This window comes from Neodiprion pinetum, chromosome 4 (genome assembly GCF_021155775.2).
Source record: "Neodiprion pinetum isolate iyNeoPine1 chromosome 4, iyNeoPine1.2, whole genome shotgun sequence".
Taxonomy (NCBI): Eukaryota; Metazoa; Arthropoda; class Insecta; order Hymenoptera; family Diprionidae; genus Neodiprion; species Neodiprion pinetum.
In genome coordinates, this window is record NC_060235.2 from 38,111,340 (window position 1) to 38,680,027 (window position 568,688).

The 568,688-nt window shown below is 41.5% G+C and overlaps 24 protein-coding genes and 2 long non-coding RNA genes across 51 annotated transcripts; 14 read left to right on the forward strand and 12 right to left on the reverse strand.

Moving 5' to 3' along the window:
* Nucleotides 1–598: 598 nt before the first annotated feature.
* On the reverse strand, nucleotides 599–320,585 carry LOC124216367 (agrin). 11 transcript variants are annotated; one of them, XM_046620806.2, is made up of 28 exons: nucleotides 231,372–232,413; nucleotides 179,979–181,467; nucleotides 165,689–165,724; nucleotides 128,275–128,307; nucleotides 79,716–79,925; nucleotides 25,013–25,249; nucleotides 18,480–18,695; nucleotides 18,116–18,357; nucleotides 17,133–17,319; nucleotides 14,512–14,609; nucleotides 12,328–12,442; nucleotides 11,397–11,633; nucleotides 10,896–11,189; nucleotides 10,231–10,380; nucleotides 9,858–10,118; nucleotides 9,526–9,672; nucleotides 9,152–9,388; nucleotides 6,498–6,692; nucleotides 6,246–6,419; nucleotides 5,139–5,478; nucleotides 4,847–5,074; nucleotides 4,162–4,787; nucleotides 3,672–4,083; nucleotides 3,347–3,600; nucleotides 2,475–2,571; nucleotides 2,085–2,195; nucleotides 1,500–1,674; nucleotides 600–1,416 (listed from the first exon to the last, which is right to left on the reverse strand). In XM_046620806.2, exons 2-28 carry the CDS (start codon nucleotides 181,102–181,104, stop codon nucleotides 1,159–1,161), a joined length of 6,696 nt encoding a protein of 2,231 aa, XP_046476762.1. In that variant the 5' UTR covers nucleotides 181,105–181,467; nucleotides 231,372–232,413; the 3' UTR covers nucleotides 600–1,158. The 11 variants fall into 11 exon arrangements, with proteins under 11 accessions (XP_068991398.1, XP_068991399.1, XP_046476762.1 ...); XM_069135295.1 differs by lacking the exon at nucleotides 231,372–232,413 and adding an exon at nucleotides 320,559–320,585 and having other exon boundaries at nucleotides 6,246–6,692; XM_069135294.1 differs by having other exon boundaries at nucleotides 6,246–6,692.
* Nucleotides 320,586–331,191: 10,606 nt separating this feature from the next.
* LOC124217334 (uncharacterized) lies at nucleotides 331,192–333,556 on the forward strand. The gene is made up of 6 exons (XM_046622746.2): nucleotides 331,192–331,397; nucleotides 331,581–331,898; nucleotides 332,048–332,211; nucleotides 332,475–332,633; nucleotides 333,079–333,243; nucleotides 333,337–333,556. Exons 1-6 carry the CDS (start codon nucleotides 331,279–331,281, stop codon nucleotides 333,489–333,491), a joined length of 1,080 nt encoding a protein of 359 aa, XP_046478702.2. The 5' UTR covers nucleotides 331,192–331,278; the 3' UTR covers nucleotides 333,492–333,556.
* Nucleotides 333,557–334,944: 1,388 nt separating this feature from the next.
* Nucleotides 334,945–342,970, forward strand: LOC124216625 (sodium-coupled monocarboxylate transporter 1). The gene is made up of 12 exons (XM_046621330.2): nucleotides 334,945–335,875; nucleotides 336,997–337,048; nucleotides 337,132–337,199; nucleotides 337,336–337,490; nucleotides 337,966–338,106; nucleotides 338,196–338,304; nucleotides 338,478–338,587; nucleotides 338,992–339,178; nucleotides 339,265–339,351; nucleotides 339,442–339,530; nucleotides 339,632–339,751; nucleotides 340,120–342,970. The coding sequence occupies exons 1-12, from the start codon at nucleotides 335,408–335,410 to the stop codon at nucleotides 340,364–340,366; spliced, it is 1,833 nt and encodes a 610-aa protein (XP_046477286.1). The 5' UTR covers nucleotides 334,945–335,407; the 3' UTR covers nucleotides 340,367–342,970.
* Nucleotides 342,971–346,673: 3,703 nt separating this feature from the next.
* Nucleotides 346,674–351,051, reverse strand: LOC124216786 (uncharacterized). Its single transcript, XM_046621730.2, has 2 exons — nucleotides 349,855–351,051; nucleotides 346,674–348,042 (listed from the first exon to the last, which is right to left on the reverse strand). Exon 1 carries the CDS (start codon nucleotides 350,853–350,855, stop codon nucleotides 349,857–349,859), a length of 999 nt encoding a protein of 332 aa, XP_046477686.1. The 5' UTR covers nucleotides 350,856–351,051; the 3' UTR covers nucleotides 346,674–348,042; nucleotides 349,855–349,856.
* A 1-nt stretch (nucleotide 351,052) lies between these two features.
* On the reverse strand, nucleotides 351,053–384,554 carry per (period circadian regulator). Its single transcript, XM_046621728.2, has 11 exons — nucleotides 384,301–384,554; nucleotides 381,062–381,142; nucleotides 377,710–377,903; nucleotides 354,990–355,199; nucleotides 354,527–354,897; nucleotides 354,249–354,442; nucleotides 353,982–354,139; nucleotides 353,643–353,890; nucleotides 353,354–353,545; nucleotides 352,921–353,247; nucleotides 351,053–352,480 (listed from the first exon to the last, which is right to left on the reverse strand). Exons 1-11 carry the CDS (start codon nucleotides 384,390–384,392, stop codon nucleotides 352,397–352,399), a joined length of 2,151 nt encoding a protein of 716 aa, XP_046477684.1. The 5' UTR covers nucleotides 384,393–384,554; the 3' UTR covers nucleotides 351,053–352,396.
* Nucleotides 384,555–393,714: 9,160 nt separating this feature from the next.
* LOC124217336 (tyrosine-protein phosphatase non-receptor type 7-like) lies at nucleotides 393,715–395,233 on the forward strand. Its single transcript, XM_046622748.1, has 5 exons — nucleotides 393,715–393,858; nucleotides 393,927–394,048; nucleotides 394,147–394,339; nucleotides 395,001–395,061; nucleotides 395,130–395,233. Exons 1-5 carry the CDS (start codon nucleotides 393,715–393,717, stop codon nucleotides 395,231–395,233), a joined length of 624 nt encoding a protein of 207 aa, XP_046478704.1.
* Nucleotides 393,752–396,924, forward strand: LOC124216162 (receptor-type tyrosine-protein phosphatase epsilon-like). Its single transcript, XM_069135216.1, has 10 exons — nucleotides 393,752–393,858; nucleotides 393,927–394,040; nucleotides 394,147–394,339; nucleotides 394,444–394,621; nucleotides 394,891–395,000; nucleotides 395,089–395,344; nucleotides 395,430–395,572; nucleotides 395,660–395,814; nucleotides 395,992–396,133; nucleotides 396,339–396,924. Exons 7-10 carry the CDS (start codon nucleotides 395,465–395,467, stop codon nucleotides 396,450–396,452), a joined length of 519 nt encoding a protein of 172 aa, XP_068991317.1. The 5' UTR covers nucleotides 393,752–393,858; nucleotides 393,927–394,040; nucleotides 394,147–394,339; nucleotides 394,444–394,621; nucleotides 394,891–395,000; nucleotides 395,089–395,344; nucleotides 395,430–395,464; the 3' UTR covers nucleotides 396,453–396,924.
* A 1,705-nt stretch (nucleotides 396,925–398,629) lies between these two features.
* Nucleotides 398,630–405,848, forward strand: LOC124218223 (receptor-type tyrosine-protein phosphatase epsilon-like). 2 transcript variants are annotated; one of them, XM_046624741.2, is made up of 16 exons: nucleotides 398,630–399,076; nucleotides 399,274–399,307; nucleotides 399,393–399,700; nucleotides 399,910–400,180; nucleotides 400,266–400,359; nucleotides 400,879–400,955; nucleotides 401,051–401,185; nucleotides 401,287–401,427; nucleotides 401,662–401,859; nucleotides 401,974–402,170; nucleotides 402,241–402,347; nucleotides 402,461–402,672; nucleotides 402,817–402,948; nucleotides 403,090–403,244; nucleotides 403,488–403,623; nucleotides 404,861–405,848. In XM_046624741.2, the coding sequence occupies exons 3-16, from the start codon at nucleotides 399,561–399,563 to the stop codon at nucleotides 404,933–404,935; spliced, it is 2,070 nt and encodes a 689-aa protein (XP_046480697.1). In that variant the 5' UTR covers nucleotides 398,630–399,076; nucleotides 399,274–399,307; nucleotides 399,393–399,560; the 3' UTR covers nucleotides 404,936–405,848. The 2 variants fall into 2 exon arrangements, with proteins under 2 accessions (XP_046480697.1, XP_046480698.2); XM_046624742.2 differs by lacking the exon at nucleotides 398,630–399,076 and having other exon boundaries at nucleotides 399,115–399,307.
* Nucleotides 405,838–410,990, reverse strand: LOC124218224 (RNA-binding protein 45). Of its 2 annotated transcripts, none has more exons than XM_046624744.2 (6): nucleotides 410,746–410,990; nucleotides 409,695–409,809; nucleotides 408,599–409,395; nucleotides 408,025–408,278; nucleotides 407,633–407,764; nucleotides 405,838–405,977 (listed from the first exon to the last, which is right to left on the reverse strand). In XM_046624744.2, the coding sequence occupies exons 1-5, from the start codon at nucleotides 410,942–410,944 to the stop codon at nucleotides 407,651–407,653; spliced, it is 1,479 nt and encodes a 492-aa protein (XP_046480700.1). In that variant the 5' UTR covers nucleotides 410,945–410,990; the 3' UTR covers nucleotides 405,838–405,977; nucleotides 407,633–407,650. The 2 variants fall into 2 exon arrangements, with proteins under 2 accessions (XP_046480700.1, XP_046480699.1); XM_046624743.2 differs by lacking the exon at nucleotides 405,838–405,977 and adding an exon at nucleotides 406,350–407,499 and having other exon boundaries at nucleotides 410,746–410,989.
* Nucleotides 410,991–411,619: 629 nt separating this feature from the next.
* Nucleotides 411,620–415,583, reverse strand: Pgd (phosphogluconate dehydrogenase). 2 transcript variants are annotated; one of them, XM_046624746.2, is made up of 5 exons: nucleotides 415,044–415,583; nucleotides 414,314–414,537; nucleotides 413,495–413,739; nucleotides 412,677–413,302; nucleotides 411,620–412,534 (listed from the first exon to the last, which is right to left on the reverse strand). In XM_046624746.2, exons 2-5 carry the CDS (start codon nucleotides 414,501–414,503, stop codon nucleotides 412,192–412,194), a joined length of 1,404 nt encoding a protein of 467 aa, XP_046480702.1. In that variant the 5' UTR covers nucleotides 414,504–414,537; nucleotides 415,044–415,583; the 3' UTR covers nucleotides 411,620–412,191. The 2 variants fall into 2 exon arrangements, with proteins under 2 accessions (XP_046480702.1, XP_046480701.1); XM_046624745.2 differs by having other exon boundaries at nucleotides 415,074–415,582.
* A 601-nt stretch (nucleotides 415,584–416,184) lies between these two features.
* Nucleotides 416,185–419,113, forward strand: Arl5 (ADP-ribosylation factor-like 5). Its single transcript, XM_046624754.2, has 3 exons — nucleotides 416,185–416,809; nucleotides 417,910–418,354; nucleotides 418,685–419,113. Exons 1-3 carry the CDS (start codon nucleotides 416,764–416,766, stop codon nucleotides 418,731–418,733), a joined length of 540 nt encoding a protein of 179 aa, XP_046480710.1. The 5' UTR covers nucleotides 416,185–416,763; the 3' UTR covers nucleotides 418,734–419,113.
* A 1,626-nt stretch (nucleotides 419,114–420,739) lies between these two features.
* On the reverse strand, nucleotides 420,740–433,324 carry kdn (knockdown). The gene is made up of 4 exons (XM_046624747.2): nucleotides 433,166–433,324; nucleotides 423,719–423,880; nucleotides 422,139–423,062; nucleotides 420,740–421,929 (listed from the first exon to the last, which is right to left on the reverse strand). Exons 1-4 carry the CDS (start codon nucleotides 433,208–433,210, stop codon nucleotides 421,660–421,662), a joined length of 1,401 nt encoding a protein of 466 aa, XP_046480703.1. The 5' UTR covers nucleotides 433,211–433,324; the 3' UTR covers nucleotides 420,740–421,659.
* A 628-nt stretch (nucleotides 433,325–433,952) lies between these two features.
* LOC124218230 (methylenetetrahydrofolate reductase (NADPH)) lies at nucleotides 433,953–437,948 on the reverse strand. 2 transcript variants are annotated; one of them, XM_046624750.2, is made up of 6 exons: nucleotides 437,813–437,948; nucleotides 435,738–436,173; nucleotides 435,419–435,645; nucleotides 434,986–435,161; nucleotides 434,495–434,817; nucleotides 433,953–434,405 (listed from the first exon to the last, which is right to left on the reverse strand). In XM_046624750.2, the coding sequence occupies exons 2-6, from the start codon at nucleotides 435,896–435,898 to the stop codon at nucleotides 434,354–434,356; spliced, it is 939 nt and encodes a 312-aa protein (XP_046480706.1). In that variant the 5' UTR covers nucleotides 435,899–436,173; nucleotides 437,813–437,948; the 3' UTR covers nucleotides 433,953–434,353. The 2 variants fall into 2 exon arrangements, with proteins under 2 accessions (XP_046480706.1, XP_046480707.1); XM_046624751.2 differs by lacking the exon at nucleotides 437,813–437,948 and adding an exon at nucleotides 437,102–437,328.
* Nucleotides 437,949–437,960: 12 nt separating this feature from the next.
* Nucleotides 437,961–439,415, forward strand: LOC124218231 (prostamide/prostaglandin F synthase-like). Of its 2 annotated transcripts, none has more exons than XM_046624752.2 (4): nucleotides 437,961–438,078; nucleotides 438,139–438,249; nucleotides 438,492–438,696; nucleotides 438,778–439,415. In XM_046624752.2, the coding sequence occupies exons 2-4, from the start codon at nucleotides 438,193–438,195 to the stop codon at nucleotides 439,086–439,088; spliced, it is 573 nt and encodes a 190-aa protein (XP_046480708.1). In that variant the 5' UTR covers nucleotides 437,961–438,078; nucleotides 438,139–438,192; the 3' UTR covers nucleotides 439,089–439,415. The 2 variants fall into 2 exon arrangements, with proteins under 2 accessions (XP_046480708.1, XP_046480709.1); XM_046624753.2 differs by having other exon boundaries at nucleotides 438,046–438,065.
* On the reverse strand, nucleotides 438,780–440,539 carry PIG-P (phosphatidylinositol glycan anchor biosynthesis class P). Its single transcript, XM_046624755.2, has 2 exons — nucleotides 440,411–440,539; nucleotides 438,780–440,041 (listed from the first exon to the last, which is right to left on the reverse strand). The coding sequence occupies exon 2, from the start codon at nucleotides 439,857–439,859 to the stop codon at nucleotides 439,455–439,457; it is 405 nt and encodes a 134-aa protein (XP_046480711.1). The 5' UTR covers nucleotides 439,860–440,041; nucleotides 440,411–440,539; the 3' UTR covers nucleotides 438,780–439,454.
* On the forward strand, nucleotides 440,023–450,288 carry Elys (AT hook containing transcription factor 1 homolog). Of its 2 annotated transcripts, none has more exons than XM_046624736.2 (6): nucleotides 440,023–440,884; nucleotides 441,060–441,437; nucleotides 441,575–441,875; nucleotides 442,025–447,943; nucleotides 448,069–448,147; nucleotides 448,287–450,288. In XM_046624736.2, exons 1-6 carry the CDS (start codon nucleotides 440,855–440,857, stop codon nucleotides 448,438–448,440), a joined length of 6,861 nt encoding a protein of 2,286 aa, XP_046480692.1. In that variant the 5' UTR covers nucleotides 440,023–440,854; the 3' UTR covers nucleotides 448,441–450,288. The 2 variants fall into 2 exon arrangements, with proteins under 2 accessions (XP_046480692.1, XP_046480693.1); XM_046624737.2 differs by having other exon boundaries at nucleotides 448,069–448,143; nucleotides 448,287–448,425.
* A 79-nt stretch (nucleotides 450,289–450,367) lies between these two features.
* On the reverse strand, nucleotides 450,368–452,405 carry LOC124218228 (coiled-coil domain-containing protein 50). The gene is made up of 5 exons (XM_046624749.2): nucleotides 452,094–452,405; nucleotides 451,923–451,985; nucleotides 451,683–451,800; nucleotides 451,274–451,451; nucleotides 450,368–451,093 (listed from the first exon to the last, which is right to left on the reverse strand). Exons 1-5 carry the CDS (start codon nucleotides 452,149–452,151, stop codon nucleotides 450,470–450,472), a joined length of 1,041 nt encoding a protein of 346 aa, XP_046480705.1. The 5' UTR covers nucleotides 452,152–452,405; the 3' UTR covers nucleotides 450,368–450,469.
* Nucleotides 452,406–452,429: 24 nt separating this feature from the next.
* Nucleotides 452,430–456,733, forward strand: Rrp6 (exosome component Rrp6). The gene is made up of 6 exons (XM_046624740.2): nucleotides 452,430–452,880; nucleotides 453,002–453,247; nucleotides 453,321–454,847; nucleotides 455,069–455,658; nucleotides 455,984–456,140; nucleotides 456,286–456,733. Exons 1-6 carry the CDS (start codon nucleotides 452,743–452,745, stop codon nucleotides 456,352–456,354), a joined length of 2,727 nt encoding a protein of 908 aa, XP_046480696.1. The 5' UTR covers nucleotides 452,430–452,742; the 3' UTR covers nucleotides 456,355–456,733.
* A 167-nt stretch (nucleotides 456,734–456,900) lies between these two features.
* Nucleotides 456,901–460,643, forward strand: LOC124218227 (pancreatic triacylglycerol lipase). Its single transcript, XM_046624748.2, has 6 exons — nucleotides 456,901–457,587; nucleotides 457,771–457,874; nucleotides 457,964–458,271; nucleotides 458,431–458,529; nucleotides 458,597–458,842; nucleotides 458,967–460,643. The coding sequence occupies exons 1-6, from the start codon at nucleotides 457,102–457,104 to the stop codon at nucleotides 459,038–459,040; spliced, it is 1,317 nt and encodes a 438-aa protein (XP_046480704.1). The 5' UTR covers nucleotides 456,901–457,101; the 3' UTR covers nucleotides 459,041–460,643.
* Nost (Nostrin) lies at nucleotides 460,014–471,882 on the reverse strand. 2 transcript variants are annotated; one of them, XM_046624738.2, is made up of 8 exons: nucleotides 468,514–471,882; nucleotides 464,242–464,330; nucleotides 464,091–464,170; nucleotides 463,886–464,010; nucleotides 463,130–463,606; nucleotides 462,467–462,796; nucleotides 461,729–461,881; nucleotides 460,014–461,633 (listed from the first exon to the last, which is right to left on the reverse strand). In XM_046624738.2, the coding sequence occupies exons 1-8, from the start codon at nucleotides 470,164–470,166 to the stop codon at nucleotides 461,208–461,210; spliced, it is 3,333 nt and encodes a 1,110-aa protein (XP_046480694.1). In that variant the 5' UTR covers nucleotides 470,167–471,882; the 3' UTR covers nucleotides 460,014–461,207. The 2 variants fall into 2 exon arrangements, with proteins under 2 accessions (XP_046480694.1, XP_046480695.1); XM_046624739.2 differs by having other exon boundaries at nucleotides 463,130–463,594; nucleotides 468,514–471,876.
* Nucleotides 471,883–480,822: 8,940 nt separating this feature from the next.
* On the forward strand, nucleotides 480,823–482,093 carry LOC138190941 (uncharacterized). Its single transcript, XR_011177067.1, has 3 exons — nucleotides 480,823–480,882; nucleotides 480,957–481,358; nucleotides 481,818–482,093. It is a non-coding gene; the product is annotated as an uncharacterized lncRNA (long non-coding RNA).
* A 2,059-nt stretch (nucleotides 482,094–484,152) lies between these two features.
* p23 lies at nucleotides 484,153–487,689 on the forward strand. Of its 2 annotated transcripts, none has more exons than XM_046624758.2 (3): nucleotides 484,153–484,312; nucleotides 485,111–485,501; nucleotides 487,379–487,689. In XM_046624758.2, exons 1-3 carry the CDS (start codon nucleotides 484,254–484,256, stop codon nucleotides 487,505–487,507), a joined length of 579 nt encoding a protein of 192 aa, XP_046480714.1. In that variant the 5' UTR covers nucleotides 484,153–484,253; the 3' UTR covers nucleotides 487,508–487,689. The 2 variants fall into 2 exon arrangements, with proteins under 2 accessions (XP_046480714.1, XP_046480713.1); XM_046624757.2 differs by having other exon boundaries at nucleotides 484,169–484,381.
* A 240-nt stretch (nucleotides 487,690–487,929) lies between these two features.
* On the reverse strand, nucleotides 487,930–489,975 carry LOC124218235 (INO80 complex subunit C). Of its 4 annotated transcripts, none has more exons than XM_069135170.1 (5): nucleotides 489,844–489,975; nucleotides 489,288–489,479; nucleotides 489,118–489,185; nucleotides 488,767–489,020; nucleotides 487,930–488,362 (listed from the first exon to the last, which is right to left on the reverse strand). In XM_069135170.1, exons 2-4 carry the CDS (start codon nucleotides 489,463–489,465, stop codon nucleotides 488,889–488,891), a joined length of 378 nt encoding a protein of 125 aa, XP_068991271.1. In that variant the 5' UTR covers nucleotides 489,466–489,479; nucleotides 489,844–489,975; the 3' UTR covers nucleotides 487,930–488,362; nucleotides 488,767–488,888. The 4 variants fall into 4 exon arrangements, with proteins under 4 accessions (XP_068991271.1, XP_068991268.1, XP_068991269.1 ...); XM_069135167.1 differs by having other exon boundaries at nucleotides 489,780–489,968; XM_069135168.1 differs by having other exon boundaries at nucleotides 487,930–488,355; nucleotides 488,760–489,020; nucleotides 489,780–489,968.
* A 6,919-nt stretch (nucleotides 489,976–496,894) lies between these two features.
* Nucleotides 496,895–505,494, forward strand: LOC124216908 (odorant receptor 13a-like). 5 transcript variants are annotated; one of them, XR_006882727.2, is made up of 8 exons: nucleotides 496,897–497,194; nucleotides 499,371–499,740; nucleotides 500,911–501,317; nucleotides 502,208–502,307; nucleotides 502,421–502,525; nucleotides 504,347–504,505; nucleotides 504,588–504,801; nucleotides 505,478–505,494. XR_006882727.2 is itself a non-coding variant. In XM_069135432.1 (7 exons), the coding sequence occupies exons 2-7, from the start codon at nucleotides 499,447–499,449 to the stop codon at nucleotides 504,642–504,644; spliced, it is 1,122 nt and encodes a 373-aa protein (XP_068991533.1). In that variant the 5' UTR covers nucleotides 496,896–497,194; nucleotides 499,350–499,446; the 3' UTR covers nucleotides 504,645–505,412. The 5 variants fall into 5 exon arrangements, 4 of the variants coding, with proteins under 4 accessions (XP_046477968.1, XP_068991533.1, XP_068991534.1 ...); XM_069135432.1 differs by lacking the exon at nucleotides 505,478–505,494 and having other exon boundaries at nucleotides 496,896–497,194; nucleotides 499,350–499,740; nucleotides 504,588–505,412; XM_069135433.1 differs by lacking the exon at nucleotides 505,478–505,494 and having other exon boundaries at nucleotides 499,604–499,740; nucleotides 504,588–505,412.
* Nucleotides 505,495–526,836: 21,342 nt separating this feature from the next.
* On the reverse strand, nucleotides 526,837–528,276 carry LOC124216925 (uncharacterized). Its single transcript, XR_011176820.1, has 3 exons — nucleotides 528,139–528,276; nucleotides 526,982–527,224; nucleotides 526,837–526,914 (listed from the first exon to the last, which is right to left on the reverse strand). It is a non-coding gene; the product is annotated as an uncharacterized lncRNA (long non-coding RNA).
* Nucleotides 528,277–542,447: 14,171 nt separating this feature from the next.
* LOC124216912 (uncharacterized) lies at nucleotides 542,448–552,507 on the forward strand. The gene is made up of 7 exons (XM_069134947.1): nucleotides 542,448–542,698; nucleotides 547,291–547,421; nucleotides 548,590–548,996; nucleotides 549,765–549,864; nucleotides 549,978–550,082; nucleotides 551,904–552,062; nucleotides 552,145–552,507. Exons 2-7 carry the CDS (start codon nucleotides 547,335–547,337, stop codon nucleotides 552,199–552,201), a joined length of 915 nt encoding a protein of 304 aa, XP_068991048.1. The 5' UTR covers nucleotides 542,448–542,698; nucleotides 547,291–547,334; the 3' UTR covers nucleotides 552,202–552,507.
* The last annotated feature ends 16,181 nt before the right edge of the window (nucleotides 552,508–568,688 follow it).

Genomic DNA, 568,688 nt, shown 5'->3' on the forward strand with positions numbered 1-568,688 from the left:
GCAGAGATGATTATTTACACACGCGTTAATGTTCGTTCCAATTTATACAAGTGTTTCTGCTTCCTTGTTAAACGTCGAGTATTATTATACTGTATCGTAAAAACAATTAATTATAGGCGTAAGACGCGATAGGTTTGTTTTACGTAAATCGTCCGTCAAATGGAATGTAACGTTATATTTATTATACGTATTATATATAATATATATATATTCGTTTACAATATATAAAAAGCCTTTTTCCTACGTAAAACCTTTTTTATATATATATATATATACATATACACATACATGTATGTATACGCATGTGTATATATTTATTTACGTATGTATAACCTTCTAGCATGATAAATCAACGTTTCTTAAAATACATTTCTTCGTTTTGTTTTATTATTCATTTTTATTACATTCAAAGTTCACAACGTTAAATCTCTCTACCGACACTCAAACATAACACTGATTTTTATTTCTTTATTAGTCAGTCTTGGCATCAATAGTATGTATATTATATGTATATACACATATACGATATATATATATACACATATATATATATATATATATATATATATATATATATATTTTGGATATAAATTAAAATGTTTATATTTATTCCATTTATTTGTTTGTTTATTTTATAATTATAACTCAATATTAAATTCATTTACGCGTGTTATTGTATTTATATGCATTATAGTAATTGTTATGTGTTCAATTCTTAAAAATATATTATTGTCTTTCGATGGAAATTTTGACGCACCAATTCTTCCACACAATTTAAAATTTCATACTCGACGTATGTATAATTATTACTTTTATCAATCGCGCAATTTGCGCTGCACGTATACAAAAGCACTTTTGCCGGATTATAAAACCGCTTAAAAAAAAAAGAAAAAAGAAAATCGCACAGCTTCGAATTCGCGCTCATCCGGTGTCCCGTAGCTTGCGAAATGTGTTCGCATTCGTTTGGCAAAGCGCGTGATGGGAATAGCGATTTTAGAATCGAAAAAAGAGATTTGATTTGGTCTATTTATAATACTTTTTTCTCGTCTCCAAACAAATCTACAGCGCTTTAGGAAAGAGCCGAGATTTTGCTTCGTTCGTTTAATTGATTTAATTTATTTATTCATTTATTTTTATTCGTTGATGCGCACTTTATTATCATACGTCGTTGTCGTGACAGAATCCGATCTTCCGTCGCGCGAGCTGAAGTCTCCTCTTGTCGATAACGAAATCCGTGACACAAGCCTTGATCCCCTCGTGTCCTGGCTTACCGCCGATAAACAGTTTCCCGTTGGTCGTCAAGAGCGTCGATTCGGTGGATACTTTCACCGGTGGCAATTCGTCGATCTGTATTACCGTCGCCCTCCGACGTCGCGACGCTTTGACGTGATGAAAAACGCCGTCGTCGATTCTCGCCTGAAATTTCAAACGATTAGCAAGATGAAAATTTGACGAAAAACTACGACGACGCAAAGCGATCTCTGCATTTCGCGACTTACTCGACTCCTCAACGTCATCTCCTCGGTTTTGCTCTTGTACGAAAGCACCACGTGTCCTCCCTGCAACGACAACGCCAAATGTTCGGCCTTCCCTCTTCCTATCCAGGCAATCAGTCCCTCGGGATGAGTCGTCCTCAGTCTCAGTTCAAATTTGTTCGACTGTTGGCCTCTTCGTCTGAAAAAATGGCGTTGCTTCATTCCAGGATTATTCGAGTTGGAGAGCTTTCGTCATCGTCATTCGATGAATTTGCCCGCGTAAAATGCGTTTCCAAGATCACAGAGCACACATATATATGTATATATATATATATCATTACTCAGCATTACAAGCGTATAATATATGTATATATATGCAAGTATTTTGCCACGAGCACCATAAAGTAAAAAAAAAAAAATTATTTCACTCTCTCTCCTTTAGCAATTGTCGTGAATTTTTTCTAAAATACCACCGATGAAAAATAATCGTTAATTACTGAACATACCAATGAAGAAACGAGATTTGCACCTAGGTTCTAAGCGCTAAGGAAGGCCTGCGGACTCCGCGAAACGAGCTAACAGCGAATACAGATATCGGTGTAAACTCACTCAGTGTAATCGTAACTTTCGTACTCGTAGTCGTCGTCATCTTCAGGATCGTACTCCGAGTATGACTCGTCGAAATACTCGGCAAAAGTTGTGATGTTAGTGACGTTAGGACTGGGGCGTGTTCAAATTGGTTAGTAAAAGTTAGCCGGGTTTTGTTGCACAAAATTAATTCAACTGCCGGCCCCCCCCTCTCCCTCTTGCCCCCCCACCCCCCTCCTGCCCCCTGAACCGTTTCCACTTTAAAATTCGTAGACTCTACAGCCGGAGCCGAGTTTGATCCAACTTTTATCATTAGTTAGTTACTGCAGATCCAACTTGTAGTGAGAAATTTAAAGTGAAAACCGGAAGGAGGGAGCCGGCCGCCAATGCTGCTTTCTAAGGATCGCTTACCTCCTGCCGTAACGGTGTTTAAATTGCAAAAAGTTGTCGCCTCTGAATCTGACGGGTTTCTCGGATATCTCGCTACTCGAGATGTCGTATCCCGTGACTGGAACAAAACGATATGCGTAAAACACTACTCGGACACTTTCTGTCCATGGATTTATAAAGGCGGGGAAACCTGGGGAAAACCGATTTTTTCAATTCGATTGGGATTCGTCCTACTCGAGAGTGTGTGAATCAAGCTTTATTTACATTTTTTTTTTTTTTTTTTGTTTCATTAAAATCGATTAGTGGCAGACATTTTTATTGGCAATAACCGCGAACGTTTCGTTGGATGATATGTTTGCGGTGCTCACGGTATCTCGAAAAAGAAAAGCCCAAGCCGATTCAGTTCAAACTTGACTAGCATAAACTTGGACAGTTTGTCCTCTTCGCCACGAGCCCGATTCTTTTTGCAACTGTCCGATATTTGCCTCAATTACCTAAATAATAAAGTTGCAACAAATTTTACCAAATCATCGAATTCCAATTTAAAACGATTGTTATTTTGTTAAAAGCAGAAATTTGGATTCCGATGAAGAGGGTAAACTATCCAGGAACACTGTCTCTAAATTCGAGGTAAGTCCGAAAAGCAATTTTCGAGACAACGTGGAAATTGCAACTTTATTGTCAATAACAATGCTCCCTCATTACCGATTGTACGTGGTAAAAACAAAAAAGAAGAATTGCATTCGATTCTCGATTTATACGTAGTTTTGAACGAAACTAAGCCCAATCGAATCGAACAATCGTTCGTCGAGATAGACAAGTTCCCAAAATCCACCCCTTCACTCGTGTACACTTCCCGATCCCCAATGTCTCGCCATCTTTCGTTTACTCACAAAATTCGCAATGAAGACCGTTGTACCCGGTGACGCATTTGCAGAGATAACTGTTGAGCAGGGGCAGACAAATGCCGCCGTTGTGACAGGGATTCTCGTTGCTGGGACACGGGAGACCGTCGTAGAGGACAGCGTTGTGCTGCGTCACGTTGACGGCGAGGTTCTGGTAGGTCCTTCCGTTCACCATCAGCCTCTGAACGGCCCCAACAAGTCCGGTCCAAGCTCCCGCGAGCTTGTGCACCTCGTGCCAGTGCCTGTAACATCACGAATTAGAAGTTCGATTCGCGTCGCTTCGGAGTCTCGGCTCGCCGAGACAACCTCTCACCTCACGCCCCCGATGTACAAGGGCATCTCGAGGTTCAGCTCGGTCAAAGGACTTCCGGACAATCCCCTGGCGACGGTACCGTCGTTCAATTGCAGAAGACCTTCGCGGCCGAGTCTGCTGATTCGTACGCAGTGCCAAGTGTCGAGACTGACCGGATCCGGCGAGGTGATGTTAGCGATGCCGCTACCAAGGTTGAACCTGAACTCCAGCCTGCCGTGGACCAGGTTCAGGCTGATGAAGTCGCCCCGGCCGTTGCTAAGCTGACCGTTGTAGAGAAGGAGACCGTCGCTCGCTCGCGAGAGGAACCACATCTCGATAGAAAAGACCTTCGACACCCCCTCCAGGCACGGTAGCTCAAGGAAACCATCACCGGAGAGCTCGGGTACCAACAACTCGTTGAGGTCAGCGTCGACTGTGGAGAGACGTCAAGGGTCAAGGTCGTGACGAAGGTGAAAAGGCTCCAAGAACCAACGTATAAATCTAAACTCACGAGTCTCGCAGTGTCGTCCGGTCCTGCCTGGTGGACATTTGCAGACGTAGCCACCCTGCGGCAGGATGTCGCATGTGGCGCCATGCTGGCAGGGTTCGCTGATGCAGGGGTCGAGGGACTCCTCGCAGTGCTGCCCGGTGAATTCCGGGGTGCAAACGCACTTGTAGTCACGGACCTCGTACTTCTCGACCGCGTAGCTGGGTCCGTAGCCGTTGGTGAATCCATCCTCGTACTCTAGGTCGTAGTCGAAGTCGCAGTTCAGTCCGGCGCACCGTTTACGGGAATTTTTCCTTGACCGTTTTTGCTTCATGGGAGCACAGTGGGTACCCTTGCAGACGAAGCCCTTGCCGACTTTCCTGCCGCAGTTTTTGCCCCTGCACCTCTTGGTGGTCACTTTCTTCTTGCACTCGTGGCCGTCGCACAGATCTTCGTCGAAGATCGGTTGACAGGTGGCTCCGTTCTGACACGGCAAATTAGCGCAAGGATTTTCCCTGCACTCTTTAACCCTGTGCGTCTCAAGTACGTCCTTGTCGTGACCCACGTGAAGGTCGACCACTCGACGGTTTATCTCAAGCTTTTGAATGCAACCGAGGAGACCGTGACTGGTTCCGATGTTATCGCGGACTCTGTAAATACCAAAGAGTTTTAGCAACGGTGGAAAATCGTAGCGGTAACCGAGGCTCACTTTGTGTAATTCGTCGGCATGCTGCCGACGAAGGTGTCCTGGTTCAGGTCCAGGGATTCCAGCATCCCCTCGCTTTGTCCAGTGACGTCGTCGCCGCCGTTGAAAATCAGGACGCCGTCCTTGCGGTACCGCTTAGCCGTCACCTTGTGGAAGGTCTTCATCGTCGCCTTTTGCGGTGAGGTCAGGACGACCGGCCCGTTGCCGAGGTTGTACCTGAACTGAACGTACCTGGGGAAAGAAGCGCAAGCGTCGATGTAACGCCGACCTTTGAACAAGGTCGAAGTATATTTACCCGTCGACTATCGCCAGCGACACGAAATCCCCCGATCCGTCATTCTTCTGCTGATTGTAAAGGATGATACCGTTCTCGGCGTAGGTCTTGAACTCCACCTCGATGCTCAAGGTGTGGTAAGCCTTGAGCCGATTCATCCTGACGAAGCTCTTGCCGTCGAAGGACGGCAGGTCGTAGTCCCGCTTGTCAATCTCCGCGTCGCAGAGAAGACCGGTGAAGTTTGGTCGGCACAGGCAGACGAAGGTCGCGCTTGGAAGATCGACGCAGGTGGACGACATGTGACAGGGGTAAGACAGACAGGCGCGAAACTCTTGCGTAGGCGATACGGGAACGTAGTTTGCTGGTGGAGTTTCGAGAAATTTTTAATACCAAGAGATAAAATATCGGACGACACGTGTAAGTGGTAAGAAAATCCGCCAAGGATCTCTGACAAATTCAATTTTTCGCCAACACACATTCAAGTGAAGAAAGGCTATACTGTCAAGACATATTTAGCCGTGATAAATAGACGAAATCCTTCAGAGACTGAGCTTATGAACCCTTCGGTCGGACAATGTGCCAAGAAACATGTCGCTATGAAGTTTCCACCTCGTCGAGCCAATCCCATGATCTTTGTTTCTATTTTCACCTCCACTTCATCGTCACCGAAAAGGAAGATATCCCAGATCGATATCTCCGATTCGATTTCTCTTGCAATACGTTACAGTAGACTAAAAACTAAGCGGCACGTATTTTTTTAACTCTGTTATTAAACACTTTAAGAGGGTAAAACCACCCTCCGAAGCGCGGCATGTCAAGGAGTGATTTGGCGGTTTCACCCACAAGAACATAATATGTTTCAACGAATCCGACTGGAAAAGTTCTCTCGTAACGAGAAATGAAAAATGTAATTTGCCAATGAAAAAAAAAAACAAAAAAAAAAAGATATCGACCCTTGACACGCTTTACTTTGGAGCCTGGTTTAACCCCGTTAAAGCGTTTAATGGCGGATGGAAAAAAACACGCGTCTCTTAATTTTTGGTATACTTTAAAATATTGCGAAAGAAATCGAATCGGAGCGATCGAGGTGGTATACCTTCCTTGCAAGAGCCACCAATTCCCACTCACCGAAGCACTCCTGCCTGTCGCTGGTCTCGGCGTATCCCTTGGAGCAGACGCAGCCTCCGCTCATGCACTCGCTGTTCGGTATCGTGCAGTCCTTGTCGTCGCTGCACAAATCACCGAGAAGGGCGGTCACCACGCGAATGGTGGCGGGAGTCGGCCGGTAGGAAGCTGCGACCCCTTGAATGCGAATCGATAGATGAGAAGTGGCCGCGAGCCGGACGCTCGAACGAGCTTTCGGGAATTCCAAGCACTCACCTTGCTTCAGGTTCTCTCTGTCTATGGAGATGGTCTCCTGGTGGGCTCTGTGGGTGTAGTAGTACCTGGAGTCCGGTTCGGGAACCAGAAGATGTCGGGTAGATTTTGACAGCGGCGAAATCGCGGCAGCTGGTTGAGTGTACTGAACGGCGGTGAAGCGTTTTACCGGAAAATCGGTGTTCACCATTGGGTCGTCTGAAAATGGCGGTGAAAATTAGTCGCCTTTCGGTGCGAGACGCATCGCCTGTCTTTCCGAACAGAGAGGGTTGGGAGGGGATTGCGGAGAACGATATATTGCGACATCTTCTGCGCGCGGTGAGATTATTAGATTAGGAAGTGAATATCGTGACGTGATAGCGAGAAAAGCGCGAGGCAGATTAGCGAAGCCTTCGGCTAAGCTTTTCACCTCCGAGTTTATTTTCATTCGTGTTTCTTTCGCGCTGTGCAGAGCTTTGCTGGGTAATTGCTCGGCGGACAAATATACTTGCAATTTGGTTCTATACTGATGGAAAGTCTTTCGCGAATACGTAATATCTTGTCTCGGAATCCCTGTTTGGCAAAGTGCAGTGTAAATATTTTATTTCCAAAGCCTCGTCGAGTCTTCGTCTTTGCACGAACGCGCATCAACCGTGATCCTACAGCCTTTTTTAGTGCGATGACAGAAAGAATCGCTCCTTCTTCGAGATAAACGCTCCAGGGATCAGGCCTGTATAATTTAAAAGAGTCGAAGCGGAGCTTTGCAACGATCCGCGGATCGCGGTAGGCCGAGGGATTTAATGTAGTTTTAATTACATTTCAATTTGAAGTAATTCTCTGTTGATTATTTGCCAAGCTCATTGTTAGATCGCTTCATATTTATTTCACTTTATTTAATTCCTTTTTCTCTCACTCCCTCTTTCCTTTTCCTCCCCCAGGCGGGCATTTATGGTATTCATTTCCTCGCTTCGCCACGCTCCGGGAATTTGCGCGGACAAAAGACACGAAGTCGTATACCTATATATGTAAAAGAATAAACGAACCCGGGGAAAAAAGGGAACAAATTTTTGCATACTGGTTTACAGTGAAAAGAAAAGAGAAAAAAAAAAAAGAAAAAAACAATAGAGTGAAATTTTGACCAGAAAATACAAACTTCGTAATTCTGCGGGTGCTTGGACGAAAGGCCAAAAATATTTGGTCTATGCCTGCGTCTTTAAGAAAGAAAAAAAAAAAACCGTCCGTTCACCCTCGAGATAATTAAGCGTCCCAGCCAAGAGCCCGGAGTCTCCCTTACCTCAGGCTACCCGGACTTAATTACTTATTTCAGAAGCCCGGGAGGACGGATTGTTCGGTTAAATCAATAATCGTGTCAAGCCGCCGAGCTTGCGTTTAGAATGAAATTTTCGAAGGCTAGGGAGTAAAAAATTCATCCGATAAATGATCGGGACGCAATGTCGGAATGGCCTTCGCCAAACTTTGAATGATTTATGTATTCCCATCGATTACACGCCGTGTTATTTATAATTGCTCAAATAACTTGGACGGGCGCGTTTCGTACGCGATAAATAAATGTCTTCCGCGGAGCTAGAAGAAGGAGTATCGAAAACCAATGATGGAAAGAATAGGAAAAACTCTTACAGGGACGATGAGGAACTTCTTCCGAAGAAGCACGTTGCAGCGGTAGTAAATGCTTTTCGTAATCTAATTTATGTTCAACTTTCCACGGGCATGTGCACGAAGCGGAGTTGGCTTACTTTTCAAAAGATTGACTCGAAAGAGACCCGGCACTCCGGAATTGCAGATGGTCCCCAACCCCCGGCAACGGGAAGCGAACGGAAACGAAACAGTGGCAATAGAAAATAACCAAGGCAAAGAATCTCCTCGCAATTCGAACTGCGGATTTCTCTTATAAATACATATACATATATATGTATCTTTTTTTTCTTATTTTTTATTTTCACTCCGGTCAGAAGCTCCCGTCGCTTTATATCGGCAAATTTTACTCGTTATTTATTTATACAACAGAGTCTATTATTAGATAACGACTTTTTACCCGAGAAACTTTTCATCACGTTGTAGACGTTGTTATTCCTCCTTTCAACGGATGTATTCTGTAATATTTCCTCCATTCGTTTCGTTTTAATTGTCATTCCTTTCACAGAAACAAGTTCGGTTCGTTTATAATAATAATAATAACAACAACAACAACAACAAAAATAATAATAATGAATCTCGGTACGGCAGGTCGAGGATCGAGGTAAATTCATAAATTATTTTGTGTTAAAAATTAGCGAGCGTTTATTGGTCTGGATATGATTATACAAACGTACGGTTAAACGTGGATCACTCGAGTACTTCTCTCGCGATATGAATAATATATAGGTGATATATATATATATATACATATATACTATCACATCGCGCCCACATAATATCGAACTCCCTGCTATTCTATAGGTATGTGTATATACATATATATATATACTCACAGTAAACACGACAATTCTGATGAAATTTTTCTTTTCTAACACATAGAGCATGTATACGATTTAGTTGTTTTTTAGTTCGAGACATTGAGAAAAAACGCCGAAGAGGTCGCATGTTTTTTTTTTTTTTGTTTTGTTAGTAGTGGAGGATGTAGGGACCGGATCGGTAGGGATTTCTTTCCGTGAACACACCTCGACAGTGGCCGAATGCCTGGGTAACGACGTCGGCCTGATGCCGACAGGCGTAGAGACGGAGTTCGCACTCGTTGTCGTAGGTCTGACCGTCGCTTCCGCAAACCGGAACCGTCGGCACGTCGGTGGGACAAGAAGATGGACAGACGCAATGCGGTCCACCGATTTCCGAGCAATGGCCGCCCGAGTAACACTCCAGTTCCTCGCAAGATTGAGGCAGCGGCGGAATCGTGTCGGCTAAGATATACGAATTAGTTTCTCAGAGGCGTCAATTTTCATTCGAGAAATGAATCCGGTTTGTTAAATTAAAACCGCTGCACGAATCTCTCGACGTTTTTCAATACTCACTAACGATTTACCGGTTTCTGCAATACCTGAATAACACCCGGTCAACGTCAAGACCTTGTTGTGATCCGTGCATATCGTGCATTTTTGTCCCTGAATTTCGGGCTTGCAGACACAGCGACCCGTCATCTGTTCGCAGTCTTCTCTCACGGAGCCGAAGAGCGAGCAGCCGCACGCTGAAATGAGAAGTGAGAATTGCAATTTCGATGTTTGAACAAGATGCTTCCGAGCTCCTCGGAGTTATCCTCAGGTATTTTCAAGCACTTTGCTACGACCCGAGATCGAAAATTCAAAGGTCAAGCTTCGAGATCAGAGATATCAGGGCTTGGATAACGAGACACTCCAAAGAGACGTTTCTTACGAATGCACCCGGGGTGTCCCTCGCTGATTTTGGGCAATCCCCAGTAGCCGGGCATGCATCGGTCGCACTTTACGCCCCCGACGCCAGGCTTGCACTCGCATTGTCCAGTTTCGGGGCTGCAAGTGTCGGCGATGCTTCCGAGTCTGTTGCACCCACAGAGGCTGGGACATCCGGCCCCGTCCGGACCAAGAGCGGCTGTTTTTCCGTCCGGACAGCAGCCGTGCCAAGAGTCGGAACATTTCTGTACCTGGACACCGGGACCTGGAGAACAGGAAAAAGGAAAACGGTTCGTCTCGCGTTTTGATCGAGTCTGGGAAGTCGCGTCTCGGCGCTAATTTTCTCGAGCTGAAATAATTCATCCCCCCTTTCTTACCTTTTTTGCAACACCGTGCGAACCGCGTGGTCTGATGACAGTAACTCATGCTCGGACAGTCTCTGCGCTGAGGACCGCTACCACAGTCGTATTCACGACCCTCGGAATCGACCAGCGGAGCGTCTCCGTTGCAGGGGCGAATCTCCATGCCTGATTTTCGGAGAGATAAATTCTTAATTGATGGACAATCATTTTCTCGGTGCACGTGTGTAATGGAGAAAAGCTGAGATGTAGACTAGAAGATATACTCGTGATACGAGGCACTCGCACCTTAGGGTGTACAGAGCAAAGGGAGAACACGATCATCACGATCGACTGTCGAAAATTTATTAATTAACAACGGCATTGAAATCCCATGAAATGTACTCAGCGTTAGATGAATTCGACCTCTGTGTGTATACCGTGTATATATGATCGCGTTCTTCCCATAGGTACGTGTTCTCGATACGTGTGTTTGATTACGAAGCTAGTCCCCGTCACGTGCAACATACCCATGCGTCTACATTTCACCGAATACTGAATGTGATTGTGCGATACCGTGTAAGGGAGTAAAAGTTATTCGGTTAGTTAAGGATCATGCGATAAATACGCCTGCGGCATGCTTGTATTACGTTAAGGGAAAAAGGGATGATACAAGAGGTAATTTATAAGCGGATTAATCGGACCTTGGCAAAGATCGAGGGGTCGAAGCCTGAGTTCCTGTTGCCTTTGACAGGCCTCCATTTTCATCGCGCATAGTGACGAGTAGGTCCTCAGATCGCTACCGCATATAGGTCTCATATTCTCGGCGGATATCGCGGCGCAGTCGAATCGGCAACTGCACCTCGGAAACCTGTCCGGACCAAGTTCGCAGGTCGCCTCAAAGTCGCAGTGGATGTCGCGGCAGGCCTCGCGTTCCTGGCTGTTTCCACCGTCGAGGTTGGTGCTCAGTCGCGTCACGGGTGCCGTTGATATCGTTGCTAATTGCGATACGGGGCGTGTAGAAAACGGAATATAGACAGCGAGAAAGAGAGAGAGAGAGGGAGAGAGAAATGTTAGGCGATTAGTGAGGCGGGGTTAATCGCGAGCGTCAGCTGCCGCTTGATTGGTAATATCGGGGTCACGGGATGCTCTCTCTTTTGCTTATTTCAACCTCGGGGGGGACGGATGAATCAATTTGAACTTACTGAGAGCCGCCACCGGTGACTTTTCCCCGCAATCACCGTAGAAGGTGACGTGAAGGGGCGGCAGGAGCGGGTCCCGATCGCAGGCCGATTTCTGTAGCTCGCACTCCGAGGGGTAGGTCTTCGCGTCGCTGCCGCAAACCGGTTCCCCGACGTCGTCGGGGGGACAGGATTCCGGACAGATGCATGCGCCCCCGACGCATCGAGCCCCGTTCTCGCAGTGAATCCCCGCGCAAAGTGCTGGATGAATTAGTTATCGTGTCACCACCCTGTCTTTCCTCCTTCGTGTTCATTTCTTATTCATTTTTACCCCAGTTGTATTAATGCGTTTACGTTATACATAAGTTAGAGAGGAGGACTGCAACCACCGGCTGACGTTGTGTTACAGCTACTGTACCACGCATGTATATATAGACAATCGACACTTGTTGCGTGTTGGTAGAACGATATTTTCGCTAGGTTTGAAATCAAGTACCGGGAAATGAAAATTTTCCATTACGGCTCCGATGTCGGGTCGCAATCGATGCAAGCTTTCTAACCTATAGCCCGTATTTAATTTTAAAAGTCTTCCTTAACCATTTTCATCGCACTACATCGATTCCATGTGAAAATATTAACGCATCGCAGCTTGCAGTAAGTTGTTTCTACTCTTGTACTGGTACAATTTACCCGAAACCATTTGCTGACCGTAGAGATCACGATAAGTTCTAGGTGCCGTATTGTTTCGGAGTCGTGCTCTTGTGTAATTTTACGTTCATTCTCAATTTTACTCCGAACACGTTAATTATCGGTGAGAGAAAGTTAGGAGATAACAAAAAAAAATTATCACGGAACGAGTGACGACGGAGTTAAATTGTGGCCTTGGGCTTGGTTAAGGCTTAAAGCTTAGCAATTCTCAACAATTTTCAGGGAGTTTGCATCTGTTTTTTCTTACCGCAGTCCCCTTTGTAGCTGACTACAATCAGCGTCTGCGAAGCGCAGGATGCCTTCTTCAAGGCGCACTCGCTGAAATACGTCACGCCGTCGGTACCGCAAACCGGCATCTCCACCTGGAATTACAGAAACAATCCGCATTAAGGATCAAAGGAGACCTCATGGGAATGTCGAGTTTCTCGTAAAATTCGAGTCAATTTCGATGGATGTTTGATGCTGAAAAAAATTGACAGACATACGCAAAGAAGAACCGGCTAATATTTCAATCGAAACTCGTAGATAGGAATTCCTTCTTTTTTTGTTTCGTTATTCTTGAAATTTGTGTAAGAAGATAGTGATAAAAAAAAGGGTTAAACCAGAAAATGAACATTATTTGAAATCAATTCATTTCGTTGAATGAATACGGTAGCAGAATGGCGAAATTGACGACGTACGGATCAATCGATTGTTTCCTCTTTTGTGCACAAAACTCGCCTCTCAGGCATTGAATTATTTACTGGACAATTCACAGATCATTGTAATTATTCAAATGAAATATCTCGAGCTTTCCGCGTCGACGAAGGTAAATATATAATAAACATTAATCACGATAGAACAACGCGTTACGTATACGTATATAACGCGACGTTTCAATCACAGAAAAAAAAAACCGTAGTAAAATCAAACGTTTTGCGCAATAGGATTAAAAAAATTAAATAAAAGCATTTGAGAAATGTTTGAAACGTTGCGAAAACTCGGCGAGAGAAATTCACCTACTTCCGACACTTCAGACGCTTTGAGAATTGCATACTGCAGTTATACGGTGAAACGGCACGAAAGCGTAGCAACGTCACGTGTGTAGAGTTCGTAGTTGAATAAAACTGTCGATGTTCTAACGGTGGGAATATCCGCGCAGTTTAAAACGCTGCAATCTGCGGGATGCACCGTGGATCGAGTCGATGGCGAAGCCGCGTGACAATGGGGCTCAAAACAGGGAACAGAAGGGGATAAAAGGCGAAAGGAGAAGAGCGCGGTTTCTGTGGGTAAGGAAAAAGTAAAAAAACAAAAAAATGGCGAGTCTGGCGCCCTGCGGCTTGTTTTGCTCCTGCGGCCAGAACCGCGTCACTTCGGCTGGATGCTGACTCGCCAGATCTCTCTCCTCCCCTTTCAGCTCCTGCCACGGTTCCCGACGTACCTTTTCCGCCGCTCTTTAGTTCCCCGCCCCATCGATTGGCATTACGGTGAAACCACGTAGCCGTCTATAGACCGGACAAATAGCGGTGTACAGCGAAATCGGACGCGGGCACGAGTACGAGGCGCTTAGGGAATCGTTTTCGCGACGTTCACGACTCCGCGCCTGCAGGACTGGGGGCGGCGATACTCGACGGGAATACGAGATGATTTACTCAGAGTTTTACACGGGCTTTGTCGACCCACAGCCTCGTTCGCCAACTCTCGCGTGTGCTCCTGCATCGCGAACAAATCGTCCGTTTTTCGTACAGGCGAAAAATTCACCAAAGGAATAATTTTTGTCTTCCCCGAACCTGCACATATCTCGCATCGACTAACCGCGCCGACGAAGGCTGTATTTTTTTTTTTTTTTTCCTTTCTTTCAACGCTCAAGAAAATTGCAGGAGGATCTTGTTGCGGCTTCTTTATCGAACCGCTGCATGCATGCGACGCAAATTGCACGCAAGGACCGTTCAAAGCTCTGACAAAATTGACACCCTTAACCCGGTTCAAGTCCGTCCCACGATTCCAGTGGCTTTATTTCACTGTGAAATGATAGGCTTCGAGACTGTATCAGTGGTCCTGATTAAAATGCTTTTTACTTTCATTCGATCGTGTGAAAATCGTGAATTCGGATTCACCGTTTTGCGGTCAGATTTTTAATCGTCGCTGATCAAAATGCGTAATTTTTTTTTTTTTTTTTTTTTTTACATTCAAAAGTGTACTTTCACATCCAAACCGGTTCGATAGTATCAAAAATGGAAGACGATGTGAACGTTTTTTTTTTTTTTTTCACTGTAAACAGACTTGAGAAACAAAAGTAAAACATTTTCACATTTTCTGGAAACCGAATCTCTTCGAATTCGCCATGGAGTAACTTGAAAAAGCACGTTAAGCAAGGAACGTTGCTAAGATTGTGAACCTCAGATTTTATCCGCGAAAAAAGTTGGGAGTTCAAGTTGAAATAAATTCTTACCGCATTGTCGCAATTCCATGGACAGACACATCTGGCCTCTCCGCTGCTGTCGCTCTCGCATTCGGCGTAATGGTCGCATTTCTTATTCTCGCAGCCGTCTGGAACAGAGAGTATGAAAGAGAGAGAGACAGAGAATGAGTCGAGCGGAAGGGCGGTTTGATTAATCGAGTGAGCGAACAAACAACGAGCACAAGTGGGCAGGAAGGCGGATGTTTGAAGGGGCAAGACGGCGATATCGATTCTAGCTCGAGGATTAAACCGACGGGGAGGCGGCACAGAGGGTGCGAAATTATCCCTTTACACAACCGCGGCAAAACGATCGTGTCACGCCGGGTGCATTTTGCTCGCACAGTTTGCACGAGATACACGATCGCGATGATCGGCTTTTTGCTATAAAACAGCGAAATTTGTCCCCGCGCAACGCGCCGCTTGATTGGATACATCCTGTTTTGCGTTATCGGTATCCCGGCTAGCTTTCCATCGGCTTTGTTATTAGCTCTGTGTACACGGTTTTCATCCCTTATCCAAAACCGATCGAGCCTTACGACCGGTCTATGCAAATATCGGTACACCAATGGTACACGGACAGGGTAAATAATCGTTCGCGATTCCGACTGGCCGGTACGATCCTCTGACGGGAAACGCGTCCGCTTCCGTCTGCCGAAAGTACAATACCGCGTAAAGAATGAGGAAATGTTCCACGTGTCGGGTCGGCTCTTGATGATCCCATCCTCGATCTACTCTACAGAGTTTCGCACGCGAAGCCTGCTACACTCAAAGGGTTTTGCCGGAAAACTAATGGACAGCAGGCGCGGCTCGTTGTCGGGTGAAAAAAAAGTTTTTGTAAAATGCGAGACTTTGAATGGAGAGGGGAAAATAAAGGAGAGCACTTCGGGCAGCGTTTCGCAAAATCGATGTACAAGGGCTTGCGAGTATATTCCGTTGAAAAATTCCTCAGAGCAACCTTCGCGTTGTTTCGTTCGAATCTTGAGGTCGATTATCAGTGTGACATAGATCAGAGCCCGTGAAACGTCGACCAATTTGCGTGATCGTGAAAGAATAAATTATACATCGAGATCCTTGCGGGCGGAGATGATATCGGAACGATTTGAAATTGCATCGTCGCTTCGCGTGATCGAACTTGTATTTAGAATTCATTGAAATCCGGTGCGAATCTCGCAGGCTGGTGGATACTTGCACAGCACGCGACAACTCAAACAGATGCATAGATACAGCCACGGGTTCGACGCCTCGGGGGAATGCATACAGACTGCATTGCACAGGGTGCACACGGAGAGGGTGTCTCGTGATATGGATGAGACGCCGTACGTTTTCATCCTGGGTCTCTTGCAGCGATGCCTTGGAAAAGAAGGAGCAAAAAGTCGTGAATAACGCGGAAGCGAACGTGCAGAACGTCGGATTTTCGCACCTCGGGCACCGGGTTAAAGGGTTTCAAAATTCATCCCCCAAAGTGAATATTAGTAAAAAGAAAAAAAAAAAAAACAATAACCAAAAACATATAATAAAATAAAAGAGATTTATCGTCGCAAGAGGCTTACGGCTCGTTATTTTTTTTTTTTTTTCTCTTTCTGACACAGCAAAATCGTCGAGTTTAGCCGTATGAAACATGCGACAGATTAAAGAAACATTCAAAAAATCCCTGCCGGATTGTCAACTAGAGCGGAAGAGAGAGAAAGAGAGACAACGTTGAAGCGCGTGCGCGTGTAATTTGCGTTGCAAATGAACCGTGGCTGCGGACGCCCGGCATGCTTTCACCGAAAGAGCCGGAGGGTGAATATATGCCAGAGAGTTAAATCGGTCAACCCTCGGCAAGCGGGATTTTCCCGGAGACGGACAGCCGGTCGACGACGGGTGTAATAATCGGGGTTGATTTTTTGCTTTGGGGGTTTGATAAATGTTCAGATTTCATTTTGCTTCGGCAGGGCGAAGATGAGAGCGAAGAGACGTGGAAGGTACAAGATATTACGTACAAGGTAGGTACGACGGATATGTACGCGAACGGCGAAAAGCTCTCTCCACTCCCGCCGCCATACCGATTCAACAATAGAATTTTGCTTTATTATTTTCCTCGCCAAGGAATGGGATCCCCGCTATGCGGAAGAACCCACGGTGCCGTATTTACAATACCGTCATCCTCTCTCTTTCACTCATTACGCTTCACGATCTGTCCTTCTGCATTCGGGGTATCCCTACAATACCCGCCCCGTTGGGTTTCGAATTAATTAAGGAGCGGCGGAGGAGATTTTCAGGAAACCGTATAATATAACGTACATTTTTTAGTAAAAAAGACAAACAAAACGAGATAAAAAAAAAATAAAAAAAAAAAAACCGCAATCCGCCAGACGAACCTTGAAAGGAAAGAGAAAAAGATGGACGAATTTACGGGCACCGTTTTTCACATAATTGTGCAACTATATGCATAGATCTATTATACATTGGAGGTTCTTGCTGAATCGCAAGGTATTCCCGACATGCTAGACTTTCTTGATCATTCAGGACTGATCGTAAAAAGGACGAACTAGTTTCGCGAGTCCGCAAGCATTATTGTACCTGTACCTTTATACGTGTATACACTGCGTACGTATATGTATGATACTTACTGCACAATCCTGTATAGAGAACTCGGATTTCTCTCCGATGTTGACAGGCCTCGAGGCGAAGTTTGCACTCGTTGCCATAACTGATACCGTCATCGCCGCAGACAGGGTGAAACTCGGCCGAGCAAGTGGGACACTCGCAGACCGCGTTATCTCCGTTTTCAGCGCAAACAGCGCCCCATTGACAAACCTGGAAATTTCAAGATACATGCGCCGACATTAGTCGGAATATCACGAGATGCACTTCGATTTCTAACTCCGTTTCGAAATCGGTGAAGTTAACTTTGCTCTCAGGAGCAAGCAATCAACGCCGTTGCATCATCGACTCGAACACGGCGAAAGACATTGATCGTTAAGTCGACACGCCGTCGGAAAAGTTTTCACGACAAGAAAGATTATAACTGACTCTTGAGCGGACAATTTCCCGAGTTTCATCCTTGTCTTCTTGTTACTTCGACTTTCGAGGATATGATGCTGCACGATGACGCGGAATGGGGAAAAACAGAGAGAGAACCGTCTGTCGGAGGGTCTCAGAGAGCGTTTGAAAGGCGTAAAGACGGGCTTAAAGCGACTCGGGATGAATCGGCGGGACAGTCTGAATCAAAAGTTAAGAATAGAGCGGTCGCGGCTTGAAGAATCTCGAGGAATGCTATTTGTCGACAAACATTGAAAAAGTACCAGAGCTTGTTAATTTTTCAAGGTCCCAACTACGAAGCCTCCCCTCAACTTGTCGACAACTAATCAAACATCCTGTTATATTCGATTTGCTTGAGATTCACTTTCATCAAACCGCGAGAGGGATGTTTTTTAAACTCTGTTAATTTTCCTCCGCGTTTTCAAACTTTCGATTCAGACGGTCCGAAGGTTGTCCATCCTGAAAAGTGGCGCAAAGAAAACTTCCGTAAGCCGCAGCAGGTATTCATCAGTGGAATAATAAAGAGAGTTTTTGCGTTACCGGATGCTGGAAGGCCTCCCTTCTTACCCACCTTCTCCGAACAAGGTCCCCTAGAGCCACAGGCGCCAGTGTAGGCCAGCTCGATGCTAGCCTTGGTGATGCACGCCTGACGTTTCATCTCGCAAAGGGATGTGTAAGTAGATCCGCCCCTGGCACAGACGGGCCTCATTACCGGCTGACATTCCGGGCCGCATTCGCACGTAGCGATTCCGTAACGGTTGATGGCGCACTGCTGATAAGACCCGCATTTCGCATCGTCGCACGGATTGCTTCCTGCTCGAGTGACAAAATAAAACCCCCGCCCCCCCCTTACCGTATGAAAAGACCTTTTCCTTTGCGGTAGAAAATCAGTCGATCACCGCGTCGTAACGCGCATGTATTATGTATGTACTCACCGGAGCTGCAAGCGCCCAGGTAAATCTTCCTCAGCGGTAACCTGGACCGACAGGCTTCCTGACGAAGGCTGCACTCGTTCGAGTAAGTTTTTCCGTCGCTTCCGCAAACCGGGGAAAACTCGAGGCCGCACTGTTCCCCGCACCGGCAAACCGGCTGCCTCGAACTGTCCAGCTGACAAACTTCCGGCTCGACGCACTCAACCCCGGCACAGGGATCTGAAAAGACGTTTCTCATCATTTTTAACCATGTATGAGTAGAGTTGCGAGGAGATAAAGATTCTGTGTACAGATTCCTGCACCGACCGTTTACCGACACTATTAGAACGTTCTGGAAGTGCGCCAGAGTGAGGATATTCCCTCACTCTCGAACGTTCCAGTGCTGTCGGTAAGAAGTCGGTGCAGGAATCTGTATTCGAAACTCGCCCTACTACCCTACATGCATGAAATTAACACGCGAGGAGAGAGAGAGAGAGAGAGAGACGGAGAGAGAAACGCCCCGCATTTCGGCGCTGAATTTCGTTTCCTCCGTATTCAATGTATAATTACACGATCGAAGGAAGAAAATGCAGGCAACAGGATACGAGGGAAAGAATAAAGAAGAACAAACATTGAAAGAGGTGTACAATACAAGGGGAGTGAGACGCGTTTAGGGTAATGTTGCGTGCAGTAAAACGTGCCGCGAAGAGCGCGTGCAGGGGGTGGTTTTATTCCGAGGCTCGTTGTAGGGGAAGGAAATTTTCGAAACAAATCAACCCTCCAGCAGCGGAATTCCATTATCCGTGTGATCTTGGCCACGGCGGCAAAATCCCGCGTTTTCTCCTCGATTTCGATGCGGATCATGGGGCGTCGCGACGCCGGGTAGAGGGAGAGTTTACCCGCTTCGCTGGACTGCAACTTAAGCTAACCCCCGGGAACACGGTTCCTCTTCCAGCGAAACTTGCCTCGTCGGCTAACCGGGCATGCGGAAACCGGAAACGGAACCAAACTTCCTTCCTGGACCCAATCTCGGTTGCTTTAGAATTTCGACCATCGAACCTTGGAAGAATTAGAAATGCACTCGACGAATTATTTCTTCTTCGTATGCTCCCTTCTCCTTCCGCCGTGGGAGGTGCATTTTGCGAAAGAGAAACAAGACGGAAAAGAATTAAAAAAATGAAAAAAAAAAATAAAAAATCGCGTTTCAAAGCGGCGAGATCTCGAGCTTTTCGGTCCCTCGCCTTTGAAACGCTTTTATACAATCTTTTGTCACCCCGAAGTTACGCGAGACGAAAGAAAAATCGCGCGCACAGTCCTTTCACGCGGTGTATGTATACGTATGTATGGTTATAATGTACATATGTAAGTGGTAAGAAAAACGAGAAAGTACCTACGTTTTAGGAGGAGAAAAATTCTCACGGGATATTTTTACAAAAACCAAAAAAAAAAAAAAAAAAAAATAAATTGGTAAACTCAATGGACGTGCAGAGGATTGCAGAGAACGATGGAAAAGAAAAAATAACACTAGGTAAGGGAATTGGAAAAGAATTATAGTTAACTTTGTTGTTACATTTTCGTACAGATACATTCTCTCTTACACGTGTATTATAATATATTATACCTATATACGCGAGAGTATCCGAGTAACTGATTTTGCCCTTCGCGTTCAGAATGATCCGAGGCTTTCAAGTTGTTTTTTTCTTCTGTTTAAAATTCTCCGAACGACGCTGAAGGCGATTGTTTTAAAGTTCGACGAAGCAAGACGCGATTGCCGAGCTTTTTCCTTCCCCTGCAGGATCTCCCGGCATCCCAGCTTATACAGCTATTCCCGCATAATCTTTCAAGTTTATACTCATCCCTGCAAGTTTTTATCCCTTATTCGTGCAAGCCTGCAGTTTCTTGTAGCATTTCTAAATATTTTCATCAAGAGCCTCGATTTTGCTAACGCTTAATTTTTATTTCTAATCTTATTTCGAAGTCCTTCGTGTACTCGCAGGTTCAACCCCGTTGCTATAAATGTAGCATACAGGTATACGTATGCATGTACATAGCGCGGTGTAAGAGAAGTGAATTATTCGAAGCACACTTCATGCGGAGGTTTCAACGTTTTCGTCGGACAGATTCACGCTAGACTCCGATGTTATATTATACGGAAATTCCACGCCTTTGATGTTCCCTTAGCGAAGACACGCCTTTCACTACCGTCGCGTAAAACAGCATAAACTCGGTACGATTAATAAGTAATCCTAGTTCAGCAGCCATCCAGCCTATGTGAGACATTCGTCAGCGGTTCTGAATTACTGGAAAAGCCTTGAATAATGATTCCCTGGCACTTTATGTCTCAATGCCATCTTATTAATAACGACGTATCGCCCGTTTATAACAGTTCGGAAAAGAGAATTTATGATTGCCGCGCAGAGAAATTATTTCATCAGCAGTTTGAAATTTTAAATTGAAGCAGATTGAGTTGGAACTTGTTTAAAAAATAAACGGGAAAAAGTTAAAGGATCGTCGATTTAGATAAAGAAACTTCAGGTGTAATTATAATTTTTAAAATCTGAGATAGTTGCATTGGTCTCTTTTTTGTTGGTACCAAAATCGTTGATCTATGCGTAAAAATTGAAGGGTGAAAAATGGAAAAAACATTACTTGCAGGAATTTTTAATGGTTTTTAAAGCAAAAAGAAAATTCTTGTAGATTCTGTTATTTAAAATTCTTCGGATTATTCAGTCATATTCCTATTCATAATTTTACATTATGTATCAATGAAATAAATCGAGAGTCTTTGCCGAAGTTCTATGCACAAAAATAACGCACCTCGGAAGTTTGCCCCTGCATTCGTTCCTTTATTACACAGGGAACCGCTGCAACAAGACCCAAGTCGGTCGTATCGTAAAACCCGAATTTAACGACTGTAAACGAAGAAGCGTATAAAGACACGGCGTTTCGTCGCGAAGAAACTTACGCCGTAGAAAGTATAGCGGAGGAACGGTTTCTTCCGTAACAACGGTTGTGAGACGGTAAGGTCGCACTGCAGTTGGCTGAAGGAATCGTTGATACAATCAAACACTCGTTTTTCCTCGCCTGTTTCCACCCGTTTTTTTCATAATAAACTGAATCTTCCTACTGTGCATACAGCCGGCGTCTTGGGAGTAATGACAGAACCGCCTTTAACAGCACTTCGGGCACTTGCGTCTTTACTGTTCCGCAGTCTCTTGAGCAGAGTGAAGTTCGAACAATTCCACGGTGCCTGTATAATGTAAATTACCGGAGTCGTTGACAATTCCCAGTTAATTATTCCCATCGTCCGTAAAAAGATGGAATGAGACGAAAAAAATTGGCGGCGACATACTTCCGACTTGTTTCCGCTTCGGGCGCCGCACCGGAAAAGCTTGATCGAATTTCGAGAGAACGGGGCGCGAACTCAGAGAGGTGGGAAAATTTAGTTGAGACCATTTTACCCGGTGCATATATATAACCGCTTTGTCCTTATTTCGGAACGTTCAGGCGTGAGAGGGAACCGCCTTAAGTCTCTTGCGAAAAAGTTACTCCGCATCCAGTCTCTCGGTTCTCTCTTCATCCGCTTCCTTGAGGAGAAATAAAGGGAGGCGAACGGATTCGTTTTCAATTTGAATCGCGGACCCGATTCTCCTCCTCCGTACAGGGAATCCAAAGTATTCTATATTATATCCGCTGGCTGTGAAACCAACGCGAAGAATGCTAAAACTTTGAAAACTTTTTAGCTAATTTGATTTATCGGGTATGGAAGAACGTCATGGCGCGAATATCAAGGGAAACCTGCCACCAGCTCCCATCTTTCCAACGATATCTTATCGCGAGAAATTTATTATCGACTCTCTTTTAGCGACGGTGAAACGATCCCGCGTTATACCGGCTCTTGATTGATGAACGGCATTGTTGGATCGTCTTTCAATTTCCCCGGTTTCGAATAAATGCTTCACCGCCTCTCCTTTTCCTACCGCAAAGCGGCGGCATACCGCGTTGAATAATTCGTAGGTATATAATGTACATATACATATATATATGTATATACGCGTATACACGTATACATAGATATGTTTGTAATATAATTTACGAGAATATGACTCTGCTTTACTTGGAATTATTGATCGATTATACGCCCTGTTGAATTCTAGATTCATAACGCTCTAGAAAGAAAAAAAAAAAAAACAAGCTCGAAAAATTTCGGTATCAAGTGTACGCGGAACGATTTGTCAAATGCGTGTCTGCCCAGGAAATAACGTTTACAGAAGGTATCGTAATTCTTTCGAACATGCTTGCGGATGGTTGAAAAATGCAAAGAAATCGGAACTGCGGTGCAACGTTGACGGGAATTTGTCGTTTTATTTTTTATTCCAAAGTAACCGTGTCTCTTTCCTCGAAGTGAACTCACCGTGGTTCGAAAATTCCGCCAGAAGATGGCCGGGTGAAGAAACTTTTCTGAATGTAATAAAATATTAACGCGTCAATATTAGGTCCGACTCTGGAGAAATAAGGTTATATATCTACGGTGTTTTGTTTTTCCCTCGTACTTTTACCTATAGATGCACCCTCCGAGCGACAAGAGGATGTCGCGGCGAGGTGAGATAGATAAATGATAGTCCGAAAGCGAATGAATGACCGAGTGTGTTGGTAAATTGGCAAAAACAAAAAAAAAAAAAAAAAAAACCACGGTTATACCTGCTGTTCGGTAATTACCTGCCATAGGCGATAAACGACCGCTCATTAAAGAATTCCTATCCCTTGCGCCGATCCGCTTTGACCCGGATGAATCCCGAATGCAGATGTCGAAAGGGTTGTTAGCTACACGCCTTGTGCTTCCGCCTCGCAGAGGGACTGTCGGGGAATATTTAACCAACTCATTAACAGCTAGTTTCACCCAAGTCTGGTACACGAACCCGGACGCTTTCCGGAACCGGAAGGGAAAGGGGGGAGCGAGGGAGAAAGAGCAAGGGAGCGGGGTGGAGGGGGGGGGGGGGGGGGTAGGAAGGACGACTTACTTAATCCTGAGTAAACAGCACTTTCCTACAACCTGCAGCCTGATCAAACATTTGTCCCCACTACCCGCCTGATTAAACGCAAGGCTGTAGCCTAGCGCTAAGTTTGTCGGCGCTGCCGCTGCTGCTGCATCGGAGCGAAGCGACTCGGATGCAACGGTGCATTGACGTGCGGAGAGAGAGAGAGAGAGAGAGAGGGGGGGGGGGGGAGAGGGAGAAAGAGAGACTGCGAATCGTCTATACATCAAGGTTTCCGGCTGACTGCACTCGGACTCACGTCACTGGCTCGTGCCGCTAATTTATCATTGTCTCTCTATGTTTGGGGTTGGTTGGATGGTTGGTTATACGCACGTGACGCGGAGATATCGCGTTATGCACGCGAGTTCTATCCTACGCTCCACACGAGCTAGCTAACCAACCGCGTTTTTGGGGGTGACCAGAAAACCCGCGGCTAGAGTCCAGCTGTTCGCCACCGGAACCGCTGACGTGTGTTATTAGTTTATTCGTTTGTCAAGTTCCGATACGGGCGCTTTTGTTTTTAACGCTTTGTACTTTGTGCCTACGGCAATGGATTTTTGATCGGGAAGTCGAAATTCTGAATACAATTTTTTTTCGTTGTTTTTCTCAGCTCTCGAATTCTGTGAATAAGTTTTGTACATATGATATTGTTACGTAAGCGGGCGAAATAAATAGTCGGGAGAATTCAAAAGGACTGGGGTGGTTTATTTGGGACAAAAGTACAAGGAGACGTGTGTCGTTTTTAAAGTCCGTTCAAGGAATAATCCAGAAAGATCCTCGTTGATTTCAAGATACGATCGTTGTCCGGGAACATCAGATCTTCATTTTGATTAATTAAATGAATACATGCATATTCGAAGGGGGAAACCGTAACACTACTATTAATAATATATGTATATGATAAATTCATACCTAAACGAAAAAAGATGTTCTCCTAGCAATTTCTGACGATCTGTTTCAAAATCGGCTCTATGGATCGAAGCATCGAGCTTTTTTACACAAGAAACACGTTAGCTCATATTTTTTTCCCTGATGACAGGTAGTGATATATAAATATCAAAAACGGAGGTTAGATTCAAAAACGTGATAAAATTTACGAACAGGTTTCTGGTAAACAACAAGGCCTAAAGGCCTAGAAATTGGAGGATTTTCATTTCTTAGCGAGCATAAACAACAACGAAAACGTCTCGGTTAAATCCGGATCGAAATTTCAAGCATCGGTATATCGTACACAGTTACTCCGAGTCATATTGGGGGATTCAGAGATCGTATCAAGCCCTCGCGAATGACCCTAGACCCGAAACGTTCGGTCGGTTTCTAATTGCCATTGTCACAAGCCACTCCAGGGGATATTAAACTTTGCAAACGAACGTGCGATACAGTTATTCGCGCTGCATTGCGGGCACATAATACGGGGTCAGGATCAGAACGAGGATGTGGACGAGGACGCGGAGGTGAGAGCATTAATCGTCAATGCCTTCGGGGCGAGAGATTCGCCCGATAAAGCTCATTTCTACTCACCGCATTTGCCACGGAAAGCGACGGTGACGTTCAGCCCTTTGGTGCAGGCGAAACGGTTCAGCTCGCAGAGATTAGGGTAGTCGACCCCGTCGCTTCCGCAGACGGGAGAACCGCCCTCGTGGTCACCGAGGCTCGGACAAGAGGTTGCGCACTCGCATTTAGCGTCGGAACCATTGCGAGTTCGAACGCACTGCGCTCCTTGCGAACAGTTGAGCTTCGTGCAGGGATCCTTCAGTTCTGGGAACAAAAAATTGTCGGAGACACATCAGGCTAATTCCACTGTAAAGTACAATCGTTGATGTTCGGGGGGATCGGATTGAACCACTAATTAGAATAGAAACAGAGACTGAGAGAGTCGAGTTCGGCGCCAGAGGGGTCAGATTTGTTTTCCAATTAATTCAGACCGACTGTGCCCAAAAGCTTTCCCGATTTACTCGATACATCCCTCCGGTAATTAATTAGTCATATTAATGGTCGTCTCGATTATCCCGTCATTCGTTGCTCCCCTATCGCGTTATGCGATACTACGAAAATCCCACTTCTGACACAAATTCAACGATTTCGTTGAGTCAAGACAACCCGCGAGTTCTCCGTGTTTCTCATTTTCAACCTAACCCCAATTCCGACACATCATTATTCACTCACAGGAATAAAGTTATTCCGTTGGAAACAACTGATCGCAATAATTAACTAAACCAACGATTCGAATATCAATAGCCGTTTGTAAACCGTATTGACAAAAAAAATAAAATAAAATAAAAAACACCAACCGAACGTGCGGTTTTTATCTGATACGTCGCTATAGAAACACTTGACTAATCGAATTTTATAATATTCTTTTATTCTTTTTCGAAAAGTAAACAGCCAGGGACATTAATCAGCGAAGAGTTTGCTGCGAACTCTCGGAGTCTCTGCTGCATTTAGTCGCCGTAGAAATATCAGCGAAGGTTGGAAACACTGGCACGTTTTTAATTACTAAGAAAGCCATTAGCCCGAGGTTCTATATTTAAATTGGCGGATAGACGACATATGCCTGCACATATTCTGACTTCGTAAATTTAATTGTATAAGGTACACATAGAGCTGGAAATGCCATCGCGAGTTTGATTAATTAATTAATTATTATTACAGCTTGATCCAATATCGAGTGTTTCACGGAGTTAAGCGGATTGCGTCAAATTGGCAAAGCAGATTTTATGCAGTTATGCGTCTCGGATCAGGTGGTAATGCAACTTCTCTGAGACGGAAAATACGATGGTGCGAATTATGTTCGTCAGGTGGCTTAGATATTATACCTTTTGGATAAATATAGCAGCAGCTCGACACGGCTATCGAAGTACAGATCAGGATAAACGTGTTCATTTCGGAGGTCTGTGTCTATATACGATATTTTTTTTTTCTTTAACGTCGCAACGGATGAACGGTTACTCGAGGCTATTGCATTAAACTGAAATAAAGCTTCGTTCAACATCAAGGGTTTACACGGTACGGATTACGGCAAGCGGATAAAGGTGTAATTTAAACTGGTTAATTTAATTATCTCGTCATATTATACTATACGTTCCTGGCAGAGATATTTCGTTAAACACCCGTTACGTTCGGCGCGTTGCCCGATACGCACGTTAATTCGTACAGAATGCTTTTTCAAAATAAAAAAAAAAAAAACATCCGTTTGATTACTGTTTGTTTTTACGATATAAGACGTTGTTGATGAAGTTTTGTGAATTTCAGACTGAGCTCCGCTTCAATAAAATAAAAATATAAATTTCATTTAGAACAAGATTCCCAATTTTATTTACAGTTTTATGATTTATAGTTTCAGGAACATTCTAGAATTTTTTCATCGAAATTATTAACAAAAAAGGCGGCATGGTGCATATAAATAACGAACGACTCCGAAATCGAGGGCTTTCACAGCGTCGCATCTCGTGACATCACTGTCCGAGTTGTAACAGATAGAAAGAGGAAACGTTCGAGTTGAAAACATCTTTTTGAATTCGAGCTCAAAGCCCAAATGATGAGTTTGTGTTTTTTTTTTTTACTTTCAAATATACGCGATTAAAAAAAAAAATAAACATATTTGGGCCAAAAATCTCCAAAACAATTCTTACAAAAAAATTTCTGGTATCGAATCTCAAAACTCTACCCACGATCTTGAATCTGTAAGCGGTTTTTTAAAGATTTTGTCAAAGTTTCAAGTCAATCGGACAAACGTGTGCCACCGTTCTGTTATTAATTTCAATCAAAAAAATTCTACATCGTTCTTCAAATTATAAATAACAAAGTCCTCAAACTGAAATTGCTCGGAGGGATTTCATTTCCTTTGAAAGAAAATTAAAAAAATAAAAAAAAATTACAAACAGGTATGATTTTAGACCGTTCAAGCTTGAACATGCAAAAGGAAACTTGGCTGGAGCTGCGCTCGGCTCTGATTAACATGAAAATGACACGGTAGTCCTTGGGAGAGGGCGGTGGCCGGGGTGAAAGAATAATTAGCGAGGGTAGAAGGCAGAGGCCTCCAGAGATCAGAGGCAGCGGTCAGGGAGTCAGGCAGATTAGTGGTCAGACGTTAAGCGCTAAGTGACGCGAACCCCGGTGCCTGGTTATCGGGCACGGCGGCTGACTGCAGCTCGGTTTTACTACCGAAACGCCAAGTGGCAGTTGTTGGGTGGGACCGCGGGCTGCCCTAGGACCTAAAAGTTAATTGACCACCCTGCAGGCGAAGGTTGGAAAGCTCCGGGAGAGTCCGCCATTGGCGAAGGAACAAAGACGCGGGCCGTGGGGTAAAGTTTAGTATGAAAGGAAATAAGAAACTTTTGCCTACTTTTGTTATACCGTTATCTTCCTTTGTCAGCGCACGCCAACCTCGCGTTATAGAGGAATGACAATGGGGGATGTAATTAGCGGTTAAGATCGGTAATTAATAGGATGGAATTCAAGAGATTCGCCTCTCTGTGTAAGCTTAGTTCTGATTTTTTTTTTTTTTTTTTTTTCTCTTCCTTCACCTTTTTTCCAACCTTTTTTATACCCTGTTGCTTTGTTCCCCACTCATCCGTACTGCAATTAACAACCGCAATTAATTTCTTCGGCTGCCTCCGCAGACCGACGCCTGTTCGAGACAAAAGTACACTATCGTCTCGGCTTGTCTCTGTACAAAAGAATGTTACGGAAAAAAGACTATTCGGTCAGGACGCTGAATGACGGATAAATTGACAATTTAAGTTAGACGTTACTCGAACTTGGAGCAGTTTGTATAATCAATTTGAATTGATTCGGTTAATTCCGTATTAAGACACTATTCAACACAATTTCAATGAACTATCGTTTAATTCAAGCCAATAATTTATTTGATTGAAATAGTTTCAAACAATCTTGACTCGTTAAAAGACGAATCGACTCTGAAATTTCAGTGATTCGAATTCCAGCTATTCTCTGACGGATCAGTCGGGTTTCAGTTCACTTGAAAATCTTTTTTCACATCGCTTTGTCATAATATCAGTTACAATTCAATCGAAAGAACGTGTAGTACATAAAAAATAGAAATAGTTTCGGTATTTCAAGATTGTCAAAAATCCAGGAAACCATCGTAAAGAAAAACATTATACTCGTATTTATCAAACCAGACTGCTTCAAATATCAATTTGAACAATATTTGACGCAAGTCTTGATTCCAATGTCGGATATTCTTTGGCAAGAAGTTTCGTCGCAGGCAGAGAAACGCGGTTAAGCTTTGTCCGTTCCCTTCGGAGTGTCCGTTGAACGTGGTTCGAGATAATATATTATGAGAAAATGCACGTCGAGCACTCCACGCGTATATCGCTACGTTATTTGCCCCGGTTTTTCGTTCGCGGTTGGTGGGCGTGAACTTCGTTGCACATCCATGTAGGTGCATACAACGAACGTGCTTACAAGCCGCGGAGGACGGGCACCTATGAACTCGGCCCTTTTTCACCCTACCCCTCCCCCACCCCCCCCCCCCCCCTCAGGATGTCGACCGACCAAACGAACCCTGCATATACGCGCCGTTAAAAGCAGGCTGCACTGACAATTATGTCGTGAGGTAGTGCAGGCATTAAAAGCACAGAGGACCGACGCGAACGGGTTCGAAACTCGTCCGGAGTTCCATGGCCCTCTGCATTCGCGTACGTACGATAAACAGTTCATAAACCTCGCGTTTCGCCGCCCTATTTCTCTTGCAATAATTCGAAACGGTGAACTAACGCAGGCGGGTGCAGAATCATTTCAAAAAAATTCCGCCAACGAATTCTAGGTGTTGTTGATGTTCTTGTTTTCGTCGTAAATTTTTATACGGACAAAATACCGAGCGAGTTGAAACGATATTGCAGGGTGCGTTTTTTTTTTGTTTTATTTTTAGATATATCAGTTCCGGTTTTTCTGTTTTTTTTTTTTTTTAAATCCCGTAGGATCTGATTAGGTACGTATTACATTCTCAGCCAGTTTTGAATGAAATTTTCACGGCAATTCAACGACTGTCGAACTCATCATAGAAGGCACAGTTTTTTCGAAAAATTTGCGAAATCGTAATACATGGAAACCCGAAAATTGAACATTTTTTAAATCGCATTGCGACTGTTATAATAAATTCTCTCATTTCACGTTATTCCACAGGTTCAATTCCATGTGAAATTTCGACGTTTAATTAATTCGGCGTCAATTCTGACTGACGGCTGTTACAACCGAATGAAAAAGGTTCCGGGAAAAATCAGTATTGAATATCACGGGGGTTGGTTTTTGGTCCGTCGATGTACGCCTCTCTGTTTACGTGCATCAATCGTAGTCGCGCAGGGCGAACGATGTGGTCGGATTTGGTCCTTGGTGTCTAGCTGAACGATGTATGCGATCGGAAGGCTAGTTTAAGCCGAGGGTGGGATTGCGTTGAGTTGAATTAGCGTTGGGTCAGGTGAGGTTAGTCTGGTGCTGCTTAGGTCTGACCCAATTTGGCAAAGAGCCATGGAAACAGCTACGCCTGTCCTTTCCCATTTCTCCTCTTTCTCCTTTCGTCTTCCATCGCCTGTCACCGCCTCAAGTTTCGTCAGTCTCGCAATAAGATCTAACAAAATTGAGTAAATCCTCCCAGCGAAATTCGATCACTTCGGGTATTCGTTTTGAAATCGATTTAAAATCACAATTCACTTGTGTTCACTTTCAAAGTTGATTTATATTGAAAATGAAACGAAATCAGTAGCAATATTCTTGTTGCAAATTTTTGTAATCGATGTTATGTGCGCGTCGACGAAATTTCACCGGAATAATGGAGGGATAATCGATGAAAAATAATAAACGTTGAACAAAAGATAGAGAAGCGATTGGAGCAATAAAATTATTCAATTTTTCATTTACCAGGATTAAAATTTACCCAGCAAACGAACCTGCAAGTCTTACACAATTCCACCTCTCTGTGCTATTATTCAACGTCGTTTACGCGGAGATCGGTAAAAAGCGATCCATACGAATGCGAGAGACCTTATTCCCCATTCCCCGGCTCCTAAGCCCGCCGTCGATTTTCTAGGGAAAAATTTCAACATGTCGCAAAAACGCGAGTTAATCGACTGATTGTAATGGAATTTCCCCGTACAGTTACCGATTATCCGAGGAGCCGTTCATTTTGGGAACCAACTCACGAATGACTACGAATCATTGACCTTGATATCGAGGGATTGATTTTGATTTCCAATAATTTCCATGCATTCCAGGCGATTTTAGGTGATCTCCAGATCGGATAAAATCACAGAAAATCACAACAAGCAATTGAAAATCGATTAGAATGTTGTGAAATGATTCGAAGCAGAATTAAAATCAGTTGGAGAACTATAAATCAACGAATGTAAACGATAAGGTATAAAAATCAATAGAATATCAATAAATTGAAACTCATATTTGACGATTTCCACGATATATTCAGCTCTATTGTGTATAAATTTCAACTGATCACGAATGATTTTCAATGAGTTGAGGTACCTCGATTGATTCCTGCTTAATCCATCTAACATATCAATCATCAAACTTCCTGTTAATTTACAATTAACTGTCCAACCGTTAAATTTATGACTTCCTCTAGCCAGCGAATGGTCCGCAGCCGGACCAAATCTTCCCGCTGTTCGAATTCTGGCCGAACTCGGTTACGCCAAACCCTCATCAAGTCTAGTCCAAAGACAGACCCTCAACCCTGCATTGCAGACAAACTTTCCGTCCAATGCCGGCTCGTTCGAACGAAACTTGCTCGGCTTTTAGAGCGTCACGGGGTCCTCTCGTCTCTGAAATTATCATCGGTACGAGGATAACGATTTCAACCCCCCCAAGGAGCAATTTTAAGTTAGTCGTTGTATAAACGACGCCTCGACACGAAGGCGCGCATGCATCAAATTCGTATAACAAACGTCCGTCCGGCGATGTCGTGTCTGACCTCAACAAGTTGTCGTACTTTAATACTTGTTTCGCTGCGCCCAGTTCGTGGACTTATCTTGTTCTCGTCGAGGGTCGGATTGTCCAACTGCTCGCTTGTCTCCGTACCGGGACGAAGGCTATCGTGTCGACGACGAACGCTGTTCACCTCTTATCTGACCCTCTCCTCCCCCTCCCCCCCCTCCCCTTCCACTTAAATATCCAAAACGCGAAAAAACTCACACTCGCATGTCCACGACACCTCGGAACCTGCATTTATCTTTATGCTAATTTAAGAGTATTCCCACAAGCCGCGAAGTCAGGTTCCCCCCCCCCCCCCCTTTTTTTCTTTCTCCTTCTCGATCACACAGATACGGATTTTTTAAACTGACGAACACGAATGTTGTATCGGTAATGACCAGCGATGAGCGAGTAATATTTCGTTCTGTATTGGAGTTTTCTCGTTTCTTCGAAGCAAAGAAAAAAAAAAAAAAAACATGTATGAGAAACTGTAAGAATACTTTTCACCAACCTTTGTTCGAGGTTAATGCTGTTGGAAAGCTTGCCGCGAGAGTTAAGGATCGTGAGATTCGATTGTTTGAGATTGAAATTGGCCACTTTTGGATTCGGTATCGAGATATACATAATGGGTCGGGAGGGGGGGGGGGGGGGGGGGTGGGGAGGGGGAGATAATTTTCAATCACATATTCCAAAGGCCATGCGACGGTGTGTTTTTCGGGGGACACCGGGAAGATCGAGTGAGTAGATTATGCGTAATATTAATAAAAGTTGAGAGTAGACGATTACGAAAGCTGGAGGGGGAATTTAATATCGTGAGATAATAATTCTCGATCGATAGTATACTTATATATATACATATGACGCTGTATATACGTGTAGGCGTCAGAGGTCGGCGCGTGGTCGCGTTGTTGAAAAGAAGTCGACGTTTAATCGAGTGGACGACTCGAGGATCGAGGCATCAAAGCGGGTCTCTTGTCTGACTTTTTGAAAAAGGAAAGATAAACGAAGAACAAAAAGCAAAACAACAAGAAAACAAAAAAAAAAAAAGAACAAAGAAAACAACGACGCGGCGCCAGGAACAAAGTCCATTGTCTCGTCGGAATTGATTAGAGGGTCCGATCACCGATGATTGCCGAGTTGCCGCACCGACAGGCGTGACGCTCAAGCGTCGCGACGCCTGGTCCGCAAGGGGGTGACGAGTCACTTTAATATTGACAGGTCATGGGATGAGAGGGGGAAATCTTTGACCCGGATTCGTTGCCGTCTAAGAGACCCGAGGCGAGCACCCGCGATTAAAGTTTAAGGGAAGATCGCGTCCTTCGGCCTCTCGCTTTGTCCCCTCTGATCGAGCAAAGAGAGCTTTCCCGATCCCACGTCCTTCCCGTCTCGTGGTCACTTATTCCTCATCTCGGCTGTGCTCTCGGACGTATGAATATTTACGACCCTTCAGTCCTCCGCGACGCTCCCGTCGAGGGTTTGAAACGAACAGTCCGAGACTCGGGATGCTCCCTTCGCCGCTGTTTCCGCTTCGCCGGAAGTACGAGAGAGGCGGGTGGAAAGAAACGTGAGAACGAAGTCGAGGAGATGTAGACAATTTTTTCGAACAAAGTTCACGGGGCGTGTTTATTTGTTAGAAAATTATCAACACAGCGTTTATTATTGGAATAATTATTTCACCAATCCTATTTTACGGTGACCGCACGCACGTGCTTTTTGATATTTCTCGTCCAGTCGGAACGAGCGTGAGCCCGAGGCCGAGATGCTTTGTGCCAAAGTAGGTATGCGCTGCATGCAGCGCGGATGAAAAAGGTGGGATTTTTTTTTTTTTTTTTTGATTTTTTTATTTTTTGTTGTTGTAGCGTTGTTTCGCCGACGCTTTCCAACTCCGGGAACCCAGACGAATCACTGTCTGACGCAAGAAACGAGACCCCTGCTACGTTTCTACCAGTTCGCATTTCCCCAGAGCCTCGGAGGAGCCCCATTATTTCTCTCCGCCTCTACCCGCGCTCTTTATTCCTCCTCTCCTCTCTTCTCTTCTCGACCCTGTTACGCTTCTTTATGCGGTCAAGATTTCTCGCCCGACAACCGTGAAATTGATATGAAATTATCCGTTATCCCGGGGTAGTTTCTTTTATCCGTCCTGGCTTTTCCACCGTGAAAGAGTTTCAAAGGTTTTAAGCCTCTCGCGATTCTCCGGTCGTATTTTTACGAAGAAGAATACGTATAAACAAGGTCGAGACGGAGGGAAAATAAAAGCGGGAAAAAAAAAAAAGAGGCGAGTATAAGAACGAGGATATAAGAATAAGAAGAAAGCTCGGCGAGTCGGGTATGCAGAATCACGCAAAACTTTGAGAATTACCCCACGGACCATAAATAAGAAAGAAACTGACGGCGAAACGGGGCCGGGGGGGGAAAAAAGGGGGTCGAGACCCCGTCGGGTCTGGGATCAAGGGACACCCGATCCGGGATCCCTGGCTTGAGTTATGAAGTGGAAAGGAACGAGTGATTTACCGTGAAACCGTTGATAAACTGCGACCGATTAAAATATGGTTCTTTGCCTGCCGGGGGCTTGATCATCCCCCGCTCCCTTTGCCTCTTCTTTTAATCTCCCTTCGTCGCTTCGCAACAATTCTCCCTGCCTTAATCCTGCGTAAACAATCTTTCTTCCTAATTTTCGTAAAACACCCGGGTGAAATTCAACGACGAATTTTCAGAGAAAATAGCTTCCGTATGTATATCGGCGATATAATTGTTCCGCACATTTGGCTGATTGCGAAATTCAAAATGGCAGATACCAGATTACTAAGAGCATAGAACAAACGCAATTTTCATCAGGAATCGCCGATTCTTGAGACCGATTTCGATCACTTCGCATTTCTTATCTGATTCAGAAAACAGGTCTCCCTGATTTGGAAACCGATTGCCGAAAAACGTGTATCAAATAATTCAGTGCAACGTCCGAATTTCACGATTGTTTAATTAACATCGAGGCAAGTGTGCCTTGATTAAAGGCGTTAGGCGGATACCGAGACAATATAATCGCCGCGATAAGCTCCCGTGTCTGAAAGGTATAAACAATCCGATTCCACGCTCGTATTTTCATCCCCCTTAGGAAGACGCGCCGGGTGCAAGGGACGTTACATACCGGATATTACTGCGCGTGATGCGCATGTTCGAAGTTGTCTATATGCCCGAATTTCAATATGTATTACACCTACGTATAATATAAATATGAAAATAAATATATGCACCAGACGCCCTGTTTTATTTATGGTTTATCTCGTCCCGCCGCCATCGCGGATCGTTCGACGCAGTCTCGAGTACACAAGGTTGCCAGCATTGCAGTTTACACTGCAGGGTATGCATACCTAAATCAAATAACAAGCAAGTGTGTACGGGAAACGCGCTCTCAGTTATCAGAACCGTTGCGAGTGAACCTAGGTACAGAGGATTGTGGCGTTTAATTTAAGCTGAGAAATCGAGAAAGCGATGATTAACGTTTACTCTCTTTGACGATTAGCTCTTTATCGAGAATGTATAATGGCAGTGATTGTTACTCCTAGAAAAGTGGCATTCGTGCAACCGGTTGATATTCACACCTACACATTTCTGTATACCTACGTGTTATATTGTAAACGTACAAAGGACTATATCGCGTGCAACTCGATTGCTTCGCTATTTTGTTTTTTTTTTTTTTTCTCTTCTTCTAGCATATTTATTTTCCTTAGAGATACACGAGTTATACTGAATCAGACCGAGGAGTTTATACGGCGCAGAAATTGATTTCTCGCACTGTTAAACGAAGTTCATATATAATTTGTTACGACGGTGTACTCTGTAGTATTTTAATGATTTTACGAAGAAGAAAAGAAAGCAAAAACTACCCCTTATAAACGAGAGCATCCCTGCACTTTAATTTTTTCTTTTTACTATATATGTACGTCACAGCCGGCTGCAGATATCGTGCTGTTATTTTAGCCGAGCGTCTGGCTTTCGTTTTTTATTTTGTCTGTTTTTTTTTGTTTTCTTTTTTTTTGTTTTTTTTTTGCAACCCCCGTCGTGACGTTTATGCGACAAATTTAAAGCTTCAACGCTGGCTGGATTTGAAGGTATTTATTTATGGCTGAAGTAGTAGCTGGTAACGCGTTGAGAAATGCGTTTTTATTCGTCACGTACTTTTTCTCTCTCTCTCGGTTCTGTTTCGTTTCGTTACGTTTCATTTTTTTTTTAAAGTTTTTTTTTTTTTTTTGTTTTTTGTTCCTTCTCTTCCGAATGATATTATTACAGACGGCGGGCGTGTAGCGAAAAACATTCTCTCTCGTTCACCGCGCAAACTGCACCGGCACTACAACCACTTTGTAATTTGTCGTTTTAATTGCTCTGTTATACGTGTGTTTGAAGTCGCGGCATTATAATACCCTGCGCAACGTGGCCGGTTACGCTTTAGTTTGCCAAATTTTACTATCAATTTGTTATTCCGCGCGTTTAAACGGGCAAATTAATAATACCGCGTTGGTATTGTACAAAGATATACCGTGCCTAGTTGGGGAATGCTTCATCCCTCCTCGACGCGAAACGAACGACGACGAAGCAAGGTAAATAAAATGTTTTGACGAATGCGGTTGTCGGAAACTTTCCCGTATTTATTTTATACACATGCATCTGTGTGTGCGTGTCTCTACGTGTATTTCTATGTACGTAGATTATAACCGTTTTTCGGATATATATTGGTATAATAACATTTTGTTCAAACCTTCTACCCTCCGCATATACAGTCGATATTTTAACTGGTTATTTTCGTGTTAACGAGTTGCTCATGATCCTGCACCGTATGACTATTATTTTTTGCTTCAGTTTCGTTGACGCAACGCTTCACGGAAATTAAATTTTTTTGGAAATTACACTACACCTTGCAAAAATTCGTAAGACTCCCTACAAGCGAAGGACGATTTTTACCTACGCGTATACGTATACCTGCAATTCAAGTTTCGACCATGTTGCAAATATTATTGTAACTTTTTACTCGTTTTACGTTTTTTTATTTTTTTTTTTTTAATTTTTTACTTATTTATATTAAAGCGGCAAGGGTAAGTTCAGGAGAAGGGTTCAACCGCGAAAATTAAGGGCACAAGGGATCGAGAAAGACAGAAGTAGTGGGAGAAAAAAGAGGGAAAGAAATTCTGGTTTTTTGAAATCCGAACCGAGGTGAATAAAGATTTATGAGGAATAGAAAAAAAATGACTCGGTGAAAAAAGAAATGGGGGTAGGGGGAGAAAAAAAATTGAAACCTCGAGTAACACGTGACTCCGCGAGGTCACACGAGGTCACACGAGGTTGCGCGAAAATGTGTCGTGATTCAATATGGCGACCTCCGTAGTAGCAGGCCTGAGACTTCTTCGGTCCGTTTAATCGTCGGAAACACTTTTTTTCACGGCGTTAGGTAAAAACGTTTTCACTGATTTGGCACTTTCGAGGAAGAATTTGAGCCGTTTTTTTACGCCGCAAGGACACCGCCGGCTGGATATCGAGACACTGAGATTCGCCTCCCTCGGCCTCCGAAGCGAGGCGCTGCGAACTCTGATATTGATTTTCGCGGAGAAAACACACACGCGTTGTAAGTGGGTGCCTACGACACGCCGGAGTGCATTGCTCGAGTCCGAAACCTGGTCCATCGGATGCTGGGGACACCCTCCACCCTCCACCCCGAGGGGCGATTCGATCGAGGGAGTTATAAGTTTAACGGTTGAAAATCAAATTGAAAATCAAGGAAACTCGAATGACCGAATTATTCGATGAGATGCAGACGAGGAAATCGGTCGGGATAATCGGAGTCATTGGTAATCGTTGGGAATCAATTGAAATTGAGCCGCGAGGGTTGGAAATCATGGAAATCGTTGAAAGTTTAATTGCGGCAAGCGCGAAACTTTGTTTCGATTCAACGACGTTCCATCGATTTCCATGGTGCTTGCCGAGTGAACCGTACGTTGATTTCCAATCGTTTGCCATTTTCGTTCGAGGTCATTTAGAATGGTTTTTAGTCATTTTATAGTATCCGGTGATCACTGAAAATCATTAGAGAGATACGGAAGTCACTGTAAAAATTAGGGGCAACGTCGGAAATTGGTGGAAATTATTTGATACACTTAAAATCAACGGAAATCACTCGAAATCAATGTTAATGAACTGCAACTATTAATTTGATTTCCAAACGAATGGCCCCTCGAGTCACCCTGCAAAATATCGTTCTTAGCGTTGATGCCGATGCCGATGGTGTGAGTTTCGAGTTATCCAATTAATTTAATGGCTTATTGCAAAGTCTATCGAAATTAAGCTTCCCTACTTTTCGGAAAGATTCGATTCATCTAAGCGTGGATTTGTAGGTACAACAACAGTGATTCGTATTGAATTGAATCAAGATGTCATGCTTCACGTGCTACTTTAAAATATACTTTGTAAAATGCAGAATTTACTCCAGAAACAGTGAAAACCACTGTGTGCAGATTGAAATCTGCTACATTAATAGGGAAAAAATATAGCTGATTCGGGTATTTTTTATTAAAAACCTTGACCAAAGCCTCTCGTTTTCCGCAGTTACGAGTAAGATCTGCTCTTTTTCTTTTCTTCGTGTATACGATGAAAAGCTTTCGATCCAATGTAGAGAAAGACCGGATTTGTCCAACATGCACCTTTCAGATTATCGTTTTTTTTTTACTATTTTTCTCGTCTTGTTAGAGAGCCATGTTCGCGGTAAAATTCCGTTAGAGAACTCAGTATATAAATAAATATATATGTACACGTGTAAACTCCGATACATCGTGGATGAAAATAAATTTCAGCCGTTACACACGGCGATATTTCATTTCCCTTCGCGATGTTATCAAGCTGAAAAGTTCACCCATTTAGTTGATAATATCACCGTTGATATTTTCATCGTTAAAATAGCAATTCACAGTGATAATTATACGAGTAAAATACACACTGAGAAAAATTTCATTTGTTACAGTAACTAGAAAAATTCAGTAAAACAGGTATCGTTAAAAAACACTGTTTGAATATTGTTGGGATTGCGAAAAACGAGGCACGCCTAACAATTTTGCGCTATCGTCGATCCTTTTTTGGTAATTGCAGCGCAAAATCAATTTCTTCGGTTTACTCTAGTTTTTTAGTTAAATAAGGCTTCAACGTCAATTTATCGTTGCACAAGCATTAAATTTTCGCAACAGTTGCAAGAATAAAGGACACTGAACGACCGTTTAGCTCTCCTCGTAAGTATAATACGAGGGATGTATCAAAGGTTCATTTTTCTTCATCTGTCATCGCGTTCTGACAAACGATTTTCACACCGACTTATAGCTCGCCCTGGGCAGCCTGCTCCGTGGTTGCAAGAAAGCCGGCTGGCGCGGATGTGATAAATGATCATCCGACCAAACCTATTGAAACGTGTTTTTGGCTGTTCTTACATTATTAAAAATCCTAACAACCCCCAGCCTCGACGAATAGCCGGAAAACACAAACAGATTTGGATGTATCTAGATTGAAACCAATCATCGGTTTTAACGAAGCTACGTACGAATTCACAGATGAAAATTGCAGGAATCAATAAATTCAAAAACACGATACAACCGCAGCGGTATGTTACATTGTTTGGTAACCGAGAGAAATTTCGTTCAGAATTATGAAACCACTTCTTCCATCCAGGAGAATAAAGCCTTTTCTCCCAATCAGTAATAATCAAACAATCGAAAGATTCTTGTTGAAATTTTATTTCTTGGCCTGGACCGAATCCAATTGATCACTCGCAATCAGCGGCTTGTGCACGTGCGCTAAATTTCGAGCTTGGACTAATTCAAGGGACTTACAAGATTCAGGGTTTCAGGATCTCAGAGATTTTGTGTAACTTGAAGGATTTCAGCGGTTTCCACGAAGTTGCAGTCAGTTTTGGAAAAAATTCAGCGTTCATCGCCTCGTCTCGGGAGGGCAATTGACGTGCAGAGTTATTCCGAATGAGGCAACGTCAGCTCGAACAATACGTTATAAATTTCGTTCGTCCCATGGCTATACCTAACCTAATCGGCTCGGTAAACTGCAGCATAACGCAGACAATAGTGCAATTCTGATGCGTCCTGAATCGTGCAGTCCGCAGGATTTATCCTTGGTAACAGAGGGTTGATACGTCATGGAGGCCGGAAATACATCGGCGCGGTTAGCCATAACGGTGGTAATGGTGGAGATTTATTGTTGCAGTGAAACTTCCGAGCAGCGAACACCTTCGAGACTGAAAATATTGTCGGTTATCGAGGAGCGTCCGCTATTCGGAACAATATCACCGTGTAAATTGTGCAAAGAGAAGCGTGGCTGTAACGGATTTGCGGCTTACGTGAAAGGAATTAGCGACGCGATCGCCTGTCGGAGGAAATCCGCAGGTCAAAGTTTACCCGTGTACATTATATGTATTAAATTCAGCAATTCCGGAAGAAGGGACCGACGAAAAATTGGAAGGCGCGCGCGCATTTCTGCCGGGATTTCCGGCACACGCTCGATTCCCAAGACCCGGAGTGCCTACGCAATACAAATTTACCACGACCCTCACCTGACGTTTATCGCTCGATCAGACCGCGGCGCCAAATCCAACAACCCGAAGCGGAACACACGGGACATAATTAATGCGTTGGGTAAATAAGTAATTAGCGACTCACGGTTCCACGGTTTGGCCAATTTTCCGAGCTCGGGTTTGACGGTACAGGGTATCCGTTTCGTTTTACCGTACATAAAGCTCCCCTTCGCCCCCGGATGATAATATTTTCACTTTGAAACACGCGCAAATTATTGACATTATTATTACGGTTACCGTTACCGTTACCATTGTTGTTATACTCGGAATATCCGTCAGATACACCCCCGTCATTAAGCCTTACCAATCCCCTGTTTTCCCTTTCCTGAAAAATTTTCACGGAATTTTTATCACCCGCAAAGAGTGTGCGTATAAACACGCCAACGAAATCGAAAAACTTTGATTTATTTCACCGAGATTTTTTCACTCGCCAAACAGGGCTTATTGCGTTGTACAATTTTTCACATTTCTGTCGACTTTTTTCAACTATCGCTTGATGTCGGAATTGTTTTTGAAAATTTTAACACTTTCGGATTTAGGGAGGATTTTTCTTTTTGCTCTATTTTTTTTTCTTTTTTTTCGTCGGAACTAGATTGAGGTCTTATTCGTTGAAATTACAACAATCCATCTCGTTTTCAGACATTGAAAAATGACGCACGATGATATTTTTTTCTAAAACTGCGAATAATAGGACCGACCAGTTGAAATTTGTTGATCTCAAATCTTGTCAAAGAAACAAAGAAACACGAAGTGTCATGTATTTTTGATATTTTGGATTACGCTATTTGTGAAGATCATAATTTGGTCGTTCGTTATGATTTTTCATTTGAAACAAAGCCGAATGAAATTATTAGCAGGCCGTAAATAGAAATGAAAAAAAATTCGGTCCAATTATTTTAAAAAACTACGCTTCATACGCAGGTACGGAGGGTAGCAAATTTTTTTTGTAACGAAACTTTCCCGTTGAACACATATTTCCATTGAATCTAGTTCAATTACAGATTTTTCACCAGTTTCGTATTACTTTTTTTCTCCGATTCATTTTTATTCAGAATACTACCGAGAGGCGTGCCTCGAATGATGATGATGACGAACGCCGCATGAGACTCGAGAGAAATTTCGTTCACCCTTCCATATAACGGAATTCAACAACGCGTAGAAATGTATTATAGGTATAATACGTATGAGGTAATGGTGTCTGAAGACACGGATATAGAAGCCTAATTTCGAACGGTATATGCCAACATTTCGGCACCGCTTCAGACAGCCAAGGAGAATCTTCCGCTCGTTTAGGGGCCCCATAAACCAGGGTCGTAACAGTTTTCCTTCTGCAGTTTCTCTTTGAATCCCAAGCCGCCGAATGGCTGCCCGTAAACATTGCGGCTATACCAACCCTCAGATTTCGCGACGGTTCATGATTCACGAAAATTTTGCAAAATCCTCGAGAAAATAACGCGGAGAAATGAAGCATGGGAATCACTGTTTCTTCTTCTTTCGTTTGACATTTTTTTCTCCTTCTGTCTACCGAAAAAATCAGATTTCTATTGCGCGAATGCATAGAAAATTGGGAAATAAAAATAAGAAAAAAAAAGCTCCGAAGCGTCACAGCTTGAAACAAATCGCTGCGGGAACTCGGAATGCTTAAGATTCCCGAAACTTACATTGCATATGTATAAAAGGGTGTATGTATAAAAGACGTTTCGCACCAGCTCAGCCATTTTTTTTTATCTTCTCAGATCTGGTCCATAATTGGTTATATAGTAGTACTACTTAAAGTTACTCTCTGAGAATTTTTCCTGATTTTGTAATTTACTAGTTACGGAAATGGCATTTTTTTTTTTTTTTCAACCCGTGTATCATGGAAGATTAAAGTCGGGCAAACAAAAAATTTTAACACGAAAACGTTATGTTTTGCCATGAACTGTTTAATGCAATATATGTGATAGTTTTGATGCCATGCCAGTGTAACATATGTCGCATCAAATAGTTCATGGAAAAAAGGAACTCAGATGTATTTTAATTCACCTTTCTCGATAAAATATTTCTTCTACTCGGCAAAAATGTCGAGTTCCATGATGCCAATTTTTTTCATACGTTTTGCAATACAGGAAAATCAAAGGTACGGCATTGGTAGAAAAAAAAAAGAAAAATTTCGTCAAACACATTATATATATATTGCATTAAATAGTTCATGAAAAAACATTACTCTTTTTCATGTTAAATTTTTTTTCGCCCGTCTTGAATATTCCACGATGTACGGGTTAAAAAATTTAGAAAACTAAAAGAAAACATTTCCAAAACGAGTAAATTAAAAAATCTGAAAAAAATCAAAGAGATCACCTCTAAGAAATATTACCAAATAACGAATTAGGGAACAGATCCGAGGGGATAAAAACCAAGTGACTGATTTTGTGGAGAACGCCTTATACGTATATGAGGCAAGCTGCGCTTATATACGCAGAGTATTATACCGAACCATCTGCTAGTTCAGACAATTTCGGTAAACAAAACTTCCAACTTATGATTTCTTCAGTTTTATTCAGTTTTTCTGCCTTCCCCCCCCCCCCCCCCCCCCCCCCCTTTCCTTCCTTCCTTCCTCCGCCGAAGGGTAAGTGGAAAAAACAAACTTTTTCACGAATTGCTGCCGTGGGAGCGGCGCACGTGCAGCAAGCAAAGGCTCGGGTCAATCTCGTTGAGAAATACGCTTATATTCACTTGCATTATATATAATACGAGCGTAATATATTTTCCTTCCTTATATACGAATAACTCCGATGACATTTTCGCACCCCAGAAACAAAAAAATCTAAAACGTCAATGTCGGAAGAAAAAAATGGAGGCGATTTGAAAATCTGCAGTACAACAACGATGCGTATTTATAAATATATATACATATAATTACGATTAATTATAGGCAATTAAACCGGTCAACAGGTAGACAAATTTTTCATTTTATTTTTGTATTACGATTGATTTTTCCTTGACGCTTACTTCTAGATGGACTGAAAAACGCGCTTCCATACTTTCCTTAAACTTTGTTATTTCGCAAGACGAAAAATCTGTCATCTCAGGGTGGCTGATTTTTAGTAAATTTGCCAAACACGTAATGTAGAAATTGAAATCCATGAATAATTAGGTATCAATCTAACACCGTAGATGATGTCAAATTTCCGCATAGACCATAAAAATTGTCTATGCGTCCGTAGTACAGCTGCTAACTGGTAAATTTTTGACAATTTTCCTACCACCGCCATGTTGTATCAGCGCAGATCTGTCTTACAAGTAAGAAGTACCGTCAGCTTCCTCAAATTCGAGCGTTATCTCTCACTGAATTCGAAAATACCGCTCTTCCGTTGAGAAGAACAAATGTTTCGCAGAATATTATCAATCTCCTCCACTCGTGAGGTAAAATAAACGAACTTAAATCCCATAGACAAAAATCGTGTAGTCTGCTCTCTAAATTTGAACAAGTGAATATTCACTGATTCCCAGTTATTCTTAAGTATACCACTGGAAAAAAACAGTGCATACGGACCGACGTTACGGTGTCTTTTCACCGATATCCCACTGATTTTCTCCAGTGGTAGACTTATAACTGATTGACACTTAGAGAGTGACGCTGGTGTTAAAAAAGCTACTTCTGGCCCTTTGGAATCCAAATCCATTCAGCATCCGGCGCGCGTCACGCGACGTGCATCATTCGGGAAACGCGAAATACCCGCGTTGCAAGCAGGATCGCGAATCGGTTCTCTCGTCGCGAGTCCTTCCGGCACTCCGCGTTCCTGCACCGAGCGACGCGCATCCCTTGCAGCCAATCCAGAGCCGGAGCAGCCGATCGAACGGGCCGGCATATCGCGACCGAATCTCCCGGTAAATCATATTGATTCCGCGTTAAAACTTTGATTTACGATAGCCTGTATGGTGCAGGAAAGCCCACGAGTCCCGTTCGAGGCTCTCCTTTCACGTCCCGTACGTCCTGCAGACCCGGGGTGACCTCGCTTGGCTAGTACATCAAATTTATGTATAGAACGCGTTATACCGCCTCGGTACCTGCTGCAGGATACCCGCCTCGCGTTACACGACGATAAGATCGCCGTACCGTGCGCACCCTCCAATAATCTCTTCTCGATGTATACGAGCATCCGCGCCAAATTGCCTGCCCCTGCCCGTTACCCATTTCTGCAGGATTTTCCCCCTCGGATACCGACCGGGAATGATCGCTGAAAGTCATCGGCGAAGCTCGAAGCCACGGGGAAACACCGCGGCCACAAAGCGCGTTCGTACGTTGGATATTTGGGATGTTCTTTGGATTGGAAAGATGTTTTGTTAGCGTCCAGCGGAAGGAGAAAATGGTCTTCCAGTAGGCGGAGGAACCCGAAGAATTCACATGGAAATCGGCTGGATTTTCAGTACGTTACAGTACGCATTATTCCGATCAGAAGTTCTCATGGACACAAGTCCCAAGAATCGGTGGTTTCCGATATACGATATTCGGAAGAAGGATTTCTTTTTATATAAATGGATTTCGTGATTTTCATGAATTATAAAGCCTGGAGGAAATTTGAAATAAAACAAATCGCTCAAAAAATTGCGCAGTTCATTATCGAAGACAGGCAGAAAGCTGTCATTGATTTCATCCATGAACTCGCTGGGTTACTGGAAGGGGATAAATGGAACGTCAGATTTTGCGCGAAGAAAGATACCCTCCGACTCTTGCAATAATCGAGTTGTTCCGTTTTTCACGCGTCCGCGTCTCTGCAAATCGGCCGTGCAGCTTTTGAGTGATATATTTGATTTCAAGTCCCCCTTGAAGCTTTCTAATTCGTAACAATGACGTAATCCATAGATATGAAAAAATCCACAGACCCACCTTCCAAACTTTTGATCGGGAGAATACGTACTATAAAATACTGAAAATCCATCCAATTTCCGTAAGGATTCTGCGACGTCCTTTCCGACTACGGTCAACCGAACCAGAAAACAGATGCCTAGATAGGTATACCTGTGTACACCTCTGCACAGCGTAAACTTTGAAGAACTATAATAACAATAATCATATCGCAGTCACAACCGCAGTTGCCTCTCGAAGTACGTTGGTAGATACATGTATACCCATGTACGCCTCTCAACTGCGGTCGTAACATCAACATAATTTCCAGAGTCACCGGGCGCAGTTTCAATGAAGCACGAAGTACGTCGGGGTACGTAACCAGGGCTCATAATGCCAGAAATTCGCTTGGAATTTGACCAAAGTAACCTTAAACGCCGCGCATATGCGTACATAAATTCCAGGGCCTTGTCTAAGTGCTTGTAATGTGCATAAACGGAGAGGCGAGAGAGTTAACCAGATCTGATTAATTCTGCACCTCTGCTAATTCTTCTCGGTGAGGATAAGCCGTTTTCCGCAGTTCCCGGATGCTCGGATCCATTAGCTCGGTATATCGATGCAAGCCAATGCTTGAGACAGCAGGATCGTTCGTCACATTAGCCTTCGGCGTTGCTCCACCGTGCCGGGGTTCGAGTCCCGGTTATGTTTCCATGCCCTACTTAGCTTTGACACGTGACGTCAAACGCTTCCTCCATATCGCCGGAGCAGTCCGCACGCTCTGTATTTTGATTACGGAAACTCCTGCTCCTGCAGGATTCAAACCGCAAACGCTCCTGCACAGGATATGGGATTTCCCGATTCACGTTGACGTGAATCCAGACCTAAAGTCTTATTTTTGCCAACGAATTGATGAGAACGAATTAAGCAAAATGTCTCTGTTGTGTACGGATTCTCAGTAAATTGGGCAGAACGCTTAAGAATTAATATCGATCATCAATTTGAGAAAAGATTTTCTACAATTCTACAACGTTGAAAATGTTTAAACCCTGTGGTGTTTGCAACCTGATTCCAGTGTTTTTGAGCTAAATCCGAAGTCCGAATTACAAAACCTTATCTCAAATCGTTCGTGTTTTATCTTTGCCTCTGTTGTTCAAATTTCCTCAGAATCGTAACTTTCCCAAAGTCTGCCGATGCAGTATAATTCACATTCACTGTAATTGGACAAAGTGAAAATTTGCTTAAAACTTACTTCCGTTTCGCCAACTTCTAACCCACATACCGATTCATCCCCAATCTCTTGTCCCTTCGATTGTCCGAGGTGAAAGATTCGCCTTCGTTGAAGCTTGTCGACTGAATTTCGCCCTTCTCCCTTACACCCTGAAAGCTGCTGATCGTGAATGTGAATCGGTGCAATACAGCCGGTGCAGTTGGTGACCGGAGGGCGTTCATCCGTGTGGAGAACATCGCCCGTATGGTGCACCATGGCAGCTGGAAATGGTCGACCAGGGTCGCGTTTGGAGGCGGCATGCACTCCGCACCGAGGCAGAGCTTCGTTCAACCTGCATCTCAGTACCAGCAGCGTTGCAGATAGCGAGCTATTTTGGTAAACTGGAGTAAACTGGAGGCTCCAGTGCAGCAGCAGCATGTGCTACCTGCAGCCGAGAGAAGGCACAGACAGAGAGGAAGAGAGAGAGAGAGAGAGAGAGAGAGAGAGAAATGATAGGAGAGAGCGAGAGAGAAAGTCACAGCCCGAAAGCCACGGTACAACACCGCTCGAGTCCATGTACGCGTAAATTGGATGGGAAATTTAGTGGTTTAGCTTGCAAATATCCATTCGCTCGGGGTGATGGTGCCGCTGTTGGTGCGTAGACGTCGCTCCGCCGATACATGGTGCATTCTCTACGCGTTCGTAAGTGGTGTGGACGTAATTGTACACGTCGTGCATTGGGATACCTGCACGTGTTATACCTCTGCTCTGCGTGTATTATACGCGATATATACAGAAACCCGTATACCTGTGGATGTTTCGCTGATAGCATTTATTACGCCTCGGTTAAACCACGTTCGCTATGGGCAATAGACGATGCAAACAATTAGAGGGGACAGCTTGTACAATGTGAAACGGCATATTTTCACTTGAAATTTTTTTCCTTTTCAGCACGTCACTCCGCGTTGTTTCGAACGGTGTTAATCCCGATCCGACGTTTGCCGGATCGTGTTTCAACACCGTGAAATACGTTCCATCATATTTATCGCAGATTTTTCTTGTTATTGTTTGTTTTGTTTTTTTTTTACTTCTTCTTTTTCAAATGGAAATTGTACCAATTTTTCAACCCAATTAAGGCAAAACGGCGCCACGTGTTTATATATGCAAACTCTGGCGAACAGCGAACGGTTCTCGTTTTATAATCAGAATAATATTTATTGTAATACGAGGTGTGTTTTAAACTTTTCTAAGAATTTTCCCCGTGTATCGGCATAATATTCACACGTAAGAAATCCCTATTTACACGCATACATGTAGAACAACATCAACAGGTGGTTTTCCGAATGAATTTTCATGGCATTCGACGTAGAATTTCTGCAGGCAAACTTCATAGTTGGTAAAATTCAATAACTCGCAATGGATTACGCATATATACCGAAAATACATGATATAATCTTATGTATATATATATATATATATATATATATAATATATACATATAGTGGGGTAAGAAGGTATTCAGACTGGGGAGAGTAACTGGTTAGGTATACCCACGTTCCGCGGTGATGTTATACGCGAGTTACGAAGCTGAAAGACGTCATAAGTCCTGCTTAACATCTTCGCGGGGACGTTATATAACCTGCAAGTTGGAGAGAAACTTTTTAATTTACTCGTTTACCCTGAAAGTTTCTACAGTTCACAAATGAAAGGAGATGTGTACGTACGACGATCCTTTACATTGCTGTGAAAGCAACAACGGAAAAATTAAGAGAAAAAAAAAGTAAAAATAAATAAAAGAAAGGGTGAAGGTTTTCTCGAGATAACGAAAGTGGAGAAATTGTGCACAGTATTGCATGATTCGCAAATCGGAGGCCTTTGCGAGGAAGAATAAGAAAATACATGTTTTGCCGTAGACGAGGGGGAGATGAGGGTAAAAAAAAGGGGCCTCAAGACCCTGACCCTAATTCCTAATTCGCAAGACCACGAATGGAATACCCCCAAGCTTTATCCATCTAATGGACGCCCGCATTGCCCAGGAAACGGTAAAACGGGGAAAACGCAAATCTGCATAAATGATATACCGGGAAACCAGACAAAGGAGCTTCGTTACGGCTGCATTAAAATTTAATAAAATATATCTGCGGGGATTCTGGTGGATGTTCATCCGAACCGCCAAACAGCCGACTAGTTTTCTGCCTGCTTCCAGACCCCGTGGTTTTATGCCACTTTGGATTGTAATTTACGCAGAGAATTCGGCTTCGACGTAACCGGATAACTCGGTTTCCCATATAAACTTATGCCCCGCGTCCCATGGCACGCTCAACAGTCACATCCGTAACCCTTGCCATCCTCATTTAGCGTTTCGTGTCTTGAATCGTCGAGACTTTCGATCATTCGGTTTCCTCAATTTCTCGTAAATCATCGTTTCGAGGCTGAACGAACAGCTCTGTTATGGAAAATAAGCAAGCGACTGACTAAATCGACCGTTTCAGAAAGGATGTAAAATTTATACTCGAGAGCGGAGTAAACGTGTCAGCTAAAGCATCGGTATTCAGGATTATATAATCTAAAACGTATGACTGGATTTAAATTGACGTTAACAATTTTTACACTCAATGACCTGACGATTCAATACTCGATCATTTGCAGTCAAATTTACTCAATTGTTGAATACCTTTCTAATTAAATTACATCTTTTTCGTCGAATAAAATTGCATGGTCTGTGTCACTAGAAATGATGTTATTCCTTGGTTTCGTTTTTAGGCTCAACATTCATTCCCGCCTTAACGCTAAATAGAAATCATTTAGGAAAATCTATCATAGCTGAAGGCACTTGACGAGGCCCGATACTATCAATTTATACACTCCTTCGTTTTTCTCCGGTTAATATAACTTCCCCTGTTCTAACTTGCTCCTGCAGGATCAGCCAGAGGTAAATCGATATCCTAATCCTTAATGCCGGTAGGTATTCCAACTCAACGGTTGAGCTAATCTCGAGTTAATACTTCGGACTTGGAGCCCATAGTTAGAATGCTGGTATGCGGGCAACTATACACGAGAGTGGTGATCCACTCTCTCGCCTCACCGCAGAGACACGTAATTGAGGAAATACGTACGCGTAATAATAATCATTTACGTATTATATGTATAATATTATAACAGGCTTCGGGAATTGACTATCCTTACAATGACCCCAGGATGTCTATTCGTCGGTAGCGTAGCGAAACATTGAACACAGAATCGAGTTTCGCCAGTCCTGTGAAAACCACCTTTTTTTTCACAAGAATTGTAATTCAATTTTATCCTGCGAACACGCTGCCCGAGGTTCTATTCAATTTATTAACGCAATTGACTCGACTAATTGAACGAGACTCGGAAGAGCCGATTTGTTTTCAGGTATAAAATAGAGGGAAAAAGTGCCAATGAAAAGAAAATATGGACGAGAAGAAGAACGAGAAAAAAAAATAAATAAATAAAAAAGTAACAAAGTTGACTGAAAAATACTGCACGAAGGCGAATAATCCTCTCATCTCTGCCAGCGAAGAAGAAGAAGAGGAACAAACAATCGGGATAATTGTTCGGTGTGTCCGTTTCAACGAACTGCAACTACATCGGATCTCCTTCTTTTAACTTTTGTTTCCTGTTTTATTTTATTTTCTTTCGCATGCATTCAATTTGGCGGATTGGTTCAATTTTATAAAATTAGCAAACGAGCTTCTACTCGTCGCTTTGTACAGTAACGAGTTACATGACATTCGTTCACTCGTCGGTGATTGCCGCGAGCAGGGAATAAAATGGCATAAAATGTAATAAGAAAATAAAAAAATAAAACCTTTGCCACTCTGCAGCGTGCTTTAGTTCACTATCGTTTGTCCGAAAGCGATTATTTTATTTAACGTATCATTGTGGCTAGACTAATGAACGGAACAGAGTGAACCAAAACGCATTTGAAAGCTGCGTATTTTCGCTTTGAAACACAAAAAAGAATTTCAAATTATCTTAACAATTGACACGTGTAAGTGTCACGTGAAATTTGGCTTAGCAGTGACTTTTTTTACCAGATACACTAATATTTATTTTTTTAGACGTTCGGGAACGTTTTTATTAATTTCTCGAAAACAACAAGTTGATTCAAAAATCCGTTCCATAGGAGCTTAGAGGATATATTGACGATTTTAAAAAGTCTTGGTTTTTGTGTTTCAGATATTCCACACGTTAAAACAGACCGCCAATTTCTTTATAATTTTAATGAAAAAATGGGAAAATGTTCTTGAAACTACAAATAATAACGCCTCCAAAATCAGATTGTTCCAAATGTTTTCATTTTACTTAAAAAAAAAAAAAAAAAAAACAATCTTAAAACTAGGTATGATTTTAGACCGTCCAATTAATACAGATGGACGAATTTACTTCTCGATCTTTTTGATCATTCTCGTTTCTACTCTTTTCCATGACGTATCGTTAATGTTATACTTTTTTATTCCGTCCCTTTTCTTCTTCTACTTTTCACGTATACATATAAGATGAAACGAACGAAGGCGCGAAAATCTCCTTTGTCATCATCAACCGGAAGCAACGTGCAGAGTGGAAGTAATTTGAAACCGGGGTGAGGATTTCGCTTCTAGGCGTTATATATCCCGGGCCGCAGAAAGGGGGAAATTGAATGCCCGGCCAATTATTGACGATCTCGATGAGGTCTAATCACGTTTCCTGTTTCCTACTTGGTTTCCTCTTTCCTTCCTCTTTCTCTTCGGCAATCCTCCGTCATCAATCGACTCTTCAATGTGCATTTCTTGTACATGTATATTATGTCTGTAATAAAAGCGGTTCTGCGATACCATGAAACGATCGCGTAAAACGCGGCTGTAAAATAGCTCGACGAGGTTTATCATATACATACATACATATATATGTATGTACATATGTACACGCTGACAAGAGCAAGAAATTACCCGACCCTTAGGCAAATCAACTCAATACACAGTGAACGAACCCTTCCGTTCCGAAGAGAATAAACGAACCGTGACCTATAAAATGATCGCAAAACGGTGACGGTTTATAACTATTGTCGGGGAACGAAAGCCGCTTGGTAAATATTCACACGTTATTGTTCGCTAAAAAGTTATCCTGTAGATTACGTTAATTCGAACCGCCACCCCCTTCGCCTCGATTATCCTACCGCACTAAAATTAAAAGTTTGACAAATTAAATTGGCCAGTGGTTAAGCCGAGAAACAATTCCGATTTATCGCCACCGCAAATATGTTTGCAAATGCCTGCAATCCACCCCCCGGGCCGAAAGTTGTGTAATCCATTTGGATTTGAAAACGCGGCTAGGTTAAACGTCGGGAAAACAATCGCACGATGAGAATTATGTATCGTTGCGAATTTGAAAATGGAGGATAAGTTTCTTTTGTCTCTTATTTCGAACCTTTAACTATTACATCGACACACTCATTGTCGGTCAGACAATTGTACAACAGTCAATTACTGGTTTAGGTACTAGAAATTACCTTGCGCTGTTTATTGTGCGAGAATTTGAATAACATTCGTTATTCTCTAGCTATCCAGGAAGGCGTTCATTTTGTTTATAAATTGTGGAGTGGACGATGCAGTCAAAATATGTTGGTAACAGGGAGGCAGGGATATGAATGAAAAAGTAAGGAAACGAAAGGAGGGAAGTAGAAAAAACATGGGTGAAAAGAAAAAAGAACCGGGTCGATGTGACGATCGCGGGACTGACGCTAAACGCTACGTAAATCAAAAAAATCCCGAATCGTGATGGCCTGAAAATCAATTTTCGTAGAAATGCACGTGAAGTACACAGCAGATCTAAGCTGTGTGTTGCAGAGTCTTGAGTGCAAACGGCAAGAAATATGAATAAACTGGTCATAGAGGTATAAGCGGGGTTGAAGTTTCGAATTTGGAAAGTTCCGAAAGCCCCTAGTTCCGAATTATTTCGTGGCGAAACTTGAAGCAAAGATGAATCAGATTTTGACGGAACAAAAGTTTCGAACGGTCGGCAACCCGACGGATCAAAGTTTCGAAATGCAAGATTCCGGAAATTCAAGTTACGACGGAGAAAAATTCCGAAAATTAAAATATACTCATGGGTGTAAAAAATGAGAACAACCGAAAATCAGACTGATCAGGATTCCGAACGTAAGCGTATCGAAATCAAAAACAAAGTAAGATCAAAGTGGTTGAATTTCACCAAGCCAAAAATTCACGGAACCGAAAATCTTCGATAACTCGGAATTTCGATGTTTCAGTTTTTTAAACTATCTCATTTTCGAATTTTCGGAACTTTGACTCGTCGGAATTACGCCCGTTCGGCATTTTGTCTCTTCGAAATTTCGCCCTTTCGAAAATTCGATGTTCCGTCAAAGTTTGATTTCTTTACTTTATAACTTTCGCCACCAAAAAACTGGGAATCTGTCGCTTTCGGAGCTTTTCAAATTCGGAATTCCGATCCCGCCCCATGAATATCAGCGACGTCTACAGATCTCATGCATGAATTCAGTCATTCTTATACAGTGTCACACCGCGTGTCAGTGTGTCGGTATATTACAATATGTCTAAAGCGTAATACCACACAAACTTCGTCAACTAATGGCTGTTGCTGAAAATCTTTGGTAGGTGTACGTATATATGGTGTAAGGTGGCCGGGTGGGTGGCTATAATAATTACCCACCACCCTGGCGTGCCATTAACTTTGTAGAAGGATGGCAGGTAGGTAGGAAGGTAGGAAGGAAGGAAGGTACTACCGCCAGTTGACGACTTCTCGGTGTAGTTTAACAATAGATTGAGAATTTCGTGTCACGCGAGAGTCGAGATAAACGCAGTGTGACTCGGAACTCCGTTAGTTTGCAACGTGTCTGCGCAAAGTGGCAATATCGAATTTGCTTACAAAAATACTCTTTGTTACAAGTAAGAAGAAAGGAAAACTAAGCAAGAATTAATTCAAGAATATGAGGATCGCCAATGTTATCATTCCTGTTGTCCAACATCAACTTGTTTCTAATCAGTGAAACTCACGGAACAATTAATAATAAAAAAACAAATAAATAATTCAGCCTGCAAAACCGTGCAGTATTTTTTTTATAAACGCCAACGAGAAAACTGTTAATATTTACATCGTACACTGCACAGTTCTGAGCCGGTGATTGCTAACCGGAAAATGGGGGAATTAGCCCTTGCAATGTTCGTTTCACGTAGCTCATTTGCTATAAAAATCTCTTGGCACGGATGATTCGGCTGTGAAGCGATAAAAAAAAAAAATTTGCTTCCATTTCGCCTTTTTTTTTAAACTTTAAATATTCATTGAATTTTACAAAATAGAGCCTGCAGATTTCAATGCCATAAAAACGAACAATTTTTTTCCATACAGAAGTACTGAGAAAAATTTCATCCGTCTAGTTACTAGAAAATTCTAGTAAAATGGATGAAGTTACAAGAAAAGAGTTTAAATTAATGTTACGATTAAACAAGAAAATGTGCTGTAGATATAATTATTCACTGTAATTACACTTGTATGTATAAAATTTTTTGAAAAAGAAGAGTAACGAATACCAGATTTGCCGGTTGCTCAGAATTTAAAATTTTCCGTATCAATAAGCCGACCGTTCTGTCGAGTTTTCGTATTTGAATAAAAACGCTGTTCCGCGATGACAGACGAACGAATCGTCGTACGATCACCAGGCCGAAAGTCGGAAATGCGCGGGGGCTTGAGAAAGTGGCAAGCGAAGGGGTTGGAGGGTGGCGAATTCGCCCTTCGGGCGGATATCCGCGTCCCTTCCTTGCGCTGCAGGGCGGGCAAAGGTACGAAGAAGATGGAAGATCCGGGGTTGCAGGATTGAATTAATTTGCCACCGGCTATAAAATCAAATCACGGTAGGAACGGGAGCTTTGCGCCTCGCACCTTGCAGCTTTGGGCGCTGGGGCATCGTAAGTAACTATGCGAGGTGAATAATAACCAATTCCGGGTGGGGCCCGGCTGGATTATTAATGGCGTGAAATTGAGCCTCGAACCCCGGTCTCGTGGAGAGCAAAAAAAAAAAAAAAACTAAATAAAAAATAAAATACAAAAAATAAACTCCCAGTACCTCCTCGCGAAGACAAGTTTTTGCACTGACATTTGTCATTCGTTATTGTATTAATGTTGCACACGTAATATACATTATATATGTTTAATATGCTGCACGCCGGGGACGGAAGACCGGATTAAAAAATCGCTGAGACAACTTCGAAAATTGTTACGGATTTGTCGTATAATGTTTGAAAATTGATAACACAGAAGAAATGATGCTGTGATAAGGTTGAAATGTGAAGCTGCGGAGGTTGATGAATCGAATTTTATTTAAAAAAAACATCGAATTCTTGACGGGTTAAAGGTAAAATAAAATCTCACCAGCTAAGCCAAGTAACACAAAGAACCTTTAGCGATGTTCAAAAATTGAAAAATTCCATTACATGAATATTCCTAATTAAAACTGTACAATTTTGATAAATTAATGCTCGTTTTGCTCGTCAATGGAATTTCTGCAAATTGCCTGAGAAATGACATTTTAAAACCTCTGTAACTGTATTTTTTTTTATAAATAATGACAATCTAATAAACATTATAATTCAACGAAATCAGTCGCACAGTGCGTTTTGGTCAAACAAATACGATCATTCAATTACTCTGAACTTACTAATGATAATTATTGAAGAAAAATTTCCTCCGATATTCACGCGTATAAGATATTTTTATGCGTCCAAAAGACGGTCCTTGAATGCGAAAATTGAACTCACTAAATTGTATTCGATTAGTGGCCCGTAACAAATGTTACACCAACGGACTTCTTTTTCTTTCGACGCGTTTTTGTTCGGACCAAAGCCGCGTTACACCCTCGAACGAGACATTAGGCGATACTTCTCCGAATCTTATAAAAAGCGAGGAAAGAATGGATGAGACATTAGGCGTCGAGAGGCGTGTATCGCCGCCTCTTAGGTGCCTTTTAGCGAATTAGATGTCATTGTATATCTGCGGGGGCGTAAAACCGATGCTTCCCGAAATTCGGCATGAGAGTATGAACTCGGGTCTTTTACACAAAACTCCGAAGAAAAACATTTCGAATGACGAGCCGCGACTTTGCTGGCTGGTATAATTTACGTTTAATATTCAGTTCGGCGGTTGAAACTTGTAGGGTGGGTGGGGGGGGTTGAGTTTCCGAGGGGTTGAAGGTGCAGGGTGGCTGGTTAAACCTGGGTCTCGTTTTCAAGGAAAAAGTTTCTGTGCTTGCAACTCGGCAGACGCAGACGGCGGTGGTTAATTCAATTTCTTTTCTTTTTCTTACCGCTGTTTTTCTTGTCCATTTCTTTTTCTTTTCGAATTTTTTATTTTATATATTTTTTTTTTCATCCCCTTTAACAATTTTTTTCCTCCTCCTTCTCCGTCCTCGCTCGTCACTTGGCATTTTCGTCGCTCGACGCCGCGTCGCACTGACACCGTTTCCCCAACGGACTTTTCGACGATTTAATTAGAAAGATCACATCTACCCGTCAGCCCCAAAAATACTGGATTCAACGGAGCGTTATTATAGGAAAAAATCTCTCGGCCCTCGAGTATTACCGGTAAAAGTTTAAGACGCTCGTTTCTGTTAGCTATGTACTTTTTTCTTTTTTTCTTTTTCTTTTTTTTTCTTCTTCATCATTTTCATATTATACCGTAGCTAAGCGTTGGGTAATATATTTTATACGCATAGGCGCGAGTTTTTACCAGTCTCATGGGACAAGACTCCTTTTTTTATTCGGATGAAGCAAAACGAATCAAGTCGGAGCTCTTCTGCATGGAAAGAAGTCGAACAAAAATTTTTTACATCGGTATTAGTCACGCGTGAAAATTTATCCTTCGTTTTGAAAATCGTCCGTACATTATATACGTTCGCGCAGTTTCATTCGCAGATCAGAATTTACTGCTAATCCGTTTGTATGTACGGATATTTTGTTTGCATACCATTGGCATCGACGATATATACCTATACATAATATCCTACCTATAGATAAGCACGTAGATACGTTATGTATGCATACAAACAAATTATGCACATACATCGCGATATTTTGTTCAATAAGTATACATTTACATGTGTATATATGTGTCTATATACGTATATATGTACGGTATATGATAAGCCAATTCGTTTTCCGTTTGCCACGAGTTATTAACGAATGGTTTCTGCATGCAGATAGGGGCGCTAAACAACGGTTGTTTCTATTTCATTGGGGCGTGTGTACGGGTAGCTTCTATGTGAAAATGATATAGTTTTATTTTATATTGAACGAAGTATAAATGAAGTTTGAATCAAACGATCGATACAACGTATATGCAATATGCATAACGTATGCAGGAGCTGATCTCGTACAGTTTTCCTCGGTAGAGGAAGACAGGCGTTTACAATACACGTATGGAGGTACATATGCATGTACGTTATACATACATTCGGAGGCAGGATGTGGGTATGTAATTGATGATGGAAAGCGAATGCAACGCAATCGGGCAATAATTGACTAGGAATAGATTAAACTCCGGCGAACGTACGTGCGGCGTGCAACAATTTGATCCTGCACTAATATATTTATAATGTAAATACGTTATTTCGTCCGCATGCTGCTGCAGAGCTTCGCTCGTATAACGTATATTTCAGCTGGAAGAGAGTTAGTCCGAAAATGAGATCGGATAGTCGGTAAAAACCGAAAGAAGACGAAGGCCTCGCGGTTTTTTACAGGATGAACAGAACTCGACTCTTGGAATCTGCTGCCGCTGCTGCTGAGGGGCAATCCTGAAGGACAAATGTCTCCTTGAGAGGGCCAGAAGCGATGCCTGGGAGTCACCTTCACCCTTTAAGACTCGATCCGTATCAGCTGGAATTAGGAAGCCTGGAGTCGGACAAGTTGATCTCCCGGAGGCCGGTCTAGGTTCATATTTTAGCCCCTCTTTCCCCCTTTCGTCTCTCTTGACAAGCTCGCGTAACCCGCGCATTTTGTGTTTCAAGATTCGGTGCCGTTGTCAAACAGAGACGAGGATTGACAGGGTAAAGCTCGCTGGTTATACGCAAGCACCTGCAGCAGCGGTTGCGGATGATGCCTAGTGACATCTGTAAATTTACAAGCTGAGAATATGAATTTATAGATTCTAGACGCTTCGGATTTATACGAAGTAATTGTATGAATTAACCGTGTTCCGTGATATTATAATTGTGTATGATTACATTTGTTCAATACACTTTTTGAAAACAATTATGCAAGTTATTTTTGAATGAAAATCAGTGTAAATGAAGTAACAAAACGAATCGTACTTTCATGCCTACGTCAATCATTTTCACCCACTCAAATCCTTGAAATGTCATTCTATAATTATATTTGCAGCATAGCGATTGGAGAAAAAAGGAAGAAGTATTTTCGATGAGTTAACCTCTATACTCATTTCAAACTTTTTATAAAAAATGTTTAATTTTTTTACAATTTACTGGTGTCTCTATATACAATACATTACATATTTAATCATGTCATACCGTGAAATCGATGAAACACTTTTCAATTGATAAATATGATACACGAATCCGTGAAATAAATACCACGAATCAAATTTCATACGCGGAGTGAAATTTTTTCAATCCCAAAACCGAGAATAAAAAAACGGACACTTGTAAATTGTTTCGTTCTTAATGAAATATTCACGGTTTGCGTACAGACACTTTTGACAAAAAGTTTTTTTTTTCATCTCGTGAGTGCATCCGCAACTTTTGCAACGGTGTAAATTTGAAGGTCGGTGGATGCGCTTATTCCTCGGTTTCAAGTGCTGCGTCAAAAAGCTCCCGGATTATCCCCGTCTAATACTTACAACTCGATGCGGATCACATCGTAACACAGCCTCAACGTTGCATCGCGATGATAACGCTAGCGATAAAAATAATAATAACAACAAGCGACGAAAAAGGGGTGGAGGGGGAAGATAAAAAGCTTCGGCGAAGCTCGCGCTTATAATAACTTTTTCACGTTGTCGAGAGAAGCGACGACGGTGGTTGTAACGCAGAGCGCAGTTGGGCTCGCGGGTGTCTTGCGTCGTGCCAGAATTAAGTGGTAGAATAATTACATGTCAGCCGCTCCCCGCGCGGCAAGCAACCGCAGCGTTATACTTTTCCTACTTTCCTTCGTCCTTTTTTTCTTTCTCTTTCTCTCCCTATGTGTTCTCACGTTTGTTTCTTTATTTTTTTTTTTTTTTTGTTTCGTTTTTTCTCTTCTCTCTTCGTGTTTCAAATTACACCCTTTGTTCCTGCAGAGGTTTCTTCTTCTTCTTCGTTTTTCTTCTTCTTCTCCTTTTCGGCACTTTCTCCCTCTTATACCTCTTATTTGTTACGTAGGTATGTATGTACGTACCTACACACCACGTACATTTGTTTTTCACCTTAACGTGTAACTCGCATATATATATATATATATATATATATATATATATATATATAGTATACGTATATACAGACATTTTTCTTTCTTTCACGTCTTTGGTCAGATTATCCACGGACCTGGTGGCCCCTCGTCGATGTGTGACGAGTTAATGGCTGCATTTTTTTCCTCTCTTCTTCTCGCTTCGTTGTGTTGTAATTCTCTGTTTTTTTCTTGTTTTTTTTTATCTTCTTTATTTTATATCCAACCAACGGCGCCTTACAAAGGATTTGGACAGAGAATATTATCGCAATATTATCATCATCATCCTTGGAAACGATGAATCAGCCTTTTTGACGCTGACTTTTTCTACATCAATTCATAGATATGAGTATACCTACTATTAGTTCGAATTCATTTCTACATTTTACTTCACTCTGTCACATTGAATTATACCATTTCACCAATGCCACGATTAAATTGTGGAGTTCGATATACAGCTATTCAGAATCTTACATGGCCAATCGTTTTATCGATAGGTTGCGGATAATTTCTTGCGTACTTTAATCCACCATCGAAATCTTTGGCAAGATTGTAGCAGCGATTATTATACCTGTATTGGATATAGCGTATCCATTTCGTGCAGCGACGTAAAATGAAATGCAAATTTTCGGGGGCGGGTCAGAATAATGACGAGGTGTAGGTATACATGATATCTCGGTAGAGTCTGAAGGAAAGGTCGCGTCGTCTGGTGCGTTATAATTTATTTCAATTATTCAAATCCCTTCGAGATTGGCTTAATTCGGCAAAGCTGCTTGGTTCAATCGGGAGAATCCCGAATTCATACGCCCGCATCTCATCGTTGGGAGTTTACTTTTTCTACACGATTCGTATTTCATCTTTGCTTTCAATTCATTCCTATACCCATCATTATTCCTGACTTTCTGCAAATCCCGTCGATAATGCGATTACCTTTCAATCATACCTATGTATATATATATATATATATATATGAAATGATAATTTTCAATCAAATTTCATTATCGAATTTATTCGATCGACAAATTAAACCTTTGCTCATCGGAATCTAGTGATATCTTAAACCTATACTGAATGGATTTATTATTAGGTAACTCGCGATTTTTCATTCTCGATAATATTCAAACGAATCGAATATATTATACGCGTCGGCTTATCGTTCGCATACAACGAACCCTCCCCCAACCTTCGAGGTGAAAAGAAACGCGAATCACAATTATTTTCTCGCGCTTCGGCGAGAGAAATTTTTTTTCATTATTATTGCCTGGTATTATTATTATTGTTATTGTTATTATTATAAAAAAATTTCAACAAGTGCGTGAAGAACGTACTCATTCATCGTATTGTTACACCTCGTATTGTGTAAAATCCAAGTTTTTCCAGAACGAGGTGGTAAAGAAATAGATCCGATTAATTCGGCATCACGGTTTGGAACTTGCGACAAAATTATTGCTAATCTTGGCACCTTATTCATCTCCCCGACGTTTGAATAATTTGAAAAATTCGATCAAACAGGTATGAAAAAAAAAAGGCGAGGATTCGTTCCGGATCCAAATACAAATAAAAAAAAAGAAAAAAGAAATCAGCCGGAAGGTTTGAAAATTGCAGTTGAATGTGGAATTATAAAGTACCTACATAAAAGTAGATATACTTATATACTCGTAATAGTGCATCAGGGAATTAATTCTACTCGATATACCTTAACGACTCTTTTGTTCGACGTTCGTTTGTTCATACTTCGCGCGCTTCCGTGTTTCCAGGTGTAGAAGAGGGGCGGAGAAAAAGGGGGGGGGAAAGTCGGGTGCCTTTGGGGTGGGAATGAAGGGCGAGAGGGCGAGGAGTAGGTACTGATCAATAGTTTTACCGGCTTTCCTTTCTCCTCAATGTATATAATGTATTACGATACCTGCATTAGCGTTTTAGTAGGCGTTCAGGACTCTCCGAACTTGTGCGAAAGTATCCGCAGAACACGGTTACGTTATATTGCACTTTGCAGCTGATTAAGCGAGTTGTGTTTTTTGAATGACACAAAAAAAAAAAATATGCATACATATATATTCCTGTGATCGCTGCTATCATTTACGTTATAATTATTTTCAACGAGGAGTTATTTTTTTTACATTCAAACTCGGACTGTTAAGGTGGATCGAATAATAAATATACCGCAAATTGTGTGACGTTGCTATAACATTCCAATTACAAAAATCTTCATTAGCCCTTATTTTAGAAAGTAAAAAAAAAAAAAAAAAACACCGCGTGCAAACACTTTTCGCATATGGGGATATATTTCCGTACTCTGATGTATAAGTTTAAATAATATTAGCGTCACCCGGATAATTTTTCCCACGCATCAGCTGACTCGGGTTATATATCCAATCCATCCATTTGCCTATCCACTTTTCTCGGCAGCGAATCGATCGACCAGAAGCTTATATTACCCATCACAGGAGTGAGCTTCACTTTGCGCGGTGGTGATAACCTTAGACGCCACCCTGCGACGTTATAAGCTCTCCGCCCCCGAAAACTATCCGCAAGGGGAGGAGGGGGGGGGGGGGGAGGGGGGCTGAGGATAAATGACGGGGAGAGAAACGTTGCCGCTACTGCTTGCTGCTGTTGCTGCTGCAGAGGACGAAAGCTCGCGGAGAGACGTTGTCGGGGGAAAAAAAAAAAAAGAAAATTCGGTTCATGCGAGATGGAGCTTTTTTCTCGATGCTTGCCCGGCAGCTTGCAGCTTGCCGTGCGCTAAGTAAAAGTTCAAAGTGGGAAACAGCGGGGTCTGAGGTTTCGGTTGGGTTCGAGGTCAGGAAAAGGTTGTGGGGGTGAGGGTGGGGGTGGGGGAAGAGGTGCTCGAACTTTCCTTGGGAAAAAAGTTTGAGCGGCGGGAATATGGAGGCGGGGGGGGGGGGGGGGGGGGGGGGGGGGGCGGGGGAGCGGAATGATTTCTATTTGGTAACTTTTGACAAAACTTTCTTTCACGCGGAGAAATCTTTCGACGGACACGAAGGAAAGTAGGAGAGAAAGAAAAAGGGGAAAAAACAAAAGGAGAATTCTTATATATGTATATATATATATACCTACTTTCGGCGTTTCGAGGCTAGCGATGAGGATCGGTTATCCTTCCGTGTTCTATCCGTTGATCGCCGAATTGAAATTAATATAAAATTATCGCGGTCGAATACCTGCACTCGTTTTTTAATGAGAAAAGAAAAAGGAGAATAGGATTAAGGAAAAAACAAAGAAATGAATCACCGACCCAATCACGCGACGCGAAGTCAGCTGCAGGATAAACACGCTCGACATTTATCTGCTTAGGTATATTCGGGCACGGAGGGTGAAAACATCAGCTGAGCTGAATCTGAATTTTTAATTTACGAAATGTGATCACCGCGAGTATATATGTACATTGCGCATGTACCTTCAGGGCGCGTTATACACTTACAGAGTCGGGGGGAAGCCGACGCGGCCTGCCTGCACGATTTTCCAAGGCTGTAAACTTTTACGAAGATGAAGGTATGCGCATGGGGGATGGGATATGGGCTAGTGTAAGGATAATCTATGATAGGAGAGCGACAGAGAGAGAGAGGAGAAAAAAAAGTTCTATGAAGAAGAGTTTGGCACTTTTCAGTGCCCCAGACCCACCACCGTATAAAGTCGCGTCGTTCGTTCACCCCGATGAATTTTCGTCGTCTCGCCACCCCCCCAAAGTCATCACCATTTAACAAAATATCCCCTCAAAGTTTCAAGACGGGGTGGTTTAACCACCCAGGGGTTAACGGCGTGTGGTCCGAAAACTCGGTTTTAAACACTCTGATTGTGGTATTTCAAATTTGGTAAGGAACTGATTGTATAAAGCTCTGCAAAAGTTTACGCGGGACTGTTTCACGTCGTTTATAGGATGGAATGATTTATCTCACGACTGTGGATATTGTCAATGAATTTGAAAATCTTTAATCTGAGTAAGTGTACGGATGCAGGATTTCGTTTGAGGAGGGGTTAAACTTGAGCTTGGATTGGGTTAAAAACTAAAAAACTGTTAGACGAGGTAAAAACTTTTTTCCATTATCATTCTGTTCCTTTTTTCGCTCTTCGGTGTAAACGCGGTTCGGGAAACTCGTATATTTTTAAAACTAGACATTTTTGGTCCCGCGGTGGGTTGGCTAGAATTTTTCTAAGGTTGTAAACTTTTACGAAGATCGAGGGACTGCCGTCGTCGAGCCGGTTGAGCCGGGACAGAAAATGGGCAAATCAAATTTGGGAATATGTTCAAAGTACAAAAAATTCCCGGGTATAAAATTCGTTAGTAAGCGAGGAGAAGCAGCGGCGATGAAAAGTTTCATTTTGTGCAGAAATATTTGATCAATTCGGTCAACGCCTTGAAATTATTTTTCTCCCTCTTATACCTTCTTACTTCTGTTCAATTCTGCGTGCAGCGAACGCGTGCAAAAATGCGAATAGTAATATCCTGTAACAACTAAGATTCGTAACGTGATGCAGGAACATAAATGCGGGCAACAAGAATACTCGGTGAGCTTTTAATCTCGACAGAAAACTTATCTGGACAGAAAAATGAATAACAGCAAAGCGAAGGAAGAACGTAATTCCTTGCTTGCTGATTACTCGTTGCCTCAAAGGTTTGCGATCGGAAATTGCATTTCTGTATATATGAAATTCGCGTGCTAATATAATCTAGGGATGACATTTTTCGTTCATATCCAGGAGTAATTAGTAAACTGGAAGCGATATCAACGACAACGTTTGCGAGGTATTCTTTTCATCATCGGTTTTTATTTATCTATGTATTTTTTACCACATCGTCGTCGTCGTCGTCGTAATAAAAAGAGATTCATAGTCGCGTAACCAGCGATTCCAAAAGTCAGGGGCTGAAATTATCGCCGACGAATAAGGTAAATAAATAAATGAATAAATAAATGAATAAACAAGAGAGACGGCGGCAATTCGGATGCCCGAGGATGGATGAGGGCTTAGGTAAATAGCAATTAGGTGTCCCGATCCTTTGATCCTTCGGAAAATACTAGCTGTATACATCTGGTTGGCCGGTCGACGATGGCTGCAGAAAGCGAGTGTTGGTCCCTGGATTTTGGAGCTAAACGAAAAGATCGCGCTCGTACCGAAAGCGAACGGACGAGTAACGCACAAGAAGGGAGAAAGAAGAGATATAAAAATGTATGAATGAGTAAAACGAGGAGGATTTAAAAAAATTTAACACGCAGAAAATAGTGTGAATCTTTTTCTGTTCACGTTGAAGTCTACTTTTTATTACACAACCGCGGTTCGACGCTGTTTGACGATCGTGCACGATCAAAAGTTTTCTGCAATGGAGGAACGTGTTCGAGGAGAAGAAGGATGATATGACGATAATAATAAAGAAAAAAAGAAAAAAAACTATCATAAAACACCTGTACAGAGAGCAATACCAGGGTTCAAAGGAACGCGGCAGATGGAGAGGAAAAGAAACGAAATACGGGAGAGATAAAGAGAGAGAGAGAGAGAGCGAGAAAGAGAGAGCGGGGGTGGGAAATAAAAGAAGGGCACAAAAAAAAAGGAAACAGCCAAGAGAAACCACAAACCATTCCGAATGCCTTCCGGCTATACGGAACAGTACAGATGTGGGAGAAAATGTCGAAGGGTGAGATGGCTCGGAATTTTTAACGACGAGGGTTGAATTGCCTTCAAATTATCAACGCCCCTTCGAGGGTCACCGGTGACCATCACTCGACGCCGCATTGTCCGAATTGCTAATCCGAATCGCGAACTCGAGGTAATTTATGTGATTATAGGGGAGAAGTATGCCGAGGATAAGTGAAAAATAAACGTAGGATTTGAAAATCTCCCCTTTTTCTTATAATTAACACGTTTCTGAAAGTGATTTTACATCACGTACGAAGCGTTGATTTTTCTCGCGTGTGCTACACTCGGCACGAGTTAGTACGGATTTTTTACAAGTTAAAAAACACCGAGTTTCGGTGAAGTAATTACAGAGATATACTAGGGGAATATTGTTCCTCAAGAATTGGGACAACGAACTTGGTAAAGACGAATGGGACTCGATGTCTCGATCAAAAGTCAGGGAGAGAGGAAAAAAATAGTTCATCAATTTTTAACCCATGTTACTTGTGCCAACGAAGGTGAATACGAACGAAAAATATCCATATAATATGTGACTTAAATGAATTTGAACGTATTCGAGTGACGCGAAATAAAATATCAACTTCCTGAGGAATGATTAATTGACTCCGATCCGATTGATCCGATCATATTATTATTGATTCCTACTTTGTTCATCGAAAAGATCTCTGGAGATCACCCGAAAGAAATATGATTTTTCGAATTACTTTCACGTCATTTGTGGAGATTTGGTCAGTGAGAAAAATGAGCCCTGCAAAACCGTTTACAGAAACGGATGAAAATCACCAAAGTTGAATAATTTTCAGCCTTCTTTTTTCTCAACTCGCGTTATTCGAATTTGTTCGGATTAATTTCTAACAGACGTTTCGAATGTTGTTTCATTCATATTCACTGTCATTTGCGGAAATAACAACACCGGATATCTAAACAAGATTGGGATAAGCAGTTGCGATAGCCGCTAAGCTAAAAATAATCGATGCATCGATTAATCGAGTCCAAAAAAATAATCGAACATGACTCGATTGAATTAATCGGTAAGAATTAATTGATCAATCGATTATTTCGTAGTTTTTCGAAACAGTGAATCTGAAACCAAAATTTCGTAAATTTCAGTACGTAGTCTTAATATTGGGAAAAGTTCTCTGATGATTAATAGTGTCATTGAAAATATCTTTCAATTTCAGGTAAAAATATTCATTTATCCTTCACTTATTATATCAAACAGGTATCTTAGTAAGTGAGACAATGATAATAATTGATACTCCAATAACACAAATTGTTATTGCGTCGCATCGTTTATGGAAGTAAAAAAGAAAAACCTATCATGAGGGAAAATAATCGAGTCATTCGATTAACCGAGTTTGAAAAATAATCGAGCATACTCGATAAATCGGTTAAAAATAATCGATTAATTTTCGACATTCTCATTACCCGGTTGTGCATAAATTTCTGATTGCGTAGGCTGACCGGCGATCAATTTTGGGGAAGACGTATTCATAAAAGGATCATAACAACGTGGAACCGGTATTGAGCCGCATCGGCGTGTACAAGAGAAGGTTGCATGTATGCATCGGTATCGGTACAGCCGTAACGCAGGCATGCAAAGGAGTCGGTGGATGCCTACCAAGGGTGAGGTCTCGGGGGCTGGTTAAACCCGCCGGTTCGTTGGGCCACCCCTTGACCCCCTGACCCCTCCTCGAACCGCGCCCTGACCCGAGACGCGAAAGCACGCGTTCCGCAGACTTGAACCCTGGTTTCAAACTAGTTGGCTCGGAGCCATGCATATAGAGGCGTTTGCTAATAAGTGTACCGTACAGTCGGAGAGCTAATACACCGTCCCCGAGGACTGACAAATGCCTTAATACCTGCCATCGCGGATATTTTCTCTCCTATGTATATATTGATATATATATATATATGTATATGTATACCTTCTTCGCCTTTTTCCTCTTTCATTTTTTTCCTTTTATTGTTCGCGAGACGAATGCGGCAAGATTCACGGCCTCGCGCAGTTTGCCGAGATTTGCCACTTTTCTAATTCTACCTGTTTTTCGCATGAATTATATTATATATATACGCGTTGAAAAACAAGTTGATATTTTATGCTTATTATCGAGGATTTCGTGTGACTATTGCTCGAGTGCTTGCGTTACGTTCACTCGAGTATACGGATGCGTATGTGCGCTTGCACTGAGAAAAATTTCATTTGTTACAGTGAGTAGAAAAATTGAGGAGAACAGGTGTCGTTGAAAAAACTGTTTTGAGTATTGTTGGAATTACGAAGAACGAGGTACGCCTAATCATTTTAGGCTATTGTCGATCCTTTTTTGGTTGTTGCAACGCAAAATCAGTTTCCGAGGTTTACTCTACTTTTTTAGTTAAACAAGGCTTTAACGTCAATTTATCGTTGCGCGAGCGTTAAATTTTCGCAACAGTTGCAAGAAAATCTAGTAACAGTGATCGTAACGAGAAAGAATAGTAACGGAAACTAGACTTTCCGGTAACGGCTAGAAAGCTAATTTTCATTTTCTACCTCCAACTATATTTTTCGATTGTGTGTAAAAAATGAAAATACGAGTAGTTAAGAACCGAGCGGTAACCGAAATTAAAAATTTCTCTCAATTTACGGATCATCAGTGCCATATTATTTTAGTCAGCTATTTGTTTGCGTCGAGTTGAGTCTCCTCGTGTGGTCTCCAATTTCCATGCACCGACTGTTTGTCGTGGACCCTTAAGCCTTAAACTCACGTATATCTGACATCACTTGTCGCGGCATGTACGAGAGCTTTTTACACACTAACTGTTCAAAAACCAACCGACGCTCTCGTCCAGGTCCAAGCCAAGCAATTATCCTCATGTTTGCGCTGTTTGCAGCCCTTTTGTCCGTCCGGAACAGGATCAAGTGTCAGGTGCCGTGGTGGGCCTAAGCGAGGATACGACGCCTGTATCCTTGAAGTCTATTAATCGCGCGTCAACGTCAACTATGTATCGTTCCCAGGGGTTGTGCGTACTATCAACGCGATCAATCTGAATTTCGAAAGGCTTAACCACTTAACTGCCAAGTCGTCATAGCGGTGTCAAGAACGACCGTACCGCAACTGCCAAGAATCGTGGAATGGCATCGTAAAGTAATCCAATGTTTTTGGGTGTCTCGGATGAATACTTAATTTTGAAGGCGTGAGTTGGGAGTATTTTTGGGGGTAGGGAATCCGATTATTACAATGAAAATTTATATTTTCCGCGCATTTATACACTTTTGAACCCTCGAAGTCTACAAATTTTTCATCATTTTCTCAAACTACCATCTTCTTTCTTCGGGATGAATTTTTCTTTCGAAAAACATTGAATAATAATATATCCAAGTCCAAATACGCGATTTCAAGAATTACCGAGTAATTTTTCTATGTCATAGTCAGACCGTATAATAAATCACATTGACTCGGTGATTCTTAAAATTGCGTATTTGGACTTGGAAATAGTATTATTCAGTGTTTTTGAAAACAAAAATCTATATTGAAAAAAGAAAATGATAAAAAAATTTGTCAACTCCGACGGCTCAAAACTGTCTGAACGCGAAAAAAAATAACTCTTTACAGTTATACTTTTACAGTTATTCCGTGTACTCAAAAATACTTGAAACACACGCTTTTAAAAGATAATATTCACCCGAAACACCCAAAAACATTGAATTACTTTATGAAGCCATTCCGGGATTTTTGGCAGTTACGGCAGTTGAGTGGTTAACGAACTTGATGACATTAAATATAAATAGGGGGTTGTTTTCAGTCACACTTCGTGAATCTCTAGTGACCGAATTGATATTCCCTCACCTTGACTACCGTGTGATATTAAGCTACAGCGTGGTGTCAATTTCTACGCCCGGTTTATTTTAGCCATAGCCAGAGACGAGCATATTGAGCCTTATAGGATCGAGCTGAACTGGCTTGCGCAACGGAACAGGACTCTCTATAGTATCGGGTGTTAGTTGCTTAAAATTTCGCACTTCGATAAGTTGCATTTAAGTCACTTGTTCTTACTCCCTTACTTTAATTATTTACTTTTCTCTTATCTGGGGCTGCTATACGTATATGTATGGTTAACCCTTTACTCCTTACTTCAACTTACTACTGCTTCGGATATCACCAAGGGGTATTCCACCTGTCGAAATCGCAAACCACTTTGGACAAAAGCCACTTTAAAATCGCTTGAAGTCACTTGCGTCAGTTCAAATCACTCAGAATCACGTGGTAATCGCCTGAAATCGCGTGAAATCGCACGTGCATTCACTTGTTGAACTCGCAAACGACTTTGGAAGGCAGTCACTTCAAAATAGTTTGAAATCACTTGAAATTGCACGAAATCGTATGAAATCCCTCAGATTGCTCGAAATTGATTAAAATCATTGAAATCGTTTGTCATCTGATCTACGAGTGAACACATTATCGACTATAACTATTAGAGTGCTTCAAAAAAACCGACTATTCTTTTGTTTTTCGAAGAACATTGAAAAATCTTCCGAGTGTCCCTCAAAAATGACGTCGGTAAAATATGAGCTCTTAATATTGATATTTAGACGTGGCGATTCTCAATTTTCTATTGCCCATTTAAATAACATGAGAAAGAATTTTTTTAAAATTTAGAATTTTATTGTTCGAAAACGAATCAGTGTGAAGATATAAACAAAACATATTCTTGTAGGAAATTTTACGCTCTACAAAAAAGATCTGAATAAAGATTTGCGTAAGGTAAGTCGTTTCGGAGTTATCAGGCTTCAAACATCGAACTGTTTGAAATAATGATGTTATTAATTTATAAATGCTACAAAACTGACTCATATCACTTAAATACACAATATTATTGATTTTAAAATTGGAACTATAGACTTCCAATGAAATTTTAATTAATAAATTTCATTAATCAACGATATGAATCAGTTTTGTAGCATTTATAAATTAATAACATCATTATTTCAAACGGTTCGACGTTTGAGGCCTGATAACTCCGAAACGACTTACCTTACGCAAATCTTTATTCAGATCTTTTTTGTAGAGCGTAAAATTTCCTACAAGAATATGTTTTGTTTATATCTTCACACTGATTCGTTTTCGAGCAATAAAATTCTAAATTTTAAAAAAATTCTTTCCCATGTTATTTAAATGGGAAATAGAAAATTGAGAATCGCCACCTCTAAATATCAATATTAAGAGCTCATATTTTACCGACGTCATTTTTGAGGGACACTCGGAAGATTTTTCAATGTTCTTCGAAAAAAAAAATATAGTCGGTTTTTTTGAAACACTCTAATAACTATAGTTATTTCACTTTATTTAATTCAAATTAATTTTTACTAGCTGTAAAACTCTCGCTCGCTAAAGCTCGCTCGGGATCTTGGAAGTCATAATTCATTAGGTAAATCACCTGGGGCGCAGGAACTACGGTGCGCTTTTCCTGGAGGTCAAAATTCACCAGGTAGAGTACCTGGAAGTCGTAATTCATCAGGCAAATCACCTGGAGCGCAGGAACTACGAGGAACCACGGTGCGTTGGTCCTGGAGGTCGAAATTCACCAGGTAAAGGACCTGAAGCGCAGGAACTACGGAGCGCTGGTCCTGGAAGTCGTGTTTCACCAGGTAGCGGTCCTGGAGCGCAGGAACTACAGAAAATTACTCGTAAAGGTCAAAAGTCACCAGGTCAAGGACCTGGACAGCCAGAACTACGGAGCGCTTGTCCTGAAACTCGAGTTGCACCAGGAAGCGCAGGATCCAGGAGATAGAGAACCCGGTACTCGAAATCTGCGGAGCGCGATTTTCACACGTCCTCTCTACTGCGCGGTTGTTTCCAGACTGAGGAATTCGGTTAGCTGATTTTCGTTGTCGACGATTACTATAGATCGATGACGTCAAGTGAAAAAAAATTTTGGGTGACGTCACTTTCTGAACATCCGAACATGCAAACTTTGGTTTGGAACTTTATTACTATGTATGATGATTTTATTTATGTTTCTGGTTATTTTGCTTTTGGCACTTCATGCCGTACCAGAAGATCTATCCCCCTAAATATCTTTCCACCTTTCCAATATCAATTGCACTCTCACGCGTAGTTCATTCCGTGTATGAATGGGTGTCTTGATTCAAAGCGAGAGCAAACTTCTGCTGCCGGAAGCAAATGTGAACTGCAATTTTCACTTCTACCTATCGGTTTTCTATGAAATTTCACACTTGCACTTCAATTAGCCGCATCACCGGATAATCGGTGTACCACGGCCTTTATACGCACCCATAGTCGTGCAATTTTTGCTGAATGATAAGCCTACAAGGAAAAATGTAGGAAAAATATTGTTTATACTGTTATCAAACAATTCCAAGGAATCACTGCGACTCAAGTTTTTGGGCTGCGTAAATTAATTTTCTGTATACAGGCGTAACAATTTGATTCTCATGGTTGACCGCTCGAACTGGCGAGAAGTTTTTCGCCTGCCCGTCAGGCTCTTGGGTAACTCGATGGAATCTAGGATTAGCTAACTTCTCTAACTCACAAGGATCGTCTTGAGGTTAAGTTGAGTTACGACAGATCAACGACGCTTTCCTTGGATATTGCAAGGAAGATTCAATTCCGGAGTCGAACAGCATCGACGCGATGCGCGAGAGAACGACAAACGATGATATAACGTAATTAGCTGAGAAATATTTGAGAAAATTATTGACCGAGACAGCAATTGAACCAAACGAAGCTTATACATGATTCACAGAGACGCAGATAAACAAGATTCATTTATGGTTGCTCAAAAAGCTCGATAAGAAACGCGAATAAATGACAAATATCAAGAAGCTTTCGACACTGATAGTCAAAGGAACAACATCGATCAATGATTTTCCAAGCGGTTGAATTCAGGATTAAATTGCAAGCATCAGGACTTGCTGGAGGACCGAGGATCCTGGATGACCCGATTTCGTCTACTTACTGCAGGATCCTGCGATTGCTCAAAAAACGTGAGTCACATTTTCTACTTGTGGTATCGGTTTCGTTATGATATTAACCAAGTTATTTCCACGCGTCCAAATAGCTGTTCCAAAAAAAAAAAAAAAAAAATACCAAAAAAATAAAAAAACGTAAAACCGACCCCCCACGAACGTGGGGTTAAATTAGTGAAAAGTTTCCGGCGAGTACCGAAATTTCGACAAATTTAAAACGAATGTCTTAATCCGGGAGTAACGAAACGCCGGCGGAAGTTTCAATAAGGAAGGCTGAGTTATGCTTCGCCATAAAGTCCTCCACCTTTTTCCCTTCTATTTTTGCGCCGCCTGCTGCATCTCTCTCTCTCTCGCGCGCGCTCTCGCTTAGACTCACTATCCTCTTCCCTCTATCCCAGTCAGCCAGGGATCGAGTCGAGGGGCGCACGAGCTAATCCTGAATAATAGTCGGAACCATTTTTCACCGGATTCAAAGTAACAATCTGTACCTAGACATTGAGTCGCGGGATAGAAGCGTTTCGTAGCGGTGTGTGCAGGGAGAAAAAGGATCCAGCAGATTTACCTCGAAACTTGTTGTTTTCCTTTGGTTTTCGCATAATCAGGAATTTTTTTATCCGCTGGCGGAAGACCTGACGGATGTTGTGTGGTTGTACTTTTTTTCTGTTTTTACAATTTTTTATTTACAATTTTCCTAACTCGCGACGCACGACGTCGCGATGAAAAGTGCGAGAATACGACAGAAAAAAAAGAAGAGAAAAGAAAAGAAATCGCGGGTATCAAGCGAGACTCTTGACTATTATATTATATGTATCAGGGTGTTTCGGATAAAAGTAATTTACGATTTTTCATCGTGGCACCCCCTAAAAAGTTTGTTCAGGTTAAAAGGAAGATTCTGTCAAAAGACGAACGTTTTATCTTATATGGAAGATGACGCTGATTCGATTTTTCACATTTCTCTGCATTTTTTTGAATTTGTCAAGAAACACGTTGTGGCACTTCAATTATTATTTCATTCCCGACATTTGTATTCAAACCCAAAGATCACTCGATCCATAACGCAACCATATATCAACCGGGTAATCTTATTCGCCTAAATTAAAAGTGCATATTAAATTATAACTATTTTATGAGAATTAGTTAATAATAAAAAAAGTCGTCAGATGCTCGTTTAAAATATCAACTGGAGAATTGATATTTTTTGTGAGGTGAATTGATACATCCAGGATACTTCGTAAATTACGGAAAAAAAAAAAAATACAGGAACGTAAAAAATCAACTGATCGCGATCTTCCGCGTAACGTAAAACGCTCATCTTTTCACAGAGTCTTTCTTTTAACCTGAGAAAATTCTTTAGTCGGTAACACGGTGGAAAATCGCAAATTATTTTTTTCCGAAACACCCTAACATACATATATATATTTCGCGTCGCTTCCGTTGGATCTTGCAAGTATGTATGTCACGTGAAGGAAACACGGCGAGCATTTCGTTCACGCGGCGTCGACACGCAATTTCATATCCGCTGAAATGTCCCGCGCCCGCCCCTCCGTCCCACCATCCCCTGCTTGCCCCTTTACCTACCGCCGGGGAGATCCTGCAGGACCAAAAAATACCACCAAGGATTCTGTACGTACGATGCCGTGTATCTTTCGTTTTGCCGAGTCGGCTGCCATCCCCCTCCCCCCAGCTCTCTCTCTCTCTCTCTCTCTCTTCCTTTCTTAGATACGTTGTAATACCAGATAGTGCACAGGCGAGTGTATGTATAATAATAATATATATAACATTCTTGACTTCTCGCGAAATTAGTATATAAATCAGGATAATTTTCAATCTCGAGTGCCGAGTGTGTCCGTAGGTGTAGGTAAGGATAAGTTTCAACCTTTTTGTTAATTTTTCCTCCCCCTTCTCCTCCCGAGAATCTCGTCAGACGCGACGACGTTCAGCTGAGCGTTAAACGCTGGGCGTCTGCAAGCAAGATCCGTTTAAATATACGAAGACAGAATTATTACACGAGGGTAATAAGTAATTATTTCCAAGGACGTTTGAAAGCTTCAGTCCCTCCGCCTCCCCCTCCGACGAAGCGATGCCTTCCGTCATTTCTGCCTCGCTGTAAGCTCTTTACCGGCCTTTTAGTGCCGACGCTTCGTCCTGCGAAAAGCTGTCTTTTGCACTTTAATTGGAAACCCTTGTGCTTACAAATTTAAAAGGCGAGATTGGTGGGCCGGAAATCGATAAATTTGTTTAATGTGCTTGTACGATAATGGTCGCGTGTTTTCGCAGGAACTTATCAAATTGATGTACGTAGTCGCAACAGTTTGGATGATTTATAAAAAAAAATCACAGAGTAAAGGGTACTAAAAATTATCAACAAAAGTTTCGATCGACATTTGATTTGTAATCGATTAAAAATAATGAAAAATCTTATGGATTCGTTCGTTTCATTCGGAAGATTAGTTTTTGTAAATTGTTTCTGCAAAAAATTTACATACTGCCATTAATCATTAATCGCAATCAGTATCGATGTAATATGTTGTTAGATTAAATGTTCAACGATACAAACGTGATGTGGAGAGAGAGAGAGAGAGAGAAGGAAAGAAAAAGAGTGTTGCAGTGGGATTGTAGAAAATACAATTTTAAATAAATTGAACCATCGATTAGAGTAAAATCGAACAAATCCCCTGGATTTGGCATAATATTTGAGCGATTGTAAAATTGCATTGAACTTCGATGCTTCTCATTTTTGTACTTTCAGACAAAAAATCGTATAGCTTCTGTATAGATAATATAGATAAATTTTATAAATAGTTAAATAAAATTATTAAAACGTACGGATTTTCACCACATCAAATTGGTTTTAAAACAGAAATTTTTAGTTCAATTAAACGGTTATAAATTTTTCACACCTTTTTTTAATTTAACGACACATTTTCTTTCCACTTTCACGAGTCTGTCGATGCACGTGATAGACACACCATTTTCTGATCGCGGAGAACTGCCCCGAGGGCTTGAGCATTTCTCCAGGCGCTGTGTCGAAGTCTGCGAAATGTGTGTTCTTCGAAACGCGTCTCTTGGGACGGAGGGGTAAAAGGCGATAACGGAGAAACAAAGATTTACCTAGAAAATGCATCGCACGGTACGCGTGCAGCTGATATTCAATGTGCCAGATAAGAGACGGGAATACGGGTCACATTGTAAGCCGCGAGATTATACCGATGTATCGATTTTACAGATTATATTCCCTCCTCAGACACGTGAGCTCGAGCTTTTGCCCGAAAACCTCGCGGCTCGTAGGCACGAAAAATAATTTTCTTACACTTTTATTTTTCCAACCTTATCCAATTACCGCGGCTTCTCGCCTGCCCTTTGTGCCCTTTCGCCGTCCCTCGCATTACGAGTCTTAGAAATCGTCCAAGTGTCAGGTATACTGTATACACTGAGAAAAATTTCATTTCTTACAGTAACTAGAAAAATTCATTAAAACAGGTATCGTTAAGAAAACCGTTTGAATATTGTCGGAATTACGAAAAACGAGGTACGCCTAAACATTTTGCGCTATCGTCGATCCGTTTTTGGTTATTGCAACGCAAATTCAGTTTCCGAGGTTTACGCTACTTTTTTAGTTGAATGAGGCTTTAACGTCAATTTATCGTTGCGCAAGCGTTAAATTTTCGCAACAGTTGCAAGAAAATCTAGCAACAGTGATCGTAATGAGAAAGAATAGCAACGGATACTAGGCTTTCCGGAAACAGCTGGAAAAGTAATTTTCATTTTCTACCTAGAACTATATTTTTCGATCGTGGTAAAAAATGAAAATAGTTAAGGACTGAACGGTAACCGGGACTAAGACTTTCTCTCGGTGTATACTTCGCGCGTATGGAAACAGCGCGCATCGACTATTTTATATTATTACCACAAAGTAGAGAAACCAGCAAGGATTAAACAAAAATGAAATCGAATGCCTAAGGGAGATTGAAAAGTACAATAATATGACGTTACTCGTGCCGAGGCTTAGCTCTGCCAATAAACCAATATTACAAAATAAGAGACATTCGATTGCTCGTTAAATTCTCAATTACTGTTGTTATTATTCGATCGAAAAAAGAAATGGTATAAATTGAAGGCGTGATGAGAACAGCTTGCATAAAGTGGACGGTGGGTGAGGTGAAATTGATCAGGCTTATAAATAACGATGAGAGTTATGCAAGACAGGTGGCGAATCTCCACTTAAGCCAATAAAATTAATTCAACTTTTGTTTCTAGCGTTTTTGTTTAGCCGTCGGCGAAGAACAAGAGCCTGGGAGCTTGCAGGGGGCTTCCCTAATTGAAAGCATGGGCTAAGCTCTGGAGGGCGCGTTTCAATTGTTTTCGACACGCTATCGGCCGCCATCTTGGCCTCCCTTGGGCCAGACCGTGCGCTCGGTTCAACCATAACTTCTCGGTTCTATAGAGTCGGCAGCTTCGCTGGATATCGCGGGGAGTTATCGCTGATATTATATTAAAGGCAGGAGGCGAATATCGCGTTTCGTTTGCCGGCGACGGCTTTAAGACCGAGTGAGAAAAAGCGGAGCTGCAGTTAAAGAAAAGCGAGACGAGTATTGAAAGTTTGATTTTCAAGTTAAGGCTGAAATTTCAGCCGACAGTTTTCCTCCGCGTAAACTCTGACTCTCGACCGCATCACGTATTTAGATCGCGTGAATATTGAAGCTTCGAGGGAGCTGCAAAAGTGAAATCTTAATATTTCAGAGCGCACCGTGGACTGCAGAAAAACGAGGAAAGAATCTCCTTGAGCCGCCAGGATGGTGCAGGTAGGATATTTCAGGACAAGATTTCGGATTTTATGATCCATTCGCGTTTCCCTCGGTTTTGAGGAAAAGGCGGCGGCGCTTGTTTTTTTTTTTTTTTTTTTACTTCTAATCCTGCGAAATTTGCGAAACGTATATTTCTTTTTCAAAAAATGTATCAAAGAAAAGCGAGGAAACCTCTACGTCGGGTATAGAAAAATATCGCCTCTGCAATATTCCTCGGAAATTTATCCTTTCCCTATATTTTCCCGCCTCGATTCGTTGGCCGCGCGATTTGTCAAATCGAATTACGATACAGCCGTGAGAGAATTATTACAGTCCCGAGAGCTGTGCGCATGCAATACCAGTCGGCGGCACGCGATCATCAGAGAAAATGCTATCTGACCCCTCACCTCTGAATAAAATAACACCATTTTTAATAAAGCATACAGAGAGGATCTATACGGGGCAGCTGAAAACGGAAAATGCCGCGCAGAGCGTGCAGCGGCAGGAATTTGCGCTGAATAAAAGATCCCTTTTTGAATTCACGGCCGTGGAGGCTAGATTACGAGATGCTTCGAGCAAATCTTCCGGAGTGTATCGCGCGTATTGGTTAATTCATGGGCCCACTTTCCCCCTCCGTACTATAAGCAACGCCAGAAGAAAGAGGGAAACTGCCGAGAGTCCGTATAGTGTGCAAAAGAAAGAAAAAAGAAAAAAAAAAAAAGAAAGAAAGAAACCGAGTACTTACTTCGCAATCCCTTTTCCGATTCGGCATGCATATTTTTGCACCTTTATTTACATTGATGGTAGCGCGGTATCATTGTCATCGTTGATTCTCAGGAATAAAACTCGAGAGCCTTTTCCTCTTAATAGAGAAACTCCAGATTTACGATCGTGCATGAAATCGCGATGCAAAGTACAAGTCGTAACTCGGATGCTTTATACACGTATATAACGTGATAGGCGGATGATAGGGAAGAAAGGAACAGGACGTAATAACAAATGTCGTTAAGGACAGGTGCACACTGGCTATTCTATCGTGCAACCATTTGTCGTTTAAATATGTATATCTGCCTAGATTGCTGTGTTCAGCAACGGGATTTGGAAATTAGTTTATATCGGTATTGATACAATAAAACGTGGACGGCGTAACGACGAACGGAGATAAGGTAGAGTAATCGTTCCTTGTCTATGTTATAATCGAGGAGAGAGAATTAATTATTTATACACATGCGAGTGAAAAATTTCACGTGTCAAATCGACGAGCAACGTTTACCGTAAATGTATGATAAAACAAGCGACGGAATCGTCAATTTTTAATACCCCCAAAAGAGAGATCGATGTTTTGCCCATCTGCTCACGCACACGCGTGATGAGAGAGTGAGGGGGATAAATTCACTCGGCAATTAATAATAAATTTTGTTTGGCATCGATTAATCGCTGTCCACAATTTTAATGGTCTCTGAATTAATAATTTAAAAGCTGTAGCGCGGCGCGCGTTGCCTGTAAAATAATATATGACAAGGTTTAAACAAGGATTTGGCGATTTTGGAGGGAATCAGGGAGCCTTGACGAGTGATTGGGTTGTGTTTTCCCAGCCTTGTTTCCTCGCGATCATCGCCTGTGATCCTTCGTTGAAATTCGGAAGCTTTTTTTCCGCGCGGATATTAGCAACGTGTGTTGTATGAGTGAAAAATTTTCACAGTATATTGAATATAATCAAGGGGATGAAAACAATTGACGGGTAAATATAACGAGATGAAAAATACGCGTGTGTGTAGGTACAAGGTTGTTTGAAATTAGAGGGTAGGTATAGAAACTTTTTGCCTGCAGGTGGATAATTTGCAATCACCGTACACCGATGGAATTTTTTTCTTCCAGTGTAAAAAGAAAATAAGAAATTCAATACGCAATTGATTAACTCCGGATTTTCGGCTCGTATCAACGCAATCAGCTTTTACTGTATAAATAATGAAAATTGTTGTAATAATGACAGTAAATTTGGATGAAATAAGCCCGCGGTGATGTAACCAACGATAAAGAAAGCAATCGTAGAAATTTGCAGTCAGTATGTCGCGCTGGGGGAGGAAAATTGTTATTTTAAAACCGTGGATTCGTAACGGCCAAGGGAAGATATCGTTAATTCCAAATCACGTTTTCACAGACCAACTCGCTGGCTGCAGGTATACGATTCCGACTCAGAATCCCCTGTAAATTTGCATTCCTTTATAAATCCGTTTCTAAAATTCCTTCGGTTCTCTCGAAGCGCGTTAATTTTGTTCATTCGATTTCCTCCCTTCGTTCTTGTTCATTCGATTTTTTTTTTTTTTATCTTTTTTCAAGTCTATTCGATTCTCAACGTTGCGACGTGCTTCGCTACACGGTGGTGTAAAAAAAACGAATCAGATTTGTCGAGCAATGTTTCTGAAACAGTCCGACTTCTAACTCTGCAGCAAATCGTAGGCTTAATGTGCTTATGTACTGCAATTTGTACGAGTAAAGAGCTTGAGAAGAAAGAGCTTTTCATCGTAAGCGTATCGCGAAGCGCGATTCGATCGTTTTCACAAACCTGTAAGAAAGCTGCAGATCAGATCAAAATCTCGTATTTTCCCAGCTGCTTGCATCACACATCATGCGCACCTATCCCCTTGGCAGAAACCCTCAAAACCCCCATCTGATCGTAAAGCTCTGCGTGAATTTTGTGACAAATATTCACTCGGAGAGAAAACGTGTCTACCTACAGTTTAAACAGCGAAAAACAAAAAAAACAAAAAAAAAAGAGAAAAAATAACGGTCTTTCAAGGTCCCGTATTTGACAGGTAAAAATTTTTCACCGTCTATCGCAAATGTGAAAAATATTCCATACATACATAGAAGGTTGTCACCCGCCGTCGTACCGCCTTATTCTTGCCGGCTTGATGTAACGGTCGTACCACTAAACATTTTATCTTCGCCGGCATATGATAATAACAATATAGACTCACCTCTACGCGTGTATCCCGCAGTTTTTTCTCCCGAGGAAGAAAAAAATTGGTCCATATTTTTGATCGAGCTTCTTTTACGTTTCTACGTGTATAACCAGCTTGTCTTTACGTGTGAAGGTATGCCTGTGCGTACATGTGCGTAAGCGTATGTACGCGTACACGGTCGAGGGACGTTTCGCGTTTACCTCGTCTACTATCCACCGTTTGTTGGCATCTTCATATTTTATGAGCAGAAATTTTCCACATTGCTTTATTACCGCCCCACAGATGTTTCACTTCTCTTTTCACGACGGCAGCTTCGACTCCAATTGCATTGCATTACGAACCGTGTGTACTCGTCGTATATTCACGTGTACGTGCGACGGAACGCACAAAAGACGTCGCGTACCGAAAAATTCGATTTTTCACCGATCCCAGGAATCCGGAATACCGAATCAATGGAATCTGTTACACGGTGTAACAGAAGCCGAATATCGATGCTGCAAGCTCTAAATTCTCAATTTGAATTTAAATCGAATATCTCAATCATCCGTCGCTCGCGATCAAACGAAATATGGAACGGATTCCATTTTTGTTTCAATTACCGTAAAATTCGGCTGTTGGACAGCCACCCTCGCTTTTTTCTCAAAAATATTTTGCCACCTTAGCGACGAATGTCAGCGATATTTCCGCTTAGCCAGCTACCGCGCAACGCGGTTGGCGATTTGTGTACCGGCTATGCTTATACGGAGATGACGAAGACGACGACGATGACGATGATGATTATATCAGGAATTAGAGACTCACCGCACGCTCCTTGGTATTTGACTCTCGTGTTTTTCCTCCGATGGCAGCTTTCCTGACGAAGGTGGCAGTGATTCGAGTAGGTGACGTTGTCCGATCCGCAAACCGGTTGCTGGGTCGGCGGACAGTCGACCGGACACTGGCAAATCGCTCTCCCGTTCTCGGAAACAACGCAGGAAGCTCCCCAGGCGCAATATGTCTTTTCGCAGGGTTCTGAAAGCGAAAAATTGCGAGGAAATGGTTAAAGGAATGTTTATAACGCGAGGGAGAGTTCAAAGAGGATACTTCTCCGCGCTTGATTCACGATAGGAAGTGGATTTGTCGCTGGAGGGTGTTCGGCATTGTTTATCTTTACGGTGAATCTACACCCTGTATCCGGACTAGGTGAGGTACTTTATGCAACGACTGTCCGCGTCTGGCTTTAGAAGGCGCTATTTGTAACGGCCGGGCTTTTACGTTAAGGAGCTTTTGTCCCCTCCCGCGTATATTTAGGCACAGGGAGCTTTTCAGTTTCCCTCTCTGTATATCTCCGTGCCTCGGCTAATTCCTGCTATGCCGGAAGTCGCGTGATTCTGTTTTTCAAGCGTAGGCTTCCTCAGCGGCAAGGCAACCAAAGTTTCGAGGAGATGCTACGCCGGCTTAGACTTTTCGACCAAGCTTTTGCAGAGAATCCCGGACCTTCCGGGAATTTTAATGAAGCACAAAATACAACTTAACAACAACTCGAGGTACAATTATTACTTTGTTTTCCCGTTTTTTTTTTTTTAGCCTTATTGCGAAACGCTTTTTCCCCCTATCCGTTCAAAAGTCGAAGGGGATGACCGAGACTCGCGTTTCAAATCTTCCGGGAATCTATTCCCCCCTCTGTTGTTTCAGGCCAAGATACACGTCTTGAGGTGAAGCAGTGCCGAATCGAATTCCGAGACTTACACGTATCCGTGTAAACGGATTCCGACAAGATAAACACGCGTGCAGCCGTCAGAGACGCGTCGCGTGGATGAGATTAATTCTCGCCACCATCGCTGCATTAGGGCTAATTGTCGGGCGCAGGGTTTCGCAAATATTGGCTCGATCAGGGGCCCGAGAAAACGTGGAACTCGCTCGCAAATCCCACCTTTTGAATCTCCCCGTACGTACCGTGTTAATTTAATCACCGCGCCGTCACCCGAGGCCCGGCTAATTCCATCAAAGGTCAGAGAACGGAAAGGGCTTCTGACCGCTTCGACGAAATGATTTTACCCGGCTACCTTGCTCGAGGGTTGGGACGAGAAAACTCGGCGAGAGAGGGGTTCTTACCGGTGTTGGAAAGGCCCGAGAGAGGATCTTTTCCCCTGATTAGTCGCCGTTGTCCGTACAGACCGAGGCGATGCGAGAGCAAAGATGCGAGTCGGAGATTCTACCTCGTCGAAAAACGATTTCCCCTTTTCCGGTCAAACGGTTCGGTCGACGTTCCCGATGGTAGGAAAAAAACTCGTTAATTTCTTCGCCCAAATTTCCATGGCTGATTCTTTCACGGATTCATCAAACTTGCCATTATTTTTCTCAACGAATTCAACGTTTCCGATCTTACCGCGAGTCTCGAAAAGCTCGCACTGGTCACTTCGTTCATACGGTCCCCGCACTGAGAGAAATTTTTAGTTCCGGTTACCGCTCGGTCCTTAACTATTTTCATTTCTTACCACAATCGAAAAATATACTTCTGGGTAGAAAATGAAAATTAGTTTTCTAGCTGTTACCGGAAAGTCTAGTATCCGTTACTATTCTTTCTCACTACGATCACTGTTGCTATATTTTCTTGCGACTGTTGCGAAAATTTAACGCTTGCGCAACGATAAATCGACGTTAAAGCCTTATTCAACTAGAAAAGTAAAGTAAACCTCAGAAACTGATTTTGCGTTGCAATTACCAAAAGAGGATCGACGATAGCGCAAAATGTTTACGCGTACCTCGTTTTTCGTAATTCCAACAATATTCAAACGGGTTTCTTAACGATACCTGTTTTACTCAATTTTTCAACTTACTATAACAAATGAAATGTTTCTCAGTGCGTGTCGAACCCTGGAGAGATCGATTTTTCATGCGAAGGGTGCAGCAGGCGGGCCGGTTAAAGCGGCGAATAAAAAAAGCAGCACTACGTTCGAGAGTCGCCCGCTAATCCTTCCACGAGCAGTCATTAATATAGCCGACGAGTTGATCCCGCAAAAAATCTCTCCTGTCTCAGGTTTAGCCAATCGCGAATCCCGCGGCTCCGCCATCTTTCGAGTCACCTTTGGTTCCATCGAGCGGTCCGCAACAAAGGAAATGCCTTGCAAGTCACGCCTCGCAAGTTATAATGGCAACTGAGACAGGCATATATATATATGTATATGTATATATATATATGTATATATATCCACAACAAGCCACTGTAGTGAATCAGTAATCGTGGAAGTCGACAAGCTTTTTACACCGAAAATGCAGGGTTGATTAGAGAGCGCGTTAACGCCCGTGAAAAGTCACAGTTTTGTCGGCAAGTCGCGTGGCCTGAAAGAAGCCGACAAAGAGAATGAAGAAAAAAAAAAAAAAACATTAAGAATTCGAAAAATTGTAAAAGTAAATCAGGCCGCAGCGGCAGGATATCGACCCGTAACTTACCCAGGCAAGATCCTTCGCTCCGCTCTAATCATCGACTGGTTACCTCGCAATCTATTTCACCGATCTAATCAGCGACTTTCATAAATCACCCCCACGTTTCGTGTTCCAACTTTCCTCGTTGCTCGTCGAATAATAATTGCCCCGGGAAAAATACATGCCGTGTACTAGTAGTAGTGTGATATATTACACACGTGTCTTTTTACCTCTGTAACAATTATATCGCGTATGTAAGCGTAATTTTATTCTCGTGAATGGAAGGAATTCACTTATACGGGGTGATTCGAGCCGCCTATTGTTGCAGACGTGCCCTCGCAGTCCGAATGCGGTGCGCGCTTAGCTTCTTAGAGAATATACATGCAAATCGATCGGTACAGGTGAACGTAAGTTGTGTAAGCCTTTCGATACGAGATACATTAGTTCCTTCTTTCTATCTGTTTCTTGTTTTTCCGTGTAAAAAATAGTATCGCCCTTCCGTCGAGACGGGGGAGAAATGGATATTACGGGGGTGGAAAGATAATGCGCGCTGCGTGCCAAGTGGAGTGATATTACCCAGGCGTATAATATTATTTCACCAATCGAACTCGACTCATTTGCAACTTATTCATGACTCCGAATTCAGAGACGATAATGATCGATAGTGTATGTAGCGCGACGAATCCGAATTTCTCTTTCAGCTTTGAGCATAAAATTTCCTCGCTTCGATCGCAGATCGAGATTGTAATGAATATTCGGTTAAATAGAACCTTGAATTTCAATTCAGGCTTGTAATATGAGGGTCGAAAAATTATACCCTCAGATATTATATATTCGATAAGACGGTCGAATATCAACCCGGTACTTCTCAATGGCAGACATATGAATTATTCACTGTTAGGATAATACACGTTACCCGGGATATCCAACTAACTGTGTTATAGTTAGAGGCATCCTTGCAGGTTAAGGGCTTACCTACGGATTAGATTGATAATTAGTGGGGAAGGGCAAATTGCAGACGGTCTGTTGTTGAGAAATATTGACGCGGGGATGAAATGCGTGTTGTACACGCAGACACGCGGATCAAGTCGCACATTCGCAGGTATATAATAATACACAACGTATCTGGGAGTCGTTAATCCACGTTGAAAAAATTGTCGACTCACTTTCGAAAATTGAATTACACGTGTAACCTGAAATTTTCTTCTCACCCGTCAATTATCGTCCGTATAACTGTATTAAATTATTATGCGTTAAAATTCTTTTCAGGAAAATATCCACGTTGGAATGTCAATTATTTCAGTGGTTTCTGTGATTTAAGGCACGTCGCAAAAATTTCAGGGACTGTATATCGCCCGAATATTGGCTCTCCAATTATAATTTAAGGATCCTGAAGGAATTCAGAAGCGCGCTATATACTTCGCGAATATCATAGAGTTCCACGGTTGAAATTATAATCACTCTATGTACAGTAGTTATATTCTGCTGTCAATCTTTTATAAATTTCTTTATAAATTTAAAAAACCGAATAGTAAATAAGATTCTTGCATTATTTATTTTTCTCCACTGCATCCGGTAAAAGTCTGCATCGAGTTGCAGGGGTCAAAGTTCTCAGCGAAGCTGAAATTCTGGCTGGCTGCAGGTGCATTTACTCCCCGGGTCGTAATATGCTTGTGGCGTGACCTCAGGTTGGTATCGACAAGGCGCCATTTAACGCTTGGTAAGTGCAAAATTTCCTCACGTCAAGAGGGCTGCTACAATTTTCGCTGAGGGGCCTCGGCCCGAGGAAGAAATGGAATAAGAAGAAGAAGAAGAAGAAGCCAAGGATTTGTGTAAAAATGTTGTCGAAAATTCGAAAACTAATGGTAGTTTAACAGAGCACGAGAAGAGAAACAAAGAAAGTAATGTAACAATTAAGATATATCGTGGAAATTGCACGAGTGTAAAGGACAAAAAATAAATCAATAACTAGCGAGAGATGGAACGACACTCGGAAGATATCTTTTGATAGAACAAAAAGCGAAACGAAACGTTAAAAGTCATAGGAAATTAAACACCTGACGTGAACACAACCACTCAAGCCACTCTCCCCACTCCTCTTCGATAGAGAAAGAGAGTTAGGGAGAGAGAGAGAGAGAGAGAGAGAGAGAGAAAAATTGAGGGAGGGAGGTTCGACGACTTTCAGGGAAAAGAGAGGTCGAATCACTTTTCGCGTCCATTAAAGAGACGCTTTCCACGTCATTTTACGGCCGGGGTGCGAAGCAGGATCGCGTACGTCGGGATTTGAGGTAAAAAAAATATGGGTACCTATCCTGAGCTTAAAAGCGGTGGCATGTTGCTGTCGAAGCTTGGTATAATTGTTATGACCGAAGAAGCGAGCGGCGATGACAGACACCGAAAGTCCATCGATGTGTCTTTAGCTTTTCATCCCCAAAGAACAGAGCGGTATTTCGGTATTTTTGCCTACGATCACTTCGTCCTCTCAGCTTTAAACAATTTCTAAGTAATTCTTTTTCTCCAATAACGCGCAGGCGCGCAGTCTCGGATGGATTAATTCTCCCGGATTGGATCAACTTTTTACCAAACTTATGCCGCGGCTAGCTTTGGGGCCAAGTGACGTGGGTCAAGCAGACAAAGCCAAGGGTGTCACTAGAGACTGTGTCTATCCGCACGGTATCCAGCGTTAATTTTAAGCCCTGCTGTCGCGTTTTTCGCATTCGCCAAAAACAGTGCCAAAATATGTCTAGTATGTCTGTGCCATGTGGCGGACGAGAGGTTCGCCTTTTTGCCGATTTCGTATATTCGACCAGCTCGTCCCTCTCCACCATTCGTCCGGACTGTGCACTCCATTTGAGGAACGGCTCGATGGATGCTCGGCGTATTAGTCGGTCTGGGCCCGTCTTCTTCTCTGGGTTAAGAAATGTTTACTCCTCGGCAAGTCCGCTGCTGGAAGAAGACCGAGGAGGAGAAAAGGCGGGGTGTTGGAACGGTGAGAGATGAGGCAGACAGCGGACGATCAGGGCTTATGATTATGTTAACGAGGTTGTTATAGGGGGTTGGGCGGCCCGGAGAAGGCGCGTCGCTCTCGTTCGTTGCGTCAAATTCTCGTTCACCCTTCTTACGTCCTACACCCTCGTAGCACCGGGTCTATCGGCCATCCGTCATGATCGGTCTTGTCTGACGGCAACGGGCCACGGCTATTCTTTGTTCGGAGAAGTAGGGTGAATGCGAAAATAAAATCAAATAGAGGAGAAGTAGCATCGAGGTGCCAATTTTTTACGCTTGTGACCTCGCAAAATTTTATCACCCGACCAGGTACTTCTAGAGTGGAATACACACCGGTTTGACGGACGGTTAACCGAGTCAACCACGTCACGGTGAATTCGACGACGTGGTTCGAAGCTTGGTTATGCTCGATTAGCAAGTGGGATTCCGTCGATCCTCGCGATCCACTCGACCTTTCCAAAATTCAAAGTATCTCAACCGAGTGAATCGCGTCAAATTCCACTTCCAAAATATCGATGAAACTTATTCACCAGAGATCACGATAAGCTGCTCTGACAACTGACAATTGAGATCGAGACCGGAACTGTAGGACTGATCATCGGCTGCGTTGAGACGAGCTGAAACAACTGACTAATATTTCAAGCGGAGAGACGGTGCATGTAACCGTAAATACAATTACCCGACAGTGAACGATCGATCCGTGCGTACAACCTTCTGCGCGATTACTCTTGCGGAATCTGGCTTCTTAGGTTACTGACTGATGCAGGAGTGAAATTAATTTCTGGAAGAGGCGGCTGCGCGTTACTGTTGCTAGGTGCGTATGTACGTACCTTCCAAGTGCACGTTACTAGCCGGAGAAACCCTAGACCCATTTTGAGCGTAGTAAGATGAACTTACAACGTATCCAAACCGCCTGCCAACGTACGGCGTTATACGAGCAACTCGGCTGTAACCATGGAACATAACGAGTCCAACAAGGCTGGAGACGCGTACGTTCGGAGCATTACACGTGTGCCATATAGTCGTTTTCTCACTCTCTCGGTCTTTGCCGACCCCGGTGAGTGGCTGAGGGTCTAATTAAGTGCTATGTGAAATAATTACGTTCACTCAGAGCTCCGCAGTTCGCTGAAACCGGGACATCTATAGCTTTGCCCCGGGCACGTTACCGCCTACGCCCCGTCTTATCCCTACGCATATCCTTTAAAATCGTCATTTCCATCCAGGCTCGAGGCTGGACAATGGCTTCCCGGCGGTTAAAACTAGTGCTTTGTGTTAACGCGCAAGGTCTGAGTTGCAGGTTCTTCTTGAAGGCGGTAGAGAAGACCATAATACCGTGTAGCTGTTCTAGGACCCAGAAGTTAGAATCACTTCACAGAGCGTTAGCTTCTTTTCCCTTACTAGGTACACGTAGTACTAAAGAGCAAATCAAAATGGCTTGAATCAGCCAACTTCAGACTACCGTGGATCGTTGTAAATGTTAAAAAAGAGTTTCGGACACTGTGCGGTTGACGTACTTTTTCCTCTGTCGCTACGGACGCACTATACAAAGGTAAAAACGAACTGGAATCGCAGTGTTGGGCAAGTATGGGATAGGGGTGTAGCTCGTTCGTAGTTGACCGTGAGAAAACTGTATCAACCATTCACCGTGGACTGTCTGTTTGACCACCACGGTTCTTGCCAAGGTGTAACATTCGTCAAATTGAGCAAGAAGTGAAACAGGAATTGTTGAAGCGGCCGACGTCGTGGGCGAATGGAGTATCTTACTAGATATATCTCCTCGATCCTCTACGCCCCTTTCTCTGTTGGCTTCAAGTTTGACTACGGCATTAAGTACCGGAATTAATAATCGACTGGTATCTGTTTCTCGAGTGTCGCGCTATCGGTGAAACCATCGGGTGGATAAACGTTCAAATTATTCCCCAAATCCCGGCGTGTAATATTAAACAAACATATTTTCCACCCTCTACCTCTCTTTGATCGGTTGCTATCCGATCCTAAATCCTTTGACAAAGGGGACATTCAATAAAATTCGGATCCCGGAACTAATCGGTTTTCGAAGCAATAAAGCAGTTCCGATCGCGATTGGAAATTATGAAACCTCCGTCCTTTTTCCATACGCCTATACATGTGCGTTGCGGTATTTTTCGCGCTCGTTTTCGGTCAGATCAAAATCGGTCGTCACGATCGATGCACACGTTCCCGGAAGAATATCTTGCAGATATATATAAACTGTCGCCGCGCGGTGAAAACGACAAAATAAAAGGGACGGGGTCGACTCGTCGGACGACAACATCGCCGATTGAAATTGTTGTAATCCGATTTGTCGGCAATTTATTTGTGTTAGTCGCCACCTGACCGCGTCCCGTCCGTCCATAGACCTCGGCTTCGATACTGGCTTACGTACACCGAATCGACTGTATTTGCACTGGCGGGAACCGGAGGGTAGCCGCTAAATCTGAACCGAGAGGGGAACGAGAGGAGGAGAAATAGAAAGGGAACCCCGGAGAGAGAGAACATCGAGAAGTCGAACAGAGTTTGATGGGGTGAGAAATCGGAGGATATAGGGGCGCTCGGATAAAACTTAATTAGCAACAATCCGGCTGTCGAATGAATCGGATATGCGACACCTGCCCCTCACAATCCAGAGACTGGATCCAGGTGAGTGCTATATCTATTCTGGGATTCGATCGGCACATTAATAAGTCCGAGTGCATAATTAATCGGGGAAAGGTCAGTCTGCGGCTAAGTTCACCCTGTTCGGTTGAAACGCGTCTAATAATGAGAGTCAATGCGAAACGGCCGCAGACTATATTCTCCGAACGCAACGTGAGGGTTCTGCTTTTGAGGTAAATATTCAAGAGCTATGACATCTGAAAACCACCCATAATGCTAGCCTCGAGAAAAACAGAGTTTCGAACTTCCGTGAAACCTTCAACCACAATACGCGGCTAACAAAGAGAGGTATAAAGTGCCTTTCGCAATCCTTCCAATAACTAATCACGATAGGTGTATAATTTGCGCTTAAGCTAATTAGTTCCCAGGAGGGCGATCGATGAACGTCGTCTATACGTGTTATCCGCACGGCAACGTTTCCACCTGGATGCAGGTGACATATTTACGCGCGGTGAGTGTGCCCCGTGATGCCATGACACAAATTCACCGACGAGGAACTGAGACCGTTGAACAAAAGCTCGTGATCAAGTGGTTCCCATCGGCTCTTTGGGAGTCGGAGCTGAATCGAAACGAACAAGAAGCGAGAAGGGGCGCTGGGACAGTGACGAAGGCATCGAAACTATCGTCGACAGGATATACGTTGCCTCTGACCGACCCCGAGTTAACTCGAGCGAGAAGTGAATGATGGGCGAAATAGCGGAGAACCATTGCGGGGGTGTGCGTGATATGGCCGAGCAGCCAGGTAGGTACAGAGAACTCGATCGCCCTCGCGCCCCGTTACCACTCGACATGAATACCATCTCGCGTGGCTAGGTACGGGAATCCACTACTAATCAGGCCGTTTCCACTTAATTTGCCTGGGTAATTAACCGTCTCACTTGGCTAGGCTGTATCTAAACCATTCCAAAGCCGGAGCAGCACTCTATAATGCACGCAGGGCTGGAAGCTTGCGGCTTCGGTGTAGACCAAGCCATTGTGCGATCAGCCTGCAGACCCGCATGGATTCCTTCCGAGGAGTCTTAAGCACTTCGCCACTATCGTCCCACCCACGTGTCCAAACACATCTTACACCGCCCTCCGAGTTTACCCCGGATCGTAGAACTTTGATGGTCCATTATACTCGAATCGTTTGAAATCGGTTAATTATAGAGTGTCGTTTAATGTTTTGTCAGTTGAAATTGATTTTATACTCTGCAACGGTGTGGGATGGAACCTTTTGACCTTTTTTCATCTACGAATGGTATCAGAGCCAACAGGAAACACTTGACAGTGGAGAATCAGTACCGCGAAAGGTAATGCGAATGTTTTATACCTGCATCGTGATTTTCAGGGGACACTTTTACCGGGGAAAATTTCATCCCCTGCGTTGCGCAACACGAGCTGAGAGCGGTTGATTGATCAGTTTCACAGTGATCGATTACAGACGAGGGTAGGTATAGGCGTACGGCGTGGAGGTCGAACCGGCTATCACTTCGTGACAATGGAATATCGACACTGGAAAGTGATGCGAACACTATGATGTAGGGAAGCGGGGTTGAAACGCGCTCGATATTTCTATTTTAATTAACGAGCTGCCGTCGCTCCTTACCCTGATCCTGAAATTATGCAATAGCTGGGAATTTGCGCCCAGGAAAGACAGTAGTTTTTATGTCAGGATTGCCGGTATCCAGAAAATCGCGACAGTGAGCGAACGATGCCCTGTTTTTTTAATATCGCACCGCGTTCGACACGCGGTATTTTTTATTCAGTGGTCAAGTGGCCAGATATTCATACTTCATTAAGGCTTTACTCACGCCGATGAACCTTACGAAAAACCTTTCCTTGCCAATACATATTTTAAAGGTCAAGTTGCCGAATTACCATTAATAGTCGATTGAATATTTTAAGGAGCAGAAGGATGACAACAACAATTAGGATTCAGATTGGTCTCTAAGGTACGTTCAATTTCGAGTCTATACCTCTCAGATTCTGAGTGGTATGGATACGTCGACTGGTTTCTTTGATCCCATTTTTTCCCCATTCACTGGTAGGTATAATAATACACGCGCGCAAAAAAGGCTGGCCGACGGTGAAATCTTGAGTGCAGATGAATTGGGCTTGAGTGGCTTGCCAAAAAGAAAACTCGATTACAACACCGGGGAAAGAAACGTGGCCCGGTAGCGATATTGCGCGGAAATGTTTCGTCGCATCTCTGCAGGACTCAATAATTGAAACGGAGAATTGGAAAGAGAGTAAGTACAGGTTTCCAGGTGCCGGGATGGAATGCAAATTGAATTATGATTTTGAAAAGTTGGTCGAACAAATATCGTTGGCGAAAAGTTATTCATTTAAGTTTCGACGATATTCGTTACCCGTGTATACGTTCCATTTATTACGCGTTTGTTCCATCTCGTCTTCACAGAAGTCCAAAACTTGGAAAAGAATCTGAAAATCGGTTACGCAACTTGGTCCGCGTATTGAAATTCATGTATTCGAAACTTGATCTCGTCGGTTTCGAACGGGTGGAATTTCAGGAGTGACTTTGTGCAGTTGCAGAAGTTTCCTTCGGAGACTTTCATCGAGGGCATCTGCACAGCGCTGTGGTAAACTTTCATCGCTCTCTATCTTCCAGGCTTCCGTGCCTGTCCGACAAATTCCATGAAAGCTCATCTCCGTCAGCGTTGACAAAGCGCACGGCCAGCCGAAGACTGGGCAAAGTTTTAACAGCCCAAGACACAAGAGTCACAGCTGTCGCTCTGCGAAATCGACAAATTGACACGACCTCGGATGACGACAGAGTGACGAATGGTTGGCAATTAGCTTTCCAACCAGACCATGTCAGAACGGCTAGGTGGAATTTAGAACGGAAGTGAAAACCGCGGCCGTCGTTTCGTCGGGCGGCAAAACAATTATCGTCAGGGGAAATTTTCATTGTAAGAAGGTGAACTTGAATGCAGATACAGAAAGCTGCATTCCACTTGCGGAATACCCTGCCACTGCACTTCTCCCAGCAGCACTCGCCTCGGCCAAGTTTCATTGTTTCATAATTAGTCCTCGACTTGGCTCCTTGTTAGCGTAAGGCTGATCGCTGAGTATATAATTACCAGCGCTGTTGTTTGCCTAGAAATTCCAATTTCTTAGCTCGAGAACTCGGCTCTCTGGTTCGCTGTTCGTTTTATATCACGTAGGTAAACAAGAACTCTGTTCCAAGTCCCATTTCCTCAGTTCTGATTAGATCTCAGGTCCGTGAAATTTGATGCGTACTTGCACAATACATGATCTTAATTTATTTCTTCGTTTTCACGATCACTGAACTACTCAGTAATTAAAAGCCATGCAGATCATCGTCGCTTCCGCTTCTAATTGGACTTCGAATTATATTCCCGCAATGAAACACCGTAATATTACGTGAGGTGTCCGTGATAAAGGAACAACGCATCTCACGTCAACCTTACGGCAAATGAAATACGTGACGTATTCCGCATGCGGATTCTTTTATGTAAGGTGCGATGGATCGGCCGGTGCTGCTCGCATACGTCACGTCCAAATTTCTCCGTTCTTGTGTTCGTTTCCAGCGGAACATGATGGCCACTCGTAAAGGACGATCTTACCTCCAATTTTTCCCAGGACCCTTGTCCCCTTCAGCTATGGAAATACGAAATTCTTCAGATTATTCTTTCCACCTACAGGAAAATCGAATCCCGAGTGCGCAGTTTCTTATGATTTACGCTACTTTTCTTGCGATTTTCATGCCACTTAGCTCGATCCTATGTTCCATTTGTGCGAGGTGTGTAGATATGCGCGGAACGGGGGCGAAACTTAGCTCGGAGTCCGAATATATCATTCACGGTGAAATATTCTCCCAAGAAATATTGGCTGATGGCGATTCCGTTAGCTTGAAGGCCTACTTACGAAATCGTCTTACGATTTTACGGATGTTAGTTTGGACTTGAGTTTGCATCTGGGAGAACGCCGAGAGCTTTCCAAATTCGAAGTCTTGTGGATACCAAGCTTCGGAATCGATTAGAAGCTGAGTATTCTATATCGCGGAAAAATATTCTGGTAAACTACGAGCGCGAAAATCAAAAGATTTGAATTTTTTATAGATATAAATTTTCAACGGAACCAACGCTACATTGCGCAATTTATTTCTGGATCCCCAGGTGAAATTTAACATCAAAATTCATATAATTTACATATCGTTGAATAATATTTTCAAACATTGTATTTTAAACCGAGTCCATATGCTAATCGCGGCATCGTACAGTATTGACTTGTCAATTATTGATGAAATCACGCTGACGATTCTCACGGTTTGCTGCAGGCGCATACGCGTGTGTGCGATATTGAAAAATCTGATTCCATTTCGACCAACGTGCCGCAGCGGGCCAGCTTCAATAAACCAATAAATAACAACAATCATTCGGGGGGAAAATAGAAGAGAACAACCAAAAATTGCAACCCTATGTATAATATATAATATATACCGAAAAAACCGATCTATCCGAATATAAAATCAACCTGTCCATGCAACGACCTTTTATTTGTAGCGAGTAAATATTCATCTCAATTTCCAATAAAAAAAAAATCAAAAATTCATACGCAAAGTGCCACAGGGAAGGGCGTTTCGAACCGATACAAAAGTACAAGTCGCGGAACATTGAACGTCAATATCGCCGCAACTATGGACCAGAGGTCGATATCATTCTAGGGTATCTTTTCACTCGGTTTTTATCCACCATCCAGGGCAGCTGCTGGACCAGAGGCAGGCTCGCTGCCCAGAGTGTAAGATAAAGACCGACCTCCTCGCAGCCTCTTTTTCACTCCTCTTAACGATCAGCGTCGAATCGTAACGCCCGTTTCTCACCCTCCCATCAACGCGTGAAGAGCCGGGATACAGAAAGTGGTTTTTAGAACAGATTGGCAGCAAACTTCTCGTGAGATGTTCGAAATTTTTCAGTTGCAAATAAATTCCTGACCGACGACAAGTATTCCTTTCACCGAATTCCAGAGTTAAAAAATAGGGAGCAGGTGTCGTCCCTGCGGGGACAGTGCCGTACGAGTTGGACTGTCAAAGGGTTGATGCGGGCCTTCATTGTTCGCCGGGGCGTGAGACGAAGGGACCAATGGGAGAGCGAGGAGAAGGTCGAGAAGGTCAGATGGTCGAAGGCTGGGTGGTGGCGAGACTCGTGGCATGGCCTTGAGGCAAATGAAACTGACCGGTGAAAAAAGTCATGTTTGGCTTGTTCCATTCTGGTCCAATTCGATTTGGTCGAAAGATCAGAAGGAGGGATGAATGGGATGGGGGGGAAGGGTTCGCCCACTCTCGGAGGCTCGAGAAAGACTGGACTTGTCAAACGGACAAATACGTCCGACTTTCTCGAGGAGAAGGATAAGGAGAAAGAGGACGAAAAACACGCGCACGCATTACACACCGAGAGACACGCGTCTTACGCTTACGTCTCTCGCCGTCTTCAGGGGCTTGCGAGAAGATGGCTGATAACCGTTCCGAAATGGGTTTTTCCCTCCCCTCCTCCACCTCCCCCTCCTCCTTTGGCCTGGAAGTCAATTCTTTTCTTCTTATCTATCCCTGCCCAGTAACAAATGACGCCGGCAACGAGGTGTTCCACCACTTCGATGCTAGTTCGTATTCCGGGTTGTACGGAGGGGCGGTTTTTCCCTTTTCGACCTCCTCCACTTCCTCGGCGGCCTGTTTCAAGAGCTATTATTCGCCCGCCAGATGATGCGGTGCCATTTCCACCGTAAAACGATACCGCCAATCATCTCCGACGTCTTTCGACTTCGGTAAGCTCTCGGATAAATCTCATCGTCATGTTTAGTCAAGAGAACTAAGAACGAACATTTCCAACATCCGTACGACAGCTGGTTCGAACAGCAGAGGCGGAGAACAGAAGGATGAAAAAGCACACGTCCTAAGGATTCCTCTTTTACCCCATAAGTTCAGTCGACTGATCCCCCCCCCATATATGGTATAACGTATATCTACGAAACCTTTATCCGTTCGGTGGCAGAAAAAAAAAATCGTTTTCGGACTTGGAAGGACGCTTATGAAGCATTGTGGGCTATTAGCGTTTCAGAGGGAGCAAGAAGGGGCAGCTTAAGGTGGCAGAGAGCGATGGGGAAAAACGAAGACAAGGTAAGAAACCCAGGCAGCTTCTCCTGCCAGGTCGTTGAAGTAACGACGCGGTGCGGGTACAGGATTTTGGAATCCGTCTGGCCGTGGCAGAACATCGGGAGTAATGCTCCCAAATAATCATTCAATTATCACGTCAGCTAGCCAGATACTCGCCATGTCGGATCAGCGAGATAAGGCTCGTGCATAAATTCATAAATACATCATTTATGAGGCTGTCCTCCTTGTAACGGGAAGACACGATTCACCCTCTCCTGGCGATAGTCGCTCTTCCTCCTTCACTTGACTGATTTCACTGACAGGTCCGGGCCTCGATCCGTGGCTGCAACCCCGAGTTCAGCGTGCCCTCGGTTTCTGCTTCGGATATCTCGCGGTTAACGTATTGGCTGATGGAATTGTCTCCCCGGCGTTCGATTCTTCTCTGTTCTATATCCCGGTGGTTTATCGACTCATTGTCAAATGAAGAAACACCGACGTGGACGTCTTTACAGAAGCTCGCTATTCGCCACGATAAGAGACTTTTATACATGACCGAGGAATCAGGTCACTGATCGCTGAATTAATGACCGAATATCATTCCAAAGTAGAAATCATGAGTGAAAAAAAGGAACGAGTCTCGCGAAAGTTTCGTGTAAAGTATGTTCAATGAAAAGAACATGGATCTTCAAGATATCGGTGCAACGTTTATCACTCCTGATACAAGGATCACGGATCACGTTCAGATCTTATGCTTGTAACATCGGTAGCTAGTCCACATGATATTTTGTATACCGATATCGAGAATTGAGATGGAGAAGGGTGCCAGTCAGAGTCGGGTTCGAGAGGCTCTTCAGGTTTGATTCTGTAGGATGTGTTTCGCCTTGTAAGATTGCCGGGAGGATAAGCGGCGTAAAATATCTATCGGGATACAATAACGGACATATCCGGCTCTCTGGGGAGGCTTAAGAGAACCGCTTGTACCGTTTATGGCACTCAGACGGTGCTTTGCGGCCGAGTGAAGCGCGGGGGACTTATTATTGGTGATATTGTCGAAGGTTATATATCCACATATATTATTTATACACGGATCGACGTTGTACAGACGCCTGGAACTAGTAAAAGCTGCTTCTGTTGCAGCTTCGGTCAACGAATCGAATCTCTCTTTTTCGACTCGGCTAATCCGAGTGGGAAAATATTCCCACGTTACTTCAAATTCAAAATTGTGTAACAACATCTCACCGCGTATTGTTACATCTAACGTAAATCTCATTCGTAATGTTTTTAAGAATTCCAATCACGTCGGTTACAATACTCGAATGTCTTGAGATACGTTGATACTCCGGTACTCAATTATACCCTTGTAATTAATAGCTGAAATGAGATTCTGCAATCGACAATTCAAGATCACTTATTAATGTTTTAATTCGATGTCATTGGACAATATATCACTTGACGTTAAATGGTAGTGCCTCAAAGGTAGCGAGTAGATCAGGTACTGACGTCATCTCTGTCTTGCTTCGAGGAAATACTTCCCCTCACTTCTAGAGCAGTCGGTGTTATGCGGGATTCCCGTAAAAAGTCGTTTGATACATTGACATCAGTTTGAATAAAGATATGCGAAAAATGACAGCCGGCTGTACTTTTAAAAGTCCTTGGATTCGGCGTGTGAAAAGCCGGGGGTAAACAAGCTTCCGTGAAACTGTGTGCGGTGGTGGTAATTTTTTGAACAAAATTCTTTTCAAGTGAAATCGCACCGTTCGTGAGATACGGCAGGAAGGAGGAATGGGGAATGGGTACATGTGGAATAGAATACAGAGAAGAGAGTGCGAGAATAGAGTAGAATAGTATAAAGGTTCATTGTGTAGCCGCAGAGTTAGATCCTCAGAGGGCAACAGGCATTATTGAATATATTTGGATAGAGAAACGGGGGAGAAGCGGCAAATAGTTCCAGGGATTTAGATGGAATGCAACAGAGCTGGACAGTGGGATAAACCGATTTCCACGTGGCTTAGAAACGCAGGTATATTACAACTACCCGACGATAAAACGCGCACGACCCTTTCACAAACGGTACGAATCGTGCCAGATTTCGAGCACATTCGAAATTCCCGCCAGGTAGAAACGTTGGTCAAAAATTGAAGAATAATAAGAAGTAGAAGAGGAGGAAAAAGAGGAGGAGGAGGAGGAGGAGAAGGAGGAAGAATAAAGAGGTCGTAAAAAGCAGGGAACACATCCGTTCCTTGGCTGCACGAGTATATAGGTATGTACAAGGGTATGTAAGGTATGTCGAGGAAAAACGAGGTGGAAAAGACAAAGGAAGTGATCAAAGTCGGCAGTTAATCAGAGCGAGAAATAGACGGACGGACGGATTAAGCGGGAGAAGTTATCGGCGCACGACCGATACTCAACTTTAACTCAAACGAATAAGGTTTTGGCGTGTTAATCACGATTATGCACCCGGACACAGCATACAATTTATTTAACTGGCTTACTCGAGAGACTCGAGAGATACGTAGCGAGAGCTGAGGAAATAACCAGCGCCTCAAGAAATTAACTTACTCAAAGGGTAAAGAAGGCTGCGATTCTGCGGAGGTGGGACTTCGAACCCTTTGTTAAGTCGAGCCAATTGCCAGGGTAAAAAACAAGTATGTTCAATTTCTAGGAGCCGTTGCAGTGTGCTTTGACGGTAAAAGCGACGAGACTGACTAGATTAAAAAAGTTCCCCTCTACGATGCTCCTATTTGCTACTCTACCCCGAATTCCAGCTTCCACGAATCGACCAAAATCCGAGCCGAGGCCCACTTGAGGATCTCCGAGAAGGGGTGAACTCGACCCGTTGTTTCTGCAAAGTACTTACCAATTGTACCTTATACGCGTTCCCGTCGAGTGTTTAGCAGGCTTGAATTTCACCGAAGAGCGTGCTTGGCCCCCGGGGGTTAGAGTCCCGGGGAGATAACGCGGAGGGGGTGAAACGAGACGGGAATTATTCGTCGAACCGAATTCGGCGGGCCGATCTGAGCCAGCCGAATGAAATCCAGCTGCACCTACCCCAACTCAGTCGAACTAACCCCGAGCCAACCCGATCCGACTCTCGACCTGACCCGCCTCAACAGGACCTGGAGAATTCCTCCGTCCCGTCGATTAACCGGCGGCGAGTTCGCGGCGGCCCGAAGCGTGCTAAATTTCAATCTGCAAAATCTCATTAACGAAAATTAGTTCGCAATCTCTGGGATCTCCGCGAACGCGCGCGAGCTTGCGGGCAAAGATCCGGAGTGTAAGAGCTTATAGACACGTAGGTTTATTCTCTGGGGGTATAAATACGTGAGTGAATCGACGTAAGTACCACGGCGCAACTTTCTCTTCCACATCGCAGTTGTAACCGCGACGGAGGTAAAGCTCGGGGGTAAAAACGCGGGGGCATAAAAAATTACCGGCGGGCAACATCGCGGACCAAATCAAGGGTCAGCATGGGGCCGGTACCTAAACGTGTAGCCTTGCTCCCGTTTATCCCGAAGCGGGAAAGCCGGGGGGAGCGGCGGGGCCAATCGTCGTAAGAGTCATAGCCCGCGATATTAAGGAATAAACTGACCCCCTCGGTATAAACGTTACGATTATTGTCCACCCGGGGTTATGACGCGTTTCAGGTAGCAGTTGTCCGGTCCGCCTTAAGTTCTTTGGCCTCGTCAGACCCGACGAGCCTCCGGGGTACGACTGGTCACGGTCCGTGCCTCCGGCAGATTAACCGTCGACGACGATTTCGAGGATTATTAAAAAGCCCTTGCCCCAACGGCGGGCAGACGACGCTTGTCTTCTGCACTTCCGACACTCTCGGTCTTATTGTTAGTATTCGGTTCCAGACGAGGAGCTTTTCCTTTTTAACTCGAAGGATGATTCGTCTACACTTTATTTGCTTTTGTTGACCTCAATATTGGACACCATATTCGGAGTCAAAATGATTGTAACGAAATTCTTTAGTGCTAAAAATTTGGACCGTTATCGAACAATGGTTTGCGGTAGAACATCGGAAACTTAGTATCAAATGACGCAGCATTGAATGACTGTAAATTATCGCAGTCTGTAGAAGTGAACTGGAGAGTTTATCTCACGCATAACGTGTGGTTCGGGTGATTGAGAAACCGGTGTACACAGAGTATGGCACGTGTGTGCGCGAGCGTGTGTTTGCGGTGTAAGTCGTAGAGGGGCCGTTGAAAGGTGGAATTGGCGAGGACAACGAGGTCGGATGAGAGTCAGAGGGCAATCGGGGAATGGCGAAGAGCAATCGATTCGGCGAATTGAATCCATCGGGCCGGATAAAGTCGGCGCTTAAATCGATTGGCAGTTGATGTAAATAAAAAAGGGATATTCGGCTGTTCTGGATCTGATGTGCAGCGAGGAAGATATCTCGAATCTCCTCTCTTTCCTAGTTGGCCCTGCCTATCAATGGGCTCCAGGCCAGCCGAAGAAAAGCCTAATGTAACTGATATTACGTTTCATTTCGGTTCCTGCACCGGGAGACAATTCCCCCCGCATCCGAAATCGCGTATACGCGGTCCCCGGGGGCGGCAAACGGGCGGGGGAGGGGCTCAGTGAAATTTTCGCGAAATAACCAGGCATTATCGTAAATTGGGCTCACGCTAAAACGACAATGGCTCAAGGCGTGTGACGTTATTACGTACGATTGCGTAAACGCGATTTCTTCCCGAAGCAACCAGCCAGCCCAGCATCCGCATCTCTCGCCCGGATTCGCGAACTCCGGCATCGCCGGAAGCCCTCTTTTAACCGCATCGCGAATCCCAATTTATATTCCAGATATTTCCCACGGCGCAACGATACGAGCCGCTTAATTGCCGCGTCGAATCGCCGTCCATAAAAAGCTTGAAATTGTCCAATATTCACGCGTGCGTGTTTAGCACCATGTTTGGTTATTCGGTTATCGGCCACGGTTTCGGAGTTCATTTCAGGTCCGACGAACGAAAAGGCCCTCGAACACTTTCTTCGGCAACGATGTAAAATTTATTACACTTCGTTTTTACTCCGAGTTCAGAATCGTTTCAAAAGGTTATATATATGATATATACGGTAGGACGGCAGCAGTCGAGCCTGTGAGATATGGATTTTCTTGCTACAATTGTACGCGAGGATCATTTCTCTTCGCCCTTTATCGTTCGCTGACAAATGAATTTTTTATCTACGACAGCTCCGTGTTGTTTACTTGTTGAACAGGGTCGATTGAGAGTCGCGGATGAATTGCGGCGAGCACATTGCAACAACAATTTACAGTTTGAGAAATCGGTCTGTTTTGTGTTCAAAACTGAAATTACTCGAATTGAAATCGCGTTTTTTCCGTAAAAAAAAAAGAAACATGTCCAACTCGCTTTTCTCGTTTCGCACAGCTTTGAAGTTTGATACCAAGTATACAAGATCAGACCGCGATTCGTGGAAAGAGAAATAGCGAGTGACTTATAAGTTTTCACCCACCATTTTCAGAGCATCACTGTAGGCACGTAAAACCACTGTAGATAGTTAATTGAAATTAAATATCGTTCCGAAAGTTCCAACGCGGAAGTAAGTTCGAGGAAAAAGCGATATTATTTTAAGCCGTAAACCTTTTCGCCTTCCGATCATGTGAGAGAAAGAGACGAAAAAATTACACGTGGGAATTGACGACGTGGTTGTCTTGCCGAGGTAGCTAATTACGGCTAATTTTAATGAACCAACCCAGCATCACGCTTCCTCTGCCTTTAACAAAAAGGGAAATGATGTCTGTCAACTTATTTCGCAAAATTCTGAATTGAAATATGCACGAGAAGTCAGGGATAATCGATAAGTCAAATAAAACACCCCTCGTCAAACTTTGCGGGTATTTTAGGCTGGTTTAATCCGGGAATACTTCTTTAGCTATTCCTCGTATCGACAATCGGTTACACCGCAAGGCTGCCGGTGCCAGCCCTGAATCTCGGCGACGTTGGTTGATCTTTCCGAGCCAATTAATCGAGCGTCGGTTATCCGACATCCGCTATGCCTGACAAGAGGACGAAATTTCGCCCGCCGGGATAATTCGAGGGATTAGCCCTCACCTTTAGGTGAAAATCGGTGGAAATTAAGCACGGAAGGCGAACGTCGATGCCAATGGACTGTTTTGCCGGAATTAATTTTCGAAAGAGCTTTCAATACGTCGAACGGGGTGCGGGAACCCCCCCCCCCCCTCCTATCCCGGAGACCGACGGACGGGGAGAGTAAGATCCTTTATTATTTTAAGGAAACGCGCGGTATCTTCCCCAGGACTCCGCAAGCTGGCCCGGAGGAATTCACCATTTGTATTCATCGATTTCTGAGAGCGAATGATAAGGGGGGATAAGGGCGGGGGGAGAAAAAAATGAGCCGAGGAAAAGAGAGAAATGTAAAAAGAGAAGAATGTCAATTTCGATAAACATCCGTTTCGTTGGCCCTCGCTTCCTTCCTTCCTTCCTTCCTTCCTTCCTTCCTTTCTCGGCTTCTCCCCGCTTTTCACCCTCAGGCTTTACTTTTCTCACCTCGCTTGAATTTAGCTGCCGAACGTCGTTTTCCCACCTCCGAAGCCCGGCAGAAATACAAACTCTGCACTTGATTTGCCAATTTCGTATCACTAGCTCACCCTCTGAAAGCCACTTCGCGACGGTACTCCAAGGGCGATAAAAACGCCCTACGACCGTTCTTTCCAAGCCAAAAAGAATTCGAGCAACATCCATACAGGCACTGGAATAAACAATGATCCACAAAAATTCATCCATTCGCGATTAATGCCGAGGACCGTCGGTTTGAACACCGTAACGGCCGACGGTAAAACACAATAATTAATGCAAGGAAGATCCAAATTTCACAGCCCTCCGAGCGTAACGTGAAATTGTCCAGTTCACTTGGAACAATTATCTAATGCATTCGGTTTTACAATTATTTCATCTTCCCGTTTCAATTCGAAGAAGGGCGAGACATTACTCGATCGGTATTATCGCGAAAGATCATATTAAAGAAATAAAACTATCAGCATGATGAGTTTTCCTTTTCATGTTCTGACGGTTTCCTAGGCGCAGGAGAACCTGCGCGTTTCGAACGCCCCTTCATCCCGTGTCCCGTCCGTCACCCGAGTTCCCGCGTCCTCCATTACCATTTATACGACTCAATTCGCACCGCACAGCCCCTTGACAGACTCTGAGAGTCCTGCGGGTGGCGGCGGAGGTCGGGATAGGGACACATGCCGGTCGAGGAGGAGGATATTAATAAAGGAGAGTAGAAAACCAGTCGGTGAAAAATGTCACGGTAGAGAGTTTGTCACGGGGCGGGAGCCGGAAAGGGCGGCTGGAAAATGGGGGCATTCGTCACCCATTGAGGGCCAAGATAGAGACGTATTGAGAGCGGAAGATGAAAACCCATTGTCGATTCTCGGAGGAGGGTCAGCGGCTTGAACGTCCGGCGAAAACTCCGTCACTCGCCAAAGTTCACACCCCGTATTTCGCATTCCTCTCACCCTCGGCCCGCCCCGACGAACAATGAATAGGTATTATACGAAGGCATACAACACATCCGCGGATTATACGTACGATAACTGGTCACGAGCCAGCCGAAGAATGACTCTGCGCGACGAAAAGAAATCAATAATGAAATGAACAAAGGACACGTCCATTCCGCTTCGGTGCGAATTGAATTGATGTTGAAATATTACGGATGTGATAGCCGACAGCTTTAATCCCGAATACGCGTCTTATGTACCACGATGAGAATTCGTGGCCAATTGTCTATATATATGGCAGAAGCGGAAAGCGGTCGAGTTGCTGACAACCCATAAGAATGAGTTGTTGAGATGGGGGGGGAGTACAGTTTGGTCGGTCTAAAATCATACTTATTTTTAGGAGTTGTTTTTTGAAGAAAACGAAAATACTTTAGCAATTTCACTTTTAAGACTTTATTATTTACAGTTTCAAGAACATTTTACAATTTTTTCAATTGAAATTAATAAGATAATGATGGCATGGCGGATATAAGTAGCAAACGACTCCGAACTCGAGGACTTTTGAGGTGGCTCATCTCCTGACATCATTATCCAACTTGTAACGGATAGAAAAAATTTTTTTTAGGTATCAAGAACACCTTTCAGGGTTCGTGCTTGTTGGTAAATAATATTTATAAAAAAATGTTGAGACTGAAATTCAAAAATCTAGCCACTATCTCGAGCCGACAAACAAGTTTTGAAGATTGTGTCAAAATTTCAAGTTGATCGGATAAAAATTGACCAAAGAATCTGCGCCACCGGATTGAAAGCATAATCGTTCGCTACTTATATGCGCCATGTCGCCATTTTGATATTAATATCGATGAACAAAATTCTAAAGTGTTCTTCAAACTATAAATAATAAAACTCTTAAATTCAAATTGCTCTGAATGTTTTTATTTTCTTTTTAAAAAAAACTTCTAAAAATACGTACGACTTTAGACCATCCAAACTATACTCCTCCTCCCTCTCCACCCTTAATACTACTTCGATCAACGACGTGGTCCATCATTTTTTCACACCTTAGTTCACTCGTCCCAGTCACTCTGTTTGTAGTCAGTGACTTTCGGGGCGTCGATGATCGCTTTATGCATTTTATCCTGTCCGTCAACAAATCACTTTGTTCTGGAAGGATCGGTGGATTGATCGTTTCAATTTTCATTTTTGGCTCCTGCACGCCGCGTGACCGCTTTTTAGTGACGGTGAACGAGATTGACGTGAAATCCCACGAGTAATTCATTCGTCGATGGGCAAGATCACCGCCCTTCGTTGGGTCTCGATTCGCGTTGACGCGACATTCGTGATATTTTCGTAGGCGTTTACGACGACTGCTGGCAACTTTTTTCGACGCGAATTAAATTCTCTGGTTCACCATTTCGGCGCGGAGGGTGATTTGCGATCCGCGTGTGCTGAAACAGCTCGCAGATAAATGAAGACGAAGACGGAGCGGGGAAAATCTGTGCGCGAGGGGCGCATTTGAGGTCGGACAACTATTAAATTCGGCATCTATCATTGTCAACAACGATGCAGAGAAGGAACGGTAAAGAATGTTCGCGGCTTGGAAGTGAAAGTAGAGAAAAGAAATCTTCCGAAACCTGGAATTCCGACGAGCTGTATCACGTGTGCTTACTGGTGGAGAATTGTCCCGAATCGTTAGATTCCCGTCAGGGAAACTGACCCTTCTGGAAACAAATGAAGGTCAGCCCTCAACGGGGGACAATTTATTCTCCGCGAGTCGCCAGTCTTCAGAACTTTTCGCAAGTCGTCCTTTCAGTCTGTCCTTCTCGGTGTTAAATATACAAGACGGAAGCCGAGTTAGTTGCAACTAATTAATCTCACCCCACGATTCTGTTTACATCGAGGAATCAGGATTCTCGTCCCGCAATCCGATGCTCCGGTTTCGGTAGTTCGGACAAATTTTTGTTTTGCGCAAATCAAGGGAACCGCAGTATGTTACGAAAACTGATTAATGCCGGATGAAAATATCGAGTTTTTTTGTACTATAGTTTTTTGAATTCTCACTGTTTCGAAAAATTCGTGGAAGGAAAACCAAAAAAAAAAACAAATAAAATTCGACATCGTATCCCGTTGTTCCCGTTGTATAACCGAACCGCGCTGATTGACGATAGAAAATTATCATTGTTTTCGATCGTTTCAAGTCTTTTTTTTTTTACTACAAAAAGTGGAAAAACGAATTTGGAGTCGGACGTTCGCTGGCGAGGCTGACACGTGAGAATGAGTTTCAGTTATTCCATGCAGAGCGGGACAATCCGTATTTATGGAGACAGGATATTCCCCGATTTCCGGGCTCATTCCAGGCCGTCAGCTCGTGCGTTGCGAGGCATCTTCCCGAGGGAATATATTCCGGAGGGTCACGTCAAGCCTGACGTGGAATTATGAATCGCCGCTACTGATTTATTCACCGATTGAGAAATAAGCGCGTAAATGTGGGACGTGAAATGTTTACGTACACGCGTAAAAAATTCGGCCGACTAAAATTCATGCCTAATAACGAAACGGAGAAAAAAAATGAAAAAATGAAAACCGTCCCGTTGAACTTTTCGAGGATGAGAGGGTCGGCCGATTATCCTGCCGAAATGATGTCGCGATGTTCCTGGGAACGGGATTCTGGTATGGTTGTATATATTTGATAATTGACGTCAAGTGTACCGCGTACAGCAGCTAGGCTCAGAGACGTTGGTAAACCGTCCTGGACAGCATGAGAGAACTCTGTACATTTGACGTGAAGTGGACCTCCGGAGAGGCAATCCGGGGGCTCTGACAGTCCCCGGGACACTCGTGTTGACAGCAATTAGACGTGCAGTGGGCTTCAGGGGATTTGTCAAGTGGTTGCGGCGGAGCGCGATTGCGAAAATAAACTGGAACTCTCGGTCGAATCGATCCTTGAACAGGAATTCAATTCAACCTGGCACTCGATCAGTCATTCGGGCGTTGTGGCTGACATTCGAGTGATAATAATCGGAGCTGGGCCCGCCCGTTTTTCCGAGTATAATATCAGTGTCTGGCTGGCTTCTTCGCTCTCTCGGGACAATCGAAATCCATTTTTACCCAAGTACCGCGACGCAAGTGTCGAGGAGTTCGCGACCACGCGCGAGAGAACCGTACAGCTGAATTTGACGTTATAATTATTAATGCATTCGTTTTTCAATTTTTCCATTCTTTTTCACACTCTGCTATTTTCCCCCAAAATTTACCCACGCATCGGGTTATTATTTACCATCCACCCCGTTGCGAGACACGTTTATTCCGCATTAATCGCTGCTGCTGCTGCTGCTGGGAGAAGAAGGCGAGGATTTATTAACTGGCGGCAGAGCTGCAGGTTTATAATTAAATACGTGATCGAAGTGAGAGACATCCGCATCTTCGGTACATATATATATATATATAAGCGGGGTGAACGGAAAGCTTGGAGGAAAAGCTGCGCGGTAAGTAATCGACTTGGCTTCTCGCTAAAACCATTACACAACACGTACAAAGCAGACTTGAGATAAATCGAGTAGTTTAACGAGCTCGCCAGATTACTCAGGAGCGCTAATCGTCGTTTGCGGTTCTGTGAAATAAACACACAAGCCTCGAAAACGATATTCGCTTAGATGTGAGGAAAATTTCGTTTGCGTTTTACGCGCGTTCCCAAAGTATGAAGACTCGTTTAGTATCTGGTCCGAGTGAATATCTTCTCTCCGCAATTACTACACCGCGTTCGAACAATAGGAGAATCGTGCTTAGAACGAATTCGCGGTGGGGATGATTCTAATATATTGGAGTGAGGAGGCGAGTCCTATCGCAAAAAGTGATATTATGCAGTCGCAATTTTCCCCGCGGAGCAAATCTCCGAAGATGAAGTTTAGAAATTAAATTTATGAAAGTCCTGCACGGCGAATACCAAGCAGCCATCCACCTTCTGTCGACGCTTAACTAAACTCTCCTCTCTCTTCTTCGGACCGCGAGCTTGCAAAGAAGCTGGAGAGGAGAGGAGAGAGTGGCCCAAAGCCCTGTCTGCAATATGGCGAGAAAAGGAGAGAGGACACCCTGTCGGGACAAGATATAAGAGGACTTCCTCCTCTCGCCGCGCAGGATTCCTCCCCTCCTCCAAGTTCATCCCAAGGGAGTCGCTACGTCCCTTTATTTCCATCCTTCCTCCCCGTCGCCTTTACCCGCCAGGAGATTCCTTCCTCGCGGAATCTTTTACCAAATGGCAAGATCCTCCGGGTTTGTCTGAATCTCCCTCTCTCTCTCTCTTTCCTTCTCTCTGTCATTGCGCGAAATCAGCGGAGCGATTTACAAGCTATTTGAAATCGGATGAACTTGATTTTTTTTTAAACTAAAAACCACTCTGCCTCCCAGCGATTACAGGGTTGATGGAAATTGCGATTTAGACACGATGCAATCAAGGAAAGTTGTCCATCAGCCTGAGCATTTTTCCATATAGCTGCGCGATTCCGAAAATTTATAGCACGTCGAAGTATCAATAAACGTCGATAATGTTCTCGATTTTTGATCTACAATAGTAAGCCTAATCAGAATCAAGATCTGGGTACATCAGACGTTTCTATTTTTTATCGAATAATTTGTCCTTGTACAGTTATCATCGATCGAAGAAATGTAGTGAGAATATGATCCTTTTTCAATGCCTCAACCAAGTCACAGTTACGATTCAACCGAATACTTCATCAAACGTAGATATAACTCAAAATTAAGTAGACGTCAATGTCACGTTTGATAAATTTATTGTCGTTGTTAATCTGGAATGAAATGGCGTCCCGATTTCGACCCAGATAACGGGGCGGGATCGTATCGCGACACGACCGACGTACCGACGCCAGTAAAACCAGCCTTGATTACTAATAACAAGCAGCTGCGTCCCGGACCGGTGCTGCTATTTCTGCTAACGTAAAACCGATAAAAGCTTGCGGGGCAACCAATGCCGGAAGCCGGAATCTGAACCGGATCTTCGTCTCGTCGTACACTAACGGCGGTGATTCGCGTTAATTTCCAATTAATTGAGAGAAATGGTGTATCTAGCCAGGGGTTGGAGAAGTTCGGAGCGACTGCGAAGAGGGAGGGTTGAAGAGGGGAGGAGGAGGGAGTTTCGACTCGAAGCCCGCGGAGGCACTCAGCGGTGCTGAGCAGCCCACTTAACCGTTAATAGCTTCTACCTTTGTGCCGCATCTTGGTACCGCTGCTTTGGTCTCTCTTATCGATACACGTGAGTCTGAGGGGCAGGTGGTCCCCGAACAGGGCTGCGATTCCCACATCTCCCGCCTCCAGCCAGCCTCGATGCAGACGCAGCCGAAACTCCGGCTAGACTTCGGAGTGACAGACGTTCGAGCTGGACGGAGAAATTGCGGAGAGGCTCCTTTACCGAAGAGGAATATGCAATTTGTGATAATTCAGGTCTGGAGCCTGAAGGAGACGGAATTTCCCACCGACCGATGGCGGGGAAAACGTGTTGCGGCACCGCGAAGAGGGTCGTGTCTAACCCAACTAACTGTAATTGGGGTAAATTAAAGGGGTGGGTGGTGGTGGGTGCTCTCAGAGTACGGAATATCAATTCGTGCAGAACTTGCTCTTTGACGACGGGCTTTTGATCCGGAATTTCTTCGGGAAGTAATAGGGTTTTGTTGCGGCTTTCCCGACAGTGGTTAGCCGTCTTTCCCTAATTAGTCCAAGATCAAGTATCGATCGGATTTCCCTGACAATAAATTTTTCAACTCAAGTTAGTCGGGAAAAATTTACCGAGATTCAGGCTCGGTGATAGTAGGGAGAGACTATTTTACAGTGATATAGACGTGGGTGATGCTCTTCAAGAATCATACAGAATTTTGAGTGAATATTGAGTTCGATTCAAAACTTATTCGGGAAATAATCGGATTTCATCGTGGCTTCCCCGACAACGTTTCCCTTCCTCCGCCTGATCCGGGCCATGTCGGACATTGGTCGGATTTCCCTGACAGCTAAATTTTCGACTAAACTAAGGGGGGAAAGAAAAATCCAAAAAATTCCCCCAAGTTTCCAGTTCCGAAATACATGTAGGGAAGGGTGCTCAGCTGAAATCTAATCGGCGAATCACACCCGTGACAGTTAGCTGTCAGGTAATTTCTTGGGCCTCGAATTCTCCATTCAGGCAGGTCGTAATTCGACGTGGGGACGACGGAGTTACTCCGGCAAGTAGGCGGAGTATATCAGCGTTATTCCGGTATATTCTTAGGGCGGGAGGCAGTGGCGCCTAGAGCGTATAACCCAGGTAAGAGGGTGACATAAAATGTTCAGATTGTTCCGGGGGAGTTCGTCCTGCAGGGTGTAACACGCGGTGTAGCGGCGGTATTCCATTCGTCTAGCCCGTTACTTTCTCGGCTGTCGTAGTCGAGCTACGCTCCGAGTAAACAAGAAACTGCAACGACGATGTTAACCAGGTTCCGTAATTGCGTGGCCGACGGTGTCTCCCCGCCTGTCTGGCGAGAGATATTTCTCCGAGAGAGCGAATATTCCGACGGAAGGTCGCATTCCGCCCTTATGAGCCTCCGGGCCCGCCCTTGACGAAATATGTGCCTTAGCCTCCTCGCCTCCCGGCCGCGAGGATCCTCCGAGGAGCGGAAAACGGCGGAGAATGAGCTCTCCTGCATCTTACCACTCCGTACGCGGCGGCCTAGTAAGATTAACTTTTAAAGTGCTTTAAGAACCGCCCGAGGCTCTTGGGTTTATTACTCAATTCGGATGATGGACGAACTGGGCGCAGAAGCCCAACTGCAATCCAAGAGTCGGCTTCGCCCTCCTTCCTCCTTGCCGGCTCATCTACGAGAGGTCGGGGCGAGGGGGTGAAGGGCAGCCCTTGCCGCAAATTATACGAACTCCGTAGATGGGTAAAGAGGCATTTCGAATTCGGCGAAGCACCCCGTTTCTAAACGGATCTTCGAACCTGATATTATGTGCCCTTCGAGGTTGAACACGTTCAAAAAGTGCTTGTATTAAAGGACGTCCCATTTAAAAGGAGTCATTCGAGTATCTCGAAGACTAACGATCTCATCAAAAAGTTTTCCGAGACAAAAGTTATCGAGTTTCAAGGATCGGGACTTAAAATTCCAATATCAGTTGTGCTCGCGAAGTGGGCCGTTATCGAGAATATTTTTTCAAATCGAGCAGCGCCGTTTTCATGTTTATTTTTCTTATCTGTGTAAAAAAAAACTTGTAGCTTATTCGTTCATTTATCAATTTACACTCTGACGATTTTCGGCTGAGATTAAAAACTGAAGCGACCAAAGTTCGAAGAAAACTGAGCTTGTTGATTTCAAAAAATAGCCGTTTTCCTGTTATCGATCTAAAAAAAAAAAAAAATCGCACTCAACAAGCAGATGACATTTTCTTAGAGACGCAATTTCTTCACTCATCGATTCGTTGTCCTCAGATTTCTCAAAACTTTACATGGTTAAAATGTAGCTGCATATTCTTTGGGTGAAAAATGTGAAAAAAAGAATCCAATAACAAACTTACAGTTTGTGGTGATACAAGTCGATAACTCAATGATTATTACAGTCTTGAACGGGATGATCGGTAAATCTAAACAAATCGATTCACGGAACGTGGAATTAACTGCATCGGCATCTCCGTTCCAGTAACTCGAAGAGAGGATTACTGATCCGACACGGTGCGATGTCCGGCCGAATGTGCTTCAGTACTCATGCACCGGATTACGTCCCAGTGAATTGGTTCCCGACGCTCGGCTGCTTTCATCGGCATCGATACGCTGCAAGGTAACCATAACGATGTTTCACCCGGTCGCAAGGAGTCGACGTGCAATTTTGCGGGGTCTTTCAAGGGCCGAAAGACGCGCAACCCTCGCCCCTTGTCTTGAGACGTTTAACGCCGTCGTCTGCCGTCGTCGGGTTTCGGGATCACCCGTGTAAGGTAAACCACCGGGACGGAAAAGGGTGCACCCCATTCAGAGCGACGGGGGCAGAGGGGGATTGCTGAAGTTTATTAAGATTGAGGACTTCATTCGCAGTAATTCCAGGAGAGTGTACCTCATCCTCCAACGCCACCTTTTCGCGAAGAGCAGCAGAGGGAGACGGAATGCATACCGAAGCTTGCAAGCTTCTCTCTACGTTTTATTCTACTCATCCAGTGTCGGCACGCCGCCCCTGAGCAGCAGCAGTAGCAGCAGCCTCCGGCGTTTACAATTATTATACGCGGAAGCTAAGATATTAAAACCCTATGGTGACAAGCCGCCCTTCCGCTTTTACCCTCAAAGCCGGAGGACTCGGTCTAGCCTAGACTTTGGATTGTGTACCAAAAGTAAAAAAAGTCAGGGGTAAAAGCACTGTAGGCGGAAAGGGAGGAGACATTTTTCTACTCAGAATCGCAGGGGCCCAACACCGTTTATGCAAAGACGATTAATAAGATCGAGGGGAAATTTGCGGTGATTTGTTTTAACCGTCGGTATTCAGCGGATATTTTTGGGGCTCGTGTCAACCTGTGAAAATTTCAAACACGACGAATTTTGACGGGAAGAAACGGGCTGCCTTTTGGAATAACCGCTCCGCATCGTGCGTCATAATTATCGGAGCATGGCTTAAACTGCAAGTGGGAAACTTCGCGGTTACGATCAGGCCGAGCCGTAAGTGGCAATGCTAGTTGGTAATGGCCGGTGTGTCATTGTGCAGAACCGGGAGAGCCGAAAGCTCGTTTGTAGCGGGGCCAATTCGCGGAAGCTGCCCCGGCTGGTTTCGTATTTATAAGCGAGGGTGCGGGGGGCACTAAATTCTAATAAGTGGGCGGAGGAGCAGGTCGAGTTTTAAGTGATATTAATTGGCTGACTTTGTATCGGGGCTGCTGGAAATGCAGCCGATGGTAGACGGTCGTAATCCGAGGTTCGGAGGGCGATTGCTTATTGGGTACGTAAGGCGGACATTTTTATTGCTCGCGAGAATATTCATTACTTTACGGTAGCGAGTGATGTTTAAGTGGCTTCCATCGCGCGATCAGTCAGTTTCACGAGGAGGGGGCGGACTATAGGCATCTGTAAAATTCTCCGCGGGGATGACGCGCCGACTTCTTTATCCTTGATACGCGGGGGGTCGAAGGGTAATTATTGTGCGCGAGAATTGGGGAACAAGGCTGCAGTAGCGGGCGGCGATAAGACGCGAATTTTCGCATTCCACGGAATTATCGTAAACTTGTGATTTCAAGACTTAAGAAGGAGAGAAGGAACGACGACGACGACGACGACGACGCGGACTGCCTGCTTTACAATTTCTCTTCAATTGTTAAACGCGCTGAGGGTTGGCTTCTAATCTTTCTTAGCAGGGAACAGCTTACGCCTCGCTCAACGGCCCCTGAGCAGTTGATAAGGAGTGGAATAAAAGAATATCAAAGAAAGTGAGACAGTGAGGAGAAGGAGAGATTGAAGAAAACGGGAAACCGAAATGAAGACGGATGAAAGTATACAGAAACATTCTTTGCCGTACCTTACCTATTGTTCGACAAAAATTGAAACGCCATGTAATAACGATATTTTGCTGCAGTGTGTTAAAAAAGACGTCGAGCACTTTCCGTTATATACTGGTTTAAAATAACGTTCAAATTTTCACCCTGAAATTTTCTGTTTTTTTTTTTTTATTTTCGAAAACGTCGTTGTATATCCGCTATAACGTACGATTTTCTCTAATTTTCTTTTATTCCACCTCGTAAGAATTACAGGAATAAAAAAATCACAGACATTAAGATCCATGGCAAAGTCCTTTGACAAACGGTGGAACAAACGTAGCGATGATTCGCCCGAAGCGATAAGAAGAAAAAAAAAAAATCCGTCAACGGAACAACTTTTCATGTACCGTGAATATTCCAGCCACCGTGAAAAGTTGCGGTCTATAGCGTGAAAATTTCAACAGAGGCGACGTAAAGTCTCAAAGGCGAAGCTAGGATAGTGTAACGTTCTTTGAGAGCTTCGTAGAATGTGTCCTTTGCAGTTTGGCTGCTTTTATTTTCCATTAGCGTAAAGCCGACGCGACGCCTTCCTTTGTGAAACGGTGGCGAAAAGTTGCCGCGCAGCGCTCGAGATACACGCGAGGTGAATGTGGCTACCGATATTCTATACAACAATTTAGGCGGCCTCCCACGCTTGTCAAACTCTTACACACGCACATACGCACGTGTAAGCACCGGCTGATGAATTAGGCGAGGAAACGGGTCGGCTTAAAGGTAATAACTGTGCGTTTGCCACCAGCCGTGTCTATTTGGTGTAGGTATGTAAAATAGCCGAGGAGCGAGCGGCGACGATGATGACTTAAAAAGTCGAGACGGTAAAGTTTAACGTCTAACTCTGCGCGTCGTTGTTACGAGCGAAAAAATGAAGGACCCAAAAGCGAGCAGGCGAGCAAAAGGCTGTGCAGGACTCCTTTCCTAACACTTTTGTTATGAAAATTTCACGAGCTCCCGCCCAAAATTATCCTCATTAAAGCGAGCCGGTTAGCTTGGAATACCCCGAAGGTAAGGTCCCATTTACCCCTCAACGAGAAACATATTCCCGGTGGATCCGGGATCCTGCGGGAACGGGGGAGTTTTTCGGTATCCGTTCCTGGGGGCCTCAATTATAAGGTACAAAGGGAAAAAACCGAAACAGAGGAAATGCTTGCGGATGTCATTACGACGAATGTCCGAGATTCACTCATCGCCGAGGTTTAACCTACGAGCGACATAATATCCTCCGGGAATGTTTTCGTTCCTCATCAGAGAGCGATGTTAATTCGAGGATTTATTTGACAGGTTCTTTGTACTCCTCGATTCGTCGGAGGATCAGAGAGACTGGATTGCTCGAGTGACGCCCCCCGGAGGTCTTGGAAAAAGAGGGAAAACGAAGGGAGATAAAGAAGTAAAAAAAAAAAACACGACTCGGGAGGTTAATCTCGCTTGCCGACTTTGGCTGCTCAAATTGGAACCTGCAGATAAAACTGACATCGAAACGGTTTTAATCACCTGTCAACGTCGAATAATAAATTGAAATCCCGCGCAACTTTTCCCAGTCTAATACAACTTCCGGCTGTCCTCGTTCATTATCCCCCCCTCCCCTCTTCACTGATTTTCTACATCAATTAGCAAGCTCGCAAGGATCGTTATTATATAGGAAAGTATTATTTATGCAGAGAATTATGTAACGGAAATGTGTCTTCCTAACAACTTACATACATATATATCACTGCCTGCGGGGTATTTGCTTCAGGAGAATTGAGTACATAAAAGCGTCATTTATGGCGAACAAACTGTCGGTGATACCGGGACAGTTCAATAACCCCGATATCTCCCCGAGGGTAGATCACGAATACGGTCGACGTTATAGGTGTATTATGTTTTATGCAAGAGTTGCAGACGTTGTAATACGAACGGTATCGAATTACGGGAATATCACATTTAATTGCTCCCGGTTTATGGACTCGACACCCCCCAACTGCCGCCCCTCGGCGAGAATCCATTTTTCATCATCCGATACTCAAGGAGACTCGCACTTTTTTTCACGGCTAAAAATTTTCGCATCTCTGACTTCGCTATCCTCTGAATGAATAGTCTTGGCGGTTATGCCGATAATATGTCACATTACACGTTATTCCCAGCAGCGATAATCCGAATTGAAAACCTGCTGTTAATCGAGTCTTCGATTAATTTGCGCACTATAATTGAGATCATAGGAGTTGAAAAAAAAAAAAAAAAACACACGCACGCGCAATTTGCAGAACACATCGTGGAATAAACTGCTGACGAAACACAATTATTTCGTTGTTTTTTATTGGTTTTATAAAAAAAAAAAAAAAAAAACTTTGCGGTTTTAACTTTTTTAATTCTTTTTCGTCCATTACTTTTTTCTCTATTATCGACCGATTCTCCAAACGAGTCAGAAACTATTCTTACCCCAACTTCGTACGGACATCGTTACGACAAATACCTGCACTGTGATTTTGAAGCGGTGCGAAACGAGGGTGTGATTTTCTAGGTTTCCGCGAGTGGCGTCGGTGTGGGTTTGATTTTCCGCCGTTATTGTCGGCGATATCGTTGCGAAAGGGGCGGTGCTGATGCGACCCCTGGGCGTAAGTAGATTCGTTTTTCATAAAAGTATCTGACACTATAGTTCACGGAGCGTTCGGCCGTTAGTGGACATAATCTACTTAACCTTTGTGGCGTTATACGACTCGCAACAGACTCGCCGGGTAATGCGAATTTTATTATACGACGGAGCAAATTTCGCAAAATTAAATTAAATTTTAGTATCAGGCTATTCACGCGCGCATGTATGTACGTACGTATGCGTATGTAATACAAGCGCGAACTTCCCACTTCGACCCCCGAGTCTCTTTGTCCCTTGCGGATTAAACAGGGGCAAACTTTTCCCTCCGTTGCTTCTTTTTATTCTTCCTATTTCCCCCTCTCTCTCTCTCTCTTTCTGTCTCTCTGTCCCTTTTGTCTTATTCTTCTTCGTCTATTTTATTTTACATTTCAGTTACGTATTTTTATTATTTTCAACGTCCGTCCTCCGAGTAAAATTTCCGAGCTTCGTTTTACCTTGACCTTAATTCTTCCGAGTATTTCGTGAAGATAAATCTATCATCTTTTCCAACTTACATGGAACGAACGGTGGATAGAGAATAAAAATTCGTCCTACCGCTAAAAAATTGAATATCGTCGTGAGAGCACTTGTCCTAGTTAATTGCATAGATATCGCAAAATTGGCACCAAAAAAAAAAGAAAAGGAATGAAAAAACCTCCCCTCACTTCAAACGCAACGCAATATAAGTATAGCGGGAGAGGTCTGCAGTTCAAAGGTTTGTCCGGATCGTTTCCACACGTTAATTCCGCTCTGTTCGACTGCCACAGTAGCTTGTTTAATTCCCTTCTCAATTCCCCATCCCATCCCATCCATCTACACGTATTTATACAAAATACATTTATCCAGCTCTGCATCGTTCGAGGGACTCGGTGTATGCATCGGTCGATGAACGGGAATGAATTTGTCAACCGATGAAAATAATCGAGCCGGATGCAGCGATTGGAAAAAGTCCTTACGACATCAGAGCCTGGTTGTCGGCGCCACTTTATCACCACGTAACCAAAGTTTCTAATTTTAACGAAGGCGAATCGTAATTCTTGGGGTTTCAAATAACGCGTGTAGCATAAATTAATTAAAAATAATCGATAATTCGATCAATAATCATTAGTTAGATTTTTTTCCACCAGACGACGCGCTGCAAAGTGACAATCCCGATAGCTACGGCACGTGTTTCAGTGAACGTTGTAACGTAATTTCCGACCACGTAATCCCGCAGATAAAAATCGCCGCCTTTCGATCCCCGCCATTGTTAAACTTGCAAAAATCTTCCCGGATCGCGATCAACGAACAAGACCATCTGCAATCCGGCTGCAATCGCGTCTCTCGAGAGGGGCGGACCGAGCTTTTTGTCTCCGTTGCAGGGAAAAGCTGGGGGAGTCTGTAAATATTTGCATGCCGCAACCGGGCGAGTCGGGAGTCGGTCGAGTGGGCCTCTTCGACGGAGACAAGAACCCGGACGGTGGTCTCTTCCCCGTTCCGTCTGTATAGCCTCTCCGATGTCTGCAGATTGCAATTATAATATGCACCCTCTGTATGGATCGGCTCGCTGCAGCGTTTTATGATGGCGCTGCGGAAGATAATCATTTCCACTCGTCCCCGTCGAGGGCTTCGCGGAGCTGATTCTCGATGACACCGCGTCATCGAAATCCTCGGCTTGAACGCGGACTCGAGCCGCCCTATAATTCCTGTCGAAGGGATGAAGCGATACCTGCCCTCCTAACTCCTTGAGCTTATAGCTACGTATTTCTTATTATTTCGCTCCCTGTGCAATTGTTGCGATTTCTATTCCATCCTCCGCGATCGCTGACGGAGCAGAAACCCGAAGTGTTCAACTGTAATCGAACGAAATAATATGCCTCGATTACGTAAACGGAGAAGCAACGATTTTGGATCAAATATTTTTTAGACTACTCTTTTAGTCTTTTCACTACCATGTGACGAAAGGTGTTGTGCAGCCCAATTTTTATCTTCCACTTTATTTTATTACGGTTGTTCATTTATTTGGTTCGTTACGAGAAGTCTTATTTAATTTATCGTAAGATATATCGGTGATTTGTTTAAGATGTTTCCTTTTTAGTTTTTTGACTTTCTGAAATCTTCGGCTGGTTAAATCCTGGTCTTTAGTTATCTGGAAGACTTTTCCTTTAAGATAAACTAAAGTTGCCAGAATCTCTCTGATGAACTTTTACAACAGAGGTGGAACGACTTAAATTGAACAATGAATTCAAATCAACTTTTCCAGTGAACTTGATGAAGCCAGCGATATGAAATTCGTAAATAACTTTATTTATTATTCACAAAACGTCTCAATTTCCACAACATCTTTTACCGAATGCTTTCACCCCCCTTTTCCCATCAATCCCGTGAAAAGAGCGTTGTTTACCAATCTTGAACTTATTTTCTACCAATCAAACACTCACAAATAACTCTAAATTAACTCAGAACTAATTTACAAACTGTAAACCAACGACCGAGCCTTTCCTAAACAATCAAGGGTATTGCAACCCCGCACGAAATTCATCCCCCACTGACGAGTGTTCTCCGATTGTAAAGAAGAATTTATTTCCCGCGGGAAAAATCTGTCTCTCGACCAGAGCTGCGTGCGTGTATCCAGAAATATACATATATACATAAAACCGTAACTCGTTATCCGGGAAGAAAGGCTGCAGGGCGCATGTATGGTCCCTGTACAGGGAAACTTTTGTCGGTCGGATTTTGCTTTTATTCAGCCACGGTACTTGTTTCATGCAAATCGGATCGCGCGGCGGCGGCGGCGGCGACGGAACTTTGATGCAGCCAAGCCGCATCCGCATATAGCGGGTCGGACCGCAGATACACGGACGAGAATCCGCACGGACCGAACACATTCGCGAATTGCAGAGCCGTCAGGTGATAGTGTGCGTTGTACCTGGCCGGTAACTACTTTAAATTCGACCCCCGATCCCCCGCCTCCAGGTTACAGGCTCCGATGGGGGTGAGGGGGGCGAACTGCTAAATTGAAAACTAAATTTTATCCCGGAGTAGCTGCACGGACAGACCGGATATGTAGGTACGTATGTAGGTACACCGGGGCATCCTGCAGGCCTGCTTACGCGGAGATTCTTACCCCGGATAAGAAAAGTTTAACAGTCAAAGTTAACCCGACTGGATCTCCAGTGCACGTGTTTAATAAGTCAGTGTAGAGTTAGAGCGGGTTGAGCTCGGTCGATATAAGGAAATCCTGAAAAGCTTGCGTTCTTTAGTCCGTGATATCGAGCATTTTCCTCATCCTAGAGGTTGCGAAAATCGAGGCGGTATGAGGTGAAAATTATCGCAGACGCGGCGTCTCCGTGATATTTCATCGTATATACGTGTACGCAACAACGCATCGGAAATGCACTCGAGGTAATTAAATTTTGATGCTGAGAAACGCGCGCGTCGAGACTGCAACAACGTTGGGTGAAATCCTGCAGGAATATACCGGCTACATATGATTGCTCATTGTTCGTATTCAGCGCAGCTTGTCTAGCACCCTTTGCGCCCCGACCCAACCGAATGCAAGCTGCAGTTCGCAGCTTGCTGGTTACAAGCTGAAGCAGTAGCGGCGACGCTTCAACACCCGGGTCGTCAAATGCGAAGCCAATTACGAACAGAGCCCTTAATTAACAGGGACGACGACGACGACGAGCGTTGGCCTACCATTTGCAGATAGCTTGTTCCTCTGTAATAGAGTCGAAGTGCAGGGCTTTGAAATTTTATTTTTTTTTTGAATCGCTGCACAGATTCAACAACTGGTTGGTAAATTTTTGAGCGACCTGAACGAGGAGAGGCAATTTGGTGCGACGGTCGAAGTGTATTTACATCAGGGATGGGCAGCCTTGAAGTACATTTGTACTTGAAATACCCTCAGTAATTAAGAAGTACCCTATACTTGTCTACGAAATGTCGAGTTCTGATGCACTTCGCACTGTGTGAAATACAAAATACTATGCACAAATTTATTTTCTACTTTTTGAAATAGAAAATACTAATCAAAGGTGTACTGTTGATGTAAAACCTTACATGCTGATTCAGGATTTTGTGACGTTCTTAAATACCTGAAGAATATTTTATATTTTGTAGGGGAAAATTATCACGTGCGTACTTGAAATAGTACAGGAATAGTTGCAACGTAAAGTTTTGGAAAAAATTTGTTCATTTTCTGAAACATACAACGGTAAAAATGAGAATGAAAAAAAAAAAAATTATAAGAATGATAAAGAAGAAGCTTCAAGTTTCTCTGGCAAATATGATAAATATCGGAACTATAATTTCAAATTTTATATACATCAATAAAACAGCTGCTGGGATGACCGATATAACGGCATAAATTTGTATGATAACGATGTTTAGAAGAGAAAAATGCCTTTGCCAACTCAGTCTATTTTTCGATCTATGTACTTTGTAATTACAAAAGTACTACAATTATAAATTACAAAGTACATCAGTGTTCAATACTTGTTACACCGCTCGATAAAAAATCCATCTGTACGGGGTAATTGATAATTTGATCGGTACTAAGTAATTTTTTACTTCTCTACTTTGGACTTGAAAACTACAAACGTGCCCATCTCTGATTTATATAACCGTGAGTAACTTGACTTGCGACGCAGATGCTGAATTCAATTATACAGTTGAACAGTAATCGGAGTCCTTTCACGGGTGTTAATCGGGATCGAGATCCGTGCGAACGAAATATTCACGTCTCAATTGAGAAATCCTAAAATCCAGATTTCTCCAATCAGGCTATCTTTACAGTGCGTTGTCTTATACAATTATACACTTGTCGAGTTGAGGTTCGATTGATTTCAAGCGGCGTTTCGCAGAGCGGCAAAATAAACGAATGGTAATTGCCGGCAGCTGCTGAAGAAAATCCGTGCAACCCGATCTCTAATCAACAGAGCCGTGCTATCCTCGAGTGAGAATTGCAGATGTCTTCGCGGAGCAAAGTGACTGAGGCAGATGATTCCGTACTCATGTTGGATTTGGCAAATTGTTAATAGCATCTCGAGAGTCGAGTAGTACTACTCCGTATGTGCAGAAAACTTGAGGTGTAATAGAGCATCAACTTGGCACAGGATCTGCACGCTGCTGTGGAAACTGATACGAACTTGCAAGGCAAACTATCATTGCAGTTTAACGCTGCCAACACTTAACATAAACACGAAACACAAGAGGAAGAAGCTTCGAGTTTCGCGTGGATTTCAACGCCGGTTAGTTATCGGATGGTGACTGAGAATTCGGTCGAAAGGTGGGTCGATTTTTCAAGTCCATCTTGGAGAGTCTCGGGCGTCACTTTTTCGTCAGGTTTAACCGTCGCCGATGACGCGTCTGGGCGACAATAGAGTCGGAAAGTTTACCGCGATCGTTATTCACATCTGCGGTAAGGGTGAAACAAGACGGTAAAAAGCCGGGGTGACTGATCGTCGTTGGTAAATGGCGAGTGAGAGGTTGAGAAGCTCGAAAGTTGCCAACTATAAAAGTTGTTCCGTTCGTGGTTTTTCTGGTATATCGAGAGATGTACGAGGATGAAATTTCGCCGAACCTCTCGATGAAAGGGGATCAGCGAAGCGCTGGGAAAAGAAGAAGAAGAAGGAGAATAAGACGGAGTTCGAGCCCTTTTCAATTAAGTCGACCGGCCAAAAGCACGCGGGAAGCTTGCAGGCAGCCCGGGAGTCAACCTTGATCGTCGAAGGGTCATAAAAGGACAGTTAAAACTTGCCCACTAAAATTTCGCCGTGGTTATAGACGCCGGATCACATCGGTCCCTGTATCTACAGCCGTTTAACTACGGGCTAGGTTCACACGGCGCCCTGAACCCGCAGACTGACGATGGCTGGTTTCATGGTTTCCGCGGTTTTTGTGGTTTCATAAAGCTCTGCTCCAGAAATTACATCCCTTCCCTTTCCTTCCCCTCCGAGGTTCTGACTGATCACGGGAACGAACCTGCTGCTGCTGCTGCTTCGTCGGCGAAAAATATCGTCCATGTTGCAAAAGGTGAAAATAAATACATGTACACGGTATATAACGGGACAATCTCTTGAAACTTGAAAATCTCAAACTCTTTTTGCCGGCGATGTGGTTTGTACGAATTTTCGAGGTTTTAACTTGGAAAGGTTTCGAAAGCATTTGTTATTGAGTCGGAAAGTTGATTCTTCAAAGAACGGTCGGAATTTTAATTTAATGCTTAGGCTCTTTGAAAATTCAAACTTACACATTTTGCGTAGGTTGTCCCGCCTGCGTCGCAGACAAAAATATCGCTGCGGGAAGATTTCGCCGACCAATGAGATTGAATTATTTGGCGCATGCGCGGCTGATTTTTAATTTTTTTTTCCTCAAACTCGCTATCGTTTTTTCGTTCAAGTACCACAGTGAAAAAACCCCACCACGATGCACTTGCATATTATATTATATTTTATTAAACATTATACGTATATACATATATATATGTGTGTAAAAGTACATACTTCCTGAAGTTTCGTGGAAATTTTTATCGTCCAAACTTGAATGCCTCGGGGGCGTTCGCCGTTATTATACGCGGTTTCGTAATTACGAAAAGTTCCCATGATCCGACTGACGCGCGACGGCGTCGACCTTTGCTTGATCATCGATCGATCGGTAAACTTTTACGAGCTCTTCAACTTTCATATATTAATAATGTACTCGTAACGCAGCTGGAACGAGAGACAAGAGAGGAATAGTTCGACGGTCTAGTTGAACCACGGTCACAGAGTTTGATGAAAGCTCGTCTCTTCCTCTCTCTATTTTTACACGGTTCAATTTTAAACTGAAATGCCGTTATTCCCTGGCAATATGCAATATCGATGTAGCTGCTACACCGCATCATGCGGGAAAGGCAGTTCGGTATCGGTGATCACTTGGTGTAATTGATCGATCGCTCTGCAAACTGCGCGTAATATATCGGGAGAATTCAGTGAGATTTGTCGCGACTAATTTAGTCTCGCACAGCCTGATGGTCGCGGGAATGAATTTCAAACTTCCTCGTTACGGTGTCTGAAGTTTTCTTTTTTTTTTTTTGTAAATTTCTTTTTTATTTGTTTTTGCGCGTTTGTTTTTCACCCGTTACAGAGGTTGACGCGTGGCTCATCAATCAACAAACAATGCGCCTACATCAGCGGCATCTTTGCATCCGTGCAAAAACTATCGTAGGCATACAACCTTCTGTAACTTGGTAGCTTATGTATAGTACATACTTGTCTGTATATAAATGTATATAGGTATGTATAACAATGGAAAGTTTGCCCTTTGTCACTGCAGCGGAAAGAGAGCGCAGTACAGACGCGATGTAAAGACAGGAAAGTATAGACAATGTCGGCAAAAATTGACACGTAGTCACTGCCATTATGTCTGAAAGGCGATCCTAGATCCAGCGATTCATGTGCCGGCTGAAATCGTCGCTTGCAGATATGCGTAGATGTATATTATACATTTGGAAAGATGATTTTTGGGTGCAGAAAAATTCAGAAATATAAACACTGCATGCGGAATTCCAATTCAATCGCATTGATTTCGAGTGGCTTCCATCAATTTACAATGTTCATCTCGACGGGCAATGATTTCCGAGTGTCCGAGGCGATTTTCAGTCATTTCCGGATTGAATGGAATCACAGGAAATTGAAACAAAACGCTCCAGGGGTTATCCGGAGTGCTGGAAAATGATTAGTAGCAAATGAAAATTACTCGGTAGGCTTGAAGTCAACGAATTATCATCTGCGATCAGCTTAAGATATTTTTGTAAAAAAGCTCCTCACTCGGTAGAATTGTTTTTCATCAATGGAAGAGAGTAGAATTTGACCAGAATCTGTTTACAAATACACACTATGGAACTTTGTTCGGTCATTCTGTAGGTCTGGGACGATTCCCGGATCCGAGTTGTAAAAGCAATGGGAGAAATGGAAGGGGAAAAGACAGGGAGAAAGGCTGAATTTCAGAAACGGAGAGGCATCGGTGACTGCGCCGCGCATGGAGTCTAGGAGTAAAAAGAAAGCGAGTAATACGAAGATAGCGAGGTTCGAAGAGCGGATAAACCGAGTGCAGCAGAAGCTCTTGCGGGAACGGAATTGCACGAGTTAAGTCCGCAACAGGGTTACATGTGCTGCAGGAGATGATTCTCCTCCTGCGGCAACATTGTGGAACAGGACTCTCGGGAGATCCGGGATCCGCGGGAGATTGATATCCCGTAATCGCTGGCTCGAAAGCGGCTTTTGCCAAGTACCTACCAAATGAGCCACCACGTTGCAGATGTCAAGCAGAATGGCCTCGAGTCTCCGTTCAATTTAAAGCCGAAGCTGGATCAGTCGGCCGGGCATAAATCTGTGAGCCAAAAATCGGAACATCTCCCAAGGAACCTGACGGGGGAAAAAGCTCCACTAGAAAAGAGCGCTTTATGCACCCCCGTAAACGGATGTCCGAAGAATTTGACCGAGGTCCATCCAGCGTCCGCTGCCGGGATCGCTGAAATATCTTTACTACCTTATTCATGACTAGAGCGAAGGATCCGGAATAGAGCTGGGTTTTAAAGGGACGGGCGACAGGATTGAAAATCCCTAAAATTCCCGGAAAGTCGCGGCTCGATGGTCGGCGGTAGCCGTTGATCGCCACTTTCCTTTCATTCCGTGGAATTTTTTCAGCTTTTCGAACGATGCACGGGACTCTCTCTCTCTTCGTACCTCGGAACCGAGGTAACGAGTCGAGAACCATAACGACGTCCGGTGGCGATCGGTACGTTGTTCCGTGCGTTTGAAAATATTTTTCCGTCTTGCTTCGGTGCGTCCTTTGATGAATTCGAGCCGTTCGCGGGAGGGAGGAAATTACCAGCAACGAAAAACGGAGGCCATTTTGCGACGGGAACAAAAGACGCGTATAAGAAGCTTTATCTTCGGTTTGATTCCGCAGCTGGCTCTCGTCCGTAGAAAAAAACGACGTCGAGAACGCCGGCGTCAAGTGTGCTTTAATTTTATTGGGACCGACGCGTTTTAAAGGACCTTAAAAGCCGGCGGACCGCATACTTCGAGGACCTTGACGTGAAGGATTCGGCAATAAAACGCGTGTCCTTTGGGCGTCATAAATCCCCCGTACAAGGAACCCTGCTCACTTCGGGTAAATGGACCCCAGAATTTTCCGCCTTTCCGTCAATTCTTAGAACGCGGAACGTCGCGTTGACCGTCTTATTTGGATCTATATAATTGATACCCGCGTCGTCATAGTTTTTTCTACTATAAAGGTACCCGGAAAAAGGAAGAGAAGAAAATAGAAGTCGCGCCTTAATTTCAGCGAGAAGTTTCTTTCCAAGCTCCAAGGGTGAAACGCTCCCACTGCAATAAAGGGCGTCCTCGCCCTCGGCGGCTGGTCTGTCAGAGAAATGAGAAGATTGAGAAGGGCTCAGCGGCGTCGCATCTATCCGTATATACCACCATATAGTGCGTGTACACATAAGCACACACGGTGCGACTTGTGGGCGTTGATGGTTGACGCGGTTTTACTATACTGATATATCATCGCCGCTTCCTAAGCCCGGACAATTTATTATCACCTGCTGTACGCGCTGTCATTAATAACAATAAGAAAAAGGCCGCCCACACGTGGCAAATATATACTATTATAAGCGTATAGTCGTGTAATTTTTCTCGAGCAGTATTATATTATTAGACTGTTTCAAGCTGGGGCGATATTACTTTTCAGCTGCTTGTTATTCTTGCTCGAACAAGGAACAAATAATCCTCCCAACGAAGTATAAATGAGACTTTCGGTTCATCTGAGACTGAACTTGACCATCCAAGTGTTTCGTCAAAAAAAAAAAAAAAAAAGAAAAAAAAAGAACGATGAATGTAAAATTACGCTCCAATCCGAAAGATTTCACACAACACGGGTCAAAGTTCAAGGGGAATGGAAAAGGAGCATTCCAACCACACCGCAGACCCGTAAAACTGTAGGTCACCCGGTTTGTTCGCGTGAGCTGGCCGTGAGGGATATACGAGGATGAAATCCCGGACTTAGGGGACCTGCGGAGCCTTATCTGAGGAGGTCCTGAATCTGTCCAACCGATACCACATACTTACCTATTTTGATAAGACTGCCGGGGAATGACGTCGTCCGGAGTAGAGTTGGATTTCTTACCGAAAGGAAAATAAGTGAAAATTTTCGGGGTTCGTCAAAGCGGTCGTAGTATATACGTAGGTATGTACCCGGCTTACAAGAGGCGAACCAATTTAAACAACCCGGGGAGTCCGAACCTCGGCGAGGCTTATATGCGATCCGAAAAATACTTTATTATACGCCCTTTTGGTCCCTTTCATTTCTTCGCCTATTTCCCGTTTATCCTTTTCTTAAGGGGTGTTCCAATTCTTTCCGAGGCGAGGAGTTCGCCCTTCGAGTTTCCCTCTCTTACTCGATTTTCAATTTTTCTTTACGGTCGAATTGAATAATGAACGGGGTACTTTGTCAAAGATGTGTGAGTAGTCCTGTTTCTCGTAGAATTTGTATAACTAATTTGAAAAAAAGAAATGAATAAAGAGATAAACATAAAAAGTAAAATAAAGAAAGGAAGAGGAAAGAACGAGAGCTTTCGTTCAAACGCAATTGAAGCGAAACATGAATTTTCGTTTTCGCCAGGTGATATATATATATATATATATACATTTAAGGGTGAGGGAACCTGCAAAGATTCGACCCATCGCCGGGTTTCCGCTGTCATTGAAAACTGTATAAAGCGACCGATGGAACGGATAAAAGCTCGTGAAAAAACGCAAAGCTGAAAAGCGAGGCAGTGAACAACGTCGACTCGCGCGATCTCGGGATGTGGGAATCTCGGTGAATTTGACCTTTGACAATGAGGTAGAGAGATCGGTCGCACTTATATGTGTAAAAAACCCCTTTTGTTAGGCCGTTTTATTCAACAATGAAAACGAATTATCATATCTCTCTCTCTCCGGCGTGTTTCGGCGTTTTTTCTTTCCGTCGTTCCAGCCTTCAGGGGAACATTGATAAATACAAGAGAGGTGGACAATTTTTCTACAAGTGTTGGAGACGCTTGTACTTAAATCCGCAATTTTAGGTATAATCGAGAATAAAAATCAAAAGAGGCTATCAAAAACCCGCGATTTTGTTTCACGGTTCTATTGCAGCGTTCTCTCACTGACAATCGAAAAATGTAGTTCTAGGCACAAAATGAAAATTAGTTTTCTAGCTGTTACCGGAAAGTCTAGTATCCGTTACTATTCTTTCTCGTTACGATTGCTGTTGCGAAAATTTAATGCTCGTGCAACGATAAATTGACGTTGAAGGCTTGTTTAACTAAAAAAGTAGAGTAAACCTAAGAAACTGATTTTGCGTTGCAATTACCAAAACAAGATCGACGATAGCGCAAAATGGTTCAGGCGTACCTCGTTTTCCGTAATTCCAACAATATTCAAACAGTTTTTTCTAACGATACTTTCCTTTTCTAGTTACTGTAACGAATGAAATTTTCCAACACGGCATTTGATCCTGCGGAAAAAGGGGAATTCCGTATCAACGACAAAATTCGACTGATTGTGAGTCTGTTTGATGGACGTATAGATACATTTACTCGTACTTTTTCCTTCTTTTTCTCTTTCCCTGCAGCGGAAAACACGAATTCGCTAATATTGCTCGGCGCGATAGAACAAAGAAGAATAGCTGTGAGGAGAAAAGCACGCACTCCTCGAGTAGGCGTAAAAAAAAAAAGAAAAGAAAAAGAAAGTAGAATCGAAAAGTAGAATAGGAGGGAAAGAAAAAATGGTAAAAACTGCAGCAGCGAGTATCGCGAGAGGAAAAAGCAAGAGTAAAACTTCTCCCTCGCTTTCCAAAGCTCTCTTCAGAAAGAAGAAAACACCCTGCGCTTGCACACGCTCGACGCGGCGGTACGAAGACAAAGAACGGATGCGCGCTTGCATTCGAAACAAGGGTCGCTTACGTTCGCCGTTTGAATGGAAGGATGGACAGGGTTTAAAAGGGGGGGGGGGGGGGGGGGGGGTGGAAACACAGGGAGGGGTTTGTTATTCAACTTGTGAATCGAGGCAGCGTTGATCCGGGACAACGAGCTTTTAGCGAGCTGACGAGCTGGCTGCACGTCTCCTCGGAGAAGGCCTTAGCTTTTTCCAATGTAAATTGGAAAAGCAGCCCCCATTATGAAATGATTTAATGCATTGCTTTTCCCAAGGAGAGTTATATGCGCAGGTACCCAAGCGTTGTATATTCGTAATATGGATAACGGAATATAACGTACACAGAGGTACTTAAAGCATAAAACTTGAAGCTTCTGCGGGACGTTGTTTGCTTATTAGGTATATATACTCGTATATATATGTGTGTGTACGCGATAGTTCTCTTTAGAAACAGGTGTCGCAGACGAACGAACCGTTAGTTTTGATCTTCGTCATTCTTCTCGTCAAGCTTTCGCGCTCCGCGAGTCTCCCAGTGTTATTCTAAATTTCCCTCCCCCGTGAATCGTTTCTCCTCGTCGTTAAGTCAGTAACGAACGGATTACGTTTCTCGCGTCTGCGAATTGTCTGCATCGCACGAGTATTTCTCGTTTTCCCCTGCAGGCTAGTTTAGCTCTGTAATAGTCACCGGATACCTTCTCGGTACTGCGTAAGCTGAGATGACTGTAGCATTCTCGGAGTTAGAGGAAACGTTAGACTAGGCAAGCAGGTGTTCTCAACTTCACGAGGTACGTGCAATATTACAGTCGACACCCGCGGCTTTCTCTCGGAAGCAATTTTACCCCGAATTCCCGGCAACCCGAGTCGAACCGAGGAGGAATAAGAAAAAAAACAAAAAATTAAATAAATAAAAAGTAATAAAAAATTAAATGAAATGAAAAAAATTTGCACCCTGTTGAGGAAATTAAAATTAGGGTTGCAAATTGTTACCGTTTATTAATAAAAACACAATATAACGCGCGATCTCCGAATTTCGGTAAATAACCAACGGCGACATGAACATTTTTTCCAAAAAGCAATATATACGCGTTAACATATAATATAGTATTATACGTACATACATATATATATGTATATACATATATATACATCTCATCTCTCGCTCTGTATTACCAAGTTATCTCGCGACTCTCCTGCTGTTCACCTAATAACTCGAGGTCGTAAAAAAATGCTCATTTTATATTGCAATTAGCTTCCCCAAGTTGCTTGTCTGTGTTTTTTTTTTTTTTTCACCATGCTTTTCCTTCTTTTTTCAACTCCCCTCTCTTTCCCGTCGATTATTCTCTCCACCGTTGTGCATATACAATATAATTTATACGCAAGGGGAGAATATTTTTAATTCGAATCACGGGGTCGCGGTTTATTAATCTATAGTATTGCTGAATTTATTATTTCTCCACGCAGGCCACGCGGAAATTTCACCTCCCGCCGGTTTTTTTTTTTTTTTAGGGAAATTAAAACGGGAGTCGAACTTTTGCAATTCGTTTCTCGAGTCTGCTCTAGGATTCACTCTGAGGGTCGTCTCAGACTCCAAAAGTCCGAAACTTGACTCTGCCATGACTAAACTATATAAAGCGGTATTTTCTATGCAGTGAATTTCGTTAGTTGATAAAGTTGACATACAAATCAGTTCAGAAACAGTATTGATCGGAGAAAATTAATAAACTCCAGAGTTCAATTATTTGGAACATTCCAATGAAAAAAGCTTTCCTCAAATTTTCGATATCTTACGTAAGTTTGCGTTACCAAAATTTGTTGGAGAAGTTGTTTCGCCGCAAATAACGTTGTTACTGGATGTATTTCAACCGGTTGTTTCTCTTTTTCTAACGTTCAAACAAATAATTTTCTCCCTCCCTCATTTCTCGACCACCTGACCTAATCTCTCCGGCCCTTGGCGACCGAAGTATAATAACAACCAGCTCGAGAAAGAAAGTTCCGTGCAGTAGTTTCCCGTGATACTTTGGTTTTCCTGGGTCCGAAACCGGCGAACCTGCAGTCTTCGACCTCGTCCTCATCCTCACCCTCATCTCCGCCCCGTCTTCGTGCCAGGTCGTTGTCTTCGGGAGTCGCATCGGATCACGTCGGATTACTCCCGAGGAGGCTAATCAACCAGATTGCCGGCAATTTGCCGCCCTTATCTCCCCCTTCACCCACCCCGACATCGCCCTTCGGGCTCCATTTTGAATCTTGAAAAGGGTACCGAAACTACCCCGAACTGCTCGGGATTGGTATGCCGGGATTTTTCTAGTCGCGGAATTAGTTCCAACAAGGAGATAAAATGCATGCAGTAAAAACATCGACTTCAAGCAAGGAATGTGCAACGCATCGTTGGACGCGCGTCTTCGGAACTAGTGATAAAAAGTTCTTCAATTTTAGGTATTTCGCAAATTCGGCGACGACTGGTTTCAAGCTACTTTTCTGCACTACGAATTACTGTACAGATTATAATATGCTGGGCTCGAAATATTCCGCGTTCAACGAGAGGTTGCTATTTTGTATCGTTAGAAATTTGTTAGAAGTTTTCAACTCACCCACGCTGTTACTGGCGAAATTTAGATCCTTACCTAGAACAAGCAAGAGAAAAAATTTTTAATAGAGCACATCGGGTACCCGTATCTAGAAAATTTCTAAATTTGGTTGCGGTGGACATGAAACTGTAACTTGTAAACTGCATGGATAACGAATGAAATTTATCGTCAAGGTTCTATCGTTAGCGGAGTAAAATGCTGTCCAGTTTCACGCAATTTAAGGAAATGTTATAGTCAGTACCTTAAGCGACCGAGTAGAATTGCACATAACTCGACTATTACTCGTGCTTACGCAACACTGATGCAAAAAAGCTGCGAAAAACGGTATCCTAGACACAAGGCCAATAAAATTGTCAGAAATTTTTTTTTACATCGTACGAAAATAACACCAGTAAACGTATAAACATTACAGTTGCGTGAGACAAGACTTGTTTTTCTCTTATGTATTTGTATTAGTGATGCGCAGGCGTGGATAATTATTATACTCAAATTAAGTGAAATTTTACTCGGTCGCTAAAGACTAACTGTGGCATCCCCTCAACTTAATGTTGTAAACATGTTATAGATATACAGGGTAGTCTTTGTAACCGTCCCAGGTAAATATCTTGGGAACTAGAAGAGAGACTAAAATTTTTGAATTAGCCTTCAAACCCTCGATCAGCCGTTCATAGTAAAAATATGTGTTTTTTATCAAAGACTCGAAAGTAGCGCAATTCACAAATCAACCCACTTCGAAATCCTCTACATTTGAATCAATCTTTTTCCCGTATGTGCTCTAGTTTTCGAGATATCGCCTGGAGTGATTAAAAAAAAAAAAAATACCACCTTGTATAGTGTAAAAAAATGGAACGGAATTTATTACGATGGGACAGTGTCCCTTAGGTGGCATCAAGTAGTTACATAATTCCTGTTCACGAATTCTCATGAATAAATATACGAAAAACTCGACAAACGAGAGAGTCTCGAATAATTTTAGTATAAATAATACAGTAATATGTATAGTATACCGTATTCGAGAGAAACAAGAAAATAAATTAGCACACACAAGCAACTCGTTCCAGAGCATTATAAATATAGTGAGACTACACAGGAATATACTCTACAAAGTTACGGCTGAATCAAAATATCCACATTTAATTCGAAATACAATTAATCACAAGGTTTTCAGCATAGCTGATTAATTTCGGGTCCCGCCAGTGCGATCCGGTCTAAATATAATCGTATCGGAAGATTGGCAGACAGAAGCAGACGCACGCATATAATCTAGCCTATGATCCACACCCGCGGCACAAGTTTATCTCGGATCGCCGCAGCGTCAAAACTTTGATCACGTTGAATCGAAAAGTTGGCCCGCGTTACTCAATGTGAAGCGTAAGTGTAGGTATACGTAGGCAAACAGCGGATGCGGGGGCGAGTTTCGTTCAATGATTGATTAGAATTTCCACTCTATTCACCCGGATTTTCGCACCTCGTAGTCGCGATACTTGACGCGCCGACTTCCAGATAAGACTGCGAAGCATCTGCAGGTCCCGCGGCTTTGATCACTGTCCTCGTTAGCGTATCACCGTTTCTTACACTCGATTCCGGCTCAAAGGTTCATCGCTATTTCTTCCCTCAATCCTGGCTTCGCATTTTCGTAATCAAGTAATTTGTCGATCCAATGAATTCCGGAAAGGGAAATAAATATATTTCTCGCGTACAAACGAGCACGGTTTTTGGGGTTTGCCGTATTGATTTTAAAGTTTATTATCGTTCGATGAAACCATGTAAGAGTAGACCAAAATCAGATATGGGAAGTTGCATGCAGAGTCATTAATTGTAACTAAGCATCTATTGGCCGGATGATAAAATCCACATAAAATCCATTAGTTGCTTCAAAGCGAAATCGGCGAATCTGCAACTGGAAATGAAATATTCGATTCATTGACATATTCAGAGACCCGTATTTCAGGATTTTCCCAGAGTAAATTTTTTACAACTGGCTATTCGCTATTCAAAGTTTTTCCCAGTAGCATCGTTTTTCAGCATTTTCAATTTCAATGAATCGTAATTACGATTTTTCACTAGTTGAGTGAAACTCTCCAAGCTTTTGAAAAATTTCAATTCCATCAAGAACGGCAAATAATGAGTAGTCAACCATATTCGCAATAACGTTAAAAAAATCCACCGATTTACCGCCATCAAAACATCGTTTGTACATCATTACGCTACAGTTAAAATTATTCTATGCAGATTAACATCTATTTACCTGCAAAATAAAAACGAAAATTTACTGAAATTTGACAAATGATTGAGTGAATGTAACTTCTGTATAAAATGATGCATCGCACGATCTAGTCGGGATAATTATTCAATTAACATATGCGACGATCGAATTTTTCAATCCACATGAAAGATTTTTTTTTTCAGATGCATTGAATCGAACAATCGATTTCACCCAATCAGCCTTTTCAAGTCCACGCGTTGTTTTATAATTTTCATTATCGATCCCGGCCTCCTTTCGTCGGCTGTCGATTGAACCGAACCGCCAGTCCTACCGGAAGTTGATGAGCGGCATCGCGTTTATGGGGGTCCGGACGAGAGGCGCAAGGAGTCCCAAAACGCGGCGACTCGCGGGAAGGTACGATAAATGAGGGGATTTAGCTCACATCCTTTGTGGAAAGGGTTCGACCCGAGGGATTCGGGGGCGTCAAGAAGAGACACATCGTCCCCGGCTGCCACTCTCGCTAAATTCGCAAGCGGGGATGCGAGGCGAGGCGAGCTATAAAATACGAAGGTGCCTGGTCCTCGCGACGGTTTTCAGCTCGAGATAAGGCCGCGTGATCGCCGAGAGCTTTCGGCTATGTTTTATTCCGAATCGCACACGTATCCATGTCCGACTAAACTCTTTCCCTTCATTTATCGCGAGGACCGCGCCGTCTTATCGCCGGTCAATTTCAACGGCGGCTGCTGCTCTCGTATAATTTGTCTTTCCCGAAGTCGCGGGGGCGCAAATATGAAAAAAAAAAAAAAAAAAAAAGAAACAAAAGTGGATTACCGCAACATTTCTCGCCTCTTGCAGCGGCTTCTCTTATACTGGTTCGGCTATTGTCTCGAATTAAATTTTTCCGAGTGCATATATTTGTGTGTGGATTCGTGTTTTATGTCAAAGAGAAGACGACAGTTTACGGGGTGACGGTATTTCAATCCATTGTACTGTTATATTTAATCACAAGAATAATGAATATTTTTTTATTAAATTGACAAGTATATTAAGTTTTCAGTCAAGTAAATACACCGGTAATGTCAGTCGAAATGAAAATTAAACGAAAAAGATAAAATCAGCAGCTATAACAATGCGCGGAACTCTGTTGTATAATTTTCAATCCTTGCGAACAGCGAATGAGAAAAACGAATGTAATACGCGGTTGGAAAGAAAATCACAGCAAACATACGAATCTAAGTATTTTTCTTCCGATTAGAATTATCTCGTATCACCTGCGATCCGCGATTCTTCTTCTTGTAGAAATCTTTTGAAATGTGCAAAGAGAAGTTGATTCTCACCGCTGCCGAGCTGAGAGTAAAAAAGAAAAACAGGGACGGCGCATCTACGGCGATTCCGCAAAATTTTTTTTTTTTTTCTTCTTTTTTTTTTGTTCAGAACAGACACAGAGAGTAGGTCAAAGAGCGCTGAGCGGTAAGAGTTGAAAACGGTGAGAAAGAACATCGCGGCTAGCTGTCGTAAGGACAAGATATTAAATGGGCGACCGCCGTGTGTTGCGGTAAAGTGTTAAAAGCCGGAAATTCCGAGTCTCGCGTGAATTCCTCCTCCTACTCCTCCTCCTCCTCCTTCTCTTCCTCTTCCTCCTTTTTCCGAACACTCGCTTCTGGAGAACAGCAGCCACGGCCCTAATGCACTTTGGAAAAGAAGCCGGGCGCCGTGCTTTCGCGAAAATCTTCAGCGCGAACGACGAGTTGAAAGGTGATGAAAATTAATTCGTCAAAGGTAGGTCCGACGGAAATTTAACCCTTCGTTAACAGCCGGCCAGCGGAGTTTATTACGCACGCGGATAGATCGGCGCGTCGGAATATCGCTCGCTTTTATCCGCCGTTTTATTTTACACGGTATAATGCAGGCAGGCCGCTCGCTCACGGCGAGATGGAAAAGGTGGACGCTGGTCTATAACGTTCCGTAATTTGCGAGGGTTTTGGCATAACGGGATATGACCGAAAGTCCGCGATCGTGAGATTAAATTTTTATCGGACAAAGGGACGGTGACTTGTCCGGCTCGAAGATCGCCGCGGGTTTCCAAAGCCCGAAAGGGGTTTCGAGTCGCTCTTCACCCCCCCCCCCCCCCCCCCCCCTCCCCCGCCTATACATGCGCTATGCGCGATCCATCCGGGGAATAAATTTTATTCCGAGCTTTGCGCGCTCTTTTGTTCGTGATTTTCCCGCGTCGCGGTATGAGGTGAAATTTTATACGCCAAGGTAGAGAAAGAATTGGCTCCGAATTCGCTTTTTTCCGAATATAGGTATGATTTTTTTATTTTTTTTCTTAATTCGAGACCGCGAACCCGCAGCGAACAAACGAACGAAAAACGTCACGTCCGTCGACTCGCCGAAATGTCTGGCTGATTTTTGTCATCCGTCTCTTATTAAATGTCGCGAAACGAATGAACGCCTTCTCTTACGAAATTGCTTTTCTACCCTTGTGGATTTTAAAAATCACTCTCTTTTCTAATATTCCAAAGGACGCTGAAGGGACGCTTGAGATCTTTCGCTTATTGTCACTCTGTAATTAAAGTCATAATGTTGCTTGAGTGTGATAAATAGAACCCGCGGTCTGAATAAAAATGTACGAAAAAAAAAAAAAAAAATGAATAGTTCAAGAAATCATTAAAAATATGTACGCTTATTGGTGAAATCGCGTGAAAAAATTTGAGTTACATATAAAATTAGCTAAGGTATCAACGATCTAAGAAGAGCCTGTTACGATTTAATTATACACCGATCGGAATAATCGAACCCTATTCTTTTTAATACGATTCCAATATTTTCGAGTTTATTTCCTGTAAAAAGAAAAAAAAAAAAACGTTGCAAACCGTATATTATCTTTATCATTATCTTCTGCCGAGTGGCTAAGAATAAGAATAGATCTGTGTAGGTAACAATTTTTCTGTTTCTTTCAATTTCCAATTCAGACGGTGAATTCGATTCATCCCTTGTTCGGTATATACGAAAAAAAGAAACGAAAATAAGAAAAAAGAAAAAGTAAAAACATTTTGCGGCCATTTTGTTTTTTGTTTTTTTTTTTTTTTAAAGTCAGCGCCGCTAAAAGGGCATTAAAATCTAAAGGGACGAGGACTCGGATCGCAACGTTGTCGCAGGTATACGTAGGTGAACGTGTAGGAGACGAACGCCTTTCGTGCGGGTCCGCGTAGAAAAGTGTTCGGTTTACGATGGCTGACCGAACTAAACGGCCTTGCGAACGGTATGAAAAGCGAGGAGCATTCGAACGCTTTATAGCCCTGTAGCCTGCGATTCGGACGATTTCATCGGGCTGCGATACACGTGTTTCATTGCGGGACTCGCAGCTCAGCACGACAAAGTTGTTGGCGCTTTGATGGACGGTCGCGACTCCTTTCCTTATACCTCCCATGAAATTTTCCTCTTTTCTCTCTCATTTTCCTTAATTATTTTGGACTGTTTTCTAAAAAAACACGAGTTTCCCCTGAGAATTTGGAAAATATACGATCAAGAATTTTCTGTGTTACCTGATCACACAATGAGAGAAATTTTTAGTTCCGATTACCGCTCAGTCCTTGACTATTTTCATTTTTTACCACAATCGAAAAATATAGTTCTAGGTACAAAATGAAAATTGGTTTTCCAGCTGTTACCGGAAAGTCTAGTATCCGTTACTATTTTTTCACATTACGATCACCGTTGCCATATTTTCTTGCAACTGTTGCGAAAATTTAACGCTTGTGCAACGATGAATTGACGTTGAAGCCTCGTTTAACTAAAAAAGTAGAGTAAACCGCAGAAATTGATTTTGCGTTGCGATTACCGAAAAAGGATCCACGATAGCGCAAAATCGTTACGCGTACCTCGTTTTTCGTAATTCCAACAATGTTCAAACAGTTTTTTCAACGATACCTGTTTTACTGAATTCTTCTAGTTACTAAAACAATTCAATCTTTTCTCAGTGCAGTATATGCATATCCATACAGCTAAGATGAAACAAAAATTTATGAGCAACGCCAGCCACTCGCGTCTCTCTCTCTATCTCTCTCTCTCTGTATATCCTGCAGGCTGTGTATTGTATAAAAAGGAAATTTCACAGTCTTGCGATATTCATTCGAAATAAAATACTTTTAGGCACTCGTGCGTTTTATACCGTTATATAATATAATGCGTTCGTGTATATTATGTACATTATCCGTATACGCTTGTACTGCGTACATCACGCTGTTATAAGATATCGCATAAGAGAATACCTCGTGAAATTGCCTCGCGTAATAAAGTAAAGAGAGGGGAAGAAAGGAAACAAAGGTACAGGTAGGTATATAAGACAGAAAACGGGTTTCCCCGAAAATTGATATACCTACGTGACTTTAGGACTTTCCGAGTTTCGAATTCACAAGGTATAAAAATTCACTTATTTGCCCGCTTCGAAAATTCCTCGGATAAAATTTTTCTTCTGCTTTTCAAACAAATTCAACAGTTCACTGAGATGTAAATGTACGTACGTAAGACTAACCGAGATCAACAAGATATTCGTATCAATTCCGGGCGAAATCGAGCGAGTATTTCATATTCCAGGGCATACGTGTAGCTGTCGGAGCCTGAATACCGATCGTTGTTACGTGAAAATCGGTAAGAGTCGAGAAATCCTTAGTATCGAGATCTACTGAAATATTCCGTAACCAAGCTGCCGCTTCACGATCCCCTTAGGAGACGGAAACGAGCGCTTCGGAGATCACGAGATCCGCGGTTGCATCTGGATCGGTAGAATAATATGAAAGATCCTTCGCTCGTCATTCGGGGGCGGGACCTTACAGACGTGCAGTTTGAATAAAAATCGTGCTTTGGATAAGGGTGCGGGAAAAGTGTAAGAATTGCGCGAGCGCCGGTCTCACATTAGAAATTCTCGTTACCGTTCGGCCATTGCAGCTTGCAGCACATCGCGTGAGCTTGGCGTGTAAGGGATTTTAAGAGGGTGCGAAGAGAAGCGAAACGGTTGAAGGACTGCGCCTTTTATTCCGCCGTAATTCTCACCTTTCGAGAGAGAGAGAGAGAGAGAGAGAGAGAGAGAGAATTCGTACCCCTCCTACAACCCTCCCCCTCGAGGGTGATATACATATATTCATACCTTGCAGGCATCATGATTATTATCTCAACTACTATTATTCTCCTTAGGCTATTGTCCCGGGTCCAGAAACGGCGGGGTTTCCACTCGGAATGACGTTAGTAATTCTTTTATCGACTCGCCCCCGTCCCCGAGGTTCACCGCCGTTTCCAATATACGCACACAATGACACAGAGGAAACATTCACCCGTATACCAACCTTTGCCACGAACCGAATTGCGGAGCACGCAACCGAAAGAACAGAAATCCTGCGTTCGACTCGCTGTGATTTAACGCTCCCTATGTCGGCTATTCAAACCTTTCTTATTTTTCCGACCAAGGCTCGATTTCTTATACCCAACGCTTATATACGAGTAACAAAATTACCCTGCGTTAAGTCTGGGATAAATCAAGTTCAACTTTGTCTCGCCGATCGATGATTAAAGAGGAGAATTAAAAAATATTGCAAGTGTCTGCACCCGAACGTTTAAGAAAGCTGAGAAAGACTGTTTTTTTTTTTTTTTTTTTTTTTTTAAAGGCCTGTTTTTGTTTTAAATAATTAGTTTGAGGTGGAAAAGAAAAAATCGCGAATATATAAAAAAAAAAAAAAAAAACAAGGTTCACAATGCAATGAAAAAATTCTATTTATAGACGTAAATTAGTCAATTTCGTTCTATTATCAATTTTGCGTGAATCTCTTTCTGTTTAGGTAACCTGCATTCATTTTCTTTTTGTTCAATAAACGAATAAATCAGAGGTGTGTAAGCTTGTATAAATAAAATTGTAAATATCAATTATTTTTAATCATTAATTCATCTATGATTCATTCGACAATATTTTTGTGACTAGTCTTTTCTCTAAATAATAACAGTTTTTTTGTTTTTACTTAGCCTTTAGTTTTAGAAAAAATGTGACTAGACTTTGTTTAGTAGAAAAAAAAAACAAAATAAAAAAAAAAAAATGTAGATTTTAAAATTGGAACGTGCCATTGGATTGAAAATGTGAAGTACGAAGTGCCGATTAGATGTTGATTCTTCGGCGTCCTCACCTACTTCTTTTATTTTTATTTAGGTAGTAGTCGTGCTATTTAAATTGTTACAAGTTTGACACCGCGGAATATGATCCATACCTCAACACCGGGTAGATACTATTCGTAGAAAGGCTGCGGGTATGTGAAACAATCTATGGAAATGTAGAATTGAAAGGTGGATGGTGCATTGAAAACAAATGAATCGAGTCGACAAACGAGAATGAAAGCTCTACGGATGCAGCCTGGGGTGGAAAGCCAGGCCGCTGCATTTTGCGCTGTTGCGGAGTCGAGAGATGCAACTTTTCCAATATTCATGCACGTTCGAGTATAACGGTAATGACGCGGTTGGGGAACATTAGACCCCTGCAGTTCGATTTCCCGGGCGTGCAGCGACATCTGCATAGGCTGCAACTGCCGCATCCGATCGCATTTAACGTCGACGAAGAAGAAGCAGAGTCGATTTCACCGGTCGCGTTCCACTTCGCTTTACGATTCGTTCTGCAATTGTTATCCGATCGGTGACGACAATTAACCAGGAATTAACATTTACCCACTGCAGTCTGTGATCTATTTTCCCTTACTCTCGTTTTTTTCTCTCTCTCTCTCTCTCTCTCTGGTTCTCTGATTATACACGTTCAAATTTCTGTATTTATGACGCGTATTTTAAAAATTACCCACAGACGACACATACGTTCGGTATATTCAAAGAGTTTGACATAAGTTGGGAAAACGTGACCCGGAAAATGTTACAAATTTCACCGCATGTCGGTGTACAGCACGCTATGTGTGATATTGTTTTGATGAAAAGTTTTCGAACGTATGTAAATTAATTTATGGAAAATAAATTGCACGTACTCCCGGGATTCCGGGATTCGGGACGCTGATGAAATTTTCTATGTACGTATTTACATATGCGTTGTGTATCTGTTACATGTTAAATTCTCGTGATCGATTTATGGATCAGAGATCTAGGATTTTAGTGATCAGGTGAAAGCGCGTATCGATAACGTAATAACGATGCGTTGAAAAAAAAAAAAATTGTTATTTCGGTAACTTAAACTGCTTAAAAGTCATTCAAAAATTGCGAAACAATGATTTTTCTGGTACCGTTTCGTTACTTTAACGTTACTAACTTCAACCTTGTGAACATTACTGTCCGTACAAACGTATTTTGCACAATCGAATCCACCAACGGCGTAATGCAGAAGTTTAGTTTAATTGCATTGAATCGTAATCAGCTTCCATATTTTTTTATCATACCAATTTGACGAATAAAATTATCGGAGGTGTACAGAATTTCGAGTAATTTCTTAAACCCGCGATATTCGAGTTTTAAAAATCTGTAATACGTATAAATACGTACAAAAGTGTAACGTGAAACCGCGAGAATATAGAAAATCGACAGACTGGCTAAAAAATTTTGGCAACGCATGCAAAATTTACAAAACAAACATTTCAACGAAACGTGCGGTTCGTTTCTTCGCCGTGGAATATTGCATTATCGTTGTAGGTACCAGAAATGTTCGCTACAAGTAAAAAGTGGTCAGAGGTAAAAGCGCAATTACGCAGGAATGATTCGTTGGCTTATCACAGCAGTATTCGTGGCAAGAGCCTAATTGGCAGGAGTGATCGAAGCGTTGCCGTTTGAGTGGATCGGAATTACAGGGCAGGTGTGCGTGGGTGATATTGTTTGTCCGGGTGCATCATGCAGGGGTTGTACTTTGATGCCCTGCATCCCGGCACGCCTGGAAGGGTGAAACAATGCGGTGAAAGGGGAAATTCACGTGTGCATGCGGAGTCGTAAGCACAATGGATATCGTCCGGTGTTTGAGTGACGTGAAAACGCGGACTTCGCCAGGAAAATTTCACACGCCGAGCTGCAGCGGACGTGGGAGAAACGCGAGGAATTTAAGGGCCGTTAATCGCTGCGTATCGACGGTTAAAAAAATTGGCCCTGATGCGCGCATGATGTACGAGAGAAGTGCGGGGATTTACCGGTATAGCGGTTTGTCGGTCAAGAAATTTACCGATCTATTCGTATTGTGTAGGGGGTGGACTTGACGGCGCCGGAAACGGGATGGGGGCGATCGGAACAAAAAGAAAATACACACTTATGTGAAAATTATTACTATTACGTGTATCGCTGCAGATAATTTGAAACGACCTACGCGCGATTGCATAATTTCACTGCGAATTCTCTATAAAGCTGTCAAGAGTTTGATCACGCGTCTAATCGAGCAGTGAATTAGGGTCGAGTTCGAAGGGTTGACGAGAGAAAAGAAAAGGTAAAGAGAGGAAAAGAAAAGAAAAGAAAAATTCTCTCTCTCGCTCTCTCACTCTTAGAGAGGGTTGAAGGGTAATGAGCGGCGAACGAGCGGAGCGAAAGCTCGTTTCGGAGTGAAAAGGCGTGGTGTATAATATAGACGAAGAAGAAATAAAAATCAGAACAGTAATTCAACCCCCTAATCGCGACGTTGAGTTTAGCCCCCCCACCCCTCCACTTTCCTTTCCTTTCCGCCCCTGTACTCCAGCTCTAAATTATAAAGTCCTCCACGTTGAAATTATCATTTGAATGTGGAACGCCCTGCCACCGCGAAAGAGCGAGGAGTTTCTGTAGTAAACTGCGCTAAAGCTTCAAAGACGACGCCAAAGGTCCTCGTCTTAAATCCCCGCATAATTATACGACTTGCCTGCGAAATGCTCGCGATTCCATATAAATTATTTATATTTTTGGAGGTAGAAATGCTGAAAAACTAAAAAAAATTTATCAAGAGAGATGCAGTTCACCCTTTCCCGCCCGTTTTTCAATCCAATTGGAACAGCTGCTACATAATATTGATACGGAAAGGTTCGCAATAAGCAACGGTTTCAAAAACGTGTGAAAGTTCTTTAAAATCAAGACTCTAGCTTATCGAATTTCAGTACTTCCTCGATTCACAAATCGCAGAGTTTTATTCGGAGGTGAATCAGTCTAATTCCTGTAAAAAGACGTACTTATAATCAGAACGGTGTACTTATATACCAAACATAAAAATCTTAGGAACGCTTTCGAAGTTATCCTGCTGTGAAAATTGTCGGAAAACGGCGTATCGATCAACACTTTCAGTCACACATTTTTCCACAAAATATTTACGCCATGGCATTCTGCAGAACTGTGTTACACGGGGATCGCTGATCACGAATCTGAAGTCGGAATTTGATAATTTCGAAATCAAAGATGGCGATGCAATACGGCCGATGTAAAAGCGATTAAACTATAAAAATTCAATGATTCTAGCCGAAACTCGTTACTCAGGGGTGTTTGGGGTCGCTGATGACAAATCTGAAGTCAGAACGAACAATAAACTGTGCACTTTTTGATGTGGGACGCTGAGCATCCCACCGTAACTGAAAGGGTTATAATGAGTGCAATCTATGAATACATCGAATTGTATGTCACGTAAAAAGCTTTAAAACGAGTTATACATCTTATGATTCAGCCAAACAATCTCTGCAAGTTTTCTAAAATTTTCCCCGACCTCAGTCTCGGAAACGAATCGCGAAAGGGTGAAACACCCCCCTCGACAAGATCCTTAAGCATCACGGACACGTTTGAAAAGAAAATTACCCGGCAATTCCATCAGGCTGAACAAGGCGTCGGGCATCACGAGAGAACGTTGAAGCTTCGTTTTGCCAGTCGCTGCGTTATAATGCGCGTATAGATAGAGCGGAAGGCACACTCGTATTCGCAATAATGGAGTCACTCGAGAACTAACATTATACCTACGGGGGGAGAACTCGTCGTTTCTGCCGTGTATTACAGGAACTGTTTTACCAAGGAGCGCACACACTCGTACCCATTGCACCGAGCTCCATTCCGGAAGGGCTGTTTGCACTTTCCAAATTGCGATATACGCGCACAATATCTGCAGTACCGTGGTTCTCAGCCTTCCTTTCCACCGCAGTCGAGATTAGCTCGCCAATGATCGTCGACGGAATTGTTGCGCCTCGTCTCTGCGAAGGTTCCGGAAATCCGTGGAACACGTACCTACGTTTTACGGACTTCTCTATTTGCTCGCTCGAGTACGCGTCGTGAAAAAAGCTCAATAAGAAGAGCAAAGAGCTTATTAATACGAGAGGTATAATAAATGTCCAGCTGCGCTTTTTTCAATCGACATTTTCTGATCCTGCACGCCGCTTGAAATTTTTATCTAACGAAAATAACTCGGTGTTCGGTTTTAGTATTTTGTAATCTGACGTTTTCGGATATCGGGTTTTCTTCAAACAATCTTATCGAATTACGGAGAAATTGTTTCGAACGTTTTGATAGACCGACTCAACGAACACGCAAATTACTACGCATATTCGAAAAATCACGTTCAAAGACACGGGTGACTTCGAATTTGATCAACGACGCTATAAGATTCTGGAATATTGAACCAGACGTTACAATACTTGCACTATTCATTAATCAACGATTTCAGTTAATCATTTTTTCGATTAATCGATTAACCGAAGCTGTCTCGTAATAACTTTGCAACTCAATCACTACACGAATCGAAATCGTCGATTAATCGATCAATCTACGCAAGTTTAAGGGGGTATTCTAGTGTAGAGGCATGAATTTGAGGTGTTTTTTGAAGTGCTATAAACAAAAAACAAAAAATATTTTTACCATCCATTTTTTTATCAGGCGCTTATTATTATTTCACGATTACAAAAAAAAAAAAACAAGTCAAAAAATACAAAATTGAAAGTGCTATGAGTTGTTGAAGTGGGGGGTACAAAAAAAAAATGGCGCGCCAATGTTGTCACGATTGCAAGCATTTTCAAAATCAGAAAAAAAAAAAAAAGATTATTAATCTACATAAATGCAGCTATCGTACTAACTAAAAAAAAGTCGAAAAAAAATTTTTTTTTGCCAAATTACGGCTGTCCGAAAAAATAATACGTTTTTTTTGACTTTTTTGGACGTTTCTGAATTTTTTAAAAATAGTAAAAATTATTATTTCGTTATAATAATAGTTCGTGCGATAGAGACATGTATTGAGAAGATTCTCACCAAATTTCAAGTAAATCGGTTCAATAGAACTTGAGAAATCATGTCAACCGTTTTGAAAAATGTAGTTTTGAGAAAAACGCGTTTAAAGTTTCGAGTAAAATTCGTTCCAGCCGAGCCAGTATTGAAGACGTGTCACTAAAATAGCTATATCTCTGAAAATAATTGAAATTTTGACTTGTCCTTTTAAGGACACATTCTTGAAAGGTTAAGCTTTGAATATATAAAAAAAAAAAAAAATCGATTTTTTCAAATTTCTACACTAGAATACCCCCTTAAACAACAAAGCGATATGTAATTCCTTGCGGGGAAAAAGGCGAACCGTTCTGTTTGCGTGCGTACAAACTTACTCGCACATGCATGTAACGCACTTACACGTACGTACCTGTATTATACTACACAAAGATCACGCAGACGAGAACCTTAAGATTATTTTTTTAATATCGCCCGCGAAGTAGCTGATGCTCTTCGCTCTTCGCCTGATGGAATAAGGCGAGCCGACGTACTATACTGCAGGGCAGGAGGGGCGGAATATGAGAGGAAATTAATTTAGAAAAGAAAACAGGCGATATTGGTTCATTTGAATATCGCGGCCGATCGAGCATACTCATCGCAAACCTCCCGTGCACAAAGACCTTCGCCGCGAAGGTATTATGCCGACGGAATCCGGAGGAGCTTTTCCGTCTTGGAATATCAACGATATTCTTGCAGAAAAATAATCTTTATAGAATATATGCGACAGGCGTATATAATATTCCACATATTACATTACGCGTGTATTAATTCTATTATATTACATATGCAGCAGCGTAAACTGTGTTAAGGTGATTGTTATCTAGTGAAAATTGATTACTATTATTCATCGAATGGAAGAATCAATTTTTATTTCGTAGTACCGTATAAGTTTGGTAGATTTTGACAGGTTCATGCTTAACTTTTACTGTTTGAACGTAAAAAATTACATTTTACGTATGTAATTGATTCCTAGGCGTTGCGTAGATCAATTTTTCAGCAAAACTAGGTGACTGTTGTACGAAGTTGAAGGTACACAGTCGGTCTAAAGTCAAATTGGACTACCGATGCACCCCGAGTCTTACAACAACTAATTGGTTTCGTGGAAAAATTGACGTATGTGTTGAATCGTCTATCGGTTATGAATTAGTTACGTAAAATATGGTTTTTGATGACAAGTAAGAAGAAAACATCCGCAGCCATGAATTTTCCAAGACAACCGGAGAAAATTGATATATCTTCATTCTGCGCACTGACGCGTTTCCGTCACATATTATAGTTCTCTTATTGTTTAATTCGCAGGGGAAAACATTCCCAGTTATATACCTTATACACATGTACTCAACGGTCGTTAAATATTACCGATTATTCCTCTTCCATTAGCATTGGATTATAATTATGAGAGGAAAATGAAATGAGGAAAATGCCAATAAGGTTATATAACAGACTTACTTATAAATCCCGATATGCACTGCTCGTTATTGCGGGGGATGGTATAAAGGGGCGAAAAGTGAAAATAAATTTACCTTATTCTCTTGTCTATCCAATTCCGGGTCACGTGAAAGACGCGTGTTTCTAGAATCCCATGAATTTATTCACGAGGCATTTTTGCAGCCGCTGCTGCTGCACATGTATCGGTAATATTGGAGAAGAGTAAATTATTCATCTTCCTCGGATATCGTGTAGCGAATCAATTCATACACCCTCGACAAATTGACAGCTGTACAATGCTTCGCGCATTTCAATTAGTCGCCTACGATTTATTCCTGAAGGACTCGGTGCTATTCAACGAATCGTGTCTATTTTGTCCGAAATTAATATAAATGAACTGCTCGAATTTGATTTTGTTAGAAATTTGGCGTCGTATTTCGATCGTCACACGTCAGATCGCATTTTCCGTACCTCGGTTTTGATCCTCCGAAACACGTGTCTCCGTGAAATATATTTCCGTACTTGCAATCGGATTTTCACTTACATCAGCACGCTTCTGTAAGCTTCTATACATACTACGTATACCTCGTATTATTCAATTCGAGTAAATTTATAACCGAGCACGTTCGTCTCCATTAGGTAGCAGCTATTGATTCGCGCGTCGAAAAAACCAAGAATAAATTCGTCAAAAAATATAGAGAAATTGATTGACGTGAATAGAGAGAAATTGTCGAGCGTGCTTCGGTCGCGATATCGAGAAAACGAATTTTCAGTAAAAATTTATTCTTGATTCAATCTGCCGGCCAATTTATTCCCAACTTTACACGCTGTAAATAGTGCAAAAGCTCAAGCATCGAAGGCAATGGAAATCCATAATCTCTCAGCTTTGATTATCATCGTGAATAAATTCTCGCCGCATTCAGTCATTGGATGAACCAATTAATTACGAGCAGAGTTTCGGTGCCGTTTCTTTTTCTTTCTTTTTACTTTCAACTTTTATACGTACATAACCGTGCATTTTGATTTTCGAGTAAATCACATCGCTTGTTAAACCGCGAAAGGCGGTATAATGTATTATTAAACAAGGCCAAGAATTCTTCGCCGTTTCCGCGTCGAGATTCTGGATTCTGCCCCAACTCAGCGCCTCGAGCCCCAGCTGCCTAATTAATGGTTTTCAAATGAGCGGACAATTGAACGTTCCGGTAAATGAACGAGGCCCTTGCTCTGCAGCGATATTCAAGTGGCTTTTCCCTTTTTCCGGGGAAAACTTTATGGCCTGTGGATATTCAAGGGCCGCCAGCTGCTGGGCGCATACCGCACTTTATAATTCCGATCAATGCCGAGGATCCCGAAAAACAAAATTTACGAATATCCCGACCGCACAATGACCAAGCGAAAAGGTACCGGAGAGATTACTCGAAAAAAGGGAAAATTCCTCCACGATTCGCTTCCGCATCTCGACGAGTCTCGTCAGATAAGCGTAGGTCCAACAATATTTCGATCCCAAGTTTTCGAAGATTATTATTAATAAAAAGAGAAGAGAAATTTGTTTGGCAAAACTGTCGTTTTCCTAAACTACAGTTTTAATTACCTTGAAATATTTTTTTTTCGTTCTATCTAGAGAAGAATTTCACGATTTTCGAAAAACAGGATCGGTCAATTTTCAAGTCCTTAATCAAAGAAACCGAGTCGTCGCAAGCTAATGAGGATACACGTTCCATTAAACTGCAGCGTATCAAACTGGCGATGGCAATTAGCAGCGACTGTATCGCAATAACACGAGGAGTAAAACACCATGGACGAAATACATTATATTATACAACGCGCAAGCTATAATCCTGGGCGTATTTAACCGATAGCAATAAACTTTTTACATCGTTGAATAATAAATTTGTATACATATACAGGGTATAATTGTAATTTACGATATTGAAATAGCCCGTGTAAAAGTGACGGGTATAAGGCGTCCCGTATATTATACACGCGGGATATTTTATACGCGCGCTCTCGTATGCAGGCAGTAAAATACGACATATTAATAACATACGCCCGCACGCTTCGCCTTGCCTCGCACTATTTGCGATGCAATAATCGCGACCGAATTTCGCGCAATTCTTATCTCCGCTCCGCATACTGTTCGGTATTATACTGTACGTGTAATAATAAGGTAAAAAAGAGCGGAAATTGTACCGCTGCAACGATTCTGTGCCGCCGATACTTGCGCCAGTTTTCTTTTCCCTCGAAGCCGTAGAACCGGTGAGCCGTGATTCGCTGAGTATAGTTACATGTAATTTCTACCGGCTTTCGATAAGGCAACGTTTACAAAAAATTACAGCTTTTCAACCGGCGAGGCTTGAACGAGGGGAGCAATTTTAACTCCAAGGTATAACGGGTGTACCTGTAATGTTTGTACGCGAGTGCGTGACGGTTAGTGCGGTGTAAGTAAACTGAAAATTGACCAATCCCGTTCACCGAGCTTTTGCTGGTCGAGGTAGAAATTACGCGGATACTCAGCAAACAGCGAACAGCGGACGAATGGCAAAGTCGAACATAAAGGTATCAAAAATTATGGACAATTTTCTCAGCTTAGTTCCGCACTCTTTTGCAATCCGTTGGCTGCGATGCGGTTTCATTCACCTCTTTCGGTGAAGTATTAACTTGTATGCGAAAGGATGTCAAGGTTTTATTTCTTATCTTGACAGCTTGTCCTCGATAAATCAGGCAACGATTAAATGAGAGGAATCGCCGTAGACTGATTCAGAATAATCTTTACCCGTCTCAACGCTTCACTGAAGCTTTCACTTGGTTTCAGGAATTCGTAGATCGGAATTTGAAACGAGGCTCAAGTTCGTAAAAGGGTTGATTATAGGGCAAGATTTATTTTCGGAAAAAATCGTCGTTTGACAATCTTCGAACCGTTGGAAATGTTCTGTTTAAAATATGATTGAGGATAACGTGTTTATATTTTGGGAAATCGGGTAATTCAAGTTCAAAGTCATTCTCAAGTTTCAAAATAGCGACGAGTTTTCAATGTTGTGTTTATTATACGTCAACGTAACTTCCGTTCGAAAAGTCAAATTGACTAAGATATTGGTCATTTGAGAGAAGGTTTCTTAAACAGAACTTTCAAGCTGATTAAGCCTTGGTGTTTTTGATCCAATTCTAATGTTTCTAGGCGGCTAATTTTTCAGTTTAGATTCCCACAAATTGTGCAAGGTACATTTTTGAAAATGACAGTATTTTTAATCACTCGTCGTTAATAAATAACCCCAAAAAAACAAATATCGAATAAAAATGGCAGATTTTAATCATTTGGAATGACCCAATGAGCTAAAATCTTTTCTCAAGTAGTTGATATTCCAGCTTGTATTATTCGAATTTCTGCAAATTCATTTCCATCAGATATCACAGATGACGTTAAATTCATTACCACCACTGGCGCGAATAAAGCTCCTACGTATTTTTTTCTCTCCCTAACTTTCGGTTTATTCTCAAAACCGCGATTCGTGCAGACGGCAAAAATCCGTACGCATGACTTTAACGAGTGTTAAAGATACGAGATTCGCAGTAAGAGGGCGTCGAATTCGTCGGTTTGAAAAGTTTTTAATAGATTAGTGTGGATTGTTAGTTAGGAAAAGGTGAGGGTACAGAGGTCGAGGTATCCGGGGCTCCGAGTAGGGCGGCAATCGAGTTGCTTTGGGATGGAAGGATCGAAGGCAAGGGAAGGAAAGGGAAGGAGATGCGGTCGAGTAAGTGTAGCTAACCACTCTGGCTGCGGGGTATTAATGGGAAAAGTTGAGTTTTATCTTTTAAACGCTTTGCAACACCCCGCGTGCAGTATAACTATACACACGTAGTTTTCAACTTTGGCCATTACTCTCGCGAGGCGGTCTTCCTGATCCGCGTTAGGTATAAGGAGCCGAAAAAATGTTCCCCTCTTCCTCCTATCACGTCGCAGTTCCCCTGGGACGGGAAATAAGTAGAAAAAACAGGACGTCCCGCCCCCTCAACGGCCAGACGGACGGCGGCGGCGGCGCACCTAAAGACTTTTCCTTCCTATACTAATTGGCCCCTCGAATTGGTTTCTCCCCGTCTTTTACCCGCGGCTAAATTGGCTCCTGTATCTTTATTGTCGTCCAGCGGCAGATAAGCCGCGAGCGAGGAAGCATCGGACTCATATAACTAGACCGCGATGCTTCTGAGAGACGATAATGAAGAATCTACGTAGTTCGGGTCTCGCGTTCCTGCTCTTTCAAAACTTACTCTTGTCGCACACGGCGTGCAATCGCTACTTTAGGTCGACTCATTTTTTCTCACCTCTCACCGCGATTATACTCCGTGTAATAAAACCTGTTTAGAAAACGGGCGTTTTTTTTTATATACTGCGCTTAGAGTAATCAAAGGTTGTTGAGGGCAGACGGCGAATCGAACCGAGATAAGTTTAATTAAGTAACGATTCACGCTTGACTTCTGATTCTCGAATTTCTTACTATCGTTTTTTGATAAACCTTTCTCATTTCCGCTGCTTCAAAATTTAGGACGAATTTTTAAGCGGTGCCGAGATACTCGCGGCTGCACGGAGAAGAAATTCATTCAAAAACATTGATATCACAAATTGAAGGGTTGAAAATGAGATTTTGCATCGAAGAAAATTGAATTGATTACCAAACAATTTCCCAGCATTCCAGGTGATTTAGAGTAATTGTTTTTGTGATATCCTGTGATTTCATCCAATCAAAAAAACCCTCGAACATTGTTTAGTATGCTCGAAAATCAACGGAAATCAGGAGTAACAATTGAAATTGATGAATTGAAAACATTCGTTTGATCTCCAAGTGAGTGGCTTTCGGAAAAGTCAACACAACACTTGAGGGAATGTTCGACTTGATTTTGTCATGAACTTCGATATCTCTAAATATCAAGGTCCACGGATCAAGATCGCAAAAAACAGAATAACACCCGAACTCTACATGAGATGCTGAATAAAAACACACAAACACATTTCGAGTTTAAGCTCAAATAAAGATAAGATATGAAAAATACGAACGTATGATCGCGATTCCTTATTTTTCACACCGTTTCTGTACTTTTGCTCTAAAGCCGAAACGCATCGTTTCTGTTCTACACAGTTTCTGAGGTTTACTCTACTTTTTTAGTTAAACAAGGCTTCAACGTCGATTCATCTTTGCACAAGCGTTAAATTTTCGCAACAGTTGCAAGAAAATCTAGTAACGGTGATCGTAACGAGAAAGAACAGTAACGGATACCAGACTTTCCGGTAACGGCTGGAAAACTAATTTTCATTTTCTACCTCGAACTATATTTTTCGATTGTGGTAAAAAATGAAAATACATAGTCAAGGACTAAAAATTTCTCTCAGTGCGGCGTTTGTACACTTTTTTGCGTTGCGACGGAAATCTTCCGATAATAGCGAAAATAGAGGACATTCTCGCAGTCGGTAAGGACTGCCTAGAGCATCCCCTTAACACGGCACGGTTTCGGCGACACCGTGGAAGAAGAGGTTCGCTCTCCGGCGCAGAGACCGTCGGGCTATTTACCCAGCTTTAAGCACCTTGTATTAGACTTTATAATAGATGGCACCCGGGCTTCTTGCGTATGTTAATAATACGTTGAGCCTGATATGTGCAGGGGACTAAAACCCCGGTGCATTGCAGCATTGTGGGACGAAATTTATACCCGGGACAATAGACATTATGCATTCAACGCTCGGAGTGGGTACACACGTATAATACAAAGTTGAAGAAGAAGAGGAGGAGAACCGGAAGAAAACAAGGAGGTTGAGAAATTCAATCCCTCCGCCACTGCACGCCCGCCTTACCAGCCAAATGTTGAGTGTATCGACATGTGGGTTCACGGTGTCGTGCATAAGGGATGTTCGGGAGGAAACGAAGAGAGATAGAGAAGAGACGCAGATTCGTACGAACGACGTTTCGCTTAGGCGAAACAGGTGTTCTCGAAAACGAATTACGACGCGAAAGCGGCACCGCGGGTGGATAAAATGGAATCTTGAGAGTTTCAAGAATCTTGAGAATTTCTCAATTACTACATGATATCGAGCGCAGGTAATATAATGCGGAATAAACTGCTGACGGGTACAATAACGATTGTTATAACGCACTTTGTCATTTGGAAAAAACACTGAGCTTTTTAACGGACGCGGTAAATTATTTAAAAAATAAATTCTTCGTATTCGAGCGTGTAAATATATACCTGTGAAAAATAGTATATTCCGAATGAACGAGAGTGAAAAGAGAAAAAACCAGTCAACGCTATATGTTGAGGTAAACAACGTCACAGCATTGCGGTATTTTTTCAACTCTGGAGCAAACAGATTCTCTTTCCATTCAAGGATCCGAAAGCAAGTTTACCGAATTCTATTCCTGCGTATTCGAGGTACGTTGAAAAAAATTTCATTTTTTACGATAACTAGAAAAATTCAGTAAACAGGTATCGGTCAAAAACCTGTTTGAATATTGTTGGAATTGCGAAAAACGAGGTACGCCTAACCATTTTGCGCTATCGTCGATCCTTTTTTGGTAATTGCAATGCAAAATCAGTTTCTGACGTTTACTCTGCTTTTTTAGTTAAACAAGGCTTTAACGTCATTTTATCGTTGCACATGCATTAAATTTTCGCAACAGTCACAAGAAAATATAGCAACAGCGATCGTAATGAAAAAGAATAGTAACGGATACCAGACTTTCCGGTAACGGCTATAAAACTAATTTTCATTTTCTACCTAGAACTATATTTTTCGATTGTGGTAAAAAATGAAAATAGTCAAGAACTGAGCGGTAATTGGAACTAAAAATTTCTCTCAGTGTAGGCAGTGATAAAAATTTTTTTTCTTTTTTCTCCGTACGTATGTTTCTATTCCAATGACCAAGGACAGCTGAAACACTCTCGACGGTAATTTAGACAAACCTCAAGTGGCATTCGTAAGTCGCGTCTACTGATCGGAATTATCGTTGATTTTCCAGACGTTCGAAGGGGTGAAATTTGACTGTGAAACGAGAGGCGGATCGAGGGGTGGCTATAATTTCGGATTAATTAACTTCCGGCGGTTCGTGAAGCGCGCGGATCCGCGGGCCACTTAGGGTATAATATAAAATCTATTTAATCGCGTTATAAAAGTCCTCCCACGGCAGCATCGAAGCGCACACCGCTTTTAATCCGTCAGTTAAGTTTAACCGAGCGTTAAGTCTTAGCCCAAGAGTGAACGCAGCGGCTTCTGGTTCCGGGGGTTCCTGCAGGTTCCACTCTCCTGGCCCTTGTATATTTATACACCCACACCTTGCGCGTATAACTTGAAGAATGAACAGAAAAAGGGATTAAATCTAGGGTGTATCAAATTTCACAAGGCGCCGAGTTTCACCGAGCTTTAAATGAATATACAACGTATTACTCGCAGTTCCGCTGTTCCGTTCCACGCTTATGTATATGCGCATAGATTATACGTATGCATAGCGTCTATTCCCCGCAAAATTATACTCCGCCACTTACTAGATTGTTATATAACAGATGTACGGACCGCAGAGGTACTCGCTTCGAATATCTTAAACCCACTTTTCTTATTTCAATTAAATTCACGTCAACAAGTCCGCGGAATCTCCGGATTAATATCTCGTTTCCAGCTATTTTCGCTGTTTCGATTATACCTGTATAAATTTGTCCAATATTTTTTTTTCCCTTCTTGCCTGTTGTTACGGAGGTTGGTGGTCCAAAAATTGATACTTTTCATTCACCTTGTTAGGTTCTCTTCAAAAGTACACAAACAGGAAATACTGGAGTTATAAACGAGAAACTTACGATTCGATACCAATGCTTCAAAATCGTTGAAAATCTATCCGGCCGACTCGTTTTGGATTTCACTCTATGACAGATCGTTCTACACAGAAGCTAGATCATTGTCTACAAGTTCACTGAAATAATTTTCACTTGGTTAAATATTTTATTTTTCAACATTGCATCGATATTGATTGCGATCAGCAAATACCGATGTTGAACTGACTACTCACAAAACAAAGGAAATCGGATTCAGCGATATTGTAAAAGTGAAATCTAACAAATCTACGAGACTTTTAACACTTTCGAAGCGACTTTAAATTGATTATTAACGATGTCCGATCTCTTGTTTATAATTCTCGTGTACTCTGATTTTCGTAGCTATTTTCAAATACTCAATGTACCCCGTCTACCATGTACATAAAATCATTTGAATAGAAATCGAAATTTGGCAAAGCAGTCCCTTCTTGAAAATCGCCCCCTAAAAAAAAAAAAATAATAACAAATTATCTCTATAAATTCGTTGAACCCGGAGGGGTTGGAAAAAATGGCGGCGTACGTTCTCAAAGTTCGCAAGTTCGAAATTCCTCGGCTGTTCGAATTCCAAATTGGCAAGGGATGCGCAGCCAAGGGGAGCTAAAGCGCCCCTTATTCGGAAGGGGCGACGCGCTAAACCCTGGGAAAAAAACGAAGATTAACCTTTTGTCTACGAAGCGTTCCGGGGGCGCCTTTGTCCGAGTTGAGCACTCTGTCGCGACACCCTGTTTTTGTCCGGCGTGGCCAGCCGCGACCCTCTCCTTCCGCCCCCTCGCCCCTCGCCTACCCTTAACGTCTCGACCCCCGATGACCCACCAACCCCCCGTTTTCATCCCCCTGGGAAGTAAAATCCCGCACCGGGGATGAAAATGCGCGGATGGTCTTCTCACTTCTTGCACAAAAACCTTGCCGGCTGCAAGCGTTTCGTGCAGCTTCCCTTTGACCCGTGTAATAAGGGATGAAAAGCGAATGATCTCGGGCTAATATATTTCGGGGTAATGGTATTATCGCGTTTTACTAGTTCACGTTTACTGATGCAAGATGTGTTTGCAGGGAGCTCCGTAAATGGCGGGTAGAAAAAATTTCAAGCCGATCGATTGCGGCTATTCATTCGAAAATTGGGTTTGCGTATTTTAGGGGGCGGCGAAAATCAAACTCGTCGTTCAAAAAATGTTAAATACGGCGAAAAATGTTCTATTTTGTACGCTCTACGCCATACTTAAAAATGACAAAAAGTCGCCGATGGTAAGGGTCGTACGTAGCTCGGTTTAGGGTGAAGTGCCTTATATGTATATATATAGCATATAGCGTTGGGCTTGGAAAATTAGCATACTAATTAAGAATGTAAGTGAATTTTCCCAAGATTATCTTGCGACGCAACAAAGCCGACTGTTCGTCCGTTTTTAGGGTACACATTTTTCCTCGCATACAATTATTGACACGAAAATTGAAAATCGACGATCATAGAAGGTAATTGGTATTAACAGGAATATAAACTCAAAACGTGATGTTCAAACTTTGGGTCAAGAAATTTTTTAGAATTACTAATTACGCGTTTGAATTTAAAATTCAGATATTTAGAATAAAAGATGAAAAAAATTGCAGGCATTCGGAATCTCTGAATTTTTAGTTTAATTGCAGATTTATAAATGACCCTACGAACTCTTGATCTTTAAATGCTCGGACAATCAGAGAAAAAGAAAAATGCGTACCCTGAATGCAGGTTAAATAGCTTGTTTTGCTGCGTAAGTAGCTTCGTCAATATGTGCGCTAGAGTAATTTCGGTTATCCTACATCGCTATCCTCATTTTGCATGCACAGCACAGCTGCAGACTCGCTATCTGCGACTTATGAGACACTGCTAGATAGAAGTTTCGGTGCAAGCTTAGTTCGGAACTAGTATTACTATACATACATATGTTCGAAGATATTGATTTTAGACAGTTGAAATTAATCAGCGATGAATCTGTAAGCCGTTAAATTATCTAGAACAAATCTGAAATTTGCCATGATTTTGTTCAAAACTGACACTTTTCAACCAAACGCCAAGAAAGTAGATTCATAATTTGAATATGAACAGAGCTATTAGAAAATTTTCTTCCTTGAAAGAAAAGTTCATTGAACTGAAATAAATTTTCATCAAATGAAACAAAATTTTCTCGTTCGCGCGTTGGGTAAATTATCGAACAGATAGACAATATGAACAAAATCATATTTTTTTTAAAAGAAAATGAAGAATTTTTCACCCTGTGCGCATAATATTACCCAAAAAGAGCAAGTGCAGATGAGTACGATTTAAAGTGCTTAAACCTTAAACGCCATAAAATAAACAGGATCGGATTTCCGGAATGCCATGGGTGAAAAGTACACAAGAATACGTAACACGGTGAAAAGTGCGAATAGCGGAGATTTCGACAAAGACAAAAGAGGCTCTCTCTCTCTCTCGATTTTTCTCCCTCTCATCTCCTAAATCGCAAGAAACATCGAACCGCTTTGTCAAGCGCAAGTTGAAGTTTAAATTAGTGGATTAAACTCGCGTTAAGTTAACGCGGCCGGGTCGGCGGAGCCGGGCGAGAAATGTGGAAGGTGAGTTAGAAGTAGGATGTAGAGGGGCGTTAGGGGGCGGAAAAGGGGCGGCTGAACCCGGCTCCGGTAGTCAAGTAGTGTGACTGAGACATGGCTCCTCGGAGACCCGGGCCGAGATTTATTCGAAGGGCTATTTGAACGGGGGTTCGACCTTAGTCACTGTTTCTTCGGCGCCTCCCCCTCGCCGGCTCGCCTCGCGTCTTCATCCCTCACCGCCGCCCCCGCCTCCCGTCATCCCCCGCATCGGCCGTAATCTCGGTCATGCCGAAATTATACCCGGCTAATCTCTCCCGCCTGAATATAGGCAGGCATCGACGCGTGTGCGGAGTTGGTTATACAATGAGAAAAATTTCATTTGTTGCAGTGGCTAGAAAAATTGAGTAAAACAGATATCGTTAAAGAAACTGTTTGAATATTTTTGGAATTACGAAAAACGAGGCACGCCTAACCATTTTGCGCTATCGTCGATACTTTTTTGGTTATTGCAACGCAAAATCGGTTTCTGAGGTTTACTCTACTTTTTTAGTTACGCAAGGCTTTAACGTCAATTTATCGTTGCACGAGCGTTATATTTTCGCAACAGTTGCAAGAAAATATAGCAACACCGATCGCAATGAGAAAGAATAGTAACGAATTTTCATTTTCTAGCTAGAACTATATTTTTCGATCGTGGTAAAAAATGAAAATAGTTAAGGACCGAACGGTAACCGGAACGAAAAATTTCTCTCTGTTTACCCACGTGTATAACCGGCCGTTAATCTACACGAGCAGATTTATTTATACATTATACATGTACGCAAAAGTTATATCCGTCACCGATATTTTTTATTATTGTTTGTACCATTTTTTTTCTTTCTTCTTCCATGCCAGTGGCACGAGGTATTGCGTTTTGTGCAAAAATACGTAATTCTATCTATCCTGTGTTCCCGTACGTCGTACGTTTTACATTAACGATCAATGCCTGGTGCAGAATAAATTCAAATTTGTCGTTTTTCGTGCGTCGGGTTGTATGAATAATTATTATCGAAACTTGTCATTTTTTATCGACACAAAATGTCCGCCATGACTGTGCAGGATGGTCTCAAATTACGTATTTGTTCGTTTTCCGTTGCAAATTTCATCATTAGTATCGAAAATTACGTATCACACTTTATTTCCAAATAATTTTGTCACGTTACGTCATACCCAGCTCGAAACAAATCTTGTCGAGATTTTAAAACACAAATCTCAACTGCGGCTAGTTGTAAATTATATCAACCACTCGTTGATGGTAAAAAAAACGTATAAGTGAGAAAGAAGTAAACAAATATCAGAAATACGTTTAAACGTTCATCGAATCGTCAAAACCGTCATAAATTGTTGCTAAACATACACATGTTCGCGCAGATTTCAGACTCGAAGTACCTACTCCATTCTTCACCATCGAGCTTTCTTCCGGGTGAACGGGTTGTAGCTTACCTATAGATATACACATGTATAGGTAACTCGGAAAAAGTTTCCCGACTCTCCTGCCAAACTACCCGCGCCCTATCAATTCCCCAATTTCTGTCCCTTCCTGCTAGTTTCTGGTCAAATCGTTGTTTGTTTTTGGTACATCACCGTTTTATCCTCGTAATCGAAATAACCTGTTATTCGAACCAGAGAATTCTATTCCCTTATTCGGTGACTCGTGTTCCATAGGACGAAATATACGTAGGTAATAATATACTGGGCGGTACCTACACTGAGAAAAATTTCATTTGTTACGGTAAGTAGAAAAATTGAGTAAATCCGGTATCGTTGAAAAAACTGTTTGAATATTTTTGGGGTTACGAGAAACGAGGCACGCGTAAACATTTTGCGCTATCGTCGATTCTTTTTTTTCTAATTGCAACGCAAAATCGGTTTCTGAGGTTTACTCTACTTTTTTAGTTAAACGAGGCTTTGACGTCAATTTATCGTTTCGTATCATTTCGTATCGTCCTCTAGCTTCTGTATCAAAAAATTGTCCACTTTTATCTTCACAGTCTCAAAGTTTTCCTTTTTTAACAAAGAATTCATGAGAAAAAATTGAAGCGAATCCATATTTCTTTTACTCTTTACATCGTACTTGAAAATATATAAATGTTTGGGGTGGAATGCCTCGTATAAATTATTAAAGAAAACCATCTTTAGATTAAGAAAATTATTAGAAATTCCTAATCGACGTAAATTCAAACAAACTAGAATCTTTTCAATCTTCTTCTTTCGCGTGGTGTGAAGTTTACATTATATACGTACAGCTTACAATTTGTTTTCAAAAATTAGTAAAAATATTCAAAGTCGCGTTTATGAATATACGCGAGTAAGGGTAACTCCTTTCACATCATAGATACATATTTGTCTAGAATCATTGAAAATAATACTCGGTAAACCTCACGAAAGTGATATTTTACAAACTAAAATGAGAAATCGAGTGAATGTTTTATGCCTGTTACACTGCAGTAATTAAAAAAAGAGAACAAAATGGAAAACGTGTTTAAAAATTGAAAATCGTTCGATCGAAATCCGCACGATTGGTAAAAGAAATTCGAAACTAAATTAAAAAAACCAAGTTTATAAAGCTATCCTCCTCTTGCCTCTTGCCTCTCGGAGTATCTGCCATTGCGAATTTTCTTCTCATCGTTCAATGCCAGAATGAAAAAGTTATTCGTGCGGGAAAGGTATACAGGTATACAGGTGCGGGTGGAAGAAGGAACGACTCACGGGTCGAAAGGTGTGAAATTTTTCACCTGTTATACGTATATACAAGGCTACTTGGCTAACCGCGCGAATTATTATACAGAAGGTAAAAAAAAAAAAAAAAAGCTTTGAAAGTAAACCTGAACAACCGCCGCGCGGCTGCGAATGCAATGTGAATAAATTCTCTTGGCGGTCCCTTCGCGTGTGACGCAATTCATGAAAGTAAGTGCGGTTAAGCTCAGCTTGCGTGAAGAATGGAATAATATATGTGAGTATATCGAACAAACGGCGTATTCACACTTTCTTTGTACACGGTTAAAATGGAATTAGGCAGGAATCCAGTGACATTTTTCACTGCAATTTATAATTGTAGATATTGTTCAAATAATTGGTGTTCAGAAATATTCGCAAATTCCGACTTTGAGTATAATTTCTTGAACAATATATAACACATGATATTATGAAAAATTGTTTTTTTTTTTTTTGTTTTGCTTTCACACTCTGATATGTTGGTGTTTGATACGAAAAAAAAAACATCAACCCAAAAGGTGAGCTATCTAGCTCAAGTTGAACAGGTCGCTATTTTAATTTTTATTTTCCATCCATTTAACTTGCGGAAATTTCACTTTTTGTTAAAAGTTGAAATACTCGCAAGCTATTCAATATTTTTTAAATACTTAGTAATGTACGTCCGAATGATGATAGCTATGCTTTGTCACGGAGGCTTGGAAAGCTTGAAGAATAAGCTTCATAGATCTGTGCATGAATGTAAAAAAAATATTGAATGGTTCACGAGTAATTTAACTTTCAACGAAGAGTGAAATCTTCTCATGTCAAGTGAATGGGAAATAAAAATAAAAATAATGATCTGTTAGACTAAAGCTATAAAGTTCATCTTTTGGGTGGACTTTTTATCAAACACTAGCATTTGAGTGAACAAGAGGGAAATTTTTTTTTTTTTTTCATCAGAATTTTGTAGCTCACAAACCAATTTTAATGCAATTTAAATTTTTTCTTATTTAGGACATGGAATGGAAAATTGTAAATTATAATGTTTGAAAAGGAATTCACCATCAAAAGTAGAATCAATTTCAGTACGGTTATTTATCATTGAAAGTAGAGCTTTACAAATTAAAAATTGTCAACTGACTTCCTTCTTCATAGAAAATTACAAACTATAGAATTTCTATGAACAATTTGATGATATTTAGTAACAAGTCTCAACATTTCAACCATAAACTGGAAAAAAAAATAGTTGACTTTACTATAAATTGAATTTTGAGCTTGAACAACTTTGGAAGGAGTCACTTTATCAAAAAATGATACGAGACACTTTTTGTAGAGTTTTCAATTTCCCATAAGAATATGTATAAGTCATTTGGATTTTATTATTGGTTTGTGAGCTCCAAAATTCTGAAAAAAGAAAAAAATTTCCTATGCCATATAAATTGAAAATAGAAATCCGCGATGAGCGATCTCTAAATATTCATATTAAGAGCTCTGCTTTTGACAGGTCTCTTTTTTCACTCCCCCCCCGCCCCCCAAATACCTATTACAGAGAGGATTTTGAAAAAAAAAAACCGATTTTTTTGAACCAGCCTAACATATATATATATATTTATACACACGTTCACGGAGAATCGAAAGCTGCAGCTTCTCCGCGGAATTTCGCCGGGTTTAAGCTCTGCGGTTAATGCTTTCGAAGTCCGGAGGGAACCGGGCGGATGGTAATGGCGAATCGAACCGCGGGTCCGAGCTGACCAAAACGCTATTCCGCTACTTAGTGCTTGATAGGTTCCACTTAGGCGTGGGTCCGGCAATTCGCCCTCGGACCCCGCAGGATCGGCGTCTGGCGTTGCCATTTGCCTGGAGTCTTTGCTCCCGAAGGTTCGCCGTGTCGCCTGTTCGTCCTCCCGTCCCGAAACCCTTCGTCGAATTATACAACGTTGGGAACGAATCGCTGACCGTTTCGAATCCGGAACCACGACGATTCGGTTCGCCCGGTTTCGGTCAGCAAAACGGCTTTACTGCAGAGAATAATTGACCGCTTGCAACGGCTAGGAGAATCCTTCTCTCGCCGAGCTGTAATTGCCGAGCCTTTCTTCGCGCTGGGCTCGCGGAGGATAAGAGTTTCAGAAATTTCGGGTTATATTTCACCCCGACCGCCATCGCGATGCGGTCATGAACCGCGTTTCCTTGCGTCGAGAACCGCCCATCGTCCAACCCCGGCAAAAAAGAACCCTGACGTGTGAAGCTGGAATCCGAGGTGTGCGTTTTTGCCAACGTGCAAGCTCGTCCCTTTCTTTTTCATCCGCGAGGAAACTGCCGGTCATTTCCCTCTTCGGCAGTGTCCTTATTTTCCTCAGAACTCTAGGAATCCGTGGCTCGCGTCAACGAGGGAAGGCTCCGGTCGGTCCGTGGGAGTAAAAAATTCGCGGATTCCATCGAGTGGATTCGCGGGATGTTTGGACGTGATATTTTTACCCGAAGATACGGAGTATCTGCGAGATTTTTTTTGTATCATCACATCGGGGCTTGAACGCGCCTGTAGGATATTCGGATGATAGGAGAAGAGACGGCAAATTGTCAAAAATGAAAATTTCCAAACGATAAAAGGGTGAAAGACTCGAATTTTCAAAAAGGCGAAAATCTAATCGATCGAATTTTGAAGTTCGGAAAATCGAAGCGTAGAAACGTCGCAACGTGTAAATATCAATGTATCGTAGAACGTCAAAATATACACAGCCTACATCGTACGATTGAACAATAATAATGCGTACAGAAATCAAAAACACAGAGAATGATTAGAATTTCGTGAAAACTCGAAAAATCTAAAGTAGACAAAAAGCCAAATCACATAATCGTCATAATTTTACAGTGTTTTAATATTTTCTCACGCATATCCCGACATCCTGCATTTATACATCGAAATGATCCAAGAAACAGATTCTTAACCCTCCGTAAACTCGATATCGCAACCCTTTTACCGCACGGGCATTTTATCATCATTCGCCCGCTACCCTTCACCCCTGCACGTCACGTTTGAAGTTAAATTCACGTCTGTAAGGGTGAGTCGCGATTATCCAGGGGCGGCTATAGCGACGGTGCGTTGCCCCGGGGGCAACCGATGACAATCTCATTTTCGTCGGTTATCCGTCTCTGATCTACTTCTAGGCGTGGCGTTTTTATTACGTTATTTATTCCTCTTTATCGTGCTCGTATAACGCGCGGCGGGACTGTTATACACACACCCGCCCCCGCCACCCTCCCCGTCCCTTCGTCAGGTTTACGACGTCGACGTCGCGCGTCTGCCAGCCGTGCCGCAAACAGAACAAAAGTAGGTACCAACCTCGGTGGCTGCACTCATACACGACACCGCTGTACGGGAGACTCGACAAAGTCGCACATATCGCGGTCTCACAATCGGGACCGACACAACGCGACGCGAAGCGCGGTTATCAGCTGGAAGAGCTTTCGCGAGGGGATGAGGACGACTTTAATGAGGAAAACCCGGGCCAAGGCGACTCCTAGCCTTCGCGCGAAAACGGACGTTGACTGATGGTCGAGCCACCCTCAAGCCCCCAACCCCAAAACTCCGTCTAAACTCCTCTCACCCCACTCTCTCTCTCTCTCTCTCTCTCGCTGGATGCTTTCTTGCGACGAGCATAAAAATTCTTCGTCGCGACGTTCTATTGTTCGGTTTGTGTATGTATGTATATATATATATTACATGTATGTATAAATATTGTACACGGGAAGAATATGTATAATACCGAGGTGTTACGCGTATTCGTGTCGGGTGTTTTTTGAAACTATGTCAAGGCCCGTTTCAAGCAAGGATAGATCACCGCGGATTAGATTTTTTGATATCCGAAGACTATTAATGCCGCGTTATGTTTCACACGATGGGAATAAAGAATATTCATTGGCCGTGGTGCTTGCGTTATCTAAGAATTAATAATTTAGCTTTATTCGAGGAGAAGGCAAAACGGTTGTTAATTATTGTATCTTCGAAACGATTAGAAATCCATTGATTCCATAGTATACACCTTTGGAATCGTTGAATCAAACCACTTTTGAAACTCTTTTCAATTTCATAAAATTATATACTTAACTTGAGGGAATAATAATCACAGTAAGCGTTCTCTTTGAGTTGAAGACAGTGTTTCTTGTACAAGTCAAATAAAACAAAATTATTCCGTAGAATCAGAGAATTAGACTTACTGCAGTGTGTTCAAGATTAAATTCTTACAGTTTTTAATCGCTGTTCGATTGCAATTCTTTTGCATAACTTCTTCTAAAACGAGACGTTGGAATGAATAAACTAGCATTTCCGCTTTCCTTTGTGCATAGCTGAAATGACAATTGAAAAATATTTCCACGACTGCAGTCTGAATTAGCGCTTGATAAACTGCAAGATTGCGAAAAATAAGAACTCGACGTTGTATTGCAGAAACATGCGGTTGCAGTCAAAGCTCAAAGGCAGTGACGTTTTGTTTAAAAAAAAAAAAAAAAAAAAAAAAACGCGTTGATATTTATTCTTTATTTAAACTTTTCTCGACTCCCGGTTCTCTCGGCGTTTCTCCGCACAGCGATCCGACTCGTCGGTTCCCTCTCTTGCAGAGCGCATGGCAAAGGAGCCTTATAGGATAGCGTCGCGAGTTCCTGACTTCCCATAAATTCTGCAAGTAGTGGTTTACCGTTCCTCGTTTTACCCCGTTTCTCCTCTCTTGTACTTTTTTACCTTCTAGACGGGAGGCGGGATCCCATCCTTATACGGGGGTTCGGCTTCAGCGCCTTGGAAGCAATTTCTTAGCTCTGAGCCCGGGTCGCGGAACTATTACAGCCGCAGTCACCCCGCGCGTTTAACGTTTTCACATTCTAGAAACGCGACTGAGATATGTATATATATACATCTATATACATATATACATATATACGTATACACATATAGGCAAGGATTTATGGTATTTTTCAAAATTCTACAGGTCTTACCCGGAATTCTGAGGATGTCCAAAGAATTTCACTAGTCTTTGCCAAGATTCTGTAAATTTTTCTCAAAATTGACCCGACCCCAAATGTGTTTTCTAGTGCATTCGGGTGTCTTCGGGTATGTTCGGATGTATTCGTGTGAGTTCGAGTGCATTCGAGTGTTTTCGAGTGTCTTCGGGCGCGTTCGGGTGCGTTCGTGTGGTCAGTTCATATATGTCAGGGTTCTTGGATTCCTAACACGGCAGTGGCAAGGTATCTTCGTAACATAGTATACATATAATTACATTTATGCGAATTACGTACGTTTTTGGTAAGAGAAATAACATCGCGACAAGAATATTGCATGAAAATCTTGTAGTTAAATTACCTTCAAGGACGAATCGATATGACGATCCGTGCATGAACGCGCTTCGCCTTTCCGGTTCGTTACTTATCGATCTTCGTCAATACCGATTTTACACGTATCCGAGTGTTTTATTCCTCGGGGCTTTGAGAGCCGACGAATAGACAAGAATGTATTCGCTTGGCGAGGTGAGAGTAAGGATATTCCTGGATAAGAAAGGACATTACGGCACTCCAGCTCTGCGTATACCTTCGACAATGAGAGCAGAAAACCCGTGACAAATTGTCTTCGCCCATCTAGGATACAGGCACATATATTAAGATTTAACCGTGAGGGGTAAGCCTGTTTCAGAATGAGAACGACAAGGAGAAGCAACCCCTGCGTTTCGGTTGCAGGCGACAAAAGGCGAGCACTCAACGAAATCCCGGGTGGCGCGTGAATTTAGCCGCACAGTCATCTCACGCTCCGATTATGCATCTCATAGTTTTTCTGACCCGTAATTTCCGCATTTCTCCCTCGGGGTAACGGCCGGATCTACACGTTAAATGCAAGTCACGTGATCGCGTTGCGGCCGGCGTTCATCGTTAGTTAACATCCAGCGTAAGCGACGGAAAGTAATTAATTTCCTCTTTTTTTTTATTTTTTTCTTACCTTCTCTTTTTTCACTTCTCTTCGTCGGAGAAGAATCGTTTGCGCCCGTTTATCCTCAGCCTGTTACAGATTATTCTTACAGGCGACATAAAAGTTAGCGACGCCTCGATGTGGTGAGAATTTTAGACATACGTGCAAACGAAAATTCCCGAGTCAAAACGACCGGTGTAAAAGCGTCGAGAAGTTTTGATGATACTGAACGGTAAGATGAGTGAAAAAAACGTTGAAAAAAATATACGTTATCTGTGCCAAGGATAATTAACGATAAGAAAAAACTTCCCGATATTGTGTAATAAAAATGAATCTGATTGCGAGCGAATTTGAATGTCACAAGTTATGGTGTAAAGAATTTTACAAAAGGTTTTACAATCAGAAGAGAACTTTAAAAATTATCGAACTTTGATGCTTTTTGTCCAACTATAGAATGGTGTTTTTTTTTCGCATTTTTCAAATTTTTTTTGGTGAAGACACACGTTGTAGCACTTCAATTGTTATTTCTCTCCCAACATTTATATTCAACCCGAAAATCAAGATCCACAGCACAACCGCGTATCGTTCGGGAATCTTATTCTCCTAAATTAAAAGTTCATATTAACTTATAACTATTTCATGAGATTGAATCAATAATGAAAAAGTCGTCAGACACACATCTCAAACATTAATTGGGGACTTGATATTAAAAGTGTGGATTTCTTCTTCGCGACGTAAATTGGTATCATGATCGACGTAAGCGTTAAAAAAAAAAAATGCCATGCACGATCAATTCTTCATCAATTTGAAAAATGAACTGAGCTCGATCTTTCACGTAAAGCAGAACGCTCATCTTTTGACAGAACCGTTCGTCCAACCTGAGAAAACTTTTTAGGGGATGCCATGGTGGAAGATCGCAAATTATTTTTTGCTGAAACACCCTGATACATACATTACGATTTAACGTGTAATATAATTTTGACCTTACGTTACCTGATACATACGTATATTCCAGACTGCCGCATATGCATTCGAAAAGAAAAATTTTCTCTACACACATTTTCCACACACATATATTATTATCTCGACGCTATACCTACGTAGATTTCTCGACGTAGAACGCAGTGCAGAATCGTCTATCTAGCGAGCGTTGTACAATTCCCGAGGTGAAAAATATCTTTTATTTGTTACTGAAGTACCGGGCGGATTCAAAAAACGTTATTTCACGCGAAGGTTCTATTTTATCTCCATTTTTTCCCTCGCCTTTTTTTCTTTTCGCCGTCGCGAGGTGGATACGGATCGCGAATTGTGTGAGCGAAGGGTTCGAGGGTGGTTTTGTTCACGTTTTTCCTTTCCCTTTTCCTTTTTTCTTCCTCCACTCTCTCTCTCTTTCTCTCCCCTCCGTACTTCCGACTGCCAATTATTGTTTTCTTACTTTGCTTAATTAATTTTTTCAACCAACCGCAGGGATTTTATCACCGCAACGAACCGAACTTCGCGAATCTCCCGTTTTCCGTGTTGTAGCTGGGCGGGTTATATTATTAGTCAGGCAGGTACTCCGTGGTTTTAGAAGCTTAACATTGCCGAGTAATTTGCATTATTGTATTATTCCGGACAGTAGGAATCCCTTGGCGCGTCTCTGGCTTGTCCCTCGCGAAGGGTGGAGATTATAAACTCCCAATCCGTCTTACGGGGTTGTGGAAAAAAAAAAAAAAAAAAACTCAATTATAAAATTTCAAACAGATTCTTTCTTCGTCTTATTATTTATACGCCACGAACAAACCTTCGCGATTAAAACTACATTTAATCGCGCTGAGCGTTTCATGATTGCATTTTTCCTTAAAAAATGAAAAAGCTCATTATTATACGCCGCGAGACTGTTCCTGGAACTTGATCAATTTTTCAGACGCGATCTACGCCCATTCCTACAATTATTAGTACATATATAATACATACCACGTGACCTGCACGCGTGTGCTTCGCCGGACAGCCCGATCATTTCTTTTATTGTAACTTATCGGAGAATTTTCATTATTCAATTTTGTTCACGCGCGGATGTCTTCATCTATTTTTTTTTATCCTTTATCTCGATTTCGTCAATTTTTTTCCATCGAGAGTTACCGCCGGTGTCCGTATGTATGCGTATTATATCCACTTCCCAATTTATAGTTACTTTCACCCCCTATCTCGTACAATACCGGGGTAGAATATTTTCGGCAAAACTTTTGGCATACCTTTTTTCGCATCGCACTGCTGCAGAATATGTAACCCAAACTCACGCAACTTAAATACGTATATATATACGTATATATAGATATTTGCCCGTGGCGAATGAGGGGCGCCGAATTTTCAAGCCAGCTTTCGAATACTTTTGCGGCAATTCCACTCCGGGCTCTGCGTCAGCTATATTATTTCACGCAGATCAACTGGCTAAAGCGCGGCTTAAGCGTTGTTGAAAATTTGACCAAAGCTCGCACTTTAAAGCTGTATAAAGCGTAGAGTAGCTTGCGACTTGAAATACTACGTACTTATAAACTCTGTCCTAAATCCATTTCCACTTTCCCCTCCTTTATTAATCATCAATTGGTATTTGGTTCGAAGCGGAGGGTGCTTTTTAAAATCGTTGATCAGTAAAATGGAATTTGAAATAAAGACCTCGCGCTGTTTCCTCGAGCAGCTGCTCGAACCCTCTGAAAATTATTACACCGGGGGAGGAAAAATTCCGGCTTATCGGTGCGCGAATAAATTGCGGCCGATTATGCTTTGCCGGTTTTGTGTAAATTTGTCCGATTTCACGGGGCGGTTTTTTCGTCCGTCGTCGATTTTGGCCGCTCGTCGTCGATCGTTCCTCGACATTACGCACCGAAGGGACGACTTTACGCCACCTATAACCTGCACCAACCCCCGATCCTCCGATTTATGACTGGGAATAAATTACCTATCGGTACTTGCATGCAATGAGACTACTTACACGCCAAGATCGAAGGATGCCGGGTAATAAAAGTCACAACACGGAATGGTAATTATTACCGTTGTATCGCACCTTATTTCTTCGCTCGTTCCGTTTTCCGCCGTCGGTAATTAACACTCCCGCTTATAGTCAGTAATTATATAGTAGAATTATTACAGCACTGCACAGAACTCCGAAATCAATGCGATCGTTAAATTTAATCTGATAAATTGCGATCCTGAAGTTTTATAATTTAACAAGCGAAATGTGAGAAACGAATACAGAGGATGCAACGCTATTCTGTCCCAATCAAAAATTGATACGTGTTCGTTATGATGGTTATTATTCATGCAGATCGTTAGTTTTACAGCTTCGATTATACAAATATACACGTGGCTTAAATGTGATTCTTAATTTTGCGTATGCACGAGTAAGAATAAAACCCCATACGATATTGAATACGAATACATTATACATAAGCGAGAATTTATTATTTTATTTATTTATTTTTTTGTTTTTTAATAAAATTATATGAACTTACCCTCGATAACGGGATGCTGGGGCTTATATGACATGTCTGAAATAAAAAATTGTTAGTATTAGTGAAATTAGTTACCATCGCAGTTATTATATGTACATATTACACAGGCATAATGTATTATGTGCAAGACTGGATTATTATAGTGATATTGCGACCAGGATATATAACGTAGCAGGATTCTCACCACCAAATTATTACCCTAGCGAACGATATTACGCAGCTGCATACAGTACGTATCATACTATATATATTTACATTTCGTACGTACATGTATAAGCATGTGCAATTATTACACGAATGCAGCATAGCCAGCACCAAAGTTACATACAATTTCATACAATAATCACTTTCCATGCTTCTACTATAACTTAAACTTGATTTCATTCGATTCTGTATCATCAGCTTCAATTGTTCTCGCCTTTGTTGAGACGATCATTACTGTTATCATTATTACCGTTGCGCATAATGTCCGGCAATTTTGGCGAATCTTTATTACATCGTTTACTTTGTGAGTAGAATTGCAACTGTCGATGTTAATTCAAGCTTAAAGTGAACATACCATGTGAAAATTATTATTGCGGTATCATATGCGTTTTAGCAATAAATTTTCATGCATGTGCGCGTCTGGAGTGAATGCGATCGGCAGATATATACCGTAATATAAGTTAAATTCACCTCGTGACAAAGTATAAGAAACATCGCAATCCAGTTAAAATCGGTTGAACTTATATCACTGTAATCTGTACTCGGATGCGAGAATATTTATTTCGCTAAAATTGTAGCCCGCAGGGCAAGGCGAGGACTCTGGCGTTTCGTTGACGGGGAAAACTGGCGTGACTACTTTGATTTCCATCGTTATTTGAGGCTGCGACCTTCTTTCCGCGGTGTTTTCAGTCCAGCTGTCGGATACGTCGAGCCACCAGAATTATGAACGGTCTGCAGACGTTGTAATTGCACGAGATAAGCCGTTACAAGCAGCGAAACACAGCCGAGTATAATGAAATATCGCGAAAGCACGTGCGGCGTGCAAGGTGTAATAAGAATTCATCCAATCAACGGCTTGAAATTTACAGAGCCACCCGATTATCGCCCTCCCATTTCCAAAGTGTATTTCTATGCGAGCCGATCGTCGTCCAGCCGGGACAATCGTGCTGCAATCGTGCAGACTTGGTGAAAGTCGAGCTTGCGGCGCGCAAAAAGTTCGGGGACGACGGTCGGTGTTAATAATTCTTCGTCACGTCCGGTCGCAGGTGTGCTGGCCCGTCATTTTCCCCGAACAAAGTAGTCCCTGCCTTACCGGCAGCTGTTTGACCCGAGGAGCAAAACTCCGAGGCCTGAAAAGCTCGCCTCCTGGCCTCGTTAATGGACATTTCCGTCTGTGCGGCGGTCGGCGAAACGCCGCAAAGTTCACGCCCGTACATATTATTCATGCGCACGGCTATCCAGCAGTCTTACATATATATGCCCTGGGTCAGAACTTGCGGGAACTTGAAGTTACTTCGATATTTGGACCACGGTGCAGTCTGCAATTCGAGAGCCGCGATCGCCCGCCGGAAATTGCTACTAATTAAAACGCGACCCGTGCTTTCGACGGGATTAATTGTCTCGCTTCTAATTTCGGCAGGACGCCTAAGGGTCGTTTCACGTGGGCACGGATTGATATTTCGATGGTGGGTGGGGGGAGAAATGACGCCCTGAACGTGATTAAAACTTTGGCCGATACACGCTGGGGAGAAATATTCCTGTTCACGTGGTGGAAACACCCGGAGGGGGTGGAATCGGGAGGAAGAAGGTCGCGACCTGGAATCTGGGGGTGATTCTGGCCACTCGCTCTACGGAAACGCCGAATCTGACGATATGTATGCAGCCCGGCTCTCGCGCGAGTTATACCGACCACCATTCCAATATCCCACCAATACTTCCGCCGGGATCGCCGGTTTGACACACACGCGGCGAACAGGTGATGTCAGTTTCGACGCCGATGCGAGCCCCGGGTTTTGGTCGCACGAGTTTTGAATGTATCGGATTTTCTCAAGAGTTATAACGTATGATACCGTGCCACTCGGTGATTAAACCCGGATGACGTCGGCGTTGGTTTCAGACTCTCCCAATTAGTATTTTTACACTCGACCGATGAAAGAATTTATTCAAGGAGGCGTTAAATTTTTGCCCTGAAAAAGATGAGATAATCAACCCTCGTCGAAAATGCCGAATGATCAAAGAATTTGGCTTAATTATTTTTCTGGGGTTAGAATATGAGGAAACTTAATTCGGAGCTTGAATAATGTTACGACTGGAACGTTATTACTGGAAAAATTTGTTCTTAAAGAAAAAATGAATATCGTACAACAATTTTTCACATTCTGACGTCGAAATGTTTCACGTTCTGACAGTTGAAGCATTTGCAATAATCGTTTGTACATTATTTTTCGATACCAACTATTCTCTCCATGCATGATCCGTTGGGATATTGTTTATATTTTTCAGTTCGCAAAATCGATGCAACTTTTCAATGAAAATAAAAAGTCCATCAAGCGGCGATAATAGAATCGAAAATAAACGCAAAAAGTATAACGAGAACTGTAAAATAATGGGAAGATAAAAAAATACTACGTGTACGATTCGTTCTTATAATGTAGGAGGAGCTTTTCGATTTCGGCAGAGTCATTTTTGAACTGGATTCACTCGCAAGAAAACTCCCTAAAATCCATGAAACATCATGCAATGTCAAATTATTCTCTTTAAAACCGATGAACCAGGTTGTTGCTTTTCTTATCTTGAGAATTTTAGGATGACCTCGGAGAGCGAGAGTGCGGAAATTCCTGAAGCTGGTTCCGTAACGTTCCGAGGTTTCCGATCTCTCGGCACCCGGACGGATGGATCGAGGTCTCCCGGCCAATAAAGGGAATTAGGTGTAATCCATACAGTTTCTATCGGACCGCGAAGAGCGTATATTTATCATCTGGCACTCGGCGCGTCCGTGCAATAAACTTTGTCCGTTCTTTAACCGTGTGGCGAGCCTGTGTCCCGAAACACGTTTCACCGGGTCCCGATAGCCGGCAGGATCATCGTGGAAGGAGGAAGGAGGAAGGGGATGAAGTTGGGGTCAAAAGCGCGAGCCGAACCGAATCGAACCGAATCGGAGCGGCAAAGTTTCCCCAATTTTTCCGACGGCTGGTGCAAAGTTTCCCTGAAATATTACCGGAATCAATCGCAACCTTTCGCCGGTAGTTTCCGCGCACGCAGCCCACCGGAGAAATAATAAATTTGAGCCAACGCAACGCAAGCCTCCGGATTGGGGGCAGTTTTCTCTCCTCTCCTCTTCCTCTCTTATGTTCGGCTCGATCGCTTTTCGCCTGTTCCTGTCCCCGACGTCACCCGGCATTATACAACATAGACCGATATCGGTAACAAATAACCCTCCGGATCGGGAAAAAATTTTATTGTCACGCTGTCAGATGCCGTCTTGTGATCCGTGAAACCTTTCTCACCGTTCAGGAGGTCCGTAATTTGAAAATCAACCATCGATCAATTCATATCTGGCTACAACTCAATTTTCGTAATATTTTTTTTTTTTTTTTTTTTTAATTTATAGAACAGAAATTAATGTAATTATCTCCTGGAGTTTTGAAATTCAAAATGGTGAAATATATATACGTGTATATATAATATATAGTTGAAAGGTATACTTTTGACAAATTCACTGACGACTAGATTTTTATTTCAATGCAGTTGATTCAATATTGCCATTCGTTTATCGTAACTTCCGTATCGTTGCAATTTTTAAGAATTTAACGCTTTACGATATTCAAACGATGAAACGAAAAAACTGTCTCGCAATTAGTGGGGTCGTTAAGGATAAATTAGGTAACCAAAGAATGAAACTGAGGGTAAAAAGTATATTTTTTAGAATTCCGAAACGATCTGAGATAAAAATTAAACGCTTGCAGCTCTTACTTTTAACTTTGTCATATATTTTCATTCAGCTTCGATTTTGAGGTAACAAAATGATCTCACTAACCTTTATATAAAAATTCAAATTCGGAGAAATTTGCTTCGAATATTTTCAAAATTATGATTGATCCGAACAATAAACCCAACATTCATCATCAATTCATATTATCGATACCATTTGTTCGCGGTATGAAAATAAAATACAATCTCATGATATTATAAAAAATCTCCCTGCGCTCGTTCAGCAACGTCTGACCAAACGCGGAGTCTCATCACTGCTAAGTAGTATCGCCAGAAACGGAGTGACGAGCAGCGGGAAATTTAAGCATCAAGACGCCGCAGCGGGCTCTGTTCTTATTAGAGGAGGGAATAGAGAAACGGCAGAAGGTGAGAGACGGTTTGACTATTGTCTCTGTGCACGGCTAATTCGAGGATGGCGTCTATGGTATGCACTATACATGATATACAAGCGTGTATAGATATATACGGAGGGCAAAACCGACCTATCCTCAAGTAATTTCGTATTCCGGTGAAACTGCGTTATTAGCCTAGCGTAATAATAATTCATCCGAACCAATTGAAGATGTGGGAGGGTGAGGGTGGGGGCATAAAAGGAGAGGGGGTGCCGTTGGCGTTATCGCGCTAATTGTAAGCTCACCGCGCGTTCGTGCAAGGGGTGTTCAAAGGTCGAGAAGCGAAACGGGATGTTCGAAAATCATTGTGTAAACACAGTTTCGCATTCCGAGGACGCAATTGCCTGTGAAATTTTCTCTAATCGTCGTGTAATTATACGTATAATGTATGAATTTTATTAAAGCGTGTACACGCGGCGAAAGTAACGATGGCGTTGAATCGATAACTCGACACGTTGGTTGATAGAAAAAAGTGTCGTGCGGAGTAAAAAAAAAAAAATAAAAAAACAAAAATACAGCTTTCGTATTACGACTACTGCTGTATGAGGAAAAAATCCCGTCGAAGCAATCCCGTGAAATGAGGAAATCACGCTCGTCACGTTTCATCCTGACGGATAAAAATAACTGGGCAAAAATCTCGGATAGTTCTTAAGTACGCAATAAAGCCCTACGAGGCATAATAGTACATTATGTAACGAGGGAATAATCGACTTTTATACGGTCTCATATTTTTTCGCAAATGTGTTAAGAGGGAATAATATTGCTAGTTTCGTCCCGTTTTTACGTTCGAAAAATTGAACATCACGGTTGAGTCGGGGATAAGTACACATTACGGGTTTTTCATAACGAAGTCAATTTTCGTTTTTCCAAAATGTTACCCCTGAAAATTTTGTCTCAGTTAAGAGAAAGATTTTGGGCAAAAACGAGTGTTCCGCGTTACGTGGAAGATCGTTGTCGTTTGATTTCTTTTCCTTTTTTTAAATTTTTTTCGAAGATCGGGTCCAGCCGTCCTGATGAAATACGGAGGGTTGCGGGGTGTGGGAAAGGGTGCAACGAGAGAGGCGCGGGGGTGGTGGTGGCTGAGCGTCGGCAAGGCGAAGCCTACAGGATGACTTTGCATGTAAGACACGTCCGCGTCTCTGCCTTTATGAGCGCACCCCGCCTCCAGCCTCCGGAGAAACCGGAGCGGCATGTCCTCGTGTTCAAAGCCCGCAGACTCGCCGGAATCCATTGGGATTAGGGTTACCCCGATCATATTAAACGCGGGATCGCGAATATCCGCCACCCCCGATCACCCGCTGTCTTTGCGTGCGGAAGTGACGCCCGCGGATATTCGCCGAAAGCCAACACAGCATCGTAACCCTCTTCAATTTTCGCGCTCGCAAATTAGAGATCGAGTTGTCAAAGCGGCGGAAATTTCAGGCGCAAGGACGAGAGTATAATTGGCGAAAATTTGAATGACGCGGTCCAGTGCGGTTGAAATAAGCGACGGTTGATTTCTTGGATGAAAAATATCGCGTGATTTTTCATTGTTTAATGCGCAGGGCCCGGATCGATAGAGCTTTGAAAGCTCGATGCCGCATGCATGGATATATGCATACTCGAGAAAAAAAAACTTATCTTATACGGAAATGCGATTGGTGGTGGTTTCTTGTTAAAAGTTTGCCCAAAAAATGTGAAAACTTGGACGGAAGCTGTATACAGTTCTGTGGGAAAATTTGTCGGATTAGGGATCAGGGATCAGGGATTAGGGATACCCAAGATCGTATGATTAAACGGGATTCTGCTCGTGGTGCGGAAAGTTCGTTACTGCGTCTTCTTATCTTCACCTAGGATCCAGGGAATCAGGATACGATAGCCGAACTATAACACGTGTAAATGTGAACGATGAAAAATTTTCTCCCGAGCAAAGGGTGGAGAAAATTCCCGAACCCCAAGGGCGGAAACTCATCGAGCTTTTCTTTCCACGAATTTTGAATTATTTCGACTAGCCATTATCGCTTTCGCCTCGGTTATCCGCGTGTCTTTTTCTCCTTTTATAGCGAAGAAACAGCGTCGAAGAGCGAGAGAGTGGCGTAGAATCGAGGGATAAAAAAGCCCCATCGAAAGCTACAGCTAGGGGTGGGTAAGCAGGATTTATCGATGTTAGACTTATTAACTCCGGATTGGAGTTAACATTAATCTTGGGACGAAGCTGCTCGGTGGCGGTGGTTGTAGATTGACATTCTCACTCCCCCATTCTCTTTCCCTCTTTCTCTGCCTCGAGCAAGTAGAATAGCCAGACGGTAGAACGGTCGAAATATCGAATTATCAAAGCTCTTTGACTACAGCTATTCGAAAATTATTGTGCAACAAGGAAGGTGCTTACTAATTTTTAAACACCTATCCTACCTTCGTCATAAAACCATATTCGTTTTGATTCGATCAGGTCTAGTTTTTATGTCACATTTACTGCCAGGAAAATTGAATGTTTATTGTTTTGACTCACCTTTTTCGATTCAGGGTGTTTTGTTAATTACTATAAATACCATTTAATTATTTAAAATAAATAACACAACAGCCTGAATAAAAAACGCCAAGTCAGAACGATGAACGTTCAATTTTACTGGCAGTAGCTGTAACACAAAAACTAGACCTGATTGAAACAAAATGAATATGGCTTTACAATGAGAGTAGATGAGTGTTTTAAAATTAGTAAGCACCTTTGTTGTTACAAAATTTTGTTGACCACTGTACTGTAACACTATAATATATATCATATATAACCTCGGTTTTGTTCATAAGAACTATAGTTTTCAAAATACTAAAAAAATGATATTACAATAAAACCATTCGCACCTAAAATATTCTAATATTAATTCCATTGCACTGAGCCTTGTTCCTAGCATAATAAGTTAAAATTTTTCATCTTACCCCCCAAAAAATGAATATTTGGCGGGAAGTGTAATTTGACCGTTTTATCGTTTGGCTATATTCCACTACCTTTTAACACCCACTGGAATTCGGCATTCCGGCAAGAAAACGCGAGGCGTCGACTGTCGAACATTCTCAAGCGATTGCGTCGGTATATCGCTGAAAGTAACACCTTGTACAGGGATTTTACGATCGCGGTGAAATCGCCCACTCGAAACTAATACTCTGCACGGCCTAAGTAGGCCGCAGATTCTCAGTTGATGCTATGTAAAGACATAATACGTTTCGCTACCAGCCGTTGTAACCACCCGCTTAACCGACTCTGCATGTGTCTGGTTGCAGCATGTGAGCGTGGCTCCATGTGTTTATACACCCGCATACATAAACATGTATATTTATACATGCACATGTGCATACATATACCATAGATATATGTGCGTACGCATGGGTTTATACCCATGGCTTATTGTAGCGAACGAGTAACGGCATCGCCGGCCCTCGAGGCATTTCAGTTTCGGTTTGGGAACGATAAACCCGTCACGTAGACACCATAAACAACCATGGGCTGTGCGACGTCCCGGTGCCGAGTCTCCCTTGCGTCGTTTTAGCCGTCGCGATTTATTTCCTCCGTCACCTTTTCTCTCTAGCGAAGTTGGAGATTTTTTATTTTTTAATTTTTGTTTGTCTTTTTTTTTCTTTTTTTTTTTTCTTTGGGTAGGGATGCCAATTTGGATATCGGCGAACGGCTCTGATATTTTCCCCTGGCATTGGATAATAAAACGGACCACGCTACGAATATATTTTATACGTACCAAATTGCATTTTCATTTTTCACCTACTCGGAACGCGCGGATTACGTCTGTTGAAAAATCGAACCCATATTTCAGTGAACGATAAAGTAAATTTTATTGTGCTTTAGGGAAGGAGCCTGAACTCTTTCGGATATCTGGACAACAATATTGTCGAATTCGGTAATCTAAGAAAAAAACGAATTTAACTTCAACCCATAGATATATATATATATATGTGTGTATTCGTATGTATAAGCAAGTAACGAACACGATGATGGGAACAACAACGGCATGAGCAAAGGTCATGTATATGCATAATAATAATAATCATTTTATGGGGGTAGTTTCCGGTGTCCGGCTGAATAATCGATCGAAATTTACAGATTGTTCGTACAACAGGCATTTGGAAGGGTGATGGGCGCCTAGGCGTCGGGTTGATGCGAAATCGAATTTCTGGAAATCCAGATGCAAAATTCTGTCGCTGCTAGATCAGGGTGGAAATTCCAGTGCCGTTAAGCCCGGTGACGTGAAGAGAAGCCAGAGCTAGCCAGGATACGGTAAATGTATTGTCGACGGACAATGCCGGGGCTGATTGCGGGCGGTCAGGCGAAAACTTGACCCGAAAATAAACTGAATCGGTCAAATGCTGTCCACCCTCGGCAAATGCAGCCACTCGGAATGCTCAACAGGGTTCCGAGGTTCCAGCCCCTCGCCTCGCGGTCGGTTGGTGTGTGTGTGTGTGTGTGTGTGTGTGTATATATATATACATCCATGCATACTCACTCCGCACCCTCTGTATATTCCACCATTGTTGAATCAAGTGCTCCACTCTATATCGCTACTGAAATATCTGCATGTATTTCTCTGCAGCCCATTCCGCTGCTCGCTCAACCACCGCCTGGCCTGACTGTCTAGTGACTACCGAATGCTGCAGTTTGCGGCCTGCGGCCTTCGAGTGCCGCGCGATCGACGCGTTTTAGACGTTTCAACCTCGTTCCGAACGTTTTTTATACCCCCGTTCCAATATTCATCATCCTCAGGATATCTGGTTCGAATTACATGCGAACCCAACCGACTTCAGACCTACACCATTTCTCATTTTGTACAACATTTGTTCCGAAATTTTTCCAATTCTGTGACAATACCCTGATATTTTTCAGATTTCTTATTCAACCGATCAATTATTTATAAATATTTTAAGTGATTTTGAAAAGGACCTTCTTTAGAATTCTCAAATAATTGACAGATGCTGTATTTTCTATTTCAAACATTTCGAGACCGGGCTCATGTTAAGCCGATTTTTTTCTATTTTTTATTTTTTTTTCTTTCCAACACTTTAAATTTTTTGAGCCGACTAAAACATTGTTTTATTGGTCAGAAAACTCCCGGAAAATTCTCGTACTTTCTATTTTTCAATTAAAACATATTTAGACCAGTTTTATTACGGAGCGATTTGTGTCTATTTTTTTATTTTTGCACATTCAACTCTTTTATCAAATTCATAATGAAACCAGTCTAGATATTTTCTAAGTGAAATATTGAAGTTTTAAGAATTTTTCGGGAATTTTCAGACCGCTCAAACAATGTCTTAGTTATTTAGTTATGTAAATAGTACACACTGTACAGTAAAATTTCAATTTTTCTTCTTTTCCGTTCCGTCAGAATCGTAGTGTCGATTTTTCGAATAATCGAAATCGTGCCATTCTTCTTCGAATTTCCAATGCTTCTCCTGGACGTGAAAAAATATCAAGGCCCGAGATTTTCGTGTACGAAACAAGAGACACTCATGAGTCGGGAAAAATTACAATTTTAATGGCTAACGTCGAGAATCCGTGTAAAATTTGCTTTGCAGTGTAAAAAGTCTTTTGTTTTATCGCGTGGACTTTATTTTTCTCTCAATTTGATATTTTTTTTTTTTCAGTAATTTCGACATTTATTGCATCATAATAATTTAATAGTTTTTTTTCAAACTGGTCAACAGACGGGTTCTCGACGAAAAAAACCAATAAATACACATCGGCTATCATGCTCGTTTTTACTAAAATCATCGTCACAATTGAGCTGTTTTAAATACGTTAATAAATTCACTTTACGCAACGTTTAATTTTTGTTATTGTAATTTTTTCCAGCGATTCCTACGTCAAACGTAGCTACCGTGCAAAGTTAAAAGACTTCCTAACGCGAATTATTGGCTTTTGAATTAAGCTTTACGGGCCGGAAAACATCGTTTCTCATCAAACTTCCATCGACGCAGTCACGTGCCCAAAACGTCGGAGGGTATTCGTTGGAACGGGTGAAGAATAGAGACGGTGGGACGAAAAATAGCTACGGATCGTAATAGGAGCAATGAGAGAAAGTGGTGGTACGGAATAACAATACGATTCAACGTCAAAGAAAGGGTAATAATGCAGGAGAAGAAGAAAAGTGCCGGGGGAAGCGAAAAAACAGAGAGAAAAATAAGAGAAAAAACAAAATAAATAAAAAAATAAAAGCAAAGTTCGAATTTCAAATCAGGACTGGAGGCATTCATCAAAATTCAGTCTCTTTGTATTTATGTACGTGGTTTATACCTGAGCGCCACCCGTCGGGGATCTTGAAATCAGACACTTTATATTCTTTGGGACTCTGGTAGACTAACAAGGCCACGACGCTTCTAAATCTCCTGTTCCTTTCTCGTAAGCGATAAAATGAAGAAGAAGTACGGACAGTATTTTCGTTCCTTCGTCCTAGGCCCCCTTTTCCTTTTCATCTTATTCTCTTCCTCGTTCATCTCCCGGCCCTGCGCGTACGTATAAGGTACAGGATCGTAAGGGATGCAGGGCCACGCGAATCGCGACCCGTGTAAGAAAAAAGCTTCGAGAGTGAGCGAGCGAGTGAATGAGTGAGTGCGTGTCACGTGCCAAGCATTTGTATTCGGATACCGAGTGTGCCTTACGATCGTTCGCCTATTCTTTTCTTATTATTATCCTCCGCTCCAACGAAATGCACGAGATGAAATTGATCCCGAGATGAGGATTTTATCCGCGCAATATAGATTCCGTACATGCGACGCGATATTATAAAGCAGATATCTGATACTCACCGTAACCCGCTCTTATAAATCATGACAATTTCCCCGATTAGTAAGCCCGCCGTTTCGGGCTTTCCTGTAACACGCTGACTTAGCATATTCGGATCGCACGTCTTCTTTCACTTCGACGTAATACTTTCATCCTGTACGCAATACACTTTTCATCATGCGAATCTGTTTCCAAGACAAACGGGACGATTGAATCGTTCAAAATTCAGCCGCCGCGCCGATAAAAATTTTTACGTGCCACCCGACTTCCAGGCTGCCTCATAGTTTTTGCCACTCGAATAAGGCGGAAAATTACGTGAACGCGTCTTTTAACATGCGTCAGACGCTACATTCGAGGGGAAAAGTAAAGTAAAGTAAAGTAAAGTAAAGTAAAGTAAAGTAAAGTAAAGAATCGCGACGTCCAAGTTCGAAAGAAAATTTTCAGACTTATGGGAAATTCGTTATCTTTGAAATGCCCCCTTTCGAAATGTTTCCGCGGAAAAATGTAGAAAAATTTATGGAAAAAGTTACACGAACTTTTATTGTTATTATTATTATTATTATTATTATTATTATTATTATTATCATCATCGTCATAGTCATCATCATCATTATTACTATTATTATACCCTGCACGTGTGCGACAACTTTTACAGTAAGTTATTCTTTATCCCAGGATAATATAGGGCGAAAATAAAGTTTCGTTGAATATACGAATTTTTTGGTCGAAAATTCATTACTCTACGTTGACAAAATTTTAAAAACATTGGGTTGTAATTATTTTTCTTTGAAAAAAAAAAAATCAAATAAAACAAGTGACGTTACCGTTATTGATGTAAAAAATTTTCACCGAAATCGAGAAAATCTGAATGAACCGTTTGGCTTGCGAATAGGAGACGTTCTCTCGCTTCTACAAAGGCAGACACAAGACAAACAATGCTAAGAACATCAAGGTTTCAACGTTTGACCAAGAAGTTCCCTTGGGATCTCAAAGGGTCAAGGCTTACGCAATCCCTCGGGCGGTTGGAATCTCCACGTTTTCTTACTTTCATTTTTCAGGTCATGAAAATGCGATGAATTTATTTAGGTCGGTACTCGGGTGTTCGGAGGTGAAATTCGAGTAGGTACCTGTAGGATGGATGGAAATTTATCTCCAGGATAAACAATACCTCCTCCTTTTTCTTCTGCTTTTTTCTTAGTTGTTACAAAGATATTATAATACGCGTTTTCAGAACGCGAAGCGAGAATATAATAGCGAGTACGTATATAGGAATTACAGAGTTGAAGGGACGGTTGCACGATGTTAAACTTATACATCGGGGTGTTTCAAATAAAATAAAATATCGGTCTTCTTACGAGCAGACGAAGAAGAAGCCTGCTTCTAGTCTAAAACGAAGCCTCGAAAAGACTGGGCACTGTAGCTCAACTTTAAGGCCGATCCGTTTTGATTTTTGTAGGAAAAGAATCGAGAAGTCATTTTTAGAACACGTTCAGCATGAATTGTTTGTTCTTTTTTTTTTTTATTTTTGTTCGGCTATAAACTATCTTCTTGACATCCACCACGAGAAAATACTCGTTTGGTATGATCGTTGAAAATTAATTTGCATAATTTTTCAATGCCTATTGAAAATAACGACTTATGTACATATGTCGAAGATTATTGTTTATTCCCGACTCAATTGTAATGTCAACTTTTTCGATCTGAAATGCGGGATAAAAGTAACATATTTTGAGCTCTCAACTTTTACCGGAAAAATATATGTCACTTTTGTCCCTATTTTCAGGTCGAAAAAGTTACCACCACGGTTGAGTCGGGAATAAACAATAATCTTACAATTAAACAATTGTAAGTCGTTATTTTCAATAAACATCGTAAACAACAAGTGAAAATTAATTTTCGACTATCATACCACACGAGTATTTTCTCGTAGTGGATGTCAAAAAGATAGTTTATGGCGAGGAAAAAACAAAAAAAAAATCGTGCTAAATGTGTGCTAAAATCGACTTCTCAATTTTTCAATTCGAAAAATCAAAACGGCTCAGCCTAACGCTTGAGATATAGTGCCCGGCACTTTCAAGGCTTCGTTTTAGACTAAGAGCAAACATTTTCGTCACCTGCTTGTAGGAAAATTAAAAAAATTTTCATTTCAAGACACCCTAATATATATATATATATGTATGATATAAAGGATGACCGATATCTGTATTTAATTGCGACTTCTGACAGTGCGGGACACGCATAAATATCGAGGCACGAGAGTTAGACTATTAGCGATCCGGTACCGGGAAGCCATAACCGCGCCGCAGGACTGCCATTAATTATTTTAGGGTCTAACCGTAGCGGACAGCTAACCGTCCCGAATCGCGATCAGTGCTCGGGGAAAACACGTAGGGAAGATACGTTAGCGATGATATAACTTTACCCCGCGGTTTTATACGCAGGATTGACAGTCTTGGCACGTAGGCGTAAACCCGGTATACGTGTATACATATTACATGTGCAACCATGTGCGCACGCACACACGGGGAAAAATTCTGGCGGAGGAATCTCAATGCGTAGAAAAAGAATGGAACAAGAGTGAAGAATAAGAGAAAAGAAACGCGGAGCAAAAACAGGAACAAATAAAAACAAAAGATATTGCCGCTGGCACTCTTGCCGCAGTTTCAAAGCCGCGAGTTGTCTAAATACTTATTTCGATCATTTTTTCTCACACCTTGTGAACGTTTGCCAATTTTCAAAAAACGGTGAGAACGTAATCGCGTCATTACAGCTTTTGTTTCTGTAATGATCTTGGAATCTTCTTAGGGCCTAGATTATTTAGTAGAAAAAGAGTGATCGCAGAGATACCAAAGCGGTTAAGACGCGCTGTTCAGAATTTTCGCTAAAAATTTTCACCGATCTTAGTGTTAATTATACACTCGTGTAACTCGATGTAACGAATTTGTATCGACGTAATTTTGGGAAAGAAAATTATCGAGAGAGAACAAAGCTTACCAGAGTTAACGCGATAAAAATGAAAAGGTTTTTAAGCTCGTGCAAACGGCTATACAGCAATAATTCAAAGTACCACGTGCTTCGAGAGATTTACATCTCAAACAGTATCGACGTCAATTACAACAGCAAATACACAAGACAGACCGTACACGTAGGTATTACTCACAGTTAAAGTAGAGTAGAATTCCAGCAACGAGGACGAAAACGACTACGAGAAGAACGAGTAGAAGCAGAAGAATGGTTGGCCTGCACCAGGGACTCTGTCGAGCCTCGGTTTGTCCGCCCTTGGGCGTCCTCTTCTGCTCAACGACGCTCGACTCGCCGCTGACGTTGACAACGACACCCTTGTACGTGTACTGGGGCAATTTCTTATCGGCAAGAAACCCGTGATCGTCTTCGGGGTCCGAGTAGACCCCGTATGCCTCAAAGTTGCTCTTCCTATACCCGTTCGCCTTCTCCAAATTGGCCTGATCGGGGTCCCGATGTCCGGTCCTCGCGTCCCTGCCGCTTCCCTCCCCAATTTTGAGGGTCTGTTCGTACCCCTTGGGCCCCTCGAACCTCTGGGTGTAGCTCTGCGGCGCTATGTCGTATTTCGGATCGTAGGCCGCGGCCTGAAACCCGGCCTTCTCGGCCAGGTCGTACCCCTTGGGTCCCGTCTCGTACCGAGGAAGGGTCCCGTAGGCCTTGTTGCCGGGGTGAAACTTGGGGTCGTACTTCCTGGGATCGACGTCCCCGCCGGTCGTTCCGAGCTCGTAGGACGAGTCGTGGGTCCGGATACCGGACTCGTAACCCTTCGAGGTCACCGGGCCCCGTTCCTTTTTCTCGAGCTTGAGCGTCTCCTCGGCGTACCGAGCCTCGTACTCGAACTCGGGTTCCCCGATCTCCCGCGAGTACCGCCGTCCTTGCAGGTACTTCGCCTCGTAGGGGGCGTCTAGGTCCGATTCCTGATAGGCCCGTCTATCGTACCGGGGCCCGTTCTCGTCTCGCTCGAGGGCCGCCGACTTCCGGTCCAGGGTCCTGCACCCGTAGGCTCCGGAAGCCTCCCCCTCGTACTCGAAGTAACGAGATGACCGCCTCTCGCTTCCATAGTCCATCGAGCCCTCGACAACGTTCGGCAATTTGCTGTTCAAGTTTTCTCCGTTACCTAGACCTCCTCCTCCGTTCACGTGGCTGCTGCCACCGCAACTCTCGGCATGCTCGACGAGGTTCGGTAATCTCGACAAGGGGTTGTTACTACCACCGCCCGGCGTGTTTTCGGTTAGGTCCAATTTCAGTCCGTTGTTTCGTCTCATTTTTATTAACGATTTGCATCGTTGCTGATCACTGCTTTACCTTTTTTCCTCATTAATTGCAGTTCTTCGATGCAGTTTTTACGTTTCCTCTTCTTACCCTTCTTCTTATATCTCCGATGCGGCGGTTTTCATCGCCGTTGGCTCTCTTCTTTCGGTGTACAGTCTCGCAATGACGAGACCGACGTATGCGGGCGCCCTTTGTACACTCACGAATTACAAACTGCCAGCCCGCACCTTGGGGTTGGTTGTTTGGTTGGTTGGTTAGTTGTTAGTTGTTAGTCGTTAGCTTGTGCAGGTTAGCGGTGCGAGCTTCGTGCAGGTTTAGTTTGTTAGAAGGGCGCAATTAGCGCGGGCAAGACCAGTCTGAAAAAAAGAAACAGAGAAAAACTCCGTTAAGTACAATAATATGTCTTATGTACCTCACATGCTTGTGAGAAGACACATTTCCAAATTTCACCTCATGCGATTCGTCCGCAATTTATGCTTAAATTGATATCTGGATTCACAATCGCAAAAAGGGTAGCGAATTTTTTTTTTTTTTTTCAACCGTAAATATACCAAAAGCAATGAATTCGAAGTCATTGTATATACCTGTATAATCGTACTGATATTTCCTCCTTTCTTTCCACAATTCTATTCAGTAATGAGAGATTGCGGCAATCGGAGCAACCGCAATATTGACCAGCGTTGTATCATGTGTGACGAAGGTGGACACCGGAAAAAGGAAAAAGTTTTCGCATATCTTCGATATAACCGACATTAATCACAATACTCATAAAAAAAGGGACACGCAGTAGACCAGAGTATTTCATCTAGTCAGAAACATCGAATCAAATGGACCACACATGTCACACGAGGATCATGGGATTCCAAATACTGACTGTGAAATCCATCTACATCTTATCGATCTTCAACACCACCGACTTTGATTCATCCATCTTGGAACGCTGATGGCGCATATCGTATCCATGGTAGGGTTATTACATTTTCGAATTATCGACAAATAAATATTGTTTCAACTTTCAACTATAAATTCATTTCTCAATTCTCAGCGTATCTTAACAATGACTTGATAAGAAGAGGAAGTGACCAGCGTTTTTTTATATCGCATAACGGCGTATTTTGAAGTGTTTTTCATGATTGTTGAACGGATGAATGAGCTATGTTCCTTTTCTGTTATTGTACCATAGCTAAATAAAGTTCACAATTTATATTATTAATAGCTCTCGTGAATTAACGACAAGTCATTTGACATTACCGTGTTTTCTCCACTTGTTTTATTTGAGTATATATCGTGGTAAATTTAGTCAAGTAATCGAGAATTGATACATTCTAATAATAGTAAAATTCTACCTCGGATACGAGGTGAAAAGGCATATCGGATGGCGATTTTCCTCTCGTCTTCAGCCCGATTACATTCGCGACACGCGATCCGGCAGTATAATGATATTCGAATATCCTAGCCGCTTGAATTGGGATTGGAATCAATTACCCTTCGTGCACCATTGAAGCGGGCTTTCGGCTAAATCTTCATCGGGATGGGTATTATTTAACAAACATAACAACTCCTAGGTCCGCATGTGTGTAACACAGCTCCTCGCGAACAACGGAGGTAATTATTCTCGGCTTCTATTCACCTTCGACGTGTAGCAGGATCTCCAATCCCTCGGGTTCCACGGGGTTAACCCGATCCAGATACTTAATTACCATTAATATAAACGGAGTTTGTGGATGGCTAGCGGGAATTCGCCGATCGAAACCATCGGGGCCAAATCCTCTTCGCGTTTCGTCCTCGAGGTAACAATTATCGGAATTACATTAAAAGGAGAGGAAATGGAAATCGAGCATGGAGTTACGATCGAAACTGAGTTTTACAAGTAAAATATTGTACGTTGTAAGTATTGCTGGGAAATTACAAAAATCAAAAACGAACAGGTCCGAACGGGATGCAGTAAATGTCTATACGTTCGTGGCTTGTAAAATTTTCAACGGGCTAACCAAAGTAATAAATTTAACACCTAAAGGCGGGGAGTTCGAAGGAGAAGGTTGTTCTGCATGCAAATATCATTAGTTCCGGGGTGTAACTTCATTTGCGTATATTAAAGGGGTGGATAGCGCGCTTTATGCAAACCAGGCTGCGGAAGAGGAGAGTAGAAGAAGAGGGAAGAGAGAGAGAGAGAGAGAGAGAGAATGAAAAAATAACGAGAGTTGAAATATGAATAGCGAGAAGTTGGCGTTAATTATAATCGGATCGAATAATGACGGATGCGTGACGAAGGATTTTGCAATGAGGAAAAATCGGGGAATTACTGAGAAATAAAGAGAAAGCAAACGCACGAAATCGGTAATGATCGTTATATTACAAGACTAAACGGTCGGGGAATGAGATGACTGGTGAGATATTGTGAAAAAGAAAAACAAAAAACAAGAGAAACACAAAAAGAAAAAAGAAAAAAAAGAATCGAAGCCTAAAGAAAAATAATCGGCGAAAAGAACCGACGGAAGAAAATCCACAATAAGATACGCTCTCGAATGTACGCGCCATTGAACTTTACTCGTTTTACGACTTCACGCCTGAACGAGTTACGGCAAAGCGTACCTACTGCTTCCTGAAAAATCTGCACTTTACATTTTTACGGAAAATTATGGCGAGTAAGAAGAAGAAGAAGAAGAAGAAGAAGAAGAAGAAGAAGAACGAGAAGAAGAAGGAGAAATATAAAAATAAAATGAATTTTCAAGAGATGGAAAATGCTGCTTTAATGCTTCGTTGTTAAATGTTTCTTTTTTTTTTTCCTCTCATTCTGTGGTTCGTCAGTTATAAAAAAATCAATAAAAATAACAGTGGTAATAAAACTACGATGCAGTTGTTTCCCGATTTTAAATAGCAAATTATTAGCGTCGGGGGTTTCTTATCGCGTATGCGAAACGCGGATGTTGTTATCGGGAACATTAATAAATGTATAACCCATTCGTTTAATAACGTTTTGAGCTCCGATACAGTCGAAGATGAAACAAACTCCGTTATATCCAAGGAATTGGTATCGCCCTAACTATTTCATTTAATGAACCGTCGTCGAAACTTTCGAAGGTATTTGAGGGGTTTGCGGATGGTACTATATTAAGGGAGTGGGAAGGGGGGGGGGGGGGGGGGGGGGAAGAGGGTCTGAATTTCTGACCCCCTCGATCCCCGGCTGAACTGAGATCCTTATGTACGTAGGTACGTCTGATATCCGTGTGTACGTAGTTATGTACTCGGGTTATGTATAAACTCGAACGATCTACTTTGTCCGAGATGATTCGCCGAGAAATTTCTGCAGCAACACCGCACACCGCTATTAATTTCTCGTTCTAATTAATATTACATACCCGTATAAATCCTCGTACAGTGATATGTATACGTACACATTATGCATGTATTATATACTCGTACACATATACTCTGCAGAACAGGAATGACGGACCATTTCAAGTTATCTGCTTGCTATACTGCTGCTCACCCCGAGGGAAGAAAAGTTTATTTTCTCCTTATTCCGCTTCTCCTACGTTACTACCTTCCTTTGCTTTCTGTTTTTTTTTTTTTTTTTTTTTTTTTATTTATTTGTTTATTTCTTTTTTTTTTTTCTTATCAGATTTTTTTTCCGCTGTTTCTTCCCTCTTTCAATTTCTTACCCCGGATTACGGTCCTCGTTTTTCTTTTAGATCAAGTATATATCGTACCGTACAGCGAAGAAGTTTTGATTTAATGATAAAGTACGCGTTGTAGTTATATAATATATATACAAGGTAGAAAAGGTCTGAGGTACTTTGGTCGAGGAAAATGCACAAGTATATAAACTGCCGCAGCTTCACCGGACATTGTTTTTAGTATTGAATTTTTCACCACTAAAATTAAAAATGTCGCAGCGTAAAGAATACAGAGTATGAAACAGAGTAGGAATAAAAATTTTAATTGTTAAGAATTTTAACAAACTCTGCGATATAATAATGCATCGTGTATTGCATATCAAGATTTTGGAATCAGATGCATCTTTATGGATACGGATGGGATTGAAGGTAGAGAAAAACAAACCGCACATCTCGATAAAAATTTCATAGCATCAAGTTTTCTCAGTTTTATATTGTCTCGTTCTCTTTGTCCTTCTCGCCAGTATTTATATTCCCATTTGAACCCGTTTATTTGACGATTTGGCCCGTGGCGAAGCACCGCGACGACGAGCGTTTATATCTCTGCACCCGCAAGCTCAGTTGCATAAAAAGTTTTGAATTATTTATGTTTTTTCCAGGGTGCGTGGAAGCGCCACGGTGCGGCGGTATGCAAATGCATCGGGTTGCGATATTTTTTTTTTTTGTTTTTTCTTCGGTTTTTCCACCTTTTATCCGCCGCACCCCGCGGCCCTTCCATTTTTTACCGCACCTTTGAATGGCAAATGCAAACGTCCAACGTCATCTCTATACGCGCCGCTTTTCCCAGCTTTTCCCGCACTCTTCAACACCGTTGTTTGCAATCATGGGGAAACTGCATACATGTATACATTATACGCACATTATTCCACAGCGAGGAATTTACAAACGGGGAAACGGATCGCGGGAAAAATCATTATCTCGCCTGCATCCGGTTTATACGCGTTGCCGGTGCAAACCGATGGTTGGAATACATCGACCCTCGAGCCGTAAAGGGAGCTCGAATCGCTGCTTTTAACTCCCGTGAATCACGACCCGCCAAGGGATGGAGCGATATATTGAAGGGGATGGCTGGCAGGAGTCTGCATTAGACTGATTGTCAGCGACGCGGTAACGAACCTCAGTCAATTCACTTTACAGCTTCGCTGCAAATCTCGTCGTGGGAATCTCGCGTTTGCCACGCTCTACGTGAAATGTTTTATTACGCGTGCTGGAGCGAAAGAATCGCGAGCATTTTCAATGATTTATCTATATACGTATGTACACTGAAAGAAATTTTTAGTTCCGGTTACCGCTCATTCCTTAACTATTTTCAATTTTTTACCACAATCGAAAAATATAGTTCTAGGTAGAAAATGAAAATTAGGTTTCTAGCTGTTACCGGAAAGTCTAGTTTCCGTTACCGTTCTTTCTCATTACGATCAGTGTTGCTATATTTTCTTGCAACCGTTGCGAAAATTTGTTTTTTTTTCAACGATACCTGTTTTACTGAATTTTTCTAGTTACTGTAATAAATTAAATTTTTCTCAGTGAAACGTAGAGAAAAAGGATTGTTTGAATTCACAAAATATGGCGAAAGAAATTTCATTTGATTCAACAAAAAAGGCGATCAGAACAACACGTTGTATTATAAATTTTTTTTTTTTTTTCTTCTGTTTTTGTTCAGAAAATGCGGACAGAATTGCCGTGATTAACGACGGTGATTTTTGAATGTTCGTTCCCGCCGCTCAAAAATTATTACATCCATTATCTACTCTTGAGATTTCGTATTTTCTCACCATTTGTCAAAGTTAACTCGCCGTAAAAGTTAATTCCCTTGAGAGGTATAATTCACGCGTCTGCGCATCAGTGTCGAAATGATGCCGGAAAAGAAAGAGGATAAAAAAAAAAATGTGTACACATATATAGATAAACTGATCGAGCAACCTCTCTTTCTGCACAAATTTTGCCGAAAGAACACGGAGAGGATCAATCTCTGCCAGGCTGAAAGTAACAGGTTTAAAACGAGCTTTACATAATACAGCAAGCCAGAAGAAGGAGCAGCAGAGAAACTTGTCATCCTTTTTCATCCCCGGATCTGCATCTCGGTCCCAAATATTTCGTAAAATAAATTTCAGCTCGTTTGATTTTTTTTTCTTTTTTTTTTCTTTTTCGAAATGCAGTCGTTTTCCATTTAGATACTCGAAACGTAGCAAGTTTAAAGTAAATAAAAATCTAAAATACAGAATCGTCAGATTTACTCTCTGCGGCTGTTTTGTATAATTTTGAGTTTTCTACCGCGGATCACTTTTTTTTTTTCAAAAATATCTCCCGATTTTAAACCTCTGGTTTTTGGCTCGTTAAAAATTCGACATTTCGACCCCGCTGTTATTGTCCCGGGCGTAAAAGAGAAGAACTTTCATGCCGTTGACGAAACGTTGTAAAATCTCTGAGAGCAGGATTCGGGGCGAGAAAGGATCATGCGCCCCGAATAGTTAGTCGCACCCTGCGGATATGGCGCTTCTGTGTCCATCGTCGCCCCCATGACACCCAAGGGTGTGATTCGACTCGACGTAGGTCCCGAAAACTTTTCAAGGCTCCGTCACGCCGCCCCCTCTCTTCTAATAAACCCAAAAACACGGACGATACCAAGCTGCAGTTTCACCCTCGCCTCTGCCCCCCCCCCCCCCCCCCTCCCTTTTCGTCGGTCCTAAGGGGAAATTATTTGCCAGCCGGGAAACGTTAAGGGGTTTCTAATGTCGGGGCGGGACGCAGCGGAGACACCCGTGTGATATGCCTCCTTGTATAAAAACGAATCCTCGCATCCTCCCGCTCCTCACCCACGTGATTACATAAATTTTTCGGCTCCCTATTTACGCCACGTGGTTAACTACGCAATTATCGTTCGCCATTTTTCCTCTTTCAAGTTTCACGTTCGAGGAAAATTCATGCAGGAACACATCCTCGCTCCTTAAGGGGTTACATGGGTTTTCAAGGGTCAAAAAAAGAGGCCAACATAATTTCTCCTCATTGAACGAAGGATTTTTTTTTTTTTCTTTGATCACTATTTTATGTACATTTTACCGAAAATTTTACTTTTTTGCATACAGATTTACCAGAAATTCCAATTTCAATTTTTTTTTTTTTCCAATCCTTCGTTCAATCACGACCCATACTCACGTACCAACAAAAAGTATTCAGTTTTTTCATTTCAGATGAAGCTATCGTGAGTTATTCTGACCACTGCGAGGATATGTGTTTTTCCAAAATTTTTAGATAACTATTACCTAAAATATTGTTTAAGTATTGTTCTTTTATAGATATAAAGTTTGAATAAAATAATATTTTTATTAGGTATATAACAAAAAAAAAAAACAACTAGAGAAAATGTGGTTTTTGTTTTTGGCCCTTCAACATGAAACTAAGAATGATCTGGATGAAACATTTTATAAATTTCGTCGCAAAATTGAGATCGTGAGGTGATCTCGCAGGAATTTGGAAAGATAAAATTTTGGAACCTTTCTTTTCTTGGACCTAAATTTTTAGACCAACATTTTTAAGAATCAGTATTTCGTAAAAAATTTGTCAACCTGACGATACGAGAAAGTTGTAATATTTTCGACTGGACCAAAAATCCATGCAAATGTTCTGGACATATTTTTCGGCTTTATTTACCATTTTTTCACTCGACTATAAAGCTTATTATACGTTTCAACAGCTAACGTATATCTACCTACTGCGCGGTCTACCTGATATTTAAGCAAACTTCAGATGCTGGACATATTTCCAAATATCCAAGTCCACGTGTATCGTCGATGCGAAAAAAGGCATAGCAGTCAGATTCGACATGAATTTCCGAACAAAAACATCCCGAGAGTCTTTGGTTCCATGTTATTTCTTTACTTACATGTGAAATCAGAACTTTTTGGTATGATTGTATTCACAACTGCATCTCGAATTGGGTTGTTATGCCTTTTATCGCATTCACAATCTGTGGACTTAGATATTTGTAAATATATATACCAGTATACGACGATATCGAGTAAAGCATCCCCTTAACGCGTTTCCACGCTAAATTTAACGTTTAACCGCCCACAGATCGTTCAGGGTGAAATTGACTGAACATCAGCATCGTTTGTGCGAAAGCACGTGAGCCATATGCGGGCAAGAGACTCTCTTTCTCTCTCATTTTGTGCGCCTGTGTGCGCCCATTAATCGCAGCGATTATATCAGCCCTCGTCGCTTTCTTTCGCCCTAACGTTCATAAGCATACCATGACACACATCGATGACGAAGAAAAATAAAAGGAAGGAAGAGAAAGCCAAATTTTTAGTTCCGATTACCGCTCAGTCATTAACCATTTTCATTTTTTACCACAATCGAAAAATACAGTTCCAGGTAGAAAATGAAAATTAGTTTTCCAGCTGTTACCGGAAAGTCTAGCATCCGTTACTATTCTTTCTCATTACGATCGCTGTTGCTATATTTTCTTGCAACTGTTGCAAAAATTTGACGCTCGTGCTACGATAAATTGACGTTAAAGCCTCGTTTAACTAAAAAAGTAGACTAAACCTCGGAAACTGATTTTGCGTTGCAATAACCAAAAAAGGATCGACGATAGCGCAAAATGTTTAGGCGTACCTCGTTTTTCCTAATTCCAACAATATTCAAACAGCTACCTCACCGATACCTGTTTTACTGAATTTTTCTAGTTACTGTGACAAATGAAATTTTTCTCAGAGTGACTTACACGTATCATATCCAAAAACCGTGAGTGCAACCGAGCTTTATTCGTCTGATCGGAGTAGAAATTTTTCCATTCAATGCCTGCTGTTATACGTGTATAATTGTTAAACTGGCGACGTAGCTTCTTCCTCAAAAACTTGGAGGCGTGTGAGCGCTTTCACAGCATCAAAGAGCAGGGAAACAATGGTTACGCCCTTTCTTCGTAGCGGTTCTAACCGAATCATTTGTAACAAAGCTGTACGGCAAGTTGAAAGGGGAAGGATTGTGCAAATTGATTAACAAGACGATACGAAAATCACGCTAGGAATGTGATACGTTTTTCGCATGGCTTGTAATAAAACGCGTGCATGCCTTTCGCTACTGCGTCGTCAGTGCCTGCCCGGGAATTGTTTTCTTTCCTCGTTTGTTATTTCTTATTCGTTTCCTCGTTTTTTAATTATTTTTTTTTATTTTCTGCATTTTCCGAGCCTTGTTTTCGCCCGGGGATGAAAGGGAGGAAAACACGGTGAGCAGAGCGACAGGCCCGCGCTAATCGCGGTTGGTTTAAGCCCCGCGATTACTTAAAACGAAAGAAAAAATTCTCAAGGAGATAAATGAACGGTTGTGTCTACAAGCCGCGGTCAAGTTGAATTAATATATATATATGTGTGTGTAATAATTATATTATACGTATGCATATAGTGGATTACAGTGGAATCATGCGGTGGTAAAATCCACTTGAAACACCGCCATAATTATACCGAAAGATAAACACGTAACTTTAACTCTCCGGTTATGTATGTATGCACGTGTATGGACAGCTTAACGTGCCCAACTTCGCAAAGAAGAGAAGGCAAATAATGGCGGAAGAATAACTATCGCAACTTACTTTTTACTCCGCTGCAGAGGTAGGCGGATACATCGAATTAGCGAGTGCAGATTATGCTTAGAAAAAAACGCTGCGTATGGATAATAAAATTACAGACTCTGCCAAGTCACTGCTGTACGTCAAATATATGTATATATGTACCTAATATATATATGTATATATATACGTATAGTACATACCTGTATTTGTGAACTGATTTTAATTAGCTTCGCACAAATTTACCCCCTTGATCAAATGCTGTAGAGGGTTTGGTTAAAAACAAAGCAGCCCTTGTAATTAAACTTGTTCCAAGTTTCACAAAAGGCTAGGGACGAAGGGTGACCTGCGCTTTCTTCGATTCTTAACGGCTCGATGCTCATCGACATCATCGTGCTGTTTAAAGGGTTTGTAGAGCTGGCTGTTTAATTTAACCCGAGCGAAGACTGGACGATTTCGTAATTTGGAAGAAAGTTTGATCAACCGTACGCAATTTTTTTTTTTGCAGCCTAGTTCGGAGAATCAGAAAAAGAAGTATTGCCAATGTTGTCCAGCTTTTTCCTCAACTTGGATCGCGCTACAAAGATGACTGCAAACTGTATTACATGTATTACACGTAAACGCAGAATGTTGGTGAGGCGAAACGGGTGGTAAAAAGAAATAACGTATGAGAAAAAAACTGGAGAGATGTGTCTGGACGGCGGACGACTCCCTCCACCTAATTCCACGAAATCCGGCGTGATTCCAAGCTGTCCAAGTCTGGATGGGATTAGAAGAGATACAGCGAGAGGATTTCGCCTGGCGATCGTCGCATTTTTCTTACACCCGCAGGATCGGCTCCCTGCAGTTTCGCCGATTGGGGTGAGGGGTGAAAAAGCGAAATCGGCGAAACGACAAGGAGCGGTAAAATTAGACGCAGACTAGAAGCGGAAAAAGGGACGAGCGGAGGGTGCGAGAAACGAAGAGATTATTCCCTAAATTACCCTCTTTGTACAAAGAGAAATATATCGGCGAAGAAAGGGACGAAAGGGTGCAGAGAACACCTTAAAGAGGTGCGGCAGTTCCGTCGTTCTTGTCGTCCTCGTCGGAGTCGCGCTATTGGGTGCAGAATTTTAAAGCCACGGGCAGCCCCTCGGAAAAATATAAAAGACAAAATGTAATCGCCGAGTGTAAAAGGCCCTCGCAGCTCCTCCTGGAAGCGAGGAATAGGGGCGGGGCAAGATGCGGGGAGTAAAATGGTCCCATTCGCGAGATAACCGTAATGTATTCCACGAGCGGGATAAGGCTATCTTTTGCTGCCTTCTCCCGACTAACTCCCGGGAAGGCTCGCAGTCCTCGGTTACGGAAGGTAAACTCTTCTGCTCTGCACGGACCAGCGATCCTCCTTGGTCCTGCAGGCCGAGTCGTCTCCGGCTGTCAGGTCTTCGCATCTAAATGCAAAACTTGTAACTAGCCTCCGGCCCTATCGCCGAGGCGGTAATTATTATACATCGCGATATGAGTGTAAAAAAAAAAAAAAAAAATACGGGTAATTTTGAGTAAATTTGTGCTCTAACCACCCTTGGGTAAGAGACAAAGGTGGATTCTTAATGAACTCGAAGGACTTTTGTACAGAGATTAGAAAATTATCTTCAGCTGTTAGTGAAGTAGATACGCAATTTCTTCGAGTGAGTTTCATCGACTTGCATGAGAGTTTAGTCGAGTCTGTAACGTCGTCCCACCGACGGAGAGGCGTCGTTACGTGTCTTGTCTCTCGTCTCAATCGCCGTGAGAAGCAGAGCCGTTCGTGTTAAGGCATTTGGCGAACGGTTCGTCACGGCGCCGAACCGAGCGGTGAATGTTTTATTGATGAAAGAGCGAGGCCGGATAGAAATGGTCTGGGTAATATAAGGTACAGAGGTTGAAGAGTGCCAGGCCGGGAGAAGGGGATGAGATAAGGGGAAGTTCGCCTCGGTTAGATCAGCGCACTTCAGCGAGTCTGTGTTACACCATGATCGAGATAAGTTCCGAAGCTGAGTCGTCAAATTCTCTTGCTTCAAGGCCTGCGGACTACGCGGCGCTAGATCGAAGAGGTCGGTAGGAAGGGAGGGAGGGAGGGAGAGAGAGAGACTCTTTCGAAGCGAGGGGTTGGGGATGGAAAAGATGAGAGGAGAGGAGAGGAGAGGAGAGGAGAGGAGAGGAGAGGAGAGATTCAAGGCGAAACATGACTGAAGCAGGAGAAGCGAGACGGTTCGAAACGGAGGGGTTGCAGCGTCGCAGAAACGTGCGGAGTAACGTAATTAGTATCGAATTAACGGAAGTCTTAGACGATAATGCGGGAAGATGAAAACGGATTTCCCGTCGTCTCGAGTCACCGAGTGTCACATCAGGAATGTAATTTCGCCCCGAAGAGTACGAGGAGGTAAACGGTGTCCTCGACGAGTTGAGGAAAGTAGGAACAAAAAAAAAGAATAAAAAGAAAGAAAGGCGAAAAGAGGGACCGCGAATAACCCGAGAAAATACTTAAACCCAAGTTATTGCACGGCTCCAAACCGTCTCATTGTCCTTCTCCTGCGTTTACCGTGATTCATAAAACGTAGCCCATAGAAGAAACAGCGGTAGCTCCTTACCTCGTTTTTCACTGGGAGTTGGGGTGAGACCTCACAGACATTTCAGGTAACTCGAAGGACCGCGACGGCTTCGGCATTCCGCAAGAGTCAAGTAAGTAACGATAATTGTTGCGGAAATAGAGAAAGAGAGAGAGAGAGAGAGAGAGAGACGTGGAAGGGAATGCGAATAAAAGGAGCAAAAGGATGCCTCGACAATCGGTTCTGGGTGTGAAGTTTCATTCCCCTTTTGCTCGTTACACGACACCGCAACGTGTTGCCCGCGTAACATTTTTATCGATTCGGTGTTTCGAGTAAAAACCGTAACAGTTTTTCAACTGCCTTAACGCCCAGCCGAGAATCACCTCCGATGAATTTCAACCCGAGCAAGTTTTGCGAAATCGCGTTTTTTACATTCATAATATTTACCCCGCGGCAGGGGAAAATTCTTTGCTGCTTCTTCAACTCGCAGAATAAAATGCTCGAGATTTCGGGTGAATTGCGAAATGTGCACCTTGGAATTGTCGTGCGGGTAGAATCGCCCATGAAATGGAAAAATTTGTATACCGGACGGAAGAAAAATATAAAATAAGGGTGAAATATGTAATCCGCTACGCTACGTTGAAAAAAGCGATACGAATATGTAACTTGTACGCTTATTCTTATTGCATGCTTGAGGGGAAATTGCGCGGGACGAAGTACGACTAAGAAGTATGCGGGGAAAAACAGTTGTTTGAAAAAGTTATATTAGCCAGCAGGATCAAATCTCATCCTGAATATGGCAGGCTCTCAGGATCCGTAGGCGTTCGTATTGCCTTGCCAAATATCAAGCGTCAGGCGTCAAGCTGTAATACGAACTTCGAATCGTCTCGAATACCGAAATTCGAATACAAGCACGAAATAGCGTCATTATTATGTCTGCGGAAGCATATTTTGCAAAAAGATATGAAAAAAAAAAAAAAAAAACTTCAGGAGCGGGATGAAACGATTTTTCTTTCGTCTTCGCATTTGAGAATATTACAAGAAGAAGAAGAAGACGAAGAAGAAGAAGAAGAAGAAGAAGTAAAGAACTCAAAGAGATATTTGACGTAGACAGTAGATTGTCAAGGTTCTTACAATCTGCGGACGATCCGCGGGACCGATTCTGTGGACACGGACCGGAAACGAGGGAACCGCGACCGGAAACGCGGCTCTCCCGAGCCGGAAGTCACGTTGGGAAAAGGATAAGATCGCTCCGATCCCGGGCGTCCAATACAACCTCATTTTTCCCTGCCTTTGTCCCAGCGATTCACGCGTGAGTGGGGATGTGGAAGATGGAAGGGTGAATATATGATGGGTGGTCATGGGGTGTACATTATACCCATAAACCATGGGCACATCCCCCTTCTAACGATAAATTGCATATGAAACTCTGCTCCTCTCTTGTCTGCTTCATAGATCGAACTGATTCCCATAAAGAGAGAGAGAGAGAGAGAGAGAGAGAGAGAGAGAGAGAGAGCGGGTGGCAGCACATATAATTGATAAGGGGGCAGCATATCCCTTCGCAAATGGAGAACGCCAACCCGCGGTTGAAAACGGTTGGTTATAACGATATCAGGGACAAAATTTACTGCGCCGACAATTCGAACTGTGCAGATAATTAACTTTCGGTACTTTTCCCGATAGTTTTCATCGTGGCAGCACGTAAGGGGTTAATTATACCTTCGGAAAAATCTCATTTTTTATACAGTTAGTACACCGAGAAAAATTTTTCTCAGTGTAGAAAATTTCAGTAAAATCAGTCTATCGTTACAATGTGTAACGGTTTGAATTATATCATACCGGACGAAAATGTGGTACAAGCACTATTTTTAATGTATTATAATTATACCTGTCAATACTTTAAATTTTCCGGTTATTACGTGACGTTGACATAAATCTATTCTTTCGCTGACAATGAAATGAAATTATGGTTACGTATAGTTACAATAATTTTTAATACGAGTGACTATAACAAGCATAATAAATAGTTTAGCGCATACTAAATTTTCTGCTCGCATCAACAGACCTAATTTTCATTTTACACCCATAACCATGTATGCATAAATTTATACTTTATCGGTTAGGATGTAAAATAAAAATAGTTAAGGACCGTGCAGTAGCATCTACCTGTGGAAATATACATTCCTCTCAGGTGCGGATAAGGGTGGACATTAGGCTATATCAGTTGCTCCGGAGCAACGTGTAGAGTTCGAGCCGTTTGAGGGTTGGAAGCTTAGCCGAGGGTGGAAAGTCGGACGTGCCAAGGCTCAGGGGGTGGCCAAACGGTGATTCGACCAGACACGCATATCTCCCTGATATATTGTCAGGGATTTTTTCATACCCGTTCACCGTGCATCTAGGCCTTTATAAACTTTTTTGCCATTCCATTGCAGCAACAGCACCACCACCACAACCACCGGCTTTGCAGTTCGGAGCTCGGAATTCCGTTTGATAACCCCTCGGCACCGCCTGTACGTGTAAACCGACAATGCGACTTGTTCGTGCAGCTCGTTTACTCTGGTTTACACGTTTTAGGTTACACACGCGCAAACGCACGCGCGTCGGTTCACTTCAAAGAGGACTCGGATTCTTTATATACTTTCGCTTATACGGGAACGAATGCCTTTTGTCAAATTGTCACAACAAAGTTTTAGGTATGACGCTGTTACAGCTCGCGCTGTCTCATCGGGTTAATTAACTATCAGAAAATGATTAGGAAATCTTTTCTGATAAGATCGAAAGAGCTTTCGTCTATGATTATGATTGCTAACGTCAATCCTTGGATGTTATGGTCGATTTACTGCAATTTTCAACTGCAGTTGTTGGTTTTTTCCACTGATACAACTCTCATGAAAATGATAAATCAACGCGAATTTTTCGATACATGATGTCAAACACAACGTTTTACTTTCCGGGTAAACCTGATTATACTTCCCAACTTTATAGGATTATCTGTAATCGATTAAACCACAACGTAAAGCATTAATACACCTTGCGCGCAAATAATTTGCAAACCAGTTAAATTCCTTAAATTTTATTCCGAAACTTCGAAACAGTGATTATTCTTTCAACGTTAATATTCGTTATATTCGCAGCGTTGCCAACTCTAACCCAACTAAAATTTCCCCATCATTACACGTATTCGTGAAATAGAAACGATATTAAAATTGACTGAAACGTACAGCGATATAAAAGAACGCCAATTTTTATTCCAAGACCTCCGTCACACGCGTAATGTACGACATCGTGTACGGCGTGTCGTTAAAATTGAAGACCACAGGGTCGTCGTTTTAGGGTAGAAATAGTCGAAATCGATCGTCGCGAGGAAGGGAGGAAGGGCGGAAGGGAGGGAGGGGTTAGTGCCCGATTCTGTGCGCCACACCCTTGGCCCAGCAGGACTCGGGACTCGCCTGCCCGGAGGGCATTACTCATAGGTAGGGTCGGTATATTATACGGGAAGGAAGCGGCGCCCCGTTGATCCTGAAGGTTGAGGGGGAGAAGGGCGTCGGGACGTTGGGATCGGGAAGGGAGGGAGAGGCGGACGACACGAGAGATGTTGAACAAGGCGTCGTCGTCGTGTCGAATTAACCCGAACCCGTCAAAGATGCTAAATATTCTCCGATCCGATCGGAATCTCGCGGCGGGTGTTTTGCGATAAGAAGGTCTGTAGAACAACCGGTCGGCGAAACACGCACCCTGAGAAAAAAGGCCACGTGCGGAGAGAATTCCGCGTCACTCGGCCTTCCGATTTTCCCCCGAATCGCCCTCCGGCCGCGCTAATCACTTTCGTTTTATGCCGATAAGGGGTATCGGATACACCGCGACACAGGATTTTCGAGCACGCGATAAACCAACATTTTTCACAACTCGTCGTCCAAGACGTAGATGCTCTCTCTCTCTTTCTCTATCTCTCTCTTTCACCCGGGCCGCAACGCCGTTCTCCTAATGGGTTCGGCTTCGTCGCGTTCCTCGACCCTTGGATACCCGGAAGTACCTCGCATTGTTTCCAACCATCATTCCCTCCGACTCATCGTCAGCGGTTAAATTCTCGCGCAGGTCGATGGACGGTGACAAATTTCATCTTCACTCGACAGCCGTGGTCGCCGCTCTCGTTTGGAAGTGCCTAAAACGAACACTGAAGTAATGGATGAGCCAGGAAAAGCTTGCCGACAATTCGACGCGAATACCACGCCCAGATTATGACTTTCGAATAATCTGTTTCGGTCAGAACGTTGGGGAAATGTTAAGTATTGTAGAAACTGTGACACAAAGTCGAACATGTCCCTCCGTTGAAATGCCATCCGACGCATATTTTATGCGATTCCTGAAGATAAAAAATGATACCTCTGAAGTAGCTACGAGTCAAAATTTGAAAACGGCATTTACGATGAGCATAAGAAAGCGTTTGGAGTTCCGAGTTTTCCTACGCGTAATGGAAATAATTGTATGTTCTTGCAACGTTGCGACATTTTTGCAATTCCAGAAAGTCCGGCAATCCGTTTCGGGTTTGTGAAAGATTTTCTAACGAGTTGACAAGAGGGCTACAAGGGTAATTCTTTGATATTTCAAACGAGCGAATCCCGGAGCCGTGAAATCAAAGCGAGACGACAACCGAAAATTTACGAGTACCGAAATTCCCCTCTCAAGAGGATTTCGAATCGCTCCTCATCGGGCAGTAGCTAACCACAAAGGATCTCTCGCGCACAAACGTTATCCTCCACCCTTTCCCTCTTCGGCCCATTCTGATCCTTCATTCCCTTGGACTTTGGATCCAACACGTGTGTTCGACGCTCGGCCACTCGGCGGCGACGCCCGATTGAACATCTAATTATAACGTATGAGTCGATTAGGGGAGCGTGATTAGCCCCGCGGTAATTGACCGAAGCTTTCGAATGGCTCGCTGCACTCGAAGGGCCCCTTCGAACGTGGCGATGCGATCGAGAGAGCGGCTTTTCCGATTGTAATTTCGAACCGCGCGAACAACGCGGACGAAACTTGCAGGCACGCGCGTGAATTATTATCGTCAAGGATAAATCCCGCGTTAAGAGCGCGCAACAACCGCGATGATGGAATACGCATTACGCAACAATTAACGGCTTGGCCGATACCCAGTTATTCGACAATTTGCACAATACGTACCTACCGCAACGCAATTACGTCAGAGCGGCACTTTGCGGGAAGAGGTGAAAGCTCCGGAAGTTACGGTCCGTTCCGGACCTCGTTATCCTTCCTGCACCCGTGGAATTGCGAGAATCTTGCAAAATTCGAGACTCGTTTTGTACGAATGCAAATGAAAAGAGAGAGACGGACAATCTCGACTCCGCAAACTGCTACGGTCGTGTGTAATGGAAATGCTCTTCCAAAGAGTGCCTTTCACCTTTTTTTTTCATTTTTTTCTGCCTTTCGAAAACGAACGATCACTTTGTGAAATCGAATTGAAAATCTTTGAAAATACACCCATATATATATATATATATATATATATGTTCGTATTGTTCAGACCCGATTTAATTTCTTATCGCTTTCCTAATCTTATACAAACAACTGATTAATTTCACTCAAAGCTTGAACTGTCAGCGAAATAAGAATGGATGCAGATTAGCCGCAATTAAATGACGTCGCGTCGTCTTCCGGTACCGACAATAAGAGTGTCTGCCGGTACATCCGCGACATGAGATCAATAAATTTGTCCCCCTTTTTGACGAAGATTTTCCGGTCGGTCGAGGCTGACAATGGCGGTGTTAAGGGGGTTGATAAATTTCAAACCGTCAAAGGAAGTCCCCCGGTACATAAGAGGGTTGAAGAATAAACAAACAATCTCTCACTCCCGGCACACCGAGACACGTCGCGAGTATCTACACACCATAATTTCCATGCCTATGCATGTATTCGTGGCGACTTTAATGTAACCCGGTTTCACGGCATATTTTATTTATGAAAAAACCCGTCACGTCATCGTTTTACGGTGTACAATTGATTTCGTCTGCGTATAAAACGCGGCGTTAATTCCGCAGTAAAGATTGACGTTTCAATCACTATCTATGACGGGGCTCCGTGCAACTCGGTTTATACAGCGGACAATACCTTCGATGGAAAGCCATTAAGAAGCGGTTGCACCGTGTCGCCGTAACGAGTAATTATTGTACGATATGAATGAAGGAAAGATAAAAATAAAAAAAAAAGGAAAGAAAAAGTATAAAATTATTATTACCTTTCTCCCTATACAATGCCGTCAGTTCGCGCGAGTCAGCGATGCGACAGCTTTGATCTTTCGCGCTAATGACATTTCGGTAAAGCGACGGCAGCTCCTGCGGAACGCCAACTAAAATCATACACGAATATATCCCAGGAGGCAAGAAACGGTTGCATTTCTCTCTGACCTCTCTGTATAATATGTATATTAGCGGTATACGTCGTTGAATTTCAATGAGTAAAATCTAATTTAATCGTGGCAATTAAAACGGCGGGTAGGTGATATGCACTGTGTTCTGTACCGAGGATGTGACGAGATTGGTCAAACGGGATAAATGGCACTTGGCTTTCCTCCGCTCTCTGTATATCTATCTCTCTCTCTCTCTCTCTCTCTCTCTCTCTCTCTACGTGAGTGCAAAGCTTGGCTTGCATGGCTGCGTAGATGAACTAAAATCGGATTAAAGTCAACGGTGGCGGGCACGGAGTCCTGTTTGTGTACCGCACGTATATCATATCCATGTGTGAGTGCAGTTCTGGAGGGTGGTCAGCCTGCGCTGGTTTACGCTAATTACCTAAGTAATTTGAATTAAAATTCTTCACAGATCCTAGCGCTTTACGATTTCTCCAGGGTTTCTCGTTTAACCTGCGGGGTCATCGTATTCATTACATACAATAACCGAAGCAACCGCGAATCGTCGCTGTTACGAATTTTTCTTTTTTCTTTTTTATTTCGCCTCAGAAAACTCGTCGACTTGCATTTAGAAATTCGCGGTTACTGAAAAGCTCGATCTTGAATAATTGTTGTCAATCCAATTGAAGTTGGAAACACTGCAACGAACGAACGAACACACGGCGAATAAACGGCAAAAAATTAGGGAAGGAACTAAGGGTGGAAAAAAATACCAAGGGCTGTTCCTAATTCTTCCACTCGGTTTTTCTCCCCCTCGGCGCGGGTGCGATGCGCTCTATAAGGATCACGCTCGACTTGTTATAAGAAGCCGCGTTCCCAGCAGCTCTAGCAGCAGCTTCAGACCGTTGACGAAGGCCTCCGTGAATTCAGACAGGCAGCCCTGGCTTGACGTCGACGCGATTTTAATTGGAAGCTTCGCCTCGACTCGCGGCCTTGCTAGTTAGCGTCGCGACGCCCGTCGTGCTCGACGTCGAGTTGCCGAGGACGAAGGGCTGCGTATCGTCGGAGGGGTTCGAGCGAGGCGATGTTTTGTCACGTCTGATTCTCAAAGGAACTTAGAGAGGGAAGATCTGCGCCGTTTCGCTCGGTAGGGATAAAAACGATACGCGCGGTTTGAAAAGAATTTAACGATATCTCGTTAAGATCATGATTCGATGTAAGTATCACGAATCAGGAACCGATCGGAGCTTTCATCCTGGCACCGTTCAAGCATACGTACGAAATTGTGTTTTCAGTGAAACTGACCGATTAGGCTGTATTTGTTATACCGGAAATGCAAACGCGATTGTGTAACAAGAAATTATACGAGAGATATCGAATCTGGGTGGGTTTCTCGACCATCTCTGCAGCCTTGCGGTGTTATTTCGAAGACGGTTTGCGGAAACTTCCTACTTTCGTTTATATCGTCCGCAGAGGGAAGTTAATCTTGTCGTGACGAGAACTCTCGCGGATATGGTGAGTTGAGGCGTGATACTCGGAAAGCCAGACTAAGAAAGATGGAGATAGTAGACAGAAATACGAAGGATCCAGAAACTCCCGAACGGAATACGGGAGGACGAGGAAAAGCAGTCGAGGAACACCGAGCAAACTTTCGTTTGTTTGGTCTTGCTCGCCTCTAGTTTACGCAAGAATTATATTTACCCCATCTTACATCCAGAGTTTCCCTTTCCCGCTTCTCTTCTTACTCTCTTCCCTCGAACATCCTTGCGACAAGTAAGGATGCGCCTCCGAGGATTCCCGCTCTCCGTTTACCCTTGTATAATAAACGTGTCTACGAATGTTATTATACGGTAAGTAACCGGGATTAAAGCTGATATCGGGAAGGTTTTTGCCTCCCGATTCAATGTCCATCTTCAGAACGAATCTAAATCACGCCAAGAATTTTATATTCGCGACGACGATCAGGCTCCGAAGCGTAACATTGAAGTCTGTGCGAAACCGAAGCACTGATATTACATCGAAGGAGAACGCATACCGGGTATTACACATATCCGACAAACTGATCTCTGCCAAAAGCTGTTGAACCGAATCATTACTCCGGATTAAGCCAGCTCTGCGTTATCGAGCCCGTCCTGAATCCGATAAATTAGCACGGCCCGAAGATATTTGACAGGATCGCGAGTAATGCTGGCTGGATTTTAGGAGGTACGTTGAATTATAATCGTACCGCATCGTTGCGAGAAATGAATTGACAGATACGTGTAAGCGAGTGAATTAACGAATGATGGAAGGTTGGCAAAAGAGCAAAGGATACGGGGGATAATATTTTTGGCATGAAAACCATTTGGGCGAGCCTGCTTAGTTCCGAATTAAGGACGTGTGAAGACGAGACCATCGATAACCTGGCGAGCGTAGCTGTCACTTACAGGCAAACCGGCGCCCCTTTACCCGCCCAATTCCACCACCACGGTGGGAGAACCATTGGCGTAGATCTTATCGCCGTGGCAAATTATTGAATATTTTGTTGCGCCATCACGGTGGAAGGAGGGGATCGAAATACGAGAACGATAACGGGTTGCTTTTTTTTAACACGCAAAATGAGAGTGAGAGAGAGAAAAGGAGGAAGTAAAATTACAAAGGTATTATACTGGCAGTTTGATTCGTCGATTGGTGCGAAAAACTCGTTTGTGAATATTGATGCGACCGGCCCACGGACGGTTAACGCACGGAAAGTGCGACATCGTCGAGAGCTTTGATGTCGGGCTTCAAAGTGGATGAATAAATATCTCGTCATAGCTGGCGTCGAATGTTCATTGAAGAAATCAACGACCCTTTCACCGAACGAAACGTCGAAGCATCTGTAAAATTTTACGCGACGCGAACGGAATTCGCTTGGTTCGCGAAAAAAACAAAAAAAAAAAAGAAAGAAAGAAAAGAAAACGAGTGAAAAAAAAAATGTCAGACAACAAGTAAATTTCACAAAACTTACGATTCAAAGACAAGCGCTCGATGGGATTGAAGTGAAAAATAATAACACTCAGGCGAGATACAGTCTTGGTCCATTTTGCTGTGACTATGTAGGGTATAGAAGGGATTTCAAAGACGAAATCGATTGTCGGAAGCATTTCTTCGCTCCGATTCACTTTACCGGACGAGCCGAGCTGTCATCGTCCCCTTAGAAAACCGAGATAAAGGAGTAAATAAATCGTTGATAAAACAATATAGTATATAGTTAGATAAAATGAGAGTGAAAACAGAGTGGGCAGAAAAGCATTGCTTTTAGACAACCACGACTGTTGTGACATCTGCCGTTGGTGAGGGTAGAAAATAGACGGTAAGTTGCGAAGCGGAGCTTTTTCCACCGCTGCGTCAAAAGCTTTCGTCGGTTCGGTCAGCGTGAGCCATTTTTTTTGTTCTTGTCGAAAGCTCGCCAGCAAAGAAAAATTGTAGCAAATTAGAGCTTGCATATCGAGAAGAAAGCTCCGGGTAATCGAATTATCGCGAGTAACTCTCTACGCCAATGAGTTCCGGTCGAGCCGAAACGCTGTAGCTCATGGAGTAAGATGGATGCCGTACTTCATTAAAGCCTCGTCGCGTCGTCTCTGTTTCTCCTCGCAAGCCTCGGCACGACCCCAGAAGAACGGATATTTCTATACACGGTGCTTGCGAGAATCAGGGACTTGGGGGAAGGAAAATCGAATCCGAAAGTGACACGCCGATCGGACTAAACGGTGCCCTGAAGATGACGGAGAAGAAGGCGGCGGGACGTCGATGATAACGAAGCAAACGAATCAAGGCCGGAATAGAATTGAATCGATCCGATTTTCTCCGACGATTGGCCTTAGACTGCACACGGCTCACATATCGGCTCCATTCAATCTCGAGTGGCTATAGGAGTCGTCGTCCCTTGGCAAAAGCGGCGGCTTCCGTCTCTGGAATTGGATTAGGAATGTCATATCTAGGGGATTATATTAGGAGGACATTCGGGCGCAATCCTTCCACCTACTCTCGAATACCGGGGATGTGGATGCGGATGTGGATATCCGCGTTTACGAAATTCGGCCGAGTCCCTGGCATGGGCGTGGAAATAAAAATAAAAGTAAACATAAAAATGAAAGGACTACCACGCACGCACGAAAAAAGCCGACACGGGGGGATGACGAGGGCGGGAAAAGCCGGGAAAATCCCTAGCAATAGAGAGGAGGGGGAAGGATCAATTCACTTTGAGTCTCGTTCGTTAGCTGCACCGCTTTTCTCCTCCCTAGATCCTTTATACCTAAGAGCAGCTCGCGTGCGGATCGAAACGTTATGAAATTTCCCCCTGAAGGGAAAAAAATCGATATTCACTGATACGCGCGAGGTGTGAAATGTGCGGAATTCTTACCGCCATCTTAATCTCGCCCCGCTTGTATTCTTTCCAAACACATATAGACACAAGTATGCATTATTATTCCGGAATCGCGAACGGACAAAAAGGGACCATCGTTTTAAATCACCAAACGACAATTACTTAGGTGGACGCCCTTCGCTGTCAGCAGCTTCTTCCTTCATTCTTTCCTTCCATTTTTACTCCACAGAAAAGTGAAATAAAAACGGTCTTCACTGCTCGTAAAGAGAACTCGTCGTTATTAGTTCCTTCTCGCATTTCTTTTCCTTTCCACGTTATATTTTCAGCCCGAAGAACTGCCCGTGCAGTTAGTTCATGATTCGCAGGTTTTCAACTTCTCCACTAGTTAAAAGTTGTATTGAATTCTGCTTCCTCCGAGGTATAAAAAATGTGAAACGAAAGCTCGGTACCGGTCGTAAGAACAGGTAAACCACGGAATTGCGAAAACTTTTTCTTCCGAATCGTCCCGAGTCTAGACTCCGATTTTAAGACGAACGTCGAGTGAAACGTGGAGATCGGGATGGCGCGAATCCTCGCATTCATTTTCCGACGACGTTACTTTTTTGACAAATAAAAAAAAAAAATAAATAAAAATAAAGAAAAGAAAGCAGCGGAAACATCCTCTCCCCCCTCAAGTCCCGACTCTCCCTCGGCGGTTCGTTACCGAGATGAGAGTCTAGACGCCGAGGGTTGATTTCAGGGAGCCGAACCGTGTAACGTAAGGTCAGGCTCACTTCACCTCTCCTCTCTCCTCTTTTTGACTCTCGAAATTCACCCTCGCCGCGTCGGTGTCGTGCCGATGCGGGGGCACGTAACTCTCGTATTCTTCCACCCTGCAGGGTGTCCATGTATAGAGATTTCGTGGGGTTTGGAGATGCGGGAACTAAAGCATAGTAGCAGCAGCGGCCGCAGCGTCGTGTTTCACCCGAGCCAAGTGCTGTATTCAGGAACTGTGCCAAGATTCAACGATTCCCAGACTCTTCTGCGGCTGTCGGGTCCGCTCTGTTCGCGCGGTGGCTTATTTCTACCTCGCGTTTGTTTGTTCCGAAATATGAAAAACCCGGCTCTGCAACGCTGAGCTTTCCTGTCATTGTTATTCTTACTTTTATTCGGAAACGAAAGGGGCGTTGAACGCAACAATCCGCACGTAATCTTCACTTGTTCGTGTTACGTTCGCACGGTGGAGCTGAAAATTTGCTTGCATAACGTATAATCCCGGTGACTTAAAAGCTGCCAGGTATTGCTGAACAAGTCGTCGATACACGTACGGTGGAACCTCGGTCATTCGAATCCTCAATTATCCGAACCGTGAGTTGATTCATTCGAAGGTTGGGTTAAAAAAATATGTTGTTGATGTTAAATATACGTTTTGGCTCGTTAAAAACCGCGTTGCAGCGGTTCGTCAATTGAAAATAGACAACTGTGTATAAATCCATATTAATAAAATGAGCTTTCGGTGTTTGAAAGAATTTAAACGTGTACTCAGATGTTTAACACAGACTTTTTGTCGATACAATTATTACTGTTGTCTACATTATCATCACGTAAGACAGAAATTCTTTCCGATTATACAAACTAGGCTCTGTCTCAATTAATTCGGATAATTATAATCGAAGTTCTGCTGTATTCCCGAAACGCACGAGAGCTTGAATCATCAATTTTTCGGTACAGACACTGCGTCGGACTCTAACGACGTTCGATTAGAAAAACCGTTACTCTTCCTTACCAGAGGTGAAAAAAAAAACGGTCATGCTTCGATTCCGTCTTCACGAAGCAGGGATGCAATCGTGCTGCAGGAATCTAATTTTGAAAGGCGGTAAATCTTCCGGTGCAGACAGACATCGAGAGTTCGTTCTCGGAGGTTCGTCGTCGTCCGGTAGAATCCGAAAGTACATCGGTGTGTCGTGCATGTAAATTGCACGGTGGGATTTGGTACTGGCACCTGCCTACTTTGTACAATTGCACCGCGTGTCTCCCCTCCTCCCTCCATCCCTCCCGTCCCTCAGCAGTTCGCGAAAGCGGAACGAAAGCCGGAGGCGTACCTGACCTGGCGACTGAATTACGACTCGAGATGAATCACTCAAGATTTTCTTTCTTCGCGGGGGTTGAATCCGCGTCTTCTTATTGCCCGGCATTCAGACACTAGTTTTCGCATTGTCGTTTTCGGGTATTCAGCGAGCGTTAAAACGCGATAATAATGCTCGAAGCACACCGGTTCCAAGGCACGTGCGAAATCGGAAATCGGTTTCTATTAATAACCGAAAAATTTCGAGATGCGAGGCGGAAAAAAAAAAAAAAAAAAAAAAACTTGGAAAGACACCGCTGTAATCTGGCTGCGAACCCGTATCCTAATTACAATCAAGCGCCGAAGGTTCGGGGAAGCGAACACCTTCCTTCTTCGAGAAGACGATACGACGACGAGATGAGAAGTCTTCCGAAATTTTGGTCCTCTGATGGAGAGAAACTGTCAACCCCGTTTGCCTAGCCGAGCCCACCTTTCGCGCCCACCTCCACCTCCGCCTCGTCCTTGTCACGCCCCACATCCATCCGGCTATCCTTTCGCGCCATTTTCCCACCATTCAACTCACGGTCCTTCTCTCGTGCTATTTATCTCTGTATACATGAACCCCCGGAACACTGCAACCGAGCTGAAACCCCGACAAGCCTCACTTAAATACACTTCCTCACCCCCGTCTTCATCCGACACGCGACCCGCTCGCGCCTCATTAAGCTAGCCCTCCACCCCCTCCCCTCCCAGTGTGTCTTTATCTCTGTCTCACACCCCCGCGTTCTTTGTTATCTCTCTACCCTTCGCTGGCCGCGTGACATTTTTTTTTTATTTTTTTTTATTTCTCTTTACCGTATCCCCTTTGCGGCTACCTTGACGCATGTGATCGTGTTACGAGAGCAAGAGTAATAGTGGGAATTGATTATACCGTCGGGAATGACCGTGTTATGGAAGGGGAGATAAAAAATACCCCCCGTAGCTCCCGAACTTGTGCAATATGTCTGAGAAATTATGTCAACAAGGTTTTCCCCGCTTTTGCCCCTTGGCCATCGTCAAAGTTCAAGTCGGAGTGACGCGGCTCGGCAGCTGCGTCTTGGCTTTTAACCCGGGCGGCCTAGTTTTCCCTTCCCATTCTACTTCTCTCTCTCACTCTCTCTATCTCTCTCTCTCTCGGTTTGTCGACGACGTTGAATTTTCGTGGCGTTGTGGAACTCGGGGGGCAATTTTACAAGGCTTTTCTGCCTCGCCTACCCGCAACTCCCTTATTCGTAGTGTTTTAGCGGTACGTGAAGGCACTCCGAGAAGAGGTGAAAGCGATTGAAGAAAAAAGATACCGGTGGTACAGGGTCGTTGATTTTATACGTGGGAATTGGTTACATTCTCTGCAGCCACATTTAATTCGTCGAGATGGGATTGCGAAATTGAAGATGCATTTAAGGAAGCCATTATGTCGCGGAAACTGATTAGTCTGAGCTGTAGGTTCTAACGATCAAACGGTACAAAACATGTACGTTGTACATTTCAAAATATCTACCAGACCTTACGGTGCTCGAAAGCAGAATCGACATTTTAACAACATCATACCGATCGGCAAATTTATGTTTTATACACAAATATTGTGTTGTATACACTTTGTACCTACATAGGCACGTACAACGTGCGTACACACAGCGTGTATAATGTACCAGGAAAAAACAGCAATTTGTATCTGACACTTTACTCGCGAAAATCTAAGTGTAGAAAGCCAACGCTGCAACAACGGCATAAACGAGGGAGGAAAACGATCCCGTCGGGAAAATGGAAGCATGGGAACGGGGCGAGGAGAGGGTTGGTCAATTTTATACTCGCATGACGTATCAATTTCCGCGATTTCGCGACAAAGCAATCCTCGGTAACGCCGTCGATGCCGTGGCTGCAGTTTTAGGCAAAAATCTGAATAACCCTGAATCACTGAACTTTGTGATAATTCGCGTGCACTGAGAGAAATTTTTAGGATCGGTTACCGCTCGGTCCGTAACTATTTTCAGTTTTTACCGCAATTGAAAAATACAGTTCTAGGTAGAAAATGAAAATTAGTTTTTTAGCTGTTACCGGAAATTCCAGTATCCGTTACTATTCTTTATCGTTACGATCACCGATACTATATTTTCTTGCAACTGTTGCGAAAATTTAACGCTCGCGCAACGATAAATTGACGTTAAAGCCTTGTTTAACTAAGAAAGTAGAGTAAACCTCAGAAACTGATTTTGCGTTGCAATCACCAAAAAAGGATCGACAATAGCGCAAAATGGTTAGGCGTACCTCGTTTTTCGTAATTCCAGCAATATTCAAACAGTTTTTATTAACGATATCTGTTTTACTCAATTTTTCTAGTTAATGTAACAAATGAAATTTTTCTAAGTGTGGAACCTCCAGCACCGTTTCCTCTTTCTCCTCCTTCAGAGCTTGGGCGCCGCCGCCTTTTGGTCGGAACAATGAACACAGTAGCACCAAGACAATGACCCTGTTGCGGAACAAATACGTCAACGTCTCTAGGCGCATTGTCTCCAGAGTCTAGTGTTTACCGAGCCTCTCCTTTACTTAGACAGCGGATAAGACGCAAACGTACCCTGCTACGGCCTCTAGGAATCTTGTCACCTTAACGACCTCCTCTTCGAGAGTATTACCCCGGGATTCCGTACCTTCACGTTCCTCCTAATTGCAAACTGCAAGAATATGCCACAAGTATACGACAATACCTTCAATATTTGCTGGAATTGTTTTAGGACCTCCTTTATGTACATATACGCCTACCTAAGTTCCATCGACTTCGATTCAAGGAGGAGTAAAAGCATTGTCGAGTCGATGGCTGATCAAACTGACGTAGCCTCGAGTAGAGTGGAAAAATTTTACTCGGAGTTACCACTTTCTACGATTCTATATCTGTGGACGATTGACTAAATCAAAAGATGTTTTTTAATTACAATATCAAAGGTAATTCGCTGCATCATCTAACTGTTGTGGAAAAATCCTTTCACTCCAGCTTCTTGCTCAAATAATTTTCAAATGAAACGATCACACACTGCGGTGATTTGAAAATGCACCGCGTGGAAGTCGACGTTGCAGTTATACGGAAATATTCAAGTCGCGGACCGAAGTTCTTTACCCGTACGTATCACGATGATACCTCATAAAAGTAAGTACATTTCTATGTTGGAACGAAAGGTGAAAAGGAGTAAAGCCGGGATGGATAAATAGACAGATAGATAGTCTTCTGTTTTACGGATGGAAAAAGATCGGATAGAATTTCCTTTTAGTGACTTCTGTCTCTTGGCTTTGGTCGTCGCTATCTCGTGTTGATCGCTTCAGCATCCTAGATACGAACGCCTCAACGCTGCAACTGGCACGGAAACGCGGTGCATACAAGACATCTCCATTTAGATTCTCTATCGCTTGATCTTTGTCTCCTCGTTCGCCGTTCCGTCCTTTTCTCTTTTCCGCGGTATTATATGTTCTTCCATCTGCCAAACTTTTGCCAAACTGCGAAGACGCGAAGCGCCGCGACGTCTTCAGCCATACGGCGCGGGGCGTCGCGCGCTCTCTGACATTTATATCGCCGATAGATGTTGTGACTAGAGAGGATGACACGCCCAGCGTCTTCGAGCGTCGATTTGAAACGTGAAATTCAGCATTTCTTACACCCTCTCGTCACGACGTCGCTCCGAGCATTTCTCAGCCACTTTCAGTTCGGTAAAAAGATATTCAAACGGAGATATCGACGCCTCGATTCGACACGTTGAGAATTCTATTTGCAGAAAAAGAAAATTGCCTCCTTTCATTCAACAATCTACATATATATAATATACGTATACATATATATATATATATATATATATATGTATATATATATGTATATATATTATATTCTACAGCGCCGGCTGGAGAGCTAAAATTTTGGTAAACTATCGGAGTAGGTAAATTCGAAACCTTAAATTGTTCCTGCGCTCCGCAACAACCGCGTGTTTGTGTAAAAAAGTCTAAATTACATTTCATTATGCTCTGAAAGTTGAGAAAAAAATAATTCAAATACACACACATACACACACACGCGCACACGGACACGTAAACGCAAACGTATGTATACTGTAACTACAAGGTACAGCTGGTGAAACTGCGCGGTGTAAAAAAGTATCTTGCAGGCGGAGCCGACACACCGAGCTAGGTTGAGGAAAATTGCGTGTAGTGTATCAGTAGGAAAAGATCTGAAGAGCCTTAAATTATACGAGTATGCAAGGCTGGAGAGAGGAAAAACAAAAAAAAAAAAAAAAAGAAAAAACAATAAAAAAAAAAAAATAGGAGAGTAAGGAAAAAGAAAAGTGGTTGGGAATGAAAAAAGAATGCGGGAATATAGAAAAAAATTGCTTTACATACCCGGGCGGACCCAGGCAGTGCCTGTCGTAAACACCCTTCATAGTAAACACAGGTTTTATTTACCTTGGGTAGCGGTAAGCTACCCTTATTCTCGGCACCGCGCCTTACTCGGCAAACCGGTGTGTATAGCGCCTCTCTCTCTCTCTCTCTCTCTTTCTCATTCTGCACGCGCATACAACATATGTATATACACATATATAGACGTACACAACGGTGTCTCGAAAGTGTTTTGTATTACCCTTCCCTTTACTTAAGGTGTATACGCGTGACATTTACTTCCCGAAACAAGATGAGAAGTTATAAAGCCGCGGGAAGTGGAAGGATCGTTTGTGCGGGAAGCGGAGAAGAGACTCGGGGGTTAAAAATAGCGCCTAGGCGTTTGAATTAAATAGCTTGAGAGAGAGAGAGAGAGAGAGAGAGAGAGAGAGAGAAAAAAGTTTGGAGTTCGGTAACGGCGGCTTTACGAGGTCGCAAAAACATCACAGATTCGACTTTAGAGATCCGCATGGATAAAGACTGACAACGAGAGACCTCAGAGTTGTTCTCCACTTATGCAAACTCGAGACCGACCCGGAACAAAAATACAGAAAGGAACAAACCCGCGCCTGTGCTCACCGAACGTCGCGTATTTCTCATTCCTCGAAACTTGCGCTTCTTCTCAACCAAGACGGAAAGCTCGCTGAAATTATTATCATCCCCTTAAACTTGGTTGCAATTTCAACCGAGTTTATCGCGGCATGAATTCCGCGTGGATACGACTGTTCGCGAAGATGCGGAGAATAAAGTCGGCGAGACACGCGACACGTGCTGTAAGCTTCGGGCGATGAACGGCCGACCCCTGAACTGTTCAGTCAGTGAAAAATGCGGCGTTGAACAGACGTCTTCGAAAGTTAGTTCTACACTCGCAGTTTTTCGATAGGGAAACGTGAGTGGATCGCTCGATAAACCGCGCCAACTTTGTTGTCGTACGTAAAACGGTTACGCGTAACAACGAACAGCTTTGCATGTGTCAGTGTACATGCATCGCTGTGCAGGAACGAAAAGAGCGCGCGCGTTGATATCGAAGTATTTCGAGGGAGAAAAATTCCACCCCCTCCGGCAGCGGCGACGGCGTCGTTTTCATCCCCCATCCTCGGTGCTGCAAGCTTCGGCGTCGATGCCACAGGCATCGGGACATTCGCTCAAGACGTCGAGCAGTTTCACGTTCCGAGAAATTGTAGTTTGAATACAATTTTCCGCCCGAAACCTCCCCGCTGGGAATATGTAATATTTCCACGGGTTTATCGGCCTCTTACCTCAAGGCGCGCACCTGAAGACGGGTGATTGCCGAGAGTAAGGCCTGTTTTTAAGCCCATTTTCTATAATCTTTGCCGGGATAAAAAGACGACGACGCGACTTGACAAACTTTTACCGAGGGTAAAATTTCACCTCGTACACCGAGAGAAATATTTTCTTAATACCGCTCGACTTAAAGGTCATATTTTATCATATGACAAAAATTATTCTCAGGGGTAAAAAAAAGAAAATAAGTTTTCGTCGTCGTGATTAAAAAAAAAGAACTCTACTATTTTCGTCGATTATGATCGTTGGTACTTGATTTTTTTTTTTTTTTTTTTTTTTTGCATCTGTTGCGATGATTCGACGTTTCGTTTATGAGGATCATTTTGTAGACAGATTCAACGTTGCAATAAGGATAAAATCTAATATCGACAACTGTAATCGGACTAACGATCAGTATAAGTTACTTGTACCAATAATATGAGAAAACCATTGTTGTAACGATATAATCCATTCCAATAGAATTACCGATTAGTACAAACAAATGGAATTTCTCGTAGTTACACATTTGCCGACCCAACCTCATAATATATGTTATCCTTCATCCATTTTTATTCCCTCGCTGTTCCGTGAGAACATCGTATATCTTACGTGTAACTGCGGCTTTAAGAATATGTGTGGCGCAAATATGCACGAGAATTTCCACGATAAACTGGAGGCGAAATGAAGTGACACCGTGATATGTTTTTCACTGCAGCTTCGCAATGTGAGCCTGCGAAATAGAAGTCGAGAGAAAGAATTCCGCTGCTTGTAGCGTTTTGCTTTTATCATTTTCGTCATCATTATATCTTTTCTCTTTCCAGCTCGGCATAGAAACGCTTGTGATTAAAAATCTTCGTCATAGCCTTCGTGCTTGAAACTTGATGAAAAAAGTTGCGATAAAATTGATTTAAGATCAGTTGAGATAGTGTCGAATCTTCGAATCGATGCTACAGATAAGAATTATCAATTTTAGTTTAGTTTAGTTTTAGTTTTACGTCGCAGTATATGCGTAATTGTTTGTTGTTTTTTCGGAACAATTTGGAAATGGAATGAATTTCGTTAACGATTCGATTGTTTCAAAACTCTCAACCAAATTTCGATACCGTTTCTTTCCGCATCATGGAATTGACCGGAAGCAAATCAGAGGTACACTTGCGATATCGAAATGAGAAATTCGATCGTGTAAAGTTGAACCGATACCCGATATTACACAAGAAATGTATGCGTATAACGTATACACGTGCTGTATACGAAGAGGAAATGCAAATATATTTTCGCGAACGGTATGTTCGCTATTGGAGTAAATTTTTCGAAACGGTAAGCAATTCGCGAAAGATTTGCGGGACGTGAAACGGCAGCGGCGGGATACGAACTCGACTGAACGAAGAGGGGTTTTCGAGAACCTTAAGAAGTTTAGCAGGCAATGTCGTGGAATATAATCATGTCGTTCAAGATGGAAAATATCTCCCTATGTATACACGTACGTACAGAGGAGATACACAAGCACCGCACGTACACGTGTGAAATTTATATACCTATTAGGGTGGCCCTTAATATTGGTAAAGAAACAATTTTTTTTTCTCTCACCCCTTAAATCGATTCGAAATACTAAAAAATGATTTTTAAACGTGAAATCCGCTCTTAATTTTAATATTAACCCGTCCCCCAAAGGCCCTGTAAAGAAGTTGAAACCGATTTTTTTATCAATTTTTTCATCATTTTGCATATATACAATGAAATAACATCGTGTGGCAACTTAAACTAATCTAAAAGTAATTTTACCGCATCCCGCACATTTATCTGAATTTCTTCAAGGTGATACGGACATTTATTAGAGCAATGTAAAGATAGAACGCTGAATTTTTGATATGTTATTAATCGCTAATAAATGCATATAAAATAATCGTTTTTAATTAGATGAAATCAGAGATTATTTGATTTGGGTTTGAGAAGCAAAAATAAGGAATATTTTGAGGAAAACTTTTAATGTGAAAAAAGGTGAAACTCGTACAAAAATGAGCTGGAAACCAATGTAACATCTCCGATCATAATTATTGCCAATCTAGCGTTGCGGTTTTTTGATCCGATTATTTTTCAATTTTCTCGTATCTATTTCATGTCAATAAAGTAATACTGTCGAAATACGGATAACGGCATTGATTTCTGCATGAAAAACTATGAACACTTATTTTTTTTCAAATTTTTTACCTTGATAATTGATCTCAACTCCTTGAAAGGGCTTTTGAGGCACGGTTTGATATTAAAATTAAGAGCGGATTTCACGTTTAAAAATCATTTTTTAGTATCTCGAGTCTATTTAAGGTGTGAGAGAGAAAATAATTTTTTTTACCAATATCAAGGACCACCCTAATATCCATATACCTACGCGAGGTGCGACGTACGTTCGTAAAAGGCACGTGTAAACCTACAGACGTCGAGTGATGTTAAATCCCAAAGCAGCGGAAATATCGCATACCTACTTGGGGGAGATTGCGGTTCGCCTGGTTTTAATTATGAAACACAACCACTGCCCGGACTGCAGGGGTTAAGAAAAACATGGAATTAGGCAAGCCGCCAGTAACCAAGTTCATTATCATATATGTGTACATGAATATCATTTCCCTTAATCAAACCGACTACCCGCCGGTGAGTTTCGTTCCGTTTCAAATTGCCCGTGTATATTATATGCAGGTATGTACAATTGTACATATACATATACGCAACAATGTTTCGGTGTAAACACGTTGCGCTGCACAGGTTGTTTGTGCTTGTCTCACAAATCATAAATCAATGTTTGACGAAATAAACGAGGCCAAACACGAGATCCTTTATACAAAATTTCAAATATATTCGAGGGTGTGCAAAGGAGCTGCGGCAATTTATACACACGCTCGTACATGTATTAGACGTGATATGAAAAGCGTGTAACAGCGTGAAATCGTTCGATCGATATTCAAGAAATCTAAAATCTCTCGGGAGCAGCGGACTGAAGTTAATCTGTATATATATTTTTTTTTTTTTTTCTATTTAATATGATAAACCAGAATTTATATTATCGCACCTGCAGACATGGCCTATTATTAACGTTTCTTCTCAGCAACAGTAATAGCAGAGCAGTAGAAGCAGTTTAATGATTTCGACACAAAGATTCAGCGACGCGGTATCGAGACGCCTGAAAAAGCTGCGAAGAAGAAAAAAAGTTCCACACCGTCGTGAGATCGAAAAGTAGATTAAATACGGTGCAAAAAAATTGAACGTTAAAATTAAGCTATTACGAATTTTCAAAGCGTTTGAAAAAAAAACTTTGTGATCAACGGTTGATAAAGCGTGACTTTCCCTGGAAGTTTGGCGGGCAGTCTGCAGATGTGTATAAAACACTGCGTACAATATAACGAGAAGGGCAAATGAAATACGGACAAAGACAGAGCGAGAGGTGAAAGAGAGAGGGCGGACTCATATTAGCTAATACACAAGTTGGGCGCCACGTGTTCGGGTGCTTGAATTTCTCTTCTGCAGGAAGGAAGTATACCTTGGAGTTTTACAGCTTGACGAGATACTGCAAAGAGAGAGAGAGAGAGAGAAGAGAGTGAGAGTTGGAATGGTTTGCGCAAAAGTTGGAAATTAAAAACCAAGGATCAATACAGGTGTACGCATACGTCACTCGTCACTCAACCAAGAGCTTACAATAATTGCCGTACATCGAATGAGGAGAAATTCGTTTGAAAATTCCTCGTATAGTTGAATGCGAGTAAAAATGGAAAAGCTCCGAGAACAGAGAGCAGGAAATTCCTTTCATCTTCGTGTCTCGTAGAACCTGTCGTAAATCTACTTGGCGTAATAATTAATCATATTAAGGTCACCGCCCTGTGACACGTAGACCAGGAGTGAGATTTTTTTTACGAGAATTGAATCAAGTCGGGCAAGGGGGTGTCTATTTTTAGCCGCAAGATCGTTAATACACCCCAACCGAGAGAGAGAGAGAGAGAGAGAGAGAGAGAGAGAGAGATGCACTCTCGGCGCGGGGTTCAATAATTCGGTTGATAGACAGGCACGTTCTCCTACAGGTATAACGTGTATGTGCCGGAAGAAGAGAGGGTCGGTCGTAAAGTGAAGTCTTAATAACGGCTTTCCTATAATAACGCGGCAGAGCCTTCCGTTCGCTTTCCGTTCCACCCACCTTGGCTCTAACGTTTCGTAACGCGGATGTCTGCGTGCGGCACCGTCCGCGACACGGAGAGGAAATGGCCGAGGAATGTGGACGGAGGCATGTGTGCGAGAGAAAAGAACCCGGATCCCGTGTCCGTAACCTGGATACACCTGAAAGGCAGGCCTCAATCCCCACGCGATAAAACGTTACCTTATACCTTGTACCTCGTACCTTATCCTCTCCGTCCCCTTTCTTCCCCGCCTCCATCTCCTCCTCTATTATCTCTTGTATAGAAAATTAGAAGCCGCTGACCGACGGCCGCAACATTGCAGTCGGTCCGAGGGTGCGGCCGACCCTTGCGTGCCGCCGCAAGACGCTAATAGAATTAGGAAAGATGAACTTCTCACTGCCTATGAACGGACGAAATTTCTTCTTCAAGAGGAGGGAATTTTCTACCACCTTTCGCACACACACGCACACATGTACCGGCAGGATTATACGCACCGATTAATAGAATACGTGAAATCAGTCGCCTGATATAACTGACGATTAGTCGGCACACATCACGCGGATATACCTAGCTTTGATTTAAGGATGATCAGATGAATATAGAAGGAGACGAAAATAGAAGGGAAAAAGGAAATAGGAAGGCGATATAGGACGAAATTAATTGAGACTGTGAGGAGGAAATACGGGGGTTCTTCGTTTCGCCTGACCGCGCAATGACTCGTACTACTTGTTTTAGGCAGTCGGTATAAACTCCGTCATTGTACTGGCCGCGGGATGTTCATCGGAAGGGGGTGAAAATGTAGGAAGATCGGGAAGTAGAAGGGTCGCAATGCCCGAATTTTCAAAAACGCGAACGATCTGTTTTCTGCATAATTTCAAAATATAGAAAGGCGAAATATAGATTCGTCAAAATGAATGTAAGAATTGGATTCATCGCCGTTCTTACATTTTAACTTTTCTACTACGTTTCATTCGTTATGAAATTCGTTACAAACGATTTTCCACAATTTCCCTCTCATTTTCTAACACTCCAAAATTTCTCTCCTCCTTTAATCAAGCTTGACAAATTTTGAGATACAAAACACAGGACATCGATTACATAGTGAAAACACAACTATACAAATACAAACTATGACGCAGAAATAGAAAAAGGAAAAGAGCAGAGAGAACGATCAACGAAAAGGTAGAGAACCTGCCCTTTCAGGGTCTGTATAACATAATAATATAACTTCGTAGCAGAATTCTCCAGATCGCTGCGGAGTCTCTCGTTGTAGGTACGCTGGACCGAAGAGCAGTAGGAAAAACGGGGGCGAGATCGAAAAGAACGAAAAGTATTCGGTACAGAAAGGAGAATGAAAATGAGATTAGAAAAGTAAAAAAAAAAAAAGAAAAGGAAACATCGCGACCATGGGAAGAGAAAACGTTACTCCAGCGGCGGAAGTCTCGAGGGATGCCCGCGCCCTGTGTCGACCCTTGGTCCACGGATACAGGGCTGGTCAACCCCTACAGGGCGAAGGGTCTCTCGACGAGTGCAGTCGGGCTCTTAGCCCGCGGACTGCCCGCCTATCTCGACGTGAAATAGCCGAAGGGCGGAGGGATGTAGGCGAGTTTGACGCGGGCCCGAAAGCGTCGGAGTCGTTGTAAGGCCGAAAGGTCGACGACACCTTTCGCCCGCTTTACGAGCCTCCCTAAAAACGCGAAGTCGTGCAACATGCCCTCTTGATTTTACGCCCCTAAAATCTCCCCGGATTTCGAGGCTCGCGGTAAGAGCACGAATGACCCGCGGTTTCGCCTGGCGATAAAAATTAGGGGTTTTTCAGACTAGAAGGGATGAGCGGGGATGCGGGAAAAAAAAACTGACGGCGAAATACGGGTAGGGGGAAAAACTGGAATTGCTGATTTGTGGAAGGAACGTAATATCGAATTTTTATGGACTTGAATTTAAAAGTGTGGAAAGTTCAAGTATAGGAAATTGAAAATATATCGTTTGTCGAAATACAGAAAGACAAAGTATGGAACAGCAAAATCGAAAATCTGTATACGATTTTATATTATTCGAGAGAAATTCTCGCGATTCTACAGTTTGGCATTCTATGGTCTGACCTTCAATCTTTTACTTTTCCATACTTCGAGTTTCACATTTTTAAATTCTGCACATCAAGTTTTCGCTTTTTCAAAAATTCGATACTGCAGTCCTTTCGATTTTTTTATCTTTCCATATCTTAACCCACACCCCAAAATCCCACCATTGAGAATTCTCTGCTAATCACAAAAATGGAATCGAAGAATTTTTTACACTAAAATGATCATTCCCATAGATTCGTTCAAACTTTCATCAGTTTTTACATGTTTAGTATGAACCAAATTTTGTTTGAATCACGGTTGATCCCCTTTCGACTTACTATCGAACGAAACAAAATTTTCTTCTTCTCAAATGACTGAGAAATATCTCACGCGATTTCAATACAAATCCATCGGTTTCTAAGTTAGAGAAAATCGCATCGATTCAGAACAAAATCATTAGAATCCGTTTATTCGTTCTCGTAACAACGTCGATCAAAAATTGATTCACGCACACGACGTCAATCTAAGAATGGCTATTATTTTTTGATGATTACCTATAAAAATTTTCGCATGAAACTGAGGCGTATTGTAATCAACGTAAATGCTTTTTGTAACGTCGTTGAAATTTTTCCAGTTAACCAAGTCGCGCAGTGTGTGGCAGTAAAAATAAACCGTGACATAAACTCGCGTATAACTCTTCGATAGCCTGTCGAAGAGTTCGGTCTGTTCTTGTTTTTTTCAAACTGAAGTAAGACCGCGGAAGTAAAACGTTGGCTATAAAATTCGCGTGCCGTATACCCGCAGCTTCACTTTCCGAAGTTGAATCCTTCACTCAGGTTCTTAGTTCAAAATATACAGATAGGTATGCATACGACTCGAAGAATACATTTTTCGACGCATCGATCTTTCCCCCGAAGCGAAAGAATAATTCAACCACAAACTTGCCGTATACAATGCGCTTGCCAATACCTTCGCAACTCTATTGCTTCCGAGTTCGATAAACGAATAGTGAGGAAATAAATTTCTGATATTGAAAGGGAAAATGTGTGTTAACTTCGGTGTAAAATTTTTAGGAAACTACACACTTCGAATATGAGATTTTAGTACTGGAGAGAAACAGAGAGAGAGAGAGAGAGAGAGAGAGAGAGAGAGAGAGAGAGAGAGAGAGAGAGAGAGAGAGAGAGAGAGAGAGAGAGAGAGAGAGAGAGAGAGAGAGAGAGAGAGAGACGTAATGCATTCGACCTGCGAGTTTATATTTCAAGCTTCTTCTTTCCGGTATAATTAACCTTTCATAATTAATCCCGGTCGGTGCTGGAGCTTCACTGACCTGACATTCTGTCTCTGCAGAAAATTCACACGCCATCGTTTAACAGCTGACACAGATATGCGAAAAACGAAAGAATCGACTGTTCGTCGTATAAAATTGTGACTTTCTATTTTCCCGTCTCTCGCGGATTCTTCTGTTACATATTTTTTTTTTTTCCGATTCCCGTCAGCTAAACCGCGTAACGTATTCTTTACTGACTGATGCGAGGTGATTAGGAAAATTGTTACGAAAAATATTAAACCAGACATCGAAACAGGGTATTATAATAAGTTTCAGCGTTGAAGTGTGGACGTCAAGAGAGCGATAAGGGGGGTGGGGGGGGGGGGTTATTTTTGACTTTTAATGGGTACTCACAGAGCCTCGACCGTATCAACTGCAATAAAATAAAGGGACAAACAGGTTAGGGTAAAAAAGAAACGTGTACCACGAATAGTTTCCGATTCGTTTCAATCACGAAACACAGGTGCGTGCAACCAAAAAAAATAAATAAATTTCATCCCCGTTTATACCGCGTCAATTTTATTTATTTTTATTTTGCCCTTGAACAAATCAGAGACACTCCACACCGAATCGTTGTGCGTGTGTGTGGAGCGAAAGTAAATGCGGCAGGATGAGTTGGAATGATTTCTCTCACCAGCTGCGATTTCAAGGAAGGAAGGAAGGATGAGGGAAAAAAATACAAAAAAAAAAAAAAAACACCCCGTTCGACGAGGGTTGTTGGCAATTGAGGCCGACGTATCGACTCGGCGCGGGGTAACGAGGCTCTTATCACTTCGGTGGCACCGGCCCGAGATCAAATAACAACCGTCGAACTGACGCAGGATAAGAGGTAAGTAGTTTATTATCTACGAGCAGCGATCCTTGCGCGGATTTTCAACCGGGGATGAATTTGCAGCCGGCGGCAGTGGAGCTTTTCCAGCTTAGAGACGACGGCGGGTATCAATGTCAACTTTCTTTCTTAACTGCTTTGTCATGGTTTGCTCAACGAGGCTCTGCGCCGAGCGACGGCGGGGGTGAAAACGACATCGGACGGATGACGGGTACAAAGGGTGAAAGAGATGACGACGTACTGACGCCACGCAAGAAACAAGAAGGGGATGAAATACTGCGAGGGATTGATCGGGCCGAAAGTTTGGAATATTTCAATCCCACAGCCGCGGATTATATGCCGCACTCAACGCTCCACCATTTTACCCCTGCATTCAAATATCACGCAAATTGGGATTCCTTTACTTTCTCAGATATGTGGCGAGGGGAGTGTGTCTATTTCTATTCTTCAATATCATTTGATTCGACAAAAAACAACGAAATTTCCTGTCAAATGATACAAACATATATTTCATCATATTTAGTCGCAGTTTTTCTTTTTTTCGTGTTACAGGTACTAACAAATCAGTTTTAAGGATTCAAAGTGGAAAATTTTCGAACCTAAAATGCATTCGAATTTAGAAATGCCAAGGGCCTTGACTAATCGACAAAACGTAGCGATGCCGTTTCGATTAGTTCTACACTCATTACGAACCCTGTTCAAACTGTCCCCTTGCATTTAGGTTAATTTTGAGTAAGCAATTTCGAACTTTGAGGGGACGGATGTGAAACCGTAAACTCGTAATTTCCGTCGCACGAACATGCAATTACGCATATTATACGGAAACAAGATTCGAAGCCGATTCTTGAACTGGTGTACAACGAATTTGGCATCAACACTATAATGGCGCGCATTAATTTCATTTCTCGAAACAAATGGGCCGAGCCTGGTTCTCCACTATCACTAACAATAAGGCGCATCGAATTAGGAAACAAACAGCCCTCGACTTGAGTTGAGAAATCGTACGAGCTAATAATCATTCCGACAGCAAATGTTTTGATAACGATATAGAGTCGGTTCAGGTGGAAAATGATCTGTCGTTAAACTTGGAATGCAAACTGTACAAAACACTTGAATAAAAGCTTTAAGAGGGTGCCCTGGTCGACTTCGACGTTGACGTATGTATCTCCAAATATCGAATTCCAGGTATTTCAAACGCGAAAAAGAGCCTAATAGCCCCGTTCTATACCCAATTCCGAACAAAGGCACTACAAGAAATGAAACGGATTCTACGAAATCGGAATAATAAATTCGTAGAATTCAAACCATTCCTTTATTTCTGCGTCAAATGAAAATGTGTTGGAATATTTTTGGTCTAGAATTGAGTATAGAATGGTGCTGTCAAGCTCTTTTTCGTCTTTGATATACGTGAACTTCGATATTTGGAAACATCACCGTTTATTCTGAAACTTCAACACACCTACCCAATTTCTCGAAAAATTAATCAAACCACACGATGCTTGTGGTCCAAATATTGAACAAAGCATTCAAAACACCAATATCAAAGGCTCGCCGATACGATATCGAAGTTGAAAAAAAAAAACGGATAAAATAAACACAAACCCAGCCCTCCCGCGAAGGCTAATGAGTTTCTGAATACATTCGGCGACGGCAGGGATAATTTCAAACGCACCAAATTCGCCGGGCGGATCGGTTGGTAATCGAGAGGTGAATTTCCGTAGACAGATTTTTCCGCCTTCCCCATTGGCCGAAAGTCGATTCTGACTCGGCTGCACGCGTTTCGCACGTGCGCGAAATTACCATCGCATGGGGGGGGGGGGGGGGTTGATATACGATCCGGATTTCCCCGAGAAATTCGATTTTCCCCGTCAAACATCGCCGGCAGGTTTGCTGCAGCGCGTTGTCCTCGACGACGTCGAGACCGGGTTGCACCCCGATCACGATTTCGCCATATTTCAGAAGACTGCACAGACTCTCTGCAGCATCCGCGAGCCCCGGAGCCACGTGCATCCGCACCGTTCTTTAATCAGACTCTCGTGCAGCTGCGGTAAAAAAGTGGAACGGTTCCAGAGGAATCCAGAGATCTCGTCGTGATGTTATTAAAGGTGATGTTATTTAATTTGGAAAATTGGAATCGGTACGAGCGAGAGATTCAATTTTCATTTTATACAATTAATACGACGTCCTCTTACGTAGGAAAAAATTAAACATCTTTCCGTACAAAAGCAATCGCTGTCTTGTTTGTTAATTAAATTTCTAATCGCGTTGTTTCAACAACGAGCTTCAGCTGTAATGAACGATGAAATTATTCGTTTTTATTTCCTTTCATCGAAATTCTTCCAACATCTCCGTCACTCGTCACCGAAACATTTTCTTCCTTCGAATCCGCTGTTCTCAAGTTCTTTTCAAGCGTCAACGACGACGTTTATATTCCGTAAAGTCGTACCAGCCGCCTTTCGCGGAGAATGATAATTGGATGAGTTAATTAGCTTTCTAAACGAACCGTGACGTCGCAAATTCCGGTAACTGTTTCCATACTTCTCCCCGGCACACCTTGAATTCCTCGAATCCCCGTGTGGACGTGTTATTGAAAACAAACGGCAGCCTAATTACGCAAATTTGATTTTCTTATGCGTGACCCGATTTGACGACGGTCCTTTCAAAGTCCCAAAAGAGACCGGATGATTAAAAGTTTCGACAACGATGCGGAACGAAGCGAATAGAGAGGGCGGGGGGGGGGGGGGGATGGACGAAAAAAAAAACATGACCACTTCAATAATCGTAAAAGTGAGCCCGCGGAGAGAGAGAATGACGTGGAATCGTAAAAGAGCCGAGATAGATAGATTCGTGCAACGCTTGCGTGTGTTACACAAAGTATGTAATATATCTATAGGTATAAAGGTATAATATATAATTTATGCACCCCGCGATACGTATAAATAGCACACACGCTCGTTAAGTTTAGCGAAATGTTTCAACGTTTTGAAAATAAACGAAGAACCTCGTTACCTGAAATACGAAAGAATTTTATTTCCAGTTATCAATACCACCGTTTAAATGTATTTTTTTTTTTTTTCTCTTTTTTATATTTTAAATGTCTTCCTCGTCTTTTGTTTTCATTTTCATTTCTCCCCAGCACGAAACGAACAGTTTACATATTTTCGTACATCGTCAAACACGATTCCTGCATCACGCGTTCCGATATTCATTCGCAACCCTTATACGAACGAGATTCGAGATATACGGAGGGTGGGTTTTATACAATCCAACCGGAAATAACGCACAGAATTCGAATAATCTTTACAATAGAATTTCAACCGTACGGACACAGCAGCGATGGAACAAGAAGAGCTTTTGTGAAAGAGAACCGAGCGATACAACGTACATGCCATAAGAAGATTGACGAAATCGGGTTGAGGGATGAGCGAAAAGAAAGTAAGTAGAGGGAATGGGAGAGAGGGAGAAAGAGAGCGGCGCGGACTCTCTCAACGGTATAGATATGATCTGGAGTCCCTTGTTTGCCACCAACTAAGTAGTGCAAATACCGTCAGGTCAGCCAACAACAAACTCTGCGGTGTTGACACGGAGATCCCCACCGACACGCCGCATACACGCGATGTGCAGAAAATATCTAGAGGTGGAAAGGGGCGAGGCGAGGGTGCTTTAGAAGGCACGTGTCCACCCATGAATTAGGGGTTGAATACGGCTGCAGATTTTAATTGCTAATTGAAAAGCGCGCCGGCGTCGCGACGATCGCCGTCATTTCGTATACGCTGTGCAAGGTTTTGCCTTTTTCGTACCTGTAAGAAGCAGTGATTAAATATGTAATACGATCGAATAAAGAGAATGATAAATTTATCGCAATTTGTACGGAGAGGGGAGAAAAAACTGTGTAAAAAAATCTCCGCGATACAGAATGTTTGTGGAATTTTAATCTGCGAGAAAAATTAGTCTGGAAAAAAAATTATAATAGGTTTGAGGGAGACTGGAATTTGAAAATCCTGAACGTGATATTCTAACCTGCATAAAACGTTTACTCGGATTATTGACATATTCTTTGTAGCTCGTGTGATTCAAATTTGATCAAACTGCCTATCATTACGCGGTTATAATGTTGTTTTATTCATGTTTACAGCCGACCACTATTGTCGGAAATAACATTGCGCCGGAGATTTTCGAAACGTTTTTCTTTTCTCCACCTATCAAATTTCGATTCATCCTTAATACCGCAAGCTCCGTTTCATTTTTGGAATGATTAACGACGAAGCCCCATCGACATATTTGTCTATCGATTAGCAATTTGGCTCAATACCCAGCAGGGCAGCCACCCGTCGGTCAGAAATCTAATGAATATTGGCAGCCCTTAATTCCGAGCATCGCTGAAAAGCTCGGCACCGCGTGCAGCCGGCAATACACGTACCTGTACCAACAGCGTTTCGTCTCTCCACGCCGATTGTCAATAAATTTAATCGACGACTCCGCGTACGTGGAAATAATACACCCGACACACGAGCGTATCGTCGACACGCTGCCCGAGTGGTTATCTCCGCGTGTGGCATATCCTCCCCCCCCCCCCCCCCCCCACCGCCACCACCCTCGCCCTTGCCCTTGCAAATCGCGAATTCCACCGTGCGGCGGAATGAAAAAGCTTTTTTCCCGGCTCGTTGCGAGGGGTGTGAAAGAAAGAAGGAGAGAAAGAAGAAAAAAAAGAGAGAGAGAAGGAGAGGGAGAGTGAGATAGAGAAATGAAAAAAAGCTCGCGGGTAAATAAGCTTTCAAGATTCCTCGGCGGCGAGTCTCGGTGCCCTCCCGACTTCTAAGCCCGGCTCTCGCTCTTCGGCCCTGTAGCAGCACTTATTTCATGAATCTTTTACTCGCGTCGATGCGGATCGTCTGACCTTTGCCGCCGCAGGAACGGCCAGGAATTATACGAAGGGCTCTTTCGCCCCGAGTGGGGCAATTAGCATCGGACAGATACCCCGTCGTCTCAAGGGCCGAACAACTCCTGCAGCGGGTCTCGGCATTCTCTCCTCGCTACGCATCGCTATTTCAAACTTGTAGCCCTCCCTGCACATTGAATCAAGCGGACCCTCAAGGGCCCGCCCGCCTGTAATTAAAATTAGAGCCCGAATTATCGCCGCTTCAACTTTCAGGTACGAATCGATTTTTCACCATATAATAACAGATTTATACGAAATGTAAACGAAATATACCGAGTGGCGAACAAAGGGGGCGAAAAAACAATAAAACGGAAAAAAAGAGGTTTTAAACACAGCAGTCGTCGGAATGAATCCGCTGTCATCGACAGAAACGGTTATTAAGGAAACAAAAAATTGAATAACTCTCAAAATAAATTAACTCTCGGGGAACGGAGAGAATTACGATTGTAAGGAATAAAATAAAGAATAAAAATGAAAAATTTCAAAAGAACGGAATATACCTATTGTGTGGTGGCTTCTTTTTCACTCCAAGTGTGAGCAAACGTCAACGTGGCGCATTGTGCGAAAAAGTTTTACGATGCAAGAGATATTCAGATTTATCCTCGTAAAGTCTCATAAAAAAATATAGATGCGAAAGAGGTGAAAGGAAGAGGAAGAAGAAAAAAAACGATCGCAAGTAAAGTTCGATATGTGTATAATACGTTTGTTTTTTATGAATAACAACGTCGATAAATTTCCATCGTTATACGTGTACACGCTTTTCGGGATTCCCCTCTTTATCGATACATTCGAGGCGTTTATGTGTATGTATCGAGAACAAAGAGCCACGTACGTTTCGTGCAATTGAAATCAGACAATGAACGTGGAAAATCATCGGGAAATGAAAAAAATTGTCATCCGGTTAATTTCGCGTAAAATAGTCTTTTTTCTCCAACTTCCATCATCGCCGCGTTTTTTTTTTTGAAAAGTAATAAGCTGTAACAAAATGTAACACACCAGAATCAGAGCACTAATTTTTAAACAACACTTGTTGAAATCATTTTTGCATTTAATGTTTGTACAGTTAAGAATAAATACGCTCGTGGAAACGCGAGACTATATTCGTACGAAACTAATGCAATGCCTCGGAATTCGAGAGTAAATTTCGCTGAAACCCAAACCGTGGAAAGATTTTTCGAACACGACGTAGTAATATGAAGTTATTTTGTGAACTAATAAAAAAAAAAAAAAAAACGAAAGGTTTAAAAAAAGGTGGTGCAGAATTACGTTGTATACATATTATTCAATCAACCTAAACGAATTTCACGTCTCCGTAGAGATTAAACCATTTGTAACTATTTATGTGCAATAAATATGAAGCAACAAAAAAGCTGAAAATAATGATAGAAGAATACAATTTCCGGACGATACACGACATCGCGACTAGTATATAATTTAACGCCGCTGTCACGGTTCGCCGAATGGGTGAAAGTTTTGTCGGCGAAGGTTCAAGTATATCCGTATAAATATACATACGAGTATACATGGTTTCGGGGCAGGGGTGTATCATAAGGTATAACGCGTAGGTATAATTCGAGGAGTGAATCATCCGAGTTAATTAAAACGAACAGCAGAGGCCGCGAACCCGCAGAATAGTCGCCTCCGGTTTTCGTCCGCTTGAGTCCATCTCGGGGTGAGTTTCTCTTCCGGAACGAGAATTGAGTGCCGGTCGCATTAAACAACGAACGTACAACGTACATACACGATTACTCGGAGTCGGAAAATGCAGTTGGGTGCGTTTAGTAGGAAAAAATCGATAGAGATCGGTTTTTCGAACAGCACCGTTCAATTTTATTATAAGGTACGGGAGCTTTTTGTTTGGGGAAAGATAGGCGTGAGAATTATTTGTGGAAACATCGCCTTCGGCGTTCCGTTTCGAACGGGGCAAAAAAGACGCGCGAAGACTCGAGGTACTTCCGATAATTAAAATATCTTCCCCCGCCTCTCCCACCTCCACGAGTCTCCGTTTTCAACTGTGCAGGTTGTGCAGCTAGATCCGGGAATCTCGGGAAGAGGGGGGAAAAACGGAGGAGCAAAAAGAGAGAACTCGAATTCAGTTGAATCGAATGGAGATGCAGACAATGGGGAGAGAAAGACGTGCTGACAGTAGCGATCGCGCTAGTATCCTCCAAGTTTCACCGACTCTTATTAGTCGAATGATTGTTATACAGCCGCGAATGGAAAGTGCAGAATTGCAGGATTTCGATCTTGAATAGAATTAATTATTATATAGAAAATTGCTTTTGTCGCCGTTGAGAAATTCACTCTGCCGTCATTCCCTTGTTATTTAATATACGGTGTGTACGCACGTTAGGGCGCTGAAAAAAATTTCATTTGTTACAGTAACTAGAAAAATTCGGTAAAACAGGTATCGTTGAAAAAACCTTTTGAATATTGTTGGGATTACGAGAAACGAGGTAAGCGTTACCATTTTCCGCTATTGTCGATCTTTTTTTTGCTAATTGCATCAAGAATTCATTTTCTACCTAGAACTATATTTTTCGATTTTGGGAAAAAATGAAAATAGTTAAGGACTGAAAATTTCTCTCAGTGGGTGTTTCAGAAAAAAAAACTTACAATTTTCCACTCTTGCACCCCCTAAAAAGTTTGTTTAGGTTAAAAGAAAGATTCTACGTTATGTGGAATATTGCGCTCACCTGATTTTCCCCCGTTTTTTCATTTTTTTTTTTTTTTTTGAATTTGTTAAGAAACTCGCTGCAGCATTTCAATTGTTATTTCTTCCCGACATTTATATTCGACCCAAAGATCACGATCCATGACACAACGATGTATCATCCGGGAATCTTATTCTCCTAAATTAAAAGTTCATATTAAATTATAACTATTTTATGAGAATGAATTAATAATGAAAAATTTGTCAGATACTCTTTTCAAATATCAACTGGAGGCTCGATACGACGAGTGTGGATCATCTTTGCGACGTAAATTGATAATACGATTGATGTATTCAATAATAAAAAAAAATTTAATCACGATAATCCATAAATTTGAAAAAATGTATAAAATTGAAAAATTACCTGAGCGTGATCTTCCACATAACATGGAACGCTCGTCTTTTGACAAAACCTTTCTTTCCACCTAATAAGACTTTTTATGGTGTACCCTGGTGGAAAATTGCGAAATACCTTTTTTTTAAACATCCTAAAAATCCTGTACATCAATAAAAGTGGAATAGTCGATCTGAAATGATCAACCAAAAATGATGGACCCACCTGCCGGCTTGCAAATGTTAACTTTCGATATTCGCGAGCAAGTTTTGTACCCGCCCACTCATCCAACCAACCGAACAATCTTATCCTCCCAGCTCCAGCCGGCCGAACTCGGCGTCCTTCTGTTCTTCTCTTCTTCAAACTCAAGTTAATTAATTATCTATCAGGGTAGAAGACCGCGCTCTTCAGCGAAAATTATCGATACCTCATGCCACGCGAAAGTTTTACACCCAAGTTCAATCGGCTCCGCCTCGTTTTTCATCATATTACATACAACGAAATTTGATACCCGCTGAGAAGAAGAAGAAGAGAGAATGTTGAGAAAAAAAGAGAGATAGAAAAGGGCGGGAGATAAACGGAAGTTGGTATACTTTAGGAACGCGCCGCATCTTCAGTTCATTCTGAATGCCAAAGAGCCGCCATTTTTTCCAACCATCTCTAAAACTTCGTTCCGCAAATCGTGGATTGGCCAAAAGAGACGATTCGAATCCCTTGACGATATTCGATAAATGTTTCGTTTCCGTGAGGGATAATTCAGCTTTAATAAACTTCGTTCTGTTCTCAGGATCTCAGAAAATTTTCGGCGAACAGGTGAAAAAAATCCATCCAGTCACAGTTCTGGTCTTTATACAACAGCGTTAATAAAAAATCAGTAAAAATTAGCAGTCGTAGAAAATTATTGCACGAATTACCAATCACGCGGTAAAAGCGACTGGTCAATTTTGCGTGCGATTTAATACCCCGTAAAGCTCGACATTTGTTTTCACGTACATACCTATAACGCAATATGAAGGAACATTGTCTGGATAATCGCGTGAAAGTGCACTCAAATTAATTGGGTTACAACACTTGAAGCCTCGCGCAGAAGTTCTCGTAGGTATTGACAATTACTGACGAAGTGGTATATTATGCAATTTTGAAGCTGTGATTGAAATAACGACTCGATAATGAGGACAAGTGCAGCCCTGCAGCTTCACGTCACAGAGCCTCTCTGTACTTGTCTTGCCTATATAGGCTATAAACGCGAAATCGGGAGGGAATGAATTGTCCGGAGTGCAGTCTCGTCTATGCAATTACATTTCCCGCTACGTCCAACTGACAATACAACGCGTCTCGTTCCGCAATTTTGAACGGGAAATAAACCTGTCAGGCGTCTCTGCATTCATCTGCGCAATTATTTATCGGTCCATGGAAAATTATAACTATTTTAATCACAGTCAGCCGTGCAAGTGATTGCGATTCTCTAAATGTCGCACAGGAATGACTCGGTAATACTGACGATAAAGCTGTGAAGTTCGTAATGACAGATGTTGGTGAAAAATTGTTAGTTCGGATCTCCGAAATTCTCTGAAATTCGGTAATTGACCGTAATTAAGAAAAAATGTGGTACTTATATTTTGCAAAATCAACTCCTTCAATGTCGTATATTCCTGAAATCGAAGATCAATGATATTTTGTGAAATTTTATCTTACACTGACGTTACTATAACTTTGACCTCGTTCTTAAATATTTCCCTCAAACGTCTTCATCGAGGACTCGAAATATTTTTACTTGTCAATTAATTTGAAATTTTGGGACGAGAATCGCATACCTTAAATTCTAAAACAAATCGAAAGATTTTTCAGCAAATTAATTGTAAGTCGCTTTCGAAAGAATTGAATTTCCCATTCAATCGAAACGATTATCTTCCATGAAGTCAATGGCCATGTGAATTTAGAATTCGATCTTCCGGAGAAGAAATTTTCAAATAAACGTTTCCATGGAGATTATTTTTTGATTAGATATTTTTTCTCTGCTCGCGTAGAGGCATCTGCTCAAATTGCAGCATAAACTACGCGCGCTGAACTAAACGGAGTAAAGTTAGACCGCCGCCGCAAAGAATAGCCAAATAGTTGTCCGTACAAACATGTACCGGTGTACAAACAGATTATAGCCACACACGAAACGGAAAATAGGCGAGTTGGAGCGTATGAGAAAACGTAGAAAAGCGCGGAGGAGAATTTCGTCGGGATTCCAAGATCAGGTACGACTGGCATCGTGCAGCATCCGCCAGTTCGGTCCCTTTTCCAAGTATCTCGAGAAACCTCATCTCCTTTCGCCAGATTCTAACCCACCCCCATTGCTGGGGGAAATTTAGTCCGTCCTTATTTGCTGGGATGAAGCTGAAATCAAGTCAAGAACTGATTTTCGCCCTGATGCAGGGGTTGTGTAAGCGTGATTGGCGCGCGTTGAATCTAATCGTAAGTTCCGAATGGCTCTAATCGCCAAAAGTTCCTCCGGTGAATTGTAAAATTTTTCTAATTCCGAGTCTTGACGTTTACATCAAGCTTCGATCGAAGCCTCAAGAGTTTTCAATGGGGCTGAAGCGATGATAGATTGAAAAATAATCGTTAATTTTTAACTTGACAATGACTTTAAAAGTGGTAGAATTTTTAAACTGTCATACTTCGTTTGCTTTGTTATAACATGGTTTACTGAATTCCAGTCACTTCAGACCTTCCGAAAAATATAGAATAACGATTTTTCCTAAAAGTTCATCGTACGGTAACTTATCGATACCAACTTGATCCTTATAACTTTCATCTACTCTGATGTTTGATTATAAACGAATGCTCAATGTACGATTATGAACGTGAAATGCAGCCTCGAGTTTGCCACTTCTTGCTGTCGGATAATCTACCAAGTTTTGTTTATTCCTCAGGATCTCATTATCAGAGCTTTCTTAGAGACGGATATAAATTTGAAGCACCGCGACGTCTTGAACTGCGATTCGAACTTTCGTCGTTCGTCAAGTCCGCTGCACCGAATGAATCCCGCGATCCCACCGCGATTTTCGACGCCGTTCAGCCGAGCCGGGCAATAATTCATGGATAATTTACCGTCCGACCCTCGGTCGGCACACAGTCTCAGCTTTTATAATGATATCAGAATCGTCGATCGCGGATCGCGTGCCTAGGCGCGATATTGCATCGAGAACCAGCCGAGGTCGGCGGGGTTACGAAACGGCAAAACGCCGTGAGCGATTGGGGTGAAAAAGTCGCGTACGCAGGTTTTGATCTCGGAACAGGGAATCGCTTCTCGGCCCGCAAGCTCGCCGCCGATCGGAACCTCCCTCCAGACACCTTGGATCGAAAAACAACGCAACGCGGCAATGAGAGAGCTTAGCCGAGGAGATCTGATCCCCGCGATGCATGACCGTGTAGGTATTCACGATCAGCGTAACGGCGGGTTTAACCCGAGTCACAAACCGGTCGTAACCCGAGCTTTTACGAGCGTTGCAATGTTGGGGAATAAAAATGCACGACGTTTACACGTCACTCGGTGCCGTTGATCGATTATATACCGGTAAAGCTCGACGAACGTGACGTATAATATTTACCTGGCTGGACGCAGCAAGTAGAGCAGCTCAACGTGCGAGGCGACCTCCAAGCGTCGCCGAGTTTCCCAAGTGTAAACATTCCTTTTTCAGCCTCTCCGGCCAATCCGCAGGATAATTGTTTAAATCCGTTACACAAGAGAGGAACAACGAAACGGCAATGGTCACCACTTAATTATCACCGCATGCAAAAAACGCGAAAACGAATTCGCCACACCACAACGACGATACGATACTTCGTTACAATAATGCGTATACCTCTTCTACCTTTAATCGCAAAATTTCGTTTCTCATTGAATAACACTTTTCCTCAACTCTCATCCGCGGCGCAGCGATTTGCGAATGAATTATTATGCCCGGCGCACACATGGCGTATTTTCTATCAACATTCCACTCACCTAACGAGGGGGATGAAACGACGGGAAGAGGGAGGGAGGTGACTGTAGGGTGGAGGGCACCCACAGATTAGAACCGACAAACCAACATTACCGCGACAATTACAACTCGGGGAACTGCACGCTCCCAACACGCGCACAAACTTTGACATCCACCCCCGTTAAGACGGGGTGAATTTATTCCGTAATTCGATTCGACGTTTATCCGCCGATTTGACCCTGGCTATTTTCCATCCCGGTAACGGAGGAAAAAGTACGCTTCGGATCTGAACGACACTTCGGAACGGGATTGGGAAATTTACGGGACTCGAGGGTGCTTATATTCGCTCATTTCCGCTCGATCCCCGGGCCGTTATCGCCCCGTTTCCACTATCTACACCCCCGGCGAATGACTGCGTCGATCAGTGGTGGTTCGGTTCGTTTCGGTTCAACCCTTCGAACGCGACGGTCACTCCGTCGTACCGAAGAGTCTCTTTCCCTAAAGTAAGTCCCGGCTTTCCACCCTCCGAATTTTCGGGAACCACGGAGTTTTTCGATCGAAATCCTCCACCGGAAAAAAAGGGGAAAAATTTTCTATCCTGCGGCCGACTTGCGATTTGAAGGACGCGACGCGTGCCGGCCGTTGCGACTGAAGCAGCTCGCTCGCTCGCGACGGGACAGCCGGCAAACTGAACCTCGGTCGTCGGGGTTCAACCGACGAGCGTCCCCCACCCCCTCAACCCCCGCCACATGCGATAGTCCGTCTTCGTCGGCCCAGAGGGGTGCCGGCTCTCGCGCAGGCGTCAGGTGCCGTTTCTTCACCCCCGCTTACGCCGGTGGCATACCTACCTGTGCAAAGACGAGCTTGCAAGCACCGTGCGTGAGTCGATGATCCCCTTACGGCTTACGGCTAGTCACAGTGCGGGCGTAATTAGAGGAGCGAACTGGGAATGGTTGGGAGCTGTCGAGATTCTCGGGTATTTCTTATTGTTATTTTATTTTTTCTAGTTCTATTGTTGCTATTTTATCTCCTGCTTTTTACACTGAGAAAATTTCATGGCAACGCGGTTACGAAAAATAGATAGCAAGCAACGAACTGTGTAAACGTTGCAACGGCTAACGTGCAGCCGTTATTTGTATGTTTATAGAGTACACTGTTAAGAATGATTGTATATTTACTACAGATTTACCGTACAAAAGAGTTGTCAATTTACGAAGTTACGTTGCAAGTAAAGTACTATCTATTTCGTTTTTTTTTTTTTTTTTTTTTTTTTTCGGAATGAGAATTTTTGACTTTACGAAAAATTGTAAGAATAACGCAAAACAGTAATTTGAATTAAATGTATTTACATATGAAATTGAAAAATATCGTTTCAACGAAACAACTTGTCGATTGTCTAATTATCGTGTAATTATTTTGAATCAACTGAAATCGTAGAACTATTTCTGTAAACGTTACACGGCATGAGGAAAAAAAAAAATACAAAGAAATTTATCTAGTTTGTTTTGCCTGGATTTGATGGGGATTTTTTTCTCTTCTTGTTCCGAGGGAAAGTTTTTGATGGTCATAGAAACTCGTGTGCCGCACGCGAATGAAAAACCAAGACGCATCGATGTACCCGAAAATCACTACAACGTTTCTCTTATCTACGTAGCACTGCGGCTGTTTATCGACGTTTCTTTCGCAACAATAACACCACGCGGAGAAAGAAACAGGCTTAAAAAACGTAGACGAAATATGTGGAGAATCAAATATATGTGACACAAAGAGCTTGCAGTCAAGCGAGAATTGCGGTTTCGTTTTTCTCTCGCGTTTCGTCGTTTCTCGTTCACAGAATCGCAAGCTAGAAGTTTATATTACGTGAGTATTAAACGATTTAGAAAACGACTGAAAATGTGTTCAGGTTTTTGAATAATCCCAACCGGCATGATTTCGAGTAAAATATTCCACCGCGATTAGATAGATTAAATCGAGGCTTCTTTATCGCAGATTGTAGGCGGTAATACCTTGTAATTATTTATATCATTATGAACGCAGGATTACATCGTCAAACGTATATGAGAAAGTCAAAATATTTGGAAGGGTTCGCGGGCTTTTATGATCGAATTTTTTTTTTGTACTGTAATGTGAAATGACTATTTATCGTACGCGTTCTTTTATTTATCCATACATCCGCCCAGTCGATTAGTAATATAAACTAGGCTCATTCGAACCGCGGGGCAATTTCGATATTACGACAAGCATTTCGACCTACTGCAGATGAATTCCGATAATTCTACGTCGGGTGTTACGAAGTTGCGTTTATTCCCGGGCAACCGGTGACCGTTTTATTGTAGAAATTAAAAATTCGATTCCTAAAATAATCGCAACCCTCAAAAATCTTGGACAAGTCATCTCCCGCGGGAATCGCATTTCTACGCGAAAGCGTGATCTTGATATTCGATGTGAAATGTAATTTGCCGTCTCAGTGCGTCGGACACTTTATCGCAGAATTATTAACTCGAAATTGGCGAGGTGAGAGGTGAAAGGCGGAAATTGTTGAATTTATCGAATGACGTCTCTCCGTGTGTACGAGTTTGTATCTACAACCGTTATATATATATTATATATAAGAGTATAATATCGTCGTTGGTTAATGGATCGGCGATTATTTTGCAATTTTGTCCCGCATGAATAAAATCATTTGCCTGTAAGTAATACTCTATTATTTTTTCAGTGTAATAACTTATGATAAATCGATGACCGAAAAACGCGGATCCATTATCACTCCCGCCGCATGAACGGAGGATATATGTACGGAACCGAAACAATTATCGACGATCCATCGTGTCACGCCAATCCGCTGAAAAGTCGGAATATTATTTTCGCCAGGGAAATCTGAGACGAAGAAAAAATGCGAAAATGACCTCCGATGGATCGGATTTCGGATATTACACAGCGGCTGTAAAGAAAACCCAGAAAAGTTTGACGCTGTCGAACGGAGTTTACTAAAATACTATCCATCAAAGTTAGAGCAGACGACGACGATTAGCCGAAACGCAGAGATAATCCGGAAATTTTTAGTCCGGCGATGGTTGTTTAATAAAGTCTCCTGTCTAAAAACGTTGTAATTTGACAGCCCGACTCCACCTTCCACCTCCCTCAATAATCTAAATTCCATTCTGACACGCGAACGTCGCATTTATGCAACCGAGAACCGACTATGAACAGAGTTGTCAACGTTTGATGCCTCCTCGCTAAAAGCGACGTGGACGTGATCGATTCTTTTTCTATATATATAAACGGACAAATTCATTTCATCCGTGCCGTACATATTCGTGCAAGCTTCAGCTTCAAAATTGCCCTCTGCAATTTGTAAAACCCCGTTGTCAAAATTCTTCGCCAATGCATGATTCTAAATAGGTACAGTTTGACCTGGTGTGAGTTTCAGTTTTTTTTCGAAAAACTTCTTCTGTGTAACCACGTTTCCGCAGTATTTGCCCGCATCATCCAAAATCGCAGCTCGGTTTTCCCTCTCTATTTAAAAGTATAAAGTAAATGAAAAAGAGATAGATAGATGGACGTTTATTACGTTCACAGTGATGTTGGTCAAATAAATATCGACAGAAAATTAATACAGGATACAGTAAAAACAGAAAAAGAAAAAGCAAGTGAGCACACAGATAAGAATACCTTGCAATAGGTAAAATCAAAAAATAAGAAAAAAAAATTAAAGTGGATTACAGTAGAGAGTAAAATGGTAGGCTAAGTCAAGGGATTAGGTAAAATGGAATTAAAGCTAGAGATAACAGGTAGCGTAAAGTTAAGAGAAAAAATGAAAAATGAAAGTGAAAACTGTCTACCAACGAAATGATTTTCTTGAACGAAGAAAATGAGCTATCCACGAGGGAGAGAAAAAGATAGAAAGAAAAATAAGTAAGAGAGAAAATCTTGTTCAAGTCCCTCCGCAAAGGTAAATTGAGGGGATCTGGAGGATCGATCGAACGAAGGAACGAAGAAAGAAAGGAATGGCGAGGCATGACGATGCATAGAACGGGAATTAACCGAATCGCGCATTAACCATGCGAATATATTCGCAAACTCGCGCTCTTCACTCGCTTCGCTGCGGATCAACCCCGCTCCATTGCTGATACTATCGGTTACCGGATTATTACAGCAAATTGTTCGGGTTCGCCTCGACTCTCTCTCTCTCTCTCTCTCTCTCTCTCTCTCTGCTCGGCGCGTGTATCGGCCCTCGGTAGGAATTCAGCGCAGCCCTCATCCCCAATCATACGGTAAATCCCAACTTGGGGAAAGTCTCGAGTCTCGAAGAGGACGCGACGTCCCTCCTTTCCCCATGCATTATGCATATCTGGATGCATGCGGTCTGATGGTGCACGATCGTAATACCCTCATGGCGTCCCATACTCCCTGTACCTACCGCAGCTTTTCTCTCGTACGCGAAATTTCTTCTCGACGATTTTTAGTGCTTTTTTGCTTTTTTCTCTCACTCTCTCTTTATCTCAAAATACAGACACTTTTACTACTCAGCTAGCAGGGGTTTGGTTTCTAGCTCGTAAGTTGTTCGTAATTGCAGCCGGCCGGATTTATGCACAATACTTTCTATTCTTTGGAAGATTTTTTTTTCACAAGCATGTCGATAAGTCGAATTTCAATACTTTTGCGTTTATTTTGTTACGATATTATCGAAGGTCGGATATTTGCCAAATTTATATACTTGTTCGTGGGCTGAGACGATTTTTCTAGAAACAAAATTCAAGGTGAAAAATACCCGCTGAAATTGTAAACGAGAGCTTCGATATCGACCTTCCATTTCAAACCACATTTATAATGGTTGAGAATGCAGTGGATTGATTTAGTACTTCACGCCATAATGGTTTATTTGGTTGAAAAAACTCTTTTACACAAATTCACGGGAAGAGTTTATTTTTCCTTGTCAGTCGTAACGATAAAAAATCAAATATTTACCGATAAAAAAAGGAATAGGATAAAAAAAAAAAAATTGCCTCAACGTAATAATCCATCTTGAAATTGCAAAATCAAACAAATCTATTACTTAATATTAATTATAAAAATAAAAGTTCCATTTTATAATTTTACAACGCGTTTCTTCCTCTTGGAGTTTTAGACAAACATCTCTTACAGATCTAAGGAATATGTGAATTTGTTAAATCGTCAAGGTGCAACGACGATTTGTATAAAATAAGCAAAAGGCAATAAAATAAGCAGAAATGATCATCAGGATCGGCTGCGTCTTTCGAACCTCCGTTTCGCGCTTCTTCGACAAAGCGATACCGGAAGTGTACAGTCCCCAATATTCACAATCGCGAGGGTTGGGAAGTTCGAGGGTTGCGTAGACATACATAATCACATCGGGTTGGAAATTTCGGCGCGTGAGTGATCGACGGCCGATTGGCAGTGCGCGGGCATTAATTAACGTCGCTGATGTAACTCGTTAGCATATTATCGCGTAGAAACAGCCGTCGAGGCAGATGTCCTGGGTGAAGGAGTGTGTCGAGGATGAAGAGCCGCGGCGCTGCCCTAAGGGCACGTTCCACTATCAACCCTCGATTTCTAGTACCAGCTGATCCGGGCTTCGCGACTAGAAATTTTCACCAAGCTCACTCAGATAAGGCGATCATCAGGCTTGCCTTACCGTCTGATCAGGTACGCATCAGACTACCTGCACTGATTGTGAGAGAAATTCTTAGTTCCGGTTACCGCTCGGTCCTTAACTATTTTCACTTTTTACCACAATGGAAAAATATAGTTCGAGGTAGAAAATGATAATTAGTTTTCTAGGTGTTACCGGAAAGTCTAGTATCCGTTACTATTCTTTCTCATTACTATCAGTGTTGCTAGATTTTCTTGCAACTGTTGCGAAAATTTAACGCTTGTGCAACGATAAATTGACGTCAAAGCCTCGTTTAACTAAAAAAGTAGAGTAAACCTCAGAAACTGGTTTTGCGTTGCAATAACCGAAAAAGGATCGACAATAGCGCAAACTGGTTAGGCGTACCTCGTTTTTCCTAATTCCAACAATATTCAAACAGTTATTTCAACGATACCTGTTTTACTGGATGTTTCTAATTACTGTAACAAACGAAATTTTTCTCAGTGTGATCAGGGACTGACCTGAAATGTAACGTGCTGTTCCAGAATGCCCTGACAAGCTGGATCAAGGCCTCATCGGTCATTTATCATGGCAGGTTGATTATCGATTTTTTTAATTAATGCAACAAACTATTTAGTTTTGTATAGATACGAAGCTGAGGCTACCAAAAATGAGCAACCGATATCTGTAGCCAGATATCTGAAAAAAGTAATGAATTGCGAAATAATATTTCATGAGATTTGCCGTTAAATTGTCACACGTGTGTTTTTTTATTTTTAACTAAGTTCAAACAATTCCGCATAAAATGGCTGTATTATGAAACTAATTAAGTTAATTTAAACAAATTAAAATTAACGTTGAAGGGATTCAATCCTCACAGTCTGCTCCAAGAGTACAAGATTTTTGAGGGGGGCGATTTTACCATCAATGCCTGTCAGGGATCAGTCTAGGTTGGATCAGGTACGTCGTAGTAGAGTTTACTTGACCCGAGCCTGTTGAAGGCACGTCCTACTCTGAAATACCCGATTTCAACCTGATCAGAGTCTGCTGGGACGTCAGGCTAGCCTGATGAAATTTCTACTCGGGTTCGGAGGAATCGAGGGTCGTCATTTCGCGTCTGATTTTCAACCGCGATGATCGAGGACAAACTCTCAATCCGGGAAGCTCGTCGGGGGTAAATTTTTCGGTTTTTACGATATACGCGATTTCTATAGCGAAATCGTATCGACGTTCGGTGAATTCGGGCAATGCTGCCGGGTTTGAGACCCTTGGTAAGAACCCGTTCTCGCGGCAACGAGAATACCAAATCGATCCGGGACGATCCTTGACTAGGGCGTCTCCCTTACGCCGTACGGGGTATTTTTATTTATTCTTTTTCCTTTCCCTTCTTCCTCCTCTTTTGCGCTAAGAAACGTCTCAGCTTCGATCTCACCGTCTCTCGGTGACACCCTTCCGAATACGGCGATAAGGCAGGGTTTCGGGAACGCGAGGCTCCTGGCATGGATATATCAAACGGCGAATGGAGTTAACCGATACTGACACCTGTCAATGTCAAATGTCTCTCTTTTAGAATCGAGAAAGCACGAACACCGGTATACGGGGTAACGCATTGTAGTGACGATATTCCAGGGTGTTAGAATTAGACGATCCAATCATAATATCGTAAAACACAAGCCGAGGATACAATATCTCTTCGAACTTCTCAACCGTCTGCAAACTCCGACAAATTTTTACTTTCAATCTTAGCTTTCATACTTATTCACAGAATTATTGAAGTGCTTACGGAATGATCTTCGTTTTGGCGTATAAGGCAAAAATGATTAGGTAAATAAAGATCGAAAATTTGAAAATCTAAAACGAACCCTGCAGAGCTCGACCTGTGAACGATGAAAACCTTCAGAAACTTGGGGACACATGATTGAGTCTCGCATTTCAAGCATCGGCCATGAAGCCACCGCGTGGAGCTGTCAAACCGAAGTTCTTCGAGTGTCTCGTACAGGACGGTACAGATACCTATACCATACCAAACGTATACAGTGAATTCAAAGAAACGTATAAGGCACTGGTTTCCACGTACGGTCCTCGTCCTCGGATATATAAATGGATTGAGCATTTGGCGAAGCCGGCGAGTCTCGCGCTCTCTTCCATCGTCGAAAAGAAAATGCGCGGTGTCTGCCATCGGCATCCGGGGGTTGATTCGAGGGATGGAGGAGGATGAAGAGGGGGTGAGTATTTCCCGGCGAATGTATCTGCATACCTATACATACGTGTGTCGGACCGTCAAAGGAGAGTTTTGCGAGACTGGCATTCGCCCGCTTTGTGCCGCACGAAGTTTTCCACCCCGCGTGTTTCTGCCGACGCTTCTCGCGTAGGTGGAGGAGGAGGAGAAGGAGAAGGAGAAGGTGGAGGACGCCTTTTCCCCTCGTCCTACAGCGGCGAGGCTCACCCGCTCACCTATACACGTGTTTGCAATGTTAAGGAACGAAACTCGGTACCCGAAAGCCACCCACCTCACCCTTAACGAAATGTACTTACGCATGCATATATATATATATATATATATATATATATATACATATATATACCTAAATATACAGTACGGGGCTCGTATTAGGTGTCGGTTAGTTCGGGGCTTGGCGACAATGCAATTTACCCCGCATCTCATCCCGTCTCGGCCCCCCGCGCCCACTTTACCGAGTCCCAAGCGCGCCCCCGGAATTCGGTGGAATTGTTTCCCCCTTTCCGTAGGTTTTTTTTTTTTTTTTTCGTACGGAAAACACGGAAATTTCCAATTTTATACCCGCCCTTTTAGTCGAGCCGAAGCGAAGCTTCGGCAGTGACGCTTTTCGCACGGCACATATGCGTACGGATCGATTCACGAAAAACGTGTTGAAAGGGTGTCGAATTGCGTTGTCTCGATACGACGCCGAGGAGTTGGGAAATTTCTATTTCCATTTATACCTGTAAGCTTCGGGCTTCTATTTCTACAAATAAACGAACTACAGAGAGCTTTGCATATGCTTACAATTCTGGATTATACGCACACAGAAATTTTTTGCTTTTTGTTTTTTTTTTTTTTAAATCTATCGAATAAAATATACTTTTAAACGCGAATCTTTGGTTTTGACTTATTGTTAGTCAATTTGATGAAATAGTAATTATTTTACAGTATTATAAAACTATTGAACACGCTCCTAAGTCGCTTCGTACAGCCCACTAAATCTATTCGCTGAATAAAGGTTAGTAAAATTTACGAAATCATGGGAGCTACTAAATGACTACCGCTGTAAAAAATTTGTTGAGGTGTTAAAATACCGGAGTGTTTTTACCGAGTTTAATATTAAAACCCACGAAACTGAGGACGTTGAAAATATCCCGTAACTTGAGAAAACTTGGAAGCACATTTCGTTCCATCTTTCCATTATACCTTGCGCCGTGAATTCAACAAAATAACAACACGTTTATTCGTGACTTAATATACAGCGATTCGAAGAACGAAGGAAATCTAAATTACGATGACTTTACAATATCGCACCGGTACAAATTTTGGGAAATTCTCTTCAACAAGCTTATATAATTACTTAATTACTGTCAGCAGCTGATCGACGGCCGCACGCGGCTTGTTGGCGATCGTAAAAAAAAAAAAAAAAAGCACATACAATGTACAACACACGTCACGGACGAAGAGGGGACGGGGTGCTGATGGAAGAATTTTTAATTTCACGGTCGTATGCGCTGATAATAATGACGGTAGCGTGCGACGACGGGACAACAAGAGCGCCAACAATGCGGAAGAAAACATCGATTATCCGAGGAATATTCGATCCTCGTGAGCGTGCAGCATGGCGATACAGAGGCGCGGTCCTTTTTTTTTCTTTTTTATTTTATAACGTTGCTCTTTTTTCGAAAACCTTCAAACACCCTCGCGGAAAAATTGGCGCGACGCGACGCGACGATCCGTCCATTCAACCGGCGAGTCGCAACATCGTATCCCTCGATATTGCGATTTGCGACGCTGTGGAATTCCAAAATGGCTGAATATCGCGCGCACGTTACGCCTATCGTATCTAACGCTGTGACGTTTGCATGAAATATTTACAAAAGGGAAGAGGATCCCCTACTATGTAAACGTTTACACGCGAGAAGCGATTAGATTTTCATGAATCTTTTCGCATAGCGTGCATTTCGAAAACGTTCTTCTTAATCCCCGTGTGTATTTATGCACGTAACTCCTGAGCTCACTTATGTTTCGTTTGCTTTGGTTCACCATTTCGCTGATCATAATTCTCGTGACAAGCAGGAAAAGTCGTACCTCGGCGTAATGTTAAAGGACAATGTGACATTTTGAAACGAGAATACTCATCCCGTTGTTTTCGGACGGGAATAGAATAGGAAGAAAACGAATAAACGGATATCGATCCGCCTCTCGCGATTACATAATAGTGATAACTGATTTTTTTACAGAATACACGTTCGCCCTTGCGGGTTACGGAGCCAAATTAGCCGCCCTCGCGTAACTTTCACGACAAAAGCTCGCCTCGTTACCGCCTGCAGATGTAAACCGAGTAACACGTTTATAAAAATATAAAAAAAATATCTTTCGCTCAACAGCGCTATGCAGATGTTCCACAGTGCAGGTGAAAAACTGCCACAAACTAGCCCTCGAGATTGTTAGAGTGCAGGCGAAGTCGCTCGGGAAAAATGCTCGTAACATGGCCGAGTTGCGTAACGTTGCTCGCTGATCGATGCGCGATACCCGATTTTTCTTAACGTTAAAGCGAAGCCACGTTGGGAGGAAATAAATCTACAGTGTCTTTGAAGTAGTAAAGTTTTCAAAATATCAATACGTTCGTCCTTGTTACGATTTAGTGAATTTCAGACGTTCCTGTAATTGTGAAATAACGATTTTCCGGAACGTTAATCGTTACAATTACGTCGATAACTTCGGTTTCATGATTTTTCACCACCTGCACGCCGGTGAAAATCGTCAAGACAGATTTCCAGCCAACCCCCACCGACAAAAATATCGGGGCGCGTGACACGCGACGCGTCGGAAACCGCCCTCCAGGTCCTCGACCACGCGTCGGTAAACACAATCGCGTAATCCGTTCGGCTCCAGGAGGTCCGTCAGCGACGAACTCTGCCGCAGCCTCCATCCCTCTCATCCGAAGCCAACGCGAGTGTCCCGCGGTGTAATATCGGCTTGTTTCTCCGCAGCGTTTGTTGCGGGTCGCCAGGGCGTCGCAATTAGCCTTTGACGCCACCCGGCTCGCCGTCGGCTTCGTTCCCTTCCCTGCAGCGAGCGACGAGATTCGCCGTGTCATTGCAGGGGTCAAAGTCATTCGTTTTTATTTTGCGGATACATTTTTATTTCGAAAAAAAATATTCTCAAAATATTGTGGAGAATGATCGGGGACTGAAAGAATTACCAATTAAAGTCGACTAAATTTATATTCAAAAATAATGCAATCAGTCTCGGAAGTCTGTTTGTACGATAAACTTTACAGCCTTGCAACATATTTTTGTTCGGAAAAAAACTAATCAATTCAATTTTGTTGAGTATGATTTCAGCTCTTATTTTTCACGAGTCATAGACCGTATGATCCTAGTTCTAAAATAGTTGCGTAATTAAAGTGTTAAAATTTGTTAAATAAAAGTTTTGCAAACCAAACGATCTGATTTTATATGTATTTTTATACGTTCTTTAAAATTGTTGAGTTGGAACTATTGAAAATTTTATCGATAATCGTTCAAATACGTGAAACCTTTAGACGAAGTTAATGCGAGGTATTCAATTCAATCTGTCGGTACGAAAAGTTGAACAAATATTGCCAATTTTTCTGACAAAATGAAAAATTCGACATTTTCTAATATCTATGATCAGTGCAGACAACCTATAATTACATCGTAGTCGATACAAGTCCCTCATTACATTGCAAAGCAAACGAATTCCGACTCGAGTTTATTTTCAATTATACAATAAGAGAAAAAACAAGTAAGATAGTGAGAAAAAACGAGAGAGAGAAACGGGAGAACGAGTGAAACCTGGTAGAAACTTGAAGAGACGCATTGTTAGAAGCGCGTGCCGACATAAGTTAGTTTTGTCGACATACATCATGGCGGCATCTACCAATTTCGTCCTTGTTCTTGTTCTTGTTGTTGTTGCGGCGTTGTTACAACACGCGGCTCGAGTTTCCCGGTCGGAAAGTACGAGCGTAGAAATTTCCATTTTAACTAAAAGCAACTTCTGGAGGTGTACAGGCTCCGGTTTATTGAGATCAATCAGCGCACGCTTATAAATATACCTACATTGCATAATATCCTCGAACCGGCTTGGCGATCGATCGGCCCGAGTGAAATCCCGGGAAGTCGGAAAACCTAGAGGAGCGAATGGCGTTCGAGGATTAAGTCGACCCGATCATCGGACGCCGAGAAACCGGATGTCGATATCCAATTTCCGGTGAAGGGACCGGCTAGATCCTCTCCTCCTTTACGCGACTCTCTCACCTCGGCTTCTTTTCACTTATTCAAACCGATACCAAAATGCGGTCGGCGTAAGACTCGGAGGAAAACTCGGAGCTTTTCCACCCCGCGAGAGCTTCTGCTGTACTCGATTTCGGACGAAAATTTTCACGTCAAATTTAACCTTCGGCGAAGGGTTGCGGGATAATCGTCGGATAGGTTCGATATCGATGAATCGATTGACACGCTTCGATGCAGAAATCGATGGAGGATCAGCGGCGTGTAATCGGGGAGATGTAATCGGTGTTAAGATTCGCCCCTCGATACCACTTATCCTATGCTCTTTAATCTCTTCTGCACCCTCTCCTCCTTTTCCCAAAAACTAACTTGCGCGGAACGCTTCCTTGCTTCGGGTAGCAATATGCTAAGAAGTAGATTAAGTACATAAGATGATTACCGCGTAAATTCCGTTCCCCTTTTTCCTGCCACCCCTTTCGTAACCCCCGTGCCGTGGAACAGAGGTTGAGCGGAAGTAGAATTGAAATTGTTATTTTAATATTTATCACGCCTCCCGTAAATCCCTCCGTAGTGAAAACCTCACGCATAACCTTCTCCCCTGATTCATCTCCTCTACTCTCATCGTCTAGACAGACCTTCCGGCTCTCTCGCTCTCGTATAATTAAAGAATCCGTCACTAACCGTGATTCTTTGATTCTGAAAAATTGTGTATAGTTCATAGTTTCGTCTAAAAAGTTGCACTAAATTATTTCATTCAATGGTATTAGCAAATTCATTTTATTTTAGCATATCGTTGCATAAAATAATTGCACTTATATCATATACGATAAAATTATTAAGTATTAGTTCGTATAACGATCAAAATTCTTCCAATCAAATGAATTCTTTTTCCCGGTTAAAAAAAAAAATAAAATTTTCCTTCCACTCCGTATCGATAACGAAAGTTATCCTCTATTCGTTGCCAAGTAAATTGCGAGTCTACGTAAGCCAAGGAACGAGGCGTTTCCAAAGACGAACCCAGTATACGATGTGTAATAATCGAAGGTGTGATTCGGGATACTTGGGAATTTCAATTAAGAAGAGACGATCCTAATTGATTATACGTCGCCTGGACCTGTACGCACCCGTGTATATAGCATATATATATATATATATATATACGATATATGTAATTACACCCGGCAGTTATACCGCGTGTATCTGCGTACCGATAACACCGATATATATAATGACGGTTGAATTCGAACAGCGGCTAGCGGTTGTACGAAGGCTTACCCTAAGTCCGTTATCAGTGAAACCCAGCCGGTCTTCGAGCCGGTATATCCTAAGCGAAGTCGGGGGGACGAACCGCGATTCTCGATTACCGGGGATCCGGCAGCCAGCGATTAAAATCAACCCAGTGCATCTAATGGCCTCATCAATTTTATTTCTGCGACTATACGAACGTCCGACCATCGCGATTTCCTATTTTTACCCGATCCTTACCGACGCGCATCGGATCCTTGGGCGATACGTAATTTAGTATAACGTACATAGATCGCGAATTAAGGAGGCAATGCTTCTTCTTCTTCTTCTTCTTCTTCTTCTTCTACTCTTTTTTCCGACTCGTTATATCGACGTTCATATTTTACTGCCAATCAAAACCGCGACCCCTTTCTCGCAGTTTTCAGATATCGTCGTTAGAAGTCCAAAACGCGCAACGGCATCAATTACGCGAAAATGCGAAATAGAACGTCAAGTGTGCGAGGGAATTCTGATTTCCTGACGGGATAATATTGCGATCAGGATTAAAGGGGAGAGCGGATGTAAATTGATCAGTACGGTTGAGCTGGCGGGAAGAATTCACTGGTGGTAACACTACAGTCGATAAAATTGACGATTCAGCCACGTTTATCCCGGGATGATTTCATGTTACGCTTCACTGACCAGCTGCTCGCAAAAGCTGGTGATTTCGCACCGAGATACAGAGATTTTTTTTTCTTTTCTCCTTTCTCCTGTCCACAGCGATCAACGAGTATATTGCGAAGCATGCGTGGACTGTTGAAATCAATCTACGCGCCAAACTCGTCGTATTTTTTTTTTTTTTGTATCGTTAGTTATTTTCTGTCTAACAAGAAGAAAATAAGTCAAAAAAACGAAAAACACACCCGCAGCAGGAAAAGGAAGTGAATATATATATATTATATACATACATGTGTGTTGACATGAAAAAATTCACCTCAGAATGCAATAAAAGATGCGTGTACATAAGAAAAAAATGACCCTAAGAAACGTGGTATGAAAAGTTTTGACAACACGTACGGGGATGGAAGAATGATGTTATTTATTTTTTTATCGATCGTATCGTCGTCGGAATTTTCCGTGTTTGCACGAAAGGTCCGAGATATATGTAAACACGTGGAACGGGTACATCCGGTTGCGATGTACTCTTAATTTTCCATCCTCGAGATGATAGAAAATCTGCGCCAGCGTAAGTTTTGCGAAGGCCTTTCTCCGCGCGCGGATTCGAGCAGTGCGAAAAGCTCTTTGAGGTGTTTTTGCAGCTCGACCTGAGCCGGTTGACCGTATCGAGTGGAGAACCTGGCCGTCGCGTCGGGCGTGTTCGATCAGCGTAAAGCCCAGCCTAACCAAACCCAACTCTAACCGAATACACCCGTCCAGCTGCCTCGTCGTCTGAGCAGATGGAATTTTTCAAGTCTATTTTCCTGCACGCGATATCAAATTCCGAAGCTCTTCTTTTTCGTCTTCTTTCTTCTTCTTGCTTCGATTCTTATGCTTCTTCGTCCCTTCTTCTTAATCCTTTTACGCTTTTCACAATCGGATTCTACACGTCCATATTTTTGAAATAATACGATTAGTGAACGAGACTTGCGCCAACGGCCGTTTCTGATGCATCAATATCCGATATAATAACGATGAAACGATGCAAGGAATGGGACGAAGGAAAATCGCGGTAATAATAAAGACATTCCGTACAGCTGATAATGCGAGAACACAGATCACGTCGGGACTTGGAATCGAAATATCCGAGCCACTGCGCCGGAGCTTTTTCCATTGACAGGTTCCGCAATATCGCGGGACATTTTCGGTCGCTATCTGTCTGCATCCACGGTGAAAATTTGATACTCCAATTACTCGAGTTTCAAAGAGTCACGGTTCGGACAGGTCGACGTTTAGATACTCCATTTCCGACCGATTCGTGATGCTTGGTTACAGTATTTCACCCTGCCAATTGAAATGAAACTGTGAAACCTTAAAGCGAATCGTTTAACACGGTATTCTGTTATCGGACAACGAGAATAACGGCAAGGATGCAAAAATGAGCACGAGTATAACTTTTTATAACGAATTTTTTCTCTTTTTTTTTCTTCTTTTTCCTCATACCGCATTATAATTAGCTGAGGTAAAAATGATCGAGAGAGAGAGCCAGCCACGCGTATTTTGCCGGGCAATAATTAAGCGGCGCTAATTCCTGCGGGGTAACTACTTGGTAAAAGCAGCGACGAGCCACCCAAGATACACTTGACTTAAGCACAGTTTAATACGGTTTAAGTTCGCCGCGTTTGGACGGGGACAAGTTACGCCTAATCAAGCTTCACTTTAACCTACGAGCCCCTGCACGCCTCCTCTCCCCCCCCCCCCCCCCGCCCCCACCTCACTCCTCCTGAAACTACTTGTCCAACTAATAATCGTAGAGGATATCCTTCCCAGTTGCAAGTTACTTGGCGCCCGGTTTCCTCTGTCTCTCGCCAACCTTCTCCTTCTGCCCTACGGCCCTTTCCCTTTCCCTTTGCTTTTGCCTTGAACCCCGTGCCGCCACCATGGACAGAAGGAACACGTCCCTCTGGCCACGTATTGGAAATTGTCAGATAATGTTACAAGGCGTTTCGAGGTGGAGAGAAGCTATGATATCCTTCCACTTTCTCTTCTCTATATTTATTCCAATTCTATTGTCTCATTTCTCGCCTCAGCAGCTAGCGCTTTATACCGACGCGACGGCCCGTATTTCATCGTTGGGTATATAATGTTTACCTAGAGGAAGGCTTTCGGGAGCGCACTTATGTGCTACAAAAACTCCCCGCTCGAATTACATTGACCCGAGGTAAATTTTGTCGGGAACGTGACCTCCGAGGAATCGTCGTGTCGCGGCGAAAGTGGATCGTAACGGAAAGCCAAAGAACGGATCGGTTCCTGGGATATTTGAATTGGAACAGATATTTTCAAGCGTTTTTCAGAAGTAATCATTCACTTAGGGAGAATTCGTAAATTTTAAAGCTAAATGTCAAACAGTCATTCCTAGGAACTTGAATGACTGTGATATTCTTCGAAATAACGAGGAATCGATAGAGCTAACGAAAATCATTGGCAACCATTGCGAATCACTGGAAACGACGTGTCACCGCTGCAAACGTTGGAAATCATGGAAATCGCTGCAATTATTTCTATACGACAGACGCGAAATGATTTCAATACATTGATTTCTGTCTTCGACGATTTGAAGTCTACCGAGTGATTTTCATTGATTTCCAGCGATTTCCCAACATCGGAAATGATTGAAAATCAAGGATAAGATTCGAAATCAATGAAAATAAATTGGTAGCCAGAAAATCAAGAAAAATCGCATGATAAGATGAAAATTAATGAAAATCACTCGTTGATGAATCGGAGTGATTAATTTGATTTTAAACTTTCTTTTCATGCTGGATATTCCTCGGTTCTATTGCTCTCCCGAATTTTTCTTCGAAAGCTGTCCATACATTTTATCGACGATTCGTCCCTCGACGAATTCCAGAAAACACAGAGTCAAGAAAGAAAATAGTACGGAAAAAAAAACTGTCGTCATCGGTTACCCAAGCGGTGAGAATTGATGGCGTGGTTATATTTGCGTCAGAAAAGCATGACAGTGGTAATAAGCGGTGGTCGACTCTCCCTTGGTTCGGTTTCCAGCAACGCGTTCGAATGAATTACCAGCTCGTTTGTCACCCTTAGCCCGACCCTTGCACCACCGGTCCGTAACAAATATGCTTCCGACTCCGAGAAATATTACTTATATCGGCAACATGTGCACATACGCTTAAATGGGCGTGAATGCGTGCGAAGTACAAACGCACAGACGATTTCAAAGGATTGCGCAGAATATCTTTGCGGGCGTGTGCAACACTTTCTCTTCAAATAACCTGAACTGAAATAGGTATCGGTTTAAATTTTTCTATAAAGTAAATATAATGGTATAAAAAATATCGTACGATTTAGAAATTGGAAACTCTTTATTGGTCAATTATTAAAAACGAAATGTATGCGCGAACTTGACTGATGATCATTTTCTAGAAATATTTTAACGGCGGTCCACAATTTTTTAATTTGATTCAAGCAAGAATTGTTCGTCGTTTTTTGTAATTCTTTTGTACAACGGTTAGTTTACGAAAGAGAAAAATTTTCTGAAACAAAGTAAATTTTAATTGTAACCTATCGTACCTATTCAAATTTAATAAACTTTTTTCTCGGCGCGAATGGAAATTAGCTAAAAGCGAGAGTAAATTTCGTGATGTGAAAAAAATTGCGCAGCGTACCTAAGAAGAAAGAAAAATGTGTTTTAATTACCAATTAGTAAGAAAGAAATGTTTTGTTAATTCAAAGAAATGCAGATGTTTCCCAAGATGAAAAAAATCATTATTCCGACCACTTGTTTTACGCCAATTGAAATAAATTTCTTGTTAATCGAACAAACACATTTATCTCGATATTTGACCCCTCTACGCGGTAAATTCAACAAATTCAATTCCTCCGAGTGCGGTTAAGGGAGAATTTCGGATGGGTGTAGGTATAATAAGGGCGGATGCGTCGAGTATTGGAGAGATCGAGCCCTGATTGATCGTTAACTTTTCACTCAAGGCCCAAGAGGCAAGTTAAACCGAAGGCCGAAGGCTTCCTGCATCGTATACTATACGTCTATATAGGTAGGTGTACAGAGGAGCGAGGGAAGAAGGGCCATTACCAGTCGGAAGACAGCCCCGCGGGTCTGTATAAGGAGGGCTTAATATAAGACGAACCCGATTCTTGAATTAGGCGGGGAAAATTATATCTTAATAGAGTTTTGGAGTTAGTTCACACGCCGGGTCGCGGTCGCCGTTTGTAAGGGCAGCTTGCGCCCGGCCGCGGTTTCGAACTCCTGCAGGAGCGTCGGTTCGAAGGACGAAGGACGAAGCCGAGGAGCTTGAAGAGCGAAGGGAGCCGCTGCACGGCGAGGGGTGTGTTTGACCGTATTAACCGCAGGGTGTGTTTGCCATGGGCAAACGGGCGAAACCGGTAATTATATTTGGCGTCGATTCCTTGGGCAAACAAAGCTGCGGCTGGTTACCGATCCTATATACCCATCAAAGAGAGACGAAGAGAAATAGATTCCGGCGATCCGCGACCCGTAACGAAACGATCTTAACAACGTACCTCCTCCGGGATCGAGAGCGCGTTATTACATCGTTTCCGTTTCGAATCGCCCCGGGACACCGATGCTCTTACGCCGTTACGCGGGGGCTTGAATTTCGGCTTTTGAATTTCGTGCCGTCTAAAACCATCTACGCGCGTTACGGTTACTCGAAAGAGAATTCAAATAATCCCCACAAATATTGCCGAGCGAATTTCAAGAGTCTGATTGGAAATTTGCCGGGAAATTGTTTTTCAATTGAGTGAGAATTAATTTTCAAAATTTCGATTACAAGTTTCATTTTTATCATTCTTTTCCTCGTATTTATTGCAATCTCGATCACATCATTTATGGATTATTAATCCGACAGTAATCGTTTCCAGCCTCGGTTATGACGGTTGAAATTTTTCACGTTGTGGATTACCCAAAAACGTTCCTAAATTTTTATTCGATTCGATATAAAAACTTGTTTTCAAAATTAGGCGTGAACGAAAGTTTCTCGCAATACGTACACATGTTTTATTTCGAAAGGATTTTTACACATTTCAATGATCGAAATCAGGTTTTAGCAATATGTAATTTTTTCTCCATTTTCCTAACAACGTCGGTTATCAACATATTTGGCACACCGAGGGATGTAATACGGCTTGAGCTACAGCAGCGTTACAGCGAACCTCGAGTCGCGGGCACTCAAGGGACCTCTAGCTTTCGTTAGTCCGCCACCATGATGGCCGGGCAGCCCGGAACCCTGGCCAGTTTCAAATTTATGAGTGGTACCAAATAATTGACGGCAACGCAGAAAATCCCCGGAATTTAGGATTCGGGCCTCGACTTTGGCCCAGTTGTACGGCCAGGTGTATATAACACCGGAAGTAAACCAAAACCGGGGGTTCAATGCAGTCGAATGCGTTTCAAATTAGCGATATTTTTTTCTCTCTCTCTTTCTTTTGTTGTTTGGAAAAATAAAACTTGCATGATAATCAATACCCGAAGATCTTGTTTCGATTGATTGGGAGAAACAAGAAATTGCCAACGAAGTGTAAAGGGAACAATAATTAATTTTATTTGATAAATGTTTGAGGAGAAATTACGCTTAATTATACCAATTTAGTTACGGGTCGATTGAAAATCAATTTAACACACCTATTCGTATAACGCGTTGAATAAAAATTGTAATTCGCGAAGCAGAAAGAAGGTCAGAAACATAAAAGGTTCGAGTGTCCGGAATCTAGATTCAAATCCTCCCCTATTTCATTCACACGTCGAAATTGAGCGTCTTTGAATAACTGGAATATCTCTTGGGTGGTTATATTTGGATATAACGCAGGTGGGCTCGTTGGTGTTTCGTTTGAATAATCGTTTAAAGCTTTGATCGCATCGCAGGATATTTATAATTCTTGGTGAATTGAACGAAGTCGAAAGCGACGCAAGAAAAACCCGAGCCTCGTTTTCAACAGAATTTCTTTCGCGATGAAAGTTCACAGGAAAAAAATCGTTCCACGTAAAAAGTTTATTGTGCACAAAAATGACATCAGTTTATAGACGCAAAAGCTGCGATTTCTGTAACAATTTTCACGCCGATCTGATGCAGCTGTGCCGCGTGATACGAAACGAAGGAAACTGATTGAGCTTCTCAATAAATACAGCTTAACCCGAACTCTCGGTTATACTTTCGTATTCAGCTCATCTTTGAGGCATGTACCTTGCGTAAAATGACCGGCAATTTGTTACCGCGATTTGAATTCACTCGAAAATCTGAACAACGTTCGCTAAATTATTTACTGCCCGCCTACCACTTATCATTTTCAAAGATATTCCAATTTTTATGAAACAATCATTATCATTAATCAATGATTGCAATTCAATTTGGTAATGCGATTTGCTTATTCAATAGTTTACCTGATGATCTTAAAGTCATTAACAATGAAACCCATGTTAAAACTAAATTAACGAGACGGATATTGTTAAATACATAATAAATAACTATGATCCTGTGGATACGTAACGATGTAAATATCGTGCACTGAAGTTTATATGTTTTTGGTAACTTATAAATCAATTTCACTTTCATTAATGGATGTCACACTAGTTCAAATCTTTTATTTTTATATCCTAACAATTAAGGTTTTAATTTCTATGTTTTTTAGTTTATAATCCTGTTCAACGAAAGGGTAAAAACTACCTCTGTTGGAATGTACTGTATCCTGGAAATAAAGGAATGAATTCATTGAGCTTCAGAGAGCCAATTTTTCTTTATTCGATTTACGAAAACATTGAGTCCTCGTCGTTCTTCTCGTAACTGAGTTGCGAGCATACATTATACAGGAAGCGTATAAACGAATGGTGAAAACAGAGTTGCCCGAAAAGATCCTTGAATCTTTTATTTCTTTATCCGGTACGTTTGTCACATAGGTTGTACGTCACGCGAAGAACTGATCACTCTTCTTCTTCTTCTTCTTCTTCATCTTCTTCTTGCTTTCTATTTCTTTCTCATACGAAAAGTCTGGACCATATTTCTCAGTATATTAGGAGGCACGTTCTGACATATATCTTCAGAAACGTATACCTGACCGAATTCATCAACGCCTCTCGCCCCAGGGCGGCCCGCTCCGACGCCTCAGGGTCGTCTCGAGGACGTCGCGACGGCTTTGCGCCGACATTATTTAGCCAACCTAGGTACACAAGGTAGAACCATATCGATGCGTTGCCTCGGGGCGTAAACGCCCGCTGCGTGTAAGCAGGACCATAGATACCGAGGCGAGCTCATTGCCGAAACCACCCTCTTATTCACCTTCGATAAAACCCCGCCTCTCGACGAAGACGTAGATACCCATTAAATACGCAATGCCGGGAAGACGACAACCCGAACGAAACTTGAGGAGGTTTTACGCACCTTCGGCGAACGTCGTCCGAAAGTTCTGAAGATGAAACCCTCGTCGGTTGGTTTGAATCTACGGACAAGTCGCGTTAAACTTTCACTGATTTTATAAAGAATTTAGTTGCGAGTAGGTAAATAAAATTCTAGGCTCTGATTCGCGATCAGAAAAAAAAAAAAAAAAACAAATAGTAACTTGAAAACTTCATAACTTCGACACAAGTTTTGAGATTCTTTCTCTGATTTTACCAAGATTTTGATGACCATTTTATATTAATTATCTTTTTCTTTAAGCTGTTCGTTAGTTCACTGAGAGAAATTTTCAGTTCCGGTTATCGCTCAGTCCTTAACTATTTTCATTTCTTACCACAGTCGAAAAATATAGTTCTAGGTAGAAAATGAAAGTTAGTTTTATAACTGTTACCGGAAAGTCTAGTATCCGTTGCTATTCTTTTTCATTACGATCACTGCTGCTGGATTTTCTTGCAACTGTTGCGAAAATTTAACACTTGTGCAACGATAAATTAACGTTAAAGCCTTGTTTAGCTAAAAAAGTAGAGTAAACCTCAGAAACTGATTTTGCGTTGCAAGTACCAAAAAAGGATCGACAATCGCGTAAAATGTTTACGCGTACCTCGTTTTTCTTAATTCCAACAATATTCAAACAGTTATTTCAACGATACCTGTTTTACTGAATTCTTCTACTTACTATAACAAATGAAATTTTTCTCAGTGTTGAGTCAATTGAATCTTTTCTAAAACACGTTGAACTGTTGATTGGATCATACCAACGCCTAAATTCCGGTCCTCTCGATCATTTTTCAACAGCTATCATCTATAACGTACAGCTGCAATTCATCCTATATCAGGTGAAAAAGTTGAAATCTATTTTTACGTGAAGTTCGTGCATAAAATCCGTGTATGCGAAGACACTCGGGATATCTGCACCCTCGAAACGGCGCGCGGGTTATTTGGCGAGAGGAAGAGGAAGCCACGGGGCTGATCTCGGGTGAGATTAGACGAGAGGCAAAGCTAGTTGCCGGTCGCACTAGGTTAGCGCCTGGCACCCTGCATACCAACCAAGCCTCGGCGGAAGTTTGTCCGCATCTCTCTCGACTCGTTACGCCGGACAGCGATTTCTTATGGCCTCGACTGTGCAGTTTGGTGAGGGGATAACGCAGGATAACCGCAAGGATAACAGCGACCTCGGTTCACGTTCGTCGTCTACAGGGATGCCCGATTATCTCCGAGATCTCGAAACTCTCTGTTTCAGGTGCTTGTATCAATTTTCATTTCGATCGATCGAGCCGTTGCTCGGTCGTAATTGTTCTTTTAGCCAAGAGAACAAAAATTGATCAGCCTAATTCTTTTTCTTTGGAATATTTTTATCCAATTTAAAGTCGTATCAAGAGTGCGATCTAGTCAATACAATGTCTGAAAAGAAGAATAGCGAATTGGAGCTTAACCGAGAAAATAAAAAATTAAAAACTCGACGGATTTCTGTGGAAAATGTTTTGAAATAAACAACATTTTACACTGAATTGAACCGTTGCCTTTTTTCTAATTAAAAAACACTGTGTCGTTCAATCAATTTTAACAAATCGCATCTCGTGTTATTTTGTAAATAAGTTTTCTACAAATCGTGTGAATAATCATTTGTAAATGCAACAGTTTTCAACGATTTTCTGATGCAGGTAACTTATCGGACATCAATTCAGTTGCTCTTTTACAAATCAACTCTTCCGTGCTAACGCTTTTTTAACTTACTTGTGAACGCAGCTAATGAAGCCTTGATTTCAGAGGATAATTAAAAACGGTTGTAAATGCCAGTTTGTTTTAAATTAATTTGTTTCATTACAAAGTATGTATATGTATATATGTATATAGGTATACCATCAAGGCCAAGGTTTTCCAAATTAAACAAATTCTGTAAAAGAAAAAATGGCACTTGCAGTCTTTTTCAATTGCCCTCTTCGATTCGTTCTCCATCCACTACGCATTCGTTACACCCCAGAAAATGGCATCGAATCGATCGTTGCAGAACTGCGTTACACTTTGACGTAATTACACGTCCACGTAACGGGGTAAAGCGGGCATGTAAACTCGAGTCTCGGAAAGTCGGCTCCGTTCGAGTGGCCAAATTATAACAACTTTCGGTTTAATTGCAATTGGAGGAAGATCAATTAGACAGTAGGTGAGAGTCAGCGGACTCCCGAGCAGGAACAGGAAGCGGAGTATCCTCGACGAGCGGCCGACCTAGGCATCCGGATTAAGACATAAATAGTCAGCTGAGCACGGGAGGCCCGAATTAAAGCAATAAATAAACGTAAGGCTTAGCCCTCTCTCTCTCTATCTCTCTCTCTCTCTCTCTCTCTCTCTCTCTTTCGCTTTCTCTTTCCCTCCCCCTCCGCAACCCGCTCCGACGTCCGGGGATCGTTGAATCTTCCAAAACTCACCCTCCAAGCTGCTGCAGGCTTGAGGTGGGTATTAAAGGCATAACGGCGAGAAAGGGAGAAATATATTAACGCTATGTTACGTTACGCGGAGACGACGTGGGGATGACATATGTCCGAATGACGCCGAGAGGACGACGTGACGTGTTCTTCGCGGAGACTTTTTTCCAAGAGATTCTTCAAATTTCAGCCCCGGGTTATTCGCATCGATAAATTCGCTATACGTGTGTATACATTATCAGACTATATCCGTTATATTTATTCTTATCGAGGGGTTGAAAATATCCGAAATCGAACAACGACGATACTCCACACAATGAGAGAAATTTTTAGTTCCGGTTACCGCTCGGTCCTTAACTATTTTCATTTCTTACCACAATCGAAAAATATAGTTCCAGGTAGAAAATGAAAATTAGTTTTCTAGCTGTTACCGGAAAGTCTAGCATCCGTTGCTATTCTTTCTCGTTACGATCACTGTTGCTATATTTTCTTGCAGCTGTTGCCAAAATTTAACGCTTGTGCAACGATAAATTGACGTTAAAGCTTTGTTTAACTAAAAAAAGTAGAGTAAACCTCAGAAACTGATTTTGCGTTGCAATTAACAAAAAAGGATCGACGATAGGGCAAAATGGTTAGGCGTACCTCGTTTTTCGTAATTCCAACAATATTCAAACGGTTTTTTTTAACTATACCTGTTTCACTGAATTTTTCTGGTTACTGTAACGAATGAAATTTTTCTCAGTACAGTTTTCATCATTTCCTAAACTCAGCTCTCTTTTCCGAACGTTTTGTTCGACCCATTTTTCTGTAACAATAACAAGTCAACAGGTCGTCGACTAGGAATGCAGGCGATATTCGCGATCAAGTTTGAATCCATCGATTCGCTGGGATTTTAAGAATACGCCTTGTAGGAATAACATTTCATACCGTAGTGTGTGCATGCTGACCCGGCAGCCGACTGTTCGCGAAAACTTATTAGCTAAGCAATTGGATTAGGTCGACTAAATTATGGCTCTGGACGAGGGTGGTTGGCCCGAAGGGGTGAGAGGTGAGAGGACGTAATTCGGCGTAGTTCGACAATTTATGCAACGTCTTTTAAATATGTATTTATACGAGAGGGTTTTCACCGCGTATAATATTATAAGGAATTCGATTACGTGTAGAGTCATTTCGTATTATCGACTATTGCATTATAGTTCAACGCGCTGTGATCTTATCCTGTATGAGATATGTATTTTCGACCGCTTGCTAAAATTAATGTAGGATATTCTTGCGACTGTTACAGATAATGCAAAAGTTGAAGAATAATCGAAATTCATACCGTTAGAGAACCCTGAAATACAGCGACGCGCGACAGGTTTTAACCGCACCGTGAAACATGAAATTTTTAATGAAATTAATAGACTCGAAATGCGAGTGAAAATGGAACGCCCGAAATACGGTTGAGTGACCTCGTGTCCTGCGGAAATGTGCAACGAAAATCTCTCCGGTATTGTTTTAGTTTCATGTATGCATTGCTATTTTGTGGCAATTAATTGAAGTCTGGCCAATTCACCGGCGCACAAAGGCCGTTAATTTAACGATGAATAATTGGGCTCCATTATTCAATTACACAAGAGTCACAATATCCGGCGATGTGTGTCAATGAAACTATTGAACAAACCTTGTGTGCTATCATGGTACGTAAAGTATATGCATCGATCACGCGTATACGCGATACGAGCTGACGTTACTCACCTGAAACAGAGAAAATAAAAAATTATAAAACAGTGAATAATCGTAATTCTTGCAACGGGAGTAAGAAGAAAAGAAAAATAAACCGCAAGGAACGAAGAAAAGTCTTGCAAGATACCTCGATATCGGTAAGAGTGGGAAAAGAAAAAGAATTAAAAGAAAAGAATTAGAAGAAGATAAAACTGGGAAAATATGTGAAATTTCATAGCCCCCACATAAATCAATCAAATGCAAATCGGTAGCCGATAAATCCGCGGGCGCACCGAGTAATAAAATCGTATCAATCAGCTTCAGAATCGCGGATCGCTCTCGCCGCGTATTTTTCCCTGACACATTTCGAAAGTTCCTGAACTTTATTCGTCGCGCAGTTTTGGAGTGTGGGAAGAGGGTGAGCGGAACACAGGGGTGAAAACTTTTAGAAATCCCAGTAGCTGCCGAGGAGACGAAGAGAAAGGACGGCGGTGGTGGAGGGGGGCCGTGGGGGAGGAGGAAAAAAAGTTGGCCGGCAAGTTTAACCAAGTATTCGGAGTATTTCAAGTATTGCCGAGGAGATTCTGCACGGCGGCAGTTATATAAGCGCAGATCAATCTGATTCATTTACACAGAGGCGCGGTATGCAGATAAGTGTACCTATCCATTGGAAATTAGGAAAATGCCGTAGCCGTAACCCTGGTGAAAATTTCTATTGCTAAGAATTTTGACAGAAATTGAAACATTTCGTATTGTTTCGTACAGAATTGTAGATATATGCATAGTTTTTCGTCAAGTATTGTTAATTTTCGTTAAAAGTTGTAGTATTTTGTAGATTTTTTACTTATAAAATATAAATTTCGTAAGAATTTCCATGAAAATTCGTATAAGGTCGTAGAAACCGTTTTCACTACCGGGCTGTCAATATAACGATAACTTTTCTGGCTTTTTATTAATCATCCCTTCCGCCGCCTCCGCGAGACTAGCACTGCTGCTTTATTACGCTAATTGAAGTGCTTCGAGGGATGATCCGCGGCCGGTTTTATCGAATGGGTGACGGTGAAGGGGCGGAGGAGATCGAAGACGCGGCGCGTGAAGAAGGGCAGATTTTTTAAACTCCTTTGGCTTCGTCCTTTTCTTTCAATTTCTCTTTTTCGAACCGTTCGCTACTCGGCGTCGCTTCGAGGGGAGGCCGGTAACCCTCGATTCGCGTGTCTCCCATCGACCAATCTGTGTCGTGCACCTTCCTATTACGCCTGATAAGGCAAAGTAATTTATTTACCGAGCCAGGGGATGCCTGCACGCCACTTTCACCCTCTCCGCCACCCACGAGCACTTTCACGGCCCTCCGATTTCAACCCCCCTGCAATTCTTTGCCCTCTCATCGGCGGAACGCAGACTTTCGTCTCTCGAAAAGCGAATGTCTGGCTATCCTCACCGATAACTGCATGGTATAATTGTTTAAACTTCAAGAGGAAGTCTATTTTTCAATCTTATTTTAACTGCGGATAATTGTGCTTAGAATATTATCGCAGAATGAGAGAGGATGAAACTCCACGAGTGAAATCGAAGACGGGCAGATGTTACCGTGAGACGCAAGCTTCTCTTACCTTGCGAGGAGTCTCGCAGATTCCTGCAGCAGCTCGGTCGGTATACGTTTCCAATCACCGACGCACGGTAAGCGATCGAGCGAGTACGTCGATCTAGAAGATTTCTTCGCGTTTTTGGCTCAAGATTTTGAAGAGTTTTCGTCACGAGAACACGATACAGAAGTACCAAACTGTGGTTGTGTTTCCATTGAGTAATCTAAACTGTTTCGAAAAACGAACTTTCGCTCTGCGCGTAATTTTATACACGGGCAACTGCAGTGTTGCAGATTGAATAAAACAGAGATCTACGGAGGGAACTTATCCTTGAATTATTTCTCGTGAAATTTTCTCCTTGCTGCGGTTTTTGGCCCCTCGTTCTTCAAGGACACGACGTTGAAAAATTGAGATAAAGAGAAAGGGAAAAGGAGAAGAGAAATCCCACAAGACACCGCGTCGAGATGGTGCAAATCTGGTCCCATAACGATAACTCAACGTTTAACGGCTGCGGCTGGAGGGTATAAAGGAACCACCACCTCTACATAAAGATAGCCGGAGAGAGCCAGGAAAAGTAACAAAGATGCGTCGAGCTCGGCCACTTAAATAAATTAACCCTTATCTCAAGAGAAAAGTTTCGCGCAAAGTTTTTCGTTTCTGGGTCAATTTCCTCAACATAGTTTGCGAACAAGATGCAACCGACGTTACATTTTCACCCGATGTAAAACGATCGGCAACGAAGAAGTATAAGCCGGTATTCCGCGCCCCCAACGAGTCGACACAAACCGGCAATAAACGGATTTTGATCGATTTTATGACGTCGGGGTGAAACGACAGCGCCAAGAAACGTGACCGTAGATTAAAATCTGATTATATTCCGATATGACGTCGACGTCACCGAGCAACAAATTAAAGGGCGGGGAGGGTTAGAAGGGGGGTAGGTGAAATTTTTTAACGGGCGTAATTTTTAACTGCCAATAAAAGCGGGGAGTTTATTACTGTGACAACGAGGTGTGGGATTACGCTCTTGTAACACAGGTTCGAAAAACTTGCGGGTCTTCTCTTTCGCTCCGTTATATTACAGGCGCTGAATCAGGGTTGAGATCTTTATCGTCCCGATAAACGGAGCCCCGAAGAAACTTATCTTTTTCCCCGTCTGTATATTGCGTGCGTCGCGAAAGTGGAAAAAAATGATGGTAACAAAATAACGAACGAATAAATAATACACAAGCTCGTATATTTCTCGATACGCCGGCTTGATCCTCGCGGTCGATTCTTATTTACGATCGGTAAAAAATCGAGTTTAGCGCCCTGCAGGGGCGGGAATATTTTTCGATCCTAAAACGCGGCTCTACGATCCGTGCGTCCGAGTGCATCTGGACTGCACTCAAGTGCAGCGACACACTTGTTCGATCTAAGGAATGGTCGGTAAGTTTATCGCGGTGGATTTTATATACGCGCACGGTGTTACGGAACGCGGTCTAGGCGCGACACTTAAATTTTCTCCTCCTCGAGACGAACACACTTTTCAGCCTACACGGGATAGCGCACAACGTATAACTCTGTGGGCAGAAGGATGAGAGAAAAAAGCATATTTATTCCGGCGTAATGATCCTCGTAAGGTTTGTAAACTACACGCTCCACCGCGATACGACTCTACGACTGTCGCGGCTCATGCCGAGGACGCTTTAAACAAGTAACAAAAATAACACGGTACCCGCAACACGCATCCGTATCACCGCGTGCATTCCCACCTAGCTCACCTACCTACATCTCTCTTGCCGCTAATGAGAACAATCCTAGTTCATACTCTCCGACTGTTATTTGGGGACAAATTTTACACATACGTTTGATTCGAACTGAATTATTACCGACAACGTACGGACACCGTTTTATTGTAAACCGATTTCGCGGCTCGAAGTACCTGTAGAATATTTACCGATTCGTTTGTAAGACGGTTCTTGAAAATTTTGGTCACGAAATCTCGAATTTCCCGCTTCTCCGAAGCGTTGGAGAGTTGTTCTAATCAAAGAATCAGCCTCGAACACTTACAAGTCCATGTCTGAGTTTGTGGTCGATTTTTCGTCCGATGATATTTCGAGAACATATATGTGACGTTTGCTTAGGTACGATTAAATTTATAGAACTGATTAGATTTTTAGCGAATTCGGGTAAGCTATTCCCAAGTTATTTGCAATAATATTTACATTGTTTCAACGTTAATTGCTCGAAAACGTACGAACTGATTTACGTTGATTTTAGTTTGGCTTAATTTAACTTATAGAATATATATGAGAGTTTGAGCAAAATAAAATTAGCCAACGAAACCATTTCTCAGTTTTACGCGAAATTAGCAAGCTATTCTGAGAGAAATTATTATTTTCACAGATAACGAGAACGGGATGAAATTTTGTTTTTATCTCGTTTTGTTTTCAACAAAATGCAGTTCGACCGGACCTTTTTTTTTTTTTAACCGAAGCGTTGCACAACTGACCGGAATTCCTGTAGGTAATAATTAGAATTCTAGGTCTGTATATACAGGTATGCGTGAAACCCATCTACCACACCTCCCATAATTACATTTACGATTCAGTTCACCCAAGGACCCTAATTAAGGATAGGAAAGATGAACCTGCAGCGTTGCGTAAAAGAGAGCGGAGTAAATTTTGTGATCTGCCGGAATCGATCGGATTTTCACAATAAAGCGAGATGAAAAGAAGAACGTCGGACGTATAAAAATAATAAAACGCGCATTATCCCAAATGAAAGAGCAATCAGGTCGCGGCGAAACGTATATACGACGTGTACACGCTGCGACGAACAATAGTCGGCGATGGCTGAGCTTCGTCGGTAGGAATTATTTATTGGGCAGTAAAAATTTGAATAAATTTCCTCAACCCGGACCGATGGCTGGCTGTCTATACCGCACGTCCCCGTAGTGCCATAAATGGTTATTTATTTTCTTAATTCGGTGCGTATCCTTTATCCGTCTCCCGGTGCAGCAGCCATCGGTAGACGTAGGGCGATATTGCAACGAGTTTTCGGCGAAGAACGGTAGGTTATCCATTTGGCTGTAAATTTTCACCCTTCTCGGCGCCGTTGTAAATTTTCGCTTCACCTTGAATGGGAGGCCGGTGGAAGCCCCGTATCCTATTTCTCTATACTCTCTTTTTGTGAGTTCGAGGAGGCGTCTCTTCTCCTCTCCTCTTCTCTCTTCTCATCTCTTGTCTTCTCTCCTCGATGTATAGACAAGGCCGCGCCGCTCGGGCGTTGACGATATTTATGCCTTCTCCCGTACACCGGCATTCCTTCTCTTAGAATCTCCTTATTCTCAACTGCCGATGGTCCATGCGTACCCTGGCTATCTCAGGCCCAGGGTTATCCTTTTAGTTTAAGACACCGGTCGGGATTGCGGCTGCAGATCCTATCTTGCGATGATCCGTCCCACCGGATCAAGAGCCGAGGGAAAAGCGGTCGAAGAAGGGAATCTAACCCTGCGAAAATTCCCCGCGTGTACGCCATCGTTCATCGAAATTCCGTTTCCGATGTTACGTTGCGTTCATATTGCCGGAGCTTAAGTAACGAATTTCGATTTTCGAGAACGGCGGCGGGGAAATCGGGCGGATCGGAGAGAGGCCGAATATCTGAAACCGATCTCGCCGTAAATTGTTCGTATCTGAATCGAAACACAGAGCGGACGGAATCACCCTTTCTTGGAAAAAACAACAAGGCGGCCCGTGACCGTACGATAAATTTGTAAAACCAATTTAGGGATTTCACCGCGAGGCGAGGATCGTTGGATCTCGGAGTCGGGACTCGAGTCGAGGGCATCGACACTCAAAAACCATTATCTCTATCACGGTCTTAAGGATGTATAGGCAATTCCTCTATCGCCTGTTTACTATCCTGCACACGATACTCCGACTTCGTCTTCGAGATCCCGCGTGTTCGACGGCTGATCGAGGGTGAAAGCTGCATTGTCTCAACGGAGAATAGAATTAACAGGCGTAAAACCTGACCTACGGACAATGACGGTGTGCTTTGGGAAAGAATTATAGAAGCGCGCGAGCGGATTACAGCGTAAAGCAATTAGGAGAACCTCGGGATAAAAACCACGACGATGATGCCGATCATTCGAGAGTCTGTCTCACGATCGACTTCGACACCAAGCTGGCAATGAGACCACAAATCCGGGATACAGGATTCCGGTCCGCAAATACGGATCAGGAACCTTCGAAGTTGCGCGAATATTCGGAGACGTATATGTATAAGGAGGACAGGATCAACCGTTTAAGTTTATCCGAAATCAAACGAATGAATCCGATTCGTTAACGTTGATTTAAAATTATTTCTATTGATATCTATTTCAGCGTTTGATCCTCATTGATTTCCAGTGTATCGAATGATTTATATATTGATTTCCAACGGTAAGCCTGATTGCCGATAATTTCCGAGAGTGCAAGGAGGTTTTCAGTGATTTGCGAATTGGTTGAAATCAACGGAATGCCGCACAAATCACCGGAAAAATCGCGTAAAACGCTAGGAAATCATTGAGAATCAACGAAAGCACGTGACAAGATAGAAAGCGATTAAATATTGATGAATTGAAATCATTTGACGTGTACCGCAAGATTTACAAAAATTTCCATGATTTCCAATGCCAGCCGGGCGATTTCTTAAACGCCATCTCAATAAAAGTAATTCTCAATAATTTCGAAAAACTTGAACTACCTCGATTGATTTCTTCTTATTTTGAAGAATAATATCTTAGTGATTTAAATTCCTTTTATTTACAATCCGGTTTCGAACTGTTAAATTCATTATTACCTTGAGTAACTCTGGTGAAATATGTATAACAACGAAAAAAAAAATGAAGAATCCAAAGAGACTCTGTAGACTTTGAATCGCTTCAAATTCAATATTAGATTAGACGACTTCAGGCCACATTTCAATACGTTAAATTCCGAATATAATCATAATAATCATAAAAATAATAAAATAGAGAATTTGCTCGCAAATCTATCCCATTTGTGTCAAAACGGAGCAACCGCCTTGTAGTAATTCGAAAAACGACGATTCGTCCTATATCATCAAAGGAGAGGAAGTTTGAGGCATTAATTGTCTGCTAAACGATAATACTTAATGATCGATTTAAAAAAAAGTTCAATACGTACTTAATATATACGCAACCTGACTTGTATACTAATCCAGCCGCAGTCGAGCTCCAACATCCAACCGTTAAACCGTTCAGAATTACAGCATCTCGTATACGTCTACGATATCCACCGACAATTATTACACCGAGCTATTTTCAATAACCGCAGTAGGCAGTTCGATATATAAGCTTCTAGAGCGAGTAAAGCCGCTCGGATAATCCAGACTAATGCTTTCGGCGTGAATCGGCGAGGTTAATACGACGATGCAAGCCTGCAGACGCGATTGCAGGGGGAGAAATTAAAAGTATGATGATTATTATCTCAGCGGTATAAGATTATTATTAACGTGCCCGATATCAAGCGGCAATGAATAAGCAATACCCTGGCGATAATTATCGGCCACAAAAGCTCACCGCCGCTTCTCCCACGAAGCTCCTCGAAGCTCCTCCAAGGAAGATGGGAATTTCTTCGCCTACGCATCCGATATTATTTCACCTTTAATTATTTCTCGATCTGCTCGAGGCGCCAGGGTGTGGTGACCAGGGGCAGCCGGCTAATGCGCCGAGCTGTTTGTTCGGGGCCTTATTTTGACGGGGTCCCGTTCCTCCGAGGCCCCGAGTCGACACGGAGCGCGTTATCCTTGGGGCCCGGGTGCCCGGCTCGTTTTTCTCTGCAAGTATACACTCGGAGCTGTAGTAATGCGGTACACGCGCTGCGCACCCCGTCCTGGCTATATAAGGTAGCTCGTAAAATACGCCAAGTAATAATCGGTCGGCTGGCCCGCGATTCTTTTCGTACTGTATGTACGACTGAGTGCATCGCCGAAGAGTTCGAGCACGCATTCCCGGTTTTCTTCTCATCTCGCGACCCGCTGTCTGCCGGAGCCTCGCTCGACAACGACTTTTTATCCTAATTATGTAACGATGATCAAGACTCTTGGCGATTTAATTATGACGCAGGATTTTAAACCGAATCGCCCGCCTCCTGAATAAAGAAAAAAAAAAAAGGTCAGTGGTTCGTACCTTCTTTTTTAGTATGCACTTATAATTGGGTAACTTGATTCCGGAACTTGATTGGAATTAAGGAACATATTTTCTTTTTGTTTTCTAAATAAATGTATGATAATTTTGTGTGTATGAGTAACTTGGAAATCACTGTTAATTTAACGGAATTGTAAAGAAAATTACAAGACTCAAAATACTGACGATCGTGAGAATTTCCTTTCTCAAATACCGAAGGAATGAAAAAGCACGAAAAATTTTGACGTACCGTCTTCGGAAACGCTAAAAAAAATCAATCCTCACGTTCGAAAAAATTTCATTTCGTAATAATCGTGTTAGAAAATTGTAATGAAATAAGTAGGGTTTTAATATTTCTGGAATCGTAAAAAAATGTGTGTATTTTGGTGAATTTTTCAGTTAATAAACGCTTCGACATATCTTTATTTATTGCGACTGCATCGTCGAATGATCGCTGATTTAACAGTCGCAAAATTATTATACACGTGTTTAAAAAGAACATATAACTTGAAAATAGCTCCGAACTGCATGTTTGTAACTTGCAGTAAAACCGGAAATCTTTTGCGTCGCGAAATATCGAAAGCGGCATTTCAATCCGGCTGCGGGGCATAATTTGTACGAACAGCAAAGGTGAAGTAAAAGGACGGTCATGGAATGCCGCAGCATTTGCAGCGTGTATTAATTGCAGGTATAATATAATAATACGAGTATAAGCAAGGTATAAGCAACGTGTCACGAGGTGGAACGTTTTAATCGTGCAAATGCGAGACGATGGTTTGCTACTGTGTTTCACATGGCGCAGAACGAGTCGTTTTATTCCTAAATTATTTTTTTTTTTTTTTTTTTTTACGTCAACTTCACGGCTCCTTGTGCAGACTTTAACGATCACTGAGAAACAAGAAAAATAATGAACGTAAAAATACGGTGGGAAAAGTAAATAAATAAAGGAAGAGAAACGAAGAAGCTTTTCCTGCGCTAGTGCAGCTGCAAATCGTCGAAAGAACCCTAAACGTCATTTCTTACTTCTTAAGCCTCGGCCATTAATTAAGCCTGCAGCCATTTAACCGGCTCTCGATAAAGCGATACAAAATACACGTCGCAAGTTTCTTTATACCTGCAGCAAGGTTTAAAACGTGACAGCGCTGATATCTCAGTGTTATCATTATTATTTCCACAAGCGTGAGATCCACAAATCCATTTCCTTACCTTTGCGGTTAATTAATCTGCCGGACTGTATCGAATTTGTTGGTGTTACGCAGATTCCGATCTCCGCGCGAATATATGCCCGTAATAAGTCGCTTTCGGCGATCGAAAAAATTAACTCCAAAGCTCGCGCGTGGGTGCGAAAGATTCTCAAAGTTGCAGTGTCGGAACACGGTGAAAAATAAGGCTGCATTTCGCTTCTTCCCTTCCCTTTTTCTTTCTTCTTCTTATTTGCCCTCGTACAAACGACATAATTAAATAAATTCCCTTAATTTGCAGCGTGCAGGCGCGCCTCGGATATCAACCAGCAGCACCGTGCTGAGGGAGCCGTCGAGATTGGCCAAAGATAGCGAAATGCCCGCGCCTCATGCTCGAGCCGGGCGCTCATTTATGACTTCGGGTAATAAGGATATTTTGCATGCATTAACGACTAATGGAGGCAATAACGGTGCCGTATATTCCCTTTCGCGTCGGCCCAGCAGCCTCTGTCGGTAAGGCAGATCGGAAAATCACCGATACACTGAGAGACATGTTTAGTTTCGGTTATCGCTCAGTCCTCAACTATTTTCATTTTTTACCACAATCGAAAAATATACTTCTAGGTACAAAATGAAAATTAGATTTCTGGCTGTTACCAGAAAGTCTATTATCCGTTACTATTCTTTCTCATTACGATCACTGTTGCTAGATTTTCTTCCAACTGTTGCGAAAATTTAACGCTCGTGCAACGATAAATTGTTTAACTAAAAAAGTCGAGTAAACCTCAGAAACTGATTTTGCGTTGCAATTACCAAAAAAGGATCGACAATAGCGCAAAATGGTTACGCCTACCTCGCTGTTCGCAATTCCAACAATTTTCAAACAGTTTTTTTAACGATACCTGTTTTACTCAATTTTTCTACTTTCTGTAACAAATGAATTTTTTCTCGGTGTAGATCCTTTTTTTTATAAATATTTTGCGTTCCCTGGGTCTCAACTCTCTCGCTGATCTCCGCCGGTGTGATTCCGACGTGATCTCTAAAACGGAAGAGATATAAAATTTCGAGGGGGATGATCAGCCTCCCCCTGAAATGCGCAGCACTAATCGTTGGTCGATGCAGGTAAATACTCGTAGCGATATCTCCGCGTTATCTGGTAGTTGCACAGCTGTAACGTTACAGCTGGTATATTTCCGTCGGCAGGTGAATGCGTGCGTGTAATACCGCGTAAGTATAATATAAGGTACTCGTGACTCGCGGGCCGAGTTGTAAGAGGATATAGTAACTCGAAATCGGTCGGCTTCGAAGAGAGCTAAGCTCAGAAGAAAAATGTCTAACTTTAAAGAGCGAATGCCGCCGACGCCGCCACTCGAAGTCTACTTAAGATTATTAAAACACTTAAAAATCCTCCCCGAGAGAGTTGCACGCGGGTAAACGTATGACTACTGTTTCTGGAATTTCTTAATGAAGCCATGCGTCCGCTCTAATATACATACAACGTACGCCGCACACAAAATTCCCAGCTCCGGCCGACTCGTAAAGGCTTCTTACGGTCAAGCCTAAACGCAAACGACTCCGTTACGAGAGAAACCGAATTTACAATCTCTCAACGCGCTCTTCGTCGTCCAATTATCGCCCCCCGTTTCACCCGAGGGTGCACGGATTTACGAAAATCCTTTTATTTCCCTAAAAAATAAGCAAAAGCGAATGACCGAACTTATATTATTCCACCAAACGAGAGGCTCTGCATTCGATCCAGATGGAACCCGACACTTGTGATTCGGCGCTGATAAGAAAACCGCTTCCACCGCTGGCGACGGCTATTGCTCGTTATTAATTGTCGCGCAGCGATTTGTCGTTCCCATGATTTTTTTATTTGTTTTTTATTTTTTTACGCAACAAAAAAATCCGAGAATAATGATTACATTGAAGTGATTCATATACTTAATCAATTTTACGTCAGACATAGTCGTACGTCGAGTATTTGTAAATTACCAAGATCTGTTAACAATGTAAAAACAGAAGACACTGTAATTGTGAACAGAAGCCCGGGCATCGATGCTTCGTTTCAAATCACTTAAAATTTTTCCAAATTCAGTCGATTCTTTCGATCTTACTCTACGGTGGCTCGTTTTATTCGCAAGACTCTTTTCTGCAAAATCGTTGGAACAAACGATCTTTTTTTTTCTCGGTAATCATTCATTGATTGTAGTCAATATCGGTGCAGTGTTTTAAAATTAAATATTCAACGATACCAACAAAATATGTAAAATTGTTTCACCAACTTTACAGAACATAGTATTCTCAATAAGCTATCGTACACTGGATTCGATCTGGTTCAATAAATTTTTAATAATGTTGAAACGTTAATGTTGTTTTGTAATACAAGTATTTTCAATTTTCATATTTTTAAACAGATAGATTACGAATAGTATAATTTTATAAATACTCAAGGTACGACAGTCTTTTGAGAAGATGAATAACATGTAACGATTTTCATTTTCGAAAATCAAATCCAAGATCGTCTTCATCCCGATTTTCTTTTCATCACTCACATGATAATTTTCATGATCTGCATGCGATTAAAGCTAAAATTCGAGTGATATTAACATTGATTCTATTCAATATGTCTTCTACGATGCACCAGTGACAAATTTTACCTCAATTTCAATGATCCTGTATAAAACCGAGAATCGTGGACAGTGAAAGAAGACCAGAAACGCGTTGTTTGATCAGGCAAAGTTGAAGAAGTGTGTTGCCCACTCAGTTTAGAGAAAACCGAAGTGAACATTGAGCTGGACGTCCGGCATGAAGCCGACTTAATGCACCCCGCGTGTTTATCTTAAGCCACGCCGGCGTGGTGTTAGTCGAGTAAAATCAGTCCGAGAAAGAGAACGAAAGGAATTTTCGTCATAATGTACCAATCGAAGAGATCGTTCTGAAATGATCGCGGAGAGCTTGCTGCGGTTAAATCGCAGCTGACTCGGTGGCTGGTGACGTTGAAAATGAGCCCTATAAAGATAGGTTTATTTTACTCTTCTTTTTTATTTTTCTTCTTCTGTATCAATTTTTATTGGTTAGGTATCTTATTTTTATGGGTTTCTTTTATGCCTGGGGGATGTCTACGAGTTATAAGTAACAAATCGTGTATTTGCCTGCCAAGGATAACGGGCTTTCCGCAGGGGCTCTTAATAATCCTTAATTGAAAGGATGCAGCCATCCGTTTGATGGACTCGCGGAGTTAATCGCGCCGCGTACTAAGACGCCTGGATATCGCCGGCTTAAGCTTGCAGAGTCGAGTGTACGTCGGTGGATAAATGACCGATACGTTGGCAGGTAAGAAACCCAAGTGTAATGAAGCCGGGGTGAGGCGAATGAAGAAATTGAAGGAAAGTCAGGTTTTCAATTCGCATCCGAGGCTCGCCCTGACGGACGACATACACTGAGAAAAATGTCATTTGTTACAGTAACTAGAAAAATTTAGTAAGACAGGTATCGTTAACAAAAACTGTTTGAATATCGTTGGAATTACGAAAAACGAGCTACGCCTAACCATTTTACGCTATTGTCGATCCTTTTTTGGTTATTGCAACGCAAAATCAGTTTGTGAGGTTTACTCTACTTTTTTACTTAAATGAGGCTTTAACATCAATTTATCGTTGCACAAGCGTTAAATTTTCGCAACAGTTGCAAGAAAATATAGTAACAGTGATCGTAATGAAAAAGAATAGCAACGGGTACTAGACTTTCCGGTAACAGCTGGAAAACTAACTTTCATTTTCTACCTGGAACTATATTTTTCGATTGTCGTAAAAAATGAAAATAGTCTAGGACTGAGCGGTAACCGGAACTAAAAATTTCTTTCAGTGTACATGCAATCGACGCGGTTGGATTTCGATGCTCCGGGACCAATTTGTCTTCGAAGTTGCGGCGTGACAGGCCAGAAATTTAAATCTCGAAATCCACGCACGCCTCGCCTCACGAACTTCTAATTCCATCCGACGCTAATCCTCACCCTAATAATCTAATTTAAGCTTTGATTGACAAGCGAAGATCCGGCACTGACTTTGTTCCAATTGCAGCGGGAGGCTAACGAGCGATGACCGGCTGCTATATACAAACGGTCAGTAATCGTATATACGCCGGCATAAATGATGAGAAAATTAGTGTTTCCAAAAATAAAGTACAGATCATCTCTTTCTTCACCTTTCTCACTCGTAATGCCTTTCGTTTCTCCACTCTCGCTCTATCTCTCTCTACCGCTGTTTTTATTTATTTTATTTTTTAAAATTTTTTTCTCGTACGGCCGGAGCGAGCGAACCGTTAATTGCAGCTTTTGAGCGTTAACTACTCGTTCAAAAATTATCTTTGACTCGTCGTTAAGCATCCGCTTCAGCGAGGCGACACACGAGGCATTCCGCCTACTTGAAAATTCATTCGCCGGACGCGATTGCACGTTTGGATTTATAAAGTCTATACGTACTTCGATCGAATGGCAGAAGAATAAGAAAAAAGTGAAGAAAATATGTATATACATGTGCCATATGTGTATCACTGTTCAATTAACAGCTCGGAATTAAAGCGGAAATCGTTTTCAACGAGACGCGAATGCTGGCGACGACGAGGAAACGGCTTCGAATGTTGCACCGGAGCAATAAAACTTATACTGTCGGCAATTGATCGGTCGTTAAAACTAATTCCGTAACCCTTCATGCTGGTATCTATGAAACTCGAGATAAGAGGAAAGTAAGAGAGTACATAAAGCAGAGGTATTTTTATTTATTTTTTTTTCTAGCAAACGAAATAGCGCGTGTATATAATTATGAAAATACTATTGATAAAATTAAATAGCAAAAATAATGTATGTAAGTAGTTTCAATTCTTGCGATTGCGAAATAGTATGTTGTGCTACAAGTGCGGAAAGCACGCCCATCGACACGTTATTTTTTCCGAAAACCTGTGAAGTGATAAGTGACCGCATGTAATATAATAGTTCAAAAGAAGTGGATGATGGGCAATCAAGAGGTCCAAACGCACAGACTCTGCTTCCTGAAACTTAATCTGAACGCCCAAACTTCATTCAACTCAATGACGTCACTGGCGGAGCGTAAGGTCCGTGCGTAAAGTTAAGTTATCGGAAAGTGCGCATGCGCCAGCGTCGTTTTACCGCACTGTCCAGAAATTGGACACTTTACGCACGCTCCACAAACTTCAGAGATCTAACTTTCCAAGCATGGGTTGAAAAAAAATATATATAGGTATGTATACATATGTACGTATATAATTTCTACGTCTCCGTTCTGAAGAACTGCATTACACCTGATGAATTTAGAAGCAAAGCCGGACCTCCGGGGCTGCGAGGCGTTATCGAGTTAACGACAGGTGCAACGATTCGCGGCTTTAAGATGAGTGCTATAACGAGCCGAAGTACCGAGAGCGGTATAATCGTATACCTACTCGTTGCAACTGGAGCCGAAGAGATTCGATATCTGTAACAGATCTTTGCAGTGGCAAATGAGAGTCGGCTAGCGCCGCGCGCAAGGAATAAATATGCGTGCGGTAGCTGCGGCGGATTAAGGTAAACCATAGATTATTAAGAGCTGGTCGCAGGTTATCTCACGGCCGCGTATAAAGAAGAGGAATCGAGCCGAGCGGCCACTTCAATAAGCGCACTGTGCCAAGCTCTCGGACAACTCAGATCTTAATTACATGCGGGCATCCCGAGGTCCGGCTACTCGTCGAAAACCTGCCACCTGAGTAAGTGGAAAGGAATATCGAGCCGTCGATCGACCGGAGAACTATGCACGGACGCAATGGATGGGCTTCCGGCTTCTTCGGACTTCGCTACGCTTTGATCCACGGGAGCTTTCCGGATTAGCTTATGCTGGGGAGGGGATCGGCTTCATCTCGTCTCATTCAATTTCACTCCATTTCATTGAATCACTTCTACATGCCCGGATGTTGTGGGTAATGGTACCGGTCAAAGCGAGATGGAACAGCTACTCGTCGTCGCTGAGACTTTGATCTTGGATCCGTTTATCTGTTACTCACCTTAGGATCGCTCCGCTACTCCGTTACGGCTTTACGTTCATACGACTGATAATCAGTCATCAACGGCGATGCGAGGGTAGATCGAATTCTGTATAATTTATCCTTCCAATTTTCTCGGGTAAATGAGGGAAATGAGACCTAAGGGCTGCAAAATCATCGATTCTTGTGAAATTTCAAGTACGCTGAGCTCTGTAACGACTCAATTTGAAAACTATAATTAAATGTGCTGGAAATTATGCACGGAAGAAATGCAACGTAGATTTTACGTCTGTTTCATTGAATACATGGCCGGCACTTTTTCGGAGTCAAATCTACATCAATTGGGGTAGATCTACCCAAGCATATCGTAACTCTTACTCTGTTTGTTTTGTAACTCTTATTATCGAATTTGTAAGTCTTGCCACAATTGCTGCAAATTTAACCCGAGAAAAGTGCTGTCCGTGTATACACCACGAGAGATATAATATCTAGAATGTTTTTCTTTCCGTGTTTCGTTGCAGAGAATACGCAGAAATTTGGTCCGGTTTTGTGTGAAATTTTTCCACCGCGTTGTGCATAAACCGTTACCTTTAAAGTCTCACCTTGCAAGCTCCCGATTTCCACCGAGCGTATAAACACCGTTTTAAGAAAAGTGGTACACGAAGAGAAAGGTACGAAATTGATCTGCTACACCTTCGCAAGTCGCGTCGTTTCTTATGTTGAGATTATAATAAGCAGGTACAAGCACGTATGTGCGTATACGTATATATGTACGTGTAAAAGAGCGCAAGAAGAATGAAGACGACGGTGGTCCCGAAGGGAAAGGTTGTCTCTAAGGTGGTCGATACTCTTTTAAGCCTCCATTCTTCCTTTTCCTCGTTTTCTGCGTCCTTCCAGCTCTCTCGCTGTTTGTTTTACGAAGAGGAGTGAGCACACGGCAATCAGGGAAGTACGTAACATTGTCGATAGAGCGGGGCGAGACCAAGAGGCGGGCAATTTCGCGGGCATTTTAATCGCCGAAACGCTACCGCGAGCAGACTGCCGCTGTTACTCGATATCGGTGTACACGTATGTACAACACCACGTCGAGCAAGGTGGTAAACGGCACGCGGTGGTTGCATCGAACGACGGTCCGCTGCTGCACACCTCTCCGTTCGCCACGCCTTGCATCCGCGAGTCACCGAGCTGGTTAATTGCCGCTTCTCATTTGCATAGAGGTTCCCCCGGGTGTTGTTCCCGACCGCCACCTCTGCCATGCCTGCATGAACACCTAACCAGAGCTGCAGAGTCGCTCCTCTGATAAATCCCCGCGAAAATCAAAACCACGTTTTCGCATCAAGCACTCGTGGAAACCCTCAAAGGCGACCGTTTTCACTGTCCCAGGTCATTCCATCGTCACGATTTTTCGTCGGAAGTCGGTTCAGACAAATATTGGAAGTCCTTGTCTTGGACAGTAGCCAAATGTACCCTAAAGACTTCAGCTCTTGTTTACAACAGTCTTTCCAGATATGTATACCCGATTGAGTCCAACCATGATGGACGTTAATTTTTCGCTATGAGCCAGTGCTTTTCCTATCACTGAAAAAGGGGCTTGGTAATCGTTGGCTTATCGCAGGCCGGAAGAAGTCAGAGAGTTTTCAACGTGTGTGTTTCAGCGTGTGGTAGAAGAAACAATATAACCGTAAACGTAAACGACTGCAGACTGGCGCTTGGCAACCTGGACACAACTTAGGATACAATCGGGGCTCCCTGATGGTGATAAAAGCGAGTAGTAGGTGCAGGTAAGTATAGAGATAGCTGCATTTGCGCCGCCGCGTCACAGCGTCGAAGCGCTTGGCGCCGACTCTTTTCAAACCGCTGGAGGCAGTGTCGGCGATTTCGATCGTCAGATCCGCAGTCTCGGGTCTACACCGTTGATAATTCATCCTCGATAACAGACGGCGATCGGTCTTCGAGCGTTAATCGTTCGCCGCAGCAGCGATCGGGTGTGGCTCGATGATCTGCTAACTCGTCCCGTCTGAATCTCGCATTTTTGGTTTTTATTTACACTACGCGGAACTCGATTACCACTGAGGCATGACGCGTCCGTGTGAAGGGGCTTCGACTCTCGAGGCTCTGCTCGGAGTGATTTGTTCGAGTCAATTATACCTAGTGGGTCGGAGTTCCAGTTCCACTTCCTGAATCGCACTTACACGACCATCGTCTAAGCCTACGGGGATGTTCCCATCGAAATTATCGGGCATTTCACACTCTATCGAATTATAACATGATCTTGAAATTGTCGCGAGGATATAACGCGATGGATAGATGATCGAGATCAGGATCAAGAACCCCGGAACCGGAAATTTTTCACTAAATACCTGCGATCGTGTCGCTGGCTCAAATAAGTTATTCAAACGTGAGGAAATCCTTGAGGAGCAGGGTACCGGTCTTCGAATACAAAAACAGAACGCGTGCTGAATGAATAAAAATTGAGGTTTCGTGTTTCCGTACAACAGCTGGAAACAGAAGCAGCATGTCACGATTAAGAAAAGTCAGTGAGAAGATGAGTATGATTGCAAAAAACACAAGTTTAAAGTTTCCTCGATGAGCAGGATCCAATTGATAATGCATGTTTAATTTTCCACTAGAAAATAGAGTGAAATAAATAAGCACCAAAAAATACACTACAGAATCGAATGCGAGGATACAAATATACTCATACACCGCTTAATCGGTTCTCGAAAAATCCTTTTCATGACATCTCGAATACGCTTAATCATCAATTCCAGGTGATTCAGAGAGCTAGCCGACCTCCCCGGTTGGCGGTAGGCGTGCGTGGCAAATCTCGAAACAAACACTGGGTAGATTCCGCTATTTAAAATCACAGCGTGAAACGAATAACCGAAGTTCGAGGGTTCGAAGTATCATTTGAAAATATGTGGACCGATTAGGAGTCGCAGAGGGGGGTGCCTCTCAGCACCTTCTTCTGTGAGCCCCGACCGCCCTTGGACTCCACGACTTCTTTGGCATTGTGCTGCATCTGATGGCTTGTTGCGCCCCCGAAGATATAATTTATGTGGCGGCGATTCGAACCTTTAAATACGAGCTTAATAATAGGCTAAACGGCTTGTTAACCTTAATTAGCCGTAAATCACCCTTTAAATTAACCGTGCAGCACATGCAGGCTGTAGGAAATCACCATCAATATCATTATAACCTCAAAGGAACAATAAGCCCGGGTTATACGTTACCCTGTACACGCGGTATGATTTATGCCACTCGAACAATGAAAAATGGGAAAAATACCCGCTCCACTGTTCGCATCTCGGCTGACCCTTTAACCCCCGACGCTCCCGTGATCCAGCCACCTTCAGTCCTTCCAAAAGCAGGTTCTAGAGTCGGAGTTACAGATTACTTGGTTCTTATGACCCACTGCGAAGGCGTGAAGACGAAACAGGTGTTCGATATTCAAGTTGGGGGAACATGGACCAGGTTCTTCTCACGGTTTTGCATCTTTATTGTAACCCATTCCCCACCATTGATATCAAAGTCAAAGAACAGGTCGAGCTAAATTTTCATTTAGCCTCATCCCCGAGCCAACATTTCAAAAACGAACCGACTGCAACTATTCAAACATCATCACGATGCTAATGTCCTGCATTCCAAGGCGGGATTACCAGCCTAGTTTCTGACGCAGACGATGAAAATTTTCATCACCAATTTCAGCTTGGTGGCTTATTCGAATGAGAATAAGACGCGTGCGTGCAGCATGAGTATACCAACGTGATGATGCGGCGTTGATCTGTGGCTCGATACTAATCGATGGTTATCTTGGACAACGCGCAGCAGCAGCAGCAGCACCAGCAGCAACCGGCGTCGGTCGAGTGCCATTAATATGATCTACGTCTGGGCTCAGTTGGCTACCGATCTCGCGTGTGAGATGGTATCTTTAATGCTGGTTGCAGGTTCGTTTGGTCCGTAGTTCCGCGGCGCGGTGTAACTAACTTACATATAGATTGGGCCCCGACTTCTTCGTTTGGATCCTCGAGAGTTTCGAGATACGTAGCAATTGTGGCCGGAGGGCGAAGGGTGAGCAGAAATTACATTTGCATAAGCTAGCAGCGGCCCGCTTTTCGTACGACGTTTCACGTCGAAGACGCAAGGCCCACCTCGTCGACGACGCTGTCGTGTAACGTCGTCTATTTGTTATGAAGGCGGTCCTTCCACCTGTCTCACGGGCATAATGAGCTCACTGAGTCCCAGCTCTCTTCACGCTTCGTACTCTTTTATTATTCATCTCCCTCTGCCCCGGCTCTTATCTATATCCGACCGCCGCCTAACCAGGGCGGCAACTATTTCATTCCTACCTCCAACGGTACAACGTGACTGCTCCGAGTTTGACAGGTGGTTGACAGTAATGCCACAAAGGCAATACCTCCGTCCGGAGCAGCGTGTTCAAACCATTTTCAACGCTCGAACACAGCTGAAACCACGACGACAACTTGAATCGCATTACAATGGCGGGAGCCATTCCGGCCACACCTTCGTGCGATGAAGATCCGTTTCTTCCGACTATCCGTCAAACGAGATCGGACCCCAGTTACACGATTTTAAAAACATCCGATTCGAAAAACGATGTGCTCGGGTCAATTGGATTCACAGTCTGTTATCCGAGCTTCGTGGAATCGAGAAACAGCTTCTTCCCATTCCTACGTATTGTCAAGCACGCGCGATTGCAGAACCAAGGAGAGAAAGTACGCTGCGTACGTGCTTAGAACAAGCGAGTTGCAGCCGGGAAAATAGCAAATTGTGCTAATTCGATGATTTGCATAACTTTTCTGGAGATGAATGGATGCACGCTATTCCTGGAATTATCATCGGGTCTTATCATACTACGGCATGATTTTCAAGTTCACTCTAACCGATATAGATTACAAAAATTAAGAACGCACCGACGAGTTTGCGCACCGTGCGATTGGGTTGAACCCGAAATAGATGGTTGAATTCGAAAAACTGATCCACGCAGCGAGGGTTAAGATCCCTGAAGGTGGGTGTGACGGATAACTTGAGACAACTTCACGCGACTCTAAGACTTCGTAACTTTGAATGACTTTTTACAACTTCAAGTGACTTCGAGTGACTGACTTCGAAGGACTTTTCTTACCGTGTCGACCTAACTTTAAATGTGGTTAACCCTCGATCCACGCCTCTGCAAGGTTTTATGAAGATTTGAAACACGTTTCCTGACCATTTAGCCGCCTCCAAGATTCCGGAATTTCAACTTGAGGTCTTTGACGCGACAAAGATAAAGGGAATGCAAACTAGCCCGAGAGCCTACGCAAGCCTGTCCAAGCATCCAGGTCTTCATTTCCACGTGTGACGTATAAAAATAACCGAACAGCGATATTTCTCTCCGTTGAAAGAGCGAGTCGCCCCCCTTCTACATATACAACAACGTCCAGCGGAGAGTTAAGACAGTGTAGATATTTGAAACACCTTGTAAACTCGAAGGACGTTTTTTGCGGGATCGTTTCAACGGCGGGCGTGATCGGAGTTCAGAGGTCGAATAACGGGGGTCATAAAATCGCTGATCGTCATCGAGGACGCAGAGTGGCGAATTCCCAAGAAGCTCTTCGAGCACCCCGCGCGAATCCTGACCCTTTCAGTTCCCACGGACGAGGCGAGCGATAAAGACGAGATTTTAGGTGCAATCACGCCGGATTTACCCGAATCCCAAGAGCCGTTCCGAAGCGCAGGGATGACCGCTCGTGATCGGTAAAGACGACCGGCTGTTTCGGGTGGCACAATGAAACCGGGAGATAATAAAGCCGGGGGTGAGGCGAGGTATTAAATTTATGATAAATTGTAATAACCCGCGACATTCCTTACCAAAAAACGTCCCGCCCACGCGCGGAGACGGGAAACCAGGACCCGGAGGACCGGAGGAAGGCAGGCAGGAAGAAAGGTGGGGCCCGTCCGTGGAACTACACATATTTATGCAATAGGGCCGTGTGTGTACGAAGGCCTACCGGGACCCATCCCCGGCCATTAGATACGGCGATAGAGATGAATTGAATTTGATTATAGTTCTGGGTCCGAGCATATAATTTCCCTCTGTCAAAATACGGAGCTTTATATTAGCTATAGGCTTCGCCGGCCGATGTCTCCCAATATTTACTTTCGTATTTTAGGAGAAGAACAAGATGAAATTTGCTGCGGAGAATAGAAAAAAAAAGGGATCGCGGCTGGAGTTGGGAAATTTAAGGAAAGCATACCGCGACGCATGGATTGTGAGCAGGTTCGTACCTACAACGTCTCGATTGGTACACCCGTACCGGTTTATATATCGGCATGGCGTAAAACCTGTGTACGTAGGTAATGCCCGATGCGGTACGTGCTGCGCGCGTGTACAAACACGGATAATGTAAGCCCCGTTCCACCCGTTCCTTTTATTTTTTTTTAATTTTTTTTATTTTTTTTTTTTTTTTTTTTTTATTTTTTTTTCTTACACTTTTTTCCCATCTTTCTCATCTCTTCTTCTCTCCCATTTATCCAACGATATTCGGATTTTCATGTTTTATTCATTAACTGCTCCTATAATAACCACTATCAAATCTCGTTTATCCAAACATCCTATTCCCGGCTCTAGCTACCATTTTTCTCGTTATTTTCCCTCTCGTTTTGTTCTCTTAGGATTTTTTTGCTTTTTATACCTCTTCGCTCTTTCAAACTGAAAACGATTTAATTTTCTCAACTTCTTGCATGCATAAACATGAATTTATTATGCTCAGCGTTTTTCTACTGGCGTTGTGCAGCCTGTATGTTGTATAATATTAAAGGTACACTAAGCCGTGTTCATTTGAACGCTGGTATTTAACGCACAAAAACGGTCGCTCAAAAATTTATAGCACAGTTGACGGCTAAATTGTATTTTAAAAAAACCAACACTGGTTATACAAGCGTTTTTTTTTTTTTTTTTCTTCTTTTTACTACTCTCGTGGTGTATTCAGTTGTAACTCAACCGTAGTTAGTATTTTCGACAGTTAAGCGACGCAATTTCCATACAAAATTTACAACTGTAATAGAAAAAAATTTAAATCAATTTCTAACACGTTTTGAATTTAAAACACCAACTGTGTTCGACAAATACGGAAATCTACATTTCACATGTTACCCTCATTATATTCAATTTTCCAAGATCCTTTCTATACACTATTCACACAACTCAGCCCGGAGTACAAAAGGCAGTGATCATCCCTTGAGATAGGGAGAAAGGAGTCAAGTAACAGGTGACTCGACGGTTATTTTGAAACACTTAAAACACCGAAACAGTCCTAAATGTCGAGTCGAGGTGGCGTCGGGACGAGGTGCGTTTAAATTTTTGCGCCGCAGGAACCTAAGTCCCCGGGGTTATAATTTATGAAATATAAATTCGACGGAGTCAACCCCTAACAAATTTGACCACACCCTGCCACGCCCTTCCGTGCTCTTTTCTTCTGGTCCTTTGTTTCCATCGTCCTTTTGCCGGAGCGTATTCAACAGGCTGAGCTTTGTTTCTTCCCTTGAAATTGTCTGAAAGTTGTCTTCTGAACCTGTCGCTATCGTTTCTTTATTCTCCCTCGATCCCTTCGCTCTGTAAGTGCACATTTGTCTCGACGCTCCATTTTTGACGGTCAAAAATGAAAGGGACCATTCATTGCTGCAGCCGAATCATTTGTTTGGTGAACCGATTTTCGACTCTCAAACCCTTTCATGTCTGTCCGTCTGATCGAGCTCCTTCATTTATTTTCACTAATTGCCTATCGATTCTCCTTTACGGTGTTTTGTACAGGTACACGTATGCTACAATACACCCGCCGCCCATCTTCCATTTCGTTTCAAGCGTCTCTCTCTCTCTCTCTCTCTCGGAGGTTTTAACAATGATCCAGGTATAATAGCGGCCTTTCTTGAAATTTTCAAATTTCTACGTACGAATGTCTAATTATTTTTTGCGGTTAGAAAGGATCCGCGTGGGCCGTGCAGGCAGATCCGGGTCGCGGCGCCCGCGTGCATCTGTAAAGAGCCATATAGCGACGGTGGTCATTAATTATTATCCCTGATAAAAAAGGGGGAAAAAGAAATGAGACGATATTTCAAAATAAAAGAAAACCGTCAGATACGTACGATCGTTAAAACGAAACTATCTCCTCGAAGCGCTTCGTCTAGGCCAACTTCGCTCCTTCTTTTATATGATCGGTATTTCCGGTGCCTCGTCGTAACTCTTAAAAAAATTTAGACGATTCGCATGATGCGTGAAAGCTCAAGGGCAGGTTATAAATTGATCATTTGTAACAAGGATATATTCATCCGACAATACGAAAGAAAAGGGAAGACAAGGTAAACAGAAGTCCTAGCAATATTATCAGGTGTTTGCTTTTTTAAAATTCTTATTTTTTTTTTTCATTTTTTTTTTGTTTTTAGAATTCTCAGGCGAAAAACAACTCGAATAATAATTACGACGTCCTTGCGTATAGGTATAGAAACGCGGCGAAACGCTTGCGTACACAATTTGCGCAATTTCAATGGGGAGTCGGTAACCAAAAGCGCAATTAAATCTCGCGGCTCGTTCGGTTGTGCGACGATACTTATGGAAGAGCGGTGATTCACTGTTACCGCAAACAAAGAGCTTCGGTCGGCGGTCTCAGCACGAGATGCTGTACCTCCGCACATAATATCGGTGAAGTCAAGTTAAAGTAGTGACTAAATTACAACCGAGAGAAGGAGGTAAATTTGCGGTCGAAGCCGAGAAGAGAACAACGCAAAACGGACCGTTCGTTTTGCGGCCGCAAAGATAATTCGAAATTCCCGCGGTGTGGATAAGATTCGAGAAAGTGAGAGAGAAAGAAAGAGAGAGAGAGAGAGAGAAGGAACGGTGATGGTTCTCACTGGGAGAAGGATGATGCAGGAATGTGAGAGGAATAAAAAGAACCACGCCGATGCAAAGCTCGAATCTCCGGGCTCGTTTGTCATATTAGGCGAACGGATGACGCGCTTGTGCCACGGTTCGAAATTCAAAGACGCCAGGAGATAGATCGAGGATCCGGTTACACCGGGAAACATGGTTTTAATTTGAATTTGTAACATGGACCAAGATTCCATTCCTGCCTTATATGAACCTACCATTCCTACCGCTTGCCCCCGAAGGTTTAGCCGCTGCCCCGCGTTCCGCAGCGATTTATCCTGCACAAGGCAAAGGCTGATCCTCAAGCCATGGTCCGGCCTTTAACTAGCTAGATATTTTACTTTTGATATAACGTAAGACACTGAGTTTCGGCCCGCTGACCGAACGCGCCTCAATGCAGCTACATACGTTCGTCTACCAAAATTCACGGGTCCAAACCCGCTCAAAATATACAGAACTTGAACTCCCGAGAAAAACCTTCTTTTCGGGTTTTAAAATATCCGAGTCTCTGATCTTTTCACGGTCAACTTTCTTCTATTGAAGATATTACGTAGCTATTTAGGATGCGAGATACAGATATGATGCAATATTTTACAACTGCAGAATAATTTCCACTGTGCGTATAGGCCTACTTTGAATCGTGGCCATTTTGCATCGTTACGATAATATTTAAAATAGTTCGAAATTTGAAAAGAAACTTTGTTTTCAACTGGTCAAAGAAAATGCTTCGAACGTGTTTGTGAGTAAAAAAAAACTTCTCGCGTCGCGAAATTGAGAATTCTTGGTTACAGATGGAAAAAAATCACATGCCAGATTCAACGTGTTTTCTCCTCGAACACTGTGCATTGATCAAGAACAGACTTGGAGTAAATGTTTCCAGATAGCCAAATAAGGTTTCCATTACTTTTAGGATGAGCGCAGTTCGATTTTTCTTTCAGTTTTTCGAGAATTGTTAAATTGAGTGGTTCCAAAGTGAATCACGCCGGGAGTAGAACTAATGCAGCTGTTCGCGTGCACGGAAAGCGGTCGCATTGTGAGTCAATGGGATAAAAAAGAAGGTCTTCAAGTTGCCGGAGCACGGCGAGCTCGAAATCAGCTGAGAAGTAAAAATGTTACATCTTGATTACGGGCTGAAAACCCCTGGCTAATGTCGCGTGTAAACTACTTTTATTAGGAGGTTAAGAATTTTAATTTTCCGAAAATAGAAACTGGTTTTCTTCCTCTGTCACAAGTGTGTGTAACGATCTCCGAGAGCCGGGCCTATCCGCACCATAATGTGGCCCCAAAACCGTCCACCCACCTCACGTGCCTCTTGTACATGCTTGTCTCACACCAATGCGGATCTGACCCCGCGAAGATCCACGTCTGAGGATGCTCGTGTCGTGGGCGAGTTGTTTTCACGTTATAAGAAAGGAAGAAAAATAAAAAAAAAAAAACACCACGACAAATTTAATATCTCCGATGCTCGCTGCGATGCGATGGACGCGTGTCTTCGGTCGATCGGCGTCACCGCTTGAATTTCGACACTGGATGGATCGACGCAGCGGCGACGTAAGAAAAAAAATCCCCCTCGAACAAAACGCCGTTTTCTTTTTCTTTCAATTTTAGAATCATCTGGTACACCGATTGTGAGTAGAAATTCTTACGTCGACTGTACACTGACGGTTCCAGATTTATAGCTGATGAAAACTTCTTCAATTACAGTGTACGTCGAACTAAGGTTTTACTATCGTTTGTCCATTTACGTAGAGTTTCACAATAAATATGTTGAAACTAAACGAACTTTGTAAAATCAACATTGTTTTGTAACATATTGAATGACTTTCGACGGTATAAAATCTTTTTTAACGATACAAACTATTTCACTCACGCCACATTACACAAGTGGGTATAAAATTTTCTCTCTCTCTGTAAATGGAATTAGGAAAATCATTCCGCCCAGAGCCCATAATTTTCAGAATTAACCTTATCAAATAAAAAATTGCAGGAACTCAATTTCGATTTCAAATTATAGTAGTAAAAAATAAAAAAAAAATTTTCAACAATGCAAAACAGACGATACCAACAGCTGTAAATCGTATCGTCATCGTATATTTTTATCAGTATTTATTTAGCAGATCAAATTGTCGGATCTTCTCCGATCTTTTTTCGACTTCATCGAGGCTCGCCGGTTCCGACGTCTCACTTCCGATGCGGCCCGTGTTCAAGATCGTTGACTTTTCGAAAGGGGAATTTCAACGCGGTGCACTCCTCACGAGTACGGCTAGCCTGCAGGATTTTCCTTGCATCCGAGTCTTTATTCGGATGAAACGGGCAGAGTAATTCCTCGCCTAGCGGGGGCCCGAGGAAGATAACCTCGCCCCGTCTCGTACAAACTCCATCCGAGGACGATAACTTTCGGCCGTTATGCCTGCCTACTCCCGCTCTTTCCGGCTCTAAACCACGCGAGTTGCTCAATCCAATCTGAATCACCTATCCTCTCTACCTCGTCTTGCCTGATATGCATATATTTCTATTAACCGTCGTCGGCCAGATCGTTCAGATAAGGATTCATTTACTCTCACCATTTTTACAAGGCTCAGAGCGGGAGACTCGCTTGTCCATCGGCTGCAATATGCCACGCGATACGATGCTTACGGGCTTTTAACGCTGTAGCTTAAATGCGCATTACACGTCTTCGCTCGGCATATGAAATGGAAAAGTGGCAATTCTCGGTTGTAGTTTTAAAAGATTGGATGCTCTTTACAGTCCCTAATTCCACTCCGGATGACGGCGGATTGAACATACTCGAGTCGCCCGATTCCTTCAAAAGCGATTTTTTATTGCATCGAACCGGCCACGTCAGACACGTTGTGTCTAGGTTGAAAATTCTTCTTCGTGAACGGTATTTTTTTCTATCCTCTCCTCTGAGTTATTGAGAATGAAAAGAAAATTTTTACGGATCGTCCTAAGCTTATATTACAGCTGAAGAATTATTAAGCCCTGAATAGAATTTACAGCGAAGTTTTACCCAAATATTCATCTAACACGCTATAGTCGAATGAAATTAATTTTACGACGTTATTGCAATGAATACCAAACATTTTTTTTTCAAACAACAATAATCACAAGGAATATAGTTCCGAATTATCCGTAGACAAGTAGATAAATACTTTATAACGTGGTTGATGCGAATTTGTTTCTCATTGTTAGTGCATGGGGTGAAATATTCGTAAGAATGCAACCTTCCGAAGCGATTGTAGTTGGGCCGCAAAGCTAATATCGGCATGCGAGTCAGGTGCGAGAAAAATTCAAGGGTCCCCGTCAAGCAGAGGGACTACTTTAATTCGCTTTTCGAGGGGCTGTAATGAAAGTTGTTACGCTCCGTATTTTACGACTTTGTCCCCGAGGCATGCAAAACTCAGCTTTTAAAGTCCACCGCGAGGCGTTTAAGGGGGGCAGAAGCCGATTATCAACGGTAAAAAAACACGTGTCCCCCCTTCGTTCGGCTAATTAAGACCGACTAAATTCGTCAAAATTATAACAGCATGGTAGCGATTCCGCAAGATGCAGCTGCGTAGCGCGAATCTTGATATTAAAACGCGGATTAATTGCAATAACGGATTGAAATAAATAAACCTCGACCAATTACGTGCGTATACAATAAATATATACGATGCGTCGAAGGATTCTCCCAATTATCGCAAACTTTATACCGCATACTTACGACCAGAGGAAATTTGTTTCGCGCGGTGAAAAAGCTGATCACGGGGCCGTCAATCCTGTACGAATTTATTCCCATGGTTTCTTAAGCCGGCGGTAAAATAGAAACACGTTTGTCGCATTTGGCTTGATTTTCAATTAACATAAGTCGGGATTTCATTCGGCACGAGCCGCTGCTCTGTTCGTAGAAGCGAGCGGATGAAAGTAAAAAGAAAAAGGCATCCATCCGACAGCGGACTAATTGAGAGAAAAAAAGTTTTAAGATATAGATAGGTGCAATAAAAGTGGTCACGAACTCGAAACGCAAAAGCCGAAAACAAAACAGCCCCTGAAATACGGTGAAACCATTTACCGAAAATATTTAGAAAGCTAATAAATTGGGCCCGACGGTATCGGCGAGGATGGGACTGACCGAAGCTCGGACAGGTCGTCCGGCTCGATAACGCGATTGGGGCTCGGGTCGTCAAAATAAATGAGCTGCAGCAACCAGTTCGGAACAAATTGGACGAGAGATGATCCTTCGGTCGCATATCTCGGAACCAACCCCGGGGGCAAATTTTGTCCGTAAGTAATGTGGAGCGATGCGATGCTGGCTGGCCAGCTGCGGCGAAAAGCTTCAGGCACGGATAGGAAAAGCTCTCGGTTATAGCGCCAGCTGCCGTAGCAAAAAGGGCAACGGTGTAACGGAAGCGCAACGCAACGCAAGGCAACGCGACGCGACGACGAGGCGTCTTCGGTTTTCCACCGTCAAACTCTCTTCCCTTTTCTCCGAATATTTTTGGATTTTCATCGCGTCGAAATAGCCACCTGACTCACGACGCTGTTCTATTCTCTTGGTAAGCTCGCTGATGGCGCTCCAGCTGAACGGGTGTTAAAAGCTTTTATTGACGAAGCTCGCGACGCGACGTTGAATCCGAACCGGATGCGAGATTCCCGCTCGATCCTCGTAGCTATCCGGAAAGTCGTAATCGAATTCTAAATACCCACTTTCGACGCCCATAACCATTCTTTCTTGACGCTCTGCACCCGGTTTCTTGCACACGAAGACCAATTTTTTTCTTCTTTTATCCCAGAACGCCGATCCAACACGTCACGGAAACCTCGGCTTCAAACGCTTAAACTCGGATTACTCGATTCCACTTGACACTTGTCTCACTTAAAAAAAAGGCTAGAATTTCGTTGGAAAAAACTAGGATATTTTGTATATTTTACACACAGAAAAAAAAAAAAAAAAACGATGACTTGAAGATCCCACGACAAGATTGATTAACCCGTAACAAATTATACCGAAGAAATCTTAAACCGAACTAGAAAATCCGAGTGTTAAGAAAAAAAATTCAACGTTTTTCTAAGAATATCCGAATTTTTTTAGTGAAATTTTCACAGATAGTGACGTGAAGAGACGCTACATACGCTCGCAATTTCAAGCCTGTAATGACTGGCACAATATTATCTCTGACTTTCCAATACTTCAATGACAATATTGACCGGTAAAACCAAGCTGCATGATTTCACATTCTCCTTAGCGGTTGCACAGTGCAAATCCCTGCAGCGATAAGCGGTGAAAGAGACGGAATAATAGCGATTGAAATGTGAAATCCATTCCCTTGACGTCTTCGGCAATTAATCTTATTTTCAATCAAACGAATGCAACGCGAACGCGACGACTTGCCAAACATCAGCCGTCGTATCGACGGCAGTCTTTCACTCCTTCGCTCCCCTGCAGTCTTGGCTAATATGCTCAACCGAACTCTGAAGCCGTGCCAAAACGTGCCGTGAATAAAATATGCCACGCTCTACGCGGAATTGATATCGCGAAGGAGGAGGAGATAAAAAAATGGTTCCCTCGACGTTAAAGAACATTACAAGATTTCGCAACGTGTCTGATTAGTCGCGATGAAATCGATTCGATTCTTCGAGTATTTCTCAATTTATTCAACAAGTATTTGTGTAAAATGCCGGGAAAATTCTTCGAGTATTCCGAATGAGTAGCCTGAGATCGCATTGCACCGTAAAGATGGCAAAATAAATTGATGTAACTTTTTCTTATTTTACGTAAGTTTTGATTTATTGTATTCGTGCGGGCATTCCAATGAAAAACGAGGAGCTTTTTCGACTGTGGGTCAACTGTGGGTCTCGAATTCGATCCAATGATCGTTACGAAAGAGTTCAGCTATTTAGAATTCATAAAGTTTGATCGATAAAATGGCGAATGGTAAATCGTCATTGAAACTCATTACGATAGTCGAGAAACTTTTTTTACAATTTTGTCTTGGATCCTGATCGATATCTGATTCGATATATTCTGACGACGTAGTAAACTGCGAAATTTACGCCGTTGATATTCAGCACATTTTGTAAATCGGATTTCCAGTTTGGCGAGTGCGAATATTCGCTGCTTGACACGAGCATGCGGAAAATAAAGGAATGGAGAATAAAAACGAGAAGCCAAAAAAGGTGGTGAATAGTTGGCACACCTGGCGATAGGTATGTGGATAGGTGGGGCGTGGTGAAGTTGGTACAGACGGACAACTGCTGGCAGAAAACGCGTAGGTCGAACTGTATTATTCCGGTCTTGTTGCGTTCCGTCCGTTCAGCCGCCGCCGGAGAAATGCGGCGCGTTGCCTGTCGTGTATTGAAAAGTGCGTCAAGTGACGCGATGTGCGTGGGAAGTTCACGTATAACCGCAATGTGCATATAATATAACCATGCATGCATGGGGTACCAGGTGTAGTGACGCGGTACCGACATCGGCAAAAAACCAGAAATGTCGATCGACAGAAGGACCGGAATATCCAATTTTCATTGATGCGAAAAACTGGTTCGTCAAATCTTTAAATGCGGAAAGTCCAACTATAGAAAATTGTAAATATAGGAAATTTAAAACGTAAAACGAGAAACTCGAGTGAGAGAATCGAAACTGTCAACATTTTTAAGTTCCTATAAATTGAGTTTTCGCTTTTTTAAAAATTCGGTATCGTGCCCTTCAATTTTTTGATCTTTCTATATTTTTAGCCCGCAGCCGTCGCCGATGAATTTTACCTCGTGCTTCCGCAAGCTCGCTCGCCCAATTCAATAATACACTTAAGTATATCATATAATAGATTTCACAATTACTCGGCTACAAATTCTGATTTACGTTTTCAATTTTTACGACGGCCTGTCAGGAACTGCTTATAATAATATTAATTCAACGTCGAGCAAGTTCCTCTTTTTTCAACGCGTTACGTTGCTCGCACATATGTCGAGGATGTTTCGGTCACACTTACAACTTTTTTCGCAGGCCATCTGCTCTCATCGCGTTTAATACTTTTATGCTTGTTTATCTTTTCCTATTATTTCCTTTTTCTTTTCTTACTACTTTTTTTGTCTTAGCAACTTTACGAGACACGCGTACAATGTTATTTTCTATCTTAGGTATATACCGTTGCACAAGACAGCTGGAATTATACATCAGATACAGTTGTCAGTCAATCATTATCTCACGTTGTTTGGTTACGTATATGCTAATTCTTCTGCCACCTTTAGTTCCCATTTTTAAATAACAGTTCTGATTTCCTACAAGATATGCATTCGTAACTTGTGCGTAATCTTTGCTATGGTAGATTATTTTCAGCGTTCAAGCAATTGGTATTAATCTGCTAATTTGTAGAACTTCTATTGAACAACCTATAATTTATACATCGTGTACTTGTATATATGTATAATATTTTGCTAGTAATAAACATCTGTCATAATTATTATTCAATTAAGTGGTAAAAAGTATACGTATGTATAAATTTGTATTCATGACAAAAGGGAAACTCTGATAGACGATTTTCTACCTACTTCCAGATATTCATTTCGACTATTTTCTTATCGCGTCGAATCTTTAAGTCACTCGACCCAATTCTTGGTTCCTGAAAATTGAAAGAAAGAAAAAACTACGCCAATCGAACCGATTTTCGAGGTCTTTAAAAATTTCAACCAATTTGGAAATACGCTATAGACCGAATCACGTCGCACGCTGCATCAACCTTCACACCGTGAATTTTGCAAGAGAAAAAAATTGCGCACAGTCCGACGTCGTTGCGTTGAATGATTCGATACGTATACCTATAAAAGATAAGAATGTAGCCAGAATAAATAATGCGTAGATATATTATATAAGTGATTCCTTCCTTGGAAATAATCGGCCGAATTGATAAATATGACTTTCCGTTATCTCGTCTTATTACGCACTTCTGAGATCCCGCGATGGTAGCAGCCATGCACGGCTGCCGCAGCTTCGGCTCGAGACGATAAATTTATTACCGTGCGGCGCGTGGACCAAACGACTTTACCTACACACACACACACACACACACGTATACACGACGTGCGAGTACACATATGAGTACCTGTGCTGTACCTGCGCCATGTTCACGTGCCTAACGCGCAGGGTGCAACAAAGTATGCGTTGTCATAAATGCGTAGAGCTATTACAGAGGTAGAACGCACCTAGCTAATATTCAGCTTTACGATTAGCCGAGCAGCAGTTGTTTGCCGCGTGTCAATTATACGCATCGATCGAAGAAGATATAATAATGCGAAAATGTTTCGCTGATGTTGATTACTTGTAATAGTTACGAATAACGATGATTTTCATTAGAAACGAGATTAGCACTTGCGGTGAAATTGATTTGCAGCAGCGTGCTGCTATCGCTTTCGAAGAAATCTGCCCATGCTTCGGAAATTGTTCGATACCGCGTTACTCAAAGTCTGTACGAACAGAGCGTTGGTTATAATGATCCGTGCGGTTTACTGGTTGAAAAAAGAACAACTCGTAAAAATTACCGAATCGTATCAATGCAGCTTTCAATTCACTTCCGCGCCGTGGCTATGAAGATAAATGCGCAACGTCAGTTTGAGAAATGTTCTTTCGTATACTTAAGCGACTTAACGATGAAGACGAGTCTTCACACGGTTTTCGCTGAAATTCAGAAGGGGTGAACGAGGGTCATTGGGTCTTTGAAAATCCGTTCAGAATACGCAAATGACACCGATGTCATTGAAACGAAGCCTCGCAGCTTACCTCTGACCGCGGCGTTGAGACGATCCAGATTGGAGATAGTCAGTGGAACGGGTCCAAAGCGCATTAAGACCCTGCCCCGAGATCCATCTTGACGATCCGCTCTTACGCCCAAGAATATGCCGGTGTAGCTCCTGCGTACGTAAGCGCCGCAGGTGCTGTTGACGGTCAAGTCGACGGTGGAGTTAAGGACGCCCTTGATGGCCCGTTTGACCCTGACGTGTAGCTGGCCGTTTCTGAGCTCCTTAATTTTCCCGGTGAAAATGAAATCCGAGTTGTGAACCTCGTGCAAGAAGCTCGTATCGTTCTTGATCGCGTTAGTCAAATTCACCCGACACTCGAGGAGTTCCTTGGTCGTCAGTCTTCCCAGAACGAGACTCGACGCCGAGACGAGGAGCAGCATCGGCAGGAGGAAAACGCGGACCTTGAACCCGTCCATCTTATCCAAGATCCGGGCGGGTCACATGGGTGGGATTAATTAACTCCCGTCAAAATCTCCGAAAGCTCCGAGCTTTCGAGCCCTTTTCAGACCCTTCTTGCCTCTTCGAGGCACCGTGCGTTTCACGGCGTTATGCAACAGGTTGGCGCCGACGTCCCACGCGAGTTTTAGCGCGACCACGGGTTAACAGTTCTTCAACTAAGATCCCGTCTCGGGAACCGCCGTTCGGAGATGTTGCTGGTATCTTCGGTTAATTAATGAGGAAGGTAGCGCGCTGCTGCGTCGTCTTTTCCTACGAACTATCGCTATTTTTACATCTACAACAGAGAGCTGGCTACAGGAGAGAGAGAGAACTCAAGTTTTAGACCCTGGGTACTCAACACTGACGTGAAACAACCGAGGATGATTTTTTATTACCAAGGTACAAATTTCTTTTTTCCATCCAGCTTCCTCAACTCGGACCATAAACACCGTTCATTCTCATTGTTGTAATTTTTTTTTTTTTTTTTAATACACTTGGGTGGGTTCTTCCGAGGTGTGAACGTTCACGTATTCGATAAACGCAGAAATTTATTTTCAATCACTGTGTTCAAAGTTAAGACCGTTAATCAGGAAAAAATTGGGACTCTTCAACGTTGATTACGAAAAAAAAAAAAGAAAAATCATTACAGCAGAACCGAAGACGAATAATAAGAACTGTGTTTTTCGTCACGAATAAATTATCGATACCACTAAAATCACACAACACATTAACTAACAGATAGTTTATTTCACATCAACGATCTGAAAACTAGTCACATAATATGTAAATACATACACGACACTGATTGATAGTAACGCTAAATCCATTACAGAATGAGAACAGCATTGCAAGTTTCCGCCTGGGTCACTGAACTGGTGGGTGGAGATTAAGAATCACTGATTCACGCTGGGTTGTTTTGAATTTGGCGGTACTCCGAGGGCGCGAAATTCAAACTCCCAAGAGACGACTCGGATCGGAGATGTTCGAGTGTCAAAGAGCTAGGCGATTAGCCTAGACAAGCGCGTTCTCCGAGGTTGAGCGAGCTGAGTGAGCGATGGTGGTTGGTGGCTGGTCGCGTGGAGGCACGCGCTGAACTGAGGGCGAAGCGTGGACCCTGCGTCTACGTTCCAGCGTAGGCGGTAGTGGCATAGGATCCGGCGTGGCGTACGCGGCGACGAGGACAAGGAGGAGGCGACGGAGGTGGAGGTGGAGGTGGAGGTGGAGGTGGAGGTGCGGAGAGAAAGAAGAGAGGACTCCCGCTCCCCGGAGTCGCCACGCGGCCGCCGGACACACCTATGCGTGTAACGGGTGTCACCTTCGTCACAGCTGATCCAATCTGGGTGCCGTGTATCCGATATCGGTTACCTATTAATCCCCCGCCCTCGCCATCTCCATCGGGCCCCCTTCCCCCCGAGCAGAGCTTACGCTTCGCGCTTATCAAGATTTCCACTTTTGGTCCTCAAAATTTACCCACCTCGTAACTCGATACCCTCCGTCGCATCGTATTGTCTGTGTATACTCTATCGATTACCCCGACTCTAATCCCGGACCGATTTATACCTCGGCGAGGTTTCGAAATCCACAATTATCGAAAACTCGGATGAGAACGAGACCTTTTTGGGATTTATGGACACCGAGAGGAGACACGTTCAATTGAACGGCTTTCTTCGTCCGGTTTTTCTTTCTGGATATTATAGAGTTTGTTCAAGCATTTCTATAATTGGATTCAAACGTAAAATGATACGGTATTGGCTGTCTCGGAATTCATTAATTTTGAGCGAGTTTGAGTGATTCTTGTAGTTTTATTACAAAAGCAAATAGTTCGACTGCAGTTTTTAAAGCTTATATCAGGATTCTCTCGAATTTTAAAAAGCTGACCGTTTTCACTGACGGTTTCAGAAAATTCTTTCGCAAAATCAACTGCCGTCACTGTATGAATTGTGAATTTTTGTCACGATCAGCCTACACCGTTAACGTTTATTTACGTTTCCGTAAATTTTTTTGCTAGTTAAATCTGTACTAGCAATCACGGTAAGAATACAATGAAACGAAACGAAAGTTAATTATTTATTGCATTAAAATTACCTACCTGTATATAAAAATCCAACCGCGATTAATTAAAACGCGGTTGAATAGAAGTTTAGTAAAAATCCTTCGAAAAACGATATTGCTAACTGATCAATGGATTCAATACGAAACTCGGACCGCGGCCTAAATTCGACTCCGCAGGTGTCAGTAATTGATAAAAATGAGAATCGAACCGAAGTTCGAATCGAACGAAAGAAGTATACAACGCTCTTGAATTAATGCCCGCTCGGAGTGAAATTATATACCTTCACAGACGCAGGCGCTTCGACGTAGAGGCTTGTGCGCGATCCGCGTGAAAGAGCCGCGGCAGCCGCATACAAACGCAGTCTCGGATAGGAATCAGCGGGATACGAAGAGCGGGCGGTTGCAATAGGCCTAGCAATATCTCACTCGGAAAGGGTTTACGACAACTGCAGGAGCGGGCCCCTCGGGGGGGTCCCGGGGGAGGAATGACGGCGCGCGCCGCGTTCGCCGCGTACGCGAGGAAGCCGCGGGTACGTCGGCCGCGAAGAAGAGGTACGACATCGTCGCCGCGGGTCCTGAATCCCGACTGCGGACTGCGGCAAGAATTACCGCTGAACGCCGACGTCCTCGAAGGGTTCCGGAAAAAATCAGCAGCTTCAGGCCTTACGGCTCATTATCATGCGGATGGGCGATGCACGCCTGTGCAGGATTCCAGACGCAATGTTCGTGATCGGGAAGAAGGTAAACAGTGAAGTCTTTGTCGAGCTGATGAAGTCTTATGAGTGTTGTTTCAGTCAGGAAATGTTTTGCTTGATTATACGGAGAAAGTACGGAAAGTCGGAAAATGTTATTTACAGGTAACGTTCGAGTATTAATTATAACACTATAAAATTTCTCGCGGATTAATTATTTCGATGGGACCCTAGTTCACCAAGTGTCTTCAATGAATCAGAATCATGTACAGAGAGTAAAAGGAAGGAAACGTGACTGGTCGCATGTTTCGGTCTTGCAATGTCTGGACCGTAAATCAATTTCAGAATGCTTAATAACCATTTGAGATTGAAAGTTAAAAGTGCCAGACCTTAACATTTAATATACATGGCTTAGAGTAGATGTAATATTTTTGGTCACTTTCGTACCGTATGTGGTCATCAAATTATCCACTTTGGGCATATTAATTGGTTGTAAATGAAAGCTTGACCCCAAATGGCAAAACAGTGTTAGGGCGGCTTTAATCGCTGTAAACTTTGATTTCTGAACAATCGAGCGGTTTGAGAGGTTCCACTTCACAAATCAATAAACGAATAGAATTCTGGTACCAGAAACGATCCAAGAAATATGAGGCACTATCATATAATCAAACGGACAATACCGATTGCCGCAAGGTGAAAGCTGCGCATCCCCTAAAGCCGGGCTATTTTCGAGGTCCCGTCGACGTCAGACGTCAAGTTGGTAATTGGCGAGGGAGTAAATCGAGGATAGGAGCTGCCGTGGATGGAGGATCTGGAACACATCTGACCAGCTACCGCAACGCGGTGTAGTACCCTTTCAATTTTCAAGAGCCATAACTCACCGCCACCCCCACGAACGAGGATATACTTGCGGAGACCGGCGAGTAAGGCGAACGACTTATCGCCCGGAGTATAAGATAGGTACGAACGGCTAAACCCCCGTCCGAGTTTTAGTTTTCTGCGTGTGCGTGTACTTAGCATAAGTCCAAGACCCGAGGCGCTCTCTCATCGTATTTCACATCTCCTCTTCGTTCCCTCGCGTCCGTGAAAGCCTCTCGCGAAGGTGGGACTACGCGCATATTCGTGGCGGGTCTTGTCAGCCCGGAAAAGGAGCTCATTTACTCGTTTGTAACTTATCGTCAGAGTGACTTATTGCCCCGTCGTAGCTGTTCAGGGTACTTTCCGAAGGTGGAGTGCAGGCGGTAACACCGGGCTGGACTCGCGGCCAGGTAATTCCCTGAAATTAAGTGCTCGCCTCCGCGGTCTTACTCCTCTCGGCATCACGGACTCTCCTCACAGCGGAAGATTCATCCGTAGCTTCGAAAGCCGGACGCCCTTGCAAGCTCCACCGCCGTTCCATTCCTCCGCCAAATTGCGGTGGACTACGTTAAGATTGGCACCTTCGACGACCATAGAGGCGGGAATCATCTTCGCCTCCTTCCGCACGTCTCTGAGGAAGTTGATCATTCGACTCGCTTCGTGCTCAATCATCCGTGCGAAATGTCTGTTCGTTTCCAACGAACGGTGAAGAATCGTCAACTACCTGCATCAGGAATCGATCGTACCAGAAAACACTCGAATGAAAGGGTTGCATTAAGTCATCGTCTCGTGTTTCGGCCGCCAACAGACTTCGAAAGACTTCCAAAACTGTTGGAATGAAGACGCGTTGAGACTCGATGGTGATTCGGCGCAGGTATAAGCGAAGTTGGGAAGAAAACGATCTAAGCAAAGGGAGAGACAGGTGCTCCACGACCCTAAATCTAACCGGACATGACACGGGATGAAGTCGAGAGATCCTTTATCCCAGGACCACTTAGTCAGTTCGGTAACGCGGTGCGGATGGAAGAAAAGGTGATTCTTATCAGTGGTTTTGTCAGTGGTTCGGATACCTCGACATGCGTTATAGGCGTGGCTGCGCAGAACTTGGACCGAAGGAACCTACTAGGTGAGAAGGAAGTGCGAACGTTTGTACAATATGAGGGGTAATTATTGTCGGTGAATAATTTCCGAATCACGTAGGTATATCCTACCGACGACGGACGGAGGCTCGTCGACCCCTTCGCGGAGCAGGACGTGTACGCGCGAACCTCGTCAATGGATCTAAAATATGCAAATGGGTTCGAGATCCCTTGATTTAACGGCGGAGCTCGGTGGGTAGGTATGTACGACACGGCCGGGGCAGAAAATCAAAAATTGCCCGGGGCGCCGCTCAGCCGCGCGTTGCGCACGGGACAGACAGCATGTTCGGCTAATTACAGATCCCTGATTATACCCACCTACCTGCTGCCTGCATGAAGAATCTTGAGCGCCGCGCAGAGCGCGCAGGACTAATAAAGAAAAAATAAATTAATAAAGGCCCGATCTATCTCGGGGTGAGGATCTCCCCCGCAGCCAAAATAGTGTTTATTAATTTATTGCTCCGGATCTGATAAGCCCCCGGTGCATTCGATTCGGCCGGTTGTAAACGCTTGCGCGTAACGTGTCCGTCATTCACGATGAGGCCCTAATATACGCCCGCCTAATTTACACACCTACACTGTAATTCCGTCTGTCTAATACGCGCTTCGAGGTAGCTGATAGCTGCCTTGCTCCGTCTGATTCGTAATTACCGATTTGTAAGCCTTACACTGCTCCTGGAAGTGATTCGGAGAGAGGCTGAAACAGGGACACGGGCTGCAGGACTTATCGCCGTTGGCCGCTTCCGCGTGGGATATTCAGGATGGACTGGACCGCCTCTGCCTTCTCTTATATTATGCATATCCCGGCTGCAAACGGTGACGCTCGATGATCTATGCAAGCGTTCGCTCATTCCGAGGATATAATGCCTGCAGAAAATGCGCCGCAACGCGAGGTCAGATCGAACTTAACGTAATGTGGCGCAACCAGTGGTGAGATGACATTTGCCATGAAACGGTGGAGCGAACGGAGAGAACGAGCGCGTGGGTGAGCCAGACGAAGACTCTCCGGTAATTAAAAACCGAGAATAATGTGCAGTCGTTGAGCTCGACTGATTTTATGGATTAGAAACCGAAGCTCATCAGCGGAACCAAGATGGCAGGTTTAAAACGAAGCAAATAACCACGGTACAGAAAACTTTAAGCGCTAGTTCCGAGTTATCATTGCCAGTCGAACGGGATGGTCCCAACTCCAAGCCGTGAACGATCATAGTTTCATATTCCTCAAGTTCGCCAGTCCAGAAGCGTTTGCTGATCATAGTGAGTCAGAGCCACCAAGTACCAATCATAAAATATTGCATGACATCAAGCGCGCAACAAACGAGATTGGCAAATCGTGAAATGGCGCCTCGTGACCATCGCAAGAACGTTGCTGTCCGGCTTCGAGTGCCGTCATTCAAATGCGCGGTTAAAGGAAGAGCGGTTCAAGTGCCCATAATAAGCATACGCACAAAAACGAATCCGTAGAACTCGTTCTAATTCCCGTGTCCTGGACGAGCGGGATACGGCAAAGACTTTGGCTTCGTCAAGAGGGCGTTGACCTTGACGGGAGTAAGGTCGTTTGTAACTTTGCAAGAGAGAAGAAAAAATGTAACCGGGTAGAAATTGTCGCTGAGTATAATGTGAGAGCAAGCCGGAGAACGGACACGGCTGTCTGTCACAGGTACGAAATTACACCCTTTTAAAATACCACGGCACAAAGACCCGAACGGAAAGCACCACCTCTGGAAAGAGGTGAGGGAATTCAAACGAAGAAAAGAAAAAAACAGGGCCGCGAATCTTTGACGCGAATTTTTCACCTCTTACATAAATCGGAAAGAAAAAGTGACCAAACTGTGATCGAATACTTGAGAAATATGTAGCTATATGTATTTTCGTAGAAAGTGTGTGTTGAACGATTACATCTGATAGTAAATGAGACAAACATTCCAGAGATTTCTTGAGATTTCGAAAAATTCGCAACAGCGATCACGGATGAGTTTAAATCGTGTAATGCTTGGCTGAAACCCTTGGTAAGGATATATATGAAATCGCTTGGACAGATCCATAAATAATTCTACTCAGTCCGGTCTCAAAGAGCTTAGCCTGAGATTTACGATGCCCAACGACTCGCTGAGCACAATGGGAAGTGGATAGAAAATTAGGAAGTTGGGGATGATGTTTACCCGTGTCACCATACGCGCTGCTGTTTACCAACGTGACACCAATTTACATCACGTTTGTCATCCGGAGGTCGAGAAAAAAAAATTAAAATAAAATGGGACAAAGCGAAAAAAGAAGAAGAATAAGAGAAAGCTCGCTGCTTTCGTGAACAGCCCCATACATTCCTATAGTGCATAAATATGCATCGCGTACATTATTGTAGTCCTGGGCATACATGCCGCACACGTGTCCGGCGCATATGAAAGCGGCAAGAAAGGCGCTTAGAAAAGCCAAATCTTAAGACCAAACGGAAGACACTAATTCCACTAATTCTTCCTCTACGAAAAGATTATTATATCTTCCGAAGGTGGACCAACTACAGCAGCCCTCAACGAAGCCTGTACTCTGGGTGAAAAGGACGAATGGTGGACAAATATGGGTTGGGTGCTGCATTCGCAGGAGTTCCGACACGTTTGTGTGCCCTTCTCATTAGACGATACGTCTCCGCTGCTCCCACGCTTCCCTTCGTTTCGTTCGCAACGACACCCTCCTGAACTCCACCAAAGAAGAGGTATCGCAAACTCGAGGGAATCATTAAACTCCACATTTTTATCCATCTCAAGAAAAAATGTGTGGTGAAAAAGTTGTCCTCAACATTGATTTAAGCTCAATAAACCATTAGTAACGTCATTGTGACGATAGTAGTCAACACTACCATATTTTGGGTACCTATATGTCAAACGCTGCACATGGCAATCATGCACATTTTTCTCTCTATATTGGAAGGTATGAGATACAGACGATCGAGCTACTGCCAATTGGTGGAGCTCGATATTCGTACACCTCTTCATTTTTGTCACGTCATGTCAGTCAAATGCAGGTATATTTCGATTTGAGAGGGATTTGCAGTTTAATATTTACAATATGTGAGAAGTAAGACAAAAAACGATGTCCACATTCGACTACTTGTTTCACCCATTCCTCAGTTTCGCTTCCGACTTGGTCAACAAAGAAGAAAAGGGTTTAGAGCTTAAAGGACTGACACCGAATCGATGACCCTCCGACGGCGTGTGAAAGTGCAGTCCCGTGTTTAAGATCCTTGGAAATTTTATCACTCTTTTTTTATACAGACTGATCAAGGTGCGTACAGGAGGTTCTCACGGGAATGAACGATCCTTAGATAATGGTTCAGTGCCGTGAAAATTATCGAGCCCGAGAACTATTGTGTCACCCCATATTATGCTTTCGAGATTCTCTCTCCGGCAGGCGACTGTCAACGAAAAGTGCACGGGCCCCTCTAATGGGAGTTTTGTGTCAGGGGGGACGACCACCTCACCGAAATAAAGCGGTACGTGGGTGGGTGCAAATTATGACTATATACATTATGTGTCCTCCTCTCTCTTTCCCTCCTCGAAAATTCCGGGTGAATTCCGCCTTCCTCGAGGCTTCGGGCCTCGCGCGACGCGCGCCGCATGTAGTATAAACGGACCCCGAAACGGGCCCCCCGATTCTCCGAAGGTACATACGGCGAGTCGCTCACACGCAAGCTGCCGCTTCGCGGTGACCATTATGCCCACGTATATGGTTCGCGAGGCGTTCTTCTCCGGCCGCGGGGGCGTTGGGATTTCATCCGTAAACAATTTTCTACCTTTTTATCTCGTCCCTGAATCAACGCGATAATGGCACCACCGCGACTGCTCCCATCTGAACTCGAACTTACTGCAACTTGTAAAATACAAGCCCCGCGAATTACGAGTTACGTTTTTGGTACGGCGTCGAGATACCGTCCACCATATTAATTCCAGAGATCGGAGAACCCAACAACTACCGTTCAAATTTGTTTCGAATAGTCAATTTTCCCAGATTAATTCTAAATAAGCTCTTTCCAGAAACGCAAGGACTCGAACACGTCGAAGGGTTTAACATGCTCCGCATTCAACCAAGCAGAATCGTTGGCGGGTGAAAACTTGACCTCAAGTCTCCAGAAGGTAACCATTGAATTTGGTTAGTTGCCTGCTTGTGCCCCATATTGGGGACCAGAGTTACCACAGATAAATCTTGAACGAATCACTCACTTGGCAGCAGATTCTGAATGTGGACGTTGAAAGTGTTTCTCAGTGAGTGTCCAGAGGGGTTGCAGTGTGGCTACTTTAAAGGGCGTTGGATTCGGGCAACTTCGGAGTTGTACGTACGAGTCTGCGTAACGAGAGATAAGGGACACCACAATATGAGATTCTTGGGTTATTACGAAGCCGAAGCATGCGAAGGACGCGCAGGAGGCGATAAATCTTCCTGGCTAAAGTCACGCCTCGCCTCGCGGGGCAATACGCGTTGGCGCAACGGAGTTGTAGTAGGTACAGGGCTACTCCGCACGACCGCAACCGGCGTTAAACGCGACGCTCCTTCTTCCGTGCCCTTCATGCAAATTCTCATCAGATACCGACCAGCCACTCTACACGGCTCTATTACTCGCCACTTATCTTTACTTGTTCGCCATTTTTACCTTTTTTACTTTTCTTCTCCGACGACCGGAGTCGGCTGGACTCGATGAAGTTTTCAGACTTCGCGAGTCTCTCTTCTTTCCTCCATCTCTTTTTTTCTCTTCAACTTCGCAAACGACGATAACGTAATTGGCGCACAAAATTATCTGATTTAAACCCACATCCAGGACTGCTACACCGTGCACTTGCATTCGCGCTCACGTATTCAAGAGTGTCCATCGGGCATGAGATGCTTTCATTCTTCCCTTTTCTACACCCTTGAAACGAAAGGTTTCAGAGTGACAAACGAACGCTGAGACGCAGACTGCTTGGCAGAGATCGAAAGGGAGAAAAAGAAAGGAATTTTACACGAATTTTTAGCTCCAACGAACCAATTGGCTAACGGAAATTTCCACGATGATAAGTTCAGTCCCTAAGAATAATAGTATCGGACGAATTGCATGCATCAGATTGAACAACCGTGCAATAATCGAGTGATTTTTCTTGGCCAGTTTCCTGAAATCTTCAAAATTGTCGTCAACTACCGAAAATTAATAAATCAAAACGAATTTCAATATCACCCATAATTTCCGATAGCGTGAAAAATTTACCTAAGCCAATCATCACCTCACTTCGCCAATTAGATCCCAAGAAAATGAACTACAATTTTTCGCCAAACCAGAATCGAAAGAAATCTAAACAGTTCTAGGAGAGAGTAAAAAAAATAACATACTCTGGAATATTTGAACGCGCAAAGATCTGATGGAACTGTGAATAAACTACGTGGACATATTGATGACGTAGGTTCTTTGTGACCACGGTTTAACAAGGGATCAAAGGGTAGATCCTGCACAGTCAAGGTCTAATATTAGCGGCGCAGGATAGAGTCCCGATGTAGACGTCAGTATCTACCTACACACGTATGTGTATATAGCCGGAGTCCCGTGGAGAAGTTTCAATAAACACGAGACACGGTGATTAAGGAGCGGGTAATTTTGTTACGAACGAAGAAAAGCTCGCGTAAAGCACCCACTGTCCCTGAATCGAGCCCGATTGTAGACGCGGAGTTGGTGGGTTTACCTGCATACAAGCACGAGGGGCATTATGCAAGGAGCACGCGAGACTTTAATAGCGGCTCTTTAGTCCGGTACGATATGACCACTTAAAAATGCGTTGAGGAAGGGGGTATAAAAGGTAGATTCCTCGTGTGTGAAATAAGGCTCTACCTATGGAATTCCATTAAGTATGTAAAGTAGTGTCATATCTGGTCGCCGGTTATAAAAAAGCATGCCACACTCGGACTCGGACTAGCTAGCCTCGGCTGTCCAGCGCGTGCGACTGCAGACTCCCTTTCCGCCTCCGCCAACGGCGTACATCCATATCTATGTGTTCATACAAGCGCACACACGAATTTACACAGGCAGAAGACGAGCGACTTGTGGGTGGATCCACGTTTCAAAAGAACTGAGGAGAGAACTCTCGGTATCCCAATCCGGCCATCCGCCTATATCCCATTCCGGATAACTCTCTCTTCCTCTCTCATCTCGTTATCACACTCCAACTTTCGTGAGAAACCTCTCGCAAGCTTTCATCGCATGAACGCGTCGACGTCCAAAGCTCCTTAGCATCAAAGTCAACTCGCATTCAACGATCGGAAAATACGATCCAGATCTTTGTCAACCCCTTTTTATACTCCATGGTAGCTCAACTGGCTTACCCTTCGAAGCTTTTTGGTGAAGGTACAGGTAAAAAGGTAACGCCGAGTCTATGTATACCAATTGTCTTGACAGACAGGAAGAAGAACTGTTTTCAGAAGACACTGGGACGTCATTCCACCGCCAAATCAACATGAGCGTATATGGTTCGAAAGAAGGAGATCATGGACATGAAGAACCTGGGAGGGTCCAGATATCATGGACGACAGTCTCGTCGAGGCATGAAATGAAGAAATTTGCCGACGTAAAGAGACGCCGTCAAGAATGCCTGACGGGCATCGATAAAGGTGGATAGTTATCAGGCACGGGATATAATGCAAGTCGGCGGGTTTACCCGTACTCGTTCACTCTCGTGCTCACACACGCAACGCGTGGGAGAGCCACGCGACCAAACGGGTTCCTCTCTACGCAGCGGTGGTACCAACTAAACAGACTGTTGAATATTCAAACGTTCCCCGAGAACGCGGCCATCCACTCACTCCCGCTCCTTGGACTGCGCTCCACTCCGCGTCATGGTCGACGTGTGCTGTGCACCAAGGTGAGAGCTAAAATGACATCACGAAAACGTCTGTTGCAGTCGCACCTTCGTCCTAAGATGTTGCCTGTTCCAGGATTCACGGCTCTGAAGGATTGAAGGACCTTCGATCAGTCGCTGCTGACCTGGTAGCGCACGAATGGTCTCGGGGTGAGCCATCAACTCGAGCCGGTAACCGAGCGAATCGATTTTCTCGTGGAGAAATATGCAAGGATGGTCCGCGTCTTCCGCATTCCGAAAATGTTGTTCACCGAAGAGGATACGCGTAGCGAGGAAATCTGTTTCACATGAGATAAGCGTGCGTTACGTGATGCGTGGAGGAATCTCAGATGCGGCCTAAGATCACAAGCGTCTGCTGGCCGACGAGCGACATAACGCGAGTCTTTTTCGTAACGTGGTAGCTTCGATGACATGACGTTTATTACAGACATATTTTGACACACGTGTTGCACACAGTGTGCGACGTTTGAGTGTAATTACATGCAAGACCCATGTAAAGTGGGACGTATACCACAGCGCGGTAGTAATCACGAAGGGAATTTTGAGCAGTAAAGAAAACGATAAAGAAGCCCGTTGTTGCTATACATTACATGTCTGTACTATATGCCCCTCTCGTTATTTTCTATTGATGGATAAGACTGGATTCATTTCTATACAAGTTCCCACAGTTGGATTTGGACGCACGTGATAAATGTGCTGGAACTCAACTCCGGTCATCAGCCCGATGATCACGATTGTGATTTCCAGTGTGAGAAATTGAATGGATATCTACATGCGTTGTTGTCGCACTTTCGTCGTAAATCTTTCCGTCCGTCCGTTAAGACCAACGTTTCTTCCCACCTTCTTCACGCGTTATCCTGCATTTTTTTCAACGTCAACCAAATCTTGGTCGTAATATGATGAAACTGTATGAAAACTGTTTCTCAACAATGTGTTTCAACGTCAACGAGGTTTGCGGATCATTTCCAGGCAACCCGGAGTAGGTACAAGTACCTAGAACTCTTCGATGCAGCGATTATCTCACCGATCGCAACGCTGAACACAATTAAATCGAATGATCTAAACGTGAATCACATTTTGCTCATCCCACTTACAACCAACCATTGCGTCGTACGCTCCAAGTTCCTTTCGATTTAAATCGTACAAGTTGCACAATCTACCTTTACATACCTGCGCACAATGAGCGTAGGGTGAACATGACAGGAAACAAGGTGAAGTGGAATTCGAAGTGAAAAGACATAGTACAAGTGCACCGATCAGTGTTCATCAAAGACGAAGAGTCCAAGAATAATTCGGCATAAGCTTGGACCAAGTGCCTGTCGTTGCTAATGGAGTCGGTGACTTGGTGAGTGGTGAAAACTTTTGTAATTGGTAAAGAAGAGACAAGAAATGAATGTTACTAAAATCTCTAATTAGTATAAGTAAGCAGTCTTGAGGAAGTTTATTTTCAAACACATTTAACATGATAATCCGTACCGTTAGCCGGATCTCATTATCGGATCGCTAAAGAAATCCCACAGCCGTGTAGTACAAGAAATACATGTATCGTAAAACGGAAACGTGCGCCCCGGGTCAGGCTTGGTGAAATTGTAAGACCACGTGCTCGGTAAGACAGGTATACACAAGCGAAAAAAAAAAGTGAAGCGTGCAATAAGTGAGCCGAACGTTTTGTTATTTTAGTTTTCACAGTTTTTTACTATCCACCATGAACAGATATGGGCATACGATGATCTTGATAAAAGAGTCACGTACGAAAGCGCGTGAAGAGTATCAGTCAAAGAATGGTATACGTGGCGCGGGACAAATTGGTGTCTGCGGCATCACCGCATGGCATGGCATGGCATGCACTGCACGAGGAGAAGAGAGATGAGGGGAAGAAGGGAGACCAGGAGGACGTAGGCGCGCGACAATTTCGACGAATGTCCAATGTGTAAATTAGATAGTAAATTTCGTCACAAAGAATTAGTCACGGCTTACCGAAAGGAGGACGTAAGAAGAGGCCAAAAACAAAGATGGGAAATAATAAGAGAGAAAGACGAACCTCGGTGGAGGAGAAAAAATTCTAACCAAAGCTGCAGCAGCAGAAGCAGCAACAGCAGCAGTAGCTTACGGCTCACGAGCTGCTGATTCCTGATGGCTGATGGCGCAGTGTCAGATGTGGTGTGGGTGGCAGATGAGAAGTACAAACATCGTGAATATAAATCTACCGACAAAACGAATCCCGCCTTCGCGTATCCACATACAACACTTCGTACTATTCGAGGCCTCCGCACTTCCTTGTACAAACAAATGCCTCGGCTATTATATGTGGATAGCTGTTCACACACGCGTGCGGAATCCACGTTCGGGATAATATTGGTACAGTATGCGGACAGGGAAACGGTTTGCGCGGAAGCGTGACGACACGCCCCGCAGCCAAAAACCGCCTCTCCGATGAATCGGGCTTTCGAAATTTACTCTGCACTTTTCACGTTCTATACAGTCACGTATGATCGTTATTTGCCTCAAATATTAAACGTCTACTTTCTTCGGCAAATATCTACAGGTATACGCATAAGAGGAAATTTTCTACGCAGACAAGCAGTCTCAGTTGTGAAGCACGCGATCGGGACGTTTCGGTATTTCGGATATGGGAAGAGAGGAGATTTGAAAAGTACGGCATGTCGTGCATTAACGGTGGCTCGCGAAGACGGGAAATAAAGATTCTAGTTGCAAGTCTAAACTCTCAGGCATGGTTCACGTTCTACCTGATTTTGTTGTTAACATTTCCTCTGGCGTTAGCTTTTATGCTTGAAATACTTCTCCTTAACTCTGTGACTTCGACTCTCCGTGTTTGTTATTTGTATGTTTTTTTTATTATTAATGCCTTCTTTTCTCAACTTCGTTCTCTGTGTAAAACCTTATAGATACGTTTCTTGGTTCGGATTGTGAAATACACCGCTGCAGCGACCTTTGATCCTGTATAGAAGCAGCTTTTGCCCTGAGGTATATAATACGTATAATAGGTATAAAGCTGTGGTGAAAATCGCTTCACCGTCGCCGTTATGTTATTATCGTTACGATATTTTTATTTCTATAGTCATTTTTATTCAGAAAACAATTAGTACGTCCACATGTATTACCCACGCCTGCCTTAATTTATTGCCCACTCTCTTCCCGACTGCGGTGTATACAATAGTGAGCCATATGAAAACCCATAAATGAAGCGATGCTGAATAATTATACCTTTCACGTAAAGGATTTCTCTGTGTATATCTTTCGATAAAATTTACCTGTATAACTCTTACGTTGCGAAAAAAAAATAATTGTTTCCTTCCCTCGAATAACTGAAATAAGGTAAAAAAAAAAAACAAAAAACAAGGAACTAGATATCGGAATTGTCTCAAAATTGAAGATTCGTACACGTTGAAGTAAAAAATTTTTAAACAAAAATGGAGTGCAAATAAGAAAGGAAAAGTGAAATAAAAAGCAAAAGTTCGACGAAGACGATCGAGTCGCTTAATCGGCAAGTGCAGGGAGGAAGACTAATTGACTGTAATTCCCGCCCACTTATGCTTAAGAAAAGTTGACGATTACGAGAGGACAAGGTTCTGCTCTCTATTGCAAAACGACGAGGCGTGTGCGAAAAACCGTAAGACCAAAAAAATAAAAAAAATACACAAAAATGTACAACTTTTTATTCGGATGAATCGAGGATCGACGGCGTCTCGATTATCGCAGGGCATTAAATTCTGTCACGCGAACTTGGTCAAGCCAAGAAGATTAATACATGCTCGCAAAAAGGTGACGCTATACAAACCGCGTGCATTATAGATATAGGTATACGTATAATATACACGCAGAATTTGATCCGGCAAAGTGTAATCCAATGCACGCACGTCTATATCACGTGTGTATATATGTATATATCTATATATATATATATAGAGGTATAATGAGTGTGAATAAACGTGACGAGATTCGGAGAAAATTGACTTAATATTCAATCGACACGCGATAAACGAGTACACATGCGTATGTCAGGAAGGGAACAAGCTCCTTATCGCGAGACGTCTTTCGCCGGGCGATAAGACTCACGAACTAATCAAGTCATATCACATTATCGTCATTTGTTCGACTTGTACCTACGGACCTGATCCCGCTCCTTGCGGCTGGTAACTCTCGAAACTGCTTTTCTGCTTTTCTGTTTCTCGCCTTCTCTCTCTCCATCTCTCGTGTTAACTCTTTCTTCTTATCCCCGTCCTCGAATTTCCTTTCCACAACTTTCTCCGGCAGCTCTCGCTGCAGCAAGTCGGGAAGGAAAGGAAGGTGAACACTGGCGCTTCTTCTCCGACCGGGCATATCCACCTATAAAGTATAAGTAGTGATACGGCAGTGAGGCGTACGACCGACTAGCAGACTCGGGTAAATGCGTCTTGCGACACGAGCAGACCTCGTCTTTCCTTTCGCCATTGGTCGGCTGCTTTTCTTCCCCCTCGCCGCCACTTCATCCTCGTATCTTTTATTTCCAACTACTTTTTGCCCTCTTCTCCCGCAATGGTCGTTTGTCGTTTGTTCGCATCATTAGAGGCTCGCGTGTGCCAATTTGCCACGCCCAGATACGAGAATTCGCACCTTCGACCGGCAGATATGCGAAGCGAACGCGTCCCGAGGCTGCTTGGCTTGCCTTGGCTTCGCTTCTCTTCTCTTCCTCTTTTTTCTTTTCACCTCATCTCAGCTTTTTGCCCTCCCCCGTCGCATCCTCGCTTTAACCACTCTCCTGGAATTTCATCTCCTTATTCCTCTTATTACACTACATACCTGACCAAAACCCGCGTCACCGTTGCTGCTGTCAGCTCTTCTTCCTCTTATCAAACCACCGACAACGAATTTCACGGGCCGAATTTTCAATTCTCAATCCCCAAGCGTAATCGTATCTAAACCATACTTTTGCCTGTCATCGTTTTGCTTCGCCTGAAAGAACTCGGAGATAACCGGTGAGTGCTGGAACTGATCCTTCGGCCGAAACGAAATCGCAAGCGTGTCAGCAGCCGACAACTTGATTTTTTTATCCCCCAACTTTTAGTTTTTCTTTATCACGGTCCTATTGATCGTATCGGTCACATCCGCGCGGGAATCAAATCTTGGGAATCGTTGAGCTGTTCCAACAAAATTCACCTGAATATCCCCATTTTTATCGTTTTCAGTACCTCGTTCGTTAGGTAGGGTGAATTTTTTTTCTCCTACTTTGTAATAACAACAGTAATAATAATAACAATCTAAAATGTATGCAACGACTTATGGGAGATATTCTACGCTTCGAGAGAGATATTTTATACGCAGACACACACGCGTAATATTCACACCGGTGAAAAAGGAAAGGGTAGAAAAATATACGACGCATAACTCGTGGACGGTCAACTTGCAGGAGGATGAGACCTCGGAGGTGAAACAACGGCGGACCAGGACTGGCAATTAAACTCGTTCGAGCCGCCAGCGACGTCATTTCTACGTCGGGTATCGCTTGTTGCCAATAAATCGGCTCCTAAAAAGACAACCGTGAAAACATGACCTCTAGCTCTCGAGGCCGGCACCACCACTTTACCCTCCTCAATACTCGTACACCCAAGATTACATATTTCCACTCCACATAACCATTATGCGAGCCCACATATCTCTGCCTTTCGTAATTCCCTCTCAAATCCCGATACGAACAACGCTGGAAACGGAATTGGAAAATTAAACTTTTCACGGTGATATTTCCGAATGGACCCAAGCTTTTGCTACGTGCAAAATCATTGGCTATTCCAAAAACAATCACCACCGCAGGGGGGAAGACGGAATTATATCGATACAAACGAAAATAACAGGCTATTTCGACTGTAGTTGAATTTGTTCGTTTCCTATATTATCAACGTAGTAAGAGTATTAATGAATTAAGTAATTTACCTACGTTAACGAGTGAAAGTTCCCAAAATTCAACCATCTAATCTTATGATCGACCCTCTTAATGGATGAAACCAAATTCTCGGATAAAAACGAATTTGGATAGTGCCATACTTAATTATTAATTCCTGCCTTCGCTAACAATACCACGGCAGAATTTACAAAAAAAAAATTTCTCCTAAATGACTGCACCTTCCTTGACTAACAAAGAAGGTATCCCAACTCGATCTCCCTGATTTGATTTCTTTTGTAATATGTTATAGTAGACTAAAAACTAAGCGACACATATTTCTTTTTTTAACTGACATTAAACACTTTAAGGGGGTGAAACCACCATTCAAAGTAAGGCATGTCAAGCGGCGATTTGGCAGCTTTACCCACAAGAACAAAATATTTCTTAACCAATTTAACTGGAAAAGATTTCTCATAAGCAGAAATGAAAAATGCAATTTTCTCAATTAGTCAAAAAAAAAAAAAAAAAACTTCCGAACCACTCCTTGACATGCCTTAATTTGGAGCGTGGCTTCACCCCCTTAAAGTGTTCAATGACAGATGAAGAAAACACGTGTCGCCTTGTTTTTAGTCCACTAATACATATTACAAAAGAAACCAAATCGGAGATATCGAGCTGGGATGCGTTTCTTGTAAGTACAAGCGAAACGGAGCATTCATCTCGCTTTTTTCGAAATAGCTTATTCTCCCGGTTAGCCAGCAGTGACCGAGGTAGAGAAAGAGGAGAGAAATAAAAAAGAAAAAGCCCGATCTCGCCTCGTGACTAATTCTAACCCAAACTAAGACGGCCTCGCCCACACGGGGCGAAGAAGGCGCAACAAGTCGCGGGCTTCTCGGGTCTAATGGTGAAGGGAGGTCGGTCTCGTCTTCTCCACCTCTCTCATCTCCGGGACGGTAAATCTGCTCCCCGGCTGCAGGCGCGTGCTGGAATAAACAAAGACGGATCTCAGGAGGCACAATGGAGACCGGAAACTGAGAGTGCAGCCACGGGCACCGCGTGCTGGCGAGCTAGGCGAAAGCTGGTATTACACTAGGCTTCGAAGTGGGCCGCCACTTCATCTGGATAAAAAACGAGACTCTGGGTCCGAATTAGCCGGTGCAGGAGAAAACCCCACGAAAGGATGACGGAGGCTGGAGTCAGCCGTCCGTGAAACAGAGAGGTGCCTTGTCTCTTCCTCGCCTTTGACCCCCACACCAAGAGAATTACGGCCTACCGGCCTACGAGGCTCCTCGCGACACTTCCCAAACATTTAATTATGATTTACGCCGCCTGCTTTTCGGCCCGGATGGGTAGCGGCCTGTGCATACCGACATGCATTCCCTGCCCGGAGGCTTTAAATGGATTATAAAAAACGGAGGGACGGGTAAAGAATCGCTCGCGGACTGCGGCTGAGGGTTCGACCGATCGATGTCGAAACTGGATCAGGAATTTTTCGACTCCCGGCTGTTCGATAAAATTTTATTACGTCTTCTTACACGTCTCGATACGCTGTAACGCCGCTATCCATCTCGCCAAGTGCGGCAGCTGCTGCTGCTGCTCCGGACACACTAACGAATTCGGTAATAAATTAACTTTTTACACTGGTCCCCGTGGCATTGGTGTATGTAGAGCGTAGTTTATTTTCTTCTCCTAGGCCATCGGGCCGTACTTCGAAACACCAAAAACACGATCAAAGGCATCCGAAAATCACCGTCTGGATTACTCTCGTGTAATTTTTTACTCTCGTATTATCAATATTCCTAGCACGAGGTCCTCCGAAACGTTCGTGTAATTTGGACAGCCGTGATTTCCACGCTTCTGCAGCCTCGAAATTCATCGTTTCGGTGTTTCTTTTTTTTTCTGCAGATTTGTTCATCGAGTGGCTTCACCTCTTACTAATGCTGAATCAAAACAGCCGGGAGTAGCTGTTTAATTCGATTATTATTCATTATCGGAATATCAACGGAATTGAAGTGAGGAAAAGTGACGGGAAATGGAATGTTAAAAATAAGGAATAGATCTACGGATCGATTCAAATTTACAGCATCTTTGAAAGAGAATTCGAAGATAAAAACAATGTAATTTTGGAAACAGGAGATGCAAAGTATCGACGATGATAATTTCAACCACCCACATAAACGTCAAGCTGGTACTGAATTATCGTGCCAAAGATACTCACTCACAAAGAAAATTATTACACCTTGCCCCAGACCCGACCACGATATTACGAAGCCTCGACTTCACAAATTCCTTTCTAAACTCTCCCAAGTTCCCACAGCTAAATCACACTTGGCCAATATATTCGAATACCTCGAATCTTCTATGCGATGCGTTCATGTGCTACCATAACGTATCAACTGATCAGGATCCTTAAGATCCATTTCACACACCTTTACAATTTTTACTGAAAGTGATCAAGAATACTTAATGAAGCCGTTTGCTGAAAAAAATGGAGCTGGGCACTTGATAGCCCAAGAGTTTAAGAATTCCACGAGTAATTTCCCTGTTCGTTTAACAAGCCGCGAGCAGAATTTCTGTTCGAATTGTACCTCCAAATTAAGAAACTGGATAAACTGCAACCGCGATGAAAAAATTGTATCAACACAAAAGCTGAGGTATCACATATGATAGAAACAAGTTGCAGAAACATCCGTGTACCAGACAGTGTAAGGGTTGGATGGTATCAGTGAAATTGAAGGAGCGATACGCAGCGCCGAGTAACGTGATCGTCGGGGGCGTGTAGAAAAACATTGTTACAGCGAGTGCGTGGCTATCGGTAAAAGGCATCTCGTGCAAACGGCAGCAGCAGATCTGTACGATCTAGGATCGGCAGTAGTAGAGCAAGCAGGGAGCGGAGATCCCAAGAGAGTATCGAGTGTTGCCCGGCCCTCGGAGGATGAGAGTATAAGAATAAGAATGAGAATGATGATGATAATAAAAGGAATAATAAGAATGGGAGGAGGAGGAGGCGGAGGAGGAAGATGTGCGCGTGGACCATGCACGTGTTCTTGGAGCCCCGGGCCTGTACCCCCCCACCGATCCCTCGTAAAATTCAACCGTGTGTACGGGGCCTCTCGTATGTGGGTGTCCATGGTCCCACGCGTCTAGGTGGGGCCCGCCCGGTCATTACATATATGGTGGGTACAGTCACGGAAGGCCTCGCGTCATGGGAACGTCACCGTGATCGCTCTCGCCACCGAGTGTTAAGAAACTAATATTACGGATTACGTCGATCGACTGGCGGCTGGATTTACGAGCCGAAGGATCGTCGCTCGCTCCAAATTATAGAAAAGTTGCATTATATTTTTCCACAATCTTTCTCGCTGGTCATAGACCACGAACTGCTCTCAAAATTTCATCTTTCGGTGAGACGGGACAATTACTCCTGAGGCCAGGTGTACACCGAAAAACAGAGGCTTGTGAAGTCACTCAAAGTCACTTGAAGTCATGAAAAAATCACCTAAAGTTACCAGAAGTCATGAAGTAACTAGAAGTCACGAAGTCGATAGAAGAAATGAATTCACCTGAAATCGTGAAGTCGCTGTAAGCCATGAATTTTTCTGAAGTCATGAAGTCACTTGAAATCTATAGGAGTCTTGAAGTCTGGTGTAGACCCAAATCCAACAGTTGTATTTTCCCCTGTTTTGCTTTTATTCGTGGATATTACATCGCGATTATAAAACACTTTCAGCTCAGGAAGAAAACAGTGTACTAAAAATCTACTTGTGGTAAGAATTGTGTTGGAGAATTCAAATAAACGTCGTACTTCAAATTCATCCGTTGCTATTTACCGTAAACGAATTTCAGTATCCTACCCTTGTCTCCGTGAGGGTTCATTAAAGTGCGATAACACGAACCCCTCATTCGGTGGCAAAACGATGCGAAGCTGGATAATATCGTTTTTTAAACTTTCTATGCATAATATCTTTCAACTTCCAAGTTACGATATAGCATGATTGTTCCCTAAAGCCGTTTCTCAAACCGTAAATTAACCATATCAAAACATTCGTTTCATGTATATGCGTGAATGTAGAAATTAAGCGGAGGTATAATATTTGAAAGACCTGAATGCCCGAAGGTAATATTATGAGATATGAGACTTATTACGACACTTCGCTGGAGAGAATTTCCAAGTATAATTATGCAAAGCAGTTGTCGTACGGAATTAGATCAAGCATTGCTCAGACTTCGATTGTACGGAGAAGACAATTTCTACCGCACGCTATTATATCTACCGACATGTTGCCAATTAACAATCTACCTATTTCTTACTGATCCAAGACCAAGCTTCTGCAATCCCAAAAGCAAGTATTCTCGAGCAATTGATCAAAGACTCGCAGCACAAATAACAAAGCTCAAAATCGTCTGAACACAAGTTTTATATACCTTCGAGAGACGTGAATGAGCAGCACCGAGCAGCGCGCGGCGTGCTTTGAATATTTCTATGGCACCTCAAGGTAGCACGGCAAAGTAGCAGCCACCATGAGAATGGAAGTCGGAAAGGAGTGGCAGGTGTGCCGCATTTCGAGGTGAGATTTAAACGAGTCACTATAACAATTGGGTTTCAAACACGCCAGATGTAAAACAGCGCTAATATCGGGCTCTTTACACCCGTTCGTCTCACCGGCAACAAAAAGCAGGATAAAAAGAAGAAGAAGAAAAACAATCAGTATCGAAGCGAAACGCTGATGAAATGAAGCGATTGAATATCGATTAGTTGGTGAGCTTGCGTGCTCCGATTCGTAGCCGAAATTATTCCCCCTAGAAAAAAGACAGGCATCGAGGATTTAGAATGGCAGGAGAGGAAACCCGTGCCTAATCATAGTAATAACGAAACTGCTCCTAATAAAGATATTCCAACTTCCGTGCGCCGATAGGTAATTGGGGCAAAACACCGGGTTGGATTCCCGAGTAGCGATGTTCCAGACACCGGCGAAGGTGTCTGGAATGAAAGTTTCCCCGACGAGTGTACCGCGGCTGCAGGATAATCGTATGCAGATTGTAGGGCGGGCTTCGGAGAGGCTTGTCCCCAAACTTCGCGTGCAAGATTATACACTCGAGGCTCCGCTCGGGCTCTCGAAAAAGGGAGAAATCGACGGGTTAAGAGAAAGATTAAAAGGAGCTGTCCGTGATGCTCTCGGCTCTCGAGGCACACATCCACATGGACCGAGAAGCACGCCGCCTCGTGGAGGTGGGAAATACGGCCTGGTAATTCTATCCGTAAGTGAATGATATTAGCGCGGTAACACGTGTACCAAACTCCTCCGAAACAACCTCTCGGGCTTCCGGTTTTCACGCTGCTAATCGTTGACGTTCCCGTATCACGCGAATATACGAGTACGCTATACTGGAAAGTGAATTCGATACACTGTCAAGCGAATCAGACCAAAAAGAACCTTTGGTGCGCAAAAACATTTCGCCAGGTACATCAAAAATGTTGTCATTACCCACTAAAATACCTTCTCTGATAAAAAATTTATCCATATAAACACCTCATACAAGAAAAGATTAATATTACATACTACCGCCAAGTACGTGTTCGTTAATTCTCGATAAAAACATGATTCAAACTTAATCCTTAGCTGTCACATCCATCGGAAATCACTTTGCTGCCATACTTGGGTCAGACTGAGCTTAAACTTATCCGACTTCAAATGATATTAAGTATGAATGAAAAACAAAATAACTCATACATTGATGAAAATTCTGAAAAAAATTACATTGGTACGTGAATAATAGCGTGCCTCTTTCAAGGCATGATGTGTACATGAACCGATAATTATAGAATTTGATTTATTCCTCAAGGTATTTTCCTAAAAAGGCCCGCTAATACCTTTTAATATTTTAATTTTGTTTTTCTGGATTCTCATCAACGTATGAGTTATTTTATTTTTTATTCATAGTTAATTATCGTTTATAGTTGGATAATTTTAGGGTCAGTCTGACCCCAGTGTGGCTGCAACGTTATTCCCAATAGATGTGGAAGATAAGAGTTGAGTTGCAATCATGCTGTTATCGTGAATTAACAGACATGCACTTAGCATTCGGTATACTGTCAAGTGAATAGGTATAAATCGTTGAGAGTCAAACCATTCACACCGTCACTCACATTCAATGATCAGATTTCATTAGTATAACATTCCGGATTTATAAGGTAATTCAACCTCAACGACTTTCACCTATGCATTAATTAATTAACGTTCACTCGGCCAATTGTTCTGAACTTTAAACACTCAACACCAGTTTCAATCGATTACAGATCCTAGCCTGGGAGTTAAACGACTGAGTCATATCATATGTATTCGAGGCTGATCACCCGATCCACAAACAAGTTTCGTGTGATCGAGATTTTGCAGCAGCGCGCCATGCAGATCATCCGGTAATTTTTCACTGCGGATTCGTGTAACTTTGCATATGTACAAGTATAGAAACAAGTGTACCGGGAAGCGGCGGACTGTTACGATAATTGGCGCCGGTGTCCATAATTCAGAATTCATAACGAAGGTGAATTTACGAATGCAGGGTCTGGCAGCTACACGGTCTTACGCAACTGAAATTAATATGGAAAACAGCGAGAGACAAGCAACTCCGTGCAGGCATTCCGCCATAGTTTATCCGGCAAGCTGCTCGCCATCCTTAACATCATACATACATAGCAAAAGGGTATCGTGCTTGAACGATTAGTCAACTTTTTTATAAAATTCTGCATTTGTCGATCTGGTTTTGATTTACTCGATCACTAAATTAGTTGCTGCGATTCGATTTCGAGCAAGTTTGGGAGGCAAGTGTTTTACACTTTAGACACTTTAGGATTTAGAGATTGGTGCCTGTACGCAGATCAGAACACATTTGTACGCTGTAAAAGAAAATGGCGTGAGGATTTCTCCTGGCTATATAATATAGGGACGTCTCAACACTATCCGATGATGATCTTCCAAGTTAGGCAAAAAAATTGTTCTACAGAAGTCCGCACCACAATTTCACCAGCGCTGGTTTTTACAGTATAGGTATTATTCGTGGTCATCGTCTTCGATAACACCTGACGAATAGGACGACAACCGGTACTGAGGTGACTATGAAACCGGTACATCTATGCAGGATCAAAGACCAGGACGACGATAAGGAGCATCCGAAACGGGGTCCTTGGACAGAGAGAAGATAAAACAGAATGCGGGAGAGTAGAAGAAGGTTGAATAGAAAGAGAACATCGGGGATGCACGAGGGGCCGAAGAGTCGCTCGGGCGAGTCGTTTATTATTGATAGTTACATTGCCGCAAGGCCAGCGGGGCATGTTCGAAATTAATTTTATACACGAGGAGAGTTTCAATATATTTGGCTGGTATAGTGCATAAATCAACGATCGAATGCATTAGCTCCACCGGCCGAAGATCCCGGTCCTCCGTCTCGTCGATGCGTAGAAGGACGCTGCCCGTGATGCACTTCGGAGAGGCGATCAGCCTTCTTCTTCCCGTGATGGTGCAGCGCTCGAAACCGCAACTCGACGAAACGCCCACGCCCCGATCCCGGCGCGAATTAATACTCGAATACGAAGGTGGAGAGGAAAGGTTGGATCCATCCGCGCCAACTGACAACCTCCGAGGGCGAGGCGGCGAAAAACAATCGAGCATGTCCGCGTCTGTCTTCGTCCTGCGGCGCAGGATCACCGCAGGATCTCGAAGGAAAAACGGTGGGAATGCGATTTGCAGAAAAGGGAAAAAATCCTCGTTGAGGTACGAAGACTTTGGTGTGCCGACGGCGACGCGACCCAGGAACTGGAGCTCCCAGCCGAGCCAGGGGTAGATCCTTGATAAAGGACTCCTGATCCTCGAATGTTTACAGGGAAGAAGCGGTCTTCTTTTGTTTCAAAGCGCCCCGCCGCTGCAGGAGGAGATGAGCTTGTTGCCTGGCGAGCCGGGCGCAAGTCCCAATTACGGCGTAACTAATGCCTCTTAGCTTCAGGCGGTTTTCAAAATTCATCAAAATAAACTCCGCCGTTATACCGTTCGTTGAGGATATTATTCACTCCTTGTCGAAATTCTTATGGGTTGTATGACTTTCGGGCTGGCCATCTCAGCGCGGAATACCGACGAGTTTCGAATTCAAATTCAAGGATATAATTAATTAACTGGCTCTAATCCGGTTGAACAGCTAAGGAAGACTCGAAGCTGACAGAAACTGACCCAAAGAATGCAAAGACTCGCTCTTGATACCTTGACATAGCGTCGGTTTGACCCACATCTTCATAAAGAAGATTGTATAAAAGCTTCCCGAGCTCGAAACTGAACTTGAAATGAAACAAACCTAATTAAGCGATGCTTCTCGATTTCAGATTTCTACGGATCAAAGATCGTGGTCGGAAATAAGTACCGTACGAACAAAGAGACGACCAAGATGTGAAATGATCGGGACCTGAGCATAAGAATGTGATATCATATCAGGCATAAGATTCGAGTCGTAGAAGAAGTTGACCTCTTCGGAAACAGCGTCGTGGTGTGCAGCCATCATCATATATCAGAATCCTTGCGCGTGTCACTTATGCGCACGGATGTGAAGCGTTGACAGGTAATTAGTAAAATCTCCTCAACGTCTACGGTATGCATCTCATGTCGAAGTAATTCTCATTATACGACGGTCACTGACAGGTGAAGAAAAATTATACTCGATGCTACTTGAAAAGTTTGCCTCGGTCGAAGCTCCACGCTTAGCGATGCATTCATTCGGTCATCCGTAGGCCTGTGTAGATGTGTGTAGTACACGCATGCACACGAAGATCAAAGTTCCGTGTATAGAGAAAAGAAACCGAAAGCAGCAAAGTCCGTGTGTATAATCTTAGTGGAATTTCGCGTGGGTAATTTTTTATCGTTTGTTTTATTCTCATGATTTTATGCTCATTCGTTTTGTTTCAGAAGAGGAGTTCACCTTAGTAGATAAATTGGGTCAATTTTTCACCAAAGAGCATTTGATATTTGAATCGTATCCGCGGACCGAATTACAAGTTCGTCGGTTACCGCGCTGTTAGCTTTACAAATGCCTCGGCTTTCTCATTATAACCACGACTGCCCAAGAGGGGAGAAGAGGATTAATCAAATTTATCAAATTAATTGCCAATTAGAAAATTTGTTGGCCCCTCGCACCGTGTACTATTATACTTTCGGATGTCGGTGCTGCCGCTGGTGGATGAGGACTAATCTCGCACCAGGGGCCAACAGCTGTAAAGTTGTACAACACTTTCGGCGTCGATATGACGGACGACTTTCGACTCTATGCCCTCTCGACGAATGACGGGCAATTGTTCAGTGAGGTAAAGGGAGAGAAGATGACGAGAGAATCAAAAGATAGAGAGAGATCGGACGTGAACCTTGGAGAAGAGAGGATGAGGAGGTCTGATAGCTCGTTTCACAGCTTGATTAAACGCTCAAACTCGCTTAGCGCGTCTGTATTAGCATGTAACGTGCGTCCAGCAAATGCAAAATAAAAGGAAGAGAGATGTCGTAAAGGAGAAAATACGAATCGGGGAAAAAACCGAGAGACATAAACATCGTTTATCCTCATAACCGCGCGCTGGCTGCATGCGCCGATTCGAGCTGCAGCAACAGCTTCTTCCACTTCTTCTTACTCTTGTTCTTCTTGCTAATTATAAGATACTGATACAGGTTGAAATGCGTATAAACATCGAAACGCTTCCAAAAACACCGGGGCCAATTATCTGCTACCGGGCGAGAGAAAACACGCCTCCTCGTAAACCAGCTGTCATACAGCGCTCTGCGACGATGCTTCTCCATCCAGCGATGATGGAGGTGCACTTCCCACCGCCAAAATGGCAACCGAATGGTGACCCGGGAGCCGAAAGCTTAGCCTGCGTTAAAACGATAATCTGTAGCGAAATCGGAAGGGATCTTATCCTATATTAGAGCGACTACACTTCTTCTTCTTCTTCTTCTTCTTCTTCTTCTTCTTCTTCTTCGGATCGAGACATCGAGGCTTCGAAATGGAGCCGTCGAACCCGGGTGCGGCGTCAGAAACGGAACCGAGAGTCTCGAGACGCGACTGTAAGAAAGCTTCGGTTTAATTTTAATTTAAAATCGTTGCCTCAGACGAGTGGGACCACCTACGATTCGTACGTAGAGAGCGGCTCTCCGTTCGAGAGAAAGAGAGGAAGATCAAGAGGAAGAGAAGGAGAGAGAGAGAGAGAGCGGGAGAGCTGAGGAAGCGTGGCCGAAGAGAACGACCCGAGACTCCGGGACTTTGGTTAGACCTAGCGAAGGCTCTGAACGAACATCCCGGAGTGCTTGTTCGGCGGGATTCGTTCCTTTACCCACATCAATTACCGAATGTCCGGACCTGAAGAAACGTTGGCTAAAAAGCCGGGATCGGCACGCGGGTTTTTGGTGATGGAATGAAGAGAGAAAGTCAAACGTTGATTGACCCCGCGGCTGAGAACAGTGTAATAATAACACAACGCACTTACGGCTGGAATCGTCGATCGACGGCGAATCGGTTACATAATCAATGAGGAGAATCAAGATCGATTGAACCGAGACGAGTCTGCAATCGACGGCTCAACCGCAATGTAGGAAGTTCACCGAACAATGGGATTAATTAATCAAAGTGGCCGAGGGCTCTGCTTCCTATGATAAATCCATGAAGCCAATCCACCCACGTGCGCGGCTCGACCAAGTCAGCAACCTGCACTGTAATAATTAACGATAATCTACTACGGCGCTCTATTCCGATATGAAACCCGATCGAACGAAGTCGAAAGAATCAGACTATGTGTCACAGCGTTCATCGCTCGATCACTGATCGACGTATCGATGATCAACCGTCCTCATTTGTCTTGCTCTTCCCCTGGAGTATGCGAAAAACATGCATACATATTATTCACAGTCAAGTATGAAGCGTGAATTTCAAGTCGTATGAAAAAGCTCTGTATCGTCAATTTCGCACTGTTCCACGATGGAAAGTTCGATCTTGACCTAACAAGGAAAGATCCCGAGACGTACCTCACCTCACCTCTTACTTTCTTGGGATGAACTTCGGGGCAGGTTTTCACCTATTGAACGGTCGAATTTGTGCATGAAATAAAATACGCGCCCAGCGTTTGTTCGCGTCTTACAACGTGTCGCGAAATGAAGAGAATCGGCGTCGAATGATTTGGTCGAGCGAGGAAAGAGGAGAGCCTTCACTAGCGAGATGAGGGTTCTGGTCCCCAGGTAGCATGGAGGGACGAGGTTCGAGCTGGATGGGCACTATTGTTGGGACCTCCCACAGGGCCCGCGACTCCTTGTCATCGCTCACGTCCCGAGAGGGGGTACGGAAACGGTCGCAAGACGGGATGGAACCACCGAGTCAAGTCGCGGAGAGCGCGTAATTATTTCGTCGTAAACACGTGCCTAATATTCCACTGCCAGAGCGAGATGACTCGAGATGCGCGGTGAAATGCCCCGGGATCTACGCGGATAGCCAGGATAATAATTCTTTCGGTTGTAAGGTCGTCGTCGTCGGAGAAGAAGCGTTGCATCGAGGATGTTTAAATTCCTCCTCGCATACAACAGACGCAACACGGCCGAGATATTTTTCTTTTCTCCCTAAGTGCCTCCCTTCGTCTTGGTCTTGTTTGTTCTCTCCTTTCTTTTCCCTACCTCGCTCGAATTAACCGGCGACAATGAACGCCTGAATCGCCCGTGATTAAACTGGCATTAATTCTACTTATTGTTAATCGTCACGCGCTGTTTACACGCGGGCTTTATAAAGCTCAACATCATCATCCCGAAGGGCAATAATCCTTGTGAAAATGTTATTTTTGTGATGTAATCATTTCTGTATTATACATCTGACTTTTATATTCGTGTTTAAAATGTATCCTCATGGTAAATATTCAAATTCATTCTTTTACGAAGAAGGTATACTAATTTATATATTTATTTAAATTTCTGTTAGCTTAATTTTGGTCAGTTGAATTCTGGAATTCTTTTGAGAAATTCATAAGTTAACCGGATCTCTGAATCGCGCTTTCACTCTTGAGGAGGAAAATTTTGCAGGAAAAAGCTTCATTCACATAAAAGAATTGATTACTCTTCAAAAATTGCTTTCATTGATTTACAAGTGTCTCTTTCCCTTCTCAATCGTTTCTCGACAATCCCGAGAAAAAGGAGCGAGTTGTTCATAAAATCTGAACTATTACCATAAACTTCGCCAATCAATAAGTCATATCGAACCTCTAAACAAACTTCGAACTATTTGAATTAGAAACGAAATAGTTTGCTATTAATTCTCGGATCATCTTCATTTCGAGTTAATTTGATATTGTAATATTATCGCCTTAATAAAGAATTTAATAACAGAAATAGAAAGTAAATAAATATAAGCATAAATCGTACCATTGCAAAAAAAAAAAAAAAACCCACCTTCACAACCCAATATCGACCTTCGTGTTTATTATGAGAATGAAGAAACTCGCGGAGCACATAAGCGCATGGTTGAGATTTCGCAAAGCCACATTATAACTAACCAATATCTTACGAATAATTTGCAAAAGTTGATCACGCGTAAAGAAGATGTCGCACTCGTCCGTTTCACGAAGGCTAGTCGAACTGCGGTAGGTGATTCGGTTTTATAAATAAAGATTTCACTCACCTATACCTACAGCTGGTATAATTTCTGACGTTGAGAGCGGAACTGGAGCTTCTTCTTCTTCTCCTTCTCCTTCTTCTTCTTCTTCTTTTTCCCGTTGAACACTGCAGCACTTCGACACACGCGCGACGCACACAAACACAAGCGAGACAGTCGGCGGCGCTCGGCTGCAGTGACTTGGGCATATATTGACTGCGAACTAATTTGACCGACTGACTGACTGATTGCATGCCAGTCTGGCTGCAGAGGTGCAGCCACTGCAAGCTTAGGGACTGCACAGGCAGATTGGACGGCAACCCACGAGTCCACAATTGCGAATGCAATGCAATGGGGCCGCCACAGACCGAACGGTGTTTAAAAATTCACACCTCTCCCGATCTCGAAATTACCCTCCTATGGTGTTTGTTTTCCCGCACCACTTCAAAGTCGCACACCTTGTAGGACGGTTTTCAAAACACGGTGTTACATGTGCGTACGAATTGAAATTACGGTTACGTTGCCAAAGATCGAGATCGGGGGAAACGGAAGAACGATGTTCGCTGACTCGCTTCGAACGACTGTATTTACGATTAACTTAGTTCTTGACCTCTATGTGTTGAATGAGGGGTAGGTTCTTGGAAATGAACCTGGTTGACGTTTCGGCCCAAGGTGAGATTAGTGGAATTTTTCGATTAATTCATTAACTACACTCGTTTCTAACCGACGCATACAGACGAGTATTCGACGTACACATAGGAGAATATCGATTAATCGCACAGCACTAGTGCATACCAAATGACAATGTGAACCACTGAGGGCCCGATGTCCGGAGTTTTATAGAGATAATTGAGCCTGTCCAGAAACCTGACAGTCGCGATTGATCGTCGTAGAACAGCGTCGCGGGTGAATAAAATCGAACCTGAACGGGGTGAACAGTCAGACGTAGAGTAGCAGGTAGGCAGGATTAGTTTGTCAAACGTGTGCGATCGATTTTCCTTCGCACGTGTACACACGAGTCGAGTGACTTTCCAGCGAATGAGCGAAACCGTGTAAGAAATCGATCCGTCGGCAGTTATTGCGGTTGTTGTTGTCGTTACGACCTAGCGCTGGAAATTTACGATTCGAGAGCTGGAGAAATCGGTAGCTTTGCAGTTAACGATCTCGGAGGGGTTATTTTCTTTCTTAATACTTTTTTCTTTCGATCGGAATCGCGTCGTCGTATCGCAAGCACTCCGGGATGTCCTCGGCTCGCAAAATAATATACGATCAAGGTCTCGAATCGTAAAAATCTCAGTAGGATCGAGTCTCGTGTCTGCGTTGTAGCCGCATTATATACAGGACGTAAAAAACGCGGTGAGATATTTTCGCGGGGGTGGTGGAGAGCAGCCTCCCTAAATCGCGATCGCGTTCCGCACGCGAATTATTCGCGGACGCGCCGGGACCGCCGCAAATGAACCAGTAGTAATAAAATAGATACCCGCGTGCCATTGTCCGCGAAATATAAACTTGAATTTTTCTCGTCCACCCTCATCCTCCTCCTCCTCCTCCTCTCCTCCTCGAAGCCCCGGGACGTCGCGTCGGTTCCGTTGTCGAGTGTTCAGGACGCCGCGCCGATGGCGGTGTCTGTCGACAGGAGAGAAACAGTCCCACGTAAAGTCCACCCACGGCGCTAATACCAACAAACTCGAGATTTATAACACGGCTTACTTTAATATAAAGACCAATTTATTTAGCCGCATGTGAAACTTTCTTGCGCGCGATTCATGTCTCTGCGACGAGGCTTCGGTATCATGTCTGTATCCGTGTGCGTAAGTTGCACACACGTTTACGGCTCGTACGTGTGTATAAATACTATATGGGGTACCGGGTTTGTTTGTTGTACCCACACTCTCTGGGCCCCTTCAACTCCCCCAAGGCCCAGTCAGCATCCACGCACCAAACCACAAAGCAAAGATTGATCATCGTTGTGGATTGAGAGAGTTTTAAGACACTAACGAAACGCTAATGGAGAGCGGTAGCCATTGTTTGACTACCGAACCTTCAACCGTACATACATTATACTTGTGTACAACACACCCCTGCACTGGTTCACGTGTCAATTAAACAAACGTTTTCCCTGCGTTATATGAAATGTAATCGGTATGTTTAGGCTTTTTTGCTCTTCGTTCGGTAAGCGGATAAAATTTGCATGCGAATTAGATTCACGTTAAAAGTATACGTATATTTCACGTTACAGAGATAATTAGTGTCGTCCTTCGCTCAGAGATGAGGAAATTTTTTACTCTCACAATACACAAACGTATATAAAAAATAAAAAATCTAACTTTACAATGATTCGATCTGATATAATTCAACGCACTAATTGAGAACTCAAATTTTTCCACTGCTGATTCGAAAATTTTTCGCTGCGAGATTCGAATTGTTTAAATTGAAGAAAAATTCTGTTCTTTCCACCGCCGTATTTTGCATGGAAAAAAATTGATCGAACGCGATGAGGAGAAAATAATTTTAATTTTTAAATTATTCGAATATTTTCTTTGTATTCTTGAAAAGAAAATGCAAAGCTTGTTGATTATAAACCTGTCATCGTTAAGCGTAACAATTTGCGAAACCTTGCACACATTTAAATATTCAGGAAATGTTTGGGGGCGTCCGAAAAAAACTTTTTCGATCACCCCAAATTGAAAGGTTTTGTAAGTCGAACTTCGGTCAATTTTTAATAATAAAAAAAAAAAAAAAACTTTCGAATCAATTCACTGCGATAAATTGAGCCCGTGATAATAAAAAATCATTAAGGAAAAACCCCTCGTCATGAGTTTCGGATTTATTCAAAACTAGTAAAATCCGTTCCCATATCGCCTCGAGTATTTAGATTTTGGGGTTACACGAGCGGGTGAAGTGGTAGTCAAACCTAACCTCGTCCAACAGGAGGCCGCAACATCTACCGGTAAGTGCTGGGTAAACAGAAACACGGTTTCGTGTAAGAGGCTGAAAGTACGAAAACTGTTAACAATACGACTAACTAGACGAGACATCCCGTTTCGAAGACTGGCTTGACCGTTTGCTCTGTCTATCCTCGAGCTGTTACGTCACGCATCTGCCTGCGGCTTGTACGCTGTCATAGAGAGACGAACTTTTTCCCAGAAGAAAGCGATTTTATGCTCGTCGTTATTCGGCCCGATTTCCGTTCCAGCATGTTTCTTCTCGAATGGCTAGTCGCGAATTAATATATCAAGCTTCGCCTTTTCTCAGAAATTTGCAAGTCAAGAAACCGCACAAGATATCTTAACAGGTAAAAAGAAGTAACAAAACATTTTTTCATGCAAGGAAATCAGTTCCACTTATCGGTTTACGATGAATAATTAATTACTGAACAGCGACGGTAAAATTTTGGGACAATTCAGAGTTATAAAGATGTTTCGAAAATCGAGGTGGAAATTTTTAAAAATGTTCCGAGTTCGCTCGTTCTTAAGTTATGAAACTTGGAAAATATTGAACAAGAGCTTCTTTGCCTTGGGCAGAACAAGTTTCCAATTTGATTTACTAGGAGAAGGAACTTCTTCGGAAACTTTTTTTTATTACTAAAATCAATTAGCGGAAACTTTGTTACAATTCTGACATCATCTCGATCCAACCCTGCTAAAACCTATAATTGAATTTGCTAATTCCCACGATCGGACTTTACAGTTTCGATGACGAAAATGATTCGTTCCGATTGAAATCAGAACCCCATCGAGACTGAAAATATCCATCTATTTTCGTCCTAAGTTTCTCCAAGTCCCTCTATACGAATCGACCAAATGATGACAGTACCCAACTGTACCGATTTTTTTCAAGTACACCGAAGTAAATATTTACTTGCGGTTACCGCAAAGTCCTTGACTATTTTCATCTCCTCTCCTGGCTGATTTTCTCTCATCGCAGACGTCAGTATTGAACGGCGAATCAGGCGTACGAGAAGTTTGGTCCCCACCGGATCATCGCCGAGGGCGTCGAAGGTGGAGAGGATCGCGTTGATGATGGCTGGTGAACGGCAAGGGACGCCTACGAGGCGCAGGCGAGGCGCGGGCAACACGCTCGAGAAAACGCCCTCGGACATTCTTTATTGTTACACCGGCACGCGGTGTGCGCGGAGTGTACACAGCATCCCGAATTCCCCCTCTCCATTTGGTTCCCCATCCCCCTCGAGCGCTGCCATCCTGAGGAAACTCGCGTGTCCGAATGAAGAGACCCGGATTTTACCGACTTTCGGGACGGCGTTTACAAGCGGGAACACGCGCTAATAAATTCAACCTCACAAGTGCATTCGAAAATTGTATATACATATAAGGGCAGGCCGAGGTCTCGTCAGCGCGTTTCTTCCGTTTCACCGGGTCGCAGGTACACGAAGTGGATCGTAAAGGGGGAGTTTTATCGATTGCCGATGGATAAATCAGGGCCCCTCTAATCAGGTAACCACACTCGCAAGCTTTTTCGGACGAGATGACGCAGTCCCGTGAAACCGGGCGAGGAAATAACCTCGTTCCCGAATTCTTTGGACCAGTTAAACCAGTCTCCGGTTTATAACCCGCGAGGATCGAGACGCTGCAGGATCGGTAGGTACGAATAGTTCAGTGTATGCCGGTGTGTATCTTGAATAAATTTCACGAGATTACACGGGACGAGGGGGTGAAAACAAAACTAAGGAGAAGAAAAGCTCCCCGCATAGCGCGAGGATAAATCAAGTTAGCTAATCAGACCACTTCATCGGGGACCACTTTTCGGTAAAATATGAGACACGATAATGCGGCCGGACGGATCGCGTGGCTCTGGCATAAAAAATCAGGCCCTTTCAAAAATCGAATAATCGACCGTTTGACCGCTCGTTTGTAGCTCGCGGTCTGGAGCTGGAACCGTTGGAACGGTATCGGCGAACCCTCGTACACGATCCCCGGTCTTCTGCATGCCCGCCTGTGTGGTCCTCGATCGGCAGTTAGGACTCATTTGGGTTAATCTAACTCCTCTCGGGCGTGACTACTAACTTAATAAATAACATTAATTAGCGGCGATAAATCAGCCCTCGGGGCTTCGACGCTCGCTTAACACCGAATCGCCGACTGCGATACTCGGGGGTTGGGGTTATAAGCCAAGCGTACACAACGGCCACCGAATCCCAAGGATTTCAAGCATCTTAAGTGCGTAATTTCGGAGGTATTCGACGCGTTTCGATCTGATATCGGTTATACCGGCCCACGATCTTCGATCTATCCTCGGGCGCTGCCTCTCGCACATTTCTTCGGCTGCTTTATACGCTTTATTCCCGCTCCGTAGGTACTCGTTATTATTGTCATTTCTTGCACGCGTGATTTCCTCGCACCTTATTTTTGATTCAGACTGATTTTACTGGTGCGGGTAAAAGCGGAAAACCCAAAAATCAGAGTGGTCAGAATTCCGAACACAAGTATATCGAAAACTCACAATCGCGAAAGAACAAAGTGGTGAATGTTCATTAAGCCAGAAATAATGGAAATAGAATATAAAAGTTTCGAAATTTGGAGTTATAGAATTTAGAATACACAACTGGCGAAAATTTCGAAAGGCCATTAGCGGAACGAGGCAAATGCGATTACTCACAAACTCTCGGATGGATCATAAAGTAGAATTTTCATCTATTCGAATTCATAAATGCGAAGAATCATCAGAACGGTTAGAACTCCGGGGATTAATCTCATGGAAGGCTCGGAATATGAAATTGCAGTATATCAGAATCGTCAGAATGAAGAATCGTATTTATATTAGAAGAGTCAACAACTCATATCGCATTAGAAGCCAAGAAATATAAGTTTATGATATCAAAAGAATTTGTTTGATTTTGAATATAAAACATTTTACAACTCAAAATAGATTGGTTGGATAGACTCGGAATGTGAAATTCTGGTAGTAAGTCATTTATACGGTTACTTTCGGAATACTGATCTTCCTGAATTTTACGATTCTGAATAATGACCCTTCTACATTCTGTATATCTGTTTTCCGCCTTTTCTGCATGATGAAGTTCTAACTTTTATTTTCATAATATTTGGACATTTGATAATATGAAACTTTCTACAAATTCATTCTCTACAACATTGACTACAGATTATTAAATTCTGCATTTCTGAATTCTTGGATTAACGTTTTTAGAAGTAAGTGGATTCGGATGACAGAGCCCTCTACTCAATACATTTTAGGTAAACTGCAGCTTTTTATTGAGCACCATTCGGGGCTTATAATTTCTGATAATATCTGTTCGCTCATATTTGTTATTCGAGTTTATTAAATTCGGAATTCTGGCCATTCCGATTTTCGTCTTTACTGATTTCTCACCCCCACCCTGATTTAACTCCCCTTCTCACCCCTGCGTGATTCATCTCGGTCGAATCGTCCCGCACGGTCTTGATCGTGACCGATTTCCGCATACGCCGAGCTTTTTTCGTTCGTTCGTCGAAAAAAGCTCGGCGTATGCGGAAACATCGGCCTTTATAATTATATCGCGATCGTGCATAGCGAGCAGATTAAATAAGCGACGTGTAAAAGATCGAGGATTTAAAACCGCGCGCTTGCACTGCGGGCAAAATACGACGTGACGGCGGCTCGAGTTGCGTTACATCCACGTGGGATTCGCGGGTACGGAGCTTGAGGATCTTAACGAACCTGTCCAGTATATTGGTCAAGTTATGTACACAAGAGATGGTGGATTTTTTTCACCGGATAATATCGCACGTCATAAACCCGCGCCTTTGCGCGCTCATGTTGAAATAGGATTTTCACGACTTGGCGCGATTTATCGGCGAGGGTGGCAACCTTTGTGCACGCATCACGGCATAACGCTTTCACGCGTCAAAATGCGCCAGTCACGGTTGGATCGGATACCGCGTTCAGAGATTAGGAATATATTTGTCTCACAATCGGAAGCCGTGCTTAATGAAATATAAATATCTCGAACGAACTTTGCTCCGCATCCTCTGACCTCAATCCCCTCGGTCTAATCTTCTCTGAATCACCGTTATGTAAGGCTGATTTACCTTTCCCCTCCGTGCATAATGATCGACAATCCACGTAATTAGCATACCGCGTAGCTGCCTCTGGGCGTAATCGAACGGATTTTATCCCGGGCCCGATTGGACTCGAGTATAACGATTATGACAATCGCGTCGAAAAAAGAAACGGATAACTTGACTAATTGAGCGAGATATTTCTCAAATCGTTTCACGAGGTGAGAGAGATCCTGTATATGCATACACGGATTAGGAATTAAATCATGTGGAAAATTTAAGTCGGAATATAGATTACTTTTGTAATCCGGCTACTCGCGGCATCGAAATACGAAAGAATAAGTGGTTTATACGCTCGTATTAACCGTGTTAAGAGACAAATCGTTAAAACCAGCTATAAATTCTTAACGCTTGATTTTTTCAATTTTTTCTATTTTAGAATCAGGTAATCCCCACAGACCGTAAAAGAAATCTAACAAAATTGTCCCTGATCGGGTTGACAACGCGCGCTCCTCACCCAGCTGTAGTCGACGAGAAACGTATCTATTTTCTAGTATTATTTGACAGCCAACGAAAAGCGTCTTCTGTGCCTCCGTACGGCTGGGGTTAAAACAACATCGTCTATTTCTTGTCCATCCGTGCCAAAGGTTTTTCCGCTACCAGCAGCCGCGACAGCGAGCCGCTCTCTTCCCATTATTATACACGAAGAGAGAAGATTGAGAGTGGGAAGCACATTGAGTAAAGTCGACGACCACCAGAATGTCACAACAACCTTGCGCGCTTCTATTTCAGCTTTTCTGATTCTTCCTTTTTCCTACCTCGCTCCCATTCTGGCTCTCTTTGGTAATTTTTTTTTTTTTTTTTCTCATCTTGTTCTTCAATTCTTTTTTATCGTCCTCGCCTTCTCTCTCCCTCTGCGCACTCTCTCCGTACCCGCATCGTGCCTTCCAACCCTGTTCCGACTCATTCTTTTCCCTGCAGTCGGCTAGGTATGCACGCACGTATTTATATCCTCGGTCCGGAGGTATAAGGTGCATCCCGGGTAGGATGCGAATGCGGCCCCGAAGGTACCTAAGTCGGACTAAAATAGGTCCACCAGGAAGGGCTCGAGATACGGTCTATTTATGCCCGTCGTAACCACCGAAACGTGCACTGTCACTAAACGCGCCTCCCCGCTTCTTGGTCACACCCTTCTCTTCAATTCTCTCGCTTCTTGGTCAACCCACTTTTATTATAGTTCAGAACGACGCGCGTGCGTTGATATACCGTGAGGACAGTTTTCAGAATGGAGGTTGATTGTAACGGATGAGAATATTTAGAATATAGGCGGGGAAGAGCGGGGCTTGGATAAATTTCAAATAAAATTACGAACTGCTTCTCGAACACGGCGACGAAAACCGAGTCGATCGGGAAAACTTGAAGAATTTCTTCCGGATTGAAACTTTGGCGTGTCAACATGATGCATGATTTATTTGAAAACTTCCAACTTCTGAGTGAATTTTTTTTGTTCAGTCTAATCTCAAAACTTGAGTTACTGTAATAGATTTAAAATCAAACTCGATTCGGATTCAATACACTTTATTTCAAAAGTTTTAGTCGGTTGAATATCTACTGCGAGGATTGTTTCAACCAACGTCGTGCTGATTTTATTAAAATTTTCGTTCTTTTTGATGACGGAAAGGAATTCCAAGTTCCACGATTCAATGAATCGGGTTACGGTGTGTGTAAAGATTCATCTAATTGCTTATTTGCTGGCAACTTTACACGTATTCCAACTTCGTAAGGATATACACGGTGATCACGAATCACGGAACGGCAGGAAAATTGAATTTTTTATTATCATTGACGAGGTAGAACGGGAAAAACGATCCTGGAATAATAATAAAAATAATAACGAGTCTTTTGACGCCTCGTCAAGCCGAGTCAGGGCTGCCCCACCCACGGCGGGAGCCTTCCTCCTAATTCTTTATTTATCTTCTCTTTTTTCTCTCCCTGTCTTCCTTTTTGAGAGCCACTGTGGATAATTGGGACCGCACCCACAACGGTCAGCTCTCCTCCGGCCGTCCGCAGCGTCCCGAGAACACGCGTGTCCGTGGGCCTGATGCCCATTCACACAGGGGACCGTGGGCCGGGAGGGCCCAATCTCAATGCATCATCGGTATTGTCAGCCGCTCACCGGCCAGATTTATTAACATAAGCTCTCTGACGTCCCTCAGACCTGCTCGCGGGCCCTGTGACGAAGGGACGAGCGACGCACGAATTTGTAACACAAATTGGCCGAACGCCTCGTAAAAATGAAACCCGAGAGAAATAATGACCCGTCCGAAGGGCTTTCCCCTCTCCCCTCCGCCTCTCTCTCTCCCTCTCTCTCTCTCTCTCTCTCTTTCTTTCCATCGTATTTCCAACCGTTCTTCTGGTCGGAATTAAAGTGGGTCAAAATTAGCGGGCCCAGGAGTGAAGGAATGGGGGCTGAAAACCCGAAGCGACAAATACTCCACCCGGTAAGTTTTAATTGATTGAAACGGAGACGAGATTGAGAACTTAGATCGAGGCGAGTTTGTGTCGAGGCCGCAAGGCGGTGTGTAATAAACGAGACTGTGTAAACGGTGGAAATACCAACGACGTGTTTTCGACGCTGTCACGGTAACGACGGCGCTCTTGGAATTTCGTACAATATTCATCCGACACTTAATTACTCAAGTATTTTGTGAGGAGGGTAAAATTTGGTACGAAACAACCCCTGGCTTCGGGTCTCAGGAGGCGGGCGTCAATACCTTCCCGGCGCTTTGTGGAAGCCCGAGAATTCCCGGAGCCTGATAACCCGACATGTGTATAACGATAAGCCTTTTTATACCATACAATCCCGAGATTTCTGGGACCCGCACTTAAGGCCCGGTACAAGTGGGCGACGAACCGCCGTTTTATCGCGCAGCGAGTCGAGTTTTGATCGAGTGATAAACGAGCGTCTGCAAGAGAAGTCCTCATAACGCCCGACTTCACGTCTTAGATTTCCATCGCCGAGAAAAATGTCCTCTCTCGGTCTTCGGTTCGCGAATTTTTCGCAAACTCCGGGCCCGTTTCACAGATCCTGAACCCCATCGACGCTGGCTCGTAAAACGTTGGGAATGGACGCTTCCACCGCGTGCTGCACGTGCACCGAACCCTTGGAACGCGTTACACATCCGGTACCAGTTGAGTGGGACGCAGACGACATGATCAAACACTTTCCCAGGTCAGTGTTGGCCCTTCATAACCACTACGCATACCTATCTACTCTCCTGCGACACTCGCTATCGCGGCTTTCACACCGTGGAAACAGGATTATCATTCACCCGGCACTTCTCGAAGCGCAGGAGCTGGCACGCGGACGAGCCAAGACGACACTGGGAGATGCTTCAGCACTGCGAAAAAATCACGTTTCCAAAGCCCCTTCCCGATATTCCCCTGCAAACGAGGGAGGTATTCGCGATAGAGATTTCTTCACCACCATTCGCGAGTTTTGACCGAAAATTTTACCGCGGATGGTTCAATCGTACATTCGTTGACATGTAAGAGCGGAAACGTTCGAATTTCAGGCCCGTTTTTATTGGCATCTTTACGAAGCCTCAGCGAGACATGAGCCGTTTTATCAACAGGAACTTAACAAGACGATTCTCTCCGCGTTGTTCAGGTACAGGTGCCTGCCTTACATCGTTCTATGATTCTTCTGACAAACAACACTTCTCCGCAGGATGATCAACAGGGGTAAATCCTCCAAGGAAGTCATTCTATCCGATCGGTTGTTCAGACTGAATACCTTCGATTACCTTAGTCGGAAAAGCCTCGTCGATGGGCTGGAAAAATACATTAGGTAATCCATTAACATCGCAAATTTGCAGTCTGTTCATTCAATCATGTATTTTCGGTGCATATTGTGTTCAGATCACTTGCTCCTTATGTTCAGCTTCTAGGCTTTCCACCATGTCGAAAGCCAAAAAGTTTTCCCAACTCTACCTCTCGATTGTATTTACACACCCAAAGTTTCTCCGACCAGCCAGCAAAGGAGAATAGAGTCATTCTGCATCGACGGTTTGGGATTGTCACGAAAAGAATGCCTTCGCCTGGTGACCGCACTCTTCAATTCGCGAAAAACCGTGACGCATTTTTACTGCTGGCGAGCTTTCAAGCGCACTGAAGGACCGCTGCTGGTGGATACGGGTCACCTGGCGGGTTCTGGCCTCTACAAGGACAGGGTGCCCAGAAAACAGGACTGGTTCACGGCCATCGGTTGCCTGGACGCGCTCACCACCTTATCTATGAACTACGCGTACCTGGCAACGCCCGATGGAGACCTGCTCATCGCTTTTTCCAAGTGATTATCCCACGGCTCTGCTTAAAGTGGTCGGGGACAAAGTTTTTTTCTTTTTTTTTCTTTTCTTCCTTTCACAAATGGCAATTGCATTGGTGACGAAGTAACGTCTTCTGGTTTAAAAAAAAAAAAAAAAACAACAACAAATACAGGAAAATCGGGCTTCACTGGCACTGGCTTCAGCTGCTCTGCCTGCCGGAGGAAATTCCGAAAATAACTGATCCTGGCGACGGTGTTGGCGGCTATGCTATCCCTGACCTTGCTTGGATGGAGGCGAAACTTTGGGCGCCATGCCTGAAAGTTCAGTTTGTTTTCGGTAAGGTTCTGTAATTAGGTCACATTCGCCAGTTGTAATGAACTTTAGTCTAAGTCCGGCTCTTGAGACAATAAAGTCACCAAATACTGTACGATGCAAGAATAAACTCATCGGTGAATGAAAAAGAAAAATGTTTAAAGCATTTCGAGCAAATTGGGATGCAACTTCATCAGTGCTTTTACCCTAAAGTTGACGCAATAGTGAGTAACTGATAGAACGATCCAATCGCACCATTATTATCTGATGATAGATCAACCTTTCAGTTGGTATTCCGGAACATGAGAAGCACAGAAAGTTTCTCACGAAACACACTCCGGTACACTCATTCGTGATGTCAACCGACATCGACTTGCAATTCCGCCAACCTTGGTACCTCGGCTGTACCATGAAAATGATCTGGACGTGGTACCCGAAGACTTTGGGTAAATTGATGACTATGTCAAGCATGAACATTGCGGTTTATGAAAATTGTATCAATTGGATTCGATAATGAAAAAAAAACCGGAATTTCATTTATAAAAAGAAAAATATCTTGCTTCTCAGTTGCGATAACTAAAGGCAGAAAAATCGTTGTTTCTCCCACTAACGATGAAAGCACGTTACATCCTCTCACAAAAGTCAGAGGTTTTACTGCTGCCACCTACTGGCTAACGGTACGAGTTGCATGAACTCCGTTCAGACGATCAACGAATTCTGTCGATACTCCAGACTGGATCAGTTTCTAGATTTTAAATTTGGTTTCACATATTTTAGGAATAATCAGATATTCACCATTCGCTTGGGTTTTGAATCATTGGGTTTCGTCGCATCGTTATAAGCGTGTCGTCATAACACGTCATTAAAATGATGTCCCTAATTTATTTTCAGTTTACATTTACCTACAGCTGTGGCATCATCGTGAGATTTTCGATACCGAGTTGAAAAAGCTGTTTCCCCTTGTACCAAAATTAAGGGTGTTCGAATTCGTTGGTGAAATTCGCAGGATAGAAACTCTCTGTGCGATGTGTGGCCAAATTCGGGACGAAGAGTGCAGTATGTAGCATTGTTATAACCGTTTACAGAAAACAAATAATCAATTCTAATATACTTTTACTGACAAAAAAAAACGCTTATATGTTGTTACAGAGGTTAATTACCTCAGCTTTCAGCTTCAATATCCAATAGCTGATCAAAGAGGTCGCGAAGAATGGAAGAGCGATATAGACGGTTTGATAAACTGCTTCAGAGACACGTTCAAGGAAATGAACGTCAAGTTCGAAGTGAGCTTTTATCCGTGTTAAAATGAAAAGCACTGGATTAAACGGCAATGAACCTGCTCCCATGTAACAGCGTCCGTATTTATGTAGGGTGATTCAATAAAATGTTTATCGATTCTTCATTCATTCTTTCAATTCCACACCTTCATCTACAAGTAATCATTTGTACCTGCCCGCACGGCCTTACAAGTTGCTTTAATTAGAGAAGCGAAACTCCACTTCAATTATCTTTTAATTTTTCAAGCTAAAGTTATACAAAACAAAGTCCCCCACTCGGTTCTGCCTAACACTCATGGGCATTATTTTTCTTCCATCTCTCACTCACGTTCTCTCCCTTTGCGATTTCTTTTTAATTTTGTACCCGTGGTTTGATGAGAAAACTTTATATCAAACTTTTGCCAAAGTTTAGACTAATTATGAGCTGTTCACTCGGTGTACAAGATTTTCGATGGGTCGAGAGGAAGGCGAAGCGCAAGGTTGATAACAATTATCGAGTAAAAATTGGACCAGCTAAAATACACCTAATGACCGTAACATAATTAACAAACTTTCTACCGAATCGAGAAATGAATTTTCAAGTGTTTGAATAACGTGGTTCGTTATGTATCGTCTCAATAATCAACGGTCCTGAATGATCTTTTTTTCTTGTTTCCATTCAACACCAAACAGGAGCTATAAAAAGAAACTCCAGGACCTTTCCACCGGTGTTAAGAAGTACGACAAATCGTATTTCACAATTCTTTCACTACCTAAGTGATGAAATCTCTTCAAACTTTGGAATAGGATAGAATTTACGATTGTGCTTATGGATAGGCTAAGAAAATTTGGAAAAATTGATGGAATCACTCAAGTAAATTACAGCTAGTATTTGCTCAATTTTATGTACGCTAGTGCAGCTGAATCGAATATTTTTTGTATCTTATCATCAATTTTCCAAACTCTTCTCAGTCCACCGACAAGCATAATCATAAGCCTTATCAATTGCCAATGTTTACAAAATACATAATTACTCAAAAATGGTAAGAATTATAAAATGCGATTTGCCGCATTCGACGGAGGTCCGACATCCCCTCAATCATCCAGGAAGTTCCATCAAGCGGAAACATGCAGAAGAAACGAGGCGATATTCTGGTTCGACGACAGTAGGAATCAGCTGTTTGGTGTCCGCATCAAAGGTAGGATACTGTAAGGCATATATTTTGATCCTTTGGCCGTACGTCTGGTTAGCCGTTCGAACAGCGAAGTGTAATTACGCTAATAAATCCAAACGTTTATATTTAGGTCGCATTATTCACTTAAGGAATACTCCGCAACGGCCGGCTTACAGGCCTGCAGGACCTCCCCACCCCCGTCACTTATCCCCATTGCCCATTTAACCAGAAAATTGTCATGATCATACAATGCGTACCGACATCGTTATAGTTATTATAATAGCTCGGGTATCTTGCCCGCTCACGCAAAACAGAGACAAGTCTATCCAAACGCGAAAGTGGACAGTCGCAGTTCTTTTGTCTCCTCAGTACTGCAGGACGGACGCGATCTGCTCTTTGCGAAAAGCTCTGAAGAGGTCGAGCTTCTTACTTCAGAAGATACTCAAGTCTGCTCGAATCACGCGTAATACTTTTTGCCTTTTTTACCCTAACGAACAGTGTGCACAAACATTCGTTCACCAATTGACCAGGCTATTTTAGAAATCCAAACGCGAAATAATTTCGACTCCATTCTCGGGGTTTCTTTTGTTGATTTATGGTAAAGTTCGTTGTGGAATAAGGTGACGAGTTTAATTGGTGCGAATTAATCAAGATAATTATCCAGATTAGATATTTGGTACTTATAAATTACGGTTGGTGAGGAAAGTCGAAGGTTCCTCTCATTCGGACGGACGAGCATTTTTTGCAAGAGAGAAACTTTTTTCGCTGAAATAAAATCATCTCTCCGTAATGGCATCCGAGGGCTTGGCCAACGAGCTATTGTCAGATTTAATGCCGACTGTTCAGGAGATGAGTCGGTCCATGCAAAACTTTGGGTTTCCCGACTACGCGATATTCATCACGATGCTGGTCTCGTGCGGTGCCGTCGGGGTCTATTTCGGATTCATCAAAAAATCATCGGGCGAAGACGAGTACCTTGTCGGTGGGAGGAATATGAGCACATTTCCGGTCAGCCTCAGCTTGATAGCCAGTTTTATATCCGGCATTTCACTCCTCGGAACCCCCACCGAGGTCTACGTTTACGGTGTTACTTACCTCTTTGTTGGTGGCGGCGTCGTCCTCATGGGTATCGTAATGACCACCGTTTACCTACCAGTTTTTCACGACCTCAAACTGACCAGCACCTACGAGTACCTTGAAAGACGTTTCGACAAGAAGACCAGACTCTTCGGGTCGGTTTTATTCACTATTGGAATCGTAAGTTGAATAAAAATAAAGTATACAATATTTTTACTCGATTTAGAGTTGCTCAGGAATGTTACGTTTCAATAATTGCACATACTCAAAAGCTTATACAAGATGCAATGATAGTTTCACCAGTATTGAATCGCATTTTTAACTTTTACTACCATAATTGCCAAACACTGTTGCAACAGTGTTAATATTTCCAAATCTAACGATTACAGTTCTGGACTTCCATGTAGCATTCAATCAAGAAAATTTTTGCCCTCGGTGAAAAGACCAAGTTTTGCTTAAAATCACCCTAAGGTGTATAAATCGGCAATAAAATTTATCATCAAGTAGTTATTGTGTAATTTGCCACTCGACTAACCACTGGATATGAGTGGTAACGAATATTAGGAAACAAAATTTAACAATTGCGTTGTGTGAATGAAAACAAGTGCCCAGTTTAACGTGTCATTTATGTATCGTCTTAGACGAAGCTTAGATTTCTTGCGTTGATAGTCACTTTGTCTCCGGAATTTCCGTTTTTTCTCTTAAAAAGTCAAACGCCCAGCTAATGAGAACGCACGAGTGCAATTACTCGGTTCTTCGGCAGCGCAGCTGAAACGTGAGCCCACAGGAAGCTCCTGGGAAATTGGTCACGACTCGCCTTACTAATTATAATAATTCATGTGTAGACGCGATAACTGTCACGAATCAAGGGTATCATGACCGGCCGCCCACTTGCGAATTCTTAAGCGTGCCTATCACGTCTCGCAAACTACGCGCGGTCAAATTATTGCTGTCAACACATATCGCGCAAGCTATGTTTCATGCCTGAATCTTTCGTAAAAATGATCTATAATACTGGGTGTACTCTGTGAGCCTTCGTCTAAACTAATTTCGTCTAAAATCCCAAAGACGTGGACGAAAGTTATAAAACAGCTGATAAATACAATAATTACCGATAACGCCAAGTTTCAAATTGTACATACTGCAGCGCATTCTGAATGTCCTTGTCGTCCTTTCTCATACCCGTGGATTCAATTATCTCCAGAACCAAATGAAAGAGGGAAAGAACCACTAGCTAAAACTAGGAGTGATTCAACCATCCAATTTATGCGCCAGGATTTATCTTTCCTCTTCACTTGCAGATAACCTGGTTACCCATAGTGATCTACGTTCCAGCACTGGCTTTCAATCAAGGTAAAAATTACGTTCGAATCAAATAACGATTGAAACTGAATTCTTACAAAGTGACCTGAGTACCACTTCTCTTCGTTTTTCAGTTACCGGAATAAACGTTCACGTCATTACGCCCTTCGTGTGTATCGTCTGCATCTTTTACACTTGCGTGGTAAGCATATTGAGCAAGATTTATTTCATAAGTAGTACCGTCCCATTATGCTGCATTCTTGTTCCTCTCAATTGTGAACGCCTCATGATCTGTCCAACTTGTTAATCTATTAATACTCTTCCATCCTATTGCGCAGGGTGGTCTCAAAGCCGTTGTTTGGACAGACGTCATTCAGACCGTCGTTATGTTTGGCGCAATACTGCTGGTCATCGTCAAGGGTACCCTAAATCTGGGTGGCATGGAAGTGGTAATCCAGAGGAACTTGGAGTCCGGAAGACTCGAGTTACCAGAGTAAGTACGAGCGGTAATATGCCCGTCCATTCAAGCACAAGGTAGACGAAACGCTACCAAAATCGGAGCGGCCCCATCCACATGCAATAAAAGAAACATGTATTAAAATCTACTCCCACCACAATTAAATGTACAAGAAAATCGAGTCTGTCAAATTAAAATTGCAAAGACTCTAGAAGTGGCAGCTGGTCTCAGCCTTCGATCGAATCCCTTGTCTGTAATGGATAAACACGTTTGAACTTAAGTACATTGACCTCCAAATGCTAGCAGGGTCAGTGGTCCAAATTATGACCCATCAGCGGTTCAATTCAACAATTCTTTCGGTCACTCGTGACGTGTACACAGGCACAGCTGGAGTATATTCATAGCTCGTAGCTTATTACCTTGTGGATAAACAATATGTAAACGATACCAAGTTTTTTGTTTTTTAAACTTTCACTCACCGAACGTTCTAACGACCTTCGCACCCAATTAGCACGGACTGGAACCCCCTCACCAGACACACGATTTGGGCATTGATTTTTGGCGGCTTTGGTCACTGGCTCCAGACGTCCGCCGTAAATCAGAACATGATCCAGCGTTATCTCTCGCTGCCAACGCTCGTCGCAGCAAAACGGTAGGAAGGTGATCTCCCACTAAACCCTTTGAAGACGTTTTAATTAACGAAAGTGATTCGGAGAGTTAAATTAAAATAAACTCCCTCAGGGCTGTCTGGATCTTCATCTTTGGCGCCCTCAGTCTGGTAGGTGCCTGTGGCTACGCCGGCATGCTCATCTACGCCACTTACCACGAATGCGATCCTCTCACAACAAAGGTGAGGTGCAATTAACTGCGTAAGCTGGAATTAAAACGAGTCTCAGACCGATCAATTCAAAGAGCAAAGAAACCCTGCCCTCCCGACTTTGATCTTCGCGAGATCAGAACACGGTGTCTGGCCGTGATCCGTCCGGAATAATATCGTATAACAATGTATCTTGCCCCATACAGCTCGCTCGAGCCAAAGATCAGCTGCTCCCCTTATTGGTGATGGATATCCTCGGCGATTATCCTGGACTACCTGGCTTATTTGTCGCCGGAGTATTCAGCGCTGCTCTCAGGTTAGTTGAAATGATCCTCAACGATGGGAAATATTCTTTCACGCATAATCTATCGTTCTTCGCAACTCGCTGTCTTGTCGCGAATGTCTACTACAGTCTTTCGAAGTCGAATGCAAATGAAAGTTGGTGTCCCTAAGCCTCCGCCTCTCAGGGAAAGCGGTTGTCGTAAAGTCGACATCGAGTTGTTTATTGAAAGTCTTCCAAACTTGACATGATAATATCACCATTACAAGCCGAATCAACACTCGACAATATTTGTATTTCGAATGACTGGTCAACTTCTAGAACAGAAATAAAAATATCGAAGATAATACCGTTCAACGATAGTTCCGATCACTCAGTCATCAAAAGGAACATATGTATGTATATTTTTGTCAGTCCGCCATCATCATTGATATTTTTAGCTCACTGTCGACGGGTCTGAATTCGATGGCAGCCGTGGTGATAGAGGATTTCATAAAACCATTTCGGAAGAATGCGTTCAGTCCTAAAGTCGCTGACCTTCTGATGAAATTGACCGTTGTTACTCTTGGAACTCTTTGTGCCGGACTTGTGTTCGTCGTTGAAAGAATGGGCACCCACGTTCTTCAGGTAAGCGGTGACAGATTCGATAACTTCTGCTCAATCCGAGAAAGGATTCACGGTGTACCTCGTTAAAATCGTTTTCGATTACGCAGTTGTCCATGAGCCTGGGCTCGATTACTAACGGACCGTCTCTAGGAATCTTCACAATGGGTATCCTCTTTCCGTGGATAAATTCAATGGTAGATAACTTTGATCTCTTGTCAACTGCCATATGGCACAATAGATGTAATCCGAATGACCTAATTAGTGTTATTATTGGATTTTCGAAGGGAGCTTTGATCGGTGGTGCCTCTGGTCTGGGTGTAATGGCGTGGCTGAGCATCACGGCACAGGCTGCCATTTCGTCCGGTCATTTGAGGTGTGTATTTCGCGTGCACGCGTGTACGTGCGAGTGGACGTAGGAAATTAATTAACGCCCGAGTTCATGCGCTACCAAGGCTTCACGTTCGCTCGTTTCAGGTTCGATGAGAAGCCCGTAAGCACGGAGGGCTGCACCTACACCTTCCCAAAAGTGGAGAACCTGCTTTTGTTCTCACCACCGAACGCCGTCTTGAATGGAACAGACGAAGTCATTGTCTCGTAAGTGAGATTCGCCGGTTCTTTCCTCCTCGTATACGGGCTTATTACATAATCGTAGGAGCCACCCACTCCCGATCTCTGAGTTCACAATGCAGTCGACTGTTGGATACAGTCCTGAACTGGCGCGCAGCTGCCACGGCTGCTTGGAAATTCAGATTTCAAACTTGAAACTTTATTATTTACTTATTCATTCCGGGCATGCGGCGACGCTCTTTGGTCTCTTCACTGTCCTCCATGACGGGGGTTGTACAGTCAGAGCACGGAAAGTGTGGCAAACGGATTAAGGAAATCGGTTCGACCCTCAAAGTCGAGACCATGTTTCGCGGACACGCTGTCGTCGCACTTTCGATTTAACCCAATTGTTTCAGAGAGCCATGGGCGCTGTATCGTCTGAGTTACCTCTGGTACACGTTGGCGGGTGCGCTCGTCTCGATGAGCGTCGGTTTGTTGGTGAGTATTGTGTCTTCTCAAGACACAAAGAAACTGGATCCGTTGCTAGTCGCTCCGTTCGTCAGGCGATACCTGAAAGCTCGTACACACAACGTTGATGAGGAAAATATGCATCGCATGATCAGCACTAATCAGTCTGCTGAGGAGGTCCCGGCAAAACATTGAAGTTACATTGCAGATGGTACGGTACTGTATTGCTACATACCTGGCTCCCTGATTATTGCTAGAACTAAATTTCTCGGTTTGCAGTAAAATTTTCTACCCACGCCCGTAAGGTTGACTGTAATTTTAGATATTGCAACGGTAGCACAAGATGGCACTATTTTTCGGTTGATTCTGCAATATTTACTGTGAGTCAGGTTCAGCTAATATTGTGACGCGTACTGCCGTGCCGCAGTTATATTTTATTTCGGTGATTCAAGGAGTATTTCTGGCGCAGTTTTTCTTAGTACGTGGGAACAATGGATGAATCTCGATGAGAGCCTATCTATATTTTTTATTTGCGAAGGCATGGAATTCTTGTCGGCACTTCTTGCCAGTAATCGTTGGGTCGTAAATTTATAGCTGAACTGTAGACGTCTGTGAAAACAGGCACTGCCAGAAATGATGTTTGCAGTGCCTGTAATATTGATTTGCCGGCGATTCGAAGGATTCGAAGCGACGGTGATTTCATACATAATATATCATATTTTATTCTCGATATTCGAAATCAATGTGAATTAGATCAGAACATACAAATAACATTTATAAATTATAGGCAATCTAATTTTTAACATATTAATACTGAATTAAACTTAAATTTAACACGAATTACGTGCACTGCAGGCATTCGCGGTGTTATGATTACTTTCAATTAATTTATTTATAGTGAAGTCAAGTCACTTTAGTCAATCTAAAGCTGAGCTTGTTTTTCACACAGCTGCTATTTTCAAGGTACATTTGTTTTGCTAAATAAAAATATGATGGGTTATCTCCGTAAGGATGAGCTGAGCATAAATAAATTGTGTTTCCACTGTTGGTATGCATGTAATTGTAGCTATATGTATAGTTACTTCAATAATTAAATTACTATAGCATTTTTATTTTAAGGGTTAATTTTTTAAAAGCTACATTATATTAGATTTATTGGTCAGCACAAAAGTATTATACTAATATGCGGCCACGTAGAATAAATTCACCGGAAAATGCATTCGAATTCAAGAGAAGAATTAGAAAAGGCTGTAAGTGGCATTATAGAAAAAAAAATTTCTTCAGAAAACACTAACCCTGGAACATACATGCTTTTTAAAATTATTTTTATATTCAAGCAAATGGCATTCCAGCCTGTTTTAATTCTTCTCTCCGGTTGTTACGAGGCTACACTTGAAAATACATTAATACTAAGTTAATTGTTCTTTTCTTTTTTTGTATTTTGTCTTTTTTCTTTTTTTTTTTGTGAGTTCTTTCTTTTTTTCTTCTCACTTTATTTCTTACGATTTAGAATTGCAGTAAATTTAGCTAATTTTGTTACCGATGAACATAGGTCATAGCCAGTTTCTTATTATATACCTTTGTACTGTAAGTCAATCTCTCACAAGCTTCGGAAAGTCATACATGTAAGCGGGTTTTTCTCTCTCTCTCTTTGACAATAATATTTTTGTTGGAAATTAATTATTTAAGTTAAACGAATTTTCCTATTACGTGTACAATTACGACTACATGTATGTCGTATATAATATATATTAATATAGTACGTGCACGATGCTTTTACTTAAATTTTTTTAGTTACCTACAGATAATGTTTATTTGGTCCGTACAATGAGACAGCCAGCTGTAGCTCAATGAACTGAGTTACGCATACGTGGTTGTACATGATTCGCGAAAATGTCAAAGAAAACAAATAATAATAAAAAAGTAAAGAAATCCTGTCATGAACGGCGATAAATTAAGTTCTATTTGCTAGAATGATAAATCAATCTGATTGAAGGAAACACAGATGTTGATTTTGGTTTGACGGATGAATGTTAACCAGAGTAAATGATGAGATATTTTCTCTCACCGTGTGTATAAATTTAATATTTGAATGCTTGTCCTCAAGCCTGACGTATGCAACACTGAAATACTTACTTGCACAATAATTTACCGTAAAGCATTAGCCAACTAGGGCCACAAAACTGACAATCATAAAGTACTGTGAAATACAAAAATCTGACTGATCGAAAATACAAGATATCTGCATAAATAAACAAATCACCAAATTCAACTAATGTACCCTAAACCAGTCGAAATATGTTTTGGATAGATGGTTGAAGTCATCGTGATCCTTCGAAATTTCAATAAATGAAAATTAGGCAGAAGCACGACATCTCACATATAAAAACCAATGTTGATAAGTATGAGTACATAGAATTTGTGCTAAAGTGATTATTTAGCGCGCTTGTATGTGATATGTTTTATTATGAGACGTAAAAACGTGTAAAATTGCAAGCTGTAATCAAACTACAACTAGAAACCAAAATCTTCCAAGTAATAGTAATCGACCATTGAATATCAGCAAATTGCACGAAGCATTTCAAGATGTTATATTCTCTATGAATTAATCTCCTTACAATTAAACAGATAGTTACATTTCAACCCAATGTATCAGAATTAATAATATATATGAGGTATTCCATGCCAACTGAGAGGTCATTTTCCCTCACCCCCGCCAATTTGCTTCATTATTTTTTATATGATTCTACAACCTAAAAAAAGCACTCACCGTTTGTTTCAGATTTTTCGTTCCAACCATTCTTTTTTAAAAAATGTTACAAACATAACAAATGTTTTGTATACATACAAAATATGAAAATTTATGCCTCTAAAAACACATTTAAAAAATACAAAAAAATCAATTCTCCACTCTGAACTATGGCTCAAAATGTTTGTTTTGGGACCCAGAAATGAGGTGAATTTTTGCAAAAAAAAAAAAAAAATTGCGTTTTTTTTTAGGACCATACAAGGGTTTGTAACATTTTTAAAAAAAGAATGGTTGGGACGAAAAATCTGAAAAAAATGGTGAGTACTTTTTTTATGTTGTAGAATCATATAAAAAATAAAGAAGCAAATTGGCGGACTTCAGGGAAAATGACCTCTCAGTTGGCATGGAATACCTCATATATATTAGGGTGTTTCGTTTGAGACGACTATCTTTTTTTTCGCTCCATTCCCGGAATATCACTCTAAACATCCAAAAAATAATTCTCACCAAAGATTAGCTCTTGATTTTAATTCTAAGTACTCGCTAAATGAATATCAAGTGACCTTTTTTAGGAAATTGAATTCCCTAGAAAGAAGTCCTACAGAATTTTACTGCAAGGTTAGTGGCTTACGAGAAAAATGAAAAAAACCATGAAATTAGAGAAAAAATCGGCTTTAAGATTTTTCATTGGCGAGGCGGTTCATAAAACATACATTGGCTATAGGTGCTTTTAAAGAGCAAAGATTCTTCTATAATTTCCACCTATTACCTAAATAAGGAAATCTAAAATTCATTTAGCGAGTACTTAGAATTAAAATTAAGAGCTCATCTTTGGTGATAATTTTTTTTTGGATGTTTGAAGTGATATTCCGTGAATGGAGCGAAAAAAAAAATAGTTGTCTCAAACGAAGCACCCAAATTTATATACATCCATTATTTTTCAATCAAAATGTGCACACCACTATCAACAATTTTGCCGTCGATATTTTTACTAAAAGTATTCTTCAAAAAACGAATTTCCTGAAATTTTCAGCTGTACCGACCTCTTCGTTTTCGATTTATAATTTTTATAAGGCTCGAAGGCCATTACTTTCAATGCATCACTGTTTCCGGAACTCCGGTCCAATTTTCTTTGGAATGGACTGATTTTCTTCATCTTTCAATGTTATTCCCAAATTGCTAAGAAAATTTTAAATCGGTAAAACAAAACACCTGAGCTGTACGATTTTTATCCATGAAAGCGCATTTTTCAGGAAATCCGTTTTTCGAGGACTACTTTCAGTAGAAAAATCGACGGCGAAATCTATGACATAACCGGACACTTTTTGATCGAAAATGAATGGATGAACCCATTTACTTACCATTTCTTAGAAACTAGACTTAACGTTTTTCTCTACAGAGAAAAAAAAAAAAATTTTACACCTATATTCCAACTTCAATATAATGTTATTTCAATGTTATACAGTGTTATTAATGACGTAAATATACTTACCATACAAATCTTTGGACGACTTTTATTACTAAATCATGTTGATGTAAATCAAAACTGAAACACTTGTTTCGTCTTATTCTTGAATTCACATTTCCCTCGATTAATTCTTTTCTCGCCCTCTATGGGAACGTTGAATTTTCGATGGTGCCATTAATTGATTACAGTTCGATAGCTGCAAGTGTATACCTATAATTAACTTTGACTACGACACAGGCGTTGTACGGTCGTGTCTAAGATTGAAAACTTTTTGAACACGTTGAATTTTCTCAAATTATTTCTATCCTAAGTATAGTCATTTTAAAATGACGTTAGTCGGTACAATATAATGTAAAAAATTCAGGCATAATAGCCGGGACAGGTATTCCTTCAGAAATATGTTCAATCTTGTGCACAAGTATTCTAAAAGTTTTCGCAAAAATGTACTTGATTCGTATGCGTGTATTGATTTTTCAGAAATATTACTACTTCCATAATTTTCATGGAGAAAAATTTCTGATACCTACAGTTACAAGTACCTTTTCTGTCAACACAACTATGGGCTATTCCGCGTCAACCGGATCAGTCATCTGTCAGATATTTTTTTAATTTGACATGTGGATTGTGTAGGGGGAGTTAGATTTTTGTGCCAAAGCGCGAATCTCATAATGCAAAATTCGATTTTTTATTAACAATAACAAATTAGACTCCCATTTTTTTCAAAAATTCATAACTTTTGCAAAAAATTAGATACAATATATTTTTTTTTCAAATTACGCGGAAAGCTCCATAGAATTTAAAAAAAAATACGAAATGGTCAGAAAAGGTTGTTATCAATTGTTTATTTAACAATTAATTTTTCGAAGATTTTTAAAACAGTGACTGAGACGATTAAAAAATTTTTTTAAAATTCTGACATGTTCCTTGAACTGTACTACAACCTGTGAATTAATTCCAGAGGGGTCTTTTTCTTCGTTTTCGAGTAAAAAATCATTAAAGGTGTCGATGCGCATGAAATTGCGGCGCGCCGAGTCTCTACGTAATGGCGGGCGGCCAGTTGCCGTCCACCGCTACCCCGCGGTGGCGTCGCAGCGTTATTTTAGTCATTTTCACGACGTAGGACATGATTGAAGAATCTGAAAAAAATACTGTACCTTCACAAAGCCTGCTCAAAGCGATAAGTGAAGTTTCAAGAATGTGTTTTTATTTTAAAATAAGTAGCAAGTTATGTAATTATTATCATTTATGTGCACTCTCATGGTGTGTAATCGTTATTTTGAATCTCTGTAATAAAAAAACGGTGAAAAACACATTCTTGAAACTTCACTTATCGCTTTGAGCAGGCTTTGTGAAGGTACAGTATTTTTTTCAGATTCTTCAATCATGTCCTACGTCGTGAAAATGACTAAAATAACGCTGCGACGCCACCGCGGGGTAGCGGTGGACGGCAACTGGCCGCCCGCCATTACGTAGAGACTCGGCGCGCCGCAATTTCATGCGCATCGACACCTTTAATGATTTTTTACTCGAAAACGAAGAAAAAGACCCCTCTGGAATCAATTCACAGGTTGTAGTACAGTTCAAGGAACATGTCAGAATTTTAAAAAAATTTTTTGATCATCTCAGTCACTGTTTTAAAAATCTTCGAAAAATTAATTGTTAAATAAACAATTGATAACAACCTTTTTTTACCATTTCGTATTTTTATTTAAATTTTATGGAGCTTTCCGCGTAATTTGAAAAAAAAATATATTGTATCTAATTTTTTGCCAAAGTTATGAATTTTGAAAAAAATGGGAGTCTAATTTGTTATTGTTAATAAAAAATCGAATTTTGCATTATGAGATTCGCGCTTTGGCACAAAAATCTAACTCCCTCCACACAATCCACATGCCAAATTAAAAAAATATCTGAAAAATGACTGATCCGGTTGACGCGGAATAGCCCCTATTCAAATCGCCGGGAGGCAGCATCAAATTTTTTAAATCTGTTTCATATCGTTTTTAAGTATTTACACTTTTTCACAAAGCGATTTTCTAGAGTTGCGACCTGTCGTTCCATTATTTTTTTTTTTTCTGTTTTCTTCCATCCTCTGATTTTTCTCCCGATTGTACATTTACAGGTCCAAGGAAAAAATGAAAAATTCACATCGCTACACAGGCGACAAAGATTGACGTTAACCAGAAACCTGAAGCTTGTACTTTATTATAGGATCAAACGAACTTACCTGTAAGTGAAGTTCGATCTTAATTGTATGTAGCGCCTCTTCCTCAAGATCAGAATGTAGTGCCCCTACTATGCACCGATGTCGCCACAATCTTAGTTCAAGTTTTTTGTTCCGGTCCTATTCCATGTATATTCCGGTACGCAACTCATTTATTCAAAGTGCTGCCGTAACCCTCAGGGTTTCTAATATATAATTAGAAAAAAGGGGAAAACCTGTTGGGTGGGACTGATCTCTTCGGAAGAGGCGCTACAATAAATTAAGATCGAACTTCACTTACAGGTAAGTTCGTTTGATCCTATAATTGTATTTTGCGCCTCTTCCTCAAGATCAGAATGTAGTTATTTAAAGTTCGTTACGGCAAATATTCCATGACTCAGAAATTCGATATCCTTATATATTTATTTTTCAAACGTGTTATACAATGCTTCTATCCAAAATCGCTTTCGCAAACATGTCTTTACACCCTACAACACGACGCTCGTAGAACCTAGCGAAGGTCCCCGAACGTTCTGTCCAGCCGGCGGCTTTTCTAATCGCGTCGATATTGACCCCACTCTTTTTCGCGGACGAAGTCGATGCATGACGAGTGCTGTAAGCATCAAATACGTCTGTATCTATCCCGCTTTCCATGAGGGTCTTTTTGATCCATCTGCTCAATGTCTGGGTCGATACTCCCTTGTGTGGTTTTTTCAGAGCTACAAACAGTCGAGTTTCCTTTCCTCGTAAATCTTTCGTCTCATTTAAGTACGTTTCCAGCACCGATGCTGCGCAAATACATTTATTCTCGATGTAAAAAGGGATGCTCAAAACTGGCTGTGCTCTGTTTATTTTCGAAGTCTTTAACCGCGCCGGAATTTTAATTTCGATCAACCCCGTTTATTTTTCTATATTCCGAATATCGATGACGCGAGTGCCTGCATACGCTGCGCTGTGACTAGTGCCAACAATGTAACCAGCTTGAGGGTAAGTCTTTTTAAGGACATTTCTTCGTTCGGTCCCCATTGCGCAACGTGGTTTAAAACAAGTTGTGGGTCCCACGTTGATTCGTATTTGGGCTTCGTCGGTCTGAGATCCGCGATGCCCTTGAAAAGTCTCCGTACTCTGGCGTCTTCTCCCAACTTGGGCCCCCGCAACAGCGCAATCGCGGATCGGCAGCTGTTCAGTGTGCCATAAGAAGCGCCCTTCTCAAATTCGGCAGACAAAAATCTTATTATTTGTGACGTGTCACATTTGTACGGATCTATGCCCTCTCCAAGGCAAAATGACCACCACTTTTTTAGACAGCTGTCCTATTGTCTGAGTGATGAATCCGACAACGAGGAGAGCATAATAGAAAGTGCTTCCTCCGGCACGCTTCTCCTCTTCAGCGCTTCCCGAACAGCCGTCCTGCAACCAGGGTAATCCTCCTCCAGATCGGGTGCGGTTGTCTATCGAGAGAGCGCAAAAGGTTGACGTTCGGTTTAAAATAAATTGGTTCGCAATCCAACATGGCAGTGAAGACGGGGAACCAAACCTGAGCTGGCCAATACGGTACAATTACGATACCTCTAGCACGGTCGTCTCTGAATTTTCGTAAAACGCGTAAAATTATTGCGAACGGCGGAAATGCATAACAAAACCATCGGCTCCAATCTACCGTGAATGCATCCACCGCAACTGAGCCTGGGTCTCGCGACCAAGAAATATATAGCCCACATTTTGCATTTGTTCTTGTTGCAAATAAATCTATTTCCGACTCCCCCCATCTAACTTGAATCTCGCGAAAAGCCGAATTCGATAAAGCATATTCTGTTTCTGGCTGAAGTCGTCTCGATTCAAAGTCAGCTTCATAATTGTCCCGAGACGAAATATATGATGCGAAAATGTAAATATTTCTTCTCTCGCACCATTTCCAAATTGTTTTTGCTAGCCTACTCAACACGGGAAATTGAATGCCGCCCATCTTATTGATATATGGAAACGCGGTAGTATTATCGATTCTCAATAATATATCGCAGTCTTTTAGGTTCTTCGCGAAACATTTTAAGGCAAACATGGCCGCCAATGATTCTAAATAATTAATGTGGTGAGCTTGTTCTTCTTGGCTCCAGTGACCATGCGTTCGGTTACCTTCACAACACGCCCCCCAACCGGAGCGCGACGCGTCAGAGGAAATTTCGTGAGCTGCTTCAAACGGCGTTATCGAACGCACTGCTTTGCGAATGTGAATTTTCCACCACTCAAAATCTGCCTGCAAATCGTCTGAGAGATACATGCGCGCCTCAAAATTTCCGTGATTCGCCCCGAGAGCCAAGAATTCTGCTCGCTCAAAATTTTTCATGTGAACCCATTCGTACTTCAATGCTGAGCAACACGAACCTAGTGTACCGATTAATCCCGCAAATTCTCGGATTGTACAGCGGCTCATCCTACTAAATTTTTCAATATTTTGTGCAATCTTGAAAACTTTTTCTTCCGGAAACCTGATATCCAATCTTTCGGAATCGTAAATGAACCCGAGAAATTTAAGTCTCGTCGAGGGAATTACGTGACTCTTTTTTTCAATAATAACAAAACCTAACTTTTCAAATAACCGTTTCGTTATATGAGTATATCTCAAACATTCCTCATATGAGTCCCCCAGAATCAATAGATCGTCTAAGTATACTTACCGATAGTAATCCACGCTCTCTGAGATGCAACACTGCCGGCTTAATTAATTTTGTAAATGTGTACGGAGCTCTGTTCAGCCCGAAGGGCATACACGTAAATTGATACAGTTTTCCTTCGAAAATGAACCGTAAAAATTTTTTATCAGATTTCGCAATCGGAATTAGATAATACGCGTCCTTTAAGTCAATAGTCGTCATAAAACATCCGCGAGTTATCATTTGCTTTACCGTTTTACCGTCTTCTAATTTAAAATGCTCCGTAGCTATAAATTCGTTTAGCTGTTTTGAGTTCAATGTAAAACGGTGAGAACCATCCGGTTTTGGCACGAGAAAAATTTTTGAGATGAATTGTTCGGTCTCCGACTGACACTTTTGTATCGCGCCTTTCCCCAACAACGTTACGATTTGTTCTCGCATTACCTTCCTTTCTTGATCCGACCACCGAGGCTCGGCAGGTGGTGTGTGTTGGCCTACCTTTGATGTAAAAGGTATTCTATAGCCTGTGATCCAGCTCAGGATGGTTTCGTCCGAGGTTACTTCGAGTGAGCTTCGTTTAAAAAAAGCTAACCGACCGGCCAATTTACATACGTTTAATTGTTTTTCTTCAGAGGCTGACGGTCTTTCTGCTGATAACTCCTCCCCAGTGACGTGGACTTGTTGCCTCGGTTGTTGCGACTTTGTTGAGGCGGGCCCCTCGAGTTTTTTGAATTTTTTCCTTGATCCGGGTTGGCGGGCTGTTTTAAATCCTTCGATGATTGCTGTAAAACTTTGGCAGCTTTTATTTTTTCGCTAAGTTCTTTCCCAAACAGCCAGTCGCTCGATGACAAATCTTTCAGCGTGTCTTTGAACGGTGCCTTGATGTTTTTCAGAATTAGACTCTTCCGGATCGATGTTCCGTCGTGTTGCAGGTCCGCCAGAAGTTTTGCAACGCCGTTGAGGGGTTCTAAATATTGCTTCTTATCCGCAAGATTCGATTTGATCAGCAGATCTATAACCTTCCCCACGCCGGCGAGCGAAGCAGCGACCTTTTTTTGTTTTTCGACAATTCTTTCGTCTCTTTTTACGACTGTACTATCCAAGGCTGCCTTAACCTCCAAATTCAATTTGGGAGGATCGATGAAGACACAATTATGCGGAGGCGAAATCTTTTTCAAAAACCCTTTCCGTTCCTCCGCCGGGAGACCATTCTCGATAATTTCCAGCCAAAGCGCCGCGAGATGACTGTGCACCGCCGGTGCTAGCATTCGTTCCGGTCTGAGACGTTCTCCGAACACTTCCAAGATCTCTGCCTCCAATTCGGTCTCTTGTGTCTCGGCTGACACCTCTCCCGTATCTGGCTTCGCATTGGCAATAATCGCGCCAGTCGTAATGACTGGGGTATCCGCGACCTCTTGAGTGTTCGGTTGAGCAACGTTTGTTTTGTCGCCGGAGTTTCCCTCCTGTGGGTCGAACGAGGGAGATATCGAGTGCGCTCGTGAATGCGAATCAAAATGTTCTCTCGGTGACTCGCTTCTCGAGTTTCTTGCGCGATCCAGAGAAAACTCAGTCCCACTGCGTCTATCGCGGTCGCGACAGCTCGCAGGATCCATGTACGAATGATTTTGTTCTCGTTGATAGGAGCGACTACGCCTAGAGCGACGATCTTTGTCACGACGATTTGCATAATCGTCGTAACTTTTATCGTCACTGCGATAACCTCCGCGGTCTTGGCGTCGATGTAACCTTGGTGAGACGTAATCATCGCAATCTCTTCTATGAGATCGACTCCGTGTCGAACCCCGTCTTCTATCGCACGTGAAAGCAAGAAGAGAACAAAAACAAAATAAATCGGCTTGTTTATATTTGTCTCTTGTTTATAGAATCTAGGGTTATTCGCTTCCACGAGTCGGTTGCATACCGCTACGTGAAATATTGTATAAGGCCGGCGGATCTTACACTCGCGACCGTTGGACGATCGTGAGACAGAATCCGCATGGCGTAATGTACAGGGTTATGTACACATACGATGTTGCAGACATATGGTTTATGGTTGGACCAAGAAAACACATTTTTCCCTTTCGTACAATATCGAATCCCACGAAGAATCTCAAATGCTCACTACGCTTGTCTTCATGGTTTCCGTCTATTTGCTTTTGGAATTGTTTCTCCAGCCATTCGACTCGATCTTGTAGTTTCTTTCGATCCTCGTCGTCCGACGTGCGATGCCTGTGTTTCTTTTTTCCCATTTCTCTTTCTTTTTCTTTTTCCAATCTCTGAGTAAACGTGTGACGTGATCGGCACAAAGAAGAAAAATGAGTTGCGTACCGGAATATACATGGAATAGGACGGGAACAAAAAAATTGAACTATAAAGATTGTGGCGACATCGGTGCATAGTAGAGGCACTTCATTCTGATCTTGAGGAAGAGGCGCAAAATACAATTAATTTAACATGTAATCATTTCTCTACTTTCTGCTATACTGTACGCAGATTTTTGATGGTTCAACGATACTCACTTCAAGATCTTTGATACTCTTTTTTATAAAGAGATAATGATGGGTGATTTTCGTCGAGTGTTGATTAATCGAAAAGAAATTTTTTTTCCTCAGCAATATTTTATTGCAACGTTTCGATCGGGCTGCAACCGATCATCTTCAGGCTAAAAGTAACATTTCTTAAGCATGGTGTTGACCCTGCCATGCTTAAGGAATGTTACTAAATTTAGCCTGAAGATGATCGGCTGCAGCCCGATCGAAACGTTGCAATAAAATATTGCTTAGGAAAAAAAATGTCTCTTCAATTGACCTACACTCGACGAAAATTACCCAAAATATAAAGAGATACTGACAATGTAAATATGCTTTTTCACTGTTAATACTATTAGGCATCAGCCTGTGTGAATACGATCGCAAACGTTTTGCGATTAAACATATGACGCAAAAACTTTCACCATACCGTTCAAGAAAATTTTTCGTTTTCATCCGATTCGCCAGATTCTCGTATACTGTCACTTTCGTTACTGTTATTACCTATAGTATATATTCAACTGATAAAGTTCCTTTTATAGCTGGTGATTCCTTTTTTTCTTACAGGTATATATCTTGATTTGACACTACTCTAATTACACTGAACCACCAATAGCTGCAAGGCTCTACGAAGGTGGGAATTGGGCGTTCTCCTCATGGATCATCATTAGCCTCCCATATTCCATAGAGCAGTGCTGCTCCTTTTTTTGCTGTAAAATATTTCATACTATTTTTAAGAATTTTGCATCGCTAATTTCACAGTAAATTTCTACAATCTACTGTCACTCACAGTGATTCCACGAAAATCTCCCCAAGACACTTAAAACTCTACGCTAATGATAAACACAAACACCACAACACATATAGGTATATATATTGTAATACAACGTGTACGGCTTTTAGTCAACAAGACTATTTTCGGTACACAGGAATAGTGGTATAAGGCAGGTACAATAGCCGATAGTGGAAGCATTAGAAATTGGAAGATTGAGCATAGACCAGAAAATTGGTAACATGCAGTATTTTTACGAGAGGGGAATAGAATGAAATGACGAAGAAAAGGAAGAAAAAAACCAACAAGGTAACGGAAAACACCTCCGAAAGTTTGGAAGGGTTAATCCCTTGATCACCGCCGTTGACGGAAGCTCACCTCCAAACTGTCCTCCACCGCTTCGTCGGTGCTGGCACTCTCACTGACAACGGTGCCTTCGTCGAGCATAATCTTTGTGCCAAAACCCTCCAGCTCTAAGTCAAGGTACAACTGGCTAAGCTGGTCGTTGACAAGAAGTGGCTGAGTGAACTTTTTCAAAACTTTTTTATCTGCCTCTAAAACCTCCTGGAGTGTCTTTGAGTCCATTTGGTACCCGTAAATCAGCTCTGGAGTCAATTTGACTCCATCCAGCCATGAAGGCTGTTTCCGTAATGCTTTTATCTCTTTGTCGCTGTTCGAGACATCTGTCTGTTTGCCGCCAGTGCTCTGTGAAAACCAATTACATAACGTGGTCAGCATCATCATCAATTGAATTTGGCCATGGCACGGATCGACCGATTGCACGACGAGCCAATTGAAGTAATTAACATACCTTTGACTGTTCCCTGGTTTCCTTTCGGTCCAGGTTCAAGCTGCTGCCGTTACTTTCGTTCCAGGAACTGCTATAGAGACTAGAACATCTTGAATCGTCCTCGTGATACTTTGCGGATTGATCTTGTTTCACGATTTTAGCCGTGGGACTATTTTCATCACTGCGACATTTGTGTTCACCGAGAGATAAGACCTTCAGAACGAATATTCAGAGTTCAAAAACATTCCAAGGCGCCTTCTATCAAACAGATATTTTCCTCTTCTTGGAACTAAATGACATCTAATTTTACCTCTTTCGAGCACCCCGACTCCGCCGTTATACTTTCAGATTCCGGCTTGACGCTCGCTGCTTGACTGGCCAGTCGATTTTGACATGGAACCTGCCCGGGCTCCTCCACTGGAGTATGGGTAGTTTCGCAAACGTTTTTCACCGCTAAATCAGACTGTGGAATTATAAACGGCCTGTATTCGATCCCCATTGCTGTTGGTATCCCCATAACTGAAGGATAAATTGCCGTACCAGTTGTGAGATAATGGTCTAAAAAATCGTAAAAGGTATACAAGCATTTAGCGACCCTCTTGCTACCCTCTATCGTACCAACGAATTCTAATTTTCGAGAGGAACTCACTGTAAGGAGTTTGATGTACTGACTGCATTTGCACAGATGGGCCAGGATGTTCCTGAGGAATATACGTCGGTACGGATCCATTTCGCAGAGTTGCAAAGTAGTAAAGTGGAACCAGTTGCATAATCGTTGGATACATTGTAGGTAGTTGCGACAACAGGCTGAAACGCAAATCAAGGAGTTAGTTACAAAGAATTACGTGATACCAAAGCTCAGGTCTCATTGCAAAATAAAATGTTATAACACTAAAAGCGGGGTAACGATACACACGTTTGTGCCGAGGTACAAGGTTGCGCTGTTTCAGCCGATGGAACGTCAACCGAATCGTATGGCCGTGCAGTATGGTTTGAACTGCTGTGAGCGTTGATGACGGAAGGTTGAACAATGCTGGCACTGGATACTGCGGCATTCAATGCGACTGGCGTTGAATTATTGACTTTAGAAATGTTGTCACGTTTGGAAACCTAAAGCATGTGGTAGATTTTGATGATTAGAAACAACGTCATACAATATCCCGAGATGTAAGCTACCATCGTCTCGTTAATCACCTTGCCGTCACGACCATTTTTGATAGGACTACCAGTCCTCTTCAAGGTCGGCGTTTTGCTTGGACAGACAGAGTCACTCGACTTCTCAATGACAGACTTTGGTCGTACATTTTTTAATTTATCGCTCTTCATCGTTGACCTGATTTTTCTGTAATGCTCTAACAATAAGTTCTCCATGTCCTCCTTGTGCTTTGTAAGCGAGGACTGTGTCAGCGTGGATAGCTTGAAACTCGCAGTGTCCGTCATGACAGAAGTGTCTCCTTGGCTCGCTGAGCTGGATTGGCTGTTTGAACCGCTGCTCGAATTTCCAACACTTTCACAGCCACTTGCCTCACTCCCATTCTCTGGAGACATGCATTTCCTCGTAGGATCTGATACAAAAATTATTAAAGCATTCGAGTGGATAGTCGTGGAACTCATCTCATGTGGATTCCACATCTCTGAACTTGAAAATGTGACGCACCTGTCAGGATTTCACTTTTGGCTCTGTAACCCAGGTACTCGTCCTTAGTGCTGCTTAGTACGTTGCCATTCTCTTCTTCACCTTCGTACATGGTAGTAGTGCATGGCTGGCTTTTGTAATATCTCTGTAACTTCTCGTAATAATTAAGCTGACTATAGGTAGGAGATGTTGCGAGTGACGATTTGCTGTCAAAGTACGGCCGATCATTTCCTGCGGTAAGTATCCAAAGGATTAGATTGTACAGACCAACAAAAATGCTTATTATATCGGCACGTTATTCGTGGAATCGAACAATTGTGTTCTCTTTAAATTACCTTGGAGTGAAAACCGCGTAACTCGCATGATGACGTGAATATTCATTTTTGAGTGAACTTTGCCACGCCAAACGCTTGGCGAGTGAATCAAATCACTCTAAATTTGACTCGATGGGAGTGAATATTCACTCTATTGGAGTGAAATATCCACTCGATTTGGAGTTGCACAGTTTTCACTCACGTTCAATGTTTTTTCACTTCAATACATTATGAGAGGACCTAAGTTTTTCATTCCCCTCATCCGTCATGTTCCCGATTTCAATTTGAAATTACGGTGCTCTGTGTATCTTACAGTTAATACCTATGTACTCTAGCGAAATTGAACTGAACTAATTTATTTCTAGTTGCAAATCGTGATCTCCTTACTCTGACAGTTCCGGATGCCAAATTCCGAACTCACCAGCATACAGGATGAGGTTCATCATTGATTTACCGACGTATCAACGAACCTATAAATATGAAATAGGCAAGCCTATATTTGACTCGGCGTTATGGCGGACACGTAAAGTATGGCTTACGCTCATTACCAACTCCTATATGTGGTTTCGTAATTGTACACTAGGATTTGATCTCTTACGAAAATCGTATTTTCGGTGCGACTTATAAGGGTTATATACAGTTAAAATTTTCAAAAAATCGATTTTTTTAAATCTTATATTCGTAATGTACACTAGGGGACAATGGATCTGGGACGGCTAATTTTTTGCACTAGATAGTTATGTTGGCAACACAGAGAAACCTACAGCGCCACAGTCGGCGGAGCGCGAAACAAACTCAATCTCAATAAACATAACATAACCCATGACCGTCGAATCTAACCTTAGAATATCGCGGGGTTAACGACTTGTTAGATTGACACGTATTCGAAGGTAAGATTCGACGGTCATGGGTTATGTTACGTTTATTGAGATTGAGTTTGTTTCGCACTCAGCCGACTGTGGCGCTGCAGGTTTCTCGGTGTTGCCAACATAACTGTCTAGTGTGAAAAGTTAGTCGTCTCAGATTCATTGTCCCCAAGTGTACGTATATTTAAGTACACACACAGAAAATTTTTTGTCAATTCGGAATGTATTCTCGAAGTGGCAGAGCGTGTGAAACTAGGAGGCCAAAAATCCTGTGATCTTTTCGTGAAAATGAAGTGTAGCAGAGAAATGAGGGCATCTTCTAAAATGCAAAAGTCGAAACCAAAGAAGCGAAGAATTGTTTTTAATCCATAAATAGCTGCAACGGATGAAAGTAGTTTTAGTACCTCTGCGAAAAATTTCAAAACGCAAGAGGAAATCTTAGTACCACGTGATTCGTCTGTTGATTATCGAATTTTGAACTTTATTACAGTATTTGCAGCAATTTCTGAATGCGTAAAGTGTAAAATCTGTGACGGAAATGTTTAGTTTGAAACTACTTCTGAAGCAGGACTTGGTCTTAAAATTGTTTTGTTGTGTGATGAGTGTACAGTTCGTACCATAAATTCTAGTCCTTTTTATCAGACATTCTTATCAGGTGAATAGACGTTTTGTTGCTTCGTTTACTTCTGTACACGATGATGCCGACGCTCTGACTGAAGGGAAGTGCTTAAAAACGTCGTATGCACAGCAAACCCGGTCAGTCATGACCGAGATATGGTTTGAGGCACAACCTATTAAGCTTCCCGTGATGAATTTTGACAAAATTTCAGAGCAAAATGTGAAAAGGCACCAACGGCGTGGTAAATTACTTCCGAATAGTGTACGTACAATTTTCTGCAGACCATCAAATTCTAGTAAAACTAATGCACACACTTGTAACCCATGCCAACGGACTCAAATTTCAAAATATCTATATCTACTGAAAATCCCTCAACCAACCGAAATACCGATTGTTGAAGCAATTGTTGGACAATGTTGAGAATATGAAGTATTTTCGGTTCACCGTTCGCGTGCCGCGATCCGTCGAAAACACAAATTGCTCAAGTCGGGCAAGGAATCTACGACTCAGAAATTGAGCGACATTTTCAAACCAGTAGTGACTCCGTTGCAAGAACTGATGAATGTTACAAAAGATACAAAACCTGTCAAACAAGAAGTGGCAGAAATTAGAGAAGAATTAAAGCAGACGAAAAATGAAACGACCCCGGAGATAGATGATTCATTTGTTTCGGCAGGAGATAAAACAATCATCGAAACTCCTATTGACAAAACCGAGGATGAGTATTTTGAAATTATGAGAGATGAGAAGAGGAAAAGTGAATTGGACAACGTGTACGGTGTACGCAACCTCTTAAACGATAGACCGATGATTAGTGATTCGTTGGTAAGTTTTAAGAGTGACCACATCGGTATTAGTGACAAGTTTTACCCAAAAACGAATGGTTTGCTGGAACTTTTGTCCAAGAAGAAGGTTACACTTCCAATTCGACAACTGAAATATTCACGACTAGAGGCCCGTCCCGGCTTCGCACGGGTGGGCATAAGATTTTTTTAATATTTTTACCTTTTATTTATATTTTTTTGCTGCTTTATTATTATATTTTTTTAAACGCGGTACTACATTATCTATTTATACTTAAAATTGTACAAATAATAGACAGTAAAGCGTGAATAAACAATTCATAATTAGTTCTGAGAAGAACTTTTTAACTTGGACAAAAAACGTCCGCTGCGTAGGGAGCCGACCGCGCGAATGAGCCGCGCGGCTACCTATTTCATAGATGTGCCCGCCCCCCCGCACCGCTGCAATGCCTGACTAGCATAGAAAAGGCGCTGCCGTGCCGTGTCGTGGCTGATCTGTGACTTTTTAAATTCCTAATATCTTTTGAATGAAATATACGATTTGAAAAATTCAAAAAGTAATCTACAGGTATCGAAACAATTTTGAATACAAAATAATTTATTTGGATAAGGAATAATAAAAAGGTATGAATAACATGCACAACGCGACAGGGTTTATTTTTTCTATTTCTATGACTTATTAAAGTCGTAATAACAATTCAAAAAGTAATCTATATGAATTGAAACAGTCTTGAAAACAATATGATTTATTTGGATAAGGATTTAAACAGAAGTGTGAATGGTGTGGTCTAATTTTGGTCGGTATATCTATCAACTTTTAAAATGTAAAAAGTGGTTATTGTGACATAACGATAATAGTTGGACATATGGTATCGTGAAGTTTTTTGTATATATTGAAATGTTCTTTAATATTGTAGAACATACTTTTGTTTTATCATCAATAGTTTCCGCAGCGCATGCGACGAAAGACGTTTTAGGGAACTTTTTTCACACCTTGGGTTACGTTACTTGAGTTTTATTAAGGATCCCTAATCTTTTCTAGCAATAAATATAGCCTATGTCACTCAGGGTGAATGTAGCTTTCCAATGGTGAAAGAATTTTTGAAATCGGCACAGTAGTTTTCGAGTTTATTCATTACAAACGTACACACACACAAAAATATAAAAATACAAATCTTTCCTCTTTATAATATTACTATAGATATGGATAAACCGGATAGAAAATACCCATCTTGTGACGTACAAGCTCAAAGATTATCAAAATCAACCCATCGCTAGCGGTTTCTACGAACAAGAGCTCCTCCAGGTTGAACTTCCGGACATATATCTCGTGGAGAAAGTGCTCAAGAAGCGAGGAAAGAAATTAATCATTAAGTGGTTAGGATTTGATACTAAACACAATAGTTGGATAATTGAATCTGATGTGTAACATTATGAACAAATGATTTCTTTAAAATAAACATATGTTTTTATTTTACGCCCTATATATAGGCAAAATTTTATTTCACACCCCAGATACTAAAATGCAGTAACCATAAGGCTCAGTTTATCTGCACGTCTTGTAGCCCCACGGAAGCGTATCGGTCGTGTTTGGAAATACGATCCGCTTATCGGCCTTCCAGCTCACAATCAGTGTAACCTTCTTCTGTTTTATGGTACAGACCTGATACTTCTGACTAAGTATAAGACTCTGATACTCGGCCAACTCTAATATGTAGCCAAATTTCGCTTCGGCTTAGATGGTAAAAACATCAAATTGCCCTCAATCCGATAACCATTCGAAGGAACTGCATGGCAGAGCAAAGTTCATCGTAGCACCGTATAAATTATTAACGTCAAGGTACATGAGATATGATTCCTGTAGCTCTGGATTGAAAGCATCTGTTATTAGCCTTTGCCTATCGATTAGAGCATTGGGACACACCACCTCGAATTCCTTTTTTATGAACATAACCATATCTATATCAGTGAAAAGCTCGAGTTCAGCATCGCGTCAAGTGAAAGACCGGGCGCCGTGTAATAATTTGAAGGCTCTATTTTGTAACGTTACCCAACAATTTTGTTGCAACTTTTCAAAAATATTAGCCAACAGAAAAACATCAGCTTGCAATTACAAGTCTGAATATCCCCTCATCGTTTTCATAGATTGAAAGCTTGCCAAACTTTACATACATGTGCATAATCTTTATCCGAAATATCTTGGTTGTTCAATTTTGAATAACATTTTTCCTTAGGTGGCAACTGCACGCCCTCGAGTGTCTCTCAATCATCCATGTACTCGTACGGAAGAATAACCTTTCCTGGTTAATTACTCAAATCTGACGGAACTGGTGCAAAATTTACGTGTAATTGTTTCTTGATTACCATCCAAATCCGCTGCTCATATCTAAAGGCTGTCTGCCATGAAACGGAACGATTATATGAATCGAAACTTTACGTCCGTTCCGAAATGTACTTTTCTTTGTTAACAGGTAGAAGCTGAATAGTACCCTCGAAAGATGTAGCCAATGGTTTAATCAGAAAATGCGAATCGTAACCTGACAGATTGTGGAATATCACTGGGATAGTATGTGAGTTTTGATAATTAAGTCTACAGCCTGGATATGCTCACGGTACTTTCCTGTGAAATGACCGTGATCACGATGTTTCACGTCTTTCCTCTAACTCATTCACAAACCATTAGATGCAAGTTTCCACACGGTTGATTTTGAATATTGAAAAGGAATCGTCAAATGCGTAATGAAGGTAATATGCTATACTGTATGGAATATGCTTCTGGTAAATTGTTCTGTCTTTCGACACTTTAATATGAGTAGGTTGCCGTAAACATTCAAGATCCGCATAAATGCGGAACGAAACGGTTTCTCTATGCTTGGAATTTTTTAATTTCAGAATCTTTTCCTTCTCTGTAGGTAAACAATTTTGGACTTGTTAATCGAGATGAATTTCGAGTCCAAGCAAAATGATGGACTGTTTTTTTTTCACAATTTCCCATATCAAAATCGTCATCGTCAGTAATTCCGGTTTTTAACACTAAAACATGAATTACAAGTTTGTTAAACTTATTCACTCTCAAGTGAATCGGTACTATTTCTCTTTTTTTCCTGTCATGTTGGTCTATACAATAAATATTAGAGTGTTTCAAAAAAACCGACTATTCTTTTTTTTTCCAAGAACATTGAAAAATCTTCCGAGTGTCCTTCAAAAATGACCTCGGTAAAATATGAGCTCTTAATATTGATATTTAGAGGTGGCGATTCTCAATTTTCTATTTCCCATTTAAATAACATGGGAAAGAATTTTTTAAAATTTAGAATTTTATTGCTCGAAAACGAATCAGTGTGAAGATATAAACAAAACATATTCTTGTAGGAAATGTTACGCTCTACAAAAAAGATCTGAATAAAGATTTGCGTAAGGTAAGTCGTTTCGGAGTTATCAGGCCTCAAACATCGAACCGTTTGAAATAATGATGTTATTAATTTATAAATGCTACAAAACTGACTCATATCGTTGATTAATGAAATTTGTTAATTAAAATTTCATTGGAAGTCTATAGTTTTAATTTCAAAATCAATAATATTGTGTATTTAAGTGATATGAGTCAGTTTTGTAACATTTATAAATTAATAACATCATTATTTCAAACGGTTCGATGTTTGAGGCCTGATAACTCCGAAACGACTTACCTTACGCAAATCTTTATTCTGATCTTTTTGTGGAGTGTAAAATTTCCTACAAGAATATGTTTTGTTTATATCTTCACACTGATTCGTTTTCGAGCAATAAAATTCTAAATTTTAAAAAATTTCGTCCCATGTTATTTAAATGGGAAATAGAAAATTGAGAATCGCCACGTCTAAATATCAATATTAAGAGCTCATATTTTACCGAGGTCATTTTTGAGGGACACTCGGAAGATTTTACAATGTTCTTCGAAAAAAAAAATAGTCGGTTTTTTTGAAACACTCTAATAAATATTGATGGAAAGTCCGATGAGTTTTTCAAATTTTGGAATGCTGTTATTATCTAGAGATACAGAAAAGCTTATGTCATCATACCGCAGCACTAAGCTGAAATGTGGGTACGAGTTGGTTCTGTTGGGATTTTTGTCGTTGTTGGCTGGCAATAGAGGTGCGGTAACCGACCACAGAAAGCAGTAGAAGCCGTTGTTTTCGCTGTTTACCACAACCTTCTTATCTCTGATATGCTTTGGCAACGGCATGTAGGTATGCAGGCCACCTCATAGTGATGTATAGTTTAATGTTGACGGTGAGATTGATAAATTCAATTAACAACCTGGCACTGATTGGAGGATGATTTCGTTTCTCGTATTAAAAAATTTGATCCATTACACCCTGTGATCATCTTATCTTTCCTTACTTCAAATATACAACCCAGGATAGCGTTAACTTTCAGGTACCTCGCTTTCTGCAAAGCGTTTTTAATCTTGTCACAGCAAGTTCCTTTGCGTCTTCTAAAAAACTCTCCAAGTCTTTGTGTTTTAAATTGACGATGGACCGGTTCGAATTCTCCTCTCAAAAGCAGTTTCCAATTCTTTCCAGCGTACTCGATCCCTTCTTCTTTGTTTGCGCGTACCTTCGCCCGTTTTCTGCAGCCGTTCGAATTTTACGTTTGATAATTCTCGATTTTTCCCTAACCATTGATGTCTTTCGCAGAAATTTTGTTCAAAAGCCGGATTTTTTGAGTTCTAAATTTGATCCATTTTTGAATTTCTCCTGCGGACGATGATTTACCCAAAATTTTAACCCAACTCCACAGGTCCTGAGATTTTTACTTTGTACTTGATTAGTTGATATAACACCAGCATCCAAGTTGACGAAAACAATTCTTGGAACTATGAATTATAGAATATCGAGTGGTAGATATCACACCGAACTTTTAGACTCAGAAACAGCTCTTGAAATTATAAGTCATGGGGAAAGAATCTCACATGGTTGATATCACACTAGCATCCGGTTTGACGGAAACAATTCTCAGCACCATTAATTGTGGAATGTAGGGTGACTGACGTCGCACTGGAAAATACTCAAGGTTAACCAGAATATTCATGAGATTGGCAGGCTCATCGCACGGGGAACAAAAGGGTTTGCGTCTCCGCTATGCTTGGCCCGTCGGTAAGAGGGATGACAGCGAGATTGTTAGTAAAGCAGCGTGATTTTGACGTTCGATTGATACAAATTGTCGGTAAGGCAGCTTGGGTTTGACCCTCGATCGATAAAATTGTTGGTGAAACAGCCCGATTTTGACCTTGGGGTCGGTACCGCAGGTGTCAATCGCTGTGACGGCATGGCGGAGAAGGGTTTGAGTCTGGGTAAGATGTCAGTAGGTATCGATAGTAGGAATCTTGTTAGAGAACGGGTTTTTTATTTACACTACCGGTGGAAAGTTTTCGGACAAGAGTTGGAAAACGTGCCGGAACGGTTTTTTACGCCATTTCGCCGGTAGTTGGCCTAGGCCAATTTGACTAACGGCATTTTAAAGAGAGGAGATTCACCTACATTTTGGCTTTTTAAAAAAATGTTGACGATTTTTTTGACAATTAGCAGACAGTTTTGAAAACGACCATTTTTAGTCGTTTTTTTGTTCCGTTGTGAGTGGACCCCGTTTGCAGTAAAAATATTTTTTATGCATTTCTCCGACTAACATCATAAAGGGAAAAACCTAAGCTTCAATTCTGTTTTTTAGAAAAATTTTTGCGATTTTTTTTCCCAGAAATATTTCGTTTTTTGATAAAAAGCAGACGATTTGAATATTGCTTCGTAGTACGAAAACGACAAGGTTTACAACAAAACCTCAGGACGGTAAAAAGTTGCATTACTTCTTGCTAAGTTTATGATAATTATTTCAGATTTTTTTGGCGACATTTTTTTCAATCTATATCCGGTCGGACTCGATTTATCTCAATACCACGGTAATAATATAACTCAATTTGTTACTTACATATAATACATTATACATTATACATAAAGTATATAATTATTATTTTTTTTATTATTAAATTAATTATTAAAAATAAATAATAATATAATTGAATTTTTCAATTACATATTATACTTTGGTCTCGTTGAAGAAACCTCGTCTCGCTGACAGCACGCTCTTTACCACACGCGGCATCCTCTCCACAAGTTTTTCGAATGTTTCGCGGGATGGTCCTTTCCATGATATTTTTAGGGAATCCCATAGCATAGCCATGGTGATTAGAAAGACTTTCACAAAAAAATCTGAAAAAATTCTCATGCACTCAGCAAGAAGTAATGCAACTTTTTACCATCGTAAGGTTTTCTTGTAAACCTCGTCGTTTTCGTACTACGGTGCAATATTTAAATTGTCTGCTTTTTATCAAAAAACGAAATATTTCTGGGAAAAAAAATCGCAAAAATTTTTCTAAAAAACAGAATTGAAGCTTAGGCTTCCCCCTTTATGATGTTAGTCGGAGAAATGCATAAAAAATATTTTTACTGCAAATGGGGTCCACTCACAACGGAACAAAAAAACGACTAGAAATGGTCGTTTTCAAAACTGTCTGCTAATTGTCAAAAAAATCGTCAAAATTTTTTTAAAAAACCAAAATGTAGGTGAATCTCCTCTCTTTAAAATGCCGTTAGTCAAATTGGCCTAGGCCAACTACCGGCGAAATGGCGTAAAAAACCGTTCCGGCCCGTTTTCCAACTCTTGTCCGAAAACTTTCCGCCGGTAGTGTATACTGACACAGATAGGGTTCTATGAAAACACTCCATTCAGAACCGATGAAAGGGGCACTCCTAGATTGCATAGTGTTACAAGCAATATGATGCTTTGTATAATGTATGCATGTATGTGTGTGAGTGTGTCATAGAGGTGTAAGAATGAGCTGATAAATTAGGAGGTCAGTCGTGATGTGAGTGTTGTCAGAGTAGTTACTCTGCTTCCAAAACAACTCTGTTTATAGTTTGATTTCTATGGCACCTTGAATACACCCAAATCAAGTTCTAGTTTGTGTATTCATTTTCTACTACTCCACCCTTGGTCGTAGATGCATTAGTTGCAACACATAGAATTAACATAATTTAATCCTCGTATCACTTTTGTTTCCATTCGGCAAAAATCATATATCACCTATATTCTAGGGGTGTGCCAATAATTCGAAATCACGAATAATTCGACAGTAATCGAATAGAGAAGAGTACAATTTCGAAATTGTACTCTTCTCTAGCAAATTTTTCTCGCTGAAAATATGATATGTGTATTTCATATCAGCAAAAATGAACGGCCCACCGTTCAAAAATGGCTAAGTGAATGTAATTCACATTAATAGCCACATACAGCACACGTGTGCACATATCAACAAGCTTCACACACAAGTCAAAAATGTATCTCGTCGCGACGAATTTCAAATGTAAACTAATCTAATAGTTATAAGTGATATTCCATCCCATTTTCGAATCGAATAATTTGAATATCTCGAATAATATGAATAACTCAAATGTTTCACATGATTTGATCTTCACAGCTCACTTCAGCGAAAATCCAGAAACGTTAGTAGCATACCTATGAGAGTTCTACTTACAGATTCCTGTTACCGACACTTACCGACATTCTCCCCAGACTCAAACCCTTTCCCGCGATGACGTCACAGTCTGCCGTACCGACTTGAAGGCAAAACCGTGCAACCTTACCGACAGTTGTATCGGTTGACGGTAAAAATCGCACTGCCTTACCGACAATTCTTATCGGTAGAACGTCAAAATCGTGCTGTTTTACCGACCGAAGGTCAGAGTCCTTATGTAGTGCTCGCCCGCCAACGGTAGAGGGCGCAGCGGGGGGCGTGAACTTTTTCACCGACCTGGATGTCGGTTACCCGTCCCGCATTCATTTCCCACGATAGGACTGTTGATTTGTAACATCAACCACTTCCAATTCTTTTTCCACGGTAGGACTGCTGATGTGTAACGTCAACCACCCCACATTCTCTCCCATGGTAGGACTGCTGATGTGTAACATCAACCACCCCACATTCTTTTCCCACGTTATCAACCACGCGACATTCCAAAATTAATGGTTCTGAGAATTGTTTTTCACTTACTCGGATGCCGGTTTGATATTAACCACGTGACATTCTTTTTGGTTTGTAACTGTCATGTGAACTCAACGATGAATTTTGAACGGGTTCAGTCAAGACCAGAGTGCAAGGTCGACCGATAGCTGCGGTACATTCAGAGCCTGCGGTGTTGGGTTACTATCGCTCTAGGAATGCTAAAAGGTGCGCGCGCATACACAAACATACGGACTGCTGTCCTATAAAAAGGACGCTCATCAATGCAAACGATCATTAAGTTTCAACTTGTCAAGTATACGTGAGGAAAAAGCTCAAGATGGAATCCGCGAAGTGTTTGAGATTGATCGATATTATGGAATCGGCGTACAAAATCTTGGACAAATCATCATCAACAGCAGAAATTCAAAAATCGATAAAATTCGGAAGTCAAAATATTCGCCTTCTGAACAAAATTTTGCGAAAGGCTTCATCGATTCGAGAAAAGATGAGAATTATCACAGCGATCGGACTCTTGAAAGTGCTCGCCGAAAAATTCAAACGTCTTCAGAAAACGGGTGGAGGTACGCGGAAAGTAAGAAGAAGCGATTGAGTTCACTGGGAAGATTTGGAATCAGCTTTCGAGGGGAGAATTCGAACTGGATCCATCGTCAATTTGAAGCATAAAGATGTGGAGAGATTTCTAAAAGACGCAAAGGTACTAGCTGTGACAGGACTAAAAAACGCTTTGAAGAAAGACAGGAGCTTGAAAGCCAACGTTATCCTGGCTTGTAAGTTTGAAGTTAGAAAAGATGATCACACGGTGGAAGAGATGAAATTTTTTAATACGAGAAATGAAATCATCCTCCAGACAACGGATATCAACGAATGGTTCATCGAAAACGCGACGGAGCGTTTGTTCAAAAAGGTGGAAGATTTCCAGGAAAAGGATTCAGGCTGGTCGCTGACTGAAATAATCAATTTGACTGTGAATATCAACAAGTACGTGCCACTACGAGGCGGTGTGTTCACATACACCTCGTTACCTAAGCATATCAGTGATAAGAAGGCTGTGGTAAACATCAGAAACAACGACTCTTACTGCTTTCTTTGGTCGGTCACCGCAGCTCTGTTCCCAGCCGACAACAACAATCCCGACGCGACCAGCTCGTACCCGCATTTCAGCTCAGTGCTACGGTATAATGGTATAAAGTTTCCTATGTCTCTAGACAAAAACACCATTTCAAAATTTGAGAAGCTTAACGGTCTTTCAATTAACGTTTATGGCATAGACCAAGGTGATCGGAAAAAAAGTGAAATAGTACCGATTCACCTGACTCAGAATGAGTCTGATAAACCTGTAATTCATCTTTTAGCGATAGAAACTGAAATCACTGACGATGACGATGATGGTGATATGGAAAATTATGAAAAAAATAGAATCTCTCATTTTACTTGTATTCAAAATCTGTCTCGATTAACAAGTTCTCAGATTTCTAAACGTAATGGTCATACTTGGATGTGCGATAGATGTTTGACTTGACTCATTCTGAAAGATGTTTGACAAAGCACAACGTGGATTGCATGAATTTAAACAAAACCAAAGTTATTCTACCTACAGAGGAGGGAAAGATACTGAAATTCAAAAATTTCAAGCACAAAAAAACCGTTCCATTCTGCATTTACGCGGATCTAGAATGTTTACTGGAACCTACGCTCAAAAAGATGGGTACAAGAAGAATTTATCAGAAGCATCTTCCGTATAGTACAGCTTACTATCTACATTGTGCGTTTGACGATTCAACTTCAAAATTTAAAATTAATCATGGAGAGACTTGCATTCAATGGTTTGTGAATGAGTTAGCGGAATTGGCACATTCGTTAGAGGCTTATTTCAAAACTGTTGTACCGATGGAACCGCTCAATTTCAATCAAATTAACGAATTTCATTCAACAACAGTGTGTCACATTTGTGAAAAACCGTTTACACTCACAGACGTGAAACATCGCGATCACTGCCATTTCACGGGAAAGTACCGTGGTGCTGCTCATCGAGGTTGCAATCTAAATTACCAAAATTCGCACACTATCCCAGTGATATTCCACAATCTGTCGGGTTACGATTCGCATTTTCTGATCAAAGCACTGGCTACATCGTTCGAGGACCCAATTGAGCTTCTACCCGTAAACAAAGAAAAGTACATTTCTTTTACAAAATATGTCAAGGGGACAAATATAAAGTTTAGATTCATAGATTCGTACCGTTTCATGCCCAGTAGTCTTGAGAAATTAGCATCGTATCTCGGTGATGATCAAAATTCAATCACACAAAAATTTTATCGTAGCTCAGATAAATTTCAGTTATTGACCAGAAAAGGAGTGTTCCCGTACGAATACATAGACAGTTGGGAGAAGTTCGAGGACAGACGGCTACCATCCAAACATCAATTTTACTCAAAATTAAATGATCGGGATACATCAGATGACGACTATGCACATGCATGTAAAGTTTGGCAAACTTTTAACGTTCAAACTTTGGGAGAGTATTCGGACTTATATTTACAGACGGACGTATTTTTACTAGCCGACGTTTTTCAAAACTTTCGACAGAGCTGTTGGACAACGTACAACCTGGACCCGTTACATTATTACACCGCGCCCGGTCTATCGTTTGATGCGATGTTAAAGTGTACCGACATCGAGCTCGAGCTTCTCACCGACATAGATATGGTTATGTTTATCGAAAAAGGTATTCGAGGTGGTGTGTCACAGTGTTCGAACAGATACGCAACGGCCAACAATAGATATATGGGAGAGGAATTCGATCCTGAGGTCGAAGAATCTTATCTCATGTACTTTGACGTTAATAATTTGTACGGTGCTGCTATAAGCTTTGCTCTGCCATACAGTTCCTTCAAATGGGTATCAGATTTCGGACAATGCGACGTTCTTACCATCTCGGACGATGAGGAGTTTGGTTACATACTGGAGGTGGATTTGGAATATCCTGAGGAACTGCATGAAATTCATAAAGATTTACCACTGTGTCCGGAGCACTATATACGTCCGATCTCGAATAGTAAGCAACCGAAATTGACGCCCACGCTACTTTCCAAGAAAAACTAAGTTGTTCACTATAGCGTTTTGAAACAATGCTTACAATTAGGCTTAAAATTACTCAAAATTCACATAGTTCTCAAATTCAGACAAACCCCGTGGCTCAAAAAATACATAGATTTGAATACCGATTTGCGGAAAAAATCTCACAACGAATTCGAGAAAAATTTTTACAAACTGATGAACAACGCAGTTTTTGGCAAAACAATGGAAAATGTTAGGAAGTATAGAGATGTCAGGCTGATGACGAAATGGGATGGAAGATACGGTACTAGAGCTACTATAGCCAAACCTAATTTTCACAGCTGCATCGTTTTTGACAAAGATATAATTATCGTCGAAATGAGTAAGACGAAAGTCAAGTTGAATAAACCATTGTAGGCAGGCTTCTGCATCATGGATCTGGCTAAAACATATATCTACGATTTTCATTATAATTATATTAAACGGAAATTCGGCAACCGAGCAAAATTAATGTATACGGATACCGACAGTTTGATTTACAATTTTACCGTCCCCGACATATACGAACATATGAAGGAGGACTTGCATAAATTCGATACGTCTGATTATCCGCTTGACAACGTTTATGGAATGCCTCTAGCGAACAAAAAAGTTCTCGGCTTGATAAAAGACGAGAATAACGGGAAAATAATGCTGGAATTCGTAGGATTAAGAGCTAAATTGTACGCATTCCGAGTCTTGGAAGATGAGAAAGACAATAAACGTGCCAAAGGTGTCAAAGGATCAGCGTTGAGAAAAATAACTTTCAACGATTATTTGGAATGTGTTTTGAACCGTGAAAATTTGTCTACAAATCAGCATTTGATATTAAGTCGAAAGCACGAGGTATACACCGTAGAACAGCAGAAAGTGGCACTGAGCTGGAATGACGACAAGCGGATCGTGTTTCAAAACACAACCGACACGCTTCCGTGGGGCTACAAGCCTGCACCTTAGCTTTGTAATTTATAACTGTACCATGATGTATAAAATATTATTATGTAAGATAGTGAATAAGAACGCTGCGAAATATAAAAAATTGTACAACGATGCATATGTCTGTCGATTGGCTAAAAAATAAAGATGCATACTTGTTATGTGTCGGGTATAAAATAAAGAGGCACATGCGTTTTTACAAAAAATTCATTTATTTAATGTTACATGTCCGATTCGTTTATCCAACTGTTGTGTGTATTGTCAAAACCTAACCATTTAACGTATATTTTTCTTCCACGCTTCTTGAGCACCTTCTCCACCAGATAGATATCCGGATGTTCAACCTTGAGGAGCTCTTGTTCGTAGAAACCACCAGCGATGGGTTGATCTCGGTAGTCTTTGAGCTTGTACGTCACAGGATGAGTATTTTCCACTCGAGTTATCGTGAATATTTCAGTCGTCCAATTGGGAGTGTAACCTTTCTCGAAGACATTTTTGAATTTGCTGATTCGAACTTTGTCGCCGGATTTGAATTTTGCCGATATGGTAGGTATCGCTCGAAGCCCTCCGTACGCCTGACGTAATAACAGTCTTTCGTTTGCAACGGTGACATCCGACGGTTTCATTCTTACGGTTCGGTGTTTGGCGTTGTTGTAAGCCGAAACCAAATCAGATAAGATATCCAGCCACTTGTAGCTTCCTTGCATGCTGAACCGTTTCCACATTTCACCTTTCAGCGTGCGATTGAAACGTTCACAGATCGAAGCCTTCAAATTACTGTACGTGGAGTAAAGTTTGATTCCGTAACGTGTCATAAGCGATTCAAATTTCGAGTTGTAAAGTTCCGTTCCTCTGTCGACGTGTAAATTTTTCGGCACCCGTCCTTGAACAAGCACAGATTCCATTGCCTTCGTAACATCATCTCCAGAGTTGCTCTTTATCGGTACAGCCCACGGATGCTTTGAAAAAATATCAATGACTGTGAGCATGTACTTGTAGCCTTTGTTTTGTCCAGCGTATGACGTCATATCAACAAGATCCGCCTGCCAGGTCTCGTCGATGCCGCGCACGTCTACACGTCGACGCGGGTAATTCCGGCGTGCAGGCTTATGCAGTTCCGTCACCAGTGCTTGCTTTTCCTCGTTCATATTCCAACGCTCTTAGTCGGGTGTCCAATTAAGAAATGTTATCAGCGTTTCGAATCGACAGGTCTCTGCCTGTTTTAAAGTACGTGTAAAAGGTATCCAAGGCTTTCTCCGTGGTGAGCTCCAAAGCTTTGATCATTTGATCGAGGTTGTCGATTTGTTTTTGCAGCACGTTGAATTTTCGTCTCAAGATTTTTAAAGTTACAGCATTGTTCGGCTCTGCGGGATCTGCGACATTCCACAGTCTCTTGTTCCGTATATCGTAATGCCCGTCCGCTGTGTTTTGAAATCCGACACCCGGAGGACCGCGAGTGCTCGCGGCCGTGTTTTTATCCAGATGCCGTCCAAACACGTCGACGCTCATCTCGGTAATGAATGCAAAAACGATGGGAGCTGCTTAAGATTCCTGCTTCGCGTAGCTCTTCGATAATGGAGATTATTTCGTTATTGTGACTCGGATTTCCCGCTACCTGAGATGCCAGGAGTAAACGAAGACGCTCCACTAACTCGTTTGGATCATCCCAGAAAACGTATTCCGTTTCAACACTTTGTCGAGTGATCATAGCTTGCGGAAGTAGACCTTTACCCTTTCGGCGAGGTGATGGGGAATAATCCATCAATTCGGCAATGACATTTTTGAATTTGTAACTGTTATCGTTTCGAACAGCCCCATCGGATGAGTAATACTTTTTATGCGCGTTCGTTGCGAGGATTATGTTTTTGGAATTTTCCCGATCTCCGGCGCTCACAGAAGAACCGTCAGGCTTCTTTTTGTAATGGTCTTCTTCGTTTGAATCGACGCGCCCTGTTGGAAAACCTAGATAGAAGGGATTTCTCGAAAATCATCGATAATCCCTTCCCCCAAATATCGGCTAGCTGACCAGACGGCTGGTGAATTCGCTCTCTTTCGCCCCGGATCCGTTGGAGAGAACACATCGCGGACTACGACATATCTACTCAGCATCGGCCTCATTTCGATCTGATCATTCGAAATGAGTAAATTCTAACGTCGTGGACCACTTATCGATTCTGGATTCCGGGGTGAGGAGCCAACGAGGGATATCGTCGCAATTAAAAGATAAGAAGAATTTGTTTAGAAGCTTATTTCCTCTTGAGCTCACGAAATCAAAATCATCAATATTGAATCTTGTGAATGTTGAATGTGCGGATGTTTGTATGAGTGTGTGTGCGGAGCGGTATGACGAGTATTTATTTTTGTTCAAACGTTTATGTAAGGAAAGAAAAAAATTAAATTATAGACACGTGTCCGAACAATAAAAATTTAAGAGTAAAATTATTACATTTTTGAACAAAAGTTCCAGCAAACCCTTCGTTTTCGGGTAAAGCGTATCGCCAATACGAATGTAGTCACTCTCAAAAGATATCAACGAATCACCAATCATTAGTCCGTTTGAGAGGTTGCGTACCACGTACACGTTGTCCAATTCACCTTTTGTCTTCGCATCTCTCATCAGTGCAAAATACTCATCCTCGATTTTCTCGACCGGTGTTGCCACGATTGTTTCATCTCCTGCCGAAGCGAAGGAATCGTCATTTCCGAGACAGTTTCATTTTTCGTTTCATTTTTCATCTGCTTTATTTCTTCTTTAATTTCTTCCACCTCTTGTTTTACAGGTTTAGTATCTTTTGTAACATTCACCAGTTCTTGCAACGGAGTCACTACTGGTTTGAAAACGTCACTCAATTTCTGAGTCGTAGATTCCTTGCCCGACTTGAGCAATCTATGTTTTCGACGGATCGCAGCACTTACTTGAGCGATCTGATGTAGGACATCTTTTTGCTTGGAAATTTCAGAGCTCTGCATGTTGACGCAACTGAGTCTGCAACGCTACTGCGTCTCTCGCTCGAAAACGTTAAATTTTATTTCTTTTCCAGGCTAACAAAAGAATGGAATCCCCTCGTGTATCATCCTTCGTTGAGCTCAATGTCTTTGTCGATCACCAGAAACCCGTAGTTCTCACGGTTCCAGCATGCACTTTTAAACTCTGTGTAAGACATATCGGTGTCTACATGGTCGTTATATACGTGTCTCAGGTTCATATCGTCTTGTTTGAATAACACGAGTAAGTTTACGTTGTCGCGCACGAGATGTTTGGGAATACGCGCGTACGTCTGACAGAGATAGAAATAGTCAACGTCGTGATGTCTACCCATGCAAAAGTAGGCTCTAATATTGTCCTGCTTCTCGCACGCTACATCATCAAATATGATTATTGCGTTGGGCCATGCTTCTTCCGGTGTAATCACTTGCTCACGCTCGGTAAACGCAAAATACTCCGTATTCTCAACATGGTCCAACAATTGCTTCAACAATTGGTATTCAGGTTGGTTGAGAGATTTTGAGTAGATGTAGATATTTTCAAATCTGAGTCCGTTGGGATGGGTTATAAGTGTGAGCGACGCATTAGTTTTACCACAATTCGACGGTCCACAGAATATTGTACGTACACTATTCGGGGGTAATTCACCGTGCCGTTTGTGCCTTTTGACATTTTGCTCCGAAAGTTTATCAAAATTCATCACGGGAAGCTGAGTAGGTTGTTTCTCAAACCGCATCTCGGACATGACTGATCGGATTTGCTATTAATATCCCGTTTTAAAGCACTTTTCTTCAGTCAACGCACGAACATGATCGCGTACAGAGGTAAACGAAGCAGCAGGCGGCAACATCGTGGCAAGGGTCTGGTGAATAAAATCATCAACAGCCTTCCAGTCGAATTGCATGTACCTGGTTATCAGTACTGTGGGCCTGGTACAAAATTAACAAAGAGACTCGCGCGGGGTGATCCGGGAATCAATCTTCTCGACGCAGCTTGCAAGGACCACGACATTGCTTACTCGCAGAATCGTGAAAATCTTGAAGTTAGAAACGAGGCTGTTAGGGTGTTGGCTGAGAAAGCTTGGAAACGGGTTCTCGCAAAGGACGCGAATTTGGGTGAGAAGGCGGCTGCTTGGGCAATAGCTAATACAATGAAAGTAAAATCAAAACTCGGAATGGGAATTCGAAAATCAAAAAATGTGACCTTGAGAAAAATTATAAATGCTGCAAAACGTTCTATGGTTCCAAGCAACGATGCAAACGTAGCTATCGAATCTGCGCTGAAGGGAGCTGAGAACGCCGTTCAAAAATCGGGTGGTAAATGTAAAGTGCGAACACCTCGCGTCCTACCAGTACCTTCAAAAGTCGGTGGTTTTCTACCGCTTCTGATTCCTATTTTCGCTGGACTTAGTGCTACAGGCGCATTAGCCGGTGGTGCGGCAGGTATAGCAAAAGCTGTGAACGATGCAAGTGCTGCTAAACGAGAACTGGGAGAGAGCAAACAACACAATAAAACTATGGAAGCTATGGCGTTGGGCAAAGGGCTTCATATGAAATCGTACAAAGCAGGTCTTGGTCTCCATCTTTCAAAAAACTAGATGCGATGCTACCACGTCGAGCGTTGACTGATTGGGACTTGTTGAAATATGCAAAAATCTTTGAGGTTCCGCATTTCCGCGGTGTTTTCATGCGAAACGAAATGCCCGAAAATATTTCCCACCGATCGAACTTGCTCGTGATAAAAGTTATGCTGTTGGCTTGGTAGAATTGTTAATCTTTAATTCGATTCCCAACGTTGATGTTGGTCACAATAAAATTTACGTAGCTGATAAAGTGATCACCATACCTACCGGCAGCTACGAGATCGAGGACATAGAGAAGTATCTTCAAAACGTGCTAAGAAATACAGATATCAGGCTCGCCATCAAACCCAACAATAATACATTACGCAGCGAAATCACATGCAACCACACGATTAACTTTGAGCCGAACGATTCCATTGCTCAACTTTTGGGATTCACACCACGTGTATTGGAGGTTGATAAAAATTACGAATCGGACGTGCCTGTAACTATACTCAAGGTCAACGCGTTGCGAGTCGAGTGCAGCATTACAACGGGCGCCTACGTCAATGGACACAAAGTACACACTATTCACGAGTTTTTCCCGACTGTCCCACCAGGATATAAGATCGTGGAAGTACCGTCGCACGTCATTTACCTTCCGATCACCGTCCATAGATACCATAGATCACGTTCAGCTCTGGTTAGTGGATCAAGACGGAAACCTGGTTAATTTTCGTGGAGAAGTTATTACTGTGAGACTACATATCAAATCGCAATAAACGATGGGAATTGTATATAACAGACTGTCAAAGAGTAGGTATATCAGTAAGTCGGCATGCCCCGATCAAGTCAGTCATCGATCGATTTTCGAACCATCAACACCTCGAAACGTGGAGTTCCTGATAGCTCTGGGTCTGAAACTGACCACTTTTGGAAGAGAAATTTCCGACAACTAAAAATGCGATTTTGCTGTTTCATCATCTGCTACGTACCATGGAGGAAGAAATCTTAAACATTCAAACACCAGTCGTCTTTGACGAATCCGTTGCGCATTACGAGATTCACGCTCACAAACCTTACGCCTCGTCAACTTTCAACAACAGCGATGAAATTCGAATCACCGTTCAGCATCAGGACTTATGCATATTACCCAGCAAAAGTTCGGTACATATCCATGAACGACTCCTCAAACCTGATGGTACAGCTACTGTGAACACACAGCTCGTAAACAACGCGATCTGTCATTTGTTTGAAGAAATTCGCTACGAAATCAATGCAGTTGAGATTGATAGAAGCAAGAGCGTTGGCTTGACAAGTCTCATGAAGGGTTACGCTTCCCTGCACCCTGGTCAGACTTGGCTGATGGAGAACGCTGGATGGCTTGATGTAGAAGAGAAGAAAAAATTAACCGATGCCGAGGGTAATTTTGACGTACTGATACCGCTCAGCATGATATTGGGTTTCGCTAAAGACTACCGCAAGATCGTTGCCAACGCTAAACATGAGTTAATTTTGACGAGATCAAAAACTGACGTCAACGCAATCATGCAGACTCAGGAGGAGGAATTCAAAATCACGATCAATGCAGTAGATTGGCTAATACCGTATTTGAAACTCGCGGATCAGAAAAAACTTAACCTACTAAATTTCATTCAGAGAGATCCGCCTATTTCGATGAGCTTCCGCAGTTGGGAAATGTATGAATATCCCTTACTTCCCACAACATCGAAACACGTTTGGACTGTGAAAACTTCCACTCAGCTTGAAAAACCTCGTTACGTCATTTTGGGTTTCCAAACAAGTCAAAAGAACGAGACCAGCAAGAATGCAAGTCATTTCGATCATTGCAATATCACGGACGTCAAGCTATTTTTAAACTCTCAATCTTATCCGTACGGTAACCTGAACCTCAACATGAGTCGTAATCTGTACGTGCTCCTGTACGAGATGTACACAAATTTTCAAGCTACCTACTACGACAAGAACCCCGAGCCGTTGCTGACAAAGAGTGAATTCCTTCGAGACGTCCCCTTATTCGTTATCAACTGTTCAAAACAAAACGCATCTTTGAAGTACGGACCTGTCGACATCCGTCTTGAAATTTGAAGCTAAAGCCAACTTTCCCGCTGAAACATCGGCGTACTGCTTGATTGTGCACGATCGTATTGTCGAATACAACCCGCTCAGTGGTGGGGTGAAAAAGTTGGTATGAAAGCTGACCCGTTCCCACCAATTCGCACAGTTCAAAAATGGAGCTTATCGTTGACATACAAGGCTTTCGTAGACCTTTCAACAATACCTTCACATTGAAAGAATTGGCTATAATTTCAATCTACTCGAAAGCATCTCCATCAATGTTTTTCTTCAAGCCACCTTACGAATGGGATTTACTGGACGTCAAATACAGAAGCCAAAATTCTTGGTTAGAACGCGATTTTCACGGTTTACCTTGGAGCTGTGGAACCATACCGTTTGAGGAAGTTGAGTGGACCATTGAAGACAGGCTGTGCAAAACTGAAACCATGTACGTAAAAGGAGAAGAAAAACGAGATTGGTTGCTCAAAATTGTCCCCAAAGTTCAAATCATCGATATGCTGGATTTTGACTGTCCGTCGCTTCAAACCTTGCAAGAAACTTTAGAATGTGGGGGTGGTTGATGTTAGACATCAGCAGTCCTACCGTGGGAAAGGAATTTGAAGTGGTTAATGTTACACATCAGCAGTCCTATCGTGGGAAAAGAATGTGGGACGGTAAAAAAGTTCTCGCCCCTGCTGCGCCCTCTACCGTTGGCAGGCGAGCACTACACACAGACTCTGACCTTCGGTCGGTAAGACAGCACGATTTTGACCTTCTACCGATAAGAATCGTCGGTAAGGCAGTGCGATTCTTACTGTCGACCGATACAACTGTCGGTAAGGTTGCACGTTTTTAACCTCAGGTCGGTACGGCAGACTGTGACGTCATCGCGGAAAATGTTTTGAGTCTGGGGAGAATGTCGGTAAGTGTCGGTAACAGGAATCTGTAAGTAGAACTCTCATAGCTATGCTACTAACGTTGTAAAAAAAATTCTCGAATATAAAAACAGTACGGCATAACCACCAATTTTTTTTTTTTGTGTGAAACGCATAAAAAATTGAATCTAACAAAATTATACAGTGACGATGTCGATTTTTTGAACGTCGATTATCCGAATCATCAATTATCAGAACAATAGAAAAAAATAAAAATTTTTGAAGGTTACGCCTTTATGCAATTATTGTAGTAGAACATTTTTTCAACGTCTTAACGTCAACTTCAACGTTTCTGACCATATTTTCATGTCTCAAGCCTAGATACGATAAAAAAAAAATACATACACCCGTCTGCCTTTTGCTTCTTCTGATATTAGTGGCAAGGTAAAAGCATTACACATGCAAGGTCCCCGATATAGTTTAGGTTTTATTACCTTGTGCAATGGAGAATAAACTTGTCGTTGAGCTATTGTTAGTCTGAACCAACCTGTTTCTTGCGATTCCGTCTGCGGGGAAACACCAACGAAGGTGGAAACTGGAGTAGCTCCATCCTGCAGAGGTGACTCTTTACCTCCTTCCGGAAATTCGGACTCCGCTGGAGCAACGATGGCCGGCTTCGATTTTTTCTGCTTGTGCTCCTTGTCCTCTCGCTTGCTGATGGGCTGGAGTACAGCCACATTGCTGAAGAGGTAAGAGAGAAGTATGGTTTATAAATGAGTTTAATTCGTTTCTGACACCCTCTTCTCTGACGGTTCAAAATCGTACTTGCGCCAAATATTAACAGATAATCCCAAAATACATGCTAATGTTCAACTCGGATCGATTTTTCTTGTCCAGCACGAAACGCAGGCTCAATTCAACCGCGGTACTTTGGGATTATCGTTTCTTTTTATCATCATCTTACTCCCATCTCCTTTTCTTACATCTAAATCTGTTTGGTTCTCTGCTTTTCGAAATGTGATTACCTCCATTACACCAGGCAGTTCTGCCGGCGTTGTCGGTGAGTAGCTGATAAACCTGTTGGGATCAACAGAAAATTGAAAAAACTTTGTTGTAATCAACGTTTTTTCATCCCCTACATAGTACCTAATTATCGTCGTCTAAATTTCGATAATCAACTGTTTCCGAAACCTTATGTATACAACGCAGCTTGCCTACCGCGCAATTATACAACCAAGTCACGTTGAAATTACGTGAGATTTAAAGAGACACCCACACACACTTCAATATTTCTAGCTGGGAATTATTGATATCGATTACTCCGTGCGTTCAGCTTTATGCCGAGAACACATTTCGCTATATTTGCCAGCAGCTGCAAATACTCCATGTTACGTAAAAAAATTTTTATTACAAAAATAACCAACTAAATAAAATCCAAGTAGCCTACCGGATGAAAAAATGCGAGACGGAGTGTCAAATTATAATACCTGCGGAATAAAAAACAGATTTTACTTTCCCGCTTCCTGCAGGATAAAAATATCCCACATTAGAAACATTTCTCGCGAGAAGTTTTGAGAAGAATATTCGATCTTTGTGTTATGCAACGAAATATTCTCGGCGCTTTCTCCGCACGCGGTCTCAGACATAGTCTGCACTTTTACCGCGAAATAAGTGCAGCTGTAACGTTACTTTCTCTGTTTTCATGATGTTGGCTGCTCAACCTACGTTCGAGCTTCCGGGATTGACTTCATTGCCGGTCCGACCTTTTCAACGCGGAAGCCAACAAAGTTGGCGCTGTATACTTATTTTCTTATTTATACCTTATCGTATATTGTATTTTATTTGTTACATTATTTGCCTTATAATTATACGTCTCACTCTTACAGAACTTAAAATAACTCTACTGTATTCGACATAAGACGGTATTGATTATAAAATTAGTGAATTCTGTCGCGGCACACTTTCTTGGTTTTCTTTTCGATGAAAAATCTTGCAACGGTAAGAAAAAAAATGATAGCTAAACATAAATGTATATTTTCAACCGTCTCCTCAATACCTTTCTTTCATTTTTTATGATTTCCTTCTCACTCTTTCTCCGCAGTTTTTTTCTTTTACAGCGTTCACGGGACGTTGTTACGAGCACGCGTTGTATAACAAACAATGTCCACGTCCAGTCCAGAATTACATTTTTATACGCTGCAGTCTCCCATGCTTGCAAAAATTTCCAGACGTATTTTCAAAGTTTTCATTCCTTGTGTTTCATAACAAGTTTCAGTCGAGATACATAGAGTTAACCGAGATTCTTTGAAAACGAGTAGAAAATAGAAACTCTGAATTTAAATGGCATGGTGTGAAATACAAATAAATGTCTGACTTCCCATTTGCGATAAATTTAGTAGAGGATATATACATCTATACATTACATAATACATGAGTCTGATTTTTAGAAAATGCGAACAAAAAATTCTGTAAGGTCTGTTTGTAAGCCTACTAAGGTAAATGTGTCTCATTTTCACATCTTTTTTTCACTAGCTTGATTAAGTAACCTTTACAGGTGCTTCATGGAAAGCAAAGATCGCGATGTCCGAAATTTTTTCAATATGTTAATCATTATGGTGAAGCTGGCAAAAGTCAATTGAAAAAACTGTCGCTTTCTGTAGGACCGAAACAATTATCATTGCAGGAAACTGAGATTAACGAATAGAGGAAATGGGAATATAAATTCACGAGGGATGATCGGGTTGTGCGCCTTTTTTCTCATCTTTTCTTTGCTTCTTATACACATTTACACGTACGAACACATGCATCGTAGGATGTTTTAAAAAGAAATAATTTGCGATTTTTCACCATGGCACCCCCTAAAAATTTTTCACAGGTTGAAAGCAAGGTTCTGTCAAAAGATGAGCGTTCTACGTTGCGTGGAATATCGGGCTCAGTTGATTCTTCACTTCTATGCAATATTTTAAAATTACAAAGTATCGTGAATAAAAAATTTTTTTTTATACAAAATCTCTTTTTTGACCCAAGCAAACATTTTAGGAGGAGCCACAGTGAAAAATCGAAAATTATTTTTTTCTGAAACACCCTAATACATTGGAATACACGTAACTCTGTATAATTAGAGGCGTCGACAAGGCCTTTAACGCAATACCTTCAGCCTTGCACGGATGTCGTTATTAATAATTGCACAACGGGCACGAATAGCCTGGACATGAGATTTTAGCTTACGAACGAACGGAGAATATGTGCTGTACATCGCAGATATAGCGAAGTTTAAAATTTTGGCTGACTCGTGCACTCGAGGAGAACTTGAATCTAAATTACCTTAAATTCACTCGCATTGTACGACTGATCAAAGAAGTTGAAGCCGTTGGTTCGTCGAAGGAAAATTGTGCAACAGTGCGAATTGACTACAGGTAAATGAAAAAAAAAGATTTACTACAGCCATTTCTCCCACTTGTACAATCTTCAAGTCTAGCCGCACATGAAGCTACACGTGCGCTGAGTAATAGAGGTAGAAAAATGCGTCCATTAATGCACAGCGTGCATATGGATATACGTATAATCGGTATAATCAAGGAGTGGGGATGAAACGCTAGAATGGCCGATTGATAAAAGCATCCAAATAACGAATTATCAAATACGATGAAATCTAATTCGTAGAATTAATTAAGTGTATAAAGTCCGAATATATAAAACAGTGTCCGATCACGCGTTTTCAATGTGGTTGTGTAAAGAAATATATTTCTACGACAAGTGCAGGGTGGGATAAAAAATCAAATCCATGCAACATTAAATATCGTAGACTTACATCATAATAATTATCTTCATGTCTCTAACGTAACGCGAACGTAACGGAACTCGAAATCTCTTTTTTTTTTTTTATTTTATTTACTCACCAAGAACCAAGGGTCGAAGGATTTCCACCGCAGTAGCCGCTGCTTTCCGAGTTGTTGCTATGCCTCGACTTGGAACTGCCACTGTTGGAAAGATAAAATAGAACAAAGATTATACACCTCGAACCGATATCATTTTCAGTATAATAATATTATTAAAAAATTAATCAGACGTCCAAAATTGAATTGGACGATTGGTATAGCATAGAAATTTTCACTTTTGTATCTGTATTTGTCAGTCGTCGCTAACCTATAATTCTAATAATTATTTAATTGGCGTGAAATTTTACTAAATTCAGCTTACGAAAGCTGGTAAATTAGAATGGAGCCCTAGAAATTTTCTTTCTGTAAATCGTATATCTGGAATGGCGTTATATGCGTGGCACCTAACACGTGACTCTGGGCAATCTTATGACTTCAAGGCTAAGCGGCTCCTACTTGCCACCAACACTTCAAACTTTTCGATGTTTCTCTCAGCGTCACTTTCCATAAAAGGTAACCATTTCCGATGCACCTTTATACTTGAGGTACGAAAAATAAATCAAAAAATTTCGCGTAAACTAAAAGTGCAAAGATTTTTTTTTCGTACACTCTTTAAAATGACTTTTCAATTAAATAGAACAGAATAATTGTTGCTTCGTTTTCCATTTTACAATTCAGATAAAAGGGCAGATAAAGGATTCGGTATCCCATTATTTACGTACGGCTCAGCCGTATAAGGCATATATCACATAGGTCCATCACGAGAGGAAAAGGATGTTTTCTTACACCGCGAAAAACGTCACGTTGCGGGAAAAACGCTTATACGAGTTGAACTGCAAACACAAAAATAACTCCCGATTGACAAACATGATAATAAAAATTTCCTTTCCGTCGACACAAGTCTCTTTCAAAAAATGAATTCTAACGCCACGAGGCCTGCCTCGTGCTCGGAAAGTTGAGTGAAAAAATCCTTCTTCCTCACATGTTGAACACGTGCAAACTGCAGGCAATAATATCCATGTCCTTTCACCATCGTGGGAGCCAGTCAGCAATATGACGTAAGTATCGCGGATCGAGGTAAGCGTAACTATAAACGAACCGGGAAATCGTCAGATAATTAATATTTTACATCTCGTCTGACCGTGACTTAAATTTCGAACAATTTATCGGTGTCTTTAATCGAGTGCCCGCAGGGTCTAATATTTTCTACTAAGTAGAAAAATATTGAGCGCGCGACGAGCCACGTAATGAAAATAAGTAGTAGCGGCAATGAGTGGTCAGACGTCGAAATTAGAAGCTTACGGATCCGCCTCAGGAATGATTATACACCTGTTACGATAGCGATATTAATACACCTTCCGACAATATCGGAGTGGGGAAATGTGTTAACCAGACATAACCATTGATGGTCAAATTCGGTTCAGGTCGTTTATTTATGACTAGGTATTTAAAGCTCACGTGACTCGTGAAACGATGGCTTTGTTCTTACCACGTGTTTTTCGATATATTTATACGTAGCGTGCTGAGAATATATTTGGAGCCACTGCGGTATATTCGTAAGGAGGAAATATAAATATAAATCGTATAAAGTTCAAAATAGGATGTTTCGTAAGTCATAGCAAATTTACTGAAGTTATCGTATCCATTAATAGTTCATTGAATGTAGACAGAAAATAGCAACGGTTATACAGTCAAGATCAATTTTATATCGTTGCACGTGAATCTGGTTATTACATCGTATGTTATATTTATATATAAAATGATTTGTCGGCCCGTGTTAATTTAATTAAAGAACGCCTACATAAATAATAACGAGGCATAAATAGCATCACTCGCGTGTACTCGACCTAGGGTCAACATCAATTTCAGTTTTTAATCTCTTTCGAAATTCCACTAGCCCATAAGAAGACTTGGAATTTTTGTGCAGATTTTTCAATTTGTACAGTTTCGAGTTCCGATTTTTTTTCTTCAAATAACCTCTCTTAAAAAATGACATTCTTCAAGGGGACGTGGGGCAAAAACGTGAGGTCTGACAATAAAATTTTGTTCAAATAAAATGCTCGGTTCGGTTCGAAATTTCATTATAAAAAAAAAAAATGGTAGAAAAGTCTAAAAATTCCGCAAAGGTGATTTTTCCCACCCAAGGTAAAAGAAAAAAAATGATTTTTCGTCAACGCATCATGATTGATTGGGCCCGATATTTTTTTCATGAAAAAATTGGTCCAAATCAATCATGTGGTAGTTATCGAAAAATCGATTTTCTTTTTAAGGGGGAAAACATCACCTTTGAGGAGGTTCTAGGTTATTTGACCATTTTTTTTTTCTCAAACGTCTCAACAAACTGACCATCTTATTTGATTGAAATTTTATCGACCCACATCGCGTTGTTGCACTACGTCTTGAAAAATTGTATTTTTTGAAACAGGTTATTAGAAAAAAAAATTCACAACTCCAAATCGTTCGTTTTAAAAAATCTGGGAAAAATTCAGAGTCTTCTAACTGGCTAATGGACTTCCAAAAAAAATTTAGAACTGATCGAGAGTCTGAACAGACGCGGTTGAGCGTACATCGAGTTCCGCTGGCATGCCCCAAATGTAGGCAAGATGTTACACAACTAGAATTTGCCCTCTTCTTTGCTTACGTTGGCAATTACAGACAAGACGTTCTTATTCTGATATCTTCCGTATCTTACACCCTTGTATTTGAAGGTAGAAATGGACATTCGAACACCTTAAGATGTAAGAGCTTATACCGTACAAAGTTTGGTCACGTTATGCAACCATGAGTAAAAGCAGCGATTTTACTTCTACCATTTTTTCTGAATGTAAAAAAAAAAATTTAAAAACTCTATAAATGACTTAGACTAAGATCTGAAGCTCAAAATTCACGTACGTATTACCCCAACTTACCTTTTTTCAACCTTCCTTCCGACCAAAGTGGTCTAAGCGCAGAATTAAGTAAAACAGACTTAAATTGCCGATTCGAAATTGCCGAAAATAAACAGTCATCGTCGCGCTTTATTTTCATTCATGTATTAAAAAAAAACAAAAAAAAATGCCACATATTTTTTTACATTCCTATAAAATTGGATCGTATTATTTTTTTCTATCCAAAATTACAAAGAGAAAGGATCACGAAGATAGGTATAAACGGTGACGGTTTAAATCACGAATGGTGAAAAAAAAAAATCTGTGTCTGTTTTAATTCACATTAAACTTCGTAACTACGAGTATAAGGAACATTACGCCGATGGGACCAACCTGTTTTGCGACTGACTGTTGCTGCAGCTCTTGGAGTAGACGGAATCGATCACTTTGGTATTATTGGTATTATCGACGGACGTTACCTCCATGGTGAATAAATGTCAATATTCGTAAATGAACTTGAAATTCCCCGCCAAGTACTGTGCGACTGTGTTGAAATATAAATATCGTGGCCACGTTAAGGAAATGATCGTCGTTCACACTCTTCGAGTAAAATTGAGGGATCACCAAGAGCCGGCTCTACGGGTAAACTGTGCACCGGACGGTTGACGATCCAGTACTACGATCCCCGACAAGTCCACGATGTCTGGCAACCGATACGGCAATAACAATTTCCGCAAGAAACGCTGGGCACGTGGCGAGACACACGAGTCTCTGATCCCCCTCCCGGTCGCCGATAGCGGTTCGCCGTGTTTGGGTTCGTAACAGCCACAACATTCCCACCCCAACACCACCCCCTTCCGATGAACGTGCCTCGGGAAACGAGATTAAAATAGCCGCCGCCAACCCCGTGCGAATTACAACAGCCTCCCACTCACAGAAAGTTCCAAAAGCGGGGGTGTCGTCTGTAAGGGTCTTCCTGCGAAACCTATTCTTAGCCGTGGGAAAGTCACTTTCGGATTCATCGCACCATCCGGATGCGCCACACGACTTATTCTTCGTTCTTCGGAGGAGGAATTTAATTCCTACCCTGCTGAACTCAGTCACAGTTTTTCTAAACGGTAATGCGGTTTGTCGGGCTTTCATCCCCTGTTGTATGTATGTACACTAGAGTGGCTCGACGGTAATTTTTTTTTTTATTTCAAGTTCCGAATTTTTATAAAACTTTTGTTCTCGATAAAATAAAATCCCCTGCAACTTTCAGCTCCATCGGATAAGATTTACCTGACGTTTGGTAAAAACAAAAAATTATGTAAACTTTTATTTTCTATGAATTTAATACGATTACTTTTGATTTTTTGAGCTCTTCACTCTGTCTGTAGATCGTTTTTTGTACTAAATATTGTTGCCTGCAAAAAAGATCTCTTGATATTTTTCATCATCGCTTATATTTTCACGCGATAAATCGACGGTGAGTTAAGTTGGGCATTTTTTTACGTGTTATTTCGATGTAGAAACTAAATCTTATTCAATCGAGCTGAAATTAGCAGAGGATTTTCTTCCATCGTAAACAACAGTTTTATAAGGAATCCGCACTGATATTTAAAAAAAATTTCTTTGTGAACCACTCTAAAGTGCACACGATGTGTGCCGGCACCTTTTCGGAAACTGATCGTCGTTATTCGCAACCGAATCGTTAACTGAGCATATTTGAAAATTGTTTTGTTTCCAATGTCCGCTCTTTACGCAATCAATTGTTATTGCGTGGCAACTGCTGTCTAAAAATAAATCCACAGACAGTGTCACATCACAGCTGTCAATAACCAGCATTTTCTGACACTTTCTTCTGAGAATACTTAGAAAATGTCTTGGGTTTTATGCTTAGTATCTACATCGTCGGATTATGTCGATTAGAAGACGGAAATGTTCACCGTTTTGAATAATAAACTCGAGGAAAAATTGTACAGAGAAAAAATGATTCCCAATGGGATTCATTCCGGTTTGATTTTGAAGATTAACACTTTCATCTATGGATATTATCTTTCTGCACGTAGTCGATACTTCGATTCGGAAAACCGGTGAGACGTGTTAGAGTAAAAATGTTAGCGCAAAAATTTCCGATTTCCTCCAACGGCCAACGCTTTATTGGAAAAATGTCGAGTTAATTATCACATCCGCCGAAAGATTATATGAAAAAACGTTCATTTTAAGCTAGATAAAATCTACAGCGACAATTTCGTGGGCTGCGGTTTGTACTTGGTAACAATAAGTCAAGTTTCCTGCTGGAAATGACGACATTGTTTCCGACTCATGCAATTCGTGGAAATCCTTGACCAAGACCAGTACTTGAGGACTTGGAAATTAGACGAAAATAGTTTTTCCCGGACATGATATGAAAACATTTTGAACCAAAGCGATGAAAGCAAAGCTTTGATACGGAATAATGGAATATGTTAATATCAGGTTCATGGTAGCTCATCGCCAAAAACCCGAATCGCCAGATCAATTTTCTTCGCGTCACGAACGTGTTGATTGGCACAAGTACTTAGGGCTGGGAGTTCCGTCTACAGTAAGCATAGCTGCTCTACGTGAGATGAGAAATTCCTTCAACAAATATTCTTCAATAGATTTTGTAAATTTTCTACATGAAGCTAACTAAACTCGTTACTTGTCTCTACGTCAAACGGAAAAGTATGAAGCTTCCGTTGCGGCAAACAATGGTTTGTGCGGTTTTCTATATTTTAATTATTCGTCGACAGTTGAGGATACTCCTCAGTCTTAGTCGGAATCAGAACGGTGTCGGTTGAATTGCGCCAACCATGGTAAATATCTTTAACCTTTAACCTATAAAAAATATTTTCGGATTTATATATATACACGTATATATATTCTAACGTTCAATACACACTAGAAGTTTGACGGTGAATATCTTCTGAACAGTGAGGTATACAAAAAAATTGTAAGAGACCTTTTTTGTAGAGAATTCAATTTCTTACGAAAATATAATATACATTTTTTTTTTATAAATAGCAGATACCGAGATATGTGTTTTTTTTCCTAACCATAGGAAAAAAATAGAAAACTGCGAGGCGGAGGACCTTCCTATTAAAATTAAGAGCTCATACTTGGAGAGAATGTTTTTGAGGTCTCCACCATCCAAGTTTTCGGAGTACAAAGTAAAAAAAAAATAGTCGATTTTTTGGGCCCACCCTAATATATATATTTTCGGATGTATACTCAGTTCAGGGGTTTTCCAATATACGTTACAATATTGTTACAAAGCGGAAAATTAAGAGAGGAAAAGGATTTATTTTGTGACGAAGCTCTCCTTGTAAAGTCTCGAGATAGACTGTTTTTACAATAATGTTGGTTGACGCAGCAACCTTATTCTTTTGAAAGACATAAGAGGTTTATAAACGTCTTTTATCTATGATGACTACTAGATCATTAAAATGGGGACAAAACGGGTGATTTCACCCTTTGTAACATTACTCCCCCCCGAGGAAAAGAGTCGTCCCGACTCGGAAAAGAAAAAACAATTGTAAAAGTGATCTAGTAGTCAGTGCTCGAAGGTGAGTTGGAGCTGTGGCTCTAAAAATTTGAAGACTCCCTTTTTACTATCTGGCATTTGCCCACAGTCTCAAGGTGAACCACAGAAAACCTTGAGCAGATAGTTGAGCGTTAAATTCAAAACCCCAAACATCATTATGTTCAGTGTTTTCACAAAGGTGAGTGTAAAGGGTGAGTTGGTGAGTTCTTCATGAGATTCCTTGGCCGAAGACACATTGGAACACCTCGAAGAAGGAACTCGAGAACAGATCGCGTCAGGATACTTCGGAAGGGCAGGAGACAGAAGGGATCCCAGAGGAAGAGATTTTCTGGTGTTCAAAGTTCTTGCGGGGATCAAGACAAGGACAGGTGAACCGACCCGGGGTTCCCTCCGGACACAGCACACCCTAGAGTTGGGAGGACAAAAGTGAGAGGAAGCGGATGATTCCCAATTCGCTAAGCAAATTTGGGGGGAAAATACGCGATTGATTGGATTTATAACTCACTCAATAGAAAGAAAAGGAACGATCTTGTCTGAATATCCGGAGAACCCAGGCTAAGACCGGACAAAGAGGCTGTCAAATTAGCTGCTTTCTGGGATGGACTCCAACCATTAACCTTACTTATCATGTTCAACTGACGTTCGTATAGACTCCAAGCAGACGAACCGTCATACGAACCGGGCTTCAAATTCGACTGTTTCGAGGGCAACTCTACAATACTCGCGTCAGGTACAGAGACCTGATTGAGTCCGAACGAGCTCTGAGTCTGCGGAGAGAGAACATTGACAGTACCGCGCGATTTTAAAAAGGCCAAGAACTCTGACTGAATATCCACGCTAGGATGAGACGACGCGACAGGAGGCTCAACTACTTCTGAAATATCACGTGACGAAAAATCGTGGCATTGCGGAAAAGAGCTAACCTGAGCTTGTCGCGAGACATGAGCAGGTGGAAAATTTTTAGCAACAGGGGGAATTTCGCCTCCCACATAAATGGCGTCAGACCTTGATTGATCCGGAATTGAATGAATGGACGTCCTCCTTGCTGGGACCGGGACTGAAGGAAGAGAAGTCCTTCTACCTGGGGACGGAACTGGGCGTATCGGGAATTCCTGCGGCCGCTCCTGAAGCTTCTGCACACCTTGCAGGATCCCGATCAGCGCCTGGGACACGATTTCTTGTTTTTGACGTTGTTGCGAGAGGAGTTCGTGCAGAAGATTCTGCTGTTCTTGTTGCTGCAATTGTTGCTGTTGTTGGTGTTGTTGTTGCTGTTGTTGTTGCTGTTGTTGATGTTGTTGTTGCTGTTGTATCTGTCGCATCAGTAAATCTTGATTTCCTTGGATGAGCTCTGCCAAGAGAGCTAGTTGGGGCTGGGGCTGAACCTCAGCTTCCAAACGAGGAGAAACGGGAGGAAACGCCGGTTCATGGGACGAAACGCGTCCGGCAGATCGTCGCTCCGCGCGTGATGCTCTCGTCAGAGGAGATCGTTGCATTTTTTTGTATATACTTCTAATCACTCAAAATCCACTCAAAACTCTGTCGAGATTCAGAAGAATCCCACTTCTGACGCCAGTGTTACAAAGCGGAAAATTAAGAGAGGAAAAGGATTTATTTTGTGACGAAGCTCTTCTTTTAAAGTCTCGAGATAGACTGTTTTTACAATAATGTTGGTTGACGCAGCAACCTTATTCTTTTGAAAGACATAAGAGGTTTATAAACGTCTTTTATCTATGATGACTACTAGATCATTAAAAAGGGGACAAAACGGGTGATTTCACCATTTGTAACAATATATATACATATGTATATAAATCCGAAAATATTGATCGTGGAGTATAAAAAGTGTGAGAACCAAAGTTGAAGGAAATAAAATTCCACCCATTACGATTTTTTTGATCAACTTGATAGTATAACTCTGCAAATATTGATCCTAGCGTAAAAATGATAATGACCAAGCCTGTGGGAAATTAAATTTTCAACAACTTTGGATTCACCATTTTTGCTCCTAAGTTGTAAATTAACGAGTTATTTCAGAAAAACGAAAAAATTGAACTTTAAATCAAGATGGCTGCGAACGCAATGGCGGGATTTTCCCGAAAATCGAGATTTAGACTTCCAACCACCCCCCCGAAGTATAAAAAAGAAAATCGCTCCCCCTAATTATTTCCATTTGAATGTCTATCTGGACTGGACTAATCTTAAGTTATGCCGCAAAGCCTTCAAATTTCTTCGAATAATTCTTTCTCCCTATTCTTGTTTTGCAGAATCAAAAAGTTTGAAACTTAGTGAACTCCTTGTCTACAGTTGTACATATTTGATGGAAATCTTAGAGATTTCAGGAGAAGAAAAATTGAGTGCAAATCGCCAAAAATTCTCTGTTATTCGAATATTAAAATATTGAGCCTTTGCTGCAGAGTTCAGAATTCTTATAAATGTATTCGTTGATGAAGAAAGCAATTAATGGTAACATCGCCAGATGTGTACTCTACTCCGGTGATTGTTAGGGATTAAATTAGTCCTGCGTAAGCGATTGAACAATTAATTGTGTCTTTTGAACCATACATTTTTTTTCGCAATCCACTCAACATTATTCCCATTAATTTTAGCTCCACTTGAACCACGCGTGTTGAATATTACGGCAACTGCAGCTTCATTCCACTACCCTACCAGTATTGATGAACAATGGATACAGATCATTCGCTACGAGATAAAGGTAACACAAAGCATTCGCGAATGTATCAATAATATCGAACAGTTGCAACTTTCTTGATAAATTCAAATCCTCGTGATACTGCTGCTGAATGATGATCATTGCACTCTTGTCGTTTACAGCCGAGGAACTGGTCATGGAGTGAAAAAGTTGAATGCCAAGGAAATAGACAAGGACGTAATCATAAATCAGAAATCGCCAGTCTAGTACCTCAATCGTCGTACACAGTACGAGCTGTAATAACGGTGAAAACTCCATTACACGAATGCAACAATAATAATATAATTGGGCCTGAAACGGATTTCACGACAGATATTCTGAGTAAGTGTATGTACTGCAAGATATGCATAATTTAAGGAGATATTGTAGTCTAGATGTCTGCATTTTGGACTTGATATAAAAAAAAATATTCATATAATTTTTACCATCCATTTCTGCACAGATTTTTATTGCTGTTTGAAGAACTTCCAGTTAAATTTTTCAGTTTTTAGAAATTTAACATCATCTCTGGATGAAAATATTCTTAAATGATGTTGCTATAATAAGATGCAAAAACACTAAAATCCATTTCATCAAATTTCTAAACTAGAATACCCACTTGAAGAATACCTTTTCTCGATTAAAGAATAACGTAACGCCATTCGAATGAAATAGTGACAGGTGTCAACATATTCGAAGTCACTTTGGAACAGTTTGTCTTCCTGAATGAGAGGCTCCTTCCATAATTCGAAGTATCGCAGCTCAAGCCACGCACAGAGTATTTCCAGATACACTCCAATCATCCCCCTTCAACTGAAATTAACTCAAGTCGTTTACTGTTATTGTTTGAATAACTTAACAACGGCTTCCATAATTAGAGTCTCTAAGATCTCGTGGCTAATTATATCTGCCGATGGGCAATTTCAGTCAACACGTGATGCAGTATTGTTTATTTCTGGCGTCATTATATCCACTCGATCAAAGGCTTTTGATAACTGACAATGAAATGGAAGCAGACTGAGGGTGCGCCTACAGTGAAGTGACTTGGCCATGTGACACGGTCACACGACTGAGTCGAATGCATCGCACGTGCATCAGTTTTTGCAATCACACGCAACTGCGAATAATTTTTTATAAGAAATCAGTACTAAATACTATGTTCGACAATGATTACGTTCTGTCGGCTGCTACAGCTTAGATAGTTGTTCACGTCAAAAGGTACAACAGAGGCCGCAGAGATTTAAGGGCATGCTCAAGTCTTCAGGATATGAAAATAGGTATAACGGGATATAATCTGGCAAGTGATCTCGTTGAAGATGGAAACTTGTGACATGGGTCGAGTGTCATTCCATCTGGACTTACAAATTGGTCACTCGACACGTCGAACAATCGTGTCGCACGAACAAAGTCGCCTGACAATCAGTGTAGAATAATACCTAATCAGTGTAGACGCAGCTTGAAAACCATCGCTATCGCATATATAGTTACGCAATTTTTAAAATGATGCACAACGTAATTAGTTTCGTTTTGATAAGTATCATTTGGTATTCACAGCAACCAACAACCCACTGGACCGGAAACCATCCTTAATCGGAATCGGCATTGTGGAACTACAATGGACAAACCCGTGGATAAGCCGGAGTACTAACCCATGCACTTCTGCACCAACCGACTGTAATACCACGGTACTCGTTCAATTAATGAATTCAACACTTTCCGTCTGGCCGACGAAGATATTTCCAAATAATGCGGATGTTTGCATTGGGAATCGATCATATGAACTTTCAACTGCAACGACATACCGCTTTGTCGTGACAATGGTGAATAGTTACAAACAAACACTAGAGAGCGTCGTAGATTATTGGATCCCGGCGAGCGTGGGGTTCGACGATAGGGATGAAAAACTGGAGGTGGAAGAAACGGACACTTCGGTCGATATCAGAATTCCCAAGATCCTGAACATAACGTCGGACAGCGTCGTGAAAATCATCGTAGAGGGAACATCGACATGTAGCAACCAAAGCGTCCCGCCGATCTTCAGAAAACTCTTGATCAATGGAAACGATTCCAGTAAGGCATGGATTGCCCAAAGCTTCGAGGTGAGTACGAAAACAGATCAATTCTTCCTCCAACGTGCCGTATTTTTTATCTGCCAATCCTGCTGTTTTTCCTGATACGTTTTAGGATCCGAAAAACGTGACTCAGAAATACTCGATTGAGAAGATCCCGAACGATAAGAAATCGCCGAGGTGTCATTTACGTTCTGCAGAAACTTATTATGTTATCGTGGCTGTCGTTAACAGGACCGGCCAAGTGTTTGCGAAAATATCTTCAAAACCTATCAATCTAAAGACCTTCAAAGCTAACAATAAGCAAACCTGGGTGTGGTTTTATATCGTTTTGATACTAGTCATTTGTCTACTTATAACCACCCTCGGAGTGTTTCTTTTCTACACAGGCCGGTAAGCATGTCCTTTAATCTAACCTAATTTGAGTCAAAAAAATTGAAACCATTAATCTTGAGTTCCAAATACTTCTCAGGAAACGAATGAAATCACGTACAATGGACACGGATGAAGTAACCATGATCACGTCAATTGTTACACCCGGCGATTAGCAGTTCGACGGCTGTTCACATCCAGTCAAGCTGAAACAGTTCGAACAATACGTGAAGAAAGCCGTTGCAGATGGAGAACTTGAAATTCAATTCAAGGTAACGAAAGGCCGAATTATTATACCAAACTTTTGTAGCCGAAGTACTCACATACTCATGTACCAGCAGTAGACGGCCAAGACGTACTAGAGATACAACTTGGTCAATGTATCTCACAATTAGGTTTCGCTGTACATTTTTCTCACATCCACCATTATCATTGTGATAGACTAAATTAGCTTTTCATTTAAAAACAATCTATGTTATTCGAGATGTTTTTTTCCATGTTACAGAATCTACCAACAGGACTTCTCCACCCTCACCGCTTTGCAAGCTTACCGGAGAATAAGACAAAAAATAGAGATGAAAATTTTATAGCTTGTACGTATTATTTTAATTATGTTTGCTGCGAATAGAGACCTGAAGAGAGTCCTACAGAATTGTGCGAATATGTTGGGGGGTAATGAACGGCTACATTGAATGCATCGACACTTTCCGTCTGACGTCCATTTATTTGCTGGATAAAGCATCCATAAAATTATTGTACTAACAATAAGACAGAATAATGTCGATCATTTCTCAATCAATTGATTCACGTGAATAGTTGGCACAGTCAGAACAGACGACCCTAACGATCTCGTGAAATGTATGAATGCCAATCCAAAACATGAGATTTCACGTACTGACCTACGCAGAAAATGTACTTTCCCTGTTCACCCTGAATCACATCCCTCCGATGCAATTGACACGTTACTGTCCACAGATGACCATACGCGAGTGATTCTCGCCAAACGTTCCTGCAATTTTGGCTCCGATTATATTAACGCGAGTTACATACCGGTGAGGCAATAGAGGCTTGAATCAAAATCATTATTGAACAGCCGTGACTTGCGGATCGATTCACACGTGACACGTTGCATGATTCAGGGCTTCTGCAAAGAATGGGGCTACATCGCAACCCAAGCTCCGATGCCAGAAACGGTGGTAGATTTCTGGAAAATGATCTGGAAGGAGGAAGTTCTGATCGTTTGCATGCTGATGAAGATCACCGAGGGTGGACAGGTAACGGGGCGAGCTCTCATTAATCAAATTTTACGAATGCGGTACTTCAATGTGTGTTATTCTTGTAGAAAATATGCAAGCAGTATTGGCCAGAAATTGGAAACACAGTGGAACACGGTCAGGTAACAATTTTGAACGTAAAGCAGCGCGTCTACGCCGATTACACTCACAGAATTTTCCAGGTGACAAAGTGCTACGAAACATACTCGCGACAAGTATGTTTTAATCACCTAATCCGATATCTCCGGCATCAGCATTTCTTGGCATTCCACTGTCTCTCTACCGTAGATTCACCACCTTCACGGGATGGCCGAAACAAGAAGTGCCGATGTACTGGCATTCCGTCGTCGAATATTTCAATGAGCTAAGGGGTCATTCCTCGGGACCAGGACCTATACTCGTTCACTGTGCTACGGGCACGGGCCGAACCGGAACCTTTATTCTTTGCGACATCGGTCTCCATTCCACCGCCGCTGAAGGGGTAACTATTTGGAATTCCAAAATTTACGCGTTGGTGGTATAACTTGCGCAGTGATCACTAATTGGACATGCTCGATCCGTTGCAAACGGTGGACTTGTTCGCAGAGGCCGACAAGATGTACACTGCTCGGGCAAATATGTTGGAGAATTTGCAGCAATACATATTGGCGCACTTACTGCCCATGCAATGCTTGCTTACGTTGCCCGCGAAACTGAGTTGCAGTCATGTCTCCAGGGCGGAAATTGAAAAAATGAAGATAGACTTGAGGACCCATATGCGGAGGTGCGTATCCGCGAATGAAAACCTTCTTCGGCGTCACGTCGATGAGAAACCTGTCCATCTGCCTGAAATGAGTAACTATAAAGAAATATTGCTCGCCGACTCACAATTCAATGGGCAAAGAAGAGGGATCCAAAATTTTTGGACCTATTTACTAGTTCCGAAAATCATAGCGAAGTCGGTGCACAGTATCTGTGAATAGCTCACCCAACACTCTACGAACCGAGTAAATACAGATGGTAAATTTGAATTTTCACCTTGTGCCGTCACAGGCTCGGAATCTTTGTTTGGAAGGAACAAGCTCTACGACCTTCGTACGAACCGCTGAAGTCACCGAATCCAGATCACTTGCAGAAAAACAGATTTCCGAAATTCATACCAGGTTAGGCATTGCCCACCCGTCGTACCGTTGCAACATTACATACTAGAAGTATTGTTAGAGGGTAACAATTTGGTTACATTCCCGATAGTGACTGATTCACCTTGTACACAAAGATCGTGTGAATTGCAGTCGAACATAGTTTGGTCAGCCTCAAGCGGTATCCACCTGATGCAACCGACAGCGATTACATCAGCGCGGTGAGCATCGATGGGGTCAAGGTTAAAGGACAGTAGCTGGCCTCCCAATTGCCTCTACGGCCGACCCTTTCCGATTTCTGGCGACTGGTTGCCGAGAAACGAACTGAACTCATTGTAATCCTGCAAAGACCCAGACCGGAAAGTCTCGTGAGTACCGAAACTGAAATGCAGAATTACTCGCGACTCTATGCCACCGGTAATCGTTACTCCATTTCGAAGTACCCGTAATCAGATTTGCAGGATTGCGTCGACATCATTCCCCGGAAGATGAGTACGCTCAGACCTGTGCCTCACATTGAGGTGAAAACGAAAACATTAGATCACTCTAACGAACATTTCACAACGGATAAACTCCAGCTGACCGACACGTCCGAGGTGAATGTCTAATTTACCAGCATCCGCTTTCTCTTCGTCTTTTTCACTCACACGTTGGTTTTCTTACTTTCCGATTACCTCTGACAGGAAGAACCAAGAACGCAAAATATCACTGTACTGACCTGCAAGGGCTGGAACCTCTCTGAAGACGAAGATCCTCCACAGCCTAAGGTCCTGGTCAAACTATACATGGCCTCGGAAAGGGTTCAACGGGTAGAAAGTCCTACCCTCGTTCTCTGTTAGTGAGTAATTGTTCCAGCAATATTTATGTCGTTTGTCTCTTGTATTTCAAATCAATGTCAATCTACTTGCATCCCTGAAATCATTTCCGGAAAACTCAGATCGATTTCTTCACGCGCCATCGAAGATGATCTCTGACTGACAAATATGATACCTGATACAATCGTTTTCATTACCAGTGACGGCGTCACAGAGTGCGGGCTGTACTTGGCTCTGAGCATCCTACTGGAACGTACTCGTATGTCCGTTGAGCAGGAGTGTGACGTAATTTCGGCGGTCCATGCGAGACGCCAATCCAGACGAGAGTTCGTTTACTCTAAGGTCAATCGAATTTCCATCAATTGCATCATTGATTTTTCGATCAGTAAATATACGCCGGTAGTAATTATTGTACGCAAAGGAGAATAAAGTGTAGAATGCAGCATGAACGTGGCAGTGAACGCGACAAGCTTTCAATATGAATTATGACTGCAAATATGGAATACAATATTTCCAAACGACCCTAAGCGCGTTCTTTGTGTTTTAGGCTCAGTTCGAGTACTTGTACGATGCGGCACTAGAGTTTGTTCAAGACTTTGGAAATTACTCCAACATGGCGTTACGTCCGGTAGTGTCCCGGACAGCTACTTTCATCTCTTAACCATGTGATCTCATACTTCTCGCCCTGTCTCTCCATCTCTCACGTCCTTTCGAACTCGCCCGTAGGTACCTGAAACGCATCTACTCGCTTACTTTCGATTCCTCACTTTACTCAGGCCTTCGCCAAACCTCCCCCGTTTTCATACTTCACTCGCTCTTCAACAAAATTTCTTTAGATGGGCTATGAGACCTTGTTATAATCTATTCCGCACTCATAAATAAATCAGATATGCCATACACCATCAATCCACCAATATCCCATTAATATTTTCCTGTGAAACATCACTTCCGCAACACATATCAACCGAAACATCATAAAAACCTAGAGGTAAGATCACTTTACGCTGGAAAAGAGCCTTCAACAAAATCAATAATCCCCAAGGGATGTATGTACCTAACAATGACCTTATTTGCACCAGAAGATGCTTGGAGACAGTATAAATTACGCTCTACTGTGTCAGATTAATGTCTAAAAATATGATACCATGTATGTGATACCAATACATATAATGTATTCAATTATTGACTATTCCGATGTAACTGTTCGTCATCTATGATCATCAAGATCGAATGCTGAGACGTTTCTAGTATGAAAATAAAATTACTACTGTGGAAGAGTACAGCTTTTGATCTAAAAAATTGTATCCCTTTAGTCGGAAGCTGATTAACAAGGTAAGAGGAGAAGGAGCTTTTCGTTTTTGGACAATTACAAATTTTACCGCTGCTGTATTTTCAGAGATGCATTTCGTAAATACTATATTGCGTAGCGAGGAACCGAAGACGAATATTCGTCATGTTAGGTGGCCGCAAGCCAAAACTTTGAAAAGGGCAGAGACTCCGATTCAAATTTGATTTCAACGTGAAACGAATAATTGACGTGCTCCAACACGTGTGGAAAACACTATTAGTCATAAACTCACTTCACAATCAAGTAAACTACAATAATGTGTTCGTTTTTTTACAAGATGTGTCCATAATTGTAGCACGTCAATTATTTATTCCCCGTTTCAATCGAATTTCAATCAGAGTTTCAGCTCGTGGCCACCAGCCGGCCGATGTGGACACCGAATATAACGAATCGCAAATACGCAAGGCGGAAAGACCTCTGTCTCCTTGTTGCAAAGGATTATTTGCATAACAAGAGTATGTTACGCGTTTTTTCACGAAGCCTAAAATTGAGGTTAGGGTTGCGTAATGTCAGTTTCGTTTGTGACCGCGGATGCGCGCAATACAGAAAAGATCACTTTTAACTCCAAGGACTCATGCGCATTCGCAGACTCACTGTACCGTCGTAAAAACGGGTACCTTGTGTACGGAAAGCATGCATAAAAAACGTTTAAAATATTCTTGCGTCACAACCGCTCCTCGGAAACTTAACACAATTATGACTTATGGCAATCACCGACAGTCGACTGATCGTGTAAGCATCCCGGTAATTGAGGGTTTTGCGGTTTTCTTACGAACCGAATCAACCTTCTATTCATATCTGACAAGCAAGGTCAAGGTATCGGTACGAAAGCTCAGTACGATTGCATACAACGAAAGTACACAAACTTTTTATTCCAGACTAATGTTTGTTATAAAGTGTAAAATACACTTTTACGCCCTGCCTACAGCTGATAAACGGTTCCGCAACCTTCTAACTGATATAGGCACGGTTGCGGTTGACGACAAAACATTAGACACGATTGCTGGTTGAATTTTACTGTACAAAAGTTGCGTTCACTTCGTCGGCTGCAGTCATGTGAATTCTAAATGGTTTCAGACCCACACGAATCATCAAGTGATCGCTGAGGTATCGCATTAACGTAAAACATGACAGTGAAAATATGTACCTGAGAATCCTAAGCAATGATCTATAATAAGAAATTCAGACAGTACGGCGGAAATCAAGAGTCCTCGTATGGTTTTTTAAATCCCAGAGTTCAGGTTACTGCCAAAATCCCATCCACCGATTGGATGTCCGAAAATAAATTTGAGTAACTAAAAGATTTGCGTCCATGGAAAGACTTGATTCCCTCCGTAGAATGATAAATCGGACGTCGCGAATGGAGAAGCAGGATGGAACATCCTGTGGACTTACGGTTTTTGCGGTTTCTTTCGAAAAAATTATTCCTTTCCCGACGGCTGATGATGAGTGGAATTCTCAGTCTTGGTCGAAAGCCCAGTACGTGACATTCCGTATTCCGCATCGATTGCATTGCGTGACGGTATAATGTCATCGGTATTCTTCGAACGAGTAAAAAAGTATAAAATTTAACGGACAGACTAGAATTCTTGTGCAAGATTGAAGTTACTGTGTGAGACGATAACGTCGAATACGTACAAACTTGAATGAAAAGAGATAATGTAGAACGGAAAAAATTGGTTTCACGTTACTCGTACGAACGAGAAAAAAGTCCGTTGCGAAAAGAATGTAATCAGTTTTTACAATGCTATTTTTCTGGAGGCTTACGTTTGTGATCGCAGTTTACCTCACGTCACTATCGGTGCAGAGTCGCGGGAAGATTTTCGTTTTTCGTGAATCTGTGCAAGCCCATGACCTGGAAGATATACAACATACTTGTGTATCGGAAGATGATCGTTGCACGTTAGTTTGGAATCAAGTCCTCGACGATTCAACAAGTAAGCCTAATGTTAGATTGGAACACATACGTTTACAACTTTGATGGTGAACGATTCTGCCTGGCTTTAAAAAGATAAGCAGCCCATCCTAGTATGAACAGTATAATGCATCGCAACAGCATGTTTGTTATACCACAGCGAAAGCTTGGTAAGCCCTTGAAATTCTTAACACTGATCTTAAAGTTAAATGATTTCAGAATTCTCCGCCAGCACCAACAAATCATATTCGAAGTGAGTACGAAAACAGATCAATTCTTCCTCCAGTGTGCCGTATTTTTTATCTGCCAATCCTGCTGTTTTTCCTGATACGTTTTAGGATCCGAAAAACGTGACTCAGAAATACTCGATTGAGAAGATCCCGATCGATAAGAAATCGCCGAGGTGTCATTTACGTTCTGCAGAAACTTATTATGTTATCGTGGCTGTCGTTAACAGGACCGGCCAAGTGTTTGCGAATATAACTTCAAAACCTATCACCCTGAAGATGCAACCATCTGGCGTTTCGACCACCCCATCACACATATCAGCGCATATATGTGTGTCAAACGTACAACAAAGTTGGATCTGGCTTTGTATTTTCTTGATTTTATTAACCTCCTTCCTGTTACTCTTCATTTGGCGCCGGTAAGCATTGCACGATTTTGACCACATTCTGTATCAACGCTTTTCCTGGATTCAATCATTCTTCATAGTCTATAATGGCAGAGGCATAACTAGCCATCCTGAAACTAGTCAAACGTTAATATCTTATTAACCACTTTCCAATATTAACCATTGAAGAATTTTTTTCGAATAATCTTGTCACTGCTCAAGTTGATCACTTAACATTTCAGGAAATTGCTAAAGATTTTGAGGCAAATACAACGAGAGGATGTCATTTCTTATTGGCAGCGTATCATGGATTACGTAAAGCCCGTCACTACTTGCCCTTTTCGATCAGGGCCATTATCTCTACACATATCAACTGTCACAGATCTGTTTCCAATAGGCAATAGCCCAGAGCTATGCGGAGAAAATTGTTACTCAATCCCAATCTCTGTTCAAAATTTCGAAAATTACGTTAAGGAATCCATCATTACCGGTCAATTGAAATCACAATTCATGGTAACAGTGCTTAAAATTGTGCAATACCACTTGTGAAACTTCGTCGTAAATTTTTAGTCCGATCACTTTTCTTTTTGCCCTTCAGATGTTTCCAAGAGGTCTGAGTGATAAGAGGCGACACAAGTATGGATCACTGGTAGAAAACAAAATCAAAAACAGATATGCGAACATCATACCATGTACGTATTGTTCTTAACGTCGAAAATTGCATGACGTTTCACACAAATACATAGGATACACATAATATTGTGATTATCTTTGAGGCATTCGCGTCTTATCTGTATGAAAATTAGAAATTTACCTTCACGATCAGTCCCATGGATCCGGTTAAATTAACTCGGGTGTACAATTTATTTTCATTATTGATATGCTCATGTAAAGTGGGTTACCGCCCAGACGGCACACGTGTCAAAATGTTGACTATCGTTTGGCTAATTAATGGTTGACGACAAGTCAATTTACAATCCCCTTGTACACTATTGACGGTCAATAGCTAATCTCGCAGACATTCGAGAACGTGTGGTTGTCATGTAGTCAGCTATTGGCTGCAATTACACTCCCTTTATCAGTCTCCGATTGGTGGACTTGATTTTCTGCCAACAATAAGTCAAGTGTGAGTCGGCCGTGTGCTACTTGGGTATTCATTCATTTTCACACCATCATTATATAATGCAAATATTGTTCACGAACAATAACAGATGACGATACAAGAGTGATCCTGAAAAAAATTCCGGGCATTCCTTGCTCCGACTACATCAACGCGAATTACGTAGAGGTGAGAATGTGGAATGAGAATGTTTAAATACCAAATAATAAAGAAAGCTTGATTGAAAGAAAAACTGATTAGATATCTCTTACCTCTCGTCGCAGGGCCTCGACAAAGAAAAGTATTATATCGCGGCTCAAGGTCCCAAGCCAGAGACCATCGAGGATTTCTGGCGAATGGTTTGGCAAGAGGAATCCTCCGCGATTTGCATGCTGGCGAATATAGTCGAGAGTGAGAAGGTGAGAAAGAGAAATAGTGAATATACGACAGTAAATAGAACATCGGCTATTGAAACCGAGGCAAGGAACCTAATCCCCATGAACTTGTTTCTTTTTCTCAGATTAAATGCACGCAGTATTGGCCAGAATTTGGAAGCCGCGAAACTTACGGTGTCATCACTGTATTCATTGAGAGTCAGAAAGTATTTGCCGACTACACTTTCAGAACCTTTTGTATCAGTCACCAAGGGGAAAAGCGAAAAGTAGGATAGAAAATCCCAGACGGTAGAAAAAGGATGTCTTAAAGGATGTCTTACCCGCCATTTTCTGACGTCTATAAGACCCCGAGGACATCTTCTGGACGTAAGAAAATGGCGCATAAGACATCCTTTAGATGTCTTTTTGACGACTTTCAGTCTTGGGCTGTTCGGGATCGTTCAGATCTTTCAACCTTTGCGTTTCCGTAGCTTTAAGCAAGTGATCTTAACGCTCCACAGATCCAGCATCTGCATTATACGGGATGGCCGGATCACAAGGTGCCTCTGTACGTGCATTCCGTGATTGCATACTTGAAGAAGTTGCTCAGAACGCCCGTCGGAAGAGGACCCATAATTGTTCACTGCAGTGCAGGTGTCGGACGAACAGGTACACTTATACTGTGCGACATCTGCCTGCGACAGGCCGCTCAAACTGGGGTCAGTACTTATATGTCATTGGATGTAGGTTAGCATTTATACTGAAGAGCTTTCACGGGCTTTAAGAATAATGAACTGTAACGCCGACAATTACAACGGAATTTATTTTTCCAGATCGTCGACGTACTTGCGCAATTTAAAAAACTTCGTGACTGTCGCTCGAACATGGTAGACACTGAAATGCAATACGTGTTTGCTCACATTGTCATGGCCGAATACTTGGCCGCACAACCTACGGAGATACCATGCAACAATGATTTGCCCCTGGCTATAGAGAGTATAAAGGAAAAATTACCGCAGCACATAGAAAGGTTCGCATCCCAATTACAAAAGTAACCGTTATCCGAACACGCGCCTTTTTATGTTTATATCGCATTTTAGGCTTCGTAACACCGTTTGGCAAGATCAGACGCTGTGTCCGTGGATGAGATCCTTGCCACCACTTCCAGAACACCTTGTGAAAAACAGACACCCGGAACTTGCACCAGGTCAGACAACAAGTACAACAACTTGGGCCATGTCAATAATTTCTAAACTATATACCGTTACGTGTACGATGTATCAACGATTTAACGTACGTATATTTTCATTTCGAATACAGACTGTTCCAATCTGGTCTACCTATCACGTAATCGAGCGCACAACTACGATGATTACATCAGCGCGGTCACGGTCGATGGATTTAAATTCAAGAAGCAATTCCTCGCCTCCCAATTACCCATGGCTTCGACGATTTCAAACCTCTGGAGACTAATTGCTGAGCAGAAGGTGGAGCTGGTTATCATTTTGCAAAAACCTGACCCCGACGATCCCGTGAGTATTAGACCAAAAAATTCCGAACCACGGACAAGCCTCGCGTGTACCTAATCAAGGATCCATGGATCAACCGTTGCATTTATTTTTATCAAAATACGTGTAGCCGTGAACGTTTAATTTCCCACTAATCTATTTTTGCAGACATGCTGTGACGTCATGATGAACAAAGAGTCGTTCAATCCTGTACCCTCCTTAAATGTGGCAGTGAAAACAAGCTCAGACCCAACGAAATCTTTTCATATCAACGAGGTTCTACTCACCGACAAGTCAGGGGTGTGTTTTACAACTTTTATAAAGGATATTATTCGAAGTAATCGGACATTTGTCGATACGCCTTTCGGTAGAGGACTATTGTTAGTAAACTCGGTTGAAAAAATTTCACTGAACATTATCTGCATTTTCTGTTTCACAAAGGGTTCGTCAGAGTTTCGTCAAGTTACAGTGTTGACATGCACGGAATGGGGTTTAGGACGTGGTGGAAAACCGCCACCGCCAAAAGATCTGGTTAGCTTCTGGATAATATCGGAGGATATTCATCGAGAACAAGGGCCAACGCTGGTTCTTTGTCAGTAAGTGACAACTGATTCATTTATTTGTAAGAATTAAATGTACCCTCTTATCTATTGGATATCTTGTAGCGCGGTTTTTCCGTTCGTATCCTGCGTGACAAATATTTACGTAATTGTCAGAGTTAATACAGACATTTTCTGTTTCACCGGAAGCCGGTATACTGATAAAAAATGGCAAGAATAGCTACTTATTTCCTTAAGTAGTCTCGCCTTTTTCTGCACCGGAATTGTCGTTATTTTCAGCGATGGCGTCACCGGCTGCGGTCTCTACTTGGCTTTGAGTTTTGTCTTGGAAAGAATGGCCGTCGAACGAGAATGTGACATCATTTTAGCCGTTCGAGCTGTTCGTCGGGCAAGACCGTGTTTTGTGCAGTCTCAGGTAAAGTCAATTCACAATGGACCCGTATACAAAAATTCTCGTCAAAATTACCCCCCCAAGAAAACAAATTGGTTTGCCGATTTGTTTCAATGCTGTCGCCGAAACTCGTACTCGGAGGAAATCGGTCAATGCAGTAAATTCGCCTGACTAGTATTTCGCCGATTCAGTGGTACAATAACAACAAACCGGAAAAACAGTTTTTTCACGATACTTTTCATCACCATGAAAAGGAAACTCTGTTGGTCTGTCCGACAAATTTCTTCGGTGACCTCGAAAACGGCCGAGTGAAAAATCTGAAACCGATAGAACTTGGCAGCTAACTGAAAAATTTTTGAATGAAAAATCGAAAATAATAACTCGAGTCAAATCACTCTACTTGCGTTATTAATTCAAAGAGGAAACACGATTTCTTAGTTCACACGCGATAAAAAATAGAAAAAAATACAAGTTATGATTATCACAAGGTACGAATTTTTCAATACTTGTAAAAATGTCTCTTGAAGAGTGGTGTATTTTACAAAAAAAATTAAAATAATACATGATTTGAAAAAAACATTTTGGGTTTAAAACTGAAAAACTGAAAATGAATTTCGATGTTTTTTCATATTTTCTTCATGAAGTACATCCCAAAATGAATAAAAAGACCTAGCATTTTGTTCTATCTGTTTTTGAAAAAGCTACGAGTACCTATTTAAAAAAAATAGTGCAAAATTTTGAAAAATTTATTCTGATTGAACGGGTTCAGACAAAAATCTTTAAAAAATTCGAAAGACTGCTTTCAGTAGGTATAAAAAAAATAGATTTTCAACGAAATCAAAAATGGTCGGGGCCACGGATTGGTCGGTTTCGTATGGAATGCCCTATAGATTTATCGGTAAAACATTGAAAATCGATTAATTTCCGGAAGAACCGGAAATTCAAATTAAACGGGACATGGCAATTCTTGATGCCCATCACTTGATTGTTAAATCCTGTAAGTTTCAAATTTTTTCGTCAAACAGCTTTCGAGATCATCGCAGGAGCTTGTCGGTCAGACGGACAGAACGACATCCAGACGACATTTTTCTAAAAACCTGTTTTTCGGATATTAGAATTTCAAAAACGTAAAGACTCGTGAAGATCAGAAAAAGCGATTTTCGACCGAAATCAGTACTTTTCTGATATCACCAAAGGTGATGAAAAGTAAAAATCACTAATGCCAGCCTAATGACGCAGAGCATATTTTATTTTATCACAGGAACAATTCGAATACTTGTACAACGCCGCAGCGGAGTACATCAAGTCCTTCGAGACGTACGCCAACTTTGATTGATTTGTCAAGTTACAATCAACTACAGTATAATAATACTGTCAGTAAATACTACATCAATAAACATACATCATTATACATCACAATTATTTCAACAACAAAATTTTAGATGAAACATATTAGACTGTGGCGTATCGAATACTCAACCGAAAAAAAGACCGAATATACTTAATTTTGTTCCAGCATTTATAATGACTGACCGTTTCAGAATAATGCAAGTTCATACGGTACCATATGCTTAATCACGACATATTTTTGCTGTCGCTGAGAGATATCAAAACCACATAAAAATCTTGAGTTCATTTCTTTTACGTATTATATGATCATGTTATATTATAAATATTTCTTCTATAAAATATAATGCCTCGTTTTTCTATCAAGAACAAAGCGAAAATTCCTACACCCCAGACGCACTTCTACGTAGTCCAAATTTTGTCGCAACCGTCGAAAGATTGGAATTATCTTTAAAAAAAATCTACTTTCATCTTGCAAGTAAAAAATATCGCAATTCAAACAATGCAAACACTGTGACCAACAAATTCGCGGGAATCGGTTTTTTTTTTTTTTTGATAAATTTTCTTGCTAGTTTTCTTTTTTCACGAAGAAAAAAATCAGTTGAATTAATGAAATGGACGAACATAGACAGCCGAATAGAAAATTAATCGCTACAACTCAACACTAGTTGACGTATAAGTGACAACTAATGTTTAATTGCAGTATTTAAATATTTATTCGGCCGCCGGTTATCGACGATTTAGTTGATATAACTGATTTTTTTCAGTGTATGATGAATCTGAAATTCAAAAATTATTCGACGAGTAGTTCAAGGTAACAGGTAATATTTTAACGAGGGAGATTATGATACAAGTATCTCTGGGTTGTAAAGACATTCAGAACGCGATATCTCACGTATAAATATATACTTTATTTTCATAAAAGGTCATTTTCATTTCAATAATACGTATACTCGTACTAAAAAAAAATGTATATACATTGGTTTTTCAAATTTATCACAGTCTTCAGGTACAGGTTTAGCTTGGATTTCCTGCAAATAAAAAACATATTTATGAACATTTATTAAGGGACATTTGATCAACAGTCACGTCAGTGGGAAATCAATTTTCTGCATAAATAAGTGAGTAAGGTCATTGGGAAAGTTTTTATAGAGAATCTGTATTTGATATCTTATGAACAAGTCAGTTACAGTCATGTAATTTGTAAAATGTATCTATCGTATGTAGCATATGATCGTAAATAGAAAATTCAACCGCGCTCAACGTTGCGATTACAAGCTTAACTAGATTTTCAATGTTATCAATGTACGGCAAGCATTTCATTAGTCTCGAGTTAATTGTATCTAATGCAATTAAGAGTAAAAATGCGCAAAGTCATTTCCTGAAATCACATTACTATTCAATCTGACAAACGGTTTATTGTGGCCTGTCTGCCATCCGATTGGCAATTGCTTTGGTGTATTTTATTTTTTTTTTTTTTTTTTAATACTCTAGTTAGGTATGTATGTATACATACCACTATGTATAATGAATTTTATAAATTTGTAATAAGAATTCAATTTTCAATCAGTATTTTGTATATTAAAAATAATTAAATATGAAATACTCTGTACGACACGCTTATTAATCGTATTTCTGCCCGTCAGTTAACATTTCTGATTTCAGCATGAAAATCCTTGTTATCAACCATGTACATACGTAGTATTGGTCAAATTCCAATGAAATAACACGTCATAATTAAATATAAAACATTTACCGCGATGCATTTTATAACCAATATAATACCCCTTCAACTCTTGAAATTTGAAAAAAGGAAAATTCTCGCTGGCGCGATTAACTTGATTGCTGGACCAATTTCAATATACGATACACTGTGTGAGTATCAAGTATTGCATCAACGTTTGGCCAATGTACGTACCGTACTTCGTAATAATTTGTAGTAAAGTAAGACGATTTTCAACGTTAATATTAAACGGATAAAATTGGTCCTGAATAAGAGTACACAGGTATACATAACATATTGAGAGACGGATTTGGATGAAAAGAAAAGATTGTAAGACTGAAATTTTTTTCAAATCTTTTGCAGATTTTTTCTGTTAAGTAGATGTAAAATATTAAATACAACGATGAATAAAAACACACACATACACTTGCACATACACACTCATGTACTGCCCCCCCCCCCCCCCCTTCTGGTGTCACTATAAATTAATATTATGCCGTTTGTCTATGTCAATTCAGTGAAATCAACTTTGATCTATTCTATAAAACAAAAATATATATATATATGTGTGTGTGTGTGTAAATAAATATACATCACTGCTTGCACAGGCCTACTCGGAGCTATGGTATCGAATAAACTGAGCAAAGTGTAGTAATAAGTATGGATAAGTAGAGTAAAGTTAGTTTTCAGTAACGTTTGAGTTTTCCAACGTAAGCGATTGTATAAAAGTAGGTTGAAGTAGTTTCCTTGGCTGCAGGCCCGACGTGGTCAGTGTGTCTTAAAATTCGTCTCATTTGTGGCGTGCGTCCAGCTTGTGTATACCAGTCAGTCTGTGGAGACAAATAGAAACATTACATTTTTTTTCGCTGCCAAGATATAACAACGTCCGACAACATTTACGAGGGTACAAAAAGAAATTCGCAAACGTGCGTTGCTTCGGTCTCGGTGCAATTTGTTACTTACGTGTTGTGTAGAACATCCTCAATTTTCATCCTCGTCCATTCGGAGACGCTTTCGACGATCGTCGCCCACGTTCCTCTCCTCAGCTTCCAACACCTTCAAACGTGATCCACAGATCTCTTGTCCGTGCAGTGTCTACAATTAAACATTAAACTACCTTGGTAGAAAATTTCCCGTTTGAAAAATTAAGCGGTAGATTTCTCTACAACGAAAAGAAAGGTAACACTGTAGAGCAAATGCAAAGCACTTAAGGGCATAACGAATTGGTACAGAAAAATTTACGCATACAGGTCGACATCATTGGTGCTCGAAAAATGATTTAACCACAAGTCTCGGAATTATCAACACACAATATTAGAATACCGTTATCGTAATTAGAAAATTAATGAACTGACCTTAATAGCTTTGTCCGCGCTTTCGGCAGACGCATATTTTGCGTATCCGCAATTTTTTCCAGGAAGCATATACACATCTATCAAGTTCCCAAATCTACAAAAAGCATCTTTCATAGCATAAATTGGAGGCACAGGTGGTCCACACACAATAAAACATCTCTTAGCAATTTCTGCATCAATACTAGCCATTGGCTCAACGGGTGGAAGTTTTATATTCACTGTATGTTCCAAACCTGTAACCAACGGACCAACACCTGTTTCGTGCGATAAAATTCGTATTAAAAACAATGCTTTGACACTTGGCAACTTAAACTAATCTTAATATAGAAAATGTAAAGTAAAACGTCTACAGACTGTCGACTTTGATCTCACATCACATACTCATTCTCAATGAAACTTAGGCCCATTCAAAATGTGGCGTATTTTTTGCTAGACACTAATTTTCATAATTTGAACCAATAATAATCATATAAATGTTAATGAAAAAGGAGCAATTTTACAAAGTTACCGTTAGTTTCTGATATCAAGTATTTTGAATGTGAAATTAGTTTGATATTCTGGGATTCATACTTACTTGGTGCCGTAAGACCAGCAGCTTGAATCAATGATGTAGCTTGGGCAATAGTTTCAGCCAAGTGAGCTAAATCTGTTCTTGTGCCAGCTATACCAGATGAATTGGAGGTGCCAGGTTTAGCTGTACTTCTCTGAGGACTTCCGCCAGTCACATCAGGTTTTACAATCATTCTGTGACCGGGAGGATATTCGAAACCGTGAAACTTTTCCCTAGCGTAAGCAGCAGCACTGGAATTTGAGTAAACCACCGTCGCTTGCCCTCGCGGCATTCGATATCTCATGTCCATTTTCAAATGACAGTAATCTAAGCCAGGAACAATGTCAAAAAGTCTCCAAAGCTGGTCTTGATTCAAGGCCGGATGTGCTATGACCTGTAATCGAGTATAACCTTCTGCATTCGGATAATTAGTTGCAATCTCCAGGCTGATGCTACTTTTGCCAAAATTACTGGTGCCGTATCCTCCTCCATGGCTATCATAATTTGCAGAGATACCATTGTTATATTTTAAATCGCTATGATCCGGTTTGGGCTTCTTTGGCTCAGCAAAGACAGCTTTGTACTTTCTGTCACACTCTTCGAATGCCTTAGCTGCACTTGATACCTTTCTGAATTTGACATAGCCGAAACCTTTCGATTCATTTGTAATCCTGTCCTTGACTACCGTTACGTAATCAATAGGACCAAATTTAGAAAATTCCTGCTGCAGTTCTCCATCAGTCATTGACTTTGGTAGCACACAAAACAAACGTACCCACCTCTCCTCCTCGTTTGTTTCTCTGACAGATCCTTGGTCTCGGCTGAAAATACATTATGCAAAACTTTATTTCACTTTATCTTATTCAAAATATTATTACAGCTGGATAGGAAATATTTGTCCCATTATTCATCTCGTACAGTTCACGATGACTTGTACAACAGTATTTTCAGAGTACAATAAAATTTTCACATGTTAAAATTCACTTCGTACAGATTCAACTTACAGCATTCTTACAAATGTTCAATATTTAACTTTTGCACGTAATGTTGATGAAAATTCATCTAAAATTTTCATGTTAGTTAACATCACTTTCAAGTAGCATAGCTTTATTATACTCACTTAGATGCGATCATAACTTTAATTGGTCGACCAACGCTTCCCAACATTTTTCCATTCATTTCTTCCAATGCAAAAGCAGCTTCCGATGTCTTCGAAAACTTAATATATGTGACCCCTGCACAAAGTAACACAATAAGAATATGAAATTATTGCAAGGAAAACATCTTGATACCTTAAATTTATTTTAAGGTCGATCAAACGGATTTTTAAACAATTTTTAGTTGATTGATTCATTTGTTTTCTCTCTCATCTTTAGATTTCCAGTCTATGTTAATTCAAAGATATTACGTCTATCAAATATAAGCAAGACTCATAAATAGATCAACTTCCAAGAGAGAAAATCGGTAAACTTAGTTGTTAAATTTGTGGGTGGAGTACAGTATTGAAGATAATTATGCTCATCTGATAAAAGGTCAATTTCTAAGAAAGTAGAGTCGACATTGAAAACTCATGTACGGATGACACCATTGTATGCAATCTCTACATTTAAATTATATGCATCTGATTAATTACAGGTGATGTTTTGAAGACGTTTAAATTTCGTAAGACATTGTTTGAGGGGATCAGTTGCTTTGTAACAATAAAATTACGTTATCAATAAAATCTCCAGGGCACAGTAGGGTTGTGCGAGATAAAAATTCGTATGCAGTGAAAAGCTTCTCATAAAAAGATGATACAATGCATAAAGGTTCAGTATTGGATAATTTGGATAAACTAAAACTAGTAAGATACGATATAATATCACGTGATCTGAGCCATATGTGCAAATAGGATGCATAATTTGGAGGTTTGGTGCCGAAATCACGTTGTGTAAGTTTTAATTAGCGGAAGTTCTAAAACTGGTCGAAAAGTTTAGAGGCTAGCCACACTAGGTACTATAGTTATCGGTAAACGCCGGCGGCATTCGAACAGAAGTTTCCGATTGCATTCAAAACGCAGAACAGTTCAGATGAAAATACTGAGAGGTGAAAATATGCAATTGGTGAAATGACATGATATGTAAATAACCGAAAATGAGACGCTAGTGAAAGTTATTGATTTATCCAATTACCCTTGTTTTCCCCAGTGTTTCGATCCTTAACAACCCAAATATCTTCAATTTTTCCAAACTTTTCGAACGCCTTCCTGAGGTCATCTTCCTCCAAACTTTTATGACAGATTACAAACAATCTTGAATTCGGTGGGTCGTCGTTCTTCGAACGCGGATCCGACTGAGAATAATACGCCTCGCGGTCTCTGTGATCAGCCATTTTACAAGTGAAATGTGAATATACTGGCTGCGGCTGCTGTTGCCTGCCTTCCACGCTGCCAACGAGAACTAAAATTCAACGACTTCAGGGCCGACACATCAAAGGCAACACGTAACGGTACAATTTATGTGACACATGTGTTACATGAAACGTGATGTACCATCGCTGAGTCTACGACTTCGGCTCCGTATTTCATCCCTTCAATACCATTCACGCATCAAACTGCCGACAGTTTTTACAACGGTAAACCGGAGATTGTTATCACTTACAATCAGTTAAAGCTGCCGGGTACCCAGTTTGCTCGTGACAGTGTTGTGCGCGTTATGTGCCATCGATTACAGGTCGTGTAATTTTGGTACCGGTCAGAAATATGCGCAGATATGGAATAATTTATTATATGTACTGTAATGAAAGCGATAGAATATACAATAGATGGTAAAATTTAATTACTTCTCTTGCGTAGCTACTTAATGAGATTCGATTCTTCAGCTGAAATTAGCCTTATTACACCTAGGTTAATTATTCTTTCAGCGAACTTATCAACTTGTTGCTTTTCTCATTACAAAATTTCGGGATTTAGACTTATACCGTTATTCGGCGAAATGATTGTGTCATCTGTATGCGCGCAACGGGGCTTATAGGCTGGACACGCAAAAATGTTGCAGGGCGTAGAAGTAGTAAGAATAAAACAGTTTTATTCAGTTGAACAACGTTTCGATTAAAATTTTCACTTTTTCCGCTTCCACACGCTGATCTGATTGACTTTAACTGATTTTCGTACTAAAATTATATTGCAAACAAATGTTTCATACATTGATCTATTTTGTTACAATATTATAATTTAAATGACTATCGCAAAATGTACAAACTTATGAAACAACTATAATATGTATTCGTAATGTATTCGGAATGTTGCAACAGTCTTAAGAGTAATAAACGATACCGTATAAATATTTCCTATGCCGATTATTTATTACTCCAAGTGCCCTAAATGTAGCCGTTACAATCCAAATTTCATACAAAGTGCACTTGATTTGATTTACGACGAAAAAAAAAAGATAGAAATTTGTATCCTAAAACGATTGCAGAAAAATAAAACCACCTCATTTCAGCAATCGTAACTGGTGACAAACCCGCATCCGTAAAATGACAGGGAGAATAAAAGCTAACCGGTAATTGTCTTGCATGACGGAGAGCCCTTTCTCTTTTGGTATGAACAACTACCAGCGCTGTTCATAACTCGTTATTTACGCGTCATAGGTAGACGCAGATACATTGCCTCCGTGGCCTGTCCAGTTAGTATGAACAAATTTTCCTTCCGCGCCAAGTAGCTCATAAGTGTGGGCTCCAAAGTAATCACGCTGAGCCTGCAGTAAGTTTGCAGGAAGACGCGCTGTTCTAAACCCATCGTAAAATGCTAAGGCAGTCGACAGAGCAGGAGTCGGTATTCCAAGAGTTACAGCTGTTGCCACCGTCACTCTAGCACTCGCCTGGCACTCCTTCATTGCTTTCGCGAAGAAATCATCAAGCAACAGATTGGTCAGCTTTGGATTCTTGTCGAAGGCTTGCTTGATGTTTCCCAAAAAGGCGCTGTAATCATAATCCATAATACATTGATAACCATTTTCGTACGTTTACCTTCATTTAGGATGATGATTTTTCTTTCAAATTGGATCGGGCCAATTCGTGGCATCTACAGAGAGGGTGGCAATCAATTAAAGAATTCTCTCACCTTCTGATGATACATCCACCTCTCCACATGAGCGCAATTCCACCATAATTCAAATTCCAGTTGTGAATTTTAGCAGCTTCTCTTAGCAGCATGAATCCTTGAGCATACGAAATGATTTTCGAAGCATAAAGCGCTTTCCGAAGATGTTCGAGGAATTGCTTTTTATCTCCTTGGTAAACAGCGTTTGGACCCTCCAAAACGGTGCTAGCTTCAATCCTCTCACCTTGGAGCGAGGAGAGACACCTTGCAAACACTGATTCTCCAATTAGCGTGACAGGAATCCCGTAATCCAAGGCAGCGATAGCCGTCCACTTTCCTGTACCCTTCTGCCCAGCTGTGTCTCTGATTCTTTCGAGAAGATAGCCCTTCCCATCCTTGTACTTCAAGATATCTCGGGTAATTTCAATTAGGAAAGAATCAAGCACCCCCTTGTTCCACTCGCCAAAAACGTCACTCATTTCCTGTGGGTTCAGACCAAGCCCGTTTCTCATGATGTGATAAGCTTCGCAGATCAGTTGCATGTCTCCGTACTCTATACCGTTGTGAACCATTTTCACAAAGTGTCCAGCCCCTGTCTCTCCGACCCAATCGCAACATGGCTCACCGTTACTCTTGGCGCAGATCGACTGAAATATTCGTAGTGTATTAACATTTCGAATTACTGTCCCGAATGTAGTTTATATTCATGATTTTCTGAGTAGTGACAGCAATAATTTTATGACAAAGAGTCAAGACGCTAGACACACAAATTTTTTTGAGGCAATTTCCAACTATAAATAAAGCAATATCTATTCGCCTAGCCCTTGATTGGCAATTACCTGGAAAATAGGCTTGATATGAGGCCATGCTTTGGGATTGCCACCTGGCATGAGGGATGGCCCATACCTGGCCCCATCCTCTCCTCCACTAACGCCACTGCCAACGAACAGGATCCCCTTCTTCTCCAGTTCCTCCGTACGCCTTTGAGTATCTTGGTATTCAGAATTACCACCGTCAATAATGATGTCTCCCAATGACAAAAGTGGTACCAGTTTATCTATAAATCCATCGACAGCTGGACCAGCTGGAAATAGAATACAAGTGTTATATGTTGTATTAGCTGTATTAACTGTTATGTGCTGAAGGCTTTGAAGTTACAGCAGATATTTTTTCTCACAATTTAATATTTCATAGAGTTTGATTGGTACCGAGATTTAGTGATGTTAAAAGCCGGTTAGTGCTTTATTGTTACAATAATGATGCTTTCTGCTTGCTGACGGAAGAATTTCGCACATATGATTCGAATTCAAGGTGTATAAGTTTCACCTCGATGGGTATTTTTTGAGAGTTTCAAGCAATCTTACATAACAATCATGACGTAACTGAAAACATTCTAGCCATTAAGATTACTAAGTACATTAGCATTATCATAATTTAAGCTCGATACGAATTGTAAATGTGACTTTGTGACGTCATGTGCATATATGTAGACAAAAAACAACGTTTTAACGATATCCTTAGAATTCAAGTGATTTTTAGGCTTGAATGTCATCAGCACTAATGTTTTCAGAACTACGATTACTGCCTTTATTAGAGCTGGTTATATGTTCATAATTTTTCCATCATGATACTAAGATCTGTTATAAAAGGATACGAACCTTTGACTAACAACATAATACGACGTGGCAATTTTAGCTTGGAAACCATTTCCTCCAAGCTAAAGGCACCCACTACTTTGGTGCCTTTGGCTTCATTTTCTAAGAACGATTTCACCTTATCTGTCGTACGATTGTAAGCGCAAACGACAAACCCATGGTCGTTCATGTTCAGGATCAGGTTTTGTCCCATAACGGCAAGACCGATAAGGGCAATATCAGCGACACTGTAAAAAGATGAGAATGACAAGATTGAGCATGAACAAAAACTGTACATTTGTGGTTCATTCGGCATTCAACAAGATATGTAAGAAAATTAGAACTTTCAAAACAAATTCAATCAAAAGATAGTGTAAAATTTATTCAATAAATGGTGATAAACAATTTTTGTGTTCTACGAAAATTTCTAATTGTGAGTAGTAGTAACATTGCATGGCAGATAAATTACTGCATTCGTCATTGACTGCCCTTGAGGTAGCCCGGATATTACAGTGCTGGACTATGACCGACATTTCGGATATACGATTATCTTTGATTACTAGTAGAACATGGCGTTTCGTAATGGTGTAGCGCAACATGAACAGGAACTGTGATTCGCGCGGGAGGTAAATGTACGGAAAACGTTGCATTAAAGTAGGTCAAACATGTGAAAGACGATTATTAAAGCTACGGTTCGCGACTGCCGCCGGCTATTAAATGCATGATCGTGCACTCCGATTTTCCTAGTAATTACCTGTAGTAGCAAGTAGTAATCGTTACTTACGGCTCTGTCATGATGGTGATTTTTCTGTAGAGAGCACGAAACAGGTTAAACCTCCGCCGAAGCAAGTGTGTAACTAGCAACAAGTGGCGTATACGACGAGCGTCCGTCGGGCAAAGGACGTCTTGGGTTATGAACGGATCGGGCCAGAGCCGAGTTAGTAATTCAGTCAGACCACCGCGTAAGAGCCAATCGGCGAACCAGCGAGGTCAGCGTTAACTTTCAATTATCTCACCGTTAACTATCGAGCCACGATTTGTGAGAGTGATTACGCCATCAGTTCCTATCAAAAATCACTTCCAAGTAAAATTTGAAAGTCACGCTCCACAATTACACCCGATTACGCCCGACATCGATTAGTTGACGAGTCAGTCGGTCGGGAGAATCGATTGTTGGTTGATCTCACGCACTGGGTGCGATTTTCTGAAATTTCCTAACTCTGGTAGATAACACTTCGATTTTACTTTAATACTTCAACAATTGGATGAAGAGATATTAACTCGTACTATACTATAGGCTTACAACAGTAGGTTAGGATTTTGACAGTTCAATTAAGTCTGCGATGTCATCAATGTAAGTCGTGCAACCGACATACGGCGACATTTGCAAGCATGTGTCGGCCAGGGTCGATACGTGGTGCTTTCTTTTTCTTTGCTTTTCATTCGTGTTAATACACCAACGTACTTATAAATACGCAAATCTTGAACCTTTTATTTTCGACTTTCAATTTGTACGATCGTTTTATCCTGTTAACGGTGATTCATCGCTGAGCAAAAGTCTATGAAAGAAGGTGGCAACATTTGAATCATCGCCTGGCGTGCTGAGCGATGGCAATCCAGCAACAGACTCGACATTTGAGTTGTCTATCACAAGGCGCTGCCCACACCATTCAACCATAATTCGCGTTCCGATTCTTCGTAAATTCATTTTGGAATTTTTATTCTTAAAAAATGTACGAACGCCCTTTTTGTACTCAGGAAATGAGTAATGGAAATGACTGAAATGACGTAACATGTTTTCTCATTGCATTTCACCACATTTGCCACATCCAATGGAAGAAAGATTTCTGCAAACCGAAAACCGGAAGCAGGTTGACCAGATGGTTCAATTCCGAGGAAGCATTCTACCAAGGTGACAAATTTCTGCTAATCAGCCGTGTACGTCAGCCGAAATCATCAGTGCGTAAACGGTATATATGCAGACCACATAACGCGAGGATTACGCGGGTGAATACATTTCTCGCGTCTGCGCACAGACTGCAAAAGTCGTGGCCACTCAGTGATCAGAAACCCTGCATGACGTCATCGTCCGGAGTTCTTCCCAAAGGGGACTGGTTGTTCTTTTGGGTCTGAGGAAGTACAAGAGAAAGTGCAATATGTCGGGGTTTACTTTGGCCTCGTTGAATTAGAGCATACTTGCGTATTTTTTCACGTTTAACGTCATTCGTATTACTCCTGTTGATATTTGTATACATTTGTGACGTGTTCCGCGTCTCAGGAGGGTTGAGAAACGGAGATTAATACAGTTTCGTCGTGACAGCCAGCCAAAATAGTTGCACATAACCCTGTGAATATGAGATATAACTCAAGATCCGACGCCACGAAGTATCTAGTGATCAGTTTACGTGATTGAAAGATAATCTCGCTGTAAATATTGAGTAAACACAAAACCTGACGCTCAAACCTTGTACAATATGGGACTTTTATTCTCGAAACTGTGGAGTCTGTTTGGGAACGAAGGTAAGCAACGAAATACCCAATGCCATTGCCAATTCAATTCCTTTGTGTCGATCACGAGTCGTTGTCGTGATTGTAAGTAATAATACACCACATGTCTACAACGAACGACCCATTTGAGACACTTACAGATATAAATCGCTATCAACTTTCGTTCAGAATCTACGTGTTTCTATTTCTGACACACCCTCCACAGGGACAGATAATTAAACTGCCTTTATTCCTTGCCCGAAAAACCTCTTGTAAAAGCAAAAAAGAAGTGAAAATCAACTCCTCCAAATGCCATTTCTACTACGTATCCGTAGTGACAATATTGACTTTGAGTTTTGGAAATGTGATGACTCCACCTTATTTTTAATCATCCGTTTGTCATTCACCTCTCGCCAATATGATTATCACGAAAGTGTGGTCACGAATCACTCGCCAAATGAAGAAATGGAACGATCGGAAACTCTATTTTCACAATATGTAGATCTATAGAAACTTGGCATATTATTTATGCGACGAATACTTTCTTTCACAACTTTCACTAGCGCCACAAGGTCAGGCTATTTGCTTGTCACTACGTATTCACCGAACATTATAATTTTTGAGCAGTAGATTATAAGATTGAATCTATATTATTCTTGCTTAAAAGCTCACTCTCGTAATTCTAACAATTGTTTATAAATCGGTTTTCATTTTTTTCCTTTTATCTTGAATAAATCCATGAAAGTAGTTACTAACTTATGTTGTTGCGAATAGAGTAGAATACAAGCTATTCGTTTGAAATCGAATGTATGTCCTTGTGTTACATTTTTTAGACTTTTTTTCGTTTTGTTACATACCAGGCCTATTATGTTTTACCTTATCTGCCAGGTGCACAGATGTTGGTGTATCAGAATAGACCCTGAAAAACGTGTAATCATAAATATGAGACGGTAGTTGACGTTTATTTCTAAGTTCTCAAATTACTATACCTTCTGTGTTGTAATTGACTGCTAATCATGAATTGGTTTATGATACAATTAATTCTACTTTAATTTTTGAACTATGGCTTGTAAAATCTGTCAAGTCTAGGACATAAACAAATAATTAATTATACGTTGTTGGTTTTATTTCAGAACACAAAATCGTAATGGTTGGACTGGATAACGCGGGTAAAACAACGATATTGTATCAATTTTTGATGAACGAGGTTGTCCATACGTCACCAACAATTGGTTCTAACGTCGAAGAAGTTGTTTGGAAAAATATTCACTTTATAATGTGGGACTTGGGTGGTCAGCAAAGTTTGCGAGCCGCCTGGTCAACTTACTACACAAATACCGAATTCATTATAATGGTGATCGATAGTACAGATCGTGAAAGATTAAGCGTTACTAGAGAGGAACTATATTCCATGTTGAATCATGAAGAGTTGAGCAAAGCCAACGTTCTTGTCTATGCTAATAAACAAGACTTGAAGGGAAGCATGAGTGCTGCCGAAATATCCCGGCAGTTGGATCTTACGTCGATTAAAAAGCACCAGTGGCACATACAAACTTGTTGCGCACTTACAGGAGAAGGGCAAGTGTTTCATGGAAATTGTTTTTATCCTTGACAATCGGATCTTGTTTACTGAGTTTGTTTTCAATTTTACACAGAATATGTCGTAGATATAATATTATTTGTATTTTTTTTTTTTTTTTTTTTTCAAACTAAAAGCGATTTTTCGTATGGAGTGAATATTGCCAGATGAATTAATTCTGTACATAGCTACCATGTGATACAATATTTGTCCTTGCATCTTTACAACCTTATCTTGGCTATATATCAACTTACCTGGTTTTATGCTTTGCTTACATTAGCATAGGTAAACACTCTGTGTTCGATAATAATAAAAAAAATTTTTTATAGGCTATACCAGGGTCTCGAGTGGATCGTTGGTAGACTGAAGAAGACATGACCCAAATCGTGAAAGCTTAAACTGCCTTTGTCAATAAAATATACAGAATGTAAAATATTCGAAGGGATTTAGGTATTGTGCCACTTTGACTGCTGTACTAAATATAAAATGACAATTCTTATACCTGAAAGGTTGAATATCCAGCCTTAATGAAATACGTATGGAGTATAGTCGTCAAAGTGTATTTATATCAGTTGGTAAGATAATGGAAAGCAGAAAGTTGTAACAAATGTAAAACCGTCGAATTGTGGACACAAAGTAAAATCATATCTGGCTTGTTGCGCTACTGGTAATGTGTAAAGAAAAAAAAAAAAATCACGACGATATACTTTCAACAATTTGCTATGAAACTATTTAATCTGCTATCTTGCAAAAAATAACGGCACTACCACATGCTTACATTTTATTCCGACGAATCCTACAAGATTTATAATCTGTAGAGGATTTTTTAGTGCTTCAAGTATGCAAACATGTTGTAAGACTTCACAGCAAGGTTATTCGACAAGCCAAGCTAAAACTTTTTCCTGCCAGAATACAAAATGTTTTTGTGATAAATCATGATGAATTGAATATTGAAGTGGTTGTGAGATTAAGGAAAAAATTATTGTCATCTATTTTAAGCTTGATTTTCTTTATCCCTGATACTGTAGAATAAATAACAATGTTAAGAAATTTTTATGTGCCAGCTGAAAATTTTGGCTAACTACTATCAGTGGTATTCATTTATGTTGTGAATGTAAATGATAATTTTTGATGCAGCTATTATTATAATTTCGCATTTTACCGAATATAAGTCGTTTTTTTTTTTTTTTGTTTTTTTTTTTTTGGTGCTGGGCATTAACATTTTCACGATACACACGTTCGATTGGGTATAAAACGAATTTCATCTTCGAAAGTAAACAGTTTAAAGATTAGGGTGCATGAGAATAATTTGCCAAAAAAAAGTACTTCAGCTCCAATGAACACAGTGTAAAAATTGGATATTCGACTTATGTTCGACAGAATATAGTAAATACTCGACCATGTAAATTGTGTGCGTAATTTGTAAAATATGATCACCGAAAAAATTAACGTTTTGACGAAATTTTTAATCGTGATAAGCATCGTTGACAAGCCACGCAAAAGACTAATGTTAATTAAAACTACAGTGATAGACGTCTGAAATGAAATTGAAAAAAAAAATATATATAAGCACTTTATTTTCTCATATTGAGAAAATATCTTAGAACAATTAATCATCTTCAGTTTTTCTTTTAGAACGTTAAGCTCGCAAGATGACGAACTAGGTAGATAAACCAGCAGTGAAACTGATTTCTCAACCCTAAGTGTATGCTGAAGTATCAAATGTTTCTATACAGCTACAATTTCTCGTACACATCTAGCATAGATGCACTTTTTAAACCGAATATTAAGGAATCTAAAAATTACGGTAGTTAAAAGTTTTTAAAAGATACAATATACTCTTGACTCAGATAACCACTCACGAATTAAATAAATGATTATGCAAACTGTGTACAAATGTTAATTAATTTGTGGATCAAATTTTTAAAATAAAACAATTATGTGATATACGTTACAATTAACTCTTTACAACTGTCGTTTCAGTTCACTATCTCACCTGAATTGTTTCGAAAAGAGTGAACACACATTGTAGAAATTACGCAAACAGGTCTTACTAATAAAATTTCGCAATAAAAATATTTGCTCCAATTCCATACAATAAAAACCAATTGCAAAAAATATGCTTTACTAAGTAAACCTTAATTCGTATTGAGGAAAAAATTGAAAAATCAATTCTAGCATTATTGATAAATTTTTATTCAAACTATGTTCAGCATTTGCTATTATTCTACTTGTTTTTACCCGCTTAGTCTTATATCTGTTCGAACAAGTGGCAAATTAGAAAATAAAAGAAAGTATTGGGTATTTTGATTCTGCCGCTAATCTTTATATAATACGGATTTTCGGAAAAGAGAGGGCTTCGCAAATACGCAGGTATTATTGAATAAGGTTTCAAAAGTTCTATTTATTTTTTTATTTCTTTCCTTTTACTATAAATAATGTATCGCACGCACACATTCACTCATACGACAGTGGATCTACCACTCGACGCATCCTTAATTTACACATTGTTGCATCTTACTGTAATACCTACTGCTACGTCTCAAATGCTATGCCACGAGCCAGAGAATAATATTTCACCATTGCAAATTGTCTCATTACATAGATACTGATTCTTCGATTTAATAACTCATAAAATTCGACTCTTGCTTAAGACCAGCCCATAAATATTATATTTAGGCTTATTGTTAAAATAACGAACATACATATAATATGCACGTAACTGATGCCATGAACACATTGTCTGAAGTACTTGGACGAATATAAATACATAATACATCCGATTTATGTTTGAAAATGATTGATAAGAATTCAAGAAATTCTCTCTTCTCCGATATTACGAGATAAAAATCGAATGGCATAGATTTTATGTCAACACGCGTGACATTCTACTTCTACAATATATTCCGCTATTTTCAATAACTAATACCTACTACTACAATTTTCTCCAATGAACTATTATTATTATTATTATCGATATTATTATCAACGTTTCCCTAATTGGTAATAACTAATAACATATGATTGCTATGATAACATAATTATTTGTCAATATTTATGTTTAAACTGATCTTTGCTAGAGTTTGGCAATGCGTTCGAATTTTCATGCTCATATCAGTATCAAAATACGTTAAAACCGAGCTCATTAGATATCCGTGGTAGTTTTTCGGTTCACATCAGATACATAAAAAATAAACCAAGCGTCGTAAAGTTGGTCTATAATAAAACTTGGTAATGAGCATGTGATGTTGAATCCTATGTAGCGTAAGGATATTGAACTTCACATATGGGATTCGTAGATCTTTTAAGCAGCTTTCACTGACTTCATCAAAAGATCGGTACTGAGAGATTTTGGTCTCTCAATTGGCAAACCAAGAGCCCTATCCCACACCAGCGCTGCGAGAACTCCCAGTGCTCTGGATACACCAAACAGAACTGTATAATAATTCATTTCCTTAAGCCCGTAGTACTGAAGAAGGACTCCGGAGTGGGCATCTACATTCGGCCACGGGTTCTTCACCTTGCCAGTCTCCAATAGAATGGGGGGAACCACCTTGTACACTTGAGACACCAGCTAGAAAAATGAATTGTTCATAATTAATCATCAGCTTTTCCGCATTATTTTTATTTACAGATAAGAGTATAAAAACTTTTATTTGTTCTTTTTTTTTCATGTAAACTATTTACCTGTCAAGGTTCTATTATGATTTTATTACTTTATTGCAGACTGGTAAGTGGGAAGATAAATATTTCACAAGCAAATAAAACATGACGTTTTCTTACCTTGAACAGACTGTCATCAGGTAAGTGTTTCAAGGCGAATTCTCTTTGACATGTGTACCGCGGATCAGTCTTTCTAAGAACAGCATGTCCATAACCAGGAACAACTTGTCCACTCTTCAACGTATTCCATATGAAGTCCTTTAGTTTTTCATCGCTCGGACTATCGCCGACCTGAGAGCGAAGTTTTTGTAACCAAACTAATACTTCCTGGTTTGCAAGACCATGCAGAGGACCGGCCAAGCCGTTCATTCCTGCGGCGAATGACAAGTATGGATCTGATAAAGCGGATCCAACCAAATGGGTGGTGTGGGCAGATACGTTGCCTCCCTCGTGGTCGGAATGGATGGTAAGGTAGAGACGCATGAGCTCTACAAACTGGGGGTTGTCATATCCAAGCATGCTTGAAAAGTTCCACGACCAATCCTTGTTTGCGTCAACTGAGCCAAGCCCCTTGCCATTTTGATAAGTATTTCTGTATATAGTAGCTGCGACAACAGGTAACTTGGCAATAAGGTTCATAGTATCTTCGTAAACGGCATCCCAGTACTTTGACTTATGTACCCCGCTAGAATAAGCTTTGACAAATACGCTCTCGCTGTTCAGAGCAGTAATAGCTGCGGAAAACTGGGTCATCGGGTGCAACGATTTTGGGAAATCGTTGAGCATTTTGGTGACATGGCTTGGAATGGCGCTCCTCGCTGCCCATTCCTGGGAAACAGCCTTAACTTGAGCATCGGTTGGAACGTCACCGGTGATTAGGAGCCAGAACAGACCCTCAGGTAGCGGTTCAGCACCTCCGGCAGCTTTTGGGAGGACCTTCTGACATTCGGGAATAGATTTACCACGGAATCTGATTCCCTCGTCAGCATCCAGCACCGAAGGCTCCCAGACCAAACCTTTGATTCCCCGCATTCCCCCGTACATCTACAATTATGTGAAAAAACAGAGCTGTTAAGAACATGCAAGAAATTATGACAGTAAAGCTATCGGTTGATGTCACGGAAACAAATTTCCATTTACATTTGGATATGGATCTACGACTGAAGTTCCGGTAAAGAGTGAACGGATTCTGTCGAGCTACTAGCGGATGGATAAATAAGACAAAAAAATTAAGAGCAAAAGAACACACGACACGCATTTTTTGTAATCTTATCTCGGTCACATTCGCAGCATGCATGAAAAAAGTAGTCTAGCAGTCATGTCACGCGACTAGTTATCAACTCGTGGAATATGACTAAAAGAATAATTGGTTAGACCATGCCGTTTCATCAATTTTACGGGTCAAATTAAAATCATATGTCAATGCTTCAATGGAATTTCATACATATATTGGGCAAGATATAACAGTTATAAGCCTACGATAAGTATGTAATGGAAATTTAAAAAAGATAACAGTTACCACGTACTGATTAAAAGAATCAAAAGTTATCATCGATGACTAAAACAGGTCTTACAATTTTTTTCCCCATTAGTACATTCCGTTATAGTCTCAAGACAGAACTGTTTTACGCATCAATAGTGCAATGTTTTTTATTTTATGCATAAAAATGTGATGAAAAAGTGAAAAAAGAAGGATTTACCATATCCACGGTGACTTCCCCAACTTTGACAGAGCCATGACTTTTACGGAAAGCCTTAACGCGTTCTTGTTCCTTGGGTATTTTCTCAGATAAGACCTTCTTGAGGTCCGTCGATGCATCGGACAGTGGTCTCAAAACATTGGTTGCGGTCGATCCTATTTTCTGTAAAATGAAAAAATATCGAACAATGAGAAATAGCAAAAATTAATTACTGAACAAATTGTAGAATCAATTGCGAAAATCTTAAATTAGTGTTGAAAATGAGCGACTTTTATCGTAAAAATGGTATGACGGAAATGTTTGGATAAGTTTCAATATTCTCAATCCATAAGAAAAAGTCTGATAATCTTTATCGAACGTGCATGTGATTTCTCTTCGATATCGTCTGACAATTTAATAATGAAGTGTGCATTCATTTAACGAGATTAAATCCCTGGCATTACATAATAAAATATTAATTCATGTGTTGCGGCATTTTATACTACACTATAATCGTTGAAGATAAACACCATAAAAATGCAGCCACGTTATGAGAAATGTCGATCACGCACTGCATGCAAGAGAAAACGCGGAGCGTTAATTTTGAAAATTAAAACAATAAAACAAGCCTCTTTGAGTTGGTCTCTGTCGAAATAGTTACGGAATATAATACATAATCACCTCTTCTATATTTAACTCGGTTATATTGAGCATCGAGAGACTCTGGACCTTGGAAGAAAAAAGTTTGAAGGTCGGATTACGAAGATGTGCGTGATGATGAAGAATGTAACCGGGACAATATTGTGAAAACGCTTTGTATAAATCGAAGTATTGTACATACGTACGTGTCCTCTAGTACTCAATTACGGTAGTTTTTTTACATCGAAGGTTGTATGGAAATACGTGAAATCTTGTATACATCTTACAAAAATTCTTCGAACATATAAGCAAGTCGAAGCTTTGCTCAAAACCTATCCACTCTGAAATTCTGATGATTACATGCCGCATATTGTGATCAATTTGCGACCGAAAAGTGAAATTGAGATTACCGCTAATCTATACATAGCTTCCGTTTTTTTTCTTTATTTTTTTTTTTTACAGTGACGCACAATGTAAGCATTCGGTACGAAAGCCAAGAAAGGTATGATGAACCTGTGTTTAATAACGTACATAAGTTAATAATCCAGATTGTTCTTTTAGTCTTAATCATTCGACGAGTAACCGAGAGTGATTACAAATAATTACAAAAAAATGTGATGTGATAAATTACGACCAAACATTCTGTTGTACCTGAATATGTGAATTATCCTGATCTTGAACGAATCAAATTATTCACGACTGTTGGACAGTGCGATAAGAAAAGTGTGATAAATTCTTAACAGTCGACTCTCTGGGCCAAGTCCATAGTGTAAAGAGATCATAATGTGTCATAATACGTTGTCGGGGAAACGATGTAAGCACATAGCATCCGGTTTGTAATATAATCGAATGTGCGACATATGTAGTGACATTTTCGTTTTTGAGCGTCGGAATATTATTACTTTCTTTTTCCTTTCTTAATCGGCACCTGAGGTTCTTTGCTTGATCATATTGCAGCGTGAATACTATGATAATAATAACAACATATTTTTCGACAGCTGTTCCTGTTACTTAATTATAGAAGTAATCGATAATTATGTACGTGAATATTTTATTTCGTGTTTAAATTTTTATATCCAACGGTATTGTTCATTCCGAGTGTTTAAAAGTGATTACTATGTAAAATAAAGAGACGAATCGAACAAAAAATCAAAACCCAAGGTAAATCGATGTATGACAAACGTAGATTAATAACCGTTAAATTCAATATGTGATAAATCGATCGAGAACTAATTGCATTATAAAATCTGATTCGAGCACAGTATAATGCACCGGATTCACCTATCGTGAAATGGGATCTCGGCCAGAAGATGTCTAATAATAAGCAGAGGCACATGACATCGAACTCACAACTCGAGCTGTACAGGCTGCGCTCTTATATCACAATTAAATCGATTGCCCGGACGATTTCAAAACCTGCGTATACGCATTTATACGTATATAATTGGTGTTTGAAAACTTGGCGTTATTTGGTCACTCGGTCAACTTCTCGCCCAATCGATCGGCCGACATTACACGCTGCTTAAACTTCATCCAAGAATAATACGGCGTATAAGCAGAGTCGGCGAGAGAACGAGAGGTGCGGTTTTACGCGATTTATAGCGATAGCTAAGCGCATATAATACCCACCTATACGTGTACTTCTTTCCTCATCTAACCGAACGATCCGTGCAATCAGAGATATTGCGTTGATAAATTCCTTTGTAAAACTAGACGTCAGGTGATACATAACACTGCGATGTAATTGCACGATTGCAATTTGTCGTTATCATACGAGTATTTGGTATCTGTATATTTGTATACGTTTGTCGATCAATAGCGCAGGATTTTGCAGAGATTCAAAGACCGCAGGTAAAGCGTCGTTGAAATGAGGTTGAAGTTGGTAACGTTAACGTATAAGCGAAACATTGAGAGGAGGGATTTATATTCTGCAATTTTATAGTGACTTTGAAGTAATCCAGTTTTCAAAATATTAATACGTTTCGCCAATTACATATTATGATTTACTGCATTTCAGATATTTCTACGATTGATTTAAGTAACGATTTTACCAAAACGTGAATCGTATTACAATAACGTTACTGGCTTCAGCCTCATTCATTTTTTTATACACCTAGCTACGCCAGGGCGATGCATCAATCACCTGGACACTGAATCGGAGTTGAACGAAACTTGAAAAAAGCCGGATATTGTACGCGTAAACGTAATGAAAACACGAATGTTTAACAAGGTACACTTTATTGTGTAATTTGTGATGTAACATATAGCGTGGGGGGTAAAAATCAATAAATTAAAACGTCTAGACGAAAGTGTAAAGTTTGATCGACGTATTATTATTGATAACACGTAGATAAAATGTACCATTGTACAATACATATATAGACAATATGATACGATAATTTTTTTTATTAGTTATTATCGTTACGAATAGTTTCATATCGTCTAGACCACTTTTTATGGAAAATACAAGAAAAAAAACAAAGAGAGCATAAAAAAAAAAAAAAACGAAAAGAAAACCGTATCACAGCTAAAATTGGGAATACCGCGGACAAACATTATTCCTTGCAGCAGAATGTTACGTAATTCACGTTGAGAAACTCTCAGCTCTTTAAAATTTTGCATAACGGTAAATCACTTTCGTTATCTGGATATCGTATTAGTACACCCTCGAGTACAAATAAGAAAAAGTTGTGTCGGTCTATGAGTGAAAAATAAAGCGGGAGGTGGCGACAAAAAAGGAAAAAGAAGAAAAACTTTCGGCATGTTTTTACCCGTGCGAGAACGGCGAACCGGTTGGCCAAATGCCGAGGTTGCCGTAACGTGTACATGTGTTGTGCGTGTGTGTGTGTGTGTGAATAGAAGTGGAAATTTACGTAAATGTACGCACGAGTATACTACACATATATACCTGCCCATTTGTCATGCGTACACGTATATGAACAAACTTATTATACACGCCTTTAAATCACGCGGAAAATGTGGTTGAACGTGATCTGGTTTCAAGGCGTCGGACGTCATCGCAAAACACACACACACACTTCTTAAATACAGACATTATCACCGGTATTCGCAATGGCTCAATTACAGCTTGATGATTCCTATAAGCAATGTTCAAGTGCGCCAAAAAAATAAAATACTGATTTCACCACGAATTACCTGAAAAGTGGGTGAAAAGTCGTCCAGGGTGTTGAAAAATACGTAACAAGAGGTATACCCGGATTTGATTGAATTCGACATTTTCGTTCGCCATATTGGATTGGCCAGCTTGAATTTTTTAGATCTGATTTCAGATTCCTGATCGGCGACTCCAAAAACCATACTCGATATAAAAGTTGATTCCGCAAAGTAATGTATGACTCATAGGGTTAAACCGTGTTTCGAGTTTCGTATTTGGAACTCGAAAATGCAGATACGTCGGGAAAAGATGAGAGAGTTGGGAGAAGGCTAAGGGAAGTAAACACGATGGAAAAAGCTTCTTCGATCCAAATATAAACAGCGGAAGATGTGCAGAGATGTTAACGATGCACGAATATGATTATCGTAATTATAGGCCGAAATATCGCGGCCATTCAATGTGTATTCAACATGTATATATATATGTGTGTGTGTACGTTGATCTGATCGGTATGATACAAGGAATATTTCGCGACATCGCGCGGATTTCTGCGGGTCAAGTTATACCGCAATGATCTCATCTCGGTAGTACGCTAGCCTCGCGTCTCATTCGGTATTAAACTCAATTGACGCCGAAATACCCTAAACGGTACTGCCGAAGCCTGTTAGAAAAAGAAATTGAACTAAACGGTGATGATCATGCAATTTGAGTGAAGTAGTTTTCCTCCGAGGAACGAAATAAAACATTACCATCGCGGTGTCGTGTTCATTGACTTCTTTTAATAAAACTGACTCCTTGTGTTCCGATACTTAAATTATTACGTGCGTAGATTGATCTTGATTACCTAAGAAACGAAAGTCCGCTGAGATACCTGCTCTTAAAGAAATCAGTTCACTAATCCTGGCTGGGCCAGCTGTGTTTTATTTTGATTGAAATCGCGTTTCGTTACAGGATAAATTCAATCGCACATCGTTGACGAAATAAAATTTTCTCAAATTTTTTTATACTGTACGGGTATGTGTAATAACTCGTCGTGCGATGATGGTAAAAATCCGATTTTTTAATTCGCGTGATAATCGCTGATGAAATCGGATGTAAACGATTTTTATACGCGTGCGAAATTATACAGGCGCCGTAACGTGGATAGGAATTAAATACCGCGTGACATTAACCTTGGACGATGTTAAAATCGTGAGATTTCCACTATCTTCAAATCGGTCTCGCGATCTCGGAGACACGTGTGATGAATAGAGTATTTAATTGATTGACGACGGCGACGACTCGAACGAGTTTTCACAGTGCCGCGATAATAACTTTTCACACACGCGCAATCATATCGTATTATACGTATTCTTTTACACGTTCGATCATTCGTGCAGATATTAAGTGTTACGTAAAGGTCGGAGAGCACTCTGCTGGTGATACTGAACACGCGCGAATCAGCATCGAGCATCGAATTGCAGTATGGCAAATTTGTAAATTAAATTCATCCCCGAGTCGACGTCTGGATCCGTGTGTACTATACTACTATAAGTGTTACGTTTAGTATACGTAAATGCGAAAATCTTGTATCAATTATATCGGCGAGTAAAAAATTATCACGACACACCCACCGGGGCCACTCCAAGTTTTTACAATAATAAATTCCTCGTGGAACTCGGTGTGGGTTATCGGCCGTTACGTAATGTGTGCGTATAACATACGGCTCATGGCTATTCGAATATTTGTACATAAATGACGATGCGTAACGTGGCTTTACGAAGCTGGAAACCCATGTATATGTTATACTTTGGGTAGTAAACTTTGATCGGTTTTCTGTAAATGATCGCTTTCTTGTTTATCGCGTCTGTCGTTTCAAAAGTTCATTCTAATCCCGTAGAAATATCATACGCGGTGTAATCGTCGTGCAAATTTACATTAGATTGAAAAACGTGAGAAATTCTTTGAATCGAACATCCTATACCGCGCATACATAATTATATAATGACGGGTAAAATGTCCGACGGATTAACGACCGAATGCGTTAACACCTAGGTCAGGTAAGGCTGAAAATAACTCACGGGTTGTTGAAACGTAGGTAAGGAAAAAAAAAGAAAGAAACAAAAAAAAAAAAAAAACCCACAAGAATAGTTACCATGCTACTATGATAGGAAGAAGACGATGTTAGATAATGCGGTTATCGTGGGACGTTTAGAGGTCGGCATAGAAAAATTCACCACCCTGCCAAAATTTTACCCGACCCGTTAAACAGTGCCCTGTGGAGATTTAGCAGCAAGATCGCGTCGTCAGCTCGCACATTGTCTCTATGAACAAATTTATCGTATAACATGAATACCTTACGAAAAATTGTGTTTCGATAATTGGCCAGAATTAGCGCGAAAAAAAATCATACATTTAATCAAGGTCATCGACGAACTTACAACGCGATGTACGTACAATCCATAGGCATATTATAACCCGGACCTCGTTAAATTCAAACTCAACTAGGTACATGTAAAATGTACATTGATTACAATCGGACTTGAATTTGCTATCGCCTTATCGACATAGCCGTAACAATTCGTGTCCGACACTTACAAGGTGAGAGTCAAACCCCCGGATCACGAATTCTGCTGAAATTTTTATGGGTGTGTCTTCGGTCCAGAATATAGATCTTGCGAAGTGTATAAGATTAAATCAGTATTTTGACGAGAGAAATAGCGTAATATAAACTAAACCTGTTTACTATTTTTGCCTGAAATATTAATTATCTTTGTCCTCTATTTTAATTTCGATAAAGAGCTCTTGTAGATTCAAATGTAAAGAGATACCTATATATTATGATTTCAGAGCCATGTATTTACTGAAGTTTAAACGAATGACAGCGAATTGTTGACAACTTTCTCTTTTGATAAATTGAGCGAAGAAAGGCCCGACGGATGAAACTACACATCAGAACCTCTATATATATTGGGACAAGCAAAAACCCCTAGAAATTTCAGCAAAATCCGTATAATCCAGAGGTCTGATACTCTCCCTGTTATATCTCGTTTATCAGCTGACCGGAAATGGCTGGTATACGTGATTATTCGAACTCGTCAATGAAATTCTCGGATTCCGAATGTTTATCATGTATACCATATACCGACACGTAACGTTATCGTAACGAAACACTGGGAAATAATAACTGTTTTATTTTTTACGGTTTTTTTCGTTTTATCACGGTTCACCGAGTTTCATCCAGTTCCAAAATTACGGTAACGTTACTAACTTCAACGCTATGAGATATTACGGTTGAAAGATCCTGGAATCTTGCTTGGGTAGTGAATTACTGAAACGTGCAGCAGACCTAATACCCGTTCAAAAGGTCCACGATGCATCTCATGAGGTTCCAGCCCCCAAAAACCCTCCAATGAGAAAAAAAAATAAATAAAACTCCAAGAGCAAAAGTATTCTGTCCGGGCGTAGCTCCGCACCCTTTGTCCATCGGGATGCTCTCGGCTTCTTCTTATTTATTACGAGGCATATTTCTTACCGATGGAACCTCACGGTACTTTCTTGAGTCCTGACCGTCGCAGCTAGAGCTCGAGAAACCTCCTTTCCCAGCCAGTATCGCCGTCCTCGTCTTTCTCACTGGGTCGACTGTTCGACAAAATGTCTAACCGAGGGGGGCTTGACCCACAATTCGTTCAGTTTCTACCTCAAAATCGTTGAGGGGAACGAAAAGGGGGAAAAACGGTTTCAAAAATAGATTATAACTATAATATATTGGATATCTTCGAAGGAGAATGTAGTTTTTATCGTGTTCAACTGTGAGCTTATAATTATAGACTCATTTATTACACGGCTCGAGATACATGGGCTGGAGTTCAACGAGCTTCTGTGAGGTATTTATATTATATATACACCATATAGGTGTGTGCATTGATAAAACTGCGAGGATCCTGTTATACGTGTGGAAATAATCGAAAAATAAGCCTCGTCATATAAAAGAGTCGAGCCTTAGTAAATACGACGTACATAGGTAATATATACCGTGTTATCTATTTTGCAAAAATAACATTCCTATGCATCACGCCATATATTATACGGGATCGATTACGGTACATTTACCGCAAAACAAATGGAACTTTGATGTGAATAATTTAAATGCTGGTGTATATGTATAATATATCGTAGAAGCGGAAAATAAAAAAAATATATATATATTGAAACGAAAAAGGCCCGGTGGCCAGAAAAGATGAAAAAAAATTTGCCATAGCGAATACACACGTGAGATAAAAATCCAAGTGACGCACGTCGTTTCATAATACGTCAGGTATAAGCCTGTAGGTATGTACATACATACGTGTAAGTTACGTAACACATATTTTGTTATGTCGAACGCTTTTATATAGACGTATGGCGATCTGAGAGCATTTAAAAGACAACACAAGGGATATATATGTATATGTATAAAAAAAAAAAAAAAAAATATCCAAATGAACAATATTGAAGTTTGCATCGATTTTATCGGCAATTATTCTTGCGGTTGAAGAGTACATGCGGCGTTTAAGAGAATAACAAGGTTACGATAGGTGCGTACAAACGAAGAGAGAAAAAACGGCGGAAGAAAGAAAAGATTAGAGAACGTAGCGCGGGTGATGGGCAAGAGGAAGTGACAGAAGGAATTTATGGGATCGATTGTGAAAAAAAAGTGAAGAAACAGAGGGAAGAAGGCTACACTCTAATATATATGTATATACATATATGTCATCGTAAACGTGATTTTTAAATGACAATGAGAACCTGAGAAACAGCGGAAGTATATCAGGAAACGGATCGAACTTCGATAAACGATTTGCGGCGCATATACAAACATCAATGGATGCGCGTACGCATACGTATATAATCGACGCTGTAAGTGGAGCAGTTTTTTTGTCGCAGACCTGGCTAAAATTAGTACATCTTGCAAAATAGTGCATAACTCGCCGGGAGGGACAACGGTGAAGAAAAATATCGACAAAAATAAGACGACGATTGAGAACGAAAGGGCGGTAAATAAAAGAAACGTATGTATCGTAAATTATTGGAAAAATTAGAATGCGAAAGCAGAATAATCGATAAATGCGAAGGTGAAAAGCAAGTTCCGAAACGATTTTCTGGAAACTTACGTCCAGGGTTTTTTTTTTCTATTCCATGAGAATAAATATACATAATATTATATTACTTAATTCTTCTAACGTGTGTAAAGATGGCGCGATCGATGAGAACGAAAAGGAAGAGGGGAGGGCGAGGAAGAAGGGGCAAATTCGTCGGTGGCATATAAAATTTGTGATCGAGCAAGGTCAATTTTGACTCGTGTCAAGAGGTGGTAATTTTATAAGGTAAATGTCGAGAGTGAAACGGTCGATAAAGCTACCGCCTTTACCGCATTGATAACTAGATTCATAAGATTACGAGAAGGCGTGTAAACGCCGATGCGATCCTTGGAGTGACGCAGAGTCCTTTCAACAGGCGATGACTGTACGTTATTACTATCGTGAATTATTACAAGTCGGTGTTTCACCAGCCGAAAAAACAGCACCCGTTATTGAACGGTACGCGGTGAACATGAGATAAAGAATATCGCGGCATCGATATCTCGTTCGAATTTCGAACCGGAAGAATCGAATATCAGAGGAATTCAAATGTTACGATATACGTTTTACGGCATAATAACGACGCAGAATGCGGTATGACCAACTCTAACTCACCTGCGCCTCGAGGCATCGTTTGGCGGAAAAACGAAAAAGTGCCATCGTCTCGATCAGGGGAGGGTTAAGTCCGGTTTCACTATGCTCACGTATCTGGCCGACTGCTCGGAGGTCTGGCGCCCAACTCAACCGCCTCGAGGAGGGACATTGGACACGACGCGCGCCTGCAGAAGGTCAGGCAAGTGCGATGCGCACTCGGCCAATGCGCATCTGCGAAACGCTACGTCCACGGCTACGTCTGTATTCGCGTCTAGGCGATCGGCGGCGCGTCACTCGCGTTCACACGACACATCCGGTATTGGAAAACGTCCTAATGACGTCAGAGCCTGGTTGTCGGCGCCATTTTATCGCCACATAACCCAAGTTTTTTATTTTAATGGAGGCAAACCGTAATTTTTGGGGTTTCACGTTAGTCATGTTACATACATCGATGAAATGTTATCAATTATGTACCTATTCTGCCATCAATACGCCAAAAAATATGGTCAACGGTCAGCTGTCAACCTGGGTGCATTAGTTTTATTTTGTCCACCAGATGACGCATTGCAAAGTGACAATCCCAATGCCACTCATTTCCATTTGTGACTGGTGGACCTGAGGGTCGATTCAAAGGATTCCACGTTTGCGTCGATTACAGAGTCCCAATCACTTTGCATCGAACGTAATTTATTAGTAAAAAAAAAACATGTTTTTTAGGTTTCTCGCTTTTTTAGCAATTATTGGCATTGTCAACTTTACATACTCTCAAAAATAAGCGCTATTTCTACTCCGATATAAGAAATTGAGACAGGAATTGTTCTAACAGTAGCATATTTTTATTTGATCTACAAATTTGGTCGTAGTAATTAATTGAACTAAATCCAGTGAGTAACGCGATACATGAGCAACAACGATTTTCAAATGTAATCGCAGAGCTATATGAAAATAATAAATATACGTATGAATACATATTGAGTAAAATAAAATTCTGTATAAAAGTATGTACAGTGTGAAATTAGTTTCATGAGTGCCATTTTTAACATTGACAATTTCATAGATATAATAACATTTGCACTCTTCAAGTAAAATTTCCGCTTAAACCTATGGTAGGAAAATTTTTGTGATGATCAGCATAATGGATCCTTGGTCAAGCTTCAGCAACTCAACGGATTTCGTATGATGTAGTAATTTGACATTTTTCCACAATTTTCATACCCTGCAGAATCTAAGGCGTTTACAAAATTCCAAGGCCAACTTCGGTCTGCAAATCATGAATGAAAAGTATTCGAAATTCCGATTTCACATGTGAGTTAAATTTCATATTTTCAACTTAGACGGGTTAAAACTTACCTGTTTAAAGTAAATACGTGAATCCCAACGGCTGTGCCACTTTGGAATATTTCCTTGACAACTCTGGTTGACAATTTCATTCCATATTCTTGTACAGCTGCGTCATCATCTTTGATTAACTCCAAATCTTGTAGTAAATTATCAGGTATTTTGGCATCGCAATTTTTGGAAACATTGTGCAATGATTTGGAATCCGGAATTAGAAATACTCCTGGAATTATTGGAATGCTGATTCCTATGCGTCTACAATCTTTCACAAACTTGATGAATACTTGTGATTCAAAAATGATTTGAGTTATAATGAAATCTGCCCCGGCATTGACCTAAAATTATTTTCAGCTTAAAACTTGGATGCACCTTAATTTACTTGATTGTCTAAATAAACCACAAATGTGCTTCACTAGGACTTTGGAACGCATTCGCCCAAGAACTCCAATTTTTTTGTAATTTTTAGCAATTACTTAACGTCATGTATAGATATTTGTGCCTACTTTTTCCTTCAAGTAAAAGAGGTCAGATTCTTTTGAAGGAGACTTTGGATGCATATCTGGATATCCTGCTACACATATTGAGAACTTTGATCCAAATTCAGCACGTATGAATTTCACCAGGTCAACAGCGTATGAAAAATCTGTAGCAGTTGATTCAACACCAAGTTTATCATGATCTGAAATAAATTAAAACACAGTAAGATCAGACTTAAATTATTTTAACAATACGTAATTAGGATAATTTGTTGCAAAGCTTGGAAAATATTCTTCAAGAAGAGCGATGTACGATAATCACTACTTTGTGACATGTATTGTAAAATGTAAGGGATATATACATACATGTATTAAAATGATCTATATTCCACTGATAAGACTCAAACGGAGAATAATTACTCATAACTAGTATAATTAAATACAATTTATCAAGTCTGACCTCCTTGCAAAGCGAATATATTTGTTTTTCCAACTGTAAGTGCGCGATTTAATACGTGCATCACAGTTCCACGAGTCGATCCTTTTGCCGTCAAATGAAGCAATGTGATGTTTGAACATTTTTCAAACAACTTCAGCGAGGGATGATTTTCTACTGATACATTGTCCACGTTGTGCCAGGTGATTGAATAAAATAATGGATTGCATTGATCCAATACCGAGAACAGTCTAAAAGGATAGTAAGACATGTCAAATCATTATTTTATTATCATTATTTTTGAACACCCAGCATGACTCATGGGTAATAACGTTATACTTACTGCTGGTAAGTCTCCTCCCTCCCATCTGGATGTAAGATAAGTTCGAAGCTACAAAACCTTTCGTTGCTTGAGCTTTTCTCCGCTAACGTAACCGATAACTCCACATTATTTTTACCTCTGAATACGTTTCGAGAGTGGCCTGCACTTGGATTTGCAGGCATGTTCGACAGACTGTAACCACATACTGAACTGCTAAACTGCTAGATCCATGAGAAACGTGGTCACTCGAAGAATCGTCGAATCTTGTTTTCGGCTAAGGCGTGGCTCTAGTTTTACGTACTCGTTTTACATCTGTAGATAAGAGAGGCGAACCAATTTTACGTAATAATTGACCCGGGCCATGTTGCGGCGAACAATGTCGTGAATGTAATTTTCCTCCTCTCTTAGACTTGCGTAAGATTTCACGTGCTATGCAAGCCCCGTCCATAGCTGTTTCCTGAAAAATGCACAGTAAGGTGAAAGGATTCACGTTTATCAATGACACTATGAATAAGCCCTGTTATATAGAAGAATATTCGCGCAAAGCATGTTTCCGACGAGCGCTTATATTCACGCTTTCATCCCTGCGCAGACGCAACATGATCACAAAAAATTATTTATCGCATTCGTATCGCAAGACGGCTCAAGGCGTTTCATTACAACCGTGACTAATGCTCGTGAGAAAACTAAAATTTAAATATACGACGTGTCCTTGACTTTGACGAACTTTCGATACAGTTTTCTCACTGATCTCTATACTATACTACCTAATTGCGTAACTTGATATAATCGCGGCAACTGGAAGGCCGGCTTCCCTTTTTATGCCCCATATTACGGAAAGTTATCGAAGCAAAGTCCGGCTGGATCAAAAGTTAGAAAAAAGGATAAAAAAAATTACTCGAAAAATCTTGAGCGATATTTTATGCTTGCCCCAAGGATAGTGAACAAGAATGAAACATCTCTACTCCGGCCAAAAACATTACACACGGATAAAACACCAGAGTTTAAGGGGATATTATAGTCACTTCTTACCGATTGCGTTAAATGTCTTGTTTTGGCTATTATCAAAGGCTATGCATTGCAACACTAAAAAGGATATAACGGTCGAATTCTACAAGAATTCTACAAATTCTGAACAAAAACACACTAATACATTCCGGTTTTACGCAAAAAAGAAGAAACGGCATGAAAACTAAGGAATCGTGATATTAGGTAAAGTGGAAGACACTTAAAGCATTCGATAAAGACTGATTATAACAGCATTATGAACGCTCTGATTATAAAACCTTTTCCCAAACTGATGATATTTTATTTAACAGGTCTTATTCAAATTGCTGAAATTCACTTCTATCACGTAGTAGGGGTAAAGTTTCGTTCGTATTTACCGTTATTGGGGCAAATGATATTACGGAAGTTTCTAAACGGTTTTTTGGTTCCTCTTTTCCCAATTTTCAATTGAAAAAGTCGGGTCGGGTTGACGTATATATCTCCAAATACCGAAGTCCACGTATCTCAGGCGTGACGAAAGGCTTAACAGTCCCATTCTGTATGGAATCCTCAACAAAAACACTCCAATTAATTTTCATTTGACGAAGAAATAAAGAAATGGCATGAATTCTACGAATTTACTATTGCGATTTTGTAGAATCCGTGCCATTTCTTTGTTTCTGTCTCAAATGAAAATGCATTGAAGTGTTTTTGTTCAGAATTGCATATAGAATGGGACTGTTAAGACTTTTTCGCGTCTCAGTTATGTGGATTTCGATATTTGGAGATATGTACGACACATAGAAATCGACTAAAGCACCCGCTTAACATAACCGAAACATGCCTCGACCGACCAAACGGACTTATGACCTGTGGGTTTCAGCTTTTATCAGTGCAATTGGTGTTATCACCGCGTTGCGCAACTATCAAATAACGGTGAATCAGTATTCGAATTTTACAAGCAAATAAATTTCAAACCGCGAGAAGCAGCCCTGCGGGAATAGAATATTGTGGAAAAACTACAAACATTTTTTATATTCAGTCGAGACGTCAACTTGTTGGAGTGATATTATAAGAACACTCGGTTAAATTACATATTTTATACTCACATTAGACGTTGTTAGAGGTGGTGGGATTCTGAGACTGAAGTTAATGGGATGTATCGTCAGGTAAGTGCTTGAAAACTCGAAAGAATATCCAAGTCATAGCAGCACGCAAGACTCGATTCAAGGTGACTGGGAACAACTAATCGAGTGGGGATATTTTCCAATTAACCTACAGCACAGGTACAAAACGACCGCTTCTTCGACAGGAAATATCGATAAACATATTATATATCCCTATAATCGTTCACATGCATACGTATGAATCAGTGGTATGAATAATCGCGTTTATACTCTGTATATATGTATATCACGTTGCGTTTTGTTTTTAGTTTGACGCGTAGTCATCGTGACGGAACATTGTCAATAGGAGCGAATTATCAACAATGGTGGACCTCACAAATATATCCCAAAATAAAATAAAGAACCTTACGACTGGCGAGGTAAGCGATTATCTTAGTTGTTGAACGCGGCTGAAATGTAATAAAGTAAATATTTCTTATAAAATTCATGTAATAATTCTACCAGAAATAAACGTCATTTATCTCGTTTCTTAAAATAAAATTGCATAATTACCGTCACTTTTCATTGTTACTTGATTTTTATCAAGAATCAATATTCTTTTACTACTAAACTGATATGTACGGAAATCTGAAAAATCTCGTTCTTTCAAATATTTTAACAGGTCGTTCCGCTGGAAAGTCTTTGGAAGGACCAGACTGTGGTAATTGTCTTCTTCAGACGCTGGGGATGCATGCTATGCAGAGTGTGGGCAAAAGAGGTGTCCGCAATTGCAGATCTCCTCAAGGAACACAATGTGAAATTGATTGGCGTTGGGGTGGAGGACTTTGATAGCCAAGAATTTGTGGACGGGAAATTTTTCAAAGGAGGTATTTAGTCATCGTACCGGAGTTTCCATAGTGGAAAGTGCCCGTACTGATTGCGATGATCTTTTTCTCTCTTCCTCACAGAACTCTACGTGGACATTGATAAGAAGACCTACGCCGGTCTTGGATTTAAGCGCTACAATTACTTCTCTGTAATTGCTTCGCTGTTTAGCGGCGAATCAAGGGCTGCTATTAATAAAGGCAGGGAATTGAAAGTATCTGGAAACTATAAAGGAGATGGATTACAGAATGGTGGGGCCCTAGTTGTTAAAGAAGGGGGCAAACTGCTTTACTCCTTCAAGCAAGATGGCCCTGCACAGCACGTTAAAAATTCCAAGTTTCTCGAAGTCCTTGGAATTCCAATTCCAGCTAATATTGATGAAAAGACTGGTTGATCTAACACTATACGTTCACACAAACAATTTATCAGTCATTTCATGTCCAACTGTATCGCACGCTGAACTGTTGATTTTGAATTGTTCAACTTCCACGTAACTTTGTAGAAAGGGGAAAGATATTTTAGTTTAGCGGGACAATACAGTTTGTTATGCAATGATCTGCAGTAATGTTATTTATAAGAAAGAAATTTATAATCAGCGTGGCCAGAGGTTGTTATGAACAAAAAAATGAAATTCTATAACCGTTTTAAACTTATACGCACAATATTGTATTTTAAAAACAAAATAATATTATAAAAATACAAATACATGGTAACGTCATAACTAGCTTTACATTGAACAATACCATGCAACTGAAACTAGTCAAGCATTTTTCATTTTTCCATCAGGTCTCAGGTACAGCTGCCTGCAAATCTGAGTTATGGGTATGTCAGACACAGGTGGAATACCTCCAGGAACTTTATCCGCTGTATTCAGAGAGAACTTGTCTCTAATTGTCCTAATATCGTCTATATCTGGTGTCATCAGCAGATTGATCGCTGGATAAATAAGAAACGCGAACAGCGCAGTGGCCGTCAAGGCCCAAATTGGAATGGCCACAGCCCAGTATTTCAATGGCCAATAAGTAAGGCCAAATTTTTCTTGCAGCAAATTATCTGGGACTATAGCCCACACCAAATACAATAGGAATAACATATTCGAACCGACAAACAAAGCGTACCCATAGACTGATCGGGGCGTATAAGGTGCTGGGGTATGCTCAGGCATTTTAATAAATTTCTGCCTATAGTTATGTAGGCCGTATTGTGTGGAATATGTCCAGTCAATAGTGTGTATACTCAGGCGCAGGCGGACCAAATTCTTTGAGTGTTTCAAGTACAAGAAGTAAGCTTTCAAAAAATGAGGTCAGCCCTACTCGAACCTTGCGTGCTTCTGTGCCTGTAAAATTCCTGAAAGCAAAGAAAAAAAAAACAAAATAAATCTTCTGATAAACGGTTGAACATAAATTTGTTCATCTTGTGAGTTGGTAGAAGAGTCTTTGGAAAGCCCAGTTCTTACACGTTGAGGCGGGTTTCATCCAAACTCAGTATCTTAGAAACGCCGCTTCGCTTCGGCTCGGAATCAACTCTCAATACTTGATAAACAACGTCTGCCTCTCGGGTCGTTGTAAAAGGCACTGAAACGGATCTGTTATTTGCGGTATTAAGGTTATGGTAGAAAAATCTTTTTACCAGACGATAAAGTGCCGATAATAGAACGTTGATAATAAAGAAATTTCTTAGAAAACAATTCGAATACATCCACAAAAGGATACTTACACGTTAATGTCGTTCATCGCGTAATACGCTCGTGAAATTCTTTCATTCGTAAACACGTATTCCTTTGCTTTGAAGTTCGAAACACGAGGACGAAACTAAATTGCAGCCGTAAACTCGTCGCCCAATCAAATCGAAGCCTTCCACGTTCGACCATTTTTAACGTACTTCAGGGTATTTTTGAATGGTCACGAGATGCGAAATAAAACTTAAATTTAATAATACAGTAGAAATATATTTATCGTCACGTATGTTTCATTCGTGAAACATTTTTTTACCGGGCAATAATAAGAGCTGCCAAACTGGTATCTCAAGTGGATTTTCATTCGAATTCAAAATTATTACGTTCCAAGTAACGAAACATAACCTCATTTAGAGCGATAAAAAATACAGTCGTATCTAAATGTTTTCTGGCCTCAACGTGATTCGTAAATCATAATTTGAAATATGAAAGAGCTGGAGCATACGCGTTGTGAGGTGAATTTCTTAACAGTATTAAAAAATTGCAATTAAGTGTTACTAAGAGAAAACATGTTTAACGTTCAAGCAATGCCTGCCAAAAACTGAAAACTAATCGGCTTGAGAAATCTCACGTTTTCATATTTTTCTATTCTTATTTACACCACTTTCATACATCGTAACCGTTATTTAGGTTCGTAAAATAATAGAAATCCAAGCATCGATATGGGATGGCCTTAACCCGTCAGATGGAGATGAATTTAGACAGTCAGCAGGATCCCCTGCCTCCAGAGGCTCAGATATTCCCCGTGGAAGCTTTTTGGAAGATGCGAATCACGCATGGCTGAGTAATGGTTCACGGCTTGTTGTAATCAACACAAAAACAGGAGAAAACATTTCCTCATGGACTTTCTGTCAGAAAGTGACGGCTGTCGCACAATTTCCCACGCAGCCTGGGGACGTTTTATTGCTCTTAGTTGGACTGGATAATGGCGCGAATAGAGCTAAAGATTCTGCTGGAATGTTGTGCATTTTTGACTGCTCCACATCAAGAGTTCTCAGATCAATAAGGGTAAGTTGCATTTTTATTCACGTGTTATCTATTTTAATTCTATCGTATATATGTATTACAAGTATATTTTTCATTCAGTGACTAAATTAAAATTGATGATAATTGACAAAAATCTTTTGCTATACCGCGGTTACCAGATGCCTGCAGGTGTGGAGCAGGTGTGCGTGATGAACGGAGGTGCAGAGTGGGAAGATTTCAATGAGAAAAGAACACATGGCATGTTGAGCAATAGTTCTGGAATCGCGTGTGTCGCTTTGCGCAATCTGTACCATATTGTATTGGATTTGCGTCGTGTATTATGGGACGGAGATGTATCTTACCTGACGACCAATGAACTATCACCAGCTGACATTGAATTATCTGAAGACAGGTATTCATTATCTTCGAGACAACGTTGTGATAGGGGAAAACACAGAGCGTACAACCTGCTGAATCCTGGTTAGTAACTTATTCTTAATTTTCATATATCGACGATTTTGTCTCTCATCGAATTTGAAACATAATCGTGAGATACCGTCATAATTGACCCTCTTTTCAATTGTTAAGTTTTGTTTAATGAGTTTTCTTCCATTTTGTTGATTACTTAGGCATTGAAGACTTTATAAGATTCAATCGGGAGGAATTTGAATCATCACCGCTGTATGATGAAAATTTTACAACGACACTGATCTATGCAAAAAAGATTGGCTGTGTGATATCTGGATGTTTGGGGAGGGTCATAATTTGGCAAAACGATGGTTCGATTGGTTGGATAAGTGCTTCTGCTAAAAATAGTATGGCGATCAGTCATTTGGCTCTGCTTGAGCCAGCCGACGATCCGAGACCATTTTACTACCTGTGGGTTGCGTACCAGGAAGAAACCTTTGAAACAGCTCCTATTCTAAAGATGTACGCACTGCTCATCGAAAGAAGGTATTGTGACAAGGAAACCAATCTGCATTTTAAGATAGAAGGTGAGCCCAGTCTGAAATTTGATCTACAATTAGAACCTGTTGACAGAATAACGAACTTGGTTTCGATAGAAAGAATGAACAATTGTGAGCAAAGTGAACCGAACAATAAGAAAGGAGATGCGAGCTTATTGCTAATTGGATTGAGTGGGAAAGCGTTATTATTTGATTTAAATCAGTGGTACAGAGAACATTTACCACGAAACATTCACAACTGTCAGAACCCAAATACTTTCCTGTGTTATTATCAGATGAAATCAGAGACATTGAATATTGCTGACGATATGGTTTTAAGCTGTGCTTATTCTCCTTTAACGTTAAGAGAGTTTCCTAATAACGGAGGAAATTCTCTGGATGAGCTGTTCTACCCCAAATCTCTGTGTCTTGATTGGGTGGAGCTCACAAATAACCACCTAAGAATTTGGATGACCCGAGGGTTGCAGTGGGAATTACTACGAGACATGGCTATTGCTGGTCCCAGCATTTTGATTCAACCCTCAGAAACATTTCATAAGTGCCTTGCCGCTGGATTAGTCCCATTCAACACCGACTGCTCTTTTGACTGTGATCAAAACGCACAACGAGAAATGCTCCTTTCTCTCTGTCTGGAGCAAAGATGGGCATCATTCTTAATCAAATGTGCCAAAGAATGGGGGGATGGGAGCGTATCATATTTATTTCCTATGTTTTTGAGGTGGGGAGCTCAGAGGGCTTCTTCCCTAAAAATGGTAGCTGATCAGCTATGTATTCCACTGTTTGACCAATCCGGTTCCACAATCGGAGACAAAGAGATAAAGTTGTTACGGTTTTGTTCACAACAACTTGAATGCTTATCAACAGTAGTTGCCAGATTACCCATCCCATCGGACGATCTTGTGAAGCAACAAAGAGCCTTACGCCGTGTCGCTACTCATCTAGGAGTTCTTCTTTGGTTTTACGATGTCGGTCTACTACCTGAAACACATGAAGTCAATGAGGAACCATTACCAATAACATTCTCGCTGCAAATACCATATCCATACGAGAGATTAGCAGCCATTTATAAAAACAAACGTCAACAAATTAGAGAGAATACTGTTAGCCCTCCAGATCGTAAGGAAGAGTTATTCATTGATGAGTTAATGACAGAAGAGTGTCAGGCATTAAGATCACAGTGGGAACGCGAAGGCGGGGATATTACCACAGGAGGATATTATCCTCCTCCATCTTTACAATCGCTTCTAAGAAGTTACCTCTTCGACTGCTATAATCAGAACGAGTCTGACGAAATCGAGAACAAACATCAAATTACGATTTATTTGCTAATGGATCTGGTTAAACTTTTACAAGGTTCTTGCCCCGATGTTGATCAGTTGATAAAGTATCCATCAGCTTTTAAGATGAGTCCGAGTCTCATAAAATTAACTCAAGCCTTCTGGTTACTTGATCATGAAGATTATCAAGGATTCTTGGACACTCTGACCGGGCAATTGGTATCAGATTCAGATGTTAAAGAGTGGCATCACAAACTTGTAATAAGAACATTGATTCGTAATAATGAGTACAAAATAGCACTGATTTATTTGCGAGTAAGAAAACCGCCTCTGTCAGCAATTTGTGATCAGAGTACCAGCATCAGTCTGTCAGTTGAATGTGGTTTGGTTCAAACAGCTTTTCACCAAAGACCACAGTCACACTATAGACAATTGTTAACTTGCTTTTTTCAAGCATGTAAAGCCTGTGGTAAATTGAATGAGATTCTACAACTTGCTTTGGATCCTGAAGAGGAAGAAGCCTTTGTAAAATTCCTTGAGGGAAATAAGTTGGAAGAAACTCGTTTGTTGTACTATTTACAAAGGTGTCGTTACACCGAAGCAGGAAGTGCTTATCAGTCTAGTCTCTCTAAGACTCATTTAAAAAATATTCAGTCGGCTTCTTTAACAATGGTTCAAGCTTATAATGCTACACTACCCGATGTAACAAAAGCTCTGTCGTTAAATTCTGTTGGAAAATTTTTCGCTGATGACACAGAACCTAGACATTTAAGGCCAATGTCGCACAAACAGAGCTGTAGTAGGAGTCACAGAGTTTTTGAAACTGTTCTTGAAAAGGTCAAGGAGACATATGTCCGAAGAGACAATTGTCAAATTCCATTTATAAGTGCACCATGTACTTCTCTGAGATTAAAGAGCATGAAGACAAACTCCAGCTGTGTTCTGTTTCCTACACTAGTACCAAAAACATTGAGGAAAAGAACTCGGGATCAAATGATAGAGGATGAAGTACATCCGCTTACTGCTGAGAAGAGTAAACGAAGGAAATTATCAGGGGAAACGGATACACCTTCTAAATCTAGTGTGAGTATTCTAAGCACGGGCGTTGCATTTGAAACACCCTTAATTAAAAGAAAGAAACCCTTGTCTGATAAGATGGAATGTGATATGGAGACACCGCATTCCATATTAAAAATTCGGCAACTGATACAAAGCTCTACATCGCCAACGATCTTAACTCGAGATTCACTCAACCAGCAGCAAGATGATTTATTCAAACAACAAGAACGAAAACCTACCAGGCAAATTCGTTTTAGTATTGGACAATCGCTCAATGATTCTAGTCATGAGGAGGCAGCAGTTGAGTCATCGAATATCGCTGATAAAGATAACACATCGGAAGTAAGTGAGGAAGTATTTTACAGTCCAAATACCAGTAGCAAATCTCAAAGTGCCAATAGCAGTCACAGTATAATGAATATAAAAGGTCCTCGTGCTCGACCTAGTCTCAGGAGCAGTGGTCATTTATCTTCAAGTGAATCACTGATCGAGTCCAGAGATCCTTTAAATAAAATGGACTTTAGGGCTATACCGTCCAACCACTCACTCAGTGAACAATCGTCACTGACTGCCACTCCGATTGCTCTGCCTCGAAAATCTATATCATCAGTACCGGAACACCTAAAACTTGCGGAACGCTACCAGCATCTCCGTTGCTCTGTGTCTCCAATCACACCACATTCCGCGTTAAACGAGTCAAGATATTTATCCAGCGTATTGTCGTCAGACAGCAGCTCTCTTTCAACACCTGCAGTTACTTCCAAGCATGGTAATTCCAGTTCGCGCGCAGGAATTGGAAGTGGGATAGAGAAATCAAATATTTGTAGTAATACAAGAGAATACAAGTATCCGATGGCTGGAAGAAATCTGGTGTCTGTGGAAATGACTAAATCTAAAACTGTAACTCGTTCTCTCTTATCGAAAACTGTTATCACAGAAGAAATTGATAATGATGATGATGATAGAGGAGATCAGAACGTTGTAGTGGAAGTTGATGACTTTGGACTAGATCACGAGCCTGAAGTATGCTTTGTAGTTAATAAACTGGCCGAGGAGTATTTGCCTGACCATCAAGAGAATGATCAGATATCAAACGAGAGAGGTGATTTAGAGGAATACAACAATGCGTTTAAGGCTGATGGTACTGTAATTTCAAAAACTTACGAACAAACGAAACAACAAAGTAATAAGGAAAAACTAGAAGATCAGGACATGTATTCTTCTCAAAATAGCGAGGAACCTGAAACCAGCGAGGATGGTATTGACCATCCGGGAGACCTGGATAATGATATGGATGATTATGAACCAGAATTAACTGCTTTGAAAGAAAGAGCAGAAGACGAAGAGAATGTAGAATACTTCCAAAGTTTAACAAATTCTGCTGCCAGTTTCAGAGAACCATCTGAGAGTGAAATATTTATAAATGCTCTTCCAGTACACGAATCAGGAGGTCAAGATGAAGACAGAGAGTTACAGGGATTATCAAAACCCTCATTAATTGAAAATTCCAACATTACTGAGGATGAATCATCTAACGATATAACTGAAGTAAGCCAAAAAGTTGTAAATAAATCACAGTCAAAAACAAATAATTGGGAATTTTTGGCTAGCTCTCATACAAACACTAAAGAATTTTCATTATCTATGCCAAACAAAGATATGAACGAGTCTAACTTTACTGAGGATGAATCTATCAGTAGCATTGAACACTTTGAATTGATCGCTGATGATTCGGATATGGAAGAAGAATGCAACCAAGATTTGACAAAGAAGAAACATCTTGTGACGACGAATGGTGAAAGAAGAACTCAATGGACAAAACAAGTTGCCGATGGATTTGTATATGACTCGCGTGTTCAAAATCCACGATGTAACACAAAAAGGTTTGACAACAGTAAGAAATCCACAGAACTTGAAAACCCAGCCATTCTTAGTGAAACCGATAGTGCGATGACAACAGTCTCTGCAACTGATATACCGTCATCGTCAGGTGCGGAGAGTACAAGATATTCTCCGCTCAGCACATCCTACCAAAGAGGTAAGACTTCTGAAAATAAAGGTAGAGAAAAATCGAAAAGTCCAACACCTGTGCGGTTGACCAGGGCTCGCAGAGCATCGTCAGTAACAAATGAGGTGTTGGCGTCAGCTAGAAACAATTTAAAACCTATTGATGTGGTAGATTCTTTGGAGAACTCTGCCAAATTAGTTGATGTTGAATCTGTAAATGAACCTGAGTCCGTAAGGGCAAGAGGTAAAAGAAGATCAGCTTCGGTAGACAAAGAATTACTCTCAGTGCTAGAGGAGAATGTGGAAGAAATTCAAACCAATAAGCCTGAGATAGCATTGCGGAGAAGTTCTAGACGCGCTGCATCAGCACAAAGAGAAATGTCAACCATCCAAGAAATTTCTCATGATAGTCTTAAACATTCTACCCTTACTTCGATATCTGAGACAGATTTCAGTAATGAATCTGAACCAATTAACAAGAAAGGTCAAAGGTCGCGTAAGGTGAGCCATACTAGTCAGGACAATGACATTAGTTTAATCACCAGAAGCAAAAGAAGCGTGTCAGTGGCTAAGGAAACAGTACCGGAAAGTCAAAGTACAAGTAGAACAACAAGGAAACGTGGTAATTCTGTACCTAAGGAAATATTCGAAACATCAAGAACCAGACGAGCTTCATCTCTGGCTAAAGATATAATCAGCGAAGAAACGACTAAGTCACCTGCTGTAATTAAACGGCCAAAATCATCACTGCTAGTTCAAAGTAGTGAAGAGTCAGCTGTTAATAGTCCAGCAAAAAATACTAGAAGTCGACGTGTACTTTCCCAATCCATTCCAGAAGAGAAAGACGAGGAAATGTCATATATTCAAACTAGAGGGAGATCGTCATCAAATGCTTCAGACGTTTCAACACAGAAGAAATCAAAAGAGAGGAGAGCTGCTAGCTTAGAACCTTCTAAGTCAGAAGTGAAAAAAAGGACTCGACGTACCTTTGCCAAGAATTTTGTTTCAGATGAAAAAATAAACGAGGAACCCGTTGAAGATAGTAAAGAGGATAAGGCTGAAACAGCTAAAAGAACTAGCCGGAAAAGGACAGATTCGGCAACAAGCATTCCTGGTGACAGCAACACGGAAAAGGTGAGAGGTGGAAGAAAAGCTTCTCGATCCAAAAGTAGCAATAGTGATGTTTTCGTCTTTTCTCCACCTGATGTTACATCTGATCCGCCAAGTAGTCAGCAAGGTAAGTACCGGTTCCTTTTTCATGTCTATAGTATGGAAGTGGGTACGAAGTTATGTATGGGGAGTATTATATTAGGTAGAAACATTGGTAAAAATAATGTTCACCTCTCACGTATTCGTTTTTAGATGTTGAAGAAGTTCCACCATACGTTTTTTCACCCCCGCATACAAGATCAAGACAACCAGTACTCAGCCAGCTCCGTAGGTATTTGAAGAATTTAAAAAATAATCAGCTCTACATTTTAGAACTTTATCGCAAGCTCCAACTTTACTTTTACCGCGATCTGCAATTTGACATCAATTCAGGCATTCCAAATTTAATTATTATTGGTTTTATGTTGTAGGAAAATGAAAAACTTTCTATCACCGTTAACCACAGAGGAAAAAGCTTCTGTAGCTCACAGAAATCGTAGAACCAAACGTGAGACATTTCAATACACTACCCAAAGGACACTGTTTGTATATCCAAGGAGAACAAGAAAGCCATCAACAGAGTAAATTAGACTTATATTTCTGGATCCCATACTTGGGCTCGAGCTGAGCCTTTAGTTATCAATCAACTATCGAAGGGGTGTGAATAACAGTTTGTGGAAGATTCACATGATTTTCTCAAAATCTGTGAATATACATGTATATTATATTGCAAAAAACTTCTAATTCAGGAATAAAGTTGAATTCAAAGGTATTTTGAAGTCAGCTCTGAACTCAGGGTAACCGTTCACGAGAGTCAGATCGATCTAAGGTGACAACCTGGTGAGTTTTTTTTTTTTACCTGTAATTGAAGCAAAACTAGTGTTAAGTGTTTTTACTGTAATAAAAACAAACTTACCGCATTGTACATTGAGAACGCATTAAAGTAAATCTATCTAAATTGTTTTATCTTTAATGCTACGATAATAATTACCATTTTTAAATTAAACCTTTCTACTGTGTGAAAAATATATCTGAAATTTCGAAACAAAGATATGTCAGAATTGCACGTGACGTAAGAATATATTTATATCTTACTAGTTAGATGGATGTTTACTATGTTGAATTTTTATCGAATCCGCGATTGTTTATGGCTAATTGAAAGAGATATGTATATCCTCAATCGATATTCTAGGCCATGTAACTGCAATCGCGTTAACATAAAAAATTACGGGTTGAAAAAAGATGGGTATGGCCAAGGAAAAACTATGGAAGAGAATTGTAGCATTTTGTGAAACAACACAATGGTCGGAAACAAAATTTTGATATCTTGTAAATAATTTATTGATATGTTTATGTGAAATTATATTAGTATATTAATATTCATAATAATAATAATGTGGTAATAGTGCCATGGTAAATGAATGCAGGGTAATATCGAAAGAACTGTCCAGTCACCGTGGATAACACAATATTCATTTTCTTACATTCTAATACTATAGAGATTCTAATCTACCATCAATTAATTTACCCAAGTATCGCAAACTGCTCCTTAGCATTTTAAGTGTTAAGTATAAACGCACACAGGAAAGAAAGTGTACAATATTTTATTTTTTAAATATTATCACTGGAGATAAATACTGAATAGCAGCGTATCGAATGAATTGCCAAACGTATATTGGAATGATTGAATATGCATGGCAATACTGTTTGGTCAACGTTTCTTTTCTGTGCAGTAAAATGTGGAATTCGTTGAAGTATCCGGTATATATATATATATATAGGCTAGGTACTTAATATTCATAATGGTATAGAAAATATAAACCGGAAATAATAATAACTCAATAATTATCCAGTCAATCTGGTTGAAAGCCCGAACGTTAAAGTTTCAGATCTTTGGCAGTAATGTTGTCGTTATATTGAACAAGTTAATTAGCCTTAAAAAATAGCTTTATATAAAATTAAATATCAATATGTCTCTGATAAAAGGGAGGCATATCATTAATAGAGATTCCAGAGAATGATTCAAAGTGCATGATATACGATAAAAAAAATCGCCTCGTGCGCCCTCAATGAAGTTGTTAAACTCCTTCATTCGCATATTTATGTACATATAGAATACATCGGTATTTGTAATTTAAATACATAGTCTACAAAATGGAGAGATTCTCGGATACACCACGAGAAAATACTACAAGGCCACAGTCTTATCGACTCCGATATTGTTCTATTTGTATCAATTACAAGGTACTAGTAGTGTAACGTCCATCTGAAAGTTCTGATTTTTATGCAAAATTTTTGTGAATTTGCCGTTAAATATGTTATCCTCTATTTCATATTTTGAGTGCTTCAATGAGGAAAATTAACAGTTGCCTACATTGTTGCTTTCATTGCTTTCACGTGTACCTAATGCTTATCATTACGTATCGATGTAAATTGATTTCAAAAAAATGAATACAAAAACCTACTCACTATCAGTAATAATCAATACTTTAAATAATATCTCGATTCTGATTAATCTATTTTTTTTTTTTATTTTTTAAATACTTTTAATTTTTTTTCATAATACTTTTTCAGATCGAAAAGAAAAACGGTTCTCAGTATGTTGCTATTCCTATTATTGATGCTTGCATCCATCCTTCACACGACGCTTCTGTTTTTCTTCATGAACAAGTGAAGGGGACTGAATCTGGTTACGCCTTTGCCCTTGAATCGGCATATAACAAGGTGCATCCTCGTCCATCAGTTCGAGAGGTGGTGTGGGTAAAACATAAGCAGGGCTTGTGGTGTTGCTTGAACTGCTTGAAGAGCTTCTGTGTGTATTACCGTTGTATGTTGGATCAATCATGGCAGCAACATTGGGCATTTCCCTTATTTCATTCAACGGACTCTCCAGTACCTGAATTTCTTCTGGATCAGGATACTGCGAATAATTAGCACCAGCTTTTTGTTTAACCTGGTGTTGTATTTTCAGATCCAATTTGTCAGGCCTTTGTGGCTTTTCAATAGCATTCTGCCCCTCGAGTAGTTGAAGCTGCTGTTTTTCCAGTTTTTTTTGCTTCGCACGTTCTCTTGCTCTTCGTGCTTTTGCACGTTCTTTATCCTGTAGCATTCGTGCTAATTCTGCATCCTGAGCTTCCATCGCTATCTTCTGGTCAATTAGCAGCTGCTCATCTATCATAGAACCTTCACCCTCTGCCGTAGCTTCTTCTTCTTCCAGTTGTAACTTTCTTGCTAATTCCTATTCAGCATAGCATAATGATAACGTAGATAAGTAAAATTACCATAGACATCTTTGAATAACTCAGTTTTATGTGATTTTTATATTATTCCAGTATCATACAGCACATGTGGGAAACTACCTCTACATCAATTAGTATTGAACAAATATGTACGTGAAATTCTTGTTTCTTTATATTACCTGATCTTTTTCTTCTTGAATCCGCTTTTGCATCTCCAATTCAGCTTCTAGCTGCGCAGTTTCATCGTCGAGTCTGAGCTGCCGTCTCATTTGCTCTTGCAACATTCTTTCTTTCTTCCGTTCCTCACGTTCTAAATTTAAAGCAATTTGCTTTGCAACAAGTGCATCTTTCTCTTCCCTGTTGGATAATTATTTATCAATTTTTCGGTTACAATGTTTCATTTTGACAAAAAAAATACCATGTTTATGAAAAAATAAACTTGAAAAACAGTAAATCAATTTTATGTGCAATTAAGTTTAAAGTTTTGTTTGCACAACACATTTTTGCACATCAATAATATAAGTATAGAACTATTTGAAAGTCGATCATGAATCCATATGTTTTCAATTTAAAAATAGTTTCACTAACTGTTGTTGGATAATGCATTGATATCTAAGGGCTTCAAGTTCTTGTTCAACTTTGGCCTTAGGTAAATCCTCGCGTACTTGTGCATTGCGAACCTTGTTTCCTGTGTAGTGTTCTTTAACTGTAAACAACAAAGGAGATGAGAGCCATTGTTGGTTATCGTTTACGTATCACAGTAAATTTCACGCAATTATTACCGTGGTTGAGACTGTAATAATATTGGTCATGACGAAAAAAACTTACTCTCCTCGTCCTGTAGTCTGTATGCCAATGCTCCATCTTCGTGTACCAGCCACTCCCGGCAAACTGTAACCGTCGGAATTAACATTAACTCGAGAGGAATTAGCCGCAATTACGGCGCGTCTTGAAAAGTGACAAGAGAAAGCTTGAAGACTCTGGATATATTCAACTAACCTTCGTTTACTCTTCCTGCCTTAGGAAGGGTATCTGAACTCAATACAGACTTGGCCATATTTTTGGTTTTGATTATTCCTTGCGCGTTTTCTTAACTCTGCTCACAAACAATTTTCGTAGACAACTTTTCTTATTTACATCACCTTATGGGATCGCTTTGTTGTTCGCACCATCTTGAATATGCATTGTATACTACAGTCTGTAATCACTGTTCACACGTTTGTAGATACAACTACAAGCGTCATTTCACATTCGAGAATGGATAGTAGTGTTTACGGAAGGTTAGGTATAGTATGGTATAGTGCGTGAAGAAGCTATTGAAAATGTTTAATACAGCGACAGCGACAAGTCAGACACACCGATTGGCTGGCAGACTCATGGAAAAAATAAAACGTCAGATTAGCCAATTACATAGCTGTGGTTTTAATGCAAATCGAAGTATGACACTTTGCAATTTTTACAAATGAAGTTGGTCGCAAGGCCCTTACACTCAACATTTATGTATCAAGTAGTCAGACTTCAAGCTCACTTTCCTCACTTTCGAACACTGGTAGCGTGTGTAAGATATAACCCTAAAATTAGGTACCCTTAACCTCAAAAGTGCATAGAAAGTTTCGTCACGTTTTTATTGACGACATTCGTGGAAAAAATGAGCACCGACACGAGTATTGAGCCTGGTCACAAATCTCGTAATGATTCCGAACCACAGGATGAATCCGCAAATGCTCAGGGTGTGGAGGTCATCGAAATCCTACCAGGGTTCACAAATTTTGATGATTTCGTTAATGTGAGTGTCACAGCTTCTAATCTCACTATACGTATTTAAAACAACTAAAACATAATGATTTATGTTGGTCAATTTTCTCATTTAATCGTCTATGCTGATCGTAATCAAATTATTTTTCCAGGTTGGATTTGAAGCACTAAAAACCGGCATAAAGGCCGCCAACGGCTTACCCAGTGGTGAAAAATATGACTACTACAAATGTTTTCCAACCTTTCGTAATATCATTAATGAGGAGATCAACAACGTTTTGGTCTGTATGCAAAACATTACAGAAGGTGTGGGAGTGAGAGGCAATATCAGACGGCGTGACATAGAAGAGAAGTTTGAGCTTTTGATTGAAGCTAATGATATTTTATTAGAGCGAGCAGTAAGTTGGCAACATCAGAAGAAAACCATTTACCTTTGATTAAGCAAAGTAACAGAATTTAATTTATTTTTAGGGAATATGCATGGATGAGGCCTCAGGAATTCTGCGAAACCCAGATGTCGAATTTGTTGTATCGCAAAGCAACTCGACAGCTGTAAGCGGCAGCTGGAACAATCTGTCCTTCCATTCAAAAACTCAGCAAACTCAACCGGCAAATAAGGCTCAAGCGATTTGTTTACTGACGGCAAAGAATATCCAGCGACCGCAGTTGAAGTTTGAAGATAAAATTGATAACAGCATTAAACCTTGGCAACCTAGAATAAAGGATAAACCAAACTCGTTGAAGCCACTCGCTCTGTATGTCGAAGAAGATGAAGATGGAGAATTTTTCAGCCATCCATACGAATTTGAACTTGATAGGTTTGAAGCACCTGAGCATCAACTGGAGTCTCGTGTTCCTGTTGAATATAAACATATAGACAACACTTCTTTAATCGTGATTGAAAAACCTGAAGATATAAAAATACTATTGGATGATTTGAGTAAATACACTGAGATTGCAGTTGACTTGGAGCATCATTCTTATAGATCATTCCAAGGCATAACATGTCTAATGCAAATATCAACCAAAGATACGGACTATCTTGTCGACACATTATCACTTAGATCTGAGCTGCACCAGCTTAATGAGATATTTACGAAACCGTCCATTCTTAAGGTATTTCACGGCGCTGGCAGTGACATCGAGTGGCTGCAAAGAGATTTGTCTTTGTACATTGTAAATATGTTTGATACTCATATTGCGGCCAAACAGCTTAATTTGCCATACCTAAGTTTGGCACATCTTATGAAGCGGTACTGTGATATTGATCCGAACAAACATTTCCAACTGGCCGATTGGCGAGTCAGGCCTCTACCTGAGGAGCTGATGAAATATGCAAGGGAAGATACTCACTACTTGTTGTATATTAAAGATAATCTTATGAATGCATTGCTGGAACAGGCCAATGGCCAAAGCAATATCTTGAAGGCAGTGTATGATCGAAGTACAGACGTATGCAAAAAGATATACAGAAAACCAGTCTGGTCGGAGGAAAAGTGTATGAATCTGTATCGAAAGAGCAAGAAAATGTTCAACAATAGGCAATTGTACGCTCTTAGAGAACTGCATAAGTGGCGAGATGCTACTGGCAGGGCAGAGGACGACAGTACTGGTTACGTTCTACCAAATCACATGCTGTTGAATATCGCTGAGAGTTTACCCCGTGAAATGCAGGGAATTCTGGCATGTTGTAACCCCATACCCCCTCTGGTCAGACAAAACGCATTATCGCTTCATAAAATAATCTTGAAAGCAAAGGAACAACCAATGATCAAACCTATCCTAGAAGATGATATCCGACAACGTATGACGCAGCGAAATCAAGTTACAGATTTAGAAACTACACTTCTATATTCACCTCATGATATGCCACATGATATGGAGATCAGAGCCGATTTACCTTGTTTGTTGGACCTAAACAGCTCTTCAGAAATTAATGTTACCGAACACACGATTCCTCATACTGTCACTGTATTTGACAGCCCCCCACAATCGGAGGTTTGATAACAAAAAGTGTACTTTAAGGGAGAATCTTACCCTGCGAAACTTGAAGTAGCAAATGATTTCGCAATAATTGCAAAAATCTAATTAATTCAGCTCTAGAATTCAATTGACTCAGATTAGGATTCTCCTATTAATTAATTTGATCAATTCATTTTCATCACTTAATTTTCTCAAGTACGTCTTTGAGGACATTTTTTTGCTTGTTTTTTTATTAGGATGAAAACACTGCGGGGCACATTACGAGAAAAAAAAGACGAACGCCATTCATCAGTCCTTTTGAACGGTATAAGCGTGTATTACCCATGGTAGCTGCAGAAGAGGCGAAAGAAAGAGAGAGACAAGAAAAAGAAGAAGCTGAAAGAATAAAATTGGTAGAAAATAGTGAAAACGAAATAGCAGAGAGTAAAAACAGAGTTTATAAACACTTCAAAGATGTGGTTGGAGCAGTTACTAATCCAATCAGCGTACAGCAATCCGCTGGTAGCAGTTCGAATCAGTCTATTGATTCTAAACAGTTCGGGCCTGACCACAAAACTTTGAGCCAGATGCAGGGAAGAAAACGTAAACGACAATCTAATTATCATGATGATACTAAACTGACAGAGTCGCAAGATGATTTATCGACACCGCTACCTTTCCTGCATAAAAAATTCACTCAAAATTATAGACGAGATAAACGAGAGTTGAATTCACCCACACAGGGTGTAAAGAAACAAAAGAAATCATACCACGATACAGGGCACAGTTCTTTCACTGAAGATACGGAACTTTCTGCAAATAATGAATTGTCTGTCAAATCACTCAGGTAATACTTCTACAATTGCGAAAAAACTATTGAGTGAATTTCTTCATTCATTTTGTATTGTGCCATTATATACACGCTTTACGATTCCAGCTTACTTCAGACTTGGAAAACTGTAAAACCGATTCTTATTTATTAGACCCAGAAAGTTTTTCCTGGTGCTACAATTTTTTCATGCTATCATCTATAGATAATATCGTACTTTTTGAACAAATAACAGAGAATTTTTTAAGTAACCTTGTAAAATAAGTAAATAATCCACCAAGCATTGTAATGATCAATTAGAAAGATGGTTTGTAAGAATAATATAATTTCGTGTATTTTTCAGAAACAATAAGAAGAAGAGTAAACAGGAAAATAAGAGAAATATGAAAGAGAAAGGTATTCTACCTAGAGAATCATTTGATTACAAAAATGTCGATTTCAGTAGTTTTCAAGGAGGCAGCCGCGCGCACAATCAGATTCCTTTCCAAGCTCAGAACAAGGTGAGTTGGCAAATTCGTATGGGTACAGCACTAAATTACAATCTATTGTTGTACAATTGATCGAATTCTTGTAATTGCGAGTGGAAAAGGTAGAAGCCCACAGCACGAATTTATGTTTACTCAACGAATTCCACTTGAATTTCAGAAAAAGAATGCACGAGGAAATCGAGGGAAAGGAAATAGAGGTAATAAGAAGCAAAAATGGAACTGCTAACCCCGTGGGTTGGTAAAAATTAAAATATGGTCCGAAAAAGGGTCACTTCTGTAAACTGAAGTAAATGATATATCGGGAATATTGGATGAAATTGAAAGCTTACACTACGTGAGAATTCAATCCTACTGTGATGGGACGGGATACGGAATAATCGTGATTAGCGCGAGTGATTACTTTCATAAAATATTCCGTGAATTAGACGTCGCATACCACAGCATATATAACCATTCATCTTATTTGAATTTCTTTTTCTTTTACGTTTCATTCTTAAATACAAGTATCCATGTACCAATTATTGATATTATTGGTAAGATTGTCTAACTTCCAAACTGTTCAGAATGGTTTTAAAACAATAAAACGTTTCAAATATGAACATCAATAGTTTACATTTCTTACAGTGAAAACTGTGTATTAATGTCCCACATTATAAACTAATAAACTAGATGGTGGGTTTGGATACAAAACATTCTTTCATTATGATTCATTTCATCAGTCGTGAATAGTAATTAAGGTATTTGCTTGTTTTTCCCTAAATTAGGTCTACTCTTTTGATGAAATGTCAATTTGTGCATGGTATTAGCCTGGAAACTAGACAAACTAAAAGTTGAGTCATTTCCAGTGGTATTATGACAACATTCACGTGGATAGTGTATCACATCATAGCTTTCCGTCTTATCTGCATATTTCCTTCTAGATAAACAAAACATCAATCGTGGTCAGTCCGTCAAGAGCAACACTGACCTTAACATGAGTGCGTTTAGCATAATTATCTTCGGTATTGTGTCATATATGCTGTTTATTAACAACAATTGCAGTGCTACAATTATCAGTTCAGTACAAATAAAAAACGGTAGCTTAGTAAGATCTCATTGGCATGGAATTAGTAGTCTTACTCGTGAACGATTCAATATTTCTGGTATTATTTCGTCAGAGAGTGAAACAAATTTTCTTCGGTTGAGCAAAGTAGATTGTCTAGGTTTGGGTAGTGCAATTGCAAGCACTCTGCATTGGTTTTTTGTTGGTAGTTGCAAGGATTGTGACAATTTGAATGTAAAGTTTTACTTGTCATCGAGAAGGCAACGCCATCGAGTCGAGGTTTTAGTTGGAAGGCAATTTGGCTTGGAATGGACAGACTTTCAAATAAACCGAAGAACTGTTCTCATTGTTCATGGGTTTTTGTCTCATGGCAATGAAATGTGGATTAAAACTATGGAAGATGCATTCCTTTTGTGGGTGAGTAATGATCATTCAAATGTATGAGACTTCCCTTGTTAACTGCACGCGCAATTTTATTATGTTCAATGTAAATCACAGCACTTTTCCACAAACCATCTAATTGTAAATCAAACCGTGTTATATTCTACTACCACATGGTTTATCGATTAAACTTCACTTTCCAAATCCAATTGCTTTTAGGATGACGTTAATGTAATTGTTGTTGACTGGAGTGCTGGAGGAAACTCCTGGAATTACTACAAGGCTGTTGTAAATACCAGGATTGTTGGAGACAAAATCACCAGGTTTGTCACTGAGTACTTACCATGTCATTTGAGTTAAGATTATAAAATAAATAGGTACGCAGTGCAACTGATGTTCTTAATTTGTTTAGATTTTTAGGACAGATAGTTAACACTACACTGGCTAGTGGAAATATACACCCAAGTCAATGGGGCCCGCTGCACTTGGTGGGCCATAGCCTGGGGGCTCACATTTGTGGTTTTGTATGTCATAACTTTAATCCTGTGCAAAAAAACTGGTTAATACAACGAGTAACTGGTTTAGATCCTGCACAGCCATGTTTTACTACAAAAGATCCTGCTATGAAATTGGATAGAACGGACGCGCCCTTTGTTGATATTATTCATACAAACGGTCGTCTGTTATCACACTTAGGGCTCGGATTACCGACACCGATAGGTCTGGTTTATAGACTCTCGAATGCTTTTGTAATTATAACCATTGTGTAGTTAATTTGTAACAATATACCACTGAAAGATTGCTTCTCAAATTATATGATACAAAATTTGATGTTTACAACTTGTAAGGGTAATTCAATGCTATGCATGTTATTTTCAGGTCATGTTGATTTTTATCCAAATGGTGGCATGAAGCAGCCGGGTTGTGATTCGATGATGGGCTCTTCCTTTTTTAACTTCTTACCTATTTCGAACTCGAGTAAGTAGAGCAGACCAAAGGCGATTTCTTTCTAACAAATAAATTGATACCTTAATGAATCTTCAAGAAATCCAAGAAACAATATGCAGCCATGGACGCTCCTACGCATATCTAACAGAATCATTATTCTCTGCGGTAACGAATAATTGCACTTTTTGGGCACATCCCTGGGACATGACATACAGAGGCGCTCTGAAAGTTTTGAGCCAAACTTGTGGTCCAAACAATTGTACTGAAATGGGCATCAGAGCTGAGGATTATTCACAACGAGGCATCTTTTATGTTGCTACTGCCGAACATCCACCGTTTTGTGGTAAGCTTTGAATCTCAGATGAGAGATAATTACTTTCATTGGTGGAATATCGCAAACAACAGTAGCAATTTTTCACTAATCGATTATCCATTAATTGATTTATTCTTTGCATATTTATATTCAGTGGGTGATACTGCTATTAATCAGAATCAACTGACTTACCTCGCAGAAGATCTGGCTGGGCAATTGGAAGATTGATGAAAATATTTTGGGAGGAGAAAGAATTTGAAAAGTTTCAACCATGTGAGAAATACAAGTAGATTTATGCTTTCCTTGATATGCATTTCAAAAATTGACGACCGTTTAAAGAACCATGTATTACAATCATATATTAAAGTTCGTATAATTAAATTTCATTCCTGCAATCATCGCGAAACATGTATCATTTTTGGTTCACCTTGTAGTCACAATGAACCTTAAAGTTTCAACCCTGCATTCCACTCTTCATCAATGGCATGCTAGATATTCCTTCTCCTATAACGTTTTCGCATCTACAGTAAAAAAGTTGTGTGCAAATAGAATGAGTTATTGACCAAGCTAAATCAAATATAAGGTAAAGTCGAACAAAATATAAAATATAATGTGGTCATTTATCAAACCTATAAAAAATTATAACGGTGTTCCTTACCATCTCGACAGACGAGATTGATGCAACGAACAGATAAGTAAAATAGAAAAAGCAGTTACTACATTCTTGCTTGATTTCTGGAATGCTTGCGTTTCTTTGCGTAAGTAACAAAATTATCACCAATTATTATCATTACCAATAAAATGAAATAAGTGTTAACGTAGTTCCCTCGACTGTTCCATAGATGATAAATGATATTAAATATTGAGAACGTCCTTTTTTAATATTTATCATGGTGAACATTTATAAAGTAAGTGATAGTTTTATCTATTATATCTTCTACGAAATTTACATCTTGCGATGACTCATGTGTTCAAATTGGAAGTGTTTAAAAGAAGCAGAAGTCTAATATTTCATATCATATTGATCGGTAGGAAAAACTTGGCTAGGTGATTTAATATTCCTGCTATGATTATTAGGTGATACCGCTGATGATAAGAATGAGTTCAACTCAAAAACGATCTGAAATGGGAATCAAACCACTAATGGTGAATTAACGACCAAGGAAAGAAATCCAAGATTATATCGAGCACGTATCGAACATATCGGTAAATAAATGCTTTTATTGATTTACTTTATAAAAACATGCCTGTTCATCTTAGATAACCACGTATTATCACACTACATTAAGAATATTTACAATTAAATTTCGCATTATTCTTTCTCTTTCTTTTATCGTTTAATTATTATATACAGTATATTTTTTGGTTCAGTTTGTCTTTTACGTTACATGTATTTAAACCGCGTATACATATACATACTAAACGAATTACAATTATTATTATAATTATATTATTGTTATACAAATTATTGTCAACCTTTGATGGAATATCAAGTGAGGTTCTGTAGTTACTAATTAGTGACTGCAACTGTGCATTGTAATTAATTTGTTAAATTACAATATTTTTTTTTACATTCACATGGCAATGCTAAGTGAATTATCGAATATGTATTGTATATATTTGCGTAGGATAAATATATACGCCAGTGACATATTATGTGACATATTAATACCGTAATCGTTCGTAAATTCGTTTCTTTTTATCACTAAAAATCGCTGTTTTAATTATCGTCCATTAAACCCAACGTCTGTTATGCCGTTTTTAATTGAAATCAGCGTTAATTTCCAACCAGATGAATTTGCACTCTGCCTAAGCTACTCAGTGACGTTAATCACCGGGAAAAATATCACGGTGATGTCAAATCCCGTACAATTACCACCGCGCAGAACAGATTTATGATGACGCACAAGGTAGCACGTTTCTGCAATGATCGGAGTGTAAAATGAGCAAAAAAAAAGAAATAATCAAATCCGAGCATCATTGAATTTCATAAAATAATATTGTGCATATGTAAATATTCGATATACGACAGAGCAAAGATATGTCATTGATATCATCGGACTGTTTGATAAAATACGTATAAATTAAAATTAGCTACTCGAATATCTGTATAGTGACTGGAATAAAATTGTCCTGTGATATTTTTATGATGATTGAGACTGGATTATTCAGATTTATTCATAGTTGCAGAACGAATGCTAACTTCGCGTCACGAAAGCTTTCTATTATTTCCCTATACGTATATTGTACATATACATATAGACCAATAAATATAATGTCGCTTACGCCAAGTTTCGAAAATGTTATTTTTAACTAGGTGACTGTAAGGTGTAGCTACAATAATCATCGAGAATTTCTCCATCTCGTATACTACTTCTACGCGTATAAATGTCGTTCAATGGATCACTTGAACGTACGTCGCTGGGAATATTCCGGTTCTACCCCTGCATTCTCCGACCCACCAGCCGTCAGCTTGTTTTTCATGAATGGTTATCAAGTCCCCAGGGATCAAGCTCAATTCGTCATTCAAGTTAGCTGCGTATTGGTACATCGCTCTGCATTGTTCCGTTCTGTTATTTTTCACCGTTATATTGGTCGATTCGATATCTTGGTTGTTATTGTCCTCGGAATGATTGCTGAACTCGTCAAAATCACTGAAATCCTCTTCGTCGGGTGGGTTTTCCGAATTACCATCACCGGCTGTCCGGTCAGCCCAATCTCGGTTGTCCGTTTCCCGATCCTTCGACAAATGGTTATCCAATTCGTCCTGATTATTTTCTTGCAGCTGTTCCAACGACTCGTTTCTCACCCAGTTCGGAACCTGAAAAGAATTTTAGAAATTAGCTGCTTCGCTCAATCCGTACGATACAGCGTATTGCTAGATATGATTTTTCATTTTTATACGTGTATACTGACCTTAAGAACACTCTGTTGTAGACCCTGTCTGTCTCTTGATACTAAGATGTGTTGTGCCAGGGGATGTTTTCCCCGCTTTCCGCCTTCGATTTCCGAGAGCGCTCCCCCAACTTTATACCTCGCAGCTTCCAAGTACGTAAGCATGGACCGCATCTGTAAATATACGTATGTTATTTGAGATTTCTTCGCGGGTTGTATCAACCTGAAATAACGATAAACCGGTCAGGAGATTTTTGGAAATTTACTTTTCCAATCAATTATTTACTATCCAGGGAGGAAACTTTAATGTTGTCTACCTCGTAGATTTTCGAGGTAAAAAAGTTGTGGAGAGAGACGTGTCCATAAATCTTTAAGATACCCTGGTAGATACGCATGTTTAAACACACATTTCAAGTTATTACGATATTGAGAAGTGACGTGCAAGGCCGTTACTTCTTTCCCCGATATAATTTCATGAATACATACAACGTGTAGCCTGCACTTTGTACAAACGCGTATATTTAATACATATTATAAGTAAAAGGCAAGGCCGGTCCGAAAAATATCGACTTTCAATCCGTTACAGATATTCCTATCGATCCGAAGGTTGTTGCGTAAAAACGTCAATTGCATATTAAAATTCGAGTGCGAAATACCGAGCTGAATTCTTGAGAAACTGGCTCTCGCAAACGGTCCGCAAAACGATCATAATTACACGCACGTGTCACGGTAAATAACGAATAGATAATAACGACATACGTGATGGAGTTTCTCCGTGACATTCTGCGTACTTTCGTCGGCAGCGAATGCTGGTGTTGTAATGAAGGCTCTGTGGAGCGTTTCCAAACCCTCCCTTCCGCGTTTTTCCCGATCTAAATCTTGCCTGATCAGATGCAGCACCCTGACCAAAGCCTGCTTTCTCCGTTCCCGGTTCATCGCCAACGTAACGTGTTCGGCGTAAAAATCGGGCAACAACTGTTCAGCGTTCGTAGATTCGTTGTTGTCTATTCTCCGGGTAAGATTCCTCAGGATTTCAACGTCCTGAAGTACGTTGCAGCTGTGAATCGGCGCGTCAAGACGCTCGGCGCTCTGCAAATTCAAATATCGAATATTGAAGCTGTTCAAGTTTTTCCGGCGTTTACAAAATGCGGGTATACACCTATGTAAGGTAAGTGTACCGGTTATTGACACGTTTAGACCAAATTATTGACCCTTTTATTTATCATAATTATAAATTTACGGCACAAATTGTGAATTTCTCGATATCTAAAACCAATTGCTAGACTGTTATACACTACGAATTTATTTTTTAGTAACTTTAGAACCAAGGATCAAACAGATGCAACCAAATAAGGTCAATAATTGGGACAGGGTCAATAACTGGTACACTTACCTTATCGTCGAAAGAAAATATCTACCCACCTGCTGGAGCCGAGGTGACAATGCGTGCAGATGAGCCAAGTAGACGTTCGCCAGATCTTTCAGTGCGCTCAGCCTCTCCTCCTCGAGAAGCTCCATTTGCTTGGCACCTTTTCGTATCGTGCTTTCGTACTCCAGTCTCGCTCTTTCGGCTCTGACGCTTATGGTGTAAAATTCGGTGTCAGCTCTCCTCGAAGCATCCTCGGACTTTCTCCTCCTGGTCTCGAGCTTGTTCGCTTCTTTCTCCGTCATCTGATGATTCGACGATTTATTGTTGTTCTGCTGCCCTTGACTCATAGACTGTATTCGCGCGAGGTCCTGAAGACGCTCGTTCTCTCTCGCGCAGGCAAAACTTTGCTTTTTACTTTTCGCCGCCACGTTCCTCCACTCCTGTAAAGACTTCGCCGACTTGTCCACAGAATTTTCGATCACCTTTCTAGATCGCCCTTGAGCTTCCGCAACTCCCACCTGAAAATTGAACTATTGCATGTACCTATATGTATGTGTATATACCTATAAAGACATAATAATGATCGCGGAGACAAATCGCTGCAGCCAATTGAAAGATCTCCGAATAATTCCGCAGCCCGGTTATTGCCTTCCCTATTCAAGATCAATTATTTTTTACTCAATTCTATTTCTCTGCAACATTGCGTTTCTACAATTTACCACACTTTCACCGTCGTTATAAATTATGACACTTAATGATTTTTGTGTCCGAATAAATTACGCAGGACAACGAATAGAATCGTTTTTTACCCTCAATGGTTTCGCCAGTTGTTCTCCAAGCGCTATTCCCCATACCCTGTGGGCTTCGGCAGCTGCATCCATTTCTTCCCCGATGCATCTCCAAGCCTCGTTTACACCCCCTGCACTGTTGCCACCTAAATTGATTTTGGATAGCATGTTAGCATCATTGCACTTTGAAATAATTCTAAATTTCTGCTAATTCTCACGTACATACCTTGGTCCCTGGAGCAAGCCTTCGTCAATTTTCCTCCCAGTTTGCTGAGTCCCTTTGCATACGTTGCTTCCAATTCGGCCCTTTGCGAATAAAAGGTAATTTGTTAAATCTTAGATTCGCAAGCTGGATTATCGAAAAAATTTAGCTTTACCTTTCGTGCAGAATAGCAGCGAGTTCCTTGCAGAAATCACCGCCCTGTTTAACGTATCTGCGAACATCTTCAAACCCGCCTTGACCACCCTGAAAGATAGAAAATTAAAATTCGTAGACATTTTTTTTCACTCGCGAAGTGCAAAACCAAGTATCCGTATCACGTGTACGTTCTCTTGCAATTATATATGTACTTAACGAGTGAAAGTATTCTCTGGGTGTAATAACATTTTCTTGTCGCGTGTAAAATGATTTTTTTTTTTTTAATCGTAATTTAGTGCATTATGAAATAAAGTGGAAAATAAATATCAACACGTTCTCTTTACATTTAAGAAAGTATACATATAATACCAAGCGTTTAATACTATAGTTTTATTTTCGAAACAGTAAGAATTATTGGATCGCCAATAAATCTTAGTTTAATAATAAAAAATAAGCTTGCCTTCGTGATAGATTTCAAACAAGATGGATTTTTAACAGTAAATGAAAAAGAAAGCCCAATAAACTGTGAAGAAAATTTCAGCTTATTGTTGCAAGTAAGAATAGACACGATATTACACTGCTCTATTTACGAAAGGATACTTTGGGAAAGAAAAAAAGGAATAAAACGATTCCTCGCCTCGAGACGCTTGAATAACCTGAAGAACCTGACGGTAACCGTATTTCGTGCCGGGTCAAACGTTCTCCACTGTCTTTATTGTACGACCGTTACTTTAGATTTTCTAGAGCCTAGAGAAATTGCGAGCGACTGCATAAACCCGAGTTATCGCGAAATTCATCGAACGTTGAAGAATATAAAAAGAAAAATCATCACAGTTCCGTTAATCTCTTGTCTACATCGTTTTACCGATTCGGTTTCGCAATCAAACCCAACTCGACTCTACCACAGCTGCGCCTGCAATTAAAGACATTTGCCGATCTCCTCCGCGATTCTCGATTAACCAGAATTGGAGCTAAACGGTTGTAAGAGGTGTCGCAAAAATCGTGAAAGTGTATTTAATTTCTTTTACCAATCGATGTAAAGAAGTAGCCGATGAACTAACTTCGATTTTGCGGTAGATGATTATAACAGCTTCAACGTCTCGTAAGACTTGTTATATATACCCGCGAAGCCATCGCGTTTTTACCTCCCCTCTTCGGAAAAAGAAAAGCCCACGTTTTTGCTTCTCAAATTAATCGACCCGTTGCATTTACCGATTTACTTCCGTTTGACATTTCGCCTCGAATCAATTTCACTTTTCACTATGTACATATTTACAATGTGTGTACATTGCACGTATAACAATGATACATTGGCCATGCTTCACGCGTCGCTCTGGATATCAAATAGAGCCAATCGCGGGGATCGATTTAAAAATAAAATTACTCTTTTACAGGTACGATACCGCGTACGAAAGCAGAAGAGTTCCTTGGCCAGATTTAACTACCAGGTCTTCTATTTGTTCATGCGTATGAGCTCACGTGGTATCGGGGATATATTTACACCCGTATATACCATCTCATGCTCGATGGGCGCGATCGAGTCGTCGACTTGGCATAAGGTCATGCTTGGCTAGCATTTTGGAGGAGTATAACAGTGACTGCTATCCTACGGCAGGCTGATCACGGTTCAGATAACTCGCGAACAGCTATAACCAACAAATCTAGTTTTACTACCGTAGAGTGAAACTGTATTATAAGTTATTCCACGTGTATAAGCCCTGTATATATTCGCATTGCCGATCGGAATGCGAAAAATATCGAAGTTCAGAATTCTCAATGCGATAGATTCTGTTACGCGTTACATTACACGTACGTTTATCCAGCTCTGCAGTAATCGTAAAAAAAAAATAAATAAATAAACTTGCTTTTCGAGGGAACAGAAAACGTGCCGTTTTGTACAGCGATTTCTCTCTCTGGCGGATCTCCCCCCGGAGGCGTGTGTACCGTACTATTATATTATATTGTACACCTGTAAGTCACTTGAAAGAAAACTGTTCTTCGAACAAGAACCGCGTTAATGCGAAAAAGACTCTCGCCTGCATGACTACCTTGTATCCTCTACATCTGCACAGTGCACTCGACTCGGCAGCGGTTATAATCTTAAAATTACTGTTTACGATTGTATTATGGTTGCTGGTTTTGTTTGGAACAAAATTAACGGTGCACTTTCAAAGAAAATTTTATATTCCTATACACTCTATGCGGCCGTTAAAATAACGACCCGCAGTCTGTATCCTATGACGAACTCGCCGGGGACTAATGGAATTGTAAATCTTACCACAAGCCTTTCTCAGATATCCGTACTATCATTATGTACCTACGGAAGTAGGATTCTTACCTTCCAGCTAATTCGAACTTACCCATTCTATGTGCTTATTTATCATACGTACATACGAGTGTTCAAGTCTCGCGACGAATCTATAGCATTTTGCTATTTCATGTCAGAGTCGACGTAGAAAAATCGGGCGCTCGACTTCGCGGAATGAACGAACAGCCATAAACGTACTAGGTGCATAGATGGACGCGTGATTCCTGAAATGCTTTCTTTTCATTTAATTTTGCATTGCACGTACGTACAACGTCGAAGAGAATTTCTCTAACGCCAAACCGTGTCTTGTCCGCAGACTGCGTAGACAATCATCACGCGATCGAGGAGGTTCAAGGAGAAATACATATACTTGTACATGTATACCAACAGCTCTAGGTATGCCTTTATAAATGTATGGATGATGCGTACGCGTATGTATGTGTGATATATGTATGCGTGGTATAAATTGTATACGTGCGCCTGCCTGCGTACGAACACAGATATATTTTCTCTACACCACTTTCCCACACTTTCCATGACAAACGGTTGCACTCCGCGGCACTACACCGCGCGATTTTTAAAAAAACTCAATTGGATACTTAAAACTTCTGTGATATGCGCAGCGCGTGATTTGCGAATGAATAATTTCGGAATAAATGTGCGAGAGAAAACAAACAAACAAAATCTCAAACTTATCCCGAACGAGACTGCGGATCTTCTTCTTTGGTGTCACCATGCACAGACTGAGAGTGTCGTTCGACACTTCGCTCTGGTGTAATTATATGTTCCTTTGAAGAATACAGCCCACAATATACGCCTCTGCTTGAATTAACATTCGCGGAAGGATGTTTCTTGTTTCTTATTGTTTTTTTTTTTTTCATTCACGTTATTTTGTTTTTTTTATTGTTCTCCAAACTTGTGCACCGAAACGATATTCCACTTACATTATCTGACCGAAGCGTTCTTTCTTGCCGATATGCAATTGCCTTGCCAGCTCGATACTGACCAAGTAAGATCGGACCAGCGAACGATCATCGTCACTATTTGCACTACCATATACGAACATGAGTAATGTGTAACGTTTGTTCTAACGGTTGACTGACCTTTCATAATAATTAAATTCTACAAACCGAACCTCCACCCGCGCCCACATTTATATGTATATGTACATATAGGTATAACATACCTATGTATATATCTATGCATGTTACGTATTACCAAAAAACCGTGACGCGCAGATAAGTAGATGTAAATATGCAACCTGTCGTCCTCGGACTCTCTACCTGTCTTCGCCAATATACCTACATTTAAACCGTAACGCTTGTATTTATCCGTGACTGTTAACTAACTAAATGAAGATCGCTATCCGCATTCATTTGCGACATGTAATGATCATTAATAGGTTCCCTGTGGATAACTATTTTTTTTTTTTTTTTGGAATCAATACTGGAACGAGTTTCCTTTCTAATCAAATCTTATGTGCCAGTGATTAGCGAAGGAAATGACAGGAGAAGCAAACGATACGTTCGATACGTTGATCATAGACACGTGACATTTCTATATATATAGAGAAAACTAGTTTTAATTTTGATTTTAAAAAAAATAGCGAGTCACTGAAAACCTATTGATGAACAGTAATGTTCATTAATGCCTACCTCTAATTCTGGCTACCTTGTTTTCGGCCCGAAACAAAATGCGAGTTCGATTCTATACGAATTATGTGACAATGACTGGCGATGCAGCCAACGTTAGAGATTGGATGTCATTTCACATAATTCGCATATAATCGGAACTCGCATTTTGTTTACGACCGAAAACAAGGTAGTCGGAAGCTTAAGGCATTGACGAACATTACCGAACATTCCTGAAAGACTGCAATATTTAAGTTTATTCTGCCCAACGCGATAGAACGTCGCTTGACATTTGAAGGACAAATTGAGTTAGTTAATCGGTTAATGACAATCTCCTGATTACACCCATTACCTCCTCTATTTCGTGAGCTTGCAACAGATGGGTGGACGCCATTAGCCCCCTGATTGACCCGAGCATTCTCCGCCTGATTAGGCCCGGAGCCTTTCCTCCCGATCCGGTACCAGCAGCGACATTCTGATCCTTTGAGACGTCCGACTCATTGCAGGCAGCCGCGGTGTTATTCTCCTCATTCTCACCGTCCGAACAAAGCTTGTCCATACTGAACGAAACCGGTACGAATTTCAGCCTCGTCCCGATCAAAATATTCTCCGTACTTTTAGTCTTTTTACCGAGGTGAAACGGGCTCGGAATCGTCAGCTTGACGCCGCCACTACGCCCGGTTCCCTCTCCCGACGGCGATGATTCTCCACCGATCTTTTTATCCGGCTCAATTGGCGATCCGCGCGAGTCTTCCTCCGGACTTCGGTCCAATCGAGACGGACTCGACCCCTCAACGTCGGTCTCCGATGCCTGGCCCTCCTCGGATACCGAGGACAGCCCGAATTCCTCGACCCTGGGCATCGAGCCGGCCTCGAACTTTCTCTGCCTGGTCAGGTCGTAAGACCCGGTCTGACCCTGAAGCCGCTCGAGCTCCGGACCGTCCTGGCCCATCGCACCAACGGCCTGCAGCTTGGCGTGTCTCGTCACGACGTCGCCCAGTTTCGTCTTCTCCTCCTTCAACCAGCTCCGCATCTTCCCCCAGGCCTTGCCGATCCGTCGTTTTTGCTTCTTCATCCGTCTTTCCCGGATGCCACGCTGCGCGTCCGGAGGACCGTCGACGCTCTCGAGGTCCGAGGAGGATCCGCAATTCGAGAGGACGCTGTCCCGCGTCCCGGACGCCTGCGTGTCGACCTCGGACTCCTCGAGGATCCGATTCGACGTCGAGGATGAGTCGGTGTTAGGCTTGTGATCCTCGTCCTTCGAGGCAACGGTGGCTGCTTTGACGGACTTTGGAACGTCGTACCATTCGTCCTGCACCACCGATTCCTGTACATCCGCGGATTCGTCCTCGAGTATCCTTTTCGGGGATTTTTCCTTCCCATTTGTACTCTGGACTTTTAAAGCCTCCCGTGGAGTTTCGGCGCTCGCAGTGCTCTTCGGGAAGTCGTAAAGCTCGTCCTGCGTCACCGGATCGTCGTTGGTTTCCGGGGTCTCCGGGTTGACGACCTCCTCGGTGCTCCGGGTCACGATCACATCCGGAGTCCTCGAGGCCGTCTCGTCCGCGCCCAAAAAGCTGAAGCTTATCCTCGGCATTCCGTCATCGTCGACCTTCAAGGAGGTCGTCGCTGTAAGCTCGACGCTCGAACTGTGTCTCCGGCGTTCTCCACCTGTCGATTTTTCCGCCCCGGAAACCTCTTGAAACTCGATTCCGTCCGCCTTCAACGGCTCCGCACAGACCTTGCTCAGACTGTTCAAAGCCGCCTCGACGTTGTTCTGATAAACTACCTCCTCCACGATCCGCACCTCCGCGTCCTTCGGCAGCACGTCGAGGCGATTCGTTATCACCTGTGGCTCCATTTTCGACTCGACAAAATCCCGGCTGTGAACAATCGTGGGAGACGGTAAGTCGTACCAGGTTGTACGCGGGTCTACGGTCTCCGTCATCGACGATCTTGACGATTTCGAGGATCTAATCGACGTCCAAACTTGTCGAACTTCGTTCATAGTTTGTGTAAACTGGCCTCCTTTCCTCCCCTTCCCCCCTCCCCTATTACCTCTCGCAAACTCGCAATAACGACTTTCATCGTAGGCTCGTCATCGGAACAACGACGACGACCGTATCTCGGGGTACACAAAAATTTTCGCAATTTCTTTGTTTCTCCAAGGTAAACAAGCGTTATCTCCTCCTCCTCCTCGTCACCTCGTTCATCGCACCGATGACTATCCTCGCAGGGATGCAAGTACCAGGTCTGTGTTGTTTTTATATCGTCGATGCTCTTGTCTCGCGAAAATTTCTCTCTTTTGCAAATTCGACTCGTCCGTGATACCCGTCGATATCACCCACCTGCAGCGGTAAGATGTACGATCGCTGAATACCTCAACTCGAACTTAACCCGTGTAGCATAGCGGGCTGCAGATAAACACATACCTGTCTATAAACTACCGCTTATAACATCCAGACGCACACGGCGGAGAATCGAAACTCAACAAGCATACATACACGACACTTTTTGCGAATGTAGTGAGTTCGTAACGTATCAAACTCATAACATCGGTTCCCCGTCGGCCGGCTTGTATTACGTAAACAATACGCTCGTTCTCTTCTCTCTCTGCTTAACGTTTGCTCCTTCACCTCTCCTCCAGGCTACTCGACATTCGTATCTCAAAATTCTTTTCCGGACAAGCATCACAATTGTCGCCAACATGTGGAGAATTTAGCGTAACCGTCTTCTCGTGAATCGAATCGGCGCTGTAGATCCCTGACGATTTCGCGCATCGTCGCCGCAGTCCGAAACCTCGGTGTAATCGTCTCGTGGAAAATGAATTGTCGATGTTTTTCACGAGGCAGTGACGTCAGGTGGTCGGTATCGAGATTCCGTGGAGCGGTTGAGACGACTGTAGCAAGATTCAAGATAGCGAGATCAGGCGCGAGTAGCGACCTTGATCCCGGTCGTAACTACGAGCCAATTACTTTTCTTCGATCGTTTCGCAAGTCGGATACAACGTATTAACAACGCGCACATTTATAACGTGATAAAGTTGTTGGTTGCACCTGTTTCAGGCGGCCGTTTCTAGGGAGAAATATCGCGGTTGAAAAACTACCGCGGAAACCAGGATCGCCGCTGGAACACGACTGGTGTTTCACGTTTTACGTAGGTTGTTAGGTACGAGCTCGCATCAGAGTACCGAGAGACGAGGCGTGGGACCTCGAATTACACAACTGAACAAACGCTCGGGCGTTATCTGTGCTAAAATAACCCGTCGCGTATACCGAAATTGGTGTCATTCCAATTAAAATACACTCGAGACTGTCGGAGCGGCGTAAGTTTCACGTTCGACGATTATTCACGGCTGCAACTCGGCCTGTACCGGGACCCTTCGCATTTCCCGCGATGATCATCGGTTACGATCATTTAACAACTGCGGAGAGAATTTCCTGCCGCGGCCTCTGCACACGCCAAGTTTAAAAGTCCCGCCCTCTTCCAGTTCTTTGTCGGCTTTTAAACGCGACTCCCGAAATCCCGAGGGTGACTGAAGCTACTCCCGAAGCAAAGAGTCACCGAGATCTGCAGGGTGTAGGGACGTAGACGCGGAGAGTCAACTCCGGGACGAAAACTAATGCGAGCGCAACTCTAGGCGGGGGGGCCTGCTCTTATACTCTTCTGTGATTATATTTAGCTGCAACCGCACTACCAGAGACTCACTATTATACTCGGGCACACTGCGCGTGGCATATGTAGCTGCTAGTCGTTCCTGATAAACGGTCCGACGATGTATTGTCCGATATCTACGCAGCCGCGTCGAGAACCGATCCTCGAAACCGCGATGCAACGACGCTGCAACCCGATGCATGCCACTCGATGTAGGTCGAAACACGCTGCCGCCCAAGTTCGAAAATTAACGTTAACGAACGTTAAATTGTCACGAGCGATAGGCGAGCTGTTCGCTCAAGACACTGCGGTAATTGCTATTAATTTTTATACGTTATTTATTTTTTTTTTTTTTTAACGATTGCACGATCCAGGTTTGACCCCAGTTCGAATGTTCTTACGACCCACTGGTTGTATAGGTATATCTACTAATTCGTGTCTAGTGGGTGAGAGGAGAACGGTAATTAGGATTCGTGGTTTTGCAACATCTCGGAAGAGTTTTCGTTAGTTTTTGATTTTTTTTTTTCACTTTCAGAACGCAACGCAATTAATCAGAGAAAATATTATACCCATCAGCGTTGAATTTTGTTTCGTGAAAATCGGCTTTTGCCCCCATTTTTTACTATTATATAATATATATTCATTAGCTATGTCAAGAGACGTTTTCTTTGCTACGATATTCTTCGAGGTACTTTCTTCCCTCCTTTTTCACATATTATCCCGAAGTTCAGAATTGAATATAACATAATTTATAATAAAAGATTATATCTTTGAAATGTTTTGCTCGGAGTTCCTAGACGAAGACAACAAATAAGGATGAAAAGAATGTCTGCCGGCGGGCTAACGGATCCCATGAGAAATGGAGAAATTTATAAAATTCCGCCTTTCTGCAGGCTGACTGAGTTGTGACAAATAGAGAATAAGGAGCAACGCGGCTGTCGTCTAATTCCGGGACAGCCGTGTCCGGGAGGCAGCAAATTCCAAGGCACATTCAGAGGACATCATCTCCGCGGCACGTCCGTCTATTACAGACTTTGAGAGGCCGAAGCACGGTTTTGGACCGATCTTATTTACTTTTTGAGGGCAGTAACATTTGCAGACCGATCGACGCCATGCAGGTGTAAATTGTCTAATTCCAAAGTGGTACGTAGGTACTTTCAATACCTTTAAATCCAGACATCGAACTGGTCGACGAGTGGCGACGATTTAGAAACGGAAAGTCCCTGTCGGTTAAACTAGAAGAAGAAAAAGAGAGGGAAATAAAAAAATTTTTAAAAAAATTCAAGACTCGTTTAGTCGGCGGGACGCGGCCTCATTATAATAATTTCTACAACGTGTGCTACTTGAAAGAGCACAACACAAAATTATATTATAATATATGGTGGATATTATTCTCTCTTTTTCTATGTGTATACATACGTACACACGACGAGAAAAGGGAGAAGAAAAGATGCTTGCAAGTCCTTCACGTGTTTTGTGTCCGGTTTAAGCGAGCAATAGTACAAAAAATCTTGTATGATATACAAGAGCCGGATTCAGCAAGGGTACGTATATCGAGACACCATGTAGACACATGGTGTATAATTCTTATGTGGGAACAAGCAAACTACGAGAATACTTAGGCACAGAACCGTTGAATGGTATTATTAAAACAGAATAGGATAAAATGGAGAAATTTTTCAGTGAAACCGACGCTCAAGATTTTGCGATTACAATTAATTGCTCGACTAGACTTTGCACACGGGTATATAAGTTATACCTAGTTGTCGGTGCTTTTTCTCTTTTTTTCTTGTATGTACTTTCGAGTATGAAAAAGGCACAGGTGTTAGACTCTGTGCTCTCACATTTTTGGACGCGATATTTATCGCTGTAATTGGGTCAACGAACCGATCCGTCATTATAAACACCGTTAGGTTCATCTCGGGAGGGTATCTAACCCTCGGTCGGGCGAAAATTACTTTCTCTTCAAGATTTCGCCCGCGGGTTACAGGTGAACATTGGCACAATTTTAAAAGACCCACATCACTTAAACGGTGAAAATCGCGAAGCTATAGTATATTACATTTTGCGGTAAAGATATTCGAGACAGCCGTTTATGAAGTTTCACGAAATTGCTGCACACTCGTTGGTGCAGGGTCATTTATTCAAAAACTTATTTTTTATTCTCCAGAATCCCAGTACATAAAATACATATTCAAGTAATTTTTGTGAAAACTGTCCTCAATTTCGATTTTGTGATGAAACCTAGATTACTGTATAGTAGACGAGATAAATGAGCCGTACTGTCTGAATTAAAAGTTGGTGAAAAAGTTAAAAAAAAAAAAAAAAAATGTTCAAAGAATGTCCAGTGATGATATTTGGCCAATGGTAGTAAACCCGAATCAATTAATATTCCGATTGCGTGATGGAGATAGATCTGAGCAAATTCGAATAACACAACTTAAGGTATAAACGAATTAACGAATGGTTTCTTAATTAGTACGTTGAAAATATTTAAACTCTCGCATGTTTGATTGGATTCTAATGTTTTTGGGCTTATATTGCGCGTTTATCGGACACCCACAAATTGTCTGTAATACATTTAAAAATCAGACATTATAATACAGTTATAACGAGCGAATGTGATTATTAACGAACATTTGTTGTCCCGTATTAATGAAAATCTATTTTTATGCTCTACGAAGAAAACTGTGCGTAAAATACTTTTCATGCGATCCTTGGAGATCTCTATAATGGTGAATAAAATCAACAGACATTCAGCAAACATTAGAAGTAATGAGATAAAAAACAAAGTACAAGAGTACAATCACTTTGAACGGTCCAATTATAAAATCTTTTCTCAAATTGTTGGTATCTTAGCATGTACTGATCTAATTTGCCAAGATCCATTCTCACAACGCAGTATTTTGTTTCTTTCGTATTTACCATCATTGACGCATATAACATTTGTGGATAGTTTCAAACGATATTTTCACCATATTTAGACATTTGGTGAGTCCCATTCGTACAGTCAATTTCACTCATCAATGGTCACATGACTTGAATTTTTTTTAATTTCAAAGCGAGTGGTAAAATGAGGATTGGAACGTTTCCAGACGTTAGGTATAGGCATAACAGCGCAGTTTAACGCAGAGTATTCTCTCGCATGTTAAAACTTATCCACACAAGTCAGCATGCGAATAGGTATTTGTGCCTTATACTGGCCGTGCATGCGTGTGTCTTTATTATGCGATGGTTTCAGCCACGCATCACACGTGCAGAGCCATGGATGGCGGTCCGCAGCAGGCGTACATTATACATATACTTTATTAAAATAGCGGTATCGGACGAGCGACGTACACAAGGACAGACCGGAAATAACCAGGGAACCGGAACCGGGATCTTTCACAATGAATTCCCCCTCCTCCGCAACGACGTGCTTAACCCACGTACGTATCGTGCCGCAATGGAGATGCGTTATGCGTGTACGCGACGTATGGATGGACGTACGTAACTGCAACATGGTTAAAATTATAGACGCCGCCTTGTCTGCAAGTTCGTCTCGCCATTTTGCGTTGTACGCGATTATTGAAATACAGTCGAAGGCTTTTACGACTTTGTGCAAGTTGTTTTTGTTTTTTTTTCTTTCGAAGGATAAATCACGTCGCCATTATTATAACAGATGTGAAAAATCAGATTGCCATTTTTTAGGTAGATTTGTATATATATATATATATATAAGCGCTTGGTCTTCGCTGCAAGGTCACACTATTCGACTGACTCGAATTGTCAGGGTCTCTGATCTCTTCGAAAAAGAAGCCTGCATGTCGTATCATGGACGAAGGAAATCAGAACAAGGATCAACTTGGCTGGATGGTATAATTTATACACGTCTGTGTAACTGTGATCATGATTCACTATATAGTGATCAATAAGCCCAAACAGTTAACTCACACCGAACCCCGCAGAATTTTTCACCGTTTAATTTCGCGACGAAATTATACCTAGGTGATATATTCCGCAGACTCCTGACGTGTGTAAACAGTCTAAAAATTACCTGTACCCACGTGTTATTTACCTGGTAAAATATTTTTCTCGACATTTTAATCAAGAATAATAATATATGCAGTATTATGTTATTATACGATTGAAGCAACGGTTCGCAATGGAAAATTTTGACACGGTTTTCGTAAGTTGAATAAAAAATAGAGGTATTTTTATTACGATGTGAACAACTGACTGACGAATAGGTACAGTAATGTTCATTAAGGGAGCTTTCCAGTGTGAAATTTTCAAAAAATCGATTTTTTTTTTTTTGCTTTATCGAATAGTATACACTCTTCCGAATATTCCCTGAAATTTTCATGCCGAAATTCAGATTATTTCGGTTACTGTACAGCATTTCTTGGTAGAAGGCAACGGAGCGCTACAGCTGCCGCGTCGGCCGTCTGCCCGTGCGACTGTTATTTCTATTGTCTCGTTCCTACCTGCACGTACATGAACTTGGCTCGCCAATTGTCGAAAATGTGAATTCGGACTATTGCATAATTTGCCGTTAATTAGTCGTAAATTAGTCGCGCAATTTATTTTTTTGTCGCACTCAATTTTGAAAAAAAAAAAACGGATGGCGTGCTAACTTTTCAAAAACTTAGCGCGCCATCCACCAAAATAACGCACAGCGAGCATCATTCGTAATTCTGACTTGGTTGATAATTTGCCAGAAATAAGCCGCAAATTAGTCGTCGAACTTTTGTTTTTGTCGCACTCAATTTTCAAAAACAAAAGCGGATGGCGTTCTGATTTTTCAAGAATTTAGCCCGCCAACTACCAAAATAACGCACAGCGAGCACCATGAGTGATTCTGATTAGGTTGATAATTTGCCGCAAATAAGCCGCAAATTAGTCGTCGAATTTTTGTTTTTGTCGCACTCAATTTTCAAATACAAAACCGGATGTCTTTAGAATTTAGCACGCCATCCGCTTTTTTTTTTTTAATTGGGTGCGACAAAATAATAAGGCGTGACTAATTTCCGGCTAATTGACGGCAAATTATGCAATAGTCCGATTTCATATTTTCGATAATTAGCGAGCCAAGTTCATGTACGTCCTACCTGCTCGTCGTTCAGTTCGATTTCGACATTCAAAATGGATAGATGTACGAAAGAGGAATGTGCGTGGCAGGATAGAAAAGGCTCGAGAAGCGGACATCCGCGAAATAGACGAAAAAGATCCGGTGGTTTCAAGGGAACAAATCGACACGATATCGAAACGAATCTAACGTTTGCGAGCACTTCGGCAGCAAAAATCTTGAAAAAGAGTCCAGAGTTTGAAGTCCGAATCGATCAAACGTTTAGCTACGTGATTTTGGAGTTCTTTTTGGTTTTCGGCGCTCTTCAGGAACTGTTGAAGTGCAAAAAGTGTAATAGCGACGTGAAGTTTTTTAAAAAATCGATTCGCGGATTGGGCTTTAAAATTTGTGTTCAGTGTTCGTGTCCAGATCCGGCCGAGATAGATTCTTGTCCTTTGATAAAAAATGCTTATGAAATCAATCGTCGTTTCTGCTTTGTCATGCGATTGGTCGGCATCGGCATAAATGGCATTAGAAATTTTATCGCCTTGATGGATTTAACTGCAAACTTCAATAATAACACCTATTATGGAATCGTAAAAATCCTGCAGATTGCAGCGAAATCAATATACGAGGCCGTCGTGAAAAAAGCAGGTACCGAAGAGAAGGAAAAAACTTTGGAAGCAGAAAATCGGGGCGATATTCTGACGGTGTCCGGTGATGGATCGTGGTCGAAACGCGGTTTCACGTCGCGCATGGGTATCGTGTCCGTGATTGGAAAATATACCAACAAAGTTTTGGATGTTGCTGTCAAATCAAGCTTCTGCAAGGCTTGTGTATTCTGGAAAGGACAAGAGGGAACAACCGAGTACGAGGCGTGGTCTGAGACGCATGAATCCGAATGCAACGTCAATCACGAAGGCAGCGCGGGAAAAATGGAAGTCGACGGTATAATCGAAGTATTCAAGAGATCAGAAGAATTGCACAACGCGAAATACGGTTTCTATATAGGAGACGGCGATACAAAAACATTCAAGATGTTATTAGAAGCCAAGCCGTACGGTGACGATTTGACGGTAAAAAAAAAGGAATGCGTTTTGCACGTGAAAAAGCGAGTATATAAAAGGGGAAACGAAGCAAGAAAAAGGTTAGTTCAACTAAAAAAGGCCAAAAATCAAATCGAAGACAAGGCAATGGAGAGTGAACCGAAAAAAAAAGGATCTCGTTCGAGTTCTCCGAAAACTAAAAAAAATCAAACAAAAAACACTGCTGTTGAACCGAAAAGAGCGCAATTGACGTTAAAATTATTGACAAATCTCTCGGAATATTATGGCTTGGCAGTTCGTCGAAATTCCAATTCCGTGGAAAATATGAGGAAAGCCATATGGGCTACATTTCATCACAAAAGCTCAACTGATGAAAATCCTCAGCATGAGTATTGCCCTCCGGGAGAAGATTCGTGGTGCGAATGGCGCAAGGCCGAGGCCACAGGAGAGGAGTACACCCATCCACCAGCACTCGACGAAGACGTACAACAAGTTTTAAAACCGATTTACGATGATCTAACAACGGAGGATCTCTTAGAACGATGTACGGGCGCGAACACTCAAAATAATAACGAGAGCTTCAATCACTGTGTGTGGCAACTAGCCCCAAAGCACGTATTCTGCGGCAAGCAGATAGTAGAAATCGCTACGCAGTGTGCTGTGTGCACCTTCAATGAAGGTTACGACCCAATTTTAAAAATTTTGGAGACGATGGGATGCACGATAGGGCCGAGCGCCGCAGATTTCGCCGCTAAATACAAGAATGCGCGCATCACCCAAGCAAACCGCCGGGCGTCCCTGGATAGCAAAGAGGCGAGGACAGCTCGTCGGATTGAACAATCCATTGAGCACGATCTTTTCGAAGAAGCAGAAGGGATATTGTATGGACCTGGCATCGCTGATTGACCGTAAGTAAACGATTTACCTAAAATTTCCTCACTTGAAACTTTGAACGCGTTTTTCTCGAAACAGCATTTTTCAAAACGGTGGCCAACTTGGAGGGCAGAGTTTTAAAGCTATCGAGTTGAATTTTTTACACAATATTCTTAACGTCATTGTTTATCGTGCTATGGAAGCTTTTTTTTTTTTTTTGACATCTTCCTATTTTTTTGTAAAAAAAACTGCCAAAAAAAAATGCTAAAATCGATACTTTTTGTTCAAACCGGCGCCATTTTTGCAAAAAAAAAAAAAAAGAAAAAAGCTTCCATAGCACGAAAGCCAATTATATACCGATCAATAATCTTTTTGTGTTTTTTGTCTCAGATCAAAATTGTGACCCCCAATGTGGCCACCACATCCAAGTGCATTTTCTGCAACAATTGTTTCATCATTTTTATAGATACTAATTAATAAATAAATCGATCTTTAAAAAATTGTTTTGTATTCTTCAATACCCAATTAATATACAAAAAAAAAACCAGACCGATTAGATTATTTTTTCTTTAAAAAAAAAAATCGCGAAAAACAGCGATTTTTCGGGCTGTCACACTGGAAAGCCCCCTTAATGCCTTGAGCTTAAGGCTAACTTGTTTGCGGTCCGAAACAAAATGCGAGTCTCGATTCTATACGAATTTTATGACAGTGACCGGCTGTGCAGTTGATATGAGAGATTGGGAGGCATTGTCACATAATTCGTATAGAATCGAAACTCGCATTTTGTTTCGGACCGCAAACAAGTTAGCCGTAATCTCAAGGCAATAATGAACATTACTGTACAACTATTTGGCTCATGAATTACATGAATTTTTTGCCAGTTTATTGCAAGAACTAAAAACATATGAAACCGCTGTCTGATCGTCTCGATGAAAGCTGATGGTATTTTTCTTGCGTTGGTAAAGCAATAAGGGGAGAATAATTTTTTTTTTAAATTTGGTATAAATTACCGTGCAGGTTTACAAATGCCTATTTATTCGTCTTTCCTACCGCTCGACAGTTGGATGTTACGTAGTTTAGAGGAATCGAAATAACCTCCGGATCATTCGAAGACGAAATGTGCGCGAGGGCGGGCGATAAGATATCTTTACTATTGTGGGCATTCACGCCTATACACCGCACTTAATCGCTAGATGAAGTTTCGTAAACAGTTCTATCGCGTTGCTCAATTGGTAATAACCCGCTCACAATCATAGGAAGTTTACGATACTCTTGAACGGAAAGTATAGTCTTGTACACTATTTCGGAAATATTTACTTCAACTAATCACGAAGTCAGACATGCGTTTCGATTATTGTTTCAACATAACGGAACTGAAAGAATCAAAACCCTGTCCTCTGCTTAAACGAAATAAAAAATTAACGGAAGCCAATCAAAGAAATATTCGGTATTGTCATTTTAATTGGGAATTAAACTCGGAATGGCAAATCGTAAAGTTAAGCCGCTTTAACGATTCTTTCCAAACGGTTTTAATTAGCTGGGATGTTCCCGGAACATCTCTCTGCAGCACCATCTCTGTATTAAATTGTGTAATTTTAATGATAAACAGGAAAAAAATCTTCGCCACTGTGCGAACTGTGATATTTCAGTAACGAGTCGATTTAATGCAATAATATTATAAATCTGTGCTGAATCTGCGACGGCGACAATTTTGTAGGCCACAATCAACGCGGAATCTATAAAAATGAAAGAGAATCGTAACCTTAAAGATGGAACGGTTTTTATCGAATTTCAAAACACGCTAAAAGTTAATATATCGCGTTGATTACTGTACGCGTATTCGCTTACAACATATGTATAAGTCGGAGTTCGAAAGAGAAATGATATTTAGGTTTACGTAATTATTGTATGCCTATCTGTAAGTATGCATATATATATATATATATATATATATATATATATATATTATATGTACAAGAAAGAGATACATCCGTATGTACACATTACACATATACATATGTATAATAACTGAATAAATTTTACAGACTGTTATAATGTCACACACGTGTGTGCTCGTCGTGCGGAGGAAGACGTGCCAATTTGTGTACGTATAATATATGTAAACACATTAATATGCGTATCCCTCTTGTTTTACTCCTCTCCTCATATTATATGCAGCCGTTTGCGTGGGAGGCCGTGGTCCAGTATAATAAAACAAGATGCAAACCTCTGACATAAGACTTTCACCCCTGAGGGCCCTTCGATTATCAGGCTTGTATTAGACCACGATCACGCGTTACGTTCGTAATTCTTCTAATCTATTATCCGATCCCTGTATAATTATGTAACGAAAATAAAAGACAAGGAAGTGGAAGCCGGTTGAACTTTGCGTTTGTGAAGCAGGCTATAAGGCTAAGAGCTGCGGTCTTAGTACTGTTAAAATAGACTCGTGGGAATGGACTTGCAGGCGTAGACGCACCTCGATCGTCGAAGGAAATGCAAACACTGCACTTCATTACACTTATAGATCCAATAAGAAAGAGGAAATCGTCATGGCGTGCGAGTGCGCCGATTCACACCGTACGTACGAAATTCGAAGTTAATAAATATTATACGCTTTGTGTGAACATCGCTTCGAAGTATAATATATACATATATATATATATATATATATATATATATATATATATATATACAATGTGTATGACGTATAATAAAACGAACCTGTTTCTGTAGGTTAGCTGCACTTTTTTTCCTTCGTTTGGCAAATTTTTTTTTAAGAAACATATATAACAGATATATTTATCCCTGAAGCTCTTTTCTTTTTTTCTTCACTCGACTAAAGTGTGTGCAATTTTTATACATTTATTATTATCACCGTACGAAAGTTCGATTTATAATTATTTATAAATTTTAACCAACATTGCAACAGTCGAACAGGAATGTCCAGTTTTTCATTCGACTTGTACTGCACGTAGTCATATTTAGGCAACAGATTATAGCTGATAATTTCACGATAGCATCATTTCTCCTTCTCAGTTTAACGGCACCACGTGACATCATGATGTGTAGAAAAAAAAAGGGAAAAAATAAACAACAACAGATACGAAACCTGCGAGCTCGCGATGCATCGAATACGGTGCGTGTGTAACGGATTGATCAACATTTAGTGCCGATTAAGAAAATTTATTTTTATTTCTACATGCGGTATCAATCTGTTAGTGTATCTAATTATATACATACATCTACTTTCTGTTTCTATATCGAAAGAATTAAACATAAAGCAATAAATGCATCACGAAGTGTATTTCGTATTTCATTTCATTTCATTCAATTCAGTATTATCATTTTTTGTATTTTTATTAAATTGTCCAGTGTGGGCAGTTGATTGCTGCGTAATTAGCAATTAATGCCTGCGCAGGACAGGTGATTCACATGAAGTCATGCCTGCATACGGATATAAAAGAATAGCTGAATATAGGTACGCATGTATGTAACGCGATGTGCATACGTTGCAATACGCATAGGTGATTACGTATTAAACCTTCTGGATCTGCAATAGCGTTAAATAAATATACTCACCGCATATTTGTCCTTGTAGAAGAGCGAACTTGTAGACATGGTGTTAATTTTAATTAAACAAACAAGCACTGATCTGGGCTACCTCAAACAAACAGCAAGTCAATACTCAGATTTGATACGGTCGTCATGATTGCTTTATTTAACATACATGCAATACGATACTGACTACATAGTTTAACACACTGCAGTCCACTGGCCACTGACGGATTGTACACATTGAACCGAACCGAGTTTTATATTTATAAAGAAAAAGCAAAACGAAAAAGTACTTCGCTGATCGGAGATAATGATGAGCGCACAGTGTCTGTCCATGCCATGGATGTACGTATGTGGCAAGGCATCAAAGCAGACGCTCGCCGTGTCGCAACTATAATTATTTAACTAATTTATTATGTATCTCAAGTATATAGTAGTGGACACTCGGCGGTCTATTCGTCACCTGGATTCAACTCGAAGGAGAAAGAGACTGGAAAACCTACTGTGTATGTCCAGTTAGATCGTCGCTACCAGAAGGGTACAGCCCCTCCATATCCATTGCAAGTGACCTACAATCTAAGTGCTGTTCCTCCCTACCACCTTCTCATCTCTTACCGATCTTAAGGAAGATTGGAGAGTTTGGTCAATACGGATTCCTCGATACGAACGGGTGGATTCGGCTTCTACGATCGTTTCGACACAAAACGTTGATAAAAAACTATCATCCAAATGATAATTATCACTCAAACGGAAACGCTGTAAGAGGGATAGATTTTTCGAAATATATGCGTTTCGCGAATATTTATACTTATCGCGGAAGCGCAAATTTCAGAATTTCATATATTTGTGTCCTCGATTTTTGATATTAATTTATTTATGTTGCAGCTATACTCCACGCGCGTAAATCTTCTACTCACTACCTGTGCAATAGATCGAGAAAGTTGATCACTTTTTTTTTTCTCTCTCTCTCTCTCCTTCTTTTCATTCTATTTTAGTCGTACGTTCAACTTTGCTGCTTAAAAATTGTTATTGTAAAAACTTTGACGGAAGAATAGAGCATGGCGTATGGCAAGCGTTACTAAAGAATCGGTAGATTAATTGTTTTTAGAATTGTTGGGATTGTGTGATATTACACTTTTGACTAAAAGTTAGTTGAAAAGATGCAAACATTATTGTGCTGTGAATTTGAAATTTTACCGCATCGATGCAAATATGTATGGCACGCAATTGCTTTCGTTTACTCTTAGGTAAACCGAGATCGCCGAGAGATCATACTCGTATATTGATGCAGGTAGTCATCTATTATTGAAACTGACAATATGTATCATTACAAACGCTGGGTAATTCGAAAATGATTCAGTTATATTATAATTGATGTCTTTCTGACTCAGTCACGATGAAACGATTCATCCGATTTTCTTTACATAACGATTCTGTGAGTATATGACGATGAGAACTATTTAGCATAATCGATTAAATAATATCCAATGTGGTAACCTGTGCTTACCTATAAACCGCAATAGCAGTCAACATCCATCTTTATCGAAATGCCGGTTTTCGCATCAAGATACTATTACGACCACGTTCAATATGCGTTGCATCATTTTTCCACTTTGAATTCCCCGGGCTGAGCGTATCCTTCGATTATCTCGAAATCGATTTCGATTCGGATGAAAATCGATCTTCTCTCGTATCGAGACATCGAACCACGAATACATTGATGATCGTACGGCGATAAAAATATATTTTTAACCTGTCCACTTTTTGCTCGCCGCTAACAATTGCGAAGCGAGGGATACTTTTAGAGTTATTCCATCAACGGGATTCTTTGTTCTGCGGTGTGACAGGCATTATTATACGTTTTAAGTTTCGAGATTTGCCCAATAATAATGGCCGACGCTCTATTGTCCTGTCGATATGAATACACCTCGAAGATTGAATATCGAAAACATTTCTCGAGTTAGTTGTGCGGCGCGGTACGTAAGTCTTGCACGTTTGTTTCTTTTCGCTGAAAAAAGCAGCTACAAAATGACTCAAGAGGGACAGTAAGTAGCTAATAATTGACTTAAGCCTAGTTCAAAATGTAGAGTTGGATTTTGTGTCGAAACCTGGCTCACCGTCCGGTATATTATTCGTGCTAAATTGATTGTAAAAATACGCCTGCCGCCCTGCAGGCTTTCGAAACGCCGCCATGTTGTGAAATGGTTTTATTGATTCTCGAAATTTCTAGAAAACTAGTTCTAACCGACAATATTTACCTCGGGAGGGCTCCCTTATTAAATTATCGAATAAACTATTATCTATTCCTGTAATCGACGTCATGCCAACCGTATAAAACACCCTCTCGACCTCTCGAGACGCTTCGAATTCCCAAGCGGCTTGATGCGGCTCATGCTCGTAATCGTGTAACACGAGAGTACGGAAATGTTTTCTCTACTGATAAATCTGGCTTCTTATCAGCAGCCCCTCGTTATTCGATTGCTCGCTCTCAGTGTCTACCCTGGATAATTTACGGCGCCATAAAAAAAAATACTGCCCTTTGTCGATACATCAATCGCCATTCGCACTTCCGGCGTATTATGACTTGCCATTATTTTCCTTCCCCATGACCACGTTTTGAATACCACGAGTTCAATAAACCAGTCACATTTTTTCGTAATTCGAATATCTAGCTCATTCATATCGCGGCTCGAAACGTCATGTTCATAACCAAGAATTTTTTTTTACGTTTTACTTGATATTTACGAATTCTTGCTGTCCTTGTTTATTCTCAGGGTGACACCTCCGCCGGTGATGTGGGCGCAAAGAAGTAACGTAGTGTACGTTACTATATGTCTGGAGGACTGTAAAGATCCCACAATCAAAGTTGAGCCCGATAAAATATATTTCTATGGTATTGGCGGCACTGAACGTAAGGCGCACGAGGTAACAATCAATTTGTACAAAGAAATCGACCCAGAAAAGACAATCCAAACTCCAAAGGGCAGGAATTTCGAATTGGTCCTTACAAAAAAGACTCTTGGACCATACTGGCCACACCTGACGAAAGACAAACAAAAGTATCACTGGCTGAAAAGTGACTTCAACAAATGGCAAGATGAAGACGATAGCGAAGATGAAGCATCCTTCGGCGGTGGTGGTGGCGGAAACCGTGACTTGGAAGAGGTAACATTGATTGATCTGCTTAATTAATTCATTTTCATGAAAAGAGTCGTAATGTTTAGTCTTTTCACATGAAAATTGATAAACTGTACACGAGGGTGGTTTGTGGAAAACAATTGTGTATTTTTCCATCCTTCAAATATGTCGTTTCAACTGTATTTTAAAAATTTCACAACCCACTAGATTCCATAAATCTCTTTCTAAATTATCCCATGATACAACAAAATAAAATAGAATGTTTTTCAAATTTATAAGTGTGCATTAACTGAGCATAGAGTATAAGTTTGTCGATTCTCTTTGTGAATGATATTGATGGCGGAGTATAATCTTTGGCATTGTGATGACCAGTCAGGCGTCAAACAACAAATTTCATCCAAGAAAGCAGCTTTAAACTAAGATTCTCTCAGAAGTAAATAGTACTTTATGTGGCATGCCCGTAAAGTTGGTGTTTTTACGGCAAGGATAATGAACGAGTAAATTTCATTACAAGGTAAAAGCTAGCCAAAAGCGAGTAATGAAATCATTATACGAGCCAAAAATACTTTACGGGTGCACCCCGCACAATGTTTTTTTCTGGCAAAACATGATAAGTCCCTTTGCCGTCTGTTGAAATCTACACCTCGGATCGTGCAACAGAAGTCGGAACTGCTGTATAAAGTCTATATGCCAGTTCTGAGATGCACACTTAGAACTGGGGATCGAAACTGCCGTATAAAGTCTTTGTATTCTATTCTGAGGTTAGCGGTACAAAGTGACACTTTACAGATCGAAAACAGGCGTCAAAAAGTGACTTTTTCATGCCTGTGTTAAAAAAAACGAGTATATATGTGATATTCTTTATCTACAATTGTCGGTAGCTATTTAAATAGAAGAAACTTGGATTTATAGCTTCATATTCTTAAAATAATCGGTATCTCGTTTAAACAATTTAATTAAATGTATTTTGAGATTTCACGTGAACTTAACGCTATTGTATGTAACAAAGAAATGTTTCAAGCTTCAGGATTTTCAACTCAATAAGACTTCAATACATCTTTTTTGTTTCATTTACATAGCTTAATGTTGAGCATACTGCATTGCCGAATGACAAAAAGCATAATATAATCCGTCGAACTTACCATAAAAAATAATGTAATAGTATATTGCGATACGAGTGCGTGAAGTTGGCGATACCTGACGAGCGTGAAGTTTGTTGCTCGAGCCGAAGGCGAGTGCAGCAATGAAACCCGTATTTATGACACATGATAATTTTTGTAACACCTGTAATGGGAAGTTCGACTTGAGACAATTGTAAACGTGGTCTAATGTTAATGTAGATGTGTTACTGCAACACAGCCGACGAAACTGTAGTCACGAGTCGATCGCGTCAAATGGCACTAGTTGTACTAGTTTAGCTCAGAAAACTGTTAGGAAAATACGAGTTCCTAACAGTTGTGTGATATTTCCCAACAGTTTCTGAACTGTGAGGAATGGGGTACTTCGCACATCCGCCACAGTGCACAAAGTCAAACTTCCCATGCAGGTGTTACAAAAACATCTTTTCATTCGCGTTTGGATACAGTTATAGTATTTCGTTATTAAATCTTATTGGCAAAGTACCCACTGTAAAGTTACACCTTAAAACTTATTTCATATTTTTTACCTTTAAAAGGCCTACCCGGCTCTTTTAGGAGTCAGCAGATAACTCGGAACCTCCACCTGATGTGTTGACTATTTATATACATAAATCATACCTCTAAATAATATTGAATTTCAAGGACAAAATGCCAGCCCTCTAAAAGTTAAAAATTATTTTTGCCAGAGTTGAAGTTTTGCAAAGTTTCTCATTGAGCGCTCTAATACAGAAAGTCCATATTTTTTTTTGCTTCTTCATTTTACAGATGATGCGCCAAATGGGAGGTTTGGGTGGTTCTGGAGACCGCAAGCCAAGTTTTGACGATTTAGATGACATGGGAGATGACGCCGATGGTCCAGACAGTGATGACGATGATATGCCAGATTTGGAATGAAATTGTTTGAAAAAAATCAACTTACCCTCTCGGAAAGAATTGTGAGCTAAAACAGGTGTTCTTTACAGGCGGAAACTTTCGCATGGCCGTCTTGTTTAGGAAAAAAAAAAAAATTCCATTGCGAATGCTTTTTGCAATTTTAGAATCAATGGCCAACAACGTAATACCTAACTTTTAGCTAAGCGCGGTGCGCGAAAGACCGAAAACTTGAAAAGAAGAAAAAATATATAATAACATCTTATAAAAAAAAAATAATGTTGCTGGTAAACGACGAGCAGCCGTACAGTTTTCGACCTCCCCCACCACTACCCATCCCTTAGTCTTTAGCTCGTAAACTAAGTTATAATGCAAAAGCTTTTTTTTTAACAATGAATGAATTAAATGTGTAAAATATTAAGAAGAATATAAAGAAAACCAATAAATGGAAAAAAAAACAGTCTGTTTATTTGATAAAAACTGTCGAGGCTAGATCTCCACATGTGTGAAATGCCTGCTCACACTACGTTAAGAAAAAGAAAACTGATACATGAACGATTTATTTGATTATTCACATAAGTGAATAACAAGGAAGTTGTTTTCTTGTATATGTAAAAAATAGTTTATACCAAAGCAGGTTATGAAGTACATACGTAACCATTTCATCGATATTAAAAACTTCCAACAACATTGCGTACAATAGAAGATAAATTGCTGTACCAACGACCACTGCCTAAAATTCAATGTATAAAATTTGTAACAAAATATTCAATATAGAACTGTAATAAATTCATTTACAGAGATGAGTTTCATGGCAGGTGTCATAACTGATTTCAGAGCTATAAATGTATTTTGTAAACCTTAAACTCACACTGATTATACAGTACCCGTCAAACTTCTTGGCCATCGCGCGAGGTGGTGGGGGAAAGTTTGCGCATCGTACACTTACGTGCAAAAATAATATATCAATGAAAAACACAATTTTTCATGATTGCGTTAGCTAATATAATCACTGAACGCGAGTGTACACAAGAGACCAGCGGGACGTTAACGATGCGCTGGAGGCAAGCGTCAACTGACCAACCAATCAGAGCGCGCCCCGCCTCCGCGTCCCGCACCGCACCACCAAAGAGACCTATTTTTCGTTTTTGCGCATTCAAGGTCGTTTGTCCAAGAAGTTTGACGGATACTATCCATATTATTTTTGCACGTACGTGTACGATGCGCAAACTTTCCCCCACCACCTCGCGCGATGGCCAAGAAGTTTGACGGGTACTGTACTGTACCTTGACTTTAATTATAATTACAATGATGAGTTTCACAGCCTGACGCAGTATGTTTGCGTGAATAATTATACTTAAAATATTATAATAGTTTGTTTTTTTTTTTATTAACTAAACCATGTTTAGCCTACAATGCTAGATGCGCCTCGCAATGCTAAATATCCAGCTGTGATGTCCATTGGTAGACTTCGTACAGTTGCATATTCTTCAGCGGTAGCAAAATGCAACTTTGTCTGTGGATCTGTGTATCTTGACTGAAAATAAATATAACAAAGGTTTATATAGAATATAGAGTGCACGAATCTAATTAATAAAAATAATCATTCAACCTACTAGGTAACGAATACTTACAGGAAGGCCAGATATGTCTGAATATTTTTTGGCAGGTTTGAAACTGGGCGGTGCGTTGATTGAGCTATCTGAAAGTGATAACATATATGGTTACACACAAGTTTGAGTTTCAGTTTAATAATTGATTTGAATATTATAACAGAGATATATAACTTGCTGTATTTACTTACAGAGAACAACTTCCGGAGACCAAGGTAATGATCGCTCTTGAGCAAGCACCTGCTTCAGGGATCGCCAGATTCTTTTTTTACCCGAACTGCTTATGGGGCGAAATTTTTGTTGGAATGTTGGATCCTTGAAAACCGGTTGCGGTTTTTTGCTCAATTCCACAATCTCCTCATTCACCATGTTCCCAAATTTATCTGCAGATTGCAGGAAGCAGAGGTCAACTGATTGATGGTAAAAAAAATTGCCTGATTTTTGTGAGTGTGATAAGCGAATGCAAAGTACGGAATTCGTCAGACCTGATTAAACACCAAACTCAAGTTTCTGAACATTTCGGTATTGTTACCAATGACAAACGTACTTTGAACGAAAGTGAGAACTTTGCACATCTCAAAATAACAGGTTGAATTAAAGGTTATGTATGTATAGAAGTTACATGCCAAATGCATTACGGAATAAGGTTACAAATTTTCGATTCGTAGGTAAGTATACTATACCTTTATATCGGTATTATTAAGCTTGAAATGATGAATCTGGGATTGGCAATCGAATTGTATTTACCAGATTGTAAATTTCAAATTTACGCTCGCCTGTAAGAAAATGGCAATCCGTAAATTCGGTTAAATTCGTCGTTGACTGAAGACTATAAAGCCAGTTAACCTTGTGGGCTTTGGTGTGACCAGTGACAACTGAAATTCGTCGCGCGCTTGCGCCCTCTGCGGTGATCCAGCGGCAGAGTTGGGAACTTATTGCAGAGCATCAGAGGGTTACCGATCACAATATGATGTTGGCTGCAATAACCTTCCGAGTGACACAGTCGTCGTAATGGTACGTCCAAGTCAATATTTAGCTTGTGCGTACTTACCGACTTACAACGTTACTGAATCGTCAGCGATTCAAGAAATGAATAATGAGAATCAATTTCTTCCAAAATTCGTAGCAAAAACGTGATTTAATTAAAGTATAGGCACCTGGGAAAAGTATGTATACATGGATGATAAATAATGATAGATCAGATGTCATAATGATGCAGAGACCAAAAAGTATATATGTATATGCGGTCCATGTACGCTATTAATATATATGATCCATTTACGATTAATACGTGATGCATACTGTAAATTCTAGAATTTTCCAGGAAACAAACTAGATTATCTACAATAATACGTTTATAATAGGAAATTAGAATAATTATTCATTTCGAAATGGGATTCTTTTCGACACGCGCTCGATGTATTCCACAATATTAATATTCGTAATTATTCCAACAACTTTTCTTTTGCTCTCTCGATCTTAAATTTTCGTAGGCTTAGAATCGAAACGCTGTTTTAGCTAGTCGCAAGTGATGTACCTACGTTGGGTAAAGAAGCAATGTTGTCTTTCGAAAAGTGTTCGTACGGAAAAAAATTCAGAGTAACTGTAACACATCACGGATGCGCTAATTTTGATGGAGATGTAATGGGATGCTCCGTATATGAGACAGTATTGAACGCAGTGTCTAATTTAGAGGCCTAGAAAGGTGATTGTCGGCGATTTTTTTTTGATAGGGAGAGAAAGAACGAAGGTTCTAAAAACTTCTGGTGTAATTTAACACACATTTAAAAGGTATGAGCAAAAGTTTTTATCATCCAACTGTCGCAAAATGGCAGTATCATTAGCTGACCCGTTAACTGAAGAATATATCTTTAGTCGACGGCTGACCATCGAAGAGCTTCGCTACTTGAGCCTGGATCGGCAGGAAAAATAGAGTGCATAATTCTTGTCTGAAATGTAGAAACTAAACTTATTTTTAATTCTGACATCATTTTATTATCGATGTACCAAAACAACCCAACAAACCGTGATATCATATTAATTGTCGAGCTCGAACGTACAAAGTAACGATTTTTACAAAGAAAATTCTGAGCGAAAATGAATGCGATTTAACAGTTTTTTCGGGGTTTTTTTAGTTCATCGATGATGAAAATACATGTCGATTAAAAGTAATTTTAGTTTTTACATTTCAGACAACAATTACGCACTCCATCTTTTCTGCCAACTCGAGATTCCAACGGCGCGCTTCAATGGTCAGCTAATAACTTCGCCGTTTGCGACAAATGATGATAAAAAATTTTTCTAGTACTGTCTAAATGTGAGTTAAAATACACACGAAATTTTAAGAAGCTACGTTGGTTATCTCCGGATCCAAAAAAAAACCGAGAATCACCGTTTCGTATTTGATTGAGTAAATAAAGAATATATGTGTACTTTTCCCGATCTTTCATACGGCATCATTGAAAGAACCCGGTTTCCGCCTTGACTCGACGTGCAAGATATTTTTTCTTCATTATCTGATTTTATTATTCAGACCATTCTTCGTTGTTACTTGTTAATTTAGCTACATAATTATTGATTGATTTCAGTTTTTAACCATTTTTATACGACATTAGTACAGAATAAATCATTACAATCAACTATTTTCATGTAAACCAATAATAAAAAGCGGATTTGGGCTGACTGTGAGCCAGCCTTTGAACTTCCCATTATTTGTGCTCGAAACTAGTATATTTCGATACAAGAGGCCGAACGAGCGTTTTGCGCACTGCGAGTCTGACTAGCAGCACGAAGCCGAGGTAGAGCCTCGACTTCATGCGGCCTTCAGACGAATATCGAACACGAGTATCAAACAGACGGCGTTGTCAATATCACCCGACTCGGAGCTTCGACGCTACCGCGAGTGGACTGAAATCTGAACCTGACAACTTGAATTAAAATAAACGTTATTCCCTACTTACCTCAACCGAACAAAATCTTCCTTCGAAAGCGTCGCTATTCCGTCACTCCGCAATTTCCTCGAAGTCATTGCCGACTTTACTGCTTGATGCCATTGGAACTCGAAAAATGATAAAAAGACAAGAAGCCTGAAATATCTTATTCACTATATACTCGCTACAATGCCCCCTCTCGGAATTTCGGATGTCCAGGGGTTCCAGGGCCTCTACTTTACCAACAATTTGTCCTAAATGTGACATAATTAGCATTAGAAATGAAATAATTAAATATCTGGTCGTTTGGTTCATTCATAACGTCTTTATTGGACGAGAAATTTCACCTGATGGTGAGCTATTGTTAGGCGAACCGGAGGTCCGAATCCACCAATTAGCCCGTTGTTTGGCTAATTTTTCATTATTCTGTTCAGTTTCTCTTCTAACTTTTCGGTACCCTGTTGCTGATAGTTTCTTCGGACACATTTCAACCGAATGCCGCATACGTGTGAGTCGGTACGCATCGAAGAACGTACTGGATTACCAGTTTGTGGTTATTGAGCATTGGGTAGCGCGTATACGAATCAGGTAATCATTATAAGGATACAGAAATCACACGGAACAACCTTGGTGATATTCATTTAAACTCTAAACTAGCGCTGATGCTCAGCTGAATTGTGAAGTTTGGTGATCCGCGGATTGCGATCGAAGAATCCAATTGCAAAGTTCTTCGAAGGAAACCAATTCGCAATATTGGATGAAATACTTGGACACGTGTGAACTGAAAAATTCCAACGATCAGCCAATTGCACCACTTGGCCAATTGTGCTCTGCGGCAGATCGTTTGGCACATATGTAGCAATGATGATAACAATGGTAACAATAACGACAACGAAAATGATCGTGATAATGATAGTAATAATAAACAGGATAGCTCACCTTCGGTCATTTTATTGGGGCATGACAACCTTGGATACTTATGGAATATTTTGTTTCAATTTTTCTACCGTACTTCAAAAATCATCAAAAAATCTTGCGTACCATATTCTTAGCTCACTCAAATGATCGATGTGTTGTTATCACTTGCACCTTCGCAAGTCATTAGAATCGTTGGTAGCATTCAATTTCTCCCGTAGAGCCAAGGCGTAACGGAATCCGTTTTACATGGCCAGTGGATAGGCAAATCGCCTAGAGTGCATAGCTCGGTATTGATTATGATGAAAAGGGCCAATGATCCAGCCATAATCAAAGTCGACGGCCTGCTTCCTGCCTTGAACCTGGAAACGTTTGGAGTTGTACGTACATGACGAGCCTGTAATACAATTTTCACTTTTTCACAAACTAGCTCAACCTTCTGATTTTCATTCTTTATTCCAGGGGTTATCGACCACTTTCTCGTATATCGCGACGCTTCTCGCTATTTTCGGCGTGTGAATACGGAAGCAGATAATCCGCAGGATCGCAATGCTTTTGTTGCATCAAGATATGTACACCATCTTCTGCGTATGCGCCAGTCCGTCTAGTGATTTACACCCAGCAGCCAGGCGACGAAAATTTGATTCGTCCGTTGTTCCCCTTTTTCACTTTACGTGATTAAATCGTTATACCTAATATGAGATATAATGCGAAAAGCAAACAAATCAAGTTTTTAAGGAGGTATTGCTCATTGAGACTTTGGAATCTGGCAGGTGTATTGTGGAGATCTTTTTCAGTAAAACATAATAGGTATATGAAAGATCGAATGCAACTTTGGTTCGTGTGATCGCAATAGCTGGAACGTAGAATACACTGGAAACCATAGAATAAACGAATAATCAGAACCACTATAAAGAGCGTCAAGTATAGTAGAAATCTTGGTAAATTTTGCAGCAAATTTCATCCAGACTTCGCCCACATCACACACGTTTGTGCACAAATCCTTCGAATACTTTTATAAAAGTGGCTGATCGGCCGAATCGTTGCAGATCGTGAGACCCGGGTGAATCGGTTGCGTCGGTCATACTCGTGTTCCGCGACGACTAAATGACCCAGTACGTGTAAGAAATGTCGGTGTGTAACAATCGGAGATTATATAATGTTTCGAAAGAGTCGAGAATATTAGATATATAATTCTACAGTTTGCGTAATGTAATATAAAATGATGAGAAAGGCGACTCCAAATTTTCAGAATCAATCGAAAATCTTGAAGGTTTACAAGCTCGTCTACATTCTAATCGATGAAAATCACCAAAGCGCTCCAGAGACTTGGAGGACAAACAATCGAATTCATCAGAAAGCGAATTGCAATTAAGTAAAACAGAAGATACAGTTATTGTGAATTGATCAAAACCTGTTCTATGGTGTAAACTTCGTTTTTGAAGAAAAAAACCATTAGAACGTGATCTCAGATTACAAGCTTACTCCGAATACACTAAGGCAGTTGAGCACGAGTACAGCATTTCATTGGGCTACTTGTAACCAGCGTGACTTATCGTTAGTTGGGGCCGTGGCAACGTCTCAACAAAATGAAAACGATATTATTCGATGTCGCGTTCAATATTCGCGGAGTCAAATCGCCGCCAAGATACTGTAGGCGAAGCTTTCTACAAGTTATCACGTTGCTGCTCTTCGGGCACCGATAACATTTTGATCTAGGTCTTAATGGAAAGTTTCGAATCTTTGTCGATTGGGAAGATCTTCCGATACGCGATATTGAACGGCGTCGAAGAATTACGGAGAAGTAGATGGTTGCTATTCCCTTCGAGCTCCTGCGGCGTCCATTTGGCGTGAGACTTCTTCGAATATCTCGACGGATTCGGTTTGGTGGGACATCGTTTCGTATCGTTGCATTATTCTTAGTCACACTATTTCTTCACATTGTGATTGAATATGCAATTTGACAGCAAAGCTCTCATGTTATTCTGTAAAGTTGTATCCCCGTGAATTATGTGTCCACGTACGAGGTTACGTCCGACGAATCTTTTTGAGTCGCTGCATTCATGTGTGAAATAAAAGCAACAAATCAATCTGATAAATTATCAAGTCCGTAAGTACCTCGTAACATATAATTGAATGTACATTAATCAGCGAACAATTTATCAATAAACTTCAACTTCGCAGCTCCCGCGTTCCCACACAAGTGCGAATTCCAGTCGGCTCTGCAATTGAGCCGAGTAATTCCAAGTATCCCAATCAACCGTTGATGACAACGACTGTATGTGACAGAGACTGAAAGGGTACGACCATAACCATATTCAACGTAGCAGAATGAGCCGATGGTTTTCCAGATGTGTGGTTCCGTTGATTCTCGAGAAGTATAAGAACTCCATGGGTGGTAAGTCTAAGTTGGAGAGAGAAAAAATTTTCTTTTTCTTCAAACATCCATGCCGCTGTGAAACTTGTAGGGATCTCCTCGCGGTTAAACATAGTGCGTCGGGTCGCGCGCGTTCATGTTTTCATTGTACTTGGTGCGATTGACGACCGCCGATCTTGACCCAAAAAGGATATAACTTATCGAGCGACAACGGCCACCCTAACACGTTCGTACTGTCATATGAAAATAACATAGAGGACAGAGAATGTCGTACGGACGCTACGTTGAGGAACGTATCGTGAGGAAAGACACGTGTCGAGACATGAGTTGACAGGGTCCGCATAAATACGGAATAATTGTAATAACGTAAGTGCTGGGACGTAACGCAATGCTATTGATGGAGACAGCGTCCCTCGATATCAAATCAATACTGAATCTCCGAACGTTGAAAACGATGATATAAATTTCACTTTCCCAGAAGTAAATCTGGTACATGATTCGAGGATGCTATCAAATAATGAAAATTTGTGTACATAAGTTCATCTCCCTGCCTTTTGTCTGGTCGATAATGAGTTTTGAGAAGAAAATTTTCATCAAAAATTGAAATACATTCAACTTGATAAAATATTTCGATTTTTCATGCGGTTGTTAGACTCTGATGTGGAACATCGGTTCAAAATTCGAAATAGGTATGCCAAAATTACGCACTGCGGGGAGGTAAAGTCGATCTAATATTTCGTGTGCCTTTTTCCCTCTCTTTTTCACCATTTTTTTTCCGTATTCAGGCCAACACCGAGTCCCCTGTCATACGAAGGCCGAGCTCATTCTAACCTTAGGGCTTCGACTGGTACTTCCGTGTTTTCCGTACGGAATACGGTAAGTGCACCAGTTATTGACCTTCTTTGGTTGTATCTGTTTAATCCTTGGATCTGAAGTTACCAAAAAATGAATTTCTAGTGTGTAACTCTCTAGCAATTGGTTTTAGTCATCGAGAAGTTCGCAATTTCTACCGTCAATTTATAATTTTGGAGAATAAAGGGTTCGGTAGTTGGGTCTGAACGTGTCGATAACTGGTACACTTACCATAGTGTGTTGTGGTTATCTCCTTAAGGAAGTCTAAACGGCAATTTTTTACTCTTTAAATTCTCATTATCTCGGTGATCAATAATCAATTGTCAAAAACGGACGCCACGGATATCGTACTGTCAGTTCCTGATATTGCGAGAACTCGACTCCCTCAAAGTCATTCGAAAATCGCGAAATAGTCGATTTTTTCTTCGTCTTTCGGTATGACGACGTTACTAACTTCAACTTCTATTATATCCTCCTGTCACATTTGATGTTCCAAGTGCAAACATTCGTCCATAATGCGGCAGAATTAACACAGACAATTATTTTTCCCGCATTATTAAGTGTTGTAATCGACCTGTCATCGAGACGAGTCACACTCGCATGTGTATATTGGCTAATCATTTATCGCCGTCGTAGTTGAAAACAAGGCGTGACTTAACGATTACGTTGCGTACAATGTATCCTTGGTTTCAAGTCTGCGAACCAGAAGGCCCCCTCCGCATACTTGTTTCAGCCTATAGTTAGCCAGGAATCGCCGAGTTCTACCCCGTTGGAATCAAACGGCTTTTAGCTGCGTGCCGTTCTGCCGATGGACTGCGCAAAACACGAAGCAGATATTTCTCACAATCAGCGTAGAACGAAACGGTAAGTAAGATTCATTGCCTTCTCATTGTCGGAGAAGGAAAGAACGGAGTAGCAGACCTTGAGTTTCATTTCTCTCAAATATTTACTGTGAAATGAAATTACTGTACGAGCGATGGATCTTGGAGTATTCTGACTGAATTTCGTAATCCCTGAATAACGAGTAAGTAGCTGGTGAATATTTGAACAAAAAATATTCACGTTGATCTTCATAAAAAATGTCTAATGGGCGCCAATCGTGGTACATGGAATCATTGTAAAGTTCAATAATGTGTTCATGAATATTAGTCATGAAATCTCCATCATTTTATTTTCCAAATGTTACAACGAAGTTGCATCCGTTCGTTGAAAAACAAAGCCAGTTGTTCGACGTATGTGATTCTTTAACTCGCGCATCGTTAGTTTCGCGTTCTATGAAATCCTTCTCACCGCATAATTTACAACTTCACAAAGTTTTTTACAATCCGTGAATCTGGATCCTCCTCTCTGCTAAAACATTCAATGCATTACCATTCTTCAGTCGCACGGCATTTAGGATATTCTCGTGGAATACATCACAGGCGCTCAACTTGACCACAATTATGACAATCCAGTTTCCAATTCTTCTCATAGCACTTCGAGTCAACATTCATTCGTGTGCAATTGTCGTTGTTAGTGAAGCTAGTTTTGGCTACTTTTCTGCGGTGTGCTGTCGAAGTTCCGAATTGTGAAAGCTCCGACAGGTTGAAGTTCCGGAAATCTTACAAGCGAATTGTAACTGCCACAATTATTTAGTGTACGAATTCAATTTTTTGTGGCCTCGGTACGTATTTTTGAACACGCTCGTTGTTGACTGTTTTATAGCCGTCGGAAAATAACTCCACATCTTGATGAAAAAGTTTTCTCCTCGGTTTTTTCTATGGTAAATTTGAAAAGGATACCTTAATCTGCGATTCCGTTTCTGAGAAAGTTCCGGTCGAAATTTGTTCGCCCAAGGATTCAATTTTTAATGGAAAAAGACATGTTTTAGAAACAAAGTTGTGAATCAATAACTAGGGGGTTTCAGAGAAAATTTCTCCAGGGTAAAAGGTTGCACGGGTTCATATTGGAAAAGTTTTAACGTGTAAAATTGGCTAAATATAAAGAACTTCGTATTTAAAAACGAGGCATGATTATTACTGTACGTAATCAAGGTATGTCATATCTAATCATCGTTAAAAAATGAATGTATCGATGAATGTGGGCTGGTCGGCGTAAATGCAATTATTTATTTACAACAAAAATCTCATACAGATGAGGTGAGAGACGCGATTGACTATTTTCTTTTTTCATGCGTAAAGAATCAAGTGCAAAAGCTCCAAGTTTCTTCTCTTCAATATTTTATTTTGAATCTAATAGTTTTCAAAACACAGCAATTTAACTGACAAATTTGTAATTAAAAGAAGTATAAGTTTTCATTAATGGATTATCTATTTTCTGCTTTCAATCAAATCAATAGAATTACGGATGAGCGTTACGTTCGGAAATAATATTCCTTTTCGAGTATTCTTTGTAATCAATCAAAACGTGAAAGTTAAAGCACTACTTCTCGCGCTGCACATTCGTTGATAAAAGTATCCAAATGGAAAGTTTACAATGCAAGCTTTCCAGTTCGCTCACTATATTCGTCAATATGCCGACATGTGATGATCAATTATCAGTAGAAAATTAGACGTCGTAAATATGCATTTTTGAACCTAACGCACAAACCGCAATATATTTCAACAAGGCGCGATTCTGTTGTACCTAGCAATACTTTAGGAATTTATTTCACATTATTTTTTCAATTTCACCCTATAATTTCTATCCGATTGTATGGAATCTTTGATTAATTTTCTTCGTGTTCTTCGCTGATTCATTTGATCGTCAAATTTAATAATCATACGATTCTGTTTTTTTAACCCGGCAACGTCACAGCTTCAACTCCAATCTCGCATTTCGTTTTGTATACTACGTTAACAGAGATAACAGAATCACAGAAAACCTCGCAAAGTTACTCAAACGTCGGCATAACGATTGTAAGGTTTTTGTAAAATTTTGTCACTTCTCGTGTTGTGCGGGTCCACACGTACCGAAATCGGCTGACGATGACCCGTATCCTCGCAATGTTTTCACGAAAGTAATTTTAACAAGAGTTCCCAACGTACGTCGATGCCACTTCATCTCGACGATGATTTACGATAGACAGCTCGCATTTTCATACGAAATTACCGATTAAGTATTCCCTGAGTTCTCACTTGTACCGACTCTTGGCGCCCATTACTTACGACGTGCACCGGTATCCACTAGCTCACGTCAAGTCTATTTGACAATTGGAACAGACTAATCCATCGGTGGCTCCTCACCAACCAAAGAAGAATTTGAAATCCAGAGAAAGTTCGACAGAAAGAAGAACTTATGAAGATGTACTTGTCGCTAGAGACGACGATTCGCTTCGTAAAAACATCGTCGAGACTGATGTTCGGTTGGCCGCTGCCTCTTGGCACTAAGCGTATCATCATCCTGAGACGTCGGATTTTGAGGATCTTATCGACGGCTAATATAATAATTATAGTTTCAGCACAGGTATTCAATATTTACCGCAACAGAGAAGACCGCCTCAACTTGTTCTTATGCATGACAGAGATGACAGCACTATCTGGTACGATGGCATTTGTCTTCATCTGTCATATCGACGAAGACCGCCTTCGAGTTGAGTATAAACGGCTCTTCATTGCCCTATTAATATGTGTTAAAAGAAAATGAGTTACAGGCCGATGTTCAATTATCTGACAGTGAACGTGCATGGTAAATTTCACGCGGAGGGAAATTCCGTGTCACAGTTATGGTCGATGAAAATTATAACAACTTTTAAAACTTTCGCTGTACGTAGTACAAACTGACTGGATATTTTTACCGAAGCAATTTATGTGACTGATGTGACTTTATGGTATTTTATCCATTCTGCCTTAGTGGGTCTCGGGATTTCGAGCTTTCGAGTCTTTGTTCGGTCGTTACTGATAATTCGGATTCGCCAACTTTCGAAGAAGGCCCGATTCTGACATTTGCAAAGTCGACTTTTTGATGGTTCGATATTTTTGCAACTCAATTATTTCCCTTCGTGATATTGCCCATTCTCAATTCGTGATAAAAAAAAAAAATCCGTCGGTATGAGTTTAACCGTAGGTACATTTTTCCGTTCGCAACTTTCATTTTTCTACAAGTCATCTTTTCGCAATTATGGTCTTCATAGATTTTTAACTGTCGTTGGTTCAACTTTCGGGGTTTCGTCCCGTCGACTCTTTGGACTTTCGCATTTCTGTACACCACCCATCACCAAGTACTTGGAAACATTTGGGTCTTTGCAAAGATAGTCGCCAGATATTCGATGAATTTCCATCCTGCCTGTCTTTTTCATGCCCAAGCAGTTTCCGAATTTCTTAACCTACGATACGCAGAACTGTCCACGTCGTATAGACACGCAAAGTTGCATAAACGGATTGTCGGTTCTGTAATTCATGTTCTGAAAATAGCCGTTGCGTCGAATGAAAACTGTGCGAGTTTGGTACAGATGCATGATGTTTCAGATGATTCGATGGAATTTTCCAATTTACTTGTCGCAATATCAGTGAAGTGTCTCGCATCAAGAATACATGGAACTACTCATAATTCAATTATTTGCAGACTCGCGCACCAAGTAATTGTACGCACAAATTACCTACTATAATGCCACGTCGAATTATTCACAAAAATACGGGGCTCGTAGAAAATTACTGGTTAAAAACTGTACGCATCTTTTCCAAACTTGCCGTCAAAAGTCGCATTTTACATTCTTTGTCATGGTAACAAAACAGTGTTTTCATTTCAAAAACTTTTTACCAGGCATTGATAACCGATATGACGACGTTCGTGAGAAATGCTACGGATCAAGAACTAGCTGTGATTCGGTTCTACGTGAAAAAGTGTTCATTACTCCATGTAACGGTTATCGCAGTGATCGTTCTCGGTGGGATCGTGTACCTTTTGACACCCTTTGTTCTACCTCAGCCCTTACCGATTAAGGCCGCATACCCGTTTTCAATGGAGCCAATTTGGATTTGGGCTCTTCTGTACGGCTCACATGTTTTCACTGCTTTCCAAGTTGCATCCGCATTGTGTATGAGCCTGATCTTCGCTGTTTTAACCTGGTTCGCCGCTGCCAGATTTGATATCGTGAACACGGAAATCGAAAGGGCGAGCAAATTGAATGAAGTCAACAGATGTGTTCTGTATCACCAAGAATCGCTAAAGTATGATTAATTCGTGTCCGTGTCAATTTTAATTTGTTGATGCACCTTTCACAAGAATAAACGGGGCATTCCATACCATTCCGACCTGGGCCTGACCCTTGAGCTCTGGAATTGGGCTCGTGATTATTCCTGTGATTGTTCTCACGTTGAAAGGCGTTCAGTTTTCAAAAGATATTTTTTCGACTCGACTTGGGTTTTCTACAATTTTTTAGAACGATTTTATTCATCGACGCGACTTGAAAATCTGACAAAATTCCAATAGATCGAGTGTCGAGTATAATAAAATTTCACCATCGCCTATTTTCCATGTTCGAACTTTCGGGAAAAACAACATTTGTAACAACAAATGCATCTGTTGTCCTCTTGTGCCAAGGTACTCGACGGATTTGTACCTCGAGCAAATGGAACATTGCGAAATATCGTCGTTTGGAAGCATCCTCTTTTCTCTTGTCCTCTGAAATATTTTTGGCAGGTGCATGAAACCTCGAGAAACATTCATTCGTGAGTTGGATAATTTTTTCGTAAAAAATGAAAAAGTCACAGATCTCAAGCAATTGCATTCCAAGGCCGATCAGCTTTCCCTGCATTTTGCAGCAGAGCATCAATGTGAGCATCAACATTAAAAGCCTGTTCTCCAACATTTCCCTGCTTTGCAGTTTTATTTTCTGCCGAGAAATACACACTTTAGTTTTTGCGAAACAAGCGTTCAGCTTGTCTTTTTGGTTTGGTCGTACAGCAGGTGAAATGAGGAATCATGGGCAATTCAAATGATCCATGTCGCGTTGAAAAAAAAAGGATATCAACTCTTTTGTTACTACACCACCAGCTTGAAAATTTTGATATTTCCTAGAAAATTAAATGGGTTTGGTTAACAGTTTGACAATTTCCAGGTTTGCGAGCAGACTGTCGAAGACTGCGGGTCGTATGGCTTTTGCGGTGGCCGCATCGAACTTCGCTGCCGTTATGTTTGGAGGAGTCGTGATTACTTTTGTAAGATTGATTAGTAACGGATAAAATTAATATGGTCCGACACGTTGGGTGTCTTTTATCTGTGCAGTCGATCAAAATTTTTTAATTTTATTTTGCATTCCGTGTCAATACAGAGGCAATTCTACACACTTGATTTCGTCAAGGTGGTGGCCTTCGAGCTGATAGCCATGGTCCATCTGTTTTTGTACGCCTGGCCAGCGGACTACATGGCTCAGTTGGTAAATGACTTCAGTTTTTCTTGTCGAGTTTTTCTAATCACGTCTGGCAAGACTTCGGTTTTGTAATGCTCGTGATTTTCGAACTGACCGAAATCGTACGTCAGCAATCGTTATAAATTAAATGATTGAAGCTCAACAGTAGATTGTGCATAGCGGAGGAAAAGAAGGTCTTTTTACGCCGAGGGTAAGTTTGCGATATGAGTCTCAGACGAGCGTCTGCGCCTGTTGAACACAAATTTGCAAGAAAGACTATTCTGCGTTACCTACGTCGACAACTAGGCTACTTTGTAGTTTTTATGACCACCAGTGCTTAAAAGTCAACTATCAAGTAGTGACGCTTATTGAAAGTACCAGTGTTCTAGTTTTTGAGTGAAGATGGCACGGAAAATAGGATTTGTAGCATGAGCACATACGGCGTGTCACATGAATGTATCTCTGGTGAGAAATATGTAGAATTGAAGTCCGATCTCCATCGAAACGTTGGTGATTAACATAATTAAATGGTGTTGATGTTTCAACATCCACAGAAGGTGGCCGAATAAAACGCAGAGGATTCGTATGGTGGTACGCCGTTTAATAGTGCAGCTTAACAAATGCAGGTTAACGTTTTGGTACGCACATCGCAAACATTTTGCTCGGCATCTTTGGTGCTTGGCGAAGTAGGAGTAAACGAAAAATATCTCACCCTCCTTTCCGAGAAGTTTCGCGAGCACAAACTTTCACGAAAATTTAATAAAAAATCCTCACCTTCTCTCCAGGGTTAATGTTATTAGGCTCTAAGTGAGCGTGAAGGTGTCGAATGACGGTATTAAAGCCCGGATCAATTTTTGATCATTCCCTTGCAATATGACACGAAATGTTCTCGTTCAAAAGCTATATTTGTGGAGGCAAGAAGTTGCCACGGTACCGGAAGTTTGCTCGTTGCAAAGTCTTAAGAGTTGAGTATAATGTTGCATGTGTACAAATATATCGTCAGTCATTCAACAACAGTGTCCACAGTCAGGGTAAACATGGAAATATCAGAGAAATTGACATTGGTCACGGAAATCAAGAAAATGTCAGAAAGTTATGTCAACGGTGAGGCATTTTTTCGATTTTATTGCGAAAGATGAAAGCTTGTATCAATATTCGACTCGATAACCTCCACCGTTGATACATTTACGGTGCTGTGACCAATGAACGTGAACATACATGTGAGTCGTTACACATCGGAGAACGTACTGTATTACCAGTTTTTGGTTATTGAGCATTAGGCAGCGCGAATACGAATCGGGTAATCAGCACAAGGATACAGGAATCACGCGGAACAACCTTGGTAATATTCATTTAAACTCTAAACTAGCGCTGATGCTCAGCTGAATTGTGAAGTCTGGCGATCCCCGGATTGCGATCGAAGAATCCAATTGCAAAGTTCACCGAATGAAAACAATTCGCAATAATGGAAGAAATACTTGTACGCGTGTGAACTGAAAAATTCCAACGATCAGCCAAGTGCACTACTTGGCCAATTGTGCTCTTCGGCAGCACGTTTGGCACATATGTAACAATGATGATAACAATGGTAACAATAACAACAACGAAAATGATCGTGATAATGATAGTAATAATAAACAGGATAGCTCACCTTCGGTCATTTTATCGGGGCATGACCACCTTGGATACTTATGGAATATCTTGTTTCAATTTTTCTGCCGTACTTCAAAAATCGTCAAAAAATTTTGCGCACCATTTTCTTAGCTCAATCGAATTATCGATGTGTTGTTATCACCTGCACGTTCGTTGGTCATTGAAATCGATGATTAATTTCAATTTCCCCCGAAGAGTCAACGTCTATCGGAATCCGTTTTACATGGCCAGTGGCTAGGCAAATCGCCTAAGATGCAACGCTCGGTAGTGATGATGATGCAAAGGGCCAATGATCCAGTCATAATCAAAATCGACGGCGTGCTTCCTGCCTTGAACCTGGAAACGTTTGGAGCTGTACGTACATGACGAGCCTGTGGTACAATTTTCACTTTTTCACAAACTAGCTCAACCTTCTGATTTTCATTCTTTATTCCAGGGGTTATCGACCAGTTTCTCGTATATCGCAACGCTTCTCGCTATTTTCGGCGAGTGAATACGGAAGCAGATAATCCGCAGGATCGCAACGATTTTGTTGCATCACGACACGTACCCAATTTTCTGTATATCCGCTGGTCTAGTAATTCAAACCCAGCGAAAATTCGGAGAATAGCCGGTGTATTGTAACGATCCTTTTCAATAAAACATAATAGGTACGTGAAATATCGAATGTAACTTGGTCTCACGCGATTACAGTAGTTGGTACGCATCAACCTTAGGAAGAATGAATAACCGTAACAATCATAAATAGTGCTAGGTGTGGCAAAAAACGTCCGTACATTTTGAATGTACCGCCAAAAATGGATGTTCTTTCATGTTTCGCCAATTCGCGAGCATCGATATCATTTCGTGAACATATGATCATAATATATGAGAAGCTACCAAAGACGAATCGGTGGTCGAAAACAATAGATTTTCTCACCAAAGGTTCTGAAACAAATACAATTACATGTTTATATATAAATCATTCTGCGTATTAACAAACAAGAAAGAATTTTTTCGTCAAACGTTCCCGGAATGACGGTATCTCATGACATGTTCTCCATAAGTAGCTCTTAACCCCTTGTGCCACGAATTACGAAGAAGATGAAATAAAAATGTTACATTTACTCAAATAATTTGACAGTTTGCACTCAATCTAGAAAACAATAAATAAAAATACCTTGCGATACACGAAAAAATATATAATTAGTATTCAAAGTTGGTTTCGAACAAAATCTTTCAATATACTGAAAAAATATTACAGACAAACATATATGGTTCTGTATGTAATGAAGGGTTAACTAACGTAATTCTAAATTCTAAGCACGTTTCTTTTTAATGTTATAGACGTAAACCCATCTAGCAACGATCCAAGCCAGTTTTCAAGAAGATAACTTCAAAAGATATTTCCATCCGTGAATTCCAAGTCGGAATTTGCGTCCTTCGTGATTTTCTGCCATATGTCCGGTACAAATAATAATAACTATAAACCAGGACGATATTTGTATTCAAGCATGACTCACATTCGGTGCAACCCGACAGATTATTGAAGAAACTCGACAGCGTGAAATATACCGAAATTAGTTACACGTTACGTACGAACATCAATTGGCCGATCACTGGTAAAAACGTTATGGTGTGGAATTTTCATCGGGCCGCAAATTTGATGTGTTATTAGGCGTACATATGAGGATAGGAAAATCGGTCAATCTTCCTTCTTTTACGCCTTTCCATTTACCAGAAATTTGAAGATATAATCGTCACCGCAGGCGACTTATACTTATGTGGAAGGTGTGGAGATCTCCACACTCGAAATGCCTGGAGTGTGGAATTCCACACTCGAAAATTCTCCTGACTAACATTGAATTTCACAAGTATGATCATAACAATTTTCTGTTTGCTTTTCCTGCTTGATTCGATGTATAAAAAAGCGATAGACGATGCGAAAGATCTAGATTTGCAGGAACCCAAATTACCGCGCGTCCGTAAAGCCCCAAAACGTTTGGAGAAAGCTCAAGTGCACGTGTTTAAGACACCTGAATAATACAACCGAAAAATTTTCTACGAGATTTTTGACCAAGTCATTACTTCGTTGCAATTGAGATATCGTTCAGAGACAATGCGATTTTTGAATACTTGCAAAGACTTTGTCACTGCCAGAACAAAGAATGTAGCAGAAGTTGTTGAATTTTACAAAGACGATTTTGATGGAGACATGCCGCAACGCCATCGCGACATGTTTCTCGACTTAGTTGAAACTCGAAATGTGAAAGTCCGTAATTTGAAAGATGTCGTCACATTTTTTAAAGAACATGAATCTGCAGCCGACATTCTTACGTCATTTTCGAAATTCATTACAATTCCGCTAACAATTCCTGCATCATCTTGCACTGCGGTGAGGTCCTTTTCCGCTCTCCGTCGACTAAAAACGTATCTCACGTCAACCATGCTGCAGTACCGTTTGAACAGCGTTGCGATTCTCCATATACATGGAGAAATCGCAGGAAATCTGAGCATCCATAAAATGATTGATGAATTTATATTGAAAAACCCCGTCAGATGTTCTACCTTCGCTATAAAGAAATAAGACCCAAAAAATAATATTCGACTTCTCTTCCCCCCCGCCGGCGTGCCGCAGCTCCACAATAGAAATTATGAGAAGTCGCCGGCGCTGATAATCGTCATGTTCTAACGGGCCAGATGTTTCCTTAGATCGTGTCGCGTCCTTGGCATCAAGAGCCTCGCCTGTATTGCCCTGATCATGGCCTGTCTGTCAAGCGTTCTTCAGAGTCCACAAGTTTAAAAAGCAGTCAATCGGATCGGCGCATGATAATTTTCACACTTTACACACCCTCGCCACCTGCTACTCTGAAGAATAATATCAGGGTTGCAAAATTAACGCCGTGCTGGGAAATAAGTGATCGATACGTAAATTATGAGTTTCGCTTCGTTGTCGAGTTTCACTCAAACCTTGCCGTAAAGTTCTCATAATCTCAATATGGGGAAAAATTTTCTGCTAGTGCATTTGTAGTTAAAAATGAAACGACAAATATTTCACAAGTTATTATACAATGTCGACGAAACTAGCATACTATATTATATTCATATTCAACTTTGTTCTATTGTAGCGATTGGTCTTTTCAGTTGTCATTGTACTAATCAAATCATTTCAGTGACTCGATTTGTTTGTAATAAAGACTGTCGCATGTAAGAATACGACGAATGGAAGGTATATAGTACCAACAGACCGAATTTCAGCAAAAAGCTCATCGCATTTTTTGAGTATGCACTGAGAAAAATTTCATTTGTTACAGTAACTAGAAAAATTCTGTGAAACAGGTATCGTTGAAAAAAAAAACTGTTTGAATATTGCCGGAATTACCAAAAACGAGGTACGCCTAACCATTTTGCGCTATCGTCGCTCCTTCTTTGGTTATTGCAACTCAAAATCAGTTTGTCCGGTTTACTCTACTTTTTTAGCCAAACTAGGCTTCAACGTCAATTTATCGTTGCACAAGCGTTAAATTTTCGCAACAGTCGCAAGAAAATATAGTAACAGTGATCGCAATGAGAAAGAATAGTAACGTATACTGGATTTTCCGGTAACAGCTAGAAATCTAATTTTCTCTCTCTACGTAGAACTATATTTTTCGATTGTGGTAAAAAATAAAAATAGTCAAGGACTGAGCGATAACCGGAACTAAAAATTTCACTCAGTGCACATTATTCGACGTTATAATAATTTCTTGTACCAAAATTGACGCCCATTCGATATTGTATATGAAAATCACAAAAAAAGAATTTGGTTTTTCAAAATGTTCGAAAACTACCAAACCAATCACAGCCAAAGTCTAGTCAGGTCCAAGTCTGAAAGCGGTGCGTCGATTAAGACCAAGTTCATCAAAATCTAACTACTCGTTCTCGAGATATCGTCGGACAAAAAATTGATCACGCACGTACATACACACCGTAACCAATACTTCTTTATTTAAACTTTAACTTTAAGATAAAGTGCGAGGGTTAAAGATTGGTTACTCTACGGCGCAGTTACTAACCTGAATAATTAGATATTGAGAGATGATGAGAGAGAAAGATATGATCGTTGGGCGCCAGACGCACATATGCGTCAGAAAATAGGTAATTAGACGAAAGGATATAGATAAAGACAAGATCAGGTTCTACGACGGTTCTGCACAGCTTGCTCAGTAGAGGCAAGATAATGGCAGAGGGGTGGGGTTGAATCCAACAGATAAAATAAGAGACAGGTGAAGCAGAAACAGTATCAGGTATATTGACCAAGAAGCGATAAATATTAATAACAAGCGAATAACCGAAGAGATTCAGATACACTTAAGATATGTGAGACGATTAGTTTACAGCCAGAAAAAAGTTAAGCGAGAGATTTAACAAATTACAGAACGTTTTCAGCATAAATGAGAGATGTGCGGAGGCTCGCGATACTATTATTCGAGGTAATAATTAATACGGTTTTGCCATAAGTCTATCTAGCACTAACAATGCGTAAGTAAGAGTCAACCAGTCGCGAAGTTACTTGCAATGAGAAATAGAAAGGGATAAGATAAGAAATAGAAAAGAATAAGATACGAGCCCACGTGGCTCGCGCAGCACAACTGCAAGAATAGAATAGAATAGAACAAATTTTATTATACTAGGGTAGCGAACCCAAAAGTATCAATTGACAGCCCAGTAACAAAGAAATACAAATTTTGAACTTAAAAAAAAAAAAAAAAAAACTTAAATCTAATGTATAAGCGAGTAAGTTAAGTAAGTAAGTAAAAAAGAAAACTGAGAAAGGAAAGAAAAGAAAAGAACAGAAAAGAAGAGAAAAGAAAAGAAAGCTAATGACCTTGAATAATGTGCTCAAAAACAAGGGCCTTCAAGGTTCTGATTGACGTTGCGTTACGTATAGCGGGAGGGAGAGAGTTCCAGAATCTAGTGGCCGAGACCAACGTCGATTTCTGGTATGACGAAGTCCTACATGACGGCACGGCGTGGTCGCAGGGGGGTGCTCGTGACGCGTGAGCCCGCGTGTATTCGACGGAGCGTAGCTTAAGCCATTTAAGTTGCTCATAGTAGGGCGTAATATGTTTGTATTTGCGCACGTTAAAAACGAAGCGAGCGCAGGCATTAAGAGCTCGTTGTAGGCGGATATCTTCAACAACCGTAATGTCCAACAGGAGGAGTGAGCAATAGTCAAATAGTGGAAAAATCAGCGCCGATACGAGAAGCCGTCTTAGACTATAAGTGAGTGCCTGACCATTAGCCTTCAGTTGGTACAGCGTTTTATATACACGGTTTAGAATGCTCGTGACTTGATCTCGCCAGTTGAGAGATGTCGTGATTGTAATGCCTAAGTTTTTAACGACATCGGCAAACGGGATGTGAGAACCCTGCACATTTATTTCTGGAAGCTGGGCTGGTCGCAGCGTGTTAATAATTCGAGCCGAACCTAAGAGCATCGCTTGCGTTTTGGCCGGATTCAAGCGCAAAAGGTTTTGATCTGCCCAGCCACAGATTCGAGCAATATCCTCATTAATACGAGCGACGCATTCGTCAATTCGATCGGGAGAGCAATGAGCAAATATTTGCAGATCGTCTGCATATTTAACGATCGAGCAGTGCTTAACGACATTGTTGACATCGGTTGCATATAGAGAGAAAAGCACTGGCCCCAGCACCGACCCTTGTGGTACACCAGATGTAACCGGGAGATAGTTAGATAAGCCCTGGGTTGTGCGAACTGCCTGACGACGACCTGTAAGAGAGGACCAAATCCACTGTAGCACTGCGCAAGAAAGGTTGAAAGCTGCGAGTTTGTCAATGAGTTCAGCGTGACCAACGGTATCGAATGCCTTTGAGAAATCGAACAGGACGAGAATCGTGACCTCGCGACGATCGGTTGCATGACGCACAGCATCCAGTACCCTGACAAGAGCGGCTTGAGTGGAGCCACCCGTGACAAAACCATACTGGTGTTGGTCGATAAGAGCAGAGTTTCGAAGATATTTTATTAGATCGTCGAGCACGATTCTCTCCAGAATTTTTGAGAGCTGACATAGTAACGAGATAGGTCTGAAATCTGACGGTGTAGACGGGTTTCGAACTTTAGCAACAGGGGTGATGAAGGAAGATTTCCACGGAGAAGGAAACACGGAGGTCATCAAGGAGCAATTGAATATGTCGAGAATTAATGGAAAGAGAGGAAGTGTACAATGCCGCAGGAGAAACCCAGAAAAACCATCTGGACCAGACACATGCGTGTCGGCCAGAGAAATGTGACGTTTGAGAGTGTCTGGCGTGATGTGTCCGAAGAAAAACTGTCTGTCGTCAAAAGTTCTCCTTGTTTGACGAAGCGAAACAAGCATAACCGACCCTGTATTGAATACAGAACAGAAGTATGTGTCGAGTTCTTCAGGTGGAAAGGTAATTACAGGATGGGACCTGTTCGCGATTACTCCTAGACGTCGAAGCTCTGACCATGAACTTTTAGGTTCGGTAATACCCGCGATTCGTTGCAGATAGTAATCCGCTTTGGTACGCATTAATAGTGCTCGCGCCCGTTGTCTTAGGTCTTTGTACACAAGATGCACGGCTGCACATTTAGTACGACGCCATTTTGCGCGGGCACGATTACGCGATGACAATAATTGACGAAGTTCAGGGGACATCCACGGGGCAGACGGACGGCGTAGTGCAACCACACGATAAGGCGCATGAGCGTCAAGAAAACTAGCAAGCGTTTCATTGAACTTCATGACCTTCGAGCTCGAGTCCGTACAAGCGAGAGTAGTACAGCAAGGGGGGTTCTACACGCAGATTCCGGTTACCGACACTTACCGACCGAGCCGACCAGTCCGCCTATACATTCTCCCCAGACTCAAACCCTTTTCCGCTCCGCGCAGCCCAGACTCAAACCCTTTTCCGCGATGACGTCACAGTCTGCCGTACCGAAGGTCAATTACCGACAGTTGTATCGATCGAGGGTCAAAATCGTGCTGTTTTACCTACAATCTTACCGACAGTTGTATCGATCGAGGGTCAAAATCGTGCTGTTTTACCAACAATCTTACCGACCGAAGGTCCGTAGTGCTCGCCTGTCCCACGATAGGACTGCTGATGTGTAACATGAACCACTCCGAATTCCTTTCCCACGGTAGGACTGCTGACGTGTAACGTCAACCACCTCACATTCCTTTCCCACGTTATCAACCACGTGACATTCCAAAATTAATGGTTCCGAGAATTGTTTGTCTCAACGTCGCACCGAAATCCTTTGACCGCATACCGCTCGCCGTCGAAACTTGTCGAACGCATTGTTTTGTCTAACCACCTTATCAACCACGTGACATTCCAAAATTAATGGTTCCGAGAATTTGCTGATGTGTAACATGAACCACCTCACATTCCTTTCCCACGTTATCAACCACGTGACATTCCAAAATTAATGGTTCCGAGAATCGTGTTTCACTTATTCGGTTTGATATCCAAGGTCGACCGATAGTCGCGGTACAGAGCCTGCGGTGTCGGGTTACTATCGCTCTTGGAATGCCAAAAGGTGCGCGCGCATCCGTACAGCTGCCTTATAAAAAAGGACGCTCATCACTGCAAACGATCATTACGTCACAACCTGTCAAGCATACGTGAGGAAAGAGCTCAAGATGGAATCCGCGAAGTGTTTGAGATTGATCGATGTTATGGAATCGGCGTTCAAGATTTTATCGGAAAAATCGTCGCCGGCAGAAATTGCAAAATGGATTCGACTCGGAACCCAAAATATCAGGCTTTTGAATAAAATCTTACGCAACAACGCCTCAACGATCGGGGAGAAGACAAGAATTTTGACTACAATTGGAATTCTGAAATCGTTGACAGTCAAATTTCAACAATTGCAGAAAGTGGGTGACGGATTACGAAGCCGGCGAAGAAGCGATCGAGTACGGTGGGAAGATTTGGAATCAGCTTTCGAGAGGAGAATTCGAACTGGATCCATCGTCAATTTGAAGCATAAAGATGTGGAGAGATTTCTAGAAGACGCAAAGGTACTAGCTGTGACGAGACTGAAAAACGCTTTGAAGAAAGACGGGAGCTTGAAAGCCAACGTTATCCTAGCTTGTAAATTTGAACTCAGAAAAGTTGATCGCACGGTGGAAGAGATCAAATTTTTTAATACGAGAAATGAAATCATCCTCCAGACAACGGATATCAGCGAATGGTTCATCGAAAACGCGACGGAGCGTTTGTTGAAAAAGGTGGAAGATTTCCAGGAAAAGGATTCAGGCTGGTCGCTGACCGAAATAATCAATTTGACTGTGAATATCAACAAGTACGTGCCACTACGAGGCGGTGTCTTCACATACACCCCGTTACCTAAGCATATCAGTGATAAGAAGGCTGTCGTCAACATCCGTAACAGCGACTCGTATTGTTTCCTCTGGTCGGTCACCGCAGCTCTGTTCCCAGCCGACAACAACCATCCTAACGCGACCAGCTCGTACCCACATTTCAGCTCAGTGCTACGGTATGATGGTATAACGTTTCCTATGTCTCTAGACAAAAACACCATTTCAAAATTTGAGAAGCTTAACGGCCTTTCAATTAACGTTTATGGTATAGACCAAGGTGATCGGAAAAAAAGTGAAATAGTACCGATTCACCTGAGTCAGAATAAGTCTGATAAACCTGTAATTCATCTTTTGGCGATAGAAACTGAAACCACTGACGATGACGATGATGATGAAATGGTAAATTATGAAAAAAATAGAACCTTTCATTTTACATGGATTCGAAATCTGTCTCGATTAACAAGATCTCAAATTTCCAAGCATAAATGTCAAACTTGGTTGTGCGATAGGTGTCTGTCTCATTTCAATTTCGAAAGATGTTTGTTGAAGCACCGAGCTGATTGCATGAATTTAAACAAAACCAAAGTTATTCTACCTACAGATGAGGAAAAAATACTGAAATTCAAAAATTTCAAGCACAAAGAAACCGTTCCATTCTGCATTTACGCGGATCTCGAATGTTTACTGCAACCCACGCGTGAAAGTTTTGGGGAAAATAGAACAATTTATCAGAAGCATCTTCCGTATAGTATAGCTTACTATCTGCATTGCGCGTTTGACGATTCGCTTTCAAAATTCAAAATTAATCGTGGAGAAACTTGCATCCAATGGTTTGTGAACGAGTTAAAGGAATTGGCACTTTCGTTAGATGGATATTACAAGACTGTTGTACCGATGGAACCACTAAATTTCAATCAGATCAACGAATTTGATTTGTCGGCGGTCTGTCATATTTGTGAAAAACCGTTTACGCTCACAGACGTGAAACATCGGGATCACTGTCATTTCACAGGAAAGTACCGTGGTGCTGCTCACCGCAGCTGTAATCTAAATTACCAAAATTCGCACACCATCCCAGTGATATTCCACAATCTGTCGGGTTACGATTCACATTTCCTGATCAAAGCACTGGCTACATCGTTCGAGGGCACAACTGAGCTTCTACCCGTAAACAAAGAAAAGTACATTTCATTTACAAAATACGTCGAGGGGACAGATATAAAGTTTAGATTCGTAGATTCGTACCGCTTCATGCCCAGTAGTCTTGAGAAATTAGCAACGTATCTCGGTGATGATCAGAAATCAATCACACGAAAATTTTATCATAGGTCAGATAAATTTCAGTTATTGACCAGAAAAGGAGTGTTCCCGTACGAATACATAGACAGTTGGGAGAAGCTCGAGGACACACGGCTACCATCCAAACATCAATTTTACTCAAAATTAAATGATCGGGATATATCAGACGACGACTACGCACATGCATGTAAAGTTTGGCAAACTTTTAACGTTCAAACTTTGGGAGAGTATTCGGACTTGTATTTACAGACGGACGTGTTTTTACTGGCCGACGTTTTTCAAAACTTTCGACAGAGCTGTTGGACGACGTACAAACTGGACCCGTTACATTACTACACAGCGCCCGGTCTGTCGTTTGATGCAATGTTAAAATGTACAGGCATCGAACTCGAGCTTCTCACCGACATAGACATGGTTATGTTTATCGAAAAGGGTATTCGTGGTGGTGTATCACAGTGTTCGAACAGATACGCAAAGGCCAACAATAGATATATGGGAGAGGAATTCGATCCTGAGGTCGAAGAATCTTATCTCATGTACTTTGACGTTAATAATTTGTACGGTGCTGCTATGAGCTTTGCTCTGCCATACAGTTCCTTCGAATGGTTATCAGACTTCGGACAATGCGACGTTCTAACCATCTCGGACGACGCGGAGTTTGGTTACATACTGGAGGTTGATTTGGAATATCCTGAGGAACTGCATGAAACTCATAAGGATTTACCACTGTGTCCGGAGCACTATGTACCTCCGATTTCGACCAATAAACAGCCAAAATTGACACCCACGCTATTTTCTAAGAAAAACTACGTTGTTCACTACCGCGTTATGAAACAATGTTTACAATTAGGTTTAAAATTACTTAAAATTCATAGAGTTCTCAAATTCAAACAAACTCCGTGGCTGAAAAAATATATAGATTTAAATACCGATTTGCGAAAGAAATCTGACAACGAATTTGAGAAAAATTTTTACAAGCTAATGAACAACGCAGTTTTTGGCAAAACTATGGAAAACGTGCGAAAGTACAGAGATGTTCGATTGATCACGAAATGGGATGGACGGTACGGTGCGAGAGCTACCATAGCCAAGCCTAATTTTCACAGCTGCACCGTGTTCGACAAAGATATAATTATCGTTGAAATGAGTAGGACGAAAGTCAAGTTGAATAAACCATTGTACGCAGGTTTCTCCATTATGGATCTAGCGAAAACGTACATCTATGATTTTCATTATAATTACATTAAACAGAAATTTGGCAACCAAGCAAAATTAATGTACACGGATACCGATAGTTTAATTTACAATTTTACCGTCCCCGATATATACGAACACATGAAGGAGGACTTACATAAATTTGACACGTCGGATTATCCGCTTGACAACGCTTACGGAATGCCTCTAGCGAACAAAAAAGTTCTCGGTTTGATGAAAGACGAGAACAACGGCAAAATCATGCTCGAATTTGTAGGGTTACGAGCTAAACTGTACGCGTTCCGAGTCATGGGAGATGAGACAGACACTAAACGTGCCAAAGGAGTCAGAGGATCAGCGTTAAGAAAAATAACCTTCAACGATTATTTGGACTGTGCGTTGAAACGTGAAAATCTATCCTCAAATCAGCATTTGATCATGAGTCGAAAGCACGAGGTATACACCGTAGAACAGCAGAAAGTAGCACTGAGCTGGAATGACGACAAGCGGATCGTGTTTCAAAATACAACCGACACGCTTCCGTGGGGCTACAAGCCTAAGCTTTGTAATTTATAACTTTACCATGTCTGTCGATTGTCTAAAAAGACGCATACTTGTTGTGTGTCGGATATAAAATAAAGAGGGACATACGTTTTTACAAAAAATTTATTAAAATGTTACATGTCCGATTCGTTTATCCAACTGTTGTGTGTATTGTCAAAACCTAACCATTTAACGTATATTTTTCTTCCACGCTTCTTGAGCACCTTCTCCACCAGATAGATATCCGGATGCTTAACCTTGAGGAGCTCTTGTTCGTAGAAACCACCAGTGATGGGTTGATCTCGGTAGTCTTTGAGCTTGTACGTCACAGGATGAGTATTTTCCACTCGACTTATCGTGAATATTTCGGTCGTCCAATTGGGAGTGTAACCTTTCTCGAAGACATTTTTGAATTTGCTGATTCGAACTTTGTCGCCGGATTTGAACTTTGCCGATACGGTAGGTATCGCTCGAAGCCCTCCGTAAGCCTGACGTAACAACAGCCTCTCGTTTGCAACGGTGACATCCGACGGTTTCATTCTTATGGTTCGGTGTTTGACGTTGTTGTAAGCCGAAACCAAATCGGATAAGATATCGAGCCACTTGTAGCTTCCTTGCATGCTGAACCGTGTCCACATTTTACCTTTCAGCGTGCGATTGAAACGTTCACAGATCGAAGCCTTCAAATTACTGTACGTGGAGTAAAGTTTGATTCCGTAGCGTGTCATAAGCGATTCGAATTTCGAGTTGTAAAATTCCGTTCCTCTGTCGACGTGTAAATTTTTCGGTACCCGTCCTTGGACAAGCACAGATTCCATTGCCTTCGTAACATCATCTCCAGACTTGCTCTTTATCGGTACAGCCCACGCATACTTTGAAAAGACATCAATGACTGTGAGCATGTACTTGTAGCCTTTGTTTTGCCCAGCGTACGACGTCATATCAACAAGATCCGCCTGCCAGGTCTCGTCGATGCCGCGCACGTCTACACGTCGACGCGGGTAATTCCGGCGTGCAGGCTTATGCAGTTCCGTCACCAGTGCTTGCTTTTCCTCGTTCATATTCCAACGCTATTAGTCTGGTGTCCAATTTGGAAATGATTTCCGCGTTTCGAATCGACAAGTCTCTGCCTGTTTTAAAGTCTGTGTAGAAGGTATCCAAGGCTTTCTCCGTGGTGATCTCCAAAGCTTTGATCATTTGATCGAGGTTGTCGATTCGTTTTTGCAGCACGCTGAATTTTCGTCTCAAGGTTTTTAAAGTTACAGCATTGTTCGGCTCTGCGGGATCCGCGACGTTGCACAGTCTCTTGTTCCGTATATCGTAATGCCCGTCCGCTGTTATTTGAAACCCGACACCCGGAGGACCGCGAGTGCTCGCGGTCGTGTTTTTATTCAGCTGACGTCCAAACACGTCGACGCTCATCTCGGTAATGAATGCAAAAATGACGGGAGCTGCTTAATAAATGATTCCTGCTTCGCGTAGCTCTTCGATAATGGAGATTATTTCGTTATTGTGACTCGGATTTCCCGCTGCCTGAGATGCCAGGAGTAAACGAAGACGCTCTACCAACTCGTTTGGATCATCCCAGAAGACGTATTCCGTTTCAACACCTTGTCGAGTGATCATAGCTTGCGGAAGTAGACCTTTACCCTTTCGGCGAGGTGACGGAGAATAATCCATCAATTCGGCAATGACATTTCTAAATTTGTAACTGTTATCGTTTCGAACAGCCCCGTCGGATGAGTAATACTTCTTATGCGCGTTCGTTGCGAGGATTATGTTTTTAAAATTTTCCCGATCTCCGGCGCTCACAGAAGAACCGTCGGGCTTCTTTTTGAACAAAAGTTCCAGCAAACCCTTCGTTTTCGGGTAACGCGTGTCGCCAATACGAACGTAGTCACTCTCAAAAGATATCAACGAATCACCGATCATCAGTCCGTTTGAGAGGTTGCGTACACCGTACACGTTGTCCAATTCGCCTTTTGTCTTCGCATCTCTCATCAGTGCAAAATACTCGTCCTCGACCGGTGTTTCTACGACTGTTTCATCCCCCGCCGAAGCAAAGGAATCGTCCATTTCCGAGACAGTTTCATTTTTCGTTTCATTTTTCATCTCCTTTATTTCTTCTTTAATTTCTTCCACCTCTTGTTTGACAGGTTTGGTGTCTTTTGTAACATTCACCAGTTCTTGCAACGGAGTCACTACTGGTTTGAAAACGTCACTCAATTTCTGAGTCGTAGATTCCCTGCCCGACTTGAGCAATCTGTGTTTTCGACGGATCGCAGCACTTGCTTGAGCGATCTGATGTAGGACATCTTTTTGCTTGGAAATTTCAGAGCTCTGCATGTTGACGCAACTGAGTCTGCAGCGCTACTGCGTCTCTCGCTCGAAAACGGTAAATTTTATTCCTTTTCCAGGCTAACAAAAGAATCGAATCCCCTCCTGTATCGTCCTTCGTTGAGCTCACTGTCTTTGTCGATCACCAGAAACCCGTACTTCTCACCGTTCCAGCATGCAGAGCACACACTTTTAAACTCTGTGTAAGACATATCGGTGTTCACATGATCGTTGTATACGTGTCTCAGGTTCATATCGTCTTGTTTGAATAACACGAGTAAGTTTACGTTGTCGCGCACGAGATGTTTGGGAATACGCGCGTACGTCTGACAGAGATAGAAACAGTCAACGTCGTGATGTCTACCCATGCAAAAGTAGGCTCTAATATTGTCCTGCTTCTCGCACGCTACATCGTCAAATATGATTATTGAGTTGGGCCGTGCTTCTTCCGGTGGAATCACTTGCTCACGCTCGGTAAACGCAAAATACTCCGTACTCTCAACATGGTCCAGCAATTGCTTCAACAATCGGTATTTAGGTTGGTTGAGAGATTTCGAGTAGATGTAGATATTTTCAAATCTGAGTCCGTTGGGATGGGTTATAAGTGTGAGCAACGCGTTAGTTTTACCACAATTCGACGGTCCACAGAATATCGCACGTACACTGTTCGGGAGTAATTCACCGTGCCGTTTGTGCTTTTCGACATTTTGCTCCGAAAGTTTGTCAAAATTCATCACGGGAAGCTTGGTAGGTTGTTTCTCAAACCGCATCTCGGACATGACTGATCGGATTTGCTATAAATACCCCGTTTTAAAGCACTTTTCTTCAGTCAACGCACGAACATGATCGCGTACAGAGGTAAACGAAGCAGCAGCAGGCGGCAACATCGTGGCAAGGGTCTGGTGAATAGAATCATCAACAAACTTCCGATCGAGTTGCATGTTCCCGGTTACCAATACTGCGGTCCCGGTACGAAGTTGACGAAAAGACTCGCGAGAGGCGATTCCGGTATCAATCCTCTCGATGCAGCGTGTAAGGAACACGATATAGCGTATTCGAAAAATCGTGAGAACCTTGAGGTTAGAAACGAGGCTGATAGGGTGTTGGCTGAGAAAGCTTGGAAACGGGTTCTCGCAAAGGATGCAAATTTGGGTGAGAAGGCAGCCGCTTGGGCAGTAGCTAATACAATGAAAGTAAAATCAAAACTCGGAATGGGAATGCGAAAGTCAAAAAATGTGACCTTGAGAAAAATTGTAAATGCTGCAAAACGTTCCATGGTTCCAAGCAACGATGCAAAAGTAGCTATCGAATCTGCGCTGAAGGGAGCTGAGAACGCCGTTAAAAAAGCGGGTGGTAAATGTAAAGTGCGAACACCTCGCGTCCTACCGGTACCTTCGAAAGTCGGTGGTTTTCTACCGTTTCTGATTCCTATTTTTGCCGGTCTCAGCGCTACGGGTGCGTTAGCCGGCGGTGCGGCAGGTATAGCAAAAGCTGTGAACGATGCGAGCGCGGCTAAACGAGAATTGGAGGAAAGCAAACGACACAACAAAACTATGGAAGCTATCGCGTTGGGCAAAGGGCTTCACATGAAACCGTACAAAACAGGTCTTGGTCTCCATCTTTCAAAAAACTAGATGCGACGCTACCACGTCGAGCGTTGACTGATTGGGACTTGTTGAAATATGCAAAAATCTTGAGGGTTCCGCATTTCCGCGGTGTTTTCATGCGAAACGAAATGCCCGAAAACGGTCCACGAAAAAACGAGTCAGCTATAATCAACCTTGACGACAAAGACGGTCCGGGAACACACTGGGTTGCGTACAAGAAACGCGACAACAATATCGATTACTTTGACAGTTTCGGCAACCTTCAACCACCCTCGGACCTCATAAAATACCTCGGCGTTGGTAGCGTCAAATACAATCATGAGAGGTACCAGGATTACGATACATTTGAATGCGGACACTTGTGTCTGAAATTTCTGAGTGGCGAGCTATATAAACATGGTGCGTGATTCGTCAAAGTCAGTCTACCACTCGCAGTCATGGATGATTCGTTAACGTTAACGATTTCGGGAACCTCTTCGATACTCGAGGCACAATATTTCCCACCGATCGAACTTGCTCGTGATAAAAGTTATGCTCTTGGCTTGGTAGAGCTGTTAACCTTTAATTCGATTCCCAACGTTGATGTCGGTCACAATAAAATTTACGTAGCTGACAAAGTGATCACCATACCTACCGGCAGCTACGAGATCGAGGACATAGAGAAGTATCTTCAAAACGTGCTAAGAAATACAGACATCAGGCTCGCCATCAAACCCAACAATAATACATTACGCAGCGAAATCACATGCAACCACACGATTAACTTTGAGCCGAATGATTCCATTGCTCAACTTTTGGGATTTACACCACGTGTACTGGAGGTTGACAAAACTCACGAATCGGACGTGCCTGTAACTATACTCAAGGTCAACGCGTTGCGAGTCGAGTGTAGCATTACAACGGGCGCCTACGTCAATGGACACAAAGTACACACTATTCACGAGTTTTTCCCGACCGTCCCACCAGGATATAAGATCGTGGAAGTACCGTCGCACGTCATTTACCTTCCGATCACCGTCAAGACCATAGATCACGTTCAGCTCCGGTTAGTGGATCAAGACGGAGACCTGGTTAATTTTCGTGGAGAAGTTATCACTGTGAGACTACACATCAAATCGCGATAAACGATGGGAATCGTATATAACAGACTGTCAAAGAGTAGGTATATCAGTAAGTCGACATGCCCCGATCAAGTCAGTCGTCGTTCGATTCCCGAACCGCTAACACCTCGAAACGTGGAGTTCCTGATAGCTCTGGGTCTGAAACTGACACCTTTTGGAAGAGGAATTTCCGACAAATAAAAATCCGATTTTGCTTTTTTATCATCTGCTACGTGCCATGGAGGAGGAAATCTTGAGCATTCAAACACCAGTCGTCTTTGACGAATCCGTTGCGCATTACGAGATTCACGCTCACAAACCTTACGCCTCGTCAACTTTCAACAACAGCGATGAAATTCGAATCACCGTTCAGCATCAGGATTTATGCATATTACCCAGCAAAAGTTCGGTACATATCCACGGACGACTCCTCAAACCTGATGGTACAGCTACTGTGAACACACAGCTCGTAAACAACGCCATCTGTCATCTGTTTGAAGAAATTCGCTACGAAATTAACGCAGTTGAGGTTGATAGAAGCAAGAACGTTGGCTTGACAAGTCTCATGAAGGGTTACGCTTCCCTGCACCCTGGTCAGACTTGGCTGATGGAGAACGCTGGATGGCTCGATGTAGAAGAGAAGAAAAAATTAACCGATGCCGATGGTAACTTTGACGTACTGATACCGCTCAGCATGATATTGGGTTTCGCCGAAGACTACCGCAAGATCGTTGTCAACGCTAAACATGAGTTAATTTTGACGAGATCAAAAACTGACGTCAACGCAATCATGCAGACTCAGGAGGAGGAATTCAAAATCACGATCAATGCAGTGGAATGGCTAATACCGTATTTGAAACTCGCGGATCAGAAAAAAGTTGACCTACTAAATTTCATTCAGAGAGATCCGCCTGTTTCGATGAGCTTCCGCAGTTGGGAATTGTACGAATATCCCTTACTTCCCACGACATCGAAACACGTTTGGACTGTGAAAACTTCCACTCAGCTTGAAAAACCTCGGTACGTCATTTTGAGTTTCCAAACAAGTAGAAAGAACAAGGCCGGCAAGAACGCAAGTCATTTCGATCATTGCGATATCACGGACGTCAAGCTATTCTTAAACTCTCAATCTTATCCGTACGGTAACCTGAACCTCAACATGAGTCGTAATCTCTACGCGCTCCTGTACGAGATGTACGCAAACTTCCAAGCTACCTACTACGACAAGAACCCCGAGCCGTTGCTGACAAAGAGTGAATTCCTTCGAGACGTCCCCTTGTTCGTTATCGACTGTTCGAAACAAAACGAATCTTTGAAGTACGGACCTGTCGACATCCGTCTTGAATTTGAAGCTAAAGCCAACTTTCCCGCTGAAACATCGGCGTACTGCTTGATCGTTCACGATCGTATTGTCGAATACAACCCGCTCAGTGGTGGGGTGAAAAAGTTGGTATAAAAGCTGACCCGTTTCCACCATCTCGCACAGTTCAAAGATGGAGCTCATCGTTGACGTACAAGGCTTTCGTAGACCTCTCAACAACACCTTCACGTTAAAAGAATTGGCTGTAATTTCAATCTACTCGGAAGCATCTCCTTCAGTGTTTTTCTTCAAACCACCTTACAAATGGAATTTACTGGACGTCAAATACAAAAGCCAAAATTCTTGGTTAGAACGCGATTTTCACGGCTTACGTTGGAGCTGTGGAACCGTACCTTTTGAAGAAGTTGAGCGGACCATTCAAGACAGGCTGTGCAAAGCTCAAACCGTGTACGTAAAAGGAGAAGAAAAACGAGATTGGTTGCTCAAAATCGTTCCGAAAGTTGAAATTATCGATATGTTGGACTTTGACTGCCCGTCGCTTGAAACCCTGCAAAAAACTTCAGCTGTGTCTCTGAGATGCGACCTTCACACAATACCCAACGCAATCTGTGCAGCACGAAACGTTTGCATACTCCAGAATTGGCTACAAAATCATCGTACTGTCCGGATGGCGAGGCTGTACGATTTGTGTTACTGCGCAGAAGCGTCTACAAGAACGGTCCCGCATTCCTGGCGAATATATCACCCTGGTCATGACACTGTTGAATAGAATTATTGTACTATTTTTTGTGAAGTAATTGTCAACCGTACTCTAAAAATTGTACTCAATAAAACTTTTAAAGAATATTCATGAAATAATTTTATACCTTCACCTTAGCTCTTAAGAGAGAATTTTTTTCAGAAGCTTATGTTAGATTCGACCTTGCTCTCCATCCTTGACCGAGCTGTACTCAAACCGAGTTTTGCATTCCTAGAGCGATAGTAACCCAACACCGCAGGCTCTGACCGCGGCTATCGGCCGACCTTGCACTCCGGTCTGAACCCGTCCAAATACTCATCGTAGAGTTGCAGCTCGAAACCCTCCGTCGTTGCTTAGTGGTGTTCGGACATTTTCTTAGATTTTGAGACCTAATTCTAGATACAAAACGTAGGATTAAAGGTATACAGGATGGATAAATGAAAAAATATTCATAATTTCTATCTTTTTTTTGTTTATTATACGTAAGACTTACACACAGAACATTGTTTGAACCGTGGATGAATTTTGTGGAAGTAGAGGGGGATCGCATAGTTCATTTAAGGCGCATAACTGCATGAAAATTCGAACTTGTTGAATTCTCCACCAAGGTATTTCATTTGCAGACGATTTTCCCCGGCCATGCTACACATTTCAGTCAGCTGACTGGAATCTTCTTGTAGAACTCTTGCGATTCTCGGTGGTAAGAAGACGTTGTATTCTCCATCGATTGTCGCCAGAACACGTACCCCGAATTTTGTTTTGACCAGTCGTAACCCGTTGACGTCGTACACTCCCCCAATTTCGAGTTCCGACATCTTCTTGGTTGGCAGATTCTCCAGGCGGCTGACGTGGTTAACTTTTGCTAGATCCATCGCGTTTCGAGGTTATTTCACGAGTGAGAACAGTTCACAATGAGAATACGATGAGAACAGAGTGACGATCACGATAGACGTCTTTTTATAGGGCAGCTGTACGGATGCGCGCGCACCTTTTGGCATTCCAAGAGCGATAGTAACCCGACACCGCAGGCTCTGTACCGCGACTATCGGTCGACCTTGGATATCAAACCGAATAAGTGAAACACGATTCTCGGAACCATTAATTTTGGAATGTCACGTGGTTGATAACGTGGGAAAGGAATGTGAGGTGGTTCATGTTACACATCAGCAAATTCTCGGAACCATTAATTTTGGAATGTCACGTGGTTGATAAGGTGGTTAGACAAAACAATGCGTTCGACAAGTTTCGACGGCGAGCGGTATGCGGTCAAAGGATTTCGGTGCGACGTTGAGACAAACAATTCTCGGAACCATTAATTTTGGAATGTCACGTGGTTGATAACGTGGGAAAGGAATGTGAGGTGGTTGACGTTACACGTCAGCAGTCCTACCGTGGGAAAGGAATTCGGAGTGGTTCATGTTACACATCAGCAGTCCTATCGTGGGACAGGCGAGCACTACGGACCTTCGGTCGGTAAGATTGTAGGTAAAACAGCACGATTTTGACCCTCGATCGATACAACTGTCGGTAAGATTGTAGGTAAAACAGCACGATTTTGACCCTCGATCGATACAACTGTCGGTAATTGACCTTCGGTACGGCAGACTGTGACGTCATCGCGGAAAAGGGTTTGAGTCTGGGCTGCGCGGAGCGGAAAAGGGTTTGAGTCTGGGGAGAATGTATAGGCGGACTGGTCGGCTCGGTCGGTAAGTGTCGGTAACCGGAATCTGCGTGTAGAACCCCCCTTGCTGTACTACTAGCGAGAGTAGGGGCCCAGTCTTGTAACGTGAGAGTATCAGGGAAGGACGGATCTCGTAGGCACCCCCAATTACGACGCATCGTTCTAGATGACGCTGGCATTCGAGTCCGGGCAAAACTGTAATTTATCGCAATAAAATCATGACCTTCGACAAACATGAGAGGACCTTGATCCTGCGCTGTGACCTTATCGATGGAATCTACTATACACCAGTCGAGCCACGTAGAAGATGTAGACGTGTGATATGTAGGCAGATACGTGACGATATCAAAATTGTAACAGCGAAAAATACGCCGTAGATATGTGCTATCAGGGTTGGTTGTACAAAAATTCGCGTTCCAGTCGCCCATTATTATTTTTGATACATAATCTTGACATACGGAAGCTAAAAGCGTTTCAATCCTATCGGAGAACGGTATTTTTGGCGGCCGATAAACAACACCAACGAGCAATTTTGAGGTGCTCTCACCAGTAACAGCAAGAAACAGGAATTCGGGTGTCGGTGAATACGTCGAGGCGAGCGAAGTGGCGACGATGCTCGTCCGGAGTGTTTGATGCGTGTATATACACACTCCACCACCCCCTTTGCCTGTCCTATCACATCTGGTAAGATTATAATCTTGCAGGGAAACAGTTTGATCGGAAATGTGCGGTTTTAGCCAAGACTCAGAAATGAGAATAATGTCGTAATAATGCTCTGAGAAATAATGCGAGAATTCAGTAAATCGAGGAACAAGTGACTGAGCATTAAGATGACAAATTCGAAGTTCCGTCGGTACGGGGTGGATGGTGGAGTGTGGTAGAGAGGCCTGATCGAGTCAGGCTAGGGATTCGAGTTGATCGGCATGCGTGATACGAATAATTGGCGCATTCTGTGATTTCTTGACGTTAACTATACCGTCGCGTGTCCAGACATACCGGTATTGTTTTTCTTTCGCTACTTTCTTTGCCTGCGTAAGGAGACTATGGACCACGGCCGGAAGAAATTCGTTAATGTATATAATGTGCGAATCAGGAAACATATATGGCATGAACTTGTTTCGCATTTACTGTGCCTTTCGAACGTTCAGCAGTAAGTATAGAATTACGCAACGAGGGTGAGCAGACCGAGAGGAACAGAGATCGCGGTTTATCCGTGTTCTTCGTAGTTCGCATACGCCGGACTGTTGTAATTTGAGTGCGATCTATTGTGATGTCCAAGACAGCACACAAAGCGATAATCTGATCATGATCGTTTCCGTGAGTTTCCGGGAGACCCGTGATAACGAGATCAGTGGCGTGCCGAGCGCATTCGAGCTGTCTAACGCGATCTAGGACCACTGATATATGTATATATACACTGGATTGGATATTACCGTATACTCTACGTGTAAGCTCGTGCGTCCAATTGAACAATTTAATTTCCGCCATCTTGTACAGAAAGTTGTCACAAAATGCGCGCTAGATTTGAACTGCGTAATATATGCTATTTAGGTCTAACGATATATTCGTCACACAAAAAAGTTTTTGACGAGTAAAATAATGTTTGATACATTAAATGAAGAACAAATCATTTTTTCGAAGGTATGTTATTATTTACAATTATATGATGTAAAAGATCATTAAATAATATGACGAAAAACTTGTATTTAAGCGTGATTTTTCTTCATGTTCAAAAGAAGTCCTCAGATCTAAGAAGTTTCCGTCCATTATCCTCTATCCTATGGTGGGCTGAATTCCATACGGATTATTCAAAAATTTGTATAACACTAATTCAACCGTTAGGGAATCCATTTACCATCCATTGATCATCAAAGTGGAGCTTAAGACATGTGAAAAAAGTTTTGAATTAAATTATATCGAATTGGGTGAGTAAAAACTTTATTCAAAAATATGGAGAATAAAACATTCCTTGCAAACGTTAAGGCATTTTTATAGAGTTGCGTGCGATAAACCACAACCGTAATATAATTAGTAGTATCAATCCACAATCCATTCACATGAAGAAAAAGTTACAAGCACAATCAAAAGAAAATAAAAAAGATGTACATATCTGAGCATGCAAATCAGGTACAAATGTGTAGGTGATCATGTAATTTGGTTACATTCACTGTCGTGGGCCGATCGGATTCATCCTGAAATTCGGTCTGCTGCAAGTTTTCACCTACAGATAAGTTACTAATAAATAACGACAATGGAAATACACAGAAATGTGTCACACACGATTTTTCTGTAACAGAGCACTTTATAATCTGTAGGTAATTAACCGCTTTGACGGCATTGACGCAATAGTGCATCACATCAACGTGTCTTTATGCACACTGAGTTTTCTCTGACCTAATAGGGATTAATAGTTTCAGATCTCACCAAATAACGTTGGGATACTGCCTTTTCGTAAAGTTATATAATTTTTACTTTTCTTCTGAAAGCAAGAGAGTTCAAAGTGGTCGGAGCACAGAAAGCTATCACTTGATGGAGACCACGGTCCAATGTTTATATTTGCGATCCATTGCTTCATAATATCAGGTTCATCCAATGGGAACCTACATAACAAGCAAAGTTTAAATGTATTAATTCACACGTTATGTTGCATTGAGTAACGGTACTTACTTGAAGAATGAATAGCCACGTCCATATTCCTTTAATCGGTGACAAGATGAACACTCTGATTTTGGGTTGTCAAATATAGTTGGTACACTGTTCTTTTTCAATGTAATTAGGAATCCTGTCCTATCAAAGCAGTCATTTGTAAAATGAGCTGAACACAATGTGCTATTTCGGTTTGGCTTCCAGTCCTTCCTCTTCATTTCTTCTAACCAATGCTGAACGCGCAACACATCTTTCACGGGAAATCTACATATCGAATTATAATTTAATCCCTGAGTCAATAATACCCGAGTTTTCAATTTCAATTATAATAAGATCGGTTCATAATTCAAATATTGTGAATTTTTACTGACAAGATTCGTACGTTATAATACTCGTTAAATATAATTAGCCCTTCAGGACATGGGTTATGAGATTTTCTCTCATGCTCAACGTAGATCTCAAATATCTTTTAAAATTCAAATGGAAAGACTACTTGAAAATTTTTGTATCTTCCTATAATTTAGTTTTCTAGATACACATTCACTAAAAATTGTTTTTTTTTAAATCAAAATTGCGAAAAAAAATAATTTTTTGGAGAACATGAGATTTTTTCTCATGGCCAGAGTATCAAAGGGTGAGAGATTTTAGCTTTCGTTTCTTTTCGGCCTAGTTCGGGTCGTTCCGTAGTATGCGTCCGCCATACTTGTTTACATGATACATATACCTAAAGAATAATTGTGCAATGTTGTGCTGTGTTAAATGTAAAATTTATAATTTAATTGTTGATATTCATTAAATGAATATTATTAAGAGGACTGTTAATCTTGAAAAATAAAATAACTACTACTTTTAATTTCAAGTAACACAATAAAATGATAATTATTAATAATATTTGTTTCTATTATTTTTTTTTTAATTGATATTACTTTAATAATAAATTTGAGCAATTATTTTACCTTAAAAAACATTGAAAATTAGAAATAAATGATATTTTCTTAAGAAAGCTGTATTTAAAATATACTGAGCGCATGCGCAGAAGCCATGAGATTTTTTCTCATGGCCAGAGTAAATAATGGCAGTCAAAACACCCATGTCCTGAAGGGTTAGTAAATACTTCGTATGCTGACATAACCTCTGCAAGTTATCATTTGCAGAACGCTTCAGCGTTGTAGACTCACTTGTGAAATGATCGCCCACGATATTTTGATTGCTTTGTTTTGCAAAAAACGCAGGTACTCATTGTTACCTCAATAATTGTTACTGTAATTTTCCGTCGCAATCGATTATATACACATACATATATCACGTATATATATATATATATATATATATATATATATATATATATATATATATATATATCTGAAGTGACAAGAATCTGTACAAAATGGCTACCGTTCAATTGGCGTGACGGCACCACGCAGTGTACATATATTTCAGTGTCTAGGACTCGTGAATCCATAGGCGGCACGGCGGTTGGTGGGGGAAGCTGTTCAATATTATCGACGCGCCGAGACAAAGTGTCGACCGATTCGGAGAGAGACGCTGTAGTCCCTTCAATGCTGTCAAGCCTATCCGAGACACAGTGCAGTCTTGTGAGGCAATCCCGAACATCGGAGCGAAGTCCATCGGGACCAGACACTTGCTCTTTAATAGTCGTATCAATTTTGTCGAGCTTCTCAGATAAACTCGGAATGACTTTTATGATGGATGTACAGTCGGAGTTCCTTTATTTTCAAAGTCGCCTCGTGATTCTGTATATTCAATTTTTCTTTTCGATTTTTTCCTTTTGAGGGACAAAGGTTGAAGGTTTTGATTTCGAAATAAAGTACACTCGCGATTTGAACCATCGGATTTTTGTCGTTTATTAGCTCTTGTGGGAAAACCCTTGCGGCATAAAAACCCACGACGTATGAACGTTTATTTGTAAACGTATAAAAGCGTGTGTCGCACACGCGAATGTGTCGATTGTGTATACGAATGTGTATATGCTTGTTACCGCCCGTTTGGCTCATGCCACCGCGATCTCAAGTGCGTTTTGTACTGCGATTTTTTGTTCTATTCGATTCGATCGAATTTCGTATCATTTGTATTTGCCTTACTCCGAGGAGCGAACGTATATGAGAGTATATTTGGGCCTCTCGTTTATGGTCGTGGTACGAGAGAACGCACGGGCTCTCTTGCGCACGACGTCACTGACTTAAAAAATGCGTAATGCGCGCTCGCCTCCTCGTCTACACGAGATTTGGCATCGCTGCGGAGACGAGTCGTTCAAGCGCGGCTCGCATGGAGATCGCAATGACACGGGCACAAACGACGCTCAGGCACTGAACAATGGATTCAAACCCGTCGAGCTTTTTCGCGAAAGAGGTAATTAGATTTGAAAACCCCGCTATTTGATCGCCAATACCCGGTACAGCACGTACATTAGATGTATTAGATATATTAGAGAGACCGCCCGAGACGCTAGACAGACTAGATGACCATTTTCGACACAAGAAGCAAGTAACACCCGAGGTCAGAGGCAATTCGGATACAGATGAGACTCCGAGCTTATTTCTAAGGCATTCGCCGTGGAAACCATGCGTTTCCACCGTACATAGTCGCAAGATATCATCCGTTGCGATAAATCTTGAACATAACCCGCAATTGACAGCTGGCATGATGCTGTGTACGTACAGCGTTGAACGTAAACACAATAGAGTCGTGCGAGAGGCACGATCGAGAGAAAGCGTGTACGCTAGACTGGGCCAAAAAAATTGACTATTTTTTTTTTTTTGAAAAATATATTGAGAATATCATTCAGTATGGCAAAAAAAAAATTTCATGAAATTTTGAGCCCTTAATATTAACTTTAAGAGGTCTATCATCGCTATTTTTGATTTTTAGTAATAATTTGATGTTTTACGTCAGAACTGTCGAAATATTGAAGTGAAAAAATTTATGTTCACTTATCCCTTTATAAAATTAAATTCCCTACAAAAAAGGTCTGATTATAGATTTTTGTCAGACAAGCCGTTTCCGAAATTGAAATTTCAAGTTTTTCTTCAATTTTAATTGAGAATAACTTTTGAAAAATTAAATTGAGGCAAAAATATTAAGAGATCTTTTTTGTAGAACATTAAATTTCCTTTAAGAATCTGTCATGATCTTTTTTATACATTCATTGATTCGTTAGTCACAAAATTCCAAATTAAAAAAGTCAAATCGAGAAATTATATCAATTTATTAAGCTTAATTACTCGGCAACGGCTTGTCTGACAAAAATCTATAATCAGACCTTTTTTGTAGGGAATTTAATTTTATAAAGGGATAAGTGAACATAAATTTTTTCACTTCAATATTTCGACAGTTCTGACGTAAAACATCAAATTATTACTAAAAATCAAAAATAGCGATGATAGACCTCTTAAAGTTAATATTAAGGGCTTAAAATTTCATGAAATTTTTTTTTTGCCATACTGAATGATATTCTCAATATATTTTAAAAAAAAAAAAATAGTCAATTTTTTTGGCCCAGTCTAGTGTACGCACACACAAGCGCAGAGGGCGACTTACGAACAGCTGTGATGTAGTTGTGCCCAACAGCCAAGGCGTTGGAGTAGGATTGTGCTTATCGAGAGTCAGAGAGAGGGGGTAGAGCTCGAGCCAGCGATAAGCGTTGAGGGACAGGTAGTCCAGCAAGAGCAACGATAGCCTGTCCAGGAGTAAGTGTAACGGCCGAAGTAACTGACAGTTGACCAATTTGAAAAGGGTGAGACGGCGTGATAACGGCAAGCACGAAGGAAATAGTATCCACCAATAGTGAGGAGGTCCCACAAAGCAGCAATGACGTAGAGTATCGAAATTAATCAGCCAGCAATTTGTAGGTTATATAAGACCAGTCTTCGATTGATTACACTTCCAACCGTAGCTCAAAAAGAGAATCCACGATTTTTAGCTCAGAAAATTGCCAGAGCGACGGTGGAGGTGAAGAACCTGGAAGCAACGCCCGCAGGCGGGCAGAAAACAGCAGTAAATGGGTCAAAGGAGGAGCGTGATATAGAGCGTGTTAGCAGGTACTCACCAGAGAGAGAAGCGTTTATTTATTCGCCCTGGGACAAGTCCCTTCAGGTGGCATATGTATAATCAAGAACGGAAACAGAAAAATTGATAAATACGAAAATAAGTAAATTAATTAATTAATACAAAATAAAATAAAAATAAAACACAATAACATTGATAGAAAATAAATAAAATAAATAAATAATTAGATAAATAGATATGTAAATATATAAAAATAAATAAATAAATAGGTAGAAGTAAGTAAAGATAGAGAAAGAAACAGAATAGAATTGGTTGAGACTGCCAGTACTCGAGCATAACAACTCGGGGAGTGAGCCGAAAAATAAAAAATAAAATATAGAAATAAAAATAAAAATAAATAAAATATATACATATATAATAGGATTATGGATAAAGGCATAGCCGGGGCGAAAATTGTCTCGTGACAGTAAGAAACAGAAACAGAAGGCTAGCAGGGCAGAGAACAATAGACACAATAAACATAAAAATAGATTTACTGAAATAAAATAATCAAACAAAATAAAATAAAATAAAATAAAATAAAATAAAATAGCCTTATATTTTAGACGAGGAAAATAACTACTGCAAAGAATCAAATCTTTGTTGCTCGAGATTTAAGTAATAATCATAAAGTTTGACCTTGAATGTAGCTAGCCTGTCACTGTCAACAATGTTCTGTGGGAGTGAATTCCACAAATAGCAGGCACTGACTGTAAATGATTTTTGGTAACAGACCGTGCGGCAGCGCGGAATGCAAAGCCTGGCAGTAGCTCCCGTATTGACAGCAATACGTTGCGACCGCGCCTCAGCTGGTTGCAACGTCTCAGCCAAATAAGTTGGCCTACCTGAGCGTAAAATAGTAAAAAGACAAGAACCGATTAAGTATAGCCTCCTATTTCGCTGAGTTAACCAGCCCAACTCAAGTCGGTGTCCCGTAATATGCTCATCCCTCGCTACGCCTGTAATAAATCTAACAGAGGCGTTAATAAGTCGCTGGAGCTTAATATCAAGTACACCAGGTAGATTATTATAGACTGCTGAACAATAATCGAGGTGAGGAAATATACGAGCCGTAACTAACCATTTACGAAGAGAACCAGAAAACAGTTCCTTGTTGATTTTCAAATGGTATAGAACCCTGTTGACCCTGTTGCAAATTACATCAACATGGTCATTCCATGTTAGAGTCGAATTCATAATTAGTCCAAGGTTACGGACCCTGTTGACATACTCGATTGTATGATCCCCAACCTTAATTAGTGGTAGATGAGAGGCATCTAGCCTATCAATGAATTTGGAACTACCACAAAACATTCGCTTCGTCTTTCCGAAATTGATTTTCAAGCAATTGTCACCGGCCCAATCATGAATTGCTTGTACATCACGCGAGACTTTACTTACGCCCTCGGCAATATTTGATGGTAGGAATGAAAGGTAAATTTGTAGATCATCAGCGTACAAGACATGCTTACAGTAAGGTATCGATGTGGGTAAGTTGTTGACAAAAATGGAAAATAGTAACGGACCCAGCACCGTGCCCTGCGGGACCCCCGAGTGAATATCAACCCAGGAGGATAAATCCCCATCTGACCCCTTGACCGCTTGACGTCGATCACTCAAATACGACCTAAACCATTCAACCGCCGAAGCTGAGCAGTTAAGAGCTTTTAATTTATCTTACAGCTTCGCATGACAGACAGTGTCGAAAGCTTTTCGGAAATCGAATAGCACAATAAGAGTGATCATCCGGTTATCAATAGCTTTTTTAACGTCATCCGTTAGTTTAATTGAGGCAGACTGAGTGCTGTACCCGTGACGAAAACCCGACTGATAGGGATCCAACAAGCACTTTGACTCCAAATAAGCAGTTAATTCGAAGTAAACAATCCTCTCAATACCTTTGGAGAGAGCACAAAGAATAGATATAGGGCGGAAGTTGTCAAGCGAGGTTGGATTTGTTATCTTATTGATAGGCTGAATTAACGCTTTCTTCCACTCAAGGGGGAAGACAGAATAAGTCAGCGAGTAATTATAAATTTCCAGCACAAAAGGAAGCAATGATTGCATAACCAGACGTAGGTAGCTTGCCGGAATCCCATCACAACCACAGGCTTCAGTTTTCGAGGAGAGTAAACATTCTGCGAGATAAGTAGGAGTGATGTGTTTAAAGTAAAAGCGCTCAGAGTCGAAAGCGGACTCGGGATCGAGTACGATTGGACTGACCGTGCAATGGCAGGCAGAATTGGCAATCCTAGCAAAATGACTATTGAGTTCGAGGTCGTGAACTCAGCATGGACTACACCTTGACGCTGCTTGCAGAGGCCAAGATGCCTGGATTCTCGCCATAAAGACTTAGGAGTAGTTAGGGCGGAAAACAGATCTTCATAATAGCCCGATTTAGCTTCACGAATTTCCAATTGAACTCGATTCCGAGCAGCCTTGTACTCGCCATAGAGAGTCACAGAACCAGATTTTTTGAATGCCCTAAAACACACGTTCCGTTCTTTGATACGGTCACGGATAACTTCAGACAACCACGGAGCTGGTTGGCGCTTAGGACGACAAGTTTTAAAGGGGGCATGGGTGTCCAGAGTACTAAGCACATGCTCATTAAACAAGGCTACTTTAACATCGATATTCACAAACCTATCGAAAATAGAAGACCAGTCAAGACCAAGGAGGTCGCGATTGAAGGACTGCTGGTCAATATTTTTGATATCTCGGTACCTGATTGATCTAGTCGCCAACTTAGGCACCCTAAGCGAGTATTTAATGTAAATAAGCTCATGGCCTGAAAGAAAAGGGGTACCAGATTGCCCATTAGCTAAAACCTTAGCGATATCGTCAACAATACAAAGGTCTAACCAGGTATGTGAGTGCGCAGTATGATGAGTCGCCCGATACGGGACAACATGAAGGCCATTACAATGAAAAATACCTAAGAGTTGACGGGAGTCAAACGAGTCAGAGTTCAGGTTGGCGTTAAAATCTCCTACAATAACGAGATTCTTATACGATTGCGCAAGTTGCATAAAAGCATCCTCCTCAAACTCTGATAAAAAAACCAATTTTCGGAGGTCGATAGACGACCGCAAACAGAAGTTTAGAGGCGTTCGATACGATAATCTCCATAATCAGATACTCAGGCTTGTGACAATAGAGATTAGGCGAGGATGAGATTAACTGCGCATTTAAACTTTTGTGGACATATACCGCAACCCCACCTTCGCCCTTGCCTAATCTGTCGTTCCGAAAAAGGATGTAATCTTGAACCCCAATAACTTCATCGGGAATAAGATCATGAAGGAACGATTCAGAGACTGCTATGACGTGGTAGAGATTGTCTGAAAAATAACTGAGAAATTCATCGAAATGCGGAACAAGCGATTGCACATTCGCATGACAGATCGTCAAACAGTCCGAGTCTCGAAGATGTGCGTTGGGTCGAGCAGCCAGGGTAGCAGGTGACGTCGACGTCGACGTCCGTTGCACACGTCACAGAGACGCAGAGGGCTGAGCAGTAAGCAGGTCAGCAGGAGTGCGTATGCGTAATGGTACCTCTCCGGTGGTCTTCTTAATATATATTGTTACAACGGGGGGGAAATTAAGAAAGATCTAAGAGAATCAAAGAGTTCTCTGTGCGATTTAAGCGAACGCCGAGCCAAAGAAGTCTCACGAACAAGGAATATTCAGAAAGAAAATAGATGTATTTGGACACAAGCTCTCTTTTTAAAGTCTAGAGACTGACTGTTTTTACAATAATGTCGGTTGACGCAGCAACCTTATTCTTTTTAAAGACATAAGAGGTTTATAAACGTCTTTTATCTATGATGACTACTAGATCATTCAAAAGGGGACAAAACGGGTGATTTCACCCTTTGTAACAATATTGTACCCCTCCTGGCCCAAACATATTTGGAGCCGTGTTGACGGGCATAGTTACGTGCGGAGTTCAGGAGCAGTCGCTCTGAGGATGTCAGGGATTCGTTAACAAAGACACGAGCCGCAGGAAGAGAGTCATCGACATCTTTGGCGAGTAGCGCACTTTTAGCTCGCCAATTATCCAGCCACATATCCCTCATCACACAGGAAATGAAACGAATGATGAGTGGACGCGGTTTGTCGCCCTTGGAGGGAATTAAATAGGCGCGAGCCATATCCCCAGCTGAGCAGGAAACACCCAGGGCACCAGCAAGACGTGATACCATCCCTAGCACAGTAGTGCCAGAAATCTCCGGAAGACCCGTCACAAAAACCTCGAAGTCCTTACTTTGCTTCTCCAGTTGGTCCAGGCTTGAAGAGGTGAGCGGACAAGACCGTGAGAGAGAGAGAGAGAGAGAGAGAGAGAAAGAGATACGATATACTGTAAGTAATTTCGTGGCTCCGCAAAATAGGAAAGGAACCTCACTTATGTGAAAAGAAGATGGAACAGGTATTAGAAAATGCGATACAATAGCGAGAAAATTTTACTAGCGATAGCGATGACACGTCTGGCTTAGTTGAAAACTGAACGTAGAGTGTCGAGACGAGCGATGATCCTGATTTTCCTCGTGCTGCTGTCACGTGCTTCTTCCTCAAATCTGCGTTAGTCTAATTGGGCCAGTACGTCGCGTAGGTCGGGTCTACAGGTAGGCGGCAATAATCCCTCGTTGTTTGCTTTCTTCTTCTTCGCCGACGGGTATCGAGGTATCGGGACGTCGGACGGTAATCGGGGATGTTTTCCCTCATCTGCGCGGTATCGTTGGTGAAAGGGGAAGTCGTACCACTCATGTGTTGCGGTACCACTCATGTGTTGCGATATTGAAGTGTGCGAGAATATTGCGTTATCGATATTTTGGACTTGCGACCGATTATACTTCACTCCTTGCTTTACCGGTACTCCCCGTTGTGGCTATTTCGTTGGCGCTGCATCCCGGCACTCGCCCATCGGAGCCCTCATGCCGGAACGATCTGGTGATGATGGCTCTCAACCCGGATCCCCACACTGTATCCATCAGATCCACGTGGTCCGCATAGTCGAGCGTAACCCACGCCACAGCACTTCGATAATACGGTTCATTAAGAGACAACCGTCCTTTTTTTTTTATAGACAACGAGTTGGTAGATGTCATGGTCGGTTCAGCTCCAGGCTGATGAGTATCGTCGACAGGAGGCTTTATTGTGTTTTTGACGCACAGCCCTGCCGTCGGCGATGCATCCGAGCGGTGGAAGCGTTGATTCGTGGTTCGGCTCCTGGCCGATAAGTCTAAATAGTTGGAGGTACTGTTTGTGCATCACGCGCGACCCTGTTCACAACTTAGGTAGGCATCCATCGGGAGTGGCTTCAGCGGTATTCGTTAGTCCGTAGTCGGTGGTGGTCGGTGTTGAGCTGGTACGTGACCCCTGTCAGACAGTGTCCTGGTATCTCGAAGCGGAAGTCTCGTGGTCGGTTCTTGTAGAGCGATACAAAATGAGAAACTCTAATAGAATAAGGTTAATAAAGAGAATTTCATTTGAAGATAACTAGTCGGTCTTTTTGGAGTATTGGCCTCAGACGTGCTTTCGGTATTTTTAGCGAAATTCTGTACGTAGGGAAGTGCGATAAGTTGACACATGTGACGGGCTACGAACTACCACGTCACAATACATACATACATCCATATATACATACACACACACAGACGTCCATTTGAAAATGATTGGAGGTGATTCTCCGGACCTCAAAACGTGGAGATCTAGTGAGAACTCAACTTTTCATTTTCGGGGTGATTACAATAACTTCCTATTTTCTCTGAGATCAGATAAACGGGAGGTTAAAATATGAAAGAAGTGATTCGGAATTCGCTCTTTGCGATACAAAATTAAACAACAGAAAATTATTCGTAACCTACGCTATTTCTTGATCTACTGAGCTTGCAGCTCCTTGACTAAAATCTAACTCAACATTTACGAGTCGCAAGCGCGCGACTCTCAATTCAAAACCTAGAAACTTTAGCGCCACAGCAATAATTGCTCGAAACCGAAACTGTTGGGATTTTTTATTATTCAGGATAATAAAGGTGCACTTCCTTTTTTAATTGGATAAACACAAATAACAGTATTTTTTATTGATTAAATGAAATAATTTGAATAGCGGTTAGAGGAGAGGTTTTGTTTATGATGATGTCCGTTACACGGCATAGAGAGTACTGCCTCTCAAGTGCCTACAAAAGAAAAAGAAAAAATAAACAAAAACATGGAAAAAAGGGAAAGGTCGTAACAGTGGATTATATCTCATGCCACTAGTGGCACCACTTCCTTAACTACAACAGACTTTTGCCTTCTAGCGGGAACTTCTTAATATTCAATATTCCAACAGAAACTATAACTAATTTCTCGACGGTGCGCCGCCGGAGTATCAAACAGACGGCGTTCTCAATATCACCCGACTCGGAGCTTCGACGCTACCGCGAGTGGACTTAGATCTAAACTTGACAACTTGAATTAAGATAAACGTTTTTCTCTACTTACCTCAACTGAACAAAATCTTCCTTCGAAATCGTCGCTATTCCGTCACTCCGCAATTTCCTCGAATTCATTGCCGACTTTACTGGTTGATGCCATTGGAACTCGAAAAATAATAAAAAGACAAGAAGCCTGAAATATCTTATTCGCTATATACTAGCTACAGTGCGCCCTCTCGGAATTTCGGATGTCCAGGGGTTCCAGGGCCTCTACTTTACCAACAATTTGTCCTAAATGTGACATAATTAGCATTAGAAATGAAATAATTAAATATCTGGTCGTTTGGTTCATTCATAACGTCTTTATTGGACGAGAAATTTCACCTGATGGTGAGCTATTGTTAGGCGAACCGGAGGTCCGAATCCACCAATTAGCCCGTTGTTTGGCTAATTTTTCATTATTCTGTTCAGTTTCTCTTCTAACTTTTCGGTACCCTGTTGCTGATAGTTTCTTCGGACGCATTTCAACCGAATGCCGAATACATGTGAGTCGGTACACATCGAAGAACGTACTGGATTACCAGTTTTTGGTTATTGAGCATTGGGTAGCGCGTACATACGAATCGGGTAGTCATTATAAGGATACAGGAATTACACGGAACAACCTTGGTGATATTCATTTAAACTCTAAACTAGCGCTGATGCTCAGCTGAATTGTGAAGTCTTGTGATCCCCGGACTGCGAGCGAAGAATCCAATTGTAAAGTTCTTCGAAGGAAACCAATTCGCAATATTGGATGAAATACTTGTACACGTGTGAATTGAAAAATTCCAACGATCAGCCAATTGCACCACTTGGCCAATTGTGCCTTGCGGCAGCACGTTTGGCACACATGTAGCAATGACGATAATAATGGTAACAATAACGACGACGAAGATGATCGTGATAATGATAATGATAATAAACAGGGTAGCTCACCTTCGGTCATTTTATTGGGGCATGACCACCTTGGATACTTATGGAATATCTTGTTTGAATTTTTCTACCGTACTTCGGAAATCCTGAAAAAATTTTGCGTACCATTTTCTTAGCTCACTCGAATTATCGATGTGTAGTTATCACCTGCACCTTCGCAAGTCATTAGAATCGTTGATAGCATTCAATTTCTCCCGTAGAGCCAAAGCGTAACGGAATCCGTTTTACATGGCCAGTGGATAGGCAAATCGCCTAAAGTGCATAGCTCGGTATTGCTTATGATGCAAAGGGCCAATGACCCAGCCACGAACAAAGTCGACGGCCTGCTCCCTGCCTTGAACCTGGAAACGTTTGGAGTTGTACGTACATGACGAGCCTGTAGTATAATTTTCACTTTTTCACAACCTAGCTTAACCTTCGGATTTTCGTTTTTTTTGTTTCAGGGGTTATCTACCAGTTTCTCGTAGATCGCACCGCTGCTCGCCATTTTTGACGAGTGAATACGGAAGCAGATAATCCGTAAGGTCACAATGCTTCTGTTGCCTCAAGGTATGTACACCATCTTCTGCGTATGTGCCAGTCCGTCTAGTGATTTATACTCAGCAGCCAGGCGACGAAAATTTGATTCGTCCGTTGTTCCCCTTTTTCACTTCTCGTGATAATATCGTTATCCCTAATATGAGATATAATGCGAAAAGCAAACAAATCAAGTTTTTAAGGAGGTATTGCTCATTGAGACTTTGGAATCTGGCAGGTGTATTGTGGAGATCTTTTTCAGTAAAACATAATAGGTATATGAAAGATCAAATGCAACTTTGGTTCATGTGATCGCAATAGCTGGAACGTAGAATACACTGGAAACCATAGAATAAACGAATAATCGAAACCACTATAAAGAGCGTCAAGTGTAGTAGAAATCTTGGTGAATTTTGCAGCAAATTTCATCCAGACTTCGCCTACATCACACACGTTTGTGCACAAATCCTTCGAATACTTTTATAAAAGTGGCTGATCGGCCGAATCGTTGCAGATCGTGAGACACCGGTGAAACGGTTGCGACGGTCATACTCGTGTTCCGCGACGAATAAATGACCCAGTACGTGTAAGAAATGTCGGTGTGTAACAATCGGAGATTATATAATGTTTCGAAAGAGTCGAGAGTATGAGATACATAATTCCACAGTTCGCATAATGTAATATTAAATGATGAGAAAGGCGACTCTAATTTTTCAGAATCATTCGAAAATCTTAAAGGTTTACAACCTCGTCTACATTCTAATCGATAGAAATCACCAAAGCGCTCCAGAAACTTGGAAGACAAACAATCGAATTCATCAGATAGCGAATTGCAATTAAGTAAAACAGAATATACAGTTATTGTGAATTGATCAAAACCTGTTCTACTATGTAAACTTCGTTTTTAAAGAAAAAAACCATTAGAACGTGATCTCAGATAACAAGCTTACTCCGAATACACTAAGGCAGTTGAGCACGAGTACAGCATTTTATTGGGCTACTTGTAACCAGCGTGACTTATTGTTAGTTGGGGCCGTGGCAACGTCTCAACGAAATGAAAACGATATTATTCGATGTCGCGTTCGATATTCGCGGAGTCAAATCGCCGCCAAAATACTGTAGGCGAAGCTTTCTACAAGTTATCACGTCGCTGCTCTTCGGGCACCGATAACATTTTGATCTAGGTCTTTATCGAAAGTTTCGAATCTTTGTCGATTGGCAAGATCTTCCGATACGCGATATTGAACGGCGTCGAAGAATTACGGAGAAGTAGATGGTTGCTATTCCCTTCGAGCTCCTGCGGCGTCCATTTGGCGTGAGACTTCTTCGAGTATCTCGACGTATTCGATTTGGTGGGACATCGTTTCGTATCGTTACATTATTCTTAGTCACTCTTTTTCTTCACGTTGTGATTGAATGTGCAATTTGACAGCAAAGCTCTCATGTTATTCTGTAAAGTTGTATCCCCATGAATTATGTGTCCACGTACGACGTTACGTCCGACGAATCTTTTTGAGTCGCTGCATTCATGTGTAAAATAAAAGCAACAAATCAATCTGATGAATTATCAAGTCCGTAAGTACCTCGTAACATATAATTGAATGTACATTAATCAGCGAACAAGTTATCAATAAACTTCAACTTCGCAGCTCCCGTGTTCCCACACAAGTGCGAATTCCAGTCAGCTCTGCAATTGAGCCGAGAAATTCCAAGTTTCCCAACCAACCGTTGATGACAACGACTGTATGTGACAGAGACTGAAAGGGTACAACCATAACCGTATTCAACGTAGCAGAATGAGCCGATGGTTTTCCAGATGTGTGGGTCCGTTGATTCTCGAGAAGTATAAGAACTCGATGGGTGGTAGGTCGAAGTTGAAGAGAGAATAAATTTCCTTTTTTTTCAAACATCCATGCCGTTGTAAAACTTGTAGGGATCTCCTCGCGGTCAAAGATAGTGCGTCGGCTCGTACGCGTTCATGTTTTTATTGTACTTGGTGCGATCGACGACCGCTGATCTTGACCCAAAAAGGATATGACTTATCGAGCGACAACGGCCACTCTAACAAGTTCGAACTGTCATATGAAAAAAACATAAAGTACAAAGAATGTCGTACGGGACGGTGGAAACGTTGGACCTTGCGAAGAAAATTGAGAAACGTAGCGCGAGGAAAGACACGTGTCGAGACATGAGTTGACAGGGTCCGCATAAATACGGAATAATTTTAATAACGTAAGTGCTGGGACGTAACGCAATGCTGTTGATGGAGACAGCGTCTCTCGATACCAAATCAATACTGAATCTCCGGACCTTGAAAATGATAGCATAAATTTCACTTTCCCAGAAGTAAATCTGGTACATGATTCGAGGATGCTATCAAATAATGATGATTTGTGTAAATAAGTTCATCTCCCTGCCTTTTGTCTTGTCAATAATGAATTTTGAGAAGAAAATTTTCATCAAAAATTAAAATCCATTCAACTTGATGAAATATTTCGATTTTTCATACGGTTGTTAGACTCTGATGTGGAACATCGGTTCAAAATTCGAAATAGGTACGCCAAAATTACGCACCGCGAGGAGGTAAAGTCGATCTAATATTTCATGTGCCTTTTTCCCTCTCTTTTTCACCATTGTTTTTCCGTATTCAGGCCAACACCGAGTCCCCTGTCATACGAAGGCCGAGCTCATTCTCACCTTTGGGCTTCGACTGGGAATTCCGTGTTTTCCGTACGGGATACGGTAAGTGCACCAGTTACTGACCCTGTCCCAATTATTAACCTTTTTTGGTTGTATCTGTTTAATCCTTGGATCTAAAGTTACCAAAAAATGAATTTATAGTGTGTAACTCTCTAGCAATCGGTTTTAGTCATCGAGAAGTTCGCAATTTCTACCGTCAATTTATAATTTTGGAGAATAAAGGGTTCGGTAGTTGGGTCTAAACGTGTCGATAACTGGTACACTTACCATAGTGTGTTGTGGTTATCTCCTTAAGGAAGTCTAAGCGGCAATTTTTCACTCTTTAAATTCTCATTATCTCGGTGATCAATAATCAATTGTCAAAAACGGACGCCACGGATATCGTACTGTCAGTTCCTGATATTGCGAGAACTCGACTCCCTCAAAGTCATTCGAAAATCGCGAAATAGTCGATTTTTTCTTCGTCTTTCGGTATGACGACGTTACTAACTTCAACTTCTATTATATCCTCCTGTCACATTTGATGTTTCAAGTGCAAACATTCGTCCATAATGCGGCAGAATTAACACAGACAATTATTTTTCCCGCATTATTAAGTGTTGTAATCGACCTGTCATCGAGACGAGTCACACTCGCATGTGTATATTGGCTAATCATTTATCGCCGTTGTAGTTAAAAACAAGGCGTGACTTAACGGTTACGTTGCGTACAATGTATCCTTGGTTTCAAGTCTGCGAACCAGAAGGCCCCCTCCGCATACTTGTTTCAGCCGATAGTTAGCCAGGAATCGCCGAGTTCTACCCCGTTGGAATCAAGCGGCTTTTAGCCGCGTGCCGTTCTGTCGACGGACTGCGCAAAACACGAAGCAGATGTTTCTTACAATCAGCGTGGATCGAAACGGCAAGTAAGATTCATTGCCTTCTCATTGTCGGAGAAGGAAAGAACGGAGTAGCAGACCTTGAGTTTCATTTCTCTCAAATATTTACTGTGAAATGAAATTACTGTACGAGCGATGGATCTTGGAGTATTCTGACTGAATTTCGTAATCCCTGAATAACGAGTAAGTAGCTGGTGAATATTTGAACAAAAAATATTCACGTTGATCTTCATAAAAAATGTCTAATGGGCGCCAATCGTGGTACATGGAATCATTGTAAAGTTCAATAATGTGTTCATGAATATTAGTCGTGAAATCTCCATCATTTCATTTTCCGAATGTTACAACGAAGTTGCATCCGTTCGTTGAAAAACAAACCCAGTTGTTCGACGTATATGATTCTTTTACTCAGGCATCGTTAGTTTCGCATTCTATGGAATACTTCTCACCGCATAATTTACAAATTGACAAAGTTTTCTGAAATCTGTGAATCTGGATCCTCCTCTCTGCTAAAACATTCAATGCATTACCATTCTTCAGTCGCACGGCATTTAGGATATTCTCGTGGAATACATCACAGGCGCTCAACTTGACCACAATTATGACAATCCAGTTTCCAATTCTTCTCATAGCACTTCGAGTCAACACTCATTCGTGTGCACTTGTCGTTGTTAGTGAAGCTTGTTTTGGCTACTATTCTGCGGGTGTGCTGTCGAAGTTCCGAATTGTGAAAGCTCCGACAGGTTGAAGTTCCGGAAATCTTACAAGCGAATTGTCACCGCCACAATTATTTAGTGTACGAATTATTGCAATAAAAAAACGTACAGTGCCGGCCGAAAGTTTGGGTAAACCGGTAGAAATTTCTTCCCGCACTAAAAGTCAGATGGCGGACTTACAAATGAAGACAATTAAACGTATCAAACGGTGTGTTCACGAAGACCTTCATTTTGCTATTTTGGAAAATTCTGTTCAATTTTTTTTGGCCTCGGTACGTATTTTTGAACACGCTCGTTGTTGACTGTTCTGTAGCAGACGGAAGTTAACTCCACATCTCAATGAAAAATTTCCTCCTCGGTTTTTTCTATGGTAAATTTGAAAAGGATATAGTCCAGCCGAGTAAGCATTGACTCCTGTTCTTTTCGAGAATAGTTTCGCCAATTTTTTCGTAGGTAGATTCGACCTCAACCAATGAGCCCTTGATTTTGCCGCCACATCAATCTAACAGCTGATTGTTTATAAAAATGTTGAAAAAAAAAAATCGAATTTTTATTTTTAATTTTTTTTCCATCGCCGTGAGGAAAAAATGTTTGATATAAAAGTAGTAGGTCTCATTCTCGTTCATAAGAAAAAAATGTTTTGATTTACAAAATAATTTTTATTTTAGCCGCAAAATGTAAAAAACCAGCCATTTTTTTTTTTTTAATTTCAATCCAGTTTCCTTAATTATAAATTTAAACTTCCGAAACTCACATGTCGCGTGTGAACTTAGTAGTTCAAAAACCAGTCCAAAAATTATTCGATTATCTCGTACATTATGGCAACAAATAGCGATTTTCGAAAAAACTTTGGATACCAATAGAATCCAACGTACTGTATCCAAAAAAATACTATATCTCGTCTATACCTCAAGGGTCAACCGTGAATTTTTTCATTCTGATTTGAGCTTCATTTTTATCAAAATCAATTAGTGAATCGAGGCAAACGCGAGGCGTTGCATCCCAGCAGCGCGGCAACGTGAAACGACGGCGTGGCGCCGCGGTGGGGGGCATACTAGAGCGGGCGGTCGAATGGTAGTTGTTAAACGAATATCTCTGGTAAAAATTATCGTAGAAGAATTTTTTTTTTCAAACTAATTATCTTTTTCTCAGCTATCGGAATATTCAATTATTTTTTCATTTTGATCAATATTTTTTTTTATTTATTTTTTTTCTTTTATATCGCAATATCTCCGGCAAAAATTGTCGTAGAAGGATTTCTTTCTTTTTGAATCTAATTAATTTTTTCTCAGCAATCGGAATATGTCATTAGTTTTTTATCTTGATAAATGTATTTATTTTTTTTTCATGTTAAAAAAAAACGTTCTACGACAATTTTTACCGGAGATATTCATTTCACAACTACCGTTCGACCGCCCGCTCTCGTATGCCCCCCACCGCGTCGCCTCGCCGTCGTTTCGCGTTGCCGCGCTGCTGGGATGCTACGCCTCGCGTTTGCCTCGATTCACTAATTAATTTTGATAAAAATGGAGCTCGAATCAGAATGAAAAAATTCACGGTTGACCCTTGAGGTATGGACGAGATATAGTATTTTTTTCAAATCACAATATTATTAACATTGATAATAAATCGCAAATAAGTAAAACAAGTGTAACTCCGGTTCTAATAATGATGAGGAGGTTTTTTTTTTTCAATTTTTCGTCTCAAAAACAGAAATAATAATATTAAAAAATGTTTTTCTTGAGTCGATAATTTCAGCAATAATCCTATTTGTTAAATAAGAAAAATTTTCTTTCCTTTTTTTCCGACCTTTGTCGATGAAAAAAAAATTTTTTTCAATCGCATTAGCAATCTCCAGATCTGTAAGTACTACGAGAGATTTTTTTTGACGCTGTAACCCCATTATGTTGGATTCTATTGGTACGCAAAGTTTTTTCGAAAATCGCTATTTGTTGCCATAATGTACGAGATAATCGAATAATTTTTGGACTGGTTTTTGAACTACTAATTTCACACGCGACATGTGAGTTTCGAAGGTTTAAATTTATAATTAAGGAAACTGGATTGAAATGAAAAAAAAGAAAATGGCTAGTTTTTTACATTTTGCGGCTAAACCGGAAATTATTTTTTAAATCGAAGAAATTTTTTCTTATACACGAGGATGAGAACCTACTACTTTTATATCAAACATTTTTTCCTCACGCCGATAGAAAAAAATTAAACATAAGAATTCGATTTTTTTTTTCGACATTTTTATGAACAATCAGCTGTTAAATCGATATGGCGGCAAAATCAAGAGCTCATTGGTTGAGGTCGAATCTACCTACGAAAAAATCGGCGAACCTGTTCTCAAAAAGAACAGGAGTCAGTCGATTACATGCCTTATTCGCCTGTACTAATACCTTAACCTACAATTCCGTTTCTGAGAAAGATTCGGACGATTTTTGTTTGCCCAAGGATTTAATTTTTAACTGAGAAAGACATGTTTTAGAAACAAAGTTGTGATTCAATAACTAGGGGATTTCAGAGAAAATTTCTCGAGGGTAAAAGGTTGCACGGGTTTATATCGGAAAAGTTTTAACGTGTAAAATTGACCAAATATAAAGAACTTCGTATTTAAAAACGAGGCATGATTATTACTGTACGTAATCAAGGCATGTAATATCTAATCATCGTTAAAAAATGAATGTATCGATGAATATGGGGTGGTCGGCGCAAATGCAATTATTTATTGATAACAAAAATCTCATACAGATGAGGTGAGAGACGCGATTGACTATATTATTTTTTCATGCGTGAAGAATCAAGTTCAAAAGCTTGAAGTTTCTTCTCTTCAATATTTTATCTGGAATCTGATAGTTTTCGAAACACAACAATTGATTTGACGAATTTGTAATCAAGAAAGGTATAATTTTTCAGTAACGGATTATCTATTTTCTGCTTTCAATCGAATCAACAGAATTACGGATGAGCGTTACGTTCGGAAATAATATTCCTTTTCGAGTATTCTTTGTAATCAATCAAAACGTAGAAGTTAAAGCACTACTTCTCGCGCTGCACATTCGTTGATAAAAGTATTCAAATGAAAAGTTTACAATGCAAGCTTTTGAGTTCGCTCACTATATTCGTCAATATGCCGACATGTGACGATTAAATATCAGTAAAAAATTAGCCGTCGTAAATATGCATTTTTGAACCTCACGCACAAGCCGCAATATATTTCAACAAGGCGCGATTCTGTTATACCTAGCAATACTCTAGCAATTGATTTCACATTATTTGTTCAATTTCACCCTATAATTTCTATCCGATTTTATAAAATCTTTGATTAATTTTCTTCATGTTCTTCGCTGATTCATTTGATCGTCAAGCGTAATAATCATCCGATTCTGTTTCTTTAACCCAGCAACGTCACAGCATCAACTCAATTCTCGCATTTCGTTTCGTATACTACGTTAACAGGGATAACAGAATCACAAAAACCTCGCAATGTTACTCAAACGTCGGCATAACGGTTGTAAGGTTTTCGTAAAATTTTGTCACTTCTCGTGCTGTATAAGTTCACACGTACCGAAATCGGCTGACGATGACCCGTATCCTCGCAATATTTTCACGAAGGTAATTCGGACAAGAGTTCTCAACGTACGTCGATGAAACTTCATCTCGACGATGATTCACGATGGACAGCTCGCATTTTCATACGATATCACCGATTAAGTATTCCCTGAGTTCTCACTTGTACCGACGCTTGGCGCCCATTACTTACGACATGCACCGGTATCCACTAGCTCACGTCAAGTCTATTTGACAATTGGAACAGACTAATCCATCGGTGGCTCCTCACCAACCAAAGAAGAATTTGAAATCCAGAGAAAGTTCGACAGAAAGAAGAACTTATGAAGATGTACTTGTCGCTAGAGACGACGATTCGCTTCGCAAAAATATCGTCGAGACCGATATTCGGTTGGCCGTTGCCTCTTGGGGCTAAACGTATCATCATCCTGAAACGTCAGGTTTTTAAGCTCTTATCTACGGCTCATATGATAATTATACTTTCAGCACAGATATTCAATATTTACCGCAACAGAGAAGACCGCCTCAACATGTTCTTGTGCATGACAGAGATGTCGGCAATATTTGGTGCGATGGCAATTACGATTATCTGTCATATCGACGAAGACCGCCTTCGAGTTGAGTATGAACGGCTCTTCATTGTCCTATTATTCTCTGTTAAAAGAAAATGAGTTACAGGCCGATGTTTAATTTTCTGACAGTGAACGTGCACGGTAAATTTCACGCGGAGGGAAATTCCGTGTCACAGTTGTGGTCGATGAAAATTATAACACTTTTAAAACTTTCGCTGTACGTAGTACAAACTGACTGGATATTTTTACCGCAGCAATTTATGTGACTGATGTGACTTTACGGTGTTTTGTCCATTCTGCCTTAGTGGGTCTCGCGATTTCGAGCTTTCGAATCTTTGTTCGCTAGTTACTGATAAATTCGGATTCGCCAACTTTCGAAAAAGGCCCGATTCTGACATTTTTAAAGTCGACTTTTTGATGGTTCAATATTTTTGCAACTCAATATTTTTCCCTTCGTGATGTTGCCCATTCTCAAATCGTGATAAAAGAAAAACAAATCTGTCGGTATAAGTTTAATCGTAGGTACATTTTTCCGTTCGCAACTTTTATTTTTCTACAAGTCATCTTTTCGCATTTATGGTCTTCATAGGTTTTTATCTGTCGTTAGTTTAACTTTCGTGGTTTCGTCCCGTCGACTCTTTGGACTTTCGCATATCTGTACACCACCCATCACCAAGTACTTGGAAACATTTGGGTCTTTGCAAAGATAGTCGCCAGATATTCGGTGAATTTCCATCCTGCCTGTCTTTTTTATGCCCAAGCAGTTTCCGAATTTCTCAACTGACGATACGCAGAAGTGTCGTATAGACACGTCAAAGTTGCACAAACTGATTGTCGGTTCTGTAATTCATGTTCTGAAAATAGCCGTCGCGTCGAATGAAAACTGTGCAAGTTTGGTACGGATGCATGATGTTTCAGATGATTCGATGGAATTTTCCAATTTACCCGTCGCAATATCAGTGAAGTGTCTCGCATCAAGAATACATGGAACTACTCATAATTCAATTATTTGCAGACTCGCGCACTAAGTGATTGTACGTACGAATTACCTGATATAATGCTATGTTAAATTATTCACGAAAATACGGGGCTTATAGAAAATTACTGGTTGAAAACTGTACGCATCTTTCCCAAACTTGCCGTCAAAAGTTGCATTTTACATTCGTTGTCATGGTAACAAAACAGTGTTTTCATTCCAAAAACTTTTTACCAGGCATTGATAACCGAAATGACGACGTTCGTGAAAGATGCTACGGATCAAGAATCAGCTGTGATTCGGTTCTACATGAGAAAGTGTTCATTACTCCACACAATGATTGTTGTAGTGAGCTGTCTCGGTCTGGGTGTGTACCTTTTGGCACCCATTGTTCTACCTCAGCCCTTACCGCTTAAGACCGCATACCCGTTTTCAATGGAGCCATTTTGGATATGGGCTCTTCTGTACGGCTCAAATGTTTTCACTGCTCTCCAAGTTGTATCCTCAGCGTTCATGAGCTCGATCTTCGTTGTTTTAACCTGGTTCGCCGTTGCCAGATTTGATATCGTGAACACGGAAATCGAAAGGGCGAGCAACCTGAATGAAGTCAACAGATGTGTTCGACATCACCAAGAATCGCTAAAGTATGATTAATTCGTGTCCGTGTCAATTTCAATTTTTTGATGCACCTTTCACAAGAATAAACGGGGCATTCCATACCATTCCGACCTGGGCCTGACCCTTGAGCTCTCGAATTGGGCTCGTGTTTCTTCATGTGATTGTTCTCACGTTGAAAAGCGTTTGGTTTTCAAAAAATATTTTTTCGACTCGACTCGAATTTTCTACAATTTTTTAGAACGATTTTATTCATCGACGCAATTCGACGATCTAACAAAATTCCAATAGATCGAGTGTCGTGTATAATAAAATTTCACCATCGCCTATTTTCCATGTTAGAATTTTCGGGAAAAACAACATTTGTAACAACAAATGCATCTGTTGTCCTCTTGTGCCAAGGTACCGGACGGATTTGTACCTCGGGCAAATGGAACATTGCGAAATATGGTCATTCGGAAGCATCCTCTTTTCTTTTGTCCTCTGAAATATTTTTGGCAGGTGCATGAAACCTCGAGAAACATACATTCGTGAGTTTGATAATTTTTTCGTAAAAAATGAAAAAGTCGCAGATCTCCAGCATTACACACTTTAGTTTTTGCGAAACAAGTGTTCAGCTTGTCTTTTCGGTTTATTCGTATAGCAGGTGTAATGAGGAATCATGGGCAATTCAAATGATCCATGTCGCGTTAAAAGAAAAATGTTGTCAACTCTTTTGTTACTACGCCACCAGCTTGAAAATATTGATATTTCCTAGAAAATTAAATGGGTTTAGTTAACGTTTTTACAATTTCCAGGTTTGCGAGCAGACTGTCGAAGACTGTCGGTCGTATGGCTTTTGCGGTGGCCGCATCGAACTTCGCTGCAGTTATGTTTGCAGGAGTCGTGATCACTTTTGTAAGATTGATTTGTAACGGATAAAATTAATATGGTCCGAAACGTTGGGTGCCTATTATCTGTGCAGTCAGTCAAGATTTTTTGATTTTATTTTGCATTCCATGTCAATACAGAGGCAATTCTACTCACTTGATTTCGTCAAGGTGCTGGCCTTCGAGATGGTATCCATGGTCCATCTTTTTTTGTACGCCTGGCCAGCGGACTACATGGCTCAGTCGGTAAATGACTTCAGTTTTTCTTGTCGAGTTTTTCTAATCACGTCTGGCAAGACTTCAGTTTTGTAATGCTCGTGATTTTCGAACTGACCGAAATCGTACGTCAGCAATTGTTATAAATTAAATGATTGAAGCTCAACAGTAGATTGTGCATCGCGGAGGTAAAGAAGGTCTTTTTACGCCGAGGGTAAGTTTGCGATATGAGTCTCAGACGAGCGTCTGCGCCTGTTGAACACAAATTTGCAAGAAAGACTATTCTGCGTTACCTACGTCGACAACTAGGCTACTTTGTAGTTTTTATGACCACCAGTGCTCAAAAGTCAACTATCAAGTAGTGACGCTTATTGAAAGTACCAGTGTTCTAGTTTTTGAGTGAAGATGGCACGGAAAATAGGATTTGTAGCATGAGCACATACGGCGTGTCACATGAATGTATCTCTGGTGAGAAATATGTAGAATTGAAGTCCGATCTCCATCGAAACGTTGGTGATTAACATAATTAAATGGTGTTGATGTTTCAACATCCACAGAAGGTGGCCGAATAAAACGCAGAGGATTCGTATGGTGGTACGCCGTTTAATAGTGCAGCTTAACAAATGCAGGTTAACGTTTTGGTACGCACATCGCAAACATTTTGCTCGGCATCTTTGGTGCTTGGCGAAGTAGGAGTAAACGAAAAATATCTCACCCTCCTTTCCGAGAAGTTTCGCGAGCACAAACCTTCACGAAAATTTAATAAAAAATCCTCACCTTCTCTCCAGGGTTAATGTTATTAGGCTCTAAGTGAGCGTGAAGGTGTCGAATGACGGTATTAAAGCCCGGATCAATTTTTGATCATTCCTTTGCAATATGACACGAAATGTTCTTGTTCAAAAGCTATATTTGTGGAGGCAAGAAGTTGCCACGGTACCGGAAGTTTGCTCGTTGCAAAGTCTTAAGTGTTGAGTATAATGTTGGATGTGTACAAATATATCGTCAGTCATTCAACAACAGTGTCCACAGTCAGGGTCAACATGGAAATATCAGAGAAATTGACATTGGTCACGGAAATCAAGAAAATGTCAGAAAGTTATGTCAACGGTGAGGCATTTTTTCGATTTTATTGCGAAAGATGAAAGCTTGTATCAATATTCGACTCGATAACCTCCACCGTTGATACATTTACGGTGCTGTGACCAATGAACGTGAACATACATGTGAGTCGTTACACATCGGAGAACGTACTGTATTACCAGTTTTTGGTTATTGAGCATTAGGCAGCGCGAATACGAATCGGGTAATCAGCACAAGGATACAGGAATCACGCGAAACAACCTTGGTAATATTCATTTAAACTCTAAACTAGCGCTGATGCTCAGCAGAATTGTGAAGTCTGGTGATCCCCGGATTGCGATCGAAAAATCCAATTGCAAAGTTCTTCGAAGGAAACCAATTCGCAATATTGGAAGAAATACTTGTACACGTGTAAACTGAAAAATTCCAACGATCAGCCAATTGCACCACTTGGCCAATTGTGCTCTTCAGCAGCACGTTTGGCACATATGTAGCAATGATGATAATCATGGTAAAAATAACAACAACGAAAATGATCGTGATAATGATAGTGATAATAAACAGCATAGCTCACCTTCGGTCATTTCATCGGGGCATGACCACCTTGGATACTTATGGAATATCTTGTTTCAATTTTTCTGCCGCACTTCAAAAATCATCAAAAAATTTTGCGTACTATTTTCTTAGCTCAATCGAATTATCGATGTGTTGTTATCACCTGCACGTTCGTTGGTCATTAAAATCGATGATCAATTTCAATTTCCCCCGAAGAGTCAACGAGTATCGGAATCCGTTTTACATGGCCAGTGGCTAGGCAAATCGCCTAAGATGCAACGCTCGGTAGTGATGATGATGCAAAGGGCCAATGATCCAGTCATAATCAAAATCGACGGCGTGCTTCCTGCCTTGAACCTGGAAACGTTTGGAGTTGTACGTACATGACGAGCCTGTGGTACAATTTTCACTTTTTCACAAACTAGCTCAACCTTCTGATTTTCATTCTTTATTCCAGGGGTTATCGACCACTTTCTCGTATATCGCAACGCTTCTCGCTCTGTTCGGCGAGTGAATACGGAAGCAGATAATCCGCAGGATCGCAAAGATTTTGTTGCATCACGACATGTACCCAATTTTCTGTATATCCGCTGGTCTAGTAATTCAAACCCAGCAGTCGGGCATCGAAAATTTCATTCAACTGTGATTCTCCGATTTCATTTCACATGACGAGATGATCATACCTACCTAGTCTGAGGTATAACAGGAAAAGCAGACGGTTCAAATTTTTCATTCATCTTTGAATTGCTTGGTGAAAATTTGGGGAATAGCCGGTGTATTGTAACGATCCTTTTCAATAAAACATAACAGGAACGTGAAATATCGAATGTAACTTGGTCTCACGTGATTACAGTAGTTGGTACGCATCAACCTTAGGAAGAATGAATAACCGTAACAATCATAAATAGTGCTAGGTGTGGCAAAAAACGTCCGTACATTTTGAATGTACCGCCAAAAATGGATGTTCTTTCATGTTTCGCCAATTCGCGAGCATCGATATCATTTCGTGAACATATGATCATAATATATGAGAAGCTACCAAAGACGAATCAGTGATCGAAAACAATAGATTTTCTCACCAAAGGTTCTGAAACAAATACAATTACATGTTTATATATAAATCATTCTGCGTATTAACAAACAAGAAAGAATTTTTTCGTCAAACGTTCCCGGAATGACGGTATCTCATGTAGTCTAAGAGCCAGTGGACGGCTACCTGCATGTATTTGACCAAACCTGGGATTTTGTACAGTGAGGCCCCTATCCCCCCCATATATGAGATGGGGGTTCACTAAGCCCCAACTGGTGGACGCGGCGCGCGCTCAGGTAAGACAGGTATCGATTTTCGGTGAATTTTAAATGCATTTGACCACGTCTGCCGTTTTGATATTTGAAAATATATTATTATTATTATCTAAAAATAACAATGGCAGACCATTACCACGCGTTTAGCATAGTGGCAGACAGTTTTGAAAATGCTGAAAAAAATGAAATTTTGAAATTAATTGACCAAATCTGCCATTGATATATTTTGTTTATTAGGGTCTTAAGGGGGTATTCTAGTGTAGAAATTTGAAAAAATCGATTTTTTTTTTTTTATATTTTCAAAGCTTAACCTTTTAAGAATGTGTCCTTGAAAGGACAAGTCAAAATTTCAATTATTTTCAGAGATATAGCTATTTTAGTGACACGTCTTCAATACTGGCTCGGCTGGAACGAATACTTTAAACGCGTTTTTCTCAAAACTACATTTTTCAAAACGGTTGACATGATTTCTCAAGTTCTATTGAACCGATTTACTTGAAATTTGGTGAGAATCTTCTCAATACATGTCTCTATCGCACGAACCATTATTATAACGAAATAATAATTTTTACTATTTTGAAAAAATTCAGAAACGTCCAAAAAAGTACAAAAAAACGTATTATTTTTTTCGGACAGCCGTAATTTGGCAAAAAAAAATTTTTTTTCGACTTTTTTTTGGTTAGTACGATAGCTGCATTTATGTAGATTAATAATCTTTTTTTTTTTTTTTTTTCTGATGACCACAAGGGTAGAAATCGTGGCGACGAGGATACTGCCTTTTGTTTTCCCCTTCCACTTCAAGGACGCATAATTCCATGAAAATTTATTTTTTTGTTTTTAAATTCATTTTGCGTGCTCTTAATATATAAATAAATAAATGATAAAAAAATGGATGGTAAAAATATCAATAGCTTTTATTTTATTCACCGTCAAAAAATGCTCGAAATTCGGGCCTCTAGACTAGAATACCCCCTTAAAAACTTATATTCATCACGGCAGACGGCTTCATGGCGTACACACTTCAGCAGACAACAGAATCTTAGCTACTATCCGGTCAGATGTATGCATAGACTGTTTATAGCTATCTTTCTTTTTTCCTCTATGGATTACTATTGTACTCATTCTAGCCTATAGTATTTTCTTTTATACTTACTAGCATTCAAATAAATCGGGTTTTATACCTGAGAGGGCCTTCAGTTATATCCCCACCCTAACGGTTTTTTGCCAGATGTTTTCAGTATATTTGTGAACGTTCATACAGATGCCTCGTGTTTCGTGAATTAAATAAAATACATAGTGCTGCTTTATTTTGTTTTATCTATTATTTATTAAATATATCTGACATTATGTCGAGTGAAAAAGAAGAACTGAAGTGTGTTTTTTGTAATAAGGTGAAAAATGAGAAATTACTGATATTCTCAGAAGAAAGTATGTCAAAATGTCAGAAGATTTTGAGGTTAAGGAAAATTCATAAATTGAAATATAAAGACGTTATTTTACCGGACGAAAATTATGATTTAGCATATCATAGTAGTTGTTACAAGGCATTTACAGCATTGAAGAGACAATTTTACTCGATAGATGGTAAAGGAAAAGTACCATCACAGTCCAGTACGTCTTTGACTGCAATTGAACAACCATCTACATCAGCTGATACCTCAATAATTGATGATACAATTGTACATGATTCCCTGGTACAAGATGTGAATCTTCCTGAAACAGAAGTAGAGAAAGAAATTGACGCTGAAGCAGAACAGCCGTTGGAGGAAAGACCACCTGAAGATTCAGCAGAATCATCAACTACTCAGATTGCTGATACTGTAGCTCCACCAAGCGTAAATTTGTGTTTTTTTTGTAATAAAAAAAAGAAACAATATCGGTGTAAGAATGAGCCATTACACACTTCAGATAAGGATCAATTTGCAAAGAGCATTTTATCAAACTTTAAGCCAGATACTGAAATTTACAGTGAAACTTTGACTAAAATACAAAGTGTTGCCTCTCGTTAAGTATATTATCATGATAATTGCCGTCAAATTTTTAGAAATCAAAAAAGATTACTCGTAAAAAGTCCTGTTCGTACTTCATGGCACATCTCCCGAGAAATACATGAAACTGTTTATAAAGAAATATGTTATTTAATTGAAGATAATGTCATAAATCGAGGACGCTGTTACTTTCTGAGTTACTTACATAAGGAATATCTTCAAATGTTTAAAGATTTAAGTGATGGCTCTGACGCAACATCAATATTTAGCACACACTATTTAGAAGAAAAGATTCACAAGAAATTTAATGATAAAATTCAAATTTTTATATCGAACAAAAGAAAAGTTGTTGCCCCAAAAGGCATTTCAACTATTGATGATTTATTGTTTGCCCATTTGAAAGATCAAGATATTTTGCAGGAAGCTGCTGCCATTTTACGAGCGGAAATTAAAGGTATAAAAAGAAAAAAATTACCTCAGTATTTAACTAGTCAGCGGCTAATAAAAGGTGAATGTTCAACACCACCCCTGATTTCCGAATTTTTTTCATCAATTCTTGGCGGTTACCGTCGTAAACGGCGAAATTGCGACAGTTTCCAACGTCACGTAAATTCTCTGTCACAGGACATCATATATATGACGGAAAAAATAAATGTTTTGTAAAGCATGCACGATTCATATTTTTTTATTCATTTTTTCAAATTTTGTCTTAAATAAATAAAAAGAAGAAAACTAAATAAATATTTGAATGATTATTTGTTATCTGCAATATACCCTAATATTTGAGATTCTTCCGAAATATATTTACTTTCTTATCGTCAAACTCGTCACTTTTAGTACATAGTTTACAAAATTAAATTTTAAATTAATATGGATGCATGATAAAGTAAATCATATTGATGTGAAATAGGTAACTTAAGGGCGTTGCCTAGCTAGAAAGCGCGGGCTACTCCGCTTCCCGCGTTAACCGTGGCGAGAGAGAGGGTAAAGAAACAAGTGAGACGGAGCAGCCGAGCTGTCGCCGGAGTGGGGCGGGTGACGCGGCTAGCCTCTTCCACCCCTCACGGGCATTCGGTTTCAAATACTTTTAAACAGCCCAGTGTATCGCGCTCGGCACGACGCAGCGCCTGATGAATAATAGGAAAAAAAAGTAGACTCCTTTCAGATTCCACTTGAAAAATTTACTAGTAATACAGAATTTAATAAGGAACCCGAAACTATTTTTTTTATAATTCGAAAACTTGTCATTAATGAGGTAAAAATCGTCAAATATTTGAATTGTTTATAAAAATTGGGATTTTCAATAATGTTCAACATTGCATTTTTTTTATGAAAGCTTATTCGTTCACCTTCCGAATGCACTGTAAATGATGTCTTTACGTCGAATAGAACCGGATATATCCGAGCTCCTTTTGGATCAAAATTGAATGATTGTCTTGTAACTTTCGAAAACAAACATAATTCGGACGAACACCAAAATGCGTGTCGATTCTTTTTACCTTTATTTCATGTGAAAAAAAGTATGAATAGATTGAAAAAATACGAGGTCATTTTTTGATTGACGTGACGTAGAATTCCTTATACGTATGTTGATATAGATATACATTCTTCATATTTCAACGAAAATTATATTCACCGGCGTTGTATTTCTACGCAATGCGATCACGTGACTGGTAATAGTCTAATAGCCGGTATTCATAGTCAGGTTCGATTTGCAGGACTGTCTTGAGTCAGCTCAAAGCATAGCTTGATCGGCTGAGAGCTGTTCCTAATACAGTCTCGAAAATAATACGTAACTATTTACGAATACCGGCCAGACGTCGTCACAGGTCATTTTAAATTGAAAATGCAACGAATAGCTGTGAGCAAATTCATGATATAGCAACGAAAATATCATCAATCTCCCAGGTCTCACCACGTGGAGGTCGCTATCAAACAGAGACCCGCCTAACCCGTCCCTACCTCCCAACCATGATCGGGTTTGCACCAAACAAATACAAAATGATGAAAAATAATATAAAATGGTAAAAGTAAAATTGAACTCGTTTAAACTTAATAAACATAATCACGAAATCTGTATGAGAAGGATCTCATAGAAATTAAATTGAAACAGGATAAGTGAAACATGACAGTAATCTTGATAAAGAAAATTGATATAACAAAGCATCGAGCATTGTATACATTATATGGCTAAATAAATTCTATAGAAAGCGCAAACTATGGAAAGTAGTACGTCACGAGTGCAGGTCACAGATAGTAATGAAAAAATAGGCTATAGAATATTTACATAATATATAGGTATACACGCAGTCTGGTCCGACTGCAGAAAGTATTCCTGGAATGAATAATCAGATATATAATTATAACGATATGACTAGCAAATTTTTAGCACAGTAATACATATAACTAACTAAACATAAATCACAGAAATATTGCACGTAAGCTATATACAAAGCTATTATATTTATGTACATATGTACATATATTTAGATTACAGTGTTTTGTCGTCTGTCGGTCGTGAATTTACTGTTTCTTACGCGCGGCCTTATCTGGGCTTCGATGATTTGAGGGGGTTCGCGGATTGAGCGTTGTCGGGCGCGTCTAGAATCTACGATTTCGGGTTACTAACAAAAGTAAAAGAAATCTGCTCATTTATTCTCCATTTTTTCGGTCCAGAATTTATCGTCACGTTTTATTTTATCAAAAATCAATCCCTTTGACGTCCAAACTATAAAATAGCACCACTTCCTATTCGTAATGTGTAGAAGACCTTGGACCTGATACATGTAATTATGAGAAAGCTCTAATTTGGCTTTTCCACCGATTATTTTCGTCTCAAATATTAATTCTGTATCCCAAAAATCTATCGAGGGAGCGCAACGAGCGAGCAAAATTTTGAAATGTTCAAGCGAAATCCCACAAAAAGTACTGATATCCCCAAAAAGCACCTCTGTTGCAAAAACCTTTCGCCAAGTATATTAATTTGACAGCCACCCACAAAACAGCCACCTACAAAACTGTCATCAAATCAGATACTGCTGCCAAGTATAATTTATTTAGAAGCTGATGATGATTTTGATATACTATAACGACAAAAAAAAAAATTGAAATCAAAATTGATATTGAAAAAAAAAAAATAATTTTTATTGAAAAAAAAAAAATTGGAGATAGTGGTAAAGGCGGGCTTTTTTAAAACAAGCACAAGAAAATACAAGTCGAGCTATATCAATGTTGTAATGGCAATATAAGCATGGGCCCGCCAGGACCACGTACTCCAATTGTTTTTTTTTTTTTTATCAAAATTTACGTTTTTTTTTTTTTAGAATTTCAATTTTGATTTCAATTTTTTTTTTTTTTGTCATCATTAGTTATAGTATATCAAAATCATCATTAGTTTCTAAATAAATTATACTTGGCAGTAGTATCTGATTTGATGACAGTTTTGTAGGTGGCTGATTTGTAAGTAATGTGTGCATGTATGATTACCCCAGAATTACGTCAAGTTTATTTCTAAAAACAAAACGCGCGTATTTTAGTGGCCTAATACGTACGCGCCGTATTTACTTTGTATGGAAAATTCTGCCAGGTACATTGTAATTTTACCTTGGATACTTAGGTAGTCACAATAAGTGATAAGAATATTCCTTATGATCGACAAAGTGTAAACACTCATGCTAATTGCCGAATATCGATTTCGATCATTTAACCTGAACACGTAACAAATTGATGACATATTTTAGCGACTAATGCAAACCGGGCTAGTACCACACGTCACAATGCATTCTAGTTTATATTTTCGTATGTATAAAAAAACTAGAGAATGAATGTATACTGCTATTATGAACAGCACTATCGGCTCTTGAAAGTACCTTCTTAAATTAAAGCCCTGCGATTGTTCGTACTCAAGTGATTGAATCTCGAAGTCAGAGAGGGTGCACCATCAATCATATAAATAATTCGATTTACCTCATTTTTTCCTGAAATTTAGCCAAAATCTTTATGCCGGGTCGTTTCTTCTTCTCCAAAGACACATTCCCTCTCTTCTTAGCCATCGCGGGAATAAATACTGATTCGAAATAATAAAAAACACTGTAGAAAAACACAAGCAAAAATAAAAGCGCGGAACACTATCCACGTGCCGAGCGACGAGGATTCGAAGGAGGGGAATTGTAGTGGGGGGTGTTGAGTCTACTCTCCTCGCCTGTAATTCGCATGGTCGCCCGCCAACGCAGTCGTGGCGCTAGCAGCCGCCCGCCTTTTGCGCGAAAAATTTGCTGTTTTATGCTTCGTGATTTTCCTTCTCATTTCCTCATTTTTGAAGATACTTAGGTTCTTAGGGAGTCATTTTGAAGATAAAGAATAGATCTGTGTCGCCTTTTTCGCCGAATTGCGAAAAAAAATTCACTGTCCGCTGTGTTTCACTTCAAACATAACGTACTTTCAAGTACGTTTTACGCAAATCTGAAAGCGAAATCGAAAATTCGGCAAAAAAGGCGACACAGATCTATCCTTTACCTTCAAAATGACCCCCTAAGAACCTAATTATCTTCAAAAATGAGGAAATGAGAAGGAAAATCGTGAGTCTCTGTTTGCGCGCGCTCTTCGAGGCATAGGCAACGCCCTTAATACATATATGTTGTGACGTGGTATTTCGTACCCCGTCACTTTGTTTAATTATCGCATTCCCCTAGGTGCAGATATCGCTAAAAATAACGAAAGCACGTCTGAGGCCAATACTCCAAAAATGAACGACTAATTATCTTTAAGTTGAACTCTCTTTACTAAGCTAATTGTATGCTATTTTCTAATTCTGTAATGCTCTACGAGAACCATCCGCGAGACCTTCGCGTCAAGATACCAGGACACTGCCTGACAGGGGTCACGTACCAGCTCAACATCGACCACCACCGACTACAGACGAACGAATACCGCTGAAACCACTCCCGATGGATGCCTATCTAGTTGTCGAACAGGGTCGTGCGTGATGCACAAACAGCACCTCCAACTATTTGAGACTTATCGGCCAGGAGCCGAACCACGAATGAATGCTTCTACCGCTCGGATGCATCATTAGGCGGCGTACAGGGCTGTGCGTCAAAAACACAACGAAGCCTCCCGTCAACGATACTTATCAGCCTGGAGCTGAACCGACCCTAACATCTACTAAGTCGTTGACTATCCAATAGAGGACGGTTTTCTCTTCACGAACCGTCCTATCGAAGGACTGCGGCGTGGAATAGGCTAATGATATGCTGACCACGTGGATCTGGTGGATCTAGTGTGGGGATCCGGGTTGAGGGCCATCACCACCAGATCGTTCCGGCATGAGGGCTTCAATGAGCGAGGGCCGGGATGCAGCGCCGACGAAATAGCTACAACGGGGAGTACCAGTAAAGCAAGGAGTGAGTTACAGTCGGTCGCAAGTCCAAAGGACCGGTGACGTAATATTGCCGCACACCTCAATATCGCAACTCATGAGCAGTACGACCCCCCCTCTCACCAACGATACCGCACAGCTGAAGGAAAACATCTCTAACCACCTTCCGACGTCCCGATACCTCGATACCTGTCGTCGAGGGAGAAGAAAAACAAGCGGCGAGGGATTATCGCCGCCTACCCGTGGACCAGGCCTACGCGACCTGCTGGTCCAATTAAAATACCGCAAATTTGAGGAAGAATCACGTGACAGCAGCTCGACGAAAATCAGGATCATCGCTCATCTCGTCACTCTACGTTCAGTTACCGATAATAGCAGACGTGCCTTTTCGTAACTCTACTGCCAGTTTTGCCTTTATTAATTCTACCTTTAGCTTTCGTGAATAGTACAAGTGTTCCTGTTATCACTTTAATTACCGCTACCTTATCGCATTCTCTCGCACCTGTTAGATCTTCTTTTACGTAAGTGGGGTTCCTTTTCTATTTTGTGAAGCCACGAGATTACTTGCAATATATCGTACCTTTACCTTTATCTCTTTCTCTCTTTACCTTGCAGTTGGTCTGCTTGAGCCAATTGGGCTCGTATCTTTTCTCTTTATCTTGCAGTTGGTCTGCTTGAGCCACCTGGACTCGTACCTTATTCTCTCTTATCTCTTATCTTGTCCCTTTCTCTGTCTTATTGCAAGTAACTTCGCGACTGGTTGACTATTACTTACGCATTGTAGTGACTATTGCTTTATTTTATTATCTTTCTCTTCTGGAATATTTGAATGTCTAATATCGCTGTCTAGCAGCGCGTTTCGTTAAAGGATCAATTTTTATCTTAGCTATTGAGCATTGCTATTTCGCTATATTTTCTCTGATTAGTTTATATCTGTCTCTTTACCTATTATCGTTGATTATCGTATCTTAGTGAGTGTACCGCGGAAGCGATCTTATATCGCTGCGCGGTCCCGCTCGTCGTTCATTTGACATTGGAGTATTGTGCCGTATCGCATAACATCTTTTTCACTATTTTCTTCGCTAATATCGCTGATCGTAGTTGTCCGTAGTCTATTTGGTTTGCCGTACGTTGCATATTAATTATCTTGAATATTGTTTGCCTTATCTTGAATTACCTTTTATCGTACCGAATATTATCTCTCTTTCTCTCGCACTTACCGCAAACTAGAGACTACGTATTATCTGTTATTCTCTATATTTTGTGATAATTTTCTATTTGACCTGTTGCGTGAATTTACCTTGTAATTCATAATTCCCTGTCTGCCTATTTCTGATCATTCTGGTAATGTGATAACTATTACAATTGTTGTATTTCGCATGTGTTTATAATCGCTTCTCATATTTTATGATTCATTTGCTTACCGCTTAATTTAAGTACAGTATATCTTTTTCTGTTCTGCTTATCTATCATAAAACCGTGTTAATCGTTACCGTTAGTATCGCGAGCTTGCGGATATTTCCCGCTTATCCGGAAAACGTTCCGTTATTTGTTAACTCTCTCGCTTAACCTTTCTCTGGCTGTAAATATTGTTAATTATCGCATTTATCGTAATTGTATCTCAATCTCTTCAGCTACTTGCTTGTCATTAAACCTATCGCTTCTTGCTTAATATATTTGATATTATTCCTGCTTCACCTGTTTCTTATTTTATCTATTGGATTCGACTCCGCCCCTCTACCATTATCTTGTCTCTCTGAGCGAACTGTGCAAAACCGTCGTAGAACCTGACCTTACCTTTATCTATTACCTTTACCTTTACCTTTATCTTTTTGTCTAATTATCTATTTTTGACGCATGTGCGTCTGGCGCCCAACAATCGTATCTTTCTCTCTTAGTACCTCTCTCTCTATCTAATTATTCAGGTTAGTGACTGCGCCGTAGGGTCACCAATTATCGTTTCTATCGTTTACCCTCAACTTTATAAAAATATTGGTTACAATGTATTTACATATGACCGGATAGTAGCTAAGGTTTTGTTGTCTGCTGGAGTGTGTACGCCATGAAGCCGTCTGCCGTGATGAATATAAGTTTTTAAGACCCTAATAAACAAAATATATCAATGGCAGATTTGGTCAATTAATTTCAAAATTTAATTTTTTTCAGCATTTTCAAAACTGTCTGCCACTATGCTAAACGCGTGGTAATGGTCTGCCATTGTTATTTTTAGATAATAATAATAATATATTTTCAAATATCAAAACGGCAGACGTGGTCAAATGCATTTAAAATTCACCAAAAATCGATACCTGTCTTACCTGAGCGCGCGCCGCGTCCACCAGTTGGGGCTTAGTGAACCCCCATCTCATATATGGGGGGGATAGGGGCCTCACTGTACAAAATCCCAGGTTTGGTCAAATACATGCAGGTAGCCGTCCACTGGCTCTTAGACTAATGACATGTTCTCTCTAAATAGCTCTTAACCCCTTATGCCACGAATTACGAAGAAGATGAAATAAAAATCTTACATTTACTCAAATAATTTGACAGTTTGCGCTTAATCTAGAATACAAAAAAATGGGTGCGTGTACTTATGTACGCGCGTGAGAAGTTATACTTCTTTGGCATCATTAAAAAATACACAACATGTCAAAATCTTCTGTCACACAATGATAAAGAAAAGAAGTATGTAATAAAAAACAATAAAACAAATAACGGATGTCTTACATTATATTTAAATAATCTATTAAATTTTTGTCACAAACTTTTTATTAAATGTTCTATTAAATTCATTTCTTTATTTTGTAAATATTAAAAAACCAATAATAAATATTCAACATTGATAATTTGAATAATATTTAGTATTAATTATATTAAATAATGATATTTTAATTTATATCAATAAATAATACATACGGATAACTAACCTCAATTATATTGGAGCACTTGAAAAAGTATTTTAGCACAATTTTTTCACTAATATTCACAAATAGTAAATAATATTAATCCAAATATTCAATTTAAATCACTACGGAATATATTTTATTGCCACACATATAATTCGCACTTGTATGAAAATAAAACACGTGTTGTGACTGTAAAAACTAAAACCATGTGGATAAATATTTAGCTTTTTTTCGAGACTTAATGAATTCGGTTGAGTGGGCAACTTCATCCTGTTAATTTTGTGTTACAGTGATGCGCGCGCATGAATTCGGTTGAGTGGGCAACTTCATCCTGTTAATTTTGTGTTACAGTTTTGTGTTACAGTGATGCGCGCGCATCCTGAAATTTCACTCTCATCAGTTTTTCATAACGCGCCTAAAGAAGTATACGTACGAACATCAATTGGCCGATCACTGGTAAAAACGTTATGGTGTCGAAATTTTCATCGGGCCGCAAATTTGATGTGTTATTAGGCGTACATATGAGGATAGGAAAATCGGTCAATCTTCCTTCTTTTACGCCTTTCCAATTACCAGAAACTTGAAGATATAATCGTCACCGCAGGCGACTTATACTTATGTGGAAGGTGTGGAGATCTCCACACTCGAAATGCCTGGAGTGTGGAATTCCACACTCGAAAATTCTCCTGACTAACATTGAATTTCACAAGTATGATCATAACAATTTTCTGTTTGCTTTTCCTGCTTGATTCGATGTATAAAAAAGCGATAGACGATGCGAAAGATCTAGATTTGCAGGAACCCAAATTACCGCGCGTCCGTAAAGCCCCAAAACGTTTGGAGAAAGCTCAAGTGCACGTGTTTAAGACACCTGAATAATACAACCGAAAAATTTTCTACGAGATTCTTGACCAAGTCATTACTTCGTTGCAATTGAGATATCGTTCAGAGACAATGCGATTTTTGAATACTTGCAAAGACTTTGTCACTGCCAGAACAAAGAATGTAGCAGAAATTGTCGAATTTTACAAAGACGATTTTGATGGAGACATGCCGCAACGCCATCGCGATATGTTTCTGGACTTAATTGAAACTCGAAATTTGAAAGTCCGTAATTTGAAAGATGTCGTCACATTTTTTAAAGAACATGAATCTGCAGCCGACATTCTTACGTCATTTTCGAAATTCATTACAATTCCGCTAACAATTCCTGCATCATCTTGCACTGCGGTGAGGTCCTTTTCTGCTCTCGGTCGACTAAAAACGTATCTCAGGCCAACCATGCTGCAGTACCGTTTGAACAGCGTTGCGATTCTCCATATACATGGAGAAATCGCAGGAAATCTGAGCATCCATAAAATGATTGATGAATTTATATTGAAAAACCCCGTCAGAAGTTCTACCTTCGCAATAAAGAAATAAGACCCAAAAAATAATATTCGACTTCTCTTCCCCCCCGCCGGCGTGCCGCAGCTCCACAATAGAAATTATGAGAAGTCGCCGGCGCTGATAATCGTCATGTTCTAACGGGCCAGATGTTTCCTTAGATCGTGTCGCGTCCTTGGCATCAAGAGCCTCGCCTGTATTGCCCTGATCATGGCCTGTCTGTCAAGCGTTCTTCAGAGTCGACAAGTTTAAAAAGCAGTCAATCGGATCGGCGAATGATAATTTTCACACTTTACACACCCTCGCCACCTGCTACTCTGAAGAATAATATCAGGGTTGCAAAATTAACGCCGTGCTGGGAAATAAGTGATCGATACGTAAATTATGAGTTTCGCTTCGTTGTCAGGTTTCACTCAAACCTTGCCGTAAAGTTCTCATGATCTCAATATGGGGAAAAATTTTCTGCTAGTGCATTTGTAGTTAAAAATGAAACGACAAATATTTCACAAGTTATTATACAATGTCGACGAAACTAGCATACTATATTATATTCATATTCAACTTTGTTCTATTGTAGCGATTGGTCTTTTCAGTTGTCATTGTACTAATCAAATCATTTCAGTGACTCGATTTGTTTGTAATAAAGACTGTCGCATGTAAGAATACGACGAATGGAAGGTATATAGTACCAACAGACCGAATCTCAGCAAAAAGCTCATCGCTTTTTTTGATTATGCACTGAGAAAAATTTCGTTTGTTACAGTAACTTGAAAAATTCTGTGAAACAGGTATCGTTAAAAAAACAAACTGTTTGAATATTGCCAGAATTACGGAAAACGAGGTACGCCTAACCATTTTGCGCTATCGTCGCTCCTTTTTTGGTTATTGCAACTCAAAATTAGTTTGTCCGGTTTACTCTACTTTTTTAGCTAAACTAGGCTGTAACGTCGATTTATCGTTGCACAAGCGTTAAATTTTCGCAACAGTTGCAAAAAAATATAGTAACAGTGATCGCAATGAGAAAGAATAGTAACGTATACTGGACTTTCCGGTAACAGCTAGAAATCTAATTTTCTTTCTCTACCTAGAACTATATTTTTCGATTATGGTAAAAAATAAAAATAGTTAAGGAGTGAGCGATAACCTGAACTAAAAATTTCTCTCAGTGCACATTATTCGACGGTATAATAATTTCTTGTACCAAAATTGACGCCCATTCGATATTGTATACGAAAATTACAAAAAAAGAATTTGGTTTTTCAAAATATTCGAAAACTACTAAACCAATCACAGCCAAAGTCTAGTCAGGTCTAAGTCTGAAAGAGGTGCGTCGATTAAGACCAAGTTCATCAAAATCTAACTACTCGTTCCCGAGATATCGGACAAAAAATTGATCGCGCACGTACTACATACTTACATACATCCATACATACATACACCCACAGACGTCCATTTGAAAATGATTGGAGGTGATTCTCCGGACCTCAAAACGTGGTGATCTAGTGAGAACTCAGCTTTTCATTTTCGGGGTGATTACAATAACTTCCTATTTTCTCTCAAATCAGAGAAACGGGAAGTTAAAATGCTATGTTACTATTTGTGCACGGTGAGTATAACATTTTTATAAAATGTAATGGCAATTGTAATTTTATTTTATCTAAAATTTTTTAAACTTGTCATGTTTACAATAAAATATTTTATTTCATTTTTCGCGCAAACCTAAATTCAGTAGCTATCAATGCGCTAATACAATTTCTATGATTGTTTATAATTTTCTCATAATCTTCTTGGTAAAATGTAACAAAATAAAAATGATAATAACCCTTACACTATATTCTTGATTTATCCTAATTTTTACTGAAAATACCTGTCAGTATTCGAGGTATACCCGTCAATGTAACTTGTTAAACGGCTCTTGAACAATCAACTTTTTTGAAAATATGTTACATACGTATTTTCTTCACGTTGAATCCATCGCAGTTGTTTACATTAACGTAACTCTCTCAGTGGTGCTGGAAATAGAACTCGCCTTATCGATCACCGTTCTCGGAATATTCGCGATTTAAAATGGGAATTCTGTAAATCAGTAGGAGTTATTAATTATAATATTAAAAAGAAATTCCCCCCCCCCACCTGATTCCGAATTTCGGCCATTTTTGCTGATCGACATTTTTAGGTTGCGGTTTCACGTCTCCTCACGGGGATGATCGAGCTAATCGACCTATGGGAGGCAATGTCAGTTGGCCTCCTCGTGGCGTCCCCTGGAAATGCTCGTGAGCAAACGAGTAGCCAATAATTGACATCATAAGTACGTCATCAATATACAAAACAGTAATCACAATTATAAGTTTCAAGTATTTACCTCACAATCTGTTGCATGATCTTTTATATCATACAATTCAGATGAATAAGGAACTAATAATAAGTATATATTATGAAATTTGTCTCAAAAAGCACAATTATAAATCCTTGTGTGTATGTGACATGTTTACAAGTGTATGACACTACTTGTTAAAAGCCACGTAAGACGGTCCCGGCCGTCTATGAAGTGATGCGAAAATACGTCATATCTATTTTAGCGAGAAGAAAAATGCTAGAGAATGTAAATTCGAAAATTTTTGGTGATTTGAAAAATTAACGACGGAGCCAGGAATCGAAACTGTTGTTTTTATATAGTGATTGTAACAAATATAATTATTTGGATAATTATGACAATTTTTCATGTCTCATATTAATTCGCTGTATTCAATTCTGCAAGACATTTTGGTCGAATACAGAGAAATGAGGGCAAGCGATTTTAGGAAAATTATGTCACATTGGAAAGGCATATCCGTATTATTGGAATAAAATAATGACTATGTCGATAAAGATATCTTACTAGCATTCACAATCGGTACGTAGTTTTACGTACTCGCTTCGTACCGTCTCAATCTGAAGCTTCCATACCGACACTACTTTGGCTGCTACGAATGTCGGTAGAAGCCCATTAGGTAGAGTCGATAGAGCAGAAACCTCCTACGCTCCCAGACCCACCTGGGCCCACTTGCCCGTCGAAAACTGATACACAAAAATTTACCCAGGGGTAACTGTCTTTACAGTTTTCAGTCAACGGTCGAACCAACAAACTTGACGATGGAAAATTCTCTACAATTCAATGGTGTACGGACCAATCTGTGGCGTCTGAGTACAAACAAACGACAAACGATCAAATCACTACCTTCTTGATTATTTTTTCATTTGTTCAACTGGCGAATCTCGCTATATCGTTGGTACATATATGTCATCTTGAAACAGAAAGAAATGTGCGACGTCGTCGCGAACATTTTCATTTATACTTATAATACGCTCCACGGTGAGATTTAGGCCGTGTAGAATCTGTCAACTGGCACCGCAACAGCGTTTGAGCTAACAAAATCTCGAGAAAAATCCGATCTTTCTATGCACGCAGTTCGTCCAGTCAAAATATAGCATAGCTCAATACTAGCGTGTAGCATATATTGAAGTACAGTTTTGTTCCATTTTCAGGGCCAAAAGATGTTGTAGATTTCCAATCCGTGGTATACCGTGAGTTTCCGTATATGCGGAACAGTCGTGCGCTTGATGCACTGCAAAGAGCAACTGGAATTACTATCACTCATATTCAGGTTGAGTACCGCATTGCAAACGTCAATTATTGTTTTTCAAATTCAATGCACCGGACGCGGAGTTCAACCTAAATTTAAAAAATTATTGCCGGTTGCCTTTCTCAGTGTGTCAGGCGCAGAGACACGTATACATATATGCATACAGAAACTCACGGTACATCACGTTAGAAAGAGTGATAGCGATCATCCGTGCCGGACAGCCTGTTTCATTTCAGGATGCAGCAAATGATTCGTCAAGGATGTAATTATTAATCTGCAATACCAATTGTGAATCTAAAATTTATTGAGCGTTTTTCACGGAAAATATAAAATTAACTCAATGTCTTCCAGATAAATATGAAATTTATGCAATAACGAATCAAATACTATAATAAGGCAACTTTGATCGTTGCAGA

Excerpts from the sequence above, each read along its gene's own strand:
- LOC124216367 (XM_069135295.1), bottom strand. The coding sequence starts at position 181,104 with ATGAGACGAAACAACGGACTGAAATTGGACCTAACCGAAAACACGCCG. Across the intron at positions 5,479-6,245 it reads CGACAGGCAGGAGTGCTTCG|CAAACTACGTTCCCGTATCG; the intron begins GTGAGTGGGAAT and ends AAACTCCACCAG. Across the intron at positions 4,084-4,161 it reads CGGACGACACTGCGAGACTC|TCGACGCTGACCTCAACGAG; the intron begins GTGAGTTTAGAT and ends GTCTCTCCACAG.
- LOC124217334 (XM_046622746.2), top strand. The coding sequence starts at position 331,279 with ATGATCAACAGGGGTAAATCCTCCAAGGAAGTCATTCTATCCGATCGG. Across the intron at positions 331,398-331,580 it reads GGGCTGGAAAAATACATTAG|CCAGCAAAGGAGAATAGAGT; the intron begins GTAATCCATTAA and ends TTCTCCGACCAG. Across the intron at positions 333,244-333,336 it reads AATTCGGGACGAAGAGTGCA|AGGTTAATTACCTCAGCTTT; the intron begins GTATGTAGCATT and ends ATGTTGTTACAG.
- LOC124216625 (XM_046621330.2), top strand. The coding sequence starts at position 335,408 with ATGGCATCCGAGGGCTTGGCCAACGAGCTATTGTCAGATTTAATGCCG. Across the intron at positions 337,491-337,965 it reads GGAAGACTCGAGTTACCAGA|CACGGACTGGAACCCCCTCA; the intron begins GTAAGTACGAGC and ends GCACCCAATTAG. Across the intron at positions 338,305-338,477 it reads GCGATCCTCTCACAACAAAG|CTCGCTCGAGCCAAAGATCA; the intron begins GTGAGGTGCAAT and ends TGCCCCATACAG.
- LOC124216786 (XM_046621730.2), bottom strand. The coding sequence starts at position 350,855 with ATGGATCCTGCGAGCTGTCGCGACCGCGATAGACGCAGTGGGACTGAG.
- per (XM_046621728.2), bottom strand. The coding sequence starts at position 384,392 with ATGGAGGTAACGTCCGTCGATAATACCAATAATACCAAAGTGATCGAT. Across the intron at positions 354,443-354,526 it reads AAAATGGTCGTGACGGCAAG|GTTTCCAAACGTGACAACAT; the intron begins GTGATTAACGAG and ends CACATGCTTTAG. Across the intron at positions 353,248-353,353 it reads AAACCAGGGAACAGTCAAAG|AGCACTGGCGGCAAACAGAC; the intron begins GTATGTTAATTA and ends TGGTTTTCACAG.
- LOC124217336 (XM_046622748.1), top strand. The coding sequence starts at position 393,715 with ATGATTCAGGGCTTCTGCAAAGAATGGGGCTACATCGCAACCCAAGCT. Across the intron at positions 394,340-395,000 it reads ATTCCACCGCCGCTGAAGGG|GTTAGGCATTGCCCACCCGT; the intron begins GTAACTATTTGG and ends AATTCATACCAG. Across the intron at positions 395,062-395,129 it reads ACTAGAAGTATTGTTAGAGG|TCGAACATAGTTTGGTCAGC; the intron begins GTAACAATTTGG and ends TGTGAATTGCAG.
- LOC124216162 (XM_069135216.1), top strand. The coding sequence starts at position 395,465 with ATGAGTACGCTCAGACCTGTGCCTCACATTGAGGTGAAAACGAAAACA. Across the intron at positions 395,573-395,659 it reads AGCTGACCGACACGTCCGAG|GAAGAACCAAGAACGCAAAA; the intron begins GTGAATGTCTAA and ends TACCTCTGACAG. Across the intron at positions 396,134-396,338 it reads GAGAGTTCGTTTACTCTAAG|GCTCAGTTCGAGTACTTGTA; the intron begins GTCAATCGAATT and ends TTTGTGTTTTAG.
- LOC124218223 (XM_046624742.2), top strand. The coding sequence starts at position 399,170 with ATGAACAGTATAATGCATCGCAACAGCATGTTTGTTATACCACAGCGA. Across the intron at positions 401,186-401,286 it reads ATATAGTCGAGAGTGAGAAG|ATTAAATGCACGCAGTATTG; the intron begins GTGAGAAAGAGA and ends TCTTTTTCTCAG. Across the intron at positions 401,860-401,973 it reads GACAGGCCGCTCAAACTGGG|ATCGTCGACGTACTTGCGCA; the intron begins GTCAGTACTTAT and ends TTATTTTTCCAG.
- LOC124218224 (XM_046624744.2), bottom strand. The coding sequence starts at position 410,944 with ATGGCTGATCACAGAGACCGCGAGGCGTATTATTCTCAGTCGGATCCG. Across the intron at positions 409,396-409,694 it reads AAAGTTATGATCGCATCTAA|CCGAGACCAAGGATCTGTCA; the intron begins GTGAGTATAATA and ends ATGTATTTTCAG. Across the intron at positions 408,279-408,598 it reads TGCTGGTCTTACGGCACCAA|GTGTTGGTCCGTTGGTTACA; the intron begins GTAAGTATGAAT and ends CGCACGAAACAG.
- Pgd (XM_046624745.2), bottom strand. Across the intron at positions 413,740-414,313 it reads TATTATGTTGTTAGTCAAAG|CTGGTCCAGCTGTCGATGGA; the intron begins GTTCGTATCCTT and ends TTCTATTTCCAG. Across the intron at positions 412,535-412,676 it reads GGTGGATGTATCATCAGAAG|CGCCTTTTTGGGAAACATCA; the intron begins GTGAGAGAATTC and ends TTATGATTACAG.
- Arl5 (XM_046624754.2), top strand. The coding sequence starts at position 416,764 with ATGGGACTTTTATTCTCGAAACTGTGGAGTCTGTTTGGGAACGAAG. Across the intron at positions 416,810-417,909 it reads GAGTCTGTTTGGGAACGAAG|AACACAAAATCGTAATGGTT; the intron begins GTAAGCAACGAA and ends GTTTTATTTCAG. Across the intron at positions 418,355-418,684 it reads TGCGCACTTACAGGAGAAGG|GCTATACCAGGGTCTCGAGT; the intron begins GCAAGTGTTTCA and ends AATTTTTTATAG.
- kdn (XM_046624747.2), bottom strand. The coding sequence starts at position 433,210 with ATGGCACTTTTTCGTTTTTCCGCCAAACGATGCCTCGAGGCGCAG. Across the intron at positions 423,881-433,165 it reads AACGATGCCTCGAGGCGCAG|AAAATAGGATCGACCGCAAC; the intron begins GTGAGTTAGAGT and ends TTCATTTTACAG. Across the intron at positions 421,930-422,138 it reads CTGATGACAGTCTGTTCAAG|CTGGTGTCTCAAGTGTACAA; the intron begins GTAAGAAAACGT and ends TCATTTTTCTAG.
- LOC124218230 (XM_046624750.2), bottom strand. The coding sequence starts at position 435,898 with ATGCCTGCAAATCCAAGTGCAGGCCACTCTCGAAACGTATTCAGAGGT. Across the intron at positions 435,646-435,737 it reads AGGGAGGAGACTTACCAGCA|ACTGTTCTCGGTATTGGATC; the intron begins GTAAGTATAACG and ends CTATCCTTTTAG. Across the intron at positions 434,818-434,985 it reads TCTTTTACTTGAAGGAAAAA|GTCAATGCCGGGGCAGATTT; the intron begins GTAGGCACAAAT and ends AAATAATTTTAG.
- LOC124218231 (XM_046624752.2), top strand. The coding sequence starts at position 438,193 with ATGGTGGACCTCACAAATATATCCCAAAATAAAATAAAGAACCTTACG. Across the intron at positions 438,250-438,491 it reads AGAACCTTACGACTGGCGAG|GTCGTTCCGCTGGAAAGTCT; the intron begins GTAAGCGATTAT and ends ATATTTTAACAG. Across the intron at positions 438,697-438,777 it reads CGGGAAATTTTTCAAAGGAG|AACTCTACGTGGACATTGAT; the intron begins GTATTTAGTCAT and ends TCTTCCTCACAG.
- PIG-P (XM_046624755.2), bottom strand. The coding sequence starts at position 439,859 with ATGCCTGAGCATACCCCAGCACCTTATACGCCCCGATCAGTCTATGGG.
- Elys (XM_046624736.2), top strand. The coding sequence starts at position 440,855 with ATGAAAGAGCTGGAGCATACGCGTTGTGAG. Across the intron at positions 441,438-441,574 it reads GAGTTCTCAGATCAATAAGG|ATGCCTGCAGGTGTGGAGCA; the intron begins GTAAGTTGCATT and ends CGCGGTTACCAG. Across the intron at positions 441,876-442,024 it reads GTACAACCTGCTGAATCCTG|GCATTGAAGACTTTATAAGA; the intron begins GTTAGTAACTTA and ends TTGATTACTTAG.
- LOC124218228 (XM_046624749.2), bottom strand. The coding sequence starts at position 452,151 with ATGGCCAAGTCTGTATTGAGTTCAGATACCCTTCCTAAGGCAGGAAGA. Across the intron at positions 451,986-452,093 it reads GGCAGGAAGAGTAAACGAAG|TTTGCCGGGAGTGGCTGGTA; the intron begins GTTAGTTGAATA and ends CGACGGTTACAG. Across the intron at positions 451,094-451,273 it reads TTCAAGAAGAAAAAGATCAG|GAATTAGCAAGAAAGTTACA; the intron begins GTAATATAAAGA and ends TATGCTGAATAG.
- Rrp6 (XM_046624740.2), top strand. The coding sequence starts at position 452,743 with ATGAGCACCGACACGAGTATTGAGCCTGGTCACAAATCTCGTAATGAT. Across the intron at positions 454,848-455,068 it reads ACAGCCCCCCACAATCGGAG|GATGAAAACACTGCGGGGCA; the intron begins GTTTGATAACAA and ends TTTTTTTATTAG. Across the intron at positions 455,659-455,983 it reads TTGTCTGTCAAATCACTCAG|AAACAATAAGAAGAAGAGTA; the intron begins GTAATACTTCTA and ends TGTATTTTTCAG.
- LOC124218227 (XM_046624748.2), top strand. The coding sequence starts at position 457,102 with ATGAGTGCGTTTAGCATAATTATCTTCGGTATTGTGTCATATATGCTG. Across the intron at positions 457,875-457,963 it reads GTTGGAGACAAAATCACCAG|ATTTTTAGGACAGATAGTTA; the intron begins GTTTGTCACTGA and ends TAATTTGTTTAG. Across the intron at positions 458,843-458,966 it reads CGAACATCCACCGTTTTGTG|TGGGTGATACTGCTATTAAT; the intron begins GTAAGCTTTGAA and ends ATTTATATTCAG.
- Nost (XM_046624738.2), bottom strand. The coding sequence starts at position 470,166 with ATGAACGAAGTTCGACAAGTTTGGACGTCGATTAGATCCTCGAAATCG. Across the intron at positions 463,607-463,885 it reads AACTGGCGAAACCATTGAGG|TTCAATTTTCAGGTGGGAGT; the intron begins GTAAAAAACGAT and ends TACATGCAATAG. Across the intron at positions 462,797-463,129 it reads TGTCACCTCGGCTCCAGCAG|AGCGCCGAGCGTCTTGACGC; the intron begins GTGGGTAGATAT and ends TTGAATTTGCAG.
- p23 (XM_046624757.2), top strand. The coding sequence starts at position 484,254 with ATGAATACACCTCGAAGATTGAATATCGAAAACATTTCTCGAGTTAGT. Across the intron at positions 484,382-485,110 it reads AAAATGACTCAAGAGGGACA|GGTGACACCTCCGCCGGTGA; the intron begins GTAAGTAGCTAA and ends GTTTATTCTCAG. Across the intron at positions 485,502-487,378 it reads GAAACCGTGACTTGGAAGAG|ATGATGCGCCAAATGGGAGG; the intron begins GTAACATTGATT and ends TTCATTTTACAG.
- LOC124218235 (XM_069135170.1), bottom strand. The coding sequence starts at position 489,465 with ATGGTGAATGAGGAGATTGTGGAATTGAGCAAAAAACCGCAACCGGTT. Across the intron at positions 489,186-489,287 it reads GTCTCCGGAAGTTGTTCTCT|ATAGCTCAATCAACGCACCG; the intron begins GTAAGTAAATAC and ends TATCACTTTCAG. Across the intron at positions 489,021-489,117 it reads CAGACATATCTGGCCTTCCT|TCAAGATACACAGATCCACA; the intron begins GTAAGTATTCGT and ends ATTTATTTTCAG.
- LOC124216908 (XM_069135432.1), top strand. The coding sequence starts at position 499,447 with ATGAAGATGTACTTGTCGCTAGAGACGACGATTCGCTTCGTAAAAACA. Across the intron at positions 501,318-502,207 it reads TATCACCAAGAATCGCTAAA|GTTTGCGAGCAGACTGTCGA; the intron begins GTATGATTAATT and ends GACAATTTCCAG. Across the intron at positions 502,308-502,420 it reads GAGGAGTCGTGATTACTTTT|AGGCAATTCTACACACTTGA; the intron begins GTAAGATTGATT and ends GTGTCAATACAG.
- LOC124216912 (XM_069134947.1), top strand. The coding sequence starts at position 547,335 with ATGTTCTTGTGCATGACAGAGATGTCGGCAATATTTGGTGCGATGGCA. Across the intron at positions 549,865-549,977 it reads CAGGAGTCGTGATCACTTTT|AGGCAATTCTACTCACTTGA; the intron begins GTAAGATTGATT and ends ATGTCAATACAG. Across the intron at positions 550,083-551,903 it reads CGGACTACATGGCTCAGTCG|AGTCAACGAGTATCGGAATC; the intron begins GTAAATGACTTC and ends TTTCCCCCGAAG.